At 42.0% G+C, this 576,716-nt stretch overlaps 2 protein-coding genes and 1 long non-coding RNA gene across 5 annotated transcripts; 2 read left to right on the top strand and 1 right to left on the bottom strand.

Annotated features, from left to right (window-relative positions):
• Positions 1 to 20,105: 20,105 nt before the first annotated feature.
• rab2a (RAB2A, member RAS oncogene family) lies at positions 20,106 to 120,626 on the top strand. Its single transcript, XM_041190373.1, has 8 exons — positions 20,106 to 20,253; positions 48,135 to 48,206; positions 54,970 to 55,037; positions 57,537 to 57,619; positions 66,962 to 67,054; positions 79,739 to 79,850; positions 106,268 to 106,336; positions 119,476 to 120,626. The coding sequence occupies exons 1-8, from the start codon at positions 20,208 to 20,210 to the stop codon at positions 119,569 to 119,571; spliced, it is 639 nt and encodes a 212-aa protein (XP_041046307.1). The 5' UTR covers positions 20,106 to 20,207; the 3' UTR covers positions 119,572 to 120,626.
• A 27,756-nt stretch (positions 120,627 to 148,382) lies between these two features.
• On the top strand, positions 148,383 to 422,351 carry chd7 (chromodomain helicase DNA binding protein 7). 3 transcript variants are annotated; one of them, XM_041189422.1, is made up of 38 exons: positions 148,383 to 148,493; positions 176,200 to 178,035; positions 227,339 to 227,685; positions 261,093 to 261,228; positions 277,804 to 277,923; positions 285,578 to 285,637; positions 286,407 to 286,462; positions 288,899 to 289,016; positions 294,175 to 294,261; positions 304,548 to 304,685; positions 311,427 to 311,548; positions 314,634 to 314,877; positions 331,026 to 331,202; positions 331,449 to 331,592; positions 332,164 to 332,419; positions 337,548 to 337,758; positions 345,376 to 345,571; positions 345,682 to 345,849; positions 345,970 to 346,149; positions 346,295 to 346,405; positions 346,485 to 346,690; positions 358,644 to 358,843; positions 362,914 to 363,073; positions 363,809 to 363,898; positions 376,334 to 376,437; positions 379,149 to 379,278; positions 379,438 to 379,510; positions 379,763 to 379,820; positions 387,485 to 387,713; positions 391,992 to 392,200; positions 393,325 to 394,074; positions 395,719 to 395,879; positions 401,060 to 401,284; positions 402,900 to 403,346; positions 413,693 to 413,917; positions 418,016 to 418,156; positions 419,665 to 419,769; positions 420,333 to 422,351. In XM_041189422.1, the coding sequence occupies exons 2-38, from the start codon at positions 176,386 to 176,388 to the stop codon at positions 421,245 to 421,247; spliced, it is 8,949 nt and encodes a 2,982-aa protein (XP_041045356.1). In that variant the 5' UTR covers positions 148,383 to 148,493; positions 176,200 to 176,385; the 3' UTR covers positions 421,248 to 422,351. The 3 variants fall into 3 exon arrangements, with proteins under 3 accessions (XP_041045356.1, XP_041045354.1, XP_041045355.1); XM_041189420.1 differs by lacking the exon at positions 148,383 to 148,493 and adding an exon at positions 148,680 to 148,896; XM_041189421.1 differs by lacking the exon at positions 148,383 to 148,493 and adding an exon at positions 149,050 to 149,139.
• A 133,712-nt stretch (positions 422,352 to 556,063) lies between these two features.
• LOC121279209 lies at positions 556,064 to 572,142 on the bottom strand. Its single transcript, XR_005943340.1, has 3 exons — positions 572,099 to 572,142; positions 566,170 to 566,338; positions 556,064 to 556,667 (listed from the first exon to the last, which is right to left on the bottom strand). It is a non-coding gene; the product is annotated as an uncharacterized LOC121279209 (long non-coding RNA).
• Between the last annotated feature and the right edge of the window lie 4,574 nt (positions 572,143 to 576,716).

Genomic DNA, 576,716 nt, shown 5'->3' with positions numbered 1-576,716 from the left:
TCTGAGCTTCAGGGACTTCACCATGGGTAGATACTGGCTGACGAAGTAATGTGGAGAGAGGAAGGTCAAGGTGTGTGTGGGAGCGGGTATACTGGGTGGGGGGCGGGGGGGGGGGGGGTGGTGGTGGTGCGGGGAGGCGGTGGGGGGATGGTGTGAAGTTGGAAGTGGAGGGAGGAAGGTGTTAGGGAATGGGGGTTAAGTTGACAGGGTGGTGAAGGTATTGGGGGTGAATTTGGAAGGGTATGGTGAAGGTGTTGGTGGGGTGAAGTTGTGGGGGGCTGAAGGTGTAAGTGGGGAGGAAGGTGTAAGAAGCGGATAAGGTGTAAGGAGGAGATAAGGTGTAAGGGGGGGAGGTGTACAGAGGGAGGAACGTGTAAGGGGAAGGAAAGTGTAAGAGGAGAGGAAAGTGTATGGAGGAGGGAAGGTGTAAGAGGTGGGGCAATGTCCAGGTGAACATCCAAGGGAGGGGTCTGTGGAGTCAGTGTGAGCCTCCTGGGAGAGAACTCAGGGTGGGCGTGGTAGGAGGGAATGGTGAGTGTGAAAGGGGACACAGGGAGCCGGTAGGGTGGGAGGAGGAGAGTGCATTGGTAATGGTAGAAGGGGTGGCGAAGATGGTTGTTGGGAACATGGAGGAAAATATGGTCCCTGGGGATGGGCAGGAGGAGGTCGGGGGGGTCAATGTGGATGGAGGTGGGATTTTCTCAAAGGTAGGGAACATGCACGTTCATCTGGATGTTCATGAAAGTGATGGGGGAAAGTGGAAAGTGCTGCCGCGGGGTCTACTGGGATGCAGAAAAGGACATGGCTAACTGGGGGAGGGGAAATAATGGGGGAGCTTATTAGAAACTTCACTATGACAGTTTTGCACAGAATGTAAGTGAGACTAGCCTCATGTGGGATGGCCACAGGTGCTGCATGGGAGTGTGATCAGTGAGTGGGCGGAGATGCAGGTCGGCTCAGATAGACAACTGAAAGGGAACCCCAGCAGGCAGCATTAAAAATGCTCAGGCCAGTAAGGTGAGTGTGATGGAGGAAGGGTCCACGTGCATGGGAGAGTGTTTGCACAAGGCTCCAAAAGCCCTGCCACACACATACGTCTCCCTCCAGTATCACTCCCGGTCTGGCTGTGTGCAGCTGCACTGCTAGTGTGGTGGGATGGTGGGGGGATGCAGGGGGAGGACTTGTGAAGCCTGTCAATGAAGCTGAAAGATAACATTACACATTATTCAGTGAAAGTGAATATATTTTCAGATTATCAAGTGACAAGTTGTGTTCACCCTTGCAACTACTTGTGATCAGAATTTAGTGGCTTTTCTAGATCCACCACTTCTTCTAGGTGCTGCCCTGGCACCCGCGGCAGGGGTGGAGACAGCCTGTGCAATTGTTGGCCCTGTTGCCTCTGATAAAGTCGGCATAGGCCTCCTGGAGAGCTGAGGCGTTGGGTTCCGGCTTGCTTTGGCTGTCCTCCTGTGGGCCAGCTGCTCCCTTTGCGGTGACAGAGGACAAGGTTGAGGGGGGGTCACAGGCAAAGGAGACACAGAGGGAGAGGACAGCCTCTGAGATTCCTGAGTGGATGACCCAGGGTTGTCCAGCTGCCGCTCCTCCTGCCTTTGGGTGCCCTTGAGGGGAAGGAGCACCTGCAGGGATGTCAAGGTGCCCCGTTTCCCTCTCATGTTGCCAGTGCAGGAACTCACCCATGGCTATCACGATGGAGTGCAGGTCTGCGTACATCTCCACATTTTGCTGGACCAGGGTCTCCATGGTGTCTGGCATCCTTCCCATGGAGACCTCCATGCACATGCATGTGGGCACCATTTCATCTGAGAGCAGGCAGATTAACTTCTCCAACTCACGTGCCACTCTATTAAGGGCTTCCAAGAACTTTTTGTGATGTTCCTCTGCCTTCTGCTGACTCTCCACAATGAGTTAGAAGGCAAAACCCAGAGGCTCATCACCTTACTCGCACCTCACAGATGCCTCTTCCCTAGCAGTCCTCCGAGTGCCAGGGAGCTCGGCTGAAACTGCCTCCTGCTGCTGCAGACACGTGTCCATGTGGTGTCCAACAGATTGTGAGTCCAAGCCTGCTCTAGATCTAGGTCACACTGAGGTGTGTGTTTCTGCGCTGGTGGAGGGTGTGGGTAAGCACTGTGAGGGGTCTTCCAGCTTATTTCCGCTCTTCAATGGAGGAGGAGTCCTCTTGGCTGGAGGTGAGAACCTTAATGGAACTGAGGGACTAGCTGGCTGAGGGCATTGGTCGCTCAGCAGAGCTCCCTGTGAACCAAAGTAGAAATAATTAGTGCATGGCAGCAGAGTTAAAAAGAGGATAGAGCACTCACATTGCATTGAGAGAGAGATCCTTACAAGAGTGTTTGCTGCTGACCTCACAGTTGCCACAGGAACGATCCACATCCTCACAAAACAGTGTGATGGCACACTCCTCAAAGTGAGTGCAGGCCCTCATGTGAGCCACTCCACCCCGGGTCTGGGGCCTCTCCTTCCTGTTGTGAGCCAGCTTCTCCTGCAGGAAAACAGATGGAGAGAGTGTGAGCAGGATGCATGGCACTGCATGGAATGTTTGTGTGGTGAGCGGAGCCTTGGACGAGGAAGTGAGGACCAGAGAATATGAGACTGCTGGCGATGTGAGGCTGTGTGTGAGAGTTAGTGTTGTTGTCCCTTGAGGTGTGAGATCCTTGTGGATGTGTGATGGATTTGGGAGTGTGTAGGTTGAGAGTGATGAAATGGTTGTCTTACCCTGGCACAGCAGATGAGACCATTCATCCTCTTCTTGCACTAGATGGCTGACCTCCTCTGTGTTCCTTTGGTGTTGACCACCACTGCCACTGCCACCGCCTTCCAGGCCAGATTGGTGACTCTGATAGGCCTCCTGCGGCAGGAGTACAGGATATTGTGGCGGGCTTCAACAGCATCCAGAAGGTGCTCCAGTGAGATGTGAGTACACATGGGGGCTGCCGTCTTCCTGGCTTTCGGGGCCAACTACTGCCTGGAGCAGTTCTGCTCAGTAGGCTATGCTTTGGTGCACTTTAAATGTGGCACCCGGAGTGCAGAAGCGCTGATGTGACAGCATGGTGAGAAAATCCGAGGCCGCCTGCCAGCAATCCGACATCTTTCCCATACATGCATTATTATTGAGGCTGGACGTGCCTGGAAGCCCGTCCACTAACACACTTCGTGCAATTCAGGGAAAATTCTGCCTACTGTTTTATCAATATGGCAGATTAGTTTATTTTGATTATTTCCTTTCAGGAAAGTATCATCTTGCTACTTTGTTTCAGTAGTAGTTCACAGCATTTAAACTGCTGCAGAAACTAATACAGCAGGTGATAAATGTAGCCTTGTTGATTGTGCTTAAAATCTTGGGATTCAGCTAAATAGATTGCTGCAAACATTGTAATCATATGAAGTAAATCAAGCCAAATAAAGAAAATGACAGTCTTCCTCAGTACTTTGACATGGGAGATGTTTAATAACAGTTATTCATATTACATTTGCCTGTTGACTCATTTCTGTTGGGCGCAGTCTGTAATCATTGCCAGAGTATAATAAAAATCACATAGCCTAGCTGTTTTCCCATTTTCAGTAAAGGTTGAAGGCATTAAAATAGTTTGATCATATGTCTGGAATTAATAGTAGTCCTATGATAGATCAGACAGTGGTATTAACTTTGCTAATAATGTGCTCATAAAGTTCTTGTCATGATTTGTATTCATGTCCTTCACTGCTTAGTATTACTATTTGCTTTCATTTACAGATACTATAGCAACCGTTATAACAAGTGTATTGTATGTGAAAGATTTGCAGAATATCATTAAATGCAAAATCAAAGGTCCCTCATTTTATTCAGTTATTTGAACCTGATGCCAGAAAATGCATCATTTAGTTTTGCAATTTATTTTAACCTTTGCTTTGGCCTATTCTCTACATCACATGTTACACCGATGACAGATGACCTGCTCGTAGACCTATTTTACTCTGGAACACTGCCCTTGGAGGAAAGGATCGCCGCTGATGCAAAGTTAATCTGCAGCACAGCAAATTTTCCATGGTCAGCTCATTTAAATAACTGTTCATAGCTGCAATCCCAAAAGTGCTAGCTGTAAGCTTGTTCTTCATTTACTGCTTACCTATGCCATCCCTCACATGAACTCTTTCCTTGCATCTCATACATGTCCATAACTCAGTGAGGCATACCTTCAAGGGGCGACATAGAATTGAAAGACTTGTCATTCTTACATCGTAACAGGGCATAACACTTCAAGACATTGGAAAACAACCTAACTGCGTGATAAACAGTCTCTAAATGGCACCCAGGTCAGCATGCAGGTTGGGCAGATGTCATACACTGAATTGTTTTTACCTCCTGCCAGTGAAAGCTATTGTAAACACCCGAGGGCTGCAAGTTGAGATTATCACATCAAGCGGTTGCAGTCGTTTGCAGCCTCATGGAAGAAGATCTGCTACCTGCTGTCGATGCATTATCAGTGGCTCTGAAAGCCACCACAGCCCTCAAATTTTTTTTGCCCCTGGTTCCTTCCAGAAAACATGCTGAGTGTCTTGTAATATGCTGAACATGAATGCATGGCTGATAAAAACAAAAAACTGCGGATGCTGGAAATCCAAAACAAAAACAGAATTACCTGGAAAAACTCAGCAAGTCTGGCAGCATCGGCGGAGAAGAAAAGAGTTGATGTTTCGAGTCCTCATGACCCTTCAGCAGAACTGCTGAAGGGCATGAGGACTCGAAACGTCAATTCTTCTCTTCTCCTCCGATGCTGCCAGACTTGCTGAGTTTTTCCAGGTAATTCTATGAATGCATGGCTGGATTGTTTGCCAGTCGGTGAGTTATGTAAACACTCTCTAGAGGACAATAGCCAGAATGAGCAGGCGCTTGGATTCACCTCTCTGTCTGGATTCTGACAGGTACAGATACCAATTGCACACACATAAGAATCTGAGGAGCACCATTGCCACTGCTTTAATCAGCTGCAAAGGGGCATTATTCCAGCAATGCACAGCTGGTGTGCAACCACAAGAAGAGATTCATGCAGGTGTGCACCAGATTCCCTAGGAGCTGTCATGATTCTTTCATAAGGTGGTAGCTCAACATTCCAGACCTCTATTCTTGGAAGCATAATTAAGGGCAGGTTTGTAGGAGTCGAGGGATACCTCTTTCAAACTGCCTTCATGGCACATTTGAGAAATGTCACCAATGAGGCACAGAAGCACTACGGTGAGAGCCAGTTGGCCACTAGCTGTGTCAGAGAGCAATCCATCAGAATGTTGAACATGCACTTCAGTTTCATAGAGAGGTCTGGAAAGTCTTCTTAGTACTCGCCAATGAGGGTGTTGGAAAGCATAATGATGTGCTGCATCTGGACATAAATTGAGATTCAGCATTAAACAAGTTAAAGGGAAAATTACCTCCTTGCAACATTTAATAAGACAAAAAAATTAATAAAATTTTATGTAGTTATAATTAAAGGAAACAGAACAATGTAATGTTTTATTAAGCATTCATGTGCATACTCTTGGTGAATTACAATTGTTTCAACTTCTGCTTCCCTGTTAATGGTTCGATCGATTGGGTTAAGCAGAGATAGAAGCAAACTGCTCAGATCCCTGCCCTAACTTTTCAGATGCTTTTGGCTTAAGACCTCTAGGTTTCATAACCCTTAAAGAGTCTCAACAAAGATTGTTCCACCTGCACCTGTACATGGGCAGATTCAGCCTTCAGGAGACAGGATAGCATGACTGAGTGGAGCCAATGGGTGAGAAACAGGAGCCCATTGAGTAGAGCTCCCTCTTCATCTCCCATTTTGCTATTTCATCATTTTGCTGCTCCAGCTTCCATAGCTCACTTCTACCACTCTGCTGCGGACCTTGGTGAAGAGCAATGATGCCATGTAAGGCCATGGGCAAGGTGCCTATCATCTTGTTTAAGGCAGCAGACATATCGGCATCCAAAGTCTGCATGGCCATGGTCAGAGCTTGCAGGAGTCATTTGACAGCAATGCTTAAAGCTTAATAGAGCTACATGGCAGACAGTCTTGAAATTACCTGAACTCCACTAGTATTTAATCTGGACTCCTCCATCCTCTCCATTATTGTGGAGAGTATATGTGCCATATCTGTCAGTACTTCCCAAGGTTTCTGATGCTACTTCAGCATTCTCCTTCTCAATGTGCTCCCATGATTCAGGATCTGTGTCCTGCTGGATGGAGCTTGGAGGGCATTGTGCCCCAACACAGTCTGACCACAGCTGTCCTTGACATTATTGACTTGTGAATCACTTGTGAATTGTGATCCACCAGGTAAAAAAAAACAAATTCTCTTACTGGAGCCACTGAAGTGTGGATATTTATTTTGGTGCATGGCTTTATGTCCTGTGATGGTTTACGCACAGAAGAAGTGACATATTTTGACAAATCATCCCATTCATTTCCAGTGACCCTTCATTTATACATGATTTCAGAAAAAACAAAGAAAGGGGTAAGAACTAGTTGTGGCAAAGTAACACTCTTGACAATCACCATACTCAGACTTCTCACAATTCAATTTTTGATGAAATAAAGTCAGGATAAGTGTGAGAGATATTTTTTAATCTTGTCACCAGCCACCTGCAAGTTCCTAGTCTCTCCATCTCCCAACAAGAGGGACACAGGTGTGCCACTTATGTCTATGGCATCCTTCTTTGCATCTGTAAGATGGACTATTTGTGATGGCATGTCTCCAGTCCTCTCCTGTGCCATTACATTTTGCACTGTCTTCTACAAGGGGGCAAGAAAACAAATCTGTGAGTGACAGAAGGTCAGGTATTGACCCAATGCTTATAGTTCATTTCATAAGGATGACTATGAGATTGATGCCTCACATTGCATAGGAATGGGGTTTGAATGGCAACAGTGGCTAGATGCATGGAGTTGTGAGCAGTACATAACAACTGAAGGATGGGTGGTACTGAAACTTAAGTGGGTGTGAGGAGAAATGTGATGAAGTATGGTTGGCAAGACAAAGTGGAGAGGATTAAATGTTTCAATTTTATTTTATTAATTCACTAGATGGATGCCACCAGTGAGGCTAGCATTTATTGCCCTTCTTTAATTACCCTTCATCAGGTGGTGGTGAGCTGCCTTTGTCAGTACAACTAAATGGCTTGCCAGGCCATTTCAGAGGGCTGTTAAGAGTCAGTCACAGTACTGTGAGTCCGGAGTCATATATTGGCCACACCAAACAAGACTGGCAGATTTCCTCTCCCAAAAGACACTAGTGAACCAGATGAATTTCCATTACAATCCAGTAGTTTCATGGTCATGGGTTTCATGAGATTAACTTTTGTTCCAGATTTATTTAGTTAATTGAATTTAAATTCCCCAGCTGCAATGGTGGGAATTGAACTGATATGTCTGGATCACTATAATAAAAGCAAAGTATTGCGGATGCTAGAAATCTCAAATAAATACAGAAAGGGCTGGAAATACTTGGCAGGTCTGGCAGCACCTGTGGAGAGAGAAACCAAGTTAACATTTCAAGTCAAATATGACTCTTCTTCAGAACTGAGGGAAGGTGGAAATCTGATGAGTTTTATGCTGTCGAGAGGGAAAGGGGAGGAAGAACAAAAGGGAAGGTTTACAAATGGTTGCTTCGAAGTACTGAACTATAGAATTGCTGAAAAAAAGACATGCTGTCAAAGCTTTTTATCTTGCACTCATCAGGACAGAATCGCAAGTTGACTCTGATTGGTGAAGGCATTGCCATGGAGAATGAACCAAGGAATGGCTTCCCCTCAAGCTTTTGTTTAGTTGAAAAAGGCACAATATGTTGACACATTCTTTCTGTTTGCAAAGGACAGAGCCCTTTGGATGAATATATGTAGTTTCTAGCATGTGTAAGTGAGCCACAGTGTGAGCCCAACTGATACTCTGAAAATATTTGAATTTAAACAAAAGTTTGGCAGTTAACTATTCTCTGGTGCATTCTCTATGACAACGACTATACTAATCAGAGTCCACTTGCAAGCAAATCAGCACCCTCTTCTCATGTAGTATAAATTGTTGCTCCCTTTGATATTTGGTATTCTTGTGATTCTATCAAAAGAGAAGCTCTGGGATAAGGTAGAGGTTGGGAGAGATTAAATGACAAAGATGCCATGGAACAAACAATAATGAGAGTGGTAATGATTATAATAAAGAAACAAAGTATTTGTCCAGAGTGAGTATGAATGCCAGAATAATGAACAGCTTTTTTCAAAAGCAAAAACGTGGTAAACAAGATTCAAAGTACCTCGTGGAAAAACAGAATCAAAATGGGGGAAAGGCTTCATGGTTTCAACGTAATGTTGAGTCCCGAAGGTTGTAAACTCCAAACTAATTGGAGTTGCAGTTTCTTGAACTTCTGTTGAGCTTCACTGGAACACCGCAGCAGACCGAGGACAGAAATGTGAGCGTGAGAATAAGGTGATGAATTAAAGTAGCAAGTGACAGGAGAGTTGAGGTCATGCTTGCAGACTAAGCATATGTGTTTCGCAAAGCAGTCACCCAGCCTGCGTTTGGTCTCCCCGTTGTAGAGGGAACTGCATTGTGACCAGTTAACACAGCATACTAAATTGAAATAAGTACAAGTAAATCACTGGTTCACCTGGGAGGAGTGTTTGGGGCCTTAGACAGTGAGGAGGGAGGAGGTAAAAGGGCTGGTTTTACACCTCCTGCGATTGCATGGGAGGGTGCAGTGTGAAGGGGCAAGGAGTTGGGGTGATTGAGGAGGGGACAGTCTCTTCAAATGGTGCTGGGGAAAGGAGAGGAAGATGTGTTTGTTGGTGGCATCATTCTGGAGGTGGTAGAAATGGTAGAGGATGATCCTTTGAATGTGGATGCAGGTGGGGTGGAAAGTGAGGAGAAGGGGAACCCTATCATAGTTCTAAGAGGGAGGTGAAGGGGTGAGAGCAGAACTGTGGGAAATGTGTTGAAGACCCTGTCAACCACATTGAAGGGGAAATCTTTGGTTGAGAAAAAAGGAAGACATATCAGAAGCATTGGTATTGAAGGTCGCATCATCAGAACAGATGCGACACAGATGGAGAAATTGGGAGAATGGAATGGAGTCCTTACAGAAAGCAGGGTGTAAAGTAATGTAGTCAAGGTAGCTATGGGAGTCAGCGGGCTTATAAATGGTGCTAGGAAATCTGAAAGGTCTGAAGGTGGATAAATCACCTGGACTAGATGGATTACACCCCAGAGTTCTGAAGGAGATAGTTGAAGAGATAGTGGAGGCGTTAGTGGCGATCTTTCAGGAATCACTGGAGTCAGGGAGGGTCCCAGAGGACTGGAAAATTGCTAATGTAACCCCCCTGTTTAAGGGAGTGAGGCAAAAGACAGGAGATTACGGGTTGATTAGCCTGACCTCGGTCGTTGGTAATATCTTAGAGTCCATTATTAAGGATGAGATTTTAGAATACTTGGAAGTGCATGGTAAAATAGGGCAAAGTCAGCATGGTTTCATCAAGGGGCGGTCATGCCTGACAAATCCGTTAGAATACTTTGAGGAGGTAACGAGTAGGTTAGACAAAGGAGAGCCAATGGATGTTATCTACTTGGACTTCCAGATGGCCTTTGCCAAGGTGCCGCACAGGAGGCTGCTCAGTAAGATAAGAGCCCATGGTGTTAGAGGCAAGGTACTAACATGGATAGAAGATTGACTGTCTGGCAGGAGGCAGAGAGTGGGGATAAGGGGGTCCTTCTCAGGATGGCGGCCGGTGACTAGTGGAGTTCCGCAGGGGTCAGTGTTGGGACCACAACTTTTCACTTTATACATTAATGATCTAGATGAAGGAACTGAGGGCATCCTGGCTAAGTTTGCAGATGATACAAAGATAGGAGGAGGGGCAGGTGGTATTGAGGAGGTGGGGAGGCTGCAGAAGGATTTGGACAGTTTAGGAGAATGAGCAAAGAAGTGGCAGACAGAATACAATGTGGGGAAGTGTGAGGTCATGCACTTTAGTAGGAAGAATAGAGGCATGGACTGTTTTCCAAATGGGGAGAGAATTCAGAAAAGGGACTTGGGAGTCCTAGCCCAGGATTCTCTTAAGGTTAACTTGCAGGTTGAGTCAGTAGTTAGGAAGGCAAATGCAATGTTGGCATTTATTTCGAGAGGACTGGAATATAAAAAGCAAGGATGTGCTGCTGAGGCTTTATAAGGCTCTGGTCAGACCACATTTAGAACATTGTGAGCAATTTTGGGCCCCGTATCTCAGGAAGGATGTGCTGGCCCTGGAGAGGGTCCAGAGGAGGTTCACGAGAACGATCCCAGGAATGAAAGGCTTAACACATGAGGAACGTTTGAGGTCTCTGGGTCTCTACTCGATGGAGTTTAGAAGGATGAGGCGGGAATCTGATTGAAACTTACAGAATACTGAAAGGCCTGGCTAGAGTGGACGTGGGCAAGATGTTTCCATTAGTAGGAGAGACTAGGACCCAAGGGCACAGCCTCAGAGTAAAGGGAAGACCTTTTAGAACAGACGTGAGGAGAAACTCCTTTAGCCAGAGAGTGGTGAATCTATGGAATTCATTGCCACAGATGGCTGTGGAGGCCAGGTCATTGAGTGCATTTAAGACCAAGATAGATAGGTTCTTGATTGGTAAGGGGATCAAAGGTTACAGGGAGATGGCGGGAGAATGGGGTTGAGAAACTTATCAGCCATGATTGAATGGCGGAGCAGATTCAATGGGCCAAATGTCCTAATTTCTGCTCCTATGTCTTATGGTCTAATGAATATTAGTAGACAGCCTATCCCCAGAAATAGAGACAGGAAAGTCGATGAAGGGAAGGGAAATATTTGAGTTGGGCCTTATGAAGGTGAGAGAAGGGCAGAAAGGCTGGAAGCACAATTGATGAAGTTTTGCATTTCCGGGCAAGAGCAGGAAATGGCACTGATACAGGCATCGATGTACTGGAAAAATTGTTGTAGGAGGGGGCCTGAGTAGGACTGGAACAAAGAATGTTCTACATAATCCACAAAAAGACAGGCATAACTGGGGCCCATGCAGGTACACGTAGCAACACCTTTTATTTGGACGAAGCGAGTCAAGTTGAAGGAGAAATTGATCAATGAGAGAACAAATTCAACCAAGCAGAAGAGAGTGGTGGTGGATGGGAATTGGTTGGGCCTCTGTTCAAGGAATAAGTGAAAGGCCCTCAGTCAGTTCTGGTAGGGGATGGAGATGTAGAGAGATTGTATGTCCATAGTGAAAAGGAGGTGGTTAGGGCTAGGAAACTGGAAATTGTTGGAATGATGTACAGCATCAGAAGAGTAATGGATGTAGGTAGGAAGAAACTGGACAAGGGGAGAAAAAATAGGGTCAAGATAGGAAAAACTAAGTTCAGTTGGGGAACAGGCTGAAAGACTGTGTCTACCAAGGCAGTCCTGTTTGTGGATTTTGGGAACATTGTAGAAACAGACTATCTTCATTATTAGGCCTCTGGATTACTAGTTCAGTAACAAAACCAATATGGCTGCCATCCCCCTCATAAACCAATGAGACCACCTCTCTTTCTTCTACATTCCAGATAGTATAGACTAATTCTACTCAATCGCTCCTCATAGGACAACTTCTCATGCCAAGAATCAATTGAATGAATTAGATGCTTGCACTCCAAGGCATATATATTCTTCCTTCGGCAATAGTACCTCTGAACCTGTGCCCAAGATCAGTGCATTGCAGAGGGTGGCAGCAGACTTCTCTCTTTCTGGAAGACTAGGGGCAGAATCGTCCCAGATGTGCACTAAATGGGGTAGCGGAGGAGAAAAAGAAAGTTCTACCTGTTGGCCGCAATGGCAGATTTTCATGCCATAATATCCTAATGCCACCTCATTAATTATGCATTCTCAAGAAACACGCCATTTCGTTGGTGGGCAGGTTCCGATTCGCCCACAGCGCCATCACTTCGCCGCTTCATCATGCCGGGCGTCATATTTAAAGTTCAGCTGCGCGCACAGCTCTCAGTACTTCCAGCCCACAACTGTTGCACAGAAGACATGGCCCCAAAAGGCAAGAAGACTGCAGCACACCCCTCCCGACTGATGGAGGTCAGGATGCTGATGAGAATGAGTCAGATGAGGAACCTCTGGACTGTAAAGGCAAGTTCAGAACATCAGAAAGGGATTCTCGCTGCACTTTTCAGATTGCAAGGCACAATGGAGGAGTCCATCTGCCTTCAGTCTGAGGTGAGAGTGCCGGCATTTCAACGCACTAAGGTCAACACTAGTAGGATGGCGGCTGCCATGGAGACCTTGATCCGGGACATCAGTCCAGCACTGCTTCATGGACTGAACTCCATTGTTTATGCTATTTGGCCTCCAGCAGTGTCAACACGATAGGGGTGTGGGGCAGTTCGATCTCACTCCAGCTTCCCCTTCTCCTCAAGGGGTCAGCCAGGGGCCCTCGGGCATCCACAGGGAGGAGGATCAGCAGGTGCACACCGCGGGGCCATCCACACAGGTGACTCCAGGAGTGTCCGGCCCATCAGAATCCCATCTTCCTGTGACCTCAGCAGCTTCAGCTCTGCAGGCTGAGGACAGTGTCACTGCCACACAGCAAGACCCCCAAAACAGGCCGGGGCCCTCCAAGTCTCAGCTCTCCAGAGGACACCCACCAAAGTCATCACAGATAGGGAGTCACAGTCAGCAGGCTGCCTGCCCCTCCACTGTGGGTGTCCAGGGAGCACCAAGACATAGCAGCAGGGTTAGGAAGGTTAAAAAGGTGTAGCTGCACAGCTGGGCTTGGGTGTTAATCCCTTGTACATACTGTTCATTATTGTAAATAAAGTCCCAAGAATGTGTCCTTACCTGTGGCTCCTTGTTCTGATGAGCAGTGTTTGTGTCACTCAGATGTGAAACCTTTGTTCCTGCACAAGATAAAGGCAGGTGTCTCAGTCCAGGGCCTCTTCCCTGTGCAGTGTGTAACCTTCAGATCAAAGTGATGGTCCGGCCTCACACTCACTGGACACATTACTGATGCCTACACCTTGATGATGCTTGTCAATACTGCCAGAAGGTCGCCAGAGGGTTCCGTCATTCTCTCTTTGTGCTCTCAGCACCTTTAAGGTAGAGCTGGCCCCTCCATCTCATCAGCATGTGTGACCAGTGACGGTGTGGTCCTGAAGGGGTCAGGTGCTGAAGGCTAACAAAGGATCAACTGCGCTTAAAGTTTCATGGCTGCATCTTCATGATCTGACCCTGATCACAGAGCACAAGTGAGCTGCCCTCAGCCAGGCAGGAGTCAGACATTCTCAGCGGCAATGTAAGATCTATGAAGTGTCCTCACTGCATGTCGTCTTCACCATCATCCTGTAACTGAGCAACTATTAGGGCCTCCACTGTGTTTCCATGACAGGGGACTTAACACAGAGGGTATGTGCACTGTCATCAGCCAGACTGGAGTCTAACTTTCACAGGTGCAATGTGAGGATCAACGGTGTCTCCTAACTTCATGTTCTCATCATCCACAAATCTAGCAGCCATGAGGGCTTCCCGAGCATGCCTGCCTCACCTGGTGAGTGTGATGGTCTCATTGCTGTCATCCTCACCTTTAACCCATAATACTATACCTCCCCAAATATAATGTTAACTTCTTTAATAACAACGTTAAATTATTACTTAAAATATTTATACTGTTTTTCTGTAACTTCCTTCGCTGTTACAGTTTCTGTCCAACTCCTACTCCTACTTTTCTCCCCCTACCACCCCCAAGTCACTGTTATGAGGATTAAATTTCCCACCATGTTCTCGACTCTCTGGGAAGACCTCTTGGGTACTTGCGGGTGCCCATCTTTTCCCTGGAAGACAACAACTATGGAAAAGGAGGTCTGCAGCTTTCCGGGACTGCTGGTAATTGAGGTGTGATCTCCACAGGAGCTGAACTTTGTAGATCATAGAACCTTTTCAAAGGAAGACTGATCCAAAAGAGAAGGCTGGAAGACATCGACACTGGCACTTTCTTGAACATGAAAAGGGTAGACTAGCACTTGCCCAGGAATCTTCTGCTCCCTCTTAGCACATAAGGGAAAGACCTGAGAAGATGAAGCACCTTCAACTCCAACGAAGAGTTGCACAGCTGCATTGCTCACAGTTGCATTGAGGATGTAAAAGCTATTGAAAGTCTGAAATTTGGACAAAACTGGGGGGTCGAGAAGAATGACAAAATTCTTGTAAACATTGCAGGAAATGAAGAAGATATTATTACCCAACAACACTTTGGATAACACTTTGACTTTTTGTAGGTAATGGTAACATTGCCACATTTCCTCAGCGTGAGACCGCTCTGCCATGGGCAATGGGATGACTGTGTCAGGATAAGAGGAAAGGACAACACTATTTTCAGTAACGGAATGAAACTGCAGAACAACATCAACAGTGTTCTGAAGCCGTGGAAACTCTGAAGATTTGGTCTCGGCTTCTGCGCTGAAGGACATCATTAATGGAAAGAAGATTTTCAGGTGAGATTGAAGTGTGGGCATCAACTTACTTTGAGCCTAGCTAATAGACAGTACAAATGCTCTGGCAGTGTGATTCTCTACAGAATCAAGCATTTTGTTCTTCCTGGAAAAATCTTCAATGTCAACCAGCTTTATACAAGGTATCGTATTGGTAGATTCAATGGGACAAAGATATGAATGCTGTTCTTCAATAGCAAACACAGCTGACCCTTCAAAAAAAAAAGAGACTTCATATGCTTCAGCAGGAGAGATTTGAATGGAGTATCAACCTCTAGGATCTCATCTTCCAATTGGTGCTCCAATGGCTTCTTTCTCATTAGCTTCTTTCAGGAAAGAGCCAATCCAAGTACAGAACATCTTCTTGCGGATGGTCACTGCTGCAGTGCTTTCTGTGTTCACATCCTCCGGCCTAGCTTCAAAAAGAACTGAGGAATCCACAATCTCAATATCTGCCCTGGTCTAGTGAATGGTGTCTCTGTGATGGAGAATAAACCTCTGCTCAATGGGTAAACCTCACTGGCTGCTGTAGGATGAAAATCCACCTGAGTAACTCTGGTCTGACTCAGGCAGGTTACTTCAAAACTATTTTAGTAACACTATATACAAGGTGGGCTGCAAGGTAGGTACATCTTTCTGGAGTACAGACTATTCCATCTGCTCTACCGTGTCTCTAACACATGACTGCTGATGTCACTGTTACATCATGATACACACCACTAACTCATTATCATAACTATTAACCCATTACACCTCAGAACTATGAAAAATTCATCCAAAGCTCTGCTGCATGTATCTTAACTCGTACCGTTTTCTTATCACCCCTGTGCTCCCTGAGATTTATTGGTTCTCAGTCTAGCACCGCCTCAGTTATAAATTTCTCAACCTTGTTTTCATATACCTCCAGCAAATATTGGCTCAGGAGTGACATTCTTGCCTCTCTATCAGAAGGTTGTGGTTTCAAACACTTGAGCACAGAATCCAGACTGTCCCTCTATGGTAGTACTGAATGAAGACTAAGCAGTCTTTTGGATCAGATATTAAATTAAGGACTCATATCCTCTTGGGGGTGGATATAAAAATTCCCATGCCATATGAGGCATGGCTACAAGACAGTCATGACTTGGAATTGAATATACCAGTTTATAAGGTCTGTAGAAAGTGTAGGGAATCTTGAGGGGTGGGTGGACCAACATTAGCGATTAAGGATGAAATTACCTCTATGATAAGAGGATACAGAGAGAGGTAAGCAGACAGGGGAGTATTTATGCAGCAATTAGAAAGAGAAAGGATTTAAGATTATAGAGGTAGTTGTGCATGGGACAGTGGTAGTAATTGTGCAGAGACAGAATGTATTAATGCAGAGGTTAGACAAGCTTGTAGTAAAGGTAGAATTCTTTGAACAGGATTTTTAACATCCATATAAGTTGGAATAAGCAGACAAGCTCATGTTGGAAAAGTGGTGCATTTCTTGAACATGTTCAGGACAGTTTTCTGTAATATATCCTATGGGGATAGGCCAATAATGTGTAATGAGCCCAATTTAGTTCACAGCCCTAATGGTGCATGAACATTTATCTAGTAATGGCCATAATATGATTGAATTCAATGTTCTTATTGAAAGAAAGAAACATGAAACAGCTACTAAGACTCTAAAACAAAAACAAAAATTGTTGGAAAACTCAGCAGGTCTGACGGCATCTGTGGAAAGACAGAGTTAACGATTCAAGTCTGTATGACTCTTCTTCAGAATTAAGACTCTAAATTTTGGTAAGGCCAACGTCAACAGGATGAGTCAGAGACTGCTGAATGTACACCAGGCAAATCTGTTAATGGGTAAAATGACAAGATCAATGGGAGATATTCAAAAAGTAATTTAACGTGATACAGAACAAGTTCAAACTGCTCTGTTATCATAATTTTATCTTGGGATTTGTTAGCTTCTTACTCTAGAAGGGATCTTGCTGGAGGCAATGGTCTTCTGTTGAAAACATATTTACTTACATACTAACTAATTACAAAGGTTAAGTAAGACCAAGACATAGATGGAGCTACTCTCTAAAATGCTTCACACTCATCTTCCTTCAGTGAAAGACATCACTGTAACATAGCTCCTTATGCATATGCACAATAGCTAATTATTAGAGTTAACCCTTTAGTCTACAGCTGCTAAGGGCCCAGAGCTCTACTTGCCAAAAAACACAGCCATGATTGACCAATGAGGTAAGGGACAACATAAAATTAAATTAAAATAATAAAAGAATGTAAAGAATAACATATTTTGGTGAGTGGAAGAGATATAAAGAACAGCATGAGGTGACAAAACAGGTAATAAAAGCTACAAATAGGGCATCTAAAAAGGAACTTGTAAGAGATATCAAAATCAATACAAATACTTATATAATTATGTGAGGAAAATGGTAGACATTAAGAGCAATGTTGGTCGCTTAAAATCTGATAATGGTGGTATTGTAAATGAAAATAGAAAAGGTGGCAGATGGTTAAATAATTACTTTCTGCCAGTATATACTGTAAGGGGATAGAATGCTGGACAAACCAAGGAAACTAAGTTTGAATCAGGATTGGGGGCTCATTGTAATTATCATAAGCAAATTATCATTAGCGAACAAAGTAATGGCACAACTATCCAACACCAAGTGGTTTCCGCCCGAGGCTTTTAAAGGAAGTAAGTGAGAACATTTTTATAGACCAGCTAGCTTGACATCTGCTGTTGCGCAATTACAAATGTCTACAATTAAGGATACAATGACAGCACCTTGAAAATTTTTACTGATCAGAGAGACCCAGAATGGAGTTGTAAAGGACATGCCTGATAAACCTGATTGAATGTTTTTGAAGCAGTGACTAAAGCAGTGGACAGGAAGTTATGGATATTATTTATATGGACTCCCAGAAGACATTCAGTTAAGTCCCTAATAATATATTGTTAGTTAAAGTGGAAGCTCACGAGTTTGAGAGAGCATTATTGACCTGGCTGGGAGATAGGCTGTATGGTAGGAGAAAGAGTAGGGATAATGGGCAGGTACTCAAATTGGGGGATGTGCCAAGAGGTGTCCCACAGGGGTCTTGTATTAGAGCCTCAGTTGTTTATTAATGGCTTTGAGGAACAGACAGAGAGCCATTTATTGCAGTTTGCCCATGACACAAAGACATGGCATAGTAAGCGGTGCACTTGGAAGCAATATCAACACATTATGAGAATGGGCAAAACTGCAGCAAGCTGTGAGGGTTGATAATTTTGGGAGGTGCCTCAGAAGGCACTGTGACTAATGGTAATTCTGGGCGTTGCTGCAGAGGGCACTGTGAGAGGGGCTAATTCCAGTCAGTACTGCACGGGGCACTGTGAGAGGGGGTAATTCCAGGCAGTGCTGCAGGGTGCTCTGTGAGAGGGGGTAACTCTGGGCAATGCTGCGGGGGGCAGTGTGAGAGGGGGTTATTCTGGGCAGTGCTGTAGGGCATTGTAATTCTGGGCGGATGCAGGAGGTGGCAAATCTGGGTGGGTTCAGCGGGCAGTAATTCTGGGTGAGTGCAGGGAGTGGTAATTCTGTGGGAGTGCAGGGGTTGGTCATTTCTGGCAGTGCTACAGGGAGTGGGAATTCAGGGCGGTGCCCAAGTGGCTAGTAATTCTGGGTGGGTGCAGGGGGCAGTAATTCCTGGCAGTGCTGCAGTGCTGGTAATTCCAGGTGATGCCACAGGGGGTGGTAAATTCCTGGAAGTGCTGCAGATGTTGGTAGTTTCTGGAGATGCCACAGGGGGTGATGATTCTGGGCAGAGCTGCAGGGGATGGTAATAACTGGGGGTGCATCAGGGGGTAGTAATTACAGGTGGTGCCACCGAAGGCAATATTACTGGGTGGTGCTGCAGTGGTCGTAATTCCTGCTGTTGCCTCAAAGAGGCGGTAATGCTGGGGGGTGCTGCAGGGTACGGTTGGTGTGGCGTAAATTCCTGGTGGTGCCTCAGGTGGCGGCGTGTGCAGTGGTAATTCCTTGAATTGTCATAGATTGTGTAACTTCAGGGGGTGCCATCGTGGCCGGTAATTCCAGGTGGTGCCATGGTGAGGGGTAATTCATTGGGGGCCTCAGAGGGTGGAAATTCTGTGTGGTGCTGTAGGGGGCGGTAATTCTTAGCGGTGATGCAGGGGGAGGTGATTCTGTGTAAGGCCAGAGGGCGGCCATTCTGGGTGGTGCTCCCAGGGGGCGGTAATCCCTGGGGGTGTCTCAGGGAGTGGTAATTCCTGGGGGTGCCGCAGGGAGTGGTAATTCCTGGGGGTGCTGCAGGAGGCAGTAATTCCTGGGGGTGCCGCAGGGGGCAATAATTCCTGGGGGTGCAGCAGGGGACGGTGATTCCTGGGGGTGCCGCAGGAAGCAGTAATTCCTGAGGGTCCCACAGGGGCGGCAAATCTGAGCATTGCCAAATTACGGTTGATGCAGCAGGGGGCAGTAATTCTAGGTGGTGCCACAGGGGATATTGTCAGCGGCAGCAATTCCTGGGAGAGTCACAGGAGCAGGGAATTCCTGGGAGTTTTTTTAATTCTTTCATGGGATGTTGACGTAGCTGGCTCAGCCAGCATTTATTGCCCATCCCTAATTGTCCTTGAGAGGCTTATAGGGAGCTACCTTCTTGAAGCGCTTCAGCCCATGTGGTATAGGTACACCCACAGTGCTGTCGATTCTGACCCAGCAACAGTGAAGGAACGGTAATATATTTCCAACTCAGGATGGTGAGTGGCTTGGAGGGGAACTTACAGGTGGTGGTGTTCCCATGTGTCTGCTGCCCTTGTCCTTCTACAGCTCGCAAGTTTGGAAGGTGCTGTTGAAGGAGGGGCAATTCCTGTAATTCCTGTGGGTGCTGCAGGAAGCAATGATTCCTGGAGGTGCTGCAGGAGATGATAATTCTGGGAAGGGACAGGGTATGGTAATTCCCGGCGTTGCCACAAGGTCAGTAATTTGGGTAGTGTCTGCGGCAGTAACTCGAGGGGTGTTGCTGGGGGAATTAATTCCGGGGAGTGCCGCATGGGGTGTTAATTCCAGGCAGTCTTGCAGGGGTGCAGTAGTTCCAGGGGGGATGCAGGTGGTAACTCCTGGAAGTGCCACGGCAGTGGTGGGGGGGGTAATTCCTCGGCATGCCACAAGGGCGGTAATTGCTGGGAGTGGCATGGGGCAGTAATTCCAGCCAGGGCCATGAGGGGCAGTAATTTTGGGTGTGCCACAGGGGGCGAGAATTCTGGGCTGTGGAACAGGGAGTGGAAATTCCTGGGGTTGCCACAGGGGGCAGTAATTCTAGGGGACCCAAAGGGTTATCCCGATCACTGCAGCATGGGGCGATAATTCCTGACAGGTGCCGCAGGGGGCCGGTCTGTGCCGTGGTAATTCCTGGGAGGGCTCAAGTGGCGGTGTGCGCGGCGGTAATTTCTGAGGGGTGCCGCAAGAGGCGCTGTCTGGAGCGGTAAACCCTGGAAGTGCCGCGGGGGACGCTGTGTAAGGCGGTAATTCCTAGAGGTGCCGCAGGGGGCTGCTCTCTGGAGCGGAAATTCCTGGAGGTGCCGCAGGAGGCAGTAATTCCTGAGGGGGCCGCAGGGGACGCTGTGTGGGGCGATTCGAGCTCTCGCACTTCCGCTGCTGACGTCGGCAAGAGCTGTTATTGCTGAGGCGGAGGCTCGAGAGCGCAGTGACCGTGGACTCAGGATGGCGTACGCTTACCTTTTCAAGTACATCATCATTGGGGACACAGGTGAGCTCCGAGTTTGAGGCTGCGGGCCTGCACAGCGGCCTGCCCCCTGGGGATTGGCTGCACGGAGGGAACCGTACTGGGGAAGGCAGCAGCAGCAAAAGGCCTGGGCCCAGCGGCTGCCAACTCACCTGCTCCCCAGTGCCGCTTTCAGCAGCCTCAGGAACGGGGAATTGGCCTCAGGAGGCCAGTGACCGGCACTGGGGAGGCTGCGTCCCGCTCAGCGCCTCGTCTTGCTGCTGTTCTCCAGCGAGGAGACTACAATCCCGGAATTGGGGTGTGAGTTGGGCACAGGGCCTGAGGGCCAGACCGAGACTGCGGGTCCGGTTGGCCGTTTCTCCTGGTTAAACCCTGAGCCGACTCTTGCTGGGAGAAACGAAAACACGAACTTCAGCCAGGCCTTAACGCGTGGCCTCTGCTGAGTTTGAGCCTGGGTCTGGCTGCTGGCTCGGCTCGGTTTACGAGGCCAGGCCCAGTTGTACCGTCTGCTCCCCCCAGGATGGTGACACCGGGCGGAGGATGAATGAATGAACCTGGCGCCGTTAAAACTGGAAAGAGTTTATTTTCCTTTCATATAAATGTAACCAAAATCAGGGTCACTTGCACTTTTGGAGTGAGCTGGCGGAGAGATTTGATAAAATTTTGTGTTGCTTTATGGAGAAATATTTCTGTCGTACCCATTGGGTGATCCTTATTCCTGAATTTGAGAGAACCAGCTTTTTTAGTTATGGTTTGAGGGATTGAGAGCTCGCAATGGAAGGAATAAAAATAACATTTTAAACAGAAGGAAATCTGAGCAATTGGAATAATTGGTAAAATGGCAAAAGTGCTTCTCTTCTTCCGCCCACCCCCAAAAAAACTATCATCACAAAAAGCTGGTAGTATGTATTGAGCAAGGGAATGTACTTGAAGTCTAAGGTTCGGGTGCATCACTCTTGGTAAACGTCACTGGCTTCATTTCATAGGCCCATCATAGTTTCCACCTTATTAGAAACATTTGCCAGGAATAAAACAACTTGCAAAGCAACAACTAGATTTATTTCAGTGTGATGTGTATAACAGTGGTTCATTTTTTCTTGAAGCACTTTGATGAATCAGCCCTGGTGAGTGCTGCATGCTATGCTTTTGTATTTTACCTCTTCAAAGATCAGTGCCCCTGTGCTGCTTAAACTTGTACTTACGTTAGCATTGATAGTTGAACTTTTGTATCTTTTGGCTTCAAAGTTCAATGATCCTCTTGAAACAAAAGTTTAGATTTTCTTATGACCTGATATCAGGTCTCTGACACCAACCACATTTGAATTTTATTATGTTGTCTGGCTGTGAAGCGGAGGAAATTCTTGTGGTAGCAGGATAGTTCTCCAATACAGTATTGTTTTGCTGTTGTTCATATAAACAGTTAATCAAACATGTTTTATGTGTTCTTGAAAAAATCCTGCCAATCTTTGAATTGTGTAGTAATGGTTGCAGTGTACAAGGTAAAACACAAATGAAAGAAAACTGGAGTGTCACTTTGTGACCGAATAACATTGTAAGAATTAAACAAGCACAAGTTCCACTGTATGATGTTGGAGTTACAAGGGTTAAATTGTGATTAAGGGTCATAAATTACATAGACCTGGCTTGTATTCGCTTCAATATAAATTAGCAGGTGATCTAATTGATTAAAGGATCTGATAGAGAGAAAGACCATTTTCCTGTTTTCCTCCGAAAGGGTCCAGAACAAGGTGGCATAACCTCTTAAATTAGAGCTAGGCTATTCAGGGGGTGATGTTGGTAAACATTTAACAAAGATGGTTGGAAATCTGGGGACACTCTCCACCCCCGCCCCCTCCAAAAAGTTATTTTTGGCTGGAGCAGTTGAAAGTTTTCAGACTTAATTTTTTTTGTTAGCCAAGAGTTATGGAACCAAGGCAATAGAGTGACAGATAGCAACAATCTAATTGAATGGTGGATTGGGCTTGAGGGTCTCAATGTTTCTTTAATAGTCAAACAGTTCTGCCGAAAGAATTGAAGGAATATTGTGAGAAAGTCTTAGCAAGAAGGACCATAAGCCGATCGGGTCTCATTAGCAAGAAAATTTGGAAGTGGCATACCAATTCATCATTATACTTTGTGTTCTTAGCCATGTTATTAGTGCTGTGAAGGATCTTTTCAACAAAATTGAGCATGTCTGTGGGAAGAAAAATATTGAGGAAATTAGGCATGAACTTTGGGGAAGGAATAGGTGTAGAGGCTAAGGCAATGCTTAAAGGGCTGGGTGGGGGTTGGGCGGGTCATCTCCCTCCTGGTACATTAATATGGGTGAGAAATGTAGACTGTTAAACACTTATTTGTAAAGTACCTTGTTGGAGCAGTTGATGTAGCTTGAGTTATTTAATCTGACAAGTGACTTTAGGGAAGATGAAACTCAAAAGATTTTGACCCCAGAGGTGATTTATGAAGCACCAAGATATCAATTCAGTATGGCAGTCCACACTCTTTTTTTCATGTCAGTTATGTTCTGACACTTTCATTTTTCTATTAGCAGTGAGCCTGTACTATTTCATTTATGCTAATATACTTAATTGTCAGACTGGTTTTCCTCCATAAACTTGACCATCACCTTTCCCTAGACATGAATTTACTTTCATCCATTTTTGCTCATCTATTCCACTGAAATGCTGCAGTTGTACTGTTATACAGAGCCCTATGTAATAGCAAAATATAATCCTGGAATGTTCAGACTAATATGAACAGAGCGTACCTTGGACATTGACTTCAAGCTAGGTTGGCCAGAAACTGACCACTAACTGAGGCTGTTTTTTCTGCTAGTTTAATCCAACTAGTTAAGTGTGTAAAGAAATGTATAGCTTTCATGGGAAACAAAATGGTTGTAATCATAGTACAAATAAAAAAAATTGCATAGGCAAATAAGCCAAATTGCTAGATAGGAATAAGGCTGATAATTACCTTTGCAGAACCATAAGTCTAAATAACCAGCCTGCTCCTGCATGAGCTGTGTAATTGCTGAAAATATAACTATTTGGTAATTCACAGCAAGATAGACTCAAGATTATAATGGAGATTGACTGTGGTGTCCACTGTTGAATGTGTTAATTTATCTGGCACAACATGGGCAGCTTATCTGATCATTTCAGATTGTTCTATAAATTTTAAAACGTTCTATATTTTGGAAGTACCTGTTTTGATTTGATTACTTGCTTTTTTGATGTCAGTCTTGCCTCACAGGTGGGAATCTTTGTCTGAGTCAGAAGATCAAGTGTTCAATCCCAATCCAGAGATTTGAACATCAAATCAGGGCTGACACTTCAGTGCAATACTGAGTGCTGTACCATTGAAGGTGCCAGCTTTCAGTTAAGATGCTAAACTAAACTCTGCTTCCTCAGGTAGACTATTTTGAAGAATAGGGAAATTTTCTATTGTCCTTGGCTAATATTTCTCTCAGCCAACACCACTAAAACAGACCCAATCATCTGGCCATTCTCATTGCTGTTTGTGGGGGCCCCCTGTATGCAAATTTCCCAGCATTACAACGGTAACTACGTTTCAAAAGTAGTCTATCAGGGCACAATGTTTTGGGGCATGCAGAATGGTCTCCTTTGCTTTATGATTGATTGTTAAGCCAAAAGTTATACAAGGAAATTGTTCTTCCGCTTTTCCACTCACCATCCCTCCCGAAAGGGCCTAGTTTAAAACTCTTGTGGGTGTGTGTAAAGATAAAAGCTAGATCTGATCTCCCTTGTTTACATTACCAACAGCAAGCAGGAAATCCTGTTGATCTGCTTGAAGAATTAAAACTCTTTATTGGGTTGTTATCCTTCGTGTAAGTAGTGCCTGACTCTAGGCAGCTTATGTCAAATGAAAACTTGCTGCTTTGTAAATCTTATTAGTTTGATATTATAACATTTTATGGGTAGTGTGTCTCAAAACGGGCAACCTAGGGACCGAGTCTGTCATATTTCAGATAATGCTGGTCTTCGGGTCAGCTGGATCGGGCCCAGCTGGTTTGGGTGGGGTCAAGGGTTGCTCGAACTGCTCTTGAGCGTGGGTAAAGACAGGAAGGTGAAGCCAATAACTAGTCAACATGCCAGTGCAGCACCTAGCCGAACAAGTTAGTAAGTTATTTTATTCAAATAATTAAAATTCATGCATGGCAGCTTAAAATCTAGTTTTTAGATAGTTGGATTTAGATGCTACTTGGGAGCTAGTCTTGTTCAAATTACAAATTGTTCACATTGCTGCTATGAATGGAGACCTATAGTGTACAATAATTCAATACTGGATAAAATACAAGTGTCCCTTACAAAGGGAGAACTGGCTAAGCTTAATTGGGTAAATAGACTAAATGGTATGGAGGTAAATGAACAGTGGGAAACCTTTAAAGAAATAACTCAATATTCAACAGAATTACATTCCACTCAGCGAGAAGGAGCCATCCATAGCACACAGATTCAGGATAGTATTAGATGAAAAGAAGAGACTTGCGGGTTGGGATTGTTTTAGAAGCCTGTAAAGGGGCTACCAAAAAGTAGATATTGTAAATCTTGTTTCTGTGTATAAATGTGATTCCTGATGCATGCCAGCAAAGTAACACCAGTGAAAGAGCAGCAGCTCTAATAAATTTCTTGGTTATGGTTTTGAAACATGATCTCTTTGGATATTGTTTACACAATTAGTTTGCTGGGCTTAATGCTACTTCTGTATTGGTGCTCATCCACGAGTGGACACATGACCTCCCAGATTAGCACTTGTGGGGACTTTTGACTTTGAAGCACCCGTTACTTTACTGCAACTGTTTGCTATTGGCGCACTGTTGGAGAGGCCCATGTTTCAGCTTCGCTGGCTGCTCTCAGGAGCCAAGGAATGTTGGACCCTAATTTCTGCCAAATTTTGTAGCGTACTATCATTGTGGAAGTGCTCCACACGTCTGTGGCATGCTATCAACACAAATTCAGCGGCATCCTTTCTCTATTTATCTTTTACATATAGTTGAGTACACAAAAGGTCTGGATTTTCCAGGTGGTGAAAGCAGTGGCACTCATCGTTGATCTGGAAGAAAACTGCACACAAGGCATGAATTTCACCTGATTCAATGTTAATTTGAATTTGCTGCTGAGTAAACGAGATTCTCTGCATCCAATAAGTGTCATCAAGCAGTCAATCACATTGAAGAAATTCTACCAGAAAATTGGGAAATAAAATGCACTGATTATCCTTCACTTTTTTTTATAAATTCTACAGAGCGTGAAATAAAGATTAGGACATACAAAGAAGCTGAAATGCCTCACATTTTAAATATCATAAAACCATGATATTGCAATGGAAAAGTTTTACATTACACAAATATAAAATTCTTTTTCCAGGCCAGAGGTTGTTCTGCAGAAGTTTATGACTTAGCTCACTTCTCAAAAAGCCAATAACACCTCATTAACAAGGTGTAACTTTTCCAGGATTTTAATAGCGATTACAGTTTAAAAGGGGAACTTCTCATAAATTCAGTAATTTTCTAATGTTTTACAGGGTAATAAGTGAGTGCTGGCTGTTTTGCCATTGTTACAGCTCCAAAATTTGAGCCATAGAAGCCATCATATATAATATAATTGTTGAGTTGCTGGAGGCATGGAGATGTTATTCCAAGACATGGGCCATAAAGGATGCCTAATGTAGCATTTGAAGTTAGATGTTGTGAAGTTTTTAATATACCTGGCAGGATTAAATTTTTGTTTTACCACACGGCTCCTAGGTTAGGAGTAATTAATCATCACATTTCAGGGACTATAAGAAGTGTGTTTGATAGATAATCTGGATTTTTGATTCCTTTTGTTATAATTTTAGTATGACAATTAATATCACTTCAGTTTATTTTCTGACTAATGGTTCATATTGTTTGACCATTCTATCACACGATTAATATGATACTGCAGCAATTTTTCTTTCAGTTGCAGTTTCTGGGCATGATACTTGTAGTTTGAAAATACTTGAGTACTTCAAAATAGGTCACTTTAAAGAAGAAACAGTGCATACTTGGATATAACTGACCAACCATGACTTGGGCATCTCTTCATTGGCATCTATGGCTGCCATTTATCATGATCTGCAAGTTTGTGTAGCCTAGCTGGGAAAGAGCACAGATTCTAGATAACCATGGACTAAAGTGGAACGGTTAGGGGTATTTCCAACAAATTGGAGATTTTATCATTATTTCGCTGTTGCATATCTATTGGGGGAGAGAAGTGTTTTCAGTGTGAAGTTAACCATGTGGTGGTTCATCACTGGCACCAATTTTCAAGAATAATTCATTTTTGTATCGCCTGAGGCTGTGTAAATGAAATTTTAAGTATTGTGTGATGTTAACATTAGAGACTTGTTTCTATCAGAATCTTAGTCTTTGAGGGTTGGGGTTGGGAAGAGAAGAGCATTGATGGTGAGCTTGCTGTTTGGTTTTGTGAACTGTTACAGCCTATTGCTGCTTAATTAATTTGTGGCAAGCATTCTTATTCTGTTGCCTGATTTCCTAACTCAACCATCAAGATCCAGGAAGTGATCCTTTAGCTTCTAATGAATTGTAACTTTTATACTAGGTATAAATTGGATAGGCTGATTTTTTTTATTGAATTATTTGTAATATTGCTGTTGTAGGAAAAAATACAACCTAATAAATGTTAATGTGTGAATGCTTTGCTTGTGGGCTTAATTCATGTTCAATTGTTCCACTACCAGCGATAGACCTGTAGCCCTCATTAGATTTCACCCTGGTGTTCTGTTGTTGAAAATGTCAGCACTCGATCCTAAATCTGAAGAATGAAATACTTGGACTGCTGGATGTTCTTCATATTAGAAGTGTGCATAACATGAAAGTTGGTCCTCTGCTCAATTACAATTTGCTACAGTTCTGCTGCCAACTTTGATTCAGTGTGGTTCTAATGTTCATTAGCTACTGTTAATTGGTTCTTGCTCAACTAAAAAAACTACAGTGCTATGGGGCAAATGAATTTTTCATGGAAGTATGGAATGAACGCATTCAACTTAATTAATTGACCATGACCACTGGTGAAAGTTGTAGAGCTATGTAGTTTAAAACTTGATCACTTAAAATGTACCAAAATGTGGTCACTGATTTTGGCTTTCATTTTTTGATTGGATAATAAGCAGGAGTTCAGTGCAATAATGAAATGTGGATTATATCAGTAGGATACTTGTTTCTAAATTCATTTTTGAGGTTTTGAAATGGCAACTGATTGCACACCAATTAGGAATATATTATCTTGAAATGTAAAGAAAATATCGGAAGGGTGCACCTGACACCTGTAGGATGTTCTTTCGGCAGGCTGCACAATCTGTACCTGCATTCTTATCCATGCAGCACAATATTTCATCTGCTCGGGGGTTGGGAGTGGTCGTAATGTATTGCATCACTGTAGCTGACTTGAGGGATTTGGAGCAGCTGGTTTAGAATTGTTTTTAAAATATACTCACTAATAAAAGTTTAGAGGTACTTAAGAACATAACATAAATAGCAGGAAGTGTTCATCCAGCCTGCTCTGACATTCAATATGGCTGGTCTGATCTTGGCCTCAACTCCACTACTTGTCTGTTTTCCATTACCCTTGACTCCACAATAATTCAACAATGTCTGTCTCAGCATTGAATATATTCAATGACCCAGCCTTCACTGCTTTCTGGGGAAGAGAATTCCAAAGACTAACAGCCCTCAGAAGAAATTTCTCCTCATTGCTATCTTAAGGGGGGGGGCTCCTTATTCTGAAACCATGTCCCCTAGTTCTAGATTTCCCCCAGAATGGGAAACAACCTCTCAGCATCTACCCTGTAATGATCACAACTCCTTCTAAACTCAAACTGCTCACTTTCCCTCAAGACCACCCTCGATTCCAGAAATTTCAGCCTAGTGAATCTTCTCTGAACTGCCTCTAAATTGTGTCCCTCTTTAAGGTTACCAAAACTCTATACAGTACTATTGATGTAAGGGTCTTACTAACACCCTGCACAGTTGTAGCAAAACTTCCCAACTTTCATACTCCTTCTTCATGGCAATAAAGACCAACATTTCGCATGTCTTCCTAATTAATTGCGTTAAATTTGTCTTTTGTTTGAGGACACCCAAATCCCTCTGTGTTGCAGTATTCTGTAGTGTCTCCATTTAAATCTCATTTTCTTTTCTGCCAAAGTGGATAACCCCACATTGCCCACAGTATACTCCATCTGCCAAATTTTTGCCCATTCACTTAAGCTATCTATATCTTTTTGCAGACTCCTCACAACTTGCTCTCTAAACTTTCTTTGTATCGTTGGCAAATTTAGTTACAATAGACTTGGTCTCTTCATCCATGACAATAGAGATTGTAAGTAGTTGAGGCCCCAGCCCTGATACTACAAGTTGCATTTTGCCAATCTGAAAATGACCAATTTATCTTGACATTGGTTAACTAGCAGGAAACAATCTTCCATCCACGCTTATATATTGCCTCCAAAGCTATGAGTTCTTACCCTATTAACTGCCTTTTGGAAATCCAAACACTGCATCTACTGCTTCCCCTTTATCCACCCTGCTCATTATACACTCAAACAGCTCTTAAGTTGTCAAACATGATTTCCCTTTCACAAGACCATGTTGATTTTACCTGGTTGCATTATGGTTTAATGTTCTTCTATTACTTCCTTAGTAGGTTCCAGTGTTTACCCAATGGTGGATTTTGGCTTAACTGGTCAATAGTTTCTGCTTTCTGTCTCCCTCCTTTCTTGTATAAGATAATTACATTTGTAGTTTTCCATCTGTTGTGACGTTTCCAGAGTCTAGGGAAATTTGGAAGATTGCAGCCAATTCATCCACATCTGTGCAACAAATTTTAAGATCCTAGGGTGCTGGCCATTAAGCCTAGGGGACCTGTAGCCATTAGTCCAATTAGTTTGCTGAGTACTCCTTCTCCAGTGAGTTTAACTTTTTCCCTCCCTGCTTTTCTTTAATAGGTTGCTTTTAGTGTCTTCCAATGTGAAGACAGATACAGCATATTTATTCAAAATCTCTGCCTTTTCCTTTTTCCCCATTAAATCCACAGTCTCACCTTCTAAGGGACCAGCATTTACTTCAGTTACTCTTCCTTTTCATTTATTTGTAGAAGCTGTTACTGTCTTTTTATATTTCTGGCTAGTTTACTCTCATCTATTTTCTTTTTCAGTCTAGTTTCTAAAAATAGTCCCAAACTTCTGGCTTACCATTTAGTCTTCACAGCATTGTATGTCTTTGAATTTGATGCCATCCTTAACATCCTTAGTTAGCTATAGATGGCTCATCTTTCTCAAAGCCTACCTTCCTCAATGGAATGTATCTGAGAATATAGCATCTCAAATGTATTTTGCTCCTTACATCTTAGCCATAGTCAGGGCTATACAGCACAGAAAAAGGCCCTTTAGCCCATTGTGTCCGTGCCTGTCGTCAAGCATCTATCTATTCTAATCCCATTTTCCAGCTTGGCCCGTAGCCCTGTCTGCTATGATGTTTCAAGTGCCTCATCTAAATACTTAAGTATTGTGATGGTTCCTGCCCCTACCACCCCCTCAGGCAGAATGTTCCGGATTCCAACCAACATTTTTCCTCAAGTATCCTCTCAACCTCCTGCCCCTTACCTTAAGTCTATGCCCCTGGTTATTGACATCTCTGCTAAGGGGAGAAGTTTCTTCCTATCTGCCCTAATATGCCCCTCATAATTTTGTATTCCTCTATCAGGTCCCCCCTCAGCCTTCTCTGTCCTAAGGAAAACAACCATAGCCTATCCAGTGTCTCTTCATAGCTGAAACGTTCCTGCCCAAGCAACATCCTGGTGAATCTCCTTTGCACCCTCTCCAATGCAATCACATCCTTCCTATAGTGTGGCGACCAGAACTGCATACACTACTCCAGCTGTGGCCTAACTAGCATTTTATACAGCTCCAACATAACCTCCCTGCTCTTATATTCTATGCCTCGGCTAGTAAAAGCAAGTATCCTCTATGCCACCTTAACCATCTTATCTATCCATGCTGCTGCCTTCAGAGATCTATGGACATGTACACCAAGGTCCCGCTGACCCTCTGTACTTCCTAGGGTTCTACCATTCATTGTGAATTCCCTTGCCATGTTAGTCCTCCCAAATTGCATCAGCTCACTCTTTTTAGGATTAAATTCCATTTGCCACTGCTCAGTCCATCTTACCAGCCCATCTATATAGCCCTATAATCTAAGGATTTCCTCCTCACTATTTACGACACCTCCAATTTTTGCCATCTGTGAACTTACTGACCATTCCTCCTATACTCACATCTAAATCATTAACGCACACTACAAACAACAAGGGTCCCTGCGGTGCACCACTCGTCACAGGCTTCCAATCGCAAAAATGACCTTTGACCATCACCCCCTCCCTCCTGCCACTGAGCCAATCTTGGATCCAATTTGCCAAATTGCCCTGGATCCCATGGGCTCTTATCACCTTGACCATTCTCCCATGTGAGGCCTTACTGAAATCCATGTGGACTACATCAACTGCACAACCCTTATCTACACAACTAGTCACCACCTCAAAATTCAATCAGATTTGTTAGACATGATCTCCCCCTGACAAAGCCATTGTCCCTCGTAACGTTAACTGTATTCCTCTCCACAGATGCTGTCAGACCTGCTGAGTTTTTCCAGGTATTTTTACTTGTATTATAATCACTGTTCCTAAATTTTCCCCTTCTGGCACTTGACCCGTTTGCCCCATCTCATTCTCTGAACTAGATCAGGCAGTACCTCCTCCCTTGAGCCAAAAACATGTTGATCAAGAAAATTCTTCTGAACAGCTACTCTAAAGAGTGAAAAATATGTAGCACTTTTCACAACTACCAGAAGTACTTTTTGAAGTGTAACCACTGTTGTAGTGGAAATGCAACAACACAAACTCCTACAAACAGCAATGTGTTAATGTCCAAATAACCTGTTTTGTGATGTTGATCAGAACCGTGCGAATGATTCATCTGTTTTTTCTTAAATAGTGCCACGGGATCTTTTACACCCACCTAAGCAGACAGGTGGGTCCTTGATTTAATGTCTCATCTGAAAGTTAGTACCTCTGACAGTGCAGCACACCCACAGTACTGCACTGGAGTGTCAGCCTTGATTTTTGTACTCAAGCTATGGGACTTGAATTTAGAAACTTGTGCTTCAGTCAAGAATACTACCAACTGAAACAGTGTCTGGTTCTCTATCCTAATCAATATTAGGATAATTAAAGCCTCCCATTATCATTACTCTATAGTTTTTTGCACCTCTGTAATTTATATTCAGACTTGCTCCTGTTACATCTGTGTCCTATGCCTGTGAACTTATAAGGAATATGGACATTTTATTTTTAAAATGCAGCCTGGGATATGGGCAATTTACCTTGACAAGATGGACTTGGTGGGTATTAGGTGACATTTTGTGTTGGCTGTACAGACTGGTACTGCCTACTACCTTGGGCATGTCCCTGGGGAAGTCATTGAGATTTAAACAACCTTCCCCAGATGCTGATGATGACCCCTGTCCATTTCAATTAGTGTCTGAGTAACAATACCAATAGATTTTCTGGCCTCATGGCGATGGAAATGCAAATAGATATTTGGAAGCTATTCATAACTGGTCTGATAATTGCCTAGCTCAACAGACTATTTGTGTGGACAATTGAAACATAGATACTGCGGTCACATGTCAGAAACTGACTTGTGATGTGAATTAATAAGGTATTTCTTAAGGACATCCCAGAGCAGGCAGCCTGGGATTTAAAGACCACAGAGGGAAGACATCCTGCCTAGAAACTTGCCCACAGACAGAAGTGGGGCTAATTTGTTTTACCTTTAATTTTACCTTCACGACGGGGGCTCAAACAGAGCTTGAACTGGAAAAACCAAAAACCTTGCTTAGAGTAAGCCACTCAGAAATTTCCAATCTTCATTGTCTTCAGTGAGTTAAGAGGATCTTCAGACCGGTAACGTTTCCAGCTACCATCCTGGGGACTGATGATAGAAGTGACCCTTTAGTTTTGATTCTTTAAGAAACCTAAGTGTGTAACATCTCTCACACAAACACACTCAAGAAAAGATGGTAAATGTGTTAGTGTTGTTGCATTTACATCTTGGATGTTGAGAAAAGTGTTTATTCATTCTTTTTACCTATGAGAGTCTGTCTTATGTCCATTCATGAAAGTTACAGCACTCATAGTATTAAAACACTTCTTTAAAATCGATCTTGTTTTGGTCAGTCAAGAGGTCGGAGAAGAGGGAATTATCCCCTGTCCCCCTCCTATCCATAATGTTCCTCTGAGCCCAACTAGTGGGAAAGTTGGTAAGAGTGTGCAAGGAGACAGGTGACTACGCCGGAGGGAGACAGAGACTGAATGGGTAGTGAATTAGGTTCACGTGGGAACTTGGTGCATGGGGGAAAGAGGCGTAGTATACATGGGAATTATTCTAAATTAATTAAATGAGTAATTAATTAAGTTAACGAACATAAGTAACAATGGTAGGACAGGCGTTGTGTTGCAGCTGTGGAATGTGGGTGCTTTTGGGCGCCAAGGCGATCCATGACCCAAACATCTGCAGAAAGTGTAAGCAGCTAGAGGAATTCCGATTATTGGATTATTGATCTGGAAGCTGAACTGCAGACTTGGTGCAACTTAAAGGAGGGTGAGAAATACCTGGGAGCTTTGTTCCAGAAGGCAGTCATGCCTCTGAGAATAGGGTCATCTGTTTTGGTTGGCAGTGAGGAACAGGAGGATGTGACCATGAGTGTGCAAGTTAATGGGACTGAGCAGACAGTAGTGGAGGAGCCTCAGACTTTGCAATTGTCAAACAGGTTTGAGGTGCTTACAATCTGTGTGGATGAAAGCAAAATCTGCAAAATGGATGAGCAAGCTGACCATGGTACCATGGTACAGAAAGCCATTCAAGCTGGGGGAGCAAACAGGAATGTAACAGTAGGGGACAGTATATGAGGGGGATTGACACTGTTCTGTGCAGCAAAGAGCAAGAGTTCTAAAGGCTGTGTTGCCTGTCTGGTGCCAGAGTTTGGGGCATCTGCTCAGGACTAGAGTGGAACTTGCAGTGGGAGGGGGAAGATCCAGTCGTCATGTTCCATGTAGATACCAATGACATAGGCAGGACAAGGAATGAGATTCTGCACAGTCAGTATGAGAAGCTAGGTACCAAATTAAGAAGCAGAACTGCAAAGGTGGTAATCTCTGGATTATTGGTTAAACAATGTGCAGATTGGCACAGGGCAAATAAGATTAGAGAGATGAATATGTGGCTCAAAGATTGGTGAGGAAGGAGTGGGTTCCAGTTCATGGGACCAGTACTGGGGAAAGTGGGTGCTGTACTGTTGGGATGGTCAATATCAGAACTGTGCTGGGCATGTGTTCTTGTGAATTGCAGAACTGGGGAAGTAGAGAGGACTTTAAACTAACCAGGGGATGGTGAGGGATCCAGCTTGGGTAGGTATGGAAAATCAAGGGGTAGATTCAAGGTAGGACACCATAATAGTAATATAGAAAATGAGGGTCATAGCGCAAGAAGGGACTGAGATAAAACCTAAGAATACACCAATATTCAAGACTAGATGTTAGGTGGTAAAAAGACCAAACTAAAGACTCTGTATCTTCGCATAGCATTCATAACAAAGTAAATGAATTGATAGCGCACACTGAAGTAAATAAATGATAGCCATTCTGGAGACGTGGCTGCAGGATGACAAGGAATGGGTCCTGAATATTGAGGAGCGTATGACCTTCAAGAAGAATAGGAAGCTAGGTAAAGGTGAAGGGGTAGTAGTTTTTATCAAGGATGGCATTGGTGCAAGAGTTAGAGATAACCTTGATTCAGGAGATCATGATGTAGAATTGGTTTGGGTGGAGATGAGGTATAATAGGGGAAAGAAGTCACTGGTGGGAGTGATCTACAGACCCCCTAATAGTAACCACAATGCAGGATAAAGTATACAAGAAACAACATTGGGTGCTTGTGATAAAGGGACAGCAATAATCATGAGTGATTTTTAATCTGCATATAAACTGGAAAAATCAGTTTGGTAGTAGTAGCCTGGATGAGGAGTTCATGGAATGCTTTTGAGTGTTGTATTTTAGAGCAGTATATTCTAGAACCAACCCAAGAGCAGGTTTTAGTGGGAATCCGGGAACATTTCCAGTGCCTGGGACCAGCATGTGTGCAGTAAGTGTCCAGCTGTAACTCCTGGAAGCTCGGGTTTTGGAGCTGGAACAGCAGCTGGGGACACTGTGGAACATCTGCGAGTCTGAGAGCATTGTGGATAGCACGTTTAGAGAGGTGGTCACAGCACAGCTGAAGGGAATGGGTGACCACTAGGCAGTCCAAGAGAAACAGGCAGGTAGTTCAGGAGTCCCCTGGGGTCCTGCTCGCAAATCGGAATTCCATTTTGGAGGCTGATGAGGGTGCTGGTTCCTCCAGGGAGTGCAGACAGAGCCAAGCTTCTGGCACCACAAGCAGTCTGTCTGCACAAGAAGGGAGGAAGAGCAATAGTAATATGGGATTCTATAGTCAGGGGAACAGATAGGCGTGACTATGGCCGTCAATGTGACTCCAGGATGGTGTTGCCCCCCTGGTGCCAGGGTCTGGGATGTCACTGAATGGCTGCAGGGTATCCTGAAGGGGGAGGGTGATAAGGCAGAGGTCATGGTATATGTTGGTACCAATGACATAGGTAGAAAGAGGGAATGAGGTCTTGCATCAAGAATTCAGGGAGTTAGATAGACAGTAGACTAAAAGGCAGGACCTCTCGGGTTGTAATCTCTGGATTATTCTCAGTGCCACGTGCTAGCGAGCACAGAAATAGAAGAATAGTGCAGATGAATACGTGGCTTAAGAGTTGGTGCAGGAGGGAGGGTTTTAGATTCCTGGATCTCTGGGACAGTTTGTGGGGAAGGTGGGACCTGTACCAGCGGGACAGTCTACATCTGAACCAGAGCGGGACTAACATCCTTGCGGGCGGGTTTGCTAGTGCTGTTGGGAGGAGTTTAAACTAATTCGGCGCGGGGGGGGGGGGGGGGTGGGCCGGGACGACACGACACGACACAATGTTAGCAGAATAGGCACATATAATACAGTAAAGCAATCAAGTCAGGGAGTACAGTTGCATTAAGTTTCAAGGGAGTAAGGCAAGGCTGGATGGCCTCTACTTTAATGCCCGGATTATTACAGGTAAAACGGATAAGTTAAGGGGGAGGATTGACATGTGGAATTGTGATATAGTAGCCATCACAGACGTGGTTGAGGGAGGGGCAGGATTGGCAGCTCAACATTCTGGGATATAGAATCTTCAGCCAAGACAGGGGAGGGGGTAAAAGAGGAGGAGGCATTGCATTATTAGTTAAGGAGTCAGTTACTGCAGTAAGGAGAGATGATATCTTGGAGGAGGCATCGAATGAAGCTTTGTGGATAGAGTTTAGGAATAAAAAAGGGGCAGCCACATTGTTAGGTGTTTATTATAGACCCCCAGATAGTCAGTGGGAAATTGAGGAGCAAATATGTGCACAATTTGCAGAGCTGTATAAAAACAATGACAATAAGGTAATTATATTAGGTGATTTCAACTTTCCCAACATTGATTGGGATAGACATAGTGTTAAGGGCTTGGATGGAGTGGATTTCTTGGTGTACAGGAGAACTTTTTAGGTCAATATGTAGAGGGTCCAACAAGGGACGGCACAGTGCTGGACCTAATTCTGGGGAATGAAGCCAGACAGGTGGTGGGGGATCATTTTAGTGATAGCGACCACAACATGGTACAACTTAAGCTTGTTATGGACAAAGAAATAGACAAGTTGCAAAAAAATGTTTTGGATTGGGGAAGAGCGGATTTTAATAAAATAAGGCAGGATCTGGCCAAGGTAAAAGCAAAATACTGCAGATGCTGGAAATCTAGAACAAAAACAAAAATACCTGGAAAAACTCAGCAGGTCTGACAGCATCTGCGGAGAGGGATGCAGTTGATGTTTCGAGTCCGTATGACCCTTCATCAGAACTAAGACATATAGAAATGAGATGAAATATAAGCTGGTTGAAGGGAGTGGGACAGGAGAGCTCGATAGGGGGCCAGTGATAGGTGGAGCCCAAGAAGAGACTGTCAAAGATGTTGTAGACAAAAGGACAAAAGGGTGTTGATGGTGTGATATTATCTAAAGGATGTGCTAATGAGGACATTAAGGGAAGCAAACTAGTCGCAGATGGCCCTAGTGCAGGTGGGGTGGGGGGAAGGGATCGAAATGGGCTAAAAGGTAGAGATGAAACAATAGATCAAAATAAATTTAAAAATAGGGGAAAGAAAAAAATATATAGTTGTAAACAAAAAAAAAATAAATTATTGGAAAAGGGGGGATCAGAAAGGGGGTGGGGATGGAGGAGAGTTCATGATCTGAAATTGTTGAACTCAATATTAAGTCCAGAAGGCTGTAAAGTGCCTAGTCGGAAGATGAGGTGCTGTTCTTCCAGTTTGTGTTGAGCTTGGCCAAGGTAGACTGGGAACAGCTACGTGTGGGGAAATCTACAGAAGAGCAGCGGGGGTTTTTCAAAAAGGAAATGGGGAGGGTACAGGCTCAACATGTTCCCTCTAGGGTGATAGGAAGCAGTAACAAGCCCAGAGAACCATGGGTGACTAGAGATATTCAGGATATGATAAGAAAAAGAGAGGCTTTTAGCAGGTACAGGAGGCATTAGTGAGTACAGAAAATGCAGGGTGGAGCTTAAAACAATTAGGAGAGCAAAGAGGAGATATGAGAAAGCTTTGGCTGTTAAAAGTAGGGAAAATCCCAAGATCTTCTATAAGTATATCAATGGGAAGAGGATAACCAGGGAAAGAGTAGGGCCCATTAGGGACCAAGGGGGCAATCTATGGGTGGAGCCAGAGGACTTCGGTAGTGTTGAATGAACACTTCACATCCGTCTTTACCCAAGAGAATGAGGATGAAGCTTTGGAACTGAGAAAGAGACTGTGAGGTTCTTGAGCAAATTGATATAGGGAATGACAAGGTATTGGAGGTGTTGGCAGACTTAAAAGTGGACAAGTCTCCAGGTCCAGATGGTTTGTGTCCAGACTGCTGAGGAAGGCAAGGGAGGAGATCGCTCTGGGGGGGGGCTCTGCCCAAATCTTTAATTCCTCTCTGACCACAGGGGAGGTGCCAGAGAACTGGAGAACAGCTAATGTGGTTCTTCTATTTAAGAAGGGTTGTAGAAATAAGCCAGGGAACTACAGGCCAGTGAGTCTCACATCAGTGGTATGGAAACTATTGGAGAAATTTCTGAAAGAGAGTATCTATCTCCACTTGGAGAGGCAAGGTTTGATCAGGGATAGTCAGCATGGCTTTGTCAGAGGGAGGTCATGCCTAACAAATTTGATTGAATTTTTTGAGGAGATGACCAGGTGTGTAAATGAGGGTAGTGCAGTTGATGTAGTTTATATGGATTTCAGCAAAGCCTTTGACAAGGTCCTACATGGGAGACTTATAAAGAAGGCAAATGCACATGCGATACAGGGTAATTTGATAAGGTGGATTCAGAATTGGCTTAGTTGTAGGAGACAGAGGGTGAGGACAGAAGGATGCTTTAGTGACTAGGAGCCAGTGGCATATCACAGGGATCTGTGCTGGGTCCCCACTATTCGTCATTTATATAAACGACATGGGGGGGGGGGTAGGATTAGTAAGTTTGTTGATCACACACAAATATTGGCCGGGTGGTTAACAGCGAGGTTGAGTGTCTTGGGCTACGGGAAGATATAGATGGGATGGTCAAATGGGCAGATAAGTAGCAGATGGCATTTAACCCTGAAAAGTTTTGAGGTGATACACTTTGGAAGGAGTAATTTGACAAGGAAGTATTCAATGAATGGCATGACACTAGGAAGTTCTGAGGAACAAAGGGACCTTGACGTGTGTGTCCATAGATCTCTGAAGGCGGAGGGGCATGTTAGTGGGGTGGCGAAAAAGACATATGGGACACTTGCCTTTATCAATCGAGGCATAAATTACAAAAGTAGGGAGGTCATGTTGGAGTTGTATGGAACCTTAGTGAGGCCACAGCTGGAGTGCTGTGTGCAGTTTTAGTTTGCCACATTATAGGAAGGATGTGATTGCACTGGAGGGGATACAGAGGAGATTCACCAGGATGTTGCCTGGGATGAAACATTTAGATTATGAAGAGAGATTGGATAGACTTGGGTTGTTTTCGTTGGAGCAGAGAAGACTGAGGGGCGATCTGATCGAGGTGTACAAGATTGAGGGGCATGGACAAGTAGCAGCTGTTCCCCTTAGTTGAAGGGTCAGTCACAAGGGGGCATAAGTTCAAGGTGAGGGGCAGGAAGTTTAGGGGAGACATGAGGAAAAACTTTTTTACCCAGAGGATGGTGACGATCTGGAATGCGCTGCCTGGGAGGGTGGTGGAGGCGGGTTGCCTCTCATCCTTTTAAAAAGTACCTGGATGAGCACTTGGCACGTCATAACATTCAAGGCTAACATTCAAGTGCTGGTAAATGGGATTGATTAGGTAAGTCATGTGTTTCTCACGTGTTGGTGCAGACTCGATGGGCCAAAGGGCCCCTTCTGCACTGAGAGATTCTGTGATTCTATATTGGACTTGTGTAATGTGACAGGATTAATTAATGACCTAAGAGTGAAGGCATCCCTGGGTAGCAATGACTACACCATGATTGAATTTTATATCCAGTTTGAAAGGGAGGAGAGTGGGTCTAAGACTAATATTTTAAACTTAAATAAGGGCAACTATGTGGGCATGAGGTTGAGCTAGCTGAAGTGAACTGGGATACTCGGCTAGGGGATAGATCAATAGAGAAGCAGTAGCAGATATTTAAGGAGATATTTCCAAATACTCATATGTATATTCCTGTTAGAAGAAAATTCTAAAGGGAGGGCTCACCGTCCATGGTTAACCAAAGTTAAGGAAAGTATCAAACTTGAGGAAAAAAAAATATAACTGCACAGTAGAGTGGCAGGTCAGATGATTCTGTCACTCTTCTTATTCTGACCAATGACTAAAACGTTAGAGTATGAGAGGAAGCTTGCTAGAAATCTAGATAGCAAGAGTTTCTGCAGGTTTTTGAAAAGCAAAAGCGAAAGTAAAGTAAATGTTGCTCCTCTAAAATTGACAGTGGGGAATTAATAGATAAGGAGATGGCAAATGAAATGAACTAATATTTTGCTTCTGTCTTCACGATAGAGGATACAAAAAACATTCCAGTAATACCTGTAAATCAGGAGGAGGAGGAGGGGAGAGGGGGTTTTGGTGAAATTACAATCACTAGGGAAATGGTATTGAGCAAACTGATGGAACTGTGGGCTGACAAGTCTCCAGATGCTGATGGACTTCATCCTAGAGCTTTAAAAGAGGTGGCTAATGAGGTAGTAGATGCGTTGGTGTTAATCTTCCAAAATTCTCTAGATTCTGGAATGATTCCATCAGACTGGAAAGTAGCAAATATAACCCCTCTTCAAGAAGGGAGGGAGGCAGAAAACAGGGAACTATAAACCAATGAGCTTGATGTCTGTCATGGGGAAGGTATTAGAATTGAACATGAAGGAGGTTATAACTGGGCACTTGGAGAAACTCGAGGTAATTGGGAAGAGTCAACATGGTTTTAAGGGAAATCATGTTTAACAATTTATTGAAGTCTTTTGAAGGAGTAACGTGCACTGTGGATAAGGGGGAGCCTGTAGACATGCTGTACTTGGATTTCCAGAAGGCATTTGATAGGGTGCCCCATCAAAAGTTTTACTGCGGAAAATAAAAGCTTGTGGTGTAGGGGGTAACATGTTGGCATAGAAGATTGACTGGCTGACAACATACTGCATAAAGTTTTGGCAGGATTTGATGAGTGTAGTCTTACAGGCGTCTGTGCCGGGGCCTCAACTTTTTAAAATTTATATCAATGACAGATGAAGGGAGTGAAGGCATGGTAGCTAAATTTGCAGATGACACAAAGGTAGGAAAGTATGTTGTGAGGAAGACATTAGGTTGCAGACAGATATAGACAGGTTGTGAGTGGGCAAAAATCTGGCAGATATGTAGGAAAATGTGAAGTTCTTCACTTTGGCATTAAGAATGAAAAAGCAGAGCATTCCTTCAATGGAGAAGGGCTGCAGAACTGAGGTGCGGAGGGATCTAGGTGTTCTAGTGTGAGAGTCACAAGTTAGCATATAGCGACAGCAAGTAATTAAGGTTAATGGAATGCTATCCTTTATTACAAGAGGAATTGAACATAAAAAGTAAGGATGTTATCTTTGTTATACAGGGCATTGGTGAGACCATATCTCTAATATTGTGTGAAGTTTTGGTCTCATTTAAGGAAGGATGTAAATGTATGGTTCAGAGGAGGTTTATTAGATTGATACCTTGAATGAGTGGGTTGTCTTATGAGGAAAGGTTAGACAGATTGGGCTTGTTTCCACTGGAGTTTAGTAAAGAGGGGTAACTTGATTGAAGTATATAAGACCCTGAATGGCCTTGACAAGGTGGATATGGAAAGGATGTTTCCTCTTGTTGGTGAGCCCAGAACTAGGGGACACTGTTATAAAATTAGAGGTTGCCCTTTTAGGACAGATGAGAAATTTTGAGGGTTATGTGACTTTGGAACTCCGCCTCAGAAGTAGATTCTCGTTAGGCAAGCGAATTGAAGGTTATCGGAGGGTAGATTGGAATGTGGAATTCAAAACAAAAACAGATCAGCCATGATCCATCATGAATGGCGGAGCAGGCTCAAGGGGTTGAATGGGCTACTTCTGCTCCTATTTCATATGCTTGCCTTGTGATCTATTGAATACACCTGGTAGGGTAAATGGTACCTCTATTTTTTTTTTAACTCTAACCAAATAGATTCTGTCCTTGATCCCTCCTGAACATGCTCTCTCTTCACTAATATTCTCCTTTATCTGTTCTGCCAGCTTCCTTTCTCTACTTATCTTTCCTGAATACCTCATATACAGGAATATTTAATACCCAGTCCTGCCCTTTTTTTTTGAGCCAGGTCTCTGTTTTTGCCACATAATTTTCTCAGTTGCTGCACCTTGCCGACCTTGTTTCCATGCAGCTAAGGTGTTATTGCATTCCCTCTTCCCCTACTGCAGCTTTTGCCTAGACTATTTGGTTGGCAGAGCCTTGCGGACATGGAGTGTGCAGAGCACTGAAGCATATGGAGCATATGTGCAGCTGCCAGTGGTTGGTGGGGTGGGAGGTGAATGGTGTTTTGGTTGAGAAAAAGGACTGCAGAAAGTAAGGGGAGCCCAGAGTTACCCTGACTTGTGATTGGGAAAGTAATGGTGACAGCAGAGGAGGGACAGTTGGTGACAGTGTTGGGGGTGGGTGGGTGTGTGGGGAGAAAGCAGCCCAAGATAAAGGGAGCCCAACAAAAACCTACCCTGGCTGGAGGGAACAGGAAGGCGGGAATGACATGGAGGATGCAGGGGAATGCATGGGAATAATGGAATGGTGGGTGGTACAGAAATGAGGTGGAATAGGATGATATGGGGGCATGAAAGAAATGGGATGGCAATGGCACAGGGATGCCATAGGAAGGGTGGAATGGGGATTTAAAGAAGTATTGTTGCAGTTAAGATACTAATTTCACAGCAAGTGCATTGCTGGCCTCTGTTAGTATCTTAGTAATACTAAATCCTTAATGCACCTTGTTTCCCTTTTCTAAGCTACATCTTCATTCTCATCTCCCTGCCAAGTTAGTTTAAACAGTCTCCAATAGCACTGGCAAATTGCCCCATGTGAGCATTACTCCCAGCTCTGAGGTGCAAACTGTCTAGAATATTCTGTCCCAGCTGCCCAAACTGGTCCAACTCTCCCAGGAATCTAAAGCCCCATTTTCTGCACCATTTCTCCAATCATGGATTCATCTGCTCAATCTTCCTATTTGTATACTCACTACTGCAGTGCTTCCAAAAATATTTTCCAATGTGACCCCATTTTAACACTAACATCTGGGAGTCTCAATGAATTTAAACAAAAAAAAGTACTAAAGGAACATAGTAACATCCAGTATGTAATTATTAAACTTTGTGTATTATAAATCAATATATATATGTAAATATGAAAACCTGTTTTGTAAGTACTTTGTAGAAAGTTAGTTTATGTATTCAACTGTCTGTTACTCCATTTGAGCTGCTCCAGCTCATGGACCTTGGCTAGGACGCCGCAAATTCTATTGACATTGACATTTGCAGGCATCTATAGCAGCATCGCATCAGGGTTCCCTAAAGGCCATCTTGACATAATTGATTTTAATATAAGATGAGTCAAATAAACTTGAGTTTCTACTCTGGATTTCAAATGACACAAAATAATAATCAGTCTAAGAGGTGGCAGTTTCACTGGATTCTGCCCTACACACTGCAGCTTTTAAAATAAAATGGAATTAATTTACAGGGGAGGACCCTAACTGAATGTGGAGCCGTGCTGCTTCCCACCTAGGGTTGGGCTTTGAGGAAAGTGGAGTGCTTCTGAACAGACATATAGAATGTAACATGCAGCACTTACTGATCATCCCCAAACACACACCCCTACCTTTGACAGCCTGTTGGTGTGTGGCTGTAGCCCAGCAGGTGACACTTTTAAATTATCTTGAGGAAGAAAAATATTCTTGGGGCCAGGCTGCCAGTGTGAGATCAGATTCAGTTGGGAAGGATGGTGGGGGGAGAGGGAAGAGAGTAAATCCATGTTGGAACTTGGTGTGTCTGTCTTTACTGACTCAGAGGGACTGGACCTTGTTGCTGTTGCAGGCTACAGTCTTGGAGGAGGGAGAATTCACGACCCCGTTCACTGTTTTTGTGACCCCAATTAGGGTTGCAACTCAGTTTGGGAACCGCAGCACTAGCACATGACACTGGGAGTAATTTGGAAATTACTACCTTGCCCTGTTTCCTAGCTCCCTTAAATCTGCCTGCAGGATCTCATCCCTTTTTTTTGCCCTTGTCGGCACTATACTGATATGGATCACGACCTCTGACCCTCCCCCTTCAAAGTGCTCTTCAGTTGCTCAATAACATCCTTGATTCTGGCACCAGCAAAACCACATGGCATCCTAAAATAACATCTGTCTGTCTGTGTTCCCCTAACTATAGAATCCTGTTGCATTATTTTCCCAATCTTCCTCTTGCCTTCCCTGTACAGCTGAGCAATCTATGGTTGCATGGACCTGCCTCTGACTGCATTCCACAGAGGAACAATCATGCTCACCAGTATGAATGCTGGTTGGAGAGGACTCTGACACTACCTGCCTGCTCCTTCTTTGCTGTCTTCACTTGCTCTATGTATCTAAATGTTTGGTAATGCATCTGAGGTAATGAATGAAATGCCCCGTAATTATTAGGTTTTGGAATTATTCTTGTCGTCATTTCTCCACTTTTTAGTAGAGCATCACCACTTTGTTCCAGACTTAATTGTCATGTTTATGTTGAACTTTTTTTAATAACTTTGATTTATGCAATTCTTAAATTAGCTTGCTTACTATGCTCTTCAATTTTGTTGACTGCTCCAATCAAAAGATTGTGTCTCCTGTTGCTTTATATACTGGTATATTTTGGTAGCGGTGGGTTGTTAGATTTTAATTATGGCAGGCACTTTCAAAATAATTGGCTATCGTATCTATACAGAAATTAGTTATGAAGTATTTGTATTAATTTCAAAACTTTGCGTTAGTCCCACATGCCTATTACTGCAGGAGCAATGACAAACTTTGCAATCTATGCATCAAGTGTAAGGTGAGGCAGTGCCAATGCTATTGCTATGAGAGAATCCCTAGAAAAGTCAGCCACCAGACCAAAATGAGAGTAATTCATTTTTATTGGTATTGTTAATACAGTTGGGAAAGATGGCAACAAAAGCATCATGTTATTAGGATTAGAAAAGGAATAAAGTTAAATTGACATTGCAAGCCTGCCCACATGTGCAGCTATAAGTGATTTTTCCCATATTGTGTATTAAAGACTATTCTGAACCATCAGCCTTGCCTAAGAGACTTTTTAAAAAAAAAAAGCATGGTAAGAGCTGAGGCAACAAATTTGAATTTAATGCTCAGCATAAAGAGTATTGCAGCTGGATGGTTGTTATTACTGGCACTGACTGTGCAGTGTGCTGCCTACATCAAAATAAGTGGCCCTTACAATTGAACAGTGTATCAACAGACTTGTGCCAAAGGCTTAAAGTATTATTTGCCTGCAATTGTTCATTGATTACTGATGGGTTTTGTTGCATTAAAATGTCTGCCACCAAATTATGGCACAGTTACTTGTCACATTTCCCCCTCTGCTTTACAGCAAATAAAGCGAAAAGTGACCCAGCCTTCTCATCCTTTAATTATGGGTATAACCTCTCATTTCTGCCATCATCCTTGTAACTCTTTTACACTCCAGTGCTCCAAATCTTTATTCTAGTATGGTAACCAGAACTAGCAGCAAATAGAGCCATAGCACAAAAAATGTGTAAAAATGTTAAAAAGACAAGTCTAAAGGCACTGCATCTGAATGGATGGAGCATTTGCAATAACAGTACAAAAAGATGTAAATGGGTGTGATATGCTTGCAATTAAGGATACATGGCTGCAGGGTAACTGAGGCTGGGAACTGAATATCCAAAGATATTCTATTTAGGATGGAAACGCAAAAAGGAGAAGGTGGTGTGGCATTCTTAGCTAAGGATAAAATCAGTGTGCTAGTGAGAGAGGATATTGGCTCAAATCTAAATGTAGAATCAGTCTGCATGGAGCCAAGAAGCACAAGGAGTGGGAAGCGTGGGAGTTATCGATAGGCCTCCAAACAGTAGTGATAAGGTAGGGGACAGAATTAAACAGTGAATTAGAGATGCAAGGGTGTACAGTAATCATGAGTGACTTTAATCTGCATATAGACTGGGCAAACCAAATTAGCAATAATACTGTGGCAGATGAATTCTTGGAATGTGTATGAGAGAGGTTTTTTAGACCATGTCAAAGAATCGACCAGGGAATAGGCTATCCTAGATTTGGTATTGTGCTGTGAGAAGGGGTTAATAAATAATCTTCTTGTGCAGGATCGTTTATTAGGATGGAAAGTGAAGTAGTCTGATCTGAAACTAGGGTCCTAAATCTAAACAGGAAACTACAAAGGTATGAGGTGTGAGTTGGCTAAGATAGATTGGAGAACTTCAATAAAAGGCATGACAGTGGATAGGCAATGGCTAATATGTAAGGAACGAATGTAAGCATTGCAACGGTTATACGTTTCTTTCTGGCACAAAAACACAACAGGAAAAGTGGCCCAACCTTGGCTAACAAAGGAAATTAAGGATAGTATTAGATCCAAAGAGGAGTCATATAAAGTTGCTACAAACAGTAGCAAGCCTGAGGATTGGGAGCAGTTTAGAATTGAGCAAAAGAGGACCAAGGGATTGATTAAGACGGGAAAAATAGAGTATGAGAGTAAACTTGCAAGGACTTGGAAGTGGACTGTAAAAGCAGAAGTAAAAAGAAAGATTATTAAAGACAAGTGTAGATTCCTTACAGTCTAGAAGAGGAGAATTTATAATAGAGAACAAGGAAATGACAGAACAATTAAACAACTATTTGACATACTAGTTGAGGAACTGCTAGAGGGCTCTCTGCCATGGTCTACTGCAAGCCTACCTTCACTGGTCAATATACATGTTGGTATTCACAACACTTCCACATGCTATAAAATTGGTCTTATCGGAAACCTTGTAAATAGGGCCCAATAAATGCCCACCATGCAAGCTTGATGCTGAAATAGGGCGCATCAAAGGCATCCTGCAGGTTAATGGCTACCCTGATCAGATCGTTTCATGCTGTATATCATGCAAACTCATGGGCCTAAGGCCATCACTTTCGGCCCTGAAATGTGCCCAGTCTACTGCAAGATATCTCAAAAATTTGAGCATCAGGTGAAGCTAGCTAGCTGTTTTATGCTGCTACTGTGCAGTAGCAACAAAAGTGGCATTCACCACTAACAGGATGCTGTCATCAAGCTAAAAATGTTCTGCCTGTCATACAAATGATTAATGTGGTATATGAATTTCAGTGCCAGTGTGATGCTAGGTGTGTATGCAGTACGTCCCAAAGACTGGCAGATCATATCAAACAGCATATCCCAGCCGCTGTTCACAACGGGCAGGGTACAGACTGTACCCAACCAGCCAGTGCTTGCAAAACTCAAAAACAGTGCCCAACATTAGATGCGATTCCACAATTGGACACCATTTGTTAAATAATCATCTGTATGCTAAGAATAACGCTGACCACCAATTTAAGATTGTCATTTGGGCGCTCAGTGCTGTATATTTGCATGTACTGGAAGCTACATATATTAATACACGGGGCCCTGTTCTTTGCAGACAGAAAAAACATGTACACACGTTGTGCCTGTTTCAGTGAAAAAATAAGTGACAATTCGCTGACTCACTGGTTAGGACATTGCCCTGAGGAATCGGGGTTAGGCTGCCTAGTTTAAATTTCCAACAATACTTGGCAGCTAACTGTCAGTCGCCATCACTGGTGCATTCTCCATGGCAACACTGCTAGCAGAGTCCACTTGCCAACCAATCAGCACATTCTTCTCGTACAGTATAAATTGATGTTTTCCCCTCATATCCATATTCTTGTGTACTGATGAGTGCGAGATAAAAAGCTTTGACATTTTTTTTTCAGCAACTTATGTACTGGTAGCCCCAAATCCTTGTTCCTGTACCCCATTTAGATTTTTGCTTCCCAAATAATGTGATCACCTTATTTTCTGAACAAAATGTAATACCTCTCACTTATCCTCTTTGCAATTCATTTGACAATTGCCCATTGTACTAGTTTATTAATGTCTTGTGTTTACTTCACTGGTATTTTCTGTGCTGCACTTTGCTCGGTATAGACTATTTCCCCACCACCCCAATTCCGCAAACAATTTGATGTCATCTGCAAATTTAGAAGTGTTTTTGATGCCAAGTTCTAAATTAATCTATATTGCGCAACAGTGGTCCCAGTGCTGACCCTTGTGGGACCCCATTTTTAATCTTCTGTCACTCTTAATTACTATCTTTAACCCTTACACTCTGTTTTGCTTGCAGGTACCTATCCATTCTACTACTTGTTCCCAGACCTCCTGTCCTGAACTTAGTTCATGTAATAGACCAATGAATAACCTGTCCTAATATCCTTTTATGTTACTTGGTATTAAATTTTGTTTCATGATGCTCTCGTAAAATGCTTTGGGGTGTTTCGCTAGGTGCCACTGTTACAATCAGTAATTGGTGTGGCTAACATATTAACATTCAAAAATAGTTTTGATATGGTTGTAGGAAATTAGAATGAAGGGCTTTGATTAACACTGCTAATTTGTAAAATGAATGGCAATGTAGATTGGGCTGAATGATTTAGTTATTTCATTTCAATTTTGTGACTTCCATTGGTGAACCCATGTTGCCTATTATCTGAAAAATGATGTTCATTTGGTACTTGAGCAACAGTGTTTCACAGAGCAAACAATCTCCCTGTGCATGCTGGAAATACTCAGGCCTGGCAGCACCTGTGGAGAGAGTTGACATTGAGTTAAAATATGACTGCTAGGTTTCCCCATGAAACAGACAGAGTTCAAATATCAGATTTTGAGGCGAAGCAGAAGAATTTTAACATTGGTAAAAGCTTAATTTGTGGCATTCTCTCAATTTGCTTTGTATATGTGATCCATTATGCCATTCTTTTTTGTAAAATTATTTTGACGCCAATTGCCAATTATTTTTATACCTGTGTACAGAGTTTAACATTCTAATAGGAATCATTTATTTTGCAGGTGTGGGAAAGTCATGTTTATTACTACAGTTTACAGACAAGAGATTTCAACCTGTTCATGACCTTACCATTGGTGAGTACATATTAAGCTTAATATCCTTTTTGCTGCCATGCCTGCCCCAATAGAAAACTTATTAAAACTGTTTACCATATAAATCCCCATAAAGACTAGATGTCTTGTGTTCCTCACTGTTATTAGGTGACATCATGCTAAGTTCTGTGTGGATGATGAATAAGGACAGGATTTGCTATGATGTATGTTGCTCATCTCTCTCCAGTAGTTCACCCCTTCCCAGGCATGCAAAGCCACTATACTGCTCAAGCAAAATACTGTGGTTGAAGGAAATTTGAAATAAAGACAGGAGATGCTCATGTGACCAGACAATACCTGTCTGTAGAGACAGTTAACGTTTCTGGTCAACCTTTTCATCAGAACTAAAAGTTGAGGTATAACAGGTTTGATGTAAGAACAAAGGCTAGGAAAGTGGGGAGGGTGGAAAAAGAACAAAAGGGAAGATATGTGATAGGGTGGAAGGCAGAAAATGTTAATGAGACAAAAATTGAATGATGGGGTAAATAAGGAAATGAAAGGTCCAGAGGTTTAAATGGCAATGGAAGAATCATTACCGACACTGTAGTCTGGAAAAGTAAATGGTAGCCATTATGGTTGATGATTTCAACTCCATGGAAATGTGTCAACATATCAGCAATCACATTGTCAAGATCCAATAACAATCATCTTGTTGACTAGCAATTATATTGTATAGCAATTGCATTGTTAAATCAAGTGATGGACGTTTGCTCACCTGTTCTAACACTCCAGTGGGGAAAGGAACTGGGAGTCTGAACTGGCTAAAGAATAAACCTGCTTGAGATTTTAAAAAATTACAGCTTCAGATTCATTCTTCCCTTTTTTACAATTATTGGAGTTAACACACTGCCCTATAGAAAGATGAAGTGCAGGTCCTTGAGCTTCATTGGAACAGTTTGGGAGGTCAATCAGAGATTGGAGTGGGGTGGAGAATTAAAATGGCCAGATTGGGGCTCATTATTGAGGTAATGGCATGGATTGAAAGTTGGTTGACAGACAGAAATTAGCTAGGCACAAGCAGGCCATTTTCTGGACTAGTGGATCAGTGCTTTATTCAGAAGAATGGAAAACCAGAATTTTTTTAAAAGGCAAGAAACTGCTAATTTTTTTTTGATGGAATGTGGATGTTGCTGACAAATTCGACATGTGTTGCCTATCCCTAATTGCCCTTGAACTAAGTGGTGACTTAAGGACAGTTAAGAGTCAACAACATTTGCTGTGGGTCTGGAGTCACACACAGGCCAGACCAGCTAAGGATAGCAGATTTCCTTCCCTAAAGGACATTTGTGTGCTAGATGGGTTTTTGCAATCGATGATTGTTGTCATGGTCACCATTCCTGAGATGAGCTTTATATTCCAGAGTTATTAAGTCCCATACATGGTGGGATTTGAACCCATGTCCCAAGTGCATTAGCCTGGGCCTCTGGATTACTAGTAGTGATGATAGGGGAGGTGGTGGTGTAGTGGTATTGTCACTGGATTAAATCCAGACACCCAGGATAATGCTCATGGGACCTGGGTTCGAATCCCACCACTGGTGCAGATGGTGAAATTGGATTTCAATAAAAATCTGGAATTGAAAATCTAATGGTGACCATGAAATCATTGTGTGTCATAAAAAGAACCATCTGGCTCACTGTGTCCTTTAGGGAAGAAAATTTGTCATCTTTGCCTGGTCTGACCTACATGTGACTCCAGACCCACAGTACACTTAAATGGCCTAGCAAGCTATTCAATTGTATCAAAAGCTAAAACATGTCTAAAACGAATGAAACCGGATGGACCACCTGACATCGACTTAGGCACTGGAAACGACAATGGCAAACTCACCCCTGTTGACTCTGCAAAGTCAGAGGGCTAGTCCCAAAATTGGGAGAGCTATCTCTTGGACTAGTCAAGCAACAGCCTAACATAATCATACTCTTGGAATCTTACCTTAGAGACAATACCCTAGACATCGTCACTATCTCTGGGTATGTCCTGTATCACCAGCCGGAAAGACCCAGCGGAACTGGCGGCACAGTGGTATACAGAAGGGAGGGAGTTGCCCTGGGAGTCCTCACATCGACTCCAGACCCCATGAAGTCTCATGGCATCAGGTCAAACATGGGCAAGGAAACCACCTGCTGATTTACCAACTGCATCCCCTCAGCTGATGGATCGGTATTCCTCAATGTTGAACACCACTTGGAGTAAGCACTGGGGGTTGCAGGGGTGCAGGATGTACTCCGGGTGGGGACTTCAATGTCCATCACCAAGTGAGGGTCAGTATCAACACTGCTGACTGAGCTGGCCGAGTCCGAAAGGACATAGCTGCTAGACTGGGTCTGCGGTAGGTGATGAGGGAACCAACATGGAAAAACATACTTGACCTCATCCTCACCAACCTGTCTGCTGCAGGTGCATCTGTCCATGACAGTATTGGTAGGAGTGACCGCTGCACAGTCCTTGTGAAGATGTATCCTTCACATTGAGGATACTTCCTATGTTGTGTGGCACTACCACTATGCGAAATAGATTTCGAACAGATCTGTAAAACTTGAGGCTTGGCAGCCATGAGGTGCTGTGGGCCAACAATAGCAGCAGAATTATATCCAACTGTAACCTTGTGGCCCAGCATATGCCCCACTCTACCATTACTACCAAGCCAGGGCATCAACCCTGGTTCAATGAACAGAGCAGGAGGTCATGCCAGGCACAGCACCAGGCACACCTAAAAATGAGGCATCTGCTTGTAGAAGCTACAAAAGGACTAATTGCGTGACAAACGGCAAGTGATAGCTCAGCGATTCCATAACCAACAGATCAGATCTAAGCTCTGCAGGTTAGCCACATCCAGTCATGAATGGTGGTGGGCAATTAAAGAACTCACTGGAGAAGGAGGCTCTACAAGTACCCCCATCCTCAATGATGGGGGAACTCAGCACATTAGTGCAAAAGATAAGGCTGAAGCATTTTCAGCAGTCTTCAGCCAGAGTGCCAAATAGATGACCCATCTCTGCCTCCTCCGGAGGTCCCCAACATCACAGATGCCAGTCTTCAGCCACTTTGATTCACTCCACGTGATATCAAGAAATGGCTGAAGGCACTGGATACTGCAAAGGCCAAGGCCCCGACAATATTCTGGCAATAGTGCTGAAGACTTGTGCACCAGAACTTGCTGTGCCCCCAGCCATGCTGTTCCAGTACAGCTACAGCACTGGCATCCACCTGACAATGTGAAAAATTGCTCTGGTATGTCCACACAAAAAGCAGGACAAATCCAACCCAGCCAATTACCACCCTGTCAGTCTACTCTCATCAGTAAAGTGATGGAAAGGATCATCAATGCTATGAAGTGACACTATCTTAGCAATAACCTGCTCACTGACATTCAGTTTGGGTTCTGCCAGGGTGCCTCTGCTCCTGAGCTCATTACAGCCTTGGTTCAAAGAAGGACAAAAGAGGTGAGGTGAGAGTAACTGCCCTTGACATAAGGGCAGTGTTTAACTGATTGTGGCATCAAGAAGCCCTAGCAAAACTGGAGTCAATGGGTTTTGGAGTATAGAAGTAAAGAAGTCTTGCTGCAATTTTATGTAGAACTTTTGAGAGACAATCCTTAGAGTACTGTGTACAGTATTGGTTGCTTTACCTTGGGGAGAATATACTTTTGCTATGAGGAGAGATTGAGAGGTGATCTCATTGAAACAAGATTCTGAGGACTTGAAAAGTTAGATGCTGAGGAGAGGAGTTGTTTCCCCTTGTTTGAGAATCTAGAATTAGGGGTCACAGTCTCTGGATATTTAGGACTGAAGAGAAATTTCTTCAGAGGGTTGTAAATCTTCAGAATTCCCTACCTCAGAGGGCTGTGGATGCTCAATCATTAAATATATTCTAGATCTTGGGAGAAGTGAAGGAATCAAGGGATGTGGGTATAGCTTGCTAAACTGAGTTAATCTAGAAATTGACCTGTGATCTTAATGGATGGCATAACAGGCTTGAGGGTTGCTTACTTTGCTCCTGTTTTTTGTTGTAAACTTCTGTGGATTGAACAGAGCTTTTTAAATTGCCCAATTTGCATTTGGTCTTCAGTGTAGAGGCAGCACAAACGGTATGTACAATATGCTAAATTGGAGCACAATTAAATCAGTTTAACCTGGAAGGTGTGTTTGAGGCCCTGGATGGTAGGGAGGGAGGAGTTAAAGGGTTTATGTTTCCTGTGCTTCCATGGGAAGGAGCAGGTCATTGTGGACAATAGAAGAGTGGATCAGACTGTTGCAAAGGGAATGTTGGCTTTGGAACCTAAGGTGAAAGGAAGATATGCTTGGAGGTGGCAACGATGATGAGGATGATCCAGTGACTGGAAGCTGACTGGGTTCCCCCTTGTCCATATCTTCCACCCCATTGTGGTTCTGGGAGGGAGGGCATTGGAAACACTGGAATGGGAAATTGCATAGTTGGAAAAGGTGTACGGCTGAATGGAATTCAGTCTTACAGAAATCTGGATGAGAGGAAGTGCAATCGAGGTAGCTGTGGGAGTTGGTAGGCTTACAGTAGTTGTAGCTTGAAAGCCTATTCTCAGAAATGGAGCGGTTGAGAAAGCAAGAGTTGTAGATAGACTGTGTGAAACTGAGGGAGTGGGTGGTAATTCAAGTGACAGCTGGAGGTGAGAGGAAACTTGGTGATGGATCAGTGGTAGGGGTGTGAAGTGGTTAGAACTCCTTTCAGGTTAAACTGATTTGTGTTTTTAATGTAGCATATTGTGTATGTTGCATGTTTTAAGCATACTTTTTTCATAAGTGTGTACTTGCAAGTATACAAGTAGTTTCTCATTAATAATAGTGAAGAAATTAATGGGACTGAAAATAAATTCTCAGGACCTGATGGCCTACGTCCTAAAAGGGTTCTAAAAGGTCTTTGTGGCGGTGATGGATGTGCTGGTATGATCTTTGAGTTCTCTCAATACTGGAATGATGCCACTGGATTGGAGGATAGCAAATGTAATGTTGCTTTTCAGGAGATAGAGAGAAAACAGGTCAGTTAGCCTGACATCAGTTGTTACAAAAATGCTGAAGTTAATTACTAAACAAGTGTTGATAACAAGGCACTTAGAAAATCATAATATGGTGAAGTAAAGTCAGTGTAGCTTTGAAAGAGAAGTCATGTTTGCCAAATCTTAGGTATTTTGAGGATGTAACTAGCAGATGAGAAATAGGGGAACCAGTGGGTGCAGTATACTTGGATTTTCAAAAGGCGTTTGATAGGGTGTCACAGAAAACGTTGTTTAGAAGGTAAGGATAGCACGGGCAGTGTATAAGGACGAAATAGGAAAAAATGAGTCATTTTCAGATTGGAAGCCTATTACTCGTGGGATGCCACTAGGCTTGGATGAAAGAACCAAGCACATTGTACCCATGCTTGCTGATGATACAAAGGTAGGTGGGAAAAGTAAGCTGAGAGGAGCACAAGGCGTCTGCTGAGGGATATAGGTAAGTGAGTGGGCAAGAAGGTGGCAGATGGAGTACCATGTGGAGAAATATGAAGTTATCCACTTAAGAATAGAAAAAGTGAATCTTATTTTTAAATGGTGAGGAAACTATTAAATGTTCAGAGGAATTTGAGTGTCCTTGTGTAAGAAACACAGTTAATGTACAGGTATTGGAAACAATTAGGAAGACCTATAGTATGTTGGTTTCTATTGCAAAGGGGTTGGAGTATAATAGGAAAGCAATCTCAATGCAAATATAAAGGGCTTTGGTGAGAAAACATCTAGAGTGCAGTGTACAGCTTTGGTCTCCATACCTAAAGAAAAATATACTTGCCTTAGAGCGGCTGTGCCAAAGATTCATTGGGTGATCCAAGGATGAGAGCAAAGACTGAGTAGAATAGGACTCTGCTGTCTGGAGTTTAGAAGAAAGAGAGATGATCTAATTGAAATATGCAAGATTCTGAAGGGGCTTGACCAGGTAAATACAGAGCTGCTGTTTTCCCTGACTGGAGATTCTTGGGGTGGGGGGTGGTGGGAAATATATGCTCAGGATAAGAGCACAGCCATTTTGTATTGAGATGAGGAGAAACTCCTTAATCTCAGAGGGTTGTGAATCTTTGGAATTTTTCACTTCAAAGGGCTGTGGATGCTCAGTCATTGGCTGAGGTCACTAGTTTTTTGGACTCAGAATCGTTGGATTGGTGGAAAAGTGAATTTGAGGTTGATGATTGTCGGTGATCTTATTAAATGACAGAGCATGCTCAAGAGACCTTATGGCCTACCACTGTCCCTATTTCTTATAACCTTTATGTATATTTAATAAAAGGCAAACAGATGTCCCAAAATTTGAATAATTATGGAATAGTAAGCATTTTATATAATGGTGTTGCATGTGAAGTCTATGCAATAGAACAACTTATTTCGTGAATATTAATGATAACATGTTGATGAAATCAAAAGTAGATGAAGTTTTGATCATTTAGGTAAATGAACCTGCAATTTAAACTTCATTACAGCCAATATTAAAGTAATTATCATTTGTCACTAAATTGTACTCTGGATTGCATTCATTTAAATTTAAAATCTTTCACGCGAAATGTTGAATATCATGTTTGCATAATTTGGTGGAATGCAAAGTTTTACTTAAACATTTACTTTAAATTTAGGGAAATATCCCATTCTTTTAACTCTCTACAACTCCAATACTTCAAGGTTTTGCAGGACTAATCCATCTCCTCAGCCTTACACTTCAATTTTTTTTTTCTAATTTTGATTTAGGTGTAGAATTTGGGGCACGGATGATAACAATCGATGGAAAGCAAATAAAACTTCAGATTTGGGATACTGTAAGTCTGTTTCTGCGTTTCGACTTTTTTAATGTATTCATTTGATTGCTAAACTGAGACACAAGACTGATCCAGTACATACTGGTACAGCTTTTTTAAACAGATGGTAAATATAAATCATTGACTTACAGTTGACTTTTGTGCTTCTTTCTGTAGTTGTCTTTGTTTTTTAAATTTAAATGTAAGATTCAGTTCTTTCCCTGCTTTGATTTAATGAATAGTTGCAGCAAAAGGAAATGTTTGTATTTAAAATGGTTCTGTAAATTGAGCTGTAAAGAACTTCATGGGAGTTTGTGGTTTATTTTGTAATAGGATTTGTAAAAGCATATGTGTTGTGTAGGAGTTCAATTAAAATTGTGGTTCCAGTGCTGAAGGATGGGGCTCTGATTTCGACTACAGATCTGTTTCACTTTATGGGGGCAAAAAGATGAGATAGGAGTCTAGCTGCCTACTTCCAATCATCTAAATTTTCCCTGTCCTGTCTACTGCATTCCTCATTCTGCCTCTCACAGGAAAAGTGACTCTTGCAATACGTGCTCTTGATGTGGGGATCATGTGGCACAGGAGGAAACCATTTGGCCCATCATACCTGTGAAAAAGCCATTCAATTAGTCCAAATCCTCTGGTCTTTACCCATGGTTCTACGAACTTTTCAATTATGTAGCTGATTTCAGTTTGGGAATTACTGTTCAGTCTGCTTCCACCACCTTTCATGTAGTGCATTCTAGATCATGTTGTGCAGAAAAAGTTCTACTTTTCTCTTGTTTCTTTTGCCTGCTTCGATCTGTATCCTTTGGTCATGGAGCCTCCTGCTAGTGAACAGTTTGTCTTCATCAAAATCCTTCATAGAGTCATGCAATGGTTACCAATGGAGGCCATTTGGCCTGTTGAGCTCACTGCAAGAGTAATTTACCTAGTTCCCCCTCTCAGTAGCTCTGCAATCATTCTTTCAGGTATTTAGCCAATTCTGTTTTGAAAGCCACAATTGAATCTGCCTCACCAACCTTTCAGGCAACCTTTCATTTCAATCCAGAACGTATTCTCTTGTGGTTTTTTAAAAAATGATTTTCCTTGTTTCACCTTTGGGTCTTTGGCCAATGCCTTTACAGCTATGTCCTCTTCCCATTGGCAGAAGGGTTGAACCAGTTTCTTTCTATCCACTCTAGTTAGACCCCTCATGATTTTGGGCACCTCAATCAAATCTCCTTTTAGCCTTCTGTTTTGAGAAGCTGGGTTGTTCTCCTTGATCTACCCACATAACTGGTTTTGGGGCAAGGGAATTTCATTCTCACATCTTTTCTGCACCTTCATATTGTTCTTCAAGTGTGATGCCCAGAATTGGACATATTACTCCAGTTGAGGCCAAAACTGTTTTATGGAGGTTCTTCATAATTTCTTGGTTTTTGTACTCTGAGCCTGGGCTTTAGAAATGGAGACACACTGCTCCACCCATCTCCATGACGATGTGGCCTTTCAGGATTCACCGATCACTTTTAAACTAATTTAGCCTTAACTCCTAAAACAAAACATTTCATGACTGCACTTCTTTGTAAACAGTGTTGATATCACGTCTCTGGTTCTCCAGCTAAGCAAGCCCACTTGTTCTTTTATGACTCCACCTCTTCTATTCTGACTATTAAGCACATGGATAACCTTCTGAACTGCTATTGTCTTTTAGGTGTCCTGGCAATCTCTAAAGCCCAGCATTTTAGTTACCTTACCTTCACAACAATTGTCTTCCCAGAGCTAAACATTACCTCTAAAATATTAACACAAACTATATGAACTAGATATTTGCAACAATCCCTTAATATTGGTGCTTTTCCAATTAAGTATTTTTACTTCAGATTGCCACTTGTCTTTTTGTCTAAATCTTATGATGCTACTGTTCTCTAAATGTTCTCCTTCTTGCACATGATCCAGTTGACCAGCCTCATCCCAGAACCAGATCCACCTATGCCACCTTCTTTGAGCTAGAAACATACTGATTAGGACACTTCTGAACATGCTTCAAAAACTCTTGCACTTTTCTCCCCCTTACACTGGTATCCTAGTTGATAATAGGCTAGTTGAAGTTCCTCATTATTGGTGGTTCTTGCAACCTTCTGTAATTTCTGTGTTTGCTCCTCTATCTCTTGCACTAGTTGATGGCCTATTGTAGTATAATGACAACTGTTGCCACTCCTGCTCTGCCTCCCTGTCTGCCTTTCACTCTCACTCTGCATCCCCCAAAATCCCTTCTTTCCCTTTAGTGTACAAGTTCTTGAAGGAGCATATTGCCAGTTCCTAACTTTGATCTGGGAGATGGATTTTGGCTGTAACCACATGGTGTCAGGGGGACAATAGTAAGAAATAATAAATATGTTCAAAGTAGTGATCAGCTGTGATGCCTACACTTGATAAATTCACCTCCCAACAAGTGAATGTTTATAATATAATGATCACATATGCCTTTGGTAAGTAACAAAACCAAGAGTCTGCACTTTTTGTTGTCACTAGGCTGGTCAGGAGTCTTTCCGTTCCATCACAAGATCTTACTACAGAGGAGCTGCTGGTGCCTTGCTAGTTTATGACATCACAAGGTAACTTAAACTTGGTTCGTTTTCAGTCCTGTTTTTAGAGATGTAATTGTTTTGTGTTATTTAAATATTGGGTTATTGACTCATGTTAAACTTGGCTTATTTTTTTAATTCAACTAACTTTTGCTTTCAGAACTTGGGCATTTAAAATTGTATTATAGTAAAGTGTAAATGTAATCTATTTGAATATTGTGAAATCAAGCTTTTTGGATGTAATTGGAATAATTTGGTGACTCAAACTTGTTTTGCTTCACTCCCTATTGTTTCCTAAATAAGCTATATCCTTAAATGCAGAAAGCCACTGGAATATGGCAAAATTAGTGTTGGTGGTGATATGTAATTTGGAGCATTTCAGTTAACAAGCCTGTGGAAATGGCACTAGTGTTAAAGCATAAAAAGTGATTTGTTTCTGTTGTGCAGAAAGATAATTGCAGTTGGAACTTGTTTGAGTAGCTTTTACAAACACTAACTTATTGTCAGAATTAGGAACATAGGAACAAACGCAGGAACGTAGGACTTGGGAGCAGGAGTAGGCCATTCAGCCCTTCGAGTCTGTTCTGCTATTCAATGAGATCATTGCTGAGTTTTTAAAAATGATTTTAAATATCTCAGGCCTCTTTCCTGTCAATGTTGGAAAGAGCACAAGGGGAGCCAGGGAAGAGGTGATGCTGGAATCATGAACAGTTTGCCAATTATAGCAGTTTACAGCAAGAAAGCCTTTGATTTTATTGCTGATTTTTCCATCACACTACTTGTCTGACAGGTTTATTTTTCACTAACTTTGACTTATGAGCTCTAACTTTTTACATGTAAAAAGGCGTGCATGTTTTGGGAAAAATTCTCAAATTGATGGCTCTTGCTTCTTTAAGAATTGGAACAGTGGGTCTATTGGCATGGTCCCAGAACCCATTGAGGCACACCACAGCTTCTGGATTTCAGCATAAGTCAGGTTGCTAGAAGTTGTGGTGCTAGTGCTTACCTCAAAAGCAGCAGACCCCTGGTGTTTGCCATGCTTGAGAAATGAAAATCTGGGCCAGTGTCCACTTTTCTGAGTTAGTTTGCTGAAAAAAGAGTTTCAGCAAAAGTTGCTATTTAGTTACAGCAGTTATTTTTAATAGTGCCGTCAATTCTTGACATACATACTTCCCCTCAGTTGGTGGCAGTATTGCAGGTAAAAGTACTTCACTGTCGACAGTTTACAAAGTTAAGACTTAATATTTGTTTGGTCTTCCCAATCTACCAGTTCCTGAAACTCCATGGACTCCCTGATGAATGTGCTGAAACAGATCTGTGAATTCATCAGGTGTGAAGTCAAAGTATTGCATAAAACATAGGAAATAGGAGCAGGAGTAGGCCACTCAGCCCTTCAATGAGATCATGACTGACCTGATTGTAACCTTATTTCCACATTCCACCTGCCCATGATAACCTTTCACCCTCTTATCAAGAATCTATCTAGCTCTGCCTTAAAAATATTCAAAGACTCTGGAGCTTTCGACCGCAAAAGGCAGTGGAAGCAATGTTCCAACCCTCAGAATTTCTCCTCATTTCTGTCCTAAATGGGTGATCCTTATTTTTAAACGGTGGTCCCAAGTACTGGATTCTCCCTCGAGGAAACATCCCCTCTAGATTGACCCTGTCAAGACCACTCAGGATCTTATGTTTCAGTCAAGTTGCCTTTTACTGTTTTAAACTCCAGCAGATACAAGCCTAGACTGTCCAACTTTTCCCCATTAGATAACCCATCCAATCCGGATATTAGTTTAGTAGACCTTCTCTGAATTGCTTTTCATGCATTTACATCCTTCCTTAAACAAGACGACCAATACTGTACACAGTATGCCAGATGTAATCACACCAATGTCCTGTATAACTGAAGCATAACCTCACCATTTCTGTATTCAATTCCCCTCGCAATAAATGATTACATTCTATTAGTTTCCTAATTACTTGCTGCGCCTGCATACTAGCCTTTTATGATTCGTGCATCAAGACACCCAGATCCCTCTGCATCTCATTTTTGCAATCTCTCACCATTTAGAGAGAATGCTGCGTTTTTATAATCTTCCTGCCAAAATGAACAATTTCACATTTTCCCACATTATACTCCATTTGTCAGCTATTTGTCCACTTTCTTAACTTATCTATATCTTTTTGTAGCCTCCTTATGTCCTCTTCACATATCACTATATACCTTACCTTTGTGTCATCAGCACATTTAGTAACTATACATCCTTCATCCAAGTCATTTATATAAATTGTAAAAAGTTGAGACCCCAGCACTGATCCCTGTGGCACAACACTCATTACATCTTGCCAACCAGTAAAAGACCCATTAATGCCTACCCACTGCTTCCTGTTAACTACCCAATCTTCTATCCATGCCAATATGTTACTCCCTATACCATGAGCTTTTATTTTCCACAATAACATTTGATGTGGCACCTTAGCAAATGCCTTCTGGAAATCTAAGTGCAGTACATCTAACAGTTCCCCATTATCCATAACATATGCTACCTCTTCAAAGAACTTCAAGAAATTGGTTAAACATTTTTTCCCTTGCACAAAACCATATTGACTCTGCCTGATTATCCTGAATTTATCTAAGTGCCCTGCTATAACATCTTAGGCAAAATACTATAAGCTATTATCAGTGACATGCTAAGCTAACTGTTGTGCCGTTTGCTGGTTTGTATTTCCCTCCTTTTTGAATAGAGGAGTTAAATTCACAATTTTCCAATCGAATGGGACCCCCCACGAATCTAGTGAATTTTGGAAAATTTAAAATCAATGTGGCATCCTAGGTCTTAAAAGAAGTGGCTAGTGAGATTGCTGAAGTCCCTCAGGACCCAGGGAATTGTCAGCCCACAGCTTCAACAGTTTTCTCAGTACCACTTTCCTGGTGATTGTAATTTTCCCAAGTTCCTCCCTTCCTTCCCAGAAATAGCTGTAAATCAGGAAATGGATGTTTCTTGTATCCTCCTATAGTGAAGACCAATGCAAAATACTGGTTCAACTCACTTGCCATTTACTTATTTTCCATTATTAATTCCCCAGACTCAGTTTCTATAGGACTAATGCTCACTTTAACTCTTCTTATTTAAATATCTATAGAAACTCTTACTATCAGCCTTTATATTTCTAGTTAGTTCACTGTTGTGCTCTAATTTCTCCTTCCTTATCAATCTTTTGTCATTCTTTGCTGTTTCCAAAGTCTGTTCAACCTTCTGACCTACTTATCTTTGTGTAATTGTTTTCTTTCTCTAAGTTTGACGCTATCTTTAATTGTTTGTTAACCATGGATGGTGGGTCCTCCAGTTTGAATTTTTTTTCGTTGAAATGTATGTTCTGTGTATTCTGAAATATTCCTTGAAATATGCTGTGCTTCATCTCTATTGACCTAACCCTTAACCTAATTTGCCAGTTCATGCTTTCATGCCCTCATAATTGACCTTATTTAAGTTTAAAATACCAATCTTTACCCACTCTTCTTTCCTTCAAGCTGAATGTAAAATTCAGTCATATTATGATTGCTGTTCCAGTATCATACTATCTTTACAGTGCTGAAGGAGGCCCTGCAGCCCATCGAGTCTACACTGGCTCTCTGAGAGCATTCCACCTAGTCCCACTCCCCTGCCTTATCCCCATAACCTTGCACATTCTATCTCTCGAATACCTTTTGAATACCTCAATCAAATCTGCCTCCACAGCCCCCTCAGGAAGTTGGTTCCAGACTCCAAAAGATTTTTCCCTTCATCGCATTTACTCCTTTTGCCAATTATTTTGGATCTGTGCCCATAGTTCTTGATGTTCTTTTGAGTGGGAACAGTTTCACTATGCTGTCCATACTCCTCGGGATCTTGAATACCTCTATCAAGTCTGTTCTCAGCCTCCTTTTCTCCAAGGAAAACAGTCCCAACCCCTCGATCTATCCTCATAGCTACAGTTCTTTAGCCTGGAAATCATTCTTGTGAATCTCCTCTGTACTCTCTCCAATGCCTTCACTTCTTCAAGTATGGGGTGCAGAACTAGACACAGTGCTCCAGATGAGGCCTAACTAGTGTCTTATACAAGTTCACCATGACCACCTCAAACTTTTTTACTCACTGCTCCTATTAATAAAGCCTAAGATACTATGTTTTATTAACTGCTCACTTAACATGCCCTGACATCTTCAATGACCTATGTACATATACACCAAGGTCCCTCTGTTCCTGTACCTCTTTTAGAGGCTCTCCCTTTATTTTATACTGTCGCACCATATCTTGGGGGGGGGGGGGGGGGGGGGGGGGGGGGGGTGTGTGGTTGTAGGGACAAACAAGCAGTGATAGAAGCAGATCATCAAAAGATGTCAAAACAAAAGAACACAGGTGTTGAAGTTGGTGATATTATCTAAACGAATGTGCTAATTAAGAATGGATGGTAGGGCACTCAAGGTATAGCTCTAGTGGGGGTGGGGGGAGCATAAAAGATTTAAAAATATTTAAAAATAATGGAAGTAGGTGTTCCATTATTTTAAAATATTTTTAAATCTTTTATGCTCCCCCCACTAGAGCTAGACCTTGAGTGCCCTACCATCCATTCTTAATTAGCACATTCGTTTAGATAATATCACCAACTTCAACACCTATGTGTTCTTTTGTTCTGTTGTCTGTGACATTTTTTGATGATCTGCTTCTATCACTGCTTGTTTGTCCCTACAACCACACCATCCCCCTCCACTTCTCTCCCCTAACCCCCCCCCCCCCCCCCCCCCCCCCCCCCCCCCCCCCCCCCCCCCCCCCCCCCCCCCCCCCCCCCCCCCCCCCCCCCCCCCACACCTTAAACCAGCTTAAATTTCACCCCTTCCTTGGATTCACCTAGTTCTGTTGAAGGGTCATGAGGACTCGAAACGTCAACTCTTTTCTTCTCCGCCGATGCTGCCAGACCTGCTGAGTTTTTCCAGGTAATTCTGTTTTTGTTTTCATTTGCCACTTGTCTGCCCAATCCATCAACATGTCTGTCCTTCTGAAGTTCAAGACTATCCCCGTTGGAGTTGACACCTTTTCCAATCTTCGTATCATCTGTAAATTTTGAAAAAAATGCCCTGCACACCACAGTCTAGGTCATTAATAGGGGGCCTTCACTATGAGGTCATTAATCCTCTCCTGTTGCACAATACCAGGTCGAGTATAGCTTGCTTTCTGGTTCATTTCAGAACATGCTGCTCTAAAGAAACTATCCCCAAAACATTCCATGAATTCCCCATTTAGACTACCTTTGCCCTTCGGTTTTCCCAGTCTATATGAAGATTAAAGTCCCCCATGATTATCGCCGTACTTTTCTGACAAGCTCCCATTATTTTTCCTTTATAGAATCATAGAACAGTTACAGTACAAAGAGGCCATTCAGCCCATTGTGTCTGCACCAGCTGAAAAAATACTAGCCTTCCATTCTAATCCCACCTTCAAGCACCTGGTCTGTAGCCTTGCAGGTTACAGCACCTCAGATGTAGATCCAGGTACCTTTTAAATAAGTTGAGCATTTCTGCCTCACAATCAATCTGGGCAGTGAATTCCAAACGCCTACTGTCATCTGGGTGAAAGTCTTTCCTAATATCCCCTCTAGTAATCCTTCTACTAATCATCTTAAATCTTTGTCCCCTGGTAATTGACCCCTCCGCTAGGGGAAACAAGTCTTCCCTGCCTACTGTATCTAGGCCCCTCCATAATTTTGTACACCTCAATCAAGTCACTTCTCAGCCTCCTCTGTTCTAAGGAAAACAACCCTAGCCTACTCAATCTTTGTTCATAGCTGCAATTTTCAAGCTCTGGCAACATACTCCAGAGCAATTATGTCCTTCCTGCAATGTGACCAGAACTGTGCGCAAAATTCCAGCTGTGGCCTAACCAGCGGAATTTATAGTTACGTCATTACATCTCTGCTTTCGTATTCTATACCTTGCCCAATAAAGGAAAGCATTCCATATGCCACTTTTACCACCTTATTTACCTATCCTGTCACCTTCAGGAACCTGTGGGCATGCACTCCCAAAATCTCTCACTTCCCCTACCCCTTTCAATATCCTCCCATTTATTGTGTATTCCCTTGCTTTGTTTTCCATCCCAAAATGCATGACCTCTCACTTCTCCGGTTTGAATTCTGTTTGCCACTTTTCCGCTTGCTCAACCAACCATTGATATCATTCTGGAATCCACAGCTATCCTCTTCATTAACTACACAACTGATTTTTGTCATCTTTAAATCCTGTTCTACTATGTGGTTACTGCTGGGGGGGCAGTACACTACAATGACTTGTCTTTATCATTTCTCATCTCTACCCAAATGGTCTCTATATCGTGATTCCTGAATTTAGGTCATCCCTTTCTAATGGGCTAATACCATCATTAATTAATAGAGCCACCCCTCCATCTTTTTCTAACTTCCTGTCCTTCCTAAATGTTACATACCCTTCAATATTCAGGTCCTAATCTGTCACCCTGCAGCCATGTTTCTGTAATGGCTATCAGATTGTACGTAGTTATTCCTATTTGCAGATGTGTAAAGCCATGCTTTCTGTAAAATTTTGTTCATAGCTAGATTTTTTTAGTCTGCAGTACTTCTAACATTTTACAGGCACAGTATGGGACCTGGAACAGGGCCTATGCTTTCAAGCTGCTCCACGGCCACACTTGTGCAGAAATATTGGTGCAAAGTATTTCAGCAATTTGCATGTGCTGGAACAGGCTTGCACTGTAGCAAAGGTGTGAGCGGCATGGGGGTTGCTTATGGTATCTTGAACACATTGCAATATAAAAGTGGCTTTAAATAATGCAGTCAAAAATTTCAAATGAGGTGAAGTTAACACCATTATTTCATGTGTGAACATTTTAGTGGTCAGTTATTTTCAGTTTTTTTTAACTTAACAGTTCTCTATGGTATTATACAGGAAAGTTGGGCAAATCTGAATGGGATCTGGGAGAACAGTTAGGCAGGTATCCAAAGATGTATTGAGAGAAATGGACTTTGGAGACATCTATGAGATTAGATTCATTTGCAAGTTCTAGGTAGGTTGGAGTTTGAAACTAGAGATGGGGAAAGCAATAGAGGTTTTTGGAGAAATCAAACATGAAAGTGACAAAGGATATGGATGGTCACTTTGGTAGGATTGGGATAGGAATGTAGCTGGGTGATGATGGTGAAATGGGTTTTCGGCAGGGTCTTGGAGAGAAATCATGGGCCCTGATGTTTCTCCAGTTTCTAAGCCCCTCATCTCTTGCACACACACACACACACACACACACACACACCCCCCCACCCCCACACTCCGGCTTGCAAATCATGCAGTGAGTTGTAAGGCAGGAAAAAGATGTGGCACCAACTACTGAAGTGCATATTGCTGAAGATACCCAGCACCATGAAGCTAGAGCAGTGTGTAGAATGTTTCGAGATGGGTTGCATGGTGGGTAGCTAGGGGGTGCTGTTAATGGCTGTTTAGCGCTTTGGGTATATGTTACTCCCAGTGTCCTTCCTCTTGAGTGCGGGGGCAAAGAGCTCAATGTCATGTTCTCAGTGGGAAGCCTTATCCACCTGAAGATCATGTTTAAAGCGTAGATATGTGATGCAAGTGGCTGTTCATGTTTTCACAAGAAATAAGGATTAGACTGTATAGCCTGTTGAGCATGCTCTGCCATTCTGTATGGTGATGGCTGATCTTTGGTTTCAACTGCACTTCTTTGCCTGCTCCCCATATACTTGATTTCTTGAGTCAGTTGGTTTCAATGCTCTGCATTCCCCAAGTTCTCCCACAGTATTCAGCCAGGCGATGTTCCCCTCCAGCAATGAGAGTATCAGGAAATGGCCCCTTCCACTCAAATCACAGAGCAAGTTCAGAGGTGAAACAAGAGCAAATTGCAAGTAATCCACTTGTGGCACAGTCAGTGAAAGTACTGACCTGTATCTAGCTGAGTTGAACAAGCTGTAAGATCCCATTATATTCCATGCTGCATTAGCTGGCTATCACTGGTTAGGTGGTTGGTGCTCTATAAATGGTGGGGCATCTTCCTCTTCTACCCCCTGCACATACACAGACTAGGGAGGACAGAGCCCTTGCTTGACAGTAATCCAGTAGTGGAAACTTGACTTAATGTGATACCAGGGAGGGACAGAGGAACCAGAACATTGCTACAGGAAACTGAGAGGCAGGATGTGGAGTAAGGCAATATGATGCCTCAGTGCAATTGCAGACCCCTGCAGCTTTTTAAGGCCATGGTCACAATTTTCTGAACTAGACTATTAAAACGGTCAGTTTCTCTGGCCACTAACTTAACATAGAGGCATTTACCTTGTGCTCTGGGTCTGAAGAAGGTGCCCATTGTGCCCTCCACCTCTACAACAACAAAACCTGCCACTACAGCTCAGCAAACAGAACTTTCCTCACGTGAGGCAAGCAAGAAAGGTGGAACTGGGGAACCTGGCACCTCCTACTTGGCCAATGATTGCTTTGGGCACTGCAAGAACAAAAGTCACTCCGCCACATAGATCATTTTGCTTGACATGCTACTTGGTCAAAGATTACTGTGGTTCTGGCACTGTCTTGAGTCTGGGCTCTGTGTATTGCACTTTGTGCCACCCCCTTCTCTCAGGCCCTGGTTCTCAGAAGCACTGTTTAGAATGCAGCAGGCTCTTGCTGCATCAGCTTGAATGAATGATTGGGGATGCCTGAGAAGTTCAGCTTCAGGTGAGGGGCAAACAGGGCATCTTTAATCCTGATCACGTAAAATATTCTGGCTGATCTACTTGATACTAACCAGACAAAATGATATTTCTCGAGTTGAAGGTGGTGGCAGCAGGGTAAATTTGAGTCAAACACATAGAAGCTGATGTGCTTATGGATGACACCTGTTGGTAACACATCACCTGCAGGCACCATTGATTGGACTCAACATTTAGTCTTGGGGCACACTACAGATGACCATTTTCGATGCCATTGGAGATATCCTGACTGCTTAGTGGTAGGTAATTGTAGAACCATGATAGAGTACTGTTGTGTTTGTGGGGTGATGGGGGGCGACACAAGAGAGGCAGTGGATGATAATGATTGCGACAGAACAGTCTGAAGAATTGTGTTGGCTATCATGCATGTCTTCTGCCAAGCAGTTTACCTGTTGTGGGTGGGATGGAAGTAACTAAAGTAATTAAAACAGCAATGGTTGGAGAAGTGGAATTTGAGTTTAGTGGCATTGACCTTTCTGAAAGGGTGGTTAGAAATGGGCAGGAAGAAGAAAAGAGTCGAGGGTTTGCATGTAAAGGTGATGCTGTTCAACGACTTAAAACCTTTCTTTATCTCTAACATTTTTTTCACAGAAGGGACACTTTCAATCACTTGACAACTTGGTTAGAAGATGCTCGCCAGCATTCCAACTCCAACATGGTCATCATGCTTATTGGAAATAAGAGGTAAAATTTTAATTAACATGTACAGCAACCTAGAAAGCTAGCAAAAGCTGGCAAACTGTTTTTGAGTATAGACCTATGATGGGAAGATGAGAATAGGAATGAAATCATGTTTCTAGCACAGGAGACCATTAGGCCTGTCATGCCTGTACCAGCTCTCTGCAATTTCTTGGCTAGTGTTCCACTCTTTCTGCCCTTTCCTGTACTCCTGTAATTTTTTTTCCTCCAGGTGCCTTTCCAATTGCCTTTAGAATTAAATCTGCCCTCGCCACTTGGACAGATCCTAACCACTCACTGCATAAAAAAATTCTCTTTGTCGCAGTTAGTTCTTTTTCCAGTCACTTCAAATCAGTATCCTTTGGTTCTTAGCCCTTCTGCTAATGGAGCAGTTACTAACTACCTGTCTGTCCAGACCCCTTATGATTTTTGAATACCTCTGTCAAATCTCCTCAACCTTCTCCAAGGAGAATAAACCCAGCCTTTCCAATCTATCCATATAACTGAAGAGTCTCTTCCTGGGAATCATTCTCATAAATTATCTGAACCTTCTCTAAAGCCTTCACATCTTTCCAATGTAGTGCCCAGAATTGAACGCAATGCTCCAGTTAATGCCTTGCCTTTGTGCTCTATGCCTCTATTTATAAATCCCAGGACCTTGTAGACCTTATTCACCACTTTTTCAACCTGCCCTGCCATCTTCAACAATCATGCGTACATATCCTTGGGTCTGTATTCTTGCACACCTTATTATCTCTCATCATTCTTCCTATCACTTTGCACTTCCCTGCATTAAATTTCACCTGCCATGTGTCCGCCCATCTCACCAGCTTGTCTGTACTCTTGAAGTCTATCACTATTCTCCTCGTAGTTCACAATATTTCTAAGTTTTGTTATCTGCAAATTTTAAAGCACCCAAGCCTAGAGCATTAATATATATCAAGAAAAACAGTGGTCCAGGTGTTGCCCAATGGGGAACTCCACTCAAGTCTGAAACAACCGTTGAGCACTGACACTCAACCTACTTCCTGTCCATACTTTCACTGTCCTTTCTATTCCATGGGCTTCAACTTTGCTGCAAGCCTATTAGGCAGCACTTTACTAAAAGTCTCTTGGAAATTCACAGTTACCATATCAATGCTCTGTTATCTTATCAAAAAACTCAAGTTAGTTGAACACAATTTCCCTTTAACAAATTTGTGCTGGCTTTCTCAATTAATCCACATTTGTCCAAGCAGCTGTTAATTTTGGCGCGGATCATCATTTCTAAAAGCATTCTCACCACCACTGAGGTTGAATTGATTGACCTTTAGTTGTAATGTTTGCAATTCTCCGTTCCTCATATCTTTTATTAAAAGATAGCTGCAAAGTACTCATTAGCACCTCAGCCATGCCCTCTTCCTTCGTGTGTAGATACTCCTTTTGGTCCCTAATCAGACCCGCTTTATTACCCTTTTTCAGGTTCACAAACACAGAATTGTTACAGCGCAGGAGGCCACCATACAGCCCATCATGTCTGCATCGGCTCTCCGAATGAGCAATTAACGTAGTGCTGTTCTCCTGCCTTCTCCCTTTAACCCTGCACATTCCCCCTTTTCAGGTAACAATCTAATTCCCTCTGGAATGCTTTGATTGAACCTGCTTCCACCACACACTTGGACAGTGCATTCCAGACCTTAACCACTGGCTGTTTGAAAGTGTTTTTGCTCATTACTTTTACTTTGTCAATTACTTTATATCTCTGCCCCCTCATTCTTAATCTGTTTCAAACAGTTTCTCTCTATCCACTCTGTCCAGATCCCTCATGAATCTTTATCAAATCTCCTCTCAGCTGCTTTTTCTCCAAGGAGGAAAACAGTCCCAACTTCTCCAATCTATCTTCGTAATTGGTTCCAGAGACGAAGTTCATTCTCAATCTTTTCTACACTCTCTCCAATGCCGTCACATCCTTCCTAAAGTGTAGCACCCAGAGCTGGGTGCAGTACTCCAACTCTGGCTGAACTAGTATCTTCATAACCTTGCTCTTGTAATCTATGTCCCTAATAAAGCCTAAGATAGTGTATGGTTTATTAACCACTCTAAACCTGTCCTGCCACCTTCAGTGGCTTACACACATATACACCCAGGTCCCTCTGCACATCCTTTAGAATTGTATCCTTTATTTTATATTGTTGCTTCATGTTCTTCCTACCAAAATTAATCCCTTCACCTTTCTCCACATTGAAGTTCATCTGCCACCTGTCTACCCTTTTGAAGTTCTACAGTTTACTACTATTATCCTGTAGAAGTGATGGAGAATAGAATGGCAGTTAACATAAAAGGGAACCCAAAAATCTTCTACAGGCATGTAAATAGTGAGTGAGTAATAAGAGTTGACATGGGCCCTGTTAGGGACAAAGTGTGCTTAAAAGCACAGGGAAAGGCTAGAATACTTGATACTTTGTGTTTACATGGAAGAGAATGCTGATAGAATTGCAGAAGATGTGTAAATATTCAAGGTAATGAATGGGTGGGGTGAATAATGATGGGTAGGATATTCTGGAAGGGCCGGCTATACTTAGTGGATAAGTCATCTGATCTGGATGGCTTGCATCCTAGGTTGCTAAAGGAAGTGGAGGTGGAGGTAATGGAAGGATTTGCCATAATCTTTTTCTCTGTAGATGGGGTGTGGGGAGTGGTGAGGGGCAAGAAGAGAGATGCTAGATAATTGAAGAGTGGCAAATGTGGCAACTATCCTAGAAAGAGTGCAAAGACATTGCTAGTAACTACAGTTTAACATCAGTGGCGGGTAAGGCTTTAGAGACAAACGGGGTGTTTGGTGGGGAGCAGAAGAGGGGGAATGGTGGAAGTCAACAAGCTGTTGGAAAGGTTTGGGTTCATTAAGGAGAGCCAGGAGGGATTTGTAAAAGTTGGATTGTCCTTCTAATCTAATTGAATTTTTTGACCTAACAGAGAATGTTGATAGAGAAAGCAGTGTACATTGTCTATGTGAATTTGAAGAAAAAAGCTGGTTAACAAAGTTTAGGCTCATGGAATGGGGTTCATGTCAAATTGGATAAATTGGCTTAAGGATAGAAAAGAGCAGTGGTGCTAAATGGATGTTTTCAGCCTGGACAGCGTTGTTCCCCAAGGGTCAGTACTAGTACCACTGCTTTGATGTATATAAGTATCTTGGATATTGGAATATACAGTGAAATTTCAAAATTTGGAAGTGTGGCAAACCGTGAGGATTATACCAGTTGGCTGCAGCAGGATATGGGCTAGCAGAATGGGCAAACAAATGATAGGTGGAATGTAATGGAGAAGTGTGAGGGGATGCATTTTAGCAGAAGAGGTAGATAGAGGCAAAATAGACTTAATGTTGCAGTTCAAAGTGTTTAGGATGGAGGGACCTTGAGGCACATTTGCATTGATCCTTGAAGATGGCAGGATATGCTGGGTTGGCAAAGCAAATGGAATCTTCAGCTTCATAAATAGAGGTATTAAGTAAAAAGGGACATTATGTTGCACCTTTATAAAGCTCTGGCCACCACATTTTAGGAAGGACATGATAATCCTTGAGGGTGCAGAGGAGATTTACCAGAATGGTTCCAGGAATTAGGGATTTTGGCTAAAATGCTAGGTTGGAGAAACTGGCATTTTTGCCTTGAAGCAAAAGGGATTGAACGGAAATTTGATAGAGGTGTGCAAGGTTATGACAAGTTAAGGTAAGGTAGACACAAAAAAGCTGTTCCCATTAGCTATGGTACAAGGTCTAGGGAACACGTTTAAGATTTTGGACAAGTGATGTGGCAGGGGAAGTAAGGAACTTTTTTACGCAGCAAATTATAATAATCTGGAACTCGCTGCCTACAAAGGTGGTGGAAGTGAAGATGATTCATGATTTCAAAAGAAAATTGGACACCACGGGAAATAAACTTGCAGGGCTATGGTGGTTGAGTGGGGAAATGGGACTGACTGGATTGTTATATTGTTGGCCAGCAGGGACTCGTGGTCCAAATGGCTGCCTCCTGAACCCTTAAGACTCAAAACTAGAAGCTAAGCTGAGAGAAGTAATAGCTTGAACAATATTCCATAATATTTACACAAAAGTGACACTGATTATTTAGAAATTGCTGAAAAATGAGAATTATTTCCAGTGAAGGCATGTCCCCACAGAGCATTTTGATTTTGACAGCTGATTTACTGCAGTTGTTGGCATTTTGGAGCATTGTAATTCCAATTGCATAGTTACATGTAATCTACATTTAAGACACAATCACTCCAAACCCACTGCCTACCTTCCCCCTCCCCCCCAACTTTGGGAATTCCACACAAGCGCAGTGACAGGAATTGTCAGATAAAGCCACTCCAGTGTATTCATCCCTGGGAATGTTGTTCAAACTGAAGAAAATTAAGTTTCACCTAGGGCAAGAAACAAGCATGCCTCAAAGCTCCTTTTAAGGAATATACATTTTAAAATACTCAATTTGTCAGATTATTTAACTTGAGGACAAACACCTGAAACTGGGACTTTCATTCAAAAAGCTCATTTAAAATTTTTTGCCTCATTTGTGAAATATGTTTCAGTTAACACAAGGGTGTCATTCGCAATAAAATTCTGGATGAGCAAGATTTTTTGAGTGGACAGTGGTAGGAAATGCAAAAATGGCTGGTGATTTGTTGATCTGGCAAAATCCAAAAGATCTGCGGAGAGAGAAATAGTTAGCGTTTAGAGTCCGTATCGCCCTTCAGAGCTCTGAAGAAGTGTCATTTGGACTCGGCGTTAACTCTGTCTGTCTCTCTCCACAGATGCTGCTAGACCTGAGTTTTGCCAACGTTGTCTGTTTTTGTTTGAGTTCCAGCATCCGCAATATTTTGCTTTTATCCAAGAGATCAGTGTTTTGTAGGGTGAATGGGAAGGAGGTTGGGGGTGACTGCTTTTAATTTTCATTGATCAGTGGAAGTAGTTTTTCACTACAGGTCCCAATATCTAACATGTTCACAATCAAAGCAGACTTTGTCTTGACCAAAAAACAATAATAATTCATTTTCATCAACTTCAATTTTAAAATTGCTGCTTAGAACCTGGAGAGTGTTGTTTATTTTTGACAGTTATTCTTGCTCATTTGTGCATACCTTATGCCTTTTCTTTCATTAAATCCACTCCTGTATCCAGTTTTTTTTCTAATTTGGCATACTTTGGTTTGTTGCATTTGACCTCACATTTCTACTGATTTTACACCGTTGATCATGGATACTCAAATTGTCATGTCTTCTTTCTGTAATAGTATTTCCAATTTTTGTTGCTTCAGACTTAATACATTTTGCTGCAAACAAATGTTTTGGTCAGTATAATACTTCTCATGACAATGAATCAGCTTCCATTGAAGTTGGAAATAAGATTGTAGATGGCTTGTTACATATTGATACAGTAAAACTATCTTCAGATGTTATACTGGCCATCATGTATAGCTGGAAAATGTGTTTGCCAACCACTTATAGCGTGTATTCGTGCAATGTATTAACCTTACCAAAACCCTATAATTTTGAGCATCTATATCTGATCTCTTAATCTTTGATCTAATTAATAGAGCCAGTTTTTTTTATTCATTCATGGGATGTGGGCTTCACTGGCTGGGCCAGCATTTATTGCCTATCCCTAGTTGCCCTTGAGAAGGTGGTGGTGAGCTGCCCTCTTGAATTGCTGCAGTCCATGGGGTGTAGGTACACCCACAGTGCTGTTAGGAAGGGAGTTCCAGGATTTTGACCCAGCAACAGTGAAGGAACAGCGATATATTTCCAAGTCAGGATGGTGAGTGACTTGGAGGGGATTTTCCAGGTGGTGGCATTCCCATCTATCTGCTACCCTTGTCCTTCTAGATTGTAGTGGCCGTGGGTTTGGAAGATGCTGTCTAAGGAGCCCTGGTGAATTCCTGCAGTGCATCTTGTATATGCTACAGTGTCGGTGGTAGAGGGAGTGAATGTTTGTGGATGTGATGCCAATAAAGTGGACTGCTTTGTCCTGGACGGTGTCCAGCTTCTTGTGTTGTGGGAGCTGTGCTCATCCAGGCAAGTGGGGAGTGTTCCATCACACTCCTGACTTGTGCTTCGTAGATGGTGGACAGGCTTTGGGGGGTCAGCAGATGAGTTACTCGTCACACGATTCTTAGCCTCTGACATGTTCTTGTAGCCACAGTATTTATATGGCTAGTCCAGTTCAGTTTCTGGTCAATGGTAACCCCCCAGGATGTTAATAGTGGGGGATTAAGTGATGGTAATGTCATTGAACATCAAGGGGTAATGTTTAGATTCTCTCTTGTTAGAGATAGTCACTTGCCACTTGTAAGCCCAAGCCTGGATGTTGCCATGGACTGCATCAGTATCTGAGGAGTCACGAATGGTGTTGAACATTGATGATTGCACAGCGAATGTCCCCTCTTCTGACCACATGATAGAAGGAAGGTCATTGATGAAGCAGCTGAAGATAGACCTAGGACACTACCGTGAGGAACTCCTGCAGTGATGTCCTGGAGCTGAGATGATTGACCTTCAACAACCACAACCATCTTCCTTTGCACTAGGTATGACTCCAACCAGCGGAGAGTTTTCCCCCGATCCCTGTTGACTCCAGTTTTGCTAGGGCTCCTTGATGCCACACTCTGTCAAATGCTGCCTTGATGTCAAGAGCAGTGGCTGTCACCTATCCTTGGGAGTTCATGTCTTTTGTCCATGTTTGAACCAAGGCTGTAATGAGGTCAGGAGCTGAGTGGCCCTGGCGGAACCCAAACTGGGTGTCAGTAAGCAGGTTATTGCTAAGCAAGTGCCACTTGGTAGCAATGTTGACGACCCCTTCATTACTTTACTGATGGAGAGTAGACTGATAGCGCTATAATTGGCTGGGTTGGATTTGTCCTACTTTTTGTGCTTAGGACATACCTGAGCTATTTTCCACATAGCCAGGTAGATGCCAGTGTTGTAGTTGTACTGGAACAGCTTGGCCAGGATCATGGCAAGTTCTGGAGCACAAGTCTTCACTTCCGGAATATTGTCAGGGCCCATTGCCTTTGCAGTATCCAGTGCCTTTAGCTGTTTCTTGATATCACGTGGAGTGAATCAATTTGGCTGAAGACTGACATCTTTGATGCTGGGGACCTCTGGAGGAGGCAGAGATGGATCATCCACTTGGCACTTGTGGCTAAAGATTGTTGCGAATGCTTCAGCCTTATCTTTTGCATTGCTTTGCTGGGCTCCTCCATCATTGAGGATGGGGATATTTGTGGAACTGCCCCCTCCAGTGAGTTGTTTAATTGCCCACCACCATTCATGACTGGACATGGCAGGATTGCAGAGCTTAGACCTGGTCTGTTGGTTGTGGGATCACTTAGCTCTGTCTATCACTTGCTGCTTATGCTGTTTGGCACAAAAGTGGTCCTGTGTTATAGATTCACCAGGTTGGCACTCATTTTTAGGTATGCCTGATGTTGCTCTTGGCATGCCCTCCTGCACTCATCATTGAACCAGGGTTGATCCCCTAGCTTGATGGTAATGGTAGAGTGGGGGATATGCTGGGCCATGAGGTTACAGATTGTGTTCGAATACAATGCTGCTGCTGATGGCCCACAGCCTCATGAATGCACAGTCTAGATCTGTTTGAAATCTATCCCCCTTAGCATGGTGGTAGTGCCACACAACACGATGGAGGACTTCGTCTCCACAATGACAATATCGGTAGGCGTGACCACTGCACAATCATGGGCAGAGGCATCTGCGTTAGGCAAGTTGGTGAGGATGAGATAAAGTATGTTTTTACCTCTTGTTAGTTCCCTCACCACCTGCCGGAGACCCAGTCTAGCAGCTGTCATTTAAGGCTTGGCCAGTAGTGGTGCTACCAAGTCACTCTTGGTGATGGATATTGAAGTCCTCCACCCAGAGTACATTCTGTGCCCTTGCCACCCTCAGTGCTTCCCCCAAGTGATGTTCAACATGGAGCACTGATTCATCAGGGAGGGTGGTACGTGGTAATCAGCAGGAGGTTTCCTTGCCCATGTTTGACCTGATGCCATGAGACTTCATGGGGTCCGGAGTCGATGTTGAGTATTCCCAGGGCAACTCCATTCCCACTGTATACCACTGTGCCGCCACTGCCACCTTTGCCAGTGGGAGTCTGTGAAATTATCTGTAAGGTATGATTCCGTGAGGATGACTGTCAGGCTGTTGCTTGACTAGTCTGTGAGACAGCTCTCCCAATTTTGGCACTAGTCCCCAAATGTTAGGAAGGAAGACTTTGCAGGGTCGACAGGGCTGTGATTGCTGTTTTTGGTGCCTAGGTCCATCCGGTTTCATTCCTTTTTTGTGACTTTGTAGCAGTTTGTTGAGTGGCTTGCTAGGCCATTGTCAACCACATTGCTGTGGGTCTGGAGTCACATATAGGCCAGACCAGGTAAGGATGACAGATTTCCTTCCCCAAAGGGCTTCAGTGAAAAGGACATTAATTTTTACAACAATCAGGAATGGTTTTGTGGTCATCACCCCAGACTTTTAATTCCAGATTTTTATTGCATTGCCCTGGGCCTCTGGATTACTAGTCCAGTGACAATACCACTACACTATCACGCCGCCCCAGCCCCCCACCAAAATATCCCCTCGTAATGATAACATTTTATCTCTGGTATCATATGAAACCTCTTCTGTGTTTTCCATGGGTTTAGACGCCTTTAAAAAGTAAGGTGCCCAGTACAGGATACAGTTTTATTTCCTCTTCACATAGGTAAAACAGCTTTGCAAACTTATCCACCTATTTTTCTAGAGCCGTGAGTCTGAACTTGGTCTCTGCTGCTCGACTGTCAAAGTTTTGCCATTTAACCTGCATCCCAAGTACCTTAAGTTCAGCATGATGTCAATTCCTATTATTTTTTCCAAGGTGGTTTAATTTTAATATTGTCTCTGCTTAAGTTTGATTAACCCTTGTACATGACCTGTTAGTCACCACGAGCTCTTAAATTTTAGGGATCTTATGGCTTTCACTTGTATTAGAGTGTTTTTGAGAATTCAGTTCTTCATTGGTATTACTATCCCCAACCAGGAGGGTTGATTAGCTGCAACAAAAACAAAATTACCTGGAAAAACTCAGCAGGTCTGGCAGCATCGGCGGAGAAGAAAAGAGTTGACGTTTCGAGTCCTCATGACCCTTGTTGATTAGCTGGCCTGATTTAAGTCCTCTGCCATTTTTTGCACATTTAACTCTTGAAATTAAATGCCATTGAATTTTTGGCAACTTCTGCTTGACTATTTAGGTTGAATCTAGCATTATTGTTGTCACTGTTGCTTGTGTTTTTTCCTCCCCCACACTTAAGTTTGTTTCTACATTAGCCTGTTGTTAGACAATTAACTTTATTGACCACAAACTGATCTGCCCACAATGCTCGATAACTCTCCATTGAACCACTGCATGCTTGAAGCTGAAAACTCTTTCTACAAACTTTATCGAATTCTGATAATTTTGTATTTGAAGTGCCTCATTGCAAAGAGCACTTTTACCAAGAGGTCTATAACAAACACCTGTGGTTAAACTGGGACCATTAGTTTGTGCCAGTTGAATCTAGATTGCTTCAGCATAGTTCTGAAGTCACTTCTCTTTGGAAGTGAGATGTTCATTAACAAGTGCGGCTGGATTGCTTCATTCAGTTCTTCTCTGTCCTTGTAGATGTAGTGTTAGCTGTTGTTCAGTTAGCACTCGTACCCCTTGTGTCAGAAGGTTGTGGGTTTGGGTTCAAGCTCCACTCCAGGGCTCGAGTATAAAAATCAAGGCACGTGCTCCAGTGCATTACTGAGGGAGTGCTGCAATGTTGGAGGTACCACCTTTCAGATCAGGTGCTAAACCAAGATTCCATCTGCTTCCTAATCTTCCTTCTAACTTGTAGAAGAGCAGGGGTGTGTCCCAGCCGCATTTACCCCTCAGTCAACATCTAAAACAGATAATCTAGTCGTTATATCATTTGCGTGTAAATTGGCTGCTGTGTTTCCTACAATGCAATAGAAATTTCACCTCGAGTACTTATTTGGCTGTAAAGTACTTTGGAAAAGTGTCCAATGGTCAGGAAAAGCATTATACCAATACAAATCATCTTCCAAAATCTTGTTTACCTTAAAGTTTCTGATCTATCATTCTGATCTAGCCATGTTCGGAAATAAGACTATAATTTTTCCAGGGCTACATAGAATTACAGATCTGGTATATTAAATCTAGTGTTGACATAAACATTTAAGGATCTATCAATGTGTTGCTCTAGAATTCTACCTCCCTTGTTTACATTTTAAATTTGGGCTTTAGCTTTTATGGGTCTACTCCTGGCTATCTGTTCTAAGTCTGCTACAGACAGATGGAGTATGCCCAGCCTTTTATTAGCTTAAATCTGCCTCAATGGCAGTTTCAATGGTCTCACCCACCAACTCCATCCCTCCTTTCTTAAAATAAAACTTCTCTTTCACAGAGAGCCTTGCAGTGATGAATGAATTTTGGTCTGTTTGCACAAGTCTTCCAGCCACATGTTGAGTCCAGTGATTTGACTGCTTCAGATGAGCCTGTCACAATTAGCACTGCTGTTGTCACACTTTGATCTCTGTCCTACAACACAACAATTAGATGTCTGGAAAGATGACCTGTAAAAGGACAGATCTTTTCCATTGTCACTGGTACCAAGTTATAACACATTCAAATGTCAAAGCTGCTAACCTCTGCAGAGACTTCTGCATAAAATTCATGGCCAGCTGTTTAGATATATTTGGTGAATTTACTATGCAATGGCTACTTGGTATCTTCCACTAACAGGATGCTGCTGTCAGTCTAAAAAGATGTTTTGCCTACTACACAATTGAGCAATGTTGTATATGAATTTCAGTACTAGTGTGATTCCAAGTACATAGGCTGTATGTCCCAGTGATTGGCTGATCGAATCAAACAGCATGTTTCTTTGGTTGTTTGAGTACAGTCTGTCCTCAACCAGCCTGTGCTTACAAAACCCGAGACAAAATGTCTACTGTTGAATGTGATTCCATGATTGGGAAGCACTTGCTGAACAATCCTGAGTGTGATAGCTGCATTAACAATCAATTTAAGATCGTCATTTGTGGTTCTAACCTCATTCATTTATGCTTGCTAGAAGTGACGTACGTCCATATGCAGGGACCCACTCTCAGCAAACAAAAGGAATATGTTCATGCCTTGCGCTTTTAAAAAATTAACGGGAGCTTGGCGATCTTATTGTTCCCCGTTGCTTTCTTCATGGACTCAGCCAGAGTCGACTTGCCAGTTGATCTTCACTTCTTTTCATGTGTAGTATAAATTCTTGTGATTGTTTGAAATTTGGTATTCTTGTCCTGGTAAATGCAAGATGAAAAGTTGCAGTAAACAGCCTTTTTTTTTTTAACAATATACAAGTGTAACTCTGGATTGTAGTGGGAGCATTGGAAGATGTTGGCATTGCAAACATTGCTAAATGTTGTGGAGAGGTAGAGAAGAACGGGAAGGAATAATGTACTGTTGTTGGATTTGAGATATTTGGTTGGTAACTGACCAGGGCTCAGTGCTTTGAACAACTTGTGAACTGGTCTGTGGGGATTTAAATAGTTGAGAGAGATAGTAGAACTGAGGGAGTGATTTGTTCAAACTGATCTGAGAGGATAAAAATTAGAAATGGGCCTGTAGGGAGAGGACAATGATCAATATTAGACTTTCGCAGTTTCTGAAAGGGAGTGTAGGAAGCCACAAGTGTTGTTTCCAACCACTGTTTAGCTGAGAGTGATTCAATGGCACAGTGGGTCTTGAAGTGTTTAGGTTAGCAAGGATAGAAGGTTGCTGGGGTTGGGGGTAGCCAGGGAAATGGATGAGAATTTTGAATGAAGAGGTGCATAGGGAGGTGACTGCATTGGTGGTATCAGTTCTGGAGCAAATCAGTGAATGGGGTTTGAAGAAGTGATTTGCCATGACAGAGTGTCATGGGTTGTCCACAGCCAGAATAATCCTGAATTTGGTTGTAGAAAGAGAAGATGATCGATACTTGTGGAAGAGGATTGCAACTAAAATTGATCGCAATTGTTAAAATTAATATGCCCAGAAATTGTGACCGTAAAGATATCTTATAGCACTTTGCAATCCAATTTGGCAAAGTACTATGAAACTAAATGTATATAAACTGAAGCAAAATGATAGCTTTTTGCTCTTTACTAATATTGCTCCAATAGGAAGCATACAAAGAAAATGCACCAACTTCCCATTTCCTGGTCATTTAGCTCATTAGCCATGGTTCGTTCTTGTATTGTAAATGACTCCCTTGAATTTGTTGCATTCTTGAAATTAAACAGAATTTCCATTCCATAATTGTATCATTCCATGGGGTTGTTCATAGCCATACAGTAACAACCAAACTTGGGATTGTGTGATCTTAGATGGCATTATGGTATGGCAGTGTTGGCCTGCATTGAAGGGGAAATACGTTAGCCAGATTTTGCATTTGAGTATCCTATTCAGAATAACAGGGTCCGTTGTTGAGTAGCTATCTGTTCCTTTTGTCTAGGCTGCACATTAAGAATGCTCATGCAATTGCATCCCAACGTGAGTTGGCTTCTTTAGAAGGGAGCAGACAGTAGAAAAAGACATGAATTTATTCTGTTTTAAACGTCAAACACTTTTGGGTTTTCCCTCCTTTACAGTGACTTAGAGTCAAGACGGGAAGTGAAGAAGGACGAAGGGGAAGCTTTTGCAAGAGAACATGGCCTCATTTTCATGGAGACTTCTGCAAAGACTGCTTCTAATGTTGAAGAGGTAATATGACTTAGTTACAGCACTTTTTAAAATACTTTACGTTCATTTTGGTAGTTGTTTCTAGAAATGTGAAATGGACTTTGAACTTTTTCAGAACCCATGTAACCTTTGGGCTGGGTTCTTTGACAGCACTAGCTTGCAGAAAGGAACTCATCCACCTGCTTGGGTATTGTATGTTGGCAATTTTTTTTAAACTGCTTTACTGACTTAGAAATATATGGTTTCAATCATCTCACCTCTTGGGGGAGATGACACTCTTGGATAAAGAGGAACCTGGTTTACAATTAGCCATCTGTTAAATTTGATTTCAATTTTAATTTGTTGTAGCCACTTTATAATGTCAGAAGAATTAATCCACCAACTTTGAAGGTCAAACAAAGGAAGACGTCCATAATGTCCTAAAACTGTTAAGCAACTACAGTTAAACTTGCATTGAATACCACATTAATTGTAAAGCATGATAAATAATATATTGGCATGGATTGAGAATTGGTTAGCAGACAAGAAACAGTAGAAATAAATGGGTCTTTTTCCGAGTGGCAAGTGGTGACTAGTGGGGTACCGCAGGGATCAGTGCTTGGGCCCCAGCTATTCACAATAAACATCAATTATTTGGATGAGGAAGCCAATATAATATTTCCAAGTTTGCTGATGACACAAAACTTGATGGGAATATGAGCAGTGAGGAGGGTGTTAAGGGGCTTCAAGGCAATTTAAGTTGAGAGTGGGCAATTACATGGCATATGCAATATAAGGTGGATAAGTGCGAAGTTATCCACTTCAGTAGGAAGAACACAATGGCAGAGTGTTATTTAAATGGTGATAGATTGGGAAACAAAAACAGAATAACCTGGAAAAACTCAGCAGGTCTGGCAGCATTGGTGGAGAAGAAAAGAGTTGACGTTTCGAGTCCTCATGACCCTTCGACAGAACTTGGTGAATCCCAGGAAGGGTTAAAATATAAGTTGGTTTAAGGTGGTGGGTGGGGGGGGTGCGGTTTGGGTGGGGGGAGAGAAGTGGAGGGGGGTGGTGTGGTTGTCCTCCTATTTCCATTATTTTAAAATATTTTTAAATTTTTTATGCTCCCCCCACCCCCACTAGATCTATACCTTGAGTGCCCTACCATCCATTCTTAATTAGCAAATTCGTTTAGATAATATCACCAACTTCGACACCTATGTGTTCTTTTGTTCTGCCGTCTGTGACATCTTTTGATGGTCTGCTTCTATCACTGCTTTTGCCTACAACCACACCACCCCCCTCCACTTCTTTCCCCACACCCAAAACCCCCCCCCACCACCACCTTAAACCAGCTTATATTTCAACTCTTCCTGGGATTCACCTAGTTCTGTCGAAGGGTCATGAGGACTCGAAACGTCAACTCTTTTCTTCTCCACCGATGCTGCCAGACCTGCTGAGTTTTTCCAGGTAATTCTGTTTTTGTTTTGGATTTCCAGCATCCGCAGTTTTTGTTTTTATCTCTGTGTTTAATTGACTGCCACTGCTCTTCAAGAAATGCCTACCTCCTTGAAGAAGTTCTGTTCGTCTCTGCGACAAGATTTCCGTATCTCTCTTTTGCCTTGTTCACCTTCATTGCTTTCTATTTCTCTCCTGGTGCTTGACAAGGTGTTTACTAAAACCCGCTTTCACAGCCATATCTCCTTTCTCAGTGACTGTCTCCGTCTCCGAATTACCCCACGTGGATTTCAACTGAAATTCCACCCCTCATGGTTCGAACCCACCCAGGATTACAGGTATTTCCGGGACATAAAACGTTTCTCGGACTGCTGTTCCCGTCGCATTCTGAGATCCACACTCAGTGCCATGCGCCGCCATATGAACACACTCGACCTCTCCCTCCAGCAGCACCACAGTTTCATCTTATTCTTCGGCTCATCCGACGCCTCAACAAGAAACTTTTTCTCTCAAGTGCTAAGGACCGCAAGCTCCAACAACTCATCGACACCAACATCCATCTAGGACCCTCCACCCCTGCCTGTCCCTCCATCCTCACCCCATCTTCCAATCCCAGCCCCAGCCATGTATTCACTATACCCCCTGTCCTTCTCCTCTCCGATGCTGAACGTTTAGTGCTCAGCAAAGGACTTAGTTTCATACCCCTACGGCCTCACCTTAATGAATTTCGGGCTTGGCACGATGCTGAACTCTTCTTCCGCCGTCTTCGTCTCCGGGCTCACTTCTTTGGGCAGGAGTCCTCTCCCCGTTCAACGGATCCTTTCACCCACCTCCAATATTCTCCCTCCACCTGGACCCCTCCCTCTGGATTCTTACCTTCTCTTGATCTTTTCATTGAGAACTGTCAGCGCGACATTAGTCGTCTCAATTTCTCTGCTCCTCTCACCCATTCTAATCTCTCTCTCGCTGAACTTACTGCACTCCATTCTCTCAGGTCCAACCCTGACATCGTCATCAAACCCGCTGACAAGGGTGGTGCTGTTGTTGTCTGGTGCACTGACCTCTACCTCGCGGAGGCTGAGCGTCAATTCACAGACACTTACTCCTACCTCTCCCTGGACCATGACCCCACCACTGAACATCAAGCCATTGTTTCCAGGACTGTCACTGACCTCATCTCCTCTGGGGATCCTCCTCCCACAGCTTCCATCCTGATAGTCGCCCAACCTTGGACGGCCCGCTTCTACCTCCTACCCAAAATCCACAAACAGAACTGTCCCGGTAGACCGATCGTGTCAGCTTGCTCCTGCCCCACAGAACTCATCTCTCGTTATCTTGACTCCCTTCTCTCTCCCCTTGTCCAGTCCCTTCCTCTGACACCTTACGTCACATCAACAGTTTCCAGTTCGCTGGCCCCAACCGCTTCCTCTTCACCATGGACGTCCAATCCCTCTACACCTCCATCCCCCACCAGGATGGTCTGAGGGCCCTTAGCTTCTTCTTCGAACAGAGGCCCGAACAATCCCCATCCACCACTACTCTCCTCCGTCTGGCTGAACTTGTTCTCACACTGAACAATTTCTCCTTCAACTCCTCTCACTTCCTCCAAATAAAAGGTGTGGCTATGGGTACCCGCATGGGCCCCAGCTATGCCTGTCTCTTTATGGGGTATGTGGAACATTCCTTGTTCCAGTCCTACTCCGGCCCCCTTCCACAACTCTTTCTCCGGTACATCGATGATTACTTCGGTGCTGCTTCGTGCTCTCGTTGGGACTTGGAAAAATTTATTAATTTTGCTTCCAATCTCCACCCCTCCATCATTTTCACGTGGTCCATCTCTGACACTTCCCTTCCCTTCCTTGACCTCTCTGTCTCAATCTCTGGTGATAGACTGTCCACCAATATCCATTACAAGCCTACCAACTCCCTCAGCTACCTTGACTACAGCTCCCCACACCCCGCTTCCTGTAAGGACTCCATCCCAATTCTCTCAGTTCCTTCGCCTCCGTCGCATCTGTTCCGATGATGCTACCTTCAAAAACAGTTCCTCTGACATGTCCTCCTTCCTCCTTAACCGAGGTTTTCCACCCGCGGTCGTTGACAGGGCCCTCAACCGTGTCCGGCCCATCTCCCGCACATCCGCCCTCGCGCCTTCTCCTCCCTCCCAGAAACATGATAGGGTCCCCCTTGTCCTCACTTATCACCCCACCAGCCTCCGCATTCAAAGGATCATCCTCCGCCATTTCCGCCAACTCCAGCATGATGCCACTACCAAACACATCTTCCCTTCACCCCGCCGTCGGCAATCCGTAGGGATCGTTCCCTCCGGGACACCCTGGTCCACTCCTCCATCACCCCCTACTCCCCAGCCCCCACCTATGGCACCACCCCATGCCCACGCAAAAGATGCAACACCTGCCCCTTCACTTCCTCTCTCCTCACCGTCCAAGGGCCCAAACTCTCCTTTCAAGTGACGCAACATTTCACTTGCATTTCCCCCAACTTAGTCTACTGCATTCGTTGCTCCCAATGTGGTCTCCTCTACATTGGAGAGACCAAACGTAAACTGGGCGACCGATGTGCAGAACACCTGCGGTCTGTCCGCAAGAATGACCCAAACCTCCTGTCGCTTGCCATTTCAACACTCCACCCTGCTCTCTTGCCCACATGTCTGTCCTTGGCTTGCTGCATTGTTCCAGTGAAGCCCAACGCAAACTGGAGGAACAACACCTCATCTTCCGACTAGGCACTTTACAGCCTTCTGGACTGAACATTGAATTCAACAACTTTAGGTCTTGACCTCCCTCCTCCATCCCCACCCCCCTTCTGTTTCTTCCCCCTTCCTTTTGTTTTTTCCAATAAATTAAATAGATTTTTCTTTTTCCCTCCTATTTCCATTATTTTTAAATATTTTTAAATCTTTTATGCTGCCCCCATCCCCACTAGAGCTATACCTGGCGTGCCCTACCATCCATTCTTAATTAGCACATTCGTTTAGATAATGTCACCAACTTCGACATCTATGTGTTCTTTTGTTCTATTGTTGGTGACATCTTTTGATGATCTGCTTCTATCACTGCTTTTGCCTACAACCACACCACCCCCCTCCACTTCTCCACCCCCCCCACCCCCCCACCAACGCCACCGCCACCCACCCACCCACCCACCACATTAAACCAGCTTATATTTCAACCCTTCCTGGGATTCACCTAGTTCTGTCGAAGGGTCATGAGGACTCGAAACGTCAACTCTTTTCTTCTCCACCGATGCTGCCAGACCTGCTGAGTTTTTCCAGGTAATTCTGTTTTTGTTTTGGATTTCCAGCATCCGCAGTTTTTGTTTTTATCTCGATAGATTGGGAAATGTTGATGTATAAAGGAGCCTGGGTGTCCTTGTACACCAATCACAAAGCATGCAGGTGCAGCAAGCAGTTAAGGCAAATGGCATGTTGGCCTTCATTGCAAGAGGATTTGAGTACAGGAGCAAGGATGCCTTATTGCAGCTGTGCAGGGCCTTGGTGAGACCACACCTGGAGTATTGTGCAGTTTTGGTCTCCTTACCTAAGAAAGGATATATTTGCCATAGAGGGATGCAGCGAAGTTCACCAGACTGATTTCTGGGATGGCAGGATTATCGTATGAGGAGAGATTTGGCTGAATAGGCCTGTATTCACTAGAGTTTAGAAGAATGAGGGGGGATCTCATTGAAAATATAAAATTCTGACAGGGCTGGACAGACAGGATGCAGGGATGTTGTTTCCTCTGGCTGGGGCGTATAGAGCAAGGAGTCACCATCTCCCGATACAGCGTAGACCATTTAGAACTTAGATGAGAAATTTCTTCACTCGGTGGTGAATCTGTGCAATTCTCTACCACAAAACTGTGGAGGCCAAGTCACTGAATATATTTAAGGAAATCGATTTCTGGACTCTAAAGGCATGAAGGGGTATAGGGGGAGAGCGGGAGTATGACGTTGAGTTAGAGATCGGCCATGATCTTATTGAATAGGGGAGCAGACTCGAAGGGCCGAATGACCTACTCCTATTTTCTATGTTTCTAATGGTTGCGAGGTCACCATAATTGCTACTGTTTACAAAGGAGAAAATATTCAATTTGTGGGAAACTGAATACAGCAGTTGAATGTTTCTACAAATGATCAGATTCAGCATAGTGAAAGGGTTTGAATTTTAGAATTCTGTGATTCGGGCCACCTTAATGTGGATCATAATTTGTATTGTTGCAGATGAGGTGAGCCATTGGCCTGTCCTTACTTCTGAGGCCCTGCATTATGTCCACTGCAGTATATTAGAATTACTTGTCCAGATCAAAATTTGCTGGAAAATGGGAAGATTGGGGTGTAAACCCCAATAATTAGTTGTGCATGCTGCCACTTTGAGGAAATTCTGGACCAAAAATCATTTGTTGTTTTGTCATGCATTCTGTTCATAAAGTGCTAGATATGTAAATATTGATGGCAAGTAAAATGTATGTATTGCAGAGTGTCAATGTTTTTCACAGTATCACCTGTTTTCTGTTGAGGTCTTCATGAAATACAATGAACACAACTTTTTGTATGGTGACAAGAAACTGTTCAGGCTTCATTCTGTGGGGTACGGTGTAGACCTCATTTAAACCTTAGGGGATTGAGGAGACTACAATTAAGACATTTTACTTATGCAAATTAAATCCCTTTGCTCAAGTACAGAATTGTTGTGCCTTAAATGTTTGGACTTTATTCCAGGGCACAGAATAAATCTGTAAAATTTTTAAACTTTAGGTTGTTTAATGCCGAAATAATAATTAAGAGTTTCAGGAAGTGATCTAGAGGCAGTGTCTCAATTAACCGCAATCTACAGTTGCTACATTGCACAGCTGTTAAATTGTGTACTGACAATTTTGTTTGTGGCCAACTCGGCAAACCAACAATAAAAGTTAGGGATCCAGCTAAATGGCAAGTTATTTGTTTATATTTAAATAGTATATTCAACCAATGGCAAGATGAGATGGTAGATAAGTATTGCAAATATAGATCAGAATGTTGAGCTGAATCCTTAAGGTATGGAGATAACATAACTGAAAGATCGGCGAAGCCAGTAGTTGAGTGTTTACAACAGTCTGTCCCTATCTCTGACCTTTTCATTATGTTGGGGAAATGAACCAGACTTGATTGAAAAAGTATTAAAAATTCAGAAATAAAAATCATTCTACAAAAGTTCTTAATTCCTGTACTGCCTTGTTACACGTGTAAAATTTGTTTATATTTTTGTTCATGGAATGTGGGCATGGCTGGCTAGGCTATCATTTAGTTCCCATCCCTAATTGCCCGTGAAGGTGATGGGTGAACCACTGCAGTCCGTGCGTTGTGGGAACACCCACAGTACTGTTAGGAAGGGAGTTCCAGGATTTTGACTTGGCGGTAAGGAGCGATGATATAGTTCCAAGTCAGGATGGTGTGTGACTTGGAGGGGAACTTGGGTGGTGGTGTTCCCATGCATCTGCTGCCCAAGTCCTTTTACGTGGTAGAAGTCAAGAGTCTGGAAGGTACTGTTGAAGGAGTCTTGATGAGTTGCTGCAGTGCATCTTGCCGATGGTGCACACTGCTGCCGCTTGTGTCGATGGTGGAGGGAGCGAATGTTTATTGTGGTAGATGGGGTGCCAACCAAGTGGGCAGCTTTAATTGTCCTGGAGGGAGTTGCGCTTCTTGTGTTGTTGGAGTTGCACTCATCCAGGCAAATGGAGAGTATTCTGTCACACTCCTGAAGGTCATTTGAAGCAGCTAAAATTAGTTTGGTTGAGTGCACTACCCTGAGGAACTCCTGCAGTGCTGTCCTGGGACTGAGATGATGCACTTCCAATAACTACAGCCATCCTCCTTTGCTAGTTGGAGTCATACCTAGCACAAAGGGTTTTCCCCCTGATTCCAATTGACTCCAGTTTTGCTAAGGTCCTTTGATGCCATGCTCCATCAAATGCTGCCTTGATGTCAAGAGCAGTCACTCTCACCTTGCCTCTGGCGCTCAGCTGTTTTGTCCATGTTTGTACCAAGGTTGTAATGAGGTCAGGAACTGAGTGGCCCTGGTGGAACCCAAACTGAGCATCAATGAGCAGGTTATTGCTGAGTAAGTGCTGCTTGATAGCACTGTTGATGACCCCTTCCGTTACTTTACTGATGGATAGTAGACTGATGGTGCAGTAATTGGCCAGGTTGGATTGGTCCTGCTTTTTATGGACAGGACATACTTGGGCAATTTTCCACATTACAGGGTAGATGCCAGTGTTGTAGCTGTACTGGAACAGCTTTACTAGGGACGTGGCTCGTTCTGGAGCACAAGTCTTCTGTACTATTGCAGGACTATTGTCAGGACCCATTAACATGGCAGTATCCAATGCATTCAGCTGTTTCTTGATTTCATGCAGTGTGAGTAGAGTTGGTTGCAGACAGCATCTATGCTGCTGGGGACCTCAGGAGGAGGCTAAGATGAATCATCCACCTGGTACCTCTGGTTGAAGATGGCTGCAAATGCTTCAGCCTTGCCTTTTGCACTGATGTGCTAGGCTGCCTCATCAAGGATGGCGATATTTGTGGAGCCTCTTTCTCCAGTGAGTTGTTTAATTGTTCATCACTATCCACACCTGGATGTGGCATGACTGCAGGGCATGTTTCTGATCTATTCATTATGGGATCACTTGGCTCTGTCTGATGTTTGGCATGCAAGGAGCCCTGTGTTGAGCTTCACCACGTTGACACCTCATTTTTAGTGCTGCTCCTGGTATGTCCTTTTGCACTCCTCATTGAACCAGGATTGATCCCCTGACTTGGTAATGGTATAGTGGGGGATGTGCCTAGCCATGGGGTTACAGATTGTGGTTGAGTACAATTCTGCTACTGCTGATGACCCACAGCACCACATGAATGCTCAGTTTTGAATTGCTAGATCTGTTCAAAATCTATCCTATTTAGCATGGTGGCTCAACAAGATGGAGAATATCCTCAATGTGAAGATGGAACTTCGCCCCCATGAAGATTGTGTGGTGGTCACTCCTATCAATACTGTCATGGACACTTGCATCTGCGACAAGTAGATTGGTGAGGATTAGGTCAAGGATGTTTTTCCCTCTTGGTTCCCGCACTACTTGCTGCAGACCCAATCCAGCAGCTATGTCCTTTAGGACTTGGCCAGCTCGGTCAATAGTGGTGCTACTGAGCCACTCTTGGTAATGGATTTGAAGTCCCCCAAGTAGAGTACATTCTGCACCCTTGCCAGATTCACTGCTTCTTCCAAGTGTTCAATGTGGAAGAGTACTGATTCATCAGCTAAGGGGGAGCAGATAGTAACTAGCAGGAAGTCACTTGCCCATGTTTGACCTGCTGCCATGAGACTTCATGGGGTCTGGAGCTGATGTTGAGGACTCCCAGGGCAACTCCCTGCTGACTGTATACCACTCTGCTGCCATTTCTAATGGGTCTGTCCTGTTGGTGGTATAGGACATACCTAGGGATGGTGTTAGTGGTACCTGGGACATTGTATGGTATGTTTCCTCCTTGCGCATCAGCGTGTTACTAATGACCAGGATAGTGAAAATCGGCCAAACCAAAATTTTTGTCTCAATTACTTAAGCACTGCAGAAAAAGACATGGTATGTTGAACAAAAATGCTTACTGATGGAGCAGCTAGCATTTTTAAATAATTTGTCAAAATTAGTTTGAGAATAAGTGCAAACATGGAATTTAGATTCTTAAATTGGTTGAGAGGGGAGGAGGAAAAGCGAGTGAAGATTTAAGCATAATCAAGTGCACAATGCTTTGTGGCATCTCGTATGTAGTGGCAGTTCCAAAAACTTAAGTCTGATTCTTAAGGAACGCTACATCTCTCTTCTCTCCCTTTGCTTTTTTATATGATAGACAAGTGAAGTTATTTCTGTTCAGGCCAAACATGAGACTTTTTTGGCTATTTGACTCATCCCTATGTAAGTTGCACAAGAATTCTGAACATATCTAAAGATTTGAGTCAAGTGTTCCTTGAATCTATCTTAATGAGCTCTGCTGTTTAAGGCAATAAAAAGCCAAGTTGTCAGACCAGAAGACCAGATTAGACCTGTACTCTAATTTCTCCATTATTTTTTTAGTCATTGTTTGCTGTTCTTTATATTCTGTTCAATCTTTGACCTGCCACTAATCTTTGTGGAATTATATGCTTTCTCAATTTTATATTATCTTTAGCTTCCTTGGATAGTCATGGCTATTGTGTTCGTGCCCTTGAATCTGTCTTTTTTGCTGGAATAAATCTTGGGTTTTCTGAAATATCCCCTTAAAGGTTTGTCACTGCATCTCTGCTGACCTATCCTTTAACCTAATTCAGCATTTCACTTTTGTCAGCTCTGTCTTCGTACCCTGATAATTGCACTTATTTAAGTTTAAAACACTAGTCTTCAATCCACTCTTCTCTCCCTCAAACTGAAGGCTAAATTCAGTCATGTTATTTTCACTGTTTTCTAAGGGCTCCTTTACAATGAGGTCATTAATTAATTCTGTCTCGTTGCACATTACCAGATCTAGAATAACCTGCTCAGTTTGGCTGCAGATCATGCTGCTCTAAGAAACTGTCTTGAAAACACTCAACTCATCCAGGCTACCTTTACCAATCTGATTCGTCCAATCCATAGGTAGACTAAAATTGCCCATGATTATTGCTGTACCTTTGTCACAAGCCTCCATTGTTTGTTCTTGTACACCCTATCCTACAGTGTGGTTACTGTTAGGTGGCTGATGAACTACTCCCACAAGTGACTTCCTACATTTACTATTTCTCATCTGTACCCAAACTGATGCTATGTCTTGATCTTTAAAACTAGGGTCATCTCTCACTATTAGTCTAATGTCATCCTTCACTAACAGAGCTATCTCTCTCTTTTTCCTAGTTCCCTGTCCTTCCAAAATGTCAACTACCCTTAAATATTCAGGCCCCAGCCATTGTCATCTAGCAGCCATCTCCTTGTCATTGCTCAGATCCTACATATTTATTTCTGTTTGCATTTTCAATTCATCTACCTCGTGATGACTGCTATGGGCATTTAGATATAGAGCCTTTAGTTCTGTCGTTTTACTATTCTCACAACCTCCAGCTTTAACTGGTGGCAAGCTCTATACTGTTGCAGCAAGACTTCCTTCTCCACCTCCTGTTTCATTGTCTGTCATTTTAATGTCAAGTACCCTGTAACGTTTTGTTCCAAACCTTGGTCACCAAGCACTCACATCCCTCATGGCCCTATTTAACTCTGTGCTATTAATTCATCTATATAGGAATGTTTTGTGCATTCAGATAAAGTAACTTTAATTTTAATTTTTGTACCATTTTTTCCCTGATTTAGTATTTTTAAACTTTGTCCCATCCTTGATTTTCTATACTGGATGGGCAGAAATTTTCTCATCTATTAAATATTGGGAAGACTGAAGCCACTGTCTTCAGTCCCTGTCATAAACTGTTCCTTAGCCATCAAATCCATTCCTCCCCTAAGTGACACTCGGGCTGAATCAGACAGTGATCGTTAAGTTAAAAGCAAAATACTGTGGATGCTGGAAATTGAAACAAAAACAAAACGCTGGAAAAACTCAGCAGGTCTAACAGCATCTGTGAAGAGAAAAACAGTTAAAGTTTCGAATCTGTATGACTTCTTCAGAGCTAAAGAGAAGTATTTTTATTTATTTTCATTTCTATTAATTTACCCATTGTTTTATCCCCACTGTTATCCTATTTTCAATCTTGTTCCCCACCACTGTCCCCTCTCCCACCCCATCCCCACAAGGGCCATCTGTCGCTTGTTCATGTTGTTCTTTTCAGAGTGCTTACCCTTGTCCTGCTATTATCACATTCTGCTTTCTTACCTTAATGCCACTATCAGCACCTCCTTTAGCCTTACCACTACCATTAACACCCCCTTTGTCCTTTTGTTCATGATATCTTTGTCAATCTCTCCTTTGCCCCTACCTATCGCTGGCCTTGTATCCAGCTTCACCTGCTCCATTCCTCTTAAACAGTATAAATTTCATCACATTTTTACTTATCTTTAGCTCTGAAGGAGAGTCATATGGACTTGAAACGCTAACTCTGTTTTTCTCTCCACAGGTGCTGTTAGACCTGCTGAGTTTTTCCAGCATTTTCAGTTTTTGTCCTCCTGACTGTTCACAACATTTCCAAGTTTCATATCCTCTGCAACATTTAAATCATGCCTTTATATCTGAGTCCCAGCATTTAAGATATATCAAAGTGGCATGCCTACATCACATGACTGCAGTGGTACAAGGTGGCAGCATACATACCACCACCTTCTCAAGGGCAATTAGGGATAGGCATCCCATGAATGAATTTTTTAATAAGTGGTTCTAATATGGCTCCCTGGGGAACAACACTGTATTTCCTTCCACAATTAGTTTGTAAAAGTTTAAAAAGCACTACCTTTTAGTTTTTGTTTTTTCTTACATGCCTATCACTTCACACTTGTGCTCTTTTAAGCACAAGTTTGCTTTTTCTCTTTCCCACCTCCTCCAATCTTTGATGGCCTACTCCCCATCAGCAGACAATGAGCTAACACAGTACATATAGTGGGAGAAACTGTGATTAACATAGACTGGACCCACCTCACTTGGGTAGGTTAAAAGCAAGAGCATGGATTCTCGATGTTTCCAACTGGGCAAGTTAGTTCTTAACACTCCTGCCTCCCCCTTTCTATTGTAAAACTCGTGACTCAAGTTTGAATATCTTAATCTTTAAACATTTCTTGGACTTCTCTGGAAGGTTATAACTTGAAGCGCACAGATCAGAACTCGAGTGAACTTTCGAAAATGTTGCATTCCCTTTTTTTGAAAAAAAAACTTTTACCTCTGAATTAGAGAAGCCATTTTTTTGAAAGGTTAAAACTCAGCTTCCATTCCTTAACTGTTTCTGAGCTCAATATTAAGCTTCAGTTCTATGCACCGCTTGATTTTTGTATCCTGCCAGCAGAGGTCAGTATTTTTCACTAAAACAAAGTTTGTTCAGATTGTGGCAGCACAGCATAATGGGCCAGAATTTGCTGTCAAAATAAATGATTAAAGATTTACATTGGCGGCAAATCACTGCAAGTTGCTAGTTGATTTTCTGTAAGCCTTGCAAAAATGCAGACGCTCTCCAAAAATTCCAGTGGTCATTTGGGCATTACCAAATGCAGAGCACGGACACAACAATCAGTTTGCTGGCCAAGAATTTCAAAAGCCATAGAACTTATTTCAACGTGCCATCAAATCTTGCTCACTTTTGTTCCTGAAAAGTGCCCAGTCTACCTCAGGTTATCCTGGAAGGGCAAGATACTCAAATTTGAGCAATATGTTGTTAATATGCAATAGCAACACAAATAGTATTCTCCACTAATAGGATGCTGCTGTCAAGCAAAACAACATGCTGCCTATCGCAAGTGAGCAATGCAGTGTATGAATTTCAGTGCTAGTGTGAGGCTAGGTATGTAGGATCATATCAAACAGCATACCCTTCCGCTGTTTGCAATGGGCCAGGTACAGACCATACCCAACTAGGCTGTGCTTGTAAAACTCAAAACAGTGTCCAACATTAGATGTGATTCTGCAATTGGACAACATTTGCTAAGTAATCCTCAATGTGCTAACAATAACACTGATGACTGATTTAAGATTCAGTTGGGCTCATAGTATGGCACATTTGCGTGTACTGGAAGGTGCACATTAATGCACAGGGCCCTGTTCTTTGCAGACAGAAAAAAATATACGCACATTGCCTGTTTCAGCTAAACAAAATAAGTGACAGCCATTCATTGACTCATTCCTCAGGGCAATGCCTTGACCAAGCTAGCATACAAGTTCGTTGGGTAAAAAGGAAGGCAAATTGAATGTTGACCTTTATTTCAAAAGGAATGGAGTATAAAAATAGGGAAGTCTAAAACTATACAAGGCACTAATTAGACCACACCTAGAATACTGTGAACAGTTGTGGTCCCCTTAACTAACGAAAGATATACTGGCATTGGAGGCAGTCCAGAGAAGGTTCACTAGGTTGATCCTGGGTATGGAGGGATTTTCTTATGAGGAGAGGTGATGTAGGTTGGGCCTGTACTCATTGGAATTTAGAAGAATGAGATGCAACCTTGTTGAAATAGAAAATTCTTAGGGGGCTTGACAGGGTAGATGCTGAGAGGTTGTTTCTCCCTTGTGGGAGAGTCTAGGACCAAAGGGCATAATCTGAGTAAGTGGTCGCCCATTTAAGACTGATGAAGAGGAATTTCTTCTGAGGCTATTGAATCTCTGGAATTTTTTACAGTAGAGGCTGGGTCTAAAAAGCATTTTGGGAGTAGTTTGTTTTCCACTATCTTAGTGTGAAGAAGTGCTTCCTGCCATCACCCCTGAATGGATGAGCTAATTTTAAGGTTGTGCACCCTTATTCTGGGATCCTTTACCTCCAACCACCCCCTCCCTGTTCCTCAACTGAGGGAAAACTTCCTATGTACCCTATCAACTCCATTAGATCACTGCTTAATCTTCTATTCTTCTATATTCCAGAAAATAGAAGCCTAGTCTATGCAACCTGTCCTCATTTTATCCCTTCTGCCTTGATAATTCTGGTGCAACTAAGTTACATCTCCAAGACCATTATATTTTTCCTGAGATGTATTGCCCAGATTGAATTCAACCAGCTGTGGTCTAATCAGAGTGTTTATAAAACTTTAGTGTATCGTTCACCTCTTTGTATTCCAGCCCCATTGAAATAAAGACTTAACATTCCATTTGCCTTTAGTGAACAGATTAAAAAATAGTTTTTACCCCTAAATCTTTCTGCTCCTTCACAGTTCTGAGCTTCTCAACATTTAGAAAACACCTGTTCTATCTTTCTTGGGCCCAAAGTGGATGACCCCTCACTTCTATGCAGTGAATGACGTTTGCCAGTTTTGTCACCCTGTTATTTTATCAATGTTTGTTTGCAACATTCAGCTTCCACTTATACAATTTACTGTCACCTAACTGTGCATCCATCTATTATTGGACCACATTCCCCTCTACCACTCAGTTTCTCAAACTGTTAGCTGTGATATTAATTGCAAGCTTATTTTCATATCCTTTTATAGTTCCTCATTACTTTCTTATACCTTCTTGCTTTTTAAAATATAGTTCTCCTAGTCTGGATTTTTACTTTTCCTTGAATTTGTGCAAGCCTTTATCATTTTCAGGCCATCAGCTTTTGGTTTTCATTGAATGCAGTGGCTGAAACAGATCTTTAAAAATAATTCTGAATTCCAAGTAATGTGATTTATTTCGTCACCGTATAAGAGTGACCCTTGGGGCAAAGATTTAAGGTGATTGGTCTGAGGATTAGAGAGGATATTAGGAAAACCTTTTACAGTCAGAGAGTGATAGGTGTCTGGAATTTGCTGCCTGAATTGGTGATTGAGTTAAAAACACGACTCATTTAAAAGGTACCTGAATCTACACCTGAAGAGCTGTAATTTGCAAGGCTATGGACCAAGTGCTGTAAGTGGGATTAGAATGGGCGGCTAGTTATTTTCTCAACCAGCACAGGCACGATGGGATGAATGGTCTCTTTGTGTCATAACTTTTCTATGGGAAAGACAGCTAATTGGGTATATTGTAGGGAAGACTGCTGTTTTTTGGTAACATGGGGGACAGAAAACGCAATTGTGGAATGTGATCCCAAAATGGTGAAGGTTCATACAGTAAAAATGGAATTTGACATGTTTAGTCAAAGTAAACTAACTAATTTAATCTTCTACATAAAAAATCAGTTTGTCATCTCTTCTGCCAAAATTTCTGAACTCTATTTTCTTAGCTTGCTAGCTAAATATTTGTACAATTGTAAAATGATTTTGCCTGCTTGATGCTCATATTGGCTTTTGCACAAGTATTAGTGAACTGAGTAAAATATGCATCATAGAGACTAATTTTATAAATTCACTAGTTTACAAGAGCTTGGGGTTTTGGCTGGAACATGTGGCTGGAGAAGTTTTCTCAAATAAATATAGGCAATGAGCATATAAGAGGGGCTTGAAGACAAGAATGACTTTGCTGAGACACAGCCAACATTTGATAAAAAGGCCTGTGTTCATTTTGATTTGGTGATATTTGTGATGAGTGTTAAATGGACAGTATTTGAGACTTCTAAAAAGATGGTTATAGTAACTCCTGGTGCGATGGTTGATTTCAGGTCAATTGTCTATTTTACAGGGCTAGATCGATATTCATTGAGCAGAATTGTTATTTTTACCCCGCAAAAGGGAAAGAAAGCTGAAGTTCACCTGGATGAAGTACCCTTGAGTTGTTTGTCTCTGCATTTTCTTGTGTTCTTAAGTCTCATAGCTCTTGCAGCTTACTGAAATACTGGTAGTGTGGGAGATATGCAAATAGAATCATACAGGAGAATTCTGTTAGGTGGGAGGAACGGACTTGCTATTTCAAGGGCTTTAACTATTCTAGGTGGAACAAATTAGAAGATGTCTGTTTTTGTTTCCCCATCAGTGCTAAGTTACCTGATTTTTTTTGTTGCCAAAATGGCAGTTGAGGCGATAAAGTGATCTATACCATGTATTAAGGATTGAGGACATAAAAGTGAGTAAGGGTTCCATTTCCTGATTACTGTGCGGAGAAGTATGATGCAAGGCAGCAGTAGTATAGTGGTAGTGGTGTGTTACAGATCACTTTGGAGTCTGAGTTGCTGTTTCAACATGCACTTTTACGTGGAGTTATGGATCATGATGGTAGAGGCTCCAACTTTCTTTCCATCACATGGCTAACCAACAATCTCTCCTGCTTTTATGGCTCCCGTTGGCAAATGTTGGAAGGATTTGCAAGTTGATGGTCAACCTGATTTGCTGCCTTATGGAAGCACCTTCCTTGGCCATCAAGTCTTCAGGTGGGACTTCCACTTGCAGCTTCTGGCTCAGAAGCAGGGATGCTGCCCACTGCCACAAGACGACATCATAGACCAACTCCTAGTAACATTACCACTATTTAGTGCTTTTGGCTATTTGTTGATATCATGGTATTCAGAGGCTTGGACTTATGCTCCAGAGATAGAATTCAGATCCCATCTTGGCAGCTGGGAGAATTTAAATTCAATTAATAAAACTGAAATGGAAATTACTTCCCCTTTACTGAGACTTTTACCCAGTCTAGTCTACATGAGAATCTGGACCCACAGCATTGTGGTTAATTCTTAACTACCCTCTGAAATTGCCTAACAAGGCACTACGTTGTATTAGATTGCTACAGAAAAGTTGAAGGATGAAACCAGACACAGCACCCGGCACCAGAAATAACAAAGGCATACCCAGTCGACCCTGCAAAGTCTGCCTTCATAACACCTCATGCCAAATTTGGGAGAGCTGCTCCACAGACTAGTCAAGCAACAGACTGATAGTCATGCTCACCAAATCCATATCTTACAGCCAAGGCCCTAGATTTCTCCTCCGCCACTGGGTGTGTCCTGTTCTACTGTTAGACAGATCCACCAGAGGTGCTGACACAGTGATAAACCGTCAGGAGGGAATGATGCTGGAAGCCCTCAACATTGACTTTGGACCCCACGAAGCCTCGTGCATCAACCCAAACTTGGGCAAGGAAGCCTCCTGATTATTTGCTGCCCTACCTTTGATGATGAATTGGTGCTTCTCCATGTTGAACGCCACTTGGAAGAATCACTGAAGGAGCAGGGGCACAAAATATATAATCGGTGGAGGACATAAGTACCCAATACTAAGAGGGTCAGTAGCACCAGTACTAACTGAGCTTGTGGAATCCTGAAGACATATCTACCAGACTGGGTCTCTGGCAGGTGATGAGCGAACCAACAAGGGAAAAATATACTTGACCTCACCCTTGCATCTCTGACATGTAGATTGATATCTGTCCAAGGCAGTGTTGGAGGAGTGACCATCATGCTGTCTTTGTGGAGATGAAGTCCCATCTTCACACTGAGGACATGTTTATGTGGCGCTACCACTGCTAAATGGGATAAATTTAGAGCAGATCTGGCAGCTCATCCATGAGGCACTATGGACTATCAGAATTGTATTCCACCACATTATAACCTCGAGCCCTGGCATATCCCTCACTCAACCATTGTCATCAATCAGAGAACAGACCCTGCTTCGGTCAGGAGTGTAGGAGAGCACGACAGGAGCAGCACCAGGTGTACCTAAAAATGAGATTTAATTTGCTGAAGCTACAACATGACTTAAATGCTTAAAAAAAACAGAAGCATCATGCTTTCAACCGAGCTAAGTGATCCCACAACCAATGGACCACATCAAAGTTTTGCAGTCCTGCCACACCGAGCCATGAATGGTGTTAGACAATTAAACAACAAGCCAGAAGATAAGGCTCCAGAAACATCCCCATCCTGAATGAGCACAAGATTGAAGCATTTGAACTGCTGAGTGGATGATCCATCTCTGCCTCCTCATGAGGTCTTCAGCATCACAGTAGCCTGTCATCAGCCAATTAAGTACACTCCACGTGATAACAAAAAATGGCTGGAGGCACAAGACACACCGGCTCTGGGCCTTAACATCCCAGATGAGGTACTGAAGATTTATGCTTCAGAACTGGCTACACCCCCTTGCCATGCAATTGCAGTACAGCTACAGTACTAGTAGGCACCTACCCAACAATGTGGAAAATTGCCCAGGTTTGTATATCTTGCTCACAAAATGCAGGACAAATTCTATCTGGCCAATTTTTGCCAGTCTGCTCTTTCATCAGCAAAGTGATGGAAAGTGTTGTTGAAAGTACTTTAAGGCAGCAATGCTCAGTTTGGGTTCTGCCAGGCCATTGCTTTGGACCCCTTTAGTTTTGGTCCAAACATGGACAAAAGGGTTGAATTCCAAGGTGAGGTATGAGTGACTGCCCTTGCTCCCTTGATGTCTTTGAGCTAGTGTGGCATCAAGGAGGTCAAGCAAAATAAACTCTAAGGGAATTGGGGCTGAGATGACTCCACAGACTGGAGTCATACCAAGCACAAAGGAAGATGGTTATGGTTGTTAGAGGCCAATTATCTTATCCCCAAGACATTGCTGCAGGAGTTCCTCAGGGTAGTGATCTAGGTCCAACCATTTTGAGGTGCATTATCAGTGACCACCTCCATCATAAGGTCAGGTGTTCAGTTCCATTCTCAATTCTTCAGATACTGAAGCAGTTTGTCTCCATATGCATCAAAGACCAGAATAGCATTTGGGCTTGAGCTGATAAGTGACGATTAACATTCGTGCCACACAGGTACCAGGTAATGATCACCTTCATCAAGAGAATCTGACCATCTCCCTGAGCATTCAGTGGCATTGTCATCATTGAATCCAGCCAACATAATCTTGGGGGTTACTATTTATCAGAAACTGAACTGGACCAGTCATATAAATACTGTGGCTACAAGAGCATGTCAGAGGTTGAGTATTCCATAACAAGTAACTCTCCTCCTGACTGCCCAAAGCCTGTCCACCATCTAAAAGGTCATGGTAGGTATGTGATGGAATACTTTCCTCTTGCTTGGATGAGTGCAGTTCCAACAACGCTCAACATCTAAAACAGAGCAGCCTGCTTAATCATCCTAACTGCCAGTTTAAACATACACTCCCACCACCAGCCCACAGTGGCAGCAGTGTGTACCATCTACAAGATGCAATGCAGCAATTTGCCAAGGCTCCTTCTAAACTCTTGACTTCCTTGACCTAGAAGAACAAAGGTGGCTGATGCATGGGAACGCCACAACTTGCAAGTTTCCCTCCAAGCCCTACACCATCTTGACTTGGGTCTATAATCACTGACCCAATGACAATGAAGGAACAAAGTCCTGGAATTTCGTTCCTAACGGCACTATGCAGTCCATATGGTGTAGGTAGACCCAGTGGTTCAAGAAAGGAACTCACCACCACCTCAAGACTATTAGGGGTGGATAATAAATGCTGGCCTTGGCAGCAATGGCCATCACATAAACAAATAAAACAATGGTCATCAGATGAGAACAGGATATGTTTTAGCTGCAGTGTCTTATCTGAATTGTTTTCAGGTATTCATTTTTTAGAAACAAAGAAAAGCACTTGCATTTATTACAGAATCTTTATAGTACAGAAGGAGGCCATTTGGCCCATCAAGACTGCACTGGCTCCCTGAGAGAGCATTATACCTAGCCCCGCTGCCCTGCCTTCTCCCTGTAACCTTGCACAGCTCTGTTTTCAGATAGCAATCCAATTTCCTTTTGAATACCTCGATCGAACCTACCTCCACCACCCCCTCAGGAAGTTTGTTCCAGGCTTCAACCATACTCTAGGTGAAAACATTTTTCCTTGCATCACACTTAACTCCTTTTGCCAATTATTTTGAATGTGGCTTCTAGCTCTTGATGCTATCTTGAGTGGGAACAGTTTCTCACTATTTACCTTGTCCATAACCCTCAGGATCTTGATTTTGTCTATCAAGTCTTGTCTTGGCTGCCTTCTCGCCAAGGAAAACAGTCCCAAATTCTCCAATCTATCCTCATAGCTACAGTTCTTTATCCCTGGAATTGTTCTTGTGAATCTCCTCTGTACTCACTCCGGTGCCTTCACATCCTTCAAATATGGCACCCAGAACTGGATGCAGTACTCCAGATGAGGCCTAATTTGTCTTACATAAGTTCAACATGACATCCTTACTCTTGTATTCAATACCCCTATCAATAATGTCTAAGATACAATATGCTTGATTAACTGCTCTCTAAACATGACATTTTCAATGACTTATGTACTTACTCACTGAGGTCCCTCTGTTCCTGCACCACCTTTAGGGTTTCTCCCTTTATTTTATACTGTCTTTCCATATCCTTCCTGCCAAAATGAATCACCTTACTTGTCTGCATTGAATGTCATCTGCCACTTGTCTGCCAATCCACCAATGTGCCTATGTCCTTTTGAAGTTCAAGACTATCCTCATCACGGTTGATGTTCTGTAAATTTTGAAACCATCCCCTGAACGCTACAATCCAGACCATTGAAATATATCCGCGAGAGCAAGGGTGTCAACATTGAGCCTGGGGAAGTCTGCCACAAACCTTCCTCCAATCTGAAAAATTGCCATTTATCACTATTGTTTCCTGTCACTCAGCCAATTTCTTATCCAAGTGCCTACTTTCCCTTTTATTCCATGAGCTAGGATTTTGCTCAAGCCTGTTGTGTGGCACTGTATCAAATGCCTTTTGAAAATCCATATTCACCACATCAACAACATTGCCCTTATCAACCTTCTCTGTTACCGTCTCAAAAAAACTCCAAGTTAGTTTCACATGATTTTCCCTTAATGAATCGATGCTGACTTTCCTTCATTATCCACTTGTGTAAGTGAGTATTGCCTTAATCCTAGATTATAGTTTCCAGAAGTTTCCTTACCATGAAAGTCAGACTGACTGCTCTGTAGTTGCCGGTCTATCCTTACACCCCTTTTTGAACAATGTAACATTCACAATTCTCCAGCCCTCTGGCATCACCATTGTGTCTAAGGAAGACTAGGAGATTATCACTGGTGCCTCTGCAATTTCCACATTCTCTTCCCTCAGTACTCTTGGATGCATCTCATCTGGTCCTGGTACCTTATCAACTTTAATTAAAGATATCTTTTCTCACACCACTTTGTCAATGGTAAATTCTTGTGTCCCAGTTACCACCCTTCTCACCTTGGCCTGGTAGCATTTTCTTCCCTTGTAAAGACAGACACAAAGTATTCGTTTAATACCTCTTCTTCTGCGTTCACGCATAAATCCCCTTTTTTAATCCCTGAATTGGCCCTACTCACTTTTGCCACTGTTTTCACTGTTTTATTACGTATATGCTTATGAAAGACATTTGAGATTCCCTTTTCACGCTGGCTGCCAGTCTCTCTCCTTGCTCTCACTTTCCTATTAGCTTTTTCACTTCCCCTCTGCCACTATCCCCAACCCCTTATTCTCCCTGTCCTCTCCCTCCTAAACACCTTGTACCCAGGAATATGTAATGCTCAGTCCTGCCCTTCTTTGAGCCAGGTCTCTGGATAGCAATATATCATAATTCCATTTGTCATCCTATGCCAGTAGTTCACCAATCTTATGAACCACATTCCATGCATGCACATTAACCTAATTAAGGCTTTACTCTGATCACATCTAATGACTTACTGCTGCCTAGTCTAATTCTGTCAAACTTTCCAAGCATTCTATGAACATTGAGACTACTTTCTGATATATCCTCTTCAGTTAATTGTTCTCTGCTTCACATTGTCATTTTTTCTCCTCTTCACTCTGAGGACCTCAGGTTCCCATCCCCCTGCCAATCTAGTCTATAAAGCTTCCCAACAGCACTAGTAAACCTCCCATTAGACCCAGTCCTGTTAAGGTGTAACCCCTCCTTGTACAGGTCCCTCCTCCCCCAGAACCTGTTCCAATCTAAAGCCTTCCCTCCTCCATTTCTCCAGCCATGTGTTGAACTGCTCAATCTTCCTATTCTTATGTTCACTAGCATGTGACATTGGGGGTAATCTTGAGATTACTGATTTTGAAGTCCTGCTTTTTAATTCCCCTCCTAACTCCCTAAAATCTGCTTTCAGGGCCTCATCCCTTTTCCTACCTATGTTATTGGTCCCAGTGTGGACCACAACCTCTGGCTGTTCACTCTTTCCCCTAAAAGAATGTCCTACAGCTGCTCTGACATCTTTGACCCTGGCATCAGGAAGGCATCATACCATCCTTGGTCATGTCTTGGCTGCAGTAATACCTGTTTGCTTCCCTAACTATGGAATCCCCTATCACCACAGCTCTTCTCTTCCTCTTCCCCTCCTGTGTAGCTGAGCCACCTGTGGTGCCATGAACTTGGCTCTTGTTATAGTCCTCTGAGGAACCATCTCTCACTAGTATCAAAAATGGAAAAGTAGTTAGAAAAGGAGAGCGTCTCGGGATTCCTGCACTACTTGCCTGTTTCCCTCAGATACCCTCTATCACGTGTTCCCCCTCTGCCTGTGCACTTCCCAGCTGTGGTGTGACCACCCCTCAATGTGCTATTCGTGTGATCCTTAGCCTTGCAGATGCACCACAGTGACTCCAGCCACTGCTCTAGTTCCACAACCCAGAAGTCAAGTTTCTGCAGCTGGTGACACCTACTGCAGATATAGTCATTGAGGGCACTATGCATGACTTCCCACATCCCGCAGGATGCACATTGCACATGGCTGAGCTGCACTGACATACCTTAAACTTCATAAAGTGTTTACTACAGTATGGTATAATATAACTCACCAATCGTCTCCTCTGTGCCAAGTCCTTAAAGGCCTATAGTTACCAATTAATCAACTTGTGGGATTCCTGTGACATCACTTTCAGATTTTATCTCTAAAATCTCAGCTTGCGCGTGCTCTCCTTGCTGCTTTAAGTTCTCAAACTTCTTTGGTTAATTTCCAGTTCCTGATTAATCTACTCCTGCTGCATCAAGGTGGATATCAAATGCTGGAGGCTGAAAAAGTAGTAGAAAGAAGCACCTCGTGCTTGAGCTCGTGCTGCTCTGCTTCTTGCAATAAACCTTGCCTAAAGCATGTCATTCCCTCTTTGAATTCCCAACTCACTCCATCTGTCTCATTCAGGCATAGTCTCCCTTACTGACTGCTCCCCTTATATAGTGCTTTTCATGATCTTGATGTCCCAAAGTGCTTTACAGCCAATGAGCTGTTGAAGCTTAATCATTCCTATAATTTGGGAAATATAGCAGCCAATACGTGCATTGTAAGTTCCTTCGATAATGACCAGATAACATCACAAAAACCGATTCAATTGGGATAGATATTGGCCAGGACCCTGGGGGATAACTCCTCTGCTGTTCTTCAAAATTGTCAGATGATCTTTTATGTCCACTTGAGAGAGCAGACAGGGTCTTCTCATTTTAGGCTCAAAAGTGAAGAATAGACCTTTGGTGAGGTGTTAAGAGCTCACAAGCACTTGACAAAACTGAAGCAAGCATGGAGTTTTTTCATCTCGAGTTTTTGATGCTTTAATCCAATTTTAGCTAAACCTCTGCATATTTATACCTAACAGTAATAACCCCTGTGTTTTGCTCTGGCAAGGACCTGCTTTTTGAATTTGTCAGGCATGTACCTAATTGATTGTATAATAATGTAAGAACACAAGTCACAAGTTCTGACATACAAACCAGTAGTTAAGTGCTTGTGTACATAACCTTATCAAAACTGAGTCTGGGGACTTCAAGCATCATGCCATGTGAATGAGTAACTTGCAGACCCTTACATGGAATTTAATCTATACAGAAGAATATGGAACTTGAAACTGCAATTTCTAATTAGTGTGATTTGTAAAGTCATTGGAGTAAAGTATATATTATTCAAAACATAGCAACTAATGTTTCTCTGTAAAAGAGAATCTAAGGAACATGGAAGTATTAAGTTTAGTACTGGCTGGAAGCCAAATTCACTTATTCAGAGCCCAAAGTCATTTGAAAAATGTATCATTCCCCAAGGTATTCTATGAACTGATTTTGAGGCAAATTCTTAAGATTTTTGTATACTTTTTCAATCAGCCACAGTTTTACATGTAAATGCTTTCCATCGTTTGCAGCAGCAATGACTGAGCTCAACTAATGCTTTAACAAATAAACATTGCAGATTGATTGTTGGAGGGAAAGTGAAGCATAAAATTATATGTGCATCAGAAAATGAAGCTCTTGTGGCATTGGTAGTAATGTTCTACAATTGAAAGCAAGCCATCACTATTTGTCACAAGAAGTAGTCTTTAATATAAAACCATTGATGTTCAAAGTCATTATTATAGGTAGCAATTGTCAATTGAGACTAAAACACTTCCCATCAGTTATATTGTACCTCTTTCTCTCCTGTCCCATCTCCACCACCAGCTCTGAGCTATGTCTGTTAATTGGTGCTGAAGCTTCTGCCTAGACATGCTATACAGTTATGTTACTGAACAGGAATACGAAGCCAAATGGCACATTCAGGTTGCTGACTGACTAACATGGTGGCTGTCAGAATGAATGTCTAAATAAACTGTGTTCACTCCCTCCTATAAATTGGTCTCTGCCCTTGTACAATATGGTCTGTTTGCCCTTTTCTAACTCCAAATGCACTTTTCAACTAGAGTTCTTTAACTGCCCTCTATTTCAACTCCTGTTTCCCCCCTTATCCATTTCTCCAAAATGGAGAACTGCTCCCTGTATCTTAATTTAACAGTCTTCCCCTGCAAAAAATGGTCAGTTTTTTTCCTTTCCATGTTTTTGTTTCCCCCCCCCCCCCCCCAACCCATCAAAAACTTTCTTTCCTCCTCCTGTTCTTCCCAAGAAAACAGGATTTCCAATTTTTTAAAAACTTACTCCCCAGCAACAGGACCTTTTTTACCTATGAAGTAGGATTTGTCATATTTTATATTTCCCCTCAGAGGTGTTTGTTTTTGCTATCACTTCTCTCCTGTTTCAACATGGGAATACTCCTTCCCTTCTTTCTACTTCTTCCCCATCCCATTCTTCATGTTCTGCTGCAAACTAAAACAAGATCAGTGTATCTTCCTTTTTCCCACCTTTCCAACAGACCTATTGAGTTTCGCTCCCCGAAACCTGCTATTGGGTCAATGTTTTCATGTCTCTCGCCTCTTACTAATTCAGCCATTCTCAGGGCAAGGCATGTATGCATGTTGAGCCTCATGCTGAAGTTGAAGTCATCCCCTATCCCTGGTGTTCACTCAACTCTACTATAATATAGCTGCATGCTATTTACATGTCCTCCCCATGATTATTAAGTCAAAGTACTTGAAGAGAAATTTTAAAATTATATTTCCACACTCCAGGGTTTTTCTCTTTTCCATGTCCCTTACCTATCTTTAACGGTTTTTTTTCTTCTTTCCCTAAGATTGGGGCCATCTATTTAACTGCCTTTGCTTCCTCCACTCTCCCTCTTTTACTGTCAGTTCTCTCCCTCTCTCCACCTAGATAACTTGACTCCATGTGTTTTTTCAGCTTCTTTCGTCTCCTTGAGCCTTCTCAATACATCTGCATGAGACCTATCTCCTAGAATCTCTTGCCCCCATTCCCACTAAATTTAAAATTCTCATCAGGTTTAAATTCTTTCATGGGTTTTCCTTTATATCCTAACATTTTCAGCTTTATCTGAAATTTCTGTTCTTCTCACTCTAGCCTTTTGTGCTTTCCCCTTTACCACCCTCCCCCCACTGTCCCCCTCCAACCACCCAGTTATACATCAAATCTCTATTAGGGGAAGCCTGAGTGCTCACACTGACTGACTTGTTAGGTTGGGGACTTGGATCTATTACTATGATTAACTTTTGAAACTCAATCTGTTCCAAGACGTTTATTTTATTCCACTTTCTAAAATTTAACTACAAATTGGTTGTGATGCCAAGATTTACTTAACCCTGACCACAAAAGGAGGAGAAATGCCTTGCTATGTTTTTTTAGTCCATGTGCCTTGACTGAATTCATCAGATTAGAAAGGTAGCTAGATTACTTCTGCAGATCCTGCTGTATTATATATGGCATTTGAACATAGAATTCTTGGAGTTTCAAGACCTAATTTATATGACTGGTGAGGTCTGTTGCTATTTCTCATATCAGGCATCCATGTGCATTGCTGAAATAACATATATCTTGCTGCTAGTTTGAACTGAAATAGGAGCATTTTTGTGTTCTGGAATCATGCCCACTGGAACCTGCCAATGTAATTGAGATAGGGTCCTTTAATAGCATGTAGAGTGGTGGAACAAAAAAGGATCGCCTTATCAATCTAGGCTGGATTCAAACTCTAGTCCTAAAGGTGAAACGATGGTGTAACAACTTGCTGTACCACTTGGTTTCCCAGTGGACTCAAAACTTTTGAGTGGTTTGACTTTGATTAAATAACAAGTTAGTAATAAATTATGGTTGGAGAAATTGATTTTATTAACTGTAAAATTTGTTTTTAATTTTCAGGCATTTATTAATACAGCTAGGGAGATCTATGAGAAAATACAGGAAGGAGTCTTTGACATAAATAATGAGGTAAGAATTATTTGTTTAATTTTGTATGTGATCTTCTGTCTTACAATTCTGACTTCACAATTTAATCATAGTAAATATAAGTCACCTTGTAGTGTTGTATGCATGATTCTCAAATCTGCAATTGTTGACTTGACCTCACTCAAAAGATCTTTATTATAGCTTGTGCCATATGTTTGTAAGAAAAACTAGTTTAGAACCACACAGGTTCCTTAGTATCTTCTTCTGACCAATCTTCAAATGTTTCCATTGAATAAGAATGAATCTTTCTCAAATAGTATTAAAAGCATATTAAAGGGAATGCAGCCTCTTGGAGTGACAGATGGCAAAGGAATGTAAAGCAACAAATAAGGATTTTTTTTTTTGATTAACAGGAACTGAGTAGCAGTGTTTACAGAGATCTATTTGGTTTTACATATCTATAACTGAATACAAACATTTGAATTAGGAGCAAGAGTAGGCTATTTGGCCCCTTGAGTATACTCTATCATATGACAACATTATTGCTGATCTGATTGTGGCCTTTACTTTCCTGTCTTTCCCTATACCCTTTGAATCCCTTGTCAGTCAGGAATCTATCTAACTTAGCCTTGAATATATCCAGTGATCCTCCCTCCACTGCTCTCTGGGGAAGAAAATTCCACAGACTAATGTCCCTCTGAGAAAAAAGTTCTTATCTCCACCTTAAATGGAAGACTCCTTATTTTTAAACTGTCCCCTAATTCTAGTCTCTCCCAAAGGGGAAACCATGTTTTCAGCATCCGCCCTGTAGAGTCCCCTCACAATCTTTTATGTTTGAATAAAATCACTCGCTCTTCTAAACTCCAATAGATACAGACCTAGCGTGTCCAACTTTTCCTCAAGTTAACCTCTTCATCCTAGGAATCAGCCTTAAATAAGGAGACTAAAACTGTACGCAGTACTCTAGATGTGGTTTCATCAACACCGTATACAACTGCAGCAAAACTGTAATAAACGACAACATCCCATTTGCCTTCCTGACCACTTGCTGTATATTAACTTTTGCGATTCACATAGCAGGAAACCCAAAACCCTCTGTACTGCAGAGTTCTACAATCTCTCTCCATTTAAATAACATGCTGCTTTGGATATAAACCCAAAAGGAATGATTCTTCAGTTTGTAATTTGGTAAAGAATGTCCCTGACCTCAATGGCATATCATTGATTTGTTCATGGTTGGTTGTAATAATTTCTCAATGTATTGTGGTAATCAGGGCATTTATACGGATATTTTGGTACGAATTTTTCTGTTTAAAAGACGGAGTCCTGCATTTCAATATTTTTTCTCATGAGCCCCCTGCCCTTTCGAGACTCCGAGTTTGAGTCTTTCTCCAAAGTGATGTTATAATGACTTGTGGTTTCGCTTAAAAAGAAAAATGAAAATCTTGTGCGTTTAATATACCAATAGGGCAAGTAATAAAATAACTAAATTCCTTCGACCTTTTTTGCTTTATACCTCACCCTTCTACCCTCGTGCAAGTCAGGTGGTGTTCTGCACTACACTTGACTGACACACAGCTGGATATGGATAAAATCTGGGCTCATTTGTATAACCTGACTTTCACCTTGGCATGCATGTCGGAGGTTGTTAGCAGCAACCCCTCCTTTCCCCATATCCATTAATGAATTGAAATATGCAAATTAATGAGAATTTGTGGTTAATCTTTATGTATAGTCTTCATGATATGTCTATATGGACCACAAAGGTTAAAAAATACTTGAACTCCTCCCACCTTAAGGGTATTGACACGTGATCCAATAATTAGACACACTACTGCCTGTTAAGTACTTCTCAGCTATCCCAAAAATTCCAAGGAAGGGCATATCAATTGGATGTTGCCCAAATTAAAGTTCTGGTTTTACACTGGAAAGTGCCTTCTGCTTCCAGAGTAATCTCATGAACCAACACTAGAGGGTGATCTGACCAAGCTGAAGCAAGAGGAAATGAAAGGCTGAAATGGCAGCCATATGAAAAAAGTTTGAGCTGGATATCAACAGGTGAATGAGATGTTTTGTATATTCAAGATTAATTGTTACAACACAGAGTAGACTAGTGTTCTTAGAGCAGCAACATTGTACAAATTTATTTGATTTATTAAAGCTATAAATCTGAGTTGGTGACATAAAAGGCCTGATTTCTATTTTTGACAGGCTGTCAGTTAGATCCAGATGTACAATCTGGTCCAACAGTTGAATGGTTTCTCCTTTGAGCAGGTAAAATCAGACACGAGGGAGTGTTTTGACTTAAATGGTACTCATGGGTGTGGCCGGGAACATTGTATTGGATGCTAATTGGACAGTGATGCAAATCGAACAATGTTGTTTGCAGTTTGAGGAGCACTGCTGGAAGATGTGAATTGGCAATGCATTGTTGGATTTCTTGGTTTTTTATTCTGCCACCTGAAGGATGTCTTATCTCCTGTCCAAAAAAAATCTTTTGTTTGGCATGGGCAGAAAAGCCAAACATATTTGTCAGGATCCTACTTTGAGCAGATGCTACAATTGTGGCCATTAGCTATGGTGAATGTCTGAGAATATTTATCCAGGGCTCAAATCAGACTTAGGGTGGAGGGGTTGGGAGTTGTGGTTCTATGGACAATTTTTTTTCTTTTTGACAATGTATCAAATTTGAAGGGACCAGGTTGAGGATGAAAAGCTTAGTAAATAAATGTTTAGAAGAATTTGCAAAGATTTCAAAATTTGGTGCTTTTACAAATTTTACACTTGGAAACAAATGAATGGGACACAAGTGTAGATCATGAGGTTTTTTTGACTTTGTGATATCACAATGTAACAAAGGGCGAATGTGCCTTGTGATTTTCTCTATTCTGTACGCTCATAATGGGACTGTGGGCTGATGTCAGATAACACCAGCAAATGTGTGGAGGAAGCAAAGCAATGTGACTCCTCTCCTAGTTTGTCACTTCCAGCTGGTTTAGTTGTTTCTACATACCTAGATTCTGTTAGTGAACACCAAGCTACTTGAGAACTTCAGTTCTATCAAGAATAAAACAGAATGCCTTTCCTTGTTGTTCCATTGTAATTTGCTCTTCCTAAATTTAATTGCTTCAAATACATGCCCATTTTGAAGAGTTCTGTTCAATATATTTCATATGTACTGCAGTATATACTCACAAGGAGCAGGAGTAGGCCATTTGGTCCCTCGAGCCTGCTCTGCAATTCAATAAGATCATTGTTGATCTGATTGTAACCTCAACTCCAGATTCCTGCCTGTCCTCTAACCTTTCATTCCCTTGCTTATCAAGAGACTATCTAGCTCTGCCTTAAAATATTCAAAGGCTCTGTTTCCACTGCCTTTTATGGAAGAGTTCCAAAGTCTCATGACCCTGAGGGAGAAACTCCCCTCGCCTCTGAATTAAATAGGTGACCCCCTTTTTTTAAACAGTGACCCCTAGTTCTAGATTCTCCCACAAGAAATATCTTTCTCACATCGACCCTTTTGAGACCCCTCAGGATCTTATGTTTCAATCAAGTCGTCTCTTACTCTTCTAAATTCCAGCGGATACAAGCCTAGCCTGTCTGACCTTTCCTCGTAGTACATCCTGCCCAGGTATTGGTCTAGTACATCTTCTCTGAATTGCTTCCAATGTATTTGCACCCTTCCTTAAATAAGGAGATCAATAACTGGAGTTGTCCACTTGTTACAGGTGCTTTTTATGAAACCAAATACATATGCTCACTTCTAAAGTTTTGGTTCTTAAAGATATGTGATTAAACATTCATATCTTTTGTACTTGAAATGCATTAAACTGTTTTGAGCAACTTTGTCCTTTGCAGTTTTTGAATCTATGAACATTATTTAAGTATGCGGTTGGGAATTCCATAGTAATATCCACATAAACTGATGTAGATACTGAAGAGTTTAAGTTGCTTTTACACTTTTTTAGTTCTGATTACAAAAATCCAATGTGTCCCATTATATGAAATCTGAACCATCAGCTTGGCAGTAGAATCATAAAACTGTAGTCTTAGCTATACCAACAAAATAATAGCCAGGTTTTAAGTGTAGGGTGTTATTGTATGAATATCTATCCTATCTAAAAAGATTGCAATATAAAAGCTGCCTTGGGGTCACATCAGAAAGTTTTTACCTATTCTGACCTCATTGACTGTTTTAATCAATAAATAAAATTAACCTCTGATAGCACTATAGTAGCACTATATATAACAGCAATATTTGAACACTTGCTTTAATAATACTTTCTACTTCCGCAAAATGAAGGTAACGTTTTTACATAGTTGAAAAGCTACTTCTATCAACTTGGCCAGAACAGTTAAAAGAACACATTGTACGGTAGACCTCAATGCTATTTTGGAAGCAATGGTGTCTGAAAAATTAGTTCTAAAATATTAGAGGTGGCTTTTAAAAGGAAGTAGATTTTGGAACATAGGCATTCTTTATTAACTCCTGATGTACTGTTTTGTGAACAGTATCTTGGCAAAAGTATTGCAATGTCTGACTTTTAAGTACAGTTTTAAAGAGAAACTTGTCTTTGATCTTTCATAAGTCACCTTTGCTAGTTGACAGTGGTTCAGTTTTAGTTGTTGTCAGAAGCTATTAGCCCTTGTTATTTGTTACCTGGCTAAGTGCCATGCTTGTGTTTCAGATGGGTGAAGCTAGTGAGCCATAGGGCATGTATTCAATAAGAGGAGTTAGAGTCAACTTAAACCACATCATCTGGTGTAAATACAAAACTGCTGCCAGAAACCCCAAGGCTAATGTAAAAATGGAATGATTGCCAAGCATTAGAAAACCTGAGATTTATCATAGTGTACTTTTCTTCTAAGCAAACTTTATAGTGCTAACCATGACTTTTACAAAAAAAAAGTCGGTTTAAGGTGCAACCACTTGAACTAGTAAGTGTTGAGATAAGTCTGTTTGATGAATGAAAGTGCTCTGTGTAACGCGTGTGGGTTCTTGGCAAACTGCCATGTCTTTGGGGAGTGTTGAGATTATTGATGACATAGAACACTCGTACTCTTGGCATGTACAGTTGATTCAAACTGGCAAAAGAATTGGTGCCTAGAGGATCAGTGTTTTTGTATTCTGCTCACTTACACAATGGGGAATTATTTATGTGGAACACCTGTTTAGCGTGAGTTATATAATGACTATTGTAGGCTGTTTTTCATTTTTCAAAAGCGCTCTGGTCATTTATTAGGGACATAAAACTGTTCATGCAATTATGTAATTGTGAATTATATATTGTGGATAACAGAAGCTGGATTATTTATATCCAAATGACTAAAGCAAGCTGAGCTGAACATTTTAATGTGTAAATTGGTTTTTATTTTTCAGCATGTATTCATGTTGTACATTTTCTTGCTGTCACATTTTGTGTGTATTTTTTAAATGATTTTAATTTTCTAACTGTTTCTTGTGAGGCTTACTCATGTCAGTGGAAAGTTTCATAGTTGACAGATCTTTGCATTTTTCACACATGAACCTAAACAATTTGTCAATTGGCTATCTGACCAGAAAGCAGCAGAGTGGAACTTTGTGTCCTCACCTAATAGCAACAAATTCACCTTGTTAGCAGGAGCCATCAACTGACAATCTAGAGTTGCAACTTTGTTGCCTGCCTACCTTTTCTCTATTCTCTTCCCAGCGATGGTTCTCGAGACAGAAGTCAAACCTTCAGTCAAATCTTCAAGGTCTCAGTGCCTTAGTTCCACTCTTGATAGTATGCTTATAACATCCAATTGACCAATTTGTATTGCTCGTTAAGTTGGAATCATAAGTTGAAAATATTAAAAGCAAAATCTTTAAGCTTGTAAGTAATAAAATTGGAAATGAGTATTGCAAGTGGATTTTGAACAAATTTGGAACTTTTAGGAAAATGGGCCTGTAGCAATGTCAAATGCAGATTAATAAATATCAAAGTAAGGAACTGAAATGACTGAATGGAACAGTCATGTCGCATATTGATATTTTGGGAAAATTGTTTTTAGCTATCGGCCTAAGCCATTGTATGGCTACAGTGAGGGGGAAGCAGAAGGTAAAGTGATGGTGTATTGAAAAAAGATTGAATACAAAAGTGTTATTGTTCTGGAGCCTTGTTGGACCCTATCAAAGTAGTCTTTATCTATTAATTGCCATTTGAAAGAAATTATATTAATGCTCATGCATGAATGAATGCAGTGCAACAAGATTATTTCAGGTCCTGAAATAAAGTTAGCAGGAAAGTCTAAGAAAATTCTGCTTCTTAGACACTTAAGGGTGATTTAGTAAATGTTGAAAATTTATATAAATTGACAAAATTGACTCCTGACAACAGTGTAGAACCAGACAAATTAAAAATTAGGACTAAGCAGGGAATTTGGAGAAGACTATTCATACAAACAATAGTTAACATGGAATGAGTTACCAGGATTAAACTGTTATTCCAAAAAGTTTTTTTAATCTCTTCCTAAATAGTTCTTTGTAGTACAGAACTTGAGTATTGCTGAAAATAAAAACTTATCTAAGCTTTTCATCTTGCACTCATCAGGAGAATCACTGTATAAATTGTTGTTTTTCCACCTTATTGGTATTCTTGCAAGCGGAGAGAGTGCTGATTGCTTGGCAAGTGGCATTGCCATGGAGGATGCACCACTGATGGTGACCAACAGTTAACTGCCAAATATTGTAATTTAAACCAGGCAGCTTACCCCAATTGGTCAAGGCATTGCCCTGTGAAATTAGTACGCGAATGGCTGTCACTTACTTTGTGCCTGTTTCAGTTAAACAAAGTATGTACATGTTCATTGTCTGCAAAGAATAGGGCCCTGTGTATTAATATATGTAGCTTCCAGTACATGCAAATGTGCCACATTGCGAGCCCGACTGACTATCTTAAATTGGTTGTCAGCGTAATTCTTCACACATTGAGGATTATTTAGCAAAGGTTGTCCAATCGCAGAATTACATCTAACTTTGGACTCTATGAAGTTTTACAAGCATGGCCTGGTTGGACTGTACCCAACCTGTTGCGAAAAGCGGCTTGGACATGCTGTTTGATACGATCTGCCAGACTTTGGGATCAATGGCTTACATATCCAACATCTCACGGGCACTGAAATTCATATACCACATTACTAATTGGTGTGATAGGCAAGACCGCCTTTTTGGTTCGATGGCAGCATCCTGTTGGTGGTGAATACCACTTGTGTTGCTCCTGCATAACAGCATTAAACAGCTAGCGCCACCTGTTGCTCAAATTTTTGAAATACCTTGCTCTTCCAGCGTAATCTGAGGTAGACTTGGTATGTTTCAGGACTGGAAGTCACAGCCTTAGGCCCATTCATGAATTTGTGAGTTATACACATGAAATGATCTATGGCCATTATCCTGCAGGATGCCTTTGCATCCTATTTCAGCATCAAGCTCGCATGGTGAGCAAATGTCTTGGGCCCTGTTTACAAGGTTTCTGATAAAACCAATCTCATAGCTTGTGGAACTGTAAGAAGCCCAATGCGTTTATTGACCAGTGAAGGTAGGCTTGCGGTGGACAGTGGTAGAGAACTCCCTGGCAGATTTCTCAACTAGTATGTCAAGGAAGGGGAATTCATTTGACTGCTCCGTTTCACAGGTGAATTTGAGTACAGGATGGAGACCGTTAAGATATGAGAAAATTGCTACATGCAGCTGCATTTTTAAATATAGCAAACATATCATCCACAATATGCGAGGGGTAGTAGATTATTTCATCAAGACATGTTTCTCATGGAACCCAACAAAGATGTTTACAAGAGATTGGCCCAGAGGAGATCCCATGACAGCACCATCTATTTGGGCATACATGGTGTCATTAAAACTGAACTTTCGAGTTCATAAGTTCAATGATCACTGATCCATGCAATGATGGTGGGTCTAGATTGCCATGATATAGTGCTGCAGCACAAATACCAATGGCCTTCTTAAGTGGAACATTGCACTGGCTAGCAATGTCAAATGAGCATATGAACACAGTACTGCTATCGATATGCAAGTCCTGTGTGGTCTTCACTGTGTATGTGGAAAACTTGGTCTAAAACTGGCTGTAACAATTCTGCCGACCATTTGGCCAATTCATGTTGTGCAGAACCAGTCATAGCTAAGATACAGCGTAAAGGGATTTTTGTGTGTCTTGGGCAGCCCATACATAAGCGGATGTAGTGAACCATGAGGATGAGCCCTGTCATATGTATTATGTGGTAGCTCATTGCTCTTACACAAATCCAGCAAGTGTATTTGTAGCTTACCTTCAAGCAAGGCTGTCTAGTCATGTTGAGCGGCAGGACCAATGGATATGAATTTGGACCTGCCATTAAGAATGGAGTGCATTTTGATAGTCAAGCTTGTTAAGGATGACTATTCCCGTTCCTTTTTCAGCTTCACTTACGTGTATGTCTGGGTTGGTCTTAAGGACTTGCAATGCTGTAAGACATTGCCTGTGAAAGTTGGACAAGTCATTCGGAATCCTGCAATATGTGTGTGCTAGATCAGCTAGGCGCACTTTCAAGAATTCAGCATCTTCAATGGACATTGGTTTGTGGCGGTATAGTTGGGAGTAGAGGAGTTCAAACTCAGTTAATACCTCTTCATGTTTGATTTGAGATGAAGGCAGACCAAAATTGAAACCATGCGCAAACGCAAATTCCTCGCTTTGTGTATATGGTCAGCTATACAATTGGTCTTAGCAGGAACCTTGTAAATCGGGCCCAAGCCATTTGCTTACCGTGTAAGCTTGATGCTGAAATATGGCGTATCAAAGGCACGCTGCAGGATAATGGCTACCCTAATCAGATCATTGCATACTGTATATCACACATTATCATGTACGGGCCGAAGGCCATCACTTTGATTCTGAAAGGTGCCTAGTTCATTTTGGATTACCCTGGAAGAGCATGGTATCTCAAATTTGAGCAACAGGTGAAGCTAGCTGTTTCGTGCTGCTACTATCCAGTAGCAACACAAGTGGTATTCGCCACTAACAGGATATTGCTGTTGAGCCAAAAAGATATTCTGCCTATCACTCAAATGAGTAATGTGGTATATGAATTTCAGTGCCAGTGTGATGCTTGATATGTAGGCCATACGTCCCAAAGACTAGTGGATCATATCAAATAGCATGACCCAGCTGCTGTTTGCCACGGGCAGGGCACAGACTGTACCCAACCAGCCCGTGCTTACGAAACTCAAAACACAGTGGCCAACATTAGATGTGGCCCTGTGATTGAGGATTCTTTAGAAAATTATGTCCAATGTGCTAAGAATTACACTGACAACCAGTTTAAGATTGTCATTCGATTCGAGATGTAGCGCATTTGTGTGTATTGGAAGCTACATATATTAATGCACAGGGCCCTGTTCTTTACGGACAGAAAGAACATGTACATTGTGCCTGTTTCAGCTAAACAAAATAAGTGACAGCCATTCGCTGACTCTGGTAAAGGCATTGCCCTGAGGAATATCAGGGTCAAGCTGCCTGGTTTAAATTTCAAACAATGCTTGGCAGTTAACTGTCAGTCACCATGTATTGTAATGCCATTTGCCAATTAATCAGCACTCTTCAAATATAGTATAAATTGTTTTCCCCCTTGGTATTCTTGCGAGTAACCTGATAAGACGAAAAGCTTAGACATACCTCCTTTTTCAGCAATGCTCTTCCTAAATTTTTTTATTCCCAAAATTGTCCTCCATAATCTGACACTTTAGCAATAAGAGCATTCGATTTACAACCAAATAGTTCCAGAATTAATCTCTAGCATTGCCAGTAGTTTAAAAAAAATATTTCCAGTCCCTCTTACTTGGCAACCTTGTCAGTTCATGCAAAATGTAAAATAAGCCTTGAGAATGGTAGAATATGATATATATGCTGACTGCCATCTTAAGGGACTACCTGGGAAAATCTCATTAGATTTGTTGAAGCATTACACATAATAAAGCTTTCTAGAATTTGTTTATAAGGCAGTTTTGTTTCAAGTTCACTATTTGTTTCTTGCAGTGTCCCATAGCTAATGTCTGCTGAGTTGAGACCTTAAACAACATACCTCCATGAGGAGGGAAATACTGCAACTACAAATGTTCTAGGGCCCTGGTGATAGTACCAGTTTTTAAGAAAACAAAAAGAACATTATAATTGTTTCCCAGACTCCACCTTTCCTCATTAAATAGTGTCAGATTTTTTTGATAAGCTGCGAAATGGGAAAGTAAAGCACTCCAAGTGAGCGATGCAGTGGACAAACTTGAGAAATTCATCGTGGTGAACCCATTCGGCACTATGTTGAAAACACTTGTGATCTTGATTTTTTTTTGTATGGGGAAGTGAGTGAACTTGCACAAACAAAAACAGAAAATGCTGGATAAACTCAGCAGGTCTGGCAGCATCTGTGGAGAAAGAAACAGTGTTAATGTTTTGAGTCCATATGGCTCTTCAGATCTAGACGGAAGTAGAAATGTGATGGAATTTCCCCAGCCACCTTGCCAGCACCTCCCTGCCCCCAACAAGGCCACCTGTCACTTGTTTGTGTTCTTTCACAGTGATGACCCTTGTTTTAACATTAACACATTCTGCTTTCTTACCTTTATGCTACTATCAGCACTTCTTTAGTCTTCACCACTACCAGTTAACACTTTTGTGTCCATGACATCTTTGTCAATCTCTCCTTAGTTCCCACTCATCGCTGACCTTTATATTTTCACCTACTCCACCCCCCCCCAACAGTATAAATTCCATCATATTTCTACTTCTCTTTTGTCATGCGAACTTGAAAAATACAAATAAGGAGCAGCAGTAGGCCATTTGGCCCCTCGAGTCTGCTCTGCCATTTGACAAGATCATGGCTGATCTGATAGTAACCTCCAATCTGCAACCCACCTTCCCCTGATAACCTATCACCCTCTTGCTTATCAAGAATCTGTCCACCTCTGCCTTAAAAATATTCCAAGACTCTGCTTCCACTGCATTTTCAGGAAGAGCTTCAAAGACTTGAGACCCTTGAGGAAAAAATGCACCTTATTTCCATTTTAAATGGGCGACCCCTTATTTTTAAACAGTGATTCCTGTTCTAGATTCTCCCATAAGAGAGAACATCCTCTCCTCATCCACCCTATCAAGTACCCTCAGTATCTTGGGTTTCAGTCAAATCGCCTCTTACTCTTTTAAACCCCAGTGGATACAAGCTTAGCCTGTCCAACCTTTCCTCATAAGCCAACCCGCCCATTTCAGGTATTAGTTTGGTAAACCTTCTCTGAACTGCTTCCAATGCGTTTACATTGTTCCTTAAATAAGGTGACCAATACTGTATGTAGTCCTCCAAAAGCGGTCTCACTAGTGCTCTGTATAACTGAAACATAACCTCCCTACTTTAGTATTCTATTTCCCTTGCAATAAATGGTATTCTATTAACTTTCCTAATTACTTGCTGTACCTGCATACTAGCCTTTTGTGATTCATGCACTAAGACATCCAGATCCCTCTGCATCTCAGCTCTGCAATCTCTCTCAATTTAGATAATATGCTTCTCTTTTATTCTTCCTGCCAAAATGGACATTTTCACCTTGTTCCATTTGCCAGATCCTTGCCCACTCACTTAACATATCTATATCTTTTTGTAGCCTCTTTGTGTCCTCTTCATAAATTACTTTCCTTTTCTGTGTCATCAAATTTGGCAACCATCTCATCCGTCCCTTCATCCAAGTCATTTATATAAATTGTAACAAGTTGAGGCCCCAGCACTGATCCCTGTGGTACACCACTTGTTACACCTTGCCAACCTGAAAGAGACCTATTTATGCCTACTCTTTGCTTCTTGTTAGTCAGCCAATCTTCTATCCATTCCAATATATTACCCCTTATATCTTGAGCTTTTATTTTCTGCAATAACCTTTGATGTAGCACTTTTATCAAATGCCTTCAGGAAATCTAAGGACAGTACATCCACCAATTCCCCTTTATCCACAGTACATGTACTTCCTCAAAGAGCTCCCAGTAAGTTGGTTAAATATGATTTCCCTTGCATAAAACCATGTTGACTCTTCCTGATTGCCTTGAACTTATCCAAGTGCCCTGCTACAGCTTCTTTAGCTTCTAACATTTTTCCAATGACCGGTGTTAAGCTAACTGGCTTGTAGTTTCCTGCTTTCTATCTCCCTCCCTTTTTGAATAATGGAGTTACATTTGCTATCTCCAATCTAATGAAACCTTTCCTGAATATAGGGAGTTTCAGAAAATTAAAACCAATGCACCAACTATAACACTAGCCAAAACAAAAACAGAATTACCTGGAAAAACTCAGCAGGTCTGGCAGCATCGGCGGAGAAGAAAAGAGTTGACGTTTCGAGAGGAGAAGAACTCTTTTCTTCTCTGCCGATGCTGCCAGACCTGCTGAGTTTTTCCAGGTAAGTCTGTTTTTGTTTTGGATTTCTAGCATCTGCAGTTTTTTTGTTTTTATAACACTAGCCACTTCTTTTAAGACCCTAGGATGAAGTCCATCAGGACCTGGGCACTTGTCAGCCTGCAGTTCCAATAATTTACTCAGTACCACTTCTCTGGTGATTGTAATTTTCCTGGGTTCCTCCCTCCCATTTCCTGATGTATAGCTGTTTCTGAGATGTTATTTGCATCCTCTATAGTGAACACTGATGCAAAATAGCTGTTCAATTCATCTGCCATTCCCTTGTTTTCCATTATCAATTCTTCGGACTCACTTTTTCTCTTAGACCAACGATCACTTTGTTAACTCGTTTCTTTTTAAAATATTTATAGAATCTCTTACTATCTTTATTTCTAGCTAGCTTTTTCTTGTACTCTAATTTCTCCTTCATTCACCTTTTAGTCATCCTTTGTTGTTCCTTTATATTCTGTCCAACCTTCTCTATTTCTCCCTCCACAGATGCTGCCGGGCCTACGTTTTTCCAGCATTTTGTTTGTTTGATTTTCCAGCAACTGCAGTATTTTGTTTTTATCTGAGTGAACATTTAATTGTCATATGTTTAGTTCAGTACAATAGTTTGGTATGCACTAGGATGAAAATCTAAAAGGTGACCTTTACAAAGTTTTTCTGCCACTAAATTCCTATTTGCTGAATCAATTACTTATATGCTACTTTGTAATTACTTTTTTCTTCTCTTCAAGGCAAATGGCATAAAGATTGGACCACAGCATGCTGCTACTAATGCATCACATTCAGGCAGCCATGGAGGGCAACAGGCTGGTGGAGGTTGCTGTTGAGGTTCCTCATTTATCTATCTGCTTGACTTGGGCCTATTACCTTTCATCCTCTCCTACACCAGTCCAAGACGTGAAGCCATTACTATATGGTTTATTTAATAGGAGATATCTGGAAAGTCCTTAATAAACCTTGTAAAACTTGTCGTACATACTGTTCTCAGCAGAAAGCTAATATTTGCTTAGACAGGATTTGAAAATTGTACTCGTACCTATTTACAGTTTTCTGGTTGTTCTTTTGTCTATTTTGCCCTCGACTACAAAATGAATTGTATTAAACACTACAAATTTCATCTGAATATTTTAATTGTGTGGGTTAAAATTCCTATTACTGTTACTTATTTCATAATATCAAACTGTAAAAGCTGTCAAATTTCAAATGCTGTGGAGAAATGCTAGAGGACTATTTTAATTCTGTATTTATCATCTACTTTGTGTATATATAGTTAAAATACAAGCTTGGGTGTATGTTGGCCAAGCTGAAATCCTTCAGTTAAGCAGATCACCAATGTCTTCTGAACTACTTCAGCTTAAAATGGCAGTATTGTTCTAGTCTGAAGCTTTGTCTACTCTGAATTTGAGATGGTTTGACTTTTGGTCTCAATACCAACTGCTTTTCCCTGCCCCCTCTACCAACCCTATGTCCATATCTCCCACATGTAACTCGTTAAATGTACATTGTTAGAGACTTCATATCACTTATTTTAATGCCAGATGTCTATCCAGCTGATTTAGAGCACCCTTTCAGAAATGGATCAGTGGTTTGCCTTAAAGAATAGTTTAAGATTAAAACAAATGGCAGCTGAAAGAGGGTTCTTTTTGTTTTATGTTTGGGATGGTGCATTGAAAAACATAGATCTTTCTCTCATTACACAACATTTTTATCTGCATGTATTTCTTTGACCAGTAAATTTAAACACAAGCTTTAAAATTAGATGTAAAAGTGGTGTAAAGCTTTTCTTTCATGGCGGTCTATTCTGTTTTGTCAGTGAAAATTTGTTTATGTACAGGGGTGATAAACTAATAAACCTGCCAAAATGAAACAACCTGACAAAAAATGAACAGGCTGTAGCTTTGTGAACCCAAATATATGCACAGTGAATAAGGAATTTGTTTTTAAGGCAAAAACTATTTAAACTGGTGTCTTAACATAAAATGGAATGCACAATTAATCATACTAACAATATGGTTTGAATTTTTAATTCTATTGGAAATGTTTGGTGAAAGCTATATAGTAAAGCTGTTTAAAGGTAATCAAGTGGTAAGGAAGCAATTGGTAGTGGTATTGCGAAGTGAATGGAGTAAAATGCCAGTGATGCAGTAGCCACTATAAACATACTTGGACTTAGTATTTGATTTCTGGTTTGAAATCTCACTCAAGTGCCTGCATGATTCTGTTTTCAATTTGAAATAAGAAAACCAGTCTTAGAACTGCTGACAACCTTGCTGCATTTAGTTTTTATTCCAAGGGTTTGTCGGCATTTAATTTTGCCCTAGGGTGCTGTTTAGTTAAGAACTTTGCCTGCTACGGTGTTCACATCTGTCACTTATTCAGAAGCAGGTAAGTTAATGTAGCCAAAGGCTGCTATAATTTTCTTCTGATATCATTGAAATATTATACCAAGGTTTTACATGGGGTTTTACCAAGTTGTAAATTAGCATATAAAGGCAAGTATTCAAGAATTCTAATGCATCTGGTACAGTTCCTTCACGTTGAAGCATAGAATTGCAGATTTTGCCTAGATATCACCATTAACTGAGCAAATTTTTAAAACTTAAAGATTGCTTAAATTGATTTTATTTTGGGAGCTGGAGGAAAGGAAAAGAAATTTTACGTGCTGTCTGGTTTGAAGGAGTGCTGGGGCAGAAAGTTTTCATTTGTTCAACTCTTTGCTTCCCTTTTTAAAGGCATGTATAAGAAATGTGCATGTAAATCTAAACTTCAAATGTGAGTGTTCCAACATTGAGAGGTTGTACATGGATTCACTTCTGTTATTTTCCAATGTTAAATTTCTGATCTTTTTTGTGGAAATACTTCCTCAGTGACGAGATTCTCCCTCTGCACTTTCACAATTGATTATGCTAGGTACGGTTTTTGTCTCATTTTATTAATAGTATTGATAGTTTCATAAAATGGTTTCAGCTAGCTGTGAGATTAACTATGTGCACGTGCGCCAGTGAGCAAGTAGCAAATCTGGGAGAGAGACAGTTTCTGGATAAGCAGCATCACTGGCAGCAGTAAGTGTGCTGGGAGAGAGAGGAGTTCAAGGGGTGGGGGAAAAGAGAGGGAGGGCTACAGGGCCCAGTTGGGAGGCTGAAGAGACTAGCTACCTGGGATGTGAGAAAGAGAGACGTGTGTGTGCATGGCTCACTCACATTCTAGATTATCAGTAACCCTCGTGTCCCCACCCCCACACACATACACACTCTGGGGGCAAGGAGTGAGTGAGTAAACACCAAGATGGAGTGAGCCAAACACACACAGTCTTGCTCGGTCATTTTTATTGGTTTCTAAATGATCAATTTATTGCTTTATTTTTGTTCAGCAAGTTGTTTACTAACATAAGAACAAGGAGCAGGAGTAGGTTAATTCAGCCTCTTGTGCCTGCTCTGCCATTTAATAAGATAATGCCTGATCTGATATCTTGCATCTTGCCTATCCCCGATAACCTATCGCCCCCTTGCTTTACCAAGAATCTATCCACTTGTGTCTTAAAAATATTCAAAGACTCTGCTTCTGTGCTGCCTTTTCAGGAAGAAACTTCCAAAGATTCACGACGCTCAAAAGATTTTGCCTCATCTCCTTTTTAAATGGGTGACCCCACCCACACACAACCTATTTCTATCTTTTTGTAGCTGCCTTATGTCCTCTTCACAACTTACTTTCCTACTTATCATTGTATCATCAAATTTGGCAACCACCCCATCCGTCCCTTCTGTAAACAGTTGAGGTCCCTTCACTGATCCTTATAGCACACCACTTGTTACATCCTGCCAACCTGTGACCCATTTATGCCTGCTGTCTGCTTCCTGTTAGCCTGCCAGTCATCTATCTATGCCAGTCGTCATACTCAACTTTTTTTTGAAATTCATGCAAAATCTGCTCATCGGGCCCTTGAGTGAGGTGAAAAAAATGGAAATGAGGCCCCTCCCCCATACAAGTTGGACAAACCTAATATAAGCAGACACTGAACTATTAGATTAAACAATGGGTTTAACTGGGAGAAAAAAAAAGTTCATTCATAATTGCCATTATATAAAATTCCTCTGGTTGCAGGTTCTCCCCCAAAGTTGTGGAGAAGAAAAATCAGCCTGAATTCCTTTTCCTGATAACTAACCTAGAGGATGTGAAGAAAAGACCAGATTGGGTTTTAATGCAACGCCTGTCTTCTCTTACCCATCCCCCTCCAAAGATGTGCATGCACACCTTATTCAGTAATCATTTTTGTGAGGGGGAATAACAGTAGCTGCTACTCCATCAGTGCCCAAAAGAGGAGTTAGAAGGCGGAACTGAAAATGAGTTTATTTAGAGGGAGAATATAAAGGTTAATTCAGTTACAGATTTTATAACTATAACGTGAAATGAAAACAAATGACTTTTGTAACAATGAAGTGGAAATCTAACAATGATTTCTTCAATGCCACAGTCAAAAGACTTCAGGACCCAGAGCCTTTAATTTTCAACTTTAGTTTTCTACCTAACAGCTATTAAGGCTTAGGTCATGCAGGAAACCAAATATAGTTCTGCTTTGAATGAAATTTTGTAAACTGTTAAGGGTTATATAAAGTAGTATTTAGGATCCAGATCATGTGGCAATTGTAGGCTGTTCTCAAGCATAAAACATTTTTTAAAAAAAATCATTTGTATTTCCTCCCATGGTGGCAGTTTGGGCAATGGGTGGGGCAGGGCAAGGGGTGCTTTTAGGGAAAAGTGATTGAAAAATAGTGGATTGCACACTTCATCCTACATCCTTTGCCATATTACTGAAGCAAAGATCATTTGTATCTTTGAAAGTGCTTAGTAAGTATCACTACAAAATACAGCATAGGGATATAATTTTCAATCTCCAGAAAGATTTCCATGTAATGCTAGGCTTTTATTGTATGGTCGTCCACAATGGTAAACTTTGGGCATTATATCTTTGCAGTTGTGAATGGTGGATGGTTAAATAACTAGCCAGGAGGGTGGTGGGGGGTCCAAAATAATCCCCAACCTCAATAATGGAGGAGGCCAGCACGACCATGCAAAAAACAAGGTTGCTTCCTCCCTAAGTTCCCACTATCATACATGCCAGTCTTTAACCAATTCAATTCACCCCACCCCATGTATATAAAGAAATAGCCTTTGCTATGTCTTGTGCATTCGATGAGCTCTGACAACATCCTGTCTGTGGTCCTGAAGACTTGTGTTCGTGAACTTGCCATACCTTAAGTCAAACTCTCAGTACAAATACTGGCATTGACCCAACAATGTGCAAAATTGCCCAGATACGTCTTGATAACAAAAAGCAAGACAGATCCCCTCAGGTCAATTAGTGCATCAGCAAGTCAGATATTCTGAGTTTTTAAAAATTAATTACAACCAGCAATGACTGTTTCCGCAATAGTATGTAGTGTTTAAAGATTTTGGTTCTGTTTTACTATTCTTCAGTTTCTTGTCATGGTGCATTCTTTCCCAACTGAAATTATTCTCTGGTGCTTTGTTGCTCGAGCCAACGACTAGGAGGTCAATGTGTTTCGGGGCCAGTGGGATAGAAATTGGATTGTTCTCCTTGGATCGGACAAGGTTAAGGGGAGATTTAATACATGTATTCAAAGGTGAGATGCTTTGATAATAAATAAGTTGAAACTGTTTCTAAGTAATGGGTAAATTGGTATCTAATTCAGTGGACTGATTCAAATTTATGATTGGCTAAAGAACCAGAGAAGAGATGCAAGATTAGTTTCACAGTGGGCATTATCTGGAATGTGCAGCCTGAAATGGTGGTGGAAGCATATTAAAGGGAAACTTTCAAAAGGAAATTGTATCTAATTAAAAATGAAACATTTAGAGGGCTATGGAAAAATCAGGATGGAACTAATTGAATAGCTCTTTCAAAAAAGCCAGTGCCGGACAATGGGCCAAAGGTTTCCTTCTGTAAAATTCTGACTCCACAATTGATATAATGTCAGGTGAGTTGAAGAAAATCCTTAATCCATTTCTCAATTTTAGACTGTGCTACTCTTTTTGCATTGCAACACAAGTGTTTCTTAAATGAGTAAGATACTGGCCTTAACCATTTTTCCTGCCAACACTTTCGAGCTATGGCTCACCCTCTGAAGAAACTTTGTGGCATGTGTCCTAAAATTGCCTTTCACAACCATGAATCATTGCCTGTTGCCCTGACAAGCCTGAAAGTATTCTTTCAGATTTACTTAGTTGTGTAGACAATATTTAACAGAATGAAGATTTTTACTCAATTTTTACATCCTATGTTCCTCAGTGGTTGCAGCCGTGTGCTTTATAATTCTATACTTCAATTAATAACTTAAATCCAGGTTATGTAAATACTGACTAATGGTATGTGTTCCAATTTTGAAATGGAGGGTGTTTACTAATTAATTATGCTTCTCATTTACATATTTGGGTATTTCATATTGCTGTTGCACTGCACATGACTTTTGCAATCTGTACTTCCACTTCAGTAAATGAAGTGGATCTATATAGGGTGTGTGTGCATTCTCCACCTAGGGCAAATAAGCATTACCAATTTGTATCTCCTCATAGCTTAAGTTTGGAGACTTGATGATGATAGGTTTCACCCGTCAGACAAAGCCTTGCAGCTGTTGCAGATGCAATAGTAAATAGACCTACTTGCATAATCAGTGAAATAAAGTTGATCTTAAATTGCTTATGAAAATTCAGTATACTAACAGGGAGAAAAAAAAACCAGAGCAGGGGATGGAGGGGGAAATTCTTTTTATTATACAGAGATGAAAATAAGGTCTGATGTCCTACAACAAGTCCCCACAAACAGCAATGTCAGAATAACCAAATACTCTTGGTATTTTTTGTGATCTTGCCTGAGGGTAAATATTGGTCAGGACATGGGGGAGAATTCCCCTGCTCTTCAAAATAGTGCCATAGGATCTTATGTTCAGAGTGCAGACTGGGCCTAGGTTCACTAATGTCCTTACCTGGTCTGGCCTACATGTGAGACCCACAGCAATGTGGTTGACTTTTAAATGGGCCACTCTGTTCTCAAGGGCAATTAGGGATGGGTAATAAATGATCGCCCAGCCAGCGATGCACACATCCCATGAATGAACAAAAGAAAAGTTTAACTTATTTTCAAAATGGCACTACTGGTAGTGAAGCACTTCATAGTGTGCTGTAGTAATGATCTTGATTTTGTGAAGTCCTGCAGCAGAATTGTCCCAGATTTGTACCAAGTGTGGTAGTGGGCAGGAAAAGGGATGTTTTACCTGCTGGCTGCAATGTTGGGTTTTTGCACCATATTGTCACATTCCTGGTGCATCCCGCTTCATTAATGCTGCAATCCTGGGAACCATGCTGGATTGTTGGCTGGGTGGACTCTGATTTGCCTGCCCTGTCGTCACCTCAGGTCTTCAGTAATCTGGGTGCCCCCTGCACAGAGCTAGCACTCTCCAAGATATCAAAACCTACTGCAAAGTAATGGCTGCCAAAGGGAGGAAACATGCTGCCTCCAAATTTTACGAAAACGGATGCAGTGGAGGCCCGCTCTTGGAGACTAGCAAGCAAGGTTACCAATCCAGCACAGGTGGCAGTGGTGGTCAGCACCAATGCACTGCAAAAGAGGTCAGCCGCTCAGTGCCGAAAGAGGATGAATTTCTCCTCTGTTGGGAGAAGTCCCATCACTTCCAACTCTGTTTCGCTCAATCCCATCTCTCAATCTTGGGGATCTCACTGCCAGTTCAAGGGACATCACCATTCACACACACACCTTTATCTGCCCTGTGGATCGTGTCCTCATCCAGTCCATGACACCACTCTCCACCTGCACGTGTCAGGCATCCTCCTAATCTGGCCTGGCAGGCACCCTTCTTACACTCTTCATGCAGGACAAGCTGGCACAACAAAAGGGCAAGGTTGTAGACTGGTGGAGGAATGCCAGACAGACATCAAAGTCCTCACAGACTTTGAAAATAGTTGTGCAGCTGGTTAGCAACGATCTGGACTGTTCCTGTGCTGACACGGAGGTCGGTGGTGTTCAACCAAGTGAGGATCCAGCAGTGCAACATCTGTTAGACAACCATGCTGTGAGTGAGTTCTCCTGTTCCACTTTCCCCTGCCATACACTAATTAATCTCCTTGCTTTCGCAGGCACGTCTGAGAAGCAGTCAAGGGGGTCCACGAGCCAGGTCCTCGACTCAAGCCCCAAAGACACCTTGGAAGAAAAATCTGATGATGCCCTAATTCAACGCTTGCCCACACCTTCCACCTGTGCAGCGACATAAACCTCAGTGGGAACTAGTTCTAGAGTAGCCTTGGGGTCACAATCTGGTGGCCACCACACTGATCCACAGCAGACGATAGCAGGGTCTTCCCAAGTTTCAAGCACTCTGAGAACTGCTGGAGGCCAGAAATCTGCTGAGTCTGAGTCGGACGATGAGCCTCTGGGCTCGCTCATACCTCAGTTGCTGAAGCTGCAAAGGCAAGCTCGGGAACATAAGGAAGGGATGTTCACTGCACTCTGATTGCCAGGCACAATGGAGGAGTCTCTCCGCCTTCATTCTGCGGTGATGGTGCATTGGCATGCCGGCGCTAAGGTCAACACTGGTAGGATGGTGGCTGCCATGGATACCTTGATCCAGGACATTAGCCCGCATAGTGCAGGACCTAACTCTATTGCTGATGCCATAGTTGACCTCCAACAGTGTCAATGCGAGATGGATGCGGGGCAGCTCAATCTCTTCGAGGAGTCAGCCAGGAACTGTCAGGCACCCATATGGGGGAGGATCAGCAAGTGCACACCCTGGGGCCATCCATCCAGGTGACTCCAAGAGTGTCCAGCCCATCCAAATCCCTTCTTACAGTGACTCCACCAGCTCTAGCTCCACAGGCCAAGGAGCACCACTGCCATACAGCTGGACCCCGAAATCAGGCCAGGACCCTACAGTTCTTGGCCCTCCAGAGGATGCCTGCCATGGTCATCACAGGGCGTAGTAGTCAGCAGGTTGCTTCCACCTCTGCTGTGGATGTCGGGGAATCACCAAGCCTTAGTGGCAGGGTTAGGAAGGTTAAGAAGATGTAATTGTACAGCCTGGGCACAGGTGTTAATCACTTGTACATAGTGTTCACTATTGTAAGTAAACTCCCAAAAATGTGTCCTTGCTCATGCCTTCTTGTTATGATGAGCAGTGTTCATGTCACTCAGATGTGAAACCTACATTCCTGCACAAGATAAAAGCAGGTGTCTCAGTCCAGGGCCTCTTCCCTGTGTAGCGTGTAACCTTCAGACCAAAGCGATGGTCCGGCTTCACAGTGGACACATTAGTGCACCTTGATGGTGCTCATCATTGCCGTGGGCAGGCGTAAGCGTTCCGTCATTCTCTGTGCGCTCTCAGCAACTTTTGAAGTTGGCTGGCCCCCCCCGTCACTTCATCTCTGGTGGCACTGTGCCCCTGAAGGGGTCAGGTGCATTTAAAGTTGCATGGCTGAGTCTCTGATATAACCCTGAGCACAATGCAAGCTAGCTGCCCTCAGCCAGACAGGCGTCAGACATTCACAGAGGCTATGTGAAGATCTATGGAATGACCTCACTGCATGTCATCATCATCCTCCTGGAATCTAGTGACTATTAGGGCCTCCACTGCATCTCTATGATATGAGCCTGAGGGTATGTGCGCTGCCATCAGCCATGCAGGAGTCAAACGTTCACAGATGCAAGGTAAGGATGTCAGATCTGTCCTCACTGCATCATCGTCATCCTCCACGAATCTTGCAGCAATGGTGACCTCCTGAGTGTGCCTGTCTCATCTGGTCAGTGTGATGGCCTCATTGCCTTCGAGGACCTCGTTGTCCCCTGTTGGAGTGTGCATCAAGCATGGTGATGCACAACACCCTCTGGGGACTGTCTTGCAGTGCAGCACTGGAACCTCATTTTCAAAATGTCCATCGTTTGCGCCACCAAAGACCAGTTTGCGGCATAAGCCTTGTTATAACATCACTGCTGCAGTCTGAGGCCATTGCACTGGCGTCGTCATCCACATTCTCCATGTACTGCGCTCACTGGCTATCCAAAACTACGCCCCACTCCACTTGACTGGCAGCAGCTTCAGCCATTGGACTGCATGCTGTGCCCTCAGTTTAGGCGCAGGCATTCTCCTAACTTGCACTGAAAGACTGCGCTGTTAGCTTGAACCATAATAGATATTGGTCTAAATTTTAATAAAGACATTGCAATGGGCTGTGAGCACCTCTACCAGTGACTGCACCATGGCCACCTTTCACAAGGGGATTGTACAACTTGCCCAGTCGGCCAATTGCCCTGCTGCCCCTTAAAAGGCACATTAATTTGCAGTCTGTGCCCAAGGGGTGAAAAGTTCTGGAGCGTTTGGTTGCACTTTCATGCTTTTGCATTTTTGTGGGCAGTAAAGCTTCAGAGAGCAGAAGAATGCTCACTTGTGGCAAGCTTTTCCAAGTAACAATTACCCCCCACCCCCCCCATCCTGGCATGTAGTTGAGTATTCCCTACAGGCTGTGCTGTCTTCCCCCGCCCCCCCCCCAAATGCCCCCAGCCTTACCTGCACTGGAGCCATTGTCCCAGCACTGCACTGAAAGCCAGCTGAGAAAAAGCAATTTGCCTGTGCCCCCCTGAATGCATGATGTCTCTTCCTTGACAAGGTTGTGTGCACTCATCTCTGAGTTCCCCTCAAAGTTCAGGTCGCCAGTTGCATGCCTTATAAAGGCAGTCATGAAGCATACCATTCTGAAGTCAGGCTGATGTGGGTGGTAAATTTGACATGGTGGGGCGGGTGGGGTAGGGTTGGCAGTGGTGGGGTGTGTGATGATTCTGGTGAGCAGGGCTTATAATTAGATGCAAATATATTAAAATGACATTCCCACCATGCGGTGGTGGGAAAGGCGGCCCGCCATTAATGGGTGGAGCAGATGATCGCAAACTGGTCATGACGGTGTAAAACTGATTTTTGGCCTTCCTGCCATATTGTTACCCCCCCATCCCCACCCACCATGACGCCCTGGACTTGAATGCAGAACCTTCTGACTCAGAGGCAAGTGTGCTACCAACTGAGCCACTGCTAGTTGTCCTTAGGTGGTCATAGGCTTTCTTAGATCACTGTAAGCCCTTGTGGTGATCTTTGCTACGTCAGGATTTGCAGGATATTGACAGTGCAGAAATTTGTGTCTCAAGTCAGGGCAGAGTATGGATGGCAGAAGGAACTTGGACATGTTTCCACCACTTAACTCCTCTTGTTTTTGATGGTAGATATTGCAGGGGAAGGAATTGCTGCCAAAGCAACCTGGTGAATGCTGCAGATTGCATAAACTGAGATACAGATGTACCAGTAAACTGCACTGTCTTAGATGATGTCCAATTTGTGTTGCTGCAGCTGCATTGATCCAGGTAACTGGTGAATATTCCATTATACTCCTGACTTTAGGTTTGTAGGTCAAGTTTTGGAGAGAATTTGAGGGGGCAGGAAGGGAGCTGTTTTCACAGGATACTGAGCCTCTGCTTGTTCTTGTAACCACTATGTTAATGAGTCTGGTGCAGTTCAGCTTCTGGCCAATGTTGATTTCATTGATGAAATCAATGCTAATGATGGAACACTACTTTTGATGCTATTGACAGTCAAGGATGCCTTGGCTTTCTTAGAGATGGTTATTACCTTATACATAATATAATACAAATATTAACTGCCACTTGTCAGTCCATGCTTGCATGTTGTCCAGATTGTGTTGTAGATCTGGCTTTAGACTGTTTTGTCATCGGGGGGGGGGATTGGGAATGGGGCTGAACAGCAGAATTAGCAGTGAACTGCCCCACTCCTGACTTAATGACAAGTAAGTTAATTGATAAAGTAGCTAAAATGACTGGGCAATGGATGCTTCCTTCAAGAACTCCTGCAGAGATGACTAGCCTCCAACAAGCACAGCTATCATCCTTCGTCTCAAGTATGACTCGCTATGTAGAGAAATATAGTATTCAAGGTGCACAGTGAAGTCCCATGAACAAATTACAGATTGCTGGGTAATCTGCATTGGTGATTTTGGTTGAGGGAGGAATGTTGATTCGACTAGCAGAAGAACAACACTCTGTGCCATGGGATTTTTCCATCCTTCACAATGCATGTGGGAGTCTTGGTATCAAGTGTCAACTAAAAGATGGTATTATCAACAATGCAACATACTATCAGTACTGCACTTAGTGACAGTCTAAATTGTGTTCAAATAAAGGAGCAAGACCTGAACAAAATGGAAAAGATGAAAGAAAATGTGAAATTAGATGCAAAATATTTATAAACCAATGGAGCTGTTTAATGTACTATAAAGTAAAAACTTTGTAAGTGGAAGCTATTAACCATATCGGTGCTTTTTTGCAATAATTGCTTATTAATTAGAATTTCTTTACTTGGGACCCAAGAGGTGTATAGTAAATTAAACAATACAGAAAAGGAACTTCAAATTCCAAAAGTTCTGATTAGTATGCGTCCTGGAATGCTGAGGGGAATCTGAGGAGCACTGACCACACAATTTATTTAACATCCTTGGATGTGAAAGTTGTGAAGTAGGGCTGTAGGTTTGCCAATGTGATGGCTTTCTTCAGAAAAGCAGAAAAGGATAGATCAGGTAACTACAGAATACCGCCTAATGTCATGAGTAGTTAAGATTATAGGAAATAGTATGGAATTAAATTGATCCCCACTTAGAAAGACTTAGTAGATTTGTAAAATACAAGTTTCATTTGGCAAATTTAATATAATTCTGAGGAAATAGTGTATTCATAAAGAAAACAATGGATCTTGCCTTTTGAAAGTTCATGTACAGATTTGATAAGGTGCCACATAGGACACTTATTACATTCATTTTTAATACCTCATGCTTTAATTGAACAGCATGGAAAGAACAGACACCAATAGTGGTTAATAATTTGTTCCTTTGCATATATGTTTGTATATAAACAGTGGAATTCCACAGGAGTGCAATCATGGGGTCATTGTTCTTTTCAATCTATATCTTAAGAAAAGACATCTGTGCAGACTTCTGGTATGTGAATTCTGACTTGCTTTGGAGTGTTTTTGTCAACCTTTTGTGTTCACTTTCCCCATTTATAGATTCCTAGGTCCACAGTGACTTATGTACACTTGATGCAATACATTTACACCCTTCCATCAGTCTTGCATCTCCTGGCTCCTCAGAAGTTGATATTATGCTCTAACCATCTGTGCTGTTTCATTATAAATATAAACGTTTGTAAAAATAAGGACAATGTATGACTTTAAAATAGGAACTGAATTTGTATGTATTTTATATTGTGAAACCTGTATATGAGTACCTAGAAACTTGCATCAAGTGTCTTTTTTGCAGGTGTATTTTCAAAATTGCCAATCTTGAAGAATCAGCTGAGATTATGATCACCGAATCAGCTGCAACGATGCTAAGAAATTGAGTGGAAGCAGATATAACAGAAGTAAAGTACAGTACCTATACTGTGGAATCTGTTTCCAGCGAGAAACTTGGATGGACAATACTAGTTTATGGGGATGTGAACCCTCCAGGGTTGGCTTGGAGTCTCCAGGAATTGAAGATCAATCTCCAGGACACTGCTGTGTGCAACCCTGGAGAAAAATCATTGGAACATTATAAGATTGTTTTTCTTTTGTCATTTCCTTTGAACATTTCTCTTGAAAATGGTGGTGGGGAGGGTGAATTGGCTGTTTGGCTGACTCAAGCATCATCAATTGGGTAGTGAGTCCTTTTGCTTTTCAATTAGCATAGGAAGATGTAATTGCAAAGGTGTCATGTGATGAAACCTCCAGGAATACATTTAATCACAGTTGGCAACCCTAACAGTGTGGGGCGGGGTCCATATGCGTTTTCTGGTGTGCACTGTCAACAAGGTTGCTTTTAAGATTGGTAACTGCAGCTGCAAAACCTGGATGGCAGCATAGACAAAAAGGAATCTATTAATCCACTGGTTGTGATCTTCAGACTCCATATTCTACATACTTGATGTTGGGCTGTGTTCCCATGTTTTAAGTTGGAAAAATGGCTTGGTCCATTGAATGCTGTCTTCATAATTTGAAAGTATCCATGGTTTCAAAGTGCCACTTCTATATTTTATGCAAGTTATTTGGGTGTATTTATATATTTGTTTCTTGGGAGTGTTCATTTATACAGGTTTTACTGCACCGACATTCAAAATCTTGGCCTAGAATCATAAAATGGTGCAGCACATAAGGCCATTTGGTCCATCGTTCTTATGATGACTTTTTGGAAGAGCTACTCAATTAGTCCCACTTCCTTGCTCCCAGTTTTTATACTGGATTAATGTAATTGGAAGTGCCCCCACCACTAACAGGCTTGATTGGTCTTTAATTGCTGTATTTATCCCTCTCCCCTTTTAGAGGTGTAACAGCTGTGATCCTCCAGCCCTCTGGTACCACTCCCATATCTAAGGAAGATCATGGTCAGAGGCTCTGCAATTTCTACCCTTGCTTCACTGAATCTAGAATGTAGCTTTCCAGATTGGATGACTTTTGCACTTTGGAGTAGAAGGTTGGCAGCGCTCAATCTATTGTATCCTATCTAATTTCTCTATGACCTCCTTTACTGTGCCATTGGTACCATCTTTAGTGAAGGCAGATGTAATGTACTCTACCTTAGCCACGAGTTCTGCCTTCTCAGTTTCCTTTATTGATCCTTAATTGACCCCATCCTTCCTTTTGACTGCCCTTTTACTAATATATTCTATAAAATTATTTTGGGTACCCTTTATATTACCTGCTAATTGCTTCTTTCACTCTTCTCTCATTTCTTTTTTTCAGTTCTTCTCTGTACCTTCTGTATTCAGCTTGATTCTCTACTAAATTATGAGCCTGACAAGTTTTTTTTCATTTCATTTTAATCAATCTTCATTATGAATCTCCACTACAACAACATCTTGTATATATAGTATCTTTAACATAGCAAAACATACCAACATGCTTCACATGAGCATCTTCAAACAAATATGGCCAAGCCATATTGAAATATCAGGGCAAATACCTAAAAGCTTGATCAAAAAGGTAGGTTTTAAGGAGCATTTCTCACTTTGAATGTTATTTCCTTTCCACCTCATGGGAATGTGTTCTCTTTGAAGGCCTTTCATTGCCAATCTTTGATTCCAATCAACCGTAGCCAGATCCTTTTCCAAATTGCTGAAAATAGCTCTCCTCCAGGTGAATATTTCCACATTTGATTTTTCCTTGTCCTTTTCCATAACTGGTTCAAATATTCCCCCAGCTTCTAATCTCATTTCACCTGCAAACCATACTTGATTTTCACTGTGTAAAACTTTGAGATACTCAGTATGTAAATAATGTTTCATTTGAGGGCATATGAAAATTTGTACTGACAAAAATAAAGCCGTGAAGTGGATTATAGGCAATTTGAGAATATTAAGCAACCTTGCAAATGTCTCCACTATTATGAAGGGTTATGATAAATTAAATATTGGATTGTTTCCACAGGTTAATTTTGAAAATCGCAATAAGAATTTTGGCAAAGCCTAAGCTATTGGCCCAAAATTAGTGGCAGAATCCTAAAGTGGCAGTATTACTGGAGTGTTATACACCAGTTTTGCAGAAATCTGAAACTTGTTCATAATGTCAAGATTAGCTAGAAGAGACTAATACTGTGCATCATTAGTCATTTTTTTGGGGAATGAAAAATACATGTGTGTCTATATTCTATTTCTAAATGATTAAAAAAATACAATCCTATTTGTACTGATTTATAAAATGACAATCCTATCTGACTCGATCTTATCTGTAGATGCATTTGCAGAGGAGGAGGAGCTCTGCCAGCACCTACTTTGCATAAATTGTATGGGGAAAATAATTGAGGCTGCCCATCTACATTGTTAAAAGTACATTAAATTTTGCACCTAAAGTTTTTTTTAAAAGACATTTTATACAAAAGCAAAATATTGTGGATGCTGAAAATCTGAAATGAAAACAAAATGCTCAGATCTGGCAGTATCAGAGAGAGAAACAGAATTAACATTTCAGGTCAATGAAATGCTATCTCCAGATGTTGCCAGACTTGAATATTTCCAGCATTTTCTGTTTTTATTTCAGACATTTTATGTTGCAGTACCCCAGAATTGATGTGACTGTCTACTTTGCAAAGCCTACCATTATTGTTCATATTTATTGATCTAATTAGGAGTTTTAAAACATAAAACATGTTAACAAAGGATAACAGATAACTGAGACATATGAACTGGAGAATATTTTGTTGCTATAGTTGGGATAATTGAGTATATTTGACCTTGAAGAATTAGTGTTAAGATTGTTTGTTGATAAATTTGCTGTATAACTGTGCCAAGACCACCAGCAGGTGCCAGTTTTGATTCTTGATGTGCACTGAGTTAACTGAATTTAGTCAGGCCAGCAGTGGGGATGTTACAATTAGACTTGGTGCCATGGGGTTAGGGAGGGTTAAAATTATGTTTTGATTATGAAGTCCAGTGTTCACTTACTAGAGTCATAGATGAATAATGGTCGCTTGGCTGAGATAGCAGAAGACAGCAAAGAATTGCGACCCAATCTGAGCCACTGGCCCAATTTGAACTGCAAGTGGGTGGGTTTTGAATGGGCCTGATTTTAACCCATTGTCTTCAGGAGATGAGGAAAGTTTTAAACAAAAAATGCTGAACTGAACTGCTTAAGTTTGTTCTAGAAGTATATACTTTTATCTCATTGGTTTGCTTCCTTGGGCAACTGAATCATTGTTTTAAAATCTAAGTAATATCTATCAATACCAAGGTGTCCCTGGAAAATACTCTAGAAAAACAATTATAGTTAATTAGTCGCAGCACCTAAACTCAGGGCTGAGTGAAGTGGAAGTGTAATTTATAATTTAACCTAAATCAGATTGAGTCAAGCTCTGCTCCAGAGACATGAGCATGTAATCTAGACCCAAACATTAATACTGATGGAGTGCTGTGTTGTCAGAAGTGTGATTTTGCTTTCTTCCAATACATTGGGATTATTCCAGAATCCAGGGAATTTTTGAAGATCACAACCACTGCATCCACTATCTCTGCAGCCACTGCCTTTTAGAAAACTGGAACTTGGGCCATCAGCTCCAGGGATTGTTGGCTATTAGTCTCATTAATATCTCTAGTACGTTTACTTCACTGATTTAATTACTTTCAAGTTCCTCACTCATCAGGTGCTTGGTTCCCTACCATTTTTTTTAAACACAGATGCAAAATATTTGTTCAATGTCTCTGCCATTTCCTTGTTCCCCATTGCTCCTATCACAGACACTAAAGAACCCACGTTTACTTCCACTACTCTTTCTATATACAAACATACTGGGAGACAAAGCAGGGCTGAAAGGGGCGAGAAAGAGGGAGAGAGTTCAGAGAAACAGCAGGGCTGAAAGGAGCGAAAGCCTTGGGAGACACGATGGGGCTGAATAGAGAGACAGAGAGCTAGAGATCTCAGACAAAGGGGGTGAAAAGTGTGTGTGTGTGTGTGAGAGAGAGACACATACCTAGAGAGTATAACGACAGCAGGGCTGAAAGCAGCAAGAGACTTGGCACAGCGGGACTGAAAGGAGCATGAGAGAGTGAAACATTTGAAGACACATCAGGACTGAAAGTGAGAGAAGAGACACATTGGGTTTAAAGGAACGAGAGAGAGAGAGCATTTGGAGACACGGCGGGACTGAAAGGAGCGAGAGAGAATTTGGAAACGCGGCGGGACTGAAAGGAGCAAAAGAGAATTTGGAGACACGGGGGGACTGAAAGGAGCGAGCGAGAGCAAATTTGGCGACACCGCAGGATTGGCCTATCCAGGCTATCGTTTCAGAGCCTGTGTTCGGAAAGAGATAGAGGTTTGACATCACAGGGAAGCAAATAGATGATTAGCTGGCATTTCCTATTTATCTTACCTAATTTAGAGAATAAACTAGTAAGTCTTATTTATATTTTTTTCCAAAGGTTTATTACTAGTAAAATGTATTGAGTAGAAGTAGAGTTTATTAGTATTAGCAAGGTTTATTAGATTTGTAACCACTTATTAATAGGGTTGCCAACTGCAATTAAATGTATTCCTAGAGGTTCCATCACATGACTTACTCTGACACTCCAGCCATTCTATGGCCAACACACCCATCCTTGAGATGTACTTAGTGCCTTCCTACGCCAACTGGAAAGCAAAAAGACTCATTATCCAATTGGATGATGTTTGACTGTCATCCAAACTGCCTTTTTCTCCCATTTTCAATAGTTTGAACATTTCTCTTTACCAAATATTAAAAAAATTGGTGGGGGGAGAACCTATCCATTTTTTAGTGTCCGCAGATTGATCTTCAATTTCTAGAGACTCCAGGCCAATGCTGGAGGCTTGGCAATCCTATTAATAATAGTAAGCTTTATTAGTATTGGTAAAGGTTCATTAGCAGTAGCAAGGTTATTAACAGATAAAAGTATATCAGGACAGCTTCAATGTCGGGTGTAATCCTGTGCAATTTGGGAAGTCCAGGATGTTTCCCATATCTTGGATAACCATTTGTGCAGGAAGTGTTGTCAGTTGCAGCAGCTTGAGCTCTGGGTATCAGAACTTGAGCAACAGCTGGTGTTACTGCAGTGCATCCATAAGACTGAATGCTATGTGGATAGCACGTTTATAGATGAGATCACCCTGCAACTTAAGCGTATGCAGGGAGGGAATGGGTGATGACTGGACAATCAATCAATATTCAGTTTTGAGTGATGGTTCATCTGGGGAGTGTAGCCAGAGTCAGGCCCATGGTACCATGGGTGGCTCGGCTGTATGGGGCAGAAGGGGTGCAGGTACAAGGAAGAGCAATATTGACAGGTGATTCAATAGGGGAATAGAAAGGCGTTTCTGCAGCTGCATTTGTGAATTTGGGATGGTGTGTCGCCTCCCTGGTTCCAGGGTCAAGTATGTCACTGAACAGCTGCAGAACACCGAGGGCTGAGCCAGAAGTTGTGCTCCACATCGGTTCCAATGACATTGGTAGAAGAAGGGATGTGGTCCTGCAGTCTGAATTTAGAGAGCTAAGTAGGAAATTAGCAAGCATGACCTCAAAAGTAGTAATTTCCGGATTACTTCCAGTGCCACGTGCAAGCGAGTACAGAAGTAGGAGGAAAAGACAGATGAATGCATAGCTGAAAAGATAGGGCTTTCGATTCTTGGGACACGGACTGGGGGAGATGGGACCTGTACAGAACCAGAGCAGAGTTCCTTGTGGCTTCCCTGCAGGGCATTTTACTCATGCTGATGGGGAGGTTTTTAATTAATTTAGTTCAGGGTGTGGGAAGCAGGAGATAATATCATTTGTGAATAGTAAGTTAATAGGTGGGGTCAGATTAGGGGAGAGAGTAATAGATAAGTAATAAGTCAGGGTTATTGTACATGTATGTGAATGCACAGAGTGTGGAAAATATGATTTGTGATTTTCAAGCGCAAAATGCCATATAGAAATATAATGTGGCTATAACAGACACCTGGCACAAAGAAGGGCAGGACTGGGTGTTAAATATTCCTGAATATAAGGTATCCAGGAAAGGAAGAAAAGGGGCAGGAGTGGTGGTGTTGATTGAGGAGAGCATTGCAGTGTTGGAGAGAGAGAGAGAGGATGTCCCATAGCAGTCAAGGAGAGAATCTATTTGGCCATGGCTAAGGGACAAGAAAAAGTGCAATTACAATGCTCAATGCAGTCTATAGGCCACCAGCTTGTGGAAAGGATGTAGAGGAACAAATTTGCAAGCAAATTACAGGTGCAAAAATGATATAGTTATAATGGGGGACTTTAATTATCCAAATATAGACTGGGATAGTAAAGGGCAGAAAGACAAAAGAGTTCCTAAATTGTGTTCAGAAAAATTTTCTACATCAGTATGTATCTACCCCAGAAAGAAAGGAGACATTACTGGACCTGTTTATTGGGAATGAGGTGGGCCAAGTGGATCAAATGTCAGTAGGAGAGCAATTAGGGCACAGTGATTATTCTATCATAAGGTTTCAGCTGGCTATGGAAAAAGACAAAAAACAATCCAGGGTCAGAATAATTAACTGGGGGAAGGCCAACTTCAATGGGGTAAAAATGGATCTGGGCCAAATAAATTGGAGTCAAAGATTGGCAGGAAAAACTGTGTCTGAACAATGGGCTACCTTAAAGAAGACTGTTTGGGCAGAGTCAAAATATATTCACTTGAAAGGGAAAGGTAGGGCAAACAAGTCCAGAGCTCACTGGATGACAAAAGAGATAGAAATTAATATAGAGAAGAAAAATGTGCTTATGACAGGTGTCAGGTAGAAAATACATTTGAGAACCAGGCTGAATATTAGAAGGTTCAGAGAGGAGGTGAAAAAGCAAAAAGAAAACAGAGGGAGTATGAAAAGAGAATGGCAGCCAACATAAATGGGAACCACAACGTCTTCTATAAGCATAGGAATAGTAAAATGGTGGTAAAAGGAGGAGTATGCCCAATTAGGGACCAAAAGGGGGATTTGGACATGGAGACTGAGGGCAAAGCTGAGGTATAATATTTGGCATGCGTCTTTACCAAGGAAGACAATGCTATCCGGGCCACAGTGAAAGAGGAAGTAATTCAAACATTAAGTTTTAAAATTGGTAAGGAAATGGTATTGGATAGCCTGTTTGTACTTAATAATGATAAGGCACCAGGACCGGATGAGATGCATCCAATGATGCTGAGGGAAGCGAGAGTAGAAATTGCGGAGTACTGGGCATAATTTTTAAGTCTTCCTTAGACTCGGGTGGTGCTAGAGAACTGGGTGATTGGTTCAGAAAAGGATATCATGATAAGCCCAGCCATCTACAGGCCAGTTAGTTTAACTTCAGTGGTGGGGAAATTCTATAAACAATAATTAGGGACAAAATTAAGGAAAGCCGACATGGATTTCTTAAGGGAAAATCATGTTTAAATAACTTGCTAGAGTTTTTGGAAGAGGTAACAGAGAAGGCTGAAGAGGGCAATGCTGTTGATTTGGTGTACACAGACTTCTAAAAGGCATTTGATACAGTGCCACACAACAGTGCTGTGAGCAAAATTGTAGTACACGGAATAAAAGGGACAGGAGCAACATGGGTACAAAATTGGCTGAGTCACAGGAAGCAGTGAGTAGTAGTTAATGGATATTTTTCAGGTTGGAGGAAGGTTTGTAGTGGAGTTACGCAGGGGTCAATGTTGGGACCTTTGCTTTTCCTGATAGGTATATTAATGGCATAGATGTTGGTGTACAGGGCACAATTTCAAAACTTACAGATTATACAAAACTTGAAAGCACTGTGAACTGAGAGGAGGATAGTGCAGAACTTCAAAAGGACATGAAGTTGGTGGAATGGGTGGAGAGGTGGCAGACAATATAAAAGTTACAACTCTAAAAGGCGGTGAAGGAGCAGAGGGACCTGGGTGTTTATGTGCATAAGTTATTGAAGGTGACAGGATCGGTTGGGAGAGTGGCTAATAAACCTACAGTATCCTAGGCTTTATTAATAGAGAACAAAAGGAAGGAAGTTATGTTGAACATGTATAGGACACTAGTTCAGCCTCAGCTGGAGTATTGCATCTAGTTCTGGGTGTGGCACTTTAGGAAGGATGTGAAAGCATTGGAGAAAATACAGAAAAGATTCACAATAGTCCCAGGGGTAAGGAACTTCAGTTATGAAGTTAGTTTGGAGAAGTTAGGAATGTTTTCCTCCTTGGAGAAAAGAAGCCTAAGAGGGAATTTGATAGAGATATTCAAAATTGTGGTGTGTCTAGACAGAGTAGATAGGGACAAACTGTTCCCAATCGTGAAAAGGTCAAGAATGAGAGGGCACAGATTTGAAGTAATTGGAAAATGAAACAAAAGCTAATGATTAAAGTTTGGACTGCCCTGCCTTGAGAGTGTGATGGAGGCAGGTTCACTCAAAGCATTCAAAAAGGGAATTAGACTTATCTGAAAAGGAAAAATGTGCAGGGTTATGGGGAGAAATCAGGAGAATGGCACTAAGTGAATTGCTCATTCAGAGAGCTGGTGCGGACACAATGGGACAAATGGTGGCCTCCTGCGCTGTCACAATTCTGTGACTTGGAGAAACCTCTTAATCAGTTTTTTTTATCTTTCTTGATAGTTTAATTTCATTCTATTTTTTCCCCTCAATCAATTTTTTGGTCAGCCTTTGATTTCTAAAATTCTTCCAATTCTTAGGCTGACTATAACTGATAATATTGTAGGCCACCTCTTCAGATAGATTATTTTTAACTTTTTTTAGCCAGGGGAGATCACTTTTCTCATGGAGATTTTATTTCTCAATGGAATGTGTATTTGTTGACATTTCTCAAATGTGCGCCATTGTCAATCTGTCATAACTTTTAATCTATTTTCCCAATCTAAGTCAATTCACCCCTCATACAGGTACCTATGTAATTGGCTTTATTGTGATCACTCCTCTCCAGAGGATCCCTTATTATTGAATTAATAATTAACCATGTCTCACTGAACACCACAACATTTAAAATAGCCTCCTTTTGCTGGTTTGTTCCCTAACATATTGTTCTCAAATTATCTGGAATGAATACCATGAACTCATCCTCCAAACTACTTTTACTAATTTGATTTTCCAGTTTATATAATTTATATGAAAATTCAAGTCCCTCTTGACTATTGCATTGTGTCTGTCCATATCTTGCTACATGCAGGCATGGATTGCTTCATTATCTAAGGAGTTGTGACTAAGGTTAGAACTGAACACTGTGCAATCATAAGGGAACATCCCACTTCTGACCTTAAGCTGGAAGGAAGATCATTGATGAAGCAGATGAAGATAGTTAGGCACAGGACGCTGCTCTGATGAACTCCTGCACAATGTCCTAGGGCTGAGATGACTGGCTCCCAACAACCACAATCATCTTTCTTTGTGCTAGGTATGATTCCAACCAGTGGTGAGCTTTGTCTGATTTCCATTTATTTCAATTTTGCTAGGTTTCCTCAGTGCCACACAGACAAATCTGCCTTGGTGTCAAGGGCAGTTGGTTGCTCTCACCTCATCTCTGGAATTCAGCTCTTTTGACCATGTTTGGACCAAGGCTGTAATGAGGTTTGGAGCACAGTGGTCCTGGCAGAATTCAAATTGAGGATTGGTGAGCACGTTGTGCTGAGTAAGTGCCGCTTGATAGCACTTGATAACCCCTTCCATCACTTTCCTTGGCAATTAATACTACGATGAGCAGTAATTGGCTAGACTGAATTTGTCCTGTTTTTTGGGGACAGGACATGCCTGTGTCAAGTAGATGCCAGTGTTGCAGCTGTACCAGAACAGCTTGGTTAAAGACATGGCTAGTTCTGGAAGTCAAGCCTTCAGTATTACAGCCAGGATATTGTCAGGGTCCACAGCCTTTGCTGTATCCAGTGCCTTCAGCCATTTATTGATATCACATGAAGTGAATTGAATTGTCTGATGACTGACATCCATGATGGTGGGGACATAGGCGGGAGGTAGGGTTGGATAATTTGGCCTTGTCTTTTGCACCAACATTCTCGGCCCTGCTATCATTGAGATGAAGGATGTTTTAGGCGCCTCCTCCTCCAATTAGTTGTTCAATTCTCTACTCCCACACTACTGGATGTGGCAGGATTGCAGGACTTTGATCTAATTGGCTGTAGGGTCACTTTGCTCTCTCCATAGCATACTAGCTTGCATTTTTAGCATTCACGTAGTCCTGTGTTGTAGCTTCACCAGGTTGGCACTTCACTTTTAGGTACAACTTGTGCTGCTCCTAGCATAGTCTCCTAGACTCTGTGCTTCAGCAGATAATTGTTAGCTTTTTATGCACCTTTTTGAGTCGCATCCAAGTTACTTGCTGAGTCAGCTTCTTGCTCATAGCAATTAGCTCCTTTCAGGCAATAAATTCTTACTAACAGAAACTGCCTGTCAGTAGCAGTTAAGTGATGACTAACTTGCAGTTTCTTTTGGTTTTTCAAGTTCCAAGTTAAATTCAAAGGGTTGAACTAAATTTCAGTTTGAGACTACTCACCTACTTCTTGCAAGAGTTCCACTCCCACCAAATTCCCAACTTTTACAGTTTATGAAGAAGTATCAGCTGTGGCTCAGATGGTAGTACTCTTGCCACTGAGATCATGATTCTGGATTCCTACACCATTTCAGCCAACTCCAGCATGATGCCACCACCAAACACATCTTCCCTTCACCCCCCCGGCGGCATTCCGCAGGGATCGTTCCCTCCGGGACACCCTGGTCCACTCCTCCATCACCCCCTACACCTCAAACCCCTCCCATGGCACCTTCCCATGCAATCGCAGAAGGTGCAACACCTTCCCCTTTACTTCCCCTCTCCTCACCGTCCAAGGGCCTAAACTCTCCTTTCAAGTGAAGCAGCATTTCACTTGCACTTCCCTCAATTTAGTCTACTGCATGCGTTGCTCCCAATGCGGTTTCCTCTACATTGGAGAGACAAAACGCAGACTGGGTGACTGCAGAACACCGCAAGCATTACCTAGACCTCCCTGTCGCTTGCCATTTCAACACTCCACCCTGCTCTCATACCCACATGTCCATCCTTGGCCTGCTGCATTGTTCCAGTGAAGCTCAATGCAAACTGGAGGAACAGCACCTCATCTTCCGACTAGGCACTTTACAGCCTTCCGAACTGAATATTAAGTTCAACAATTTTAGATCATGAACTCTCTCCTCTATCCCCACCCTTTTTCCCAATAATTTATATAGCTTTTTCTTTTCCCACTTATTTCCATTATTTTTAAATGTATTTCCATCCATTGTTTTATCTCTACCTTTTAACCTTTTTCGATTCCTTCACCCCACCCCACCAGGGCTATCTGTACCTTGCTTGTCCTGCTTTCTACCCTTAATTAGCACATTCCTTAGATAATATCACCACCTTCAACAATTCTTTGTCCTTTTGTCTATGACATCTTTTGGCTATCTCTACCTATCACTGGCCCTCTATTCAGCTCTACTTGTCCCACCCCCCCTCCCCCCCACCCCTTAAACCAGCTTATATTTCACCTGTCTTCTATTTTTACTTAGTTCTGTTGAAGAGTCATACAGACTCGAAACATTAACCATGTTCCTCTTTACAGATGCTGCTAGACCTGCTGAGTTTTTCCAGGTATTTTTATTTTTATTGTGTGTCAAAACCCCACTCCAGGGCTTGACCTAACACTCCAGTGCAGTTCTGAGGAAGTGCTGCACTGTCAGCTGCCGTCTTTCAGCTGAGACGCTAAACCAAGCATGTGCCTGCTTGGGTGGTTGCACTATTTCTAAAATCAGGGGAGTAATCCTCAGTGCCCTGGCCAATATTTACCCCTCAATCAACAAAAATAGATGATCAGGTCATTATTGCATTGCTGTTTGAGAGAGTTTGCTGTGTACATATTGGTTGCCACATTTCCTACATTCCAACAAAGTACTTCATAGGCTGTAAAGTGCTTTGAGACATCGGAGATCATGAAAAATGCTATAAAAATGCACACCTTTCTTTTACTTTTACTCATTTTATGACTGTTCTGTGAATGCTGGATCAATTGAAATTTTCAAGATAGACTGATAGATTTTTGTTGCATATGGGTACCAGGGATATAGAACAAAAGTGGGTAAATAGTAATGTTACAGATGGATTGGTGGAACAGGGCCGAAGAGCTGAATAGCCTACTCCTGTTTCCATGTTTTGATGTAATTAATCGACTATGAAGTGCTTCCAGGTGACCAGAGATTGTGAAAGAAACTATATAAATGCAACAGAATTACCTGGAAAAACTCAGCAGGTCTGGCAGCATCGGCGGAGAAAAGAGTTGACGTTTCGAGTCCTCATGACCCTTCAGCAGAACTGGTTGAATCCAAGGAGAGGGGTGAAATATAAGGTGGTTGGGGCAGGGGGAGAGAGAAGTGTAGGGGGCTGGTGTGGTTGTAGGGACAAGCAAGCAGTGATAGGAGCAGATAATCAAAAGATGTCAAAACAAAAGAACACAGGTGTTGAAGTTGGTGATATTATCTAAACGAATGTGCTAATTAAGAATGGATGGTAGGGCACTCAAGGTATAGCTCTAGTGGGGGTGGGGGGGGCATAGAAGATTTTAAAATAATGGAAATAGGTGGGAAAAGAAAAATCTATATAAATTATTGGATAAAAACAAAAGGAAGGGGGAAGAAACAGAAAGGGGTGGGGATGGAGGTCAAGATCTAAAGTTGTTGAATTCAATATTCAGCCCGGAAAGCTGTAAAGTGCCTAGTCGGAAGATGAGGTGTTGTTCCTCCAGCTTGCATTGGGCTTCACTGGAACAAATGCAGCAGGCCAAGGACAGACATGTGGGCAAGAGAGCAGGGTGGAGTGTTAAAATGACAAGCGACAGGGAGGTTTGGGTCATTCTTGTGGACAAACCAAACGTAAACTGGCGACCACTTTGCAGAACACTTGCAGTCTGTCCGCAAGAGTGACCCAAACCTCCCTGTCGCTTGCCATTTTAACACTCCACCCTGCTCTCTTGCCCACATGTCTGTCCTTGGCTTGCTGCATTGTTCCAATGAAGCCCAACGCAAACTGGAGGAACAGAACCTCATCTTCCGACTAGGCACTTTACAGCCTTCCGGACTGAATATTGAATTCAACAACTTTAGATCTTGACCTCCACCCCCCACCCCCTTTCTGTTTCTTCCCCCTTCCTTTTGCTTTTTCCAATAACTTATATAGATTTTTCTTTTCCCACCTATTTCCATTATTTTTAAATCTTTTATACCCCCACCCCCACTAGAGCTATACCTTGAGTGCCCTACCATCCATTCTTAATTAGCACATTCATTTAGATAATATCACCACCTTCAACACCTGTGTTCTTTTGTCTGTGACATCTTTTGATTATCTGCTCCTATCACTGCTTGCTTGTCCCTACAACCACACCACCCCCCTCCACTTCTTTCCCCCCCCCCACCTTATATTTCACCCCTCTCCTTGGATTCAACATGTTCTGCTGAAGGGTCACGAGGACTCGAAACGTCAATTCCTTTCTTCTCCGCCGATGCTGCTAGACCTGCTGAGTTTTTCCAGGTATTTTTATTTTTGTTTTGGATTTCTAGCATCTGCAGTTTTTTGCTTTTATATAAATGCAACTTCTGTTTTCTTTTTATTTATATAGGTAGAAAATAGAATTGATGGTATGATCCTACTTAGACTTTTCTTACAGTTTACCTTGAAGATATTGTGCAGCAACCTCAAAATGTATGAAGAAGTGCTTCTTTTTGTTCGTTTTGCTGCAGAGGAATTTAAAAATGTAACAGCTGGATGGTTTTGATGTGTGATTTTTTTAAAAATGACTATCGTACCACCTCCACAGCATCCCATTTCAAGTGATCAGCTTTTGTGCAGTAGATGCATCATGCCTGTAAATAGCATATCCCATCCAAACAAGCCAGTGGGGTTTTCAATTACAAAACATAATGAATTAGCCTCAATTCCTGTTGCTATTTGTGAACTGACAACTATTGCTGCTCTATTACTAGTGCTAATGGACTATTTTTTCGTTGCTTATATGGTGGATGCTCATGTTAATTCTGCTAAACTTGACATCTATTTGAAGTACTAAATATCCCAAAATGTGCAGAACTTTATCATTCCTCCAGTTTTTGTTCTGAGACAACCATCTCACACTCCTTATCATGAAATAGGAGTATTTCTGATTTTGTCTTCAAATTTTGAATTATCTATCTGACATAACTCAACAAAATAAATGTTGGGTCTGAGAGATTGTGGTTAAGCAATGAACTAGAACACCTTGGAGAATTAAAAATCCCCTTATTTGAACGAGTTTAGGACTACCTCTACACCATTGAAAAGTTGCTGGTATTATGATCTTTCACAATAACTCCAGATAGTGATTGGTTTGTGAGAAGACACGAGTTCGTGCATTTTCCAATATAAGGGGGGGGGGGGGGGGGGGGGGGGGGGGGGGGGGAAGGTCAATTCATATCTCAATGGTTATTTGGTGCTAGCGGTAGCATTGCAGGAACAAGCCTAATTTTAACTCATTTAACTATGAATATACAATGTGTGGTATCATTTGAGAAAGCAGCAACTGGAAAAAAGTTTTCTTTTGTTAATCTGGGACACTACAGGAGGAACGATACACATATAAGACTTGGGAAGGCGGTTGGAGGAAGGGAATAAGGATGGGACGGTATGGGAATTTAAAAGTCCTGTTGCAGTAACGATACTAATTTCAATGCAAGTGTTTTGTGGGTCTCTAAGTACCTAATTATATAAGTGGGATTAAAAATTGTAACTCTTGGAATGTAACCATTCTCATGAAGAGAAGTTAAAGTAGTAACATGCACTATTTATGCAATTCTAAAACTATCACGGACCAGATAAATGTATCAATGGGATTTTTTTTATTCATAATGGGTATATTTTTCATACACATTGCATCACATTGTTCCTAAATATTTAATTTCATAAGAATAAATTCTGATTAAACTCAATTTTAAAATCGCATAAAGTTATTATATACAAGATCCTAACAACGTTTTACACTGATCCATAAAACTGAGAAGTGAAGAACTGGTAGTTAAGAATATTTCGTATTGCGCACGCTTACAAATGGCTGATCCCCCTCCCCTCCTCAGCGTACAATCCACCTGCTCCACAAAAGGTTATTGCACCTTGTGACTTGTTAACTTACGTCAAGGAGCTGAATGTGAAACCGATTCCGTGTCGGTTGTTGCAGGGCTATCCACGGAAGAAGGCAGCATTGGCGGATGGCGAAAACGTGCAGTCCACACTTATTTAAAGGCAAAACTTCCCCTGGGTGCCACTTAGATCATGCACATTTAGTATCTACAGGGATAGGTCCTAACCGTAATTAAAACATACAAGAAGTGAGTAATTGTTGGTTTGACTGAATTCAACAATTTAATGTGCCGCGACTCCTGCCGACACAACACAAAAGCTGGTGCCGTGGTTCAGGCTGCACGCGTGGGAGGTGCGAGTCCATTTTATTGTTCACTTGCGTCATTCAGTACTCAGCAAACAATGATATTTATACAAAAATGGAGCCGTTTCAAATTAAATTATTTATAAGATATATGCAATTTTAAGCTGGCTTTAATTCCAGTGCAATGTTATGGTCTGTAACTTTCCATCTAATTAAGGTTAGGCAGTAGTTTAGGGTTAGCAATAACACGCTCTCTTCGGCACCTCAGTCAGGATCCCCCTCAAACTCTCACCTACGTAAGATAACGGAGCTGGCAGAATCCGGGCCCTTGTGCGTGTAAACAGACGTCAAGGCCGATTGGCTCAGGTCCATCAGAGGCTCGCGTCAACTCCCCCTCCCCCTCCAAACCTTCATATTACTAACCGTTCATCCCATTGGCAAACGTCAGAGGACAACATTTCCTTTTTATTGCCCCTTTCCTGCGTCGGAAAAACCGAAAGATAAAAAAAAGTCTCAAACTTTCGAACCAGAAAAGAAAAGAAGCGAAAGCACTTTCCACGATCGGCGGACAAGCCGCACCGTTAAAATTCAGAATCTTGGCGTTTGAATTTTTTTTAAAATCCCTTTCGGTCCGTTTCCTTGCGTTCGTGGCCGCGTGCTCGGTTGGGGGAGGTGGATGTCCAATCCGGAGGCGGCATAGAAATATGCAAATTAAATTCACTGACGTGAGTTATTGAGCACGGGAACGGGACGGCGGGTGCGCGCACGCAACGTGCGGAGTGGCGGCGGGTGGGGGAGCCGCGAGAACGCGCGGAGAGGGAGGGAAGCCGCGGGAACGCGCAGAGAGGGAGGGAAGCCGCGGGAGCGCGCGGGGGAAGCCTGGGCTCCAACTTCTGGTGAGAGAGAAATAACACAAAGGAGTGAGTGAGTGAGGACAGGCGGCGAGCGAGAAGATTATCACAACTATAAAACACGAGTGAAGCGCCGCTGGGGAAAAAAAATCTATAATAAACTGTTTTAAAAAAATAAAAAACAAAACAGAATTCTAATTAACGAAATTTAGAAACGCACCAGAACGAAAGAAGAGTGAGGAAAAAACAATTTAATAAAAAAAGGAACACCAACAAAGTAAGTACGGAGAGAAGTGTGTGAGAGTCGGCGTTTGGGTCGAGTTAGAGGAAATTTGACTGTAAATAAACATGAAAGGACTGGGAGGAGGAGGTGGGGGCAGGCGGTCAGCGAGATCACTAACTACCACTACTAGAGAGTGCGTTGCCGCTGGCAAAGCAGCCATTAACATTTCATTAATAGAGAGAGCAGCGCTGTCCTCATCACAGCCAGCAGTGAGTTTACTGTCTCTCTCTCTCTGAGGTAATAAATGAGTGTCGGCGCCCTGTCCTGTATTTTGTGTGCTATGATTGTGGGTTTAGTGTAAGTTTCTCCTCTCTCTCTCTCTCTGTCTCTCGCTTGTCTATCTGTGTGTGGTTTGGGTACTTGGTGGTTCCCTGAGGTCATTGGAGTGGACTCGAATGGTTTGAACTAGTTTCTCACACGCACCGCGGCGGCTTGCTGCCGCTCTGAGGGTCAGGGGAGGCAATGGGAAAGGAGAGGGCTCCAAGGGGCAAGAGAGTGATAAATAAAGGGGCTGAGGAGGCATGGGATAAGGAGAGAAGCGGTTTACAAATAATTATTGCTCTTTTTGAAGGGGAAAATATTCAACTTCAAGCTCAAACGGCGTGTTTAATGTTTCCGTTACTGTTTCCTTTGCCAGTCGTATTTGAGTAACAACCACCAAAAGGCAGAGATTAAAAAGGCGCTTCTCTTTGTGGTCGGTTTCAGTCCTGGTTAGTTGTCGCTCAGTCTTGGTCCAGCCGGTGGTTTTAATCTCTCCTTTTTGATATAGGGCAGAACGTGGTCTGAAAGACTTCTGGTCTTTCGCAACAGAATCGAGTGTGTTGTTGATAAGCTGGGCTTTTAGTCACTTTTCACTTCTGTAAAGCAAAAACCAGACATGGAACTGTGCAAATCGACTTTTTTCATTCATTCATTTGCACCGTCTTCAAAATAAGCCGATTGTTTCTTTCAAAAAATCTTAAGGTGTGCGCGTGTGTGTGCATATATTTCAAAACCGAGTTCAAGAGAGGACAGAAAACACGTGCACTTGTGAAAGTGTAAGGAGAAAAAAAATCAAGGTGAAGGGGGCAATGGGGAATGTTAAGGGGAGGGGAAGATCCCACACGGCACTCAAGCACTCGCCCAACATTTCACCAACCACCATCATCAAGGCTTAATCATCCATGTTTGTCGTTGTCTTCGGCGGCAAGGACACACACATTCACACATTGTAAACCTCTTTGTTCGAGGGGTGGGGGGGGGGGGAACATACGCATAGACTTTTAAAATAAAAACTTGCAGGTCAACCATCAGATTTCTGTTACCCACTGTATGGTTAGTGAATTTTCAAACTATTTCCATACGTTTCTCAGTAAACTAACTTTTTTCTCATGAGGAGAACAGCAGCTCTCCCTTTCGTTTGTTTGGTCAGCGTTTTCTCTCTGGACAGGCTGTACACAAAGAATCGCTCTTAACCTAAGATGGCAGCTTAATTTGACTCCGGTCATTGACAGTAATTATAAGAAAGACTGAAGCTATCCCGTCTTTTGCTTACGCCAAGTTTTTCCCCATCTTCTGTTGTCTTAAGGAGTGAATCTTGATCATTTTTGGGGGGGATTAAAATCATTTTTCTGTAGTGGTGTAATGGCCATAAAAATTGATTTTTTTTAAAAAAATGTCTGTTTTGGAAAAGTGACTTTAAGTGCATTGTAAATAAGCAGTTAGCATATTGAATGGGTAAGATTCGAAGAAATCTACCTGCCTTACAACGAGCTACCATGCAAAGCTGTAGAGGTCTCGCTTCCAGCTATGGAGGTGGAATACAGTAGTGTAGTCCACAGGATGGATTTATGAAATCGAGGTGCAAATCGATTCTTAATCCTAATATTGGATAAGATATAGTTAACTAAGTGAAATTTGTTATCTGACGACTAGATAGATGCATGCCTCTGGCTGTAAAGAACGGAGTAGTGCGAGCAGCCATTTAAGTTTTAAATAGGATCGACCCTCAATCTTTTGTTAGTGGTGATATGGTATGTTTATATTTTTTCTTTATATGCAGTTGTATTTTTTCGGGGAAAAAAGCTTTTACAAGTATTTTGAAGAGCAAGCCTGATATTTAGATTTGAAAAGATTACTTTTTGTTCATCACTCCTGTTAGATGACCTAAATTTGTAATATGCCAATAGTATTTAATGATGCATGTATGCATTTGTATTTTTGTAAAAGCTTCAAGATATAAATTACATTAGATAATCTCTGGTTCTCTTTAAGATTGTCAGATCAGTTGTAGATGTAGAAAATAGCTGCTTTGAGTTTGGATGGATCATGATGCTTTGGTGCTTGAGTAGCTTATTTTGTATTCTCAATCATTTCTCGAATGTTAACTTTAATAAGATGCCTTATAGAGCTTTAACACTAGTGTACAGATCAGTACAGGGATGCTTAGTTACAGGCAACTGACACTACTGTTACTAAGCATTTTAATAACCAGCACATGTTCACCTTCCTTCCTATTCTGCTTCCACACATGGGGAGCCAGCTTCTTGTCGAAGCTTTTTGTAAGTGTCCTTCAGCAAAGTGAACTATGTTCTGACTAGGTTGGCAATCTACTTCACACTTCTGATTTCAATCATCTGTTAACATGGCATAATTATATGGCACTGGAGAAGTACCACCAGTAGTGCCTTTGCAAGATCTTCCAAATCCAGTTGTAAAAAAGGCAGTCCAACAGCATCATCTCCCAAGGCAACTTGACCAGCATCGAGGCACTAATCATTCAAAACAGCTCTGCTGGGTGGGATGTGTTGTTCATATGCCCGACACCAGAATCCTGAAGCAGCTGCTCTACTCTGAGCTCAATCGTGGATGGAGATTCCCAGGAGGACAACGGAAACACTTTAGCAATGTCCTCAAAGAATCCCTGAAGAGTTCAAACGTATCTCCCAACTCAGGCTTATGACTGACAAAAATGGAGAAGACAAATTCAGGAAGACACTGAACACATCAAGAGAGTTTGGGAATGTGCAGAGGTGAAGGGGAGGTGTTGGATAGAGCACACAAACCTCCAACCAACCCATCTACCCAACCCTTCGAGCACCACCTGCCCTGCATCTGGCAGTGTCTGTAGATAACACACTGAGCTGATCAACCATTTCAGAACCCATAAAATGGAGTGGAATCAAGTCATCCTTAGTCCTGAGGGACTGCCTGTGTAGAAGATGATGTTAGTGTTTTGGAAACCTTGAATTGTAACAAAAGTGTATTCCTAAGATAAATGTTCAAAATGAGACAAAATAGTACGTTCAGTTGCATGCACATCTTTTAAAGAAAAAAATACCATGGACATAGCCGGGAATTACGTATTTCTTGCCTGTTCCTAATTGTGAGTAAATGGTGGTGAAATGCTTTTTTGAGTACAATGTATCGGCTTGCTAGGCAATTTCAGAGCACAGTTAAGAGTCAACCACAATGCTGTGGATCTGGTGTCACATATAGGCCAGATTGGGTAAGGATAGCAGATTTCCTATCCTGAAGGATATTAGTGTACCAGATGGGATTTTACGATAATCTGGTAGCTTCATGGTCACAATTACTGATGCTAGTTTTTTTAAATTCCAGATTTTTGTTTAATTAACGAATTTCAATTCCCTGGCTGCTGTGGTAAGATTTGAGCACGTCTCCAGATCATTAGTCTAGGCCTCTGGATTACTATTCCAGTAATATAACCCATTTTATGCTACATTTTTACCGATTCAGACAGTGAAGACAGTGATCAGAGATTTATTTTTGTGTGCTTAAGTATCAAATTTTGCATTGCAGAACTGTGTACCAGTTGTTTACTTACTAAGAACTGAAGTGTATATAATGCTGCTATATGAATATATACAAAGTAATTTAATTTAGTGAAAACTGAAGTGACATTTTGATAGTGTTTTTTGCTTTAACTATGTAAGTAAATCATGTGCAGAATTCAAAAGCAGAACTCTTAGAGGGTTCTTATCAGTGAACCTTTAAGGCACTTGACAGAGTAGGTTCTCAATTGTCTTTGTGAACAGGAAGTCCTGAGATTAAATGTAAAAGACTATTAGCTGCTGTGCTGTAAATTCTAAAATGGGTAAAAGTTGGAGGAAAAAAAAGTAAGGAATTCACTGGTGATTTCCAAATCTGAACTATTGATGTTATTAGTTTATTAATCAGGATGAACTAGGTGTCCACCAACTTTAATTTCTTCCATGAACTTTCAGATTGGCAACTTTTGAACTTATAATTAACTAGTTAAATGCATATGCGCGCGCACATACATATACAGGTACACTAATTCTGCACCCTTCCCCAAATCTACTTTGTAATCAAAAAATAGGGAAACTATTCCAATGTATAAGAGGTAAGGCGTTTTTCACAGGGATAAACTTGTTTTCCTTTAAAAAAAACATTTTGAAATGCTTTGCCTTATATAAATATAATTTCAGGAATTATGGCCGCCTTGTGTTTAGATGCGCAAGATTATCTTTTAAAAGAAAGGATAGTATCTATTTGACTTCAGTTATAATCTGTTTGAACAAAGAGGATTCCCAACTGATTTGCTGTTCATTTAATACTTGGAATACATGTAGCAATAGTCTTTCTGTTGCTCCACAACTAAGCAAAGCTGCATTAAAATTAATGACATTTTTGCGGGGACACTGGAATAATTTTGCAAGGCAATAAGACTGACCAGTTGAGCGACAAAAGTATATATTCCAAATTTACAGTGTTACAAAATTGTGAAATATTCACATTTGTCGATGGCTATCAAAGGTTTTCCCAAATTTGATCTTCTGGTTTGCTTCATTGTGTGTATAGCATTTGAAAAAAATAAAAACTGAAATTTCAGAAATTGGAGGCAACGTAACAAGTATGAAAATGGGTTATCTCCTTTTATTGCCAAAAGCTGTTGTGCTTTCCCAGCTCCTACCTTGTTGTTCCTGACTTCTTTGCAGCCTTTGACACAGTTGACCATGCTATTTTCCTCCATTTTCCTGCTCTTGTATTATCTCTGAAGTTCTCCAAGGATCTATCCTTAGTGGGCATGAGGGTCAGCTTTTACACGTAAGCCAATGACATTCAGTTTATCCTTGCTGCTACCAATCTTGACTCCTCAACCATCATTGTGTTGGTTGACTACTTGGTCAACATAAAGATCTAGAAGTGGATGAATTTTCTCCACCTTATTCAGCCTTAGCAAGACTGAAGGCTTCTTGCTCAGCAGCCAGCTAAAACTATCTCCTGCAGCACCTAACTTCTTTGTTTTTGGTTGATTCCTCAGATTAAATCTGACTATGCACAACTTGGTATTTGTTATTAAACAGCACCAAGACCACTACATCATCCCATCTGCTGTTGAATTGCTTTTGACACTTTTATCACCATCCAATTGATTACCCCAATGTTCTTTGTGCTAGAAACCTTAGTTCTGCTCTGCATAAAATTCAACATCTTTAAACTTTGTCTCTTGGATCCCATCCCATGTTTAAGTTTTCATCCCAATTCTTTGCTGTCCAGATTTTACTGGATCTCTATCAGTCTACATGTCAATTTTAATATCCTTGTCATCCTCTACAAATTATCACATAACATTGCCCTTCCTACCTCCATATATTCATTCATCCCTGTGTTTCTGTGTCCAATTCCTTTATGCAATTTTCCAGGTTTGAGTTCCACTCCAGGGCTTGAGTACAGAAATGAAGGTTAACATTCTAGTTTAGTACTGAGGGAGCATGGCACTGTTTGAGGTGTCATCTTTCAGATGAGACGTTAAACTGAGGTCCCATCTGCCTGGTGGATGTAAAAGATCCCATGACACTGTTTGAAAAAGAGCAGGGGAGTTATCCCTGGTCTCCTAGTCAATATTTATCCCTCAGTCAACATCACAAAAACAGATTATCATGGAAGCTTGCTGTGCACAATTGGCTACCACTTTTCATACATTCCAACGGTGACCACACTTTAAAAGTTATTCATTGGCTGTAAAACCAATTTGAGATGTCTGGTGATAATGAAAAGGGCTAAATAAGCAAGCCTTTCTTTCATTTAATTTTTCTCTACTTCTTGCTGCAGAACCTCTGACTGTTTCCGTTCTGCACTTTGCAATACTCTAAATTTACCAGTATTGATTTCTTACCTCTTTGCCTTTGCTTTTGGTCACTATCCTTAATTCTTTTCCTTTTTACTGTGGAACATTTTATTTCATTGAAGGAGCTATATAAGTAAGTTATCTTTGATTCGTTTAAATCTGTTAAGTAAGTGTGTGATGCATGTTTTTAGCAAATTGTCGTTGTACATGAATAATGCATCACACTTGCATGATCATACTATTTAGTGTACGTTGTAAAATATATATGGTACGTAGTTACAGTCTTTGGGTGGGAATTGAGATACTACAAAAAATATCTAGACCAGGAAAATTGTGTACTTCCTGTGAGACTTTATTTTTGTCCTCTCTGAAAAGGTGTCAATTCCTTAGTGATATAGCTTCATGGGTAATAGTTGTCTTCTAATACTTGGCTTGTGTGAACTTTGACAGTGCCACGTTATTTGACTGTGGGGGAAGGGAAAGAGACAGAGATGGCAATACAGCCAAGATCAAACCTGTTCCTACTTGGTGTCAAAAAATATGCTTCCAGCAAGAGTTTCTGGATAACAATCCTGAGTTTAAAAAAATTGCCTTTTGTTTTTCCTTCCTTGGCTCTAACCTGGTTAAAATCTATTAGCTAAACTTGCGCTGAGCATCTGAATCTAGTTAGTGTTTTAGATGTTCAGCCTTTTATTGAATAAGCTGGTGATGTGATACCTAGTTATGAAAAATATGACCTTTATGTACCACAAGCCAGAGCTCTTGGAAAAACCTCCCACCTGCCCCAACCTCCACATTCCCCATTTCATTTGGAAGATTAAACTCTTTTTCTAGAGCAAGGCAATTCTTTTGATGAAGTTTCATACTTTTTTGCATGAGTGTGCATACTGGATTTACTACCCTGAAGGTGGCAGTATAAATGGTTACATTGTGCAGATTTTCACAATGCATGTTTGCATTTTCTGTAATAAAAAGTTCTACAGTCCACGCAACATTCTTGTCCAGCTCTTTCTCCTTTGTCTTCCATCTTTAAAAAGGGCTTAATAAATTCTTTTTTCACTCTATTTCCTTTTACTTCTCCATTCCTGTCCTAAATTTTGTTGGAGTTATGCTGAGGTATGATGCTGGCTCCTTCATGCCTTGGTCAAATGACTTTTTTGTATCAAGCCTGGACAGTATGGGCAACCAGCTCAGCACAGAGACATCAAAGCTAAGCCTGATCCTGTTTGTGCTTTTCCACCTTCAGTCGGGGTACCTAGGTGTAATGATTTGAGGCAGAAAGATAGGCCATTTTTTTTGTGCTGCCATGATGGACTTTGAATTGAACTTGGTGAGGATGATTTAGTGCTATAGCATGTATACGCTTGGAACCATCTGGGAAGTTGGAATGCTGAATTTAAATTATAAAATTGAGGTGATATTTTATGGATAACTGCGCAATTATAACAATGAAGTAAGTTACTAAAAAATTTTGACACTTACGCATCCCTGGTTATGATGCATTAAATATTTCAGCTGAATTCTGTATGTAAGAAAAGCAATAGAAACAGCTTTATGATGCTATAACATTGGAAGTTTTTTTCCATTGGTCTTTCTCTCAGGTGTTTCAGGTATACTTCATTTGTTTAGTCTAGTGTTCTATTTGAAATATGAACGATTGTACTAGCTGACTTAAAAATGAAAATTTAGCTCCAGGATGTGCTTAAATAGTATCAATAATCATGGAGGCTAGGACTCTGAATAATTTAACTCCCACTCAAGCAATGCCTCAACTTGTTTTCAAATCCCTCCATGGCCTCACGCCTCCCTATCTCTGTAATCTGCTCCAGCCCCATAAACGTCCAAGATATGTGTGCTAATCTAATTCTGACCCCTTGAGCATCCTGAATTAAATTACTGCACCATTGGTGTCTGTCCCTTCAGCTGCCTCCGCCCCAAGCTCTGGAATTGCCTCACTAAACCCTTCTTTCCTCCTTTTAAGGTGCTCCTTAAAACCTACCTGTTTGACCAAACTTTTAACCCCCTGCCCTAATATAGCTCTATGTAGCTGAGTGCCAAATTTTGCTATATAATGCTCCTGTGAAATACCTTGGGGTGTTTTATTACATTAAAGGCATTATGTAAATACAAGTTGTTAAACTTTTTCCCATACATTCTAATGAGAAATGACAAACTTTGATAAACGTACTTATAATCTCTAGCAATCTATAGAAAACATCAACTTTAATTTGTTACCTTTCTGTCTATATAAAAACATGAATTAATATTTGACTTAAATGTTGGAATCTATTTCCTCTAATTATCATTATTTTTCTTCCCCGTTATCAACCTTAGCCCAAAGGTGGTGATTTGAACTGGAATATGAATTTTGGCTGCCTTCCTGTGACGGAATTATCCCAGCCTCTCAACAATTTTCAGCCTCATTTGGACATACTGGGACATGGTTCCACAGAGCTTTGTCTGCCATTCAGTACCTTGGTTAATTAGTGATGGCTCGCTTGTGAGCTTAGTGAACATTGGCTATTCAACCATCGGGCAGCACTATAGCTAAGCCTGTTCATGTTTTTGCTTAAAAGTTCCACAGTCCTTGTAGCGCAAAAGCAAGTTAGTGATCAGAATTGGTAACCCTGGCTGATTTTTTTTTTCTTTTTGCACCTTTTATGTACAATGCTTCCAAGGCTGATAGTGTTCTAGTGCATCCACACCCGGATGTCTGTGAGCAAAGCAGATCTGGGCTATATACTGGAATCTTAAGTAACATAGAGGGTGAGAGTTCAGATCTCACCATGGCAAATTGTGGAACTGGATTTAATCTGGTAATTTGTGGCCTGACACCATGAAAGCTGGTGGGTTGTCAAAAAAGCCAAACTGGCTCCCTAATACCCTTCAGGGCAGGGAAACTTAAATGTTCTAAAATGACATAGCAAGCTACTCAGTTTCAAAGGAAATACGACATGAGAGCTTTCCAACACTTTTTCGGGGTAACTAGGGATGGCTAATGTGTTGCCAGTGCCATCCAAATCCTAGAAACCAAATTTTAAAAGATGTCTGTGTGGCTGAGTTCCTTTTGAGCAGTGAATTTATCTTCATTGAAGCTCTAGTCTGTCATTCATTTGTGAAAGTAGGCAATAAATGCTAGTACTTGATTGTGAGAGCATTGTAACTTGATCTGTAGCTCACTCTATCTCTTCCAGGAGGGGTCACTCTACAGCAATTAGCAGAATCCCTGGCTGCATTCTCTTGCTTTTCCTATACAGTACCCCATAGCAATTGTTGGAACAGCTAAATATAACATCTGATGACCGTACTTGTTGACAGCTAACTCATCAGAGAGCAGGGATTGAACTGAGCCTTCCTAGTCTGCATAGTATGACACCCTAGCATAGAGTAGACTGAGTCAGTGAAGGTTGCTATTTGAATTTTATATCAATAAAGACTTAACTCCTGAATTGTGGTCTTTATAGTGTTCCATTATATTTTAATGTAGAAAACAATTTCAGTCGTTCTGTAACACCATTCTTCTGACAATTGCTGGAAATGTAATTTAATGTTGTACTTTGAATGGGATGTCAACAGGTTTTCCAGACTTGACTGCCTTTCCTGTTATCTTTGAATATATTTATGTTATGATATATTAATGTAACATGACTTTCGTCAGAGTGGATCGGAACAGGGACCTATCACCCCTTTCAATTATTTGGACCATGTTGCAACTCTGGCTGCTGTTTCTCATTGCACTTGTGTAGGCATTAAATCTATTAGACTGAACTGTTACAGGAAGCACGCTATCTTCAAGTTGAGAAAGCAGTAAAGTTGCAATAAACTCATCCAGTATGCAGACATTTTTCTGTATAGCCTAGAGTCTTTAATTGTGTATTTAAAATAGTGGTTGTTTTCTGTTGATTGTAGTGCTGCTTTATGAAAGGGGATAACTTGATAACCTCAGGACATCCCAAAGCACTTTACAGCCAATTAAATACTTCTGCAGTTCAATCCCTGTTGTAATGTATGGAAAAGCAGCAGCCACTTTGTGCGCACAGGTTTCACTGACATCATTAAGGTAAATGGCTAGGTAAACAGTGGTAAGTTTAATAATGTTGGTTGAGGGATAAATGTTTACCGGGGTCTGAGAAAAACTTTCGTACTCTTATCGTATCTTTTGCATCTGTTTGAGAGGGCAGATGGGACCTCTGTTTTCATTTGTAAGTTGGCTCCTCTGACAGTGTTGCACTCCGTCAGTATTGCACTGGAGAGCTAGTTTCAATAATGTGCTCAAGTCTCTTGAGTGGGGCATGAATCTATGACCTTCTGACTCGAGAGATCTACCACTGAGCTAAAGCTGACAAGTAGTCCATATTGTAGCAAGAAAATTTCTTTCCCATTGGCGTTTCAGTTTTAGCTTAAAAGGAAATAATCTGTCAGATACCATTAAACTTGGGGCCTTATTTGCCTGTTGAAGTGGATGTAGACGATCCTGTGATACCAGTGCAAAGAAGCACAACTTTTGTCCCTTAACCAGCACATGCAAAAGAGATTGACTAGTCACTTATCTCATTGCTCCTTGCCAACCTTGCTTTGCAAAATTAAAATAGGTTTAATTACCCCCCCAAAAAGGTTTTTTTTTTATTCATTCATGGGATGTGGGCATTACTGGCTAGGCCAGCATTTATAGCCCACCTCTAATTGCTCTTGAGAAGGTGATGGTGAGCTGCCTTCTTGAACCACTGCTGCAGTCCATGTGGTGTAGGCACACCCACAGTGCTGTTAAGGAGAGAGTTCCAGGATTTTGATCTAGCGATTGCACTTCATAAGTAATTCACTGTGATATGCTAAGAACATGAAAGCCATATAAATGACTCATTCCTTTTTTTAAATATTTTTATCCCTCCTATTTGCTGATCAGCTTCTAATTTCCATCCCTTTCTCTTTCCTCCTTTCTTTCACCGCCCCCCCCCCCACCCCCCCCCCTCCCCCCCCCCCCCCCCCCCAACTTTTGCCCGCCCCCCGTCTTTCCCTGGCTTGCCTGCTGCCACCCTCTGCATGCTTTTCCCTGGCTCATTAATTAGCAACCATATTTCAAATAGTATTTCTTTTGTGCCTACCTATTCATTTCAAGTCTGTAAAATGTAGCCATGTCGTTTGTGTATGGATGTTTTTTCATTTTGCAGATTTTTAATATATAGTCCTGTAATGTGTGGGACAGCATCCATGTAGTTACTTAAATGTAATGCAACACATGAGTAAACACATTTCTCCTCTGTTTTACACATGTCAGATTTCATTCTGCGTTTATTTTGGCTCATTCATGGATTGTGGTGGCCCCTGGCAACAGCAGCACGTATTGCCCAACCCAAATTACCCTTGAGTCGATGGTGGTGCGCTGTTCCTGAAGACTGCAATCCATGTGATGATGGTACACCGACAGTGGTGTTGGGGTGGTGGTGTCAAGATTTTGACTGAGCAGTGTTGAAGGAAAGGCCATATGTTTCCAAGAGGAACTTAGAGTTTGTAGTGTTCTTTTGTGCCTACTGTCCTACTGTCCTTGACCTCCTGGATGATAAAAATTGTGGGTTTGAGAGATGTTATCACAGATGCCATTTGTAGATGCTACACACAACAGCCATTGTTGTCCTGTTGGTGGATGGGTTGCCAATCAAGCTAGCTGCTTTATCCTATATGGTGTTGAGCTACTTAAGTGCTGCTGGAGTTGCTGCACTCATCCAGGCAAGTAGAGAGTGTGCCATTATAGAATGGTCACAGCACAGAAAGAGGCCATTTGCCAGTCATGTACATGTTGTTCCCTTATCTTTTCTCCATTTTTTTTCTCTCAGCTGCCTATCTAATTCCCTTTTGAAAGCCATGATTGATTCTGAATCTACAATACTATCAGAAAGTACATTCCAGATCCTAACCACTTGCTGCATAAAAATTTTCCTCATGTTACCGTTGGTTCTTTTGTTAATCACCCACCTTAAATTGGTGTCCTTTGGTTCTTGACCCCCTCTGTCAATGGCACTGTTTCTCTCTACCAACATTATCATCTCTTATCAACTATCCTCCCAGCCTTCTCCAATCTATCCATATCATGAAATCTCTCTTTCTTGGAAGTGTTCTATAAATCTTTTCTACAATGCCTTTCTCTAATGTATTCACATTCTTCCTAAAGTTGTGTCCAGAATTAGACACAGTATTCCTGCTATGGTGAGACCAATGTTTAATGAAGGTTCTTCATTACATATTGCTTTTTTTACTCTCTTCCTTTATTTTTGAAGCCCAGGCTCTTGCATGCCTTTTTAACCACTTCCTCAACCTGCCCTGTCATCCTCAACAATTTGTGCACACCCGTGTCCTTTGGACCTGACTACACACTCAGACTCCCAGGCCACGTGTGTTTTCTGTGGCCAAGGGTAGTTTGTGTTCCACGTGTACGTAGATTGCCCGAGGTTGCAGCTCTTTTTTGATTATTTGAGGGGGCTGCTCCTCAATTTTTGGTTGCCCTTCAGCCCCAGGCTCCTGATCTTTAATCAACTGGTTCAGAGGGGGCTGGGGAGGGAGGAGGATCTCCCCATAAGCCTGCTCCTGGGCCTGGCCAAGGTGGCCATCAACAGGTCCAAGTATCAGGAAGTTGAGGGGGTCATCTAGCCTGACTGGCTGCCCCTCTACCGCAGTTATGTTCACAGCTGGGTGGCCCTGGAGAGGGAGCATGTGGCGTCCACAGGTACACTAGAGGCCATCTGTGATCGGTGGGCATCGTGGAGGCTGGGGTGCATCGTCATCACCACCACCATCCCCCACCACCCCTGGAAATGACATTTTGATTTAATTCTGTAAGTTTCCTTCCACATTTTTGTTTTAGTTACAGTGCCCCACTAGGGGCTGTTACCCCCTCTGATTTATTGATTTTTAGTTTAATTATTGATTTTGTTTCTCTTTAGAGTACCCGTGTCCCTGATCTTTCATCCAAATTATACCCTTTGCTTTGCCTTGTTCTTCCTAACACAACTCTCACTTCTCTGCATTAAATTTCATCTGACATTTCTTCACCCATTCCACCAGCCTGTCTATGTCCCTGCCTGACCTCTGACTTGTGTTTTATAGGTACTTGTAGGCTTTTTAGAGTCAGATGGTGAGACACTGGCTGCAAAGTGCCTAGTCTCTACTGTGGCTACAAGATTAAGTGGTAAATGACATTGATGCCACACATCACCTCAAGCTTGAATGTAGTCTGGCTAATAGTGCATTAGGACATACACTGCTTCATTGTCTGATGAGTTGCAACTGGAAATGAATGCTGTTCAATCATCACCGAGCATCCCTATATCTGACCTAATGGTGAGGGTAGGTAATTGAAACAATTGAAGCTGATTGGGCCAGGACATTACTCTGATGAACTCCTGTAGTGATGCCTTGGGATTCAAATGATTGACCTCTAACAATCATAAACATTTTCCTTTGTGCTAGGGTATGATTCTAGAGAGTGGTGAGTTTTCCCCCGATTCCTGTTGACTTCAGTTTTCTAGGGACCTTTGACAAATTTAGTCAAATGCTGTCTTTGATATCCAGTTACTTTCACTTCATCTCTGGAATGCAACTCTCTTGTCAATGTTTGAATGAAGGCTATAATGAGGTTTGGAACCAAATAGTCCTGGTGGAAGCCAAACTGAACTCCAGTGAGTAAGTGTTATTTGATAGTATTGTTGACAAACTGTTCTGTTTTTTAAATTAATTCATGGGATGTGGGCAACGCTGGCTAGGCCAGCATTTATTACCCATCCCTAATTGAGAAGGTGCTGGTGAGCTGCCTTCTTGAACTGCTGCAGTCCATGTGGTGTAGGTACACCCACAGTGCTGTTAGGGAGGGATTTCCAGATTTTGACCCAGTGACGGTGACAGGAACGGCGATATTTTTCCTAGTCAGGATGGTGAGTGGCTTGGAGGGGACCTTACAGGTGGTGGCGGTCCCATCTATCTGCTGCCCTTATCCTTCTAGATGGTTGCAGTTGTCAGTTTGGAAGGTGTTGTCTAAGGAATGTTGGTGAGTTCCTACAGTGCATCTTGTAGATGGAACACACTGCTGCCACTGTGCGTTGACGGTGGATGGAGTGAATGTTATTGGATGGAGTGCCAGTCAAGCGGGCTGCTTTGTCCTGGCTGGTGTGAAGCTTCTTCAGTGTTGTTGCAGCTACACCCATCCAGGCAAGTGGAGAGTATTCCATCAAACTCCTGACCTAGCCTCTGACCTCTTGTAGCCACAGTTTTTATATGGCGGTCCAGTTCAGTTTCTGGTCATTGGTAACCCCCCCAGGATGTTGATAGTGGGGGATTCAGCAATGGTAATGTCATTGAATATCAACGGTCGCTGGCTAGATTCTCTCTTGTTGGAGATGGTCATTGCCTGGCACTTGAGTGTGGCACAAATGTTACTTTCCACCCAAGCCTGGATATTGTCCAGGTCTTGCTGCATGTGGACATGGACTGCTTCAGTATTTGTGGAGTCACGAATGGTGCTGAACATTGTGCATCATCAGTGAACATCCCCACCTCTGACCTTATGATGGAGTGAAGGTCATTGATGAAGCAGTTGAAGATGGTTGGGCCTAGGGCACTGCTCCGACGAACCTCCACAGTGGTGTCCTGGAACTGAGATGATTGACCTCTAACAACCTCAGCCATCACTTTGAAAATAGGCTGGTGCAATGACAATTAGTCACGTTGTATTTGCCCTGCTTTTCAAGGATACCTTGGAAATTTTCCACTTTGTCAGGTAAATGCCAGTGTTGTAGCTGTATTGGCTTGGCTAGGGGCATGCTTTGTTCTGGAACACTAGATCACCCTCGCAGCCATTCTGGTTTAAGATGGTTAAAATGCATCACCCCTGTCTTGTTGAATTCCATTATTTCGGATGGGGATGTTAGTGCAGCTGCCTCCTTCAGTTTTTTTTTTTAAATTCCCCACCACCATTCACAACTGGATGTGTCAGGACTGAAGAGAATTTGCTCTTTTGGTTATGGGATTGCTTAGTTCTGTCTGTGGTATGTTTTCACTGTTTAGCATGTTTGTAGTCCTGTTTTGGAGCTTCATTGGGTTGGCACTTGATTGTTAGGTACTACTCCCAGCATGTTCTCCTCCAGTGAATCAGATTTGGTCCCTTGGCTTTATGATAATGGTAAAGTAAGGGGATATGCCTGGCCATGTGGTTACAGATTTTGGTGGAATAGAATTCTGCTGCTGATGACATCCATGAGGTGCTGGGGGCCTAGTTTTGAGAATTTTATGACCTTACTCCTCTGTTTCTTCCCAGTGGTGTTTAACGTGGAGGAGTACTGATTCATCAGCTGAGTGAAGGATGATGAATGGTAATTGGCATGGAATTTCCTTGCCCATGTTTAATCTGATGCAATGACACTTGTGGGGTCCAAAGTTATTGATGAGGGCTCCCAAGGCTATTTTCTCTGTGCTGCCACCTCTGCCTCTTTTTCTGATAAGACAGGCACACCCAGGGATGGTGATGGAGTTGTCTTGGATCTTGGCTGTACAGTTTCATTATGTAAGAATCTGATGCCTACTGCTTGATGATCTGTCCAGTTTTGTTCTTTGTCGTAGCAGTTTGGTACAACTAGCCATTTCAGGGGGCCTTTAACAGTCAGCCATAATTCATCTAGTACCACTCCTCTGCCTTTTCCTTTGTAGCCCTGCAAATTTTTCTTTTTCAGATCACGATCCAATTCCCTTTACTTATGTGTCTGCATGGCAAGTTCAGATGATTCTGCAAGACACTGTTTGAAGCCAACCAAATGCATATGCACTCGATCCCAAATTTGTACCTTTGGTAATTGAATTCATAAACATGCCAGGTTATAAATCTTGGATTTATTTTAGAAGTTGTACTGGAGTAGGAGTGATTTTTTTTTAGTACCTTATTTATTGCTGAAAATAGAAACATATTGCCAAAGCTTTTTGTCTTGACTCATTGGGAATAATCAAGCATTCCACATTTCAAATGATTACAACAATTTATACTACACGGTGCTCATTGGTTGGTAAATCAATTCAGATTGGTCAAGGTGTTGCTATAGAGAAGCAATGGGGAGCTATAGGCTCTCCAAGCTCCTGGGTAACTCAAAAAAAAGATGCAAGGCTTGAACATATTCCTTTTGTTTGCAGAGAAATGGGTTCCTGTGTATGGATGTGTATCGCTTCTAGGAAGCGTAAATGAGCAATGTTACAAGCTCGATTGAATATCTTAAATTGGTTATTACTATAGCTATAAAGGTTTTATAAAGCCATTCTACATCTTAAGTGTGGATTTCATATTTTGAGGCCATTGTAGGTTTACACTTTCTGAAAGTGTATATTTTATGAAACCATAGAGTATTTTGATTCTGTGGTGCTTGTGAATACATTAGCATGATGTGCTTACACAGGGACCATTCCAGGTTAGGATGTTGGTTTTGGTTTCAGGCAGTTAGTTTTGGCCTGGCATTGGGAAAAGGTCCTGAATGATGATTGTCTTCGTTGGGGTTATTACCTTACTGGCTAGTGGAGAGGGCCAGGTTGGGCAGTTAGCATTAAGTTTCCTGAGATTAGGATGCTTGATGTTTCCCTCATTGCAGGGAACACTGGGGCTGTGGTAATGTAGCTAGACTAGTAATCCAGTTAACGTTTCGAGTCCGTATCACTTCTTCAGAGCTTATATGTTGACTCTTGGCACAAAATGAGACAAGATATGTGACTATATGTTACCAATTTGCAAATTGGTATTCCCATGCTTCCACTTGCAAAACCCATGAAAATGGTCAGTCAAGTGGTGTTGATTCTATAATACTTGAAGCTACCATTACAATAGGTGCTTGAAATTTATCATGCAAACCCATCAGCCTGAAAGGATCATGCCACTAAATAGTTAGATCCATTTCTATATTTATTGTACCACCTTACATGGATCTGAGCAGTAATGTTGGAGCGATGCCAATTTATGATACTATGTCACAAATTTAACCTAGTTTTTTGTTTATGCTATGAATTTGTTGCCAAATTGATATCACGTATAACAGCATAAGTCAGTTTATTTTTTTTCCAACCTTGCCATTTTTCTTTCCTGTGTTACTATGTCTTTAATTTTATAAATACGAAAGAATGTTTAAAAGCTGTTTGGTGTAGTAACTGAGCTGTTTCTCCAATGTTGCCATTGTGCAAAAGTCAAATCTTAGGAAGAGTTGATCTCAACTATGGGAAATTATATAAAATCTAATTTTTACTCTTATTGTTTTCAAATTGCCTCTCAATTCTTGAATCAGTAACTTGTTGAAAAGGAAATTAATTTGAATTTGATGCACTTGAAATCATTCTAAATACACTATCATAATGTGGAAGACAACTCACCACATTGTGCCTGATTTATTGCTGAACGGGTATTTCCTGAGGACCTGTTTTGGCAATCCTGTCACTTTGGTTCTGCCTTTGAAGAAAGTGAATGATTTCTGATGTGATATTTCATTAATTTACTGATGCATCATTTTAAATATTTCACATCCTAAGTGAAAACTTTATGAAGATGCACTTAAACTTTATCATCATTCAGTTCATGAACCTGTCATGTTACATAAGTCTCTGTGTTAACAGACCAAATATTTCAAGCTATTCCCTTGGTTTTGTAATTAGCCCCTAAATGAAAATGTCTGATTCTGTGTGCAACTATAGGGGATGTTGTCCTTTTACTTCCTGCTATTCTTGTATGCAAGCAGCATTGTTCTTTTAATTCTGAACTCCTTGTCCTGCTTTTGTAAATGGTATCAAAGTTGCACCTAAAGTTAAATGAAATGAGGTAAGCATATGTAGGTGAAGTTTCATGTTGTTAGGAAATTGAGATAGCTTATATTTGTATTTGTGTGTTAGAAATAAGGTATTTCTTTAAGTTTAAGTTCAATTTATATTTTTTTTCTATTTGTGGTTTAAAAGGAGAAATCTGGGATCTAGTTTAGTTTTTGAATGGAGGCAGCAGGTCTAAAGCTCTGTTTGATAACCTGCATTTCTAGTGAGATTTTGACGACTCTTGAAGGAGAGTTGAAGCAAATGAGTATGAAAGAAATGGTGCTGTTGCCTAGTAACAGGGCTCCAGGGAGGGCCCCCCCCCCCCAAACACACACACACACAAAACTAAAAAGCAGCTTGAGTTCAGTTGGAAGCAGTTGCCAGCAGAAGCAAGTTCCTGAAACTAAAGAATAAAGTCCCCAAACCCAGGGGAATGGACCAGGAAATGTCCCAAGAGGACAGTCTAGTCAAAGGACAGGAATCTGGAAGAGGTTTCGTCCTGTGGAAGTGACAGTAAGGAGCAAAGAGGAAGGCTTCAAGCTTAAAGAGACGAAAGCTGCAGGATGCAGATTTAATGCAATATAGACATGCAAAAAGCCTGACGGTCTGTAACTTTACAATGGGCATTTGAGGCAGTGGTGTACTGTTGAGTGTTGTATGGCTGAGTCAGTGAGAAACAGTGTGTGGAAGGACGTTTGAATGCATGTGGCGATCCAGGGAAGAGGAATATCAGAAGGAGAATTCGAAACTCTGGAGATGGACCTTTGCGGAAGGCAAAAGAGAGAAAGCGTAGGTTTGGGAAAAGATTTCTGGGAGGGTGGTGGAGGCGGGTTGCCTCTCTTCCTTTAAAAAGTACCTGGATGAGCACTTGGCATGTCATAACATTCAAGACTATGGGCCAAGTGCTGGTAAATGGGATTAGGCAGGTAGGTCAGGTGTTTCTCACATGTCGGCGCAGACTCGATGGGCCGAAGGGCCTCTTCTGCACTGAGATTCCAAAATGAGTTCTTAGAGAGTGAAGATTGGAAACCCTTGTGTAAAAGACTGAGTTCAGTGAGACTGGTTGGATCGCAGTGTGACAAGTATCTGTGGGCTGGCTCTGTCTGGGGTGGCAAATGTCACTTGGTTTCAGAGTATGGTGTGTCTGACCACAGGGTGCCTATTGGTTTACATGGACTGTTGACTTACTGTGAATATTAGAGAGTATAAGATAGCTTTTGTAACTTGTTATCCTTAGAAATCTGTATATATCTGTTAAGGTATAGTTGTGGATGAAGGAGTATTGTAATATAGTTCATCTTTTCTTATTATTTTACTCTTTTGTTAAAAGTTCATCAGCTGACTGCTGTGACTCTGTTCAGTAGCCACTATCCACGTATGTAAACAAAAAAACAAGCTAGATGCTAACTTTTTTTTGTTGATGGATATTATCAAGCCAGGTGTCCACCCTGAGACCTGGCTTGTCCAGTAGTAACATCATCTGGGATCATAACAATATAATGAGAGTACAACAAGGCAAGAAAAATACATTTAGCCTCAAGGGGAGCACATTGCATGTACTGCTCAGTCTCGTGTTCCTCTCAGCAGAAGAAAGTACTTAAACCTTGATCTAAGCTTTTATCTTGCAGACAAAATAATTTTTATCTTAAATTGAACTTTTTTAATACCTTCAACTTCTTAATGCAGTATGCTTTTTTAAAGACATCTTAGACAAAAGAACTTGCCCTGATCCTAAGTCTGTGATTTTAAAGTTCCCATCCTCCTGTCTAAATCACTCATGGTTTCATTGCTCCTTATCTTTGTAAACTTCACCACCCCTAAACCTCCCCCTAAAAGCCCATACTTTCAGTTATACTGATTATGACCTCTTGTGCATCTTCCTTTCCCAAGCATTGACGGCTGTTCTTTGGTCACCTGGGTGCTATGTTATGGAATTCCCTCCCTGCACCTCTCATTATCTTTAATTCTTACTCCTTTAAGACCCATATTTTTGACCAAGCTTTTAATTACCTTTCTCAATACCTTTTTTAATAATTAGTATGAAGTGCCTTGGAACATTTTTCTTCGTTATAGTGCTATGTTAAATGCAAGTTGTTGTGTTTGCATAATCTATTAGTGTATGAGGGAACACTGCTTTGTAATGCAGAACTGTTGCAGTGTATACTTGAATCTGCATAGGAAATATACACTAAGTTAGACTGCAATTATTTTTTTCAAATGAAAAGGATGGCAAACTAATATGGAAACTTATACGTATTCACACTGGCCATAGAAGCAGTACAATCAGTGGTGAATTGATTGACAGTAAAGGTGTGTTGGGTGAGGGAGAAAGAAGCAGCAATTGGAGGAGAAAAATGTACTCTTGGGCTCTATGATGCACTTGTTGCTCTTTGGATAAATAACATGCTTTTAGTGATAATAGCTATTAGTTTGTAAAATATAGATTAAAACAGAGCATAAGGAATTACAGTGTTTCCATTATCCTTAAAATTGTGCAATACTTGAAAACTGTTGGGGTGAGGCTGTTAGCATTTTTGTTTAAGCATGGTTTTTCTGCCAGCAGGATCAGTTGGTGAACCAAAGCTGGCCAGTTGATTCTACCTGATCACAGCTTCTTGTAGCAATCTGCAACTCCAGCCACAGAACCTGTGAGAACACAGAACCTGAGAGAGACACTGCCTAAAATGTTCCCTCAATACCAACTATGGGCCTCCAGTTATCTGGTCATTAAGCTCCCAATGCTGATTGCAATGGCTGCTGATTTTTAAACGCAGCTTAGAGTCTGCCTGTTTAAGCAAATTCCTGAAGTGGTGAGGTATCCATTTAAACAAACAGGCTCACTTGAATTTAATGTTTACAGCTTGACTACATTGTGTGATTGCTGAGCTTGAGTGTATGAGTTCTTTAGTTCTCACCTTGGTATCTGGAAGATGGTAATTGGTTTTGGGGCAACATTTTTGGCTGGCTTTCTCAGGTTTACAGCAAATCTAGTAACTGGAGTTGTAGCTGGGTATCTGGAGGAGCTTGGAGCTGATGATCAGCTGGTGCAGTCTGTACCTGTTGTGATGAGTACTTCAGAAAACCTGAGTGGTAAGGAAAGGAGAGCATGCAGCGTTGTATAATTTGACTAGCTGCTGAGTTATCACCTAATAATTCCCTCTTATATACCTGCATTCATTTCACTTTCAAAAGAACATAAGTTGGCCATTCAGCCTTACAGGCCTGTTCTGCCATTCAATTAGATAATAACTGATCAGTCTTTTAACAGCTTTTACTTGTCTTGTTCCCATATCCCTTAATACCCTAGCCTAACAAAAGTCTTATTTCAGTTTGAAACTTTCATTGGATTAGCCTTAACAGCTTTTTTGGTAGGAGAATTCCAGATTTCCATTAACCTTTACATGAAGAAGTGCTTCCTGACATAACTTCGGAGCAGCTGAGCTCTAATTTTAGGGTTACGCCCATTTTTCTGGATTCGTCCACCAGAGGAAATATTTTCTCTCTACCTTTATAAAATCCTTTAATTATCTCATAAACCTTAATTAGATCATATCTTATTCTTCTATACCCAAGGCACCTGTCCTCAATTTAACTTTTTTAGCACCGCTACCTTTCTGATGAAACTACATTGCACCAGCTCCAAGGCCATTATATTCTCCTTTAGGTGCAATACCTCGAGCTGGATGCAGGATCCCAAATGTTATCTAACCAGAGCTTTATATAACTAGCAAAACTTCCAGCTCCTTTGAGATGAAGACTAACAACATAGCATTTACCTTTTAAATTTCTTTTGTTATCTGCCCATTAATTTTTAGTGACTTCTGCTCTTCCAATTTCTAGCTTCCCACCATTTAGGAAGTACAATGATCTATTTTTTTGTTGAGTCTAGTGTGGGTGACCTTGCACTTCCTTGTGTTGAACTCATCTGCCACAGTTTTATAAGCTCCCTTAAAGAATTAATGTTATAACTTTCCATGTTTAAATGTAGGTTTGTCATCCCATTTACCAAAAATGCTTCTCAAGATTTTAATTGTATTTTGTGATTTCCAGTTAGGTAGGTTTTTTGGGTGTGCATATTTATAAGAAGCAGTATAGTTTCTCAATTTTAAACTCGCTTTTAGATTCTCTTGTGCTTCCTCTACCTTTCCTCATTTAAAAAAAATGTCAAGCTTACCACGAATACATTATTCTCACAGTCCCACCATTACCTGAACACTGACATGTGTTGTTAACATTATCTGGTTCACTTTGATAAGGTAAGCTGAAAATGACACCTTCATTGACTTTGGCTCAAAAAAGGCATTTTGAGACTTCTGAACAGAAAAATATATTAGAAAAACTAAAATCAATCTTGAACTGTTAATAGAACATGGCCAAGATAATTCTGTTAATTAGATGGACCATTGCTGGGTGACTCAAGTAAAATTATGGATGCTTACTACGGCACGAGAGATCAGTTGAACACACATTTGGCACCTATTTTTAACTGTTGAGTCTTGCCCTTGTGTAGTAGGTAAAAGTAAAACTCATGGATTGCTCGCATATCAAGTGAAATGGTGCAGGCTAATTTTAAGGGCAATTTGAAGGAAATTGATTATTAGTGATGCCCTAGTAAAAGTTTTGAGTAATTGAGAGAACTAGGGAAATTTCAGACGATTGGAGGATGACACTTATGCACATTTTTGAAAAAGCATTGACATTACAACCAGGTAACTGTGGGGCAGTGAGTTTTCCCTTGGGGAGCTTAATAGAGAGCTAGGGTTGTTAGTTAGGTAACTAGAGATGTTATTAACCATCACGCAGAAGAGTCTGACTTGATGTAGGGCCATCAACTCAGAATGAATGTTAGTAAGTTTTATTTTTCTCAGAGAAATGGCCTGTGCTAGTGAGGATTAATGTCTCACAGACTTTATGAAGCTGTTAAAAGCACGTTTTTAGAAAACTAGAGTAACACCACAAAGATTTTGGATAGTTAATACTCTGGACCTTGCTCAATTTCCATATGATATAAGAACAGTCATACTGACTCAATATGTTAACTCTTTCCCTCTCCACAGATGCTGCCAGACCTGCTGAGTTTTTCCAGCATTTTGTTTTTATTTCAGATTTCCAGCATCTGCAGTATTTTGCTTTTCCTTATGATATGTTTCCTGAATTGGCTTATGGGATGTTGGGTGGGGGCTGTGGTGATGATGTAGTGATTGCGAAGAAAGAAAACGTAGGGACATAGGTATGAATTCAGATATCTGACATGACTTTTCTCCCCCTGACTATGTAACATACCTAGCTGATGAAAGGATGTATGATCCTATCACTATGAAAGAAGAGGGGAAGGATCTAACGTTCATTGACAGGAAATAACCTGGAACTTTAGTTGAAACTTATGGTCATATGTATCCATTTACATAGAACTTACTATCGGCTTTTCTTTATGTTGTTATATCTAAGTGACTCAGGTATCAACACTTCCCCATCTTTTGTAGAGAATTTGGTAGTAGGAAAGCTCAGCCAAGTAGAAGTTTATATACATACTAGTTTTTGCATGAATTTCTTTCATATTTGAGGATTATTTGCAACTTAGTTGTAATGGCTAGTTGTATATAAATAGGTTACTTAGTTTATTTGAGTTTAAATATGTTCACCCTTGACCCCTAAATTGGCCTGGGTCAAATGTGTGCATATTAAAAGTTTATCAGAGTGATACGTGTCTAATGTAAATGCAGAATGGAGGCTGCATGCGTCGAACTGGTAATTTAACTTGTCCTGTTTGACCTGAATCTGGGCAACTCTACGTATAAATCATGGAAGCACACTTAGTTCAAGCTATTCTACCCATAAATGTAATCTTTACAAGGCCTGTGTTAGAAATTGAATTCAGGATATAACAAACATTGCACCATGCAGTGATCTTGCAATGCAGTCAGAAATTGGCTTCTAACGCCTATATAAATGCAAGTTCTTTCTTTATGTCAGTCAGTTGTGAACATAGCACAAACTGTGTTTGTGTTGTAATCTGGTATAATATTCTTTCTTGAATTGCGTTATGGCAATTAAAATTATTTTTGGTGTTCCACTTGAGCTTGAAACTTGTGAAATGCTCAGACTAAAAATGAAAAGAATTGGTTAAGTGATATAACTGACTTTTAAATTGACAATTCAGTAACTCCTGAATATTTCCATAGTTTGTAAGGGGTACTGATGTTTTATCTCATTATTTTAAAGCACACAAAGTAATCCTCATTGATTTTAGTGAGATAGTTTCAAGGGAATTTTTTATGGTAGGTGGGTATGTTATGTATTGTGAATGAGCAAATGTTGTACTTTTTTTAGAACACCTTTTTATATTTTACAGTAACTTGTTGGGTTCAAGTTAAAAGTAGAAATTGGGCAAGGATTTAGGTTTCCATAAGAGCCCTTGTTTCTGGGGTTGTTGAATAGGTTTCCTTATGATGGAAACTGAGGCCTATGGTAGTATGAGTAATAGGAGGAGGGGTTGAGGGTGTTGAATAGAATGCAGCTGTACAAATTCCAGAAGCAGGCCAGTACTTTTAGCGTATAAGTGTAATTTCTGGCCTAGGCAACATCCTTGTATTCAATTTAGTTTTGAAGTAGATTATATATAATTAATGTTCTTGATTAATTGCAGTATAGTATTGACAGAAAGAGGCAGCTATGCATATGTGTAACAGCTAGAGCCCCGTGCAAAACTCTCTGGCTTACTGTTGTGACCTTTGCCCATTTATATCCTGTGGCACTCAGCCTGTCTTTGTACTGCAGTTTATTCATGATGGATAAGTTGCCCCCAATCTCTCACACTATGCTGTGCTACGAAAGAGGAACAGATAAATTATTTTCGGCTGTAGTCAGTGGCTGGAGAGGGAAGGAAAAGGAATGTAATAGTGACTGTGAGGAAAGCCTATTTGAGTATGGGGCCCTTTGGCATTATGGGGACAATCAGTAATTAAACAACCCATTCACATTGATGCGCTGGTTCAAGCTTCTTGAAATCTTTTTAGTACAAAATAGTGAAAGAAATGACCGGATTTGTTAAATCAGTGACTGGATGAACTATGAAGGAAAATGTACATTAATACTAATCTGTGGTTATATTTTTTCCTGTTCCTCAGCATGTAGCCATTGGGTCCCACCCCTTCATCTTCTGTTAATTTAGTCTCTGCTTTAAAAGCAGATGTAATTGTTTGGAGATCACTTGATGCAGTATTGTCACAAGGATATTGGTAGGGAAATTACCTTCCCTTCACCCTTTCATCTGTCCACTTTGTATTAGACTGAGATAGTAAAATACAGTAAGTTCTTTTTTACCAGCTCACTTGGGGAATGGGTGGTGCTGGTTAGTCAAAAATGTCAGTTAACAGGGAGTTACACTACTCTGGACCCAAGACGAGATGCGGTATATCTTCAGACACAATAACTAAAACTGACTCAATAATTGAATGATTTCAATGAAAAGCCTAAGAACAACTTTTGCAGATTTCCAATCTACTGTTACTAGTTTTTTTTATTTAAGCTTGCATTATCTGAACACCGAAAGCCTTTTTAAAAAAACATTGAGTCAGAAATTCTGGTCATTAGTGAATTCCAGTTGATAGAGTGCTGGATAACACACAGTTTGCTGTGATATGTTGTGTTCAGATTATTTGCTTAGTATAAAGAAAAAGGTAAAATGAGGCTTTGCTTTTAGTTGTTTCTTCTCCATCCTTTTTAGACAGGAGAGCTTGCAGAAAAATGTGTTGTTTCTAAATTTGTACGCTTTTCTATGTGAAAACATCCCTTCCCTCCAGTGCAAGTGATTAAGGATCATTGCACTTCAATAAAAAAATAGGTCAGTAGGAGCAGATGGCTCTGAAGCTGCTTTGCTTCATGCTGTGTAATTGTACTTGTGAATGTCATAGCTGACCATGATGCCCTGAAATGGTGTTGAGTAATGTAGAGTGTCAAACTGAGAGATGCTGATGCTCTTTGTTCAAACTAGTGGTAAAATAGTTTTGGTTGATAAATATTCTGTTTTTTTATGCTTACTGATTAGAAAGGGAAACATAAGTGGGTGGGCTGGGTGGATAGAAAACATTTAACTCTTGCCCAAGAAATGATGTCCATTTCAGATTCATTGAACTAGAGGTACTACTTGGTCCTGATGAGATTTAGAATGTCTCTGTAAAACAAAGATAAAAGGAGTAATCAGATCGCAATGTCCTTCGATCTTTTCCCCTTGTAATGTTTTGTGGGTACTGTTGCGATAGTTCTAACTTTTTGGAGGTTGGGATGCCCTACTAAATGGTCATCCTGCTGTTTAGCTTTGTCTGAATGGTGAAAGAATAATCTGCCAGACACTCCAGCTGGAATACGCACTTAGTCACAAATGGAGCTTGTTACATCACTGGTAATCTGTTTGCCTCAGGGTGAGTGATGAACCCTGTGGCTGTGCTTCCTTTGTCAGATCATTTCGAAAATGTGGCCTGGAATATGTAAATCCATTGTTTTGGCTACTCATTCATTTCTGGCAAGTGGATGGAAGGGTGAAAAGACTGATTTCTGTACACTTGTTGGACAATAGCTTAAAGTTATATCAATTATATTATGAATCTGTACTATAAAGATTTGTACTATAAAGTTATCAGTAATATTGTGAATCTAATTGCAGTGTTAGCAGCAGTTGAGTTTGGAAAAATGCCTGTTCAATTATCAATAAATCTAAAGATTGATCTAAGGATGTAACTCAATCAATACCTTGTGTACAATTAACATAAAGGTTAGAGTTTTACTTTCTGTTGTGAGCTTTGCATTTACCAGCCTTTGCTACTGTTTAAGGCATACTAGTTCTGTGAACTATTTTCTATAAAACACCTCTGTGCACTGTAGTTGAATTTTGTCATCTATGTACAGTAATTCTGCTTGAATATCTGATTATGTTGCTTTTAGAAATGAGGTTAGGAACGCAGTGGAAGAGGTTGGTACATATACTCGGCCTTACTATAGCAGATGGAGTGCTCTGCTGTATTCATACAGCTGCTTGCCTGGTGTGTTGGCAGCTGCTGTGGCTGCAGTTTGTGTTCTTTTGTTCTTTTGCAACCAGGAATGTAGAATTGAGGAGTGTAATGAAGAATGAATTAAAGGGTCAGGTTAGTGCTTGCACTGGTTATGAATAATATATTGTGTAGGATACTCTTGGTACAAACTAAGCAAAAGACTGAGAATATGTTTCTATATCTTACAGTTTTAACTTTTTTAACTTCCTAGAAAGCTGAGCACCTCTTTGTGGCAGTCAATATAGAGGGAAGGGAACATTTTAATGTGATCTTATTGATTGTCTTTGTGTGTGTTACATTCATTCCATTTGTCCTCAATTTTATTTATTTTCATTTTCTCCCTAGGACCTCTATCCAGACTTTGCCTGACACTGAATTGTCCAAAAGAATTAAGGAAATGTGGAGTGACATGCAGGAGATTAGTCATAGGATTTAAGGCTTTGAGGACGTACACATCGAAGGGAAGCGGTGAGGTGAAGCACAGAATAGTTCACTTTTTGTGCCACTAGGAGAGCTGTGAGCACAAGGAAGATGGCAGATCCTGGTATGCTGAGTTTGTTTGGTGATGATGGGAACATTTTCAGTGAAGGGCTTGAAGGCCTTGGAGAATGCGGTTTTTCCGAGAATCCAGTGAATGCTCTTGGGCAACAACTACCCATGGATCAAGGATTTGGCTCCATGCAGTCTCCCCTCCATCATCCCCCACCCACGCAGACGCAAACTAAGCTGGCTCATTATGATCATTTTGGTCCGTTTGAACAACAGAAAATACATCTGGTAGATCAGCCTAATCGAATGATTGGTAATACTCCTGGGAATGGCCTGGCATCACCTCACTCACAGTACCACAATCCCTCAGTTCCACCAGTCCCTCACAGTGGTGCTCAGATGGGAGTGTACCCTACTATGCAGAATGAAAGATGTGGACAGCAATTTGTAGACAGCAGCTCCATGTGGGGACCGCGTGCTGTCCAGGTGCCAGACCAGACCCGACCTACCTTCCAGCAACAGCAGCAACCACAGCCACCACCTCAAGGGCAAGGGCATGCTCAGCATTTGCAACAGATGGGGAATTACCTGACACGTAGTGATTACTCATTGCAACAGCACAACCAGCCACAGCAACAGAGGGTGAACCAATTCACTCAGAGTCAAGAGGCCCTCAGTCAAGGCAATCCTTTCATGGGGACTTCAGGACCAGGCCACTTATCTCACATGCCTCAGCAAACCCCCAACATGGGCCCTTCCTTACGTCACACTCCAACCCAGCAGTACCATCCCCACCCCCCTCCCCCCAATTCTCTCCATGGAGATTCCATTGCTCACAGTCCTAGATTTTCTCCTAATCCTTCTCAACAAGCCAGTAGCAGGCAACAAAATTTAAACTTTAGTTCACGTAGCCAAGCAGTACCTTCACAATCTGTAAGTAGCTCAGGGCAGTATTCGCAATATCCTTATAGTAACATTAATCAGGGATTAGTTAACAGTAATACAGGGATAAATCAAAACCTAGGCCTTAATAATAACCCATCTGTGAACCAGTCAATACCCCGCTATCCAAATACTGTGGGATTCCCAGCTGGCACCAGCCAAGGACTAATGCACCAGCAGCCTATACATCCGGGTGGCCCACTTAACCAAATTAATGCACAAACTATGCACCCCACACAGTCTCAGGGAACTTATGCTTCTCCACCTCCAATGTCACCTATGAAAGCTATGAGTAACCCAGCAGGCACCCCTCCACCACAGGTTAGGCCTGGCAGTGCTGGAATGCAGCTGGAGGTTGGAAGCTATTCAAGCATGCCCCTGCCTCAACAGCCACATCAGTCCCCGGGTGCCATGGGACTTGGACAGAGGAGCATTGGTCCCAGAAGCATGCAGACACAACAATACATGAGCCCTTCTGTACCAAGGGATATTGGCAGCCTTCCAAGACCAGTCAGTGCACTGGGTCCCAGTGGGAATCATGCCGATCAGGTGATGCAGGAACGTCTAATGTCTGGTCAGCAGCACCCAAATCAGCCTTTTCAGCCTCAGTTGCCAACTTGTCCACCTGTGAAACAGCACCCAACAGTGCATCATCAAACTTCTCCTACATCTCATCAACATCAGCCATGGGTACAGTCACAGCATTCTTCACCTAAGGCCACATTGCAACAAGTGCCTGCCCAACATCAGGTGAGTAATGTATCTGAATTATGGCAAAATATAATTGCAGCCTGAGTATCCAAAATGTGTTTAGTTGCTGCATGTTAATGGCTGTTAAAGTATAAAAAGTTATTACATTATGCATTGTGAATTGTTCAGCATGGCAATTATTGTGAATCAACTCATGTTGCTTGAGATTTTATTTTTTTAAATAACATGCAGCTTGGCACTAATGTTTTAGGCAAGCTTGAAGAAAAGTAATTGAAATGGAGATCACTTTCAGCATCCAAATCTCAAGATAGATTATTTGAATACATTTAATATTCTGGATTAAATGTTCCAATTAACAGGATAGGTGAAGACACTGCAGCTATGCTTGAAACGGTATTAAACTATACTGTAGAGTCATACGGACTCGAAACGTTAACTGTGTTCCTCTCTGCAGATGCTGCCAGCCCTGCTGAGTTTTTCCAGGTATTTTTATTTTTGTTTTGGATTTCCAGCATCTGCAGTTTTTTTGCCTTTATATTAAACTATACTGTTTGCCTGTGGTTATATTTATGCCTTCAATATTGCTTATATCCTTTTTGTGCTATGAAGTTAAGTGAACATTTTTGTATTCAAAATTGAAACCGTCCATAAATGCTGCTTTTTGTGACTTGTTCTTGACTCCTTTTTTTCTACCCTGCAAACTTCCAGCTTTTCCTCCATTGAGCAGCCCATTCCAAAAGCAGCAAGACCTGGACAATACCCAGGCTTGGGCTGACAAGTGGCAAGTAACATTCATGCCACACAAGTGCCAGGCAATGACCATCTCCAACAAGAGAGAATCCAACCATCGACCCTTGATGTTCAATGGCATTGCCATCCCCCACTATCAACATCCTGGGGATCACCATTGACCAGAAACTGAACTGGACTAGCCATATAAATACTGTGGCTAGAAGAGCAGGCCAGATGCTAGGAATCCTGCGATGAGTAACTCGCCTCCTGACTCCCCAAAGCGTGGCCACCATCTTCAGGGCACAAGTCAGGAGTGTGATGACTTGCCTGGATGAGTGCAACTCCCACAACACTCAAGAAGCTTGACACCATCCAGGACAGAGCAGTCTGCTTGATTGGCACCACATCCACAAACATTCACTCCCTCCACCACCACACAGCAGCAGCAGTGTGTACCATCTACAAGATGCACTGCAGGAACTCACCAAGGCTGCTTAGACAGCACCTTCCAAACACTGGACAACTACCATCTAGAAGGTCAAGGGCGGCAGACAGATGGGAACACCAACACCTGGAAGTTCCCCTCCAAGTCACTCACCATCCTGACTTGGAAATATATCGCTTCCCTGTTGCTGGGTCAAAATCCTGGAGCTCCCTTCCTAATAGCACTGGAGGTGTACCTACATCATATGGATTGCAGCGGTTCAAGAAAGCATCTTACCACCACCTCAAGGGCAACTAGGGATGGGCAGTAAATGCTGGCTCAGCTAGTGAAGCCACTTCCCATTAATGAATTTTTTTTTAAAAAAAAGAGCTTAGCCTTCACGCACCCAATTTTTTCCATCTGACCGAGAAGCCTGCTGTTTGCTCCTTCAACTCCCTTCCTGTCCCAGCTCCTGACTGCACACCATGTCCTCCGCTTCATGCTAAACCGTATCTTCAGCACCTGTTCATGTTTCCTTCAAACTTTTTATCTTTTCTTCTTCAAGAAATCTGCACTCAACATATTAACGATCTCCAACCTTCCCTTTCTATCTAAACCCCATCGTTGCTTCATGACTGTGGTCCAATGAATGCTTGTTCAAGGGTCTTCAAAACTGGCAACTGAATCACCCACATTACGAAGGCTACACTGGTCAAAATCACAAATGACATTCTATGTACATTACTGGATGAGCAGAAATTTCCTCCAGTTAAATAATTGTAAGTCTGAAGCAATTGTTTTTGCACCCCACTCCAAGTTCTGTTCCCTAAATACAGGCTCCGTCCCTCTTCCTGGTAGCAGTCTGAGATTAAGACAATCTGTTGCAACCTTGGTGTCCCACAATCCTGAGATGAACTTCTGACCTCACTGAATAGTGGGGGCAAGGAATCAAATTTAGGAAGATGTGGTAAACCAAAGAGTGGAGATCAGGCAAGAGAGACAGGTATTAACAGGAAATGATAAACAGACTGTGACAGGAAGGGACAGAGAGTACAAATCTAACAGTAAATCAGATAAGGCTAGATGCCATAAAAAATAATAAAAGGACAAAAACTAAAGGCTCTGTATCTAAGCGCACATAGCATTCGAAACAAAACTGATGAATTGATAGCACAAATTGAAATAAATAAGTATGATCTGATAGCCATTACAGAGACATGGCTACAGGACAACACAGATTGAGACCTGAATATTGAAGGGTATGTGTCGTTTAGGAAGGACAGGAAGTTAAGAAAAAGTGAAGGGATGGCTCTGTTAATTAATGATGATATTAGCATATTAGAGAGGGATGACCCAAGTTCAGGCAACCAGGATGTAGAAGCAGTTTGAGTTGAGATGAGGAATGATAAAGGCATGCATTCGCCCTTGGAGTGGTGTACAGGCCCCCTAATTGTACCTGCACCGTAGGACAGAGTATAAAAGAAGAACTAAGAGCTTCCCAGAAAGGTACAGCAGTAATCATAGATAATTTTAATGTGCGGGTAGACTGGAAAAAACAGATGGGCAAAGGTAGCGTAGATGAGTTCATATGTTTTTGAGATAGTTTCTTAGAACACATTCTGGAGCCAACCAGAGGGCAGGCTATACTAGAACTGGTATTGTGCAATGAGATAGGATTAATTGATAACCTCCTGGTGAAGGCACCCCTAGGTAGCAGCGATCATAAAATGATTGAATTTTACATTCATTTTGGGGGAGAAATGAGGGCATCCAAGGCTAGTATTTTAAACTTAAATAAGGGCAATTATGAGGGCATGAAAGCAGAACTAGCTAAAGTGAACTGGCAAATGAGGTTAAGGGATATGCCAAAAGAATTTCAGTGACAAATTTAAAGGGATATTTCAGAATATGCAGAATATATACATTCCAATGAGAAAGAAAAATTCCAAGGGAGGGCCCACCATCCATGATTAACTAAAAGAGTTAAAGACAGTATCAAACTTAAATAAAAAGCATATAATTACACAAAGACGGGTGGTAGGTCAGAAGATTGGAAAGAATATAAAGAACAGCAAAAAATGGCAAAAAGATTAATAAGGAGGGAAAAATTAGAGTTTGAGAGAAAGCTAGCTAGTAATATAAAGATGGATAGTAAGACTTTCTATAGATATTTAAATAAGAAAAGATTTAACAAAGTGAGTGTTGGTCCTATAGAGTGTGTATCTGGGGCATTGATAATGGAAAGTAAGGATGAATTAAACCAGTATTTTGCTTTGGTTTTCACTATAGAGGGCACAAGTAATATCCTGGAAATAGCTGTAAATCAGGAAATGGAAGGGAGGGAGGAGCTTGGGAAAATTACAATCACCAGAGAAATGGTATTGAACAAATTGTTGAGGCTGCGGGCTGACAAATTCCCAGGTCTGGATGGACTTCACCCTAAGGTTTAGAAAGAAGTGGCTGGTGAGATGGTTGATGCACTGGTTTTAATTTTCCAAAATGCCCTAGATTTGGAGAAGGTTCCATTAGATTGGAAAATAGCAAATATAACCCCTTTATTCAAAAAGGTAGGGAGACAGAAAGCAGGAAATTGTAGGCCAGTTAGCCTAACATCTGTCTTAGGGAAAATGTTAGAAGTTATTATTAAAGATGTTATAGTAGGGTGCTTAGAAAAATTCAAGGCAATCAGGCAGAGTCAACATGGTTTTGTAAAAGGGAAGTCATGTTTAACCGATTTATTAGAATTCTTTGAAGGAATGACATGCTGTGGATAAATGGGAACTGGTGGATGTACAGTACCTAGATTTCCAGAAGGTATTTGATAAAGTGCCACATCAAAGGTTATTGCAGAAAATAAAAGTTCATGGTGTAGGTCATGGTGTAGGGGGTAACATATTGGCATAGGTAGAAGATTGGCTAGTTAACAGGAAGCAGAGAGTTGGCATAAATGGGTCATCTTCTGGTTGACAGGTAGTGTTCCACAGGAATCAGTGCTGGCACCTCAACTTTTTACAATTTATATAAATGACTTGGATGAAGGGACTGAAGGAATGGCTGCTAAACTTGCTGACGACACAAGGAAAGGTAGGAAAGCACATTGTGAAGAGGACGCAAGGAAGCTGCAAAGTGACATAGTTTAAGTGAATGGGCAAAGATCTGGCAAATGGAGTATAATGTGGGCAAATGTGAAATTGTTCATTTTGGCAGGAAAAATAAAAAATGGTGAGAGATTGCAGAGCTCAGATTCAGAGTGTCCTGATGCATGAATTACATAAGGTTAGTATGCAGGTACAGCAGGTAATTAGGAAAGCTGATAGAATGTTATCATTTATTGTGAGGGCAATTGATTACATTAGTAGGGAGGTTACGCTTCAGTTGTACAGGGCATTGGTGAGACCACATCTGAAATATTGTGCAGTACTGGTCTACTTATTTAATGAAAGATGTAAACGTGTTAGAGGCAGTTCAGAGAAGGTTTACTAGACTAATACCAGAAATGAGGGGTTGTCCTATGAGGAACAGCTGGACAAGTTAGGTTTGTATCCGCTGGAATTTAGAAGAGTAAGAGGTGACTTAATCAAAATCTTTAGGATCCTGAGGGGTCTTTACAGGGTGGATGTGGAGAGGATGTTTCCTCATGTGGGAGAATCTAGAACTAGGGGTTACTTTTTGAATATAAGGGGTAGTTCATTTAAGACAGATGAGAAATTTTTTCTGAGTTTTGAGTGTCTTTGGAACTCTCTCCCTCAAAAGGTGGTGGAAGCAGAGTCTTTGAATATTTTTAAGACAGAGCTAGCTAGATTATTGATTAAAAAGGGGGTTGGGGGTAGGCAGGAATGTGTGGTTGAGGTTACATTCAGATCAGCCATGATCTTATTGAATGGCAGAGCAGGCTCGAGTGGCCTACTGCTGCTGCTAATTCATATGTTCATATTCGTACTATCTCTTAGACCACATTCTTCCACCTCATAGTTTGACTTTGCCCCATTTCAGATAATCTGCTCATCCATGCCTCGTTTCGTTTGTAATGCACTCTTGGCTGGTCTCCCACAATCCAGCTTCTGTAAACTTGTTATCCAAGACTTTGCTGCTCGTGTCTTAACTTGCAGCAAGTCCCATTCTTGTGCTTGCTGACCTACATGGGATCCCGATCAAGCAACAACTTGACTTTAAAATTCCCACCTTGTTTTCAAATCCCACTATGGCCTTACCCCTCCCCATCAATGTAATCTCCAACCCACAATCTCTGAGATATCAGAACTCCTGTAATTCTGGCTTCTTGTGCATTCCCAATCATAAGTGCTCCATCTTTGGCAGCTGTGACTTCAATTGCCTAGGCCCTAAGATTTTGAATTCCCTCCTACCGCTCTCCTTTGAGACAATAAAGCCTATCTCTTTGACCAAACATTTGGTCATCTGACCTAATACCTCCTTTGTGACTCGGTGTCATACTTGGTTTAATAATGTTCCCGTGAAGTGCCTTGGGGCATTTCATTATGTTAAAGGTGTTGTATAAATATAAGGGAGACGATGGTGTTGTGGTAATATCACTGGAGCAGTAATCCAGAGGCCACAGGTGGAATTTAAACTCAATTAATTAAGTCTGAAATTGAAAAGCGCAATAATGGTGACTATGAAGCTATCATTGATTGTTGTTAGAACCCATCTGGTTCACTAATCCCCTTTAGGGAAGAAAATCTGTCATCCTTATCTGGTCTGACTTACATGTGATTCCAGACCCACAGTGATGTGGTTGACCCTTAACTATCGTTTACAGTGGCCTAGAAAGATAGGCAAAAAAAAGCTGGCCTTGTCACCAACGCCCACAACGAAAGAAAAAACAGCTGTTATAAGTGATGAGACTGTGGCTTTGTCTTTCCTCAACACCTTTGACCCACATCAGCAATACTGGCCATTCTACACCTGTGTCTCTGCAACTCCACATTCATCTCATACCTGGTGCAAAGCAAAGATTATGTTTCTTTTCATTCATGGGTGTCACTGACCAAATTACTGTTAAAAATGCCTGTTGCAGGTAACATAGTTTTAATCGATAGATTATTTTATTTCTCGTTAGACGAACTTCCTTTATGTTCCATCCCAATGTCTCTTTAAAACACACTTATCTGATTATTTTTTAAAGACCATTTTTAAAAGAAAGCAAATTTTAGGTTCTCTGTACACTGAAGCATTTTCAAACCCTTGTAAGTGATAAGTTACCTCGCGATTTCTTTTTGAACTCGAATTGTTGCCACTGAAAAGTCATAGAGTAAGCTTGGAAAAGTTTTGTACCTCCAATAACTTGACTGATTTTAATACAATAACCTATTATGTTTTAAAAGTATCAGCGCTGCCTGAAAAACCATGTTACACAAATGCAGTCTGTTGCAGTGAATATTTCCTGACAACCAATATGCTAGTTCCAAAGTTCAGAGTATGGTTTGCTTAGCTGCTTTAAGAATAGGACTTGGGAAAAATGTCTCAGCACAACCACCAATGCAATCTGAAACTGCGCTGAATGTGACAAGTATCCAATGCCTTGGGTGTGTTTTACCAACTGCCACCATTGAGTTATTTCTACATGCTCTTAAATGCACAATCCCTAATTGGCTTTATGCATAACCCTGCTGTTTCTATTGCCTCACACGATGACTTGTAGATACCAGTGAAAACTTTTGAAATAGGAAGCAGCAATGCACTGTTTTTGAGGTTTTGTACTGCTTATCAGTACACTTATGCTGAAGCAGAAGAATATTTAGACCTATATTGCAAAATCTTCTTGAAATCATACCAAAAGTCTCATTGTCCTAGTATTGGATTTAGGGGAAAAAATTGGGTTTTAAAAAAAATATAGTAATGCTTTATACAAAGTTTGATTAAATGTTTTCACAAATGACTGGTCTCTGTTTCGTTCCTATAGTCTTAGTTTACATTTCAATTTAGATGTCATTGACTCACCCATCAGCATGATCACTTATTGTCATGTATTTGAATATTTTCTTCTTGCATTTGTTTCATACATTTGAAAGCAGACTTTTTTTAAAAAAAACTTCATATGTATTAACATTTAATTTTCAAACCAGTGGTTTGAATCTGACGTAATAGCTCTGGTGGCAAAGGAATAAAACTCAATCTCGCCTGATCTCTTTCCATATTGATAAGTATTCCCAGCATTTTGCCAAGCTTCTAGATTGTGCATTACAGTACTGCACTGCGCTTATCAAAGAGAAGCACATCTGGCAAGACCATTCTGATCTCTCAAACATTCCAGGTCTTTGGCATTGTGGTTTATTTATGTGCAGCTTATTTTTTATTCATTCACTAGATGTGGGCTTCGCTGGCTGGCCCAGCATTTATTGCCCATCCTTAGTTGCCCTTGAAAAGGTGGTGGCGAGCTGCCTTCCTGAACCACTGCAGTCCATGTGGTGTAGGCACACCCACAGTGCCGTAGCAAGGGAGTTCCAGGATTTTCTATCATGCTTTCGGTTAGAACTGTGGGGTGAGGCATGTGGCCGGAATGTTCATAGCAAGAGGTATATTAGGATTTGTTTAAACAAAAACTAGTTTGTGTTGGAATTTACATTATTTATTTTTTGCCCCAAATTTAAAGGGATCAGAATTTTAAGACAGTCGTGATTGTGATAAACACAATTAATTCCAAATTTAGTATTCTTAAAAACAAACTATTGGATTTATTTTAGTCTGTTATCCTGCCTTATTGTGTCATAATAGTTTGAAGTACAATCAACGTTGCTATGCAGGTGAACACAGCATCATATTCTGGACAGCAAGACCTTCCAAAGAACAGTCGGGGGAATGACAAGTTAAAATATTACTATTGATTGAGGGAATTGGCCAGGACACTGGAGGAGCATCTTTGAATAGCGTCATGGGATCTTTAGCAGCCACCCGAGCAAGTGGATGGGCTTGCCTTTAATGGCTTGTCCACAGGGCAGTACCTTTGATAAAAGCACTCCTTCAGTATTGCACTAAAGTGCTCATTTAGGTTGCAGTGTCCTAGTGTGAAGCTTGAACTCATAACCAATGGTGAGTGTATTGTCAACAGATCTAAGCTGCAAATAGATTTTTAAAATTATACTTTTATGTCAAGCATGAAATGAATTAATTTAGGGAGGCACACAGTTCTTTAGGAGTAATAGCGGACTTGTCGATGTCTAAATAATGTAGTGAAGAAAATTCTGGAGGGATAAAGTTTGTTGGGATATATGTTGGCTGAGGCTGCACATTGTACAGATTAACCATAGCTGGAGTAAAGTTGCAATTAGCACGCTTTTGTATATTGTGGAGATGCAATAGAAAAATAAAAATGACAAGGATGATTCCAAGTTTAATGGTCTGATCTCTGAGGAAAAATGAGAAAAATTTAACCTTTGCCACCCAGAGAGAAGGTGATTAAGGAGGGAATATGAAATATGTAAAATATTAAATTATTTAATTTAAAAAGTTCCCAATATTACTCTTTAGTTCTACTATCCTAACAGATTTTAAGTCTACACATTAAAATGTGAGAAATAAATTTAAATCTGATAGTTATAATAGCAACTTCCAATGGTGATAATCTAGCATCATCTTCCACACAGGGAAGGTAGACATGTAGATTTAGGGATATTCAAAACTCAGTTGAGTATTAGGTTGAGTTAGTTTCAGCATGCCATCTAGTCTTTTTTTATCCTTTACATTCCTTGTGCTTGTGGTTTTCTATGATATAGTATTATTTGCACTGAAGCAATGAAGCTGTCTGGTTTTAACCCTTTCTATTGGTCATAAAAGTTGTATTTGAAGCAGAAGTTTTCAGTGAAAGTATCTATCAAACAATGTATTGCTACAAAAGTAGCTTTCCATTCATAATTCAACAAAATGTCAATTTTAATTTATTCTGTGGTGTAAAGCAAATTTCCTTTCATAGTGGTGGGTTAATTTTTTTTGCTGAATTGCAAGAAGTTCCTATAGGATTTATGGCTTTACTGTCCTAATTTAATTTGGATGGGGCTGGTGAAATTGGTAGACAAATGGAAGATGAAATTTAATACTGAGAAGTGTGAAGTGATACATTTTGGTAGGAAAAGTTAGGAGAGGTGGTGGCATAGTGGTATTGTCACTGGGCTGGTATTCCAGAGACCCAGGGTAATGCTCTGGGGACAATCTGGTGCAATCTGCCATCCTTACCTGATCTGGCCTACATGTGACTCCCACATACCCACAGCAATGTGGTTGACTCTTAAAATGCCACCTTGAACAAGGGCAATTAGGGCATTAAATGCTAGCCTAGCCAGTGATGCCCAAATCCCATGAACGAATAGGGTGAAGGAGCAGAGGCCTGGGAAGGTGGCAGAACAGGTTGAGAAAGTAGTTGAAAAGGCATATGGGATCCTGGGCTTCATAAATAGCTGCATACAGTACAAAAGCCAGGAAGTTATGCTGACCCTAAATGTGTGCGCATTTCTGGGTGTAGCACTTAAAAGGCTTCAATCTCTGCAGCACTTAAGGAGGTGAAGACATTACAGAGGGTGCAGAAAAGATTCCCAGGAATGAAGGATCCACTTAAGTGGATATACTGGAGGAGCTGGGGTTGTTCTCCTTGGAGAAGGCTGAATGGAGATTTGATAGATGTATTCAAAATCATGAGGCGTCTAGACAGAGTAGATTGAGAGAAAGTGTTCCCATTGATGGAGGGGTCGTGAAACAGAGGACACCAATTTTAAGGTGGGGTGATTGGTGAACAAACAGTGTTGACATGGAAAGCTCTTTTACTCAGTAAGTGGTTAGGATCTGGGATGCACTGCCTGAGAGTGTGTTGGAGACAGATTTAATCATAGCTTTCAAAAGATAATTGAATAATCACCTGAAGAGAGAGAATTTTCACTGGGAGAGGGCCAAGGAGTGGGACTAGCTGAGTTCTCGGAGAGGCATTATGGACACAGTGGGTCAAATGGTAGACTCCTATGCTGTAACCATTCTATAATTCTCAAGTAATCTGAGTTTATCTTTTCTAAATCATTTAATATTTTATATTCAATAAATCCCCTTAATGTTATTTTTCCCTGATATCAATTTACAGGGTAAGTATAGTGCAATGATACGTGGAAAGACATAGTGGCAGATCTTCAAAACAATTCAATAGTTTCCTTAAAAGGCGTCAATCTCTACTTGTTGCAAAGCAGTGGTTCAGTTACTGAATGTAATGCAACAAAACAATGGTTACAACAACTTTTGGTCAAAAAATTGAACTTTTATACTAATATTCTCTGAATAAATATAGGATTTATTAATATGCTAATTAATGTTAAATTTGATGTAATTTAAAGTATCAGACATTGCACTTAACTCTTGATATGAAAATATAGTTTCGAAATGCAAATTATAGATATGGCAAGCTAATGTACACATTCATCCATCCATTCTGGTGCCTACATGTTTGCACTTGTAGATATGGTAAGCAGAATTCTGTTCATCAGATAATTATGTTATGCATTTTTGAGCCATCATTGGTTGATACGGGAAGTGAGCTGAATCCTTTAGTGATTAAACTCATTTTTTTCCCCCCCTCGAATGCTTAAAGGTGTAATGTTTCTCCACATTCCCTACCATTTTTAGCTGCAATAAGAGCCTGTATGAACTATTGTGAAAAGAATGGCATGCATTTATATAGCATCTTTCATATCTCAAGATGTTCCAAAGTGCTTTCCAGCTAATGAAGGACCTATGGTATAGTCACTGCTGTGACGTAGGAAAAGTGACGAGCAAATTGCTCAGAGCAAGCTCTGACAAATAGCAATATAGTGACCAGATGTGTTGTTTGTGATTTTGATTGAAGAATAAATATTGGCAGGACACTGGGGATAACTTGCCTGCTCTTTTTTGAAACAATGTCATGGTATATTTTATGTCCACCTGACAGAGTAGACAGGGCCTCAGTACTGCACAGAATACTCAATCAGTCCTGCACTAGGGTGTCAGTCTAGTTTTTTGTGCTCAATTCCTGGAGTGGAACTTGAACCCACAGCCTTCCTAATTTACCAGATTTATTTCAAATGTGTGCCTCCATTAGCTAAACTAGCTTTATTTGAAAAGATGGATTCCGACAAGTGACAATAGTAGGAACAATATCGGGTTTCAAGATAGGTAGAAAAAGATGACTGATTGGAAGAAGCTGATTTGTGACATCATTATTTTCATGTGGCTGCTTGAAGTTAGTTTACCACATTAACATGAAAATACAAATTTCAAAGTCCTGATTTAAGAAGCTGGGCAATGGTTAGTTTTGGATGTGAATGCTGCCAAGTTTGAGTGGACGGAAAATCCTAGCATGGATTATGTTTTCTTTACGAAAAATGGAATTTTAATCTCCTAGGAGTAAATATTCTCAGCTCCAGTTGTACAACTGTTCTGACGGATTTGTGTATGTGATTTCCTCAAGCTTCTGACTCTGCTCATGTTCATTTGTAAGAATGCAGCCCCATCACACTCACGAAAGTTTGTGAACAAATGCCCTTTGACTGCCATTTACAAATAGATAAAGGGAACTTTTAAGAGGCTGGAGAAGTAATAGGGAAGATAAAAGTGAAAGTCGAAAATAATTTTGGTGCCTCTGATCTTGGTCATGTATGTTCTTAGCCAGCAAGGTCTTGGTAGTATCCAGGTTCACTGGAGCCACGCTGAGCTGGTCGCTAGATATGTTCAAGAGCAGTTGAGGAGTAAGACTTCACTTGTGTTTCTGTCCTGTGGAGCGACACTTGATCTTTGGCATAGTTCCTCCCCATTGCAATATGTCTAAAATCAGCGACTCAGACACATGAAATTGCACTCCCTATGCATGTCATGCAGTTGTTGCTCTAACGTGATACAATTTAATTTGCAGTTTACTGCTTTGCTACTTTTTCAGCTCTAAATTGAAGACGTTATTATGCAATTACTACTTCCCTCAAATTCATCACCAATTTAGCACGGAGTACTTGCAGAGCCATTCCCCTTTTCCCTCCCACCCCACATCCCTCCCTGCAATTTTCTCCACTGAATTCGTACCAGGGTACAGCTTCAGGGACAGAAATGCCCACACCCTACTCCCTGCCACTATCTTTGTCCAGGTGGATGTTCTTTTGTGTGAGCCTAGGTGGTTTCAGCAGGCTAAGGAGGAAATTGAAGACAAACCTAATTGCATTTTTCTCCAGTAATCTATAAGCACCTTTTTGATATGATTGGAGGAATCCTGACTTTTTATCTTTCCTCAACAGTCCAGGACTGCTAAGCTCAAATATAACTGTCCACTTGCTACCTGTGATCACCTAATGTTTGGCTTATATGGCATGCTGTTCTATTATGTGGTGTCTTTGCTGACTATGCTATTGAGATAGTTCACTTTTTCAATTAACTGGGTGTAAAGTTGATCATCGGTTGTGAATGTACAATGTTTTAAGTGCCTGAATGTTATTTTAGAAAAGCTTGGATACTAATTTGAGACTCTCAAAGTTCAAAGTTTCCTGCTACATTGAAGCATATTTTGGCAGAATTGTTGGTAGTTCCTGTTCAGTTGAAAGCTTGAATATCTTATGAATATGGTACAGGTAGAGTGAGTGTGATAGAATGAGTGTAACTCTTTCAGAGCTGCCTTTGCACCTGTTTCTAGAATGCAGGTCTGGCATTGAATCTTTGGTTGAAAGAAAACATTATGGTATACTTGATAAGCGAAATGCATTTGAATGTAGGAATGGGAAAAGGTCATCCAATCTATTTCGATTAGGATCTGTTTTAGAACTTGATTGTATAATTTAGTGAATCTTGCATTCAAAGCCTGTTTTATAACATCTCTCAAAACACTTTATTTGTAGTTTATTATTTGAGATGCAGTGACTGTAATGTAGAAAAATGTTGCAGATGTTTTGAGCACAGCTAGACCTAGTAACAGCTCTGAATGACCATTTAAATCAGCTTTTTGTTAGCGTCTGCAGGAAGACTTTCCGATTCACTTCAAGTAGTGCTATCATATCTTTAGTTTCCACACAAATCACTAGAACAAGCAAATTGGGCTTTGGTTTCGTGCCTCACCCGAAGGGCTGACCATATTTGTGTTGATTTCTTTCCAAGTCAGTGTCTTCTCTTCCCTTTTCGAGATTGATCCAATTCCCTTTTTGAATACTCTAGTTAAGCCAAGATCACTACACTAGGTGGCACTCTGCTCTATGTTGAATCCAAATATAAAGTTATTCACTTTAGCAATGTTTTCTTTAGCAGATCATCTCCTCTGGTTACGTTAAGCTGGCTTTACACAAAATGCCACTTCGTTTCTGTTAATTTTACAAACTTAGATCATAGCCTTCTCCATTGTTTTGTTAACATTTTCCTAGTAAGCTTCTTCAGCCTGTCCTAACAGCTGAGTGTAAAACCTGGAGTAATTAATTTTCCCAAACTCTTTGAGCACAGGGGTGTGCAAGGTCATTTTTTTTGTTGTTGCTGGTATGTAGCTGGGCACAATGTTCCTAGTGTTATTAATACTTGAATGTGTTCTATTATTGACTTACTTTTATTCTGCCTGACTTGTGGGTCTGTTTAACCATTTTTTTTTGTTTTCAGATGTTGTGCATTGTGAAGCTACATTTGAACTATGGCTAGATTTTTTTCTGCATTATTATAAGGAACGTGATCATAATTCCTGTTCCCATAATGTGTTTCATTATAATATTTGAATGCTCAATTTAATTTGTGATCATCTGCCCCATTGCAAGCTATCTGCAGATCGTGTGAATTTTATTTTTATTTAAATCTTGCTTTCTCTTAGAACTTGCCTGTAAACTTGGATATTTTGACTTCTCATAGGCATCAGAAACTAGGCATCCAAAATCTGAACCTTGAGCACTGACTGAACTGGTTACAATTATCCAATCCAATTAAAGCTGCAACAAATTATTTTTTTCTTGAATGGCTAACTTGCTGCTTTCTCCAGTCTCAAGACCTTTTATTTCAGTCACCGGTCCTTCAGGAAGAGTATTAACTACTGCTTTCAAAGTGAACGTGTTAGTGCCCAAATACTGGCAACTGCAAAATTGACAAAATTTATTAGCCATAACCTGTCTTAACTTTTTAAGTAGGAATCTATTTGCTCTTTAGAATTGATTTTTTTTCTTTGTAAAAGACTTATTTTTCTTTCTTTAGCCAGCGACATTTAATATAGCCTAACTAAAGTTTAGTGTATCAGCTGTTTTCTAGTACTGTTTTTAATTAATTCAAAATTTCAGCCACAGTGCATCAATTTGGATGTATTCCATTTGGTCATTCTGCTTTGAATATTCAAGCAAGTTATTTTTATCACCCATTAATTGCTAAGCTCTTCATGAGCTTTATATTTCCTCTCTCTCCAGTTAGTGGAAAGGACATTGCTTTGTTCCCTTTGAAAACTGTATCTTGCTCTCAGGCCTTTCTGTGATGCTTCTTCACTTGTCTTCCATGCATGCAAACTTTCAGCAGCATCTGCTGCCAAGAGGGGCAGCCTCAGGAATCACCAGTGACTTTGCCCTCCCTAACTGAAGTGAAGGCCTAACTGTAGCACTCGTTTACAGTCACCCGCCACCCCAGCTAAAATTTAATTGAGCACTGACCAGGGATCAAACCTGTTTACAACATTGACCAAGGTACTGGCTGGATAAATGCTGTAGTAAACTCAGTGTGGAAAGAGACAATTGACAACACCTTGAGGGAGAGGCAGGGACAGACTTGGGAAAGAGATTTCTAGGTTAGAGAAGCAGAGTCATTCATAAGATGCATGTCATTCAAACTGAATCAAGATAAATAAATAACTGATTTGAATTGGATCAATTTACCCAATAAATAAACAAATTGGGAATCCACTGCGTTATGGTTCTGTAAGGATCTGACAATCATCTTGTGAAATTCAGGTTCTCTGAATAGATGGTGCAAATCACATTGTTAAAAATGTAATTGTCTGGAGTTTTAGAACCTACAATTTCTGCTTCCATTTTATGTTAGAGGGATACTATATTTCATTTTTTTTGAAGATTCAATGGAAATTTATATTGCTCAGCTTCCCTCCCAAACTATATACCACAGATACACGAGACCAATGGTGCCACTTGATTCTGACAGTTTTTTTCATTCTGATGACTTGACATGAAATGTGCCAGATGATGCTGAGTTAATAACTCCCATATTTGAATGGTAGTTCTGCCCCTCAGTGCTGATGGATGCCTGTAGTACAAATCAAATTAATTCAAGCTAAAACCTTTTGATAAGGGGTGCATTCCAAACTCTTGATTTTCTTCCTGGTTCTATTTTGAATCTTGACTTAATGCACCAGTTGAATGCTATCATATTTAGTTTCATCAATGAAAGAAGAACATTTGAGTGCTGGCCCTTTATTGCAACTGTAGTAACAATTTTTTTCATGCAGCACTTGGTTTGACAACTATAACTCTGCAATTGCATTCATATACTCCACATATTCACCTCTGTTTTCTTATCGTGCCTATATTTTCACATGGCTATATGTGACCTGAAAGCTTTAACTTATTCCACAAATCCTTTCTATAAAACTTCGAAACTAGATCATTTTCCTTGTTAAAAATGAATAGCTGTAATTAGCAGCTACCTTATCTCCACTTAACTGTATATATCTGGGTCTCTATGTTAATTTCAGGAATTTAAATTTAACTTTGGGGGAAGAGCAGGGTAGTGGGATTAATCAAATAGCTTTCATTTGGAGCTGGCATCGGCACAATGACCAGATAGCCTTTTGTACTGCATCATTCTATGATTCTATGGCTTGCCTTTTCTGTAGTAGCTTTTTAAAAAAAAATTGCATACTGTTAATATTAGATTGGATCATGTAGTTCCTCTGCACCAAATAATTTAATACAGGCAACTGATAGAAGTTACTCCAACAGTATTCAATGCTGACAGTAAATCATGATTTAAGGAAAATTGCACTACACTCATTTAAGGTTTACAGGATTTACTCTGTCTCAAAATCTATCTTATTTGCTAATCAACAATATGTTGAACGGCCTTGGAAACCTGCCTGGTTAGGACTTGGATTCAAAAAATCTTCAACATTCCACTGGCTGCACATAGCTTGACAATTGAAAGTGAAGTTTTTAACTTTGAGTCCATTGTGACAAAGGATTCATGTAATATTCTAATAGAACGCTTTGAGGAAAGCTTTCTTGAACTGCATTTGCATGTGTGTTAAAGGGTAGTTTCATACCAATCTCCTTGCTATAGCATGTGGATTGGAGCACAAGGCTGCCAGATCATAGTCTAAAATCCAAATGATCCTCAGCCTGAAGATAAGACGACATGGTTTTCAGCTTCAGGCTGCTCTTTATTCAAGCATATAAACTTTGAAGGGAAGTGCATGAACCTATGAAATCCTGTTTGATCCATGCATTTGGTAGGCTATTAAATCCAATGCCTAGTGATTCCCAAATAATACTGTTTTAAAAGCTGGGAACATTAACAATGCATTGGGTAACTCCTGCATTGTTTGTTATAGCTCAGCCAACTTGCTGCTTAATGAAATGATTGAAATGAAGTCTTTCTTGCATACAGAATGTGGTTTTATATCTACTACTGTTGACTTTTCCTTCCTATGTTTTATATTCATTATCAAGACCAAATTTCTTGCTAAAGCAAACATTGCTATTTTTGCAGTTCTTTATTTCATACTTCGCTGTTGCTGGTTCAAAATCCTGGAACTCCTTTCCTAACAGCACTGTTGGTGTTCCTACAACACATGTACTGCATTGGTTCAAGAAGGCAGCACATCATCGCCTTCTCAGGGCAATTAGGGATGGGCAATAAATGCTGTCCTAGCCAGTGATGTCCACATCCCATGAATGAATTTAAAAGAAATGCTGAGCACTTGTCTCAAAGTACTACTCAATAGTTCTAAATGTTTTTCCATTTGCCCATGATGAATATTTGTTCTGTCAGATCTGTCATTCAGGTTGACTGGACACAATACTGTACAATATAAATGACTGTAGATAGCATTTCTTGATTTCACGGGTGCTGTATTAAACATTTGGAACTTCCAGTGGCTCTATTGGTTCTGAATTGTAAAGCTGCAGTAACTCTAATTCCATTTTCCTTTCCCACCTTGCATTGAGATAGGATTTAAGAAAGCTGAGAAACATTTGTATAAGGATTGGTATGTCGTCTCAGGGGTGCTAATGGTGCTGGTTGTGACCGAGGTAAATCCAGATGAATGCTGCAAGTTCTTGGCCAAAACTTGGGTTGAGATCAGGCTCTGGCCAAGATCTAGGGAGCATCTGGTATGAAGATGGAGGTGGTCAGCTGAGTGAAGCAGCAGGCTGAGTGGTAGCAATTGCTTCAGTTTGGAGATGAGTCAGTCACAATGGGGCATAAGTTCAAGGTGAGGGGCAGGAGGTTTAGGGGGGATGTGAGGACAAACGTTTTTACCCAGAGGGTGGTGATGGTCTGGAATGCACTACCTGGGAGAGTGGTGGAGGTGGGTTGCCTCACATGCTTTAAAAAATACCTGGATGAGCACTTGGCATGTCATAACATTCAAGGCTATGGGCCAAGTGCTGGTAAATAGGATTAGGTAGGTAGGTCAGTTGTTTCTCACGTGTTGGTGCAGACTCGATGGGACATAGGGCCTCTTCTACACTGCAATTCTGTGATTCTGTGATATGAGACTGGCCCGTGGGTTGGGAGGAAAGGGAGAATTGAGCTTATGACTTAGGAGAGTGAAATCAGCCAGAAAGGGATGAGGAGCAAGAGCAAGAACTGTGGTTCCCTAGCTCTGCCATTGAGGTCACCCATATTTACACTTTCCAAAATGATGTAGTTTTCCATTTTGCCTCATTGGAGGAGTTTGTTTGGTTTGAATTTGGTCATGTTGGTAGAAAGTGAGTGGAACAGATATTTCAGTTGGTAATCAGAAGGCAACATACTCTGCTTCATTTTTTTAAGACGATCTTGGGAATCAAATTGCCTCAAACTATCTACAGTTCTGCCACATCCAGTTGTGAATGGTGGTGGACAGCTAAACAACTCATTGGAGGAGGAGGCTCCACAAATATCCCCATCCCCAATGATGGATGAGCCCAACACATCAGTGCAAAAGATAAGGCTGAAGCATTTGCGACAATCTTCAGCCAGAAGTGCCAAGTGGATGATCCATCCCTGCCTCCTCTGGAGGTCCCCAGCATCACAGGTGCTAGTCCTCAGCTAATTCGATTTACTCGCCGTGATATCGAGAAATGGCTGAAGGCACTGGATATTGTAAAGGCTATGGGCCCTGACAATATTCCGGCAAGAGTACTGAAGACTTGTGCTTCAGAACTTGCTGTGCCCCTAACCAAGCTGTTCCAGTACAGCTACAACACTGGTATTTACTTGGCTATGTGGAAAATTGCCCAGGTATGCTCTGTACTCAAAAAGCAGGACAAATCCAACCTGGCCAATTACCGCCTCATCAGTCTACTTTTGATCATAAGTAAAGTAATGGAAGGGGTCATCAACAGTGCTATCAAGTGGCACTTGCTTAGCAATAACCTGCTCACTGATGCCCAGTTTGGGTTCTGCCAGGGCCACTCAGCTCCTGACCTCATTACAGCCTTGGTGCAAACGTGAACACAGAGCTGAAGTTTTGAGGTGAGGTGAGAGTGACTGCCCTAGACATTAAGGAACCCTAACAAAACTGAAGTCAATGAGAATTGGGGGGGAAAACTCTCCACTGGTTAACGTCATACCTAGCATAAAGGAAGGTGATTGTGGGGGTTGTTGGAGGTCAGTCATTTCAGCTCCAGGAAATCACTGCAGGAGTTTCTCAGGGTAGTGTCCGAGGTCCAACCATCTTCAGCTGCTTCGTCAATGACCTTACTTCCATCATAAGGTCAGAAGTGGGGATGTTCACTGATGATTGCACAATTCGCAACTCCTCAGGTACTGAAGCAGTCCATGTCCAAATGCAGCAAGACCTGGACAATATCCAGGTTTGGGTTGACAAGTGGCAAGTAACATTTGCGCCACACAGGTGTCAGACAATGACCATCTCTAACAAGAAAGAATCCAACCCATTGCCCCTTGAAGTTCAATGGCATTACCATCACTGAATCTCCCACTATCAACACCCTGGGGGTTACGATTGACCAGAAACTGAACTGGATTAGCCATATAAATACAATGGTTACAAGAGAAGGTCAGAGGCTAGAAATCGTGCAAAGAATAGCACACCACCTGACCGCCCACCCCAAAGCCTGTTCACTATCTACAAGTCCAAGTCGGGAGTGTGCTGGAATATTCCCCACTTGCCTGGAGTAGTGCAGCTCCCAAAACACCCAAGAAGCTTGACACCATCCAGGACAAAGCAGCCCGCTTGATTGGCACCACGTCCACAAACATTCACTCCCTCCACCACCGACACAGTAGTAGCAGCGTGTACCATCTACAAGATGCACTGCAGGAATTCACCGAAGTTCCTTCGACAGCACCTTCCAAACCCAAGAACACTACCAAGTAGAAGGACAAGGGCAACAGATAGATGGGAACACCACCATCTATAAGTTCCGCTCCAAGTCACTCACCATCCTGAATTGGAAATATATTGCCATTCCTTTACTGTTGCTGGGTCAACATCCTGGAACTCCCTTCCTAACAGCCCTGTGGGTGTACCTACACCACACAGACTGCAGCGGTTCAAGAAGGCAGCCCACCACCACCTTCTCAAGGGCAACTAGGGATGGGCAATAAATTCTGGCCCAGCCATCGAAGCTCTCATCCCATGAATGAATTTTTTAAAAATTAAACAGGGTGCTAAGATTGCTGGCAGTGTGGTGTATCCAATGATGGAAGCAGACAGATATTCAATATGAGTGTATGGAGCTTCTTGTGGTGAGCAGAGGTAAAGTTTTAGTCTTCCCAATGTTGAGATGACAGAAGATAAGACTCATCTAAGAATGGATGCCAGACAAGCAGTCTGATAATACATAGGCTGTGGAGATGAGAAATGGTGGGGAAATAATTAAATGTCATCTACAGATGATATCAGTAAAGGCAGCATGTAGCTGAAGGGGATGAGCCTAAGGATGAATCTTTGAATTCTGGAAATGACGCAGGGATGGAAAGGGGAGCTATTTCTAGAGATGCTTTGTCTATAGGTAGTTGTGGAACTATGGAAAGGTAGTCTTATGAAACAGGACCAAGATTCAGAGGAGAATTGTGTGTTTTACCACAGTGAAGTTGGCAGAGAAGATAAAGAATAATACACCCTAGTTGCAGTGATAGGAAATAAAAGATGGAAAATGAAGTAGCCCAATCCAAAACTAGGGTCCTAAATCTAAACAGAAGGTATGAGGTGTGAGTTGGCTAAGATAGATTGGAGAACTTCATTAAAAGGCATGACGATAGATAGGCAATGGCTAATATATAAGGAATGAATATATGCATTGCAACAGTTATATGTTCCTTTCTGGCACAAAAACACAACAGGAAAAGCGGCCCAACCATAGCTAACAAAAGAAATTAAGGATAGCATCAGATCCAAAGAGGAGTCATATAAAGTTGCTCGAAAAAGGAGCAAGCCTGAAGATTGGGAGCAGTTTAGAATTCAGCAAAGAAGGACCAAAAGATTAAGGGGGGAAAAATAGAGTATGAGAGTTAACTTGCAAGGAACATAAAAGAGGACTGTAAAAGCTTCTATAAGTATGTAGAAAGAAAAGGATTAGTTAATACAAATGTAGGCCCCTTACAATCTGAAGTGGGGGAATTTATAAGAGAGAACAAGGAAATGGCAGAGCAATTAAACAACTACTTTAGTTCTGTCTTCACAGATGAAGACACAAATAACTTCCCAGAAATACTAGGGAACCAGGCATCTAGTGAGAAGGGGGAATTGAAGGAAATTAGTATTACTAAAACAATGGTGTTGGAGAAATTAATGGGACTGAAAGCCAATAAATTCCCAGGTCCTGATGATCTACATCCCAGGCTACTAAAGGAAGTGGCTATAGAAATAGTGGATGTGTTGGTTGTCGTCTTCCAAAATTCTGTAGGTTCTGGAACAGTCCTGGCAAATTGGAGGGTGGCAAATGTAACATCACTATTTAAAAAAGGAGGGAGAAAACCGAGAATTACAGACCAGTTAGCCTAACCTCAGTAGTAGGGAAAATGTTTGTTTGTTATAAAGGATGTGATAACAGCACACTTAGAAAATATCAACGGGATTAGACAAAGTCAACATAGATTTATGTAAGGGAAATCATGTTTGACAAACTTACTGGAGTTTTTAGAGGACATAACTAGCAGAATAGATAAGGGAGAACCAGTGGATGTGGTGTATTTGGATTTTCAGATAGCTTTTGATAACGACCCACACAAGCTTAGTGTGCATTGGTTAGCAGACAGGAAGCAGTAAGAATCAAGGGATCATTTTCAGAGTGGCAGGCGGTGACTATTGGGGTACAGTAGGGCTCAATGCTTGGGCCCCAGCTATTCACAATATATATCAATGATTTGGATGAGGAAATCAAATATATTATTTCCAAATTTGCTGACGACACAAAACTTGGTGGGAACATCAGTGGTGTGGAGGATGTTAAGAGGCTTCAAGGCAATTTAGACAAGTTATGAGTGGGCAAATACATTGCAGATAAGGTGGATAAGTGTGAAGTTATCCACTTCGGTAGGAAAAACAGAATGACAGCGTATTATTTAAATGGTGATGGATTGGGAAATGTTGATGTACAAAAGGACCTGGATGCCCTTGTACACCAATCGCTGAAAGTAAGCATGCAGGTCAGCTGGCAGTTAAGAGGGCAAATGGTATGTTGGTCTTCATTGCAAGAGGATATGAGTACAGGAGCAAGGATGTCTTACTGCAGCTGTACACAGGGCCATGGTGAGACCACACCTGGAGTATTGTGTGCAGTTTTGGTCATCTTGCCTAACAAAGGGTGCACTTACCATAGAGCAGCAAATATTCACCAGACTGATTCCTGGGATGGCAGGATTGTTATATGAGAAGAGATTTGGCCGACTAGGTCTGTATTCACTGGAGTTTTGAAGAATGAGAGGAGATCTCATTGAGACATGTAAAATTCTGACAGGGATGGGCAGACTGGATGCAGAGATGATGTTTCCTCTGGTTGGAGGGTCTAGAACAAGGGGTCACAGTCTCAAGGGGTAGGCCATTTAGGACTGAGATGAGGGGAAACTTCTTCACTCAGAGGGTCGTGAACCTATGGAATTCTCTACCACAAGACTGTGGCGGCAAAGTCACAATGTATTTAAGAAGAAAATAGATTTCTCGACTGTAAAGGTGTCAAAGGGTATGGAGAGAGAGCAGAAGTCTGGCATTGAGATAGAGCATCAGCCATGATCATATTGAATGGTGGAGCAGGTTTGAAGGGCTGAATGACCGGACTACTACTCCTCCTCTTTCTATGTCCAAACCAGATTCATAGAAACAATTTCAGGACTGAGAGAAGAACAGGAGCTGGATTAGACAGGATTGGGAGTTGAGAGAGAATGGACCTATTCCGTTATCTTGCAGAAGGAAAGGAACTTTTGAGATTGGTAATGAGCAAGAATAAAAAGGTTGAGGAGCTTTTTGAAGTGTAAGTGATAGTTTTGAAAATGGAGGACATGTGCCTCATGCAATGGAACCATTTGTAATATTGCCTTGATTTAGGGAAACAAGGGAATTTAATGGGTTGAGGGAGCAGGAGATTGGTCTGCTGCATTAGAGCTTAGAAATGGCAGAAGGTAGATGTGCACCATGGTTCAGAGCTAGAAACGAGTAGAGATGGTTTTGTTTAGAGAAAGAAATTGGTGCTTAAGTTGTTCAGTCACTGAAGCAGTAATGAATAAGGAAACAGCACTGTTGAAATCCATAAACCATCACCCTTTCTTATTATAAGGGATGCGGCACAGTCTGCAACACCATTGACAGTACCTCTAAAGCTGCTTTATTGATGCTGTTTTTTTTTTGAGATTCCAAGTTTTCAATTGACCTGAAAGGTTCCTGCAGAACTGGGAATTGGATTTCATAGTGTAGATCTAGAAATTCAAAATCTGAGCTAAAACAGTAATATAAAAACCAGCTTATGAATATTTATAGGCACAGGGGCGATCAGATATGTCACCTTCACCCAACTTCCCCTGTGTACACAGCTTGTGTTCTGGTAGTGTACTTCACTTTTCACTATCTGTGCTCACTATTAGTACACCAGGAAAAGTTTGTCACCTTGTTAATTGGTCCTTTTATGTTCAAATTGTAGTGTCTTATTTAATTTTCTACTAGGGTTCCCTGTAGGTTTATTCATTAACGATTATAGTTTTGCTTTTATTCATTCTTGGTGAAGGGTGTCTCTAGCCAGGCTGCTCATCTAGTAGTTGCTTATCCATAGTTGTCCTTGAGAAGTATTGCAAGCCTCCTCCTTGAACAGCTGCAGTCCAAGTGGTAAAGATACTCCCACAGTGCTTCTAAGTAGTGAGTTCCAGGATTTTGACTCATCACTGATGAAAGAATGGCTGATACATGTACAAGTCAGGATGGTATGTGACTTGGAAGGAAACTTGGGAATGATGGTGTTTCCTTGTGTCTGCTGCCTTTATCCTTCTAGGTGGTGGGGATCATGTGTTGTTGAAATAGCCTCCTGTGGATAGAAGGTGCTGCAGTTAAGCGCATCAAGTTGTACAAACTAGATTTGACCCTTTACCTGTGTTAGCTGACTTCAGTCACAGCGACACTGTAAGTGCTAGGTTGATCTTAGAATTACCAGACTAGGATAAAAACCATGTTCTACTTTTCTGCTATGGTATACTTCCTAATGTGATCTGTTCTCCCTCTTCCTCTTGCTCATGCTCATTCTCCCTCATGCACTTGAACGCACTCCTGTTTTTGTTAAGCTAAAATGGTGGTTTGCTAGCAGAAGCCTCTTGCCTTGGCTAAAATTAAGAATATCTATTCAATAAGGTGCTAGAGGATCACTTGAACTGAGGTACTTGAACTGGAGAGTTAGTCTCTTGAGAGAAAATTCCTTATAAAACTGCTTCACAAATACTGGAGTTTAGAAAGATTACTTTATATTACAATATTTGTTCAGCCTATAATAAAAGCAAATATTTCTAATCTGACTTGTATCTTTTCAGATAAGTAACTTGAAAGCTTAACTTTATTTAAGACTTTTTATTATCCCAGTGCATACTGTCTATTACAGCATACAGGTACTTAACATTGCTTCAAGGATCACCCTGAGTTCCCTACAGTTTTATTCTGCACCATAGTTTTTCCTGTAAACAGTTCCACTTTTGAAGATTATTTGTAATCTGAAAGTTTGATCTAGGTTTAACCTTGTATGTTCTAGGTACACCCATGTGGTAAGAATGCTTGATGATAGCCAAAACATCCCAAATGCCAACAAAATAGATTGCAGAGGTGTAATCACCATAAACGTATGAACAAATTGCAACTGAAGAGATCTAAGCTTGACAATTGCTATGTCCTTTATTTTGACACAGTATTGAGGTTCTACGTTGTGAGGGACTGGCTTTGTTTCACTGATCCATAGCCAGTATTTGATACTACAGGCTTTCAACAGATCTGACCTTCATGATGGGAGATGGTCAGTGCATCAGTAATGTTGTTTTCAAAATTTTTTAAAAACTAAAAATTCTTAAATGGGTAAAGTTTATGAATTGTATTGCATATTTAAATCACTTGAGTTGTCAAAAATCATGACCAAGCCAGTTAGAAAAACGTTTGCAACATACTGATTTCTCTAGTTCATACATAGTTCATTGTTTGTGGTGTATGAACTATCTTGACAAATTGAAAGTGGCTCAAAAGAAAATGTATTGTACTGGATTGTCGCATAATCCTCAATCTTAAGGGAGATGTATTGCTTGCCTTTATTTCTATGCATGTGCTTAGAATTGTTAAGTTTCTGATAGTGTTGTTCATAAGTTTGAAGGATACACTGTTTATAAAAATAGGAATGTACTGATCATGTAGGGCAGGGACTTCCTGACCCTTCTGCTTCTTAGATCACACCCCCACTATGTTTCAAAATTTCATGGGCCACATAAAATACTTTTTCTCTTTAAAAATCGGCTTTACAATTGTAAAAAAAAGGTATTGCTTGCCTTTATATATTTCGTGCCTGATAATTAAATAATTAAATGTCTCTAAGCGTTAAAAACATGCAGGATCCTGGTTTTTCTGGCAATCGTCTCAGCTCACGGACATTGTTGCAGGAGTTCCTCAGGATAGTGTCCTAGGCGCAGCCATCTCGAGCTGCTTCATCAATGACCTTCCCTCTGTCGTAAGTTAAGAAGCAGGGATGTTCGCAGATGATTGCACAATGTTCACCATTCGCAACTCCTCAGGTAGTGAAGCAGTCTGTGTCCATATGCAGCAAGACCTGGACAACATTCAGGCTTGCGCCACACTAGTGCCAGGCAATGAGCATCTCCAACAAGAGAAAATCTAACCATCCCCTCTTAACATTCAATGGCATTACCATCGCTGACTTCCCCATTATCAACATCTTGGGGTTGTCAAAAACTAATTTGGACAAGACATATATATACTATGGCTACAAAAGGAGGGCAGAGGCTGGGAATTCTGCAGTGAGTAACTCACCTCCTGGTTCCCCAAAGCCTGCCCAACACCTCCACAGCATGTCAAGACTAAACTCACCACTTTCCTGGATGAGTGCAACTCCAACAGCGCTCTAGAAGCTCGACACCATCTAGGGCAAAAGCAGCCTCCTTAATTGGCACCCCATTTACCACCTTAGAGATTCTCTCCCTCCACCAGCAGTGCACAGTGGCAGCAATGTGTACCATCTGCAAGATGCACTGCAGCAACTCGCCAAGCAGCACCTTCCAAACCCATGACCTCAATCGCCTAGAAGGACAAGGGCATCAGATGCATGGAACTATCACCTGTAAGTTCCCTTCCAAGCTGCACACCATCCTGACTTAGAACTATATTACCTTTCCTTCCCTGTCACTGAGTAAGAATCTTGGAACTCTAACAGCACTGTGGATGTACATAGACTGCAGCAGTTCAAAAAGGTGACGCGCCACCACCTTCTTGAGGGTAATTAGGGCTGGGTAAAATTAAGGCATAGAGTACAAAAGCAAGCAAGTTACAATGAGCCTTTATAAAACACTGGTTTGGTCTCCACTGGAGTATTGTATCAGCTTTGGGCACCACACTTTAGGAAGAATGTGAAGGCTTTAGAAAATGTGCTGAAATGATTTACGAGAATGGTTCCTGGAATGAGGGACTTCAGTTATGAGGGTATAATGGAGAAGCTGGGTTTTTTCCCTCAGAGAAGGGAAGGTTGAGAGCAGAGCAGGTTTGATAGAGGTATTCAGAATTGTGAGGGGTCTAGATGGAGTCGCCCATGAGGAATTATTCCTGGTGGCAGAATGGTCAAGAATCAGACCAAGCAGATTTTTAGCAAATGACAATACATCTAATGGTGGCATGAGGAAAATCTTTTTACACAAGTGGTTAGAATCTAGAATGCACTGTCTGAAAAGATGATGGAGGCAGATTCAGTCATGGCCTTCAAAATGCAATTGGATAAGCACCTGTAGAGAAAGATTTGCAGAGAAGTAGGGCTAGTTAAATTGCTCATGCAGGGCTGATAGAGGTTCATCAGACTGAATGGCCTCCTGTGCTTTAGCTATTCCATAATTCTAGAGGGGGTTTCAAAGATTCATTGGATAGTACTTATCTACAAACTCCACACTGCAGTTGAGATATTTCTACACTTGCAGTAAGAATGAAACCAAAGTTTATGCAGGATTAATAACCCCTTTTGTTTTCTACTCTCTCTCCAACCTCTTTGGTGTCCCTCAGCCCTTAGAACCGAACGTATTGAAGGAAGTTCTGTCACCCTCACTCTGTGGTTTGTTGTTTTGAAGTTGATGGTCAGCTTAAAAATGTATCTGGGATTTGTTGTGTGCATTTACAACAATTTTTCCTGTTCTTTGTAATTAATTTTTCTCCAACAGAAGTAGCTTTATTACACTTTGGGTGAGGACAGATATACTATGTAACCTGACAACATGTTAATTTCTGCACTTTAAGCACGGAATAAACATGCACCAACTAGGGATGGACATAAGTGTCAGCCTTATGCACATCCCAAAAAGACAATATGTTAAAAAATGTTCCAACCCTCAAAGTAAAGTGATACCCCAACTTCAAATGGACTAACATATCAGACCCCTACATGGGTGAGCAAAGGTCGATGAACCCAACCCCTTCTGAAGAAATGTTGATTGCTCTTCCAGTAGATGTTGACTTCCTTGTTTTTTAGTACTACTGTTTTTCCATTACTATTGTTGCTTTTTACTTCTCTATGCACAGGGCACTTTGATAAGTCATGTTGTGAACTTGCACCACATTAATTCCCAGCTTTATGGAGGTTCTGTATGATATATAGCCAAGTCCAACCTCCTTGGGTTATTGGAGTGGTTGCCTGCAGGTGACTAAATAGTGATCCAGCATGGCTGGAGTCTAGACCTGAAAAGGTAGAGGCTGTGATAGAAACCATATCTAGGGTTGGTGGGAGACTATCCACACTGCTAGGACTGTCCTTATGCACTGTTGTTGTCTGTAGGTGCTCTTGACGTCTGTGTGCTGCTTTATGATGACTTACTTTTTTGTAAACATCATGCTACTGCTGATAGCATCCAATCGCTGTCCAATTTCCAGTGACCTCACTAGACAGCATGTGCACTGTAGGTAGGTACCAATTTGAGAATGGATGCAGTTATATTGCATTAGTACAAAGAAGTGTTAGTTTTGACTATGCATTTTTGGATGCTTTGGAACTTTCCTCTGGATTTCTGATTGAGAACCCCTGATGTAGGAAATAATCTTGGGGCCATTGATTTAAAGTGACAGAATAAGTTGCATTCTATCATTGAAGTATAATGAGATTTTTGCTGGTACATAGGAGCAAGAGTAGACCATTTGGCCCTTCAAACCTTATCTACCATTCAATAAGAACATGGCTGATCTGGTTGAGGTCTCAGCTCCACTTTCCTGCCTGCCTCCCATAACCCTTGACTCCCCTGCGAACATCCAAATTAGGAGCAGGAGTAGGCCACTCAGCCCCTTAAACCTGCTCTGCCATTCAATAAGATCATGGCTGATCTGAATATAACTTCTATTCCACATTCGCACCTACCCCTGATAACCTTTCACCCTCTTGCTATCAGCAGCATTGTGATATTCAGAATGTCCCAAAGTGCCTTAAATAAATTCAGAGACCCAGCCTCAACTACTTTGAAGAAGAAAATTCCACACATCGATAACCCTTTGAGAGAAAAAGTTCCCCCTCATCTCTGCCTTAAAAGGGAGACTTTATTTTTAAACTATGCCCTCTAGCTTTTAGTCTTCCCCTAGAAGAGGAAACATGGTGTTTGAGATTGAATTTCATGACCCTCTATTATTCTGTTGGCATAATAAATGAGTGGCCATTATTGCATGCAGAAATATTCATTTGTGTGTACTATGGCCCATGGTGGGTTGACTGAGACTGCTGCTCAGCATATAGCGGGTGGAGTATTGATAATCACTTATGGTGGGGAATGTTGGGGGATGGGAAGATATGGCTGCAACTTAGTGTGAAGTGGAGGCCATGATTAATGAGTGTACGCATTAGTGGGAAGATAGGCAGATACGTTTCAGCTGGAGGAAGGTGGTGGCAAGAATAGGTTGTGTCTCTGGGCTGGGGGAATATTTTTGCTGGCCACGGCACTTAAATGCAATAGTGCTACAAGAATGTTCTAGCTGCCCATCTCTCTTGACAGGTGTAAAAGCAGCAAATGTCATTTTTATTTCAGAAAGAGAGGGAAATTTTCAGGGGGGCAGGGGTATGTTTTAGCATCTGACGTTACAAAGCTTCCTTCATTAGATGTTTGTTTTCTTTGTTCACATGCCCATTCAAAGAGAGAGCTAATTTGAATAGGTTTGGGGTTCAGCTGATTATAGCAATGAGGGCCAAGATGTGCGGAATGGGGACTGAAATAAGCTGAATGGCAATTTTTGGTGAGGATGGATAAAATATTACTTGCATTTATTTGGCATCCATGTAATTGGGTAGCATTGAGACAACAATTTTGGAGGTGTTTCATCAGTAAGATAAAATGACTGAAAGGTGAGTTTGTTGGTATTACATTGGTGCTAACTTTGAGTAGCAGGATGCAAGAATTTTTAACTTTGCTCAATGGGGACAGTTGTTGAAAGTGACTAACTTACATGAGGGGTTGGATGTTTTCAACAACTTGCATTCATATAGCTCATAGTCCCAAGGTGCTTTCCAGCCAATTGAATACTGTTGTATTTTCACTGTTTTAATGAGCCAAGCAGTGAGATATGGATCAAATTTTTAGTCACATTAGTTGAGGGATCAGTCAGGACAATGGAGGGAAGTCCCTCATGTCTCTTTGAAGCACGGCCATGGGCAGATAGGGTCTTGATTTAACACTCATCTAAAAGATCATATATGCTGCCTGTGCAGCACTCCTGGATTATGTGCTCAAGTCTCTGGAATGGGAATTGAGCCCACAAAACCCTGATTCTGGCAAGAGCTCTACCAACTAAGCCACAGCTGACTCCTTGCTCAGGAAAGAATTAATATTAAATGTTAGTGGGCACACTGCGTGAGACTTCCATTTCGACACTTGTTTCTTCATGAGGGATGGACTTTCAGCCCTTTCTGCAAATACTTTTTTTAAAAAAAATACTTTTTAGTTTTTTCTCATGCCATTTAACAGCAATTGCTCATTCTGGTTGCTAGGAATCCATACTTGTTTTAATAGTTCTGATGGTATCATTGATTATTATCAATTGATTATCTGGTGAAGGGAGAAAATAGATGGGACCTATGTAAGGTGCTCTGTGGGCGGTCAATAATACAGCCAAGATCAATTTGCAATTTTCGCGTCAGAGTTCAAGAGTGGCAAGATGATTGGGCAGACTAGGATAGGGAGGAGAAAGGACGAGAGTGCTGAGGTGGGAAGGGGAATTCAGATCAATGGGAGTAGAGTGGCGGAGCAGTTAAAACTGGTTGCTGTCTTTGGCAGTGGAGGAGAAATACAGCCAATGTGAAGATTGTGCTGTGGATAAGAAATGCAGTTAAGCACATTACTGTTAAAGGGGAATTAAAACAGTATAGGGGTTGTCTGTAAAGGGGAATTACAATCAGTTTATAGGATGGGGATGTGGTGGGCAGAGCGAGATTGACCACCAATAGGTGAGTTGGAAGGGAGTTAGAGTTAGTGGTGAATGAATGGGAGATGGAGCCAATGTTGAATAATTGAATCCATGACCTTGTCTCCGGCAGGAGTTAACAGTTGCTGCTCAGTGTGGGAAGAAAGGGGCTACAAGGTTGCTGAACTGATGGGGGTGGGGCTGAAAAGTTGCTCAGCAATGGGAAGTGTGGTCTGAAAACTTGCACATTATGAAGAGGGAAACTTACTTGGTGAGCATGGAGGAAGTGACTGCTACTTGGCAACTGGCTGCATTTTTAGTTAACTTGTTTATGTGACTTTGGGACTTCTATTTGTTTACACTTGTTGACTCAGTATATACTGCTGCCCTATTTCTGGTTATTGAATTTTTTGCTGGTCAGAAATCTATTGCTTTTCATCTTTTGTTTCACCACGTCACTCAACTGCTCCACTGTTGCTAAATTATCAGACTGTTTACCTGACATCCAGTACTGGATATAGTATTTTTAATCTAGATGACTGATTGCAATATGTTCATCCTTTAAATTTAAATCAAAACTAAAAATATTTTTATTCTCCTCTAATTAAATATTGGGAAGACTGAAGCCATTCTTTTCGGTCCCCCTTCCAAACTTCCTAGTTACCTACTCCACCCGTCTCCCTGGCAACAGTCTGACGTTGAGCCAGTCTGTTTGCACCCTTGGAGTCACGTTTGATGCTGCAATGAGCTTCTGAGCTCATATTTGTGCCATCTCTAAGCCTACCTATTTACTCCTCCGTAGCATCACTCGACTTTGCCCCTGTCTCAGCTCATCTGCTGAATCCCTTATCCATGCCTTTGTTACCCCTAGACTCAACTACTCCAGTGCACTCTTGGCAGGTTTCCCACATCCTACCCTCCATAAATTTGAGGTCATCCTGCTGCCTATGTCTTAACTTGCAGCAAGCCCCTTTCCCCTACATTTGCTCCCAGTCAAGCAGCGTCAAGATTTCAAAATCCATCCATGTTTACATACCCCTCCATGACCTTGCGCTCCCTATCTCTGTAATCGCATCCAACTCCATAACTCTCCATGATATCAGTGCTCCTCTAATTCTGGTCTCTTGTGCATTCCCAATCATAATTGCTGCAATGTTGGTAGCTGTGTCTTCAATTACCTAGGCTCCGAGCTCGAATTCCCTCCCCACACATTTTCACCCCTCTACTTTACTTTCCTCCTTTAAGACATTTCTTAAGATCTACCCCTTTGACTAAGCTTCAGGTCATCTGACCTAATCTCAATGTGTGGTTCAGTGTCAAACTTTGCTTTTTAATGCTCCCATGTAGCGTGTTGGGATGTTGCGTTATGTTTAAGGTGCTATAATTTGTTTTTGCTTGTGCATGAGGCTCCTTTTACTACTACAATTCACCCCCCCCCCCCAATCCCCATACTACCACTTTTACTTTAGTTTTGTGGACCTTGATGCTTCAGTCGTTCATAATCACACTTTGAGACATTTTTGATTTCATACGAACATTCAAATTAGGAGCAGGAGTAGGCCACTGGGCCTCTCGAGCCTACCCTGCTATTCAATGCGATCATGGCTGATCTAATTTTAACCTCAACTCCATATTCCTGCCTACCCCGATAAACTTTCACCCCCTTGCTTATCAAGAATCTACCTGCCTTAAAAATATTCAAAAGATTCTGCCTCAACCACCTTTTGAGGAAGAGAATTCCAAAGTGTCTTAACCCTCAGAGAAAAAAAAAATCCTTATCTATGTCTTAAATGGGTGACCCCTTATTCTTAAGCAGTGACCCCTCGTTCTAGATTCTTCTACAAGAGGAAACATGCTTTCCACACCCCACCCTGTCAAGTCCCCTTGACAGGATCTGATATATTTCAATCAAGTCACCTCTTTTTTAAAAGCTTGACCATATTGCGATCAGTCATCAAGATTAACAATACTATATGCTTCATTTGACAATACTTTTTATTCCATAGTCACTGATTTGAACATATGAAATAGGAGCAGAAGTAGGCCATTCAGCCCCTTGAGCTTGCTCCGCCATTCGATAAGATCTTGGCTGATCTGTTTGTTTCAAATTCCACATTCCCATCTACCTCTGATAACCTTTGATTCCCTTGCCTAACAAGAATCTATCTACATATGCCTTAAAAATATTCAATGACCCCCCACCTCCAACACCTTCTGAAACAGAGAATTCCAAAGTTGCACAACCCTCTGACAGAAAAGAATTTCTTCTCATCTTCATCCTAAAAGGACAACCCCTACTTTTGAAAAAGTGCCCCCTTGTTCTGGACTCACCCACAAGAGGAAACATCCTTTCCACGTTCACCTTGTCAAAGATCTTAGATTATGCCACCCCTCTTAGATCAAGTCACCCCTCACTCTTCTAAACTCCAGTGGAAACAAACCCAGTCTGTCTAACAAACCCAGTCTGTCTAACCTTTCCTCATAAAACAGCCCGCTCATTCCAGTTAGTAAACCATCTCTGAACTACCTCCAATGGACTTACATCCTTTCTTAAATAAGGAGACCAAAACAACACACAATAATTGTGTTGAGATGTGGTCTCACCAAAGCCCTGTAGAACTGAAGCAGAGCATCCTTACTTTTATGTTCAATTCCTCTCGTAATAAAAGATATCATTCCATTAGCTGCCTTAATTACTTGCTCTACCTGCATATTCACTTTTTGTGACACATACACTAAAACGCATTCTGCAGTTGTTCTCAGTTTAAGTCGAACTCTGCTTTTTTTATTCTTCCTGCCAAAGTGAACAACTTCACATTTTCCTACACTGTATTCCATCTGCCAGATTTTTGTCCACTTACTCAACCTATCTATATCTGTCTGCAACCTTATGTCCTCTTCCTACCTATCTACAAATTTAGCTACCATGCCTTCACTGCCCTCACCTAAGTCTTGATATAAACTGTACAAAGTTGAGGACACAGCACAGACCCCATTAGTCACTCCTGCCAATCAGAAAAAGACCCATTTATGCAGACTCTGTTTTCTGCCAGCCAGCCAATCTTCTATCCATTGCTAATATGTTACCCCCCTACACCATGAGCTTTCATTTTCTGCAATAACCTTGGATATGGCACCTTATCAAATGCCTTCTGGAAATCCAAGTACAGTATGTCTACGGGCTCCCCTTTATCCATGTTACTCCTTCAAAGAACTCAAATAAATTAGTTAAACATGATTTTCCTTTCACAAAACTATGCTGACTCTTCCCAATTACCCCGAATTGACTGGAGAACAGCTACTGTGGTTCTGCTATTTAAGAAGTGTTGTAGAGATAAGCCAGGGAACTACAGGCCAGTGAGTCTCACGTTAATGGTAGGAAAATTATTGGAGAAAGTTCTGAAGAGTATCTATCTCCACTTGGAGGGGCAAGATTTGATCAGCGTGGCTTTGTCAGAGGAAGGTCATGCCTAACAAATTTGAATTTTTTGAGGAGGTGACCAGGTGTGTAGATGAGGGCAGTTGATGTAGTTTATATGGATTTCAGCAAAGCTTTTGACAAGGTCCCACATGGGAGACTTATAAAGAAGGCAAATGCACATGGGATACAGGGTAATTAGATAAGGTGGATTCAAAATTGGCTTAGTTGTAGAAGGCAGAGAAGGATGCTTTAGTGACTGGAAGCCAGTGTCCAGTGGCGCACCACAGGGATCTGTGCTTGGTCCCCTATTATTTGTCATTTATATAAACGACATAGATGACTATGTAGGGGGTAGGATTAGTAAGTTTGCGGATGACACAAAGATTGGCTGGGTGGTTAACAGTGAGTTTGAGTGTCTTGGGCTACAGGAAGATATAGATGGGATGGTCAAATGGGCAGATAAGTGGCAGATGGCATTTAACCCTGAAAAGTGTGAGGTGATACACTTTGGAAGGAGTAATTTGACAAGGAAGTATTCAATGAACGGCATGGCACTGGGAAGTTCTGAGGAACAAAGGGACCTTGGCGTGTGTGTCCATAGATCTCTGAAGGCGGTGGGGGGGGCATGTTAGTGGGGTGGTGAAAAATGCATATGGGACACTTGCCTTTATCAATTGAAGCGTAGATTACAAAAGTAGGGAGACCATATTGGAGTTGTATGGAACCTTAGGGAGGCCACAGCTGGAGTGCTGTGTGCAGTTCTGGTTGCCACATTATAGGAAGGATGTGATTGCAGAGGAGATTCACCAGGATGCTGCCTGTTATGAAGAGAGGTTGGATTGACTTGGGTTATTTTCGTTGGAGCAGTGAAGACTGAGAGGTGACCTGATTGAGGTGTACAGGATTATGAGGGGCATGGACAGGTTAGATAGGGAGCAGCTGTTTCCCTTAGTTGAAGGGTCAGTCACAAGGGGGCATAAGTTCAAGGTGAGGGTCAGGAGGTTTAGGGGGGATGTGAGGAAAAACTTTTTTACCCAGAGTGTGGTGACAGTCTGGAATGCACTGCCTGGGAGGGTGGTGGAGGTGGGTTGCCTCACTTCCTTTAAAAATACCTGGATGAGCACTTGGCACGTCATAACATTCAAGGCTATGGGCCAAGTGCTGGTAAATGGGATTAGATAGATAGGTCAGTTGTTTCTCACATGTCGGTGCAGACTCAATGGGCCAAAGGGCCTCTTCTGCACTGTGATTCTGAGTTTCTCCAAGTGCCCAGCTATAACCTCCTTAATGATCGATTCTAACACCGTCCTCATGACACATGTCAAGTTAACTAGCCTATAGTTTCCTGTTTTCTGCCTCTCCCTTGAATAGAAGGTTTATATTTGCTACTTTCCAGTTTGGCGGAGCCTTTCCAGAATCTGGCGAATTTTGGAAAGCACAGTGCGTCTACTACCTCATTAACTACCATTTTTAAGATACTATGATGAAGCCCATCTGGACCTGGAGAATTGTCAGCCCACAGCTCCATCAGTTTGCTCAGTTCTGCTCCCCTAGTGATTATAATTTCACCAAGCTTCCCTCTCCTTTCCATCTCCTGACTTACAGCTATTACTGGACTTTACTTCTATAGTGAAGACAGAAGCAAAATATTTGTTCATTTTATCCACTATTTCTTTATTATTTGCTACATATTTTCCACTGTCACTCTAGAGGACCAACACTCACTTACCTACTCTTTTCCTGTTTAAATACTTGTAGAAACTCTTGCTATCCATTTGACATTTGTAGCTAGCTTCCATTCATACTCTAATTTATTTTTCACCTGATTAACCTTTTAGTTATAATATAAAGGCAAAATACTGCGGATGCCGGAATTCTGAAACAAAAATAAAAAATGCTGGAAAAACTCAGCAGGCCTGACAGCATCTGTGGAGAGAAAGACAGAGAAGAGTCATACGGTCTCAAAACCTTAACTCTCTTTTCTCCCCAGAGATGCTGTCAGACCTGAGTTTTTTCAACCTTTTAGTCATTCTCTGCCGTTCTTTATATTCTGCTCAATCACCTGACCTACCACTGTGTGCAGTTGTGCAATTTCCCTTTTTGATTCCTTTTTGGAATAAATAAATGAAAATTGTATGGCCAAGGGGAAGGGCAGGGTAGTAGATTTCATTGGATAGCTCTACTAAAAATATATCATTCATTATTCAGAGTGCCATTTGTGACTGTCAACTGAAATTCAGTGACCCATGATCTTTAGTCGATCACAGGAAGCTACTTGAACTCCAACTGTACATCTGGAACCCTGAGACCACTGACCATTTTTAATGGATACTCGATTGAAATATTTTGTGAAGGGGGTGGGGGGAAGAAAACATTGTTCTTAATAAATTTCTTAAAAGGAAAGGAGGGACCAACAAGAAGCAGCTTTGCAGTCTAATTTGGTAATTAGTTTTTGAGTGCTCATGGGTCCAAGGCCCAATATTAGACATGAATTAATTTTTCTTGGAAAAAATAAATCAAAAAAGGCCAGCTGGAATTGGGATGAAATAATGTCTTAAAATGAAAATAGCAAGCAGCATATACCTCCATACCTTGCTTTATAGCACATAGGAATCCCCAGAGCACCAAGCACCCTACACTCTAGGTCCATCTCGTCAACCCTTGCTATTTTTGTTTGCATTCATTGACATTTGCTTTGTAGTGGTTTAATCTGTGCCCTTGGTGCTTACAGCTTATTGCCTAGTCCCGGCTTTGTTCATGGTTTTGCAGAGTGGGTGGCTTGAAGAGGACTGAGAGGGGGAGGGGAAAGTAAATGAGATCAGCTGGGAAGAGACAGTACAGCAGAGAGCAGTGGGTTTTGGGGGAGGGGAGAGACAGACTCATTTGGGAGCAGGAGCTGCTGTAGTTACAAATCATGCCCTTCATGGTAGCCAAGATACTCAGCTGAAAGAGTACAGGTTTGAAGAGAAGAAAGTTGAAATCTGTTTATTGCAAGGGCAGCCATGCTCATGAAAGTGTGTGTGTGGGGGGGGGGGGGGGGGGGGGGGGATGCAAGTGTTCGAGAAACAGCAGTACAAAAATATCAGATCAGAATAGCCATATTCACCAGCTTATTGCACACACCATGGAACATAACTCAGTTAATTGGTAAATTTCCCACATGAGGCATGTATTTTACTAAAATCTATCATATGGAGCTTGCTCCAATTGGAACTCATAAGAACTGTAATGCCTGTAGATGACACTTTTTATGCTAACCAACCCTTGCCTTAAGTGTATTTATTTAAAAATTAATGTTCAACTCTCTTTTTTTGTTCACTCTGGAATTTTCAATAAACTGGCAGTTGGCCTCAGGAAAGCCCAGATAATTACTGACCTTGGTTGGCAGTTGTGCTTTACAGCGAAGCAGACAAAAAAGAAAGCATTTTACCCATATAGGTAACACCAACTGTGGGTGATGTCGCTTATGGATCAATCTGACTGGTAAGGTATGACCTCTAACATTGAAAGCTTCTGTAAGTATCACTAATTTAAAAAGAAGTACAATACACATTTTACACTGAAGCTTTTGAAATTTGTCCTACTCCATTGAATGAACTCGAAAGTTAAGAAAGATATTCCATAATAAAACTATCAAGCACTGATTAACCCTGTGATTTTTCTGTCAGGTGTGGGGGCAATCTTTAAGTTATCTTCAGCCTGAACTTGGGTTTCTGGAATGCTTGCACCCAAAAACTGAGGATTCTGACCTCCCAGACCTCAAATTAAAAGACAAATACAAAAGTGTTTTAAGAGGATCACACTGTACTTTAAACTTGAGTGTATATAACATATAAATATTAATATTATTGATATCAATTCTGTGCTTCGACACAGGGAATGCTAGGGGCATGTATCATGGGATCAGAAAGACAGCAGATTCATTAGCAAAGAAAACAGCTCCATTGAGAACAAATCCAGAAAGTCATCACCAACTGCAATAAACAGTTGAAGAGATGGGTGGAACTATCTTTAGTTGTACTCTATGGAGACCATGGTTACTGAGGAAATCCTGGACATCATCGAGAGCTCCTCTTTCAAGGAGGAGCTGGATATCAAACCCACAGTGTAGGAGCTTAGCAAAGCTATTAACTTGCTTACCATTGGCAAAGCTCCAGGTGTTGATGCTATATTGCCTGAACTCATCAAGCACAGGAAACCTGCACTCCTGCAGCATCTGCACAAACTTCTTTATCTCTGCTGGAGGGAGGGGGCCGTGCCTCAGGATATGCATGTCAAAAAGATTGTGAACCTGTGCAAGAATAAGGGGGACCACAGTAATTGAACAATTACCAAGGCATTTCCCTGCTGAGCATTGCGGGACAAATATTGGCCCATGTTACCCTTGTCAGACTACAGATTTTTGCTGAACGCATCTACCCCAAATCCCAGTGTGGTTTCAGAACTGGAAGATCCACCTTGACATGATCACCTCCGTCCAGCAGCTGCAAGAGAAATGCCACGAATAAAGGAGACCACTATATATGGTCTTCATTGATCTCAGCAAGGCATTCGACCATGTGAGCAGAGATGGCCTATTTAAGCTGCTGGGGAAAATTGGCTGCCCGCTGAAGCTGCTCAATGTGATCTCCGCTTTCCATGGTAACATGTTCAGTAAGTTCGGCTATGATGGGGCAACGTTAGAACCTTTTGAGATCGTAGCGCGGTCAAACAGGGTTACATTCTGGTGAAGACACTCTTTGGCATATTCTCTTTGCTGCTGCCACATGCCTTCAGTTTGTCTACAGAAGGTGTGTACTCGTAAACTGGAACTAATGGAAAGCTGTTCAGCTGTGCCCACCTGAGATCCAAGACAAAAATGTGCCAAGTCCTCAGGGAGTTGCTCTATGCCAGTGGTGTCACACTAGCATTTCATACCAAGGAATACTTTCAGTGGCAAACAGACAGGCATTCTCACGCCTGTAAAGAGTTTGGTCTGACCATCAGCATGAGGAAGATGTTGCCATATTGCCATAAAATCAGCATTGATAATGCGATGCTGGAGGTTGTTGATAACTTCATGTACCTAGGCTCCACAACCAATGTCTCTTGACATTGAAATCAATACATACATTGTTCAAGCTGCTATTTCCAAGCTGAATAAAAGCACCCTGACCAAGAGCCATGTTCATTGGATGGATGATGCAGCATACCCAAAGACCTTTTCGTATGATGAACTGGCCACTGGGCCATGAGCTGCTGGGCATTCATAACTCTGCTACAAGGACACCTAGATATGAAGATGGTGGATATTGACACCGACAACTGGGAGACAGTCATCAATGGCCATGATCTCTGGAAGTTGACTTTCTGGAGGGGCATTAGAAGAGGCAAGGCAAAGCAGACAGCTCAGCTGGTCCAGAAGAGTCTAGAGACAATGTTTAACACAAGAGTTGATCACCAAGGCACAAACCATTGTCTCATGAGACGGAAGGCTACCATTGAAATTGATACCAATACTCTAAACAAGCCAGTGACAGTATGAAAGTGAGCTTCACTCTGTATCTGAGTGTTAACTGGTGATTGCTGATGTTCAGTGCCTAAATTGGCAGTGCTCCATTCTCCAGCAGTGACACCCTCACTGTGAAAAGCTGTTAATACATGAAAGCCCAAAAAGAGATGGTAGCTGTAAAATATAAAACTTATTAATATAATAGCCATGTTATCGAAAGCTGATTGGTGCAATACAGTGACAGCTGAGCAGTTCAGGTTGCTTTCACATGAAGATTAATGACTGCCCAAAACCTGAATATATAACATTTAATCATTCCCACAAACTAGAATAATTCTTGTCTCTTGAATTTCCTCAACTGAACTTGCCAGTGCCTTCATTTTCATAAAAGCCTGTGAAAAATGATCCATTATTTTGCACAAGCAACCGATGCATGTAGGTTGTTGGACACCTGTGCTGGGATAGAAGCATCTTTGGGTAGAAGCATCTATGACTCAGCAGTCCCATTCAGGATATCCTCTGTTCACCCCAAATGGGGGAGGGGCCTAGAAAAGGTGTCCTAAAAATAAGCCACCCCACTTTATCCTGGCTGGGGAACCACATGCTGCATGATCACCATCTTTGTAGTCAAAGGAAGAAAGCTTAAAATTTTGCAGTTATAATCTCGAGTGACTGTTGGAAAGAAGAATTGTAATCTTATCATGTGAGCTACCAAGACTCCAAATTGACATTGCTGTCCTTAGTGAGATGTGCCTTCCTGGAGAGGGGCAGCTGTAGGAACAAGCAGAGGGATACATCTTCTACTGAAAAGGAAAGCCTGACAGCTTCCCTTGTGTCCACAGAGATGGTTTTGTCACCTGGAATAGGATCTTGGATGCATTGCCAGAATCCCCCAGTTGTATAAATGAAAGACACATGACACTTCACCTGCAGCTCAGCTGTAAACAGTATATGACCATCATCAGTGCTTATGCCCTGATCATTGACTCCGATGAAGATGTTCAGGAAAAGTTGTATTCTGACCTTGATAAAATCTTCATTGCCATCCCAAAAGAGGAGAAGATCATCCTTCTGAGGGAGTTAATGCCAGGGTTGGCTGTGACTCTGATGTCAGGAGTGGAAGAACCATTAGGACAATGGGGTGGTAAAAGCCAATGTAAATAGTTCTCCTGACAAAGTTTGCTCGGCGTGGTCTCATTATAATACTCACCCTCTTTCATCATAAAAACAAATGGAGGCATCCTAGTTCAAAGCACTGGCACCCCATGGGTTATGTCATTGTTCGAATCGAAGATCTAAGTGATGATTGTATCACTCGATCCATGCTTCAGACTGCCTGCTGATCAGATCATAGACTTGCTCAACTGGTGATGAATAGCCACGTAGCACTAAGACATCATAGGGACCAAAAGTCCAAGAGAGAAGATCAATGTCTCGGCACTAAAGCAGCTGACTGAAGAGAGGAATTCCAAGTCCAGTGCACAACCAGTCTGGAAAACCTTCACACATCCAACTCCATTCTAGAACATAGGTATCAAATGAAGTCAGCTGAATTAGACTGCTATTCCCAGAACTGATTCACTGAAAATAACGATGCTGAAATAGGTAACCTCCCAGAACAAAAAAGAGCAGCCTTCGCAGAACAGTAAGGTCACAAGTCAAGAAGGTGGCATTCCAAAGGCTCAAGGCTGATGCTCAAAAGACAAATTCAGAAGACAAATGATGTGGTGGGAAGAGAGAGCCATAGATCTCCAACAATATGCTGACCATCATGACATGCAAAGCTTTTTTGAATTCACCAGGGCTATCTATAGATAAAGATCAAATGGACAAAATCTCCTTTGCTCACAAGATGATGTATGTTGTTTTAAGGATGACAATGCCATCTGTCAATGCTGAAAAGAACATTTTGAACATCATAAGAAATAAAAACAAAAAACTGCGGATGCTGGAAATGCAAAACAAAAACAGAATTACCTGGAAAAGCTTAGCAGGTCTGGCAGCATCGGCGGAGAAGAAGAGTTGATGTTTCGAGTCCTCATGACCCTTCAACAGAACAGAAGGGTCTGTTGAAGGGTCATGAGGACTCGAAATGTCAACTCTTGTCTTCTCTGCCGATGCTGCCAGACCTGCTGAGTTTTTCCAGTTAATTCTGTTTTTATTTTGAACATCATCTTGACTGTAAATCCACAGTGGCAGCTGATAGTCTCCAGTACATACCCCAATACTCTATGGTGCAACAAAACCTGCAGTCCCAGATAATATTCCATAGCAGTCTTGAAAACTGGTGGGCTTTTGCTCAAATCAAGACTCCATGCATTCATTTACGATTTTGGGAGGATTTGATCAGTTAAATATTCCACCTCCCATATATGTTGATAAAGAGACTCAGGCATACGCTGAGCACTCCCCGTACCTCTGCAGCCACCTCTCTCAAAATGCCACATTGACAGGGAGATCCAACCGTGGATCAACTGCGCCAGCTTATTCTTCTGCAAACTACAGCAGAGTGTTTGACAACAAGAGACTTTTGTAAGTCAATAAAAGCCCAAGCATGCAGAACAGTTGCTGTCACTACGCCCCTCTACTGCAATATCAGCGACACACAACAGTGCTAGAGAAGTTCCATCAGCAATACTTCAATGAGAGCACTAGTGTCCACTTAAAACCAAATCCAGAAGCATTCTGGCAAAACTTTTACAAAATCAAATTTGTTCGAATGATCACTGTCCGGGTGGCTGAAAAGTGTCTCCCCTGCCAGGCCCCGTTTTCTCTCAAATGGCCAATGTTCCTGGGAGGATAAGGGAAATGCTTCGAAGACACTCTGAAGCTCCCCTTGAAATATGGCTGCTTTGACATTAATGACTAGGAGGAGCTGGCTACCAACTCAAAATGGTGATAACTCATCCATCAAGTTGCATCACACTTTGCCTCAACATTAAGATGTTGTGACTCAAGAGAAGGAAAAATAAAGAAAATCCTACACTCCGGCTCTCACTACCTCTTAGGAGGTACTGCCCCTTGTGCCCAAAGATCTGTGGGTCAAGAGTTGGCCTGTTCAGTCACATAGGGACTCATGGCAGAAACCCACGACTCTGAGCATAGAGATAAAAACAAAAAACTGTGGATGCTGGAAATCCAAAACAAAAACAGAATTACTTGGAAAAACTCAGCAGGTCTGGCAGCATCAGCAGAGAAGAAAAGAGTTGATGTTTCGAGTCCTCATGACCCTTCCACAGAACAGAGCGAATATAAGGAGAGGGGTGAAATATAAGCTTGAGCATATGTCATCCTCAAATTGAGGGACAGCCGAGGGCGATTGTAAAATATGAATAATCTGCCACTTTTTTTTCCTCTGAATGCTGCTTTGCCCTACATAATTAACCACAGAAAGGAAGATATTTGTTTCACTTTACAAAACATTACTCTCTTGTTTTGAATGGATTTAACTGCACTTCAAACTGTGATCTTTGTCTAAACACTTGTTTACAGGAAATTGCACTCAACCTTGCAACTTGATTTTCTTTCTCATTTGCAATTTTTTTCATGTAGGTGCAAATGAAACTTCAGTTTGCATTAGAACTATTTACCTAAGAGATGCTTTGTTCAAACATTAATTCATACAAAATATTTGGATGTAAATTTGTGGAAGCCAAGATAGGTGACAATTGTGAGGGAATAAGATCTCTCCTGTTTTGAATTGCAGTATTGTATTTCATATTTTGACATGTACGTCTTAAATTAGATATAAGTTTTTAAAGTTAACATTCCACACTGGCTGGTGTTATAATGAACGTTATCTTTCAACATGAACTGCTAAGAAAAGTCAGGCTGTGAAATCAGGCCTCATTGATAATTAGATCATACAATTAGGAGGAGACGACATTGAGCATTATATTATGGGGGGAGGGGTTGTGGGGTGGCTTGGCGGCCATAATGTGCTGCAGGTTGGCTGAATTGCCTGACAATGGGACTTCCATTGCTCACTGGGAAGAAAGTCCTGTGTTATGACGCGGCCGATGATGTGTGCCAGGTGGATCAAATCCACGAGGGAAGCGTGGTTGTGCTATGACAATGGTTTTGGAATTTGTATTTATTTTAAGATGTGTGCACTGAATTCAGAAGTAATAAGTCCACTAAGACTTTGAGATCTTTAAAAAAAACTTAAATTAAATAAAACTATTAATGAAAAAGAAGATTTCAAACACATATGTAGAACTACAAGTTACTGCTATAATAACTCCTAAAATTCCTAATTAACCTACCTTCCAGTACACTCCCTTTAAGGCAACAGTCCAAAAGTAGATTTTAGATTTTAAACAGATCCAGCAAATTAACACACTATCCTGGACAATGGAATTCCAAATGGCTTTCTCCTCCAGCTTCACTTCTGGTAGACAGTGGGCTTATACACAAAGACTAGAGGCTTCATTAAGGCTATTTCACACACTTTTGTTGGATCTCACAATGCCTTCCCCTGACACACAGCCTCATTCTCCTTCATGTATGTTTCTCTCTTTCTTAATATGTAAATTTGATTGTTTCATATGTCTTTGAAACTATCTTCTTCACAGTATAAAAACTTTCATGTTGCTACTATTTATTGTCAGTAATCTTTGAGAAAAATAAACACACTCCTTAGCCTTGCTTATCTGGCTGTATGTAAAATCCCTTTGAAATCCAAATCCCTTCATCTTTCTAAAAATACAAATTCCCTCACACCTTACATGCTAAACCAGCATCCTTGTTTACTCATTAGCATGTCAAGCACCTAGCTTTTTTTGATGAGTTAAAGCTTGCAGTCTACTTGATTTCAAATGTAATTAAATCACACAGAGACCCAACTATACTTACCCCCATAAACCTACTTTACAATAAACCAGAAAAATATTGTGAAAATTATTATACTTTCATGACATCCTGCTCTTGGGAGTTGCTGATTGCCTGGAAGCGCAAAGATCACATTAGTGGGCACTGCCTGGATTGCAACAAGTCCCAACAACGAGGCTCAATGGATCCCAGAGTAAGATAAGTCCAGGGTATTGGGCGGGCAGAGTTTGAGCAGTTTGGCGGTGGGGGTGGTGGGTTTTGGAGAGCAGGTGGGCAGAAAGAAGGCCCGGTACTAACTTAGGGGGCATGCCCCCCATGTTGCACAAAAGGCAACCCCCAAAGTTAGTACCCCACTTCTTTTCCACCCTTTTAAAAACTTTTTAACATAAATGACCTGCCTACTCCCACCCAACTGACCACACCAACTGTGTTATGTTATCGGCAGCATATTATCCATATTGATAACAAGCTCAGTTGACCTTTGATTATTTATTTAAATGTGGCAGGCAGGCTGCCGATTTCATGTTACGGGGTGAGCTTGGGATGAATGGGAAGGTGGCGGGGTGGGTACTACCCTTTTTTGTGTGCCCCCCCCCTCTGCCAAAAGCACACTTGGTGGGGGCATGTAAAATCCAGCCCATTGTGTTTGTATGGTGAGCCAGGCGGTTCAGTATTAGCGTTTCCTGAGCATTGCAAGCGTAGGACGTTATTCATTGATGTGTCATTCAACCATTGTGGCTGCTTTCTGATTTTGTTTGACGGTTTTACAAGTAGAAATTTCCTGAATTTAGGAATAAATGTAGCAAGCTTCTGTGGGTTCACACTTCCTGCTTTTGCAGTCCACTTGCTTGTATTGCATGTTAGAATCACTGTAGCAAGTTGGGGCTGAATGGAGTTTTCAGCACCCATGATTTCAAAAACAGTTAAAAGTTATTTTTCAGGATCCTTTTATGTTGGAACTCAAACCTGTTTATGTACCAGTGAAAGTTAAATGTATTCCTATTGAATCTGATTTATTCCTGCTATACAATTCTGCTTTCAATAAATGTAAGGTGTTTTCCCTCTGGGCTGGAGATATCCAAATGTGCAGTGGCCTCCCATATGCTATAAGGGTTCATTGTTCACAATGAGGCTCATCGTCCCAGATATTTACTGCATAAAGCCATGTTTTGGTTCATAAGAATTACACTCTTGCCAATGGAAGCTGACTTTGAGAGAATAAGCAATACGGGACAGTTGCCTGAATTGGAACAGTGGGTGTGTTTGTTGTTCTTTACTCTTTCACCACTGACTGTTACTGTTTGGAAATGTACAAATCCTACTACAGCAAACTTTGTGTTTTTGAGCACTCTACCAACTGGAATTCTCTGTTAACCAGAATTTCTGATGTTCCTCTAATATGGCTCATCACTTTACCGACCGGAAGCAATTACTAAGTTATTTGCACCCTTTACCTGTATACTGTATTATTTAACACTTATAATTTATGTCTTAATGTGCTATTGAAGACTAGAAGTGCAAAGAACACTGTTCTTTACTTCCTCAGTGCTTGCATATTTGTTCATGGTACAAGTACAGCCCATTCCCCGCACTTGCTGGATCATAAAGATTTTACTATGGAATAATTGAGCAAGATTTTTTTTCCAATTTTCAAATTGGTGAAACCTGTGCAGAAAGACTTTGTGATTTAAGGTCCGGATAGCCTTGGGATTTCAAGTGCGAATGCTGATGCAAGGCCTGATTTCTATTTGGCAAAAATCCTGTGCTGCACGGTTCATGGAGATATAAAAATGGTTCTGCACCAGTGTGTGAAACTTGCTTTTATCTTTAAAGTTACATTTGCTTTTAAAAAAAAATTGTAGCACTGATCACAAATGTCTGTTATAGGCAGATTAGAGGATGAAATTAGGTTTGAATCTGACTCCCATGGGTATTTGATTTAAAACAAAGTGGACATAGTCTGGAAATTGCTGAATATTTAGATCATTGCTATGATAAAAGTATAGAGCAAATTTTAATATTTCTCTTCCTATAATTGAGGTTCATGCAGAGCAAGAATGTCATTTTTTTTAGCATTATTAATTCCATTATCAGCTGTGTCTGTAAATGGAATCCATAGACCATGTAGTGAGTGTTCCATTCTTACGAGTTATTACCCTGGATGGGATGGGGCAATTCTAGTATAAATTTCTTGTCTGTATTTTGAAGCAATTCCTGCTGAATTTTGTTCTTGTCCAACAGATTCCAAAGGTCAGTTACTTTCTGAAGTTTAGAAATTAGAGGGATATGGAATGCTTTTTATGGAGGAGCAGTTTTCAGAACTGCAACTATTGTAAGCTGCTGATTGCCTGTGTTTTCCCATGCTTGTTTTGACCATAAACTTTAAAATTATCCAGTAGTGTGATCCGTTACTTCAGTCACATTGTGCACTAAAATAACAAATAACACTGAGAGCACATACAGCCGTTGGCAACTCCTAGGCAGAAAATTACTTCAAAATTTGAAGATTTCCCTGCTATAGTTGCCGATGGGTAAACTGGCGTGAAGCAGAATGGCTTGTGGAAAAGGAAATGGCCTCTTGTACTACAAACGTGAACTATCTGTATTATCTATTGGGCAGCGGAAATTGACAATAGAAAATTAAATGGTGGTGCTGAAGGAGAATTTACCATTTGGCTGATTATGGGAAGTGACTGAAGAACTCGCATAATGATAGCATTAGTAATGGCTGGATCTAGTATGTTCAGTTGATTGGCCTTTAACCATCTGTTCTTGTTTACAAAATAATTTTTTCTTCAAAAAATTTACATTTCTGCAATCTATTTCATAATCTGACAAAATCTTCAATAGCATATTTTCCCCTTTTTAAAATTGTAGTAATAAAACGTTGAATATCAACATGTTGGATTGACCCCATGCGCAAATATGAGCATGGACCCATCAGGAAAATTATGAATAAGACTCTTATGTGAAAAGAGTTGTTTTAGTTCTGAACTCCTTCACTCCCCCTCTTTCCCCTTTATTGTTAGGAAATAATCAAGGGGCAACATTAGTGTGAATAGACAGCCAAATTATGGTGTTTGTTTGATGCAGGGAAGATTTTTACAATGTATGCATATTGTTGGATGCATGTTCAGAAGCTTATTAATGTCTGAAGTATGAGTGACATTTCTAAAAGTTGTAAACAAATGATGACATGGATAATCTTTGTATTTTAAATTTAAGATGAACTTAACTCAGAGCTGAGCTTGAACTGGCTGCTGCCAAGACACTTTACCACCTCTGCAACATTTCTCTCCTACCCTCTACGTCATTCCCAACAAAGCCTAAAATCTAACGTTTTTTTTTGGGTCAATTCTAGGCTTGATTTGTCTTAACACTATTCCGGCTGTCTATCCAAGCCCCATCCCAATTTACCTCAGCCACATCATGTCCTAATGTCAATTCTAGTTGATCCTAGTCCAGCTCTCCATTTCAAAATCCTTTTCCACATGCACATGGTCTCATGCCACCCACAATAGCCCCTTATACTTTGGCCTGAGAACATTTCCTCTAATTCTGGCCTGTTCACTAACTCTCCATTCCACTATTCTTAGCAGAGTTTCTGAACCCTGCTTTCTGGAGCTTAAAGAGCTTTGCCTCATTTCCCCAGTTCTCACCTTGCATTTTTAATTCCTCCATTTATGTTCACTATTTATTTTAACTCGTCTGTTGAAGCATATTGGGATTTTTTTGCTACATTTGAAGTTACTATATAATTGTAACTTTGCATAAACTAGACTAGAGCTTAACGATCTGCCTTGTTCCAGTTTGGAGTTGAAAATTGGCCACTGGGGAGGTCCTGTCATCATAAACTTTCTTTTCAAAAAAAAACTACACTTGCCCCCTCCATTACCTTTGACTACGTTCCCACTTCTTACTTTCCTTTCTGGTCCACCCAATTTCCTCCCTAACTTTCCCAGCATTTGTTCTTGGAATGTGGGTGACACTGGCAAGGTAGTTTCTCCCACCCATTGCTAAATGCCCTGAGGGGAACATCAGTCACATAATGTGAGACTAGAATCACATCTTGGCAAGACTGTTCAGAGTGATAATCCATTGCTTAAAGGACATTAGTGAACAAGTTAGGATTTTTATGATGATCTGGTCACTTGGTCTGTTGCCAACTCTCGAATTCTAAGATTTGTTGAATTTGTTTTTGCAATTGCCAAGGTGAGACTTGAAATTGTGACTTCTAGTTTGCTAGCCCAGTAACAAGAACCTGTAGTATCTTTGTACCTTTATCTGAATTGTCCTAGTGTGGTTTCTATCTTGCAGCATTCATCAAGGTCAGTGACATTCTTGTGCCACTGTATTCACATGGATTATTCCTCCCAACTTTCAGTGCTTTTGACCATTCCTTTCACTTCTAACGCCTCTGCTCAAGATGCTATCCCATAACTGCATTTCCCTTATTTTCAAAAGCTTGCTGTAAATCTTCTTTTGGTAACTATGCATTTGGTTGCCTCTCCTTGCTGTTCTTCTGTTCTTGTTCTGTGTCTTGTCTGACCGTTTAAAGCATTTTTTTTTGCTAAAGGTATTTGTAAGAAGCGCATATGGACTGCTGACACTTTTTGGAGCCATGGTTCGGGGTGTGTCATTGCCTTGAGAGAAAAGAAAATTTAGAACACAAAAATGAAATAGAGTTCCTTTGATTTTTTTTTAAATGTCATCTGTACACCAGCAATAATTAGACAACAGCTGTGCAATCAGTGTGAGACCAGTTCTGCCGGCCATGTTGATAATGTCAAGCTACCAAATTATATCAAAATCACATGTACTGCATGTTTTTGCACTGGTTTGGAGCAAACGATGATGCTCTGTTAATGACAAGCATGTGAAGTAAGGGGAGCAATAGTCACTAAATATCACTTTTTCTGTACTCGTTACAATTAGGACGTTGAAAAAAAACTTTTTCAATTTATATTCTGAAAAAGCAAATGCCACATCCAAGAACAACTGAAGTCTTACCTATCTTGTTGCATTTATCATGGTGGTTAATTTCAATCGGACTTAACAATCCGACTAAAATTTGTGTCTTGTAAAAATGAAAAGATTTAGGGCTGCTACTTTAATCATTGAAAGTTATGCTGGCGATGTAATATTTAGTTATTTTGTTCATGCAGTTCCTCTAAATTTAATTTCTTTCTTTTTTCCTCCTTTTAGTCTCTTTCAAATACTCCGTCAGACATGACGCAGATTAGTGGACAAAATTCCCAGTTAGCAAGTGGAGAAGAGCGACAGAAGTCACTGGACCAACAGCGCATGCAAGAGAAGGCCAATCGCATTGTGGCCGAGGCCATTGCTAAAGCTAAAGCTCGTGGTGAGCAAAATATTCCCAAGGTGATTGACCAGCTGGTGATCTCTACTGCTGCAGTGGATGGTTCAACTGAAGAGAAAAAGAAAAAGAAGAAAAAACCAAAAGAAAAGAAAGACCCCAAGGAGCCCAAAGAAACTAAGGATAAAAAACCCAAGTCAACGGCAACTAAAATCAAGAGCAACAAGAATGCAAGGTAGAAATGGGTCATTTGTTTTATCACAATTGGAATTTGCTTTCTACCAATATTGAACCATTGCACTTCTGTCATAATGATCCAGAGATTGTTTGATATTTGTGTTTGGTTTATGCTTCATTGAGGTGTTATCTGATCTTCTGGAGATGACAGAAAATAGTATCCCATCTAAATAATTCAGCACTACATAGAGTTGCCAGAGACAAGCGCTGTTGAAGCAACATAACTTTGGAAAGTCAAATATTTTAATATAAATTTGATATCCAAAAATACCCTAGCCCAATCAGAAGTTCAGAATAAGGTAATTATTAAGAAAGCACTGGAGAGTCATTGCCACGATAAACAACCTCTTCTAAATAAGTTAGTGCTTTACCTGGATACTGTCAGTAGATCAAGATGGTCAAAATTATTGTTATACGCAATTTATACAAGTGCAACAGTTTGTGGTGGAAGTTGGGGGGAGGAGTGGGTGGCAGGCAGACAAAGAAGTGGAAGGCTGCATAAAAGTCAGATTCACCTATGTTGAGTTTTGCATGAGTTGCCGTTTCAGAAAGTGGATTCTCTACTGAATACAATGGCAATGAATTATTTATAAAGAGGTAATGGTACTTTCAGCAGTGAAGCTAAATTTTGACATGCTATTGTTGCTGCACAGTGTAAAGGTATCAGTTCTACTTTGTAAATTTATTGAAGTGATTTTATTACTGCTTGGAGCAATGCAGATATAAAACAGATATGATCTGAATTTTTTTTTGCCTTTGATTTATTTGAAAATTGATCACCTTTGTGGGTAGTAAAGTTAACTAGTTACCTGAAGGCTTTAACAATTTAAACCAGATGTTTGCATCTTGCAGAACTCAGCTTTGGATCATTGAGACGTGATTATTTTGCTTTTGAATCAGAGTCATGATTTTCATGATTAATAAATTACTCAAATTGAAAGTTTGTTGCTGGAATAAAATTTTACTTGTTAATTTAACTTTTTTCTTATGATAGACCTTTGATGATCCAGCATAGTGCTAGGGAATTGAAAAAATTATGCATCAATGTGTTTCTAATTATTGTATTGACTACAGTGAGTGTACTGAGGTTTCAAAATTTATTATTTAAAATTAATATTCAAGGAAATGTGTATCTAAGATATGAATGAAAACAACATATTACACAACTCTAGCTGCACAGGTCAAATGCATACCTATTTTACAGACCAGTTGACATTTCAGGAGCTAACCTTAAGATGTAGAGTTATCAGGCATCATTGATGTCTGTTCCTACTTCCTTACCTGTAACTCTCACTATGGAATGGAAAATACTTCAAATAAGCATCTTTGGATAACTGCCAGTAAAGATATGTCATCTAATATAATTGGAACAAAACTACTCAAATTATTTAAAGCAGAAATACTTTGGCTACATAAAATTTAGTACAGGTTGACACATATGCCTACTGGGCTCAATAAATTGAACAGAATGAAAATGAAATATTCATCTGTTCAAAGTAATTGGAAAAATGTTAGTAAGTTTAACATTGTTTTTAAGATAGATGCTTCCCTTTCACACACAATTTGGCCAAATTCATTGATATACTTCTGGAAAACATCTAATAATGAAATTTGTACTTTGGCTAGAAAATTGCTGTATGCCACAATCTTGCCTGATGTGGCAGGACTCAACAATGTAGCAGAGTTAACTTTTAAATTTGAAAGGAATGCATTTCAGAAATCCTACAGGTAGGAAAGAGATTCTGAACGATCTGCCAATGTCTTATGTCCTAACAGGCACCTCCCACGTGTTCTTTAAACTAGGTGAAAATGACATCTGAAGCCAGCTTGTAATCATAGTCTCAAATGGTTTTTCTTTGCCTATCTGCAAGTTTACCCTAGGTCCTCTGCTCCCTTGCTCCAGGTCTGTTTCTGGCCCACAGCCCCTGGGTCTCATGGTTCCATCCCTGCATAGTCCTACCTCTTGTCCTGCTTCTCTGAAACACATACCCTAGGATACTCAGCTGCAGAACATAACCTCTCTTTTCTACACATTTATAACAGGAACAATCGCAGTTGTTAAAAACTTACTTGCCATTTCAGAATGCAGACTCGACAAAGTAAACAGATGGCATATGTAGTCGTCAAATGGGAGCTTAGGGGCAGAGCAGTTTATTTAAGCAAGTAGACTGGATCTTAGTTGTGGTTTGGCTGCAATAGTTCTAATAATCATTAGAAAGCCTGAATGTTCAATCTGTAGTGTTCTTGCGTGCAAGTAAATTTCTTTACCAATTTCGCGATGGTTATGAATTCTATTCCATCAGGCAAGTTAGCTTGCGGCAATTAAATTTTGTGACTAAGCCTGGCTCAGGACCTTAGTCCACGGGTGTATAGATCCATGTAATAGATTCAAAATTGCATGCTGGCTGATGGTTAAGAACCTAGTCATTTTATTATGTATGTTGTAATACAGAACTGACACTTAAATGCAAGAGTAAATGAGTAATGCTCATTGTGATGTTTTATATATTTTACATGGTTACAATAGATGTTTTTCACAGAACCACCACCTGCCACAGAATTCATCATGTCCTTATTGAGATATCCCTGTATGTGCTAGTATTGAGTTGACCACATTTCTTTTCCTTCCTGTTGGGAAACCTCTGCAACAGATGGCCTAGCTGAGATTGGAATGTCACCATTTAGGGAACTGAACACATACCCGCATCCTACTGTTAGTGCGCGGACTCACTGGCAACAGTAAATATTTTTTTTAGTATTATCACAGACTTTTCTATCAACATTTTCTAATGGATGCAAATTTTAATGGGTGCAAGTGCAGAGTTTAAAGTGCCCATTGGTTAGATTTAATGGGAAGTATATTGTGCCTGTCACAGAGATGCCTGTAATGAGAAATGGAGGTGATTCCTCAGTTTGAGTTAACTGATGGAGCACAATGAGCTGTATGCTAAGTGACTCAGACTATGCTGGATTTAATTGATGGCCATTTGAGTTGCATATTCATACCTGCAATGAGTCTTGTTAAATTTGCAAAGAAAAATTATATTGCAGTTTTGTGTGCTACTCAACCTCTCTTGTGCATGTACCCACTCTCACTTGTCCTCCTGTGAATTTTACACACTGACACTTTTTTTACACAATCAGTTGTTTGTTGGGCACTTGCAGTCGTCAACTCATGCATGTCACCACCCTGCCTCTGTCTCACTGGCGCCCCTCTCTGCATGGCAGAGAATATTGACACCTCTTCTCACACGCATATCTCCCCAGTCTCGCATGCTTGTGGCTCCACTTGTGAATGTTTGTGCCCATTTTTCTCTCCCTTGGTTCTCCCCCTCTTGGGCCTGCTTTCCATTGTTGAATTGCATTCAGGGGTACTATATTAAGGGAGAAAATTGGTGGAGTGATTTTGATATTTTTTGTAATCTGCTCTCTCTTTTTCCTCTACTGTCGGCAGAAGATTTTTGCTTTCTCATTTTCCCTGCATAATTTCCTCTTCTCCTGGGACATGTGACAGCTGCACCCCCTGTGCTGTCTTTGTGTGTCTCTCTCTTGCATCGTTGGGCACTTGCAGTCGTCAACTCATGCATGTCACCACCCTGCCTCTGTCTCATTGGCGCCCCTCTCTGCATGGCAGAGAACATTGACACCTCTTCTCACACGCATATCCCCCCAGTCTCACATGCTTGTGGCTCCACTTGTGAATGTTTGTGCCCATTTTTCTCTCCCTTGGTTCTCCCCCTCTTGTGCCCACTTTCCATTGTTGAATTGCATTCAGGGGTACTATATTAAGGGAGAAAATTGGTGGAGTGATTTTGATATTTTTTGTAATCTGCTCTGTCTTTTTCCTCTACTGTCGGCAGAAGATTTTTGTTTTTCACACGCAACCCACACGACCATATCCAGGATTTGTCACAATTTAGCACAATAATGTACTTGGCTACCAGGAGACTTAAGTTCTGCAATAGCAACAAAAGTAACCAGGTTGCTTATTGGCACCCTTGTAATTTCAGGACCCTATTGGTACTATCATCACTGGCTGATGTTATGATGTTTGACTCATACTAGTGGCTATGCAGGCTGGCAGATACCAAATGTTTGCAGACTGGCAACCTACTTCTCAAAAGGAAGACTTAGCAGGGAAAGTATAGTCCAGGACCCAGTTAGCTTTCAAACTGAGTATCACCCCCACCCCATAGATGGCACCCTGCAAACTTTGGATCTCATACCAAAACTCAAATCAGTAGTTTCAGGTGGGCTTCAACATGGGCAATGAAAAACAGCCAATGACTTAAAGCAAGCTGCTTTAACACAAGTGGATAATTTTCGCAAGACTAATGACTTCCCTACTTCTTAGCAAAGTCATAGGTGAATAATTTGGATGCTGAAATGATGTTTCCCCTTGTGGGAGAGATTAGAACTAGGGAACACAGTTTAAAAATAAGGGGTCTCCCATTTATGGCGGAAATGAGGAACTTTTTCTTTGAGGGTTAAGAGTCTTTGGAACTCTCTTCCCTGGAGAGCAGTGGAGGCAGAGTCATTAAATATTTTTAAGGCAGAGATAACTTTTGACTCCCTTGTTAGTCAAGGATCTATCAGGGTAGGCAGAATGTGGAGTTGAGGCCACAATCAGATCAGTCAGGATCTCATTGAGTGGTGGAGCAGGCCCGAGTGGACGAATGGCTTTCTTCTCCTAATTCGCATGTTTGTATGAGTACTTGGGTATGGTACAGGAAATGCATTTCAAACTATTTTCCAGTGAGAAGCCTAATGTTATGAGGAAAAAATTAGTGAGAGGAAAAAAAGGTGAATTTGACCATGTGCTTATGTGTTGGTACCAGCAGAGAGAATTTAGTCATAGATGGAATAGGAAAACGTGGCAGGTGTAATTGTTGAATCAAGGATCATGAATAGCATAATTTTAATCCAGCCTTTGAAATTTTAAGGCTATGGGAGATGCAGAATACATAATTAGGATTTATTTTTTAACACAGACATCATTTCTCAAGCTATGAGAAGGTCTAGTTTTTTTTTCAGTAGTAACTTTTTTTTGTGTGTATGTTGGATCCCATTTGGCACATTTGTAGCAGATATATTCACCAAAAACTACTGTGGCTGAACAGTTGGTTAAAAGTTTGATGCATGAAATGGGTCCCAAGTAGAAAATTGTTGAATTTGTTTGCGAGTGGTAACTGATACTCAGGTGCTATACTCAGTTTACAAGCAAATTTTAATGGATTATTTAATGCTGCGTTTCATCAGTGTATATTCAGTCAATGTTCAGATAATAGTTTTGGGGTTGGGCTGGCAATAAAGCTATGCAGGATTGATGTAATTAGCAGCCCAAAGTCATTTGTTGCCATGAATTCATACAAGTCTAAATAATCCACCTAGCCTGGATTCTGTATTTTCAAAATTACACACCTATATAAATATACGAACAAACGAATTAGGAGCGGGAGTAGGCCACTCGGCCCCTCATGCCTGCTCCACCATTCAATAAGATCATGGTTGATCTGAATGTAACCTCAACCCCACTTTCCTGCCTACCCCGATAACCTTTCACCCCCTTATTAATCAAAAATCTATCTAGCTCTGCCTAAAAGATATTCAACGACTCTGCTCCACCATCTTTTGAGGAAGAGAGTTTCAGAGATTCACAACTCTCAGAGAGAAAAAAATTCTCCTCATCTGTCTTAACTGAGCAACCCCTTATACTTAAAAAGTAACTCCCAGTTCTTGATTCCCCAACAAGTGGAAACATCCTTTCCACATTCACCCTGTCAAGACCCCTCAGGATCTTGGGGCTTGAATGTCCTTAACCACTTGGTTATAGCACATTCAGGGACTGCCCTGATGTGAGTCATTGTTCTAAGAAGAAAACTTGGGGAAGGGCAAGTAAACAATTTGGGAAAAAAAGGCTCTTTGTAAATGTTGCTCTACTTTCTATTATTTCTTTATTTTTATCAGCTAACAATTCCTGTAACTCCCCTTTTTTCTTGTTTTTATCCTTTTGTACTCTGATCCGATGCTGGTTCGAGTCATACCTAGCACAAAGGCAAGGCTTAGTCGTTGTGGAGATGAAGCCCCGCATTCACATTGAGGATACCCTCCATTGTGTTGTGTGGCACTACCGTTGTGCTAAATAGGATAGATTTTGAACAGATCTAGCAACTCAAGACTGGATATCCATGAGGCGCAGTGAGCCATCGGCAGCAACAGCAGAATTGTACTCGAACACAATCTGTAACCTCATGGTCCGGCACATCCCCTACTCTACCATTCCTGTCAAACCAGGGGATCAACCCTGGTTCAAAGAAGAGCACAGGTGGCATGCTAGGAGCAGCACCAGTCAACCTGGTGAATCTATAATGCAGAACTGCTCGCATGCCAAACAGCATAAGCAGCAAGTGATGGACAGAGCTAAGCGATTCCACGACCAACGGGCCAGATCTAAGCTGTGCAGTCCTGCCACATCCAGTGGTGAATGGTGGTGGACAACTGAATAACTCATTGGAGGAGGAGTCTGTACAAATATTCCCATCCCCAATGATGGAGGAGCCCAGCACATCAGTGCAAAAGATAAGGCTGAAACATTTGTGATAGTCTTCAGCCAGAAGTGCCAAGTGGATGATCCATCTCTACCTCCTCTGGAGATCCCCAGCATCACAGGTGCCAGTCCTCAGCCAATTCAATTTACTCTGCGTGTTATTGCGAAATGGCTGGAGGCACTAGATATTGCAAAGGCTATGGGCCCTGACAATATTCCGGCAATAGTATTGAGGACTTCTGCTCCAGAACTTGCTGTGCCCCTAGCCAAGCTGTTCCAGTACAGCTACAACATTGGTATCTACCTGGCTATGTGGAAAATTGCCCAGGTATGCCCTGTACACAAAAAGCAGGACAAATCCAACCTGGCCAATTACTGCCCCATCAGTCTACTTTCGATCATAAGTAAAGTAATGGAAGGGGTCATCAACAGTGCTATCAAGTGGCACTTGCTTAGCAATAACCTGCTCACTGATGCCCAGCTCAGGTTCCACCAGGGCCACTCAGCTCCTGACCTCATTACAGTCTTGATTCAAACATGGACAAAAGAGTTGAGTTCCCAAGATGATGTGAGAGTGACTGCCCTTGACATGAAGGCCGCATTTGACCGGGTGTGGCATCAAGGAGCCCTAACAAAACTGGGTCAATGAGAATCGGGGGGGAAACTCTCCACTGGTTCGAGTCATACCTAGCACAAAGGAAGATGGTTTTGACTGTTGGAGGTCTGTCATCTCAGCTCCAGGACATCACTACAGTAGTTCCCCAGAGCAGTGTCCTAGGCCCAACCATCTTCAGCTGCTTCATCAATGACCTTACTTCCATCATAAGGTCAGAAGTGGTGCTGTATGCTGATCATTGTACAATGTTCACCATTCCTCAGATACTGAAGCAGTCCATGCCTAAGTGCAGCAAGACCTGGACAATATCCAGGTTTGGGTTGACAAGTGGCAAGTAACATTTGCACCACACAAGTGCCAGGCAATGACATCTGCAACAAGAGAGAATCTAACCATTGCCCCATGACATTCAATGGCATTACCGTCACTGAATCACCCACTATCAATATCCTGAAGGTTACCATTGACCAGAAACTGAACTGGATTAGCCATATAAATACTGTGGCTACGAGAGCAGGTCAGAGGCTAGGAATCCTGTAATGAGTAACTCCTCTCCTGAGTCCCCAAAGCCTGTCCACCATCTACAACTCACAAGTCAGGAGCATGATGCAATACCTCCCACTTGCCTGGATGAGTGCCGCTCCCACAACACTTAAGCTTGACACTGTCCAGGATGAAGCAGCCCGCTTGATTGGGACCACATCTGTAAACCTGCACTCCCTCTACCACTGACGCACAGTAGCAGCAGTGTGTACCATCTACAAGTTGCACTGCAGGAATTCACCAAGGCTCCTTCAACAGCACCTTCCAAACCCATCTAGAAGGACAAGGGCAGCAGACAGATGGGAACACCACCACCTGGAAGTTCCCCTCCAAGTCACTCACCATCCTGATTTAGAAATATATCGCCATTGCTTCACTGTCGCTGGGTCAAAATCCTGGAACTCTTTTCCTAACAGCAATGTGGGTGTACCTGCACCACATGGACTGTCGTGGTTCAAGAAGGCAGCTCACCATCACCTTCTCAAGGGCAACCAGGGATGGGCAATAAATGCTGGCCCGGCCAGCAAAGCCCTTGTCCCATGAATGAATTTTATAAAAAAACTTGAAAAGCCGATGGAAATTGCCAGGAAAGTGCTCCAAATGCTTGCAAGTGAAGGAAGATCTAACCCTCAAACTATTCAGATTGTTAAGCAGTCTGAACTCTGTGTGCAGCTAAGGCTCATTTTAATAGGGATAAATAAACTGTGGTATAAAGGAAACCCCAAAGTCCAGTTAGTTAAACAGCATCCAAACAGGGACACTCCAGGCCAAGGGAAGCAATTTCCTAACTGACCAGTAGAGCAACCATGCCAGCACTGCAGAGCAAAACATCCCCACAGGCAAGATCAATGTCCTGCAATGCTTTCAATGTAACAGAATTGGACACTTCTGCAAACTGTGCAAGGCCAAAACATCTAAACGCACTAAAGACCCAAAAATGATTCATGATTCACCACATGGCCTGCAGCAGTTCAAGAAGGCAGCTAACCACCACCTTCTTGAGGTCAATTAGGTATGGGTAATAAAAATGCCGGCCTAGTCAGCGCGGCCCACATCACGTGAAAATGTTTTTTTAAAAAAAAGTCAAGATTGCACACCAAGAGGGGACACAACCATGCTTTTTGGGCGAGATCAAAGAACCAGGATTTTCATATTGGAATGCAGACATTTCAGTTCATGGCCATCTCAAATTTTAAATTGAACACAGTCGCCAGTGTTAGGGCCCTATCAGACAAAGAACCATGGTTGAGACCCCACTAGCTTCAAACAACAGGGCCCCGAGGACTTCTGGTCATAGGCATGATTCTGGAGTCGCTAAGGTATAATGAAAAACAAATCTTCGAGCTGACGTACGTCATCCGTAACCAGTCTTTTTCTCTTGTGAGCAGAGATGCCTGTATAGCCCTGAATCTTCTCAATGTCAAGACATCCACTGTCGTAAATTTTGCAGGACTGCAAGTTTCCGAGAGCTCAAACAAGAAAGGGTATCCTGACTGGGACTTCAGCTCTGAACTGTCTTCTCTCTCTGCAGAGCAGGTTTGCCCACTTTTGTTACAGGTGCCGAAAGGCCCTTATTGGTCAGACCAGCCAACCACTCTAGATGGTTACCACGATGTCTTGAATGGATGATAGACAAGCGAGCAACCAACAACCATAGGAACCTCAACCTCCAGCTCCGATGACTGTTGATGAGGTAACACTACGACCACAGAGCAAACACTGCAACTTCCAGTGCCACAGACGATGTTGGAACCAAGTAGCAACCGTCCATTGCCGACAGTACACCACACAGCCAAACGCAAAGGTGAGCTTTCTGAAAAATCCACATCCTCTCAGCAGGACAGGCCACTTTCTGTGTCACAGGACATTGAGACGACTAAAGAAGAGGAAAAACCGACATGGAGACGAGCAATACATTTGTCCACCTCGCAAAAAACGGGATGGAACAAAAACCACATCACCACAACTGCTGAATCAACAAAGAGCCATTCAATACCAAAAAATGGAAAAAGAAGATAAAAAGTTACCCAGATGCCAGAACAACCTCCAAGTCAACAGAGTTTACTTGCAACGACAGAGCCTACCACTCCTCACACCATCATGTGAACAAGATATGGGAGGGTTATGAGGCCTTCAGACTGCCTGTAACTATAAACTCAGAAGCGGGGAGATGGGATCGTCATAACTATGTAAACACATGGGATAACCTTGAATAAATAAATTGGTTAAAGACTTGGGAGGGGTAGGTGTAGTATAAGGGTCTGGCACATACACGGTCAACATGGGATTGAGTACAGTTCTGCTCACATAGTTATGTGAGAGAACACATGACCTGCACCTAGGAGCCCAGTGTTGGACAGAGCTGTGTGCGCAAGCAAGCATGTTGGTCCTAGCTTGAACCCTTTACTCTGTATATGTGCATTGTTCTTGTAGTTAATAAATACATACAGTTAACCTACTTAAGATTATGAAGACTTCATTAAAGCCTACTGAATGATAACCAACACCCTACAAGTTGGATTCCATTTGCCATTTCCCCTTTCCCTCACTCTAAGGCAATTCCTTCGCTTCCCACCCTGATTCCCCACCCCATCATTTTTCATCTTCTCTAACATGGAATCCACACTTTGTAATTTCTCTCCATTTCTCCCTGCTCCTACCACTGCTCATCTTGCCAGAGAGCTATCTAATTTCCCCCTGATCCTTTTCCCATTTACTGACACCCAACTCTTTCCCTTAGGTCACATGCTAGCTGACAGTCAATGATTCCCTCTCCTCTACCCCTTGCCTCAATCTTTTACACATCTCTTTATCACTTCTAAAGTCAATTACTTGAATGTTTTTGTTGCTGGCCTTCCATTTTCTATTCTCCACCTTTAACTTGTCAAACTCGTGATGTACATATTACCCTTGTCTTCACTGACTAGAATTGATCCTCCTCCCCAATGACTCAAATTTTACATTCTTGTCTTTAAATATCACTGCAGCCTCACCCCGCTCTATCTCTGCAATCTCCTCCAACCCTGTATTTCCCGCCCATAAATTCTTTGTTTTTCTGACTCTGGTTTCTTTTGCATTTTTGTCCTTTGTCTGAACATTGGCAGATTTTTTTCAGCTGCCTTAGCCCTATTCTACAATTCCCAGGGAGAAAATTATAATAAAATCAATCTCACTTGCTCCAGATCTACCTCAGACGTATTTACTTATTTCTTGGGTGTGCCTTGGAACCTTTTTTACATTAAAAGCACTACATATGTATGATTTGTTTGCAGCTTAACTTCTGCATTGACATTGGTGATGGCGAGGGGGTGGTGCAGTTTTGGAATGAGTGTACTTATTGGTTAAACAGATTTTCATAGGCAATTTCATAAATATCATTTAGATATACATAATTTGTTACAGCTGTGCATTCTTTGTATACTTATCTTTGGTTAGGTAGTGAAGGTTGTATTATCGGCACAAGCTGAGTTGCAGCTTGGGATGAAGGTGACACATTGTTCCCAGCAGGTGCTATCAAAATATTTAACCACATAGGTTGCTGTAGGTAATGGTTAACAAATGTTTGAGCTACATATTCTTAAACGTACCAGTGACTTTTTTGTAGCACCAGTGTATTCAAACTCCTTGTCTTTGCCAAAGATGTAGGTTTGCTCATAATCTGGCTTTTGCAAACCATCTCCAGTATTGTCAAATAATGCTAATGTAATGTCAAATCTAAAAAAAAATGATGGAGAAACTTTTGTTTTTTACATTTCGTTTTGTGCATGAAAAGATTTACTGTTAGGCATGTTGATATTAGACCTGTAGCATTTTCACCCTGGATAGCGTTTTCAGTTTTGTTTGTGTGATAAAGGTGAAATGAATAAAACAAATACTGATACATTTAAAATTTAAGCAGAAGTTGTGGATAACTGCAATGGCTTTACCAGATATCAGCAGGCATCCCAGGAGTAATATTTCTCTTTCAGATTTGAATATTTTTATAATAGCATAGTTTGCTGTGTTAGTACTCTAGTATGATACAAATGGCGGAATATTTTTGTGACTACAGTGTATTTGCCAGGTAGAGGCAGCTTGAGATGAAGGTGACTCATCACCAGGAGGTGTTCTGTCAACCTTAGCCACAGGTTATCAGATTAAGCCTTTCTTGATATATACAGCATTCTGTGTTGCTACTGAGCAATGAGTTGGCCAGCAGTTTCATCAATGTTTGCTTTTGTATTAAAAACTATAATAGAGGTGAAATTTTCTTCTCGTCCTACAGGAGTTTTGAAAATTAACATTGGATAATAACTTTGAGAATGCAAACTTTTTAATTCCTGAACTAGATATCATGAGAGGTTTGTTTATGGTGTGCTGCAACCGTTGAACAGAGCATGGCAAAACATGGTAATTTGGTAGTTACTGAGTTTGTAGTAGCCTCTATCAGGACTTAATTCTGTTTGGCCTGATGTTAATTCCTTTCCTTTCTGCCAAGTGATACCATAGTGATAGTGATAGGAGATGATGCTGTTGGCATGGATGCATCCTAAGCCAAATTAGTTCCTACTTTTATTTCCTTGGAATGCTTCACCTTTGGCAAGCTTCACCTTTGGACAGCTAACTGTTTTCTTCTTGATTCACCCCTATAAATAGAAGTTGCTGTGATCCCATTATGAAACGTTAACCCTCAGTGCCAGAAAACCACTCTTCATTGCATTCCCTCATGACTTTTTAACAGGTAGCACCTCTTCTACATGCAGTACATGGGATTAATGTGATTGACGCAATCATTGGTGGGAAACCAAGAGATCAGAATGTTAATTTGTTTCAACACAAGAATAAGACCTGAATCAGTCTTGATAATCTACTTACCCACTGGCAGATCAGAGGCAAATTGATGGACATTTATTTTTTAAAAACGCACAAGTTGTGTTCCATACTTCGTGTTGATACAACTGATTTTTTTTTAAATCGTCCATCATCTGCTACAGCATCAGTAAAAAGTGACTTGACCTCTATTTTTGGTTCCTACGTCAGTGTCAGTTGACCACTGAACAGAACATCTAGTGTTTGACCTGAATTTGGTTGTTCGTCTCTGAAGTAATTGTTTTACTTTCTAATCGGTAATGATCAAACTGATCTTCCTGCCTTTCCAGAGGTTATTGAACATACGACTGATTTACAATGCTTGAATAAACCAAATTTTATTTGTATTATGAAATTCTTGTGATTCATGTTATATTTTGTGGCTCAAATTCCCAATTTATATATGTTTACAATTGAAACCATTAATTTGTAACTCAATTATGTCAAATTCTGTTGATTTTAACTGTTATTTTCAGGATTGGATCTGAGATTGTCTTTTTCCATGGAAATTGTAAGTCTTTGAATTTGTTGATAAATAAGCAGGGCAGGAATAGAGAGAATTATCTATCAGTCAGTTTTTGATATTCTCTTCCCAGTCTGTGCTGGGAAAACTTGCTCTGGAGAGCCACTGGACACACCTGTGGGAGTCTGAATGTTTTCACTCTACACTCTCTTTCCCATCCCCCACTATCCTTAAAAAAAATTTTTCCAAGTGCAACTGACCCAATTTTTAAAATAAGTACATTGAAAGGAATGAGGTTTAAAGCTGGTAGGGGAAGGAGACAGAGACCAGCAGAGTAGTTATCTAATGAAAGGGGGGACTCATGCAGTTCAATAATTGGTTGGGTGGTGAATTGCAGTTTTAGCTTAGAACAGGGGTTCTCCAACTGTGGGTTGTGACCCCCAGTGGGGTCGTTGGAGGAGCAATTAAGGCTGTGAGCTCCCTCTCCCCCATGGTAGCAATGGTGACTAGAACGGAGACTCAGATTGAACAGTCCTGGGATCGGCTGCAAGGCCCCTTGATGTGCGCATGCATGATTTCTTTTCTTGCCTTGGTCCTGCTAATATGGCCTAATAAAATCAGCTCCAAAGCCTGACTGCTGCCTCCAGCAGATCTTGCAAAACCATAGGTGCAGAAACCATTGTTGCCCATTCTCCAAGAACCCTCCTGCTCATCCTTTTAGTCCATACCCCCCGACCCCACTACTCTCACAGCAATATCTCTTTGGCCTCCCCTTTTGTCCCCACCCCCAGCTCTCAATCTGGGGCCATAGCAATTTTAAAGCTTTAAAATGGGGTCACAGTAGGGGGAGAAGTTCAGGAAGCATTAGTTTACAAGCTACCAAAGATATTTAGGTTCCAGGCACTAAACTGATTGTTGTAGCAGTTTAATAAGAGTCTCTGATTTGCTGGATGGGAGCATGGTGTCATTTAGTACTTAGAGCAGGTGCATGGGAGGAACTTGCCACAAACCATATCATGTGACGGCGTCTCATGCAACAAGTTTCAGCGCAGTCAGAAACTGATCACATAAACCCTGCTGTGGGGAAGTGGCAAAAGCAGGAGACAGCAGAACCTAGTTTGAGAGACTCTGCCTGCCTCCTCTCCCATCCCCACCCCCACTTCCTCAGGGTAACTCTTGTCCTGCCTATCCAAAGACCCGTGACTCCAGGCTTGACCTGTTGAGTCACCTGAAGAGATAAATTCATGAAGCCTGGCAGACGTCATCCTCGTTTCAAGGGACTGACACAACAGAGTAGGGTAATCTGTCAATGAGTTGTTAAAATGAGGCTCCTTCTGCCCACATCCCATGGTCCTATTCAAAGATGGTGAGGGGAGTTCTCCCTAGCGTCCTGACCAATACTTATCCCCCAACCAAAATCGCTTAAAAACGGAGATCTGGTCATCAATTCACTGCTGTTTGTGGAATGTGGCATTGTACAAATTGACTGCGAAGTGCTTTGGAATGTCCTGAGGATGTGAAATGTGCTGTGTAAATGCAAGCCTTTCTTATTTCTATAGTGAGTCTTGTACTATCAGATAATGTTCCGCTCTATTCCTGAGATATCCAATGGGGTGTGTAGACACCTGCTAACTTATTTGTCTTCCAAACAAAAGCAGCTAGTCCTATTTACAGGGAAAGATTATCAGTCTTTCCTGAAAAGTGACCCAAACAGCTAGATGTACAAGATAAAAAGCTTTACTTGCACAAACAGTCCATTCAGATTTGGTTACTATGCAGTCATTTATAGTTGAGAATTGTTATAGGCAACTTTGCACGATACTATCCAGGCAGCAAAACTGCTGCAGTGAATGTCATTAAATTAGTGTCCCACTGACAAGGGTGTTTTGTGTGGTTGGTGCCTCCCTTTAACCTAAAGTTTGGCTATCATATTGAAAGTATCATGTAATCTTTAATTTGTCCCTGAAAACCCAGTGGGCAGTTGCAGGGATGCTCTGAAAGATCCAGATGTTGTCAGATCAGGCCAAAAAAGATGGGCTAGCAAGGACCCTGAAAAAGAAGCATTAACTCGTGCTTCCTTATCTGCCCTGGCACCCCTTTTCCACCAAACTTCACAGTTTCCACTCCCCAAGGCTTGTGGAGCCATTTACAATATTTCACAAAGGATTATAGATTTAACAATTTAGAAGGAGATTTACAGTTTGACTGTGCTCCATGTTGCTTGAAGATGTTGGATTTTATAATAAAAACTGATTTAGTTTATTTGGTATACTTCCTATTTATATGTAGATGATGAACAAATGAGAGCGTGGTGAACTTGATCTTTGAAGTTCAGTCTCAATTCCACCTCAAATGTTCAAAACTCCTATCCAGCCATTCTTCTGACATGGTGTCTCGTTTGTGGGTTAGGTAATCAATCTTTGGGTGAACTAGGCACGCTTGTGATGAGAGTAAATCTACCTACTTTACGATGGAATAAAAATTCCCACCCACTCATACTTCGAAGTTTGGGGAAAGTAATGGTTCAAGGTAATTTGTGAATCGTGGCTAATTGATCTTGTTTCAATATGTGTAAAACTGAAGTCTGAGACTGCATTCCCATCATCTCTTGCAGTTGTAAAGATGCCAGTTAAACCAATCAAAACTTTACATTACTGTAAAGCTTTGCATTCTCACTGTTGTCCTCAAATTAAAAATGTGAAGCTCCCTTTTTGGAGTAATTTTAATTTTTAAAATATGTACTTGAACTGATGCAAATTGCTGTTAGATTTTATCTTTCTACTTCTGCAGAAATCTGAGCAAACCAGATGAGAAACAGAGTGGAATTTTGTACGGCAGAAACCAAATGACTCAATAGTGCAATATTTTAGCAAATGGGAGTTTGTATTCATTAAATTGCATTTTTTGGCAAATATGGCAATGATTTGCTTTTGAGCTAGTTTCAAGAAGGATTTTAGTTCTGCCAGTTTGAAGGTCTGTTGTACGTAAATAGAAATGTAGTTGTTTGCAGCAGTTTCTGATGAATGGGCCTCTGTTTTCAGAGTGTGCAATGCAGGGAGAGAAAAAATAGTAGTCTTGTGTAAGATTCTCCTTTTTCTTTCATTTTTCTAGAGTTGCTACCCCAGTTCAGTTCTTTTTCTTATGAAATCACTCATGCAATGACTTAATACTTTCATGCATTCTTTGAAACACTGTAGTCCTGCTCCCACAATGGTGTTAATAAGCAGAAAATTAGAAGCTGTTGACCTAGCGATGATTGAATAGCAAAATGTGTCCAACTCAGGATGGTATGTAACTTGGAAGCAATGATTTTTTTCCAAAACCGTCATTCTCCTCATGGTAGAGGTTGTATGGGAGGGAGATACTTTTAAAGTAACCTGATGAGTTGGAGGAGTGCAAATGCTTTAGAAATCCATTTCTGGACCAAAATTTTAGCATTTGGAGTTGAATGGTTCTGGCAGAATCTTAACCAAGCACCAGTGAACGAGCAGAAGTAAATTTCTATCATAATTAATAGTTCTATTCATCAACTGATGATTGGAAATATGTTGATGTTGCATTCATTGGCTGGCTTGAGTTATTGTTTTTGTGAATGGAATTTATCTGAGTAGTCTTCCACATAGACGCAGTCAATCATGCCATCCTCTTCCAACACCTTTGCTCTGTTATCCAGCAATTGGGACTTCACTAACTTGATTCCACGTTTATCTGTACAATCAGAGCTAGAGCAGTTCCAACAAACAGTTTTCTTCCTTCGCCTGTACAATTGCCTCTGTGCTTGGGCTTTTCTTTTCCTCATCTACATGCCAACTCATCAACAACATCATCAGAATGCAGTCAGGTTCCATTCGCTTGCTGTCAACCCAGCTCTAGCTCTCCAACACTTCTCTTGATCCCTTTATTTACTCTGTTTTCAGCCTGCTTGTCCAACTTCCAGTCTTGAATAAGCTACATTATCCTCCCAGTTAAACATTGGGAACACCAAAATTAAAGTTTTCCACCTCCACCACAAACTCTTTCCTATCAGATTGAACCAGGCTGTTTGCAATCTTGACATTTTATTTGCCACTGGCTTCAAATTGTGTATGCTTTCTATCACAAAGATTGTCTATTTCCACCTCCATTACGTCACCTATCCCTGTCCCTGCCTCAATAGATCTGCTGCCAAAACCCTCATCCGTGACTTTGACACATCCGGACTTGACTATTCACATGCTTTCCTACTTGGCTCCCCCTATAAACTTCAATTCAACCAAAACTCTGCTGCCTATAACCAATCCTGCATCAAGTTCAGCTTACCCATCACCCTTATGCTTGCTGACCTGCATTGGCTTGCAGTTACACATCATATCACAGAAGCAGAGTTTTAATGGCATAGAAGGGGGCCATTTGGTCCATCATGTCTGCACCAGCTCTGCAAATGAGCATTATGACCTAGTGCCATTGCTCTGCCTTTTCCCTGTATCCTTGCACATTGTTTCTATTCAAATAATCATTTAATGTCCTCTTGAATGCCTCGATTGACCCTGCCTCCACCACACTTCCAGGCAGTGCATTCCAGGCTCGAACGACTCATTATGTGAAAAAGTTTTTTCTCATGTCACATTTACTTCTTTTGCAAATCACTTCAAATCTGTAACAAAAACAGAATCACCTGGAAAAACTCAGCAGGTCTGGCAGCATCGGCGGAGAAGAAGAGTTGACGTTTCGAGTCCTCATGACCCTTCAACAGAACTGAGTGACTATTAGGAGAGGGGTGAAATATAAGCTGGTTTAAAGTGGGGGGGGTGGGGATTGTAGGGCCGGACAAACAAACAGTGATAGGAGCAGATAATCAAAAGATGTCACAGACAAAGGAACAAAGAAGTGTTGAAGGTGGTGATATTATCTAAACGAATGTGCTAATTAAGAATGGATGGCAGGGCACTCTAAGGTACAGCTCTAGTGGGGGTGAGGTGGAAAGACTAGCAGGGCATACAAGATTTAAAAATAATGGAAAGAGGTGGGAAAAGAAAAATCTATATAAATTATTGGAAAAAACAAAAGGAAAGGGGAAGAAACGGAAAGGGGATGGGGATGGAGGAGAGTGTTCAAGATCTAAAGTTGTTGAATTCAATATTCAGTCCGGAAGGCTGTAAAGTGCCTAGTCAGAAGATGAGGTGCTGTTCCTCCCGTTTGCATTGGGCTTCACTGGAACAATGCAGCAAGCCAAGGACAGACATGTGGGCAAGAGAGCAGGGTGGAGTGTTAAAATGGCAAGCGACAGGGAGGTTTGGGTCTTTCTTGCAGACAGACTGCAGGTGTTCTGCAAAGCGGTCGCCCAGTTTACGTTTGGTCTCTTCAATGTAGAGGAGACCGCATTGGGCACAACGAATGCAGTAGACTAAGTTGGGGGAAATGCAAGTGAAATGCTGCTTCACTTGAAAGGAGTAGGGCCGATTAGGAACCTAAAAGGAATTTACACATGGATGACGGGGCCATGGCTGAGGTATTAAATGATACTTTGCAGCCATCTTTACCAAGGAGGTAGGTGTTACCCAGGCCATGGTGGCAGATGAGAAACTGTCACTAGAAGGATTCAAAATTGATAAGGAGGTGTTGAATAGACTGTCGGTGTTTAAAGTTGACAAGACACCAGGGCTCGACAAGATGCATCCAAGGATATTGAAGAAAGTGAAATCAGAAATTGCAGGGGCACTGGCCATAATTTTTCAGTCTTCCCTAGACTCAGGAGAGGTGCCAGAAGACTGGAGAATTGCATACAATACACCATTGTCCAAAAAAGGTTGTAAGGATAAGCCCAGCAATTACAAACAGCTTTATGTTGATTGCCAGTCTTTTCTCATAATCCCTCTTCTCTTCTCTAATATGCTTTTTCACCTCCTCCCTGAATCTTCTACACTCCTCTTGGTTCTCAATTGTATTTTCTAGCTGACACCTGTCATCGGCATACTTTTCCTTCTTTATCTTAATTTCTATCTCTATTTTCATCCAGGGAGCTCTGGAATTGTTTCCCATTTGATGAAATATATGACTGTGCCTGAACCAATTCTCTTTTGAAGGTAGCCCAATGTTCAGCTACAGTTTTTCCTGCCAACCTTTTGTTCCAGTCTATCTGGCCCAGCTCTGTTCTTGCCCCATCGAAGTTGGCTCTTGTCCAGTTAATTATTTTTACTCTGGATTGCCTGTCGTCCTTCTCCATCATCATCTTAAAACGTAAGTACAATGACCACTGTCTCCTAAATGTTCCCCCACTGACACTTGACCCACTTGGCCCATCTCATTTCCAAGAACCAGGTCCAACAGTGCACCTTTTCTTGTTGGATTGGACATGCACTGCTGTAGAAAATTTTCCTGAACACAATCTAGGAACTTTTTGCCCTTCTCCACTCTTTGCACTCCTAATGTCCCAGTCTACATTTGGGTAATTAAAGTCCCCCATAATAACCACTCTTATAGTGCTTGCATATCTGCAGTTTCCCTGCAGATTTGTTTTTCCACATCCTTCTCACTAGTTGGCGGTCTAGAGACTGTATCAAGCAATATAATTTCACCCTTTTTGTTCCTTGGCTCTAGCCAATTTGATTCTGTACTTAAACCCTCTGGGACATCCTCTTTCTCCAGCACTGTAATGTTCTCCTTAACCAATAGCACCAACCCTCCTCCTTTCCTATCTTTTCTGAACACCTTGTACCCAGGAATATTTAACACCCAGTTCTGCCATTCCTTGAGCCAGGTCTCTGTTATCGCAACAACATCATATTTCCACATGGCAATCTGCGCTTGTAACTACCCAATCTTATTTACTATACTCCGTGCATTCACAGACATGCATAATAATCCTGATTTAGATTTTGTTACTCTCTCCCTCACCTTGACTTCACATATTAACTTATTATCCTCTATACCAGCGCTATCTGTCCCTCCCAGTATTTTGTGCACCCTGATATTCCTCTCTAATATTTATCTCTTGGTTCTCACACCCCTGCCAAGCTAGTATAAAGCCCTCCCAACAGCACTAGCAAACACCCCACAAGGAACTAAGTCCCAGCTCTATTCAGGTGCAACCCGTCTGGCTTGCACAGGTGCCACCTGTCTGGCTTGCACAGGTGCCATCTACCCCAGACCCAGTCCCAGTGTCCCAGGAATCTAAAGCCCTCCCTTCTGCACCATCTTTCCAGCCACACAGCCTTATACTTCAATTTCTGTACTCACTGGCACATGGGGCATTGGGGATAATCTGGAGATTACTACATTTGAGGTACTGCTTGCTAATTTTCTATCTGACTTCCTAAATTCTGATTGAAGGACCACATCCACCTTCCTACCTAAGTCATTGGTACTAATGTGGACCACGACCTCTCGCTGTTCACCCTCCCCCCAGAAGAATGTCCTGCAGCCACTCTGTGACATCCTTGACCCTGGCACCAGGGAGGCAAAGTACTATCCTGGAGTCACGTCTATGGCCACAGAAACACCTGTATGCTCCCCTAAGCAATGAATCCCCTATCACTATTTGACTTGCTTTCTTCCTCCCCTCCTGTACAGCCGAGATGCCTGTGGTGCCACAAACTTGGCTCTGAGTGCACTCCTCTGAAGAACCAGAGCCCTCACCAGCTTCCAAAATGGAAAATTGATTTTTGAGCAGGACCCCAGGAGACTCCTGCACTACCTGCCTACTTCTCTTGGACTGCCTGGTCATCTATTCCCTTTCTGCCTCCAGGCCCTTAATCTGCAGTGTGACCATCTCTCTGAATGTACTATTCACATGGCTCTCAGCCTCCAGGATGTGCCACAGAGACTCCAGCCGTCGTTCAAGCTCTGAAACCCACAGCTCAAGTTTTGCAGCTGGTAGCACTTCCTGCACATGTCATTTAGGACACCGGTAGCATCCATGCTTCACACATATTACAGGATACGCATTCCACTCAACTGAGCTGTCCTGCCATGTCTTAACTCTACTTCCCTTATGTTAACTTTATTCTACTTTGGGTTATTTATATTTATTAGATTGGCCCTAGATTTTCCTTCCTGGTGCTTCTCATTGAAGTCCAAGTATAGCTACTTGTTTAAAAACATTACACTTTTCTATTTTGGTCACCAGGTCCTACTTACCAAGGCTGCCGCTCTTCTTTCTGAGGAAAGAAGCAGCTCCTCACCAAACTCCCTCAGTTACCTCTGCTCTTGAACTCTCGCTGCTTCTTGTGCTGTTTTTATAGCTCCTCTGCTCTCCTCCGGGTGCTATTGACTGCCTGTCCCATGGTCCTCCTCTCTCACACTCCTCCTTAACACACGACATTAACACTTTTATTCTCATGTCCAAATTGCTTCATGACCTGGGTCCTCCCAATCTCTGTGACCATCTCATCCCTCAAAAGAATTCTGCAGTCTTCCCAAATTTAGTCTCCTTTGCACCCCCCACTCCCATCAACCCATCATTGATGACCGTGTCTTCAGCTGTCTAAGCTGTAATCAATGGAATTCCCCCTAAATTTCTCTGCTGTTCAATCTTGCTCCCCTCCTTTAAGACGCACCTTAAAAGCCATCCATCTAATAACACCTTTCACTCATTAATTTGTTTAAATGTTCTGAGAAACACAGAGGGAATTTTTTGCTATGCTTTAAAGCACTCTATAAATGCAAAAATTGCTTTTCTTATAATTGTTGGACAGATGCCAGTGTCATAGCAGTGTTAGAATCGCAAGGTTAGATGGGCAGCCAGTATTGGTGTGCAACCAGCTGTCGTGTTGCTGGGGTCCACAGATTTTACTAAGTCCACTCTACTCAGAGTGAACCATGTGACACTAATAGTTATGTTGGTGGATGTGTCAGGAGGTGGCTGAGTAGGGTCATCATATTGTGCATTTCAGTCTGTGCTAAAGTTGTGCAAATTGAATAAGCAGGCTATTTGTTTGAAATTGTGGATAACTAAACGTTCATGCAATGCACTACTATTTGCTTGAATATTTGTGAAATTTCATTTGTATGGTCACTGCTCCTTACCATAAAGTAACTCTTGTGTTGAGCCAATTTACTTTGGCGAATGCACAAAACTATGTATTAGCTCAAAGAATAGACTCAGACTATGTCATGGAGCAAATCCCACATGATGCAAATATTCAACTAGTTCTTTTGGGCCTGAAGGAAGAGTTTTATATCAGAAGACCTGAGGACAAAATGAGAATGTGACTTTTTTTATTTGTCCATGGGATGTGAGTGTTCCTGGCTAGACCTGCGTTTATTGCCTATTCCTAATTGCTGTTGAGAAGGTGATAATGAGCCGCCGCCTTGAACCGCTGCAATCTGTGTTGTAGGAGCACCCATAGTGCTGTTACAAAGGGAGTTCCAGGATTTTGTGTCTGACAGTGCAGGGACGGTGATTTGGTTCTAAGTCGAGGTAGTAATTTGGAGGGGAACTTTCAGGTGGTGCCCTTGACCTTAGTAGAGGTCACGGGTTTGGAAGGTGCTGTCGAAGGAGCCTTGGTGAGTTGCTGCAGTGCATCTTGTAGATTGTGTACACTGCTGCCACTGTGCGTCAGTGGTATAAGGAGTGGTGGATGGGATGCCAATCAAGTGGACTGCTTTGTCCTGGATTGTGTCAAGCGTCTTGAGTGTTGTTGGAACTGCACTCATCCAGGCAATTGGAGAGTTTTCCATTAGACTCCTGGCTTGTGCCTTGTAGATGGTGGACTGGCCTTGAGTTAGGAGGTGAGTTACTCTCTGCAGAATCCCCAGCCTCTGACCCCCTTAGCCACAGTATTTTTATGTCTGGTCCAGTTCAGTTTCTGATCAATAGCAACCCTCAGGATGTTGATAGTAAGGGATTCAGTTATGGTAATGCTATTGAATGTCAAGGGGAGATGGTTAGATTCTCCCTTGTTGGAGATGGTAATTGTTTAGCACTCGTGGCACAAATGTTACTCACCACTTATCAACCCAAGCCTGAATATGCTCCAGGTGGATACAGACTGCATCAGTATATGAGTTGTGAATGGTGCTGAACATTGTGCATTCATTCACGAGCATCCCCACTTCTGATCTTATGAAGGAGGGAAGGTCAATTGATGAAACAGCTGAAGATTGTTGGATTTGAGGAACTCCTGCAATGATGCCCTGTGCTGAGATGATTAACATCCAACAACCACAACCATCTTCCTTTGTGCTGGGTGTGACCCCAACCAGTGGAGTTTTCCCCTGGCTCCCATTGACTTCGATTTTGCTAGGGCTCCTTGATCTCTCACTTGATCAGATGCTGTCTTGATGTCAAGAGCCTCACCTTTTGAGTTCAGCTCTTTGCCCATGTTTGAACCAAGGCTGTAATGAGGTCAGGAACTGAGTGACCCTGGTGGAACCCAAACTGAACATCAGTGAGCATGTGATAAAAACAAAAAACTGCAGATGGTGGAAATCCAAAACAAAAACAGAATTACCTGGAAAAACTCAGCAGGTCTAGCAGCATCGGCGGAGAAGAAAAGAGTTGACGTTTCGAGTCCTCATGACCCTTCATCTGTTGAAGAGTCATGAGGACTCGAAACGTCAACTCTTTTCTTCTCTGCTGATGCTGCCAGACCTGTTGAGTTTTTCCAGGTAATTCTGTTTTTGTATCAGTGAGCATGTTATTGCTGAGTAAGTGCTGCTTGATAGCACTGTTGACGACACTTTCCATCACTTTGCTGTTGATCGAGAGTAGACTGAATAGTTGGTAATTTGCTGGTTTGAATTTGTCCTTTTTTAGTGGACCGAACATATCTGGGCAATTTTCCACATTGCTGGGTAAATGCCAGTGATGTAGCTGTACTGCCACAGCTTGGCTAGTGGCAGAGCTAGTTCTGAAGTGCAAGTCTTCAGTACTATTTCTGGAATATTGATAGGGCCTATACCCTTTGCATTGTCCAGTGCCTTCAGCTATTTCTTGATATTATCTAGAGTGAAACAAATTGCCTGAAGATGGGCATATGTGATAATGGAGGAGGCTGAGATGGATCATCTACTCAGCTTTCTGGCTGAAGAAGACTGCTAATGCTTCAGCCTTCTCTTTTGCACTGATGTGCTGGGCTCCTCCATCATTGAAAATGGGGATTTTTGTGGAGCCACCTCCTCCAGTGAGTTTTTTAATTGTCCACCACCATTCACAACTAGGACTGCAGAGCTTAGGTCTGATCCATTGGTTGGGGGATCTTTTAGTTCTATTGCTTGCTGTTTATGCTGTTTGGCATGCAAGCAGTCTCGTGTTGTAGCTTCTCCAGGTTGATATCTCATTTCTAAGTATGCCTGGTGCTGCTTGGGGAAAGTCCTCCTGCACTCTTCATTGAACCAAGGTTGGCCCCCTGGCTTGGTGGTGATAGAGTGGGGGATATGCCAGGCCATGAGGTTACAGATTGTGGTTTTGTACAATACTGCTGATGGCCCACAGCTCCTCATGGCTGCCCAGTTTTGAGTTGCTAGAACTGTTCGAAATCTACCCCATTTAGCATGGTGGTAGTGCCACACAACAAGATGGAGGGTATCCCCAAAGTTCTTGAGACAAATTCTTATCTTCACAGTATGGTGCTCACTCCTACCAGTACCGTCATGGAAAGATGGATCTGTGACAGGGAGATTGGTGAGGACGAGGCCAAGTAGGTTTTTCCCTCTTGTTGGCTCCCTCACTACTTGCTGAAGACCCTGTCTAGCAGCTATGTCCTTTAGGAATTGACCAGCTTGGCCAATAGTAGAACTACTGAGCACTCTTGGTGATGAACATTGAAGTCCCCCACCTAGAGTACATTTTGTGTCCTTGCCACCCTCAGTGCTTTCTCCAAGTGGTGTTCAACATGGAGTACTGATTCATCAGCTGAGAGGCAGAGGGGTGGGGAAACAATAGGTGGTAACTGGCAGGAGGCTTCCCCATGTTTGACCTAATACCATAAGACTTGATGGGGTCCAGAGTCGATGTAGAGGACTCCCGGGGCAACTCCCTCCAGACTGTATATCACTATGCGCCACTTCTGGTGGATCTGTCCCTGTCAGGGATGGTGATGGCGCCTGGGACATTGTAAGGTATTATTCCATGAGTATGTGTTGCTTGGCTAGTCTGTAGTAAAGAGAACTTTGCAGGGTTGACAGGGCTGGGTGTGCCTTTATTGTTCCAGTCCCTGAGTCGATGCCGGGTGGTCCATCCAGTCTCATTCCTTTTGGACTTTGTAGTGGTTCGACTGAGTGGCTTGCTAGGCCATTTCAGAGGGCAGTTTAGAGTCAACTGCATTTCTGTGGATCTGGAGTCACATGTAGACCAGACCAGGTGAGGATGGCAGATTTCCTTTCCTAAAGGACATCAATGGTTTTTGTGATAATGGACAATGATTTTGTGGTCACCACATGACTAGATTTTAATTCCAGATTTATTGATTTAATTTAATTTCCATCAGTTGCTGAGGTGGGATTTGAACCTGTGTCCCCAGAGTAATAGCCTGGCCTCTGGGATACCAGTCCAGTGACATTACCATGACTTGCAATGGACTATTTGGTGGAGCAAGGATATCGGTACCAAATATACTTGCAGGAAAAAGATCCATAGTACAGGGAGAAAAGAAACTCATTCTGCACCCATATGGATTGTGGCACTCTGTTACTAAGGAAAAGCTCCTGGTTGGATGAATGTATTGTATTTGGTAAAGGCATAAAGAAATTGAATTCTGAAATCAACAAATATTTAAGTTTTGCCTTATCTTATTAAACAAGCAAGATGGTCAAATACTTGATTAACTGCCATCTCGGCAATATATCACCAGCTGCAGATAACACAGCTGTAATCTAATGGTTGCAAACTTTGAGTTTTTTGTTATGTGGGTGCATGTTAAACTTTTTTTTGTATATACTTTTTAAATAAATGACAGTGAAAAATTTTGATGTCATTTGACGTGCTGTAAAGCTGATGCTAAACTGAAATGTTATGCTTGGCTTATCGCACAGGATCAAACATGGTAATTATATTTTGCTTAACATCAACTTTGTCTCAACTTTTTAGAAAGCATATTAGAACTCACTTGCTCCTACTTTGTGCTGTTGGTCAGTGTAGCCTTGGAACTGTAAATTCAGTGTGATTTGGAAAGAATAATTAACTAGTACTTAGAACATGATTTTGGCAAGGAATCAAGCTGTTGGCCATTGTCTTTTTGATTTAAACAAATTTGAGAAACGTGTAATGTTTTAGAACACCTTTCGCACTGATTTGATAAAAGAAACCGCAAAATGCTGCTGTGCAGGTGTTGAGAATGTTGATAGCTGATTGAGGGAAGCAGATGGCTTTAGTCAGTGGCATCAAGCCAAAAGAGCAGGTGCTGGTCATGTGACTGCTGGTTACCAGGGTAATCTTGTTGCTCTTGGCGTGCAGATGAAAGGAAAGGGGGCCCCAGTGTTCAGCTGTAGTATTGTATAATTTGTGGCAGTTAGAGCGGAAATAAACGCTGGAAATGGAGTCTCATGACAAGAGAAGCTGATGGCAGTGTTTAGTAAATACTGAAGTAAATTGGTGTGGAAATAGTGCTGAGAATGACATGAAATGAGTTTTGGCAATGTATGAGATTGATTTAGCATGCCTTTTTGTCAATCTTTATCGTTAGACGTTTGCACTACATAAAAAGAAGAGAAACTGAGTTCCTTGAGCATAGATATTGTTCCTTAGTTTGTTTATAAGAGCATATATTCCAATAGACACAACCCATGCCAGGGATAGATCTCACTTTGGACCTGAGCTTTGTTTTATGATACCACCCGTTGTTTTCAATTGAAGATGGTTTGTTCAATTAAAAGGAAAGAATGATTCATCAGTAGAATTTTTCCTTTGGGTTCCAATATTACTAGAGTTAGCTTGGTTAGTGTGCCAGAGACAGTTGTCTTCACAGTTAACTTCAAGAGTTTGCATCCCAGGAGATGCAAGCAGGGACCATAAATTGCATCAAAGTATAGGAGTATGGGCAATGTGAATCAGCTTTCTGATTTTCCAATTGCAATATTCCAAAGTACAGGTAATAGTTTATCCTACTAAGCAACTTACTAATTTTATTTTAGCTTGAATATCCCTATTGTAAATCATTTGAAAGTGTGAGTATTAGTCTTGTGCCTTTTTGGACATTTTATTTTTAATTCAAAAGTAAAGCACACATATCCAAATCAATTTTTTGGGGTGAAAAAAAATTAATTCAGTTTTTCCCTGAACAAGAAAGCTCAAATCCATTAAGTGCACTTTTCCAACTGATTCTGTTCAGTTTTGCACACTGTGAATTGTCCCCAATTTATTTAACCTACCTCAAAATTAAATAACCAATAAAAATTTCAAAATGTACTTTAAAATTCCTGCTTGCTTTCTGAAAATCAAATGAGAACTTGGAAATCTCCAAACTGTTGTTCAATAATGACTAGATGTATGCTACAAATTACATTCAAATTATCTAAACTGAATCAGATCCTCAATATTCTGGAGTGTTTGATTAGATTGAATTGTATAACCTAAGTCTCATCTTTTTAGCCACCTAATAGTTCAGCAGAACTGCATCTTAAGAACTATATTCAGTTTTAGTCTCCTATGGGGGGTCGAGGGATATTGTGGCTCTAGAGAAGTTTGAGGAATTTACCATAATAATTTTCTGGGCACTTAGTTATCAAGGCAGATATGGGTAAGCTTTCTTCTTCAATAGAGAACCTTGCTGTATTCAAATTAGTTGATTTTGTCCACAAAATGACTACACTTAAAATGTACTTCACTGATTGAGAAATGCTTTGTGATGTCCTGAGTTTGTGAAAGATTATGTAAAGACATATTTTTTCTTTATTGGATCAAAACTGAAGTATGCCTAAATTGCAAATAAGATGATTTCAGCATGCCTGTGTAACTGCAGAGGGAGATGGAGCTCAGAACAAGAGAGTGATTAGTGATCAAGATCCTGTATATATTGAGAAGGCAAAGAAGATGGCCAAGTTATGGGCCAAGTGTTTATATAAAAGGTGAGGTTGATGGATAGGAGAACAATTAATTCTCAGGAGGGATTGAAATTAAAAATGAGAATTCACTTAGTGCAGATAAGAGAGAAGACAAGCTGAGAAGGAAGTTGTCAGTGGGCATTGGATGGTATTTAGTTATGAATTTTGGAGAAGAAAATGTTGCATTAAAGGGAGAGGCCTACGTGTGAATTGAAGATGACTATTATATCATCATAGTAATTAAGGCAGATCAAATAATTGTATGTATAGATGACGTGCAGCAGGGTCATTTGAGAACTCAGAGTGGTCGGCTCTTCCTTTTGTGGGTGCTCAAGGCCTAGGTAAGAATCCTATGCACACAGTTGGATTGTGGGCCATGGCTGATGACTTTTTGGTGGTGATGCTGGAAGAGCTGGAAACTCAAGCATAGAGAGGACCTTTGGGAAGAGGACTTTGAGCTCCCTTTAAGCAGGCAAGAGGAGGGCAGAAGGAAACCACCTCTTGTATTCTATTCCCTAGTCATATTGCTCATTGAAATTAAAATGGGAGGCTCCTACAGGTAACTGAAGAAGAAAGTGCAAGGCGTGGAGAAATGAGCAGAGGACCTGCTTTTAGGCAGATCACTACTACAATAGATAACCAGGCAGGTTTCTGAGAAAGGAAAGGGGTTGTCAGCAGGTGGGTCATTTTTTCAGAGAGTACAGTGCAATGTATGGATCATCCATTGTAAGGTTGTGAATAGAAAAGAACTTTACTTGAAAGTGAAAATGTTCTTGAGTTAAATATGTGAAAGGCAATAATTGTAGATCTGTTGACTGAATTGGGCTGCAATTGAGAAAGTAAACATGGGAGGAAATCAGAGAATTGGATAATAAGGGATACAGCTCTGGGAAATCTATGAATAATTGCCACAATAAGTATAGAAAAGAAAGCTGAGAGGAGTACAAAAGCAAAGCTGTAAACTTGTCAAGGGGATGGAATCCTGGGACAATGGCAGGAGAGAAGGTAGACTTAAGGGAACCAAAACATGCTTGGGTTTGAAGTAGCAACGTGCAGATGGAGGAAGTGCTTGATAGCTGGAGGATAGATTTCAGAAGATTTGTTCAACAACAACCATCTGTATTTTTATATAACATTGCAAAGCGCTTCACAAAAGTGGTATGAAACAAAATTTGTCAACAAATGACATATGGTGATCTTTTGGCCATCTGCCCTAATATTGATCAAAAAGATGGATTTTAAGGAGGGTGTTAAATGAGAAAAGTTTGGTACAGAACATGGAGAAGTTTAGGAGGGAATTCCAGAGCTTAGGGCTGAGGCAGCTGAAGGCATAGCCACCAAATGGTGGAGCAATTAAAATCAGGAATGCTCGAGAGTCCAGAATTAGATGAGTGCAGGAAGGACACAGGCAAGAGAGTTTTGAATGATTTCAAGTTTACAGAGGGTAAAATTTGGGAGGTCAATTAAGAGTGCATTAGAATAATCAAGTTTAGAGGTAACACAGCCATTGATGAGCTGAAGCAGGGGAGGAGTCGGACAATGTTATGGAGGTGGAAATAAGCGATATTAGTGATGGGTATGTGGTGCATAACTTACCTTGTTGAGTCAGGAGAAGTTTACACTAAATTCTTATGGCAAAAATTGTGTGGGGGATGAATTTTGTACTGTATACTTTGGAAAGCATATTAAGTTGCCAAAGTGTCTCACCCCAATTCTAGTTTATCTTTCAAAAATGTTAAGTTTTGTAACAACTCCTAGTTATCTCATTAACTGTCAGAAATTGTAAATTTTCTAATTGTCAATATCTAAGACTGAACATGAGGGACAGAGGCAGACTGTGTCTGTCCTCATCTTAATTTGCTAAATTTTATTTGCTTAAAAATTATACTTTAAGAATAGGCTTTTTGAGGTAATGATATGGGAGGTGCAAGAAGAGAATAAAAGGGTCCTGAGAGCAATGCGGTAGGAGGAAAAGCATGAGTGACAGGGAAGGGAGCCACTAAGAGCCTCATTTTCCCCACTATCTCACCAGAAAATGCAACCTGGACCTGTCAGTGGTTTTCTCCCTGCAACATCATACGACAGGGCCCACTACCTTCCATTTGACAGAAAAGAAGGCGCCTAGAAGCTAAAGCACACTGGAGTAGCAAAAAGAGCATTAGACCATTGATCTAATAGCATATAACTTCTGCTAAGTATTTTTGGGAATGAACATGATAGACTTTTACATGCTTAAGTTCATTGCTTTGATTTGTTTCCTACCGTTTATTGCCATTAGGAAATTGGATGTGCTCATTTAAAAGTAAGTAGTACATTGCATTTCGGTTAATATGATGAGGTTAGACAGGGGGGATTGGGTTTTGATGGAGAGGCAGGGAGGTGGGTTGTGCAGAATAAAGGGGAGTAGATTCTGATTGCTATGTTTGCAAGTGAGATCATGGAAGTGTAGAGATGGTGAAATCACGGTGACTGAGGATTGACTCTGCAAGGCTGAAGTGGTACCTTAATGGGAAACGCAGGATGGGGCTGGGGAGGTCGGCAAAGGAGAATGAGGATTTTAAAGGAAAAGCAAAAGATGTGATGTGCCTGGTCTTGATATTATAAAAAGCATATGGAGGCATGGGCCACAGTGCTTTCAACAGATTGACAAAACATCCAAAACTTCATTTTATGTAACAAATGGTTAGGATTTTTTAAATTCTAACATGGAATGAGGGTCTCACTAGCAAGGCCAGCATTTGTTGCCATCCCCAATTGCCCTAAACTGGCTTGCTAGCAGCCATTTCAGGGCAGTTAAGAGTCAACCACATTGTTGTGGATCTGGAGTCACATGTAGGCCAGACCAGGTAAGGGTGGCAGATGGGACATTAGTGAACCAGGTGGGATTTTTTTTTTTACAACAATCAATGATAGTTTTGTGGTCACTATTACTGAGATATTACTTCCATATTCATTAATTGAATTCACATTCCACCAGCTGCCATAGTGAGATTTGAACCCATGTCCCCAGAGCATTAGCCTGGACCTCTTGATTACTAACCCAGCATTAGCACTATGCCACATTTACCCTTGGATTGCAGTGCCTCTGGTGTTGGTGGGAAAAGATCCAATTGTAGCTTTCAAAAGAGAATTAGATAAATACCTGAAGGAGAAAAATACTTGGAGAAAATATTGTAGGGATATGGGGAAAGAGCATGGAACTGGAATGGAAAATAGCTGACACAGACTCAGCAGGTCTAATGGCGGCCTCCTGTGCTCTACCATTTTATGTATGCCTGAATGATTTGAAATGATGAGTAACAAAATGTAGGATTACTTGATCGCTTTTTCTTGGTGATTTTAGCAGGAAATGCTTGTGTTTATGAATATTTACAAAAACAGGCCAATAGAACTGTCACTATTTTGTAAATCTAACTGGATTTATTTCTTGACATTTTAACTGAAAGAGTTGCCTCTTAATCTGTAAAGTTCTTTCAGTCCTTGGAAAAGGAATGGAATCTATTAAAACTGGCATAAAAATACTGCATTCTCAATTCCTGGGCTAATGATATTTTTATTTTGAAGGAAGAATGATAATTCTTGAGCTGTAAATTTAACTTGCGCTTCAATGGCAAGAACAGTTCAAATTCATGCGAACTTTCTTTCTTTGGCTCCTTTATGTTTTGTGACCATAACAAGCTTTTGCACTCCAGTGTTTCTAAGATGGCACTCCATAATACCTCTGTTTAAATAGGGCAGTTTTCATTCCTGGAAAAGATGCATTTATCTTTGAATAGAATTAAACATAAATTGTAGTTATTGCTATTGAGTGCTATTAATTTTGTTCATTTTTCTAGCAATGGGTGGCACTATATTCAAGATGAGATTTGCTTACAAGTTAGAGCTGTCCTTAAGGGATGGCCGGGGACAGAGGAGGGTTGAGGTCTAGGTCAAGTAAGGAAGTACTGAGGAAAGTGTGAGAACTTAGAGGAATTTCCATCTGCTAGACAGAAATAGTGTGAGGAATGGAAGTTCACAGGGAATTTGAAGGATTGTGTAAATCCTGTCATCATTGTGTGCACAAATATGCACTCATGCCAGCCAGCCTTATTAAAATGATTCTCATTGTTCAAATAGGTGCAGTTCGAACATATTGAGTGTACTCAACTCTTTGAAAGGAGAGTGATTTCCACATACAAAATAAATGCTCTGCAAACTAACAGGAAAGGCACCAATGAATGCTGTTCTTCAAAATTGTAATTTGTTTCTCCATCTTCCCTTTCCCTATCCATCACTCTCACTCTTGTGCTTTCCTCCCACTCTTAGCCCATTTTTGTTGCTCACAGATATATGTTGACTTTGTTGTAAGGCACATTCATAGTTTTGAATGAAGGAGGTGACTGATGTACAAACTTGGCAATACAGCATGTTCTTGAATTTCCCTGCCTTTCACGAGTTTACCTTTGCCATCTCAGTTTCCCACCCTACATCTCACCCCCAACTCCTTTCTTTTTAGGATTTGTTTCCTTCCAGATTGCTTGCTCAGACATTGCATAAGTTGTCTGTTTGGGTAGAATGTCATCGAACTAGTCAAATGAAAGCCCAGTTATGCTTAACTCTTCTGTCCACACCCATGCACATCTTTTGCGGCAGGAGCTGTTGGATACCCATGTTCAATGGGAACTCTAGTGGAAGATTTTTAAATCCAATTGTAGGCAAGTAATGCTAAAGCCAACTTAAGTACTCCATTTGCCGTACTAGCTCTGTCAATCGAGATCAGGAATTTTACACGGGAACTTCAGGTTATTATTACTTCGTGCTGCATCCATGTAATGTGTTTACTCGCAAGGTTGTTGGGAAGTTCTGTTCATTTCTCAAAGATGTTAACTCATGCAGAGTACAGTTCCATGAGTGCTGGTAGCCTTTTTCTTGTCCAAATGTGTGCCTAGGCAGGCTGGCAACAATAGAGGGGCTGTGGGGGAAGAGAAAGGAAACAATAGGCAAGCCCAGAGAAACTGTACCAATCCTGATCTGAAAGGCTCAGTTCTAGTTTCTTGTACATTTACTATGAACCATTGAGGGAGTTCTGTGCTTGTTTGATGCCTTAGCTGTTCTATTCAGAGATGGATAGTTGGGGAACCTTGTACTGTGAAATTGTGCAGATTGAAAGAATTAGTAGGCTACACCTATAGTGATTGATCTAACTTGTTTGAGAGTGTCACGTGTTCAATTAATTAGGAGTAAAGTGAAAACAACAGAAATGCAAGTAGGCTTCTAATTACCTAATTTCACTAGTTGACTGTACCTTTATTACAAATTTTGGATTAGTTTTTTTGTGGGGAAATTGGGATTTCAAAAGAAGCTAATACAGGCCTAAAATATTATTTGAAATATTATGAATGCTTTTGGTTACTGTTATACTGTATACTAATAGATGTTAATATTTTGTAGCAACAAGAAAAATACACCAGAATCCACTGTTGGAAAGAAAAAAGGCAAAAGGAAACATGAATCTTCCCCTGAAAATTCAGATATGGACAAAACGCCACCTCCATCTCCACAGGAAGAGGATGAATTGGGAGTACAGGTAAATGCAGCTTAATTTATACAAGTATAAATTTAAAATTTTGGTTGAGAACCTTGCATATAGAATACACGATTGCTTGAATATTATGACCTTCGTGTATTTTCGAATGGAATGATTAGTATACTGCTCCAAGTTGTCATTGATTTTAACTTCTGGAATGTTCATCAGGCAAAACATTTTCCAACGAGCAGTAATGGGTTACTGTAGATGGGCCATGGTAATAAATGGAAAACCTTGATGAAATTGGTGTTATGAATCAAATATTGTTTTGAAAACAAAAGCAAAATAGTGTGACTGCTGAAGAGCTGCAATAAACAGAAAATACTAGAAATATTTCATTGGTCAGGCAACATCTGTGGAGACAGAAGTATTAAAGTAAGCTCATCAACCCGAAACGTTAACTGTTTTCTGACTCCACACATGCTGCTCGACATGCTAAATATTAGTATTTCCAGTATTCTTTGCTTTTATTTAAGGGCAGTATTATGATTGTCTATTTTATATCACATGATATTGTAAAAAGTTGTTTGCCCATTTGTTCAAACAACTGAGTAAACTGGACAGAAATCTAATATTAAAGTTATTTCCCCAACCAAATGTATTAAAAGTAATGCATGCTTCATTGGTTATAGTGGACAGTTATACCCTTTTCCAGTTTTCTTTTAAATTGTGCATGAAGGAAATACATGCAAATTTGCCACAATTTGACTACCTGAAAGAAGTTGATTTTCTGTCATGCTAATGAACCAATTCTACATCTAGAGTTTGACTTCAACACCAAACTTAAGCATTTACTTTGAATGCACATCAAAGGCTTGTTTATTTTCTTTAAAATGTTTCAGGGTATCCTTCATGGGTGCTCCCTTCTTCAGGTTATCACATATGTAAGTTAAACCAGACAAATCAAATCAGTCCACTATTAAAGGTCTTTACATAAATACAGTAATAGCTCATTTTGGTCCATCAAGTCCCATTCTTCTATATACTGTGTACAATGGGCTCTTATCATGGACTTGGTCCAACTTGCTCAATTTCCTAGGGAAGGCAACCAACTAAAAATAAATCCTGCCAACAATCATTGGTTTGACTTGGTGGTTGGACTGTCCTCTGAGACAGAAGGTTGCAGGTTAAAACTTCACTCCAGAACATAAACGTGTAATTTAGTTTGACACTTCACTGTATTTCTGAGGGAGTGCTATACTGAAAGTGCCATGTTTTGAATGAAGTGTGAAGGGATTCATTTTGGTAGGAAGAATTCGAAGAGACAATATAAAATAAAGGGTACAATTCTAAGGGGATGCAAGAGCAGCGGGACCTGGGTATATATGTGCATAAATTAAAATTGACAGGGCATGTTGAAAGAGCAGTTAATAAAGCATATGGCATCTGGGCTTTATCAGTAGGAGCATAGGGCACAAAAGCAAGGAAGTTATGTTAAATCTGTATTTTTAAAAAAACTGGTTCGGCCTCAACTGGAGTTTTGCGTCTAGTTCTGGGGCACCACACTTTAGGAAGGATGTGAGGCATTGGAGAAGGTGCAGAAAAGATGAAGGAGAATGGTCCCAAGGATGAGGAGCTTCAGTGACATAAAAAGATCAGAGAAGTTGGGACTGCTCTCTTTGGAGAAGGTTGAGATGAGATTTAAAAGGTGAATTCAAAAGTGATTGGACAAAGTGGTTTGGAGAAACTGTTCCCATTGCTGGAAGAATTGAGAACCAGAGGGCACAGATTCAAGGTAAGAGGTAATTGGCAGGAGAAGCGATGGCAACATGGGGAAAAGCTTTTTTATACAGCGGGTAGTTAGGATCTGGAAAGCAATGCCAGAGTGTGTGTTTGAGACAGGGTCAGTTGGGGCTTTCAAAAGGGATTGGATCACTATCTGAAAAGGAAAAAAAAATTGCAGGGCAATGGGGAGAAGGCAGTGAAGTGGTACTCGGTGAATTGCCCCTTCAGAGGGCCAACACAGGCACAAACCAAATGGCCTCGTTGTGTGTGATAACCATTCTATAATTGTGTTAAACTGAGTCACTGTCTGCCTGTTCAGGTGGATAGAAGAAGCTCTATTTTTTTGGAATTGCTGGAGTATTCACACAGGTTCTTGTCCCACATAGAACATTTTGGGATCTGGGCAATATTGTAGAAAGAGCTAAATTAAAAGGAATTGCATCTGCTATAGTTGTACAAGGAAAGTCAGCATTGTGGAAGAATAAGCAAGTGTATCCAAAGAAATGCCTCGAAAAGCAGAAGATGGGTTTGGTGGTAGGGATGTCTTTGGAGCAGAAAATGATTTGAATAGAACAGAATGTGGTGACGAATATTATATCCCAAGAGGAGCAAGAGGGATGGATGGCCAAGATATGGGAATCAAAGTGGATGCCTTAAAAGATTCTAACTATTCTTTGACACTTTTGCATGCAACTGTACTAAGTATAAAACACATTCACCTTCCCACATCACTTTTTAGGGCCACAGATACTCTAATTTAAGACAATAGTTTACATGTACTTCCTCCAACCTAATGTATTCTGTTGCTTCTGGCTTAGTGTGTTCTACATTGGGAGTCCAAAAGAAGATTGGGTGAATGTTGAACACTGCTGCTCTGTTTGCAGATATGATCCTTGCCTTCTTATTGCTTTGCATTTCAACTCCTAAGCTCAGTCTGACATTTCTGGCTTTTCCCTCCAACAAGCCCAACAAAATCTTCAAAAACAGTTCCACATCTTTCATCTGGGCACCCTTCAGTCCTCTACCATACACATCAAATTTACAACTTGAGCTCTTGGCTTTCTCTCCCATTGTCTAAGTGATGCAGATTGCTGAAAATCAACATGCAGGAGGATCCTTTGTCAGAACAGATTGAGAGAGGGGGGTTTCACTCAATTTTTCTCTTCTTGGGTGCTGGTGAGGCTGCTAGCTAATTCCAGCATTTTGTGTATTTCCTTGCCTTTCATTATGACTATTAGATTGTTCAGACAATTTCCACCAGTTTTCTTTGTAGTTTTTCCAGAACCCTGTTTGTTTATCCTTCCTATTATGCTTCTTCCTCTCTCCGCCTTTTGTTCAATTCCAGTGGAAGACTTGCGTACTTTGCAGTTCCCAGTTATGACAGGTTTTACAGCACAAATCCTGATCTGTTGTGCCTATTTGCTGATGCAGATTAATCTGTATTTCCAGTATTTTGTTGTTCATCCTTTTATCATCAAGACCATGCCACCTACACAACCTGAGGAAAACCATTGCTGCATTTGCATGCTGTTCACTCACTATGTAGCATATTATCTCCTGGGAGAGACAAAAAAGATGTCAGTTCATGAAAATCTCTGGGATATTCGTGTCCAACTCCTTAAAGCAATTAAGCAAACTCCTGCAGGCCATAGTTGCCCATGATCCAACAAAATTTTGACTGATTAGCAATTATCTTCTATAACTGGAAATGTTCTCTCAGAACTTCTCAAATTTCCTTTTAAAGGACTGTAGTGATCCTATACTCACCAGCTACTGCATCATTTTAATGATCACATGCTTCTAAAATACTTCCTGGCAATGAATTCAATTTTGCTTACTGATTTTATAGGTGTGACTTCCTGCCCTGACAACTCTATCCATTTCAAATAATCTATGTAACCAAACTATATTCTATCTCTGTTTCCTAAAAAACTTCAGAAGTAACTCATTTAAAACAACATTTCTCTAAAGTAAATAACCCTAATTCCAAGAGCTGTAGCAGTTGGAATAAATGGTACAATGGCAGCGTAAATGCAAAGTTGGCTGAGTGGCAGGAAACAGAGTTGTGATGAACAATTGTTTTTGGACTGGAGGAAAGTATACAGTGGGGTTTCCTAGGGGTTAGCACTAGGATCACTGCTTTTCTTAATGCATCTTTGTACATCCAAGTCTAGGTAATGATGTCAAAATTTGCAGATGACGACACAAAACTTGAAAGTATTGTGAACTGTAAGGGGGTTGGGGTTCGACTTTGAAAGGACACAGATGTGTTGGTGGAATGGGTGGACACTTGGCAGATGACGTGGAGTAGGGTGGAGTGATACATTTTGGTAGGAAGAACAAGGAAACAATATAGAATAAAAGGGTGAAATTCTAAAGTGGTGCAGCAGCAGAGGGTATGTGTGAACAAATTATTAAAAGTGGCAGGCAGGTTGAGAAAGCCGTTAATAAGGCATGTGGGATCCTGGGCTTTATAAAAAGAGACATAGAATGCACAAGTACAAGAAAGTTACAGTAAACCTAAAAAAACATTGTTTTGGCCTCAACAGGAGTATTGCGCCCAATTTTGGGCACTATGCTTTTGGAAGGATGTGAAAGCATTAGAATGGGTGCAGAAAAAATACGAAAATAATTCCAAGGCTGAGGGATTTCAGTTACGTAGATAGGTTAGGAACATGGGACTTAAGGGCAGCCCTTCAAGACTGCTCTGCCATTCAGTAAGATCATGGCTGACCTGGTGTGGTCTGAACTCCACTTTTCCACCTGCCTCCCATAACCCTTGATTCCTTGTTATCAAAAATCTGTCAACTCTCTTGAATAAATTCAATGACCCAGCCTCCACTGCTTTATGAGGAAGGGAATTCCACATACAAATGATCCCGAGAAAAAAATTCTCATCTCCGTCTTATTCTTAAACTGTGTTCCCTAGTTCTAGTCTCTCTCACAAGTGGAAACATCCTCCTGGTATCTACCCTATCAAGTCCCCTCAAAATCACAAATGTTTCAATAAGATCACCTCTCATTCTTCTAAACTCCAGTGGGTATAGGCCCAACCTGTTCAACCTTTCCTCATAAGATAAACCCCTCATCGCAAGAATGCGTTGAGTGAACCTTCTCTGAACTGCTTCTAACACAGTTATATCTTTTTTAAAAAAGGAGACCAAATCAGTATTCCAGATGTGGTCTCACCAAGGCCCTGTACAACTGTAGTAAAACTTACCTACTTATATGTTCCATTCCCCTTGCAATAAATGCCAACATTCCATTTCCCTTCCTACTTGCTTGCTGTACCGGCATACAACTTTTTATGAATCGTGAACAAGGACACCCAGATCCCTCTGTAGCACCAAGTTCTGTGGTCTCTGTTTAAACTGTATACTGCTTTTCTCCTCTTCCTGCCAAAGTGGGCAACTTCACATTTTTGTACATTATACTCCTTGGAGAAGTTGAGGGGAGATTTGATAGAGATGTTCAAAGCTGTGAGGGTCTGGACAGAGTAGATGGGGAGTAACCTCCCATTGACAGAGGCATCAAGACTAAGAGGGCACTAGTTAAGGTGACTAGTAAAAGAGCTAATGATGACATATGAAAAACTTTTTTTACATGGCATGTGATTGGTATCTGGAGAGTACTGCCTGAGAATGTGGGGAGGCAGATTCAATCATGGCTTTCAAAAGAGAATTCAATAATTATCTGAAATGAAAAAAATTAGAAGGCTGTTGGGGAAGGGCTGGGGGGAGAGAGACAAGCTGAGTTTTTGCAGAGTGCTGGCATGGACACATGAACTGATTGCCTCCTCCTGCCCCCCTAATCATTCTATGATTCTGTGGTATCATTTTGGTCACTTGTCTTTGTGCTTTCTCCAGGGCCTTGTTATCCTTTACTATGTGCAAGGTGGGCACAATACTCCCAGATAACTGTACCAGAGCATTGAATAGGTGAAATATAGTACTATTTGTTTCACACTCAATGGTTGTAGCAATAGAGTCTGAAATCTGCCTTTCTTTAGGTGGTTTGTGCACATTTAGTGAGTGAAAAACTACAATTCGCAGTTTGTATTGTTGATTCATTTCCTTTAATGAGTGCACTTTCACTGTATAAATGGAATATTTTGAAAGTATGTTCTTTCTTAGAAGGTGGGCATTGCTGGCAAGGCCATCATTTATTACCCATTCCTAGTGTCCTTGAGAAGGTGGTGATAAGTTTCCTCCTTGGAACTGCTGTAGACCCTGTAGTAACGATACTTGCATAAGACTGCTGGGGAGTTCCAAGATTTCGACTGAATGATAATGAAGGAATCGCGATATATGCATAAATCAAGATGGTGTGTGACTTGGAGATGGTGTTCCTGCACATTTACTGCCCTTGTCTTAAGTGGCAGAGATCATGGGTTTGGAAAATGCATTTCAGAAAACCTTGGCAAGTTTCTGCATGCACCTTGTAGATGGTGCACACTGCAGATGTGATGAGTCAGTGATAGAGGGAGTGAATGTTTTTGGTGGTAATTGGGTACTAGTCACATGGACTGCTTTGTCCTGAATGGTGTTGAGCTTGAGTGGTGTTGGAGCTGCATTTATTCAGGCAAGTGGAGAATATTCTATTACACTCTTGACTTGTGCTTTGTACATAAGAACATGAGAAATAGTAGCAGGAGTAGGCAATTTGGCCCCTCGATCCTGCTCTGCAATTCAATAAGAACAGGTCTGATCTGATTTGTGGCTTTAAATCCATTTTTCTGCCTGTCTTACCCCCCCCCCCCCCCCCACCCCAGACCCTTGACTCCCTTAGTCAAAATTCTGTCAAACTCAGCCTTGAGTAAGTTCCATGACCTAGCCTGCACTGCTCTTTGGGATGGAGACTTCCAAAGATTAACGATCCCCTGAAAAAACATTCCTCTTCATCTCAGTCTTAAATTGGAGACCCCTTATTTTGAAACTCTGCCTCCTTGTTCCAGATTTCCCCACAGGAGGAAACATCCTCTCAGCATCTACCCTGTCAAGCTCCTCAGAATCTTATGTTTCAATAAGATAACCTATCACTGTCCTAAACTCCAATGAGTATAGGCCCAACGTGCTCAACCTTTTTAAATAAAACATATCCCTCATTCCAGGAATCAGCCAAGTGAGCCTTCTTTAAACTGCTTCCAATGCAGATATGTCCCTTCTTAAGTAAGGTGATCAAAACTGCACACCATACTCTAGGTGTGGTCTCGCCGGTGTCCTGAACAGTTGTAGGAAGACTTCCCTACTTGTACACTCCATTCCCCTTGCAATAAAGACCAACATTCCTAATTATTTGCTGTACCTGCATGCTGACACTTTGTCATTAATGTACGAGGACACCCAATTAGCTCTGCATTGCAGCATTCTGCAGTCTCCCTCCATTGCATAATATTGTTTTTCTATTCTTCCCACCAAAGTGGGCAACCTCACATTTTCCCACGAGACTCTATTTGTCAATTTTTTGCCCCACTCTCTCTCAACCTATCTATATTCCATTGTAGACTTTTTGTATCCTCTTCACAACTGGCTTTCCTACCTAATCATATTGTCAGCAGATTTGACTACAATACAGTTGGTACCTTTACCCAAGTCATTAATGTAGATCATTAATAGTTGAGGCTCCAGCACTGCAGCACTCCACTAGTTACAATTTGCCATCCTGAAAATGACCCATTTAACTCTACTGTCTGTTGTCTGTTAGCCAGTACTCTATCCAACCTAATATATCACCATACCACCCCCCCCGAATATCTTTCGGAAATTCAAATACTCTACGTCTACCGTTTCCACTTTATCCACCCTGCTTGTTACATTTTCCAAAGAACTTTAAATTTGACAAGCATAGTTTCCCTTTCACAAAACCGTGTTGATTCTGTCTGATGGTATGATTTTCTAAATGCCCTGATACTATCTCTTTAATAATGGATTCCAACATTTTTCCAATGACGACATTAAGCAAATTGACCTATGGATTCCTGCTTGCGATCTCCCTTCATTCTTGAACAGAGATGTTACATTTTTGGTTTTCCAATCCAATGGGACCTTTGCAGAATCTAGGGAATTTTAGAAGATTACAATAATGCATCCATTATCTCTGCAGTCACTTCTTTTAAGACCCTTCAATGTAGGCCATCAGGTCTAAGGCACTTGTCCCATTAGTTTCCCATTACATTTTCTCGAGTGAGAGTGATTTTAAATTCCTCGCTACCTTTTGTCCCTTGCTCTTCTATTATTCCGAGGACGCTTCTTGTGTCTTGTACTGTGAAGACGGATACAAAAGACTTGTTTGAAACCCCTGCCATTTCCTTGTTTCCCATTATTAATTCCTTAGTCTCGCTCTCAAATGGACCAATGCTCACTTTAGCAACTGTTACTTTTTATATACTTCTAGAAGCTTTTACTGTCCGTTTTAATATTTTATGCTAGTTTTCTCTCTCACTCCAATTCCTTCCCCTCTCTTTTTAGCCATTTTTTTTTGCTGCTTTCTAAAATTTACTCAATCTTCTGGCCTACGACTATTCTTCTCAGAATTTTATGCCTTTTTCAATTTGATACCACCCTTAACTTCCTTAGTTAGCCATGGATGGTGCATCCTTCTGGTAGAGCCATTCTTCCTCAATGGAATACATCTTTGTTGAGAGTTACAGAATACTTCCTTAAATGTCTGCCACTGTTTCTCTACCATCTTACCTTTTTAACCTATTTATGCAATCCACTTTAGCCAACACCATCTTTGTACCCAGGTAATTGTTTTTATTTAAGTTTAAGACACTAGTTATGACCTGTGTTTTTTACACTCAAACTGTGAAATTCTGCCCGGTTATGATCACTCCTGCCTAGAGAATCCTGTACTATGAGGCCTTTAACCAATCCTGTCTCATTACATATTACCAGATCCAAAATCGTCTGTTCCTGGTAGGTTCCTGAATGCATTATTCTAAGAAACTATCCCAATATGTTCTATGAACTTATCCTCCACAGTAACTTTGCCGATTTGATTTGTCCATTGGATGTAAAGATTAAAGCCACTCATGATTATTACAGTACCTTTCTTGCAAACCTCCATTATTTCTTGATGTATACTCTCCTACTGTGCAACCACTGTTATTGGGTCTATAAACTACTTCCACTGTTGAGTGACTTCTTTCCTTTGCTAATTCGTATCTCCACCCAAACTGATTCTACATCTAGACCTTCTGAACCATGATCATTTCACACTATTGTATTGATCTCATCCTTTATTTACAGAGCCACCTTACCACCTTTTTCTTTCCTCCTGCCCTTCCGAAATGTCAAGTGCCTTTGAATATTCAGGTCCTATCTGTGCTCACCTTGCAACCATGTCTCTATAATGGCTATCACATCATACTCATTTATTTCTACTTGTGCTATCAATTCATCCATCATCTAATGGATGCTGCAAGCATTCAGATAAAGAGCCTTTAATTCTGTCATTTTACTGTTTTGCCTACTCTGACCTTATTTGCTGGCACAATCTTATGTTTGTGTGATCTGCCCCTTCACACTCTGGCTATCATTAACCTTGCACTATTGCCTTGTCATTTCTTTAACTTTGCAAATCTCTACTCACGTGAGCCCTCTCCCACCCACCCACCCCCTTCACTATTTAGTTTGTAGCCCTCTCTACAACCTTACACAATTGGCCAAGACACTGGTCCCAACATGGTTCAGGTGAAGGCCATCACAATGGTATAGCTCCCTCTTTCTCCAGAATTAGTGCCAGTGCCTTATGAATCAAAACCTATTTCTCCTACACCAACCATTGAACCACAAATTCAACTTCTGATCTTATTTATCCTATGCCAATTTGCTTATGGCTCAGGTAGTAATCCAGCGATTATTGTCTTTGTGATTCTGCTTTTTAATTTAGCCCCGAACTGCTCATACTCCCTTAGCAGAACTTCTTTATTAGCCCTATCTATGTCATTGGTACCCATGTGGACCTCAACAACTAGATCCTTTCCCTCTCATTCCAACCCTGCAATGTCCATAACCTGGCACCGGACAGGTAACACAGCCTTTGGACTCACGTTCTTGGCTGCAGAGAGCCGTATCTTTCCCTTTAACTAGACTGTCACCTACCACAACTGCATTCCTTTAATTCCCCCACCTTGAATGGTTTCCTGCACCACAGTGCCATGGTCAGTTTGCTCATCATCCCTGCACCTTTACTCCCATCCACACAAGCTGCAAGAACCACAGACCTGTTGGACTATTACAAGGGCTGAAGCTCCTGCAGTGCCATCTTCTGGATTCCCACACCTCCCTCACTCACATTCAACTCCCTGATCTTGCTTAGCCTATGCCAGTCACACTCTTCTGTGCCTGGCCATGGACCAAATTTGATGTGCTTAACCTAAAAGGTGTAACTGTCTCCTGGAACAAAATGACCAGGTAACTTCACCCTCCCTGATGCATCATAGAATCCAAAATTCAGACTTGAGCTCATCAACCCTGAGCCAAAACTCCTCAAACTGCAGGCACTTACTAAAGTTGCTGTGGATCACAAAGGTATTCACCAACTGTCACATGTTACAGCTACTCCACATCACCTGCCCTGCAACCTTTACTCTTTTTATATAACAAATTGGGTTTAGAAATATCACTCAACAAATATCTGTAGTTATATCAAGTGGTTTAACTAATTAAGCTATACATTTAATACAATATTCCTATCACCCCAGTACCAGTTTAAACTACTACCCCAGCTTATAGAGAGAAAAAAAAACGTAATACTCATCAACCACTCAATTATCTGCTCACCTAATTAATGCTTCCAGGCTTCAGCGCTCTCAGCCCTCTGCTGGCCTCTGGCTCCCTCTCTCAGACCACTCATTTTTAGTAAAATGTCAGAATAACATCTCTTTCCTCACTGCATCGAATTCCCTCACCTACCCAATTCCCAAGCTTTTACTCTTGTCTCAAGCTGCCATCTTCATGCCTGTGGATAATGAACAGACTTTGGGGGAGTCAGAAGGTGGGTCATTGGCTACAAGATACCCAGCTTTTGACCTGCTCTTGTAGTCACAGTATTTATATGGGTGGTCCAGTGAAGTTTCTGGTGACCCCCCAGGATGATGTTGATGGGGTTCTGAAATGGTGATGCCATTGAATGTCATGGGGAACTGGCTAGATTCTTTCTTCTCAGAGATGATCATTGCCTCTAGTGTGGTGCAAACGTTAGTTGCCACTTAGCAACCCAAGCCTGGAAATTGTCTCAGACCTGTTACATGTGGGCACTGAGTTGTGAATGGAATTTAACACTGCGATGATCAGCATGACCCTATGGGGGAAGGTCATTGCAGTAGCTTAAGATAATTGGGCCTGGGAGACTGCCCTAAAATAACTCCTGCATTGATGTCCTGAGCCTGAGATGATTGGTCCCAACAACTATAACAGTCTTCCTTTATGCTAGGTATTACTCGTGCCAGTGGAGAGGTTTTTGCCCATTCTCTTCAGTTTTACTAGGGATATTTGTGCACCCTGTCTCACCTATGGAATGCAGATTTTTTGTTCATATTTGGGCGAAGTTTGTAATGAGGTTTGGAGCCAAGCAGTCCTGTGAGCAGTGAGCAAGTTATTGGGAACTACTTCTGAGAGCACTGTCAAGTAAACCTTCCACCTCTCAGCTAATGATTGAGAGTTGGCTAATGGGGTGGTAATTGATCAGATTGGAGTTTGCTAAACCCATTTGCAAGATTATGCATTAGTCAACTCTAAATGAAGTCTGTCACATATGACCTCATTCATTCAGTTTATCCAAGTTGACCTGCACACTATTTTATTCTAAATTATCAATCCTGCTTAGCGTTTTGGAACATTTGCAAACAAGTGTTTCCATTTAGGTTTTCCCCAAGATTATCCAGGTCTAACCCTGCTCCGTACCCACCAACACCAATGCTGAAACCCTTAAACATACTTTTATGATTTCTAACTCTTATCTTCAATCATCTTTAAACTCCAACAGGTCCAAAACTCAACCAACCATATCACGTCTTGCACCTATAATGGTTCCCTTTCCTCCAGTGCATTGAAATTTAAATCCTCAATTTTATCACCAAATCCCTATGGAGCATGCACAGTTTGTGTGTTTATCTATATATATTCCCCACCCCTCTGTTCCTGTTTAACCAAACTTTTGGCTACCTCCTTAAACTGCAGTGCCGTGGTTCAGCGCATCCTTTTTCAGTCCTATAAAACATGTGCTGCTATAGAAACCCAAGTTTTATCTCTAGCATTTACTGGCTTTTTTTTATATTGCTGAAAAAAAGAGACGTTTTTTGTTGAAGCTTTTCATCTTGCACTCATCAGGACAATTGGAAAGAAAATACCAATTTCAGGGGAAACAACATATTCATACTGTATGAGAGGAAGGGCTGATTGGTTAGCAAGTGGACTCTGGTAGAGGCAGTGCCATGGAGAGTGCCACCAGTTGATAGTGACTGACAGTTAACTGCCAAGCATTGTTTGAAATTTAAACCAGACAGCTTGACTCTGATTTGTCAAAAATTGCCCTGGAGAATGAACTAGCGAATGGATGTCAGTTATTTTGTTTAGCTGAAACATGCGCAATGTGCCTACATGTTCTTTTTGTCTGCAAAGAACAGGACCCTGTGTATTAATATATGTACCTTCCAGTACATGCAAATGTGCCACATCGCGAGCCCAACTGACTAATCTTAAATTGGTTGTCAGCATAATTCTTAGCACACCAAGGATTATTTAGCAAATGTTGTCCATGTTTTCAGCAATATTCAAGTTCTGTACTACTAAATGACTATTTGGCTTTTTATAGGAAAGTTTTTATTGTTTTGTTTTGTGTAGTAGAGATGGATTATGGAGAAGCATGTGGTTTGTGCTGTAATATAGTGTGCAACATCATTAACCTTTTGATTTATCTTGGATGCTTTGCCCACCCTTATAAAGGGACGAGATTTTTATTTAATTTTTATAATTGTTTAATGTTATCAGACATTATATGATAACACAAGGTTTTGGGTATTCCAATTTTACCACCAGTCCACTCTGAGGATACCTATTACTTATATGCCCTTACTAGGAAGTGTGTGATTTACCCCATAGAATTGTGTGCAGGTTTAAGTTGAAAGTCAGGAACAAGTGCAAGTTTTAAAAATGTAATTTTCCATTTTTGGAGAGACAGTCATATCACAGTGCATCGTCGGGCTGATGGCCAGAAATTATAGCAGACCCTGTCAGCTAGGAAAGGTGTGTGGCAAGTTGAAACAACAGATTGTTACCATTCCTGTGGAGACCGGTAACTTTAAAAAAGAAATTTGAACTCCCAGTGGCCGAATTAAAGGAATTGATGACAAGATTTCAAGTTTTAAGACTTTAACTGTAAGAAACTAAAAGCAACATTGATTAAACACTATTTCATAACTTACACTCAAAACTATAGAAAAATTCCCTTGCTAATTCTTTAACCGAACCAAAAATCCCCCTCCATGGTTAATCTTTATACCTTGTCCTTTAAGGGGGCGCTCCATTCTCCAGGAACCAGTTAAAAATGATTCTTGGGTCTTTTTTCCTTTTCCAGTTGGATAACTTCCACTCCTCAAACTAACCTTTGTTGTGTGGGTTACCTTGGAGGTCCCTCTCTAAAGGTGAATCTTCCAGCTTTTCAAAAATCCTCACAGCCAGGATTCAAAAACATAGGGTTGATAGGTGAATTCACCCTTGAAACCTCACAAGCAGCCTGCGAAAAATCAAAGACTGGGGCAACAAATTCAAGAACAATCGCCTCCACACATATTACCTTGTATTATGGCTCCTCCATACAAATAGGGCTAAACAATTGTAGGGGCAGGCACCTCATCGAGAGCAGGAAGGTAATGTAAATTTTGATTAGAGGGGCAATGAGCATGGGGGAGACCATCTGTGGGTGGTTGCTCCTACAATCACAGATTCTTTCTCTCTCCCAAGCTGGCTGCTCCGGTTCCTCCAATCAATGGTTCCCTCCCTCCTGCTCTTACTGCTCTTCCAGAGACAGAATCTATGATTGGAGGAGCAAGAAGGGAGGAAAAGAACCTGTTATTGGAAGTTGAGGAGTAGTTATCCTGGATAACAAGTCCGACCTGTTCGACTGTTGAGCTTTGACATCCTTGGGGAGACCTGGGAAGGAAGCAGTAAAAGAGAATGGAACAGGCATCTGGAAACCCAGTAACAAGGTTGGTTGCAGGCCTGGGGGAGCCACCTGCACCGAGAATGTCGTCAAGGGCAGCAGCCAGCAGAGAGAAGTTCCATCCCATTTTAATTTTCCTTTAAGCCCTGTGGTAACGGCGGAGTTCCTTTGAGAAATTGAATGAATTGATCGGGCTTCATTTTGGAAGTAGTACTTAATTCCTCAAATGTGATTTAGTATCTCACCCATGTCTTTCTATCACACCTCATGACTATTTTGTAAAAGCAAAAGTCTTTCTTGTAATGGAATTCAATTTTACTTTTGCCTTCCCTGATGTTGTAATTCTTTATCAGTGGAATTTGGATCCTCTGATGGATCTGGTGATAAATCTGTTTCCTAAACTGATTGTTTGTGTCTTAGTGGATAAATCTACTGTGGTGTAATATTAAGCCACAAAGACCACAATGGCCCCAAGTTTGATTCTGGTTTTATGCTGGGGTGGCCCTGATTTCAGTTGAGGTGTTGATAGGGGGTGGTATGATTATGCTTTTCCTCCCTTGGCTAGGGAAAGTGAGAAAAAAAATCAGCCACGATTCCTGCTCCTGTCACTGTTTAGTAACTTAGTGGTAAATCTGAGTGTTTAATATGAGATTGCTAAGGCTTGCCATTGGTTAAGTGTGGGAAAAAGATAATTTACAACCAAGACGGTAAAGACTGGAACAAAATGAAATGCCATATTGTTTCTCTGCCTCTCTTCCATTAAGAACTGACTGTCGCATTGAGGTATAGCTGCTGCAGATTGGAGTGGCTGAAGCGTCTAAAGCCCTGAAAATCAAAACAGTAGCCCTTGATAAAATTAAGCTGGCTAGTTTTTTTTCTCAAAAAGTGTCCTCAAAAATGAAATTACTTTGACTCCTGCTCACAATTCTGGTCTCTTCGTGAGCGCGAGCACCCACCCACGTTCTTGCATGGTGAACCACAGAGACTTACTGTCTCTATTTCTCAGCTCTCCCTCTCTTGGATTCTTGTAGACTAAATTTGTGAAGTTCAGTGATGTTTTTAGGAAAACCTGTAACTTGATCCTGTGGTGGCTTCCTATGGATCTTTTTACTCTCAAAGCCCATCTCCATGGTATTGTAAATCATGTAGGCCTTGTACCAAGGTAGAAATGCTAATTAGCTATCCTTTAGACTCCCAACTTCATTCTATCTTGAAACTAGATAGACAGCTTGAAGTAAAACCTGACATTCCTAACATCTTGGGACTTTGGAAACTAACAGCCTATCCATCGTCAGCACACATGCTTTGGTCATTGCAAGGTGCTCACACCTGTAAACACCACCTCCCCAGTAAAACAGCTAGGGCCCCTTTAATCTTTAAAACCCAAACCACCAGGCTTCTTGTCAGAAGAATTCAGAACAGGCCATATGACTCCTTTCATTCCTCCATTTTATCCTAAGCTAGAGGAAGACAGTCCCAAACATAAATCTTGTGTTTGCAGCAATAACTGATGCATTTTTTTAAAACGTTTTTGTTTCAGGTGCCCAGGTGAGTTTGCACCATTGTTCACTTGCGTCTTGTGTCTAGCATGACAATTACTCATTTGTCTGCTGTAAAGATATGCCAGCTCAGTTCCTATTAGCTGAGCCCACAGCATAAAAGATTGATTACGTAGAATTTACAGTACAAACCATGCTGGTGTTTATGCTGCATAAGCTTTCTCCCTCCCCTCTTTGTCTTATCCTCTCAGCATAACCTTCTGTTCTTTTCAACCTCATGTTTATCTAGCTTTTAAATGCAACTATGCTGTGGTAGAGTTCCAACCACTCTTGAGTAAAGAAGTTCCTTCTGAATCCCTTATTAGATTTAGAACTCAAAGTATGTTAACAGCCACTTAGGAGAGCAACAATAGCATTAATTGGCAAGAATTTTTTTCCAACTCTAATCCAGCAAGAAATAGAAAATGTTGAAAGTACTCAGCTTGTCTGGCAGCATCTGTGTAGGGAGAAACAGAGCTAATGTTTCAGGTAGATGATCTTTCATTGACAACCTGAAACATTAACTCTGTTTTTCTCTCTCCACAGATACTGCCAAGCCTGGTGAATGTTTCCAGCAGTTCCTGTTCTTATTTCAGATTTCCAGCATTCCCACAGTATTGTGCTCTTTGATTAGTCCAGTAAGAGATGTTCTAGGACTGATACGAAACCACATTTATATTGCACATAATCAGTATTGTAATTGAACCCTGTAATTGCCTGATCCATCACCAAATCTTAAGCACACAGTTTATGTGCAAAACAGTTGTTTGTTTATAAAAACAAAAAAAACTGCGGATGCTGGAAATCCAAAACAAAAACAGAATTACCTGGAAAAACTCAGCAGGTCTGGCAGCATCGGCGGAGAAGAAAAGAGTTGACGTTTCGAGTCCTCATGACCCTTAGTTATGTCGAAGGGTCATGAGGACTCGAAACGTCAACTCTTTTCTTCTCCGCCGATGCTTCCAGACCTGCTGAGTTTTTCCAGGTAATTCTGTTTTTGAGTTGTTTGTTTATACCTGTTTTCAATTTTTTAAATTTCAGATTGCCTCACTGGAATCAATGAAAACTTTTAAGTTGACAGCCAACCATTGCTAACTTTCCAGAATGTATTATAACTAAGTTTTTGTTAAATTCCATTCACTTTCAGAAGCGCCGCTCTAGTCGACAGGTGAAAAGAAAGCGATATACAGAGGACCTAGAATTTAAAATATCTGACGATGATGATGCCGGAAAAGATTCACCTTTAAGCACTTCACAGTCCGAACAGGTATTGATCATAAGCTAATAACCATTAACAATCTAAATTCATGAAGTCTGAGTTGGAAGATTTTAAGCCTTGTATTTCCGAAGTGAGATATAAATATGACCAATTAGGCATTTCAGATTTTTCCCCTTAGCTTGGGGTGAAATGATGTATGAACAGTTTTATTCATATTAATCGCGCTGTTTTATGATAAAAAAAATTAGTTGCACTTTAGAACTTTAAGCACTAGTTTTGTTTACTCCAGCTACAGAAATGGACATCAATAAACCCTTTGAGTATTTTGTGTCATACTGAGCTAAAGTTAGTTAAATTGTTCTCATTATCTATCATACACAGCTAAAGCCTGGTGAATTCACAGGGAACAAGTGGTTCTGCATTCTTGGAGGGAAACCAATATCTGGCTATCACCACTGTTAAAATTGCCAGTTGCACTTTAGAGAAATAATCTATTTTTATTAGGTTAACTGCATTTAGTGCATTGTTGCCCTCACTTTATCACTTTTCTGTCATTTTCACTTTTAAAAACTGTAAGTACTTGATTTATTTACCAATAACATGGCTGCTGGTTGAGACAAACAAAGCAGTGCTCCACAGTGGCACTCGGTGGCCAGCACCCGAAACTGCAAAAATACAATTATTTTGTTTAAGTTTCAATACCTCATCATGTACTGGTGATATAAATACTGTATCCATCTATTTAAATACCATCTGTCTAAATACTATTTCCATCTATTTAAACACTATCTATGTAAATACTTTGACATCTATTTATATAACGACAGGAGCTTCAGATACAAGCTTTCAGTGCATTTTGAGATGGAATGTTGTGAATCACTCACCAATTTTAATTTGCAATAGATAGTGACAAAAGCCTTTCTCAAAAATCATGACATGGGAAATAAAGTTAATGTGCACATTGGGTTTGCTCCATGCTTTGAATGTTACATATTAGTGGGTGTTCTGTGGTGATGGTTACAATAAGTCAGAGCATACATTCTCTATTATTGTGTGTCTATATTGAAGCTTTTTCCCTTATTATACCTGTCCTTTTGGGTTCTCTTTCTCTTTGTTGTTCTCTTTTAACTTATTTCTCACTTTTAATTGTCCTGACTCTCTCAACGTCTTTTCTCCTTCCTGTTACTTTTGGATGGGAAGTGGTATGTTGAGGAAAACAGCACTTCAGAGCTGGTGGTTGTGAAGTACCAGTTGGAGGAAACATCCAGTTTGTGGTATGGGCTGACAAGACGACAATGATGAGAAGCAATGGTTACTAGAATGGGAATTGATGGATGGACTGAAGATGAAAAGGGCAGGGGGCACTGGCTGGGGATGAGATCTGTATAGTGCTGCAGATCAGCAAATTTAGGATGTCTTTTAGGCCATTATTTGTGGGTAAGGAGAGGAATGTGTTGCATTTAATGGGTGGGGTAAATGCAGGCTGTTGGTTGAACTGTGATGCAGCCAAAAGTAGGAGCTGATAGGATTAAAATGTAGTGGTAGGAGGGAGAGTGAAAAGGAAAAGGAACTGAATTCCCATATACCAATATTGGAGGCAAATTTGGGAACACCCTGCCAACCTGGTGGGTGAGCACATTTATTTTATGTAGTTCCATGGTTGGTTACAAACTTTCACAAGGGATCCAGTGTTGGAGTACAAGGTTGGTATTCTTTAAAGGACAACTCCAAGACAAATAGCCCTGCTATTTAAGACCCTAAATGCATTAAGTAACAATCCTCAATATCATGAGGATGCCCTTAAGATAGTCCCACCCACCCAGATTCCTGTTAAAGGCCTGTAACCGACATTTCAAGTGTGCATCTAGACAACAGTCAGGTAGAGCCTGAAAAGAAGCCATTGAGCCCATGAAGAACTGGGATAGCGTAAGGGTCCGTAGTGGTGGATGCGCTGGCAAGACGCTAGGCTGGGATGGAAGCCATGAAGAAGCTGTTGAGCTCAAGAAAATTTTTACATGGAGGGCTGAGAACATTGAATTGGGCTGAGAAGATTAGCGGGAGTTTGGTGGGGAACAAACAGTGGACTGATGTTGGAGAGCCCAGCAGGTGCCAGTGGCTGCTAGCAAAGGGCAGTTGAAATTTCGAACAAAAATGAGCTGTTACAAATTAAATCTAAAAATAAATCAAATTTGTGTCAAATTTAACTTCACAGCAAATGAATATAACATGACTAGTAGAGTTGAAGGGGAGATTTAGGACTGCTCTGGAGTGCCATCAAAAGCTGGGAGCCTGTGACTATGTTGTGCCAGGCTATTGTTTACACAGGATATGTTTACATCTTTAAGTTGGCTTTTTCCTTTTTCAAAGTGAACTGTTCACAAAAATGTAGCTCAATATTGTAACTTAGGAAAAAGGGTTATGGACAAGAAATAGAAGCCTTATGCAATATTTTTAATATATAATCTATATTTCCTATAACTTCCTATAACAAAAACCTTTGAACAAAGTATGACTGAAATTGACGGATAAAGTGCCCCAAGTCTCACAATATTTTTCTGTGATGACCATTTGTTGCTTATATGTAAACTCAGATTTTTAACTAGTGCAAAAAAAATTTGAGTATTTGCCATTATTTTTCCCAATTTTCATCCCTTTGGTACGGTGTTGGTTTTTGCTGGAGTAACTCTTTCGAGTACAAACACGTTTCCATCTGTTCCTATTCAGATGAAGTTACATTGTTTCATAGTTTGCCATTGTGAGATTTGAACTCTTGATAATCTTTTAAATGAAAACAATTAAACCAAATCAACAAAATTGGGATAAATCAGGCACAGCCCCTAATTCGGGTCAGCTGTAAAACCAAGGACAAAAATTTAAAGGAACCTTACAAACTTTAAATCAAAATGTGATTAAAGGGGTCAACAAAACACCCCAGTCCCCGCGGTGCCCACCGAGCACGGAAGGCCTCGAGCGTGTCAGCAGACACCGCGTGCTCCCTCTCCAGGGATATCCGGCTGCGAACGTAGCCGCGGAAGAGGGACAAACAATCGGGCGGGACTCCCCCGTCGATCGCCCGCTGCCTGGACCTGTTAATGGCCAACTTGGCCAGGCCCAGGAGCAGGGTCACGAGGAGGTCCTCCTCCTTCCCGACCCCCTTCCGCACCGGGTGCCCATAGATCAGGAGCGTGGGGCTGAAGTGCAAGCAAAACATCAATAAAAGGTTTTTCAAATAACTAAAAAGGGAGTGCAGCCTACAACACCCTATGTATACATGGTCCACGGACTCCACAAGACCGCAAAAAGGGCACGTGTCCTGAGAGTCCGTGAACCTATGCATCATCTTATTATACGGGACTGCTGCATGCAACACCCTCCAACCCAGGTCCCGATAGAAAGGGGGAGGACACCTCCGTAGAGGGCCTCCCATCGGGGGCCTCCGCCACCGAATGGCAACAAGGCACGCCAGGGCGTGTCCGGGCGGCGGACAAGGGTGAGAAAATGGAAGTGCAGCAGCAGTCCGTACAAAAAGCCCCTCTTTGCCGTGCCAAAAGGCACAGAGGGCATGTCCCCAAGGCGGCTCATATTGCGGGGCACCAGCACCCGAGGGAGAGTTCGGGGCTTGGGGCCAATGTGGCATTCTGTCCGAACAGGGGAACGTTCAGACGGAAGACCACCGCGCACCTGGGCCACCTCAAGACCCAAAATAACGTCGGGTCCGAGCACGACCGTTCTCAGGTCTTGGATGGCATCGGCTGTGACCTGGACGCTCTCAGACGCGCGACGCGCCAACTCCTGCGGGAGCATCCAGCCCAGTCCTCCGCCTCCCAGCACGTCCCCGATCCTGGTCACCCCTGCGGCCACAGCCCTCCTCTCCGCCAACCACTGAAAAGGACGGAGGGGCGGATTCCTGAGCAGCGGCTCTCTGACGATAGCCGCTACTCCTGACGGGGGAGAGCTGCGTCGCGAGGCGACCACTTTCCAGACTTCGATCAGGTCCTGGTAAAAGACGGGCAACGCCTGCAAGGAGCCACTGAGGCCCATCTGTTCGATAAACAGGAGCTGCACGTCATAATTCAGGCCGTGCACCTGACGGAAGAAATACGTCATCAGGGCACACAATCTTGGAGGAGGCTCGACGTAGAGGTATCGCTGCAGGGTCTGAAGGCGGAAAGTCGCCACCTGCGTGCGTAGGCACACTAGCGCCTGACCACCCTCCTTAAGCGGGAGACTCAGAACCTCGGCAGCGAACCAGTGCAATCTTTTGTCCCAGAAGAAGTCGACTAACAATTTCTGGATTCTTGTGACAAAGTCCGGGGGAGGGGTCAAAGTGACCAGCCGATACCACAACATGGCGGCGATCAGCTGGTTTATGACCAGAACTCGACCCCGGTGAACTCTTGATAATCTTTTAAATGTAACTCTTTTGAGTACAAACCCGTTTCCATCTGTTTCAGATTAAGTTACATTGTTGCATAGTTTGCCATTGTGAGATTTGAACTCTTGATACTCTTTTGAGTAAACCTGTTTCCATCTGTTTCAGATGAAGTTACATTGTTTCATAGTTTGCCATTGTGAGATTTGAACTCTTGATCTTGGGGTTACAAGCCCAGTACCATAACCACTTGGCTATTGCTGGAGTACTTAACGGTTTCAGTAAGGATAAATATTGAAGCCTAGATTATCTAATTGGTGTTGACCAAATTGTAATAAAAGAGGTTTGGGACATCTAAGCCTGAATATCAATAATCTGAACAAAGATTGCATTACAGCTGAGTCCAATTCCTGGCTAATAGCCTACCTAGCCTTTATTGCTTCCCTTCTCATGCCTCACCCCCAATTGTTTGTTCTGGTACCCTACTCAATTAACTTGGCTGAAATCAATGATTGTATCTTGAATCTTCTGGCCATTGTGATTACCAACTTAGCCATCAGAGGAGCACTGTATTCTGATTTGTTTATTTTGCCCACCCTGCCATAAACTCATAATGGGACAGATTGGGAACGCTTGTAGACAGGTGAAAATATTAGCATTTGGTTTTCTGTGAGAACCAGATTCTGGATCATTCCAGCTCTAAGGAATACCTATAAGGAAAGATTTACTAGCTTGAATGTGTGACTTTACATAGGGGAACATTGAATGTATCTTTAGCAAACAATTTTCTTAGTTTTATCATGGAGCTGTAGCTTGTCATTGCTTTTGGTGAGATGCGTTTCCTTCTTTCTGAAGTTACTATGGAAAAGCAAATTTATCTATCTTCAATTATTCTACCTCAAAGTAATAAATGGGTGAGTAGGACAAGGAGAGAGAAAATTCTTCTGTCCTTATAGTGGATGGGTGTCCCTCCACCCACCGGTTGAAGAATCAGTAGGAGGGCCCATTACGCTTCTGTCCGAGAGGCCTGAAGTAATTTAAGCGCACTTGGGCACTTAACTGGCCAACTTCGGATCTCCCACCTGACATAGCCTCCAGTAGGGCTGATACCTTGCCCCCATACGTTGCCAACCAATCAGAAGCCAGCAGATCTCCATTGCTGGCAGCGCCACCAGGAGCCGTGGCTGTTGTCAGTAATGGCCTGAAGTCTTTGCCAGGGATTATTGCTGGATTCCTGGGGATAGGTGAGGGGGTGGGCTGGGCTGGGAATCACGAGCAAGGGATTAGGAGGAGAGTCGGATGCAAGAGCAGGGATGTACCTTTCAGTCATCCCCGCACCACTTGTCAATGCCAAGGCGTTCGATTGGGCACTGAGTGTCTGTCAATGAGAGACGGCTCCCCCTCCTACGAGGCCACAGGCAAACCCAACAAGTTATGCTGGTTGACCTTTGGGAGCCACGGGAGACCCATGCGAGATCTGTTAAATCCCTGAGCTGCCATTCAATTCCGGTGAGCTCAGGGATAAATTGAAGGTTAAATCCCTGAGCTCACCGGACTTGAATGGCAGCTCAGGGATAATTGGCTCTAAGTGGCTCATTAATGAGCCTAATTGACAACCTGCTGTCAGCAAGCAGGATTCCCATTTGGGCTGTTCCCACCCCTCCACTAAATTGGAGATGGTTTTCCCGAAGCCAGGAATTGGAAGCTGGTACTCTTATCCGATTCTTCTCCCCACTCCGCCATCATGCCCACTCTGGCAGGCTGCATTAAATCCCGGCCAGTATCTGCAGAATTCTTGGTATTTCTTACAACCAAATGAAGACGGAGGTCAAGATGATCTTTTGGAACAATAGATAACCCTTTGAGTTGCTGGCCGTATTCCACCTTTCCTCTCCAGCATTAACAATCTCTTTAGAAGCAGACGGTGTTCTCCCTGTGCCATTGCTAACAATCCCTCAAGTGACATCACCAAAGCAGATTATCTGGCCATTGTATACCTGTAAATGGAAGCTTGCTGCACTATCCTGACAAAAGTGACTGCCCTTCATTGGCAGTAAAGCACTTTGGGATGTCCTGAGGCTGTGAAAGGAGCTAGAGAAAATACTAATTTGCTTTTTCCTTCCTACCTTGTGGCTATAAAGCCAAATGAATTTCTGCAGCTCCTGTTTGCATCAGTATCAAGTGTGTTTTCTGTATGGAATGGACCTTGATCTCAGCTGTGTTTAGCTCAGGAGCAGAATTGAGTTCAGTGTGCCCATTCCATGAGCTTTTTGTGTGTTTCTTGTTCCTCGGGCCCTGAACACTGCCAGGATCAGTAAACTATTAAAAAGTACATCTAAATCTATTTCAGAGTAAAACCTCAGATTTTTTTACTTCCCCATGCCCACACCTCCCCCCCGCCCCCAAACCAAGCAAAAATAGATATTAAAATGTGCACAAAAGACTCCTGTAAAAAAAAAAGTGGAATGGATGTTTATCTGTTTTGACCTTTCAAGGGCCTGAGCCACAATTTCCTACCCATGTGAGCACATTTCACTGCATGTTGTTTGCTTCAGAAAAGAAACAAACTAGATTTGATTGCTAATTAATGTTTTCTCTCTGGTTCATCTTTTAGTCTTTGGTTCTAACTATAATGTTCTGTCATGAGTGTGCCAGTACAAAAAATATTAGCATAAAAGATATTCAGTGGTAGACTATCATTGTTTCTTTGAACAACTGCCACAAGATTACATGCTGTTGGGATTTGCTGGGCATTATTTATACTGTTTATATGCAGGACTTTGAAAACATAGTAAGTTACTTTGGCAGTTTGTTAAAATATATCCCATACCTGCTCTACATTGTTAGGTATAGCACTGAGCAAGTTTACAAGGTATTTAGTATTTTGATGCAAACCACTTCCTTCATAAGAACTACTGCAATGTGCAAATTATACAAGGAAACTATCTACAAGGCTAGGCCTAAAGAGTGAAGCAAACTGACATTGTGATTAAAAATTACTCTTTTAAGCGGATAACTCATTTATACGTGGATACAAAACAGTGGTTTAGATTTTTACTGCTGACTTGATTCTTACCTAATCAGAAAATCACATCGCTAAAATTGTTCTGTTCCCATTTTCTAAATGTTTAGTGTCCTTTCCCTCAATTCAATTGCTTTATTTCCTTGCAAGGAGTACATTTAACCAATTTATTCAGCTTTTCAGACTGTGGTGCGACTAAGGCACCTATGAGGTTGTTTGCAAGGAGCATGTGATTATAAGCATTCATGTATGTAGATAATATATTCAGATTTGCAGCAGTATTTGTTATCAAGTGATTGTCTTTTTAGGAGTCTGCAGCTGGTCCAGTTACCGAAAAGATCTTGAGCATGCGACTAGTGAAGAAAACTGTAAGTATTAACATTTTCTTGTTTTAAAGTTTAGCAGATGGGAAATAACCGGTCTTTTCGTAATTCTCAATTTTCAGCCTGAAGTATAGATTTTTGATCTGCCAGTAACAGCTGGCAGCCATGTAACAGTAGCAGGTCAAAATTTGAACGTATTTGGATCCTTTTAGTGGTTGTTGATTATATGGATTGTCTACGATTTTGTATTGCAAATAATACTGAAAATGCATCAATGTAAAATGTATTATAGTTTGTAGTACGTAATTGAGCTTATTTGCTTCTGTTTCAGTTTTAAATTTTCACGGGTAAAGTAGGGGCTATATTTTAAATTGTAACACTTTTTGAGATTAGCTTTTAAGATTGCCAACAATAATACATGTGGCTTCCAGTAGTGCAGCTGCAAACTGGCTGCTGCCTCAGGAAATGGTACATTTGGCATCTGCTTAACGCTGTGGGTTTGGCAGGAAGCCAGGTCGAGGTCAGGTTATTGTGAATGAAGTAGCTGGTGGTTAAGGAGGAGATAAAATGATTCATGAGTTGGTTGACACAGTAAGCAGAGTAGTTGGAATTGATAGCTTTTTGTAGGGGTATTGCAGGGGGGGAAAGTAATCCTCGCCAAAGGAAACTTTTTGGTGTTCTTTGCATTCTAATTCTACTTAAGCACGTTGCAACTGTGTCCCTAACCACTTTATAGTGAATTGCCTGGAGATTTAAATGACAGTGACAAATGGTTGTGTTGACATCAGATTCTAAAATGTGCTTGTGATTTCAGACAGAGTCTGGAGAAGAGGTGGAAGTAGAAGAATTGTTTGTCAAATACAAAAACTAGTAAGTATGTTTATGGTTAAATTTAAATCCAAAATGGTGCTTAGTTATTTTTTCCCTGAATGGGTGACACTGCGCCATAAAGTAGATTGATAAAAATGATCCCCTTTTAAAGTCCATAGGTTCCTGCCCTGAGCATGATTTTGGAAGTTATTGAAAATTAATTACCCTCAGGCTCAGTTTGTGTGCTGCTTAAGGTTCTCATGAAAGCCTTGGTGGCTACCTCATATTAGTTGAGAAACTTTCTACGTTTTGCACTTCACTATCTCTTACAATCACCTCCAAAATCATTTATTCGGCATTTAACAAACTGCAAATGGACAGGTAGGAAATGTACCAAATGATCAAATGGCGAAACTGAACAAAAAAATGCCCATTAACAAAAGCACCAAAGAGGTAAGGAATAAAAAAAATAGCAGCAGCAAACACTGGCTGCCATTTACTGTCAACAACCTGAGGCTGTGCATAGTTTTAAAAATAAGAATTTCTAATATAAACCCTTAATTATGTGAAATATGAAAAAGAAAACACTTTTTTTCTCTCTCTCTCTCTCTCTGCTATTTTTCTTTCCGCCTCCCTCACACTCTCTCTCACTCTTTCTCTCTGTTTCTTTCCATGTAGGACCCTCATTTTCAGTGTTGCTCATCATGACTCATGCCATAATATCATAATTGAGATGAAGCAAGGAGGCAGGCCCCAAGAACTGAAAATGATAGGGATATAATGGGTTTTAAGCAAATAAATGATAAGGGAGCAGAGGAAAGATAAAGAAGGGAATGTCTTTGATGGAGTGGAAGGGAGAAGTGATTTCATGGCGAGAATCATTCTCAGCAGGCGGGTGAGGCTGACAAACCTGGAGGATTTGCACCTAGGTCTAACAGGTGGTGTTACGTATGGTCGTCTAGTCTAGTTCTTACCCCACCCAAATTATTTTTGATAAATGTCAGCCATTTGGCTCCTTAGTTTGCTGAGTAAAGGATGTTGGAAAATTGTAAGTGTTCCTCTTAACATTGAATAATTGAAGTTTTCCTTATTTTTCTGAGCAAAAAGCTAAAATATTTGCATCAATATAACATTTTGTTCAAATGTCTTGAAATTCTTGAGAAAATATCATATTTTTGAAATGCATTGGTTACTAATAAAGAACATATGTCTGACTTTAAGAACTTTAAAATGCTATTTTTTGCTTCACGTGACATTTCACAACATAAGTTTAACACATATAATAATGACCTCCCATATCATGATCCAAAATCTTCTAAGGTCAATACCATCACTAGAACCGTTCACTCGGATGGCAATGCTAAAATTAGTTTAAGGAAATCAGCAGGTTGGTGTAATTGGGATTTGTGGTGATCCTGCATTTGCAAGTATTTTGCCTTTTTATACTAAGACAGTGATGCTCTGGGTTCTTTACAGACTAGCTGACCTAGGCCCATTAGTTTGTAGTTGGGTATCAATGCTGCCAACCACTGGCTACCCAGTCCCTTTCTGTACTACTTCCTACTGTGCAGAGATTCTTATCAAAAGATAGAATTCAACCAAACATTGAATCTGGGACTTTGTTGGTCCCTGCTATAGTGCACATATTGTATATTTGTGAAGTGTCTTTTTAATAAAGGCTATTGAAATGCAATGGGAAAATAACAGTGTTGCTCAGCTTTTTGACACTTCTACATTAAATAAATTAGAGTGGAGTAATCTTAATTTGACTAAGTATGACTTTCTTGACTTTTTCATGCAGATATAAATAGATTTACTTGAACTTAACAGGCAGAGAATTATTCTGGTCAAGTTTTTTATGCTTTCATGGGACGAGAGTGTCGCTGACAAGGTTGGCATTTTGTTGCCCATTCCTAATTGCCCTCAAAGGTGTTATGTAAAGCAGTCTACCTGTCATCTGAATAAGCTGCTGTCTGAATCAGGTTTCTTAATTAATTTTTCTTGGGGCCAATTTTGGCATGGAGGCCACTGAGCTTTAATTGTTGGTTATAGATTTGTGACAATGGTAAAAAAAAAAATTGGTCCATTCGTATAGTATCAATAATGGAACCAAATTTAAGATTTACCTATCCTCTGAGAAAAAAAGTTAAGTGCTAACAGATTTCTGAGTGACAGATTGTCAGCTACCATATATTGAGTTACCTGCTCTTTTGAAAGCCCCTTATTTTTATGTTTTATTGTCTTTGCAAATAAGTCATCCTTGAAGACTTGGAGCTATTGCATTATAATTCATGTGAATTTGTATTTCTGTAACCAATTATTTGTAGGAATATATTTTAAAGGAATTAAAATATTCTCCTGCCACCCCCAGGAAAGTACAATTAAGCGGTTATTGCTTCTAGTATCAATTTATAAATGCCTAGTATGTAGTATTTCATAGTTTTGCTTGATGAAATGGACTCGCTCTATCTGAGGTTATTTTTTTTTTCTGTTCAGTTCATACCTTCATTGTCAGTGGACCACAGTGGAGCAGCTGGCAAAGGACAAGAGAATTCATCAGAAGATTAAACGCTTCAAAGCAAAGCAGGCACAAATGAATAAATTTCTCACTGAGGTCAGAATTTGCTCCATTTTTGTAGAGGACTAGTTGACCTACCATGGTGTTGATCAGATGAAACGTTTTATAAAACTCTTAAATTTTAACTTGTTTGCCATTCTCTGTTCTTTGTCTTCCACACACTTATACAGTTCCCTTTGTCAGCTCCTTTTTCCTAATTTTCTTTTTGTCTCTCCTGCCTCTTTCTGTAAGTCTCCCCTTTGTTGTATCTCCTCTCCACCTGTTGTCTATTACCTTCTTTGTTTGGTTCACTTGCCCTTTACTCATGCGTTCACATTTGTGCCATCATGTGATGACGTGGACTGTCACTCATAACTTCCCTCTATCTGCCTCTCTCTATCTTCCGTATCTTCTCTCTAAACAGCCTGTATCACTCTTCTTCTTCCTCCTGTCTGCCAGTCTATTATCCTTTGTTCTGCCTGTGCCTTTCCTCCATCCCCCACATGGCCTGCTTTTCTTCCTCCCTTCATGTTCTGCCCCATCCTCTCTTTCCCCTTTGCCTCCCAAGTGGCAAGAGGCTGACTTGTCTAGGAACGAGAAAATGTGGATGTGCAACACAAAGATGCAGCAGTAATGCCCAATTCAATCCCATTTTCAGTATCGATTGACTCAATAAGTCTCACCTCCTAAGCCTGGGTCCATTTTCTTCACAACTTTGGTGTCTCTAATTAAGTTTCTGCCACTGCATTGAAACAAAGTCAATCAATGTCATAAATAACAACCCCTGTGACTGTGCCTGTGATGTACTATTTCTTCATGACCTTTCTTTGACCTTTGAAGTAGTCAGCCACATTTTATCCTTCATTCTCTTTCCTCCATTGAACCAAGCCGTATCTTGGTTACAGCCAAAGCTTCTCCAGTTTCTCTTCCCATCCCACTTTTACCTTTGGAGTCACTCAAGGATTTATCGGTAGCCCTCTTCTACTTGCTACTTTTTGCCGAAGTCATCCAAAGACATAGGCCAGAATTTTACATTTGGCGTGCAATGACTTTGGGTGTGCGTCCTGACGTCATCATGCACTCGTGCGAAATTTTGTTCTGCAGGCACGCGCCAGAGTTAGCTGTGCACCCACCTAGCGGTTGGTGGGCAGGCGAAAAGGCCAAGCAGCCTTTACATTTTTTAGGAAACCTCATCCACAAGCAGGATGAGGTTTCCTAAATCAAATGCACATTACATAAAACTTTGTTTTGAAATTAAAAACATGTCCCATCTCGTGACACAATAACGAGGGGACATGTTTCATTAAATTTTTAGTGTCTTTATTAGTATTTTTAAAAAGCGCTTCAGTCTCCCTGAAGCAGCTCCATTCCTCAGGGAGACTGAAGCGCTTTTTCGCACGCATGTGCGAACTGCACGCCAGGCCCGTGTTCTCTCCCTCCCCACGCCCGCACAGGCAGCACTTAGCGCTGCTACTCGTGATCCACGCAGGGTAGGCCTTAATTGGCCCCTCTGCATTAAACAATGGGTGGCGGCCAGCTTCCCGACCGCTCCTGCTGAGCCCACCCGTGAGGGAAAAATTCTGGCCATAGACTCAGATCTTCCAGTCTCTGGATAGTCGTAACCCAGAGGTACCTCAGAAGGTGAGCTGGGGACCCCCTCAGAAGTCCCAATGCAAGAGCTCCACGGGAATTGTCCAGGAAGTTTCAGCTACTGATGGGCAATTCCCCTGTGCCTGGAACCCTCCGAAAGTGTCTCCAACTCAGAATTAGAGTCAGAGTCTTCAGAGGATTCTGAGTTAGTTACCAAATACTTACGCAGGAAATGTTAGAGAAAAAAACATATCAAATGCCAACCCTTGGACTACACTACCCCCCCCCCCCCCCCCCCCCCCCCCAACCAAACCACACCCCTGACACTTGAACTCTACCCACACTGGCCCTTGGACTCTCCTCCCTCCACCCTGCCGCTTTGACACCCTTTGACTCACCTGCGACCTTCCAGGTCCCTCCTTGCCTCCAATGCACCGACCCTCTGACTCCAACCCCGACTTCTCCCTGACCCCCTCCAACCCTCCCCCTCCCAACCTACCCTCTGATTCTGCCCCCACCCACGACTCTCTGGCTCCCAACCGCTCCTCCCCCGACTCCCCCCTGCCCCCAGAACCCTCTGGCTTCCTTCTGCCTCTCTCCCCCCCCCCACCCCGTCCCTTCGACTCTCCCATTGACTGTCCTTGGTTCTCTCTCACTGCTCCACCCTACCCCCCACCGCGACCGTACCCACCCTATTCCCTATCCAGCCGGCACCCTGCCTCCCTAACACCACCCCCCACCCCATTTTACTCTCTCACTCACTCAATAACAAAGTGAAAAGTTATTTAATTGTCCAAAGCTTTTCACCACGTTAGTGAATGAAGACTCCCAAAATACGACGCCCAGTGCTGTAAAAAGGGGCATAGCTTGACTTTCTCTGATGATCCAGCACTACAAAGAAGGACCCCCAGAACAGGTATTTGCCATATTTCTGAAGAGGCTGGACTCACAAGTCAAGACGAGAAGTGCAGAGCTCTAGCATTGGGTAACAAAAATAGGAGCGAAGAGGTAATCCAATGATGATTGTCACTGCTCAGAAGATTCGGCCCATGGAGTCATGTTTATTGCAGATAACGTCCAGTTCCATCACTGCACCACCTGCCGTGACCCACCTACTGCCTCCTTGTTGTCAAATTACTTGACTGGCATCAGGTCTTTGGGTTGCAATTCTCTCCTGTTAAATAGTCAGAAAGCCAAAGTCATCGTCTTAAAGCCCATGCCACATACTAGGTACCCTACCCATTGATTCCATCCCCATCTCCAGCCTCTGTCTTCAATTAATTAAGACTGTTTGCAACCTCTGTATTTTATTCAACCTCAAGCTGAAATTAAACCCCATATCCTTTTTGTCACCTACTTCCAAAATATCACCTATCCCTGTCTCTAATTCAATCCATTTGTTCATGCCTTTGTGCCTCCAGACTCAATTGTTTCATTAATTCTCTCAGCAGCCTCCCATCTCCTGTTAACGCATATCATCGAAAACTGTAACCAGTATCCTATCCCCAACAGTATGTCTCTTTCACCAATCGCCCTGTCTTTCCTGACTTATATCCCAATTCCCCAGTGCCTCTAATTTAAAATGCTCAATTAGGTGTTTAAAGCTAAGCCTTCACCTCTCCCATGTCTGTAACCAGCTCTATCCCTACAATCTCTCGCTCACAAACCCTCAGAACTCTTGAGTTTATCCATCTCTGGCCTTTTGTGTGCATCAGCACACATGTTGGCTATGGTTTCAGACAGCTTGGCTATATTATCTGGTATTCCCTCCAAAAACCTCTATGCTTCTCCACTTCTCTTCCTTTAAGATCCTACTTAAAAAATCAAGCTTTTGGTTAAACATCTTGTATTGCCGCCTTTGGCTTACATTTTTGTCTGCGCTTCTATAACACACCTTAGGGATTTTTCTACTTTAAAGGTACAATATAAATATAAAGTGCATTGTAAAAGTTGCAGCAATAGTGTGGGTTCACTATCCACATCATCACCAGATTGCAGTGCAGGCTATCAAACTGTTTTTAAGTGTATTTTTATTGCATATTTTGTAATGATACGTGTCCTGGTTACACTGTATTCACATAAGAGTCACTTTGCTACTGTCCCTACTTCTGTAGAACTGGGGAACAGAACCTGGAGCCTGTGCAAAGTTATAGCCAAAAATAAGGTACAGCGAAAAGGACCGCGTATACCCCTGAATCTTCCTGGTAAACATAATTGGATGTTTTGTGAATAAATCAATAAGAATTAGCTTGTCTGGGACCTAATCGATTATTGATTATACAGCTTTTTCTCTTTGGCTTGTTGCAAATATTCATACTTTTGAAGAAACAATGTGAAAAGCTGTATAGTTGTGCTTAACTAATCAAGAGTGACTATTTGTTGTCTAAGCAGGCACTTTTGAAATTTCTAAAAATAGCTTGATTTAGCCAATATTTTGAAATGGCTCAACATTGTTTTTATTTCTCACTGGACTGGTTTTCTTAAAATCATGTGAAGTGCTTCCATCTTCATTCAGTGTAATTCTGTTGCATGATCTTGGGTAAAGAAAAAATATGATATCAGTTCACTGTCTATATTTATGTGGATGATTTTTTTTTACCAAGTTAAATGCAGAAGCAACTTCTGTAAAAGACAAAGCTGTTCCTTTACCATTAAAAACCAACTTATTTTCTGATAAAGCTTTGCAATATTGAAAATGCAATTCAATCCATATTCTAAGATAGCTAATTTCAGCTAGGGCAGTGATGGACATGCAGCAAAAAATTTTTAGTGTCCTGCCTGTGGAATTGAAAACAAAATAGCAAGGGCTCCAGTTCCCAGATAACTATTATTTCAATTGAAAATCGATAACTTTTGAGGGGAAGGGGGAGGCAGAGCTTTTCACAGTGGCTAATCTAAACCAAATGGCATCAGTTCACACCAATCAAAATTTTAAGCATTTGGGTTAACTGATGTGTGATAATGCAAGGAGTTGCATGATATATAATCTGCATCCTTCTTAGCACTGACTGCAACTTTGGTGTACCGCTTCAGGAAGCCTACTCATGAAATATATATTGTATCCCATGCTTATTAGTTGTCCTTGGCATAGGTACACTCCCTGTTAGTCTGTTAGTAATTATTCTTTCTCAAACACCCTTCTCCCTGTCCACTTCCTATTGAACGTAAATTTAAAACTTCATTATGAAATTTAACAGGCATTATATTTGAAAATTCTGTTTTGTGTAGTAACATTTAAGCCATTTACTCTTTATTATATCACCAGTAATATGTCATTGCCATTAGTGGCACTGATTTTTTATGATAGCCTTTGCTTTTTTAAAGAATACTGAAGAGTCAAATCCATAACTTCTTCTCAAATGTTGCTCAAGAGTGAGTTGTAATTTCACACCATTTAAAATATTTGTAAAGCGTTGTGCTTAGGAGGTTTCACACAGTAATTAAGGGGACTTGTTAATAAAGCCTGAGGAATTTAATTCCTCATGGGGAGTAGTCCAGCTGAATTGTTGCAATTTAATTAACATGTTAGCAATGCCAAACTGTTGAAGGCTAATGAGGATAGCATAATAAGAAGCAAAAGGTCAACTGTTTTTTGTGGTCCCCCCCCCCAATTTTTTTTTTGCAGGTTGAAGATGAGCCTTTTAATCCGGATTATGTAGAAGTAGATCGGATACTTGATGTATCACACAGCACTGATAAAGATAGTGGGGAGGTAAGGAATGATGTTTTTTGTGTGCTTTGTGAACTGTTTATTTTGCAAGAGCTAGAATTTGTTACTTATAACTTTATATATGTCTCTTGGCCATCAGTAGGTAAGTGATTTGTGTGGATTGCAATTTAAGGAGTTCCATTGAAATTGCAGCTGTAGAATAGAGAAGCAATTTGGCAAATAAGTAGGGCAAACCAAATTCTGCATTAATAATGATGTACTAAATTACCAATGGCAATTGCTTTTGACTTAAATTAATAATGTTTTTGAGCCAGGGCCATTTCTAAATAGCCTCTCCCCCCACACGTCAAAAATTACCCCTGCATTTAATTTTTTTTTTCTGTTTGTTTTATAGTTCCCACCTAAGGTTCTTTAAAATTCTTAGATGACTTAGGATGGTAGTTAGGAATTATTTCCATCTATTCAGAAATTGAACATTAATACTTATTTTGGCATTCTATACATTGATTTTTATTTCATCAATGTTAGTCATGCACCATTCTTTCTCAAGGTTCTGTTAATTGTTTGAAGCCCTCGTTTATTGTAGTATTGTCCAAACTCCTGCTATTAGCAGTGATCAGCATCCCTAGCCTGTGTTTGCTACTTGAGTTGTGTGAATGGGAGGCTTTTTTCCAATCCAGCTAACTGCTACGTTAAAATTGAGACTATTGTATTCTTTGAGCCGCTGTGTTCAGAATAAAGCATAACCAGAGTTTCTGATAACTTGATATATGAAGATTGTTCTTTTAAATGTTGAATTAAAGGCACAGTGTATTGTGAAGTACTGTGTAACTCTAAAAGTCACAACTGTGGCAAATAGGAAACTAACATTTAATTGTACTTTGTTCAGTGATTAACATTTGCTCCATTTAGGAAAGAAAGGGCTCATGTTTGGTCATTTCTGCTGAGTTTAGATGATGTTACCTGGACAAGAGTTGGTTTGTTACATTTGACTTCATTGTCCTCATTTCTAGAAATAGGAAAAAAGTTGGACAAAGTTGCTACCCTTGATTGCTATCCGATGAGCTTGGTTGAAAGTATATGCATGTACCCCCCAAAAGAAGTCATGATCTGGTTGAACTGTGATTGACCGTCATTCTTCTGATCATGCATGAAGAATCAGCACTCAAGCAAGGTGCTAGAGGTTTCTGTGGAACACAAGATCCTGTCTTCAGGATGAGTAGTGGGAGGAATTAAGGCGAAAATAAATTCCAAAATTTTACGTGGATTTAATGGAAATTGGGTATAGATACACAGGAGATTTTTTAAAGTGTGCAAAGAAATGTCAATGTAAGATTTTCATGGTGGGAGCGGGGGGGGTTGCTTAGAAATGGCATGAAGCTAAAACTTGAGAGAAGCTTGAAACCAGAAGTAAATTCAAACAAGATTGAAAACAAGAGATCAAAAATATACATTATAAAGTCAGGAGCACTTTACATTGCAATGTGGTTTCTTCACCACACCTGAAAAAGGAACTTCTGCTGAGAAATCTGGTGTGAGAAACTTAACTTCAATCAAAAACTCATACCAGAACTATGAAATCAATCTCAAAACTTCAAGTTCATTCATTCAATCCCTAGGTTATCATATCGAAACAGTTGTAAAAGCACAAGACCTTAAAAATGTGTCCATTATTTTCTAAAAAGAAAATGATGGCTAAATTAGCCAATTGGTTTGAAATCAAACTTGCTAATAAGGAGCAAAAGATGATATTTGGGAAAAGTTTGTGGGGTTGGGGAAAGAGCGATTAGTAGCATTCCACAGTCACTTATTCTGGAACCTTTGTTTACACTAATGCAAGCTTTGTGACCAAGTGAAAACCCAAAGGGGATAAGGCAATCAAAAATATCCAGATCAATTAGCTGGATGGGTTTAGAAATGACAAATGAAGAAAAGGCTGAGGGAAGACTTTACTCATTACTTTGAAATTCAGAGAGCCGTAACTATAATCAATCCAATTGACTTAGACAGAATATCAAGCTAGAGGGCAAGTTGAAAGCCTTCATTGTGGTTTGTTTTACTCTTTGTAGAATAATAGATATTAAAGTGTAGAAGAAGGTTATTTGACCCATGGTGCCAGTACTGTCTTTCAAGCTGGAGCTATCTTCTCTAATCCCATTTCTTGTTCTTTTCCCCTTTTGTTTATATCTTTTCAAATACTTACCCAGTTGCCCTTTAACTGATACAGCCTCTGCCTTATTGGCTATTGTGGCAAAGTGTTCCATATTCTAAGAACTTGTATTGGGAAAGAAATGCTTTCAACTTCTGCTCTATTCCTCTAGTGCCAATCCATGAATCTGTGCCTCTTTCTTTTGGACTTGCTAGTCATATGGAACAATCTCAAAATGCTGAACAATTTGTAAAGCACTGTTCGACCCCCTATAACCTTTCTATGAAAATCTCAGATTTTCTTACCTTTTCTCCATAAATATAACCCTTTCATTTGTGCCTTTATTTTAGTGAATCTTTGCTATTTCCTTTCACTGGGAATGATATCTTTCCTATAATGAGGTGCCCAGAACTGCATGTATTATTCCGTATAAAGTTAACTAATGTCTTGTGCAAGTTTAGCATCACCCCTTTTTGCTTTTATATTCAATGTTTCTGTGTCAATCACAAAATCTGATTGGCCTTTTCCACCTACAGTCCTGCCTTCAAAGATTATGTTTCTGTACTGTAGATCTCTGTTGTTCTTCCATCTGAGAGTCTTATCATTTAGCATGTTTTTACTTTATGCTGCTCCTTTCTCAAGTTGTAATACTTGAATACTTGAATTTCCACTGCCTAAGTAATGGCATAGATGTTTTATAATTAAAATCGAGTGAGTTTTTTTTTGTTGTTGCTACTTTTCTCTCCCACTTTTGCTAGGATATGAATCTTCAGTTTCTTGCAGCCTTCCAGTGCATCATCCTATCACCACTCTTTGTGTGCCTCTCACAAGACAACTCTCTCATCTAGGGACCAATTTAGTGAACCTTCGCTGTATGGCCTCCAATGCAAATATATTTGCTCTTAAATGTGGAGACCAAAACTGCACGCAGTACTCTAGATGTCTCTCAAAAACCCTGTACAACTGCAGCAAGACAACTTTATTCTCCTACTTCAATCCCCTTGCAATGAAGGCCAACATGCCATTTGTCTTCCTAATTATTTGCTTCACCCGCATACTAACTTTCTGCGTTCCTTGAACAAGCACACCTGAGTCTCTCTGAATATCAAAACTTACAAGTTTCACACTTCTTTAAAAAAAATTCTGCTTTTAAATTATGACCAAAGTGAATAGGTTCACATTTCCCTATATCATACTCCGTCTGCCATCTTGTGCCCATTCACTTAACCTGCCTATATCGCTTTGCAGCCTCTCCGTATCTTCCCCTCAGCGTAACTTTCCACCCAGCTTCGTATTGTCAGCAAACTCATACATCACTCTCTCTTCATCAAAGTCATTAATATAGTTTGTCAATAGCTGAGGTTTTAGCACTGATTCTTGTGGCACTCCACTATTCACTGCCTACCAACTTGAAAAAGCCCTGCATATGCCCACTCTTTTCTCTCCCCTATCCAATCCTCTATCCATGCTAATATATTACCCCAACTTTTGCCTATTAACCTTTTGTGCAGCACCTTATTGAATGCCTTTTGGAAATCCAGGTATACTACATCTACTGGTTCCCCTTTATCTTTCCTTACTAGTTACACCCTCAAAAAGCTCAAATAAATTTGTCAAGCAGGATTATCTTCAGTAAAATCATGAGTTCTAATAATACTATGCTTTTCCAAGTATATTGTTAAGACTCCATTAATAATTTCCAGTATTTCCTAACAACTGATGTTGGGCTAACTGGCCTGTAGTTCACTTTTTTTTCTCCTTTCTTGAAAAGCGGTGTAACATTTTCCAATTTCCAATCTAGTGGAACCTTTCCCGAATCAAAGGAATTTTGGAAAATCATAGTTAGCACATCCACTGACTCTGCAGCTATCACTTTTAGAACCTTAGGATGTAGGCCATCAGGTCCTGGGGATTTGTCAAGTTTTAGTCCCTTAAGTTTCTCCAGTTCTTTATCTCTGCTGATGTTAATTTCCCTAATTTCCTCACTCTCTTTAGCTCCTAGGTTTCTGGTATGAACTTATGTCTTCTACTATGAAGACACACAAACTATTGGTTCAATGCCTCTGCCATTTCCTCATTCCCTGTGATAATTTCCCTTGTTTCTGCTTCTAAGGGGCTTCTATGACTAATGTTTACTTTAGCTACTCTCTTCACTTTTATATACTTATAAACACTCGTATTTTTTTTCCCCTTTTTATCAACGTTTTGGTGCTGTATTTGTATGAATGTCAACCAAGTATACTTTCACATAAGGGTCATTGGATACTGATCAAGAGTGCTATTTTTGGATCACTTCTCTAACACAAGAGGTGCTAATTTCAGTTGTAGCTGCCCTAACTGAAATCTATGTTAGCTCAACATAGACTGTGAATCAAATAAAAAAACTTCTTGGCCTACAGCAAAGATGGAACTTTTACTCAGCTGGCTAAGAGGGGAAAGATGGGTAAGCTTAATATTTTTCCTCATCAACTTTTATTTAGGGAAAGAAAATGACATTTTTAAAAAATTTACATCTATTTGCAAAGATGGTGATACCTATAGGGTTGAATTCGGCATAAGTGGCTATTTAAATGTGCCTAATTGAGCCAAATGGATGCTTCTTGTTCTAAGCTTTAAGCTGTAATGCGAGAATCTAGTATTGGCAGTTTATTCAACTGTTGAAGGATTGATGTGCTTGTAACAGAATTCAGTACAACTCCAGCATTCTCACAAATGGTGGTTCGACCAGCTAGCAATCAGGCTGTGAAACCTTGAGTGATTTTATTCTCCTCAAGTCCAGGCAGTACTGAGGTCTTTCATGGGATGTGAGCATCACTGGCAAAGCCAGCATTTCTCACCCATCCCTTGTTACCCTTGAACCGAGTGGCTTGCTTGGCCATATCAGAGGGCAGTTAAGAGTCAACTACATTGCTGTGAATCTGGAGTCACATGTAAGCCAGACCAGTAAGGTTGGCAGGTTTCCTTCCCTCAAGGATAATGGTGAACCAGATGGGTTTTTACGACCATGAACATTTCATGGTCACCATTATTGAGAGTAGCTTTAAATTCTGTTTTTTTTTATTAATTGGATTTAAATTCCACCAGCTGCCATGGTGGGATTTGAACCCATGTGCCCTGGGCCTCTGGATTATTAGTCCAGTGACATTACCACTACGATACAGTCACCTCTTCCTGACATCAGCAAACTTACATATCCTGAGCTCCATGGCTTTCTAGTACACCATGTACTATCACTCCTTTGGCCATTGGGGATTTTGAAATTCATATTGTTGTGTAACAGTTATTCTTCCTTGCCTCAATTTTTCATCTGCTTCAGAATGCATGTCTGTACTTCATCTGAGGTGCATTTAATGTTGAAAGCAGGTCCAGCAGGAGTGTTGTAAAACAATATTGTTAACATTAATAATGCCATTGAAATTGGTTATCTTCTCTAACCCCATTCCTTGTTCTTTTCCCCTTTTGTTCACATTCTTCTTTTCAAATACTTACCCGGTTGTCCTTTAATTGATAGTCTCTGCATTAATAGCTTATTGTGAGTAAGGCAACATTCAAGTTGAAACACTGTTTTGAAAAATCAGTTCACTGCAAATCATCTTAATATGAACCATATATTTTGACATTTAATATAGTATACCATCAAATTATTATTTTAGAATTGGTGCTCATTAAAATTGACCAAGGCAGGTGATCTTATCTGCTTCACTTGGGAGCCCTAGTTCTTGTCTGTTAGCATTGAGGTTCAGTCACAGGATTCAATTTTTTAAATTCATTTATGGGCTGTGAGCATCACTAGCTAGGCCAGCATTAATTGCCTTGAGAAGGTGGTGGTGAGCTGCTTTCTTGAACAGCTGCAGTCCCTGTGGTGTAGGTGCACCCATGGTGTGGTTAGGTAGGGAGTTCCAGGATTTTAGCCCACCGACAGTGAAGGAACGGCGATATATTACCAACTCAGGATGGTGAGTGACTTGGAGGGGAACTTCCAGGTGATGGTGTTTCCATCTATCTGCTGCCCTTGTCCTTCTAGATGGTTGTGGGTTTGGAAGATGTTGTCTAAGGAGCCTTGGTGAGTTCCTGCAATGCATCTTGTAAATGGTTTACACTGCTGCCACTGTGTGTCGGGGGTGGAAGGAGTGAATGCTTGTGGATAGGGTGCCAATCAAGCGGGCTGCTTTGTCCTGGACGGTGTCAAGCTTCTTGAGTATTGTTGGAGCTGCATTCATCCAGGTAAATGGAGAGTATTCTTTCACATCCCTGACCTGTGCCTTGTAGATGATGGATAGGTTTTGGAAAGTCAGGAGGTGAGTTGCTCCATGCAGAATTCCTAGCCTCTGACCTGCTCTTATAGCCACAGTATTTATATAGTTAGTCCAGTTCAGTTTCTGTCAATGGTAAACCCTAGGATGTTGATAGTGGGGGCTTCAGCGATGGTAATGCCACTGAATGTCAAGGGAGATGATTAGATTCTCTTGCTGGAGATGGTCATTGCCTGGCACTTGTGTGGCCCGAATGTTACTTCCTACTTGTCAGCCCAAGCCTGGATATAGTCCAGGTCTTGCTATATTTGGACATAAGCTGTTTCAGCATCTGAGCTGAGCATTGTTCGCTCGTCAGCGAACATCCCAACTTCTGATCTTATGATGGAAGGAAGGTCATTGATGAAGCAGCTGAAGATGGTTGGGCCTAGGACACTGAAGAAATCCTGCAGTGATGTCCAGGAACTGAGACGATTGACCTCTAACAACTACGACCATCTTCCTTTGGGTCAGGTATAACTCCAACCAGCAGAGAGTTTCCCCCCTCATTCCCATTTACTCCAGTTTTGCTACAGCTCCCTGATGCCACACTTGATCAAATGACCTACTATAATGTCATCTAGGACAAATACATTGTACTGTACAATGTTGACAATTTGGTTTCTAATGTAGCAACATTTTCCCCCATAACCTCAGCAGTGGTTTCAAGCCTTGGATTTTGACTTTTGGGAAATTAGTGGATAGTGCTTTTTTTCATTTTAACCCAGTTCACAATTCTGCCTCTTATAATGGGTATAAAGCCGTGGGGTTCAAACTTTCCTTTACTGGGACCTATAGCAACTATATTTTTAGGTTAAATTTTTAGGGACTCCTAAAATTGCCTTAACCCCTCATCCTAACCTATGAAAGAGAACGTGAGTGAAAGAACCATGCTATTACTGCAGCAATGTTTATATTGGGCTATGATGCATATGACACACCTTCTGCTCACAACTTCTGGTATCATTTTTATAAGGGAGAACCCAGTCAATATGTTACTGTGAAAACATATCTAGTTGAATGAACTTTGTGAAAAAAATCCAATCAATTACATACTTCACAATAACATTAAATTTAATCAGTAAATTGCTTATTGTGATTTGTAATATCTGAATTAAAGTTTTTACCTGAAGGTCTTTCCCCCTCCCAAAAGCTTGGGCTTAATAACTTTGCCCAGAGTGAGGCCATTTATAGTTGACCCAGATCCTGCTTAGCACGTAGCTTGTATACTTTCTCAAGATGCATCAGCAGACTTTTAAACCAGCCAAAAGATGATAATTTTCTTAGTCTTTACTGTGCTGATTGCATACATTGGTTGAGGAATCTTTCCTGAAAATACCACAAATACATCTATAATGCTATCCATAATACCAAGTGGCACTTGCTTAGCAATAACCTGTTCACTGACACCCAGTTTGGGTTCCACAAGGGCCACTCAGCTCCTGACCTTATTACAGTCTTGGTTCAAATATGGACAAAAGAGCTGAACTCCCGAGGTGAGGTGTGTATGGCTGCCCTTGACATTTTTTTTCTGTTTTTTTTTACTTGTTCATGGGATGTCGGCATCACTGGCTAGGCCAGTGTTTATTGCCCATCCCTAATTGATCCCCCTTGTTCAGAGGGCATTTAAGAGTCAACCACGTTGCTGTGGGTCTGGAGTCACATGTAGGCCAGACCAGGTAAGGACAGCAGATTTCCTTCCCTAAAGGACATTAATAAACCAAATTGGTTTTTATAACAATCGGCAGTGGTTTCATGGTCATCATCAGACTTTTAAGTACAGATTTTTGTTGAATTCAAATTTCACCACCTGCTATGGTGTGGTTCGAACCCGGGTCCCCAGAGCATTACCCTGGGTCTGTGGAACACTAGTCCAGTGACACCATCTCCCCAACTTCAAGGCCGCATTTGGCCGAGTGTGGCATCAAGGAGCTCTAGCAAAACTTGAGTCAATGGGAATCAGGGAAAACTCTCCACTGGTTGGAGTCAGACCTAGCACAAAGAAAGTTGTTTGTGGTTGTTGGAGGTCAGCCATCTCAGCTCCAGGATATCACTGCAGGAGTGTCCTCAGCTCAACAATCTTCAGCTGCTTCATCAATGACCTTCCTTCCATCATAAGGTCAGAAGTGGTGATGTTTGCTGATGATTGCACAATGTTCAGCACTATTCGCTATGACTCATACTGAAGCAGTACATGTCCAAATGCAGCAATATCAATAACAATATCCAGATTTGGGCTGACAAGTAACATTCGCACCACACAAGTGCCCAGCAATGACCATCTCCAGCAAGAGATTTTCTAACCATCGCCCCTTGATATTTATTGGCTTTACCATCACTGAATCCCCCACTATCAACATCCTGGGGGTTACCATTGACCAGAAACTGAACTGGATTAGCCATATAAATACTGTAGCTACAAGAGCAGGCCAGAGGCTAGGAATCGTGCAACGGGTAACTCACCTCCCGAGTCCCCAAAGCCTGTCCACCATCTACAAATCACAAGTCAGGAGTGTGATGTAATACTTCTCACTTGCCTGGATGAGTGCAGCTTCCACTACGTTCAAGAAGCTTGACACCATCCAGGACAAAGCAGCCCGCTTGATTGGCACCACAGCCACAAACATTCACTCCCTCCACCACTGCGGCACTAGTGTGTACCATCTACAAGATGCATTGCAGGAACTCACCAAGGCTCCTGAGACAACATCTTCCAAACCCACAACCACTACCAGCTAGAACGACAAGGGCAGCAGGTAGATGGGAACACCACCACCTGGAAGTTCTCCTCCAAGTCACTCACCATCCTGACTTGGGAATACATCACCTTCACTGGAACTCCCTCCCTAACAGCACTGTGGGTTTACCTACACCACATGGACTGCAGCAGTTCAAGAAGGCAGCTCACCACCACCTTCTCAGGGGCTATTAGGAATGGGCAATAAAAGCTGGCCCAGCCAGTGAAGCCCACATCCCATGAATAAATAAAAAAAAATTATGTAATAATATGCTCTTTCACTTAAGTGAAATACATTGTGTAGAATGAAACAGCAGATCCTCTGTTTAATTTATAAACAAATGCAGAAGACTTAAGAAATCTTAATTTTGATCTGACCTCTGGAATTCCAGAAAACTTGATATTGCGTAATACTTTAATTTTGGATGGGATAGAATTGCATCATACAATGATCCCTGAAAGAGTGGTGCTTGTAATGAAAAGACAAATGAAGAAATTTGTGTCTTATACATGAAGAAAATAAAATTAGCTTGGAGCAAGAGCTGTGAGATTTCCCGTACTTATTTAGGCATCTAAGGTGTGCTGATGCCTGCTGCTGTCATACCTTACATGCTTTAGAATACTTCCACCGTTCAATCAGCAAGCTAGTTGTGTTACAGGTGAAGAGAGAACGTTCCCACTCATCAGTTGTAGCTACTGTTGTGATCTGGTTATCTTCTGCAGTTGGGTTGTTTGAGCAACTGGAGGTTTATCCTGCTGTTTGCTTTGTGATTATCAGGAACCAACAGCGCAATGTAGGTTTCAGCACCATTTGTCCATGAAATGCTCATTTTGAGGATATTTATCTCTTATGTTTAATATCAAACTGGATATGTTGAAGAGATTAGTGATGGTATTAATTTTAAAGCCATTGCTTTCAAAAGCAAAATGGGTTGTAAGGAAGTGTTATCAATATAGTTTGAACTTTTAGAGCTTAAGACTTCTTAAGGCAACATACTTAATACATTTGCTGGAAGTTTATACTGAAGCTTGCATATAGAAAATCCATATCCTGACTTGTACATATAAATCTCGGAAAATTGAAAAATGAAGTGTATGCAAATTAGTTGGGTAATCCCAAATGGATTAATTTTGTTGGTTTTCAAAATAGCCAATAACCCATTATTTGGTGAAGTGGTGTTCTCTTCCATATGAAGAAAGCACTTGGGAACTGAAACCAGACACTGACCAAGTCAAGATCGAAGAATTTCACCAACTACAGTCTGTGAAACCAAGAACTGAGCATACGGTAAGATCACAATTCTGTACTTGAGTTGCAGGCTGAGAAAAAGTAAAAAGGGTAGATTAAGATGACTCATGGAGAACCTGAAAGAAGGCTGACAGTCAGATAATGGGAAATAGAGTAGACTTTTACAAGCAATTACAAGTAAAGTTACTCATAGAATCTTGTATTTGAGTGAAGGAAAGACAAATGCTGAAGCACTGGACAATAGTTTTCTCAGGTGTAAGTTGGACTGTTGAATGACTCAATGGATGTGGAATAACCACCACTGGAGACAAATATTCAAAAATACTCTGCACTAAAAAAGTTAATAGGATCGAAAGAAGTCACAAGGCTTTAATCATATGTATCCCATATTGAAGGTTGGGAAAGAGAGCAAAGCCACTTACAAATCTTTGAAAACAAGAATCATGCCAAAGGTTTGAGGATCATAAATATTATACTTCCTCTGAAAAAGAGGAATGGAATTAGTTAGGGAATGATATGCTACTTAGCCTTTCCTTCATTGTGGTTACATTTCTATCGAGCTAATCATAGACAGTTGGTGTGGATTTGTAAAGGGCAGATTGTGCTTGACTATTCTAATTTAATTTTTTGAGGAAATCAGAAAAATTCAGTGAATATTGTATATGAATTTTCAGAATGCATTTCCCAGTTAAGAGACGTGTGCTAATTAAGGCACATGGAGATGTGCACTTATGACTAGGGAACAGAATGCAAAGAATAGAGGTAAATATCATTTTAGGATTGGTAGAATCTGGTAGTTGAACTTGTTTTTCCATTTGCAGTGGAACCTCTAATTTATGACCTACCTTCCAATAGATTGCCTGTTGCAAGTATATAAATTTGGCTGACAAGGTTCTCCATTGTAATTAATCTCCAGTGAAAGACCATCCACTCAAAGCACCCAGACTCTACACACAATTAACAATCCCGCCTAAGAGAGCAGGAGCACAATGAATGGGTGGGATTATAACAGAATGTTTACAGTGCAGAAGGAGGCCATTTGGGCCATCGAGTCTGCACTGGCTCACTGAAAGAGCAGTCTACCTAATCCCACTCCCCTGTTTGATCCCTGTAACCTTGCACATTTTTCTTTTCAGAGCAATCCAATTCCTTTTTGAATGCCTCGATCAAACCTGCCTCCACTACCCCCTCAGGAAGTTCGTTCCAGACTCCAACCACCCTCTGGGTGAAAAAGTTTTTCCTCGTATCACTTCTCCTTTTGCCTATTATTTTGAATATGTGCCCTCTAGTTCTTGATGTACTCTTGAGAGGGAACAGTTTCTCACTATTTACCCTGTCCATACCCCTCAAGATCTTGAATGCCTCTTTCAAGTTTCCTCTCAGCCTTTTTTACTCCAAGGAAAACAGACCCAACCTCACCAGTCTATCCTCATAGCTACAGTTGTTTATCCATAAGACCATAAGACATAGGAACAGAAATTAGGCCATTCAGCCCATCGAGTCTGCTCCACCATTCAATCATGGCTGATAAGTTTCTCAACCCTCTTCTCCCCTTTGATCCCCTTACCAATCAAGAACCTATCTATCTCGGTCTTAAATACACACAATGGCCTGGCCTCCACAGCCTTCTGTGGTAATGAATTCCATAGATTCACCACTTTCTGACTAAAGAAGTTTCTCCTCATCTCTGTTCTAAAAGGTCTTCCCTTTGCTCTGAGGCTGTGCCCTCGGGTCCTAGTCTCTCCTGCTAGTGGAAACATCTTCCCCATGTCCACTCTGTCCAGGCCTTTCAGTGTTCTGGAAGTTTCAATCAGATCCGCCCTCATCCTTCTAAATTCCATTGAGTATAGACCCAGAGTCCTCAAATGTTCCTCATATGTTAAGCCTTTCATTCCTGGGATCGTTCTCGTGAACCTCCTCTGGACCCTTTCCAGGGCCAGCACATCCTTCCTGAGATACGGGGCCCAAATTGCTCACAATATTCTAAATGTGGTCTGATCAGAGCCTTATAAAGCCTCAGCAACACATCCCTGCTTTTATATTCTAGTCCTCTCGAAATAAATGCCAACATTGCATTTGCCTTCCTAACCACTGACTCAACCTGCAAGTTAACCTTAAGAGAATCCTGGACTAGGACTCCCAAGTCCCTTTGCACTCCCCATTTCTCTCCCCATTTAGAAAATAGTCTATATCCCTGGAATCATTCTTGTTAATCTCCTCTGTAATCTCTCCAGTGCCTTCACATCCTTCAGTATGGCACCCAGAATTAGATGCAGTACTCCAGATGAGGCCTGTCTTATATACGTTTAACATGACCTCCTTACTCTTGTACTCAATGCCCCTATTAATAAAACCTAGAATGCCATGTGCTTTATTAACTGCTACCTCAACATGCCCTGCCACCTTCAATGACTTATGTACGTATACACCAAGGTCCCTTTGATCTGCACCTCCTTTAGAGTTTCTCCCTTTAGTTTATACTGTCTCTCTAAATTCTTCCTGTCAAAATGAATCACTTCACATTTCTCTGCATTGAACTTCATCTGCCATTTGCCTGCCTAATCCACCAATATGTCTGTCCTTTTGAAGCTCAAGACTATCCTCATCACAGTTGACAATGCTTCCAATCTTCGTGTCATCTGCAAATTTTGAAATCATGCCCTGCACACCACAGTCTTGGTCATTAATATGTCAAGAGGAGCAAGGGTCCCAACACTGCCCCCTGGGGAGCTCCATTACAGACCTTCCTACACTCTGAAAAACAATCATTTATCACTACTCTCTGTTTCCTGCAACTGCTCTGTGACATCCAACCCTGGCACCAGGGAGGCAACATACCATCCTGGAGTCACGTGTACAGCCACAGAAACACCAGTCTGCTCCTCTAACTATGGAATCCCCTACCAAAGCACTTCCACTCTACCTCCTCTCCTCCTGTGCAGCTGAGCCACCCATGGTGCCACAAACTTGGCTGTTGCTACAGTTCTCTGAGGAACCATCTCGCTCACCAATATCCAAAATGGAAAAGCGGTTAGAGAGCATGAGAGCCTCAGGGGATTTCTGCACCACCTGCCTGTTTCTCTTGGATACTCTGGCGGTCACCCATTCGCCCTGTGCCTGTGTACTACTTAGCTGTGGTGTGACCATCTCTTTTAACGTGCTATCCACATAATCCTCAACCGTGTGGATGCACCACAGTGACTCCAGCTGCCGCTCAAATTCCGCGACCTGGAGCTCAAGTTTCTGCAGCTGGTGATACTTCCAGCAGATGTAGTCATCGAGGCCACTTGTTTACTCACCTGTCACTCACCAATCGTCGTCTCCTCTTCCTCTTGCGCTCTTTATGAAGTCTGCTGCTCTCTCCTTCTCATGCTCTTTGTGATGTCTTGCTGCTCTCTCCCTCTCGCCTCTTTATGAAGTCTCACTGCTAAATTATGAAAACAATTTTGCATTGCATTGGTGATAAAAATGCATCTGGGCTACAAGGCATAGTACCATGCTCTAGCTGATAAGCATATCACTGACAGTTCACATATTTTGTAACTGACTTTCTGCCTCAGGAAGAACGTTCTAGAGCTGCTGCATCCATGCATTTGTTCAATTTCAGACTGCTTCCATCTCCTTCTGCTGCTGTACTCTCAATTGCATTTGTATTTATCCCACGTATCCCACTAGAGTAGCATAGGGACATAATGTTATTCAGAGCAACACAGCAATGGAATGAATCATGCTGTCTTTTATGCCGATTCACTCAGGGGTTCAAGCATAAATCACCTCCACTAGAAGAAAATGTTCTATTCTTGAAGTTCTGAATCAGAAACAACATTTTGTAAATTTAGTATACAGCAACAGAGGACTTAGTGTTGTTTAGGAGTGCACAATAGATTATATACAATGGCAACATGGAGGAAATCGACCATTAAAGATCTGTATTTTTTGAGAACTACCTGTGGTATTTTCATGCAATATCCCTCCAAAGAGGGACCAGTTGCTTTGAGAGGCCACTTTTTCTTGGTGATCATAAAAGACAGCTTTCAATGTACATTATGGAGGGAAAAGAGCAATGAAAGAAAATGAAACCAGTGGTAAGATTTTAAGAATTGAGGAATAAAGGAGTACAGATAACTAAGGAATTCAGTTATGGAAGGCCTTTAGAAAGGCAGCAAAAAGGATTCTGCATTTTTTTTAGGGAATTTGAGTATAAAAGCATAAAGTGATGTTGTTAATCGTCTTGTAGTACAGAACTTGAGTATTGCTGAAAAAAGAGACATGTCTAAGCCTTTTGTCTTGCACTCATCAGGACATTCACAAGAATACCAATATAAGGGGGAGAACAACAATATATGCTGTATGTGAAGAGAGTGCTGATTGGTTGACAAGTGATGGTGCCATGGAGAATGCACCACTGATGGTGACTGACAGTTAACTGCCGAGCATTGTTTGACATTTAAACCAGGCAGCTTGACCCTGATTGGTCAAGGCATTGCCCTGAGAAAAGAGTTACAGAATGGCTGTCACTTTTTTTGTTGAAAAGGTGCAACCTATGTACAAAGAACAGGGCCCTGTTATTAATACAAGTAGCTTCCAGTACATGCAAATGTGTCACATTGTGAGCTCGATTGACCATCTTAAATTGGTTGTCAGTGTAATTCTTGGCACATTGAGGATTATTCAGCCAATGTCCAATCATGGAATCACATCTAATGTTGGACACTGTGTTTTGAGTTTTGCAAGCATGGGCTGGTTGGGTGTGGTCTGTACCCTGCCCATTGTAAACAGTGGCTGGGACATGCTGTTTGATACGATCTTTGAGACATTTGGCCTACATACCCTAACATCACACTGGCATTGAAATTCATATACCACGTTACTCATTTGTATGATAGGCAGAACTTATTTTGGGCTTGACAGCAGCATCCTGTTAGTGGCAAATACCACTCATGTTGATACTGCATAGTCCTGATGAGTGAACAAACGAACAAGGGGCAGGAGTAGACCATTCAGCCCCTTGAGCCTGGTCCACTATTTAATAAGATCATGGCTGATCTAATAATAACCTGAAATCTGCATCCCACCTACCCGAATAACTCATCATCCACTTGTTTACCAAGAACCTATCCACCTCCGCCTTAAAAGTATTCAAAGACTCTGGTTCCATCACCTTTTCAGGAAGAGTGTTCCAAAGACTCTCAGCCTCCTGAGAGAAATAAAATTCTCCTCATCTCTGTTTTAAATGGGCGAGCCTTTATTTTTAAACTATGACCTCTAATTCTAGATTCTCCAACAAGAGAAAACGCCCCCTCCAGAACCATCCTGTCAAGACCCCTCAGGATCTTATATGTTTCAATCAAGTCACCTCTTACTCTTCTAAACTCCAGCGGATGCAAGCCTAGTCTGTCCACCCTTTCCTCATAACAAACTCACTCATTCCAGGTATTACCTAGTAAACCATCTCAGAACTGCTTCCAACACACTTACAATGTTCCTTAAATAAGGTGACCAATGCTATACACAGTACTCAAAATGTGGCCTTACCAATGTCCTATACAACTGAAGCATAATCTCCCTACTTTTGTATTCAATTTAGCTCGCAATTAATGATAACATTCTATTATCTATCCTAATTACTTGCTGTACCTGCATACGAGCCTTTTGTGATTCATGCACTAGGATACCCAGATCCCTCTGTATCTCAGAGCTCTGTAATCTCTAACCATTTAGATAATATGCTTTTCTTTTTATTATTCTTGCCAAAATGGAGAATTTCATATTTTCCCACACTATATATTTTCCATCCCTATACCATTTGCCAGATCTTTACCCACTCACACCTATATCCTTTTGTAGCTTCCTTATGCCCTCTTCACAACTCACTTTCCTGCCTTTCTTTGTGTCATCAGCAAATTTGGCAACCATCCCATCCATCCCTTCACCCAAGTCATTTATGTCAATTGTAAACAATTGAGGTACCAGCACTGATCCCTGTGGCACACCACTCGTTACATCTGAAAAAGACCCATTTTTGCCTACACCCTGTTTCCTGTTAGCCAGCCAATCTTCTATCCATGCCAAATGTTATCCCTATACCATGAGCTTTTATTTTTTGCAATAATCTTTGATGTGGCACTTTATCAAATGCCTTCTGGAAATCTAAGTACAGTAAGTACAGACAAAAAGCTTAGACATGTCTACTTTTTTCAGCAATACTCAAGTTCTGTACTACAAACAAGCTATCAGCATCACTTTATGTTTTGGTGAGGCCACTATCTGAATATTTCATGCAGATGTGGGTACCCATTTATATATTAAACCTCTTGAAATGATTTAGCAAAGGTTCATTGGAATACTAGAAATGAGAGGTTACATAAAACTGTTTCAACTTGGGGCCTCTTTGGAAGAGAAAAGGTTAAGCTTCGGAATCTAATGAAATTTTCCAGGCAAGTTATTCACTTGTCAAGGGTTTCAATGCTGCAGGGCATAAGTTTAAAATATAAAAAAGATTCAAGGGAAGTTGAGTCAAACTTCAAAAAGTGTAATTCGGTTGTAGACTGAGTTGCTAGGAAAGCACACTGAACTAGGTAGTGTAAGTGGGTTCCAAGAGGTAATTGGATGCGTTTTTAGAGAACGTATTGAGGAATATTGTGAGAAGATGGGCACTAGCCAGTATTAACTGAGGTAAAAGGGCCAAGCTTGTTTGACCTAAATAGCTTGCCCAATCGATTAACGTTTTTGAGTTCTTATATAACTATAGTTTTGTTAATATTGATTTGTATCCATAAGGAACGGCCGCTTGCAGAATTCTGGACAAAATTGGAACATTCAAGGGATTATAAAAATGGCAACCAACTCAGGGAATATCAACTGGAGGGCGTAAATTGGCTACTCTTCAATTGGTACAACAGGTGAGTTATTGTGCTTTCAAAATAGTTTGGAGTAATGGACAAAAATCATTTTACATATTGGCATTATTTAATTTCAGATTCCATGAGGCTGGCATCTGTGAGCCAGCTCCCTTATGCTCCAGCAGCAGGTTCATCATTCCATGAAAAACTAGTTTTGCAAGACTGCTTTCTGGATTTGGAGTCAAATTCAGTTGCTTAAGGCTGACTCGCAGATGTTTAATCCAGAATCTGATGAAAGCACCATGATAGAAGCTTAGTAGTTTAAATTTATGGAGTACTTTTAACAGAGAAATGTCCCAAGACATTTCACAGGAATGCAATTGGATGAAATTAACACCAAGCCAAAGTTGGAGACAATTGAAGTGTCAGTGAATGGTTTTTCAAGAGGTTCTTAAAGGAGGAAAGAGAGTTAGATTGACAGTGATTTAGGGAGGGCAATAGTATGGAGCCTAAATGGTAATAATGAATATGGTTTCTGTTCTTTTTAAAAACAATACTGCTGTAATGGTATTAATGCAATGCAGAGTGCAGATTTGTATTATCTTTTACCATTTTCATCTTGAATGCAATGATATGAGAGATTTGCCCCGGATGTAGAGAGGAACAAGGAAGTGGTTTAATCACCAAAAAATGTAATAGTCAAAATTCTTCATGTAATTGCTTTTTTTGGAAGATCAGATAGTACGTGAAGTTTTTGGCATGTAGAAGCTTTTTAAATTCCTACAAATGTCAATCTTGGATAATTTTCACCTTTGGTCTTTTAAAGAATTCAAATAGTAAAACATTTGTCTTAACTAAAAATACACCTGCAGCAAGAAATAGAGCCCCAAATTTCTTGAAGTAATAAAAATGATGCAACTTGGATCATATAGTGAAAAAGAGTTATGTCAACAGAATGCTTAGTCTTGTAAGAAGTGCAATAAGAGGGATCATAGCTTTCCATTGCTTACGTAGCACAGATTGTGGATCAGCTTTTCTCTCCAGAAGTTGTAGAGCCAGTTAAATCTCCTTCAGAGGGTGTTTGTAAGCTGAAGACAAGTATATAGTAAATATAATGCTTTTGATTACTATTTGCTCACGATTCTCGAATCATCCTGGAATGCAAAGATAGCCACCAACTTGTTTTCTCTACCACAAACCAGTTCTTAAAGCCCTCTCCTCTGTCCCCTGCACCCTCACCTCCAACAAGTGCAAAGAGATCATGGACGACTTTGTCACTAAGATCGACACAATGCGATCAGCTGCCTCTGCCAAGCCCTCCCTCCTACCAACCCATCTGGGTAAACTTCCTTTAGTGCTTCTCCTGGCCTTGCCCTGAACTTCTCTAGTTTCTCTCCTACCTCCCCTCATTCCCCCTGAACTCAACTTGTAGATGAAACTCACCTCGTTCTTTCGATCTGGTTCCCACTATTTATGGATCACCCAACTTCGCCTCCTGACCCACATGATCATGGATATTGTAAATGGTTCTCTGTCTTCAAGTCTTGTCTCTCTCTCCTTTAAATCTGCCGTCATCATACCTCCCCTCAAAAAAAACCAACCCTTGATCACACTGTCTTGCAAACTACCAACTTCCTTTTCCTCCCCACCATCCTTGAATGTGTTGTTCCCTCACAAATCCATTCCCATTTTTTCCACAACTCTAGTTGAATCTCTACAATTAGGTTTTCTCCCCTGCCATAGTACCGAAACAGGTCTTATCAAAGTCAGAAATGACATCTATGAGACTGTGACAATGGTAAATATTCCCCCTCGATCTTGACCTGTTTGCAGCCTTTGACACAGTTGACCACACAATCCTCCACCAGTGCGCCTCTAATTTCATCCAGCTTGGTGGGATTGCTCTCATGTAGTTCCATTCTTATATATCCAGTTGTAGGCAGAGAATCACTTGCAATGACTTCTCTACCTCCTCCCACACTGTTACTTCTGGTGTCCTCCAAGGACCTATCCTAATTCTGATCTACATGCTGCCCCTTAGCGACATCAACCGAAGGCACAGTGTTAGCTTTCACATGTGCATTGATGACAACCAGCTCTCCCTCACCACTACCTCTCAATTCCTCGATTGATGCTAAATTATCGGACTGCTTACCTGACATCCAGTAACTGGATGAGCAGAAGCTTCCTCCAGTTAGATGTGGGGAAGACTGAAGCCATTGTTTTTGCTCCTAACTCCAAACTCTGTTCCCTAGCTGTCAACTCCATCATTCTCCCTGGCAAGAGTCTGAGATTAAACCAGTCTGCCCGTGACCTTGGTGTCACATTTGATCCCGAGATGAGCTTCTGACCTCACATTCATGCCATCACTACGATCACCTATTTCCACCTTCGTCCCTGCTTCAGCTCATCTGCTGCTGAAACCCTCATTCTTGCCTTGTTACCTATAGATTTGACCATTCCAACAGACTGCCGGCTGGCCTCCCACACTTTCCCCTCTGAAAACATGAAGTCATGTCTGTGTCTTAACACACCGCAAGTCGCATTCCCCATCACTCCTGTGCTTGTTGGCCTACATTGGCTCCAGTCAAGCAATATCTTTAAAGTCCTCCTCCTTATTTTCAAATTCCACTGTGGTCTCACTTCTCCCTATCTCTTGTACTCTGCTTCAGCCCCACAACCTTCAGAGATATCTATGCGCCTCTAATTCTGGCCTCTTGTGCATCCCCAATTTTAATTTTGTACTATTGGTAGCCGAGCTTTCAGTTGCTTAGCCTTCAGGCTCTGGAATACCTTCCCTACACCCCTGCCTCTCTACCTCACTTTTCTTCTTCAAGACACTCTTTAAAACTCTTTGACTGAGCTTTGGTCATCTGACCCAATATCTGCTAATTCATTACATTAAGGGTGGCATATAAATACAAATTGTTGATAGCATTGATGGTTACTGTGAAAATTAGAAAAGCACTTGAATTATGAGTGTTGCTGAGATAACATTTATTTGCATTGGTATATATTTCTGCAATGCCTGTTGCGCTTTAATGGGATAGCTAAGACTATGGAAACAGTTATTACGCTGGGGAAAATGTTGTAACATTAAAGCTTTCATTATAAAGACTTCTTCTTATGTCTTTTTTTTTTCCAGCCAAAACTGTATATTGGCCGATGAAATGGGGTTAGGGAAGACTATCCAATCTATTACATTTCTGTATGAAATGTACTTGAAGGGAATTCATGGCCCTTTCCTGATTATTGCACCCCTTTCCACAATCACTAATTGGGAGAGGGAGTTCCACACTTGGACAGCAATGAATGTGACTGTGTACCATGGCAGCCAGGCTAGCCGCCAAATGATTCAAGCTTATGAGATGTACTTCCGGGATGCTGAGGTAAGAATGGCAATTTACAGAAAATCCTAATTTATGAATACTTAAACCTATAGTAAACACAACGTTAAAAATGAATTATTATAGAGCAATTTTCCCAGACCAAAAAATGTTTCACATGGAAAGTTTTTGTAAACTCTTGAATATTGAAGTATTTGCAGTGGAAAGCATTTCTTTCGATACAGATTCATGTTAATTTTTCTAATATATTTCATTGACCCTGACTCCTGGTTAATCAACTGTCATTCTTTGTATTTCTTTTTAATTGTGTCACAGCTGTCTATCCCTTTGGTGTGAACAAGCTAATTGATATTGGTAAACAAAAGGATCCATGACAAAACTAATGGGCATAAAACTTTCTCTTGCTCCTAATCATAAATACAAATGAGGGAGATCATTTAGTGCATTTGCATTATAATTCTATAGAAACCTACAATTTTTTTTATCTTTCTTCTCCTCCGTGCCACAGCATGTAATGAATATTTAGATGTTTAAAGTTTTTGGAGGTTCACTAAACTGCTCAGTTAGTCAGTCTCTGCATCACACATGCTTCCTGAGCTCAACCTTTTACAAGTTTTTTTTAATTCATTCATAGGATGTGGGCTACACCAGCATTTATTGCCCATCCCTAATTGCCCTTGAAGTTTCAAGTTATGTTCCACTTTCCTGGAGTTGTGATTTAAAAGTAGTGTCACAGAATCACAGGATTCTTATGGCACAGAAGGAGGCCATTTGGCCCACTGTATCTGCACTGGCTCTCCAAATGAGCAATTCATCAAGTACCATTATGCCACCTTTTCCCCATAACTCTGCACATTCTTCCTTTTTAGATAATGGTCTAACTCCCTTTTGAATGCTTCAGTTAACACTGCCTCCACCACACACACAAGCGGTGCATTTCAAATCCTAACCACTCGTTGGGTAAAAAAGTTTCTTATATGAGTTTTGCTTCTAATTATTATAAATCTGTGCCCTCTATTTCTGGGTCCTTTCACAGGTTCTCCCTATCTACTCTGGCCAGACCCTTCATGATTTTGAATATCAAATCTCTTCTCAGCTTTTCTTTCTCGGAGGAAAGCGGTCCTAACTTCTTCAGTCTACCTTCATAACTGAAGTTCCTCATGTCTGGAACCATCTTCATGAATATTTTCTGCACACTCTCTAATGCCTTCACATCCTCACTAAAACGTGACGTTCAGAATGGATGCAATACTCCAGCTGAGGCCGAACTAGTGACTTATACAAATTCAACATAACCTCCTTGCTCTTGTATTCTATATCCCTATTAATGAAGCCCAGGATACTGTATGCTAGATACTATTAACTTTTCTCTCAACCTGTCCTGCCACCTTTAATTATTTATGCACATTTACACCTAGGTCCCTGTGCTCCTGCACCCCTTTAGAGTTGTACCCTTTATAAATATTATATTATTTTGCTTTTCAATTTTAAACCCATCTAGTATCTGAATTCTTACCTTTTACCAGGGTAAAATATGATGTAAAATATATAAATAATAAATAAGTGTAGTAGCTGTTGTACTGTAGGCAACCCACTCATGATTTCAAACACCTCTATCAAATCTCCCCTTAACCTCCTGCTATAAGGACAATCCCAGCTTCTCTTAGTCTCTCCACATAACTGAAGTCCTGCACCCATGGTACCATTCTAGTAAATTCCTTCTCCAAAGCCTTGACATCCTTCCTAAAGTGTGGTTTTAGAATTGGCCACAATATTCCAGCTGAAGCCTAACCAATGTTTTTGTAAGGGTTTATTGTAACTTTATTATTTATTTATTATAATTATTTGTTATACCCTTTCAGAAATTGTCTCTCCATGTTCTGTCTGCCAAAGGAATGCACTTCACATTTCTCTGCACTGAACTTCATCTGATACTTATCTGCTCATTCCACCAACTTGTCTTTTTGAAGTTCTAAACTGTCCTCTCAGTTCACAATGCTTCCAAATTTTGTATCATCCGCAAACTTTGAAATTGTGCCCTGTACAACAAGGTCTAGGTCATTGCTATAAATCAGGAAAAGCAAGGGTGCCAACACTAACCCCTGGGGAACTCCACTGCAAACTTTCCTCCAGCCCGAAAAACACCCATTCACTGTTTCCTGTCACTCAGCCAATTCCGTATCCATGTTGCTACTGTCCCTCTCATTCCATGAGCTATAAATTTGTTCACAAGTCTGTTGTGTGGCATTGGAAGCCCATGTACACCACTTCAACAGCATTGCTCTCATGAACCCTCTCTGTTACATCTTCAAAAAAACTCCAAGTTAGTTAAACATGATTTTCCCTTAAGAAATCCATGCTGACTTTCCCTAATTGTCCATGTGATTATTAATTTTGTCCCGAATTATTGTTTCTAGAAGTTTCCCCATTACCGAAGTTAAACTGACTGGCCGGTAGTTGCTGGGTTTATCTTTGCACCCTTTTTTGAGCAAGGATGTAACTTTTGCAATTCACCAGTCTCCGGGACCACCCGAGCCTAAGAAAGACTGAAAAATTATGGCCAGTGCCCCTACAATTTCCACTTTCGCTTGCCTCAGTATCCTTGGATGCATCTCATCTGATCCCTGGTGCCTTATCAACTTTAAATACAGATAACCTATCCAGTTCCTCCTTTTCAATTTTAAACCCAAGTATCTGAATTCTCATCTTTTACCTGAGCCTGGGTAGCATCATCTTTTGTAAAGAAAGATGCAAAGTGTTGGTTTACTAATCAGCTATGCCTTCTATCCCCAGGTTTAAATTCCCTTTTTAGTCCCTAATCAACCTTACTACTCCTATCTCTATTTATATGACCAAAGAAGACTTTGGGATTCCTTTTATGCTAGTTAACTATCTCTTTACATACTCTGTCTTTGCTTCCTTTATTTGCTTCTTCATCTCTCCTCTGACCCTTTTATATTCAGCTAAGTTTTCAATTGTGTTTTCTACCCGACAACTGTCATAAACACATATTTTCTTCTTTATCTTAATTTCTATCTCCTTTGACATCCAAGGAGCTCTGGATTTGTTTGTACTACCTTTCCCTTTCGAGAAAATATACCGAATCACCGCCTCTTTGAAAGTAACTCATTGATCAGCTGCCATTTCTCCAGCCAACCTTTGACTCCGATTTATTTGGCCAAGATCCATCCTTACCCCATTGAAGTTGGTTTTTCCCCAGTTAGGTTTTCCTTTTTTGGACTGTTCTTTGTCCTTTTCCAGCCTAAAACGCATGATACAATGATCATTGTCCTCTAAATGACCTCTTACTGACACTTGAGCTACTTGGCCTACCTCATTCCCAAGAACCAGGTCTAGCAGTGCCTCCTTCCTCATTACACTGGAAACATAATGCTGAAGAAAATTTTCCTGAACGCACTTGAGTATGCTGGATTTACTCTTTCTCCTTACTTAGTACCTCAACCCCATAAGGTCCTCTGTAAGTCTTCTGCTTTTGGGGCTGAAAATTCTGTAGCTTTCTTGCCTTTCTTTATTCAGTTCTCTGAACTAACATCAACCTCCTGGCTACTTCTCAGCTCAGCACTGTCCCCAGAAAATGAATATTTCCCTGTGCTCATTGAGCAAACTAATTTTAACAATGCGTATCTGATTAAGTGCATGTTTTTGAAACATGAAAAGTGGGCATTTCCAAAAAAAAAGCATATTCTGTTGTCAATTTGCAGATCCTCAAGTTCACAATGTCAATTGCATTCCAGTCTCTTTTTCAAATTGGCTACATTCTAGGATTCACAGAACTTTGCATAGCTTTGCATTACTTAAATCAACATACATATGCTCTGAAGCTTGAGAAAACAAATAATTCCGTATTAAATCAGATTTGTTGTTAGTAATTAAGAACATAAGAAATAGGAGCAGGAGTAGGCCATTCGGCCCCTCAAGCCTGCCCCGTCATTCAATAAGATCATGGCTGATCTGCCCCAGGCCTCAACTCTTTTATGCCAGTTCCTCATAGCCTTCAACTCCGCGATATTTCAAAAATCTATCTATCTCCTCTTTAAATACTTTCAGTGACCTGGCCTCCACAACTCTCTCTGGGGTAGAGAATTCCAGACATTCACTACCCTCTGAGAGAAGAAGTTCCTTCGCATCTCGTTTTTAAATGAGTGTCCCCTTATTCTGTAACTATGTCTCCTAGTTCAAAGTTCCCCCACTTATAGAAGCAGCTTCTCAACATCTACCCGTCAGAATCTTGTACGTTTCAATAAGATCACTCCTCATTCTTCTAAACTCTAATGAATAAAGGCCTAACCTGTTTAGCCGTTCTTGAGTCAACCCCTTCATCCCAGGAATCAGTACTCCAGATGCAGCCTCACCAACACCTTGTACAGTTGTAACAAAACTTCCCTATTTTTAAACTCCAACCACCTAGCAATACACGCCAAAATTCCATTTGCCACCTTAATTACGTGCTGCACCTGCAAGCTAACTTTTTGTGTTTCATGCACGAGAACACTCAGATCCCTGTGTGTTGTACTTTTTTGGAGTCTCTTGCCATTTAAATGATAGTCTGCCTTTTGATTCTTCCTACCAAAGTGCATGATCTCTCACTTTCCTACATTAAACTCCATCTGCCAAGTTTTTGCCCATTCACCTATTTATATCCCCTTGCAGATTCCTTATGCCCTCATCACAACATTCCTTCCCACCTATTTTTGTATCGCCAGCAAATTTAAATACATTACACTCTGCCTCCTCCTCCAAGTCATCAATATAGATAGTAAATAATTGAGCCCCTGACTGGTCCTTATGGAACTCCACTGGTTACATCTTTCCAACCTGAAAAAGACCCATTAATCCCGACTCTGTCTTGTGTGTTACCTAATCCTCAATCCATGCTAATACATTACCCCCAATACTGTGAGCTCGTATCTTCTGCAATAACCTTTTATGCGGCACCTTTCCGAATGCCTTCTGGAAATCCAAATACGCTACATCTACCACTTCCCCTTTGTCAACTCTGCTTGTTATATCCTCAAAGAACTCTAGCAAAGTTGTCAAACATCATTTCCCTTTCATAAAACCAGGTTGACTCTTTGATTTCGTTAAGCTTTTCTAAATGCCCTGCTATTTCTTCCTTAATAATGAACTCTAGGTGCTTAATTGTTTCTCGTAAAATACTTGCACCGTTCCTAAAGATACTATTTTCAAAAGAAAACACTGCACGCAAAGGTCTTGAAATTTTGTAATAATCCATTAAAGCTTCAATCAGGGAGTTGAAAATAGCAAAACATTTTGATTTCATTCAGTTCTCCATCATGCTGCTGGCCAACTATTATCTTATAGATATATGCACTTTTGCCATTGTAGGTCTGAAACTTGCAATGTAATTTTGCAACCCCTTTTTTTAAAAAAAAAATGTTTCTTCAGCTACTGTTCTAACATTTTTTCTCGCACTCTGCTTTCAACATTGATCTGTTCATACTCAGAAGAAATTTTCCAGTAGAGTCATTTCAGTCAATTTAAACAGAATGTCATAAGTTTGTCCAGAGCTTAATTTGTTCTATCTTGTTTTTCACTTTCACTATTGGCACAGTACTACTTGTTATTGTATGGTGATTGTTTCTTTTTTAAAAATATTAAAAGTGGGCATTTCCAAAAAAAAAAGCAAGTTCTGGGGTGTCCTTGCAGATCCTCAAGTTCACAACGATGATTGCATTTCTGTCCCTTTTTTAAATTGACTACATTCTAAGTGATTCACAGGTTTTGCAAGTGATTTGTGCATACAGTACATTGGGTTTCTCATTTTAAAATGATAAAAGCCTAAGTACTAGCTGAATTGCAAAATATTGGATTACCTTCTGGTTTGAGGAATGGATGAGTTATTACATGTATCACAATGAGCATTCCATATGTGCTGTGGAGTTTTTGTGCTTATCAGCATGAGGGGTGTTGATGATGGGTGATAAAACATTTTCTGTTTCGGGCACCGATGTCTTTTCAAGTGCTCTCAGGTCAGGATTAGTGCAGTTAGATGGAACATTCAAATTCTACTGCACTAACTTTACACTTTAATCCTTACATTAGCTTATAGCCACTTGATCGCTGAAGATGGTTGGGCCTAGAGCAATACCTTGTGGAGCTCCTGTAGCCCTTCCCTGGGGCTGGGATAATTGGCATCCATTATCCACAACTATCTTCCTTTGTGCTAGGTATGATTCTAATAAGTAAAAAGCTTTCCCCTGATTCCCATTGACTTCAATTTTGCTAAGGCTGCTTGATGCCACAGTAAGATGTGGGGCAGTAATCAGCCGTATTGGCTTTGTTCAGCTTGTTGTGGACAGGACAAAGTTGTACAATTTTCCACCTTGTTAGGTGGATGCCACAGTTGTAACTGCACTGGTACAGTTTGGTTAGGGTCGCAGCTAGTTCTGGAGCACAAGTCTTCAGCATTACAGCCAGGATGTTGTCAGGACTACAGCCTTAGCTGTATCCAGTGAGTTCAGCAATTTCTTGATATTATTTGGAGCGATTTGAATTAGCTACAGACTGGCATCTGTGATGCTGGGAACCTCTGGAGGAGGCCTAGATGTTTTATCCACTCATTACTTCTAACTGGAGTTACAAATGCTTGAGTGTCATCTTTTGCACTGTACTGGGCTTGCCGTCATTGAGAATGAGAGTGTTTGTTGAGTCCCCTCTTGTCAGTTGCCTACTTGTCCACCACCATTCATAGCTGGATGTGGCAGATCTGTAGAGCTTTGATGTGATCTGTTGGTTGTAGGATCACTTAGCTCTGTCTATAACATTATGTTTCTGATGTTTAGGTTTCATATAGTCCTGTGTTGTAGCTTCGCCAGGTTGGCAGCTTTTCTTTTGGAAGCTCCTATTGCATCTGCTTCCAGCATCCTTTCAGGCTGTGCATTTGGGATCACAACTTGCTGCATTTTTAAAAATCTCATATCCAGTGCTCTTTTTACCCCTGTGTACTTTGATCACTGACCCACTGCCACATACTCTCTCCTTATTTACCCTTAAAAGAAAGAAATGCTTGCATTTGCATAGTACCTCAGGACATCCTGCAGCATTTTCCATTAAGGAAGTACTTTTGAAGTGTAGTTAATGTTGCATTGTAGACAACCCATTAATGATTTCAAACACCACTATCAAATCTCTCCTTAACCTCCTGCTGCAAGGACAATCCCAGCTTCTCTAGTCTTTCCACATGACTGAAGTTCTGCATCCATGGTACCATTCTAGTAAATTCCTTCTGTCAAGGCTTTGAAAAACACCAGGATGTTGGAATTGGCTGCAATATTCCAGGGTGTAAGGGTTTAGTGTAACTTACTTGTTTTCGTACTTTGCTGGGATTTTTTCTATAAAGGATACCACATAACTTTTTTAAAACAATATTCTCAATGTCTTCTGCTACCTTCAAAGATTTGCCTGCTTCCACCCCAGTTTCTGTTTTTGTACCCCCTTTACAATTTAACAATTAGTTCATCTTGGTGCTCCTCATTCCTTCTGCCAAATGAATAATTTCACACCACTGCATTAAATTTAATCTACTATGTGTCTGTCCATTTCACCAGTCTGTGATGTGTTGTTTTAAAAAAGTTATGTGGTATCCTTTATAGAAAAAAATCCCAGCAAAGTATGAAAACGAGTAAGTTACACTAAACCCTTTCACCCTGGAATATTGCAGCCAATTCTGACATCCTGGTGTTTTTCAAAGCCTTGACAGAGTATTACTGTGTATTACTATCCTGATCCCTGGTTATGAACATACAAAATAGGAGCAGTACCAGGCTATTTGGCCCCTCAAGCCTGCTCCACTATTCATTAAGATCATGGCTGATCTGTTTGTGTTTTGAATTCCACATTCCCATCTACCCCCAATAACCTTTGATTCCCTTGCCTAACAAGAATCTAATGACCCCTCCTCCATCACCTTCTGAGACAGAGAATTCCAAAGTCGCACAACTCTCTAAGAGAAAAAATTTCTCCTCACCTCTGTCCTAAAAGGGTGACCCCTAATTTTAAAACAGTGCCCCCTAGTCTAGACTCACCCACAAGAGGTAGCATCCTTTCCATGTCCACCTTGTCAATACTGTTTGGGATCTTTTATACTTCAATTAAGTCACCTCTTTCTCTTCTAAACTCCAGTGGAAACAAGCCCAGTCTATCTAACTTTTCCTCATAAGACAACCTGCTCATACTAGGTAACAATCTAGTAAACCTCCTCTGAATCACATTTACATCCTTCCTTAAATAAGGAGACCAAAACCGCACATAATATTCGAGATGTGGCCTCTGATGCCCTCTATAGCTGAAGCATAACATCCTTACTTTTATGTTCAATTCCTCTTGCAATAAAGGATAGCATTCCGTTCATCGTCTTAATTACTTACTGTACCTGCATACTAACTTTTTGTGACTGATGCAGTGGAATACCTAGATCCCTCTGCACTTCAGAATTCTGCAGCCGTTTTTTGTTTAAGTAATACTCTGCTTTTTTATACTTTCTGCCAAAGTGAACATCTTCACTTTTTCCTACATTATACTCCATCTGCCAGACTTTTGCCCACTCACTCAACCTGTCTTTATCCATCTGCAACCTCGTTATGTCCTCTTCACAGCATACTTTCTTACCTATCTTTGTGCCATCTGCAAATTTAGCTACCATGCGTTCACTCCCCTTACCTAAGTCATGATATAAATTGCAAAAAGTTGAGGCCCCAGCGCAGGCCCCTGTGGGACTCCAATCGTCACATCCTGCCATTCAGGCAAAGATCTATTTATGCATGCTCTCTGTTTTCTGCTGGCCAACCAATTTTCTGTCCATGCTAATTGGTTACCCCCCTACACCATGAGCTTTTCTTTTCTGCAATAACCTTTGATTGGCACCTTATCAAATGCCTTCTGGAAATCCAAGTACAGCATGCCTACAGGCTCCCCTTTATACACAACGCATGTTATTCCTTCAAAGAACTGCAGTAAATTGGTTAAACATGATTTCCCATTCCCATGCTGACTCTTCCCAATTACCTTGAGTTTCTCTAAGTGCCCAGCTATAACCTCTTTAATGATCGATTCTAACACCTTCCCCACAACAGACGTCAAGCTATAGTTTTCCTGTTTTCTGCCTCCTTGAATAGAGGGGTTATGTTTGCTACTTTCCAGCCTGATGGAACCTTTCCAGAATCTAGCAAACTTTGGAAAATTAATACCAATGCACCTGCTACCTCATTAGTCACCTCTTTTAAGACCCAAGCATGAAGTTCATCAGGACCTGGAGAATTGTCAGCCCGCAGCTTCATCAGTTTGCTCAGTACCGCTTCCCTGATGATTGTAATTTCCACAAGCTCCCCCTCTTCTTTCCACCTCCTGATTAACAGCTGTTACTGGAATTTTTTTGTATCCTCGTAGTGAAGACAGAAGCAAAATATTTGTTCATTTCATCCATCATTTCCTTATTTTCTATTAACTCCTCATTGTCACTCTCTAGAGAACCAACACTCACTTTACTTTTTTCCTTTTTAAATACCTGTAGAAACTCTTGCTATCCATTTTTACATTTTTAGTTAGCTTCTCATACTCTAATTTCATTCTCCTGATTAATAGCCATTCTCTGCTGTTCTTTATATTGTGACCAAGCATCTGACCTGCCATTCATCTTTGCGCAGTTATATACTTTTTCCTTATGTTTGACGCTTTGCTTAACTATTTTAGATAACCACGGATGATGGGTCCTCCCTTTAGAATTTTTCTTTATCATAGGCATATATTTATCTTAGCATTCTGAAATATCCCCTTTAATGTCTCCCACTGCTTCTCTATTGATCTATCTTCCAGTCTAGTGTCCCAGTTCATCAGCTAGCTCAGCGCTCATGCCCACAGAGTTGCCCTTATTTAAATCTAAAATACTAATCTTAGACCCACTTTTCTCCCTTTCAAACTGGATGTAAAATTCAATCATATTGTGGTCACTGCTACCTATCTTTACTCTGAGATCATTAATTAATCCTAACACATTACACAATACCAAGTCTAATATAACCTGTTCCCCGGTTGGCTCCAGAACATGCTGATCTAAGAAACTATCTCGAAAGCATGCTATGAACTCCTCATGCAGGCTACTACTGCCAATATGATTTTTCCAGTTTATATTTAGATTAAAATCACACATGATTATCGCTGTCCCTTTATCACAAGCACCCAATATTTCTTCTTGTATACTTGGTCCTAAATTGTGGTTACAGTTAGGGGGCCTGTAGACGACTCCCACTAATGACTTCTTTCCCCTACTATTCCTCATCTGCACCCAAACCAATTCTACATCCTGATCTCCTGAACCAATGTCATCTCTAACTATTGTACCAATGCCATCCTTGACTAACAGTGTTAACCCTCCACCCTTACCTTGCTTCCTACTCTTCTTGAATGTCATATACCCCTCAATGTTCAGGACCCATTCCTTGGCATCCTGCAGCCATGTCTCCATAATGGCTAACAGATCATATTTATTTACTTCAATGTGTGTTATCAGTGAATTTACTTTGTTATGGATGCTGCACTCATTCTGATACAGAACCTTTAGTTGTGTCTTTTTGTTACCTTTGTAGCATCTAATCTTGACTATTGTTGCATTCTTAGGCTTTATCTCTCTGCCTCTTCCTGCTGTTCTATGGACCCTCATTTCCCATATTACTACTATGGCTTCCTGCCTCGAATCTACCCCATGATTTGCCACATCGACCCAAGCTTGATCCCCCCCCCCCACTCCCGTTTAATTTAAAGCCCTCCCTATTTCCCTAGTTATGTGATTCACAAGAACACTCATCCAAGCACAGTTCAGGTGTAGACTGTCCCAACGGTACAGCCCCTACTTTCCACAGTACTGGTGCCTGTGCCTCATGAACCAGAACCCACTTCCTCCATACCAATCTTTAAGCTACGCATTCATCTCTAACCTTATTTGCCCTATGTCAGTTTGCACATGGATCAGGTAATAATCCAGAGATATTATCTTTGGTGTTCTGCTTCTTAATTTGGTAGCTAGTTTCTCATAATGACTATGCAGAACCTCCTTCCTTGCCCTGCATGTGTCGTTGGTACCTACATGGACCATGGCGACTGGATCCTCCCCTCCCACTGCAAGTTTCCCTCCAGCCCTGAGCAGATATCCCAAACCGTGACACCAGGCAGGCCACAAAGCCTTCTGGACTCTCGTTCTTTGCTGTAGAGAAGTGTCAATCCTCCTCGCTATACTGTCCCCTATTACTACTACACTCCTGTTCCCCGCATGAACAGCTTCCTGTACCATGGTGCCATGGCTAGCCTGGTCATCCACCTTTCAGACCTTGTTTTCGTCCACACAGATTGTATGCACTTCAAACCTGTTTGACAGTTGCAAAGCCTGAGGCTGCTTCACCACTGTCTGCTCAGTCCCATTACCTGCCTCACTTATGGTCACATTGTCCTGTCCCTCACTGCTGACCAAAACAGACCTATTTTAATAGGCATGACCACCTTCTCGTACAAAGTGTCCAGGTATTTCTTGCCCTCCCTTATGTTGCACAGCATCTGCAGTTTGGCTTCCAGATCAATAATCTTGATCCCGAATTCCTCTAGCTGCTTATGCTTTCTGCAGATGTTTGTCCTGGATCGCCTTGGTGTCCAAAAGCTCCCACCTTCCACAGCTGCAATATAACACCTGTCCTGCCATTGTTCCTTATGTTTTTTTAGTTAATTTAAATATTTTCTTAATTAACTTCGAACAATTCCTATGTACCACATCTCTTTTCCCCCTTGCACCAAATTCCCACTTGAACCTAATTTGCTACTCACTCAGTCTCCATCTCACTCCAGTGTAATCACCTGTCTCCTCGCGTGCCCCTTACTACATTTCCAAGTTTGGCATCATCTAAAAACTTTAAATTATGTCCCGTATACCCAAGCCTAGATCAATAATATGTCCAGAAGATCAGTTGTCTTAATACTAACCCTTGGGGGAAACCACTGTATACTTCCCTCTAGTCTGAGGAAGAAAAGTAGTTCACTGCTTCTCTCTGTAGTAGAAGGACCTGGTACATGATTAATGTGGGTTTGACTATGCAGCACCACCCACAATGTGACGTAAGAAGGCACATGACTCAGACTTAGGGTCAGTGCGGTGTTGGCCAGAGACGTGTTAATACCTAGTATGGAGATAGCTTCATGCCTGCACCCTTTACTGTTTATTGTATGTAGTTACAAGTAGTTAATAAAGACTTGCTGTTAACATACAGAAGACTATGAAGACTTCTTTAACAGTTATGTTCTGTAGTGAACATGGTCCTAACGTGGTGGCAGCTCCAGATCAAAAACCCTCATGCTCATAAATGCTGAAAGAAGCTCCCAACTGAAGCTATAGATGCTGAGAAAATTCTCCAGAAAAAGCTCCAAAGAGAAGAACCTGGAAACTAAGAGCAGAAGTTTTACCACAGCAGAAGATTCCACACAATTTCCTGTGGCAGTCTAGCTTCAGCACATAGAGTTCATAGCCTGCAAGAGTGAGCTAAATCCTTTTCACTTCCAGACTGCAGCCAGTCCTGAGAAGCCGTTTTGCTAATTTAGTCAAAAGCGCAGTTTTAACATAACCCTTTGCTAATCCCGATTCCCCAGCTGCGAGCTTCAAAACCTGGCCTCCTAGTTGAACAGAAAAATAACCAAATTAACAATTAACTTACTCAACTCTCAGGAGCCTCATGACTGTCCGAACCCTTAAACAGCAGGGCTGCGGTTTATTCAAGCGTCTTGCTACTCGCAACACTAGCTCACTGGTTCAATCAAGTCAGCAGGCCCTCAACACATGCAGCCTTTGTTGAAAATTCTTCTTCATGAAGCAGCGTGTCACCCCTATTTTATGAAGCTTGCCAAAACTGGCAGGCACAGGAAATCCATTGCTGTGCAGTGAACAGCGACACCATCATGGAAGCCGGTAAACTCTTAAAACTGTACCCACGCTTTTAAAATGTTCAATATGGATCACAGTTCCACACTTCCAACTCTGCTGGGACTCATCCAAGGCTCAGATGAGTCACAAAATTGGTGTCTTTGGAAGATGAGATTTAAAGAAACAGCATTGCCTCCAGTTTAAATAAAAAATTATAAGTGCTGCAAGTAAATACACTTCTTTATTCAATAGGGCCAATTGCAGACAACATCATTGCACAACAGGATATTGATGAGTCATCTGCCAAATTTGAGGTTATTTTAAGATCATTTGATGTTTATTTCAGCTTGGGGTTCAACATAATATTGGAAAGAGCTAAATTCAATAAAAGAGTCCAACTGCCTGGGGAACCTGTTGATTCCTTCATAAATGATCTTTACAGGATGGCAGAGGGGTGTGAATATGAGGATTTAAAGTCTGAGTTTACCTGAGAAAGAATTATGATAGTTGTTGCAGATAATTCGCTCTCTCTAACCTCCGACAAGCTAAAGATGATCTTACCCTAGTCAAGGCAATCCAGCTAGTTAGATTTATTGAGCTACGTGCACAAAACAGGACAATCCTAAGGGGAGAGAATACAACCTAGGGCAGAAGCCAGCCCTTAGCCCAGCTTATTAGGTCTCAAAGACACAGGGACAATTCAAGTCAAGGAAAGCAATTCCTGAACCGCCCAGCAGAGCAAACTTGCCAGTGCTGCAGTGTGAATCGCCCTCACAGGAGAGATCAGTATCCTGTGAGTACAGTCCAATGCTCCCAATGCAATAGACAGGGACACTTTGGTAAACTGTGAATGTCAAAACCCCAGCACTGCACAGATAGCCCAACGGTATTCCACAAGATCGAGCCCAACAACCCAGAAGAGAGACAGCCATGGTTCTTAGGTGAGATCAAAGATTGTAATTCTTCATTTTGGAATGCTGACATCCTGGCAAATAGTCATCTAACAAATTTTAAATTAGACTCAGGTGCCAGCGTGACAGTCCTGTGAGACGAGGAACCAAAGGCCTCTAGCTTTGAGCAACGGACACATCCCTTTCTGATTCCTGGTCATTAGCGTGATCTTAGAAACGCTGAGGTATAACAGCATGCAAACCTGAAACCCCAGCCCTTCTCTCTTCTGTGCAGGATGCTTATATAACCCTGGATCTCCTCCAGACAGCGGAGGAGGTAAAGACTACCATGGTCATTAGCCAGCCAGAACAGCAGAGTCCTGAGTGCTCAAACACTAAAGAGTATTCAGACTCTTATTTCATCTTCAATTTCTTCTCTTTGTGGGGCAAATGTCTATTATCATTCTAGGCTTGGGAATGTCCCCAATGGCCAGACCAACCTGCCACCCATGAGATTACCATGGCACCTCTGGCGGAAGTGGTGCCAGAGAATGATCGGCCTGAGAAGCCTCTACCTCCAACTACGATGATGGTACAGCTGGTCAACACATCGACTGCCTGCGCGCACACCGCAACTTCCAGTAAGCATGCCACAACCACATGGGATGCTGCAACCGGATAGCAGTCTATCACCATCAACAACAAAAAGCAGAGGTCATCATACCATTCAACCTTCTTCTTGCCACAGGAACACACTTTCTCAGCCTCAAAGGGCTTCCAGATGGGCCATGGAAAAAGAAGAAAAAGCAATGCCAAGAAGACAAATTCCATCTTCTTCCACTTCTTAAGAAATGATCAAGAGCAACAGCAAACATGCATCGTCATCACAACCGAACCAACCAGATGTGGTTCAATTAAAACAATGGAAGAAAAGAATGAAAGCATATCCAAATGCCAGTCCAACCTCCAAGCCAACAACAAGAACCAGAACCTACCACTCTCCTGACAGAATGGTGAATGAAATGTGTGAGGGTTATAATGCCCCCAGACCACCTGAACCTCTGACTTGTAGGACTTGAAGGGGAAAAATAGGCTACTGAGAATGTTGTTAATGTTAATACTGTAATAGCAATAATGTTGGAATAGCGTTAAAGTTGCAACAATAAGGTACACGCATAAGACTTATAACAATGTAAGACTTGAAATAAATTAAGTAACACTATATCCATGGGATAAAGACTTGGGGGAGAAGGTGGGGCACCGGTGTAATAGAAGGGTCTCATACACAACAGGGTTAATGTGGGACTCCGTACAGTACCAACCACAAAGTTACAAAAGAAGGCACATGACCTAGACCTAGGGCCTGTGTGGCATTGGCCAGAGATGTGTTAAGACCTTGGATGGAGATAGCTCCATTCCTGTACCCTTTATTATATGTTTTTATATAGTTACAAGTTAATAAAAAGACTTGTTGTTAATATACAGAAGACTTCTTTAACAGACACGTTCTGCAACCAATACCATCCCAACTCTCTCTGCTTTCAGTCCCTTAACCAATTTTGTATCTAGACAGCCACTGGCTCTTTAATTCCACAGACTTCTATGTTGAAGTAGAAGTTTAGATTGGGAAGTTTTGACAGGATGTTTGCATAGATCTATGATTTTTAATAATTACTGATCAAGTTCCTGTAGTTTGCGTATAGGGAGTGAAGAACATTTATAGCCCTATGGTGAAGTTGGGGTTACAAGAAATACCAGTAATTGGAGAACAGTGTGCATTCTTGTCTCTGTTTTTAAGTCATATAATCTGTACTTATTTTTTACATATCAATTATTCAGATTGATAATGGAAATGGCCTGTGTAAGCTGGTAACACAATGTAATTACTCTCTTCTCTCAGTAGTGATGCTGGACATAAGAATTTATAATGGCAAAGTTGAGAGGAAGTTGGTGCAGATGTAATGTTTTTAATATTTTTATCTGCACATATATTGAGAAAATATTTTGAGTAGATTGTTCTGGCGTTGAGTTTGCCATTCCACCTTGCATATGCACCACCAAAGAACAAACTAACTGAATGTTGTTCTTATTCTTGTTTATGGGATCTTGCTGTGTGAAATTTGCAGCTGTATTTACATTTATAACGGTCACTGCAGCAGTTGGAATGTTTAAGAAATGTTTGATAAGACACTATAGGAATGTAAGTTTTCTTTTAAAATACCCATAATGAGTAATGTATAAATGACCTGACGGATCTGTTTGCTTAAAATGTAATAAATTAATAACATTGATTTTATAAATGTTCTAAGGCAGGAATATTTGGCTGAAGTATAAAATAAAATTAATCTAACTTGTCCTATTCTAAGGGTCATATAATTCAGGGAGCATACAAGTTCCATGCCATCATCACTACATTTGAAATGATTTTAACTGATTGCCCAGAGCTGCGCAGTATTGCGTGGCGTTGTGTGATTATTGATGAAGCCCACAGACTGAAGAACCGAAACTGCAAACTTTTGGAAGGATTAAAATTAATGGATCTGGTAAGTATATTTTCTGTAATACTCCATGAAATCTGCATTGTTAGTGAGTCGAAAATGAGTTAGGTACCCACTGACATTTGTTAGGTACCCACTGACATTTGTTAGGTACCCACTGACATTTGTTAGATATACACAACACATCCAATTTAAATTCCCATACAGTTAACAGATAAGAGATTTGCTTTTTCGCAACAGCTTCATGCTTTGCTAATCTTGTGACCCAATGGATTTTCTTTGTTAATGTAGGAACATAAGGTACTGCTGACTGGAACCCCATTACAGAACACTGTAGAAGAGCTTTTCAGTTTGCTAAATTTCCTGGAACCTTCGCGATTCCCCTCAGAGGCCAACTTTTTGCAAGAGTTTGGTGATCTGAAAACTGAGGAACAGGTATATGATTCTTGCGAGTTATTGAGTGAACCCTCTACTTATCTTTGGGGGGATTATTTACAATATAGACTAGTGCACAGGGCTGTGATTTTACTGGGATTAAAATGGGACAACTAATAAACACCTGATAATACCTTTTGTCTTTCATTTGTGAAAACAGCAGTCTTAAATCTGACAAGATGTATGAAAAAGGTTTGCATTTTAAATCCATACAATGCTAAATGTTGGTAATATATTACTTATAGAAGTTATCTGTAATGGTCAGCAAATTGTTTGCCTATACCAATTGTGTATGCATACAGCACAGTACTTGACAGTGTATTCTTAGAGCTTCCAGAAACAATTAATTTAATGTACACCCAGTGTATAGAATTTTAGAAAATAGATGTGAGAGTAAACTGAAGACTGCAATCTAATCTTAGCCCATATGGTCTCTTCAAATGCCCTAAAGTTGCTTTTGTAATTATGGTATTGAACTCGAATTACGACCTTTTGATTCCACCAAAAGTATTTTATTTCAAAGGCTATTGTGCAGTATTCTGCACACTAAAAGTTTGAATAACTATTACAGGTTCAAAAACTTCAGGCTATTCTGAAACCAATGATGTTAAGACGCTTGAAGGAAGATGTAGAAAAAAATCTAGCTCCAAAAGAAGAAACTATCATTGAAGTGGAACTGACCAATATTCAAAAGAAATATTACCGTGCTATCTTGGAGAGAAATTTTGCCTTCCTCTCTAAAGGAGCTGGTCAAACCAATGTGCCCAATCTTCTGAACACTATGATGGAACTGCGAAAGTGCTGTAATCATCCATACCTAATTAATGGTAAACACATTTTTTACTGACCATTTTTGGGCAGCTTCAGTTCTCCTAATACAGCAAGTGGTTAAATGTCATAATTGTTAAGATATTTGTATGCCACACCATATAAAGTTCATGATCTCAGAGCCACATCAGTAATGGCCAGTTTTGATGCCAAACTGTTTGGAGCATGTTGTTTTGAGGGTATTTGTTGAATGGGTGGCAACATGAATTTATGTTACAACATGCCACAGTATAAATATGGTAGTACATCCAATAAAATCAATAGCAAATTCAGGAGGTGATCCCTCCTTTCCCTGTTGGGAGCAAAGCAACCACAGCAACTATATATTCAACCTCCAGGCAGGCTAATCTCTCAGCCTATATTTACAGGCTACTCATAGATTTTATGTTCGTGGTCTATGTAGACCTTCCACTGAGATTTAAGAAGATCTATAGCTAGAAAGAATTTCAGAAACGTTGATGAGAGTCTTTTATATATACATTTGCCATTGGTGCTCTGAATATCAACAGGGTGTTATGATCTCTGTAGAGACTGAAATGTTAAATAAATTTTAACTTCTAGTTAATAGCTGAAAAGATGACATAGCAAGGTTTCATGTTTTAAGACATTTACTGTAACAGAAGACTAAAAGCACTATTGACTCAATACTATCTTTGCAGGCAACTTATACTTTAAACCACAGATTGGAATCCCCTCCCCTTGTTTTTAGCAAAACAGAAAAAGCACACTTCACGGGTATGCATTATGCTGCCCTTTAACTAGATACTCAATTCTCCCAAAAGCAGTCCAAAATGATTCTTAGCTCTCGTGTTATGACCAAGCACTTGGTAAAGCTGAGTTATCTAAAAATCCCAGAGGGAAACTTTAAACAATTGTCATAACCTATAATTTTAAGTGTTATGTTTGAGATGAAACTCTAAATTCAGGAATCAAACCACCAGTTCTCGAGAGGTTTTATATTAAGCTAAATGAAACATTTTATTAACTTACACAAGTTAAATATAGACACGGCTAAAAATTACTGCGATCATAACTTTTAACAAATTCCCAAACTAATCTCCATTAAGGCAACAGCAACCCGGAGACTCAACCAGACACCAGGCAAAGCATTTTCACCTTACGAATTAAAAATGGGGTTCTTTTCACTTTGGTTCCTGTGGAAACAGTTGGAGGCTTACAGCTGCTTTTGATCTCTCATTGCCTCTACACACACACATACACAACTGATGAAGTTATACCTTATACAGCCCATTGAATGTAAATTCTCATTGTATCACCAGCCTTTTTGAACTCCACCTTTTAACAATAAAAGCCCTTTCATAGTATCAATTTTATTAGTAATATAAACATATTGCTTGGTATCTGCTAGCTAGGTGGTAGTTTTCACCCCACTTCTTGAATGCCCTATTCAAATAAAATTGCAAATACACTCTGTCTCTTACATATCAAAACTAGTACAAATCAAAGCACCCAGATTAGCTGGCTCTGATCCAATTAAGACACGCTCACAGACTAAACCGCTATTTTAAAAGAGAAATATTTTCCAACAATATTTTATGCATTAATAGCTTCATGACAAGTGTTTACTCCTGTTATTTTTCTAACTCCAGAACTATCCTTCACAATAGTATTACTGGAGATCCTACTATTGCAAGCTAGGAAAATCTTCCAGCTTTGTCTTAAGTTGTTACGAATTTGGCCTTTTCAACCAGTGGGCAAGCTTCCACCTGCATTCTGGCACGGTGAACCATAGAGATTTTCGTCTCTGTGTCTCTCTGTCTGTGTCTCTGTCTCTATCTCTCTCGGACCTTGGTAAACTAACCTGCCAGTGATATTTGGTGATATTTTAGGAAAGACTGTACCACAATATCACCAGTGGCTCCCTCTATTGCCTTCTCACCTCAAAACTCATCACGATAGCTACGTGAATCACATGGGCCTTGCATGGTAGTGATCCTGATTACCTACCCTCGTGAGTCTAACTCTCTCTCACTTGGAACTAAATGGACAGTTTAAAGCATGAAGGTTTATATCCTGACAGTGTTGACACTTTGGGACTTTGGAAGCTCAGTCTATCCACTGTTAACACATAGGCTACTGCCATTGTTTCCAAGGGTAAACACCTTGCACCTTCTTTCCATTAAAACAACCTGGGCCCCCTTAACAATCAAACCATCAAACCACTCAGGCTTGTTGTCAGGCAGACTTCAGAATAGGTCACATGATCCCCTTCATTTTACCTTCAATTGAAGACACAATCCCAAAGCGTAACGATCTTGTAATCCTCATAACTGTAATAAGAGAGATGCATCCATGTGTACCTTTTCACGTTCTCGTGATTTCCCAACTGCCAATGAATGTTCAACTTCAAAATCAATTTTGACATATACCCATTGTTACGGAGGCAGATATGCCAGCCATTTTGCAGAATGGACAGTTATTCTGTTGATGGAGGAATGAATATTGGTCAACACTCCCTGCTGTTCAGAAAATATGCCAAGAGATGCTTTGCATCCAACCGAACTCATCATAATGTTTCACACAAGAATGTTTGTACTGCAAAAAATGCAGGGTTCCCACAGTACTGCACTGAAATTCCAGCCCAGAGTGGGGCTTGAACCCACAATCTTAAAATAAAAACAAAAATTAAAAGTTGCTGCTTCAGTTATCTAACTGAACTGTTGAGCAATATTCTCAAGCTATTTTATTTGTTAATTGAAAGACTGAACCAAGGCATAGAAAGAGTGTGCCTTTATCAGCCCAGACATGAATTTTAAACCTTACAACCGATAAATCACAAAAATATTTCCACTTGTGCAGCATTACCCATTTTCCCCATTGCTGCTAGAATCCTTGTCCATGTTTTGAAAGTAAATCAAATCTTGAAGTTACAAACACCCGACACTCCTGGCTGCTAACCTTGCCTTTTACAAATTCTTCAAGTTGTTCGGAACTCTGCACCTTCATCTTGTTCTGTGCAAGTAGCTCTCAGGAATCGCTCTTCATCTTTGGGGAATTGCACTGGTTAACTGTAGCCAATGCATAAAATGCAAAATTTCCATTGTCATCTACAGATCCCTCCAGGGCCTTGATGCACCCTATGCAATAAAAACAGAAAAAGTTGGAAATACTCAGCAGATGAGCATTCATCTGTGGAGAGAGAAACAGAGTTAACGGTTCAGGTTGATTTCTTTTCATCAGAGCTCTGTGCAATGTTTTCTTGCTTTGTGCCCCATCCAATACCCTGTCACCTGACCTTCCTTCCGTTGCTTCAGTATTGTTAGAGCATTCGCCTGCCTTTGACGTATTCTCCAGAATACTCTGGTTAAACCTCTCAATTTCCCTGCCTCTCTTTCCACCCTTTAAAATCTTTTTAATCGCGCCTTCATTCATCTTTCTAATTGCCCTTTAGGCGGGGGGAGTAGGCTGAGTCAGAATTGCACTCTTTCACACAGGTATAGAGATACCTCAGGGAGATTGGAGTCTGTTCCTGTCCTCTTCTATGAAACTCCTTGGGATGTTTTTCTAAGTTAATCAAAATAAATAAATGTTAAAAGACTTCAAGGATAGAATCTTCGGTGAGTGGGGGCGGGGCCCGCTCGCCGAGTTATAAAATGATGCGGCATACGTCACTGCGCGTCATTCAGAGTTTCGCTTCAGTGGACGTGTAGCAAAGTCAGCTGCGCGCCCGCCGAACTGTCAAAGGCCTATTAAGGCCATTTACCAATCAATTAAATCATTGACCTGAGCTGCCTGTCCAACCTTAAGCTTGGCAGGCAGGGGAAGAACCCAGGTGGCCTTTGCATTTTTCATAGAACCACATCCACAGGCAGGATAAGGTGTCATGAATGTTTTCAAAGTGTTGGAAAATTTTTTATTAACATTAACGGACATGTCCCAGCTCATGTGACAGTTTCACATGAGGGGACAAGTCCTTAAAATTTTTTTCTACCTTTATTCAATGTGTTATACGTGAAACCAATCTCCCTGAGGCATCTCTGTACCTGCGTGAAAGAGTGCACTTCCGAATCAGCCTACTCCCCCCACCAGCACACGGAGTGCTCAGTGCTTCCAGGCGCATGTCACGCTGGGCAGGCCTTAATTGGCCTTCCCACGTAAAATGGTGGCACCTGCTGATCAAGGGCGCTGATTGGCTGCACGCCCGCCCCTGCACCACGCACCCCCCCCCACCCCCCCCCCCCCCCCCCTCCCCCAGTACAGGGAGAAAATTTTCCCCCAAAAGTCAGAATTTAATTTGTGAAATTCTATAATGTTTTGAATCATCAGCATTGATTTATGTGGTGTAAAATTAACACTAGGGTCACATAAACCACTGGAGAAATTGACACAAGAAGCATGAAATTTTAGATGTATTTCCTTTAGGAAAAAGGCTGTGGTATAAGAATATTAGCTCAGTTAAATGTTGCAGAAATGTTAAAATGACTTGTAGCTTACCCATAATACACATGGAGATCCTATTTATGTTTTGTACAAAAATCAGTTTGAGCATTTTGACCCTATAACTTTGTATAGTGGTGATTCTAAGTGAATAACTGCTGTCTTATTCATTTAATTTGCCATCTTGACTTAATTTTTTTGAACTAAAATATTCTGCTGTTGATTTGGAATCATTTTTGTGCTAAAGATTTGAAAGATCTGTCACTTGAGTTAATGCAGCAAAGTAGGAAGTTCGTGCTTAAAAAATTGAATTGTCACAGTTCAAAAAGTGACTGAATTATAACTGCTTGAGAATCTTAGTCTATTATAGATACTAAAGAGCTGAGTGTTTGTGTTGAATTGAAGAAGCCGTTTTTTTTCAAAGGGGTTTGTTATAAGGACCTTTAGGAGAGTGGAAGTTTTTCACTTTTTGGTCCATTGACATAATATTTGCATCCATCATTTTTTCTCTAGCTGTAAAACATACATACACTTAAACTATTGGAACTTTCAAATTACTTCTAATATAACGGGGAAGAAGTGAAATCAACTTAAAGTACTGGCTGTGAGCCATGGTACCCTTATAATTATCTGAAGTTTTTGTGTTTTTTTTGATATATTAGAAAATGATAGACATTGGCATGATTCAGACTTTCTGATGGTCTTGTTGTTCACTTTTGGTATGTGTAGGTGCTGAAGAGAAGATTTTGGAGGAGTTTAAAGAAACACACAACCCTGATACCCCAGATTTTCAACTTCAGGCTATGATCCAAGCTGCTGGCAAACTAGTGCTGATTGACAAGTTGCTGCCAAAACTAAAGGCTGGTGGCCACAAGGTGCTTATATTTTCCCAGATGGTACGCTGTTTGGATATTCTTGAGGACTACCTCATTCAGCGAAGGTGAGGCCAGCAACATTCTACAAATAAAAATTAGTTCTGCAAGATAGCATAGTATACTACTGTTCCATTGAGCCAGTATTTGGAGCAGCATTAGTGTGGGTTTGTATTTTGTGTGAATGTGCTAAGAATACGAGATCTCGGTTAACCTGTTAAGGTCCTAAGGGATGTCGGGCAAATCAAAACAAATAAGGTAGTTAGATTTTACTCCTTTTGCCACTGCCAATTTTATAAATTAAGGATATCAGGTACCTTCAGATGACTTAGTCAATCTAGTAACTGACAAAATAAGGCATCAGAGATGAGGTGATGCAATTTTGATGCTTTTCAAGGCGTGAGTGACACCTCTTATGGGAAACAAAGCCTTTTCTGCTTTTGATATCCATTATTTTAATGTACGTTCCCAGGTCTGGCATTGTATTAGTGAGACACAAAAAACTTTTACTTTGCTCCGAAAATATGCCCTAACTCAACAGCTTCAGTATCAATTTTTGAAATCGCAGACAAAACATTTTTTTTCCTATTAGGTGGCATTACAGGAAACCACTAAAAAGACATGAAAAGACTTGAAGTATACAGAGATATTAAAAACAAAAGGTACTGGGCTATCAACAGGAAATGATTTTCCATAGGCTAATGTTTGCTCCAACCAAACCTGGTCCAGCAAGTTAACTTCGTGGTCTCTGAGGTGAGAGTGCCAATTTAGTGCAGGTTTGTGGATAGTTTTTAAACCATGAAATTTTGGCTGCAACAAACAGGACTGAGCTGATCCAAATTAATTTCACTTGGGACTCTTAATCAATTTTGAGAGATGGTTTTTATTAAGATGCACAGGATTCCAGAGGTGAAAGAATTAACTATGCCACTACCTTATTTTTATGTTTCTATAATGAGGGCATTTAAGTGTAAACCACCATAGTGTGGGACTGAAGTCACATATAGGTCATACCAGGTTGACATGGTGGGTTCTCTTCCCTGAATGATGTTAGTAACTCTGTTGAGTTTTTAATAACCTGATAACTCTTGAGCCGTTTTCAGCAGCTAACCCTTGAATTATTGAATTCAGTTTCATAGTTTGTCACGTGGTTTGAAGTTATAACTTACGGGTTGCTAGTCTAATGACATAACCACTAAGCTAACTTATCCTCTGCGGTATCCCCATCTGAGGGATTGGGTGAACCATAGAAAGGTTATGACACAGAAAGAGGCCACACAGCCCATTTTGTCTGCACCAGCCAGAAAGTAAAGAGAAAGAAACTGGCTGCTCATTTTTAATCCCACTTCCCAGCACCTGGTCCATAACCTTGCAGGGTACAGCATTTCAGGTGCAGATCCAGGTACCTTTTAAATGAATTGAGCATTTCAGCCTCAACCACCAATTTAGGCAGCGAATTCCAGGTGCCCACAACCCTCTGGGTGAAAAGGTTTTTCCTCATGCCCCCTCTAATACTCCTACCAATCACCTTAAACCTATGTCCCCTTGTAATTGACTTCTCAGCTAAGGGAAACAAGTCTTTACTATCTAGGCCCCTCATAATTCTGTGTACCTCAATTAGGTCACCCCTCAGCCTTTACTGTTCTAAGGAAAACAACCATAGCCTATCCAATCTTTCCTCTTAGCTGCAATTTTCAAGCCTGGCTACATTCTTATACATCTCCTCTGTACTCTCTCCAGAGCAATTAAGTCCTTTCTGTAATGTGACCAGAACTGTACACAAAATTCCAGCTGTAGCTTAACTTGCGTTTTATACAGCTCCATCATTACATCCCTGCTTCCATATTCCAATTCTCAGCAGGTCCGACAGCATCTGTGGAGAGAGAAACAGAGTTGAGGTTTCGAGTCTGTATGAGTCAAAACCTCAACTCTGTATGCCATTTTCTGTTTTTGTTTCAGATTTCCAGCATCCGCAGTATTTTGCTTTGATTCATATTCAATACCTTGTCCAATAAAGGAAAGCATTCCATATGCTTTCTTTACCACCTCACCCACTTGCCCTGCCACCTTCAGGGACCTGTGGACATGCACTCTCAAGATCTCTCACTTCCTCAACCCCTCTCAATATCCTCCCATTTATTGAGTATTCCCTTGCTTTGCTTGTCCTCCCCAAATGCATTACCTCAGACTTTTCTGGATTGAATTCCATATGTCAGATGCAAATTTCCTAATCGTGTATCCCATATTTAAATCTGAATCACTAATATATGCAACAAACAGCAGGTGCCCCAACACTGAGCTCTATGGAACGCCACTGGAAACCAAAAACATCCATCGACACCATTACCCTTTGTTTCCTGTCGCTGAGCCAGTTTTGGATCCAACTCACCACCCTCCCCTGTATCCCATGGGATCTCACTTTTCTGACCAGTCTTCCATGTAGGACCTTGTCAAATGCCTTCCTAAAACCCCTGTAGACAACATCCACTGCACTACCCTCATCAATCCTCCTTGTTACTTCCTCAAAAACTTTTACTAAGTATTGCTGAAAAAAGACATTTTGTCGAAACTTTTCATCTTGCACTCATCAGGCCAATCACAAGAATACCAATGTCAGAGGAAGCAACAACTTTATACTGTAAGAGAAGAGAGTGCTGATTGTTTGGCAGGTGGACTCTGGTAGAGCGTTGCCATGAAGAATGCACTAGTTAATGGTGACTGACAGTCAACTGCCGAGCATTGTTTGAAATTTAAACCAGGCAGCTTGACTCTGGTCAAGGCATTACCGTGAGGAATGAACCAGAGAATAACTATCACTTATTTTGTTTAGCTGAAAGAGGCACAATGTCTGTACATGGCTTTTCTGCCTGTAAAGAACAGGGTCCTGTGTATTGATATATGTAGCTTCCAGTACACACAAATGTGCGCACTGCAAGCCCAACTGACAGTCTTAAATTGGTTGTCAGCGTAATTTTTAGCACACTGAGGATTGATTAGCAAACATTGTCCAATCACAGGAATCACATCTAATCTTGGAAACGGTGTTTTGAGTTTTGCAAACACGGACTGGTTGGGTACGGTCTGTACCTTGCCCATTGTGAACAGCGGAAGAGAAATACTGTTTGATACAATCCGCCAGTCTTTGGGACGTACGGCCTACACACCTTGCATCACACTGGCACTGAAATTCATATACCACATTATTCATTTGTATGATAGGCAGGACATCTTTTTGGCTTGATGGCAGCATCCTGTTAGTGGCGAATACCACTCGTGTTGCTACTGCATAATAGCAGTGTGAAGCAGCCGGCTTCACCTTTTGCTCAAGCATCCAACATTGGATGTGATTCTGCTATTGGACACCATTTGCTAAATGATTCTTAGTATTCCGCTATTGGACAACATTTACTAAATGATCCTTCATATCCCAATCTAGTTTAAACCCCCACCCCCCCAACAGCACTAGCAAATCTCCCTGCAAGGATATTGCTATATTTGTCCCAGTCCTGTGCAGATGTAGACTGTCCAATTTGTACAGGTCCCACATTCCCCATAACTGGTCCCAATGCCTCAGAAATCTGATGCCCTCTCTCCTACACCAGCTTGCCAGCCCCTTGTTCAATTTCTCCTATTTCTATACTCGCACATGAGTAATCCTTAGATTACTGCTTTAGAGGCATTGCTTTTCAACCTCCATCCTAGTTCCTTGAAATCTGCTTTTCCCCTTTCCTACCTGAGTCATTGGCACCAACGTGGACCACAACCTCTGGCTGTTCACCCTCCCCCAGGAGAATATCCTGCAGCCACTCCGTGACATCCTTGACCCTGGCACCAGGGAGGCAACATACAATCCTGGAGTCACTTCTGTGGCCGCAGAAATGTCTTTTTTTATTTGTTCATGGGATATGATTTATTGCCCATCCCTAATTGCCCTTGTTCAGGGAGCATTTAAGAGTCTGGAGTCACTTGTAGGCTAGACCAGGTAAGGACGGCAGATTTCCTTCTCTAATGGGCATTAGTGAACCAGGTGTGTTTTTATGACAATGGTTTCACAGTCAATAGACTTTCTTAATTCCAGATTTTCATTGGATTCAAATTCCACCACCTGCCGTGGTGGGATTCGAACCCAAGCCCCCAGAGCATTACCTCTGGGTTTTCCGATTACTGGCCCAGTGATGATACCACTATGCCATCGCCTCCCCCAACTAACAAATCCCCTTTCACTACTGTGCTTTCCCTCTTCTTCCTCTCCTCCTGCACAGCAGAGCTGCCTGTGGTGCCATAAACCTGGCTCTGACTGCACTTCTCTTGAGGAACCAACATGCTCACTGGCATCCAAACTGGAAAACCAACTGGTGAGTGGGACCCCTGAACTACCTGCCTAATTTTCTTGGACTGCTTGACGATCACCTATTCCCTTTCTGCCTTCAGGCTCCTAAGCTGTGATGTGTCCACCTCTCTGAATGTGCTATCCACATAGCTGTCAGCCTTGCAGATGCGCCACAGTGACTCCCGCCACCGCTCAAGCTCCGAAACCCGTAGCTCAAAGTTCTGCAGCTGGTGACGCTTCCTGCACATGTAGTTGTCTAGGACATTGGTATCGTCCATGACTTTTCACATATTACAGGACACACATTCCACACGACTGAGCTGTCCTGCAATGGCTTCAATTTATTTCCCATATGTTAACTTTATTTTACATTGGTTTACTTGTACTACTTTATTTTACCTGGCTTTGACTTAACTTTACTTCCCTATTGCTTGTGCTTCTTACAGAAATCTAAGTAGTTCCTTCTTTTAAAAAGAATGTGTTTTTCTAATTTTCAGCTACTTGAAGACCCTCCCTAACAGCAGTTTCTCACCAACCGATGAACTTATGTTTCTCCTGTGATGTCACTCTTGGATGTTTTCAAAATTCAGCTCTGCCGTGCAGCTTTTCAATTCCTGGTCCAGCAGAGAGCTTGATTAGCCTGCCCAAGTCTCTAAGAAGCTTAAAACTTAACAGTAAATTTAAATAAAATGCCAAATTGCAAGCAGCAGTTGTCTATAAGAGATTAACCCTTAAAATTTAAAATTTCATTCCTCCAAACTCGCAGTAATTCCATTTGCATGATGTAGTACGATGCATTGGCATACTTCTGGGACCTTTCATTTCTACATCCACCCTATTTGCAAAATAATCTGCCCTTCTACAAATCAAATTAAATATACTGTTAAAATACTCCGTAAGATTAATAGGCAAAATTTCTACAGCGCATATTTGTACTGTGATGCCCCTCTGTGATTTCTCAATTTTGGCTAGGCTACTAGGGAATGCTTTGTTGAGGTGGTATATCATGGAAAGAACTGCTTCCTGGCTTGCCCTGGATGTACCAGCAGCTGTTTCAGGTAATGCTGATGAGTGCTGGGAGCAGGTTGCCTGCCTGCTGCCTTGGCTGAGGAATGGCACATTATCCAGCTGATTACAAAATGAGATGTAACATTATACCAAAACCATTAACTCCCGCTTAGGTTTTAGATGTATGTTTTCCTTTCTTCTCTCATTCCACCCTGCCAGCACCCCACTAACACCTAGCCAAGTATATTCTGGCATAGGTTTATGGAAGTTACTATTAATAGTAGATGTGCTGTTCTTAACTTGCACAAGATGGTGAGGTATTTTCTCCAAGAATAGAAAATAATACTCTGTTTGCTGTTTGGTTATAAATTTGAGGGCTTTTAAAATTCATTTACGGGATGTGGACACCCCTGACTCAGCCTGTCCCTAATTACCCTTGATAAGGTGATAGTGAGCTGCCTTCTTGAACCACTGCAGTCTGTGTGGTGTAGATACACCCACAGTGCTGTTAGGGAGGGAGTTCCAGGATTTTGACCTAGCGATAGTAAAGGAACGGTGATGTAGTTCCAAGTCAGGATGGTGAGTGCCTTGGAAGGGAACTTCAAGGCAGTGGTGTTCCTATGTGCCTGCTCCGTTGTCCATCTAGATGGCAGCAGTTGTGGGTTTGAAAGGTGCTGCCTAAGGAGCCTTGGTGAGTTTCTGCAGTGCATCTTGTAAATGGTACACACTGCTGCCACTGTCCATTGGTGGTGGAAGGAGTGAATGTTTGTGGAAGGGGTGCCAATCAAGTGGGCTGCTTTGTCCTGGATGGTATCAAGCTTCTAGAGTGTTGTTGGAGCTGCACTAACCCAGGCAAGTGGAGAGTATTCCATCACACTCCTGACTTGTGCCTTGTAGATGGTGGACAGGCTTTGGGGAGTCAGGAGGTGAGTTATTTGCCACAGAATTCCTAGCCACAATAGTTATATGACTGGTTCAATGCAGTTCCTGGTCAATGGTAACCCCCAGGATTTTGATATGAATTTCCAAAGATTGTATAGCTGTGCCAGTCATGAGAGAAAATCTCTGCACACCATACAAGCATAAGGAAATGTTAGGAGAAGACCAACTGATCTATCTATCCTGCCTTATGTGGTTGTGGTGCATCATGCATTATAGTACAGACATTCCTCGCACACCCAGGGCTATGTAATCTCCCAGTTGAGGCAGAAAAGCAGGTTAAAAGCCCAGACCAATTGCAGAGGGGTGGAATCGGGAGAATTCCTCCCTGATCCCTTTATGATATAAAAAAATCCAAGAGGCTACATTAACCCTGATATATGTTAATAGTGTGCCTACCTATTGTATGATTTGATCTCTTGATTCAGTCAGAAGCAAATTCTATTCTTCCTTGAAGAAATACAATGAATCACTGTTCACCTCTGAGCTGGCAGCCTGTTCACAGGCATCGTATTCTTTTGGTAAGGAAGAACTGCCTAACATGCAACTTAGTTTTGCACTTGCATAACTTCTAAGTGCAACCCTTGGCTCTCAATCACCTACCTAGTTGAAATAAGTTGATCATATAACACAATCTAGTCTCTGTTTCACAAACTTCGATCAAAGTGGCCGAGTCTGTACTTCTTTAAAGTAAATATTCCCAGATCTTAAAGCCTATCTGGAAAGTTAAGTTTTTTTTAAACTGGAAATCAATCTCAGATTCAACTTGAAATCAGAAATTGAATGCAAATTGGGAAAATTTAAAGATATCAGTTGATTCTGTGAACAGTACAAAATGAGGTGGATGAAATGGCAAAAGAAATTTAATAATGAGAAAGTATGAAGTACTCCATGTAGAGGGAGAACATGGGCTTATAAGTACACTTTGGTTGTCAAAATTCTTAATTGAAGTTGAAAGACATCTTTGGGTGGTGGTAGATGTGTTTGTTAGTATGAGTGCTGTAGTGCTGTAACCAACAAAGCAAGCTTAGCTTTAACCAAATGAATAGCATACGAGTAGAGAATGTCATGTCAAAATAAATACTGCTGTGGCACACCTCGAGTGTGATATTTAGTTTTGATCACCAATTCAGACGGGAAACTTCTCTTGTTTTGGAGGAAGCTCTCGGGAGCCAGAAGGCTAATCCCCACTATTGAAAGACTGGAGTCTGTCTGGCTGGCTGAGCCTTGATATGCTAAAACATATTTCTCATCCTAATTTGTTTAGTGATCCGGCCATTATGTACTAATAAAGGAGCTGGGGATTTTTGATTGTGGTCAATATTTGCACAAATTTGGCAACTGAAAACTTTAACTGGCTGAAAACGAGCATGCTTTGGATTTTTTATTTCTGAAAATTGTTTTCCAGACATCTGTATGAGCGTATTGATGGCCGTGTGAGGGGAAATCTTCGACAGGCAGCAATAGATCGTTTCTCTAAACCTGACTCTGATCGTTTTGTTTTCCTGCTGTGCACTCGTGCTGGGGGTTTGGGTATTAACCTCACTGCTGCAGACACTTGTATCATCTTTGATTCTGATTGGAACCCACAAAATGACCTCCAGGTGAGATTTGTCTGTTGTTTTCTATATTGACTCTGTTTTCAGTTATATTTACGGAAGGTACAGTAATTTAATATAAGATGCTGCCTACTTAAGAGTTTTCTATCCCTCAGGCTCAGGCTCGATGTCACAGAATTGGGCAAAGCAAAGCAGTGAAAGTATACAGATTAATAACCAGGAACTCTTATGAAAGAGAGATGTTTGATAAGGCAAGTCTGAAACTTGGATTGGACAAAGCTGTTCTACAGTCCATGAGTGGAAGAGAAAATAGTGCCAATGGGGTATGTGTATTTATACATACTGTAGTCAGCTCAAATTCAGCAAATTTATCTGGCTTTTTGATTTATAAATGAATTGCGTTTAATATTGGGATCCATATTGAAATTGTGCAAAATATTCAGGTTCAGCAGCTATCTAAGAAGGAGATTGAGGATCTTCTTAGAAAAGGAGCATATGGGGCACTGATGGATGAAGAGGATGAAGGGTCAAAATTCTGTGAGGAAGACATTGACCAGATTCTCTTGAGACGTACTCACACAATTACTATAGAATCTGAAGGAAAAGGTTCCACTTTTGCAAAGGTGACTATCTTTAACCAAGTACAAGCATGTATGCATATATTGTTATATGTACATCAATGTACTCAGCATTGAGATATTTGGTAATAGTCTTTATGAAATAAATTCTCCTAACCAATGAGAGTTTTTTTTGTATAAATCTCTTTAGGCCAGCTTTGTAGCTTCTGGGAATAGGACAGATATTTCCCTTGATGATCCCAACTTTTGGCAAAAGTGGGCAAAGAAAGCTGAATTGGATATTGATGCAATAAATGGAAGGGTAAGCAATATGTTGTCATGTGAATTGTGTTAAAAGCATATAAACGTGTTTTTGCTCATGTGTACTTGTTCTGTTATAGAACAATTTGGTGATTGATACACCAAGAGTAAGAAAACAGACAAGACACTACAATGCTATTAAGGAAGATGAGCTAATGGAATTTTCAGATTTGGAGAGTGAGTCTGAAGAAAAGACTGGAAAGCCCCCCCGTAGACCACAAGACAGGTCCCACGGTTATCCAAGAACCGAGTGTTTTAGAGTAGAAAAGAACCTGTTGGTATATGGGTGAGTAAATGGCAGAACATATTTGTGTAAATTTTCTGATAACTCTCAAGTTGTACTTTATTTTCTGACTGTGAATTTATTGAGAATCCACAAAACCTGCTTCTAAGACTTTGGCGCTTCTCTTAAAGCAACGTAACTAGGAGTTCAATCAACTGTTTATCCCAATTTTCACTTTCTCCTGAGGAAGTACTTTCTCTGAAGACCCAGTTGAAATTTTAAATTGCATGTGTGAATTTGAACCTGTCATTCTGTGACATGTTGCTCTAGTTCATTTTCATCAAAGATGTATGTTAGAAAAAATGTCATTTTATCCTTCTCAGAGCTCAAATATGGCAGATATGTATGTAAGCTGTTCCTCCTCAAATTGAGTGGTTCTCTATTTATATATTCTCTTATACTGGATTAAGTCTTAGGTACCTGTAAGACTACTGCCACTTAGCTTAGTTCATATGGTGTGGAACTGAGTATGATAGTATTGGGGTAGTGGTAGAGTAGAGCAGGCACGAAGATTGCTCATGCGACAATGGATGAGGTGTAACAAAACTTCACTTATTTGCTTGCGCAATTTGGCAGTTGTATGCACTCAAGGTGCATTTAATACTGCCAAAAGTTAGCAGTGTTAAAATTCCCTCTATTGCCCAGGTCATCCAAACGTACTGCAAAATATAGTGATCCACACATGCATGGCAGGACTAGATGGTCCTATGCTCCTAACATGAGCTATAAATTTTAGGCCAAGCAGTACAAATCTAGTGCACAAAAAGCATCTTGCCCTCTCCCTCCCTTCCACCTCTCCCGCTACTTACCTGTTCCCCACTTTCTCACTCTCAACCTTCCATTCAAATGTATGAGAATATTAAAAACACAACATAAAGACCAATAGGTTCATTGAGCCTATCCCATTTAGTTGAGATTCCTTATGCATCACAATACCCACACAAAGCAATGAAATTACTGGTCCTACTGGACAAATCTTCAGGGCCAGTCCGTTTACACCCCAGTGTTTTAAAAGAAGTAGATGAGAACATTTGTAGATGCCCTAACAATCTTCTAAAGCTCTCAATTTGGAAACCATTCCAAATATTGCATGTCACTCCACTATCTAAGAAAGATGAATGAGGAAAACCAAGGAACTACAGACCAGTTAGCGTAACAGCTGTTGAGAATTTGCTAGAGACTATAATTAAGGACAGGGTGACCCCACCTTAAATTTTCAGCTGCTCAGAGAGAACCTGAATCAATTTGTGAAGGGTAGGTCATGCTTATCAAATCTGATTAAAGAATTGACTAAAGCTGTGCGCAGGTGAATGTCTATGGATGTTTTTTATATGGACTTACAAAAAGCATTTATTAAAGTCCCTTGTAAGAAACTGTTTGCAAAAGTTGAAGCACGTGAATTGAAGACAAATTAGGAAATTGGCTATCCAGAAGGAGACAAATGTTACTAGTGGCATCCCACAAGGATCTGTGCCCTAATTATTTGTTTTATTCATTAACAATATAAATGATGGGATAGAAAGCCACATAACCACATCTTCTGATAACACAAAGATCGGTAGCATTGTAAGCAGTGTAAAAGAAAGTGTAAAATTACAAGAGATATTTATAAATTGTAAATAGGCAAAACTTTGCCAAATGGATTTCATAGGCAAATGTGAGCTCATCCATTTTGTACTTTAAAACGGATATAATAGTGAAAACCTAGATACTGTGAAGGTGCAAAGAAACTTGGAGATCCAAGTACATAGGTGATTAAAATGTCATGAACAGGTACAGAAAATAATCAAAAAGGCTCATGGCCTTTACGTTATGAGACCTAGAATACAAGGGGAAGGAAGTCATGTTTCAACTGTACCTCGCTGGAGCACTGAGACTAGATCTGGGAACCACACATTAGGAAGTAAATATGTACCTTTGAGGGAGTGCAACATAGATTTGCTGGAATAATATCTGGGCTCCAATGGTTAAGCCAGAAGGAGAGATTACACAACTTAGAGTTGTATTCCCTGGAAGTTAGAAGGTATGGGGCTGATTTGATTGAAGATTTCAATATACTGAGAAAGAGGATAGATTGGGAGAAACTTTTGCCTCTAGTTGGGGAATTTGAGACTGGGGGGGCACAGTCGAAAATTACAGCCAGGCATTACAGGAGACAAACTAGAAAACACTCCCTCAAGAATAGGGTAATAGAAATTTGGAACATGCTTCCACATCCAACAGTTAATTCTGGCTTGATAGTTAATTTTAAAACTGAGAAGGATAGGTTTTTGTTTGCCAGAGTTGTTAGGGAATATGGGGCAAAGGCAAGTATGTTTTCGGTCATAGATCAGCATAATCTCACTGGTACAATAGGCTCAAGGAGCTAAATGGCCTATTCCTCTTTTGTTTCCATGTATTAGGTTGGGAGAGGAGAAAATCAGATAAACCAACTAGGGGAACAAAATCTAGAAGATTGCTGTTTGGACCCTTTAGGTGATCAAAACTTGTTGAGGGGACCACATTGACCCTGATGTGTGCTATGGTTTGATCACTACCCCAGCCAGAAACCAGTCGAACTAACTCTTTTAAAGTATACAGCAAATCAGTGATAACCACAAGTTGACTACTGTCCCACTGGTCCGCTGTTATCTTGGGCCAGAATTTTTACCATGTTGGGCGAGTGCTATGGGTGGGCCGGATAGCAGTAGTGAAGCTGACCGCTGCCCGCGATCGGGCCCTGGCATTGATTTCACACTGGCTGGCCAATAAATGGCCAGCCAGCATGCAACACATGCTACAACGCTCAGTGCTGCCGGGGTGGGAGGGGGGCAAGCGCCGAAGTGTGCGCAAGTGCGAGCAATGAAAGCTCCCTGAGGCACAAAGCTGCCTCGGAGCTGAAGATTTAAAAACACAAAAAAGAATTACAACTGTTAAAAACATGTCCCATCATGTGACTCTGTCACATGAGCAGGGACATGTTATGAATGAAATTTAAAATTCTTTATTGAATTTTTAAGTGCTGTTGGAAACCTCATCCCACCTGTGGATGAGGTTTCCTAAAAAAAAACCAAAGGCCATTTGGCCTTTTCACCTGCCCGCCAACCGTAAGGTCGGACAGGTAGTGAAAAATTTCAGTTGATCGTTACTTTAATGGTCCTAATAGGCCTGTTAATTGTCAGCGGGTGCGCTGCTGACTTTCGTGCACACCAGCCAACCAAATATCTCGCATCATTTTACTCGCAAGCGCCTGCGCGCTCAGCGTAAATTTCTGTCCTTGGAAAAGAACCACCTAATATTCAACCCAGTTCCACTCTTAGGCAGCTTGTAAATGTGACCACTTCTACTCTAATCTATCCAGTTGCTATAATTGTAAACACACACTACTTCCTTCGTTATTTTATAAACCTTGATCAAATCATCTTTCAGTCTAAGTTTTTTAACATGCACAGATCCAGCTCTTTAAGCCTATCTGTATAGCTAAAACATTTTAAATTAGTAATCAAGCTTGTGGCCCTCTGCACCCTTTTGAAGGTTTCAGTATCCCGCAAAGGGACCAAAGGTCGATGCTGTATTCGAACTGAGGCTAAGTGTAGTACAAGGACAAAGTGGTAAGTTTTGTTTTGTAGTGAATTGATCTGTGAATACAACCCACAATGAAGTTTGCTTTGGCTATAGCTTCACAGCACCAATCATGAATCATGCTTGCTTGGAAAGGCATTCAGGGAGAGCTTGGTGAGCAGACTGCTTGTGTGAATTGAGAGAGCAAGAGATGGAGAAGAATATCTCCATGAATAGGAGGATGGAAAAGTGCTTCAGTATCACTGTGACAATTCTTGAAACAAATTTAAAATATTTTAACAACCTAATTTAGCCCAAATCCCTGCATGTGCCCACAGAAATGTTTCTTAAGAGATGGGGAGTAATTCCTCCCATTTTTGCCACAATCTCCCAACTATTTAATTTGTTAGATGTACCTGCAGTTTATGACACCTGTACCAAACTGCATTGCGTATAACTGTTTCAGGGCTGTTTCAAAACTGTCAGTTTTACTGTAGCTTGTTTCAAGGAAAGGCGGTCATTGATGCTTTAAAGGTTGGTAATAATGTAATGTTACACTGGAACCTAGATTTTCTGTTACTTGCTGGCAGTGGGCAAAAACAAAGCTGCTGTTTTGGGGCTCACAAGGAATAATCTTGTGGTAGAAATGCACCAAAATTGTAGAATGAAATTAGTGGTTTGAGAACTGAAGAAACATCATATTTCTGAATCTCATGAAAACCCATATCTTTTCTATCACATTGCTAAAGCAACTAATCACAGTTCTTTTTCAGTAGATCTATACAGTAAGCTTGGTATCTTCCTGGTTAGCAAATTTCACATCCCCAATGCTAGATCAGAGGAACATCTTTTAATACAGTAAATACTCCAAGGCACTTTACAGAAGCAGATTGGACAGTCAACAGTAGTAGAAGAATTTGACGATGCTGTCAGTAGCCACCTCCAAGAGGCAGGTGTTGAAGTTTTTCAAGATAGACGAGTGGATGGGTTTACAGTGAGCTTTGAGTCTGGTCCCCAAAACTTAGGGCAAATTGGAGTAGGATGGTTGATGCAGTAAATAAAAGAAGCATATACAACATACATCCATATATGGGGTTAGAGAAGATAGCAAAAGTGGTATAATGCATGGTGTAGACAAGACAAGCGGTGAGGCAGCCCTAGGATTCATTGGCATGCATGTGGAAATTGACAGTGCATTTTTGGATAATGTTGCCAAGTTGCACCAGGCAAATGAGCATTGGGGGACAGTGCCAAGGGGTTACCAGTGATAATAGTACAGGAATGGAAAGCAAAGCAATTCCAGGTGATTCTATTGGCTACGACTGAACAGATGAAAATAGGAACTAGGCAGTCTCACCCAGCTGGACATTGGTGAAGAGACATTGGAGGAGGGCGTGATTGACTGTCAAATGCTGCCAACAGGTCAAGGAGGACGTGGAGGGGATAGGTTATCTTTGTCACAGTCACATAGGATGTGATTTGTGACTTTGGTGGGAGCTATTTCAGTATTGTCGTACTGTTGGAGTGATTCACACAGGGAGTTCCCAGAAAGGTTGGGACAGTTTTGGCAAGCAGCAACAGGTTCAAGGACTTTGGAAAGGAAAGACAGGTTGGAAGTGAGTTGGTGGTTAGCAAGGAGGAAAGGGTCAAGTGTTAGTTTTTTTGAGGAAAGTGGTGATGACAGCAGGTCTGAAAGATAGAGAATCGTTAACAATGTCAACCAACAAGGAAGCCAGGAAGTAAGTTTTGGTCAGCAGTTTAGTGCAGGCCTGTCCAACCTCTCTCTTTCTCACGCACAAACACTCAGATACGCACACAAATACACCCCTCTCCCTCCCTCTCTTTCTCGCGCGCGTGCGCGCCGGCACTCACACATGCATGCAGGCACTCTCACATTCCCACGCACCCTTTCCCGCGAACTAACACACACACCCTCGTGTACACGCAGACTTTCGCTCTCGCATACTGTCGCTCTCACATACATACATCCCACATGCACGGGGGCGCGCGCGTGCATACTCTCTCTCTCCCTCTCCCCCTCCCCCGCCCCCTCTCTCTCATATGCATGGGCGCGCACGCTCTCTCCCTCTCGCACACTCCGCATGCACGCAGATACTCCTCGTATACAGTCTCTCTCACCTCTCACATACTCTCTCTCACTCTCACACACTCCACATGTACACATGCAAACTCGCACGCTGACACACACACTCTCCTTGTACACAAACACTCTGGCGGGCCTCTTGTGTGCCTGCACACACACTCTCATTCCCACCCACCTTCGCACTCGTGCGCACACCTACACTCCCACATACCTGCGCCCTCTTGGGTGTCCATGCACACACTCCCACCCACCTGCGCACACTCCTACCCAACTGCACACTCCAACCTACCCATGCCCCCTCGTGTGCACACTCCTTCTCACCCATGCCCTCTTGTGTGCACACACACTCACACATATTCCCACTCACCCACACGTTCTCGAGTTTACACACACACCTTCTGTTACACACATGCACGCTAGTCCTCACTCCTGCGCTCTCGTCTGCTCGCACTCTCACTCTCACCTGCCCGACCTTTCACCCATTCAGCCGCTCGCCTGCCCAACCCCTCAACAGCCCCGGTGTACAGTCCCAAATTCTCATTCGCTCTTACATGTCCTTGTATACATACATGCACACATCCCTTTCACGTGTGCGCGCACACACTCACTCTCACACCCCTCATGTACACACACTCACTCTCTCACACAAGCATACTCACACACTCTCATGCCCCTCGTACACATGCACTCACACCCAGATGTGCTAAACCAAAGAGTAGAGACAAAGCAAGAGACGTGAATATTAATATGGGAAATAATAGACTGTGATAGGAAGTGGTGGAGAGTAGAATTCTAAGAGTAAATCAGCAGGTAAGGCTAGATGCTACAAAAATAAAAGGACAAAACTAAAGTCTCTGCTTCTAAACACAGGTAGCATTCAAAACAAAACAGATGAACTGATGGCGCAAATAGAAATAAATAAGTACATTATGATAGCCATTACTGAGACATGTCTACAGGATGACATAGATTGGGACCTGAATATTGAAGGGTACTTGATATTTAGGAAGGACAGGAAGTTATGAAAAGTTGGCGAGGTGACTCTGTTAATTAACGATGGTATTAGCACTTTAGAGAGGGGTGACGTGACCTAAGTTCAAGAAACCAGGATTCAGAAGTGGTTTGTGTTGAGATGAGGAATTATAAAGGCAGGAAGTCACCTGTGGGAGTGGTGTAGAGGCCCCCTAATTGTAACTACACAGTAGGACAGGGTATAAAAGAAGAGATAATGGGAGCTTGCCAGGGAGGTACAACAATAGGCATGGAGAATTTTTATCTACATATAGACTGTAAAAGTCAGGTGGGCAAATATAACGTAGATGAGATCATAGAATGGTTTCGGGATAGTTTCTTAGAACAGCACGTCCCAGAGCCAACCAGAGAGCAGCTATGCTATACCTGGTATTGAGCAACAAGGTAGGATTAATTAATAACCTCCTAGTGAAGGCACCCCTAGGTAGCAGAGATTATAATATGATTGAATTTTACGTTCATTTTGAAGGTGAAACGAGTGCATCCGAGACTTGTATTTTAGACTTAAATAAGGACAATTATGAGGGCATGAAGCAGAGCTAGCTAAAGTGAACTGGCACATGAAATTAAGGGATATGTCAATAGCAGTTCAGCGACAGACATTTAAAGGGATATTTCAGAATACACAATATATATATTCCAATGAGAAAGAAAAATTCCAAGAGGAGGGCCCACCATCCGTGGATAACTGAAAAGTTCAAGCAGCATCAAACTTACAGAAAAATTATATAATTACGCAATGACAGGTGGCAGGTCAGAAGATTGGAAAGAATATAAAGAATGACAAAAAGATTAATAAGGAGGGAAAAATTAGAGTTTGAGAGAAAGCTAGCTAGTAATATAAAGACGAATACTAAGAGTTTCTGGAGATATTTAAATAAGAAAAGAGTTAACAAAGTGAGTCTTGGCCCTTTAGAGAGTGTGTCTGGGGAATTGATAATAGAAAGTAGGGAGATGGCAGATGAATTGAACAAGCATTTTGCTTCATAGAGGACGCAGATAACATCCCAGAAATAGCTGTAAATCTGGAAATGGTAGGGAGGGAGGAACTTGGGGAAAATTACAAACACCAGGAAAGTGGTTTTGAGCAAATTGTTGGGGCTGCAGGCTGACAAATCCCCAGGTCTGGATGGACTTCACTCTCAGTTCTTGAAAGAAATGGCTGGTGAAATAGTTGATGCACTGGTTTTAATTTTCCAAAATTCCTTAGATTTGGGGTTCCATTAGATTGGAAAATAGCAAATAAAATTCCTTTATTCAAAAAGGGAGGGAGACAGAAAGGAGGAAACTACCAGCCAGCTAGCCTAACATCTGTCTTAGGGAAAATGTTAGAATTTATTATTGAAGATGTTATAGCAAGGCACTTAGAAAAATTCAAGGCAATCGGGCAGAGTCAACATGGTTTTGTGAAATGAATATCATGTTTAACCAGTTTATTGGAGTTCTTTGAAGGAGTCACATGTGCTATGGATACAGGAGAACTGGTGGATGTACTGTACTTAGATGTCCAGAAGGCATTTGATGAAGTGCCACATCAAAGGTTATTGCAGAAAATAAAAGCTCATGGTGTAGGGGATAACATATTGGCATGGATAGAAGATTGGTTAGCTAACAGGAAGCAGAGTTGGCATAAATGCATCTTTTTCTGATTGGCAGGATGTGACGAGTGGTGTGCCACAGGGATCACTACTGGGCCTCAACTTCTTACAATTTATATAAATGACTTGGATGAAGGGACCGAAGGAATGGTTGCTAAATTTGCTGATGACACAAAGATAGGTAGGAAAATAAATTGTGACGAGGATGTAAGGAGGCTACAAAGTTACATAGGTTAAGTGAGTGGGCAAAGATCTGGCAAATGGAGTATAATTTGGGCAAATGTGAAATTGTTCATTTTGGCAGAAAGAATAGAAAATGAACATATTATCTAAATGGTGAAAGGTTGAGGAGCTCTGAGATTGAGGGATCTGAGTGTCCTGGTGCATGAATTACAAAAGGTTAGTAGGTACAGTAGGTAATCAGGAAAGCTAATAGCATGTTATCATTTATTGTGAGGGGAATTGATTACAAGAGTAGAGAGGTTATGGTTTAGTTGTACAGGGCATTGGTGAGACCACATCTGGTGTATTGTGTATAGTATTGCTCTCTTTATTTAACGAAAGATGTAAATGCGTTAGAAGCAGTTGGGTTTACTAGACTAATACCAGAAATTGGTGGGCTGCCCTTTGAGGAAAGGCTGGACAGGTTAGGCTTGAATCCACTGGAATTTAGAAGAGTAAGAGGTGACTTAATTGAAACAAGGGGTCTTGACAGGGTGCAGGTGGAGAGGATGTTTCCTCTTGTGTGAGAATCTAGAACTAGAGGTTACTTTTTAAATATAAGGGGTTGCTGATTTAAGCGAGAGATGAGAAATTGTTCCTCTCAGGGCAGTGAGTCTTTGGAACACTCGTCTTCAAAAATATTTTTGAGGCAGAGCTAGATAGATTTTTGATTAACAAAGGGGTGAAGGGTTATCGGGGTAGGCAAGAATGTGGGGTTGAGGTTATATTTAGATCAGTCATAATCTTATTGAATAGCAGAGCAGACTCAAGGGACCGAGTGGCCGACCTCGTCTAATTCATATGTTCACTGTCTCCCATGCACACACTCTCACCCCTCGTACACGCACACATGCAAATGCACTCGCTCTCTCGCACACCCCACCCCCCACATTCACACCACTATACATACACACACACACACACACACACACACACACACACACACACACCCTCATGCATACCCGCCCGCCCCTCAGGCACGCCTGACCCTCGGCCCCCCACACCCCTCCTCCTCCCCACAAGACCACCACCGCCTCCCACCCCCACCCCCACCAATCCCCCTTGTCCTCCCTCGACCCCGCTCCACCATCCCGATCGCCCTTGTTTGCCTGCCCTGCCCCATCCTGCTCACCCTGCCCCCCCAATCACTGCCTTCCCCCACAGTACCCCCCGCCCTCCCATACCCATTTCGCCTCCCTCCCCCATCCCCTTTGCTATCTCCCCACCCCCGCCGCTGCCGCCTTCACTGTCTCTCGCCCTCTCCCCACGAGCCCCCTGCCCTCCCCACAAGCCCTCCCCCAATCCCCATTATCCTCCCCCGGCCCCCCAATCCCGCTTGTACTCGCCCCACCACCAACACCCGCCCTGCCCCGCCCCATCCCCACCGCCTGTCCGCCCGCCCTGCCCCGCCCCATCTCCACCACATGCCCTGCCCCGTCCCCACCGCCCAGTCTCCCCGTCCCGTCCCACCTACCCTCCCCGCGCCCATCATCCCCATTCCGCTCGCTTTCTCCCACCCATCCTGCTCATCCTGCCCCCCCCATCCCTCCCTTCCACCCACTTTCCCTCGCGCCACCCTCCCCCCATCTCGCTCGCCCTCCCCCATCCCGCTCGCCCTCCCCGCCCCGTCCCATCTACCCTCGGCCCGCTTGCCCTCCCCCCGCCCGTCATCCGCATCCCGCTCACTTTCTCCCACCCATCCTGCTCGTCCTCCCTCCCACCCACTTTCCCTCACCCATCCCGCCCTCCCCCCCCCCCCCCCCCCCTCCCCCCCCCCAGCACGCCCTCCCCGCCTCCCACATCCCGCCCGGCCTGTCCCCACCACCCACCCGCCCTGCCCTGCCCCACCTACCCTTGGCCCGCTTGCCCTCCCCTGTCCCTCCCCCCACCCGTCATCCCCATCCTGCTTGCTTTCTCCCACCCATCCCGCTCGTCCTTCCCCCCGCCAATCCCGCTCATCCTTCCCCCCCCCATCCCGCTCGCACCGCCCCATCCCGCTCTCCTCACATCGCCGACCGGCCCGCACACCCACTCACCCCCTGCACACCAGCCCGTCTCACTCCTCCATCCACCGTCCCACACCACCCTCAACCCGGCCACCTGCAACCACACACCCACCCGCCTAGCCCCCTTACACAGCACAAGGAGCTGTAGAAATGTTTATAAGTGGCCTGAGGAAGAAGGGGGACAACAGGAGAGCAAATCCAAAGTTAGTCAGTTATGAAGCAAGTGTTGGGGTCTCAAGCAGCTTCCTGCGCCCCTCCCTCCACCCATTTTGTGGGCAGATAGATGTACAGTCAAATCAAATGAACTACTTTGACAAGTACACTGCTGATCTCAATTACAACTGGATCTCACGCCAAATGTTTTGTGCATCTGCCACTGACATGCAACATTGATCACAGGACATCAATTTGACACGAGTATTTGCACTGGCTCAATCCGCTCTTGCACGTGAGAGAACATAATATTTTGCTTAGAAAAGAACCCAAGAATCTGTGCGGATCTTGTAATGGGACAAGATATTTAACTAGTTTTCATGCTATGCAGTATGGACATTGCCATCTTGAAACTGCAAGATTTTTGCAAGGCTTAATTTTTATGTGGTGGGCCCAATGTAGCCTTGTACTTTAAAAGCAAGAAACGTAATTCTGCAAGTGTACTATACCAAGTAATCAATTGTACAATTATTGGCCCAATTCATACTTCGCTTTAGATTGGTATAAACTGGTGTTATTCTATCATTTTTTGGTCACAGAAACTTGACATTTGTGTTGGACAATAGGTTCATATTGGGATGGAAATGAAACAAATTGGGCAAACAAATTCATGGGAAGGTTTATTCAGATAAAATTAACTTCACATCAACCAGACAAAGCTTATGTTAAGCTTATCATGTAAATTGGGTTGGAGGTTGCAGATTGAAGCCTTACTGTGGATGTGAATGAGCACACAATCACACTGGCACCCCAGGCCGGTATGAATGGAGCGTTGTGGTGTCAAAGGTACCATATGTCAGCGAAACGTTAATTCGAGACCCCATGCTACACAGATTGATGTTTTTAAAACATAAGTCTCATGGTGCTATTTGAAGAGGTGCTGCCTCCTCATCCTGTCTCTTTCTCCCTGTCCCTCCCCCTCCTCCCCTCCCTCTCTTCTCCCTCCCTTTCTCCCTCTCTCCTTCCCCTCTGCCTCAGTGTCCCCCGGACCGCCACCCGCCCTCAATTTCTCTTCTTGCTTGTTCTTCTCCCGATCCCCCATTCCTTCCTCCCCCTGGTCCCTTTTACCCTTGCTCACCATGTTTTCTTTCCCTTTCCATCTGGCTTTCTCTTTCAAAATAGCTGCTTTATCAGCAAAATTGGCCTAGATATCTGGCTATATGTATAAGCTAACTATTGAATTTCAAAGAGTTCACAAAAGTTTACTTGACTAAAGCTATCGCTACATTTTTTACCCTTAGTTGGGGCCGATGGAGTGATATACTGTCACATGGACGTTTTAAACGACAGTTGACAGAACACGATGTGGAGACCATCTGCCGTACTATCCTTGTGTACTGCTTGAACCATTACAGAGGAGATGAAAAGATCAAAGGATTTATATGGGATCTGATTACTCCTACTGAGGATGGACAGACTCGAGCTCTGCAAAACCACTCGGGTATTTTTGAATTCTTTACTATAACAATGGTTTATTGATATGCAAAGGAAAAATTAAGTGCAATTTTCTCTGTGTCCTGAAACAGTGAAAACAATATGCCGATGAGTAAAAATAATTGGAAGCTTTAAGTATGATTGAATACAAATGATAGAAGATGTCATTTTGTAAATTTCAGCAAAGGCAACATAATTACATAGGAACAGGAGAAGGCCATTTAGACTCTTGAGCCTATTTTGGCTAACATTCACTGTCAGATCATAGCTGATCTCTTCCTCAATTTCATTCATCCGCCTTTGATTCATCTCCCTTGATATCCTTACCTAACAAAAAGCCATTGATTTTAGTCTTGAAAATCTGAGTTGACCCAGTAACCACAATATTTTGGGGTGGGAGCCCAGATTTCCACTATTTTTAGTGTAAAAATAGGTGCTTTCTCATTTCGCTCCTAAATAGCTTATCTTTAATTTTAATATCGCACCCGCTTGTTCTGAATTCCCCCACAAATGGAACTAGTTTCTCTGTACCTAACCTCTCAAATCTCTTCTTAATTTTAAAGACCTAGATTAGATTGTCCCCCTCAAGCTTAGTTAAGAGAATACAAACTACTTTATGCATCCCGTCCTCTCAATTTAACCCTTCAAATCTTGGTATAATGATAAATCCATGCTATAAGTTCTTCCAAGGTCAATATATATTTCCTGAGGTTCAGTGACCAAAACGGAACACAGTATTCCAGCTGGGGCCTGACCAAGCATCAGTTGAAACATCACTTCTAGTTTCTAATCAAAATCCTTTTAAAAGAAAGACTAGCATTCCAATGCCTTATTGATTACATTTTTGTACCTGTACGCCATCTATTAGAGGTTTATGGATATGGACAGGTCTAATCTCTTTGCTTCTCCACAGTTACTGATCTTGCCATTAAACAATTCTAATTTGTCTTTTTCTGATCTAAGGTGGATGACTTCACATTTTAAATACTGCACAGTCCTGACCTCTGTATACAAAAAGGATATAGAAGCAAAGGAGATGCAGCAAAAAAAAAAAAATAAGGGTTATACCAGAACTGAGGGGTTATAACTATCAGGTCAGACTGAACAGATTGGGGAAAAGAAAGGCTGAGAGGTAATCTTACAGAGGTCTTTAAAACTACAGGTTTGATGGGGTAGATGTCGAGAATATTTTTCCACTGGTGTAGAGGCCTAAGCTCGGACCATAAATAAAAAGCTTGCAATAAACTCAATAATAAATTTTGGTGAAACTCCTTTACCCATCTGGAGTATTTCATCCAGCTTTGGTCACTAAACTTCAGATAATATACCTCGACCTTGGAGAGGGGGTGCAGCATGGATTCATCAGAAATGTATCTTAAAAGGTTTAAATCACAAGGACAGGATGCATAAAATTGGTTTCTTTTCTCTCGGGTTGAGAATGTTGAGGCCTTAAACAATCGAGGGATTCAGTTAAACATTGTGAAGACAGAAACCATTATTTTCAGGCCCTGCCAAATCTCCATTCACTGGCCACTGACCCCATCCTACTCTTTTGCAACTGCCTGAGGCTAAACCAGACTTTGCAACCTTGGTGTCATATTTGATCTAGAGATGACCCTCTGACCACACATTTACAGTATCACGAAGACTGCCTGTTTTTAAGTCTAACATTGTCCAACTCTGCTCTGCCTGAGCTCAACTGCTGCTGAAACCCTCATTAGTTAGCCCTAGACTTTAATTATTCCAGTGCATTCCTGGTCAATCTCTGTAAACTCATTCTGTTGTGTTCTAACTCTCACCATGTCCTGTGCACCTACCACCCCTGCACTTGCACTGCACTTTCAGCAACACCTTAGTTTTAAAACTGTAATCCTTGTTTTCAAATTCCTCTGTGGTTTTGCCCTTCTCACCTCTGTAACCACCTACAGCTCTCCAACCGTCATCTGACCTTCTCCAATTCTGGCTTCTTGAGTATCCCCGTTTTTAATTGCTCCACCATTGGCTGTCGTACCTTTAACTGCATAGACACTAAGCTCTGTGATGCCTTCCTTAAACCTCCCCTTCTGTCTACCTCTCTTTCCTCCTTTTAAAGCAATCCTTGAAACATACCTCTGATCAAATGTTTGATCATTTGCCCTAATATCTCCCACATGGTTTGCTGTTGAATTTTGTTTCATAACACTCCTGTGAAGTGCCTTGGGGATGTTTTACTATGTTAAAGATGCTATATAAATACAAGTTGTTGAGGGTGGTTCGGATATGGAACTTGGAGCGATTGAAGTGAGTGGCATTGATGCATTTAAACAGAAGCTGATAATGTGAAAGAAAAAGGAATAGAAGGATATACTGATATGGTTAGATGAAGTAGGGTGGGATGAGGTGAGTGTGGAGCATAAATGCTGGTTTGGACCAGCTGGGCCGAATTGCCTGTTTTGTTTTGTGCTGTAAATTCTTTGTAACTCCATCTGCCATAGTTAGCTGACAGGAGCATTTTCTTAATACTAAAGAAATTTAACTAACTGATAACCTTAATTATTAACTTCAAAGCCAGATTCTTTTGGTGTAGCTGAATGTAAAAAAAAAACTATTGTAATCTAAATGTGGTAGAATTAATCAGCAGCAGGCATATCCCTAAATCAAATCAGGCCGCTCACATGTCATTGTTTTAAATGCAATTACCAAAAGCCATCACTATAAGCACAAGTATACTGTAAATTGTTGAGATGTTTGGATTGTCTACAATTTAAGCAGCCTGGGAACTGAGTGGAAGCAGTCAAGGACTGGACCATGCCTCTTCACTTCCAAGGAAAATTGCAAGTCAAATGAGGGGTTTTTTTTGGTGAAAAATTCTGGCTTTATTTAATTAATAAAAATTAAGCTTGCCTTAACCATATCTGATTACTGTCTCTCTTTAATTAACTACTTTTATGATAATTCTGAAATGCTAGTTTACAGGCCTACTACTACATACTTATATACAACTTATATAGTGCCTTTATTGAAATGAAACATCTCAAGGCACTTCACAGGAGTGAATCAAAATATGACACTGAGACACATGAGGAAATATTAGGTCAGATGATCAAAAGCTGTTATTAGAAATTAGTCTTCTAATCCCATTCCTCATTCCAAACCCTGTTTCCATTTCACTTAAAATGTATTTTCATTAAAATTTTGTTTACTTGATAGCCTGCTCTTAATTTAAAATTTATTTCCATGGATTTATTTCTCTGAGGCCTATTCCGTAACCCTGCTAAATCTCCTGGGCTCCTCAGTTTCGGACTCACTCCTTTCCAAGTTTTGGCTTTGCAGAACAATATGGGACTGCTTCTCTGCTGCTGCCCTTCCTGACTCTTGTCACTGAAAAGCGCTATTTCGATTGTTGGCTGTGAATTAAATTATACTATTTCTCAGACAATCATATCCTTCCCAGCAAGTTTCAGGTGCTTTTTGTTTTCAGTTAGATGGGCACATTTGGAGGGATGGGGTAGAACAAAGAGAAAGCAGGGCACAGAGAGAAGAAAATTGAAGACAAATATTGAGAAAAGATAGGACACCAAGACGGAGATAATTATCAATGGGGAAAAAAGCAAGAGATGGCATGAGATTCCCACTATAATGGACAGAAATGGGTAGAAGGACAGAGAGCTTAAGAACAGGTAAGAGAAATAAAAAGGTGAGAGAAATCAACAGGACAGAGATGAAGGTCAGTGCAGACCGATGTTATAAGATAGAGTTCAGGCAGACGGATCTCAAAGGCATAAAGGAGAGAGACACAAATCAGATAAATCTTACAACTGACTTGTACATCTGGTGATGAGGTGAGAGATCCGATCAAGAAATGAACAAATTACAGGCAGAATGATGGACAAACAAAAATCAGAGGTTCAATCATGAATAATGCTACAGGAAACATATTAGTTTATAAAACAGTGAAGATTAAAATGATTGTGATTTATTTTGTCTCTGGAATTTGAAAATTATTAGTTATTGTTTGTGCAGTATTTGATTAAAGGTTTGGGGCTGATTTATCCATTTTCTGAGCTAATAATTGTTATATTTTTGCTTAAACAATAGGTTTGTCTGCACCAGTGCCTAGAGGGAGGAAAGGAAAGAAAGTTAAAAGCCAGTCCACTCAACCATTCATGAAAAATGCAGATTGGCTAGTGAACTGCAACCCAGATATTTTGCTGCATGATGATGGCTACAAGAAACACCTGAAACACCACTGCAACAAGTGAGTTGAACCATAACCCTATTATAAACTTTGCAAGCAGAAAAAATGTCAAATTCAAGTAAGGAACTCAGAAATTTCCCATTTATTTTTCTAAACTTGACAGTTCAAGGCATTTTGCTCATACTTGTATACAATTCATATGTATTTATGGTTAGTATTTAAAAAGTGCTTTCATATTTAGGGTACATTAAGTTTCTGCTTGAAAAGCCTTGTTTTCAATAAAAGGTGTAAAATAGGCCATTGTTTGTAGTGAGACATTTGAAATTAGATTTTGCATATCTATCTTTTTCAGCTACTAATGTGGCTGCTCATTATTCTAAACATAAAGCTGCTTCAGAAGATAGTAAGCAACAGCTGAGGAAATTGCATGAGATAATGGAGCAGAACGCCTACTGCAAGCCATCTGCTCAGTTGTTTACAAACTTACTTGAACACTTCAGAAGCACTGGCAACGTACACGTTAAACTTCACAAACTGAATTAGGCATCACTGAATGAAATGTGTCTGGGCTGCGCTGCACTGTGCTCAGTATGTTGAAAGTGGTTGCCAAGCATGGCTGTTGAAAGCCAGCAGAAAGCACCACACAGAGGTGATTATATGCCACCATCTGTCATGTTTCAAGCCTACCATACAGCATAGCTAATCAGCCTTGGCAGAATGATGGATGAACAGAAGCAGCTGCCAAAAGCTAGTGTTGGCAAACAGTACTAATGTTAGAACTTTCTTCCTCTACAGAGTCCTGCTGCGGGTACGGATGCTGTATTATTTGAGGCAGGAAGTGATAGGAGATGTAGCAGAAAAGATATTTGATGGTGCAGATGCAAGGTCAGTGGAATATCTTTACTGTGGTTTTTGGGGAAGTTATATAGATGAATAGAAAATCATTTCTTATAATGTTAAAATATTTTACCATGGTTGGTTTTATTTAAAATAAGATTTCTCAATATTTGTAAATAAACATTTTGATTTGAATCTGATAACCCATCCAACTTGAAGACTGTAATAAATTAAGATCCTACTGAAAACAGGTACAGACTGATAGATGAGCTCAGTTTGTGTTCATTTATATAGTCACTAGCTAAAGGTTAAGTAATTTTAAAATGTCACTATTAACAACTCTATAAAGTTTATTTCAGTGCAATCAAATTGATAAATCTAGTGAATTATGTCTAATAATGAACCACTGAGGTTAAGAAACTTAAATCATTATAAAGCAACAAATGAAGTTACAATAAACTCCTGCCATTTCCTGACTTCTTTCACAAATTTGTTTACCCGTGTGAAAGTGCTTGTACAATGCTCCAAATCTTTGCCCATCCACAATTTAAAAGTTTTTACCTGAACATATATTTGTCCTAAAATAAAGAAAAGCCAGCATTTAGAAGCTATAAATAACAAGGTTTCCATAGTGTGTTTCCCATGTGGTAAGTGTGTACTGTGTGTGTGCTGTCTCTAACTGCATGTTGTTTGCTGTGATTTACAGGATACAGTAACTCCCAACCAGTATTTTGCAGTACAGGTACAGTGCAGCACTTTACTAAAAATGCGTGAGTCAGAGCCAAGCAGAAAACGTCCCAGGAAAGTGATGACACTTGCACAAAAAGCCACCACCTTAGATAGACTGAAAAATGGTGCAAGTGCTACCATGTTGGCCAGGGTATACTCTGCCAATGAATCCACAATCAGGTACATTAAGCAGCCTGAAGAAAAAATAAGGGCCCTTATTAGTGCTTCTGGTACTTGTACTGCCAAGTTAACTTTTGTAAGTAGGAAAGATCCACGCTTAAAGGAAATGGAGAAGTTACTCAACGTGTGGATACAGCACCAGCATCAAAGAAGGACCCCAGTTAATGATCCAACCATTAGAAATAAGGCACTTGAACTGTACCAGCTCATAAAAAGTAGTAAAGAGGGTAGTTCTGGTGTCACCAGTGATAATAGTGACAGTGGAGATGGTGCAGAAGGTGCCCCTCCTTTGCCTTCCAAAGGATTCTCAGCCAGTGCAGAATGGTTTGACTGCTTTAAAAAGCATTTCAGGCTGCATAATGTGAAGTTGGTGGGGGAGGCTGCATCAGCTGCCCACGCAGCTGCAGGAGAGTTTCCAAGGTGCTGCAGATATACATTGAGGAATGAGGCTACCAGACAGAGCAGGTCTTTAACATAGACAAAAATGGACTGTTCTGGAAGGAAATACCAAATAGGGCCTACATATCGAAATTAAAAAGGACAGCTCATGGTTTTAAAGCAGCAAAGGACAGGCTAGCACTTGGTAAGGAGCAATAGCAGTGTCAATCGCTCTACATAAAGCAATGCTTCTTCCACAGAATCACATTTTTAACAGCACAGAAGGAGATCATTAGGCCCATCGTGTCTGCACTGGGTCTCTAAATGAGCATGACCTAGTGCCATTGCCCTGCCTTTTCCACATACCCCTGCAGAGTGTTTCTATTCAAATAATTATCTAATGCCCCCTTGAATGCCTCAATTGAATGTGCCTCCACCACACTTAGGCAGTGCAATCCAGACCTGAACAACTCGTGTGAAAAAGATTTTCCTCAGGTCACATTTACTTCTTTTGAAAATCACTAAATCTGTGCCCTCTCATTCTTGATCCTTTTACGAACGGGAACAGCTTCTCCCTATCTACTTTGTCCAGTCTCCTCATGATTTTGAACATCTTTATCAAATCTCCTCTTAGTCTTCTTCTCTCCAAGGAGAGCAGTCTCAACCTCTCCAATCTATCTTTGTAACTGAAGTTTCTCATCCCTGGAACCATTCTTGTAAGCCTCTTCTGCACTTTCTCCAATGTGTTCACATCCTTCCTATAATGTGGCGCCCAGAAATGTACACAATACTCCAGCTGAGGTCTTTCCATGTTTGTATCATGATCTGTCACCTGTTTTTTTTCAAATCTTCAGTTGATCTTATGAGATCTGCCATAATTTTGGTTGTTAAATGAGCTTTCTCAGGCTGTTCTTCCTGCTTACTTTTATTTAATTTCATCAGCACAAATAATTCTTCCATGGAAAGTTCCTCTTGATTAGATTGAAGCAACTCCTCTACTTTATCTGTGGTCAGGTCTTCAAATCCCTCCTGTCCAACTTGTTTTGCCAAGTCGTCAATCCTGGCCACTCCAGCATCCACATTGGGGAACCCTGTGAAATTATTCACAGTCTCAGGCCAATTTTTTTTCCAGCAGGCATTTACGGTTGAAGCTCTAGCTTCATCTCATGAGTCCTTAATTATGCCTATTGCTATGAAGATGTTGAATTCCTTCCAGCAATCACGGACTGTGGTTGAAGGGTCTGCTTCCAAGAGATGAAGGATATGGCTGAAACTGCGTTGGGTGTAGTAAGCCTTGATTGTTGCAAGGACCCCCTGCTTCATTGGATGGCTAACTGAAGTTGTATTTGGGGTAAAAACAAAATGTCAACATCTGGATGGCTCTCTGCAAGAGAGTGTATATGTCCAGGTGCATTATCGAGGATTAGAAGGACCTTGAAAGACAGAGTTCTTTTTCCTCAGGTAAGTCCTGACCTCTGGCAGAAAGCAATTCTCAAACCAAAGTCTTTAAATACTACTACGTAACCCAGGCATTGCTGTTAGTCTTCCAAAAAACTGGCAGATGATATTTATTTTTCAAAAGCTTAAGGGTTTTCTGACCTATAAACTAGCATTGGTTTATATTTAAAACCAGCCACATTGGCAAGTGCTTTACAAAATTGAAAAAGCAGTCAAGAATAAGATGGTTCTTTTGACCCACATCTACATCAGCCACTTCACCCACTCCCTCTATCTCCACTCTCAAAGAAAATACTGTACAGCACTGTACTGTAATTTGTACTGTAAGTGTGACAAACTCTACTATATACTCAGTTTTCATTGCCTCTGAGTGACCAATTTTAGTGTTCTTGTTTTATTGCATTGTTAAACAATTTCTTCAGTAAAATTGCCTTAAATTTACTGTACTAAGAAACAGTTTTTATTGTCTGTGAAACAAGTTTTATATTGTTCTTGTTTCCTTGCATTGTCAAACAATTTCTGCAGCAAAGTTGTCTTGAATTTACTCAAAAACATAGTTTTATTACCTCTGTTCCTTTAAAAAGGTCAAATTTTGGGATGGCTGGAACCTATCTAATTCACTCCCATTATAAAGCATGTTTGCCGTTCGCAATTTTGACCTTTGCAAGAATTCACGGGAACATAACCCCTGTGAATAGCAGGGTTCTACTGTAATCTAGATTTAACTGAATGCATCCTTGAGTTAGAATCAATAATTGAATTTTAAAAAATGGCCAAGTACCTGTTGAGATTTGAAGGTCCAATACTTTTGCCTGAAATTATTTTTAACTGATTAAGCTTGTAAAGAAAATTGGCAGGTAATCCACACCTAGGACTCTTCTAATGACCTCCCGTTGTCTGAAGTATGTGGCTAGTTAACGGCTATATCCTTCAATTCAACGTGCCACTTTGTGTAACAGTTCTTAGCTGCAGCTCAGTACCACTCCTATTGGCCTGACTTAGAAATGCAGTTACAACTCAGCCTGCCACATGGCCACCTTTCATGTTGCTTTTGTATAGCTTGTTCATTCTTTATAAATTAGATTCAATATAATTTGTTAATCCAACTTGCAGGGACTAACATTTATCTCAAGTTAATTATCAAATTATGTTCACAGAATCAGTTTTTGGATCTGAGTATAGCATGTGAATTTTGGTAACGAAGTGGAATGCTACCTCTGAAAATATTTTGATCCCTAATTATGCTTGTCAGGATTGTTGACAATTTTTCAAAGCATTGCTCCACATAGATCTAATGCAACAAAACCTATTTTTAGCCACTTAATGCATGAGCTGTTTATCAACTTGTTAATCTTTGTTTTGCAACTCCCAAAATGAAACTGAATGGGATTCTTCCATTTTTAATTAATTTATGTTGTCTCTTTGTCTATAAATTACCATCCTTTAGCAAGGGTGATATAATGTAAAATTCTCAATGGTCATTATGGAGTCCTGTACTGGATGAGGGTAGGGATATTGAACTCAGATCCAAGACCAATTAATAAGTCCAGCAGACTTATTTTCTCAACTAGTGGTTTCTTACCATTACCTCTCAAACTGAAATCAATATTCAAACATAATTATGCAGTATTATTTTGGATTGAAATATCTTTGAATTGTGTTTTATCCATTTGGTATGGACTCTAACCCTCTCAATCTGCATAAAATTGGAACAAGCAAATTGGTAATATCTTGGTTCAGTAAAAACCCCAAATACTTACATTTATATACCGCCTTTCATGGTCATTGGACATCTCAAAGCGCTTTAAAACCAGTGAAGCACTTTTTGAAATGTAGTCAGTTATAATGTAGGAAACAATGAACAATATGAAAATGACCAGATAATTTGTTTTTGTGATGTTGATCGTTCAGCCTGAAATAAGCTGGAAGCCAGCAGTTTGAATTTTTGATTGTATGCCACAAATGAGGACTAGCGGGCAATGAATTTGTTTCCTGTATTTAAGAGGAAGATAGAACAAGTCCAGGGAACTATAAACCAATTAGCTTAATGCCAATGGCAGAAAACATAATAGAATCCTCCCTCAAAGATGTAATAAAATCTAGGAACTAAAAATATAATAAAGAATGGTCAAGATGGGTCTCAAAAGGGAAGGTCATACTTGACCAAATTATTGAACTATTTGAAGAAGTAACAGAAAGGATAGATAAGCAATGGTGCAGTAGATTTAATGTATTTGGAGTTTCAAAATACCTTCAATAAGTTATCACTTATTACATGCACAACTAAGATCAGAACATCTGGAACTAGGGCAAGTTGCAAAATGCGTAGCAAGCTGATGACAAAGAAGACATTATTCAGACTGGCAAAAGATGTTCGGCAAATATTGGTGCTGGGACCACCGTTGTTCACGATTTACAAAAATGATTTGGGATCAGAAGTAAAATTCCAGAATTTGTAGCCAGCAGCAGTAGCTTGTATTTATATAGCACCTTCATTGCAATAATGTTCCAAGCTGCATCACAGGGGTGTTGTAAAACAGCATTTGACACAACTATATTGGGGCAGATGTCCAAAAGCTTGGTCAAAGAGGTAGGTTGTAAAGAAAAAGAAAGACTTACATTTATATGGTACCTTCCATGACCTTAGGATGTCCCAAAGCACTTTTCAAAAGAGCTTCACTGCTATAGTGTAGTCACTGTTGTATTGTAGGAAACTGAGGAGCCCTAAAGGAGGAAAGAGAGGTAGAGAGATGAAAAGATTCAGGAAGGAATTCCAGAACTTGAGGCCTAGGCAGCTGAAGGTGCAGCTACTACTGGTAAACCAGCTAAAATCGGGGATGCTGAAGAGGCCAGAATTAGAAGAGTGCAAATATTTGATGGCTCTGGAGCTAGAGGAGATGACATAGATAGTGGGGTTGAGGTCATGGATAGATTTGAAAACAATAACAAGAAGGAAATAGGGAGAGTACAGGGCCAACATATTCCAGTAAAAACAAAGGGTGGGACCAATTGAGGGATATACAGGATTGAATAAAGAGAAAAAGAGAGGCTTATGGTAGATACCAAGGGCTCAAAACAGCGGAAGCTCTAGAGGATTGTAGGATGTGTAGGGGGGATCTTAAAAAGGAAATTAGGAGAGCAAAAAGGGGGCAAGAAAAAACATTGGCGGGTAAAATAAAGGAAAAATCCAAAGTTATTTTACAAGTACATTAAGAGTAAGAGGATAACTAGGGAAAGAGCAGGGCCCTTTAAGGACCATAGTGGTAATGTGTCTGTGTAGGCAGAAGACGAAGGTAGGGTTCTAAATGAATACTTTTGTGTCGGTATTCACAAGTGAAAGGGATGATGTGGGTATGGAAATCAGCCAGTAAGACTGTGACATAAGTAAAGAAATTAGCATAGAAAGGGAGGAGGCTCTAGGTGGCCTGGCAGGCTTAAAAGTAGATAAATATCCAGGCCTAGATGATATGTGTCCCAGGCTGTTGAGTGAGGCAAGGGAGGAGATAGCAGGGGCACTGGCAATAATTTTCAATACCTCTCTGGCCACAGGAGAGGTGCCAGAGGACTGGAGGACAGCCAGTGTGGTACCGTTGTTCAAGAAGGGAGTAAGGAATAAACCAGGGAACTACAGGCCAGTTAGTCTAACCTCAGTGGTGGGGAAACTATTGGAAGCAATTCTTAGGGACAGAATTAATCTACACTTGGAGAGGCAGGGATTAATCAAGGACAGTCAGCATGGTTTTAAGGAGAGGTCATGTCTGACCAATTTGATTTAATTTTTCGAAGAGTTGACCAGGTGTATAAATGAGGGCAATGCATTTGACGTAGTCTACTTGGACTTCAGCAAAGCTTTTGATAAGGTCCCTCACGGGAGACTGATAATGAAGGCAAGAGCCTATGGGACCCAAGGCAGCTTGGCAAATTGGATCCCGAATTGGCTGAGTGGCAGGAAGCAGAGGGGTGTTTTTGTGACTGGATGCCTGTGTCCAGTGTGGTTCCACAGGGCTTGGTGTTGGTCCCTTGCTGTTTGTGGTATATATAAACAATTCAGACTTGAATTTAGGAGGATTGATCAGTAAGTTTGTGGATGACACGAAAATTGGTGGGGTGGTAAATAGTGAGGAGGATAGCCTTAGATTATAGGAGGATATAGATTGGCTGGTCAGGTGGGCTGATCAGTGGCAAATGGAATTTAATCCACATAAGTGTGAGGTGATGCACATGGGCAGGACAAACAAGGCACGGGGATACACAATGAATGGTAGGACCCTGGGAAGTACCGAGGATCAGAGGGACCTTGATTTGCACGTCCACCGGTCCCTTAAGGTAGCGGGACAAGTAGATAAGGTGGCTAAGAAGACATATGGGACACTTGCCTTTATTAGCCGAGGCATAAAATATAAGAGCAGGGAGGTTATGCTGGCACTGTATAAAATGTTGGTTAGGCCACAGTTAGAGTATTGTGTGCAGTTCTGGAATCTGCATTACAGGAAGGATGTGATTGCATTAGAGGGAGTGCAGAGGATATTTACCAGGATGTTGTCTGGGCTGGAGAGTTTTAGTTATGAGGAGAGATTGGATAGACTGGGGTTATTTTCCTTGGAGCAGAGGAGATTGAGGCGGGACATGATTGAAGTGCATAAAATTATGAGGGCCATAGATAGGATAGACAGGATGGAACTTTTCCCTTTGGTGGAGGATTCAATAATCAGGGGCATAGATTTAAGGTGAGGGGCAGGAGGTTTGGAGGGGATATGAGGAATTTTTTCACCCAGAAGGTGGTGAGAATCTGGAACTCACTGCCTGAAAGGGTGCTAGAAGCAGGTACCCTCATAACATTTAAGAAGTATTTGGATGTGCACTTGTGATGCCATGGCATACAAGACTATGAGCCTGGTGCTGGAAAATGGTATTAGAATAGTTAGGTACTTGTTTGACCCGTGCAGACTAGATGGGCCGAAGGGCCTTTTTCTGTGTTGTAGACCTCTATGACTCTATAACTTTAAAATAGAAGTGATGCTTGCCCAGAAGCCAATCAAGGGTACATGTAATGAGTGAACAGGACCTGATGTGAGATAGGCAGTAGTTTGGACGGCCTCAAATTTACAGAAGGTAAAATGTGGGATGGCACCAAATTGGGAGATATAATTAACAGAGGCGACTGCAACAAAATACAGAAAGACAGCAAATGAACATCAACATAGATAAGTACAAGGTGATGTATTTTGTTAGGGAAAAATAAGGAGGCCACATACTTGTTGGAAATTAAGTGTTTAGATGGAATAGAGGAGCAAAGGAATCTTGGATTACCGATAAACAAATCACTAAATGTCGCAATGCAGGCTAATAGTCCAAAAGAGAGCAAAACAAAATACTGCGGTTCATTTCTAGCAGGGTAGAATTGAAAAGCAGAGAATACTTCAAGTGCCACATACCAGCAAGAGTAGAGATAGAAAGGATCAGTGTGTGGCTCAGACATGGTGCTGGAAGGAAGCCTTCAGATTTTAAAGCCATTGGGAGCAAATCTGAGGCAGGGGACACCAATCAAAAGCACCAGATAGCATCTAAGCAGGACTGGGACCAATGTCCTCACGGGGAAGTTCATTGATGTGGTTGGGGGGAGCGTAAATTAAATTGGCAGGAGGATGGGAGCATAAAGAAGTAGAAAAGAAGAATAAAATGAGAGTTTTGGACCCGCGCGCCGTATCCCTTGATTCCCTGAGACACCAAAAATCTGTTCACCTTGTCCTTAAATATATTCAATGATGGAGCATCCACAAACATTTGAGTGAAGAAATTTCTTCTCACCTCAGTCCTCCCCTTACCCTGAGACTGTTTCTCCCCTGCAACACCCCATGTTCTGGATTCTCCAGCCAGGGGAAACAACACCTCAGTGTCTACCCTGTCAAGCCCCTTCAGAACCTTGTAAACTTACAACTGATCCAGGATGTAACTAAAACCATTCTAGATTGTAACCGTGAAAGGAAGAATATAATTTCCATTTTTTTATTCATTCATGGGATTTGGGCATCACTGGCTAGGCCAGCATTTATTGCCCATCCCTAATTGCCCTTGAGAAGGTTGTGCTGAGCTGCCGCCATGAACTGCTGCAGTCCATGTGGTATAGGTACACCCATTGTGCTGTTAGGAAGGGAGTTCCAGGACTTTGATCCAGTGACAGTGAAGGAACAGTGATGTATTTCCAAGTCAGGATGGTGAGTGACTTGGAGGGGAACTTCCAGGTGGCAGTGTTCCCATGTGCCTGCTGTCCTTGTTCTTCTAGGTAGTAGCAGTCGTGGGTTTGGTAGGTGCTAAGGAGCCTTGGTGAGCTCCTGTAGGTGCATCTTGTTGATGGTATACACTACCAATATGTATTGTGGTGGAAAGAGAGAATGTTTGTGGATGGAGTGCCAATTGAGTAGGCTGCATTGTCCTGGATGGTGTCGAGCTTCTTGAGTGTTGCTGGAGCTACAGGCAAGTGCAGAGTATTCCATCACACTCCTGACCTGTGCCTTGTAGATGGTAGACAGGCTTTGAGGAGTCAGAAGGTGAATTACTTGCTGCAGGATTCCTAGCCCCTGACCTGCTCCTGTAGCCACAATATTATATGGCTAATCCAGTGCAGTTTCTGATCAATGCTAATCCCCAAGATGTTGGTAGAGGGTAATGCCATTGAATGTCATGGGGTGATGGCTAGATCCTCTCTCGTTGGAGATGGTCATTGCCCACCTCTTGTGTGGCACGAGCGTTCCTTGTCACTTGTCAGCCCAAGCCTGGATATTACCCAGGTCTTGTTGCATTTGGACATGGACTGCTTCAGTATCTGATGAGCCATGAATGGTGCTGAACATTGTGCAATCATCAGCAAAGGTTCTCACTTCTGACCTTGTAAAAGGAAGGTCATTGATGAAGCAGCTGAAGATGGTTGGGCCTAGGACACTACCCTGAGGAGCTCCTGCAGTGATGTCCTGGAACTGAGATGATTGACCTTCAATAACCACAACCACCTTCCTTTGTGCTAGGTGTGATTCCAACCAGCGGAGAATCCCCCTGATTCCCATTGACTCCAGTTTTGCTAGGGCTCTTTGATGCCACATTCGGTCAAGTGCTGCCTTGATGTCAAGGGCAGTCACCTCACCTCGGGAGTTCAACGCTTTTGTCCATGTTTGAACCAAGACAGAAGAGGCCAGGAGCTGAGTGACCCTGCCAGAACCGAAACTAAGCTTCAGTGAACAAGTTGCTGCTAAGCAAATGCTACTTTGTAGCATTGTTGAGCATCCCTTGCATCACTTTACTGATGATCAAAAGTAGGTTGATGGGGCAGTAATTGGCTGGGTTGGATTTGTCCTGTTTTTTGTGTACAGGACAACCCTGGGCAATTTTCCATATTGCTGGGTAGATGCCTGTGTTGTAGCTGTACTTGAACAGCTTGGCTAGAGCCGTGGCTAGTTCTGGAGCACAAGTCTTCAGTCCTATTGCCAGAATATTGTCAGGGCCCATTGCCTTTGCTGTATCCAGTGCCTTCAGCCGTTTCTTGCTATCACGTGGAGTGAATTGAATTGGCTGAAGACTGGCATCTGTGATGTTGGGGACCTCCGGAGGAGGCAAAGACGGATCATCCACTTGGCACTTCTGGCTGAAGGATCTTGCAAGTGCTTCAGCCTTGTCTGTTGCACTGATGTGCTGGGCTCCCCCATCATTGAGGATGGGGATATTTGTAGAGCCCCCTCCGTTAGTTGTTTAATTGTCCTCCTCCATTCAGGACTGGATGTGGCAGGACTGCAGAGCTTAGATCAGATCCTTTGGTTGTGAAACGTTTAGCTATGTCCATCGCTTGCTGCTTATGCTGTTTGGTATGCAAGTAGTCCTGTGTTATAAGTTCACCAGTTGACACCTCATTTTTAGATATGCCTGGTGGGGCTCCTGGTATGCCTTCCTACGCTCTCCATTAAACTAGGGTTGATCCCCAGGCTTGGTGGTAATGGTAGAGTGGGGGAAATGCCAGCCCCTGAGGTTACAGTTTGTGTTTTGAGTACAATGCTGCTGATGGTGCACAGTGCCTAATGGATGCCCAGTCTTGAGTTGCTAGATCTGTTTGAAATCTATGCCAGCTGGCACAGTGCCAATAGTGTGGTTATACCACACAACACAATGCAGGGTACCCTCAATGTGACTTTGCCTCCACAAGCACTGTGTGGTGGTAACTACTACCGATATCGTCATGGGCAGATGCATCTGCGGCAAGCAGGTGAGGATGAGGTCATGTATGTTTTTCCCTCTCGTTGGTTCTCTCACCACCTGTTGCAGATCTAGCAGCTATGCCCTTTAAGATTTGTCCAGCTCAATCTGCAATAGTGCCAAGCCGCTGTTGGTGATGGACGTTGAAGTCCCCCACCCAGAGTGCATTCAGTGCCCTTGCCACCCTCGGTGCTTCCTGCAAGTGGTGTTCAACATGGAGGAGCACTGATTCATCAGCTGAGGGAAGCCAATATTTGGTCATCAGCAGGAAGTTTCCTTGCCCATTGTCCAGAGTCAAAGTTGAGGGCTACTCCCTCCCCAATGTGCCGCCACCTCTGCTGGTTCTGTCCTGCCAGTGGGACAGGACATACCCAAAGGTGGTGATGGCGATGTCTGGGACATTATCTGTGAGGTATGATTCTGTCTGTTGCTTGATTAGCCTGTGAGGCACTCTCCCAATTTTGGCACAAGGCCCAGATGTTAGTAAGGAGGACTTTGCATTGCTCTGGAGTCACATGCAGGTCAGACCAGGTAAGGTCGACAGATTTCCTTCCCTAAAGGGCATTAGGGAACCATATGGGTTTTTACAGCAATTGACATAGTTTCGTTGATTTTTATTGATTGAATTCAAATTTCACTGTCTGTCGTGGTGGGATTCAAACCCAGATCATTACCCTGGGCCTCTGCATTACTAGTCTAGTGACAAAAGCACAATGCCACCACCTCCCCTTGATATATTATGAAGTTTTGTATTCAATTATTTCCATGTTTTGTAAAATGTTCATTTTGTTTATGAAGCCATGTTTAGTGTAATAAGCTTTTAAGATTGCAAAATTGATTGCCTGAATCAGCCGCATGACACAAAGTTTTGATAAGATAACTTACTAATGGGAGTAAAGTTGGAGGTGGAGATGGGACAGGTTTGTGTCAATGTAATTTTGGCAAGTAAAACCCGTTTTAACCAAATGCCATGAGTATTTCATCCCATTAAATACAGCATTTATTTTAGAAAATAAGTATTTAGGAATCTAGGTGTGGTTTCACAGAATTGGGTAAGAACTTGATTTTTAACCAAGAGAGAAGCTTTAGAAACCTAATTACTGCAACTGCTGAAGTGAAGAGCTAATTTTAAAAATCAATGAAACATTCATTGCCTAGTCATAATTATTTTCTTCATGTTCATAAGGTGACCGGTATTCCACAAGAATGAATAATTGAATAAAAGCTACCAGAGAGAAGGGGGAATATAAAAATCTAAGCAATTTTGTACTGTGGAATTGCTTAATAATATTTACATTCGTCAAATTCTTTTTAAAAATCGTCATATTAGCATTGAAGAAATTACAATATGTTTGAACTTACGTTTTGTAAGTCCTTGCACAGATTCCCGTGTCAAATTTTAATGGGAGCAATGTTTACATTTGTAGGATATAGTTTAATTTTGTTTTTGAGCAGCATCATTCATTTACTTTGAGGTAGTTTTTAAATGTTTCTTTTTAGTGATGTCGATATCTGGATCCCAGAAATTGACCATGCTGAACTTCCTACGGATTGGTGGGACAGAGAAGCTGATAAATGCCTTCTCATCGGCGTGTTCAAACATGGTATGTAATTACTGCTTTAAGCTTTGTTAACTTACTGTTATGGGTACTTGAGTGGCTCAGTGGGTAACTACTCTAGTGTAGTATGGATCCACACAAACGTTGCAGTTCTGAGTTACAATTCAAGGTATGCAGTATGTTATTTGACCTCAGCGATCATGGGAACACGATTTGGGTGCTAGAGAAGGAATAATAGCCAGGGTATCGATTGCTGATCACAGTCCAGCAACTAGTAATGAAGGATGTACATTGTGGATGTTGGGACAAGGGCAGAATCGGACTTGGAGGTTACAGCCCATCATATTGAAATAGCTTGTGAACGCCCATCATGTATGTTTATAAGCAAAAAAATGGCCAGTGAGCATTGTGGGTTCCTGTAGAACTTTTTCTGAATATGAACTAATGCCTTCAAGAAAAAAATGATGATGATTAGGTGAAAAATTGTTCACAGTTGTTTTGTAGGTGTAATTCCTCTTTTACTAATGTCATTTTTTTGTAAAATACAAAATTGGATCTAAGGATAAAAGTTTTCTTCACTAGTATGGTTAATAGACACTAAGAATATTGGACTTGAGTTCCAAATGTAATCCACCTAATCAACCCTAGAAGTACTTTTGATAATAACATAAGTTTCTTTATCATGAGCTAAGCATTTTGCTGTTTCTATAGAAATGCTTGTTGGATTGCTTGGGTGCAGTGCACGATACTTTTGGAAGCTACTGTAATGAATATTACTTTCCAAACTATACATTATAAAATTATTTGAAAAGTGAGTCTATCTCTCTAATTAAAAATTCAAACATTTTGGGTTTCAGTTTATTTTAATAAACTGCACCTATCTCGACTCCCACCACTGCTCCACATGTGCTGCTTTTCTACCAGCCTCCGTTAAAGTGAATGGTAGCTTAACCTCTGCTATTAATCTGTATAAGTGCCTCCTGGGCTTTTTTCCAAGTAGTATTTCACAAATGTCAGCACTGAGACTTTCCCGTCCCCTGTTGTGGAATACTGTCTTGTTAACTGTGAGCCACTGGGATGTGGAACAGCCATGATGTATACAAAGAGCAGTTCCTAATCATAATCCAAATTCACTAGAGGTCATAGTGGAATTCTCTGGTGTGTGTCCTGACTAAGGGGGGTAGAATGATGGCTTATAAAACCTTTTATGATTACAATTTGGCTTGAGGCTCAAGAGTACTTAAGAATAATGTGTCACAGTGCAAAACCTAATTGAATTATGTAGTCCTTGGTTGACTGAGGCGGTGGTGCTTATGGACACAACTGAAATGAGTCCAGTCTGACAATCATTTTCTCAGTTATTACTGGGACTTGTCATTCTTTATTTTTAATATTAATGGAATGGCTGTGTCTAACCCAAAAGGTATTAATAAACTCTCGTTTAAAATACTAATTTTTTTGACTGATGAATTTGCAAATACTTTAATTTTGTATGCAGTTTCACTCCTGTTATTAAGTAATTGGCTTCAGCTTTATCCTTTTTACGCAATATTAAACAAGAACAATTTATTTTGAAGGTTGTATCACAGTGAATTTACAGTGCAGAAGGAGGCCATTCAGCCCATCAAGTCTGCACTGGCTCTCTGAAAGAGCATTCCACCTAGTCCCACTCCCCTGCCTTATCCACGTAACCTCGCATATTCTCTCTTTTCAGGTAGCATTTTAATTCCCTTTTGAATATCTCAATTGATCCTGCCCCTCCGCCCTTTCAGAAAGTTTGTTTCAGACTTCACCCTCTGGGTGAAAAAATTTTCTTCACATCACATTTACTCCTTTTGCCAATTATTTTGAATCTGTACTCTCTAGTTCTTGATGTTCTCTTGATTGGGAACAGTTTCTTACTATTTATCCTATCCATACCCCTCAGGATCTTGACTACCTCTATCAAGGCTCCTCTCATCCTTCTTTTCTCCAAGGAAAACAGTGCCAACTCCTCCAATCTATCCTCATAGCTATAGTTCTTCATCCCAGGAATTCTTGTGAACCTCCTCTGTACTCTCTCCAGTGCCTTCACACCCTTCCTCAATGTGGCATCTAGAACTGGACGCAGTACTCCAGATGATGCCTAACAAGTGTCTTATACAAGTTCACCATGACCTCCTTATTCTTGTATTCAATGCCTCTATTAATAAAGCCTAAGATACAAAATGCTTTATTAACTGCTCTCTCAACATGCCCGGCAATCCTCAATGGCTTATATACACCGAGGTCCCTCTGTTCCTACATCTCCTTTAGAGGCTCTCCCTTTATTTTATACTGTTTCACCATATCTTTCCTGCCAAAACAAATCACCTCACTCTTCACTGCATTAAACATTGTCTGCCAGTTGTCTGCCCAATCCACCAACATGCCTATGTACTTTTGAAGTTCAAAACTATCCCCATCACAGGTGGCTTTGTATTAGTCATCTTGTGAAAGATAAGTAGATTCAAGCAAATGTCTAAACTTTAATCTCCTGTATTGAGTTACATATAGTCAATCTGGTGTAAATTTGCTAATGAGCAAATAATTATTCAGTTGATCTAGTTTTCAGTTCCATAATTTCCATGGTGTGCGAATTAACTTTTTTAATACATTCATTCATACCAAGATCCATAGCAGTGTTGCATTGTGAAATTAAAACTTGTTGATCTGAATACAATTGTACACTCAGTTTAAAAAGTGTAAATTATGAAATCAGTGATTCTTTTGAATAGGATATGAAAAATATAATTCCATAAGGGCAGACCCTGTATTCTGCTTCCTGGAACGGGTGGGAATGCCTGATGCAAAGGCTATGGCTGCAGAACAGAGGGGAACAGATGTGCTGGCAGATGTTAGTGATGGGTAAGTTGTACTTTTGAGTTCATTCTGAACCTGCACAACCACCACCACCACACACACACACACACACACACACACACACACACACACATCCCACTCCCCCACCCATTCAATAAACAGCATGATCAAGAGTATGACTTTTAATTAAAATTGTTCTTTCAGTGCTGATTTTGACAGAGAGGATGAAGATCCAGAATATAAACCAGGCAGAATTCCATTTAAAGATGAAATGGATGTGAGTTATATTGATGGAGTTACAACTCCTGTTACAAAATTTGGGATTTTTATTTAAATTCATAATTAGGTATTGAATTTGGTTTGCATTATTTTTGCTGATGTGGACAGCACCAACTAATAACTAGTAATTGATATTTTGAAAGGACTGCTTCAAAACTGAGAATTTATGCATTGCCATAAATATTTGAAAACTAATGTACAACCAGAAGAAGAAAGTGTACCAAAAATCTTAATGCATCATCCTTTTCAGGAATTTGAGAATTCTCCACAAGATGACAAGGAAGAATGTATGGATGCTGAGAACTCAGGTGAGATTTTTTGGCAGGCTAGGGGAAAATAAGTGATGCACTTTATCACTCAGTACCAATTCATCTAGACCATGGATCATTTTGAATTTCAGGTATGTAATCCACTCTTGACATGCATCTGATCCAAGCATAGGATTCACAACCTGATGATATGTTGTTGCCCAGATTAAAAGTTTTTAATACTCTGTACTGTTACAAAGGGCAGGATTTTCCCGTGGGCAAGCGCGGGGCGGTGCCTGCTCGCTGACGCGTAAAATGACGCGCAGTGACGTCAGGCAGAACTCCCGATGTCACCGTACCCCATTTAAATTTTCAGGTAGGCGGGGGCTCAGCAAAATCAGCTGTGCGCCTGCCGACCTGTCAATGGCCAATTGAGGCCATTCACAGAGTCATTTAAGTAAATAATGGACCTGCCTGTCCATTGGACAGGCCAGGAGCCCTGGCGGGCATTAGAAAAAGCATGAACCCTCATCCGTGGGCGAGATGAGGTTTCATGTAGGTTTTTAAAAATTTAATTAAAGTTTTTTTTAAAGTTATGGACATGTCCCAACTCATGTGACACAAATGTAACTAACTATAATACATCTGCTCCAATAGTAGAAATAACTCCAATGTGTATTATTGACTCAAAATATTGTCCATTTTTAAAATTTCATTAATTTATTTTGAACATTAATTTGTCACCTGTTCCTTATCAGATTTTTCTTCATTCCTGTTGTTTTCCTCAAACTACATTTACTCTATCTAAACTATTCAATTTTTCCAAAATTTCTTTCGCTTCCCCTATCCATTTCAGAGGTAGGGGCATATTTTTAAAAGCTATAAGTTTGAAATTACTGTCAGCGCGTTTCATGAGGGGACATGTCAGGGATTTATTTTTTCTATTTTTAATAATTTGTACAGTAGAGACAATCTCCCTGAGGCAGCACTTATCCTCAGGGAGATGAGTGCACTGTTTATTGTTTCAGTTTTAGGGATTCCCCACCGCCCATACAGGGAGTGCATAGCACTTCCGCGCAGACGTCACGCTGGGCGGGCCTTACTTGCCCCCCCCCCCCCCCCCCCCCCATGTAAAATGGCAGTGCGCCCTCCATTTGGGGCGCCGATCGGAGGCGCGCCTCCGTGCACTCCCACTTCAACTCTCCCCCCTCCCCCAGGCAGGGGGAAAATCCTCCCCATAAAGTCTACTGCTGAATTTCATGCATCCTCACAACAGTTTAACTTGGCAGTGAAGTTACTTCCTCTGGATTGAAACCACAAGCTTTTAGATTAAATGGATCTAATGTTTTCTACCACCAGAGTGCTGAATTTGGCACAAGCGCATTAAATGTTCATTCTGAAACGCGCTGACAGTAATTTCAAACTTATAGCTTTTAAAAATATGCCCCTACCTCTGAAATGGATAGGGGAAGCGAAAGAAATTTTGGAAAAATTGAATAGTTTAGATAGAGTAAATGTAGTTTGAGGAAAACAACAGTAATGGAGAAAAATCTGATCAGGAACAGGTGACAAATTAGTGTTCAAAATAAATTAATGAAATTTTTAAAATGGACAATATTTTGAGTCAATAATACACATTGGAGTTATTTCTATTGGAGCAGATGTATTATAGTTACTGTTACATTTGTGTCCTAATGTATTTGACAAAAAACAAACTGGGAGGTTATGAGAGATGAGTTTCTTTTTCAGACAACAGTCAAAATATCAACATTGCTGAATGAATGCTTAAGTTGATTTTGAAAAGTTTACAGTATACAGTTTATAGAAATCTAAGGCAAATGCTTTCTTTAAAGGCTATGATTATCCTAGAGATCATTTATATATTATATAAGGCATAACTCCTTTCAAAAAAAATTCCCAAAATGATTGTTGATTAAATTGTATTGACTTGATAGAAATTTACAGCACGGACCATTCAGAGAATTGTCTGAGAGTTTTTTTGCTGCAGTAAATTTGAGCACATGCACTAAAGTTGAGTAGGTATAAGTTGGCATTTCCCTTAACAGTAAAAAAGAAATTTCCCTTTCAGATATGGTCAGCTTGACATGAATGAGTATATGAAGTTAACATTAAGGGGGCTCAAGCTTTTGTTCCAAAGGAAAGTCTTATGGGACTCAAAATGTTAACTTTGCTTCTCTCTCCATAGATGCTGCCAGACTTGCTGACCTTTCCCAGCACTTTTTGTTTTTATTTCAGATCTCCAGCATCCACAATATTTTGCTTTTGCCCAAGTTTATCTCTGTTTTTAGATCAGTCCCTCTGGGGCATAGCAATTGCTTTACACAAATGAAAAACCTGGGAGGCAAGTAAATCTTGTGATTGGGATTATACATATGTCGAGCATTAATCAGACTCCTGATCTAATCAGTAATTGGGGATTAGTTGGTTACAGTATCACAGACTGTAAAGAATATATCTTTAACTAGTGACAGATTTCTTCCCAGCCCTCATTAATTTCTTAAATATAAAACTAAATATTAAATATAAAGCTTTATATATTCCATGAATCCCCAGTATATTCACAAGGCAATATACAGTTATAGAAATAAAAACAAAAATATTGTGAATGCTGTAAATCTGAAGTAAAAACAGAAAATGCTCGAAATACTCAGGCCAGACAGCATCTGTGGAGGGAGAAACAATTAACATTTCAGGTCATTGACCTTTCATCAGAACTGGCAAAATTCAGACATATAACAGCTTTTTAAAAGTACCTTCTTTCAGTTCTTTCATGGTATGCAAGGCCAGCATTTGTTGCTCATTCCTAATCCCCCTTGAGAAGGTGGTGATGATGTGCCGCCTTGAACTGCTGCAGTCCATCTGGTGCGGGTATACTCTCAATGCCCATAGGAAGGATTTTGACCCAGCAACAATGTTCTAAGTCAAGATGGTGCGTGACTTGGAGGGGAACTTGCAGGTGGGGAAGTTCCCATGCCCACATACTGGTATGTGGTATAGGTCGCAGGTTTGGAAGGTGCTGTTGAAGGAGCCTTAGTGAGTTGCTGCAGTGCATCTTGTATGTAGTACACAGTATCGCCATTGAGCGTAGGTAGTGGAGGGAGTGAATGTTTAAGTTGGTGGATGGGGTACCGATCAAGTGGATCGATTTGTCCTGAATGGTGTCAAGCTTCTAGAGTGTTGTTGGAGTGGCACTCATCTAGGCAAGTGGAGAGTATTCTGTCATACTGACTTGTGCCTTGAAGATTGTTGACTGGCTTTGGGGAGTCAGGAGGTGAGTTACTTGCCATAGAATTCCCAGACTCTGACCTGCTCTTGCAGCCGCAGTATTTATATGGCTGGTCCCATTCAGTTTCTGGTCAATGATAACCCCCAGGATGTTGATGGTGGGGGATTCAGCAATGGTAATGCCTTTGAATGTCATGAGGAGATGGTTAGTTTCTCTCTTATTGAAGATGGTCATTGCCTGGCATTTGTGTGGCATGAATGTTAGTTGCACTTATCAACCCAAACCTGAATGTTGCCCAGGTCTTGAAGCATAAGGACATAGACTGTTTCAGTATCTGGTGAGTTGTGAATGGTACTGGAGGTTGTGCACTCGTCAGCAGCATCCCCACTTCTTATTATGGAGGGAAGGCCATTGAGGAAGCTGCTGAAGATGGTTGGACCTAGGACATTACCCCAAGGAACTCCTGCAGCAATAAACTGAGGCTGAGATGATTGACCTCCAACAAACACAAGCACCTTCCTTTGTGTTAGATATGACTCCACCCAGTGGAGTCCACCTGATTCCTATTGACTTCAATTTTGCTAGGGCTCCTTGATGCCACACTTGGTCAGATGCTGCCTTGATGTCAAGGGCAGTCACTCTCAACTCACCTCTGGAGTTAGCTCTTTTGTCCATGTTTGGACCAAGGCTGTAATGGGATCAGCACTTGAGTGGCCCTGGTAGAACCCAAACTGAGCATCAGTGAGCAGGTTATTGCTGACTAAGTGCTACTTGATAGCACTGTTGATGACCACTTCCGTTCACAATTTTCCACATCGTCAGGTAGGTGCCAGTTGTAGCTGTACTGGAACAGCTTGACTAGGGGCATAGCTATTTCTGACCACAAATCTTCAGTAATGTCAAGGCAGTTTGGTTGTACAGAACTTGAGTATTACTGAAAAAAGACATGTTTAAGCTTTTTGTCTTGCACTTGCAAGAATACCAATATAAGGAAGAAAGCAGCTATTTATACTGTATATGAAGAGCGTGCTGATTGGTTGGCAAGTCGCATTGCCATGGAGAATGAACCATTGATGGTGACTGACAGTTAACTGCCAAGCATTGTTTGAAATTTAAACCAGGCGGCTTGACCATGATTGGGCAAAGCATTGCCCTGAGGAATGAGTCAGCGAATAACTGTCATTTATTTTGTTTGACTGAAACAGGTGCACTGGATGTACGTGTTCTTTCTGTCAGCAAAGAACAGGGCCCTGTGTGTTAATATATGTAGCTCCCAGTACACACAAATCTGCCACATTGCGAGCCCAACTGACAATCTTAAATTGGTTGTCAGTGTAATTCTTAGCACATTGAGGATTATTTAGCACATATTGTCCAATTGTGGAATCACATCTAAGGTTTGACACTGAGCTTTGCAAGCAGAGGCTGGTTGGGCCCGGTCTGTGCCCTGCCTATTGCGAACAGTGGCTGGGTAGTGCTGTTTGATACGATTCACCAGTCTTTGGGATGTACAGCCTACATACCTAGCATCATACTGGCACTGAAATTCATTTACCACGTTTCTAATTTTTGTGATAGGCAGAATGTCTTTTTGGCTTGAAGGCAGCATCCTGTTAGTAGTGAATACCATTCGTGTCACTACTGCATGAAATAGCTAGCTTCACCTGTTGCTCAAATGTTTGAGATACCTTGCCCTTCCAGGGTAATCTGGGCACTTTTCAGGGCCGAAAGTGACTGCCTTTGGCCCGTTCATGAGCTTGTGTGATACACAGCAGGAAATTATCTAATCAGGGTAGCCTCAAAGGCATCCTGCAGGACAATGGCAGTAGCAACACTAATTTCTTGGTATCATGTGAAGTGAATAGTGATTAGAATTGGCTGAGGATTGGCATCTGTGATGCTGGGGATACACAGCGGGAAATGATCTGATCAGGGTAGCCTCAAAGGCATCCTGCAGGATAATGGCAGTAGCAACACTAATTTCTTGGTATCATGTGAAGTGAATAGTGAATAGAATTGGCTGAGGATTGGCATCTGTGATGCTTCAGCCTTGTCTTTTGCACTAGTGTGCCCCCCATCATTGAGAATCAGGATATTTTTGGAACTGCTGCTGCCTGTTAACTGTTTTCTTGTCCACCACCATTCACGACCAGATATGGCAGGACTGCAAAGCTTTGATCTGATTCATTGGTTATGGGATCTCACAACTCTGTCCATCGCATGCTGCTTCCACTGTTTGACATGCAAGTAGTCCTGTGTTGTAGCTTCACCAGCTTGAAAAATACCCATTTTTAGGTATGCCTGGTGTTACTATTGGCATGCCCTCCTGCTCTCTTCATTGAACCATGATTGATCGCTTAGCTTGATGGTAATGTCAAGGGAGGAGTAGGCCGGGCCATGAGGTTACAGATTGTGATTGAATAGAATTCTGCTGCTGCTGGCCCACAGCACTTTGTGGATTCCCTGTTTCAAACTGCTAGATCTGTTCTGAATCTGAACCACTTAGCATGGTGGTAATGCCACCTAGTATAATGGTGGGTTTGCTCAGTGTGAAGACAGGATTTCGTTGTCACAAAGACTGAGAGGTGGTCACTCCTACCTGTACTATCATGGACAGATGCATCTATGACAGGTAAATTGGTGAGGACGAGGTCAAGCAGGTTTGTCCCTCTTGGTTGCCTAACACCTGCCACAGGCCTAGTCTGGTTGAAATGCCTTTCAGGACTCAGTCAGCTCAGTCAGTAGTGGTGCTACTGAGCCACCGTTGAGGCAGAATTTTTCCCTCGTCGGGCGGACGCACACCCAACCTGAGTGGGAGCAAAATAGTGCGCGATGACGTGGGCATGCGCAGGAGGCAACAGTGCATCCACCGACAATTAAGAGGGCTGTTAAGTCCGTTAATTAATTGATTAGAATTTTTCCCTAAGCCAAGTGGTCTTTGGATTTTTGAGGAAATCTCATCCACGGGCGGGATGAGTTTTCTGATGTTAATTAAAAATAAAATAATTTTTAGAACTCATTTTCAATATGTCCCTGCTCATGTGTCAGAGTCACATGAGAGGACATATTTTCCATTTTTTTGAAAACTTTAGTTTTAGTGTGAAAAATCTTCAGTCCCCTAAGGCAGCTCTGTGCTTTCAGGGAGCTTTCACTGAACACACATGCACTGACTTCTGCGCTCGCTTTCCTTTTCCCACCCACCCCTACCCCAGCCATTAATTGGCCAGCCAGCGTGAAATCGCGGTCGGGGCCAATCGCGGGCAGCTGTCTGTTGCATGGCCGCTCCCTGACAAGGTAAAAATTCTGCCCTCGGTGATGGACTTTGAAGTCCCCCACCCGGAGCACATTCTGTGCCCTTGCCACCTTAGTGCTGCGTCCAAGTGGTGTTCAACGTGAAGGAGTACTGATTCATCAGCTAAGGGAGGGCAGTAGGTGCTTATCAGCAGGAGATTTCCTTGCCCATATTTGACCAGATGGCGTAAGATTTCGTGGGGTCTGGAGTCAATGTTGAGGGCTCCCAGAGCAATTCCCTCTAGATAGTATACCACTGTGCCACCACTTCTGTTGGGTTTGTCCTGTACAGAAACTGAAAGGGGGAGCGGAGGAAAGAACAAAGGGTAGGCCTGTGATGGGCGGATGACACCAGATATGGAATAATTATCCATCATATTGAGGCAAATAAGGATAATTCAAGGGGGAAAATCAATGTTTTCAGGCGTTGTGCTCTGTAAACATTTATTTCAAGTATTTTATTTTTTTTAAGAGAGTGGCACAGTGCCTTGAAGTACCGATATACAATGTCAAAAATTGGTGGGGCACACGTTTTTTCCCAAGCCTGCTACATTGCTGTGAGGATGTGTTAACTCTAACCCATATACCTCCACACACAAGAGGAAACAAAAATTGTCACAGGGAATGTCACAAGGCTGGTGTTGATTGAGAGCAACATAGAGCTGGGAAGAGATTGAAGGGAGTGAGAGAGGAACTTGATGAATGGCATACTTGACACAATACAAGGGTTTCCTAATTTTTCATCACCTGATGATACCAGTGTTTAAGCACAGGAACATTCCCTCTAGTAATCAACTTTGGATAGCACAGGGAGCACAGTATAACCTTGGTTCGCTAAGTTTTATTGTTCATATCTTCTGTTTTTGATGAGCACTGGATTCATTTTCAGGGGTAATTCGTGCAAAAAAATGATTAATGTATGAAAATATTCAATACCATTTCTAATTTCCATAAATGAGAACTAGTAAACATAATCACCTGACACATAAGGTCCTACAGTGATTGAATCTTTAGCATTTCCATTTTAGAATAGATTCAAGCCATGTTTGAATGTGTGTTCCAAAACACAAGTAGTGCATAAACAGTATTAGATTATACATTTTTATGCTAAGGGTGCAGGATTTTTATAGAATTCGTGATCTGAAGTTTAAGCACCGGCAGAATTACTGATTGGAGCATTTTACAGGCAAACAACTTGATCAAGATGATGAATCAGACAAACTCTACTGGCCCAACACATCAGTTCTCACAACACGCCTGCGCCGCCTTATTACAGCCTATCAGCGCAGCTATAAGAGGGAGCAGATGAAATTAGAAGCACTGAACAAAAGTGATCGCCGCAGACGTCGGCCAAGAGATGAAGTGAGAGCTCGGGAGGCTGAGAGAAATGCAGCTATATCCGAGAAACGTCAAAGGTAGTGCCATGAATTGTATGCTTAATTTTATTAAATATTTCGAAGTTTTTAGTTTTGGTTTTGGAATATTTTTCTGTGGCCTTTTTTTTATTACCCAAGTGTGCGTTTAATATGATGGCAAATCATTCATATAACTGGACCAGAAAAATATTTCAAATCAGTTTTAAGATCTACAGTTTACAGCACTAACATGCTGCCAAATGATACTTAGATTAATTTTCATGATCACCATACCCTTGATTTCTTCAGCAAAGGATTTGGTGTTTTACCAGAGAACCAAATAGAAAGATCAAAGGGAGTGTTGTCGTTGAGCTCTTTAAATGTATGCCCTGGTCATCTTTAGTAGTGTTGATGGAGGTCACATCACATGTCCTTTAACTGAAGGAAATCTTGTCTTCAAAAGAACCCAAATATCTTCAGATTTAGCAAAAATAAATATTACTGATTTTTTATTACATTTGTTATAATTATGATCCAAAGTAATTTGTAAGCTAAAACAAAGCTGTAAATAATTGAAAATGACCCTTTAACTTCCTGTTGCTGCATCATTATAACTTCATCAGAAATAGCAACACATTACCAAGTTATGTTAGCGCAACAACAGAAAGACTGAGGAAGTTCCAGGCTTACACCTAGTAAGGAGAAAAAGAAGCAAATGTGGACCATGTGAACATAGAAGTTAACTGTGCAAATTGTTATAGACTAGGAGTAAACGAACAGAACATTTCAGAAGTTATTGACAGGAATAATAAGATATAAAATTATGTTTGGAATTTGGGATTTTCCATCATTCATTCGTTTTCTGCACAGATGTTTAAGCTTCTTTAACTGCCACAACACATTAGCTGTGCAATCAGAGTTTTTCTCCCATCCTCACTGCACATGGTATCCTGTTTCAGAATTATGTTGTAGTTCACTCCAGTTAGCAATTTATTCTGCCAGCATAACATTCTATTCTGTTGAATTGATTTTTTTTTCCTCGATTAAATCTTGGTTAAATTTTTATCCTGTTGCAGGCTTTAAAGATTTCACTGATTTCTGCACATTCAACATTGATTTATGACTTTCATGTATGCTTTGTTTTTACCACCTCTAAATACATAATCAAGTTGCCTCCAAAGATTAGACCCAAATCCAAAGCACCAGGCCATGTAGCATTCTTAAGTAACTCATGAAACAATAGGAAAGTTTTGGTTTCAGTGATTTTTCAAACAGGATTACAGTGTCATTTTAGAGTTTATCCTTTCCTTACTAAGTCCTGAGTAGTAACTTATTAAATCATAACTCAATACTGTAAGGGCAGTATTTTTCAATGGCGGAGTTTCCAACCCTAACACCCAAAGAGTTGGAAGAGAATGCATTCCCGCTGATCATGGCAGCCCTGCAGCCATTTAATGTTCCAAAGAGCATTAATTGACTGGAGGCAAGACTTCCGCCCCTCACTTAGGCTGTGTGTGTCAGACCTTGGGTGGGGGGTTGGCACCTGATGTGCAAAAGGGGCCCTTAAGAGAGCCCTTCACACCTGAGGCCCGAGCAGGGCGACCTGCCGTGCTTCTCCCATGTCCCTGAATAGCTCCTGCCAGCTGCAAAATTGAGGTCGAGCAGGAAGCAGCCCTTTACTAGCCATTAATTGGCCACTTAAGGGTCTCAGTTGGGATGAGGATGGGAGAGCCACCACACAGCCACTCTACTTCACTTTCCCCCCCACCCCAACCTCCCCAAACAAACAACCACCCCGTAAAATTGCAGATAGGTCGGGCTGGGGAATTTTACAGGCTTCCCTGCACAACCATAAAATTCTGCCCTCTGATATCCATCTGGCTGGTGCCCCATCAGCCAGTGAACCATCAACTTGGTACTTGTCATAAGCTGATAGTTAAGGCCCACAGGTGGTGGTATCCCTTCTGCATTTCACCATTCTTCGTATAACAGATTGAATGATGAAGGTCAGCAGTTCATTTAGCTGTAGGTGGAATCAAGAGTTGAAGCCTGGTAGCTAGCTAAATGTAGCACATACATGCATTTCCAGGTTCAGGTTATTGCAGTGGCCATGATATGCCCCTTGCTGTTGTCTGCACCATTCATGGATTCTTGGCCAGATAGGCAGCAACCGTTACCTGAGTGAGCATGACTAGTGACTGTGGGCCTTTTAGCTGCTCTTTCTAAAAAAAAAAATAAAGTCCCTAGGTCCCTGTGTTGGAGTGGGGAAATGTACTGGCACCTTTTTTTATGCCTTCCGATCTTGAATAGAAAAAAAATTGCATTTATAAAGCACCTTTCATGACCTCAGGATGTGCCAAAGCACTCCACAGTCAATAAATATCTTTGAAATGAAGTCGCTGTTGTAACAGACAAAATGCAGTAACCAGGAGCCTACAAATAGTAAGGTGATAAATAATCAGATAATCTGTTTTAGTGATGTTGTTTGAAGGACATAGATTGGTCAGGGTACTTTGAATAATGCCTTGGACTCTTACATCCAACTGAAAGGACCAACTGGACCTCTGTTTAACGTCTCATCAAAAGATGGTGCCACTAACGCTCAGAGCTACTCTGGAATGTCACCTGGATTTTGTGCTTAAATCTCTGGAATGGGACTTGAACTTTCAACCTTATGGCTCACTTGACAGTGCTCCTACTGAGTCATGACTGATTCTTGCTGCCTGACTTTTTCAGATCCTCTGATTTGAGCAAGTCCAGACACACAGCCAGACCACTAGCTTCAGAAAAATGAATTTGGATTGTGTGGTAATTTTAATGATAGGAAACTCTTTGAATGCCCCTTCTCTGTCTGGTTTGGATAATTGGCAAGGATGAAACAATGGTCATTTGTTGGCCTATTTAGTTATATTTCACAGTTTTTGGCACCAAAAGGTGAGTCAAGCAAAACCTGAACAGATGAATATTTGGACAATGAAATTGCTTTAGATGACATTCTTGAAATGGCAAGCTTAAGACAAGCTAGGATTTCATCAGTAAGTTTTAAGATGAACACTTGTCTCCATGAAAGACACATGAAAGGCTTTTCAAGCCACATGGAATTACTTAGTGTTCTGATCACCAATTTCACCCATTTGTGTGCTGCACAAACAATTTCATTCCAACTTAAAATACTGCTGGGGAAGGAACTGAATTTGATTGTGAACGTTATTTTTGAGCCCAAGGGTTCCTGAGAACTTAAGTTTATTTCCATCACTTCACAATATGAATTGGGCAAGAACAGTTCTGAAGCTCCATCCTTTCTTTTAAAGAATGTTACTGAATGCCACTTGTGTCAGAACATACTGCTAAGTTTGATTTAACTATCTCACATATTTTTCCATCAGGGAAAAAAATGTCTGAGGCATTGGCACCAGACATTTCCACAGTTTTGAATACGCGACTCCCTATGAGACCCTTTTAACCAAGCCTTGTACAACTGTCCTCAAGGAACTTTGCATAAACTAAGAATGTTGATCAAGAAGGCATTAAAAGTCAAAAGCTGATAAAGTAGTCATCAACCATAACATACCAGTTTAACATGAGAATTAGTTCCTTTGAAAATACTTAAAGCTCAATGTGCTGGAAATTAATTAGCAGTATGAAATTTTCACATTTTCTGTAATCTCTCTTCAAGAATATGATTGAATTCTGATTTTTTTTGTGTCACCTGCCAGATGCACTAACATGACTAGAGAGACCAAGGTGCTATATAAATGAAAGTTGTTTTCTATATTTTCAAGTTAGTTCAACCTCAAGTATGAAGGTCTCTTCATCCTCATTTTCTGCACTGAAGAACCATTGCTTTATATTTCTTATCTTGTTTCTCTCTATTGCCTACTTTAAATAGGACTTAAATGAGAGCCTGAGTATATATATTAAGGGATAAAGAGTGCATATTTTTTGTGAAAATGAAATTTAAAGGGGCAGAGTTCCAGGATTTCTGCCTGGTTTGAATAGCAGTCATTAATTATGTTGAAATCTAACTCGTAGAACATTAAAAAAAATAAACCATGGGATTGTCCAAGCCTCACTACTACTTTTGTTGGGATGTTTCTCATCAATATTTCTCAGGACTGTAGGATTTTCTGAGGATGTTTAAGATTTATTTGTATTTTAATTTATTTAAACAAATGTGTACAGTATTGCACATGTGGTAGCATAACTATTCCAAACCTAAATTACAATGCAATTAGTTTTCCACTGCATGCCTACAAAATCTTGTTGCTAAGTTTTCATATGATCAGCGAAGGGCTACAGGATGTTGATGTCTTTCATAAATATATTTTTAAATTGCAGATGGACCAGGAGAGAAGAGGCAGACTTCTACCGCGTTGTATCAACCTTTGGTGTGGTTTTTGACCCTATCAAGAAGCAGTTTGACTGGAGCCAGTTCCGTGCCTTTGCTAGACTGGATAAAAAGTCTAATGACAGTTTGGAAAAGTACTTCAGTTGTTTTGTGGCTATGTGCAGAAAAGTGTGTCGTATGCCTCCAAATCCAGGTGAAGGTAAGATATTGTGATGTGGATCCAAAGCAGGTGGAGAGAATTAAAATACAGATCTCAGTGAGTGGCAGAACAGGTTCAAAGGTCTGAATGGTCTATCCTTGCTCTTTTATATAATGTAATTCATGTGGCACCAAGTTAACATTTAGAATATGTTTTTGTTTTCTAGAAAAACTTCAAGTAGACTTTATGTTCTATCATACTTTTTCTGCAAATTGGCATTTGCAGTGAATCTGCAACATAATCACAGCTACCAGTCATACTAAAGATATTGATCCTGAATTTCTGGGTGCCAATGGCATGTTTGGGGTGGACATTTGTTGGTAGAAATATAGTGGAAGTGGAAATTAAGGAAAACAAAGTTCTTGACAATCATGTAGTGCTAGAGGCAAGAGTAGGCTGGGGTTCTGTTTGCTCACTGGGCAAAAAGGAAGAAGGTTGGCATTACTGTCCAGATTTTCCAGCGCTCCCAGCTCCTCATCTCTAATTGCATGAGATGCAGTATCTTATTGGTACAGTGGAGAGGTGGGTGTAAAAGCCAAAAGATTGTTCCAAGCCAGGATCCTGTCAAGTTTCAGTCAATCCTCTGATACAGATGCTAGTCAGGCACTTAATTTTTAAATAGTTCTGCAATCTTTGCTCTTGAATAGCTTTCAGTTATGGCATTTTTTCCCACCTTCCTGCAGCAGGCAGAAGCATATTTTATTTAAATATGTGTACCTCAAAATCCAGCAGCATAATGTTACACAAAATTCTTGTTTCTTCTGCTAGTCTGGAAGCAGAGCAAGATCATGAGTATTCAGGCCCACAGTAAATTGTTGTGGCAATATTCACTGTTTCATCTTTTATCTGGAAGTTTCACGTCAGCCTTCTAGACCATTAATCAGCAAAGCTTAGTACACATTTGGCAGGTTTTTCAACTCTCACTTTGCGGCCTGAGCTGAGTCACATATTGAAATCAGTCAGTTTGGATGGGAGGAGTGGGGAATGCATTCAGAATATCCATTGACCTAAATGTGACCTGTGCAATGAGAGCCGGAGCTGTAAAAATTAGGAAGCAGCATATGAAGGGGATTTGAGTCAGTTTTGATTTTCATATTTGTGAAAAGACCTTGTTTTTATTAAAGAGTCTGATTCCACAATTTTCATTGAGCCAATCACGGAAGAGCGTGCTTCTAGAACGTTGTATCGAATAGAACTTCTACGGAAGGTTCGAGAGCAGGTTTTGCTTCATGCTCAGCTAGATGAACGACTCAAGTTGTGCCAGCCAAGCATGGATCTGCCTGAATGGTGGGAGTGTGGCAAACATGATAAAGACTTATTGATTGGCGCTGCAAAGCATGGAGTTAGTAGGACAGACTATCATATTCTAAATGACACTGAACTTTCTTTCCTGGATGCCCATAAAAACTTTGCTCAAAACAAAGGGGCTAGCCAGCGAAGCAGTACGCCTTTCCAAAACCAACCTGGTGCCTGTTTGAGCCAAATGCCTTCTGTTGTCCCACCCACACCAATGCAAGGAGAAAAAAGTGCAGAACAAGATGGCTATGATGATAGTAAAACTGAAGATGGACTAAAATGTCCTACACCACCATCTCAGGAAGAGCAGAGTACAGTCCCTCTTAAGGAAGATGGGAAAACCAATTGTGATGAGAACATACATATTGATTCAAAATGTCAGGACATCTCGGGAGCATTGTCTGTGAAGGTCGAGCATGATACTAAAGAGACTTTAGCCATGGATACGGAATTGCTTGCTGACGCTGAAGAAAAAGAATTGAGACCAAAATTGCCATTTGAGAAAGGGTCAGAGGAAGATGATGATGACGAGGAAGAGGATGATGACGATAAATCAGAAGAGTCATCCCAACCTGAAGGTACCATATTGAGTTTCAAAACTTAACTAACAATTTGCTTTTTAAAAGCTTTGTGTATTAGTACTCTGCTCTCATGGCCAAACTTTTTACTGAGATAAACATTTCTTTTCAGATAAATGAATTAAACTGTTTTCTAACAAATGAAATCACCATACTTTTTTTTTCCATTTTTGCACTTTTAAAATTGTTCAACAGTGTCAATTATGCCCCTATCTTAGCCCTGAAAATAACCCTTAGATCAAGGTAAATGAAGAAAAATGATATGAGAAGATCTTTTTCACACGGAGTGGTTAGGGTCTGGAATGTACTGCCTGAGTGTGTGGTGAGGGCAGGTTCAATTGAGGCATTCAAGAAGGAATTAGATGACTATTTGAAAAGAAACAATGTGCAGGGTTATGGGGAGAAGCTAAGTGAAATGCTCATTCAGAGAGCTGGTGCAGGCATGATGGGCTGAATGGCCGCTTTCTGCGCTGTAACAATTCTGTGATTCTAAAATTAATCCTGCTAAAAAATTTGTATTGAAACACAGTCAGCTTGATCATTTAAAACTTTTACTGGAGTAATAAAAAATTACTTCTGATTTCCATCTTATTTGCCTAAGTAGTGAGAGTCTTGAGTTTTCCTCAATTAAAATAGAGTAACTCTACCCCCATTGTACCCAGACCTCAGGCTAACTCCAGTATTATAGCAGTATATTGCAGAGATGTACGAGACAGCAGTCAACTTTGGGAGATTTGTGCTATCTTAACGAGGCATGGGTAGAATGGTGTTAAAAGTGGGCTTCAGCAGAATATCAGTATCTCTTTCAACCAAAAATGTGCTGCAACTCTCTAGGATTGGGTCCAGTGCTTTACTTCATCTGGAGATTTTCAAAGCTTTTACAACTTATTAAAACAGAAGTAAAAAAAATGCTAGAAATACTCAGCAAGTCAAAACATAGTTAACATTTCAGCAGTTTTCATGAAAGATCATAAACCTGAAACATTGACTCTGTTTCCCTCTCCATAGATAGGGCCTGACGTGCTGAATATTTCCAGCACTTTCTAATTTTATTTTAGATTTCATAGCACACCTTGGCAGCAATGTGTACCACCTACAAGATGCATTGCAGCAAACTCACCTAGGCTCCTTCAGCAGTATCATCAAAACCTGCAACCTCTACCACTTAGAAGGACATGGGCATCAGGCGCATGGGAACTTCACCACCTTCAAGCTCCCCTCCAAGTAACACACATCATCCTGACTTGGAACTAAATCACCATTCCTTCACTGTCACTGGGTCAAAATCCTGGAGCTCACACCACTTTGGGGGCACCATCACCACACACTGCAGGGTTTCGCTAAGATGGCTCACCATTTTCTCAAGGGCAATGAGCAAATTTTTTTTTAAAGTGCCACTCAAAAAAAACTCTCATTTCTAGTTGAAAGCTAATGCCACTATAGTCCATGTACTGTGCCTATATACCTGTCTCGGTGACTGCAATTAGTACTTAACATTCTTTTGTTAAAATATGCCTATATAAAGTAGGCAAGTAATGGTGTACAAAATGCTAGATTGTATTTCACTTTTGTTGCTGTTGAAGCACTCTTCAAACTAAATACAAGAACTTATTGGTGATAATTTTTATGTGATTTTCTTCCCAGCTGGCACTGCTTCCCAAGGCAAACATTTTGATGAAGAAAGTAATGCATCTTTGAGCACAGCCCGTGATGAAACTCGCGATGGCTTCTTCATGGAAGATAGTGAACCCACAGTAGCTCAGCTACTTCATGAAAGAACATATTCTTTTTCCTTCTGGCCAAAGGTTTGTTGGGGTATAAAATTGGAATTATAAGTCACTGTTGTGTGTTGTGCTAAAGAGAGCAAAAATTGAACCAAATTTATTTGACAATTTCAAATTTGGGCAATTCAAATTTCAGTTCCTTTGAACAAAATATTTAAATTGGATACTGCTGATTCTGTGTACTTGAAAATATGTACATCACTTTATCATAACAAAGAGGCAATGACAACTGTAAGAATAATCTTCCAATCACAAATATCAAGAACTAGAGCAGTTTCTTCCCTTTACCATCACCTTTTAAAGATTTTTTTTTGTTTTTCTTTGCTTCACTGATGGCAAGAGACTCTCTTAATCATTGGTGCGACCTAAGAGTGACTGAACCCACAATTTCTCTTTGCCTGCCCCACCTCATTCACCTTTTATTAGGGTAACAAGTGGCTTCCTACAGCCACACAAAGGAGAACAGGACCTTGATATATAGTAAACAACAGGTGAAAACTTGCATTCAATCACTTTACTGATGATGGAGAGTAGGCTGATGTGGTGGTAATTGGCCGGGTTGGATTTGTCCTGTTATTTGTGCACAGGACATACCTGAGCAATTTTCCACATTGCTGGGTAGATGCCAGTATTGTAGTTGTACTGGAATAGGCTTGGCTAGGAGCGCGACAAGTTCTGGAGCGCAAGTCTTCAGTATGATTGCCAGAAAATTGTCAGGATCCATAGTCTTTGCAGTAGCCAGTAACTTCAGCCATTTCTTGATATCATGTGGAGTGAATCGAATTGACTGAAGACTGGCATCTGTGATGCTGAGGACCTCCAGAGGAGGGTCATCCACTCCGCACTTCTGGCTGAAGACTGTTGCAAATTCTTCAGCCTTAACTTGTGCACTGCTGTGCTGGGCTCCTCCATCATTGAGGATGGGGATATTTGTGGTGCCACCACCTCCATTGAGTTGTTTAATTGTCCATCACCATCCACGACTGGATGTGGCAGGACTGCAGAACTTAGACCTGATCCATTGGTTGTGGAATTGCTTAGCTCTGTCTAATGCTTGCTGCTTATGCTGTTTGGCATGCAAGTAGCCCTGTGTGTTGTAGCTTCATCGGGTTGACAGTTCATTTTTAGGTATGCCTGGTGCTGCTTCTCGCATGCCCTCCTGCACTCTTCTTTGAACCAGGGTTGATCCCCTGACTTGGTGGTAATGGTAGAGTGGGGGATATGCCGAGAATGAGGTTTGAGATTGCGGTTGAATACAGTTCTGTTGCTGCTGATGGCCCACAGCACCACATGGATGCCCAGTCTTGAGTTGCTAGATTGTTCGAACTCTATCCCGTTTAGCACAGTGGTAGTGCCGCACAACACGATGGAGGTTATCCTCAATGTGAAGACGGGACTTCGTCTCCACAAGGACTGTGCAGTGGTCACTCTTACCGGTACTGTCGCGGACAGATGCATCTGTGGCAGGCAGATTGGTGAGGATGAGATCAAGTATATTTTTCCCTCTTATTGGTTCCCTCACCACATGCCGCAGAACCAGTCCCGCAGCTATGTCCTTTAGGACTCGGCCAGCTCGGTCTGTGGTGGTGCTACTGGGCCATTCTTGGTGATAGACAGTGAAGTCCCCCATCCAGAGTACATTCTGCTGCCCTTGCCACCCTCAGTGCTTCCTCCAAGTGGTGTTCAATGTGGAGGAGTACTGATTCATTAGCTGAAGGGAGTGCAGTACATGCTAATCAGCAGGACATTTCCATGCCCATGTTCGACCTAATAGCATAAGACTTCATGGGGTCCGGAATCGATGTTGAGGACTCGCAGGGCAACTCCCTTTTGACTGTATATCACTGTGCCGCCACCATTGTTGGGCCTGTCCTGCCAGTGGGGCAGGACATACCCAGGGATGATGGTGGTGGTGGTGTCTGGGACTTGATCTGTAAGGTATGATTCCATGAGTATGACTATGTCAGGCTGTTGCTTGACTAGTCTTTGAGACAGGTCTCCCAATTTTGGCACAAGCCCCCAGATGTTAGTAAAGAGGACTTTGCTGGGTTGACAGGGCTGAATTTGCCATTGTCGTTTCTGGTGCCTCAGCCAATGCCAGATGAACCATCAGGTTTCATTCCTTTTTGTTTACTTTGTCACTTTTTGACACAACTGAGTGGCTTGCTAGGCCATTTCTGAGGGTGTTTAAGAGTCAACCACTTTAGTGCCCTACTCTAAAGGACACTTTCCCAAAGTGAACCAGATATGTTTTTACGACAATTGACAATGGTTTCATGGTCATCATTAGACTTTTAGTTCCAGATTTTTATTGAATTCCAATTCCACCGTGGTTCGAACATGGGTCCCCTGGGTCTCTGGATTAACAGTCCAGTGACAATGCCACTACGCCACTGCCTCCTGCTGTATAAAAAGATGAATATATGGACATCTGCAATTTCTTTCTAAAAATGTATTAACTCCTTATCTGTGTTGCCTGGCAAATATGGTAAGATGTATTGCAATTATGTTTTTTTTGTCTCAAAGATTGAAGCCCACATAACATTTGTTTTCTATAATGTGTTAACTATTCAAATTTAATGTCTTTTAAGTTCTTTCACAGTTTTATTGCAAGGCTTTCAAGTGTATAGTTCAAATATGCTCGGAGGAAAGTTAGACTTAAACCAATAAGCTTCTTGTGTAACAATTCTTGAGGTGATAAATTAAGTTACTCCTCATAAAATAGTAACATAGCATCCATCTGTGTTTCCAACATCCCCATGATTTTGCCTACACTACCGACAAAATATTCCAAAGACGTAGTACTCTTTGATTTGATACCTATTAAATTTTCACTGAATTCGATTTATGTGCACAGATTACATTTTCAGTAGGAATATTATTTTATCTATCAACATGATTTAATATTTTATATAGATAAATCATATTATTGCTCTTCAGTGCTTCCTTGACGGATGCAAAGCCTGAGCTTCTCTAAAGATTCATCAGGTCTCATCCTTTCCATTGTATCTATCTAATTTGTGCTGCATTCCAGAACTGAGCATGATACTCTATGGGGCATTTGGAAAGTCAAAATGCAATCCATCAGAGCCAGCATGGATTTGTGAAGAGTAAATTGTGTTTGACTAATTTGCTAGAGTTCTTTGAAGAGGTGACAAAGAAAGTAGGTAATGGGGATCCTGTAGATGTTGTATATCTGGACTTCTAGAAGACCTTTGATAAGGTGCCGCACAAAAGATTAATACACAAGATAAGATCACACGGATTTAGGGGTAGTATATTAGCTTGAATAGAGGATTGGCTAACCAACAGAAAGCAGAGAGTTGGGATAAATGGGTCTTTTTCTGGATGGCAAGCTGTAACTAGTGGGGTGCCACAGGGTTCGGCCCTTGGGCCCCAACTATTTACAACCTATATTAATGACTTGGATTCATGGATAGAAGGTACTATAGCTAAATTTGTAGATAACGCCAAAATAAGTGGGAAAGTAAGTTGCAGTGAAGAAATAAGAAATTTACAAATGGATATGGATAGGTTAGGTGAATGGGCCAAAATTTGGCAGATGGATGAGTGTGAGGTTATTCATTTTGGTCGGAAGAATAAAAAGGCGACTTATTATTTAAATGGAGAGAAACTTCAGTGCAGAGGGATCTGGGTGTCCTCGTGCATGAATCGCTGAAAGCTAGTATGCAGGTACAGCAGGTAATAAGGAAGGCAAATGGAATTTTGGCATTTATTGCTAAAGGAATAGTGTATAAAAATAGGGAAGTGTTGTTGCAACTGTACAAGGCATTGGTGAGACTACACTTGGAGTACTGTGCATAGTTTTGGTTCCCTTACTTGAGGAAGGATGTTGTTGCATTGGAGGCGGTTCAGAGGAGGTTCACTCGATTGATTCCAGAAATGCGGGGCTTGTGTTATGAGGTGAGATTGAGTAATTTATGCCTATAGTTGCTAGAGTTTAGAAGGATGAGAGGAGAGCTAATTGAGGTATATAAGATGCTAAAGGGCATAGACAAAGTAGACATGGAGTGGATGTTTGCCTTTGTGGGGCATTCTAGAACGAGATGCCATAGTTTTAGGCTAAGGGGTGGTAGATTTAAATCGGAGATGAGGAGGAATTACTTTTCTCAAAGGGTCGTGAATCTATGGAATTCACTCCTTCAGAGTGCAGTGGATGTTGGGCGCTGAATAAATTTAAGGAGGAGGTTTTTAATTAGTAACGGGTTGAAAGATTATGGGAAGAGGGTGGGAAATTGGATCTGAGGCCAAAATGAGATCAGCCATGATCGTATTGAATGGCGGGGCAGGCTCGAGGGGCTGAATTGCCCACTTCCAGCTTTTATGTTATATTCTGAGTTTTGACTGGGCAGTGTATTATAAACGCTTAGCGCCTGTAGAAATATACTACTCTGACTGTATATCCTTGCATTCAGTTTGTTATTTTAAGTGCTTTGCTACAATATCTGGATGTTGTCAGTAACTTTGTTATCATTACCTGGTTGCTTAGATCTCCCTATACTAATTCAGTTCAGTGCATTAAATGCTTAATATATTTTCTAAAATGCTTGTAATAATTTTCACTTATGTAACCTCTACTGCTCTCCCTATTTAAATGGCGGCAAATTTGTTAAATTTAGAAATGGGAGGGGTATTAGAAACTGACTCCTGTTGGGGCTATGCCCAACAAACAGTCATGAGTACGCTAATGAGCTGTTTTTGCTTTTTACCAGCTAATTGATCATCAGATTCTTTGGGTTTTAGTTATATTTTTCATGTGGGTTTTAATCACATTTTTCATGTAGGTTTTAATTTGTCCTTTCTTCCATCCTTGGGAGCCCCACTATCTATAACCTCCTCAAAGAAGTCAGGCATGAATTAGACAGGCAGGATCATCTGCTTAAATCTATTTGTACTATTAAATTATTGCTATACAGGCAGTCTTCAGTCTACCCTTAGGCTGGTGGCTATATGGTATAAAATACTCTCCACAGACCAAGTTTTAAAAGGCAGTATCAATAATTGTATCAGGTGTTGTTTGTAGGTATTTGTTATACTTTACTGAAATATTAGTGTGCAAAACCCTGATTTCAGTGCCACTGCACAAAAAATTCATGTGACTTAAGTAAATGTTTACTAAAATCCTAATGCCTCTGCTGTTCCAAGTGTATCTATTTCAACAATTGTATTTTGCATTGCAGGATCGTGTAATGATTAATCGTTTGGACAACATATGTGAAGCAGTGGTCAAGGGAAAGTGGCCTATAAATAGGCGTCAGCCATTTGATTTCCATGGTATGATCAACTATACACCCACATCAGTGGAAAACCCTTTGCCAAGGAGGAGTTTCACTGAACTCTCCATGGTAGGTCAAGGGAGCTTCAGTGCCTGTGAAGATCTAGCTGGTTCTCCTCAGGTATCAAGGGTAGGTGTTTTAATATACCTGCACAGTGTTGAATAAGCTTTTGAAATAAATGAAGAGCAAGCCTTAGGTGATGTAGAGCAGAGAAATTAAGTTGCGTTTTATTTTCATAGTGGTAAACTCCTACACTTTACTTTTACCACTCCCCACTCTCCCAATTTATACCAGAAAGTGAGTTTTTGATTGATGGAGGGGGAAGAATGACAAAATTGTCGAATCCTGGAATATGAACAAGAAGTTGAGAGTATTCAACCTTTAAACACATAAGATAATCGTGTTATTATTGTGGTTTATTAACGTTCTAAGCATTGTTTGTCGTGCTATAAACTTAATCTAACTCATGACCTGGAAGGTTTGATGCCAGAAGTCCAGTGGGGATGTCTTCTCCAGTACCACTGTCCCTCATCTTGCTGTAATATTCAAAAGTGAAAAAAAATTCCTTCATGTTAATGGTAACTCTGTAAACTAAGGAAATGTTTCATTGTATTGCTTTTGAACAATAGAGATCATTTGTGCTTCATTCATAGTAGTTGTACACATTCAATTCTGCACAAAGTACAAAATGTACTTTCAGCGTACATTTAATACACTTCCATGAAGTTAACATCAAGTTTTGACATTTTCAGTAATTTCTTAAAAGTTGTATGTTTTAATTTTCAGAATTTCCCTTCAAATTCTAACATTTTATGCTAAACACTATACTGCAGCATTTTTTTGAACATTTGCATGTCAAGTTCCAATAATACTAGACAATTTCCCATGGTGTTACATGTGCACAAAACAAAGTGTAGTCTTCAAGCTAAGAGGTTAGTTGGCAGGAATATTTGGACCAGGACATGTAAATATAATTCAGCTCCCATTTTAAAGTAATTTATTTTTATACATAATGCTTTGATTTTATATTATTCATTAATAGTAACGGTTATGATAATTGCAAAGCCAAGAATTAGACTTGGTTGGAATATTGGATTCTCTCTTCTTTGAGGTCTGAGGAGCTAGTGGAGACCAAACTAGGATGCTAGAGCACTACCACTGGTGGGAGGGTCCAATAACAATGGCATATTATCTCTATAAATGGAGACACAATTTATAATAAAAAGTTTGACACGGGTGACAAAATCATGGCAAGAAGCAGTCCAAAAATTTAAGATTATTACTAAACTATAGATGGTGGAAATGTGAGAGAGAATGGCTGGCTTTATTGGGGCTAATATCATTCATTTCTTTCGACTCCTATATTTAAATTAACATTGTGGTATTCTTTAATGGAGGACAGTGATGATTGCACTGAGGATCCCAGCTTAATGGCTTCAGTGTACCTTTTAAAAAGATTCCATTTTTCTTTATTTAGAATGCTAGATTCCATTGCTTCCACAAGCACTCTGGCATCAAGACTTTTTGCTCATGTTCATTTTTCCGTATATGAAAAGAAGAAATTTGGTGCAGAAAATTTTGTTTCAAATATTTTCATTCCTAATCATTGAAATTTTTTACAGAACATTAGAACAACAGAACTTGTACAGAACCTGACAACTTCAAAGTGGTAAACACATAATTTGTACCAAATGGAAATAGGTTTTGGATATTAAATACAAAACTTTTTTTTCTCTCACTGCAGGATGATGCATTGAACCTGTCAGTTCCAAGGCAACGTAGGAGACGACGAAAGAAGATCGAAATAGAAGCCGAGCGAGCTGCAAGGAGAAGAAACCTGATGGAGATGGTAGCTCAGCTTCGTGAGTCCCAAGCAGCCTCAGACAGTGGACAGGAGAGAGCTGTGGACTTATCAAAAGCCTCCAGAGAGGCAAAAAGTTCTACCTCAGTCAGTAACCTTTCTGTTAATTCCAAGTATGTTTTGCCGAATGCCTCTGTGCCAGTATCTGATGCCTATAAAGCCCACATAGAAATGCTGCAAGCAGGCCTTTCACGAACACCAACTGGACTTATGATAAATGGTTCACTAGTTGATGGGGAAATGCCAATAAAAAGGAGAAGAGGAAGAAGGAAAAATGTTGAGGGCCTTGATCTCCTATTTATGAATAACAAACGGACATCATTAAGTGCGGTAAGCAACATTTTTAAAAGGAGAAGGTTCTTGGATTATTTCTTTTTTAAAACAATTTTTCTGTTCCTCTCCCACCTCGTATAAAATTGTTTTCAGCAGTGAAATGTGATTTTCCATTTGCTTTAGTATGTCGATAGGACCTAAACAGGATTTTCACTCTATAAATTTTGCAGTGGTAATGTTTGCAAGTCAGGCTGGTGTGTGCCTTGAAGGGGAAATGGGTATACACAAAAAATGCCTTTGGAATGTTGTTCTTCAAAAGAGCACTTGTTCAGCAGCTTGGGGAGAAGAAGGTTAATTGGCATTATCAATCTCGCTGCACTAATATAGTTCCTGTTGGCAGGTCAGAGCAGTATCAACAGTGGTTGTGACGTTCATGTCAGTCTCCCAGCCTTACAACTGAAAGGGAAGTGACAGAGAAAATATTCGCTTTCATACTGTAACATTTTCCTTTCTCACTCATTTATGTTTCTCACTTCATACCAATTAAATATTGCCACTTTAGACCATACCTAATGGCACATTGTACAAATCAGAAACTTTAGCACTAGTTGTAACCTACCAACCAGAGTGCTAGATTCATAGTAAAATATTTTCCAAATCTCAATGGTCTTGTGTACAGTAAAATTGGACTGTATCTTTAATAAAAAAGATCCTAAACATGAGAAGGGCATTTTACATTTTCTATGCAAGTGTAACTATATTCTGGTTTAGAGCAATGTTTTGAATAATTTGAAGAGAATATAATTATTGATTTATTGAGGCCAGATTATTGGGCAATACCAGTGTGTGGTAACCAGTCCTTGATGATGTAGCTTGGCCTAGATCATTTTTATGAATCTATTGTAACTCAGTTTCTATTCTATCAACAAGCTAGATAAGTTGCTATTTTAACAGGATTGAAGAAAATGAACAGATTTGGTTTTCAAGTGTACTTTGGTTTGAGGTCTCATCGGAAAGACAACACCCCTAACAATTCTCAGTTCTGCATAGAAATGCAATCTTAGATTATGTGCAGATGTTTATACTGGAGCTTGACTACTCCCAGTTAGCAAGAGTGTACTGTCCATAAAGAGTTTGTGCTTTGTACACCGTGGCTCTCACCACTCAGTTATACAGAATATATTCTCACCTATTTTGACTTCAGGGTGCATCAGAAAGATTGAGTACATGAGATATAAAGCAGGAAAATAAAAGTCCAATTTTACTCCATACTTCCAATACCAAATTGAGTGCTTTCACATTTACTCAGAATGTGCATTTTAAGGAAATTTCCGTATTTTCTTTATGCTTAGAAATCTGTTAAAGAGTATTCAATGGTTTAATAAATGGGTCTGTCTTGCACAAAGGAAAGCATGTTGTGAGGCAGTTGCCTGAATTTCTTTAAGGCCCTTGGACATTCCGTGGCATGATTATCCTCAGAAAATGCATTAAGCAACAGGCAGCTAACGTTAAGGCTCACTGGAACAATCAATACCATGGGTGTTAGACAAGTCATAAACTTCCAGCAATATCATCACTACTCATCTTGGTAATGAAAGCATTATGATGGCTATTTGAGCAAAGTCATCTATATTCTTGGAGATGGAAATAATAACCATTCCAAGCAGGGATTTACTTTTATAACTGTGAGAGACTTGCTTTCTGCAATGTAAGCAGTTGGATGTCAGCATTGGTATCATAGTCGGAATTGATTCAGAGGTGCTTTGACCAAAGTTAAACTCTGCACTCTCAATGCTACAATATTAAAAACCTTGACCATTTAGCTCTAAGCTTAGGATTGGCATAAAATCTCTTTAGAACTCCAAGCATGAGGAGTCTATGATTAATTCTTGAGAACTTATGTTGAGCCGCAGAAACCTTCTGTAGTAGTGATGGTTTTATTTAGTTCGTGATGCACCTTTAAGAATAATACTTGTTAGGAAAGATCACATGATCTGTAGTAACCAATAGGCGAGTAGTGCAGGCTACCTCAGCAGTCAGTGTAGAGATAGAGTTGGAGTTGAAAACATGTGTGGTTGCTGCTGAGTATATTGTAAATAAACTTAACAAGAAGTGTCTGCTGATCAACTCTATAACTAATAGTTCAACTCAGCCACCTTACAATAAACTGGCAACAAGGATAAAACATGATTGAACAGAAGAAATTAAGTTAAAAAGAAGTCGGCAGTGTACAGCACCCAGTGATTGTAAGTAGCAAACTCCATTAGAATTGAAGAAGTTATCCCCTCTCAAAATGGCACAATTTGAGAGAATTGATCCTTTTGAACCAGCCACTGACAAATCTGACGGTCTCAATACCTAGAATGCCTCACGTTATTTTTTCAATCGAACGAGATTACAGGGGAAGAGAAGAGGCGAGCAATCCTCTTGAGTACTTGTGGAAGCAAAGCGTCTGGTTTGATTCAAAGTTTGATGGCACCCAGTGCCCAGATTCAAAGAATTTTGATGAATTGGTGGACCTTATGAAGGGTCACTTTCAACCCAAGCCCTCAGTCACAATGCAGAGGTTCAGGTTTAATTTGCAAAATAGAGCCCCAAGTGAGACAATTGCATGCTATATGGGAAATTTGAAGCAGATAATGGAACATTGTGAGTGCGGTACAGCTCTGAACGACATGCTCAGAGATTGTTTAGTGTGTAGTGTGAAAAAGGACACTATTCAGAAAAGATTATTGTCCAAAGTGAACCTGGATTTCAAGAAGGTGCTAGAGATAGAGCTGGCCATGGAAAGTGCAGTAAGAGATTCAAAAGCAATACAGGGTGCGTAAAATGTTGCCTTCTCCACATCGGGCGGGAAACCTCAGCCAAAGCAGGCGTGAAAAATCAAGATTCTGCCAAGAAGCGGGAAATAACCCCTGCTAGCTGAAGAATAAAGAAAAATAACTTAGCAGCGAAATTGAAAAATTTTAATAGAGGTGGAAATAATCAGTCTTTTAACAATTGGCAGTGTAAAAAAATCAAATGCTACTATTGTCACAGAACTGGACGTATGATCCAATGTAATGAAAGATTCAAGCAGGCTTGTAAACAAAAGAAGCAACCCAATGAAATCCATAATGTAAAATAACGTGAAACAACAAATTCAGACATTTACTCATTGTTTAATCTGAAAGTTGGAAAGACAGAACCAGTATTTGTCACAGTGAAAGTAAATGGCAAACCTGTTAGAATGGAAGTGGACACAGGAGCCTCCACTGCAGTAATTGAGGAACATACCTTCAGATTTTTGAATAATGGTGAACATCAATTAACTTGAGAAGAAATAGCCGCCAAGCTAAAAGCATTTATTCGAATGTCTTCACCTGTATAAGGCATAAGCAGAGCAGCTGCTCATTATGGAAGCCAGTTGGCAAAGCTACCCTGGATGGTGGTAGCAGGTGAAGGGCCAAGTCTTCTGGAACGAAATTGGTTAAAGGAAATTAAGTTAGAATGGGCTGAAATTTTCCAGTTGAGAGCAAGTGGGCTACCAGAGCTTCTTAGAAAGTACCCCACCATTTTCAAGAACGAACTTGTGAAAATCCAGGGCCTGCAGGCCAAGATTCATGCCAAGATCTGGAAGCAACCCCTCGCTTCATGAAGGTGAGACCAGTGCCATATGCCCTGTGAGTAAAAACATTGAACTGAACAGACTAGAGGAACTGGGTTGAATACAACCTATTCAGTTCTCAGAATGGGTGGCACCCATTGTCCTTGCCCTTAAGCCCAACCAAAGCATCCAAATTTGTGGAGACTACAAACTGACCACCCCATTCCAAAAATCGAAGACCTACATGCCAAGCTGGCAGGAGGGACAACATACACAAAGCTTGACATGAGTCATGCTTTTCAACAACTAGAGTTGGATAATGCCTCCTGGGAATTTGTCATAATTAATATCCACAAAGAGCTGTACCAATATACACTTTTGGTGTCTCCTTCGCTTATGCCATCTTTCAGAGAGCAATGGAAAGCTTACTGCCACATTGGAGACAGGATTCACTGAAAAAGAGCATTTGGCAAACTTAGAAGTCTTAAAACGTTTCTTGCAAGCTAGAGTGCGCTTTTAAAAAAAAAGTGCACGGTCCAAGCGAGGAAGGTAATCTATTTGGGTCACTGGTTAGATTCACAGGGCCTCCACCTAGTTGAGGAGAAAGTGAGAGCCATAAGAGAAGCGCCTACGCCAAAGAACACTTGTGAGCTCAAATCATTCTTAGGAATGATCAATTATTACGGGTGGTTCTTACCCAATTTGTCTACGGTGCTGGCCCCCCTGTGTTCTCTACTCAAAAAGAACTAATGTTGGTCTTGGGACGTGCCCCAGAAAGAAGCTTTGACAAAGATGAAACAATTGTTGCACTCGTTCAATCTATTAGTGCATTATGACCAGACGAAAGAATTGGTGCTGACATGCAACGCACGCCCCTACGGAGCGGGAGCAGTGCTCTCTCATAGGATGGACAATGGCACTGAAAGGCCATGGAAAGGTCACCACAGCAGAAAAGGGATACTGGCAGATAAAAAAAAGGCCTGTCCATCACCTTTGATGTCAAGAAATTTCGCCAGTACGTACATGGTCGCCATTTTACAATTGATTCAAACCATAAACCATTGAAAAGATTGTTTAGTGAGGACAAAGCTATACCACCCATAGCCTCAACAAGAATGCAATGATGGCCTTTAATTCTGGCAGCATACGAATACACTTTCACACATAAGTCTGGCAATCAAATCGTAAACGCCGAAGTCCTCAGCCTTTTGCCTTTACAAGAAATGTTGCCAGTGACAGCTCTGTTACACCCATGGGAGAGGCCAGGTAGACCTTGGATGAGGTTGCACATTGATCTCGTTGGACCTTTCCTGGGAACAATGTTTCAGTTCATTGTTGATGCTCATTTAAAATGGTTGGATGTATATGAGGTGAAGTCACCAATATCAGCCGCTCCATATGAGAAACTGTCAGAGTTTTGCCATTCACAAACTACAGGCAGCAGTCATTTCCAATAATGGCATGGCATTTACAAATGCTGAGTTTCAATGGTTTATTAGCCTCAGCAGTATCACTCGTTCAAACTGCACCTTACCATCCTTCCTCAAAAGGATTGGTCGAAAGGGCATTTCAAACATTGAAGGCAGGCATGAAAAAGCTAACTGGTGATTCCTTGGCAACCAAGCTAGCACACTTTTTCCTTACAGGGCTACCCCTCACACAACGACAGGTGCCACACCTGCGGAGTTATTGTTGAAAAGTCATCTCAGGATGACATTGAGCTTAATAATGCTGAATTTAGAGGGGAAGGTGGAAAGAAGTCAGAGGAGCCAGAAAACTAGACATGACTGGCCTAGTCACGAGAGGAAATTTACTGTAGGAGAGTTGGTATACGCGAAGAACTTTGGGGAAGGACCAAAGTGGTTACCGGGTGAAATAAGTGCGGTGACTGGACTCTACCTTACCATCTGGAGATGGAAGGCCAGATCATCCGTAAACATGTGGACCATTTAAGAGAGAGGCAAATCACCAAGATTTGATTCCACCATTGACCATGACCTAGTCTGAGTTTCCTGTTGAGGATACTGAACCCAGGACTGACATGTCTGATGTTCCTGTAAGAGTTGAGAATACAGAACTGCAAGTGCCCACCAAAGCACCTGATGTTCAGACAACTCCAGAAAAGGAGGATCCTGACAAATAATCTGAAGTTGTGGAGGTGTGACATTCCACACCAGGAAACCACCTGAAAGACTGAACTTGTAAATTCCTTACCCAGTGTAAATATATGTTGCCTTGAAAAATGTATACTTGTAAATATATATATAACTGAGTTAAAGTGGATTGGAATGTAGTAATTATGGTTTTCTTTAGTGTGTAATGCACCTCTAAGAGTAATATTTGTTAGGAGAGACCACATGCTCTGTAGTAACCAATAGGAGAGTAGCATGGGCTACCTCAGCAATCAGTGCAGAGATAGAGTTGGAGTTAAAAACACACGTGTAGTTGCTGCTGAGTATATTGTAAATAAACTTAATGTTTCCACCCAAGAAGTATCTGCTGATAACTCTCTGGCCAGAATGTTCACGTCGGCGTGCGAGGGTGCAAAATAACGTGCAGTGACATCGAGCAAGTATCCCTGCGCCATCGTTTTGGTGGGTGGGTGCGCGATGATTTCCAATGCATGCCCGCCATTAATTAACGGGCCACTTAAGGCCCTTGAGGCAGTAATTGACACCAATTTTTCAGGGCACATGTGATCTTCAGGTCATCTTACGGGTGCAACAGGCAGGCGGGTAGGCCACATTTTTATAAACCTCATCCGTGAGTGGGATCAGAGAAGAGGGGTGAGTGGGGTCGTGAGTGTTATTTGTCAGACATTTGATGCTTAAAGTTACTGATACTTGGCTGTGAGTAGGAATACTTCAAAACTCTTCACAGCTGCTTGGACAAGAGTAACAGGCTTCAGGTCAGGACTCTGGAGTAAACAGCAGTTCTGGGGCCTTGCTGGTTTCAGGAAGCCTTCACTTAGCCTGCAAGTGGGAATTGTGCTTTCCACTGGAGACACCACCTCTGAGGAGGAAGGGAGGGCCAGAAGGGAGAGCAGGCCAGGAGTCCACATTTAGCCTCCAGGGGAGCCACCTTTGGGAGGAGAGGCGCAGGGCCAACAGGAAGTCCAAGCGGAAGGGGCCACAGAAGACACCACCAACCTGCTGCCAGGGTTTACATGCAGCGAAGCAGCTACCTCAATATGTCTGAGGTGCAGTGCCGAAGGAGGCTCTATCTCTCAAGGGAGACAGTGACTTCCATTTGTCAGCTGATAGGCCCTGAGACCTGCGCCAATTGTGCAGGTGAGCATCCCATGCCAATTGGCATTGAAGGTCATGGCTGCCCTTAACTTCTATGCCTCCAGCTCTTTCCAGGGGTCGGTGGGTGATCTTTGCAGAGTCTCCCAGTCAGCTGTCCACACTTTGTCAAACAGGTGACCGATGTTCTGTTCAGGCATGCATTGACTTTCATCCACTACCGCTGGGACAAGGCCTGCCAAACAGAGTGAACCAGAGGTTTCGCAGCGATTGCTAGCTTCCCCTGTGTCCAGGGTGCAATCGACTGCACACATGTGGCCATCAAGGCGCCAGCGGGTGAGCTCCATGCCTTCGTCAACAGGAAGGGATTCCATTCCTTGAGAGTGCAGATACTTTGTGATCACAGGATGCGGATCCTGCAAGTCTGTGCAAGGTACCCAGGCAGCTCCCACGAAGCCTACATCCTCAGGCACTGCCAGGCGCCGAGGCTCTTAAGTGCTCCAGCCGGGCTGGATGGATGGCTGCTGGGTGACCAAGGCTATCCCCTCAAAAGGTGTTTCATGATGCCCCTCTGCCATTCAAGAACAGAGACCAAGCAGTGGTACAATAGGAGCCATGCCTCCACAAGGGCTGTGGTAGAGAGAACCATTGGCCTTCTCAAGATGTGCTTCCAATGCCTGGACCATTCAGGGGGCACACTCCAATGCCCCCCGCCCCCCCCAGATCATGTGTCACTGATAATGGTTGCATGCTGCAACTTTCCACAATCTGGTGCTGGAAAGGGGGGAAAGCAGTGGATGACAAAGATATAGATGCAGATTCTCCAGCTGCACGTGTTGAGTCCAGTGGTGAGTCCGGGGATGAGCATGCACAGGGAAATGCTGATGGTAGATGCTGACCCGGGCATCCTCCAGGGCGGCAGGGATACCCGGGAGGCTTTAATCCAACGAACCTTCAGCTAGCCCACCACAGATGGACCTCCAACATAAGCCAGGGCTGCAGGCTCCATGCTCGATATCTGAGAGCAACAACTGCCTGGTTAGGAACATTAACTATGTGCCGTGTCAATAAAGCTCAGTGACAAACAGGTCGCTCATAACATCGTGGGTTCCTGTCCACCTGCAGTAGTAAGGGATCACCCTGAGCCATGCTCACATATCAAAATTTAATGAATTAACAAAATGAAGCAGAAAATAAAGTGAATGCAAAGGTGTTACGCATCACACCAACTTGTCATCAATTAATAGCAGGCAACATAAAACCATGAGCGAGAAGCCTGTGCTGCCTTAAGCTTACGTTTCTGGGTGCTATGTTTAGGGGGCCCCCCGGTACCTGAGACAGCCTGCTCAGTGTGCTGTCCTGTTGGCCTCGATTATCTTGGCGGGTGTCATTTGGCCCGTGGAGCCTTTGATGGCCTATCCTGGGAGGGAGCGGCCAGTTCCATGGCTGGCATCTCCCCAGTCGCTGCAGCCTCATCGGATCCCACGGTGACTGGCAGAAGAGCTGCTACCTTTATCCGGAGTGCCCTGAGAGGAGCCCGCAGAGACAACTGGCAGCTCCTGCGCTGACGTGAGGTCACCGTTGATGGATGGGCACCAACCTGGGATACTTGGTGGCCAATCCATCTCCCACACTGGCACTGACCAGCTGAAGCCAATGCTGCTGTGAGAGCTTGCAGGTCCAAGTGCAACTCCAGGAGGCCCTGATTGTTCTCCTGCAGGAGCCTCTCCATGACAGTCGCCACTCTCTCCATGGAGGAAGCATGGCGCTCAGCCATGAGGCTTGTTGCATCGGTGATGCTCCGCATGGACTCCTCCAGTGCAGGGACCATGCCACGCATTGCCTCATGTATCTCTGCCAGATCCTCCCGCATATCCTGCTGGACTTGCAGCATCTGCTGCCTCACGGACGACTCCGAGAGGCACATCATCAGCCACGACCAAGCATATGCCTTGTCCCCAGCAGTCCTCTGACTACTGGCGCCATGGGCACTCTCTGTCTCTGCCTGCACCTCAAGCGAGTGTGAAGTGCCCTCACCACTGTGCCCCGGACACTAGCGGACGATCTAATTCCCACCACGGTGCTCATGTCTGCGCTGGTGCCTGCCTGGCAGAGATGGTGCAACGCTGGTAATTCCATTTGTTCAGGGCCCTCAGGTGTCAGAGGCGGCCCTTCTTCCTCCTCCTCCCGGCCCTGCTCCGGTGATGCTGAAAGGAGGAACAAGGACATTTAGTTATTTCAAGTGGAGACAATGTCAATGCATGCCTGTCCCCTGGATCAATATGTGCTTGTCCTTCCATAACCAATGGTCAACCCATGTTAGAAGCTTCAATCACTGAACATTCAACAGTGGGATGCCTGTTGGGACACACATGGTGACCTCAGAGCATGGCAATCAAACCAACCAAAATTGAAGCAGACCTGGTAAGCTGAGGAGGTATAGTGGCATCATCTGGTGTTAAAACACTCAACAAATATTTTGTTGAACTTAGCAAAATGTCAGTGCAACTTTCCCATTTGAACAGTGTTAGCCAAACACTGGGATAACAGCAGGACTTGTAATGTATTATGTGTCTTTTAAATTAATTTTTGGGATATGGGTGTTGCTAGAAAGACTGGCATTTTTTTGCCCAGAGAAATTACTGGCAGGCCTTCACAATTCAGTGGCTTGCTAGGTGACTTAAAGAGCAGCTAAGCATCAAGCACATTGTTGTAGGGCTGGATTGCATATAGCCCAGAGCACGTAAGGACAGCAGATTTCCTTCCCTAATGAACATCAGCAATCTGTGGCAGTTCAGCAGTTTCACGGTCACTTATTGGTCTTCACTTTTTAGTTCCAGAGCTTTTTTTTTGAACAATTCAAATTTTCAAACTGTCATGACAGGATTTGAATTGACATTCTTTTGATTATCAGCTTTCATCTCAATTATGAGTTCAGTAAGCTACCTTTTCCATTTTTGCTAACTTAGGCTAGCGTTAGATGGACTTCTAGAAGAAGGGTTTACACTTCAAACCCTTGGTGTGCTCAGTAATCTCCTGAGCAACATTGCCGTTTGTTTTGGCTAACCCCTTCTTCTCAAATCACTTTGCATAGATACAGAAATGACTATCTATCTGCATTCATAGAACTGGTATAATGAAACTAGGAATCTCTGTTGTACTGAGAAACATTCAAGACTCTTAGAGTCATAGTCATAGAGTATTACAACACAGAAGCAGGCCCTTTGGCCCATCGTGTCCATACCGGCCATCAAGCACCTATCTAATCTAATCCCATTTTCCAGCACTTGGCCCATAGCCCTGAATGCTATTAACTCTTGTTAAAAATAATTTAGGTTTTGTCTAAAATAAAGCTGAGTGGATAAAGATCACTGACATGTACAGTACAGAAGTCATAAAATAACAATACCTTTGACTTCCCCTGTAAAGATGGAGAATTTGTACATGGAAACATAAGAATGAAAGTGTTTTGTTTGCTTAAATGCCTACCTGGGTTTTCACATATAAAGTCCCCTGATGGTGTAGGCAATTATCTGTTTGCATAATTAGTAATGATGCATTTTGAATTGCAGGATGATGCAGAAGTGACCAAAGCTTTTGAGGAGAGCACACAGTCAGCATCACAACCAAGGAACATTCCATCTCCTGGTCAGTTGGACCCTGAGGCACACATCCCTGTTATTAATTTAGAAGATGGGACCAGACTGGTGGGAGAAGAAGCCCCCAAAAATAAAGATTTGGTGGAATGGCTGAAAGTTCATCCAGCTTATACTGTAGACATGCCTAGTTATGTACCAGTAAGTGTAGCAATACAGATATTTACATGATACAATGTTCAAAGAACACTATCTGTTTATCATAAAAATTGACAGCCACATTGCACTGGCATTTTTTTTGTACCAAATGACAAAACTTCCCAAGCTTACAGATTATAATGAGGGGAATGGAACTAGTTAGAATGCCCTTTCAGAGAGCCAGTGCAGGCTTGATGGGCTGAATGGCCTCCTGCACTGTAAAGATTCTGTGACTCTGTCTACAAAAAGCAAGGGAAATCCAACTCAGCCAATTACTGCCCCATCAGTCTACACTTGATCATCAGCAAAGTAATGGAAGGGGTCATCGAAAGTGCTATCAGGCAGCCCATTCTGACAATAACCTGTTCACTGCTCGATTTGGGTTCTGCCAGGGCCACTCAGTTCCTGACCTCATTACAGCCTTGAACCAAACATGGATAAAAGAGGTGAGGTAAGAGTGACTATCTTTGACATCAAGGCAGCATTTGACCAAGTATGGCATCAAGGAGCCCTAGCTAAACTGCAGTCAATGGGAATTGGCAGCGGTGGGGGGGCATCTCTTGGAGCACAAAGAAAGATTGTTGTGGCTGTTGGAGGTTAATCATCTCAGTTGCAGGACATCACTGCAGGAGTTCCTCAGGGCAGTGTCCTCGGCCCTATCAAGTTCAGGTACATTGAAGTGACCTTCCCTCTATTATAAGTTCAGAAGTGAGCATATTTGCTGCTGATTGCTCAATTTTCGGCACCATTCGTAATTCCTCAGAAGCAGTCTGAAGCCTATATCCATATGTAGCAAGACCTGAACAACATTTAGGCTTGGGCTGATGAGTGGAAAGTAACATTCATGCCACAGAAGTGCCAGGCAATGACCATCTCCAACAAGAAAGAACCTAACCATCTCCTCTTGATTGTCAGTGGCATTACCATTGCTGAATCCTCCACTATCAACATCTTGGGGGTTACCATTGACCAGAAACTGAACTGGACCAGCCATATAAATACTGTGGCTACAAGAGCAGGTCAAAGGCTGGGAATTCACCTCTTGCATGATTTGCCTCCTGGCTCCCCAAATCCTGTCCACCATCTACATGGCAAAAGTCAGGAATATGATGGAATACTCTTCAATTGCTTGGATGAGTGCAGCTCCAACAACACCCAAGAAATTCAACATCGTCCATGACAAAGCAGCCAATTTAATTGGCACCCCATCCACCACCTTAAACATTCACTCCCTCCACTGCTGTTACATAGGGGCAGTGATGCACAAGATGCACTACAACAACTCACCCAGGTTCCTTCAACAGCACCTTCCAAACCCATGACCTCAACCACCTAGAAGGACAAGGGCACCAGCTGCATTGTAACACCACCATGTGCATATTCCCCTCCAAGCCACATACCATTCTGACTTGGAATTTTATCACCACTTCTTCACTGCTGCCGAGTCAAAATCCTGGAACTCTCTTCCTTACAGCATAGTTGGGTTCCTGCACCATATGGACTGCAGTGGTTCAAGAAGGCTCCTCACCACCACACCACCTCAAGAGCAATTAGGGATGAGCAATAACTGCTGGCCTAGCCAGTGATGCTCACATCTCATGAAAGAATAAATACAATTATATTCTTTCCCTATCCCCACACAGCTCCTCCATTTCTGTATTTTGGAGATCACTTTGAGCCTCTATTATGTAGCACAAATTCTTGTCCAAAACTCTACACTTTCTCACACTCTTCTTCCATTTAATCCATTTTGCTTTATCTCAACTAAACAAGCATCAGGGCTGGGATTTAGAGCAGACATGAAATCGAAAACATAGGACCGCACAACAGAGAATTGTGAATGTTGTAGTTGGAACATTGGCCATACAGTTTGTGTACCGTACAGATTTATGGAAATAGTTCATTTGGAACAAAGTGCAAAAGCATGATTTTTTTTTTCCCTTCCCAGAGCAACTGAAGTTTACCTTTTTATGCATTGGCCAATTCTGTTTTATATACAACGCTTCAGCAGAAGTGGGCTTCAACTGAAATATATTGATTATGCCTTTCTCATCAGTTAAGTATATGAAATAGAAAACTTTTTTTAACTCAATTTATAGCTATGCCAGCATTTATTGCCCATCCCTAATTGCCTTTGAGAATCACAGAATCTGTCAGTGCAGAAGAGGTCCTTATAGCCCAGCGAGTCTGCAGCGACATATGAGAAACACCTGACCTACCTACCTAATCCCATTTACCAGCACTTGGCCGTTATGACGTGCCAAGCGCTCATCCAGGTACTTTTTAAAGGATGTGAGGCAACCTGCCTCCACCACCCTCCCAGGCAGCACATTCCAGACTGTCACCACCCTCTGGGTAAAAAGGTTTTTCCTCACATTCCCCCCTAAACCTCCTGCCCCTCACCTTGAACATTATGTCCCCTCGTGATTGACTCTTCAACTAAGGGAATAGAAGGTGGTGTTGAGCTGCCTCCTTGAACCACTGCAGTCCATGTGATATAGGTACACCCACAGTGCTGTTTGGGAGGGAGTTCCAGGATTTTGACCCAGCCACATTGAAGGGAAGGGCGATATATTTCCAAGTCAGGATGGTGAGTGACTTGCAGGGAAACTTCAAGGTGGTGGCGTCCCTATCTATCTGCTGCCCTTGCCCTTCCAAATGGTAGTGGTTGTGGGTTTGGAAGGTGCTGTCTAAGGAGGCTTGGTGAGTTCCTGCAGTGCATCTTATGAATGGTACACACTGCTGCCCTTTTGCATCAGTGGTGGAGGGAGTGAATGTTTGTGGATGGAGTGCCAATCAAGTGGGCTACTTTGTCCTGGATGGTGTCAAGCTTCTGGAGTGTTTTTGGAGCTGCATCCATTCAGGCAAGTGGAGAGTATTCCATCACACTCCTGACTTGTGCCTCGTAGATGGTGGACAGGCTTTGGGGAATCAGGAGGTGAGTTATTCACCACAGGATTCCTAGCCTCTGACCTACTCTTGCAAGCATAGTATTTATATGGCTAGTCCAGTACAGTTTCTGGTTAATGGTAACCCCAAGGTTGTTGATAGTGAGGGATTCAGCAAAAGTAATGCCATTGAATGTCAAAGGGCAATGATTAGCTTCTCTCTTGTTGGAGATGGCCATTATCTGGCACTTGTGTTGCATGAATGTTGCTTGCCACTTGTTGGCTCAAGCCTGGATATTGTCCAGGACTTGCTGCATTTGGACATGGACTGTTTCAGTATCTGCGGAGTCATGAATGGTGCTGAACATTGTGCAGTTATCAGCAAGCATCCCCACTTCTGACCATATGATGGTTGGAAGGTGATTGATGAAGCAGCTGAAGATGGTTGGGCCTAGGACAGTATCCTGAGGAACTCCTGCAGTGCTGTCCTGGAACTGAGATAATTGACCTCCAACCACCACAACCATCTTCCCTTGTCTAGATATGACTCCAACCAGCAGAGAGTTTTCTCCGATTCCCATTGATGCCAGTTTTACTAGGGTGCCTTGATGCCACACTTGGTCAAATGCTGGCTAGATATCAAGGGTAGTCACTCTCGCCTCATCTCTGGAGTTCAACTCTTTTGTCCATGTTTGAACAAAGGCTATAATGAGTTCAGGAGCAGAGTGGCCCTGGCGGAACACAAACTGAGCATCGGTGAGCAGGTTATTGCAAAGCAAGTGCCACTTGATAGCAATGTTGACCCTTTGCATCAATTTATTGATGAATGAGTGCAGACTGATGGGGTGGTAATTGGCTGGGTTGGATTTGTCCTGCTTTTTGTGTACAGGACATGGGCAATTTTCCACATTGCCGGGTAGATGCCAGCGTTGCAGCTATACTGGAGCAGCTTGGCTGGAACACAGCAAGTTCCGGAGCACAAGCCTTCAGTACTATTGCCGGAATGTTGTCGGGCCCGTGGCTTTTGCAGTACCCAGTGCCTTCAGCTGTTTCTTGATATCCCATGGAGTGAATCGAATTGACTGAGACCTCTTTGTACGTTGCTAAGAATTCCAGCCATATAAATATATATTCACAGAGCTTTGAATGCTTTGTTTAAATGTGTATTACCAAAATGACGGTGGTGAATTTTTGCCTTCTTTCGCTTTTACAGAAGAGTGGAGAGGTGCTGTTAACCCCATTTCAAAAACCTAAACAGAAAAGGCATCGCTGTAGAAATCCTAACAAACTGGATGTGAACACTTTGACAGGAGATGAAAGAGTGCCTGTTGTTAATAAAAGAAATGGGAAAAAGGTATGGCTACGTAAAGGGAGAGAACTGGTAATCTGGCAAGAACTCAAGTCGCTTTAGCCAATTTATCTTTTGTGTCAACACTGAAATTAGCTCCCCTTTTACGCCGCATTGAAGTTTCAAGATAATTAGCACACCTATCAGAACAGTACACAAGCTGATTTGCTAATATCGGTTTTAAGCCAGCTATATGTATAGTGGGAGATAAGTTTTATTGTTAAACTTCCCAAAATACTTTGCATCCAACAAATTACTGTTGAAGTGTGTGAAGAGAAAAACATTTCAGGATTACTTGGAAAAGTGAGGGGAATGGGCCTAGGTGAGTTGCTTTTACAGAAAGTTGGCACAGACACAGTGGACTGAATGGCTTCCTTCTGTATTGTAACCAGTCTATGATTCTGATAAATATGACAGACACTGCGTGCATAGCAGGATCCCACAAACACCCATGGGATCGATGAGCAGAAGTTAAATTTTTTTGTTGAGTAAGAAATGTTGGTTGGATACCAGGAGAACTCTATTCTTCTTTGAATAGTGTCATCAGATCTTTTACATCCACTTGGATGCACTTCTGAGAATGCAACATACTCCCAGTACTACACAAATCAATTCTGAAGTAGAGCTAAAATGGATAGCCTTTTGACTCCCTACTAACTGAGCCAAGCTGGTGAGGTATTCCTAATTTTTGGTTATTTGATTTGTCAATTATTTTAGCAGATGTAAATGTAAAATAAATTGAAGCCAGTAAGTTTAATCATATTGTAAATAAAGTTACATTTAAAAGCCAAACCTACCATGGGATTTTCTTGTGGAATGACCTTATGGACATTTTGTAATATTTATAATGGAAAGTAGTTTGTTCCCAGTTTGCATTTCTGAGGATATTTCACTGCAGTTTTTTTAACTGTACAGCTGACTAGCTGATTAACTTTGTCTAAAAAATACCATGTTGGTCATTTATACACCTTTAACATCACTAGTCTGAAACTTATCTAACAGCGTGATCTTTATTTTGAAGGGAGTGTACAAGTGAATTTTTGTAAATTGCCTTGTTTATGAAGAACACTCATGAAAATGTCTTGTCTTTGAAATTGAAATTCCAAAGACGCTGATCAGGCATTTTAAGTAGTTTCTATAACAACTTTTGTCGGAATATTAATTGTTGCATTATGATAATCCACATGGTGGAGCTGTTGGAAATTATTGTGCATATTTCTCCCTATCATTATTTTTTCTATAATCAATCATCTCATTTCTTTATAATCTGTATAGTGGTGAACACTAGTATTGGAACATGGCAGATTGTATTCAAAATTTAACCAGTTGCCACTGGAAATATGTAATGATATTTTTTTACAATAGTTTGCACTTTCTTTGATTCCTCGAGGCAAAATATTTTTCAACAAAGGAAGATATATAAAGAATGCATATTCAAGCTTTGGGTAATAAGTCAGAAACCAAGGTTATACACTATCAGAGGCATTAATATTATGTTTTCCCAAATTTGTTAGATGGGTGGTGCCATGGCCCCGCCAATGAAAGATCTGCCTAGATGGCTTGAAGAAAATCCTGAGTTTGCTGTTGCACCTGATTGGGCAGATGTTGTCAAGCAGTCTGTAAGTGTGGCTATTCTTATCATGAGTTAGTGTTAGCAAAACAAAATGAATGTATTCACTCAGACTATAAAATGTATTGTCTTTTGGCTTTAGGAATGGAGTTTTGTTTCAGTATTCATTCAGCAAAAATTAATTATTTAGAGAGTAACTCATTTTCTGTATTCTGGATTGGTTAAGGTTATATCAAATGACTGCACTTTATTTTTCATAGCACACTACTAAATTGTAGCACAGCACAGTTGATTTGCTAAAACTCACTTCAAGATGCTAATCTCAATTTTGCAAAACAATGTCAAGATGAGTTTTGTGAAAAAAATAATTTTGAATTGCAAAGTCTGCAATGTGATTCATAAATTCTGGTAGAGACTTTTTTTCAGGAGTTATAATACTTATGCATTTTAGTTTTTGTCACTTGTGTTATTAATGGTGTTTGTTGATCAACCCAGTATATATTAAATTATATTGGAAAAGGGGACATTCCTTGGTTGCCCCTAGTGTTTTGTCTTGGGAGTGTTTAGTGCATTTTAGGATTCATGACAATGACACCGATGATCTTTTTTCAGGGTTTTCTACCAGAATCCATGTTTGACCGTGTTCTCACCGGACCTGTTGTTAGAGAGGAGGGCGCAAGTAGAAGAGGGAGAAGGCCTAAAAGTGAGATTGCCAAAGCTGCTGCGGCTGCGGCTGCTGCTTCAGCCTCAGGAATAAACCCACTACTGATGAACAGTCTCTTTTCTGGAATGGATCTAGCGAGCCTGCAGAATTTACAAAACCTGCAAAGTCTTCAGTTAGCTGGATTGATGGGCTTCCCATCAGGCCTTGCTACAGCTGCTACAGGAGGAGATACAAAAAACCCTGCTTCATTACTACCACTGATGCTTCCAGGCATGGCAGGGCTGCCCAATATGTTTGGACTTGGAAGCTTGTTAAGCAACCCCTTGACTGCTACAGCTAGTACGTCCTCAGCAACATCGGGTCCAAGCGAAACAGAAAGTGGCATTTCATGTAAAACAGAAAATGACAAAGAAAATGATAAAGAAAATGAAGATAAGGAAATAAACAATGCTGAATCTACAGTTGATTCTAACAATGCAAGTTCAAGTTCTTTCACAGCGCCTGCAACCACTGGACTATCCAACAACCCTCTTGCTTTCAACCCATTCTTGCTTTCCACTATGGCTCCTGGATTATTCTACCCATCTATGTTTCTTCCTCCTGGGCTGGGAATGACCTTGTCTGGTTTTCCTCATACTACACTAGCTGGACTACAGAGCACAATAAGCTCAAGTGGTGACAAGGAAGACAAGACAGATGGAAAAACTGAGGACAACAGTTTTATAGAAGGAGAAGCCAATTCAGATGACAGTGATCCTATGGGAAGCCCTAGTAAACCAGCAGATTCTTCCCTTGTGGAAGATGAATTGGCACAGGTGACAGGGTTGGACTCAGTTGAGGGAGAAGATAATGATGAGGACTAATTACATTTCCAGTTACTAAGTGTTTTAAAACTCTTCAAGTCGTAGTCCTACTGTTTACATATTCATTAAATGTCCACACATAGTTTTTTAAGCTATCTCTGTAACATAGTGTAGCAAAGTTCCAAGTCATGTTATGCAGATGTCAAAGATGTCTTGGTCATAAGTATTATGCAGTGCATTATTTATTATCCTAGAAGCGATATCAAGTTCAAAATTGTGTCAGAATTTAAGCAATGAAGTTAAAACAAATGCTCTGCTTTTCGTTTTTCAATGGTAATTTGTGATGCGCAGCAAACTTCAATCATGGCATGTGATTGTTAGTGACCGAAGCAGTTTCTGCTTATAAAGGAATAATGAAGATGTATATTTAACATTGCTGTGAAGAGCACAGATGGACAAAAGTCATTGTAGAACATATCATGCCTATAGATTTGACTGTAAATAGAGTCCACACTGACAATCCCCACGATAGTGTGAAGGTCTCACCCCAGAGGCACAGCAATAACTTGGCAGCTGTTGAATGTTTTTAAAAAAAAAATCTGGACAATAAAACGCCTAAAGGGTGACCACAATTTCTGACTTAAACTACAGTTGATTTGCATTGTCTCATGATTTTTTTTCTTGTAATGCACTGTTATAAACAAAATTCAGGTACATTTCTCTAAAGAAAGGACTTTGTTACTTTAGCCACAAAGCTAAACAGCATTACCTCAGTTCTATTAGCATTGAAGTTTACAAACATGACTTTGTAAATGTATGTTTTCTTTGTTGTGATGTTTTTTTTAAAAAAAAAAGAAAACTGCTATCATGTAAGATAAGATGTAAATTGCTGCCAACTGTAGTAACGATGCTTTTAATAAAAGTGACCCATGATATGCAGTGACATGTACTGTAGAACAAGCAAAAGTCTAGAGAAACCAAATTATGATTGGTATTCACTAGTTACATTGCTTAGTAGCAATAGAAACACATACCATATTCTGGCTCCTGGAAAGGTTTTTTTTTTGGTTTTATTGGTGAAGTAAATGTTTACAAATGGACAATACATGTACTTAAAATACAATGAAATTTAGCTTTATTATTAAACCAATTCAGTATTAGGCATCTTGGTTTCATTATATTCTATTCTCTTTTCACCTGTTAAAAATGCTGATATACTGCATAGCATTACTGTAAACAATATATTGGTAGGTTCTAAAGTCAAGATCCATCAGATTAAACTGCTTTTCTCACTCAGCAGGCAGCAAATTGTATAGCCCAAAGCACCAGATGTGGTGCTCCTCCCTCCCCACTTATTCTTTTTTTTAAAAAAGTGGGGAGGGGGGAATCCCCACTCCATTATGTTGCAAAGCTATTCCATTTACCGCTATTACATGACATTCAGTTTAGATAATGAAAAGTTGAATCAAAGTCAGTCTAAATTTGGTTAGCCTTTGTCCAATTTCCAACAAATACTATCCAAAACATACAATAACTTGCTTAAAGAAGAACCTTTGAAATTGTAATGCAGTATTTCTTGTGTGATGTGAGTTACAAGTTTTTCACAATCGGTGAATAATAAATCCAGTATTGCAGCTTTCAAAAGGAGTTGTTTTGTTTGGAAGTGTGAAGTTGTTTAAGATTTTGGCTCCTGGAAATGTCTCCCTTGCACACAGATGTTAAACATTTCTTGCTAATTCGTGAGCTATTTGAGTATACATTAAACTATGGAAAATTAATTTGGTAGCCAGTACAATTTATTCACATCTTTTATATTCACCAGTAGTTAAGAGTTATATGTGACATCATGAAATATTACAGTTTATCTAGCTTCACATTATTAACACCATCTAATGCTTATCCGCATTTTTTTAAAATCATTTTTGGTTCAAATGCTAAGACCGTAAGGGGAGTAAATTCCATCAATAATGAACTTATTTTAATTTATTCACTTTTTCCAGTTGCTTTCAATGCTTCTCAACTTTATTTCACCAATCACTTGGACTTTGAGAATTTTCTTCCCAATAAATTAGGATTTCACTCATAAAGCAATGCTCTGATGTAAAATTAAAACATGGGAGGGAGAGGGGTAAGTAAGTAGCGAAATATTCTGTGTTAGAAATGTAGCCCTGAATGGCAGACCATTGGCTGTGAAATATTTATTTTATATTAGGTACTTATGGGGTAAATGATGGAGACAGTTTCTAACATGTTCTTAATTTTCTCTCTATATAAATAGCTTGATGTCCCAAATGGAAAATCTATCAAGACATTATCCCTGAAGAAATTTGTGCTATACCTAACCTGTGCAACTGCTGTATTTTTCTCCTGGCGTTGACATTAAGTTTAGCACAGCAGAAAAGAGCTACTTTGTTGCTCTTCAGGACTAATTGCAATTTTGGACATTCTGCAAATCATCAACATCAACTTTTTATTTTTGCTATTTTGTCAACTCATTTAAAAATCTGCAAGACCACTTGCGTGATTACCCTCAACTCTTGCAGGTACTGAAACCCCAGCTTCCAGTAATATGCCATTAGTGTTTTTAATTTGCTGGATTGAATAATCTGAGCCAGATTATACCTTGTCATTATCACTACTTTGGTCAGTAATGGTTGCAATATTAAACCAGTTTCTTTGCAAGTGATTTCTTCTGTACTGACTTTGTGGATAAATGCACCGCACGATGTAAAACCGAACATGGATTTTTAATCTTTGGATTATTTGATTGGTGCCAAATGCCCTTAGACTACAAGGAAGCAAAGTCAGCTCCTGGGGCAGAAGTTTTCTCTCGGGCGGTCGCATGCCCAGCACGAACGAGAGTAAAATAGTGCACGATGACATCGGGTGAGTGTCTCAACGCCATCGTGCGCACTCGCGATATTTTGCACGGTGGGCGCATGCAAGAGGAGGTAGTGCACCTGCCTACAAGAAAGAGGCCTATTAAGGCCCATAATTAAATCGGATTTTTCACTGCCCAACTGTTTGGTTGGCGAGCGGACAAAAAAGCAAAGCAGCCTTTGGATTTTTGAAGAAACTTCATCCATGCGCAAGATGAGGTTTCCAATATTAATTAAAAATAAAATAAAAATGTTTAAATCTCGATTATAACATGTCCCTGCTCATGTGATAGGGTCCACATGAGGGGACATGTTCACCTTATTTTTTAAATCTTTATTTGTATTGTTATAAATTTTCAGCTCCTTGAAGCAGCTCTGTGCCTTCAGGGGGCCTTCAGTGTGCGCACCCACATATGTGCACAAACTTCCGCACTCATCGTCCTCCTGCCCCCACCCTGGCAGCACACCGCGTTGCAACGTGCAATTCACGCTTGCTGCCCATTCATTGGCCTTCGGGCGTGAAATCGCAGTCGAGGCCCGATGATGGGCAGCGGTCGGTTTTGCAACCACTCCTGGGTCCACTTGCTGTGCCTGCCACACGAGGGCAAAATTCAGCCCCTGATTTTGCTGGAACATATGTGGATGTCGAGTGAGGATAGGATAGCTCTTCATGCAATGGAACATAGGAGTTAGCTATTGACTGCTCGAGCTTGGTCTATAATAAATTAGATCATTCTTGATCTCAAGTCTAGATACTTTAATTGACACAACATACACAGAAGTATTCCAGATTTTTACTCCATTTGTATGAAAAAGTGCTTTGATTTCACTCCATCTGATCTAGCTCTGTGCTCCCTTGTTCTGAATTCCTCCACTAGAGGAAACATTTTCTCTGTACCTACCTCAACAAATCCCTAATTTAAGAATATTCTCAATTCAAGGGAATATCAACAACCAGGTTAATGCAAACTTAGCCTTGCAAACAAAGGCAATTTTATAAGAAATGGGGAGGAGAGTTTGGCAAAATCGTGTAAACTTTGTTAAAGGAGCTAGCTGTACATTCCTGGCAAAATTTAAGTACACCCAAGTCCCTTTGAACATAAATATTTACAAGTTTCACACCTTTTAAAAAAAATTCTGTTTTTCTGTCCTCATAACCAAAGTGAAAACCTCTCATTTCCCACATTATCATTCATCTGCCACCTTGTCGCTCACTCACTTAACCCATCTACATCTTTTTACAACCTCTTTGTGTCCTTGTCAGTTTGCATTTGCACCTGGCCTTGTATCATCAACAAACATAGATAAATGACTTAGATGAAGAGACAGAAAGTAATTAATATAGATTGTAAATACCTTAGACCCTACCACTGATCCTTGTGGCATTCCACTAGTCATAGCCTGCCAACTTGAAAATGCCCTTTTTATCCATACTCTTCACTTCCTGTCCCTTGACCAATCCTCTATCCATGTTAATCTATCACCCCCAACTCCATGTGAGCCCTTATCTGGTGTGTGGCCTTCAGCAAATGTCTTTTGAAATCCAGGAATCATAGATGGTGATGTATAAGACACCCTATTTTCGGCACCAAATGTATGTTCAGGCTTAAACTTGAGGCCAACCTTTCATTTTTCATCTAATAAATGCATGTTTAGGACTATACCCGCAATTCTTCATCTCAGAAATACATGTTTTACTCACCATACAAGCCAACACATGGGGTCAAGCAGGTGAAACAGACCATGATGCCAAGAAGATGCGTGGGAGTTTAAGATATGCCAACTCAGACTGCACATGGCAACCAACAAACAGAAATGGGTCCTTCTGCAAAGAAAATGAAGTACAAAGCTGATTTCAAGTTAAAAGTCGTTACTCATTTGCAAATATTACGACTTTTAGCTTGAAATCAGCTTTGTACTTCATTTTTTTTTGCAGAAGGACCCATTTCTGTTTGTTGGTTGCCATGTGCAGTCTGAGTTGGCATATCTTAAACTCCCACGCATCTTCTTGGCACCATGGTCTGTTTCACCTGCTTGGCCCCGTGTGTTGGCTTGTAAGGTGAGTAAAACATGTATTTCTGAGATGAAGAATTGCGGGTATAGCCCTAAACATGCATTTATTAGATGAAAAATGATCCAGAGTGGGATCCTTACAATGATGCCATAGCCCAAGTGATCCAGGATGAATTCAATGAACTCTCTGTGTGGATGCCGAAGACTATAAATTTTGCGATTTTAAAGCATTACGATTGTGCTTCAAACTATCATCATAGAATTATTTCAATAAATAAACTTGACACATTGGTTTGGCCCAAAATTTCCGGTCTCCAGACCCTGGAGAAGTCCTGACGCACAGGCATATGTAAAAATTGCCCGTGAAGTTTAAATTTCCAATGGGCTGTTACCCTGTTGCCCAGGACCCTCCAAAAATGCCTCCAACACTGAGCTCAGGATGGAGGCTTGGACTGGATACGTGGGAGTTACTCCAGGGTATATTACACAGTTTAATAATTGATCTAACTCAGTGGTTAACCAGTGTAACTCAACTGAGCTTCACAATCACTCACTCACCCCCAACCAGCTGACTAACCCCCGGCCACCTAATTACACCCAAACCAGAACTGAGTACCACCAGACTAACCACCCCACCCCCACCCCCCCCCCAACACACCTGACTGGCCCTCAACCCAAATATCCATTCGCCCACTTACCTATTCACTCACTCACTGAAAGACTTGGACCTTTAAAAATTTACCTGAATGCGGCAGTTACTGTTGTGAAAAGGGAGTGTCCCCTTCCTTCCTTCCTTCCTGTCTCTTCTGGTGCCCATAATCTTCCGCTGCAGAGGCTGCACTAATCCTTCAATGTTTCAGCCAGGATCAAAAGATACAGCTGAAAAATTGTATAAGGGTTGGGTCAATTTGCTTGGCATTGACGCTGACCAGAAGATTTGGGCCATTGGTTAAATTTCAATTATTGGTGTTTTTTTCAACACCAGCACTGGCAGTTCACATCTGTATTTGACATATAAGTCAACCTCTGTGGAAGGATTTTTAGAAGCTTCAAAGGTCGACATATATGCTGCAATCTACCTTTATGCTACATCTACTGGTTCTTCATTATCTACCCAATTAGTTACATCCTCAAAAAAACTCAACAAATTTGTCAAATCCAATTTCCCTTTCATGAAACCATGTTGACTTTGTCTGATCATACTATGATTTTCTAAGTTTCACGTGTTCCAAAATATACTTACCTTCTTGCTGAGAGCAGAAGCTGGGAACTCCAAGTCCCAGCAGATCTCAGCGTTTCCGTGCATGCGCAGACCGGGAGTGGGCTGCATGTGCGCAATTCTGCATTATTAAGTTTTTTGGGCCCAGTAAGCCTGTGCAGAAAGGGAAAACAGTGTGAAAACCCATATGTGACCAGAGGTGGAGCGGCATTGAAGACAAGTGTTCCAGGCAAAGGACAGGTTCAGTCCCAAAAGAAGAGTCCCAGACAGGAAGAAGTCCCAGTTAAGTTAGGCGCAGAGAAAAAGGCTCCAAATAGTAAAAGGGCTATGGGTTAGCAGACTTTTAAGTGAATAGGGCTCAGGAGAAGCCCTGGCAATTGAAGAGGGCTCAGGAGAAGCCCTAAAGATCCAAGGAGAAGGTTGGTGACTCTGTGCTGCCGGTCATTGGGGGAAGGTACCCCTTTGGAGCAGTAGTATTCAGCTCGGTGCAACCAAAGAGTTAAGGTTGTGCTCATAAACTCATACTTGGGAATCCAGGGGAATGGAATCTCAGGAGATGAGATTGAAACCCTGCGAGGTGGGCCATTGTTGAGGCTGATTGAGTTGGAGTGCCATGTGGAGAGATCATCAAAGGTGAAAACTGGAATCCCTCAAGAGAGAGAGTTTCGGTAAGATTGATTGTGTTTACTGGCGTCTGGGGTGGGGGGGGTTTCATAGAGAAATCCATGGATTCTGTCTTGGTCGCACCTGTCATTTATTGCACAGTGTGATGTGTTTGACCACAGTTTGCCTGTTAATTCACATGTACTTCATATTAAACCTGAATTTTGGGGTATAAGTTGGATATTGTAAATTGTTATATATTTCTGGCCTTGAAGAGTAAAGTTTATTTTGTTTGTTCAAAACCTGTGGAATTGTATAGCTTTATTCTCTGAGCAAGTGTCTTGAATCTCAAGTTTTGACTACTTTAAACAAAATGTTATCTACCTCTAACCAGATTTTACCAACAACTGGCAGTTTGGTCTAGGATCATCACAAATGTTAAGATTTCCTTAATGATAGATTCTGGCACATTCCTGACAACAGATGTCAAGCTAACTGGCCAGTAGCTCCCTGTTTTTTTTTTCTCTCCCTCCTTCCTTGAATACTAGTGTTACATTCACTAACTTCCAATCTGCTGGGACCATTCTAAAGTCTAGCAAATTTTGGAAAATCATAGCCTGCACATCCACCATCTCTTTTAAAGCCTAGGATATAGGCCATCATTTCATGGGGATTTGGTAGACTTTGGCCCCTGGAGTTTCTTCAGTACTACTTCTCAGTATTAGCTACCTTAATTTCCTAATATTTTTGAGCCCTGAGGTTAGCCTATATTTCTGATATGTAACTTGTGTCTTCAACTGTGAAAATGGACACACGTTTGTTCAATGCCCGTGCCATTTCCTCATTCCCCATAATAATTTCTCCTACCTCTGCTTCTAAGGGATCAACATGAACTTTAGCTACTCTCTTCCCTTTTATATACTTGTAAATGCTCTTAAAATCTGTTTTTATATCCCTGTCTAGTTTATGCTCATTCTATTTTTTTCACATTTATAACTTTTTGCTGGCTCTTGACTGGTATCTAAAACACTTGCAACCCTCACTTACCATTCTTTCCATTTTCAACCTCTTTTAAACTAAGACTATCCTTAACATTGTTAATTAGCCATGGGTGGCTATTTCTTGTTGAGTTTTTTGTTTTTCAATGCAATGTAGTTTTATTGGACGTTTTGAATTTTTTACATGTTTCCCACTGAGTTTACTGTCATACCATTTAGTCTATTTATCTAATCAACCTTAGCCAGCTCTCCCCTCCTACCCATGTAACTGGCTTTGTTTAAGTATAAGATTCTTGTTTGTGATTGGACCATGTCAATTTCAAACTTAATTTGGAATTCAATTGCAATATGGTCACTATTTCCCAGCAGATCTTTTGCTGAGATTGCCTGCCTCATTGCACAATACTACATCTAAAATGGCTTTATCCCTAGTTGATTTCACAACATATTGCTCCAGGAAACTCACTAAAGCATTCTACAAACCCATCTTCCAGATCACCTTTGACAAATGGTCCAGCCTATATGAAGATTTTGTACCCCACAATTATTTCAAGCTCCAATAATTTCTTGTTTAATGCTTTGTCCAGTGACATAATTACTGTTAGAGAGCCTATAAACTACTCCCACTAGTGTTTTCTGATCCTTGTTATTCCTAATCACCCATATTTATTCTACTTCCTGATGATCTGAGCCAAGATCCTTTCTCTCTAATTTCCTTATGCCATCCTTAACTCTAAGGGCTACTCCTCTTCCTTTTCCATTCTGTCAATCTTTTCAAAATGTGTGCCCTGAAATATTGTAACCATGTATCTGTAATGACGATTAGATCTAAACCATTTATCTCTATTTGTGCCACTCGTTTACCTATCTTGCAGATGCTTCACACATTCAGGTAAAGAGCCTTTAATTTTATATTTTTAATACTACCACTTAGTCACTGATGCACTATTACCATTAAACTCTCTGGCCCTGTCTGTCCAACTCTGCTTGTTATAACCCACATCGCTACACTGTTCTATTGCTTCGACTTTTTTTGGATTTCTAATTCTCCCTTCACCCATTCCCTTATGTTATTTAAAACCTGATCCACGGCCTGAGTTAAATGATTCGCTAGGACACGGTTTAAGTGGAGCTCAGTCCAATAATGGAACAGCCCCCTCTTTCCTGAGTACTAGTACCAATGTCCCATAAATCCAAACCCATTTCCCCCACACACCCCCCGCCCCCCCCATCATTCTTTGAGTCACGCATTTCATTCTCAAATCTGCTTGACCCTATACTGTTTGGTGTGTGGCTCAGGTAATAATTCACAGATTATTACCCTTGAGGTTTTGCATTTTAATTTGGATCCTAATTCCTCAAACTCCGCAGAACATTATTCCTAGTTCCATCTATGTCATTGGTTCCTATGTGGGCCACAACAACTGGATCCTCCCCCTCCCTCTCCAAGCTCATCTCCTGCCATGAGGAGATGTCCTTAACCCTGGCACCAGACAGGCAACGCAACCTATGGAGCTCCCAGTTGCAGCTGCAGAGAACAATATATAAAGGAGTTTAAAGGGTTCCTGCTGCTGGAACCATGATTAGATAATAAAGGAGACTTAAAGGCTGAAGTTATATTCAATTAACTTTGGAATTATGGGATATATTTTGCAGAATAACCCTTCAAAATATTAGATAATTGAAATAGATCCCACGGTAGAATGTGGTAGGAATAGATTTGATTTGCATTTTCTATTCATTTTTTGGGCATTTGAAATGCAGAATATGAAATGGGATCACTATAGTGTGTCTCTGTGTGTGTGTGTATATATATATATATATATATTTAGAATTTGAGCTGCTTTATAAAACCCATGGTCAAATGAAGAGTTGAGCAATAGTGGAATAATTTGCATGAATAGGTGAGTTTACCAGTTCAGTTGTGTACTGCATCAACACACGGGTGGGGTGAAAGCATCAATCTTCAGCAGTTATTCTTGCCTTTATAATTGCATAGTCAACTACTATTGCAACACCAGCTCAGTACGATATAGCTGAACTCTATAATTAGTATATTGAATGCCATCAGAGGCAGAGATTAGTGCTCTTGTGGAAGTTTCTGACACTGCAGCTAACACCAGTCAGTGCAGCACTGATCATATTTTGCATTTGATGATGACAGAATAAAACTTGGAGTTGATCTCTGACTTTCCTCAGTAAAGCTGAGTTTCTATTAATTCATGGCTACAATTTATTGTGCTCTTGCTACTTATGTGAGCATATAGTTTCTGGGACACCCATTTAATTTTCCCTTGATCTGTCTAGAGGTTACAAATTTTAGAGTGCCCATGGAGATAGAAGATTGATCTGATTCTTTTGGAAATTACTCAATATATTTTATAGATAGTGGGAATTATGTATTCTTTTGTTCAACATTCTTTCACACTTAAATAGGAATTACTATCATGTATTGGGAAAATGGCTAAAGATACTTTGAAAAAATAGACCTCTGTCTATAAGTACTTAAAAGTTGATTTGAAATATTTGAAAGATGTAGATGAAGTTCTAGTGTCTAAGCGTTGATATTATTTTCCTTTGCCTATATTTCATGGTACCTCAGTAACTACATGTTGTCTTTTCAGCCAGCTTGGCTCTAGGTAATAAACTGTAGTTTTAACAGGTGTTAAATGCCAGTGATCCATTCCAGTAATCAATTCCACCAGGTGCTAACACTGCCTTCTCTCATCATATAGCATTAAATATGTGAAGTCAGCTCCAACCTTCTTATGAGGCTTTTGTGTGATCCATTTGGTGAAAGATCACGTTAGCAAGAATCTTGCAACATCAATTCTTCTATCTTTGGAAAGACTTTGGCTTTTACCAAAATGTGTACATACAATTGCAGGACAGACAGGGAATCATTTGCAGGGCTGATACCACTCGTAGGATTGTCTCAGGGAAAGAGACATTGGCCCAGCAATGGTGCAAGCAAATTTTAGTGATTAAGCAGCAGGTGTCTGAATCATCTGCATAATTTCTAACCTTAGTTACAAGCCAATTTAAGAGTTCTGTACTTTGCAACACAAATAGCTAGAGCAAGGTGACAGATATTGCAGTGAATTGATCACTTCAGTTGCCACATCAGTGGAATTCATTCTTAACAAACCCTTCAAACTCTTTAATACAAAAGGAAAAAGTAAAAGTAACAGTAACATACACCCTCTCCAAATAGTGGACATTACCTACATAAATAAAAACAGAAAATGCAGGAAATACTCAACAGGTCTAGCAGTATCTGGAGAGAAAAACCAAGTTAATGTTTCAGACCTGTAGCCTTTCAGAACTGAAGAAAGGTCATCAACCTGAAACATTAACTCTGTTTGTCTCTCCATAGATGTTGCCTGATCTGAGTATTTCCAGCATTTTCTGATTTTATTTCTGGTTTCCAGCATCTAGGATATTTTGCTTCTGTCTCAAGGTATTCTAATGGACTCAATTATAGACATAGCAGATTTATCAGCAGGCTGAACATACATTATTTCAATATCTTCCTTCATGCCACTAATGATGTACAGGTAAACCTGAGTCAGGCAGCATTATAGTTACTAAGCCTGATAATTGTTAAGGGAACTCTATGGTGCTTAAGAATCCTTTGCATAGCCTGTTGACTTTTTGCATTCCATGTGAGGTATTTCAAGGTATAATAACTAGAAATTGTACAATATGCAGGGAACTATATTTATAGATGGTATTTTACTAAGATTGCTGGATCAAATTTACACAAACTATCCAGATTAGCACTTGCACTCATACATCCATACATGCTCATACATTCTAGTAGGGCTGGTAGGTTATAAACAGATATGGATAACATTGGAAAGCTAAATTACCAATCCATTCATATATAATACCATCAATAAAGACTAAATGACAATGTAAGGCAATATATTTCATGCATATGGATGATTGAATTCCTGCTGACTTGTAAAAAAGGCATCTTCTTGAGAAACAATGCAAGTGATCAATTTGAAACCGTACAGAAAGCATCAAGTACCAATAGAGTTTGAGAGACCTGTTATGATCGATGCAGTTAGTAAAGCTGAGTTATTTAAAAATCCCAGAGGGAAATTTTAAACAACTGTCATAACCTATAATTTTAAATTTTATATTTTATGTTTGAGATGTGGCTCTAAATTCAGGAATCAGACCACCAGTTCTTGAGTTTTACATTAAACTAAATGAAACATTTTATTAATTTACACAGGTTAAATATATATACACATGGCCACAAATTACTACTACCATAACTTTTAACAACTTCCCAAACTAATTTCCATTAAAGCAACAGCAACCCATAGACTTAATCAGACACCAGGCAAAGCATTTTCACCTTACGAATTCAAAATGAGGTTCTTTCCACTTTAGTTCCTGTGGAGATAGTGGTAGGCTCACAAGCTGCTTTGATGTTACATTGCCTCTGTTCTGCACACTTAAAAACTGCTAAAGTTATACCTACCACCGCCCATTAAAGGTAAATTCTCATTGTACCACCAACCTCTTCGAACAATAAAACCCTTTTCATAGTACCAATTTTGTTAGTAATATAAACATATTTGTATTTGCTAGATAGGTGTCAGTTTTCACCCCCCTTCTTGAATGCTCTATTGAAAAAATGCAAATGGACGCTTTCTCTCTTACATATCAAAACTAGTATACATCAAAGCACCCAGATTAATTGGCTTTAATCCAATTAAGACACACCCACAGACTAAACCTCTATTTTAAAAGAAAAATATTTTCCAATGACATATACATTAATAGCTTCATGACAGACCTGTCAAGCACGATGCTATCCTGTGCTGTTTTGCACAGTAAAGGAGAACAGGTTTCCTCACAAATGTTTCACCCCAAGGATGACTTTGAGAGATATCAATGATACCAGTTGGACAGCAAGAGACTAGGATGAAGAAGCACTCTGCAACACAGTTCCCTAGGGCACCATCAGTATTTCTCCTCACTTGGCCATAAGTCCTCTTATCCACACCCAAGATTTAGCCTGAATCCCTACAGTTTTGAACTTAATTTACAGCCTTTCTTGTGGAACTTTCAGGTGCCTTTCAGAATGCTAGTCCACTTAGATGTCACTTCTCAAATAAGTTAAAGATGTTTATTGGGCACAATCTTTCTCTCCTGAATCCATACTAACTGCTAACTATTAGGTTATTATTGTTCAGATCATTCTCCTGAAAATCAACTCAATTACCTTACACGGAATTGAATTAAAACAAATGGGCCTGTAGCTGCCTGTGTCTGTCACCCTTTTTGAATATAGGAATCATATTAACTTATTTCTCAACCTACTGGTGTCTCCCCAGTGTTCTGTGAATCATTCATAATGACTGCCAATGCCTCACAGCAATCTGGGATAAATACAGTCTATCCCTGGGGATTGATTGGTTTTGAACTCTCTTCACTTGTCTAGGGTATCCATTAGCTTTGCCTAGGTTTCCTTTTTGAGGAGGCATGTTGCTGATGTCTTCTCTTATGAATACTCAAAGGAAATAATTATTCAGATGTCTTACTGTCTTGTGCTTATCCTCTTTAACAATCCTCTTAAAGTACTGAAGTAATTATTGCTGGTATGCTTTGTGCCTGTAACTATGCTTTTTTCGGGTGTCTCTTTTCTCCACTGTTCATCCTTTGATCATGTTTCTGCATGCTCCTGTTCTCATCTAGTGAATAATAATTTATTTCTCCCTTATTTCTCTTTTCATTGGGGCCACACTTATTTAGCCTGAGCTTTTCAGTTTAGTTATGTACTTATCCCGAATGCACAAACTTATTCATTTAAAAGTATTCCTTGCCCTATACTCATTTTAAAACTCTCATCTTTGCTTTCAAATTCCACCATGACCTTGCCCCCCTCTATCTCTGAAATCTCCTCCAGCCCTACAACCCACCAAGATATCTGAATTCCTCTGATGCTAGCCTCTTGAGCATCCCTGATATTAATCACTCTACCAACGGTGGCTGTGCTTCAATGTTAAGACTCCAAGTTCTGGAGCACCCTGTCTAACCTCTCTGCTTCTGTACATCACTTTCCTCCTTTAAGATTGTTACAAGTTCAAAGACGACAGTGATTCTGGTACAATGCCTTTATTTGAACCCTGTGTAACATAGTAGCCTGCAGCCTGTCCTTCATGACAGAGGTCATATAATTACAGAAAACTAGAAAAAACCTTTAGTACATGATTGCATTTCAAAACCCAAACATCCCACTTTCCATAATGAACAAAAGCCAAATTTGCATGCACTATCATGTGTAACTGAGTTACCCAGTATAGAACAACTGTTCTTATGCATTACCAAACTGTTCATTATTCTCATCTGTCTCTGTATATGCATTGTATACATAGCTGTTAAGTTGTTCAGGTCTCTTAATGGTTTGTCTATGCATTGTCATTGTCTGTTCATCTGGGTGATGGTTCCCTCTTTGGACAGTATCATTCCAGTGGCACTTGTTGCCATGGTAACTGTTGTTGTTCCATTTCCATTGTTGGGGACCTGAAGATGATTATTCTATACTCTACAGCTCGTGAGATTCTATTTTCCTGATTGGCCACCTGTAGTGAAGGAACAGCTACTCTAGTTGTTCATACATGCCTGCAGTTGCAGTGGTATATTTGGTCGTTCATGTCCACCCCATACAATCGAGGTGATGACTGCTCTTCACATGTCCCAAGTTGCAACATAGGCTGACTCCTGTTGAGGGCATTCATGGTTTGTACCCCGACAGGCTCTCCAATGCTCAACTCAGGTAAAGGTTTGGCAGTCTTGTCAAAATGAAATTTGGTTTTCTGCTATTTCACCTTGATTTTTTCACTCATGCCTGTTACTACTTATGGTTCCAGTACAAAAACAAAAATACCTGGAAAAACTCAGCAGGTCTGACAGCATCTGCGGAGAGGAATACAGTTAATGTTTCAAGTCCATATGACTCTTCACCAAAATTAAGGAAAAATAGAAAAGAGGTGAAAAATAAGCTGGTTTAAAGGCAGGGGCGGGTGGGGTAGGACAGTTAGAGCTGGATGTGGAGCCAGTGATAGGTGGAGATAGCCAAAAGATGTCATAGACAAAAGGACAAAGAGGTGTTGCTGGTGGTGATATTAGCTAAGAAATGTGCTAATGATGACATTAAAGGTAGAAAGCAGGACGAGCAAGGGACAGATAGCCCTAGCCTTAGTGGGGGGTGGGGTGGGGGGAAGGGATCGAAATAGGCTAAAAGGTAGAGGTAAAACAATGGATGGAAATACATTTAAAAATAATGGTAATAGGTGGGAAAAGAAAAATATATATAGGTTATTGGAAAAAGGGGAATTGGAAAGGGGGTGGGAATGGAGGAAAATTATTATTATTTTTAAATGTATTTCCACCCATTGTTTTATCTCTACCTTTTAGCCTATTTCAATCCCTTCCCCCACCCCACCCCCAGTAAGGTTATCTGTCCCTTGCTCGTCCTGCTTTCTATGCTTAATTTCACAATTAGTACATTCCTTAGATAATATCACCACCGTCAACACCTCTTTATCCTTTTGTCTATGACATCTTTTGGCAATCTCCACCTATCAATGTCCCTCCATCCAGCTCTACCTGTCCCACCCCCCTAAACTGGCTTATATTTCACCTCTTTTCTATTTTTCCTTAGTTCTGGTGAAGAGTCATACGGACTCGAAACGTTAACTGTGTTCCTCTCCGCAGATGCTGTCAGACCTGCTGAGTTTTTCCAGGTATTTTTGTTTTTGTTTCGGATTTCCAGCATCTGCAGTTTTTTGTTTTTATCTTATGGTGCCAGTAGCTTTTTTGCTATTAGAAGAGTAGTTTGGGCATGGCATAACATTCTTTGGACTGGACTATTTTCCATGCCTTCAGTCGTTGTGTTTCTCCACTCAAGGATTGTATATCTGTTTCCCTTGTTTGTATACCTCTATAAACAAAGTAACATTCTTTGCAGACACTTTGGAGCTGATAGTAGAGGTTTGCGGAAAATGTTTTGAAATGGCTTATGGTTGAACTCCACTGTAACATTGTCTCTCCGAAGCAGGTATTGATGAAAATGTTCACAAGCAAAGACAATAGCCAGGCACTCTTTCTCAATCTGTGCTTAGCATAATTCAGTTTGCATTAACACCTGGATGTAAATGCAAATGGTTGCCCTTGCTGCATTAGGGTTGCTCCAAGACTTGTCTTGCTAGCGTCATACTGCAAGATGACTTCATCATTGACATCATTGTACTTGAGCATTGGTGTTGTCATCACTATTGTTTGATTTTAGTGAATGGTGCTTCTTGTACTGTGTCCTACTGCCTAAATAGCCAAGTGGTTATGGTACTGGGCTTGTAACCCCAAGATCAAGAATTCAAATCTCACAATGGCAAACTATGAAACAATGTAACTTCATCTGAATAGGAATAGATGGAAACGTGTTTGTACTCGAAAGAGTTACCATTGCACATCCTTGCCAGTGAGCTGGCAGAATGGTTCCCACTCCAACAACAAATTAGGCAAAAGTTTTGCTAAATTGTTCATTAATCCAACAAATCTTGGCACTGCTTTCACATCTATTGGTCTCTGCATCGCTGCTACAGTTCTCACCTTTTCAGGATCTGGGTAAAGGCCATGTACTGACAGCAAAAGGTCTATGTATTTCAGGCATCTTCAACTGCAATTTATTCTTGTTCAGCTTCATGTTCATCTGGCGAGCTCTCTCTAGCAATCACATTAGATTCTGATCATGGTCAGCAATAGCTTCTTGCACAATCTCCACACCCATAGACTAATAGATCATCCACTATGGCTTCCACTTTGGGAAGATCACTGACTATCTCATGCTGTCTTTGTTGAAACTCTTCTGTAGCTATGGAAATGCCAAACGGCATGCGCAACCATCTGTATCTCCAAACAGCGCCCAGAATGTAGTTAGAAAGCTGCTGCTTTCATCCAGCTTCACTTGCCAGCAACCATCCTATACATCTAGGGTAGTAAAGATCTTTTGCCTTGGCAAGTTGTGGCAAAATTCCTTCGATGGTTGGCATAGGGTAGTGAGATCTCTTTAAAGCTTTATTTAGATCCTTTGGGTCCAAGCATATTCTCAGCTTTCAAGTTGTTTCACTGTTACCATGCTGCTAACCCAGTCTGTAGGAGTTGTCAATTTCTTGATTACTCCCTTATTTTCTAGCTCTTCTATCTTGTTTTTGAGGCTGGACTTGAGAGCAGCTGGAATTCTTCTTGGCAGATGCTGAATTGGTTTTATGCTCTCATCTACTTCAAGATGGTATTCACCTGGGTAAACATCCAAACCCTGTAAACACATCTTTGTGCTCCTCTAGGATCTGTTCAGTGGTCATTAGTTTAGTGTGCTTTGACGCATTGTAAATCTCTCTTGACACATTTAGGATTAGCACTCCATGCTTTAGACTTGCTGTGGTTAAAATGAATGACTGTTGTGTACCTTCTACGATCTGGAACTCAAAATCTTCATTCTTGCCATTGCATTGGGCTCTGACTAATTTGTCCTTCGGTATGAGTGTAGTGCCATCATATAGACTCAACACTACCTTTGAGGGAACAAAAACAGAATTACCTGGAAAAACTCAGCAGGTCTGGCAGCATCGGCGGAGAAGAAAAGAGTTGACGTTTCGAGTCCTCATGACCCTTCGACAGAATGAAGGGTCATGAGGACTCGAAATGTCAACTTTTTTCTTCTCCACCGATGCTGCCAGACCTGCTGAGTTTTTCCAGGTAATTCTGTTTTTGTTTTGGATTTCCAGCATCCGCAGTTTTTTTGTTTTTATCACTACCTTTGAGGGTTTCATTTTTAGATCACCATGTTGAGTCACTTCACACAGTTCCATGAAGTTTATAATGTTGCATGATGCACCAGTGTCTATCTGACACTTCTTGTTCACTTCTCCTTCTGCAGTCATCATTCTGACATTCACAAATCTTTTACCACCCTTAGACTTGATGGAAGCAACCACTTGTATGATGCCAGACTCTTGGCTGATATCTCTCTGGTGGCCACCTTTATAGGCTTATTTTGCTTCTTTCTAGCCAAACACTTGTGTGCAAAATGATTTAGCTTCTTGCAGTTAGAACACTCTTTGGCCCACAAATCTCCTTTTCCTTTGTGTGATATGCTCTGCTGTATTTGCATCCTGCCCTTTGTCTGTTATTGTTCTGCTCTTTTGGCCAGGAATGTCTGTCAGCATAATATATCTCCTGATCTGTTCTGTTATACATCTGCTCTAGCTTAAAATCTCTGTGCTTCTGCATATATCTATTGCTTTCTTGAGAGTACGTTTCTCCTCTCTTAGACTTGCTCTCACTGTAGGATCTCTTATGCCTAAGACAATTCTATCTTTAATGAAATAATCTTTTAGTTGCCCGAATTCACGGGATTCTGCAAGCTATGTAACTGAAGTCACGTACTGATCAATAGACTCTTTTTCACCTTGAGCCCTACTGTCAAATACATAGCATTCATAAACCATGTTCACTTGGGATTCAAAGAGTGCCTTCAAGATTTCTGTCATTTGTGTTTTTGTTCTTCAGAGAGATTTAGGGTGGGATACAATTTCTCCCTACCAGTATTAAATGTGTTGCTACTCGTATTGGCTCTGCCTTGTTAATTAAATCTGTTGCAATCTTGTAATTTTGCCATTGCAAATGGAAAAACTGCCAGGTCAGCTGCATATCGCCTTTCATTTCAACAGGAACCAGGAGAGGAAAATTAACAGCCATTTTCTACTCACTCAGTGATTCACTGCTGCCTGCTTCTTTTTGTTTTCTTTTCCTTGTCAGTGGCTTTTTTTTTAGCAGTTTTAAACATTTCTGTGTGTCTCTTTTAGTAGCTGTGGCTTCTCTCCAGCTTTATAAAATTCAATCCTAGCTCCACTTCTGACACCATATTACAAACTCAAAGATTATAGTGCTTCTAGTACAATGTCTTTATTTGAACTAAGTGTAGGATGGCTGCCTGTAGTCTGTCCATCATGGCAGAGGCCACATGACTATGGGAAGCCAGATAGGACCTTTAATACATGATTGCATTTCAAATCCAAACAAAGGTGCTCCTTAAAACCCCTGGTCTTTGACCAAGCTTTTGGTCATCTGCCCTAATATCTTCTTATGTGGCTCAGTGTCATATCTTGTTTTATAATGCCTCTGTGGAGTATCTTGGTTCATTTAATTATATTAAAGACAATCTATAAATACAAGCTATTGTTGTTGAAATGTTGTCGAGCAACCTCTCCAGTCAATTTGTCCAAGGTGTCCCTCATTTCTTTTAATTTAACCCTTTAAAGTTTTATACTGGCTTCTTGTCTTTGTTATTTCTAAATTATGCTGAACTTAATAATTTTGTGGTCCCTGTCACCAAGAAATGCTACAACTATATGCTGCAAATGCCAGATCAAAATGAGAACAATCCTTGGTGTTTTTTTCTGACACACTGGATCATAACTCCTGACTTTAACTCACTTGGGTATTCCTAGTTTATTTTTGGCTGATTCACGTCATCTATTAACATACTTTTTTGGTACTCTCATACCTTTACTACATTTTTATTAAACAAACTATCTACCTCCTGCTGTAATGGGTTTTAGCATACACCTTGTGTTTACTTGGATTTTTTGTATTGGAAAAATCAAATCAGAGTTGTTTATTGTGCAGCTTTCTAGCCCCTGCTGAATCAACTTCACAGGTGTGTCTGACATTTAGGTATACACCAACTTTTTGTTTTCCTTTCTATCTTTTTGGAACACTCAGAATTTTGTATACTTTATCATCCTCTGCAGTCAATCACATTCTAAGAAGAACACAAGAATTAGGAGCAGAATTAGGCCATATATCTATTCTACAGTTGAATTTGCTTTGCCATTCAATACAATCATGGCTTATCTTAGGCTTGTACTCCACTTTCCCACCCATTCCCCATATCTCTTGATTCCTTGAAAGACCAAAAATCTGTCTTTCCCAGCCTTAAATGCATTCACCGATGGAGCATCCACAACCCTGTGGGGTAGAGAATTCCAAAGATTCACAATCCTTTGAGTGAAGAAATTCCTCCTCATCTCAGCCATAAATGATCATTCCTTAACCTGAGACTGTGCCCCTATGTTTTAGTCGCCCCGACCAGTGGAAGCAATCTCTCAGCATCTACCCTATCAAGCCCCTTCAGAATCTTGTATGTTTCAATGAGAATGCCTCTCATTCTTCTGAACTCCAGGGAATATAGGCCCTGTTTACTCAGCTTCTCATCATAGGAGAACCCATTCATCTCAGGGACCAATCCTGTGACCCTTCATTGTCTCCAATACAAGTACATATTTCCTTAAATATTGAGACCAAAACTACACACACTATTCCAGATGTGGTCTCACCAAACCCCTGTATAATTGCAGCAAGGCTTATTTATTCCTCTACTTCAATCCCTTTGCAATAAAGTCCAACATACCATTTGCCTTCCTACTGGCTTGTTCAATCACTTAACCTATCTACATCTCTTTGTAGCCTCTCTGCGTCCTCCCCACAGCTTACGTTTCCATTTCACTTTGTATCATCAAAATTAGTTACATTATTCTTTGTCTCTTCACCTAATTCATTAATGTAGAGAGGCTGCAAGATAGAGACAGGTTAAGTGAATGGGCAACAAGATGGCAGATGGAGTATAACGTAGGGAAGTGTGAGGCTATTCACTTTGGTTGTAAGAATAGGAAAGCAGAATAATTTTTAAAGTTGAGAAATTTGGAAGTGTTGATGTTCTAAGGGACTTGGGTGTGTTTGTACAAGGAAATCAGAAAGTTAGCATGCAGGTAGATTGTAAACAGCTGAGGGTCCAGCATTGATCCTTGTAGCATTCCACTAGTCACAGCCTGCCAATTATTCCTACTCTTTTCTTCTTGTGTATTAACCAATCCTCCATACTCATGTTACACTGGAATCCACAAGCCCTTATTTTGCCTATCAGCCTTTTGCGAGCACCTTATCAATTTATTTTTGTAAATCCAGGAATAGCACATCTACCAGTTCCCCTTTACCTACCCTATTATTTACAATCTGGAAGAAATTACAGAGTGTCGGATATGGGAGATCAGCAATAAGTGTGTTGGAATAGTCAAGTCTAGAGGTAACAAACGCATAAATGAAAGCTTCAGCAGCAGATGAGCTGAGACAGGAGCATGGTTGGGTAACACTATGGAGGTGGAAGTAGGCAGTCTTAGTGATGACAAATATGAGATCAGAAATTTATCTTGGGGCAAATGTGACACCAAAGTTGTGAACAGACTGGATTAATATCAGACAGTTGCCAGGGATAAGAATGGAGTTAGTAGCTTGGGAATGGAGTTTGGAGCAAGGTCCAAAAACAATGGCTTCCGTTTTCCCAATATTTAATTGGAAGAAATTCCTGTTTATCTGTACTGAATGTTGAATAAGCAGACTGTTAATTTAGCAACAGTGGAAGAGTCGAGAAAGGTGGTGGGAGGTAGAACTGGGTGTCATCAGTGTACATTGTTACAAAAGTATAATCATTTTCATATTTTTCTGGTTTATTGTAAAGTACGTTTATGGGTTACAGTATAGTTGGCCCTGTCTGTGTGAGTTAATTACATTTGGAAACAAAAACAGAATTACCTGGAAAAACTCAGCAGGTCTGGCAGCATTGGCAGAGAAGAAAAGAGTTGACATTTCGAGTCCTCATGATCCTTCAACAGAGCTGAGTGAATATTAGAAGAGGGGTGAAATATAAGCTGGTTTAAGGTGGGGGGGACTGGGGGGAGAGAAGTGGGGGGGTGGGGTTGTGTGGTTGTAGGGACAAGCAAGCAGTGATAGGAGCAGATAATCAAAAGATGTCACAGACAAAGGAACAAAGAAGTGTTGAAGGTGGTGATATTATCTAAGTGAATGTGCTAATTAAGAATGGATGGCAGGGCACTCAAGGTACAGCTCTAGTGGGGGTGGGGTGGAAAGACTAGCAGGGCATACAAGATTTAAAAATAATGGAAATAGGTGGGAAAAGAAAAATCTATATAAATTATTGTAAAAAACAAAAGGAAGGGGAAAGAAACGGAAAGGGGGTGGGGATGGAGGAGGGAGTTCAAGATCTAAAGTTGTTGAATTCAATATTCAGTCCAGTGGGCTGTAAAGTGCCTAGTCGGAAGATGAGGTGCTGTTCCTCCAGTTTGCGTTGGGCTTCACTGGAACAATGCAGCAAGCCAAGGACAGACATGTGGGCAAGAGAGCAGGGTGGAGTGTTAAAATGGCAAGCGACAGGGAGGTTTAGGTTTTTCTTGCGGACAGACCGCAGGTGTTCTGCAAAGCGGTCGCCCAGTTTACGTTTGGTCTCTCCAATGTAGAGGAGACAGCATTGGGAGCAACGAATGCAGTAGACAAAGTTGGGGGAAATGCAAGTGAAATGCTGCTTGATTTCCAGCATCTGCAGTTTTTTGATTTCCATCATCTGCAGTTTTTTGTTTTTATATTTTTAATTACATTTGGAGTAGGTAGACTGCAAGCTTGGAATTATCAGAAGAAGCTAGGTGTAGAAATGTGATTGAAATGCTAATGAATAAACAAGGATGCTGCCTTAGCATGTAAGGTGTGAAGAGAATTTGCATTTTTAGATAAGTGAAGGGATTGGTTGGATTTCAATGGGATGTTAGTCTGTTTACAACTAGCCACATAAGCAAGGCTAAGGAGTGTGTTTATTTTTCCCAAAGGTAAAACTTTTCTCAAAGTTTTTATATTATGGGAAGAGTATCGTTCCAAAGACATATGGAACAATAGAATTTACATATTAAAGAGAGAGAAACATATATAAAGCAGAATGAAAGACAATGTGAGGAGAGGGGGCATGCAAGATCTAACAAGAGTGTGAAAAAGAGCCTTCAAGAAGCCTTCAGCCATTTGTGCATAAGTCTGCTATGTAAAGTAACTGAAGTTGGGGAAAGCCATTTGGAATTCCACTGTCAAGTGAGTACTGTGTTAACTTGCTGGTTTTGGTTTTAAATCTAAAATCTATTTTGGATGACTGCCTTAAAGGGGTTGTGTAACTAGGAGTCAGGTTAATTTTTAGGAGTTGTTATAGAAGCAAATAATTATAGTCTTATGTATGTGCTTCAAATATTTTATTTTGTTAATAAATATCTTATTTTAAAAATCTCCAAAGGTCTTGGTGGACTCATTACTTCTGAATTCAGTGCACACATCTTCTCATTAAAAAAAATACAATTGCAAAACTTTTGTAATAGTGTGACCAAGTTTCCCTTGTGGATTTGGTCTGCCTGGTAACATCAGCTGCCACATCAGAACATCCAAAAACAAACATTGTATTTTTGGAAGATGTTACTGATGTCACATTTTTAGCATTCAGGCGCTTTGAGCATGTTGTAGGCCTCAGGCTACCGTGCTTGATTTTCTAAGAAACAGGGTGTCCCCCTCACCTACACTCCCACACTGCACTATGAAACCTATGATCTTAGCTCAACTGAGAAATTTGATATTAATTGGCTGTAATATCATTTCAATTATCTCATAAGGCAAGTATCAAGCAAAGAAAATTATGCCCATTTAAGCTAACCTACCTACTAAACATTTCCAGAATATTTTCTTTTTATTTCTGGTTTTGGGTTTGCCACCTGAACACCATTACATGAATTTACTTTCCTGGTTTAGATCAGCATCAATATATAATGTAACAGCACACTATTACATTGGATTGAGTGTCTATGTTGACCTTACTGCAGGTTTCCAAAGGCAAATCTTAGTCAACAGGCAATGCTCTCATTGTACCAGTTCCTTTCATTCATCACCTGTGATCATTACCTTTGGATGAACACTGTATTTGTTACTGAACTATTCAGTTTTGGACAGCAGAGTACAAGTTCAAGTTCATGGCCTATTGTACTGTAGTCAGTGATCCCAGACGCTGGAAACAACCTTTGCATTGGTCTTCAATTGAAAGAAGGAATGCAATGAAAAGACTTTTAACATTCCAGGTTGCACATGTCTCATTTAATCCATTCAATATTTGCACATTGCCTTGACAGTTTTCCTTTTATAACCTGATTTCTTTTGGAAAGAAACAAAACCAAATTATTATTGAGAGAAAACAGTTGCTACATGTTGAATGTGTCGTGTTGACTTTCAATTTAGTTGTAAATATGCAGAAGAAAAGCATTTGTGTGCCAGGGAAGAGTGTGTGTGTGTAAAGCTAAATAGGTTGCTGTAAGTAAATATTTTGAAATTATATGAAATTGATAATAGAAATAAACGTGTGCTCATTTAGGCAAAAATAACATTTCAAAAAGTCAGTTCAGATGATCAGTTCACAGTGCATGATAAGGTTTTTAGAAACTCTGTAAACAGCCTTGTAGCATGGGTATCAGTTAATCCTACATATTCAATTCCAGGGATCATCTGCTACTGGTAACATAACAAAATACATGCATGTGTGAGACCTCTTTAAACAGAAAATAAAGGGACTTTTCCTGTCGATGCCAATTTTCTAGTCACGGCAGTCAGGGAAAAAAAGAGAACCAGGGATCTCCAACAAATCAGAGTCATGGGATCTGTGATCTCAAGTCAATTGAATCAAATAATTTTGATTTCCAGGCTTTGTATCTATAAGCTGCACAGTGGCCCACATGACACGATTTCAGCTGCATTTAAAGGACAGTCCAGAAATTTAAATTGGAGGTGTTCAGGATGAATGTTGGACATAGACACGGACATAGGACAGAGCAGCACCTTGATGATGACTTGCTGGATTTACTGTTTGGTGCGGTAAGAACGAAGAGGTGGGGAGTACTTTTCCCCAGCAATGGGAGGAAGAAACCCTTGCTGCTCTCACCAAAAAGGCAGAGCTGGAGGAAGCTGAACAGATGAGCAGCGGGAGGGTGGTGCCTCTGTAATAGGTGCAATATAGAAAGTGTTTTAATGACCTAATCAGCAAATATATTTGCTGATTCAATACATCTTGTGTTGTAAGCACCCGTTCCCCTCCTGCACTCTGTCTTGATAAGTATTCTCCATCACATCACTCCTCACATCCATTCAACTTTCAGCAGCACCCAGCCTTCTCTTCCTATGCACTTCATCATCTACTCTTTATCAATCCATTGTTGACACTCAAATCCAATCTTTATGCAATGTGAAGCATGTGGCTCATAGTCACCCGCTCCAAAAACACTGCATCCATTGGGTGAATACATAACTTCCACTCACACTCAGGTCTGTTTTTTCACCCTTGTGGAAGAGACATAGGGGAGAAAGAGGACTGGAGGTGACCCACCACAAATAGTTGAGCTCACAGATGCAGAGGAGATAAGTTGCATATCTACGACCCTCAGGCAGAGATTCAGGGACAGGGAGATCACAGGTAACTGATATAAAATGCAAATAACCCTGAAACACGCACTGCCTTAATTCCATCAATGACTAAATTATGGAAAGGCTGAGTATGGTGATTGTCAAGATTGTGACTTTGCCACAATTAATTCATATCCCTTTCTTTGGTTATCTAGGACCTTCCCATTTACAGCAAGTTCATCCATGAGGACAAGGATAAATATTCGCACTGTGGGGGTCCACCAGGTGAAAACCTAACCAACTACCTTATGATTCACACTTCATATGCAAGTACAAGCAGACACTGGTGACAAAAGGAACTGTGGAGAGTCCATTATGCGAGCTTAATTCTCTCTCTCTTGTGCTTAGCTGGACATATATACTGAACCTCAGGAGTTATCCTTGGGAAGAAGAATGCTAGAGGTGCATTAGCAACTTAGCCAGGTAATGATGCAATAGCGGAGAGGATGGAGGAGACCAACTTGATTGTTACTGGATTGTGAGAATGAATATCAAGGAGAAAGAGTCCATCTCATGGAGCTTCGAGCTCTTAAATGAATGTAGGCCATGGCCTTGCCAGTGACACCTACATCGCATGAATGAATAAAAAAAAATCCATTCAATGGTGCCAGCCATATATTAACATGAAACAAGTGAAACATTGCATTGGTCTACTAAATGCAATAATGGGCAAGTGTGGAAGTGCAGCTAATCAATAATTTTGTATGACGTTTCTCCCCTGTGTCTTGCAATCTCTCCTGCAAGGGTGAAAAAACAGACCTGAATGTGAGTGGAAGATATGTGTTCACCCAATGGATGCAGTAAATTCAGCAAGACATGTAGACTTTAGATGCCACCTTAAACAGAATGCTTGATACCTTATCTATGGCCTTACATATGTTACTGAGCTACACCAAGTTAGTCTGTATCAGAATGGCAGAAGTCATGTAGCATTGGCCCAGGAGAGGGAAGAAGGCGAATGGGTCATGGATGTGGGCAATCCAATCTCAAAGCACCTGCATTTCTATCACGTTATCCATCCTCAACTATTACCTGACATGCTCATTCCCCAATGGATCAGCCTTTGGAAGGACACTTGGGCTCCAAATTTCTAAGCATATTGCCCAAGAGCACGTGAGTACTAAAGCCAGGGATATGGGTAGCTTTCCTTTACTTATGCTGAAGCCACACACAAGCAGTAGGGAGCATCAGTTGAAATTATAATTCACCAAGGACATATTCATAGGCATTTGACAAAATGTTAAGTTTCCTTTTTTTAATGTCATACAAAATTATTGATTAGCTGCACTACCACGCTTGCCTATTATTGCATTTAGTAGGCCAGTGCACTTTTTCATTTGTTTCATGTTGAATGTTAATATATGGCTGGCATCACTGGATCGATTTTTTAAAAATTCACTGTTGGGATGTAAGTGTCGCTGGTAAGGACCAGCATTTATTGCCTGTCCCTAACTGCCCTTATTCAGGGGCCATTTAAGAGTCAACCACATTGCTATGGGTCTGGAGTCACATGTAGGCCAGACCAGGTAAGGACAGCAAATTTCCTTCCCTAAAGGGCATTAGTGAACCAGATGGATTTTTACAACAATCAACAATGGTTTCATGGTCATCATTAGACTTTTAATTCCAGATTTTTATTGAATTCAAATTCTACCATCTGCTCTATTCAGCACACCAGAAAAATCTTTGTGATATTGGAGCATCCCTGGTTGCTCCATCTTCATTTGAACCCAGGATTCCAGAACATTACCCTGAGTTTCTGGATTACTAGTCCAACGACAATAGCACTATGCCATCACCTCCCCCCAGATGCCTAGTTAAATGACTATTTAGTGCAAGGTGGATGACGAGGGCTGGGGAACATGATTGGTGCTGGTAGTGGGAGCAAACTGGAGTTTAAGTGTTACATTTCACACCAGAAAATCCTTTGTGATATTAGGGCACCTCTGGTTGCCCCACCTTCATTCCCCTGCTTGTCCTCCGCTATGTTCTCTGCATCCAAAAATTAATGAGGAGATTCTTTGTGCACCTCCAAACCCTCCCTCTTGTAGAAAGTCCTCCACTTGTGCTGACTCTGCTATAAAACATACTCACTTCCATGGTTGGTGAGAATTTTCCTCTCCTGAGATGCTGTCAAACACATCCAAGGTGTTTCCCATTCTGATTTTGTACATTTGAAATCCTCCAAGATTGAAAAAGGCCATATTCACAGAAGCATCTTTGACATGCATTTGCCTGAGAGAACTGAGACAGCAGCTGCAATAAAGGAGGTTTTATTCAGATGGGACAATGGCAAGCTTAAATACTGACCTGAACTGCTTCTCAAACTTGCTTCTGTTTCCTGTGTCAGTTTCCCAAGCCCAAGAAATCGCAATTCAAGTAAAACGTGGAGCCAAGTTAAACAATTTAACATTACCTCATTAATCCTTCCTAAGGATGTTACAAATTGCACCAGTATGTTCCCTCCATCCAGCAGTAATTAAATCTCTGATTTCAGTGAATAGTTTTCTCACTGGCATCCAAACGCACCTCCCTTAAACACAGAAGTGGGTGCATTGGAACCACACTCCTGTTCTAAAGTTCAATGATTTTTATCCCCTACTCTCTCCCAACCTGCCCATTGATTTGGGTTAAAGTTCTTTCCTCTGTCTGTCTCTTCTGTCTCTCTATCTTGGAGATGTATTGAAATTAAAATGTTTATCACCAAAACGTCTGAGAATCAGATAATTTAAAAATATCTATGTACTTTGAAAATTTAGCTCAAGCATGAATCAGCATAGGAGCAGTCCCAAGCATTTAATTCAGCAAGGGTTGTAAGAGTACTGTAGCACAGCAACAGCCCCAAGTACTTACGCCAGTACACCAGGAGAACATGGTCTACCGTGGCAGTGGCCTGGGTAGAGAAGGGGAAAAAAACAGAGAAAATTTGCAAAATTGGTATAACAGTCATGAAAGCTATGGTAAGTCTACACTCTAGAATATTAAGTGTAGTTGGTTATCATTAGTTGCTAATAATAATCTTAAAATGGGGTGGGTAAATACAAAAATCAAACAAATAATCAGATAAATAAATTACTAAGTGATTTGAAATAGAGCTAAATCCATTTATTACTTGTAATCTAGACCCCTAATAATTTTTACTTGTTCTCAAAATAAAGTATTCCAAGCTAATAAAAAAATAAAGAATCGAAATGGCAATATAGGGAGATGTGTTGGATGTGTAGTTTGTGGTTAGCGAGTGAAGAACATAGAGGAGGATGAGCAGGAGATTGAAGATGGAGCAACCTGGGACGCTCCAATATCACAAAGATTTTTCTGGTGTGCTGAGTGTTCATTTGTTGACAGGTTTAAAACTGATATCCCTTCTTTGGAGCCTTTCTCCTCACTTTTTGCAGCCGCTCTCTCTCCTTTGCCGTCCTTTTTCTCCCTTTGCAGCCCCTCTTTCTTCTTTGCAGCTCTATTCTTCCATTTGCAGCCTTGCTCCCAGCAATCCCCTTGTCAGCCTCACACCATGCCCCCTCACCCCATTGGCCTTGTTTCCTCCAACACGGCCCCGGCCATGCTCCCTTCCCTGGCATTGATCGCCCCCAGCCTTGCCAGCCTTGCTCCCTCCCCCTTCCTCACCAGCCTCACTCCTTCCCTTCCCTTGGCCTTCCCTACCACACCACTGGCCTTGCCAGCCTCTCTTCCTTCCCCAACCACCCTTTGGCCCCGCCAACCTTGGTCCCCTCCACCCCCGGCCCAGCAGCCGCTCTCGCTGTCACCATTCACTTCCCACTGCTCGCTGCTCCTCCATTCAGTGAGCCTATCAGCAGTAAGCCTGAGAGAGAAAATGCCTGTGATTGGAGGAACAATGGCTCATAGATTCTGTCATTTCCCTGTGCAAAGGTCACTTTTCTCTGATTGGTTGTCCCCTTGATTGAATTTTTCCAGGGATTTTTGAGGATGAATTCACCCACCAATTTGGTGCATTTTGAACTCTGAGGACAAGGAAAAGACCTTGGAGATGATGATCATAATACTAACCTAGGTACCCAACAGCCTTCCAGAGCAGGGAGAAGCATGATGGAATTGTAGCAGTTATAGGGAATTTAATAATTAGGAAGAGAGACAGCATCCTCTGAACTGACGATTGAGAGTCCCAGAAGGTGTGATGCCTACCTGGTACCAGGATAAATGTCAATGTGGCTGGAAAGAAATTCGGAAAAAGAGAGAGTAGATCCAGCTGGTGTGGTTCCTGTCAGAAGTAATGACATAGGGAGGAAAAGGGTGAAGGTCCTCCTGAGTAAGTACCAGGAGATAGGCGCTAAATTAAAAGGAAGGACTTCACATGTAACAATCACAAGTCGTGTACAAATTGGTATGGGACAAATTGTTTTGGAAAGTTAACGTGGCTGAGGATTGGTATGCAAAAGAAGCATTAGAACCTTTACTGGGACAGAAAGAAGCTGTATCACTGGGATAGGGTTCATCTGAAATGGGCTGGGACCAAGAACTGGGGTTTGGAAGGTGCTGTTAAAGGAGACTTGGTGAATTGCTGCAGTGTATCTTGTAGGTGGTACACATGGCTGCTACTATATGCACTGGCGAATAAGTGAATGAACAACTGTGGCAGATAGAGTTCAATGTGGGAATGTGTGTCATCCACTTTGGACCCAAGAAAAATAAATCTGAATATTTTCTTCATGGTGAGAAACTAAGAGCTATGGATAATCATAGAGATTTAGGCATCCAAGTACAGAACCACTCAAGGCTAATGAACAGATACAAAGAATAATTTAAAAGGTTAATGAAATATTTATCTTTACCTTATGAATGCTAGGACACAAAGAGGCAGACCGTAGTTACATTCCATTCTGGGCTCTGCGTACCTCAGGGAAGATATTGGCCTTGGAGGGAGTACAGTGCAGGTTCACAAGAATGATTCTAGGGCTAAAAGGGTTAAATTATGATGACAGGTTGTGTAGACTAAACTTGTATTCCTTTGAATATTGGTTAAGGAGTGTTCTAACTAAATATCTAAGCTGAATATAGGATTTGATGAGGTAGATGTAAATGCATTAGAAGCAGTTCAAAGAAGGTTTACCCGGCTCATCCCACAAATGGGGAGGTTGTCTAATGAGGAAAGGGTGGACAGGTTAGGCTTGTAAGAGTAAGAAATGACTTGGTTAGAACCTTTAAGATCCTGAGGGGTCTTGACAGGGTGGATGTGGAGTGGGTGTTTCCTCTTGTGGGAGAACCTAGAACTAAGGGTCATGGTTTAAAAATAAGGGGTCACTCATTTAAGACAGAGATGAGGAGAAATTTTTTTCTCTCAGAGGATCGTGGGTCTTTGGAATTCTCTTTCAAAAGGCATTGAAAGCAGGGTCTTTGAATATTTTTAGGGCAGACCTGGATAGATTCTTAATTAACAAGGGGGTGAAAGGTTATCGGGGGTAGGTGGGAGACTATAATCAGGTCAGCCATGATCTTATGGAATGGCGGAGCAGACTTGAAGGACCGAGTGGCCTACTCCTGCTCTTAGTTCATATGTAGATAAAGAGAAATTATTTCCTCTGGTGGGAGAGTCCAGAACAGTGTGGCATAGCCTTAAAATCAGAGATAGACTATTTGGAGGTGATGTCAGAAAGCAATTATTTACACTGAAGATTGTGGAAATCTGGAACTGTGTCCCCAAAAAGCAGTTGAGGCAGGTCAATTGAAAATTTCAAAACTGAGATTGGTAGATTTTTGTTAGCCACAGATATTAAGGGTTATGGAACCAAGACAGACTGAAATATCGATCAGCCATGATCTAATTGAATGGTGGAATAGGGGCTTGAGTGGCTAAATGGCCTACCTTTTGAAGAAAGGACCCAAATTAGGATGCAAATAGGCATTTCCTCACCTTAAATATGCTTTCTCAAGTTTATGTTTAGAATGTAAACATCAAATTAGAATACTGAATATCAATATCACTATTAGTCTATCATGTTTTCCTCTCCCATACACACACCTCTGTGGAAAAAAAAATCATTAAAAAATTTATTTGAATAAAGCTTTGGAAATTTGTCTTCTAACATTTTTTCCATGTATTTTTTGTCATTTCACTAATTAAATGGCACTGAAATATCCTGGAAAATTATGCAGACCGCAAATGCTCAGAATATAGGTCACCACTTGGGACAAAAGCATCAAGTGCAAGCTTAGGTTTTTGGCAGCAAGTGAGGCCTTCAAAACATAACAGTGGAATTAAAAGGAAACTCAATAGATACATTTACTTAATTATTCTTATATAATTTCATTATTTTGTTTAAAACATTATTTTGAAGATTAAGACACTTGAAAAATGTTTAAAAATTGGTTGCTGAGAAAGAATAATGGTGATTTTTTAAAAGGAAATAATTTTCAGTGATTTGACTATTTCAATACTAAACCATCAGGGCGAAATGTTTGTATATGATTTTCCCATGAAAAATGTTTACATACTGAATCCCATTACAAATGTTTATAGACAAAGTTTCCATGATGAATGTTGACATAAGCCTTGCAGAAATTAATGTTTATGGACATGAAGTGCACCACATTTGCAGTATTTTTAATATACTAGGCAATCTCCTGTGACATTGTGCAAAAGGAGTCAATGCAATCATCTGCAATACAGGCATGGCTCTTCTCAACTTTCCCCCAACTTAGTCTACTGCATTCGTTGCTCCCAACGTGGTCTCCTCTACATTGGAGAGACCAAACGTAAACTGGGCGACCGCTTTGCAGAACACCTGCGGTCTGTCCGCAAGAATGACCCAAACCTCCCTGTCGCTTGCCATTTTAACACTCCACCCTGCTCTCTTGCCCACATGTCTGTCCTTGGCTTGCTGCATTGTTCCAGTGAAGCCCAACGCAAACTGGAGGAACAACAACTCATCTTCCGACTAGGCACTTTACAGCCTTCCGGACTGAATATTGAATTCAACAACTTTAGGTCTTGAGCTCCCTACCCCATACCCACCCCCTTTCTGTTTCCCCCTTCCTTTTTTTTTCCAATAAATTATATAGATTTTTCTTTTCCCACCTATTTCCATTATTTTTAAATATTTTAAAATCTTTTATGCTCTCCCCACCCCCACTAGAGCTATACCTTGAGTGCCCTACCATCCATTCTTAATTAGCACATTCGTTTAGATAATATCACCAACTTTAACACCTATGTGTTCTTTTGTTCTATTGTTGTTGACATCTTTTGATGATCTGCTTCTATCACTGCTTGTTTGTCCCTACAACCACACCAACCCCCTCCACTTCTCTCTCTCTCTCTCCGCCCCCCACCCCCCTCCCCCAACGCACCTTAAACCAACTTATATTTCAACTCTTTCTTGTACTCGAACTCAAGTTCTGTCAAAGGGTCATAAAGACTCGAAACGTCAAATCTTTTCTTCTCTGCCGATGCTGCCAGACCTGCTGAGTTTTTCCAGGTAATTCTGTTTTTGTTATGGCTCTTCTCAAGCCTTTCCTCCTTAAAAAGCCTCCTTAAAGCCCATCATTTTGATAAAGTTTTTGGTTTCCCCTCCCGAATCTTTCTTTGTTTCCGCATCCACTTTTTTCTTATGTCTCAGGTTGGTATATGTTAATGGCGCTGTATAACTGCGAGTTGCAGTGCTTCATTTATCCAAGTTTCTATATTTCACACTAAGTTGCATGTTTCCTTCTGAGGTTGAAAATGCAGCCCAGGTACAAAGGTGCTGTGATTGCTGCACTTTGGATGCTGCATATGCATACAACAAACATTGCTGGCCTCACCCTATAAAGGTCCAAACGGCTATTGGCTATGCTTAAAAGGGAAGCTGCTTCAAATTGGAAAAATAGCAGAAGCAATGCACAAAAATCAGAACCTTTCCAAGACTTTTGGAAAGCTGAAACATCCTTTATTTAAGAGTACCGCCAGAGCATGCTGGATGGAGACAATTAATGCCACCTTTCCCATGCTGCACAAGATTGCTAAAATAAATGTGCTCACGCTTTTTGTAATTTAACAATATCTGACAAGGTATCTTATTGACACTTTAGTGTAAGCAATTGTTCATCTATTGGCTTGCCATGTTTGACCAATGCACTGCATTGCTAGCAACATAATGACCATAAGATTGGGCTCCATATTGCTGCTGGTTTCAGGAATCCAGAAAGGCTAAAAGTGGCAGCCAGTCCACTTCCGGTAAGGCCCATGCCAATCACCATCTTGGAAGGACAATGGAATGGGCATGTCATATGTGTACCAGAAACATGCAAAGTGGGCAGATCATGTTGTCAGCAAGTATCTAAAGCTGATTTGGCACCTGACCTGCTGTCTTTGACTTTGAGGTCCTGTTAATGCTCCTTCGCAAAAACGCACAGCTGAACAGATGGATCACAGGCAATAGAGAGTGGGAGGCTGTGTGCAGAGGGTGGAGGAGGAGGGCTCTTAATAGAAAGACTCACCCACCCAGAGTATTCAGAGACCACTTCTGCTACTTCCACCTCAGCCAGAAGCAAAGCTTGAGAAACCTGTGCTTCATTAAGGAGGTGATTGCTGAACTATGTCACCACCCTTAACCAGACTATTGTCAATGGCTGTCAAGGTCACTACCACCTTCAATTTCTAGGCCTCAGGATCCTTCCAGGTTGGAGTTGGTGACATCGTCAGCATCTCTCAGTTCATTGTCCATTGCCACGTCAGTGAGGTAATTGAGTCTCTTATAGGAAGAGGGGATTTCATTGTGAGGAGACGGTAGATGGCTTTGCCAGGTTGGTGGGATTTCCAGTGATGCAGGTAGCCATCTTATGTACATGCATGGATCTGCAAGCACTGCATCTCAATAGGGAGATGTGTTGGAAACACAAAAGGTTCCACTCCCTTAATAAGGGTGAAGGTGGCCTAGTGATAATGTCACTGGACTAGTAATCCAGAGAATACTCTGGGGACATGGGTTCAAATCCTGCCAAAGCAGCTGGTGGAGTTTAAATTCAATTAATTAATAAAATCTGGGGCAGAATCTTTCGGTCGGCGTGTGGGGGCGGGACCCGCACACTGACGTGTAAATTGGCATGCGATGACCTCAGGCATGCGTCCCAACGTCACCCCACCTCATTCAGACTTTCAGTCCGGTGGGCGCACACCCGAGTCAGCTGCGCGACCCCCGACCTGTCAACGCCCTATTAAGGCCATTAACAAAGTAGTTGAAGTCATTAATGGACCTGCCCGTCCAACCTTGAGGTTGGCAGGCAGGCTGGGAGCCCTGGCGGGCTTCTGAGAAAGCATGAAACCTTATCCACGGGCAGGATGAGGTTTCATGAGGATTTTAAAATCTCACGATATTTTAAAATAAAGTTATGGACATGGCAGGGCAATTTCTTATCACCTTTATTTAAAGTTTTCAATCGGAGCTGATCACCCTGAGATAGCACTTTGCGCTCTTCCGTGTGCATGCGCGAAAGAGCCCACTCCCGGCTGAGGAAAACCCCTCGCCCGCACAGGGAGCGCGTAGCGCTTCCTGGTGGACGTCATGCTGGGCGGGACTTGATTGGCCCGCCCACATAAAATGGCGGCGTACCCCGACTGGGGGTGCTGATTGGAAACCTGCCCACCCGCGCCCTCTCCCGCACATCCCCCCCAATGGGGGAAAATGTTGCCCCGGGAATTGAAAGCTAGTCTCAGTAATAGTGAGCATGAAACTATCATTGATTGTTGTAAAGCCTCATCTGGTTCACTGATCTCCTTTAAGGAAGAAAATCTGCCATCTTTACCTGGTCAGGTCAACATGTGACTCTAGACCCAGAGCAATGTGGTTGATTCTTAACTGCCCTCTAAAATGGCCTAGCAAGCCACTCAGTTCAAAGGCAAATAGTGATGGGGAATAAATGCTAGCCTTGCCAATGACATCCACATCCCATGAAAGAATTTTAAAAGTGCTGTTGTTATGCAACCATGCACAGAGCATCATGTTAGTGAATGCATGCTATCCTGTCAGCTGCCAAAATGCTTTTATCCCATGCCAGTCAGTCTGTTGTTCATATCATCCTTGAGCCAGATGACAGGATCCCATTTTATATGACTCCTGTCTGCCACCTGATTACATGTAGACAATGCTTGTTCAATGACAGCCATGCTGTGGCTAGGAATGTCATGAAGCAAACTATCAGCCTTCTTTAACAATGGATCTCCTGGGTGGACTGCATGGCAGGGGGTAGGGTGGTGGCAAGCCCTCCAGTACACATTGAACCTTGCCTCAAAATTTGGGGTGATCTGCTGCATTCCAATGAGCCTGGCAATCATGAGGGTGTAGCCCTTGTAACCAAGTCTTTAATGAACACCCTGGGAAGTGATATACCATCTGAGGCATCATCTCTCTGATAAGCTGGCCATGAACAGTTTATCAAATTTCTGTTCTTCTGAAAATATCCCCATCTCACCATTGTTCCACAACTTTCCACCTTTCCATCCCTCCTTTATGGACCATCACAGCATCCTCTTGGCCACAACCCTGAAATAAAGGACACTGCAAAGAAAAATTGCATAACAGTTTTATCCAATGATACTTCCAATAATACATGCAATATTAAACTATTCACACTTGTGCATTCTGTTAGTGCTTGTCTTGCAGGTGACTTTAAGATAAAAGCAAAATACTGTGGATGGTGGAAATCTGAAACAAAAACAAAAATTGCTGGAAAAACTCAGCAGGTCTGACAGCATCTGTGGAGAGAGACAGAGTTAACGTTTCGAGTCCGTATGAATCTTGAAGAGGTTGCAGGTGACTTTGTCTGTCCTACCCTGTTCTACCACAGTGGCTGCAGGGATAGTTGCTGAATTTCAATGGGGAAGACTGCAGGTGGCCTTGCAGGATGGCCTTGAGGGCCTGGCTTTGCTCTGTGACACCTTGGCACAAGAGGCAACAGTCTGGACTGGCTGGCTGAAAAGCATAATCAGGGCACTGGCAAAGTGGCAGTGGTGGGTGCAGAAATGTTATCCTGAGGATTTGTGCACTATAGATCCACTGCCACTCAACTGGGTAGTGCCTCAGCATCTATGTACTGCCTAACTGAGCTCCAGCCCACTGTTAAGAATGTATTCGCTCCAGATCCCACTGCAGCAGAACAATCCTTGTCCAAAATGTATCTTTTATGCTTTGAAAATTGGCTCCAATCTAAATCATTCTGTCTTATCTGGGTTTACCATGTTGGGAAATCAGACTGACACAGCCATAATGCAGAGCTATAGCTGCCTGTTCGCACACACATCCTTAGCCACGCTGTAAAAGTTCTCAGCAGCACAGATGGTGGTGATGTCTCTCAGGACACTATCACATCCGTGATACCCAGCTGCTCCATCCAAATGACTGTAGATGTGTCACATAGGCAGCAGCAACATCAAAACCCATGGCACCTACAGTTACGCAGTAATCTACCGGTCCAGGATAAGCAGATATTACACCTTCCCCATCCCGATGGGCAGCCATCCAATAAACTTCCTCCTCCCGTTGTGGAACCACTTATCATACACTTAGGGGAAAAACTGGGCAAAACACACATGCACTTTCATCACAAACTGCTGGAGGAAATAAAATTTGGGTTTAACTGATGAGACAGAATAAGGGAAATTATGAAAAATTGCTATGTTATTACTGGACCTTGATGTACAGATTGGGTCAATGAAGACAATGTGCGGATTTTTCCCAGATTTGCACTAAGTGTGGTAGCAGATAGGTAAAATGACGTTTTATCTATCGGCCGTGATGGCGGGTTTTCATGCCGTTTCGTCCCAAACCTGCCTCATTATTTATGCATTCCTGGGAAACACGCCGATTCCATGGTGGGCGGGCTCTCATTCGCCCGCCTGTCATCACTCCACTGCTGCATCATGCCGGGCGCCATGTTTAAAGTCCAGCCGTAAGTACAGTGCTCATTGCTTCCAGCTCACCACTGCTGCCTGGGAGACAAGGCCAGCAAAGGAAAAAAGATGGCAGCCCCCGTTTCAACGATGGGTTCCTCGGGCGACTGCTGGAGGCCTATCAGGATGTCCTGTACCTCCCCTCTGGCCGCAGGATGGACAGCAACGTGACCAATCCAGCTTGGGAGGAGGTGGCAGTAGTGGTCAGCACCAATGCCCTTCAGAAGAGGACAGCCACCCAGTGCCACAAGAGGATGAATGATCTCCTCTGTTCCGCCAGGGTAAGTCACTCTTCTCACCACTCTCAACGCACACACTCACAAACCCAGCACACATCCACAGGGCCCTCACTCATTGCCGATGCAAGGGTTATCACCATTCACTCTCTCATACACACTGTGATTGTCCTCGTCTTGTCCATGGGACAACTCACCAACCACACATTCTAGGCATAGTTATCACCTGGCCTGGCAGGCATCCCGCTTACACTTTCTCCATCTCTATCCATGCAGTACAAACTGGCACACAACAAGAGGGAGAGGTTGTAGACCGGTGGTGGAATGCCCGAAATCAAGGCCATCCAGCTGGTCAGCGAGGAGCTGGACCTTTCCTGTGCTGATGGTGAGGTTGGCGCTGCTCTACCAAGTGAAGGTCCAGCAGTGCAACATCCATCAGACAACCATGCCGTGAGTGATGTGTCCTGTTTTACAGGCCACTGCCATGCACTAATTAACTCCCCTTGCTTTTGCAAGCACATCTGGGAAACAGCCAACAGAGTCCATGACCCAAGGCCTCCAATCAAGTCCCTGAAGAAAGCTCTGAAGAGGAATCTGGAGGCACCCCTCCCTGAAGTCCCATCACGACCCTCACCCACACCCTCCACCAGTGCAGAGAGACACACCTCGGTGGGACCTAGCTTTAGAATAGCCCCGGGATCACAATCTGATGAACACATCACACTGTCTGATCCACAGCAGGTGGCAGCAGGGACTTTCCAGGTCCCTGGCACTCGGAGGATTGCTGGAGGCCAGGATGTTGCTGATCCCGAGTCAGATGGTGAGCCTCTGGACTCAGTCATGTCACAGTTGCTGGAGCTGCAAAGGCAAGCTTGGGAACATCAGGAAGGGATGTCCGCTGCACTCCTCAGATTGCAGGGCACAATGGAGGAGTCCATTTGCCTTCCAGCTGAGGTGATAGTGCCGGCATTGCAACACACCAAGGTCAACACTGGTAGGGTGACAGCCGCCTTGGAGACCTTGGCCTGCACTGCTGCGAGGGCTTAACTCCATCGCTGATGCCATAGTTGGCCTCCAACAATATGTACGCGAGAGGGGTGCCGGGCAGCTCAATCTCAGTCCAGCTACCTCTGCTCCTTAAGGAGTCAGCTTTGGGCCGCCAGGCACCCATAGGGTGGAGGATCAGCAGGTGCCACTCCGGGCCCATCCATCCAGGCAACTCCAAGAGTGTCCAGCCAATTCGACTCCCAATCTTCCTGTGACTTCAGCAGCTCCAGCTCCACAGGCTGAGGAGGGTGCCACAGCCACACAGCAGGACCCAAATGCAGGCCAGGGCCCTCCAAGTCTTGGCCCTCCAGAGGACGCCCACCAAAGTCATCACAAACAGGGCGTCACTGTCAGCAAGCTGCCTCCACCTCTGCTGTGGATGTCTGTGGATTAACAAGACATAGTGGCAGGGTTAGGAAAGCTCAGGAGAATTAGTTGCACAGCCTGGGTACAGGTGTTAATCACTTGTACATACTGTTCACTATTGTCAATAAACTCCCAGGAATGTCTCCCTGCTTATGGCTCCTTGTTCTGATGAGCAGTGTTCTTGTCACTCAGATGTGAAACCTGTCTGTACAAGATAAAGGCAGGTGTGTCAGTCCAGGGCCTCTTCCATGTGCTTTGTGCAGCCTTCAGACCACAGTGACGGTCCAGCCTCACACTCCCTGGAAACATAACCAATGCCTGCACCTCGGCGGTGCTGCTCATTGCTGCCAGAATGTAGTGAGCAGGTACCACAGAGTTCCCTCATACTCTCTGTGTGTTCTCAGCACCTTTAAGGTGGGGCTGGCCCCTGTCTCTTCAGCATCTGTGACCAGTGACACTGTGGTCCTGAAGGGCTCTGGTGCTGAAGGCGGACAAAGCATCCGAAACTTCTAAAGTTTCATGGCTGCGTCTCTATGATATAACCCTGTTCATGGAGCACAAGCGAGATGCCCTCGGCCAGACAGCAGTCAAACATTCTCAGAGGCTAAGTGAAGATCTATGGATTGTCCTCATTGTATGTTGTCATCATCCTCCTGCAACAGAGTGACTATTAGGGCCTCCACTGCATCTCCATGACAGGAGTATTCTCACAGAGGGTAATGGCACTGCCATAAGTCAGACTGGAGTTAAACGTTCACAAATGTGAGGAGCTATGGGGTCACCTCAATGCATGTCATCATCATCCTCCACAGATCTGGCAGCTATGAGGGCCTCCCGAGCACGCCTGCCTCGTCTAGCTCGTGCTAGGGCCTATCCCCATCATTGTCACCTCCAAGGACCTCCTCAGTCTCATCCCCATCGGCGTCAGAGGAGATGTGCAGCTCCTCCATCTCCTCAGCCAGATCCTCACCCCGTTGCAGCCCCAGGTTGTAAAGGGCGCAGCAGATGATGATGTGTGACACTCTCTGTGGACTGTATTGCAGGGCTCCACCAGAATGGTCCAGGCACCGGAACCTCATCTCCACCAAGTTGTGAGCTGCAGCATGAACCTCATTATAGCATCGATCTGCTGCAGCCTGAGGCTGCCACACGAGTGTCATTAGCTACGGCCTCTGCGGGTCCCCAAGGAGCCATCCCTGCAGCTTCTGTGGACCCTGGAAGGCTGCAGGGATCTGTGAGTGACTCAGCATGTAGGCTTCACGTACACTCCCTGGCAATCGTGCGCACACCTGCAGGATGTGTTTCTGGTGGTCGCACAACAGCTGCACGTTCAGTGAGTGGAAGCCCTTGCGGTTGATGAAGTCCACTGAGTGTAGCGGTGGAGGCCTGAGCGCCACATGAGTGCAGTCAATCGCACCCTGCACCTGTGGGAATCCCGGGATCAGGGCGAAGCCAATGGCCCTTGCATCCTGGCTGTCCTGGTCCCGGGTGAAATGCCAGAGAGAAGATGGCATCCGTGACCTCATGGATACATTTGTGGGTGGCGGAATATGAAATCCCACAGAGGTCACCTGTGGAGCCCTGAAAGGAGCCACTGACATTGAAATTGAGCACCGCCGTCACTCTCATAGCCACTGGCACTAGATGCTCTCCATGTCCTCTTGGCAACAAGTCCTGCAGTAAGTGGCAGATGTGAGCCACCAGGTCCCTAGACATGCACAGTTATCAGCGATACTGGTTCTCAGTCATCTGCAGCAATGGCAGGCGGCGTATAGAGACCCTGGGTGTTGCTGTTGCTCCTGGGCAGTGTGTGCGGGAGCCCCTGCTGCTCTTCTTCATGAGGTCGCTGCTCCTGCCTTTGCGCAGCCAGGTGCCTTAGTCGCTCTTTCCTCCATCTTCTACAGTCTCTGTAGGCCATCAGGCATACAGCTAGGTCACCAGGATTCATGATCCTGAAGTAATCCTCCTGCAGCATGAAAGAGAGAGAGACGAGGTTATCATGGCTGTAATTAGCACCTTTCCTGCCTCTATGACCCCCCCTTAATGCTTCCTGGAGAGTGCTGGTCACCCCTCGGATGGCCAGAGATGAGTGCGTTGCATGGCTGCCCTGTCAACCTGAGATATGAGGGACACTGGTCCAAACCAAGATGCTGAGATTGCAGGGGGCTGTGAGCGCCTCCAGCAGTGACTGTTACATGGCCAGCATTGGCGAAGAACGTGTGCAGTTCAACTGCTCCGTGGTCCAATAAAGTGGTGACGGACTTGAAGTCTGTGCCGGGGAGGGTGGGGTGCTTGGTGGCCCTTTGGTGCCTCTGCGTTGCTTGCATGGGTGGGCAGGTTAGGATCCTAACCCCAATCATATCACTGTGGCTGCATCTGATCTTTCTTCGTTGCCGAGGAATGGTCAGTTTATACAGGTATCCCCTCACCTTCCTTGCCCCCCCAACCCTGATTGCCTGTGTGCGGGATGCAATGCCAAGACAGCACTTAACCCACCCCCCCCCACCCCGCCCCCTCAGCAGTCGCTTCCAAACCTGGCCAGCACTTGGCCCTGGACACCATCACCCCCCTCAGCAGCTACCTCCAGGGTCAGGCATCAGTTGCCCCGCCCCCCCCCCCCCCGGTGCCCCTGAGGCCTGTAAACAATGGGTGAGCTGTAGAGAACACTGCTGCTCAGTTCCCCCAAAGTGAAGGTCGCCTGCGTGTTGTGAAATACGTTGGCACGCTTTCCTGCTGACGTGGACGAATGATACAGTGGGGTTCCAAGAGCCTGGTGGGATGGCCTTGAATCATATGCTAATACATTACAATTAGCTCCACATCAACCGATGGCAGGAAACGCTGCCATTGGCGGGCTGAGTAGACGATCGCGATCTGCCTTCATGCCGTCATGAAGCAGGTTGTGCCATATTTTCCATGCACGCCACCTATCATGCCCACCGCCAGCGGGCTCGGAAAATTCCGCCCCTTTAACTCTGTTTCTCTCTCCACAGATGCTGCCAGACCTGCTGAGTATTTCCAGCACTTTCTGCTTATTTCCATCTTCAAAACATTGCCCTCCTTCACCCTATCTCAACTTCTCTGCTACTAAAATCATTATCCATACTTTTGTCCCCTAAGGTGAGATTATTTCAATGCCTCCTTGCTGGCCTCCCATCACACAAAATTGCACTCCTAAAATCTGTCTCACAGTAAGTCCTCCTTACCCATCCTCCTCCCCTGTCTTCAATAACATAGGTCCCTGGTCCTGCAATATAATAAATTTAACATTCTCATCCTTGTCTTTAAATCCATCCAATCTATATTCCAATCTATAGCATCCTCAAACCTTTTAAACCCTCCCTGTAAATCTTTCCTAGAGCTATCCCCTTTTGTACACCCTCCATCCCTTTGCCCTACCATAGATTGGAAAAATCAGATGGGCAAAGGGAGCCTAGTTGAGGAGTTCATAGAATGTTTTCAGGATAGTTTGTTGGAACAGCATGTTCTAGAGCCAACCAGACAGCAGGCTATACTAGATGTGGTACTGTGCCACAAGATGAGGTTAATTGATAACCTCACAATGAAAGCACTCCTAGGTAGCAGTGATCATAATATGATTGAATTTTATATTCAGTTTGAGGGGGAGAAGAGTGAGTCCATGGCAAGTATTTTAAACATAAATAAGGGTATTAATGGGGGCATGAAAGCAGAGCTAGCTAGAGCTGGCAAATGAGGTTAAGGGATAGGTCCATAGAGATGCAGTGGCAGACTTTAAAAGGGATATTTCAGAATACACAGAATAGCTACATTCCAATGAGAAAGAAAAATTCCAAGGGGAGAACCCATTATCCGTGGTTAACTAAAGAAGTAAAGAGGTATCAAACTTAAACAAAAAGCATATAATTACACAAAGATGGGTGGCAGGTCAGAAGATTGGACAGAATATAAAAACAGCAAAGAATGACAAAAAGATTAATAAGGAAGGAAAAATTACAGTAAACGAGAAAGCTAGCTAGAAATATAAAGACAGATAGTAAGAGTTTCTGTAGATACTTAAAAAAGAAAATAGTTAACAAAGTGAGTGTTGATTCTGTAGAAAATGAGTCTGGGGAGTTAATAATGGAAGATAAGGAGATGGCAGATGAACTGAACAGGTATTTTGCATTGGTTTTCACTATAGAGGATGCAAGTAACATCCTAGAAATAGCTGTAAGTTAGGTAACGCGGATAAGTGTGAGGTTATCCATTTTGTTCGGAAGAATAAAAAGGCGACTTATTATTTAAATGGAGAGAAACTTCAAAATGCTTCAGTGCAGAGAGATCTGGGTGTCCTCCTTCATGAATTGCTGAAAGCAAGTATGTAGGTACAGCAGGTAATAAGGAAGGCAAATGGAGTTTTGGTATTTATTGCTAAAGGAATAGAGTATAAAAATAGGGAAGTGTTGTTGCAACTGTACAAGGCATTGGCAAGACCGCACCTGGAGTCCTGTGCACAGTTTTGGTCCCCTTACTTGAGGAAGGATGTAGTTGCATTGGAGGCGGTTCAGAGGAGGTTTACTAGATTGATTCCAGAGATGCGGGGCTTGTTTTATGAGGAGAGATTGAGCAGTTTAGGCCTATATTCACTGGAGTATAGAAGGATGAGAGGAGATCTAATTGAGGCATCTCAGATGCTAAAGGGGCTAGACAAAGTAGACGTGGAGCGGATGTTTCCCCTTGTGGGGCATTCTAGAAGAGAGGCCATAGTTTTAGGCTAAGGGGTGGTAGATGTAAATCAGAGATGAGGAGGAATTACTTTTCTTAAAGGGTCGTGAATCTGGAATTCACCTCAGAGTGCAGTGGATGCCGGGACGCTGAATAAATTTAAGGAGGAGATAGACAGATTTTTAATTAGTAATGGGTTGAAAGGTTATGGGGAGAGGGTAGGAAATTGGCGGTAAGGCCAAACTGAGATCAGCCATGATCGTATTGAATGGCGGGGCAGGTTCAAAGGGCTGAATTGCCTACTCCTGCTCCTAGTTCTTATGTTCTTATGTAAATGGAAGGGAGGGTGGAACTCAGGAAAGTTACAATCACCAGGGAAGTGGCATTGAGCAAATTGTTGGAGCTGTGGGCTATCAAATCCCCGGGTCCTGATGGACTTCATCCTAGGGTCTTGAAAGAAGTGGCTAGTGAAACAGTTGATGCAGGGAAGGTTCCATTAGATTAGAAAATAGCAAATGTAACTCTTTTATTCAAAAAGGGAGGGAGACAAAAAGAGGGAACTACGGACCAGTTAGCTTAACATCTGTCATAGGGAATTATAGCAGGGCATTTAAAAAAGTTTGAAGCAATCAGGCAGAGTCAACATGGTTTTGTGAAAGGAAATCATGTTTAACCATTTTATTGGAGTTCTTTGAAGGAGTCACATATGCTGTGGATAAAAACTTAGATTTCCAGAAGGCATTTGATAAAGTGCCACATCAAAGGTTATTGCAAATCATGGTGTAGGGGGTAATAAGCCCAAAAGACCATATGAGATAGGAGCAGAAATTAGGCCATTCGGCCCATCGAGTCTGCTCCGCCATTCAATCATGGCTGATAAGTTTCTCAACCACATTCTCCCGCCTTCTCCCCGTAATCTTTGATCCCCTTACCAATCAAGAACCTATCTATCTCGGTCTTAAATACACTGAATGACCTGGCCTTCACAACCTTCTGTGGCAATGAATTCCATAGATTCATCATTCTCTGGCTAAAGAAGTTTCTCCTCATCTCTGTTCTAAAAGGTCTTCCCTTTACTCTGAGGCTGTGCCCTCGGGTCCTAGTCTCTCCTACTAATGGAAACATCTTCCCCATGTCCACTCTATCCAGGCCTTTCAGTATTCTGGAAGTTTCAATCAGATCCGCCCTCATCCTTCTAAACTCTATTGAGTATAGACCCAGAGTCCTCAAATGTTCCTCATATGTTAAGCCTTTCATTCCTGGGATCGTTCTCGTGAACCTCTTCTGGACCGTCTCCAGGGCCAGCACATCCTTCCTGAGATATGGGGCCCAGAATTGCTCACAATATTTTAAATGTGGTCTGACCAGAGCCTTATAAAGCCTCAGCAGCACATCCCTGCTTTTATATTCTAGTCCTCTTGAAATAAATGCCAACATTGCATTTGCCTTCCTAACCACTGACTCAACCTGCAAGTTAACCTTAAGAGAATCCTGGACTAGTACTCCCAAGTCCCTTTGCACTCCAGATTTCTGAATTCTCTCCCCATTTAGAAAATAGTCTATGCCTCTATTCTTCCTACCAAAGTGCATGACCTCACACTTCCCCAAGTTGTATTCCATCTGCCACTTCTTTTCCCATTCTCCTAACATGTCCAAATCCTTCTGCAGCCTCCCCGCCTCCTCAATACTACCTGTCCCTTCACCTATCTTTGTATCATCTGCAAACTTAGCCAGGATGCCCTCAGTTCCTTCATCTAGATCATTAATGTATAAAGTGAAAAGTTGTGATCCCAATACTGACCCCTGTGGAACTCCACTAGTCACTGGCCGCCATCCTGAGAAGGACCCCCTTATCCCCCCTCACTGCCTCCTGCCAGACAGCCAATCTTCTATCCATGCTAGTACCTTGCCTCTAACACCATGGGCTCTTATCTTACTGAGCAGCCTCCTGTGTGGCACCTTGTCAAAGGCCTTCTGGAAGTCCAAGTAGATAACATCCATTGGTCTCCTTTGTCTAACCTACTCATTACCTCCTCAAAGAATTCTAACAGATTTGTCAGGCATGACCTCTCCTTGATGAAACCATGCTGACTTTGCCCTATTTTATCATGCACTTCCAAGTATTCTGAAATCTCATCCTTAATAATGGACTCTAAAATATTACCAACGACCGAGGTCAGGCTAATCGGCCTATAATTTCCAGTCTTTTGCCTCACTCCCTTCTTAAACAGGGAATATATTAGCATAGATGGAAGATTGCCTAGCTAACAGGAAACAGAGAGTAACCATAAATGGATCTTTTTTCTGGTTGGTGGGGTACAACAGAGATCAGTGCTGGGGCCTCAACTTTTTACAATTTATATAAATGACTTGGATGGTATGGATGCTAAATTTTCTGAGGACACAAAGATAGGGAGGAAAGTAAATGGTGAGGAGGACATAAGGAGGCTACAAAGTGACATAGATAGGTTAAGTGAGTGAATAAAGACCTGGCAAACGGAGCATAATGTGGGCAAACGTGAAACCATTCATTTTGGCAGGAAGAATCAAAAAGTAATATATTATCTAAATGGTGTGAGGTTGCAGAGCTCTGAGATTCAGAGGGATCTGGGTGTCCTAGCGCATGAATCACAAAAGGTTTGTATGCAGGTACAGCAAGTAATTAGGAAAGCTTATAGAATGTTATCATTTATTGCAAAGAGAATTGAATACAAAAGTAGGGAGGTTATTCTTCAGTTCTACGGGGTACTGGTGAGACTACACCCGGAGCATTGTGTACAGTACTTGTCTCCTTATTTATGAAAAGATGTGAATGTATTAGAAGCAGTTCAGAGAAGGTTTACTAGACTCATAATAGGAATGGGTGGGGAAAGTTTGGACAGGTTAGGCTTGCATCCACTGGAGTTTATAGAAACATAGAAAATAGGAGCAAGAGTAGGCCATTCGGCCCATCGAGCCTGCTCCACCATACATTATGATCATGGCTGATCATCCAACTCAATAGCCTGCCCCCGCTTTCTCCCCATATCCTTTGATCCCTTTTGCCCCAAGAGCTATATCTAACTCCTTCTTGAAACCTTACAATGTATTGGCCTCAACTACTTTCTGTGGTAGTGAATTCCACAGGCTCACCATTCCCTGGGTGAAGAAATTTCTCCTCATCGCAGTCCTAAATGGTCTACCCCGTATCCTCAGACTGTGACCCCTGGCTCTGGACTCCCCAACAATTGGGAACATCCTTCCTGCATCTACCCTGTCTAGTCCTGTTAGAATTTTATAGGTTTCTATGAGATCCCCCTCATTCTTCTGAATTCCAGAGAATATAATCCTAACCGACTCAATCTCTCCTCATATGTCAGTCCCGCCATCCCAGGAATCAGTCGGGTAAACCTTCGCTGCACTCCATCTATGGCAAGAACATCCTTTCTCAGATAAGGAGACCATAACTGCTCACAATATTCCAAGTGTGGTCTCACCCAGGCCCTGTATAATTGCAGCAAGACATCCCTGCTCCTGTACTCGAATCCTCTTGCTATGAAGGCCAACATACCATTTGCCTTCTTTACCGCCTGCTGCACCTGCATGCTTACCTTCAGCGACTGGTGTCCAGGACACCCAGGTCTCATTGCACATTCCCCTCTTTCAATTTATAGCCATTCAGATAATAATCTGCCTTCCTGTTTTTGTTACCAAAGTGGATAACCTTAACATTTATCCACATTATATTGCATCAGCTATGCATTTGCACACTCACTCAGCTTGTCCAAATCACCCTGAAGCATCTCTGCATCCTCCTCACAGCTCACTCTCCCACCCAACTTGTGTCATCTGGTCTTATAACAGTAAGAGATGACTTGATTGAAACCTTTAAAATCCTGAGTGGATGTGAAGAGGATGTTTCCTCTTGTGGGAGAATCTATAACTAGGCGTCACTGTATAAAGATAAGGGGCCGATCATTTAAGACAGAGATGAGGAGAATTTTTTTTCTCTCGGAAGGTCGTGAGTCTTTGGAACTCTTTTCCTCAAAAGGCAATGGAAGCAAAGTCTTTAAATATTTTTAAGGCAGAGCTAGATACATTCTTGATTAACAAAGAGGTGATTATCAGGGTTAGGTAGGAGGCTACAGTCAGATCTTATTGAATGGCAGAGCAGACTTGAAGGGCCAAGTGGCCTACTCCTGCTCCTAGTTCGTATGTTTGTATGCAGTGGCAGTGTCTTCAGTTACTTTATTCCTACTCTCTTGAATTGTTTCACTGAACCTCTCCACTTCTCTGATATGTCTTTTAAAATGTTATTAAACCTAATTTTTTTCAACAAAGCTTTAGATCATCTCTCAACTCTTTCTCCAGCCTTTGGAATCTGATTACCTTCTGTTCCCACTTTCCTCCCTCTTGAAAGTGACCTGGGGCCTTTTCAATGTTAAAGATGATGTATAAATGCAAGTTACTGTTTTGTTGGGTGGGTTTAATTGGTATACTAATCCATACATACCATGAATAAGTAGCTCAAATTCCTATTTATAGCAGACACAGCCTGTTTATGGAATCCACCATCCAGCATGAACACGAAGGAATATTGGTGAAAACATTGAAGTGTAATTCCCTGTGGAGGAAAAATCTGAAGATATAGCTAAAAGACAAAAACATAGCTATGTCCCATTATATATAATATAAAAATACTATGGAGATGTTGTGGTCTTTTCTCAAATTAGCTTTATCAACAAGCTAGTAAATTATTTTATGGTTCATTAGAAGTAATTTACTTTTGGAACCACTCACGCAGTAGCTTGATATCATTATTGGCAACATAGGCACCTAGGCACCGGAAATGACATTGGCACACCCAGCCCTATCAACCCTGCAAAGTCCTCCTTATCAACATCTGAGGGCTTATGCCAAATTGGGAGAGCTGGCTCACAGACTAGTCAAGCAACAGCCTGGCATAGTCATAGGCACAGATCATACCTCACAGACAATGTCCCAGACACCACTATCAGTATCTGTGGGTAAGTCCTGTCCCACCAGCAGCTCAGACCCACCAGAGGTGGTGGCACAGTGGTACACAGTCAGGAGGGAGTTATCCTGGGAGTCCTCAACATTGGCTCTGGACCACATGAAGTCTCATGACATCAGGTCAAACACGGGCAAGGAAACCTCCTGCTGATTACCATTTATTGCACCGTTCTCTCCCACACCCCCCCACCCCCGCCCCCTGACCCTCAACTGATGAATCGGTACTGCTCCATGTGGGACACCAATTGGAAAAGGCACTGAGGGTAATAAGGGCACAGAATATATTCTGGGTGGAGGACTTTACTGTTGAGGAGTGCCTTGGTAGCACCACTACAGACTGAGCCGGCCAAGTCCTAAAGGACATAACTGCTGGACTGGGTCTGCAACAGGTGGTGAGGGAACCAACAAGAGGGAATAACCTACTTGACCTTGTCCTCACCAATCTAACAGATGCATCCATGGCAGTATCGGTAGGAATGACAACCACACAGTCATTGAGAAGATGAAGTCCCATCTTCAAATTGTGGATACATTCTTTTGTGTTGTGTGGCACTACCACTGTGCTAAATGAGATACAGTTCAAACAGATCTAGCAACTCAAGACTGGGCATCCATGAGGCACAGTGGGCCATCAGCAGTAGCAGAACCTGTAACCTCATGGCATGGCATATCCCCCACTCTAACATCACCACCAAGTTGGGGGATCAACCCGGGTTCAATGAAGAGTGCAGGAGAGAATGTCAGGAGCAGCACCAAACATACCTAAAAATGTGGTGTCAACCTGGTGAAGCTACAACACAGGACTACTTGCATTCCAAACAGCGGAAGCCACGTGCAATACACAGACTATCAATGGATCAGATCTAAACTCTGCAGTCCTGCCACATCCAGTTGTGAATAGTGGCAGACAATTAAACAACTCACTGGAGGAGGAGGATCCTCAATGATGGGGCAGCCCAGCACATCAGTGCAACAGACAAGGCTGGAGCATTTGCAACATCTTCAACCAGGTATGCCAGGCGGATGGTCCATCTTGGCCTCTTCCTGAGGTCCCCAGTCATTGAAAATGCCAGTCTTCAGACAATTCGATTCACTCCAAGTGACACCAAGAACTTGCTGAAGGCACTGAATACAGGAAAGGCTATGGTCCTTACAACAATCCGGCAATTGTATAGAAGACTTGTGCTCCAGAATTAGCCATGCCTCTAACCCAAGCTATTCCAGTACAGCTACAACACTAGCATCTAAATGGCTCTGTGGAAAATTGTCCTATACACAAAAAGCAGGACAAATCCAATCTGACAATTACCGCCCATGAGTCCACTCTCCATCATTAGTAAAGAAATGGAAGGGGTCATCAATAGTGCTATCAAGCAGTGCTGACATAGCAATAACCTGTTCAGTGATGCCCAGTTTGGGTTCCACCAGGGCCACTTAGCTTCTGACCTCATTACAGCCTTGGTCCAAACATGGACAAAAGAACTGAAATCAAGAGGTGAGGTGAGAGTGACTGCCCTTGACATCAAGGCAGCATTTGACCGAGTGTGGTATCAAGGAGCCCTCGCAAAAATGAAGTCAATGGGAATCAAAGGAAAAAATTCTCCACTCATACCTAGCACAAAGGAAGATGGTTGTGGTTGTTGGAGGCCAATCATCTAGTCCCAGGACATCACTGCAGGAGTTCCTCAGGGTAGTGTCCTAGGCCAAAACATCTTCAGTTGCTTCATCAATGCCCTTCCTTCCATCATAAGGTCAGAAGTGGGGATGTTCGCTGATGGTGGCACAATGTTCAGCACCATTAGCGACTCCTCAGATACTGAAGCAGTCCATGTCTAAATGCAGCAGGACCTGGACAATATCCAGGCTTGTGTCAATAAGTGGAAAATAGCATTCTCACCACACAAGTGCCAGGCAATGACCATCTCCAATAAGAGAGAATCGAACCATCGCCCCTTAATATTCAATGACATTACCATCGCTGAATCTCCCACTATCAACAATCTGGGGGTTGCCATTGACCAGAAACTGAACTGGACTAGCCATGTGAATACTGTGGCTCCAAGAGCAAGTCAGAGGCTGAGAATTCTGTGGACAGAAACTCAACTCTGACTCCCCAAAGCCTGACCACCATCTACAAGGCACAAGTCAGGAGTGTGATGGAATACTCTCTGCTTGCTTGAATGATGACAGCTCCAACAGCATTCAATACCATCAAGGACAAAGCAGCCTGTTTTACTGGCACCCCATCCACCACATTAAACATTTATTCCCTCCAATGCTGACACATAGCTGCAGCAGTGTGAACCATCTACAAGATGCACTCCAGTAACTCACCAAGGCTCCTTAGACAGCACCTTCCAAACCCACAGCCTCTACAACCTACAAGGGCAGCAGATGCATGGCAACACCACCACCTCTGCAAGTTCCCCTCCAAAGTCACATACCATATATCGCCGTTCCTTTGCTATCGCTGGGTCAAAATCCTGGAACTCCCTCTCTGACAGCACTGTGGGTATACCTATGCCACTGCAGCTGTTCAAGAAGTCAGCTCACCACCACCTTCTCAAGGGCAATTCAGGATGGGCAATAAATGCTGGCCTAGCCAGCATCCTGTGATTGATTTTAAAAAAAGGTGTCACAATAAGTTTGTAGCGCAGTAATCATATTACTGCCTATTGTTCAATTTAATCATCTACCTGATTAAATATGCAGGGAAATGGTGAGGCTAAGTTGCACAGATGATTAAAGAAACTAAAGCCGATTACTGATGTTGTCTAAGATTTCACTGCAGTTTGAGGCGAATAAACAAATGCTACAATTTATAGATTTGCATTTATGACCTTCAATGATGAATGCTGAGTTTATTGTAAACCTTTTATGTTGTTACAAATATCGCTGTGAAATTTTCAAAGTTCTTAAATCTAACTACTACAATAAAAGACGCGGCAAAAATAAATCAGAAGATCTGAAATTGTGTTTTACCATGCAAAATGCATGAGGCAGGCGTCAAAAAAGCTGCAATAATTCCCCATGACAGTGATGCTGTCACTGGAACATCAAGTTTGTATTTCAATCATAGTACATTAAAGTTGTCGCAATTTCACGGAAAATATTCTCCCTGATGTTCAAATTAATGGAAAGTTTAATATCGGGACAGATTAAGTGCGAACTGAGACATCAAGTCGTTCGTATCATTGCCGAATATGATAGAAAGTACAATTGAAGTTATTGGACGTTAACAGTGAGACCGGTAAGTATCTAACTTTAAAGTCAGCGACGCTATGTCGGTTTCTGATTGTTTACCGGATCTTGCAGTCAGCACATGCTCTGTTCACTGTCACGTTTTACCAAGCCGGCGGGGTAATAGTGGCTGGGAGGGCAATGGTTAACCACAAAACCAAGTATTAACATAGAAGTAACAGATGGGGCTGGACCGTGCCTATTAAAACGGAATCAGCGTTAACAGTTCCTTCCACTAGAAATAAAGCTGACTGGATTCCCGAGAAGGCTTCAGGCGAAGACTTGGTGCCAATTGACCAGGTCACAGGAGAAAGAGCCCGCGGTGAACAGCCTGTGACCCCTTTGCATTGCGGCTCAAGCGGGAGAGTTGGTCCCGCAGCTGCAGCAGCTCCAATGGGTCGGGACACAATCTGATCCCAAGCCCATTGTCAGACCCTGGTGAGAAGAGCGGCTGAAGCTTTGATGCCATCTAATCAGCATGACACCCAACTGGGCCACTAAATCAGGACATTACAAATCAGTCAGTTAAACAGCGGTAGCGAGGACATTCTCTTCTCATGGGTAGTGAGCACAGAAACAATAAGATTCTACTTCACAGGAATTCTTTGAGAGGGTGTCTAAATTAGGGGATGACGAATATGCAGTGGGTCTAAGATATTTGATTTACAGAAGGCACTTAATGCATGTTCTGCATTATGCATTCGAGGTTTCAAACAAAGATTAAGCTGTATAGAATTAAGGGCAAATTAACCCACTGCATTGACAATTGGCTTAGCAATAGCAAGCGTAGGTAAATCATTAATAGGAGGACTGGCAGTAAAGATGAGTGAAACTCTATAGGAGGGTGTTCTAGGTCATCTGGCGTGTACATTGTTTGGGGACATCTGGAGAGAAGCAATTTTAGTAATATCAAATTGCAGGCGTCATTGCTAGCTGACCAGATTTATAATAATTACAGGGCTCTGCACAATTTAATTAGATGAGGTGAGCATTGGCAGATGGTTATCCTTCAATGACACCGGAGAAGGAAAACAATTTATACGTGATAATTAACCATTCACAGAAAACCTGAAATCTAGCCTGAGATTTCAATCGGACCTGGGGTAAAAGGAATAGCAGAGGCAGAGTGGCAGAGGTGGTATTCAGGGGAGTGCTGTATTTTCAGGTCTCTGTTCAGAGTAATCAAAGGGAAACCCCTTGGGGGCTGTGGGCTGGGGTCCAACAAGCCCTCCTTTAAGTTTTAGAGTGTGCAGCTAACTTATTTAAGTGGTAACATAAAGGGGTCAACTTATGCACAGTCTGCGCTGGGAGTTTTGGGTTGTGTGTGGTCACACAGCCTACAGGGAACATTGTTAGGGTAGACAATGACATTGGGGTGAATTTTATGGTAATAATAATGGTGAAGCTATCCGTGCTCACCATAATGTGGAGTAAACCGAACAGCAACTACATATAGACTGGGCAAACCAACTCAGCAATAATACTGGGCTGCATCCTCCAGTCGGCAAGTGGAGGGCAGGGCCCGCTTGCCAACATGTGAAATGATGCTGGATGATGTCGGGCATGTGTCGGGCTGCACGCCCACCGAACTGTTAATGTCCACTTAAGGCCTTTAAAAAAGTAATTAAACCAATTAATGGACCTGCTCCTTACGGTTGGTGGGCATGTGAAGAGCCCAGGGAAAGCATGAAACCTCATCCACAGGCGGGATGAAGTTTCATGAGAGATTTAAAATGTGTAAAAAATGTTTCAATATAAGAAATTGACATATCCCAGCTCATGTGACAATGTCAAATGAGGGGACGTCAGGAATATTTTTTCTACCCTTCCAGAAATTTTTATACCTTCCACCAATCTCCCTGAGGCGGCACTTTGCCTCAGGGAGATCTGTGCGCTCTTTTACATGCATGCGCGAAAGAGGTCACTCCTGGATCAAGGAATTCCTCACTCCCACACAGGGAGTGCGCAGCGCTTCTGAGCGGACGTTATGCTGGGCCAGCCTTAATTGGCCCACCCACATAAAATGGCGGCAAGCCTCTGACCGGGGGTGACGATCGGGAACCCGCCCGCCCATGCCCACTCCCGCACATCCCTCCTGACGGGGGGAATATGCTGCCCACTGTGACGAATGAATTCCTGGAGTGTGTATGAGGTGGTTTTTTTAGAGCAGTATATTGAGGAACTGACTAGGGAAAAGGGTATCCTAGATTTGGTACTGTGCAATGAGAAGAGTTTAATTAATAATCTTGTTGTGCAGGGTCCTTTAACGATAACATGATAGAATTCTTAATTAGGATGGAAAGTGAAGTAGTCTGATCTGAAACTAGGGTCCTAAATCTTAACAAACAAAACTACGAAGGTATGAGGCATGAGTTGGCTAAGTTGATTGGGGAACTTCATTAAAAGGCACAATGGTGGATAGGCAATGGCTGATATTTAAGGAACAAATGTATGCATTGCAAAAGTTATACATTACTTTCTGGCGCAAAAACACAACAGGAAAAGCAGCCTAACCATGGCTAACAAAAGAAATTAAGGATAGTATTACTTCCAAAGAGGACTCAGGTAAAGTTGCTAGAAAAAGTAACAAGCCTGAGGATTGAGACTAGTTTAGAATTCAGCAAAGGAGTCATTCCTAGCGGAACTCCAGGTGCGGTCTCACCAAGGCTCTGTACAATTTGAATGCTCCTGCACTCAAATCCTCTTGCAATAATGGTCAACATACCACTTGCCTTCCTAATTGCTCACTGCACCTGCATGCTGGCTTTCAGTGACTTATTAACAAGGATGCCCAGGTCTCTTTGGACATCAACACTTCCCAATCTCTCATCATTGAAGATATACTCAGAATTTCTGTTTTTCCTACCAAAGTGGATAACTTCACCTTTTTCCATGTTATATTCCTTCTGCTATGTTCTTACCCACTCATTTAGCCTGTCTAAATTCCCTTGAAATCTCTTTACATCCTCCTCACCACTCATGTTCCCACCTGGTTTTGTGGCATCAGCAAAATTGGAAATAATACATTTGGTCCTGCTATCCAAACCATTGATGTAGATTGTGAACAATTGGGTTCCAAGGGCTGATCCATGTGGTATCCCACTAATAAGTGCCACCCTGAGAATGACCCATTTATTCCTACTCTGTGTCTTCTGTCCATCAATCAATTCTCAATCCTTGCCAGTATATTACCCCCAATCCCATGTGCTCTAATTTTGCTTACTAACCTGTGCGGAACCTTATTGAAAGCCTTCTGAAAATCCAAATACACCATGCCCCCGGTTTCCTCTTATCAATTCTGCTAGTTACATCTTCAAAAGACTCCAACAAGTTTGTCAAACATGATTTCCCTTTCATAAATCCATGCTGACTCTGCCCAATCCCACCATTATTTCTAAGTGTCCAGTAATCACATCCTTTATGATAGATTCTAGCATTTTCCTTCCTACTGATGTTAGGCTAACAAGTCTGTAGTTCCCCAATTTCCCTCTCCCTGCTTTCTTAGATAGTGAGGTTACAACCTTAGTTCAAGCATTGATAAAACAGCTGAATTCCACATGTGAGGTAAGAGTGACTGCGCTTGACATTAAGGCAGCATTTGACCAACTGAGGTATCAAGGAGCCCTAGTAGAATTGAAGTCAAAGAGATCAGGAGGAAACCTCTCCATTGGTTGGAGTCGTTCCTAGCACAAACATGGTTGTGATCCACCAGCATATGCACGTTTTCCTCCAAGTCACACACTAGCCTGACTTGGAAATATATCACTGTTCCTTCATTGTTGCTGGGTCTAACACCTAACAGAACTGTGGGTGTACCTACAAAACACCAAAAGCAGCAGTTCAAGAAGGTGGCTCAACTCCACATATTCACTGCCTGATAGGGTGGTAGGTACAGATTCAACGGTGACCTTCAAAGGAGAATTGGGTAATGCTTGAAGGAGGAAAAAAATTCTAGGGATATGTGGAGAAGGCTACGAGGAGATTTGACAGCGGTCATGAAAATCATGAACAAATGTATTTGCAGTACATAAAGAAAAACTATTTCCAATGAGATGGCATCAATTTGACTTGATTGGCAAAAGGACCAGAGGCGAAATGAGGAAAAACTTTTTTGCACAACGATTGGTAGGATTTGGAATGCCCTGCACAGGGACCCATGGAGCAGAGGTCATAGGCAGTGTTTTGAGTTCATAGACTGTAGTGCTTTATTAGTGTCTTCTCAGTGAGAGGTCTTTGTTGAACTGATCTCAAATGGCAGCCTCCAGAGCTCTCCTCATGCCAGAGGTCACATGACTATGGCAAGCCAGACATGTAGTACTGTTGCATTTCAAAACCCCAACAGGCACATCAGCAACAAAATGGTATTGAGTAACTATAATTATTCAGCCTCTCTCTCTGAAAAATAGCCTCCTCCAACCATCATCTAACTGATGTACCCTTTTGTTAAGGATTTAATTGACATTCAGACTGTAAGTTAGTTTGGAAAATATTTTGCACTGCATTGGTTTATTCATTACCTCTGGATCTCCTACGCATCCTTTTTGTGAGATAATGAAAATCTTGAGCAGCTGAGCAAGGAATACCAGCAAAGGCCTAGTTTAAATTTAGGCTGAGCTGAGTTAGCTGATGTTGACTGATGGAGGCACTAGATCAGGGGTAGGGAACCTCCAACCCGGGGACCTGATTCGGCTTGTTGCACTTTTTCATCCGGCCTGTGGTGAGATTTCAAAAAAATAAATCACGTGCGTATGACGTAAATGTCTCCGCCACGTTAGGCCTCACACTTCCCAGCCCATCTCCTGAGAACTGTCGAAATCTGGCCTGTTCCCCCCCGCCCCTCCACCCCCCTCCCACCGCAGCATGCTGCACTCTGAGCCAGCAGCCGCCATGTTCTGATGCCTGAGCCTCGGTCAGTCACCAGAGGCCCAGGCTGTGGGGAGAGAGAGCTAGGCCCAAGATCCGGGAGCAGGAGCGTAGGCCAGGGACGGGAAGCTGCTGACTGCCTATCGGGTGGTGAAGTGTGAGTAACCTGGGGCAGGGGAGAAAGGGAGCAGGACACCTGGCTCCATCATCAGTGAAAAGACAGATAGACAGACAGAGTGGGAAAGGAGAGAGAGAGACAGAGTGGGAAAGGAGGGACAGACAGTCACAGTGGGAAAAGGAAAGGGGGACAGACAGACACAGTGAGAAAGGAGAGAGAGACAGACAGTGGGAAAGGAAAGTGACAAATAGTGGGAAAGGAGAGAGACACAGAGTAGGAAAGGAGGGACAGTCACAGTGGGAAAAGGAAAGAAGGACAGACAGCCAGATTGCAAAAGGAGAGAAAGAGAGAGAGAGACAGGGTGGGAATCGGGGAGAGAGACACTGATTGGGAATCGGAGAGAGAGGCTGAGAGAGACAGACAGAAATAGTGAGAAAGAGAGAGAAAGAGAGACACACGCACAGACAAAGTGGGAAAAGAGAGAGAGAGAGAAAAGCCAGTTGCGAGTAGCAACATCATCCGTGCCAGCAGCCATAACAACAACCATTAAGGAAAAGCAAACTCAGTTTTCTCATTAAAGCAGTGGGTGAGTTGAACATTTCTGTATTCTCTCTTTAAAAAAATAAAGTTGGTTTTTACATGTGTGTGGTCCGCGACTGATCTTGTCTATGTGTGATAAGAAAAATGTTCCCCAGCCCTGCACTCGAGTTAACTTCAACAGTTCTGGTTTAGGAAACGACAAGAATGAGCAGATTCCTACTCCTGATACTATCCAGTGACTGCGACTGGAAATACATCTGTGTGAACATCAAATAAGGACAAGATGTGAATTGAATAACTACTAATGTTCACTATGTGAGCTCACACAAAATGAATAGCCACTTGGGCATCATTATGGAGGACCATCAATAGGCTTGCAAATTCTAGAGGTTTGATCATGTGGTATCTGATATATGACATTTACGAATATTATTGTATTTTCTTTGTCATATAGTTGGACCCTTGTAGCTGTCTATCTTTGCCAGCAGCTGTTGTGTGCAAAGTTACAAAAACAAGGAAAATGTAAATGATTTCAAGTAACTTAGCACTGGATGCTTCATATGACCACAACTGTTACATTAAAATGATTAGTTTGAAAATATCAATCTGGTGTAGGGGTAAATGAGCAGATGAAAATTACTGATATTTGACTGAGAAAAGAGACAGAAAAACCTTGCTCTCACATTTTGGTTTGAATGTATCTAGATTGTCAATATTCTTCCTTTCTTTCCTAGGCAGTGATTTATGCTGGATTCCACAGGTTACGGAAACCCACTCATACCTTATCTTAGTTTATTCATGTTAAACCTGGCCTAAGAGTATCAACTGTGGAGGCCAGCACAGTGAGGCCAATCCACCATTCACACACCTGCATATTTCAACAGTGGCTGCTGGTTAGAAGTATTTTTTTCTTCTCTCAGCCAGTGGAGGTGAATTGCCATGTCTCACTGTCACTCCAGATGAGATCAACTAACTCATGACAGAATGAGAATCAAACTTGGTATTTCCCTGATCTGAACTTCCCTATAACAAATAAGGCTGTGCATTTATTAGCAATAGCATTGAAAGAGTTGAATATTAAGCATCAGCTTGTGACTAGTTGCAACAATGTTGAATAAACAAACCATTGCACGACTTAAAAGAAGGTGGAGAATTATATCTTAAAGCACTTACAGGTATTTTTTGCAAGGGCCCTGGGTAATAGCTAATGTTTATCAGATAATCGCAGATGCACTAGCCACAATATTGTCTATTTATTTTATTGCACATATTTGTAAAAAGCAGAACTGATACACGTTGACTGTATGCGGGATTATGCCAATGGTGTGGGGCAAAATATGTCCTGATATTTCTTAAAGTTCCAGGCACATAGCTTCTCTCTTTTGGAGTCTTGACTCAGGGTTAAACCTCAGTATATGGAGAGCAAATTGATTCCATTTCTTGGCTTAATGTCATTTACTCTGAGTATTCTACACCTATTTAATTTACCTATAGGCACAGATATGCACCAATAATCTCAGCCATCTGCCCCCTGAGAATTATTTATCAACTGTAGCACAGGAAAAAATAAAAACTGGCCAATATTCTGCAAAGATGGCAAGATGTCATGCATAACACTGGCTCTTGCACACATTTATTGTATTTAGAGAATGTTTTCTCAATATGCTCAGCAATTTATGTGAAACTCTGGTAACTCTTTCGAGTACAAACACGTTTCCATCTGTTTTTCAGATGAAGTTACATTGTTTCATAGTTTGCCATTGTGAGATTTGAACTCTTGATGATATTTGGCTGTAACTCTTTTGAGTACAAACGCGTTTCCATCTGTTTCAGATGAAGTTACATGTTTCATAGAGATAAAAACAAAAAAACTGCGGATGCTGGAAATCCAAAACAAAAACAGAATTACCTGGAAAAACTCAGCAGGTCTGGCAGCATCGGCGGAGAAGAAAAGAGTTGACGTTTCGAGTCCTCATGACCCTTCGACAGAACTTGCGTTCGAGTCCAAGAAAGAGTTGAAATATAAGCTGGTTTAAGGTGTGTGTGTGGGGGGCGGAGAGATAGAGAGACAAAGAGGTGGAGGGGGGGGGGTGGGGTGTGGTTGTAGGGACAAACAAGCAGTGATAGAAGCAGATCATCAAAAGATGTCAACGACAATAGTACAATAGAACACATAGGTGTTAAAATTAAAGTTGGTGATATTATCTAAACGAATGTGCTAATTAAGAATGGATGGTAGGGCACTCAAGTATAGCTCTAGTGGGTTTTTTTTATATAATGGAAATAGGTGGGAAAAGGAAAATCTTTATAACTTATTGGAAAAAAAAGGGAAGGGGGAAACAGAAAGGGGGTGGGGATGGGGGAGGGAGCTTACGACCTAAAGTTGTTGAATTCAATATTCAGTCCGGAAGGCTGTAAAGTCCCTAGTCGGAAGATGAGGTGTTGTTCCTCCAGTTTGCGTTGGGCTTCACTGGAACAATGCAGCAAGCCAAGGACAGACATGTGGGCAAGAGAGCAGGGTGGAGTGTTGAAATGGCAAGCGACAGGGAGGTTTGGGTCATTCTTGAGGACAGACCGCAGGTGTTCTGCAAAGCGGTCGCCCAGTTTACGTTTGGTCTCTCCAATGTAGAGGAGACCACATTGGGAGCAACGAATGCAGTAGACTAAGTTGGGGGAAATGCAAGTGAAATGCTGCTTCACTTGAAAGGAGTGTTTGCGTCCTTGGACGGTGAGGAGAGAGGAAGTGAATGGGCAGGTGTTGCATCTTTTGCGTGGGCATGGGGTGGTGCCATAGGAGGGGGTTGAGGAGTAGGGGGTGATGGAGGAGTGGACCAGGGTGTCCCGGAGGGAGCGATCCCTATGGAATGCCGATAAGGGGGGTGAAGGGAAGATGTGTTTGGTGGTGGCATCATGCTGGAGTTGGCGGAAATGGCGGAGGATGATCCTTTGAATGCGGAGGCTGGTGGGGTGATAAGTGAGGACAAGGGGGACCCTATCATGTTTCTGGGAGGGAGGAGAAGGCGTGAGGGCGGATGCGCGGGAGATGGGCCGGACACGGTTGAGGGCCCTGTCAACGACCGTGGGTGGAAAACCTCGGTTAAGGAAGAAGGAGGACATGTCAGAGGAACTGTTTTTGAATGTAGCATTATCGGAACAGATGCGACGGAGGCGAAGGAACTGAGAAAATGGGATGGAGTCCTTACAGGATGCGGGGTGTGAGGAGCTGTAGTCGAGATAGCTGTGGGAGTCGGTGGGTTTGTAATGGATATTGGTGGACAGTCTATCACCAGAGATTGAGACAGAGAGGTCAAGGAAGGGAAGGGAAGTGTCAGAGATGGACCACGTGAAAATGATGGAGGGGTGGAGATTGGAAGCAAAATTAATAAATTTTTCCAAGTCCTGACGAGAGCATGAAGCGGCACCGAAGTAATCATCGATGTACCGGAGAAAGAGTTGTGGAAGGGGGCCGGAGTAGGACTGCAACAAGGAATGTTCCACATACCCAATAAAGAGACAGGCATAGCTGGGGCCCATGCGGGTACCCATAGCCACACCTTTTATTTGAAGGAAGTGAGAGGAGTTGAAGGAGAAATTGTTCAATGTGAGAACAAGTTCAGCCAGACGGAGGAGAGTAGTGGTGGATGGGGATTGTTCGGGCCTCTGTTCGAGGAAGAAGCTAAGGGCCCTCAGACCATCCTGGTGGGGGATGGAGGTGTAGAGGGATTGGACGTCCATGGTGAAGAGGAAGCGGTTGGGGCCAGGGAACTGGAAATTGTTGATGTGACGTAAGGTGTCAGAGGAATCACGGATGTAGGTGGGAAGGGACTGGACAAGGGGAGAGAGAAGGGAGTCAAGATAACGAGAAATGAGTTCTGTGGGGCAGGAACAAGCTGAGACGATCGGTCTACCGGGGCAGTTCTGTTTGTGGATTTTGGGTAGGAGATAGAAGCGGGCCGTCCGAGGTTGGGAGACTATCAGGTTGGAAGCTGTGGGAGGGAGATCCCCAGAGGAGATGAGGTCAGTGACAGTCCTGGAAACAATGGCTTGATGTTCAGTGGTGGGGTCATGGTCCAGGGAGAGGTAGGAGGAAGTGTCTGCGAGTTGACGCTCAGCCTCCGTGAGGTAGAGGTCAGTGCGCCAGACAACAACAGCACTTCCCTTGTCAGCGGGTTTGATGACAATGTCAGGGTTGGACCTGAGAGAATGGAGTGCAGTAAGTTCAGAGAGAGACAGGTTAGAATGGGTGAGAGGAGCAGAGAAATTGAGACGACTAATGTCGCGCCGACAGTTCTCAATGAAAAGATCAAGAGAAGGTAAGAATCCAGAGGGAGGGGTCCAGGTGGAGGGAGAATATTGGAGATGGGTAAAAGGATCCGTTGAACTGGGAGAGGACTCCTGCCCAAAGAAGTGAGCCCGGAGACGAAGACGGCGGAAGAAGAGTTCAGCATCATGCCGAGCCCGAAATTCATTGAGGTGAGGGCGTAAGGGTATGAAACTAAGTCCTTTGCTGAGCACTGAACGTTCAGCATCGGAGAGGGGAAGGTCAGGGGGTATAGTGAATACACGGCTGGGGTTGGGATTGGAAGAAAGGGTGGGGACGGAGGAACAGGCAGGGGTGGAGGGTCCTAGATGGGTGTTGGTGTCAATGAGTTGTTGCAGCTTGCGTTCCTTAGCACTTGAGAGAAAGAGAAAAAGTTTCTTGTTGAGGCGTTGGATGAGCCGAAGGATAAAATGAAACTGGGGGCACACGCAGCTTTGAAAAAGGGTACGGCGGTGCTGCTGGAGGGAGAGGTCGAGTGTGTTCATATGGCGGCGCATGGCATTGAGTGTGGATTTCAGAATGTGACGGGAACAGCAGTCCGAGAAACGTTTTATGTCCCGGAGATACCTGTAATCCTGGGTGGGTTCGAAACATGAGGGGTGGAATTTCAGTTGAAATCCACGTGGGGTAAGTCGGAGACGGAGACAGTCACTGAGAAAGGAGATATGGCTGTGAAAGCGGGTTTTAGTAAACACCTTGTCAAACACTAGGAGGGAAATGGAAAGCAAGGAAGGTGAGCAAGACAACAGAGAGATACGGAAATCTTGTCGCAGAGAGGAACAGAACTTCTTCAAGGAGATAGGCATTTCTTGAAGAGCAGTGGCAGTCAATTAAACACAGAGATAAAAACAAAAAAACTGCGGATGCTGGAAATCCAAAACAAAAACAGAATTACCTGGAAAAACTCAGCAGGTCTGGCAGCATCGGCGGAGAAGAAAAGAGTTGACGTTTCGAGTCCTCATGACCCTTCGACAGAACTTGCGTTCGAGTCCAAGAAAGAGTTGAAATATAAGCTGGTTTAAGGTGTGTGTGTAGGGGGCGGAGAGATAGAGAGACAAAGAGGTGGGGGGGGGGGGGTGTGGTTGTAGGGACAAACAAGCATTGATAGAAGCAGATCATCAAAAGATGTCAACGACAATAGTACAATAGAACACATAGGTGTTAAAATTAAAGTTGGTGATATTATCTAAACGAATGTGCTAATTAAGAATGGATGGTAGGGCACTCAAGGTATAGCTCTAGTGGGTTTTTTTTATATTTCAACTCTTTCTTGGACTCGAACGCAAGTTCTGTCGAAGGGTCATGAGGACTCGAAACGTCAACTCTTTTCTTCTCCGCCGATGCTGCCAGACCTGCTGAGTTTTTCCAGGTAATTCTGTTTTTGTTTTACATGTTTCATAGTTTGCCATTGTGAGATTTGAACTCTTGATACTCTTTTGAGTAAACCTGTTTCCATCTGTTTCAGATGAAGTTACATTGTTTCATAGTTTGCCATTGTGAGATTTGAACTCTTGATACTCTTTTGAGTAAACCTGTTTCCATCCGTTTCAGATGAAGTTACATTGTTTCATAGTTTACCATTGTGAGATTTGAACTCTTGATCTTGGGGTTACAAGCCCAGTACCATAACCACTTGGCTATTTAGGCAGTTGAACCTCAAATAACAACTGCTTAATAGTTTGATTATTATTGTCTACAGCTGTTTAACAAGTCAGAATATTGTTGTCTTCATCTGTGAAGGGAGAGCATGGAGAATCAGGTTCTATTCAATTGTGATTAAATGATCACAGCAAATGCCCATCCATTTCCTAAAGCTAGAAATAAATAGTGACCTTGCAAACATAGGCATTCACCTTCAGCATAATAGGCTCATGCCTGTCAGAGACAGAACACAGGAACAAGACTAGCAGGATGCCAGTTTGTCAATAAAAATTGATTGAGGTACCTTACAACTTTAAATTATCTTAGAGTATTAAAGCTAGAACGTTTCTGTGGGTCAGCCATCACAAGTCTGTCCGTAAGTAGATCTTATGTTTTCTAAGATCCAAAGTGTGCCTTTCTTTAAACAGTGCTTAGAGGAATCTAATCAGACCCAGGGTTCAATGGAGAATTCTTGTCGCTGACCCACCATATTAGTTTCTGGTCTTTGGCAGATGGAAGAACTTAAAGGCTGATTTTCCTGAGTTTAAGGCTCAAATAGTGCCTGGAAACAAGAACACAAGAAAACAAGAAATAGAAGCAGGAGAAGACCATACAGCCCATTGAGCCTGCTCCACCATTCAATATGATCATGGCTGATCTTGAGCTTCAACCCCATTTTCCTGCCTGCTCCCCACATCCCTTGTTTCCCTGGGAGACCAAAAACCTGTGTATCCCAAGCTTAAAAATATTCAGCAATGGAGCATCCACAATAGAGTTCCAAAGATTCTTTGGGTGAAATAAATTTCTCCTCATCTCAGTCCTAAATGATCAACTCCTTATGCTAAGACTGTGTCCCTATGTTTTAGATTTCCCGACCGGAGTAAACAACCTTTCAGCATCCACCCTATCAAGCCCCTTCAGAGCTTTGTACATCTCAATGAGATTGCCCCTCATTCTTCTGAACTCCAGAGGGTATAGGCCCAATAGCCTCTCATCATAGGACAAACCCCTCATCCCAGTGATCAATTTAGTGAACCTTCACTATACTGCCTACAAAGCCAATATATCCTTCCTTAAATATGAAGATCAAAACTGCACATACTATCCCAGATGTGGTCTCACCAAAGCCCTATCTAATCGTAGCAAGACTTATTTATTACTGTATTCCAATCCCCTTGCAATAAAGGCCAACATGCCATTTGCCTTCCTAGTTGCTTTCTGTACTGCATGCTAACTTTGTGTTCCTCATATGAGCATACTCAAGCCTCTCTGTACATTAACATTTATGGGTGCCACACCTTTTAAAAAATATTTTGCTTCTCTATTCTTATAATCCAAGTGAATAGCTTCACACTTCCCCACATCTTACTCCATCGGCCATCTTGTTGCCCATTCACCTAACCTGTCTATATATCTTTGCAGCCTTTCTGTGTCCTCCCCACAGCTTACCATTCCACCTAGCTTTGTATTATCAGCAAACTTGGTAATATTATTCTCTGGGCAGAATTTTGCCCTTGATGGGCAGGTGGGCCCAACCGACTCGGCGGTGGGCGGGCAGCTGATCGCCACTGCCGAGACGGGCCCCGCTGCCATTTTAAGTAGGTGGGCCAATTAAGGCTTTGTGCTTCCTGTGCGGGCAGGTGTGGGGGGATTCCCCAACTACCAGAGTGTGCTCTTTCGCGCATGCATGCAAAAGAGCATACATCTCCCTGAGGGAAAGTGCTGCCTCAGGGAGATCGCTGAACGGCACTGAAACATTAAAATTGGAAAATTTTAAAAATCATTAACATGTCCCCCTCATGTAGAAATGTCACACGAGATGGGACATGTTAATGAAATACACAAAAACTTTATTACAATTTTATAATTCCGATATCAAACCTCATCCCGCCACTGGATGAGGTTTGTAAAAAAAATCACTTACCCGTCTACCCGTTGGGCCCGTGCACCGAGCCGAAGTTCACATGGGCCTCTCAAAATCCTGGTCGATTGAAGAGTTAATGCCCTTAACAAGGTATTTAATTAATGGCAGGCGCGCATCATGCTGCATAGCGCACCCGCCAACCGAAATATTACGATGCCGCGCACTGACGTCGGGACGCTTGTGCGACATCAGCGCATGACATTTTAAGCGCTGGTGTGTGGACTCCGCCACCCGCACGCCAGCCAGAAGATTCAGCCCTCTGTCTCTTCATCCAAGTTATTAATATAGATTATAAACAGCTGAGGTCCTGGGACTGATTCTTGTAACACTCCATTAGTCACAGCCTTCCGACTTGAAAATGCCACATTTATGCCCACTCTTTGCCTTCTGTCCATTAATCAATCCTCCATCCATGCTAATATAGTACCCTAACTCCATGAGACCTTATCTTATTTATTAACCTTTTGAATGGCACCTTAACAAATGCGTTTTGGAAATCTAACTATATCTATTGATTCCTTTACCCTACTAGTTACATCCTAGTTACCTTTTATAAAATCATGTTGATGTGTTCTAATTATACTATATTTTTCTAAGTGCGTTATTAAGACTTCCTCAATAATATATTCCACCATTTTCCCAAAGACTGATGTGAGATTAACTGGCCTATAGTTCCATGCTTTTTTCTCTCCCTCCATTCTTGAAAAGCAGTGTTACGTTTTTCAACTTCCAATCTGATGGAACCCTTCCCGAAACTCAGGAATTTTGGAAAATCATTGCTAGTGCATGCACTATCTCTGTAATTATCTATTTTAAAACCCTATGGCTGAATTTTACAGGGTAGGAATGGAACGGATGGCTCACACCCCGCACAACCCCGAAGCAAAGTTAGCATGGGGTGGACCCGGTGCACACCGGCCTGCCCCACAGCCATAATGCGCTGTGGGTGGGCCAAACAAGGTCTTTTGTCCTTCACTGGGCAGGAAGTCCCACCCTTTGGAGCTGCCAGCCAATCCAATTGGCCAGGAGCTTCATCAGTCCTGGCAAGACTGCAGTAGTGTGCACTGCTGGGACTGCAAAGAGAGGAGGAAAAAGATCCTTGGCTGCCCAGAAACAGGTAAGTCTGGGATCTTGGGCAGGGATTGTTTGGGCAGATTAAGGAGATAGGTGGCAGGTAAAGGGGTTTGGGTTTAAGACTGCGGGCAGGTAGGAAGAAAGGGGGTGTGGTAAAGTGGATTGCTATGTATCTTTAAGAGAATGTAATTAGTTGACCATGTGACTCTGTTGACCAATTGCTACACAGCTCAGGCTTCTTGGGTAACTGTAAGTCTAGAGCTGGAGGTGATAGAAGAAGCACGCATGGTGTTAGTGCTCTGTTCTTAGTTCCAATAAACCACTAGTGTGTTCAGTTAATTGGTCTCTCTACCTATATTGTTTCAAGCACCAACTAATGTGTTACTATCAAGGGTGCAGCCAGACAAAGTGAACCTGATAACTAAAAACATAAAAGGGGATTCTATCTTGGGGGGGCCCACCGCCCATTCAGCAAAGGGCATTGACCGAAGATAGAACACTCCCTTCCTTGCTGTCCTTTGAAGAGTATTTAAAAAATTGGGCTGCTCACTCCTGTCCAACTGCCAAACGTTTTATGGCATGGTGGTGTATTATCAGGGTCAATTGGCTTAGCAACAAGCCTAATTGACCCTTGATTACCTCATTAAATATGGTAGGCGGGCTGCCGATTTTGGCACCCGCCCACCTCCTGTACTATGGGAGTGAGCTTGGGGGTGGGTGAGAAGGTGATGGGGTTGGCATCCACCTTATTTTACGCTAACCCACCTCTCCCCACCCGCACACACACACACCACCCCCCCCCCCCACCCCCCCGCCCCCCCCCCCCCCCCCCCCCCCCCCCCCCCCCCCACCAAAAGTACTCTGAAAGGGGCATGTAAAATGCAGCTCCAAGGATGTAGGCCATCAGGTCCTGGGGATTTGTTGGATTTTAGTTAAGTTTTTCCAATGCTTTTTCTCTGCTGATATTAAATACCTTACTTTCCTCACTCTTTTTACCTCTTGGTTACCTTCTATTTCAGGTATGCAACTTGTGTCTTCAACTGTGAAGACAAACACAAAATTTTGTTCAATACCTCTACCATTTCCTTATTCCCCATGATATTTTTTCCTAAATCTGCCTCTAAGGGAACATAATTTAATTTAGTTATTCTCTTCCTTTTTATATACTTAAAAAAGCTGTTACAATCTGTTTTTATATTTCTGACTTGTTTACTTTCATAATCTATTTTATCCCCTTTATATCAACTTTTTGGTGGCCCTTTGCTGATTTCTAAAACCCTTCCAATCCTCAAACTTGCTACTGTCCTTTACATCATTGTAAGTCTTTTATTTTAATTTAATATTATTCTTAACTTCCTGAGTGAATCACAGATAGGTCTTTCTTGCTGAGTTTTTGTTTTTTAATGGAATGTATTTTTGTTAAACATTTTGAATTATTTCATTAAATGGTTACCCCTGTTTATTTACCACCATACCTTTTAGTCTATTTATACAATCAACCTGAGCCAGTTCTCCCCTCATACCTATGTAATAGTCTTTGTTTAAGTTTAGATTCTTGCTTGTTATTGGAGCATATTACTTTCAAACTTAACATGGAATTCAATGGTAGTATGATTGCTATTTCCCAGTGGATGATTTACCAAGACATTACTAATTGACACTGCCTCATTACACAATACTAAATTTAAGATAAGTAAAATAGACATGGAAAGGAAAAGTAAATGCTAAATCCTTTCTTCTGTTCTGCACCTACAATGATACTGCCGCTGAATTTCCTGCATGGCTTTTCTGGTGACTGCATCTGAAAAATCCACAGGAATGTAGGTCACAGGAAAATAATGTCAGATGGCACTACATATAAGTCTCCTATACTAGCAATCAACTAGCCCCCATAAAAATCTAGTACTATAGCATTCAGAAATGCCATTTAGGTGGTAAATGACAGGTGGGTATTGTCAAGGAAGGTTTTAATTTTGAACTTTTTATAGAGATCGAGAGCATGTTTAGTACTTTCCCACCCCTTCTTTTGTGTTGGGCCTGCCAAATAAACATATATTGTAAACAGCACCACAGGATGATTATAATGGAATGGACTAGTTCAAACCATTGAGCAGCTTCACATGTTTTCAATGATCATTGAGGGAGGTCCTCATGCAAAGATAATTGCAGTAATTCATCCCAGCAAAACAGTCAGTCTTGAATGTATATTCGCTACAGAAACAGTTAGCAGTAACTAATTTAAATCCTGTTTCAGTCAATCACCCTAACATTGCACATAGGAGTCACCCATGGTTGGTATTTAGGTCAGGAAGGTTTGAGGGTTGACATTTAATTAGAACTTGGTTAGGAAGCAGGTAGGAAAGTGTTTTGTTGTGTGCTCGGGGTCCAGATGTGGATTTTGGGGATTGTCTGTTCTCCCAAAATATGCTGGTTGAGTCTATAGTTTCTCAAAACCATTACTCTTTACTTACAGCAAGTGTTTACACATTTGGACCCCTACAGGAGGTTGGAGCTTTTCCTCATTCCAGGTTTCTCTGACTTCTCAGCCATGTTATCTGACATTATTATTACATCAGCATCATGTTGGTCCTGATGTTAACTCTTTACATCTCCCCACAAGTCATTATCCCTATCATTTTTCATCCTCCTACATCTCCCCACAGTGTCCCAGACTTCCCAGGGTTAGTCTTTGAGGTGCCTTGACCAATCTCCCTGATCTCCTTTTAAGTTTGTGAATATTCAGTGTTCTCCCTCCTTTTGGTGTGAGTGTCTTCTCCTGGATGGCTGTAGAGCTTGTAGTAAGCTTTCCTTCTTCTTCATCAAGATCTGAGTAGTAAACCCAAGGTTCTATTGGCTTTCCCTCCAAGGATATTAAGACATTGCAGTTTCTCCTTATGATACCTTGTCTGTCTCAATCCTATACGGTTTTTGTTCCTGGCTGCTTATGGCACAAGTAAAACAATTAGGAATAATTTCTTGTGTAGAAGAGTAATGCCTGGCCAGCAGAATGATTGCTGTGCTCTCCCACAACATTTTGCTATTCCTAGATGACCTCGGTGAAGACTTTGAAGGATATCAAGCTGAGGTGTTCTCTCATTGAAGACTAGTAAGTTTTCAATGAATGCGAGGTTCTTGCATCTTTCAAAGTACTGCTGCTGTATTGGATTAGTGGGAATATAGTCTGGCCATCCTTCTAGACAATATTCTCAGAGTTGGAGACATTCTTCATCTCATTGCTGGGCTTGTTTTATTTTTTGTAACTCTTTTGCAGTGGTGGTTAAAAGTTGAGTGATTAAGGATGTATATGCTTCAACCTCCTTGATGAAGTGTAACACCTGTTGTTTGATTCCTTCTGATGGTATTCTTGATAGTGTGTCTGCCGTTGTTTGATACTTTTCTTGTGCATGCTCCGTGATGGAGTCATATCTCGTTAATCTTAGTCTGAACCGCTGGATTCTGAGTGATATCTTCACAATTTCTTTCATGTTCAGAAGGGTGACTAATGGCTTATGGTCTGTTTCAATTTTGAAATGCAATCCTATTACAGTCGGAAAATTTTTCACACATCCATGTTGCTGCCAATGCTTCTTTTTCTATCATGGCATTTCATTGTTCTGTTTCTGTTAGTGACATTGAGGCATTGTAGACTGGTTTATCCTGTTTCTTTGCACTTGAAATAAAACTGCCCCCAGACCTGTAGATGATGCATCTGCTGATACTATGGTTAATAACTCTGGGCCACAGTGTACCAAGATTTCAGAAAAGATTATAAGTAGCTTAATCCTTTCAAAAGCATTTTGCTCGTCCACATTCCATCAGCACTGTTGACCCTGTCTCAGCAGCTGTCTCAGGAGCTTGTTGACCTCTGCTAAATTTGGTAGGAACTTACCTACTTGGTTCACCATCCTGAGGAGTCTTTGAAGCTCAATTATGTTCTGAGGTTTTGGAAATTCTCCAATTACTTTTGTTATTTTTGTGGATCAGCTGTGATTCCAGTGGCTTGTACCATGTGTCCTAGAAACTTGATCATAGGTTTGGCAAACTCACATTTTTCATTCAATGTTAGGCCTGCGTCCTGTAAGACTCTCAGGACTGCTCTGACTTGGTGCTCATGTTTTTCTCTCGTGGAGTCATGTATGTTGTCCACATTACTCCTTGGCATATTACTCCTCCCAAGCCTTTTAGATTCTTTGGAAAATTTCTGGAGCAGACCATATTCCAAAGATCAATCTATTGAAACAATAACAACCAAATGGCTTTATAAATGTGACCAGCAATCTGGATTCTGCCAGAATCCACTGTTTGGTAAATAACGTATTCTTTTGCTAGCTCTCATCCACTGCAGACATCAGATGGATCTCATGTTCCACTAATTTGCTTAGTTGAGTTAAATCTATGCATTCTTCTAAAGCCGTTTCTAAAACCATTCCTCAACACCATTTTGTTGTGAGATAACCCCTTGCTGCTACGTCGTTTCAATTTCACCCTTGACTTTTTCAACATTGGGTGAGGGATTTTCCTCAATATGAAGAGATTTAGCATCAGCTCATATGAAGATATGGTACTCAGTCTTTAGCTTTCCCTGCTGTAGTTCTCATCAGCAACTTTATCCACTTTATCAATTAATTTCAGTTTTAGGCATGCCTTTCTGCTTAGTAGAGAGCACTCTTGATTTTGAATGACATAGAGAGGCTTGAGGATCTCTCAATATTTATATTTCAGCTTTGCCATGAGTTGGCCTTTGACTTTTAAAGTTGCCCCACCAGGACCTTGTAATTTAATGGATGTGGTTTGCAATGTAATCTGTTCTGACAAAACAGAAATCCTTGCTCCTGTATATAGTTTTAAACTCTGTGGGGTGACCATCCACTTCTAGTTGAATACTCCAATACTTGTTTTCAGTATCATTTACCGCTCCCAGGAAGATTAATTCCTTTGCTTGTGGTTCTTCCAATTCTTGTATGTGGCTCTGTTTTAAAATTTTCTCTCTCATTTTACCCTCTTTCTCCCTTGTTTTTGAGTGACAAACAGTTTTGAAATGGCCTATTGTTCCACGGTTGTGGCACTCTGCCCACTGCTGGACGTTCCTCTCGCTTGTGTGGTTTGTTCCCCCCACACCAAAGACATTTCAAAATGGCAGTTGGCACTCTTTTTCCTGTTTTGGCGGGATTAAGCTTTGGCGCACTTTCCTATGGAACTGAATGGTCTTAATCGATGTTCTCCATGGGATCTCTCCTTTCACTGTAAATAAGCGCCCGATTCTATTTCCTGACTTCCGTTTGCCTCACAATCTGCCCTGCTTTTACTACTGTTATATCCTCTCATGTCTGTAAGAGATTTGATAATGCTTTGTCTGGGACCCCGACTACAATTCTGTCACAAATCAACTCATTCTTTAAGATTTCATAATCACAGTTCCCTGTCAGCCTACAGAGATTGTTGATGAATGAACCCATGCTTTTGACTGGTCTTTGCTTTTTTTTTTATTAAATTTAGCCCTCTCTATTGTTATGTTCTGATGGACAGTGAAATAAGAGTCAAAAGTGTGCAGGGCTTCTTCTTAAGAAGTTGAAGTGTCATCAACCCTCTCCCTTGATATCACATCATCAGCAATAGATACTATGGCATAAAGTAGTGTACTAACCTGGTCTTTTTGATCTTCTTTCTGTAATCCTGAAGCAATTCCTGTGAACCTTTTTTTTCCAGTTGTCTCAGTTCTAGACCTGTTGCAAGTCATCAGCACTCTGAAATGATTCTCGGAGTGATGGTGTGGATTCCATGCTTCTGCTGAGCCCTGGAATTGTTCCTGCTTCTGTGCTGCTGCTTGCTTCTTCTGACTTGTGCTCACTTAATGTCCGGTCTCTGGGTATGTGTCTCAGCTTGTATCTGCTGCTCCTGTGATATTCCGATGTCTAGGTGAGTCTTAAATGTTTTTATTTTGTCCTTCCTTCAAGGATCTCTTCTCCTGCCATCCCTGTATCTAATTTTTAAGGTCTGCTGGGTCTTTTACTCACTGCCACCATGTTTCGTTTTATGGCCGGTGTCTAAATGGTGGTTTTGTGGATTGTCTATTCTCCCAAAGTATGCTGCTCAATTCTGTAGCTTCTCTAACCCATTTGTTATGGCACAGTAGGTGGTAAATGCTGAGCTGCTCAAATCCCAGAGGAAAACTTGAAACAACTGCCACTACTGTTTTGCATTTTGTATTTTTATTTCGAGATGGGTGCCTTGAATTCAATAGTAATAAGTCCATTAAGTCTTAGAGATTTTTTTTTTACAAAACTAAATTAAACATTTAGTAATAAAAGGAAATAATTTTAAGCACATAGCTAGGTCTGCAAATTACCACTATGATAACTCCTAGTTCCCCTAATTAATCTAACTCCCAGTTACACCTCCATTAAAGCAACAGTAAAAAGAAAATAGATTTTAACAGATCCAGACCAAGCATGCGATACTCTGGACAGGGATATTCACAGTGAATTATCTTAGCTTCGGTTCCCATAGGCAGCAGCTTGGTACACAGAGGCTGGAGACTTTTCACACTTGTTAGATCTTAGAATGCCTCCTCCTTCCACATAACCTCATTTCCTTTATACATGTTTCTCCCTTTTTAATATAAATCCCACTGTTCCAATATGTCTTTGGACTTTGCCTTTCCAGTAATAAAAATCTTTCATTGTACCACATTTATCAGTAAGCTTTGGGAAAAAATAAACACACTGTTTGGCTTCTTCTGGCTAAATGTAACATATCACCCTCTTTTGAAATTTGAACTACTCTGGTTTATCTAAAAATGCAGATTTTCCTTCCCACCTCACATTCTAAAACTTCAGCCATGTTTACTTATTTAGCATTTCAAACCTAGTTTCCCTTCTGATGCATCAAAGCCTTCAGACCAGCTGTCTTTAATTCAGTTAAGTCCCACACACACATACACACATAGAGACTATCCAGACCCCACTATTCCTACCTTACAATAAATCCCAATAACATTATGAAAATTATTATATTTTCATGACAGATTACTCTTTAGTTACAGCAAGTATTTACGCTTTTGAACCTCTACATGAGGTTGGAAATTCTCCTTCTTTCAGATCACTCTTACTTCTCAGTCATGTGATCTGACATCATTATTACATCAGCATCATGTATGCTGTTGATGTTAACGCTTTACAGAAGGGGAAGCTGGAAAAGAAAAAAAGAAGAGGAAGGAGATAGGGAGAAGTGGAATGGGAAAGTGGAGGAAAGAAGGAGAAGAAGGCGGTACATGGAAAGAGGAATAGGTAACAGTGGAGAAGGATGGGGACAGGAAGAATGAAAGGCAGAAGCAGGGAAACTGAATATGGGGGCAGGGAGAAATTGGCAACTCTGTCAGGAGGAAAGGGAGTTTTTTTTCTTTCCACCAGATCTGATTTTAATCTTTGAAAGTAGAAGTTATAAACTAATCTTCCCTTCTGCAAAGCCAGGTTTTCCACCTGGTGGTGGGAGGCAGAGCTATCCTGGGGCTAGTTTTGCAGCTTGATGTACGGAGAGTCAATAGCCAAACCTGTTCTTGTTGCCCTGTCGGGAGAGGTGATTCATTATCACAGGGCCTATTGGGGATCGGGAGGTAGATGGTTCAGCCCTTTTACTAATTTTGCAATTTAATGGGAGTTGGGGCATTACTAACCCAAAGTAGGGTTGTCAACCCTCCAGGTAGATTACAAAAGCAGGGAGTCATGTTGGAGTTGTATAGAATCTAGTGAGGCCACAGCTGGAGTACTGTGTGCAGTTCTGGTTGCCACGTTATAGGAAGAATGTGATTGCACTGGAGCGGGTGCAGAGGACACTCACCAGGATGTTGCCTGGGATGAAACATTTTAGATCTGAAGAGGGGTTGGATAGACTTGGGTTGTTTTTGTTGGAGCAGAGAAGACTGAGGGGCAACCTGATCGAGGTGTACAAGATTATGAGGGGCATGGACAGGGTGGATAGGGAGCAGCTGTTCCCCTTAGTTGAAGGCTCTGTCACAAGGGGGAATAAGTTCAAGGTGAGGGGCAGGAAGTTTAGGAGGGATGTGAGGAAAAACTTTTTTACCCAGAGGGTGGTGACGGTCTGGAATGCACTGCCTGGGAGGGTGGTGGAGGCAGGTTGCCTCATATCCTTTAGAAAGTACCTGGATGAGCACTTGGCATGTCACAATATTCAAGGCTATGGGCCAAGTACTGGTAAATGGGATTAGGTGGGTAGGTCAGGTGTTTCTCACATGTTGGTGCAGACTCGATGGACCAAAGGGCCTCTTCTGCATTATGATTCTGTGATTCTGTGATTGACCTGGAGTCTCCTGGAATTAAAGATCAACCTCCAGGACACTGCTGTGTGCAACTCTGGAGAAAAATCATGTGGACATTAAAGAAAATATTTTTAAAAAATTCTTTGAACATTTCTCTTTACCAGATATAAAAGTGTTGAAAATTGGTGGGGAGAGGCTGTTTGGCTGACAGTCAGGCATCATCCAATCAGGTAATGAGTCCTTTTGCTTTAGTGTTGATGTAGGAAAACAGTGCGTCACAAGGATGGATGTGTTGGCTGATGAATGGCTTGGGCATGGGGCAAGTCATATGACGAAATCTCCAGGAATACATTTCATCACAGTTATCTTATAAAGCTTACTTGGGAGAGTTTCTATCCTCAGTCTGATTCTACCCAATGGGACGAGGAGAATAAACCCAGGCTGATTTAACTTCTCAGTAGGGGAAGAGGTTTCACTACCAAGCTTGTGTCTTGAGCAATTTTCGGAGGCTGGTTTGTCTAGTTGAAGCTGTTGGGCTTTTGGGTACGTTCTGTAGAAGCTGCAGGGAAACTGTCAACACACAAAGGGTAATGTAAGAACATGTTAAGTAGAGTCCTAATGTGTTAAGCAAGGATCTCATTTCATGATAATGGGAACGTATGCAACACCATTGAAAACACTTTAAAAACTGAAAAATTAGCAGTTCCTTAAGGCTTGGCACAAAGGTACAGCAGGATCAACAAACAGGAGCTTCAGGGTAACAATGAATTACATAGATGTATAAAATATAAATATAAAATAAATATCTTTTTTGAAAAAAACAATATTGGAACTGACTCGAAATCAGAATTGCTTTACTCACACGCAACTCAATCAAATCAGATTCTGGTGTGATGAAAGGTCATTGACCTGAAACGTTAACTCTGTTTTGCCCTACAGATCCTTTCAGAGCTGCTGAGTATTTGTAGCATTTTTTGTTTTTATTTTAAATCAGATTGAGGACAAGAGGCCTAGAAATTTGGTGGGGAGACGAATAGAAAGTGATACATCTTTATAAAATAGATATTTGGATAACAGCCCAACAAAACCAAGAGAAACAGACTGAAAATGAGAGCTCACATAATTTTAAAATGTGAGTATTAGTCTAAGGAAAGGCTTGGAAGACGAGAGGTCTGAGAATGGAAGGAGAAGGAGGAGCAGGGAAAAGGCAGAATGGCCTGAGAGGAGGAAGAGCAGACACTTCCAGACCAATTGTCATCTGTTAAGTATTTAACAGTGAATAAAACTGCCAGTTCGCTATTTGGTAAATCCATTAATCGGCCTCAGGACATCAATCTGCAACCTTGGATAGTAGCTGATTAAAAGTGGGTCATTAAAAAACAAGTGTCTGTTTGGGTAGCACTCACTGACTGGGTGAATCTGTGACAGACAATGTGTGACCTCCTTAACATTGAAAACTCCCATCACAATGCCACCTATAGAGGTAACTGGTATAAAAGGGCTTTCTAATGAGGAAGCATTCCCATGACAATTGTCAATGAAATGCATTGCACACGTACTGAATTTAATGTATAAATCTGTGACCAGTAAAAGTAATCCAACAAATAATCTATCATAGTCAAAAATGTTTCATTTTTGTCACAATTGGTTTAAGTTTATGATTAAAGGCATACTGTATACTGTAATCACTGACTGGAATATTAAACTGAAAGTTTGAATAGTGACAGTATTTTAAATGGACAACACTGAATAATACCAATGAGAGTTAGAAATAAGATCTACGGCATCGAGTGGGTTAATGCTAAAGCTCTTGGCTTCCATCTCATACAATGTGCTGAACAAAGATCACAGAGCATTAATGCTTTCTCGCCTACTGTGTAGGTGAAATTGTTTTGTATATTACTGAATAATGACTCACCATACAGAAGAGGAAAACATTAATCATTCATATGAGAGTGCCATCAGTTCAAAGTTGTATTTATGTTGTATTAAAACACTGGTGGTCACTGGTTGCAATATTCCTTTAAAGCTAACTTTCTTCTCAATTTCTAAACATACCTAATAACCCAGGAACTAATTTGACCTACTTTAAATGACCAAATAAAAAAAATTGCAATTTTGTCTTTTTTTCTTTAATCTCTTTGACTACTTGCCACTGAACATCGTGTTAAAGTTCACTGTTCCATATAGTAGCTTGATAAACAACTGGTTAATCCCATCTAAAGCAGTGGGGGATCTCAAATGTCAATCAAGCTTGGAATTTAAAGTTACACTTCAGAAGTGACCACAAAGACCATCAGACTGACAGCCAGTTGATCGTCTTTAAATTATTAAAGGTACCAGTATGATTCAGCATACCATTAACATTTAGAAGGATTAAAGAAATAATTTATTCTTATATAGTGCCTTTAATAGCCTGAGGATATCTCAAAGTGCTTCACATTTAATTATAATATAATTTTGAAGTATAGTCACATTTTGTAATGTAGGGAAACATGACCGCCAATTTTAACACAGCAATGAGATAAATGAGCAGCTAATCTGTTTTAGTGGTGTTTGTTGAGGACAATCTCTCCTGTTTTAAATGGTGCCAATTTTGGAGTTGGGGGATTAATTTCCTTACGTTTCTGGTGTGTTTCTAGTGCATTTTTAGGTTAAGTAACTTTTTGTGGTAGGTATATGAGGCAGAAATCATTGCTGCTAATATTACCAGTTAAAATTGACCCCCCGGCTCCCTCCCAAGTTCCCTTATGTTTTTTGGTTCTTTCTGTGATATCCATCTGTCATGTTTTGAGTGTCATTCGAATATAGCAAAAGCAGTAAGCCATTCGCCTTCAAGGCTACTCTATGAAATCATGATTGTTCTGTAGCTCTGCTCTAGTTACCCACTTTTCCTTCATATCCCTTGATATCTTACCTGCCAAAAATCTATTAATCTCGGACTTGAAAATCTCAATTAACACAACATTTTAGGAGAGACAGTTCCAGATTTCAACAGTCTTCTACATGGGAAAAGTATTTCTTGGGCAGAATTTTCCCATTGGTGTGTGGGGGTGGGACCCTTGCACGGAAGCATAAAATGACGTGCGATGATGTCAGGTCACCTCATATTTTGTTGGGTGGGAGCATGATGATATCTGATGCGCGCCTGCCATTAACTAACAGGCCACTTAAGGCCCTTGAGGCGCTAATCGATGGCGATTTTTCGGGGCCCGTGCGATCTTCAGGTTGTCGTACGGGTGCAATGGGCAGGTGGGTAGGAGACATTTGTACAAACCTCATCCAAGGGCAGGATAAGAGGGCTCATTGGGGTCACGAGTGTGCTTTGTCAAAGTGTGTTTCCAAAGTTACTGATAGTTGCCTGTGTGAGCTGCAATATTTCAAAACACATAACAGCTCCTTGGACTGGACTCAAAACCTTCAGGTCAGCACTTTGAAGTGAAGAATCATTTTTAGGCCTGCAGGTTTCAGGAAGCCTTCCTTTAGCCTGGGAATGGGAATTGTGCTCTACACTGGAGGCACCACCTCTGAGGAGGAAGGGAGGGCTAGAAAGGGGAGGAGGCCAGGAGTGCACATTCAATCTCCAGGGGAGCCACCTTTGGGAGGAGAGGCACAGGCACAAGGGGTGCAGGGCCAAGAGGTAGCCCAAGGTGGAAGGGGCAGCAGAAGACATCACTATCCTGTTGCCAGGGTATACAGGCAGCGAAGCAGCTACCTCAATATGTATGAGGTGCAGTGCTGAAGGAGGCTCCGTCTCGCAAGGGAGACAGTCAACTATATCCGTCAGATGATTGGGCCTGAGAACTTCGCTAACTGTGCAGATGGATACCCCATGCCAATGGCTGTAAAGGTCACAGCTGCCCTCAACTTCTATGTCTCTGGCTCCTTCCAGGAGTCAGTAGGTGATCTCTGTGGAGTCTCCCAATCAGCTGTCCACACTTGTGTCAAACAGTTACAGATGCTCTGTTCAGGCATGCATTGACCTTCATCCACTACCGTTGGGACTAGGCAAGCCAGACACAGTGACCCAGAGGCTTCGCGGCCATTGCTGGCTTCCCCCGCGTCCAGGATGCAATAGACTGCACACATGTGGCCATCAAGGCACCAGGTGAGCCCAGTGCCTTCCTCAACAGGAAAGGCTTCCACTCCATGAACGTGCAGATAGTGTGTGATCACAGGATGCTGATTCTACAAGTCTGTGCAAGGTACCCAGCCTACGTCCTCAGACACTCCCAGGTGCTGGGGCTCTTCAGTGCTTCAGCCCGGCTGGATGGATGGCTGCTGGGTGACAAGGGCTATCCCCTCAGAAGGTGGCTCATGACGCCTCTCTGCCATCCAAGAACAGAAGCTGAGCAGTGCTACAATAGGAGCCACGCCTCCACTAGGGCTGTGGTGGAGAGAACCATCAGTCTTCTTAAAATGCATTTCCGATGCCTGGACTGTTCAGGGGGCGCACTCCAGTACCCCCCAGATCGTGTGTCGGTGATAGTGGTTGTTTGCTGCACTCTCCACAATCTTGCGCTGGAAAGGGCACTGTGGACGAAGAAGATATAGATACAGTGGCTGCGACTGCACATGATGAGTCCAGCAGTGAGTCCGAGGATGAGTACACACAGGGAAACGCTGAGGGGGTAGACACTGACCTGAGCATACTCCAGGGAGGCAGGGACACCCGGGAGGCTTTAATCCAATGAACCTTCAGCTAGCGCACCACATATGGACCTCTAGGACAAGCCTGGGCTGCAGGCTCCATACTCGATACCTAAGTGCAAAATCTGCCTGGATAGGAACATTAACTAAGGGCCTTGTCAATAAAGCTGAATGTCCTGCAAATCACTCATAACCTTATTGGTAACCATCTACCTGCAGAAGAAAAGAGGCACCCTCAGCCATAGTGACATGTCTGAATTTAATGGCATAACAAAAGTAACTTAAGAGAACAAAATTACAAAAGTGTTCAACATCACACCAACTCATAAAGACCTCATTGTGGGCCAACACAAAAGCACCAGTGATAAACCCATGATGTGCCTAAAGTGCCTTATGTTTATGCTTTCGGGTGCTACGTCTTGGTGCTGCCCCCTTGCTGGGACTGGCATCTGAGGCAGCCTGCTCACTCTGCTGTACTGTTGGCCTCGATGACCTTGGCGGCCATCCTCTAGCCCGTGGAACCTGTGCTGGCCCTGCCTGGGAGGGAGCTGCCAGTTCCACAGCTGGCATCTCCCCAGTCATCGCAGCCTCACCGGATGCAATGGTCAGTGGAAGAGGGGCGGAGGAGCTGCTGCCCTCACTTGGAGCGCCCTGAGAGGAGCCCGTAGATACAACAGGCAGCTGCTGAGCCAACTTAAGGTTGGTTTGGACCTCCCTGCTCACCGTGGATGGATGGGCACTGAGCTGGGAAACTTGGTGCCCAGACCATCTCCCACATTGGCAATGACAGGCTGAGGTCAATGCTGAAATGAGGGCTTGCTGGTCTGAGCGCATCCCCAGGAAACCTTGATTTGTCTCCTGGAGTAGGCTCTCCACGAGAGTAGCCACTCTCTCCATGGAAGATGCATGACGCTCAGCATAGAGCTCATTGCATCGGCGATGATCCACGTTGACTCCTCCACCACAGACACCAAGCCAAGCATACCCTCATGTATCACACCCAGATGGTCCCGCACACCTGGCCGCACTTCCTGCATTTGTTGCGGACGACTCCAGAGTCACATCATCAGGCACAGACTGAGCATGTGTCTGGTTCCCTGCAGTCCTCCGACTGCTGGCACCATAAGCACTCTCTGTCTCTGCCAGCTCCTCCAGCGATTGTGAAGTGCCCTCACCGCTGTGCCCCGGGACACTAGCTGATGTTCTAACTCCACCGAGGTGCCAGTATTTGCGCTGGTGCCTGCCTGGCAGAGATGGTGTGACGCTGGTGAGTCCGAGACTTCAGGGCCCTCAGATGTGAGAGGGGTCCCCTGTGCATCCTCCTCCTGGCCCTGCTCTGCTGATGCGGAAAGGAAGAACAAGGATATTGGATCAGTTAATGTGGAGACAATGTCAATATGCATCCCTGTCCCCCGGATCATTATGAGCTCATCCTTTCATAAGCAATGGTCAAGCCATGTTGCAAACTTCAATCACTGAACATTCAGCACTGCCATGGCTGCTGGGAGAACAATGGTGACCTCACTGCTGGGCAAATATACCTGCCCGTGGCACCCCAGCCTCACCGACACCGGTGGAACTGGGCGCATGGCGCCGCTCCAAATCTGGGCCCTCCTGCTTGAACTGGCTAAGCATTGCCACCTGGACCAGCCCTCCACCAGTCCTCACCCACTCAATGGCATAATGTGCATTCTTCTCCTGAAAAGGAGAGAAGAGCATTGATTAGTGCTACTTGTACCTGGATTCTCTTCACAGATGGCCCACCCCAACCAGAGTGGGACGTTGCAGGGCTCCAGTGCCTCCTCACCCCGCTGCTGCCAAACACTTACACAAAGATGCTAGGCCTGTCCCCACAAACCGCACCCCCCCACCCCGCAACCCACCTCCCAACCTTGGCCAAATGCTGCCTACATCACATTTGGCACCACATGGTCCAACCTTCCATAGCAAGGAGGCGGAAGCACGTAGAGCGCAGCAGATCGATTGTTGCCACACCACCTTGAAGCTCCCCGCCCCCCCCAGCATGTCATCACCCTGACTTTGACATGTCCTGGAGTCCCAGCACTGCGCCTAGTGCAGCTCCTCCAGGTTGCCCCCAAAACAATAATGTGGGTCTCAGTGTACCACATGCTGCAGGCGCAGGACCCATCTCATCACCACCTTCCCAGGCTGATCTCGGCATGGGCAATACCTGTTGGCCCATCCAGCGAAGGACACGTTTGTCAATGATTCAATGAAGTCACTACACTCAGACTTGGGGAGGGGTGGTGCCAGGGGGGAAATCCTACCTGCTGGGTTAGGTCACCAATGCCAACATGGTACTCACCCTTCCCAAATGCAAGAGGTCATTGAAGTGCTTGCAGCACTGGATCCCCGTGCATTACACCCCATCGTGGGAGCTCACTATCTCCGCCACCTCCTCCCAGGCATGTTTGGTCATGTGTGGGGGCCTCCTCCTCCCCTCCTGGGGTACGAGGACCCTCCACCATGCTGCCACCTCCTCGAGGTGGGCAGCAAGGCAATCGTCCGCAAAACAAGGGGCACAGTAGCCCCCTGCCCCCTGGCCTGCTCACCAGCAGCACTCTGGGAAGCCCTTCCAGTAGCCATGTTTGACAGCCTTTGAAAGGCTACAGGAGCTTTTTAAAACAGGCCACCGGATCACCATTGGACCCAGTGGTCATTGCAGTCCTGCCACCACCCGCCCGCTCCCGCTGTCCTCGGGAGCCACGATTCTCACTGGTCAGGCCTTAATTGGCCCGCCCATGTAAAATGGCGGCGCAGACCCAATCACGGGCGGCAATTGGGTCCACCCCCACTTGTGCCCACTCCTGCTCCGCCCGCCTGCCAGCCAGCCAGAAAATTTTGCCCCTGATTTCATTAGCTTAGTTCTAATTTTAAGATCATGCTCCTTTGTTCTAGATTGTCCCACCAGAGAAAATGTGCTTTCCCTATCAAATCTCTATTATTTTAAACATCTTGATTATCTCCCTGAACCTTAGAAAATGAAGAGAATATGTACCAAATTTATACAATCTGGTTTCATAATTTAACCCTTTAAGCGACGGCATCATCCTGGTGAACCTGTGCTGTACCCCTTATAAGGTCAACACATCTTCTATTGCCCAAAATTGAATTTAGTAATCCAGACAGTGTCTATTAAGGCTCTTGACAACTGAAGCATGACTTACTCATCGTTGTATTCTAATCCTCTTTAAAGAAAAGCTACAAAATTTGGCTCCATAATGCTGTTGGTTCTAACACTCTGTGAACTGGCAGATGAAAGGAATGGTGACATCCGCTCACCTGAAAAAATGGTTGGCGTTGATCGCCATCCTTGGAAACCTTGGAAGCAGTGTGGGAATATCATGATAATAATCAGTGTCTAACATTGATTTGGCACCCAACCTGCCATTTTGAACTTTGCAAGTCCTGCTAATGCCCTATCTTAAACACGCACAATGACCATACTGTATAGGTGTTGACAGAAGATCTTTCAGCCAGAAGGGAGTGGAGCTAGATCTTTGGAAAGAGTGGTGTGGATTTGAAAGACCTTTGAACAGTAAACTTGCTGCCAGTCATGGGGGCTGAAGTTGCAGTTCCTTTTGGGCTGCAGCATGACATGGAAATAGAGAAGAGGCAGCAGAGTCTATTCGCAGGAGGAGGAGGAAAGCTATGAACAACCACTTAGGATCTTCAAAGAGCACTTCTTCTTTCGCTAACTCAGTTAGGACCAGTGTTTGTGGCAGCTGGAATTTAGAAAGAAGCTGGTCACATTATTATTCCTCCACCTCGAACAAGATTTAAAGTCACAGAGCAGGGAAAGGATTTTTTTTGTTCATTCATGGAATGTGGTGGCTAGGTCAGCATTTATTTCCCATCTCTAATTGCCCTTGAGAAGGTGGTGGTGAGCTGCCTTTTTGAACTGCTGCAGTCTATGTGGTATAGGTATACCCACAGTGCTGTTAGGGAGGGAGTTCCAGGATTTTGACCCAGTGACAGTGAAGGAACAGTGATATATTTCCAAGTCAGGATGGTGAGTGGCTTGGAGGGGAACTTCCATGTGGCAGTGTTCCCATGTGTCTGCTTCCCTTGCCCTTCTAGATGTTAGCGGTCGTGTATTTGGAAGGTGCTGTCTAAGCAACCATGGTGAGCTCCTGCAGTGCATCTTGTTGATGGTACACACTGCTGATACTGTGCATCAGTGGCGGAGAGAGCGAATGCTTGTGGATGGGGTGCCAATCAAGCAGGCTGTTTTGTCCTGGATTCTGTTCTTGAGTGTTGTTGGAGCTGCACTCATCCAGGCAAGTGGAGAGTATTCCATCACACTCCTGATCTGTGCCTTGTAGATGGTGAACAGGCTTTGGGGAGTCAGGAGGTGAGTTACTCATCGCAGGATTCCTTGTCTCTGACCTGCTCTTGTAGCCACATATTTATATGACTGGTCCAGTTCAGTTTCTGATGTCTGGTAACCCCCAGGATGTTGATAGTAGGGGATTCAGTGATGGTAATGCCATTGAGCATCAAGGGGTGATGGTTGGATTCTCCCTTGTTGGAGATGGTCATTGCCTGGCACTTGTGTGGTGCAAATGTTACTTGCCACTTGTCAGCCCAAACCTGAATGTTGTCCAGGTGTGTTGCATTTGGACATGGACTGTTTCATTATCTGAGGAGTTGTAAATGGTGCTGAACATTGTGCAATCATCAGTGAACATCCCCGCTTCTGACCTTATGATGGAAGGAAGGTCATTGATGAAGCAGCTGAAGATGGTTGGGCCGAGGACACTACCCTGAGGAACTCCTGCAGTGATGTCCTGGAACTGAGATGACTGACCTCCAACAACCACAACCATCTTCCTTTGTGCTAGGTGTGACTCCAACCAGTGGAGAGTTTTCCCCTGATTCCCATTGACTCAAGTTTTGCTAGGGCTCCTTGAAGCCACACTCGGTCAAATGTTGCCTTTATGTCAAGGGCAGTCACTCTAACCTCATCTCGGTCGGCCAGCTCTTTTGGCATCAGTGGCGTGTAGCCACTCAGCAGCACATTTAGCACTGGGCTGCAAATCAAGCTCATGAAAATCAACAAGCAGCACAAAGTCTGCTTGGAGCCTGCATCACTTCCGACAGTTGCAGGATAATCACACACTGCAATCCCCCCTCCTACTGGGCTTACTCAATGGTCTTACCCGATTTTTAGCCCGATATTTCATTTGTCATTTTGATTACGTTTAGTCCTTGTGCAATAGCTATTATGGATTTGTATACATGAATACTTAAATCCCTTTGCTCCTCCATGGACTGAATTTTACACTCTGACAATGAGACTGCTGTAGTCCCGCAGAAGTGTAATATCTGTCAGGAACCCAGTATCATCATGCTAGTGTGCAATAATATGATGGGCAGGCAGGCTCTGAAATAGGCAGCCCGCCTGGCATTTTGAAATTGGTAATTAATTGCTGATTAAGCTTGTTTGCAATCCAGTTGACTGCCATATATGTTCCTGATGAGATAATATAGTGCCTGCACGTGAAACACATTAGGTGGGAAGCTCAATTTCTTTTTCAGGGTTTCTGTAAAGGGTGGATATAAAGGCTGGAGTGGGGTCCATGCATAACTTTAGCAGGAGAGACTGCTGAGCGTTATTTCATTAGGAAATCTTTGATGTGGATGAACATCTGAAAGTAATCAGTGCTATATATCATTATAGTGTCTGCAAGCTTGTTGGTACTTTAATCTTTCATCACTGCACCGTCGGTTCTGAGAAACAGTGTCCCCTATGGGCAATGTGTATTCTTTGGGAGATAACTTGTCCAATGCAGAGGAGAGGAGAGGAGAAGAGGAGGAGGAGAGAGAGGAACTTGTCCAATGCGGAGGAGAGGAGAGGAGAAGAGGAGGAGGAGAGAGAGGAGGCCGGCTGACCAGTGGCAGGAGCCACATGGTGTGCAGGAAGGAGGACAAACTGCTGAGGAGTGAGAGGCTGCAGCAGGAACACAGATGCAACGGAAGGCTCATCCTGCCAATCACATTTGTCTCCGCGCACTTCACCTTTCATTAGAGACGTTCACCTCACTATGTGACTGAGATCGCCTCCAATTGTGTGGGTGGCCACCCAATGCCCGTGGCATGAAAAGTCACAATGGTGCTGAACTTCTTTGCCTCCAGTTTGTTTCAGGCTGCTTGTGGAGATCTGAGTAGGTCACCCAGCCTGCAGCACATCACTGCAAAAAGCTATTTCCAGATACCATGTTTCTTCATGCCCATCAATTTGTTGTCAAATGGAAAGAGCCAGGGGCTTTGCAACAATGGCTGGTTTCCTAAAGGTGCAAGGGGTCACTGATTGCACCCATCTCACCACAAAGTCACCAGCAGGGCAGCCTTGGGCATTTACAAGCCTAAAGGGATTCTACTCCATCAATGTACAGATATTGCTGGTGGTCGCGCACTGTATCGTACAGGTGTGTGCAAGGTACCCAGGGAACAGCCATGACTCTTACATCCTCAGGCACTCCCAGGTGCCAGGGATGTTTTTGGGCCTGGAGGCATTGGAAGGATGGCTGCTTACTCATAAAGGTTACCCTCTGTAGAAGTGGCTAATGACACCCATTAGAAATGCTAGGATAGACCCTGAACACTGTTTTAACAAGACCCACAGCACTACCAAGTCCATCATTGAGAATGACAATGGCCAGCTCCAGAAGAGATTTAGATGCCTCAATAGGTCAGGTGGATCTCTCCAATATGCGCCACCTGGAGTATGCCCCATGGTCGTAGTCTACTGTGCGCAGCACAACCTGGTGATGCAAAGAGGGGATCCCCTTTTAGAGGAGGAATCATGGGAGACAAACCGTTCCTCTGGTGAGGAGTTAGATGAAGAGAAGGGTGATCTGCAGCAGCCAGATGTGCAAGCTGTTCTGAGGGATGGTCTTGATGGCCATGAGACACGGGAATTTCTTGAGATGAGATGGTTTAGTCGGCCAGTTGTGCTCATCTTGAACTCCACCCACCTGAAAAGACCCTCCTCCCACTTCAAGTATTCACATGTACAGAGCAACTGTGTTGTGAAGAAGAGTCTTGAAAAAATGGTGTAGACACACTGCACCACCCTGTACTCTCCCTCTGTCACCAACCAATGTCCCCCATCACCCTTGACCCACCCAATATAACCCCCATTCCTCACCCCTGTCACCCTTGAATCTCCCCCGTTAGCCTTGAACCTATAACTATCACTCTCCACATGCCTTTGCTCCCCTCCGAGCCTGCATCCATTACCATCCCCCGTTCACCCTGACCCCTCCCATTATCTGAGCCAACTGTTTCATTCGTTTCCATGACACCCTCCCCCCAACACATTGAAACTTTCAGCTATCCGGCACCCTACCACCTCCCCCCCTCTCTTCCCCCCCACTGCACTGTGACTGTTTCCTTTGCTGCTCAGTACCCTCAGTTCAACCCCCAAGATCCCACTGTAGACAGCACTGATCCCTCTCTCCAGGACCATCTCTCTACCACTATCCCTGTCTGGAAACCCCCTCCCCCACCTAACCACAAGACCTCCAGATCTAACAAGCAAGGCCCTTCCCTCCATCCCACGTCCCTGCACCTTTGCATTCCCTTGTTGCCACCCACCCTTCCCCAGACAGTATGTCTTCCTTCCCCGGGCATCCTCCCTCCCTGCCCAGCCAGCCTGTCTTCCTTACCCAGACAACCTCTCATCCTTTCCCACTGGTCCCCCCTCCCCTGTCCTATCTATGCTCCACCCTTAATCCCTTCCCCCTTTAGCCTGCTTCCCCTGCCCTGCCTCTGCTCCAACCTTCCACCCTTATCCTGCTTCCCATGTCCAGCTTCCTACCAGGGTCCAACCTCATTCAAGATGGTGAGATATGTGAGCTGCCCCCGAGAAGGCCAAAGCAGCAGCTATTCACTTCATAGTCATGGAAGAAGTCAACCTCGCCAGGAGCACGCCACTCACGTACAGTCATTAATGTGAACATTCTAATTTCTGACTGGTGGGGAAATTATTTTGGAGAAGGAACTGATGAGCTGGCCTTTTAATGAGCATGCATGACTTGTTAATGCATGCAAAAGGGCTTCCCAATATTGCTCGTTGGAAAGCTCAACCAGCCTTTAAAGTCCCGAGAACATAATTGCTAAAATTCATCCTGCCAATGGGAAATTGATTTTTGGTCTCACATCAAATTAAGTTCCCTCACCTGCCAAGCTTCCCCCTGCTGCATGGCCTTGGGAGATTACGGCCAATGTGTCTTTGTAACTTCCTGCATCTACCTGCACAATTTATTGTGCCTCCTAATATAGTGCCTTCTGAAATTATGGATATACAACTCTATATTTTTTTCATTCAAATCAATAATATTTTCTGGTGAAAAGTTAAAGTATAATTCTTTGGGGAACACCATTTGTCATTTCCTGCCAAAGAATGTGACTTTTATCTCTATGCTCTGTCTTTTAACTCCTGACTAATTACTACCCCATATCATAAGGTTACCTCCAATTCAATGTGCTTTCATTTTAGATAATCCTTCTACAAACACTATTAAATGCCTTCTGGAGGTCCATCCTCTTTCTACCATGCTAGTGAATGCCTCAAAGTGTTCAATTAGATGACCTACACTTCACAAACCTATAATGATTCTCTTTGATCAGGTGATGCTTGTTCATGTATTTAGAGCAAACCTCCATTACAGACATGCTCACTCACTTCACCATCTTCTAACTCTCTCAAGTTGGAGTTTCAGTGCCCTTTTCTCACATTGCTACTTCAAGTCTAGCAGGTCTCCCTGAGCTATGGCCTTCTTCCTATTAAATATCACCTTCTCCTCTGGGGCACATCAGAATTCCATGATCCGATACAACATTACAGCCTTGTATCCCATCGTATTCAGAAAGACTTGTAGTTACTGTGAAAATCATGCAATTGAGCTTTCAAGCAACAGATACCTATGTGGTTAAAAGCAAAAAACTGGATGCTAGAAATCCAAAACAAAAACAAAAATTAAAATACCTGGAAAAACTCAGCAGGTCTGACAGCATCTGCGGAGAGGAACACAGTTAACATTTCGAGTCTGTATGACTCTTCAACAGAACTAAGGAAAAATAGAAGAGAGGTGAAATATCCTGTGTGGATTGAGTGTGGCTTGTGACCAGTGATTAATCCTTTTTATTTAGGTGACTGTACTGCCATAACAAGTTGCTATTTTAAGTAGCTCATTACATTGAGTTATATTAGGTAGCTGCCATGTGTTTCACAAATATTATTAAAATTGTGTAAAGGTTCATTCTTACCCCACTCCCCCCACCTCCTGCCACCTCACCTCCTGGTAAGATCATTAATCATCTTTCCGCATGGCACCTATGTCCTTGCTGCTGTTAATGCATTCTTACCATACCCTCCGTACAACTGTCTTCATAACCTACCTTCCATGTTAGAGAAATAGAGCACCCCTCCTCCACTCTACTTCATGCAATACGCAGTACATAGGCAGTCCTTATGTCAGCCCTCTTTCTGACATGGTTTTAGATTGTGCATTCGTTTATAAGAATGCAAAACATTGCTACTTTGCTCTGTCACTTTAAAAAAATATCCTCTGGCGAAAGTCAGTTCTCAGAAGCAGGCCAGGATATTTGTCTGTAAAGTTGTAGGGTTTAGCACTGCTCATAGGACTTTGAGGCCTGCAGCAGAACTTCTGTTTCCTGTATTCCTATGACTACATGTAATAGGAGGCTTTGGCACCCACCCTCATAATATCAGGACACGCAAGATATTCATGACAGAAAATTGGGGAGCAGAGCAGACAAAATGCATAGCACTAACCAGCGCGCTGCCCATGCACACTGTCCTTTTCCATTGGGCCCAAGAAAATCAGCCCTCAAATGTTTTCATAATGTATAAAATTTGGAATGAGACATGGCAATAATAGTTAGCCCAAAATGCCATCAGGATGCCATCAAAATTCACCATCATTCTTGGTCCTCACCTGTTCACACTACACCTAGATAAATTGGGGAACACTTCTTGTAATTTTCAATATGACAAAATATGTGGACCACCTAAACAGATGGGAAAAAAGGCAGAAAGGAACATGTACCGTATTTATGTAGTGCATTTCACAGCCTCAGGACATCCCCAACTGCAGTGAATTTGGTAATGTAGGAAAGAAATGTTGGAAGGATTTTATTACAATCTCGGGAAGATTTAACTTTAAGCAAAGATGTACAGCTGACCAGACAGGCTGAAGAATGGCAGCAGAATAAGGCTTTAAAAATAAAAAACTGCAGATGCTGGAAATCCAAAACAAAAACAGAAATACCTGCAAAAACTCATGCCTTAGTTCAAGATGTGAAGCAGATCTCCTAAGGACAGCCCGATAATCTTTACTGCCTTTACAGTCTGTTCATCGTAAGAGTCACAGCCAAGGAACTAGCTGCCATGAAAAGCTGCTGTCCCACTCCACCAATTTGCTTTCTAAGGAGATGTTAAGGGAATATATGTGTCTTATATGAGAACACTGTTAGGGTTTGACGTCTTTGACAAAATTGACTTGGGGGGGCTGATAGTAGGAGGTTGGATGGAAACTGTAAATAGCACATGAGGTTAACAGTTTGTGGGAAGAGTGAACTCAGGGGAGATGTAGCATAAAGAATGAACTTTAATAAGAGTATACTGAGCATGTACAAAAGAAGCTATGTCACTGGGAGAGGATATCTGGGTAACATCGAAAGGGTAGCTCTAGCTGTATGTTAGTCTTATTAACCTTTGTAAATAGTTAGCATGCAAATAAAAGTTTCTGAACAAAGACAATTGCCTCCAACGTGATCTCTTCTAGAATAAGGAGCCAGCAAATCTTGAGACAAAGCCATGATAATAGAAGATTGGCCAGGATACAGGGCATAATTCCACTATCCTTCTTTGAATTAGTACCATGAGATCTTTTACATCCATCAGAGAATCAAAAATCCAGAGATTGTTGACACTTTAGACCTGGGTATAACGTCTTATCGGAAAGATGGCACCTTCAACAGTGCAGCATTCTCAGTATTACACTGGAATTTCAACATTCATTTTTGTGCTCAAGTACTTCAGGTAATTGGAGGTGTAAAAAGAAAAAGTGACATTAAGCTATCCATGAAAAGTATCTAATCATGATGAAGTAGTTAATAAGCTAAATAAATCTAGGAACCTCTAAAAATACATTTGGGTCTAAAGTGTCAACAATCTCTGGACTTTTGATTTTGGGATAAATATCAGGAATGACTTTTGAGAACCTCCACTGTTGACCCCTTTATTAAATTCCTCAACAGAACGTGGGCATTGCTGGCTAGGCCAGCATTTATTGCCCATCCCTGACTGCCCTTGAGAAGGTGGTGAGCTGCCTTCTTGAACTGCTGTAGTCCAAGTAGTGTAAAAACACCCATAGTGCTGTTAGTGAGGGAGTTCCAAGATTTTGACCCTGAACAATGAAGGAACGGTGATATATTTCCAAATCAGGATGGTGTCTGACTTGGAGGGGATCTTGCAGGTGGTGGTGTTCCCATGCATCTAATGAATTTATTCTTCTAGGTGGTAGAGGTTGCTGGTTTGGAAGGTGCTGTCGAAGGAGTCTTGATAAGTTGCTGCAGTACATCTTGCACATGAAACACATTACTGCCACAGTGCGTTGGAAGTGAAGAGAGTGAATGTTTAAGGTAATGGATGGGGTGTCAATCAAGCAGGCTGCTTTGTCCTGGATGATGTCGAACTTCTTGAGTGTTGATGGAGCTACACTCCTCCAGGCAAGTGGAAAGTATTTGATCACACTCATGACTTGTGTCTTGTAGATGGTGGACAGGCTTTGGGGAGTCAGGAGGTGAGTTACTCACTGCAGAATTCCCAACCTTTGACCTGCTCTTGTGGCCACACTACTTATATGGCTGGTCCAATTCAGTTTCTGGTCAATGGTAACCCCCAGAATGTCGATACCTGGGTATTGATAGTGGGGAATTCAGCGATGGTAATGTCATTGAATGTCAAGGGGTGATGTTAGATTCTCTCTTGTTGGAGATGGTCATTGCCTGGCCCTTGTGTGATGCAAATGTTACTTGCCTGGATATTGTCCAGATCTTGCTGCGTATGGGCATGGACTGTTTCAGTACCTGAGGAGTTGCGAATGGTGCTGAACATTGTACAATCATCAGCGAACATCCCTTCCTTTGAACTTATGATGGAAGAAAGGTCATTGATGAAGCAGCTGAAAATAGTTGGGCCTAGGACACTACCTTGAGGAACTCCTACAGTGATGTCCCAGGATTGAGAAGATTGATTTTCAACAACCACCACCAGCTTCCTTTGGGCTAGATACAGTGAAGACCTTTCCCGCTGATTCCCCTTGACTTTTTCTAGGGTCCCTTAATGCCACATTTGGTCAAATGCTGCCTTGATGTCAAGGGCAGTCACTCTCACCTCATTGAGTTCAACTCTTATGTCCGTGCCAGCTCCCTCCAAATTGAATACCATTGTGCTGCCACCTCTGGTCATTCTCCTGTCAGCGGGACAGGACATACCCAGGGATGGTGATGGTAGTGTCTAGACATTGTGTACAAGGTATGATTAGAAGAGGATGACTATGTCAGGCTGTTGCTTGACTAGTCTGTGGGCCAGCTCTCTCAATTTTGGCACAAGCCCTCAGATTTTAGTAAAGAAGGCTTTGCAGGGTCGACAGGGCTGAGTATGCCATTGTCGATTCCGGTGCCTAAGTTGATGCTGGGTGGTCCATCCAGTTTCATTCCTTTTAGACTTCGTAGCAATTTGATACAACTGAGTGACTTGCTAGTTGATTCTAGAGAGCAGCTAAGAGTCAACCACATTGCTGTGGGTCTGGAGTTACAAGAATTCCTTCCTTAAAGGGCATTAGTCAACAAAATGGGTTTATACAACAACCAACAATGGTTTCATGAGACTAGATTTTAATTGCAGATTTATTAATTGAATGCCGTGGTGGGATTTGAATCTCTCAGATCATTAGCTTATGTCTCTGGAACAGTAGTCCTGTAAGATTACCACTATGCCACCATTACCTTCTGATCCTGGGAGACGATCTTTAATTTTGATAATCCAGTCCTCAACATCAGTAGCACTTTGAAGCAAGCTATAAATGAGCTGGAGGCCTTTTACTCCATGTGGGTCCCATTTCTGCCCCACCAATAGCACACCTCCTATTGGGAGATATACTAGCTGCTCCTCTTCTGCCATGCCAAGGACATGGAAACTCCCAAGGAGGAAGTTTCTTCACACCAGTTATGGCCCTCAAATTCAGATGAGTTTGTTTTGCTGTAAGAGGAGGCTCCACCCTAAATAAGGGTCTGTGGAAGCTGACGAAGAGGCCTGAATAGAGGTTTCTTTGTTTATTTTTTGGAGATTAATCTCTTGAGATGATTTAAAAGCTCTACATGGGTTTCATGAGAGTTTCTTTCACTATCAAGTCTGTAGAACTGAGAGCTGTATTTAATTGTTAGAAGTTTAGCTTTTTATTTCCACATGGCTCCTGAGGTCTGTCCATGTGGATACTGGATGAGTGACTATGGAGGTGACATGGAGGTGGCATGGAGGGTATGTGCGGTAATGGGAAGTGTGTGGGGGCATGAGTTGGCATTGAGTTGGCATGGAAGATATGAGGGGCCATGGGAGGTGGGTGGGGGCATGATTTAGCATTGAGTTGAATGGAGGGTATGAGGGGCCATGGGGGAGGTGGTTTGGGGCATGAGTTGGCATGGAGGTGGCATGGAGGGTATGAAGGAACATGGGTGGGTGGGGCAGGATAAATAAGTATTGAGTTGGCAAGGGGGTTATAAGGGCTCATGGGGGTTGGGTGGAGGTTGAGGGGATTTGAGGGGTGAGGGCTAGAGGGTGTAACAACTTTTAAAACAACTGGGACAAAGTCCCAGAGAACAGAGTCGGGTCTTCTAAACCTGCCTGTCTGTGGGAACGTGCGCTTTGCTTCCAAGGTCAGTGAACCCAACTCTAACCTGCACCCACCCCTCAGAGGGAAAATCAAGTGTTTTGGGGCGCTTTTTACCATGGCATGTCCGGCAAGTTGGGAGGTTTCCCAACTCAAGCTACCTGCCTCAGTAGCCAAAATACTGTCTACAGTAAAGACCATGACAAAGAGTAGACTGCAGAACAATGTGACAATAAGAAGGTACAAGGGGAGGAAATGAGTGCACAAAAGCACCAGAAATAGATAGGCAGAACCGCAAAGAGACACAAAAAGAGGATTCTGATAGAAATTGTTGGGTATGGGTATGCCTCAACCCTAAATAGCTGCAGAGAATCCCAGAGCTGTATAGGGAGTAGCCTCACCACATTCATCCAAGTTTGGGAAAGACACTGACAAGCAACTATAACTCATTACATTATTTGACATGACCACACGAGGAGGGGTGAAATGACTCCCTTATTCTCCCTCTCCAGGTCTGACCATAACAGGGTTTTTTTTTGTGAATTTAGAGAGGATGCGCTTTGCCAGTGCTGCAGGATCGAGTCCCACTATGTACACCTGCAGATTGTAAAGATTAGTCAGACAGATTTTCTTAGGTTAAAGAAAGAACAAGATAAGCTTATTGAAACTATTTCCCAAAATTAAAAAAAGGGCTAGGTAAATTGCAACCACCATTCATACGTCACACACTCTCTCCTGGGCCCACACACACACCAGTGCAGATGGCAGAGTAAGAGGGAAGGCTGAAGGATTTTTTATAGTTTGTGAAGAAGATAAAACAAAGGAGTATACAGTTAGCTATTCTTTGGCTAGTCTCGACACAGTGATTCCATGTTGCAGCCCTTTTATTCAGTTGTCTTCCTGGGTGTAGTTGTATGGAGAAGATTTCCACGTTTTATTCTCAAAAGAATCTGAGTTTGCAGTAGATTTCTCTTCTCAGGGTAGTTACTTTGCAAATCCAGGCACAATACTTCCAAAAGAGAGAGAGTGAGAGAGAAAGAGCAAACATGTTCAGCCTGATTCAGTATAGCATTTTCTTGATCTCTCTCCTGCTTAGTAAATAGTCCCTTAAATTACTCTGCTGGCTGCATATTCCAGGGAAATTTGATTAGTCCATGCATGCTGCAGTCATTGGGCAGAATTTTTAGGTCAGCAGGCCCGCGATCGGTAGGCCCAGGATTGGCTGGGGAATGGGCCGTCGGCCACGATCGGCCCCCAACCTCGTTTTCACGTTGGCTGGCCAATTAATGGCCAGCCAGCATGAGACGCGCACTGAGAAACTCAGCGCTGCTGGGGTCGGGGCAGGAAGAGGGCAAGCGCTGACGTCAACATAGGTGCAGGCCAGCACTGACAGAAAGCTCCCCGAAGGCAGAGAACCGCCTCAGGGAAAAATCAAAAATAAAGTTTTGAAAAGCAGATAAAACATATCCAAGCATCCCAATCAGGCACCTGAAAATATACATGATGAAAATGCTGTACACCGATTTTTATTTTTATTTTGTTTCATCACAGAAATCTCATCCCACCCTTGGATGAGGTTTCATCGAAAATGTAAAGGCCACCTGGACGATTTGCCTGTCTGCCAGCCGGAAGGTTGGATGGGCTCCTGACTTGTGCGCACGCCCGCCGACTGAAATATTGCACGAGCGTGGCATGACTTCGGGACGTTCGCCCGACGTCGTCTCGTGCCATTTCACACCAGATCAGGTTGGGCCCGCCCGGTCAGCTTAAAATTCTGCCCATTGTTTCAGAACTGGTAATTGAAGTTAGATGTCTCATCTCAGAAACATTTGAAAAGTTTCCGGATAGTGTAAATCCAACAGGAGATGGGGTCTTTCACACTCCCCAGTGGGTAGAGTGTCTTTTAATTCCTTCCCACTTGATCGAATGCAAGCTGTATATTGTAGCCATCTGGAAAATCTCCATTGACTTTAGACAGTGTCAGTATTTTTTTAAAAATTCAGAAAGAGAAAAATTAGAAATTGTATCTCAGGGCGGAATTGTCCCAGGTTTGCACTGTGGTAGTGGGCGGAAAAAAGAACATTTTACCCGCCAGTCACAATGGCGGCTTTTCACACTGTACCATCCCAATCCTGCCTCATTAATCATGCATTCCCAGGAAACACACCATTTCACTGGCGGGCAGCCTCTGATGCACCCATCACACCGTCACCTCATCACTTCCTCACGCTGGGCACCATATTTAAAATGCAGCCACTTGCACACCTCTCAGCACTTTCAGCTCAGGATTACTGCACAGAAGAATGGCCCTGAAAGGCATGAAGACTGCAGCCCCCTGATTCAGTGACGCATCCCTAGGATGTCTTCTGGACACAGTAGGAGCCTGTTGCGATGTCCTCTAACCCTGCTCAGGCCAAAGGAGATCCATCAGTGTCACCACTCTGGCTTGGGAGGTGGTGACAGAGGTGGTCAATGCCAATGTTGCACAGAAGAGGTTTGCCATCCAGTGCAGAAAGAGGATGAATGATCTCATCTGTGCCGCCAGGGTAAGACAACCATCATATCACTCTAAACTCACACGCGCACAAGCCCATCACACATTCACTGGCATCTCACTCACTGCCAGCTCAAGGGACATCACCTTCACTCTCTCACACACACCCTCACATCACCATCTGGCCTCATCTCCTCTGGAGATTATGTCCTCAGCCCACACCAACTTGAGGTCACTTGCACAGGTCAACTTGTGCCCTCATACACACCTTGGGATATCCCCCTTCCCCAGTACAGCTCTCATCCTGCAGCCTCTGCACTTGCCTGAGGCTACTTCACCCGCTTCCCCAAGCAAGCCCTAGCCCAGCAGCCATTGAAAAGCCATCCCCGCTCTACGACTGACTTTGTAAGTAGAGACATGCCCATGAGGCCCTCTAAAAGCAAAGTGGTGCTGTCTGCGAAGCCTGGTGCTGATGGCTGTGAATGCTGCCCAAAGCAAGGTAGGCAAATAACCTTTGAAATCCCTTGCAAAGTGCATCTCGCCAGGTGCATGTCTCTTATGTTCAGTTGTGAAACACGTCAGTGTGGTTGTGTGCCAAAGTGCCCAGATGATCCAGCAAGGATGGATGATTCTGGCGAGCTGGGCTTATAATGATATGCAGATGTATTACAATGAGGTTCCTGACATGCAGCGGCAGGAAACGCGGCCCACCATTGACAGGCGAATGGGGCGACATCGTGAAACTGATTGTTGGCCTTCCCTAGACAACAGGCATGTTGTCCACTCAAGCCTGCCATAAGCCTGACACTAACAGGCACAGAAAATTCTGCCTTTAAAAAAAAGCACACCCTCATAACAACATTAAAAACAGCCTCTGTACTTGAAACATGCAGGTTTAATTGGACTAATGTAGGAACTAAGAAAGCAGAGGGTACCAAACATTGTTTAACTTGTAAAGTATAAGGATTAATGGTATTCTATATATTGTAGTCGATTGAGAACTTAACCTTTAGTAAGATAATCCAGGCATCTTTACAGACTGTCAATTAATGAAGTTATTGTTCTGCAACATTATTGCTCATGGATCTTGAACAGAAAGCATTTAAGAATATTGATTGCTGCCAGGCACTTGGAAGGTATATATCAGAAGATGTTATTCTTGCTTTCTACAGATTGCTGATGAGGTGTTAACTGGTTTTCCTCTCCTTGTCGATTCCTCATTTTAAGAACTGCTAAGTTTTTCCCCATTTTCCCCTAAAAAAATTCAAGCACAGCCATCTTCATTCCCATCTGAACGGGTACAAATCCAACTGCCTTTTAAAGGTATCAATCAACGCTGAATGAACTGCCTTCTCTGAGAGTCGGTTATACATGCCCATGACCAGTGGGGAGGGGGGTCAGAGAAAACAAAAGGTTTTCAAGACTGTAACCTTGTTCATGGCTTCTGAATGTTTTTTTTCACTCCAATGCTCATTTCCCAAGTTCAACAGCTTGCTTATTTTAACCTCATCAGTATCTTTCATTATTTTAGAAGTGTATATCAAATGCCCCTTCAGCCTTCTCTCCAGCTAAAATAGTCTTGGTCTTGCAGTTTTCTTCATAACTTAGACATTTATGGCATGGGATCATCCTGGTCATCTATACTGAGCCAATTTTAATGTATCTATATTATTTTTGAAGTACAGTACTCTGGAACTGATTTCATTGATATAGGGAGTGACAAGGTATTGGAGGTGTTGGCAGGCTTAAAAGTGGACAAATCTCCAGGTCCGGATGATTTGTGTTCCAGACTGCTGAGGGAGGCAAGGGAAGGGATTGCAGGGGCTCTGACCCAAATTTTTAATTCATCTCTGGCCACGGGGGAGGTGCCAGAAGACGGGAGAACAGCTAATGTGGTTCTGCTATTTAAGAAGGGTTGTAGAGATAAGCCAGGGAACTACAGGCCAGTGAGTCTTACGTCAGTGGTAAGGAAACTACTGGAGAAAATTCTGAAGGAGAGAATCTATCTCCACTTGGAGAGGCAAGGTTTGATCAGGGATAGTCAGCATGGCTTTGTCAGAGAGAGGTCATGCCTAACAAATTTGATTGAATTTTTTGAGGAGGTGACCAGGTGTGTAGATGAGGGTAGTGTAGTTGATGTAGTTTATATGGATTTCAACAAAGCCTTTGACAAGGTCCCACATGGGAGACTTATAAAGAAGGGAAAGGCACATGGGATACAGGGTAATTTGATTAGATGGATTCAAAATTGGCTTAGTTGTAGGAGACAGAGGGTGATGACAGAAGGATGCTTTAGTGACTGGAAGCCAGTGTCCAGTGGCGTACCACAGGGATCTGTGCTCGGTCCCCTATTATTTGTCATTTATATAAATGACATAGATGATTATGTGGGGGTAGGATTAGTAAGTTTGTGGATGACACAAAAATTGGCTGGGTGGTTAACAGTGAGGTTGAGTGTTTTGAGCCACAGAAAGATATAGACGGGATGGTCAAATGGGCAGATAAGTGGCAGATGGAATTTAACCCTGAAAAGTGTGAGGTGATACTGCTTAATGGAAGGAGTAATTTGACAAGGAAGTATTCAATGAATGGCATGACACTAGGAAGTTCTGTGGAACAAAGGGACCTTGGTGTGTGTGTCCATAGATCTCTGAAGGCGGAGGGGCATGTTAATGGGGTGGTGAAAAAGGCATATGGGACACTTGCCTTTATCAATTGAAGATAGATTACAAAAGTAGGGAGATCATGTTGGAGTTGTATGGAACCTTAGTGAGGCCACAGCTGGAGTACTGTGTGCAGTTCTGGTCACCACATTATAGGAAGGGTGTGATTGCACTGGAGGGGGTACAGAGGAGATTCACCAGGATGTTGCCAGGGATGAAACATTTAAATTATGAAGAGAGGTTGAATAAACTTGGGTTGTTTTCGTTGGAGCAGAGAAGACTGAGGGGTGACCTGATCGAGGTGTATAAGATTATGAGGGGCATGGACAGGGTGGATAGGGAACAGCTGTTACCCTTAGTTGAAGGGTCAGTCATGAGGGGACATAAATTCAATGTGAGGGGCAGGAGGTTTAGGGGGGACATGAGGGAAAACTTTTTTACCCAGAGGGTGGTGACGGTCTAGAATGCACTGCCTGGGAGGGTGGTGGAGGCGGGTTGCCTCTCATCCTTTAAAAAGTACCTGGATGAGCACTTGGCACGTCATAACATTCAAGGCTAACATTCAAGTGCTGGTAAATGGGATTAAGTAGGTAGGTCAGGTGTTTCTCACATATCGGTGCAGACTCGATGGGCCAAAGGGTCTCTTTTGCACTGTGATTCTGTGATTGATCTGTACAATGTCATTGTAATTTGTTATGGTCAATAATCCATTGTCCCCCAGGTACACTACATATCTAATTTGTCTTGTCACCAACTATTTCCTACTGACCAGAAAATTTTGGAGTCTGAGCAATGCTCATTCCCAAATGCTGCTTCTTTTCAGTCTCTGCAAATGGAAACCCTTCTGTGTTTCACACGTTTGCTGACACCCCCCGCCCATATGCATTCGGCTACATTTATTCACATTACAATCTATGCCATAGCTCAGACCATTCATATATTTGGTCCAGTCTTTGAAGATAATCTATTCATTACCTGACTGCAGAGTTTTGTGTCAACAGTAAGATTATTATTACTACTACAGAATTCCTGTTTCATATCATTCACAAATATTATGAATAGATGGTCAGTCTCCTTTGAAGCACTGCTGCTTACCTTTTTCCAGATATTTTTCCACTTATCAGTGCCCTTTCTCTTCTGCTTCTAAATGGATTCTAAATCCACGTAGGCAAGTTGTTTCTATTTCACAGGCCCTTATCTTACCCATTAGCCTCATACAAAAAATTTTGTCAAATGTCTTTTGAAATCCATTAAATCATATTTACTGGGTTACCTGTACCCACCACTTAGCGACTTCCTCAAAGGATTCCAGTTGATTTGTAAAACATGGCCTAATACTTCAAAAGCCATGTTGACTAGTCCCCATGATACTTGAGTCCTTTTAGATATTCATTTAAAACATCCCACGGAATGCCCTTGAGTACTTTACATTATGATGTTGGACTAACTGGCCTGCAATTGCTAGTTTGTATCTTCACCTTTTTGAATGTTGAATCTAAATTTGCAATCCTCCCGCCATCAGTTTGTACTCAAGCATTTATGGTGTTTGAGAAATGACAGCCAAAGTATCATTGTTTTCCTGCCCACGAGGATTAAGGACTCAGAGATGTATTCACAAAGCTGATTCCAGGATATAGGAATCTAAATTATAATCATTTGGTCGTACAGAACTTGAGTGTTGCTGAAGAAAGAGACATGTCTGAGCTTTTCGTACTCATCAGGACACTTGCAAGAATAACAATATAAGGGAAAAAACAACAATTTATACTGTATGTCAAGAGAGTGCTGATTGGTTGGCAAGTGGCATTGCCATGCAGATGCACCAGTGATGGTGACTGACAGTTAACTGCCAAGCATTGTTTGAAATTTAAACCAGGCAGCTTGACCCTGATTGGTCAAGGCATTGCCCTGAAAAATAAGTCAGTGAATGCCTGTCACTTATATTGTTTAGCTGAAACAGGCCTGACTGACAATCTTAAATTGGTTGTCAGGGTAATTCTTAGCACATTGAGGATTATTTGGTAAATGTTGTCCAATCATAGAGTCACACCTAATGTTGGCTACTGTGTTTTGAGTTTTGCAAGTGAAGGCTGGTTGAATATGGTCTGTACCATGCCTGCTGTGAACAACGGTTGGGGCATGCTGTTTGATATGATCCACCAGACTTTGGGATAGACAGCTTACATACCTAGCATCACATTGACACTGAAATTCAAACACCATATTATTCATTTGTGTGATAGGCAAAAAGTCTTTTTGGCTTGACAGCAGTCACTTTCGGTCCTGAAAAGTGCCCAGTCTACCTCAGATTACTCCGGAAGGGCAAGGCATTTTAAAAATTTGAGCAACAGGTGAAGCTAGCTGTTTCACGCTACTATTATGCAGTAGCAACATGAGTGGTATTCAGCACTAACAGGATGCTGCCGTTAAGCCATTTTGCCTATCGCACAAATGAGTAAAAGTGGTATATGAATTTCAGTGCCAATGTGATGGTAAGTATGTTGGCTGTACATCCCAAAGACTGGCAGATCGTATCAAACAGCATGTCCTAGCTGCTGTTCGCAATGGGCAGGGTACAGATCGTACCCAACCCACCCGTGCTTGCAAAACTCAAAACACAGTGGCCAACATTAGATGTGATTCTGTGATTGGACAACATTTGCTAAATAATTCTCAATGTATTAAGCATTACGCTGACAAGCAGTTTAAAATTGTCAGTCAAGCTTACAATTTTTTGTGTTTGCATGTGCTGGAAGCTACATATATTAATACAAAGGGCCCTGTTCTTTGTAGACAGAAAGAACATGTACATACATTGCACCTATTTCAGCTAAACAAAGTAAGTGACAGCCATTTGCTGACTTATTCCTCAGGGCACTGCCTTAACCAATCAGGGTCAAGCTGCTTGGTTTAAATTTCAAACGATGCTTGGCAGTTAACTGTCAGTCACCATCAGTGGTGCATCCACCATGGCAACACCACCTGGTAGCCAATCAGCACTCTCTTCACATAGAGTATAAATTGTTGTTTTCCCCCTTAATATTGGTATTCTTGTGAGTGTTCTGATAAGTGCAAGGCAAAAAGCTTAGACATGTCTCTTTTTTCAGCAATAATCTAAATTATTTAGAAAAGTATCTTTGAAGAGACATAATCAAGGTCTTTCAAAATCTATGGAACCTAGGTGATACAAATTTTAAAATTATGATAATTTTTGATGAGGATAGTCCACTGAAGAGACTAATTGGGCCCTGTTTTCCTTAGGTGTTCTTCCATTGCATCATGATATGATACTGACTTACCTTTCTCTTGGAGTGGGAGGGGGGCCGGTAGGGTTGGAGGGGAGGGGGGAGGCTGTTGTTCCCAGGTGGAGGCGGAGGCCTATGCTCCTCAGCAGGCGCAAGTTTCAGTGCATACGCAGCGTGTCTGGCCACACATGCTCTGTTCTGGATTTTTCCTCCTGCAGTTAAAGGGCTCAGCCATCCTGACAGGAGTGCGCCTGTGTGGAAAAATGGCACAAGAATTCGAAGAGGAGACCCAGTGTGGCACCATAAAAGGAGGGAGTCCCAAGACAGTGGAGAGGAACCAACAGGGGTTCCAAAAGAAGAGTCCCAGACAGAGACAGGGAGAGTGGACAGGTTGACATCTCAAAGGGAGTCTCAGACAGGGGACAGGGAGAGGTCCCAGTTAAGAAGAAAGAAATAAGAGTAGAGAAAGGGGCTCCAAGCAAAAAGGACTGCAGTTGGCAGACTTTAAGGAATGAGGGCTCAGGAGAAGCCCTGGAAATCTGAGGAGGCAACGGAAGGCTGGTGATTCCATGCTGCGGTCTGTTGGGGTAAAGGTAATCCTTTGGAGCGGTAGTGTTGGTGAGTTGGCGTTAGAGTGCAGATTCAGGAATCCAGTGGAATCAATTCTCAGGAGATGAGATTGAAACCTAGTGAGGTATGCAGTCATTTAGGCCTTCTGAGTTGGTGTGACATTTGGAAAGAATTCTAAGGTGAGGTCTTCGAAGGTGATGATTGAAATCCTTTGTGACAGAAACAGAGTTTCAATGAGATTGGTTGACTCACAGTGTTTACTGACATCTGGGTGGGTTGCAGCAAAATCCTTGGAATCTGTCTTGGTCACATCTGCCATTATTGTGCAGTGTGGTATATTTGACCATAGTTTGCCTATTAATTCACATGTACTTAATATTAATCCTAATGCTAGAGTTTAAGAAAGATATTGTAAATTGTTTTACCTTTCTGACCTTCTATAGTAAAATTTGTTATTGTTTATTCAATACCTGTGGAATCTTGTGGCTTTATTCTCTTAGCAAGCGCCCTGAATCTCAAACTTTACCTACTTTAAACAAAAGGTTACTGGTCCCTAACCGGATGGTACCAAGAGTTTGGGGGCCTGGTCCAGGATCATAACAGTCATCTTAACTTCACTGGAAGGGCACCTCAATCACACGTGAGCAGGGTTTCCACTGCATTCTCAGCAAGTGGGTTTGCAAGTGGGGAGCCTGTAGAGCTCCTTGGGTGAGCATCCCCACTGCCCTTCTGCCAGCCCCCAACCTAGGGCAGCCTAAACTCCCCTCCCTTGCGCCAGCAGCAATCTTGAGGCTGATGGGAGGCGTTCTGAGACCGGGGATGTCTGGGAGGTTATCCTGCTTGGGCTTTAGGTGGGGGGGTTTGCCATCTGTGTCACAAAGGATTCCCCTTTCAAACTCAGATGTCCCCTCCATGGTCTGGTCCCTTGGGTGCTTCTTCTCTGCCCGGCCTTCAAAGCACGACACTTCCCTCCCCTCTACCTCACTTCCGATTCCTCTCTCCGCAAACACCCCACTCCACCAAAACCCCCCACTTCCCTCTCTTCGCTCCTCTCTCCCCCATCCTCCCCACCATTCCTGGGCTTCCCTTTGGATTCCTGCTGTCAGATGCCATACTTACCTCCATCCTGGGACTCTGGCACTTTGACTGTTGGGACTGCTTGTAATATTAGCAGTTGCCAACTGTCAGCCAATTAATGCTCTTTGGAGTTTAAATAGCTGTGAGTCAACCCCGATGACTTCTCCGGTGGTGGGTGGGAAACCCCACCATTGGAAAAATTCTATCCCCTGAGGGAAAACTTGATGCAAGTCTCTAAAATAATGAATGGTACTAATAAGGTAAAATCAACAAGTTATTTAACTTGGACCAATAAGCATTGGATTAGTAAGCGGACCTTACATCCTCCCTGTCTTGGATGTGGAGAGATGGTGGGATAACTTTTCCCTTTTTTCCTCACCTCATGGCTGTTCGCAACAAGATATACTTTTCAGTTGGAGTGTTTTAAACCTTTTGAGTGTTGTGACTTTAAAGGATAGGCAGGCTTTCTAGTAAGTTTAAATCAAAAGAAAGAATAAGTGTTTATTTACGCAATACTTGAAACGTGAATGTTATGAAAACTTGCTCCCTCAAACACACAGACACATACACACAAGAAAGGATGAGTTTTAGAGATGATGCGTGCACTTATATTATTAACAGAATAATAAGAAACAAATCATGTGTCCTTAATTAGTCCTTTAAGATTAAGATATTGCAGGCCTGAAGAGTTTCTCACTCCTGGTCCTTTGAAGAAAACTGGAGGTTGGAAGTTTCTGGGTTTTCAAACAAAGATGTGACCAAACTTCTGTAGAGAAGTAGTATAATCTTACAGGTGAAAACAAATTAGTCCCGCCACTCACAGCATGGGTTGACTGTTTAGGTTGGGTTACTTTCTTCTTGCGGGAGAGAAGATAATCCCATTGTCTCAAGTGCTGCCAGATTGCCTTGACCTGACCAGTCCTTTTTTTTTACTCACCCAAGGGATATGGGCATTGCTGGCCATATTTATTGCCTATCCCTAATTGTCCTTCAGAAGGCGGTGGCGAGCTTCCTTCTTGAAACTCTGCTGTCCCTGTGGTGTAGGAACACCCACAGTGCTGTTAAGGAGGGAGTTCCAGGATTTTGACCCAGTGATAGTGAAGGAACAACGATATATTTCCAAGTCAGGATGGTGTGTGAATTGGAGGCGAACGTAGAGGCGATGGTGTTCCCATGTGTCTGCCGCCCTCGTCCTTTTAGGTTATGGTGGTCATGGGTTTGGAAGGTGCTAAAAAATGAGCCTTGCTGAGTTGCAGCAGTGCATCTTGTAGATGGTACACACTGCTGCCACTGTGCGTCGGTGATGGAGAGAATGAATGTTTAAGGTGGTGGATGGTGTGCCAAGCAGGCTTCTGTGCCCTGGAAGGTATTGAGCTTATTGAGTGTTATTGGAGCTGTCCTCAATCCAGGCAAATGGAGAGTATCCCATCTTGGCTTGTACCTTCTAAATGGTGGACAGGCTTTGGGGAGTCAGGAGGTGGGTTACTTATTGCAGGATTCCTTGTCTCTGACCTGCTCTTATAGTCACAGTATTTATATGGCTGGTCCAGTTCAGTTTCTGGTGTCTGGTAACCCCCAGGATATTGATGGTGATGGATCCAGTGATGGTACTGCCAAAGGGAGATGGTTAGATTCTCTCTTGTTGGAGATTGTCATTGCCTGGCACTTGTGTGGTGCAAATGTTATTTGCTACTTATCAGCCCAACTGGATATTGTCCAGGTTTTGCTGCATTTGGACATAGACTTCTTCAGTATCTGAGGAGTCTCGAATGGTGCTGAACATTGTGCAATCATCAGCAAACCTCCCCACTTCTGACCTTATGGCAGAGGGAAGGCCATTGATGAAGCCACTGAAGATGGTTGGGCCAAAGAGACTACCCTGAGGAACTCCTGCAGCGATGTCCTGGGACTGAGATGATTGACATCTTGGAATAATGAGATTTTCTGTCTCAAGCCAGGTTTTGATCATTTGACCACAGAATCAATACTTCCATTGTCCACATAAATGATTCAATGTCAATAGTCATTGCCACCCAATAGGGAATGAATGACAGCAGCTCACACCTGCTTGTGATAAAAATGATTTTGTCACACCTCTCTTTGTTAGGTTTTGAGTTTGCAGACACTGAGTCTTGGATGACCATTGTATCTGAGTTTCTGTAAATATCCAGAGAATCGGAGCTGTAAATTCCACAGGTGATCTTGCATCCCTTGCATGTCCCTTCAAGGGAGGGTCCTTCACACGGACAATTACATTTTAATGACTTTCCAGAGACATTTCCAGGTCCTGCTGTACAGAAGTCACAAAAAGTCACCTGACCTCCAGACTTTATTTTGGGCCTAGGTAAATTGTCCATATTCCATGTTGCTTTTTAAAAAGGTAAAAATGTCTATTGTTTTCATATGTTCACGAGTGTATGATGCGGGTGTGACATGCCCATTTCAGTATTTAATTGTTTCTTAAATGACATAGCACCTATATTCTTAAATGCCTTCGTTCCAATAAAAAAGTTGGATTTTAAACTCCTCTGCTGGTGTGTTTGAGGGTGAGGGGTTTGTAAATTCCAGTGCATGTGATTCCTGCCGCCCCCAACCTGTATGAAATTTTACAGGTGGTGGTGGAGGCATTAGGCAGCCGACCCACCCTTGGGCCCATTGAGGCTCTTAAGTGAGTAATTAAAGGCCACTTAAGAGCTCATTCCACTCCCGCCACTATTTTACACACAGCAGCAGGAGGCCCACACCATTCAGGAAACCAGGCAGTTTTAGCTGTGAGGGCTAGTGCCAGGCAAGGGCAGGTGCACCTCCTTTGTGGGACCCCTGTGCCCATCAGCGACACATTGCTTCGAAGATCAGACTTCCACATTTACCCTCCCCACTGGCCTCTCAACCTGACCCCTCAATCCTTGCCGGGGCCTGTCAGACTGACCCTAGCAAAATTCCTCCCCACCCCACCTTCAACTTAATTTGGTGCTCGGTTCCAGCAGTGATCTCCACTGGCCACCGCATTTGCCTGGCGCTGCTGGGACCACAGAGCTGCTGGCTAATTGGATGATCAGCTCTCTGAGGTGGCACTTTGTGTCCCTGAGAGGTGGAAATCCCACCTCTAGCCTATCAACAACCAATTGACCATTAAATGACAATGGGGCATCCATTCTTCCCCTGGGTGGGCTCCCCAGCCAGGAAGGTGGTGTTGGGGGGCGGTGTGGCAGGGACCGCAACGACCTATAAAATCCAACCCAGCATCTTCATGCTTAATGCAAAGTGTGAGGCTTTCAAAGTATGAGTGAAAGTGGAGGGGCAAGGCACATTATCGGGTGACTAAATTTAGTAGATGGAGAAAATCTTGTGCCAATGTATGCACTACTTTAAGACACGAGTTAATTACTCATTGCCAACATGAATGCAGATGGCCTGAACCTGCTGGATGCTGATGAGTCAAAACTTATAGGAGAAAGGTGTGGCAACTAGTGTCACATTTTTCAAATGAAAGCTGTGTTGCAAGGGGTTCAACAATACATTTGATTTTGACAGCTTATTTTCACTGGTGCAAACCTATATTCATGTTTGAACAAAATGTTCATTGTGTACAATTTTAACCCTTTCTCATCTGAACGACTGAACCAACCATTCGTATTATTCTCCAACATGAGTGTTATTTTTTTCCAGCACTATCAGATGTTTTTTGTTTGATGAAAATTATTTTTCAGATCTTTAAACAAAACAAGTTCTCTGATGCTGTTTCTATTTCCCCACCTGTGCTGTGTAAAATATATTGGTGGAGAAGGCAGACAAGTGAGCTCTCCCAGCTTACTGTCAAAACCACCGTAATTGGACCAGTGCACAAAATCACACAATGAATACAAATAAGGAGAAACGTGTGGTCACATTAGCTCATCCATTCAAAAAAAGAAAGAAAACTACAGCTTGTATCCAGAAGGATTTTAAATGCCCTTCCTACTCACCCTGGAAGTCTACTCCACATATTGGTTTATCTTTTACCAGTTTGAACCAATGCCACTTGTCCTATTAGCTTGTCTCACTTTGAAATAATGCTCTGGGTTTATCTTTTCTTTACTGTTTAATGGGAAATGTAGAAGGATCTTCCAGGAGTAGCCCCAGGTATTCTTTGGAACGAGGTGTTAACCTAGTGAAACTAAAATACAGAGCTATGCCAAGACAAAACGCTACAAGGTTTAGATAGAGTTATGCAGTCCCACAATCGTTGGATCAGAGCAGAGCTCTCTAGCCTTATCACTCCAGTTGGGAATAGTGGTGAACAATTGGACACTTAAGGGGAGTAGGAGACTTCATAGACATCCTGATCCTCAATTATATGGGCAGCCCAGTAGGAGAGTGCAAGGGACAAAGTTGCAGTGTTTGCAAGGTTCTTTAGCTAAAAAGTGCTAAGCAGACAATCCCACATGACCTCCTTCCAAGTGTTCTACCATTGCAGAGTGCAGAAAATCCAGCCAATTTGGTTCACTCCACAAAATATTAAGAAATGACTGAGTGAGCTGGATACTGCAAAGTCTACAGAACCCTGGCAATATTTAGGCTGCAGTTTTGAAGCTCTGTGCAGCAGAACCAGCTGGCACCTCCATCGTGCTGTTTTAGTGCAGCTACGACACTGGCATCTGCCTGACAGTGTGGAAGAGTGTTCTATATATTAGAAAAAGTGGAACAAACATATAGCCTTCTCCCAATCACCTACAATACAATATGAAGAGTCATTAATGGTGCCATCAGCCCACGTCTACTCACCAAAAACCTGTTTACTGGTGCTCAGTTCTCAGAAAACCACTTGGTTCAAACCCTACTCGGGGCCTCGATCACGACGTGGATGGCAGAACTGAATTCTACAGGAAAAGTGAGAGAAATTGTTCTTGATATCAAGACAGCATTTCAACTGAGTATAACACCAGGGATCGCTAGCAAAACTGAGGTCAGTGATGGCCAAGTGAAAACTCCCCAGTGATTAAAGTCATACCTAGTACAAAGTGGTTGTTAAAGGGCAATCACTGCAGCCGTAGGATATAACTGCTGGAGACCTTCAGGGAATGTCTTTGAACCAAAACCTTTAGCTGCATTGTTGATCATATTTGTTCCATAGTAAGGTCAGAAGTGGGGTTGTTTGCTAATGATTCTGCAGTGTTTAGCTATGTTCACAACACCTCCAATAATGCCAGCCTACAGCAGGACTTGAGGCAGTATTCAGCTAAGCTAACAAGTGACAGGTAAAACTTGCACTAGTCAGTAATGACCATCTCCAACAGAAAAAAGACCAGAAATAAAAACAGAAAAATGCCTGAAATACTCAGAAGGTCAGGCAGCATCTGTGGAGAGAGAATCAGAATTATCGGCAGGATTAACTGGATCGTTGGAAACTGTACGAATGACCCAAGATGTGAATGGAAGTCCTGACATTGACCTAGGTGGGAATTGCTGAGGAAGTTTCAACTTCTGAAAAAGACCCTCCGTAAAAGGGAGTTAGAGTTGGAGACTTCAGATAGTTCCAATGAACTTTTTTTATTATTCTTTCAATGAGCATCACTGGCTAGGCCAGCATTTACTGCCCATCCCTAATTGTCCTTGCTCAGAGGACATTTAAGAGTCAATCTGGAGTTACATGTAGGCCAGTCCAGGTAAGGACAGCAGATTTCCTTCCCTAAATTGGCAATGGTTTCATGGTCGTAATCAGACTTTTAATTCCAGATTTTTACTGAACTCAAATTTCGCCATCTGCCATGGTAGGATTCAAACCCAGGTCGCCAGAGCATTACCCTGGGTCTCTGGAATATTGGTCCAGTGACAATACCACTTTGCTGCCACCTCCCCTGGATAATTACCCAAGAAATGTTAGACAGAAGAAATCTAGTCTAACTCCTGGGTAACACCAGAACTGAGCCCCAAATCACTTTCTTGTCCTGCTTGCTACCCTTAATGTCCTCATTAGCACATTCCTTAGATAATATCACCACCATCAACACCCTTTTGTCCTTTTGTCTGTCATCTTTGGCAATCTCTTCTTTGCCTTCATCTATCCTTTATCCAGCTCTACCTGTCCCACCCCCTCTACCAGCTTATATTTCACTTCATTTCTATATTTCCTCAGTACTGATGAAGAGTCATACGGACTCGAAATGTTAACTGTGTTCCTCTCCGCAGATGCTGTCAGACCTGCTGAGTTTTTCCCAGCTATTTTTGTTTTTGCCCCAAACCACACACACTGACTACCCCCTAACCCCCTGACACCCCAACTAACCCCCTGACACCCCCAGCTACACCCTTGAGCCCCCAACTACTCTCTTGACCCACTGATTATGCCCCTTAATTCCCCAAAGAACCTTCTGACCTCCCAGTTACTTCTTGACCCAATGACTACCCCCTGAACTCCTGACTACCCTCCAACCTCCGATTATCCCCTGACCCCAACTAACCCCGAGCACCCAACTACCCACCAGACCCAACCGCCACATCACTCTTGCCACCCTAACCACCCACCTGCCACACTTATCACCTAACACCTCACCCACCTGCCATGTCACCCACCCACTTGCCCCCTACCCACCTGCCACCTTACCCACCTGCCCCTCCCCCACCTGCTGCCTCACCTACCTGTCATCCCACCCACTTCCACCTCCCCTACCCACTTACCTCACCGACCTACCCATCCTACTACTCTACCCGTTCACTAACATTCACACTGGACCTTTAAATTTTCCTTACAGCAGCTAGTGCTGTTAAAAGGGGTGTGTCTTGTCTTCACCCCTGTCTCTTCACTTTGACAGGCTTCCCCAACAGATGCTGCATTCCGCATTTCTGGTAAAACTGGGCTCAGAAGACCTGGCAAGAGATGAGGAGCAGCATTGAGTTGGAGAAAAGTTCGAGCGCAGCGGCAATCTGGCAACGATTGCTGCTCCTCAGAAGATCCATGCCATTGTTTCGAGTTGAATATAACTCTGAGTTAACCTTTCAGGTCTCTGACTGGATGAAAGGTCATCGACCTGAAACGACAACTCTGTTTCTCTCTCCACAGATGCTCCCTGACCTGCCGAGTATTTTCTAGCATTTTCTGTTTCCTTTTCAGGTTTCCAGCATCTGCAGTATTTTGCTTTCATATAAGTGTTTAGGAAAGGACTTTCAGTGGCACCATCATAATTCAGTTCTCTATCACCAACATCCTAGAGGTCACCAACTGACCAGAAGCTTAATTCTACCAATGGATTTCCTGATATGTCGCTAAGTCATAACATTTGGAGAGATACAGGTTAATGGTGAGTTAGCTGACCTCAGGTAAGGGGCAGCAAGGCCAATATAAATGATTTCAGCACCTCCAGGGATGTGTGCTGCTGTATTGGTACAGGATCTCTTATTATGGGGCGAGGTAGCAGGGTGTGGAACTGGGTGGGAACTTAAGCCCGCTTTCAAATGCATTCCCAGTGCTTTAGAATTGATTTGTTTATACATACAGAAATACTTCATGATGTGAAAAAACGCAGCATACAATTAAACCACTTATAGCAGGCTCTCACAACTAGCAGCTTTGATGAAAAGCAGGCCAGCCAAAACCACAGCTGGCCAGCCAACCGCAAAGAGCCAGCAAGCAAACAACCAGCACCCAATCCACAGCCAGGCACCAATAGCCAGCTGCCAATTCTTGTGTAGTTGACACTTCTCAGCCAGTCATCTCCAGTCCATCTACAGACAGCCTGCAGCCAGCTAACAGGAGCAATTCCAACCACAGCCACCCACGCTCCATAAACCAGGCTCTTGCAGATAGTCTGCACTTGGTTCCAGCCAGTCTGCAGTTGGCCTGCAGCCAGCTGTCAGCAGCCAGCTGCCCAGTCTCAGCCAACTGTCGACATCTGGACAGCTATCAGCAGCCAACCACCTGTCCCCAGCTAAAGGAGCAGTGAGGTCAGAATTGGGCGCAGAAGGCAAGCTGCCAGAGTGGGGAATGCGAATGGAGGGACTGTGGTAGAAGGGACAGGATGGGGAAGGGAGAGATTGGTGGGAGCTTCCAGGCTTGGAAGTGGGAGAAGGGGGAGAAGCTGCAGCACTGATATATATTTGAGTTTCACAGTTAATATAGAAGAGATGTATTGTTAATACAGAAGAGATGTAATGTTAATATAGAAGAGATGTATTGTTTCTCCTTTCCTAAGAAGGCTTTTACATTAGTTCTGAAACTTACAGTAAAAGGCAAGTCAATGGCTGTAACAGTGCTATTGTCTCTAGCTCTCCTCGCCATCTCCCTCTCCTGATTCTAAGATACCTTAATTTCAAATTTGGCAACTCATACCACCCTCCCTAGTAAAGATAGCAATGTAAGTATACAACCCTATTTACAACAATGAAAAATTGAGTATGCACTTGAGTACATCACTCAGGTCTCTCAACTCTACAGTAGGACTGAGGGAGTTCTGTAGTGTTGGAGGTCTTCGGGATGAGACATTAAACCAAGGCTCTGTTTGCCTATTCAGATGAAGGTAAATAATGACCACATTACTTCTTGAAGAAGAGCCTTGGCCATCATTCCACCTTCTGCCAAGACTACAAGAACATTTTTTAAGTGGTAATTCATTTGTTTGCGGTTGGTCAGATCTGGCTGAGATCCAACAGCGATTACATCTGGACAGTAATTAGTTGGATCTATAATGCTTTGGGACATCCTGAAGATGGAATTCTTCGTTATTAAACAACAGTTCAGAATTTCAGGTGCAGATACCTCATCTGCCTTGTCCCTGCTTTTGCTATTTTCATGCCCTTTTGCTTGTTTTAATTACTTTTTATTGCCTCATTGTGATGATATTTACAGATCACCTGCCAGTTTTCATTTCTTTCCAGCTTGTTAATATGCCTATTTTCTGCTCATTTAACCCATTAACTCCTTCATGTGACAAGAATCACATTCTGACATGACTTAACTGTTCACCTCTGGTTTAATCAGTTTGATTAAAACGCACTCTTTTATTTCTGTTTCCAGTTCTATGGAAAATTTCACATCTGAAACTCCAACCTGTGCTTTTGCATTATGGATACTGATGCATTCACTGTGCATAGTATTTCCAGCATCTTCTGCTTTTAACTAAACAACTGACACAGTCAGATAGTATATTGGTGGATGTGGATTTTATACATGCCTGTACAGTGCTGACTTCCTAATCTAAATTTTGAGAGCACTGATGGCTAAAAATTAGGTTGCGCCATTCTTTAGGTATAGGGGTGGTGATTTGCAATCTGCTCACTTTGGTTCCAAGGGAGGTAGGCATCATGCAAATTTGATGCTCTTACCCCATTTCCATGATTGTAGTTTACAGCCAATTATTGCCATGCTGCTGGCTACCTCTGCAATCAGCAGGGAGCCAAGCATCGTTCAATGATGCACTGGTGTATGCAGACTTCTGTTCTAAAAGGCAGTCTGTCCCTCTTGAAGGGAAGCTGCACTGAATGAAAGGAGAATACTGCTGAATGCTGTTGATGCAATTGTAAACAAGTAAAAGGGAACATCAGGGTGGAGAGAGGACTCCACAGTCAAGGATACAGGGCTGGAGGCCTTAGTGGTGTAGGTGGACAGGAGGAGAGGCACCCTGGTTCCACAGGGATCCAAGGGGCCTCATGAACAACCTTTGAATGGGATTGCGAGCTGGGGACTGGTGGGGAAGGGGGGTTAAATCCCCAGCATCTGGACACCAAGACCTGGCAGTAGTGCCTCGAGGCCTAATGACCTCATGGTTAATGAATACACATGCACATGATATCTTCCACACACCACTCCACCAGCTTCTCACCCTGCTCAATTCAACACACCTCATCACTCACCCAACCGCAGCACTCACTAGCACTCAGGACTCACACCGAGCATCCAAATACTGCACCTCACTCTTACACACATTCTAATGCTGCCAGGCTCACACCTGTCTTTCATTGCCTCCACATACCTCCAGCTATTCAGCTATGGCAAGCACATCTCCTGAACAGAGTGCAACACAATCACTGACATTCTTCCCTCTCTCTTGCAGGACAAAGGTGGTACACAAAAAGAGAGCAGAGCCAAGCCGGAAGGAGGCAACAACACCTGTATCTCCTGTGTGGAGGAGATGGTTCTCTGAATCATGGGACCAGTTGCGATGGGACCTCTGACATCCAGAGTCACATTCAGAACACTGAGGATGACGGTATATTCCCGCCTTTTTTCCCTTCTCAACTTTCAAATTATCCTCTTCCTGATCCTGTTATTTGGTATGATGAGCAAGCTGCTGATGGTGTCATCCATGGACTTCCTGTTTTCCACCCCAATCTTTCTCTTCTGATTCTTAGCTTTCAGACACCTTGCGTTCTCAGCCACAGAAGCCAGGAAGTGCAGAGGCAACAATATCACAGCCCTAATGAAGAGGCCCCTGACTTCACAGGCACCAGGTCAGATATTGGCACTACATGTACCTTAAAGGCTAGCAATAGAGTTGGTATCTACACATGGTGGGTCACTGGGTATGTCTGGGTTGCAGCCAGGTTAGGGATAATGAGTGGATCGTGTGCCAGAGGGTGAAGTCGCAGACAAGGTCTGTTACAGGGGACTCAGGTGAGGAACTCGGTGGGGTGACAAGGAGCATGGAGGAGTCCAGTTTTGATAGAGAACATCACATAGAGCTTGCCCTCTCCACAGCCTCTGCTCCATCTCCTCATCTTTCTGTAGACCCAGAGGCACTACCATCACCACTAACTCCTTATCTGTTGGAGCCTTTGTGCGTGGAAAAGCCACCAAATCCTCTGCCCCCAACCTTCCTCCCCACACCCCCTACTGTGCGGAAGAAGCAATTCCCCTTCCAAATCCAGGTACTCACCACAACACCTCCAGAAACACCCCAGAGTACTTTCAGACACCTTGTAATAGCAGAAGTTCTTCAAAATTACTTTCCCCGTAAGCAGGGTGCCTGACCCTTTAATGCATACAAGTGCTTGCCCCCTCTTGCAGCTGAATGCTTGATCTTTGGTGAATGACATGCAAATGGAACGGACCCATGCGGTCCAACTGTAGAAAATGGGCATCACATCAGCCGGTAGGACTATGTGATGTCATGATGTCACAAATTTAGTTGCTTCCAGCGCTGGTACGGGATTCCTGCAAGAATGCTCTTCTCAAGATGGTGTGCTACACATGCTGTGTCGCATGCAGCTGGCAGTGTAGCACGCACCCTCAGGAGCATGATTGATTTCCTTAGCACCATCTCCAGTGACTCTATGGATCTGAATTTCTCACTCAGGGAGTTTGACTTGAACTGGGATAAGCCATTGAGTACATACTAATATAATTTTTCATCACTAAACTGTTAAATGATATTTTTTGAGTTGGTTTGATTGATATGCTATCTATGAGTTGATGTAAAATTGCTAGTGGCTTTTGTGATTCAATATTGATCATCTGCTTTGAAAATGGTGCATCCATTTGAAATGGATGTTTTTTGGCATTGACTGTCGTTTTGAGAGGATTTAAACAGTCAGTACAAGCCGGAAGCATTCTATGGTTATGAGGGATCACCAGAATGAAAAAGTAACTGAGTGAATTTGAACGGAACTGAAGTTTGTTACAGATGTGCATTTGACTTTAAACTCATTTGTTACATCAGGACAGTGGAAACAAGTGTTTGTGTGAAACTTGAATGATATGGAATGTTTTGGAAACTATGAATGCTCAAGGCAAACACATTTGTTTTAGAAATCTCATAATCCCTCCATGAGCTCACCCCTCCCTATCTCTGTAATCTCCTCCAACCCTATTGAAATATGTGCATGCATCCTTTCAATTCTGGCCTCTTGAGCATCCTGGATACGCATCACTCTGAGATTGGCAGTAATGCTTTCGGATGCCTGGGCCCTAAGCACTGAAATTCCCTCCCTAAATCTCTCTACCTTTCTATCCTCCTTTAAGACACTGCTTAAAATGACCATTGACCCATCCTCATTGTCTTGCTTTGTGTCAAGTTGTGTTTGATATCATTCCTGCAAAGCGTCTTTGGGTTGTTTTTGACTAGGCTAATGATACTATGGGGAAGCCTTCTGACACAGTGGGTAACGTTCCTAGAAGCTCCAAGTTCAAGTCCCACTCCAGGGGTATAATTTTTAGGTCAGCGTGCAGGCATGTGCCCGACCCGATCGGGCACGAAATCGCGCGTGATGATGTTTGGCGAGCGACCCAACATCATCCCGCACTTGCACAATATTTCAGTTGACGGGTGCGTGTAAGTGTCAGAAGCACGCCCACCGACAATTAAGAAGACAATTAAAGTTGTTAAGGTTCCAATTGTCCCCAATCTTTTGTGGTCTGTCCAACCTTACGGTTGATAGATGGGCGAATCTTCCACGTGGTCTTTGCATTTTTGATGAAACCTCATCCAAGGGCGGGATGAGGCTTCCGTTAATAAATTTAACAAAATGTGTGGGCAGAATTTTCATTATGTATATATTCAGGATGTTTTTTTCTGGATTTTAATCTTTATTTAATTGCTTTGAAGTCTTCAGCTCCCTAAGGCAGCTCTCTGCCTTCAGGGAGCTTTCATTCAGCGCTTACCCACACCCGTGCTTACGTCAGGGCCTGTCCTCCTCCAGCCCCCACCCCGGTAGAGCTGAACATTTCAGTGCGTGCTTCACGCTGGCTGGCTGTCAATTGGCCAGCCAGTGTGAAATCGCGGTCGGGGGCCAATCATGGTGGCAGCCTGCTTTTCAGCCACTCCTGGGCCAGCCGATTGCACCCGCACGCTGACCTAATAATCCTGCCCCAGGATATGATGGCCAAGGAGGATGTGTTCATAACATGGCCATACAGATTGAATTGAGCTCATTTGCTGTTGAAATACTCATTCTTGTCATTGTTACTTCTAGACTTGTCTATTCCAACGCTCTTCTAGTCAGCCTCCTTAAATTTGAGCTCATCCAAAACTCTGCTGCCTATATCTTCTCTTGTACTAAGTTCCTTTCACCCATCACCCTGTACTGACAGAGCTATGATGGCTCCAGGTCCGGCAATGCCTCAATTTTAAAACTGTCACCCTCATTTTCAAATCCCTTCATTGCCTTACACCTCCCTGTCTCTGCAACCTTCTCCAACCTTTTGAGATCTCTGTGATCCTCCAGTTCTGGCCTTTTGAGCCTCCCCAGTTTGAATTGCTCCACCATTGGGAGGCTTCCAGATGTCTCACCCGTAAATTCTGGAATTCCCTCTCTAAATCTCTCCACCTTTTAACCTCTCTCTCTTATTTGATCACACTTTTAGTCATCTGTCCTAATATCTCCTTATGGGGCTTAGTATTAAATTTGCTCAATCACACTCCTGTGAAGTGTCTTGGAACATTTTACGAAGTTAAAACTGCTACATAAATGAAAGTTACTGTAAGTCACAACTGAATGGCCAGGATTTTAGAGCGCAGAAATGGATGGCAATGGAGGTTGAGTGGGGGGAGGGGGGGATAAAATAGTGTGGGATGGTGTTAGATTGGGACCACATTGTCATCAGGCTGGGCAAACTATGTGGGGACAACATGATAATGAAGAGGTGATAGTTAAAGAGCCATTAGAAGCCAATTTTACTGGGCCCTCAGAATTTTCCAGTAAAAGCAAGGGGACTATGGAGGATCGGAGCCTTGGCAGCTTTTAAGGAGGTGGCAGCTGTTAGTATTGCTGCACTCAGCAGATGTACAGTTAGGCTTTTTACTTTCTTTCTCAAAAAGGAGTAAGGCAGCCACTGATTTGGGATTGAGGTTCCCTTAAGGAGATGGTGCTCCTGGCAGGGAGGTCACTGGAAAGGGGCTAGAGAGCGGGACTGGGTGGGCTGCATTGCACCAGCTTCTGGCAGGATGGCCTACTCAGACCACCAGTGCCCAGGTGGCATAGGCATCCTTTATTCTGGAGGGAGGTTCCTCCAGCCAGGAGGAGAACCCTGAATTTCTATGCCTCAGGTTCATTCCAGGGCCCACTGAAGACGTGTGTCATCTCCCAATCAGCTGCGCATCACTGCATCTAGGTAGTGACAGATTCCCCCTTCAGGAGCACCATCCAGTTCATCGATTTCTGAACAGGTGCAGATGGTCAGGCTTCACAATCCCAAGGATTCGGCACCATTGCTGGATTCCTCAGGTGCAAGGTCTCATAGTCTGCACGCATGTAGCCATCAAAACTCCCAGAAGGGATTTCATTCCCTCAGCATCCAACTGGTCTGTGACCACGGCCAGTGGATCTTGCAGGTATATGCTCATTATTCTGGGAGCATCCATGTCACTTATGTTCTCTGGGGACAGAGAGGTGGGTGGGCCCAAGGATCGAGGGAGAGGAACGCTATAGCATGAGCCACACTGCAATCAGAGTGAGCATCGACCAGACCATCGGTCTCCTCAAAATGAGATTCAGGTGCCTGGATTGATTGGCTAGCGTTCTTCAATGTGCCCCCCCTGCCAAGGGTCTCCTGAATTGTTGTGGTCTGCTGCACTTTATACAACCTAGCGCTGCAGAGAGAGGAGGCCCAGAAGCTGAAAACATAGTGGAACATGAGGTACCGATAGGCGAGGAGGAAAATGAGGAAGAGCCACAATATCCAGAAAGAGCTGAGGGGTCTCTTGGGGAGTGCCAAGGGAGACTGGGGAGGCACTGACACTCAGGTGTTTCAGCTGATACTTATCACTTCAGCCATCCTGCCAAGTGAATATTCATACTTCAAACATACAAAAGTCTCTCACCTCTGCCCTAAGCCCAGTCCCCTCACCTACTGGCATCCGTTGCTTCTGCCATGTGGCAATGATGCTCTCCAACCAGCATTTGGGTCCACTCATGCTACTGTTGCACAGACAAAGGGTCACCAACAATGGATGGAAACTTTCCTAAACCAAATCAGACATTTATTACATAATTAGAACACACAAGCAGAGATTTATTAATTAATTTTCTTACTTCTTTTATGTTTACTGCTATGTGACTCTCCCTCACTTGTTGCCAGCTGTGGTAGAGGTAGGTTACTGATCTTGAAGTCCTGTGGTCTGAGACAACCTTGGCAGCCTTCCTCTGCCTGCTTGAGGCCTAGGGCGCCCCAGCATTCTAAGTGACTCCTACACAGGCTCATGAGCTTCCCATGTCAATGCAGCAACTTGAGGCACTGGGATGACTGTCAGAGGGGCTGAGGAGCTGCTGTCCACACTCGGAGCACCCCGAGAAGCAGAAGGCAGCTGCTTTCCTCCCTTGTAAAGTACACTAGTAACTCCCTGCCAACCTGAGATGGACAAGGAGCTGGGGGAGACACCAGGTGCCCCATCCCTTCTTGCCTTTCCACTGCTGCAGTAGAGTTCATGGGCAAGGTGATGGCACGCAGGTCTGCGCCCATCTCCGGCAGTCACTGACTGGTCTGCTGGATGTGACCCTCCAGGGGAGTTGCCAATCTCTCCATGGAGGAGGCCAAGCATGCAGATGGGAGAGGGTTTGAAACGCTCAAGGCCTGGATGGACTTCCCCACTGTTGAAGCCAGGGTATGGTACCCTCTGGAAGCTCTGCCAGATCTTCATGCACCCCATAGTGGATTTCCAGTATCTGCCACCTTATGGATGACTCTACAGGCATATCATCAGCCTGGGGCTCAGCATGGGCCTGGCCTCCCACATTACTCCGAGTGTCAGTGGACTTGACTGCCACAGTCTCCAACTACCAGTTGGTGATGTACCAGGCTGTGAATCTGATTCTAGTCAAAAATGCACACCCACCAAGGTGAGAAGGTGTGTTGATGAAAGGAGCAGGGGAATGCTGTGAAGCTGCACCCTCTGAGGTCCCCTCCCCCTCCTCCTCATCTTCCTCAGGGGTGGATGAGAGTTCCACGGAGACAGCAGCTCTCCATGCCTGTGATTGGCCTGTGAGAGAGAAGAGAATGATCAGTGTTTCTCACCTCTCCAAACAGGAGCCCACAAAACTGGCTGCATTTCACATCAGTGTCTGTACACTGGGGGACAAATCAACACCATCCCTCATGCATGCCTAGGGCTTCCCTTGTGCCCAGTGATGAGGCCACTCCCCCACCTATGACTGCACTCCGGCCTCACCATCTGCGATAGAGCAGCTGCCCTGATAACCTGCCAGCTCCAGAACCTCCTGGGAAGTCAGGATGGCGATGATTGGGAGTTGGGCACAGAGCCAGGCCTTCTCCCTGCTGTTCTAGAGCACCTTCCCCTGTGGGAACACAGGAAAATAATGTCAGTCACCCAGCTAAAACAGACATAATGCTTAATTGCTTGCATGCTTGCTGCCATGTCTGTAGCCAGTGGCACACACATAGCACTGGGGGCCTCTGGAGTCATCTTGCATGGGCAGCAGTGCCAGGGTCACATCCCCTGACAGAGGTGCAGCCATACCTTTCCAAGGAGATACTGCAACCTCTACCCATTGCCACTGACATGGTAGGCTATCCCTGCCCAGCATCTGCACACTCACGTTGGGTTATCCTTCTCCAGTTGCTGCCCCCAAAATGAAATTGAGGTGTAGAGATGGTCATTGACCCGCTTGTGGCACTGTAGCCAAGTTCTCTGGTTGACCTCATGGTTACTGACCTCCTCTGTGGCCTTTGTCCTGGCTTCCTTGATTCGGCGGGGAGGTCTCTTCCTTCTGTCCCTAGAAAAATGACTTCCTGCCTTGCCTGAGCAGCCTGGAGGAGAACATGCAGAGAACTGTCACTGAACCATTAGACCACTGGGTATCTTCCTTCTGTCATGCCTCCAAGTGGGTTTCAACTGCGGCTCTTCCTTGCAAGGATCAGGGGTGGTCACTGGATCATGGGGTTTAGATGGTTTCTGTCTGGTGTGGGATTGGAGGGGTGGTCACTGGCATCTGTATGTTGGAAAGGGTAACAGGCTGCTGGCTTTTGGGGGGGGGGCACAGACTGTTGGATATTGGGAAGAGTCATAGACTGCTGTGGTTGAAGGGTCACTGGCTGTTGAATGTTGTGGGGGGGGGGTCACAAGCTGCTGGCTGTTGGTCACAGGCTGTTGGATGTTGGGGGGGGTCACAGGCTGCAGGCTGTTGTGGCAGGATGTGATCACAGGCTGTTGTCTGGTGGGGGTTGGTCGCAGGCTGCTGGATTCTTGCAGGCCACCATTTCAATGAGGGCTGGGGTGCTGGCTGTCCTTTAAACATCCTGCCAGCATCTCCTTCCATGTCAGGTGATGACGTAGGCATCACCTGATGCCCCGCCTTTGGAAGCTAATTGGTTGGTGACCATTTATCTACAATCTGTTAATTGGCCAGCCAGCGCAAGATCGCTATGGGAATGGAGGTCGTAGTGGGAGGGCCTTTGCTTCTGGTTCCGCCTCTGCATTTATGCCAGGTGTCAAAAAATCCCGGCCAATAATATTACCTCAATATTCTGATATTTAGGAGTTTCAGCAAAACTCAGTTTTATACCTTATGTTATTAACCTCAGCAGGTCAAAAAATGAGAATGTTTTATTACAATAAATGTAAAAACAACTTCCTGGAGAAAATGTGCAGTGTACAGGAAAGATGGATGTGCTAAGTGGACTGAACATCCTTTTCTCATACTATTCTGCTGTTTTTTTGTGATCTGGGATCACTGCAGCTGTAAGTAAAAGATGTTGCAGAAATGAACAGAGAGTGCAGGCAAACACTTGCCTTAGTTGGCTGTCAATTAGAGTGACTTAAGTCTGAGTAATATATATACATGCAATCATCCAAGTACAACTGTTAATGTCCTGTAAATGGTCTTGTGATAGTGATTTTCTTTGCTCACTGCCCAAGTGAGAATCCTACAAATCTTCAACAAGCAGCACTTTAACTTAATGATAGCATGGATTAAGGTCTGATCCTTTGTGACTTTTAACTGGTCGAATATGTCTCTATTTACTATTTAAAATCAGTATATGGATAATTGGTTGCCCCCACTTCCTGCATCCACCCAGTAATTGGTTCAGTTGTTTTTATTACCCCCTTGCCATAAGGGACTTACCACTATTAAAGCTATATCAGAATAGCAGACAGATATACATATCACTCAGCCATGTAACAAACTGCCATTTTCTAAACAATGGTAAGTCGTTATAAAATGACTACCAGGCAGGATACCACCCTCTAGCATTTTTGAAATTAAACAAGTTACCTTTGTTGGAACAGATTCTCCCACATGCCTAATAACTGCCCAACTAATCATTTGCAATTCTACAGTGAAAGAGGGTTACAAGCCTGTACTCAGAATGAATGTAGTCTCTAAGGAGCATTATGAAGTTATACGATAAGGCTGCAGTCACACAAACAGGTCAATCATGGAAGAGAAGGTGGCATAAGCGTGTCAAGAGGCTGAACAATCCTGTCAGTTGTCTCTGGGAGTGGGGGTGGGGCCGGGGGCGGTGTGACGGTGGAGAGGGGACAGTTGAATTCCTGTCAGCATTCCTACAAAATCTGCACAATAATGGGGCAAAAGCAGAGTTTCAATTCTGCTTTGATTCATAGGAGGATTTTGTGATGAATAATTGTAACAGATACCATTCTCAGTAAAAAAAAATCTTTATTTTTAATTAATTGAATTGACAATATCCTGTTGCAACTCTTGAGGGATTTTTGTGTTTCCTAATATATGTTGGGCTAGACACACAGGGATATGCATTTGTGGGAATCAATACCAATTCATAAAGGATAAACTCTTTATTTATCCCCAGATTGTGGGAACTCAATCTATTTTAAGGCAAGCAGACTTTCACAAGACATTTCAGGCATGCAGTATCTGTGTGCTGTCAATAGCTGACCAGACAAAGCCCCCTGCATCTTTATCCCCTCCCCCAACACCAATTTGCTTCCTTTGCCATTCTATAGTCTTGAAGTCTCATGCAGGAATACAGTTCCACAGGAACTGGCAGTCTTCCAGGAACTCACGAAAGCAGCTACTCTTTATGTGTGAGCCCAGAGCATTATTAACCTATTGGGGAGTAGCGCTGAGCTTCATTCTATCCTTCCCACTGGCAGGAGCTTTCCTTCCCTGCCATAATGCTGTCAAAACTGAAGTAGGGTAAGATTTCTGCCTGGTTCATGGATGTGCACTAACCTCAGCCTATTCCTTGGATGAGCTTTCTTTAAATAATTTGGGTGGACTACCCAGTGAGATTTCCCCTTGTTTGGGAACATGCCTTGGATAAGGTGGTAAATTGCTGCTGCAGGCCTTAAGTACATAGCCATTTCCAACCGTTGCCTAAGGCTGCTCCCCCCACCCAACGCCAATCGCCAGGCATCTCAATAGATGAACAACACGGGAACACCGCCACCTGGAAGTTCCCCTCCAAGCCACTCACTATCCAGATTTGGATATATATGTCGCTGAACCAAAATCGTGGAACTCCCTCCCTAACAGCAATGTGAGTGTACCTACACCACATGGACTGAAGCGGTTCAAGAGGGCAGCTCACCGCCACCTTCTCAAGGGCAGTTAGGGATGGGCAATAAATGCTGGCCCAGCCAGCGATGCCCACATCCCATAAATGAATAGAAAAACTATTGTTAGATACATCACATAATGTTATTAACGGAAATCACTTCCTGGTTTTCCTCCACTGACTTGCTGGAGTTTTTTTTAAATTTCCAAGTCAGGATGGTGAGTGACTTAGAGGGGAACTTCCAGCTGGCAGTGTTCCCATGTGTCTGCTGCCCTTGTCCTTCTAGATGGTGGTGACCATGGGTTTGGAAGGTGCTACCTAAGGAGCCTTGGTGAGTTTCTGCACTGCATCTTGTAGATGGTACACACTGCTGCCACTGTTCATCAGTGGTGGAGGGAGTGAATGTTTGTGGAAGGGGAGCCAATCAAGTGGCTGCTTTGTCCTAGATGGTGTCAAGCTTCTTGAGCATTGTTGGAGCTGCACTCATCCATCACACTCCTGACGTGCGCGTTGTAGATGGTGGACAGGCTTTGGAGAGTCAGGAGGTGAGTTACTCACCACAGGAATCCTAGCCTCTGACCTGCCCTTGTAGTCACAGCATTTATATGGCTAGTCCAGTTCAGTTTCTGGTCAATGGTAATCCGCAGGATGCTGATAGTGGGGGAATTCAGCGATGGTAATGCAATTGAATGTTAAGAGCGATGGTTAGATTCTCTCTCTTCTTACACTGGGAAACCAACGTAACACTCGAGGCAAATGAGTCCCCTGATGCCTGCAGACATACCCATTCTGGGAAGGATAATTAGATATCAAACAGCAGTGTCATTCCTAACATTTCCTTTTTACTGAATCTGGAAGTTTAAGGCCAATTGTAAGCATTCCACTGCCAGAGATCAAATAACTCAGAGCAGACCCAGGATCAAATTTGGTACCTTCTTATTCTATATGGCTCAGTGCATTTACCCACTGCATCATTGGAAAGCTCTTTTCACCATCCAGCAATACAAGAGCCCCTCAATAACTGCACGACTTCAAATGAATAAGAGAAAAATGTCCCTGTACAGCAGCTTCCTTAAATGTTTTGTTTCTTTTAATGTTTTAGTAATGTTTTACCAGGCTGCTAATAAAACCAAGGACAGAAAGCTCAGGAAATTGATTCTGATGTTTACTTTGAACCAAAGAAAGGTCTGGAGAATTGTGCACTAAATGCAGCCAAATATTTCTTCAATTACTTAAAGAGATTCCATGATTCAAAATTTGGAAATGTTGAGCAGGATTTAAAAAAATCTCCTTGTTTGCAACTTGAAGCAAGAATAATATCTTTATCAGGAAGATCAGAACCAACAAGTTTTAGAAATTCAGCCCTCTCTCAGAGAGGAAACCTTCTTTCTTTCAAATTGACAGTTCACAGCACACTGTGACACTAATCTGCTTTCCAAACTGTGGAACAAAAACAAGCTGTCGTCACCCGGTTCCTTTGCCCTAAGGTTATACTTTCACCTTTTGACCTTTCAAAGAACCCTTCAGCAACCAACTACTTGAAAACACAATTATCAATAATGCATCTGGCCCTTACAGTGCTGTTGCAGAACTCGTAATGCTCTTATTTTATGTCTGTTGTTTGTGTTGGTCAAAGTCAAATTTATAACATTAACATTTTCACTGCTGGATAGAAGTTCAGTTGCAGCAAAAGCTTTTTCAATTGGAATACAAAGTTGTGGTCCTGGATTGTCAGGCAGCCTTCATAGTCACAGCTGTGGCCTTTGTTCTGCTGAAATTAATCCTAGAACCATATCACAGCTGCTGAAACCTTTCCCCCCTCCAGTGACAGTAATCCCTGCTTTGTAATGTGCACCATTTTACACAGTTTAGAATTGGGCTGTTTGTTTGAAACCTGTGATTTTGAATACATTATCACACAATAATAACAAAGTTTGTATTGCTTAATGATGAATAATAGAGCAATAGGAAGAGATAAACAGTTTACATCAAAATTCACCTCAAATGAATGAATGTAAATAATTGGCTCTTCTGTCTAATATGCAAAATGAATTAAATAAAAGAAAAGGGATAATTTTTGAGAATATTATTTTTACAGAGACATTATTTCTACATTTATGTATATATTTTCTATTTGTAAAGTTTGCAATAAACTGGCAGTTAAGGTCTGGGAGAATTTATTACTAGAAGATATCTATATAGGGTGACTCTATGGATACAGTGATGCTGCCTATTTGGACTTCCAGAAAACATTTTTAAAGTTTCACACGAGAAATTATTAGCAAAAGTGAAAACTCATGAAATTAGAGGTAACCTTGCAATGTCTGTTAATAATTGATTGAGAGGTGGGGGAGAGAGTGCAGGGATAAAGGGAATGTTCTCTGCTAAGCAAGATGTGACAAGTGGTGTTCCCAAAAGATGTGTAATAGGGCTTCAGTTTTTAACCATATATATTAATAACTTGGATGAAGTTTGCAGATAACAGTGAATTAGCAGTTTATATAGTTGGGAGCAGAAATTTATAAAGGGACACATAGATTATGTAAATAGACAAAAGAAGCTAGTGGAATGTTAACCTTTATCTCAAGGGATTGGATACCAAGGGATGCTTCAGTTGTACAGAGCCATGTTCAGATCCTATTTGGAGTATTGACTTCAAATTTGGGCACCAAACGTCAGGAAATGTATATTGGTCTTGAAGAGGGTACAGAGCATATTAATCAGAATGACACCTGGGTTTAAGGGGTTAAATTATGAAAACAGTTGGATAAATACTAACCAATTGGCAGCCTCACCCCTCAGTGACACGTACTGGAAAATTGCGAGAGCACTATCCATGAATTTCTGCACAGTACATTAATTGAAATTAAAACTAATGGAGAAAAAGTGATTTGCAAAATATCTGTAATTTCCAGGTATGGATGACTAGCTGAACGATTCTCCCTACCAGTGCTGTGCATTGGTAAAATTGGCCCTGTGATATTGATTGCACTCTCCAGAATATGGTACTAATTGGTGCTTTTGGGGTTCTTTTTAAAGGAATCTACCGTCCTTGCCAATCAATGGTTGTTTTATGTTAGGTGTTGCCTCCTTGCTTTCCATTTTCTTTCCTGCTCCCCTGAATACCCTTGCTGAGGTATAGCTCTACTGGTGCTGATCATACTGAAGCTGCCTCAACAAAGGGGCCATTATTCACCTGTGAGCCTTTTCAATTAATGTCAATAGGCTATCCGATTGTGGAGAACATCAGCGACTGCCCACACTCACTGCAACTAAAGCAAAAATGCAGCACTTGCTAGCTTTTTCCCTTGTCTCTAATTTAACTCTTCAAAATGCTGACTGTGGCTGAGATATAGTTCCACTGGTGCAACTGTCCTGCACCTTGCTCAAATAGCCGTTGTTCATATATGAGTCTAGAGAGTGCACATTCACCCACTAAACATTTAATTAGGCTGACACTTAAATGCAGTAGCAAGTGACTGCTACATTCTTGGATGTGCTATCTTCCAGATGAGGTATTAATCTAAGGATCCATTCTTTCTGTTTTGGTAGATGCAAAATAAATACAAGAACTGGATCGTCCAGTTGGATCTCCATCTCGAGAGTCACGGATGTACTTATTGGTTTTCGAGAGAGCTGGCATTTGTCACAATTCTGTAAGATGCAACAATTTTTTCCCTCAATATATTCCTCTGCTCAGAACAACCTCTGGTGATTGTAGTTGAAAGACAACCAGCCACTGAATTGCAGCTACCTTGAAACCCCTAATTAATTCCTGGCAATATCTGTTATTTGCTAAAATGTAAGGGCTGCTCTTGCTAATAATCCTCCCCCACTTTGCGATGCCATAAACTAATTTAACAATGAATGGCTTCTGAGTGACACACAAATTGTTAGTAAGAATGTATCAATGACAGAAATGTTTCATTAGGCAATAATAGTCACAGTGGGTTGGATATACAAGGCGATAATGTGGGCAACGCTGGATGCTGAGCCTGGGATAATACTTTGCATGTAGATATTCTGAGTACACCTACCCTGTAGTGATTGTTGCTTTCTGAAGCTGGAAGAAACACGTCTTCCAAAAAATCTTGGCCAGTGTTTCAGAAGATTCTATTGGAATAAAACAATTGTTACAAGCAGCCTCTGGGTGAGGGCCCCCCAATTGTTATGCTCCCCGGTGAGGTGCCCCTTCTTTATTCAGTTGGCCTTAACAAGGTTTAATTTAAAAGCAATCCCTTCACTCATGGATACCTTTTCCCAGTCCAAATGTATTCATGGTTTAGAAGGCGCCAATTTAACTAGGCTTTCTTGAGTCAAAGAAAGAGTAAGTTTATTAGTTACTAAAAACAGGAGAAAAAATAAAAAACGCAACACACACACACACACACACACACACACACACACACAGAGATCAGAAATGGGAAGTTGAGTCCAAAAATAAAAGTTAAAAAAGTTATACGAATCAGTCTTTGGCTTGCCTGTGAGGAGCTGGTGGTGAAACGTTTTGGTTGGGAAGTTGGGTGATTCTAATACAGCTGACTTTGGCCGTTCAGCAGTTGGTTTGGAGACACTTGGTTCTGCAGGTTGACTGAAGGAGTTGTCCTGTTTCCTTTTTGACTGTGGCTTTGCTGACTTGTGACTTGCCTCCAACAACAGAGAGAGAGGAAAGCTTTTTACCTGCAAGCTGCAGGGATGACTAATTGTTCTTCTACTGTAACCTTCATAACACATACTAGCACACCAGAACTATAACACCAGAACTAAAACACCAGAACTATCACACACAGACCAGGTCTGCAACTGGCTTTTTAAGCCCTTTTCTTGTGTATTCCTGGAAGGAAAAAACAAACGTGTCTTTCCCCCAGAATCTGTTTTCTTTCAACTTAGATCATGTCCACATTCTGAGATATCATTTAACAGGAGATGGTTTCTGCTGAGATGGTAATCAGCCTCCATTGTTTCTGTAACTACAGGGGATTAGAGGTCAGCCCTTTGCATTGCGTCTTTCCCTTTCAAGTGTCTGTCTGAAATAGGCCTTGATACCTTTTTAGGTGTGACATTCCATGTTCTCTGGATGAGTCAATCAAGTGTAATCCACATAGGAATTTTCCAGCAAGTGTTTACGTTCTCAGCCAACTCTTGCTTGTATATCTTTTTTTTAAAAAGCACACATCTTCCTTTAAAAGTTCAATATGCCCGTAAATAATTCGGGCTGTGATCCGCTGTCATGACACCATCCTATATTTAAATGACATATTGTCTTAGCACACCTTTTAAGATGGTATCACAGTGTAATTATTTATCTCAGCTTTTGTCCTTGCTTTTTTATATCTTCACCCCTGATAGTCATTTAGAGATTTTCCTACTGTAGGTCCTGGTTCCTGACCAATATCTGTATCGAACAGTATGGGAGCAGCAAGACCATGTTATACTGTCACCTTTGTAAATAAACAGACAACCTACATGTATATACCAGCTTTCAAATCCTCAGGTATCACAGGCATTTAAGTACTTTTGAAAGCAGACACTTTTGTAAATTAGAGAAATACCCTGTATCACTCTCTGTCCTGAAAAAATGGAGACTTGTGCATGCTTGCTTACTAAAACTATTTCACATTGATACAAGCTATATCATATGATGATAGGTTAAACTTTGTGAAGAAACTATTTTTATATTATACAGTTGTTATGATCTCTGAGACACCAAAAACTGTTAAAAAGAGATTTGAACTTCCAGTTAATGGCTCAAAGAATGACATGGCAAGATAGCACATTTTAAAACTTTTACTATAACAAATGACTAAAAGCACTGTTGCATAAACACTATTTTCTTTTCGTAGGCAAGTTGAACTTCAAATTACAGAGAGGAATATTCCCCTTTCATACTTAACAGACATTGCACTCTCCATGGAAATATAGTTCATATAACAAAGAGTCCACAATTCCTCCCAGCTTCCAGTGGGTTCCCATGTCCCCAATTCATCGAGTAGTGACTTTGAGTGACCCTCTCCAGGTTCTTTCCTCAGTTTATGGAGATTTTCTTAATCTGCCACCAGCAGTGAAGCCTTTTCTGATGATTCTTCTTCCCTCTGGCCATGTCAGGACAAATCTCCTGAAATCTTTAGAAGACTACAGAATGCGTCTCTTCAGTTAGAGGCAGTCTCCATCCCACATATGGCTGCTTACAAAGCTAAGCAGCTTCTTCTCTCTGCTGGCCACATTGATTTGTAGGAAAGCCTGTAGCCTCATCTCAAAAATGGTTTCCTCTGCCCTTTTTCTCATGGCAACACGTTAACCTTACATCCAGGTAGAAATTCTGATTGGCCGTTCTTAACTTAAATCCCTTTCATTTTATAAGTAAATGGACATTTCACAGCACAACTGTTTACAACCTTGTACCTTCAACAACATTCTGTGACTTTGAGAGAATCAGAGTTTACTTATTGTAAACTCAAAGATTGCTGCCATTGTCTTCAATCATAAAAAACCTAGAACAAAAACAAAAATACCTGGAAAAACTCAGCAGGTCTGACAGCATCTGCGGAGAGGGATACAGTTGACGTTTCAAGTCCGTCTGACCCTTCATCAGAACTAAGACATATAGAAATGAGATGAAATATAAGCTGGTAGAAGGGGGTGGAACAGGAGAGCTCGATAGGGAGCCAGTGATAGGTGGAAGCCAAGAAGAGACTGCCAAAGATGTCATAGACAAAAGGACAAAGGGGTGTTGACGGTGGTGATATTATCTAAAGGATGTGCTAATGGGGACCTTAAGGGTAGTAAGCAGGACAAGCTAGTGGCAGATGGCCCTAGTGCGGGTGGGGTGGGGGGAAGGGATCGAAATGGGCTAAAAGGTGGGGATGAAACAATAGATCGAAATAAATTTAAAAATAGGAGGGAAAATAAAAAATATATAATTGTAAAAAAGTTATAAATTATTGGAAAAAAGGGGGATCGGAAAGGGGGTGGGGATGGAGGAGACAGTTCATGATCTGAAATTGTTGAACTCAATATTAAGTCCAGAAGACTGGAAAGTGCCTAGTCGGAAGATGAGGTGCTGTTCCTCCAGTTTGCATTGAGCTTCGCTGGAACATTGCAGCAGGCCAAAGACGGACACGTGGGCATGAAAGCAGGGTGATGTGTTGAAATGGCAAGCGACAGGGAGGTCTGGGTCATGCTTGTGGACAGACCGAAGGTGTTCCGCAAAGCGGTCACCCAGTCTGCATTTGGTCTCTCCAATGTAGAGGAGACCGTGTTGGGAGCAACAAGTGGAGTAGACTAAATTGAGAGACGTGCAAGTGAAATGCTGCTTCACTTGAAAGGAATGTTTGGGCCCTTGCACGGTGAGGAGAGGAGAAGTAAAGGGGCAGGTGTTAACACCTTCTGCGGTTGCATGGGAAGGTGCTGTGGAAGGCGATTGAGTTGGAGAGAGTGATAGAGGAGTGGACCAGGGTGTCTTGGAGGGAATGATCCCTGCAGAAAGCCGCCAGGTGGGGTGAAGGGAAGATGTGTTTGGTGATGTCATCATGCTAGAGTTGGCGGAAATGGCGGAGGATGATCCTTTGAACGCAGAGGCTGGTGGGGTGATAAGTGAGGACAAGGGGGACCCTATCATGGTTCTGGGAAGGAGAGGAAGGTGTGAGGGCGGATGCACAGGAGATGGGCCGGACACGATTGATGACCCTGTCAACCACCATGAGTGGAAAACCTCGGTTAAGGAAGAAGGAAGACATGTCAGAGGAACTGTTTTGGAAAGTGGCACCATCAGAACAGATGCGATGGAGGCGAAGGAACTGAGAGAATGGGATGGAGTCCTTACAGGAAGCGGAGTGTGAGAAGTTGTAGTCAAGGTATCTGTGGGAGTCAGTAAGCTTGTAATGAATATTGGTGGACAGTCTATCACCAGAAATTAAAACAGAGAGGTCAAGGAAGGCAAGGGAAGTGTCAGTCATGGACCATGTGAAAATGATGGAGGGGTGGAAACTGGAAGCAAAATTAATAAATTTTTCCAGATCCAGACAAGAGCATGAAGCGGCACAGAAGCAGTCATCGATGTACCGGAGAAAGAGTTGTGGGAGGGGGCCTGAGTAGGACTGGAACAAGGAATATTCCACATACCTCAAAGAGACAGGCATAAAAAAACCCCTATCTTCTTCTCAGTGAAACAACCTAAGTCTTCAAGATCTCTAACAAACAAACCAGCAGGATTACTGTCAGGCAGATTGCAGAACAAGTCACATGACCCCCTTCATTTACCCTAAACTTAAAGCTACAGTCCCAAAATTTTATTTTATAGCCTCATAATTGTAACACAGTTTATATCAATGCGAAATTATTTCAATAAGCAAGCATGCACAATCTCCATTTTGTCTGGCCAGGGAATGATAGTGTTTCACTATATTACAACAGCAACTACACTTAAAAAATACTTCACTGTAAATCAGTATTTTTTCCATGAAGAAATAAAATTGAAAATACCAGAAATACACACAAAGTAACTCAGTACTTGAAAGACAAAGTTAGGTTAAATGTTTCAGATGAAATCTTTAAACAGAAGGGGTTTCTCGCAGCTCAACAGAACACAGAATGGTAAATATTCAGTTTAACATCAATACACCCAAATATCACTGCTATTTTCAAGATGGTTAAGTTGGACCTTGGTGGAAAGTACCTGTAATGGGTTTGAATTTGAGATATGCATACTGTAACTCTTTAATTTCCTATACCATTTCTAGTTTTTTGAGTTGTGCAAGTTTTTCAGAATGCTCAGTCTTCATTTACTTAGTGCTAATGCATCATTAACATGTTACCAAAATCCAATGAAGGAACCTCCATGTGGCACTCATGATTTCATAAGGACGGGCTTCCGCTCAGCTCTGTAGTGAAGCTACCAGATTTCCAATGCAACTTAACCCTGCTGCAAGCAGTGAACTGCTTGTTAATGCTTATTCAGTTTAGCCACTTGATATTAATCTAATAAGGCCTGATCATAAAAATGGTTTGGGCGTTGGTGAGCATGTTAGACAATGCAATTGCCTTGCCCACCCGATAAGTGCTGAATATCAGTTCCAGAAGTCATGACAGCATAGAACTCCCTCGGTACTGAGTGGCAGCCTGGATTATATGCTCAAATTTTGGTGTAGGGTTTGACCCTCCAAACTCCTGAACCAGGACAGTTACCAACTACCAGGCTGATACTTACAACCTGATATGTTAGAAATAGTAGTTATGGCAAAGTAGTGGTTAAGTTGCCGGAATTGTAATCCAGTAGAATGTGCATCTAAATGCCACCATGACCGTTTGAGAATTTGAGTTCAGTTTTTAAAAAATCTGGAATTAAAAAGCTTATGTCAGTAAAAGTGACGATGAAGCTGTTGGATTGTCTTAAAAACCAGCTGGCTTAATTAAATCCTTTAGTGAAGGAAACCTGATGCCCTTGCTTGTTCTGACTGAGAAGTGACTCCAGTCCCACACCATCCAAGCTGACTCTTAACTGACCTCTAAAGTGGATCTCTTAAGAGAGCCCAGCACCACCTTCTCAGGGAAACTTAGGATGGTTAATAAATGTTAGCCTTGCCAGCAATGAACACATCCATATGATGAGTAAAACCACAGCAGATTGTGTGGCATTTGAAAAGACAAAATGATTGTTTTTTTGCGAAACACTAAACTATGTCAGGCAGAAAGTTCCTGTCCTAATTGTTAATAGTTCTTTTCTCTTTTCAGATGCTGATGGATTGCTATGTGTTGCTAATATTTTCTGTTTTTTCTTTAAATTTCAGTTTCTTTATTTTCTGCAGTTTATTAATCTTGGACCATTTAACAGCACATCATAACAAGTTCATCATTAATATTTGCATTGCTACCATATTTTTATTTCTATGGATACATATAAATATGGGAAAAACATAGGAAATGCGCTGTTTAACTTCAGAAGAACAGTAAAGAAGACAAGAGTGTGGTCCAGAAATACTGAGACCTTTATAATCTAGCTGGGACTTTGTGGCATATAATTACTTAACTGACAGGCAACTGCCACTGTTTTCAAAGGAGGAGGGGAAAGGCTGAATAGTGCAAGAAAAAAGTGAGTCAAAGTAACTAAAGAGATTCCATCTTGATGAAAAGATGCTTGACAATCCTCTCTTAGTTTGCAGAGGGGGAAGAACCATTAGATCTGGAGTGTTCATTAAGAACAGACAGAAACAGCTTTCTCACATTTATGTTTACAGTTTCAGTATTCAGTTTATCTGCCTATTGTTATGAGGCAATACACCTTTATTTTTGAAAATATGATTTTTCAACTTCCAACTGATTGGAATTTTTGCAATTTGAACTGAAAATGCAAGGCCACCTTCCAAGGTGGAGATGAGAAACCAACCACCCTCAGGGGAGTGTGAAGAGAGAGACATTTCCGAGACCCAGGCACCCGTTAAAACTCATAACTGTCTTAGGAAGAGATATTAAAAATGCAAAGTAGTGGATATTGAAACAATAGCTGCCACAGAGACCCACCCAAAACCTCTTGGAAATACACAGTAGGCGAAGTATTTCAAGTCAAGGCTAACAGCCACTAGAGAGAGATTGCAAGTGACACAGGCAGTGTCTAGAAAGTCTTCAGCTGAGGAAATAAGCTGAGGGCTGTCTTTCTCCTTCTCTCTCTTTTGGAATAAGCATGTCCTCCAGTTCGAGAAGCCAACTCTACCAGAAACCTACCAGTGAACTGAGATCTTATAATAATTACAACATCTTTAACAGCTGACCACATCCAAGAGACCAGCTAACCTAATTTGGCAGCAATGTTTAAAATCTATGCCTCAAGGATGATCAAAGGATACTGAACCGTATATTCTTTTATCTTATTTTTGTTGCACTCCAACTCCCCTTATTTTTGATACGTGTGTGTGTCCTAATGACTGCACGACGGTCAAATGCATGACGTTGCATTTCTATTATTTTTCTTGGGCTTAGTGGTTAATAACTTTACTCTTTCTTTGACTCAAGAAAATCTTATTTGCTTGGCTCCCTATTGCTCACAGCTTAGTTAAATAGTTAAATACGTTCTTATTTGGAAAAGGCATATCCTCATAAAAAAGAAATTTAAATCTTTGTTGTGACCAACCAATAAGGTTGGATAGGGGGGAGCCAGTTCACTCCTTCTCACCTGGTCTTAACACTATAAATACACACATCAAATGACTATCTCTAAGGTCTTTTCTAAAGATCCAGGAGAGCATTATGATAACATTGATGGCCATTGAAATAAAGAATAATGTACTTTTATAAACTGATTAATTCATAAATTTTAGTATTGATCTAACAAAAACAAACATTCAGGAAAGCCAATGGAGACATTTGAAAACATTGATTACATAATGAAAGAAACCTTGGTAGCATGATACAAAAATGCTTCTAGTTCCAATTTATAAAGCCAGTATTTGGAGTGTATATCAGATAACCACAGTTATACCGATTGTAAGATGCTAAAGTCCCATTAAACTGAATGGCCTCCAAAGTGATGCATAGAAATACAAGAAGGTTAAACATAAAAGCAGGCCTAACAGATCAAACAGCCTATGTTGACATTCCACATAAGCAAATAGACTTATTCACATCCATTCAACATGTTCCCATATCTCTTCAACAGTCTTCCTCCATAGGTGCATATCTGCAAGTGACAGAATTATGAAGGAAAACCTACTGTCCTAGAAAGTTCTGCCAGAATACTCTGCATAACTTAGGCAGATTGAGGAAAGAGGTAAGTTATCTGCGCGACTTGTCAAAATAGGAGTGGTTGAGTTCACTGACTTTATTTGTTGACAAACTTTGACTGAAACATCAGCTTTGACTGTAGCAATTTGAAAAATCTTTTCACAGCTCTGATGTTGAGAAAGGATTCTACAAACTGCCTTTTGGCGGTTTCAGGCAGCAAAATCTTTTTTCTTCCCATGCTTCTGTCATGGAGCCTTTACCATGGGAATCAGCATAGTCATTCCCATAAATGATGGAACGAGAATGTGAGCAGGAAGGAGCGGAAATGATGGACGCAATCATGGTAAGGCTACACCAAAAAAGAAGCAGAGCAACTCGGAGGCACTTCTCCATCAGAGTTTGCAGACCACCATACTCCTTTGAGAATATCAGAAGAAAGCTATATAAGTGGTCAAAGGAAACACCAAAGGATCTGTGTGTCCCCGTGATAAACTGACCTCCAATTATCCTCACAAACACAAAGTGGTTGCACTGTGCACACAGGTATTTACATATCAAGTGGGCAGATATCGTTCCTGCTACTTGAGGATGCCAATACATTGCATTTATATAGCAGAATGAGATAATAGCAGGACAAGGGTAAGCACTCTGGAAAGAACAACATGACCAAGTGACAGATGGCCGATGTGAGGGTGGGGTGGGGGAGGGGATGGTGGTGGGAAAAAAGATAGAAAATAGGGTAGAAGTTGGGGATAAAACAATGGATAAAAATGAAAATAAATAAAAATGAAAACAATGAGCTGCTTTGTTTGGATATTTTGAGCTTCTTGAGTGACGGAGTTGCACTCAGGCCAATATGGACTGCTTCAATATCTGAGAAATTGCAACATAGTTAAATGTTCCGATGCTTCACAGGAGAATTATCAAACAAAATTTGATATCGAGCCACATTAGGTGATATAAGGGTGATGACAAGAAACATGGTCAAAGAGTTAGATTTTAATTTAGATAATTGACGGCAGCCACTTGCAAAGTCAGCATTTATTGTCCATTCCTTATTGCCCTTGAGAAGATGTGGTGAGCTGCCTTCTTGAACAATTGCAGAGTGTGGCAAAGGTATTCTCACAGTGCTGTTAGGAAGGGAATTCAGGATTTTGATCCAATGACAATGTAGGAACAGTGATACATTTCCAAGTCAGGATGACTTGTGATTTACAGGGGAACTTGTAGATGGTAATGTTCCCTGCTATCCTTGTTCTTTGAGATGGTAAAGGTCGCAGGTTTGGGAAGTGCTGTCAAAGGAGCCTTGGCAAGTTGCTGCATTGCATCTTGTAGATGGTACTGCTGCTACTGTATTCTGGTGACAGAGGGAGTGAATGTTTAAAGGTGATAGATGGGATGACGATCAAGTGAGCTGCTTTAATAAAAGCAAAATACTGTGGATGCTGGAAATCTGAAGCGAAAAAAGAAAATTCTGGAAAAAACTAAGCAGGTCTAACAGCATCTGTGGAGAGAAAAACAGAGTTAATATTTTGAGTCCATATGACTTCTTCAGAGCTAAAGACAAGTAAAAATGTGATGAAATGTAAACTGTTTAAGGGGAGTGGAGCAGGTGAAGCTGGATAGAAGGTCAACGATAGGTGGGGGCAAAGGAGGGATTAACAAAGATGTCATGAACAAAAGGTCAAAGGGGTTGTTAATGGTGCTGGTAATGGCTAAAGGAGGTGCTGATGGTGGCATTAAGGTAAGAAAGCAGAATGAGATAATAGCAGGACAAGGGTAAGCACTCAGGAAAGAACAACATGAACAAGTGACAGATGGCCGATGTGAGGGTGGGGTGGGGGAGGGGATGGTGGTGGGAAAAAAGATAGAAAATAGGGTAAAAGTTGGGGATAAAACAATGGATAAAAATGAAAATAAATAAAAATGAAAACAATGAGCTGCTTTGTTTGGATATTTTGAGCTTCTTGAGTGATGGAGTTGCACTCAGGCCAATATGGACTGCTTCAATGTCTGAGAAATTTGCAAATGGAACTAATCACTGCAATTATTAGCAAATATCCCTACTTCAGACCTTGTGGCTGGGATAGCCAGTAATGAAGCAGATGAAGAGCTTTGGGCCTAGAACATTACCTCGAGGAACTCCTGGGGTTGAGATGATTGGTCTCAAATAGTGAAAACCATTTTCGTTAGTGCTAGGTTTGACACAGAGCCAGTGGAGAGCATTCCCCCTGATTCCCATTGGCTTCCATTTCACTAAGGCTCTTTGATCCCACATGGTCAAATGGTGTCTTGATGTCAAGTTCAGTCACCCTCACCTCACCTCTGGAATTCAGATGTTTTCCCATGTTTGGACCAAGGCTGTAACGAGGTCAGGAGCTGAGTGACCCTGGCAGAACACAAAACTGAACATCAGTGAGCAATGCTCCCACAATGGTCTAAATATGCCTTGTACAAATTCACAATCACTTCCTTACATTTGTATTCAATGCTCTTACATATAAAACCCAGAAGCTCCTTCAGTTTATTTATGTACTCCACGCCATCATCTAATGTTTTATGGCCAATTTTATGCTAGGGCTAATTGCATCTCCAGTAGGATTTCAGCAGAAAATGCCAAAACATATATTGGGAGCTAACCATTGGCTCCCTTCCACCTCCGTGTTTTCAGCTGGAAGTGACAGCATATGCAATAGGTCTGCCGATATATGAATGGACATAGTGGAATACTGTGCAAATGACAAAAATAGGCCATCCAACATATTTGCTGTCAATTGTACCTTAGCGACAACTGGTCAGTAGGGACACCTGTTTTTCCCAACCATTCAGTAATGTTTAAGGGTTTTAGAGTGACATTTAAAAACAATTGCAATTAATCATAGAAGCTTAAGTGGCAGTTCTTAAAACTTTTCTTAACAATTCAGTTGTTAGCACAAATCTGTACCGCAAAATGATTCAGTATTCTAACTTTTAATTCCTGGTCCAGAAACTGCAATGTTCATTTACAGTGCTTCAAGGAGATATACAGTTGCTTCCCTTTTGACACTGATCCCAGATGAACTGTTTCAATCTCTTACAGCAATTATGTGCAAAAGTTCATGGAAATTAACTGAGTAAGAGGAAGTATAATGAACGGCAGGCACCATTTGTCTGCTGGCTACTGTAAATTCCGGCCGTTTATCACATTGCAAATGTTTTCTTTCACCCTTCTATTTCCCAAAATACTACTTCCGATTTCCCTGTATTGAACTGCATCTGTCACTCATCTACCCATTTCGCCAATCTGCTTATTTTCTCCTGCAGTCCTTTGCATTTTCCTCACACTTTACCATGACTCCTCCTGATTAAATAAATGGAGTGTACATGATACAAGAGAAGGGGACAATGTAGAATTACAAATTGCCTCCCCCCAAAAAAATACTTCAGTTGTAGTTTCAAAGACAGCTTTCGGAGTGATGTTAGAAGTGAAAAACATCAGAATGAACATCACCAATGTGCTGGGAAACATATTAAGAGTGATGTTAGACCTGTGCCTGGCAGAAACTAAGCAAGTGGGGAGTTAAAATCAGCCAGGTGACTTAACCTAAAGAGTTAGAAAATATTGTAGAGATGCTGCAGATTAAACTGTCTGACTATCATTTTAATTTATTTTATTTAATAACCTTGTGTGCTGTAGCTTGTAGTTGTAGCTTATGAAGTCTTTACACAAGGTAAATGGTTTACTATGATGGTAAAAAGATGTAAGAGAATTCTTGTAAGAGAATTATATGTTTTTATACCTGGTTGGTTGAAACAGCTATTGTGTAGTCTTGTATAGGTCATGGTAGTCTGCTGTGCTCTGCACATCCAGGTGCTGCAGAGGGGTGGAGGCCCTGGCCAATGAGGATATAGTGCAGTGCTAGACAGCCTCAGGCAAGGAGGATGATGAGGAAGCTGATGACCAGCCGAAGCCTTCTGAAAGACATGAAGGGCTGTGCAGAAGGTATAATTTCATAGGCACTCGGGAGGCTTGAAAGCTGTTCATAGAGCTGGATTTTACGTTTCCCCCGCTGGCAGGTATGAAGGGGGGAAGAGGGACATAAAATCCAAAGGGTGGCCTGCATACCGCCAGCTCGCCTGCCCCTGACCTGTCTGAAATTTTACAGCGGGCAGGGGAGACACTGGATGGCCCACCCATTCTTGGGCTTATCAAGGCTCTTTAAGTGGCCAATTAATGGTGACTTAAGGGCCTTATCTCACGGCCACCGTTATTTTACCCATGGTGGGAAGAGGCCCACACCATGTGGGAAACCCAACAGCTTTACCTGGTCTGGTGTTGGATAAGGGGGTAGGCCTCCTATGGGGGGCCTCCTGGGCCCATCAGAGGCACCCCCTCAAGGTCTTTCATCACCAAAACCTCCCTCCTGGCCTCTTGGACCTGGCCCCCACCCTTCCTCTTTGCACATTTGGGCTCCAACAATTCTAGCTTAAACAGTAAATAGAAGTTAAAGCTGCAAAGCTGATTAGCTAGAAGAATTACCTGAGGACAGGACGTCTGGTAAAGGAGTACAGGTTAAGGTTAGATTTTTGCGGGGAAGCAAGAGCACTCTTCCCATCGGTCAAGAGTTGCAAACATTGGGTTAGAAATTGTTAGTTGTGTTGATTCAAGAGCACATACTTGGGCTAAATGTTGCAAAGCTACCTGCAAAAAGGGTATAAAATAGAGGTGCATCACTGAGGCCTTTTGCACTTGCGAAAGCTTAGCATTTGGCACAGGACACTTGCTGGGGGGCACTTGTTGGGATAGAGAGTTAGGAGTAGGTACTTACTAGTAGGTTAGCATTTGCTTAGGACATTGCCAGTTGACAGGTATTTGTCATCGGCTGAGGAGTTGCTGTGGAAACTCATTACTAGGCTTAGCTAATGACTAAAATAATTATCACGGTATTGAAAGTTGCCAATAAGAATCCAGTATTAGAAATCAATGGATCCAGTATAGACAGATTTTCCAGGGCTAAAATAATTGCCTTAAGAGAAAGTGAATAAAAAACACACTTAGCTGTCAGTCAAAGTCTAGCTTAAGAGAATTGGTAGTTAAGTTCAGTCTTAGTCATTTTGGGAAAGCTACAGTTTTTCTTAGAGAGCGAGAGAAAGAGAGAACATTCAGCAGGCTGGTATGAAATGTGTAACTTCAGCAGTTAAGAAGGATTGAAAGCTTCAGCAGTTCAGGTATACTGGGAAGTTGTGAGTTGAAAAAGGATCCACTAGAGTTGATGTCTTACAGCTACAAAGTGACTTGTATGTACGTTAGAGTCAAGTTGGCTATGCTAAAATCTCAAAGGACGTTCTGAGTCAAGAGACCAGGTTCAAGGAACTAAGAAGAATCAGAAGTTCTGGGATCCATGGGACTTGTGTATCATGAAGTCCTGGGATCTATGTTGAACTTGTGTATCATGCCCTGCCTTGACTAATGAAATGTTACGTATCAAACTTTATTGTCCGAGAAACCTTGTTAGTTTGCATTCTATATTAATGATTGTCCTTTTTGCCAATATGGTTGTTTCTTGACAAGAATTTTCTTACTCTGGGATTAAGTATAGGGTTCAGATCCCTACATCCTTCCTACATTATCCTTCCAAACAAATAAAGGTCCAACTTCAACCTCCATTGTTGCTGTTTACTTCAGGCAAATCTGGGCCCATTTCCTACTGCCTGATGCTTTTGCACAATGAAAAGGATAACCACATGCCATGGTCCCTCTCAAATGGCCCTTGGGGTGAACCATGGTACTCCTGCACTTCAAAAGGGTCTTCAACTAAAGATGGAGGATCGCCAAATCAGATACTACATTTATTACAAAAATTGGCATGTATAAGCAATATCTCCTTAACAATCTATTTACCTTTGAAGCCCAAGCACATCTGATGTGTTTTCTTAATTATTTTATGAATGCTTCTAAGTGATGCTCCTCCTTTGCTGCTGACTGGAGTGGAGGCAGGCTGCTGTCCTTGCTACTCCATTGTTTGGGATAACCTTGACAGCCATCCCTTGGCTACCTGAGGCCTTGCAGACCCCAATATGCTGAGGAGTTCCTGTGCAGGTATTGGAGCCTTCTCTGTTGTCACCACAACTTGAGGTGCTGGTGGCATTGGCAGAATGGATAAGGGACCATTATCCATACTTGGAGCATTGCGAGAGGGTCTTCCTGAAGCAGAAACCAGCCACTCTTCCTCCTTTGCAATACAGATTATACCTCCCTGCTGACATGAGAAGGACGAGGAGTTGGTGGAGACTCCAGGCATGTCATCCACCTCCCACCTTGCCACTGCTGCATAGAACTCATGGACAAGGTGATGGAATTGCAGGATAAGTAATAGAAGCAGCAGTAGGCCATTCAGCCCCTTGAATCTGCTCCACCATTCAATAAGTTTATATCTAATATGATTGTGGCCTCAACTCAGCTTTCCTTTCCGGCCCCCAGAACCATTGAATCCCTTGGAAATTAAAAATCTGTCTAACACAGCCTCAAATAATAAATGACCCAGCCTCACTGCTCTTTGGGGAAGAAAATTCCATAGATTAACAATGCTCTGAGGGAAGAAATTCCTCTTCATCTCCATCTTAAGTGGCAGACACATTGTTCTGAAACTGTGCCCCCTAGTACTAGATTCCCTCACAGGGGGAAACGTCCTCTCAGCATCCACCCTGTCAAGCACCTTCTGAGAATTCTCTCCCTGTTGGGCAGGCTGTTTGGGAGCAGGCGCGGGCGGGCGCGGAGCCGATCGCTGCCCATGATTGGCTCCGTGTCGCCATTTTATGCAGGCGGGCCAATTAAGGTCCATCCAGCGTGAAGCGCAACTCCTGAGGATAACAGGACTGGGCGGGCGGCGGCGGGACTGCAATGCCTGCTGGGTCCAATGGTGACCCGGCAGCCTGTTTAAATGAAGTGCTGACAGCCTTGCATAGACTGCTCTATGCTGCTGGAGAGCAGGTCAGGCTGAAGGGTAGGGCAGTGGGGCAGTGTGCCTTTCGTTTTTCTGATGAGTGCCTAGCTGCTCTCCTGGAGGAGATGGCAGCACAGCGGGGGCCCACCTGACCAAACGTGCCTGGGAGGAGGTGGCAGACATAGTCAGCTCCCATGACGTGGTGCAATGCACGTGGGTCCAGTGCCACAAACACTTCAACGACCTCTCGCACTCAGGAAGGATGAGTACCATGTTGGCAGAGGTCAGTTAACACAGCCGGTAACCTTTCCCCCCAAGCCCTCTGCCCCCCTCCCCACCCAACTCTACTTGCAGTTACAGCATTGAATCCTTCATGGCATGTTTCCCTTGCTGGGTGGGCCAGCAGATATCATCCATGCCTTGTTTACCCTGAGAGGCTAGTGCTGAGATGGGTTCTGCACCCGCAGCATGAGTGACACTGGACACCCAGAGTAGAATTTTGGGGACAAACTCAAGGATCTGCATCTAGGCAGAGTGCTGGAACTGCGAAACATGTCAAAGTCAGGGTGCTAACATGCTGGGAGGGGAGCTTCCAGGTGGTAGGGCACCAATCCATCTGCTGCCCTTGGCATTCCACGTATTTGTGCCTCCTTGCTTTCCAAGGTTAGACCGTGTGGTGCCAAATGTGATGGAGGCAGCATGTGGGCAAGGGGAGGGTCAGCCCTGGCTTCTTGGTGTGAGTGTGTAGCAGCTGCGGGGTGACAAAGCACTGGAGCCCTGCAATGTTCCACTCTGGTTGGGGTGGCAGGGATGCGATGGGAATCCAGGTACATAGTGGACTAATCAATGCTCTTCTCTCCTTTTCAGGAGAAGACTGCACACAATGCCACCGAGTGAATGCGGACTGGCGGAAGCCAGGCTCAGTTGGCCATCGTGACCAGATACGAGCAGGAGGCGATGGATCTGGAAGAGCGCCATGCGCCCAGGTCCACCGTTGGCGGTGAGGCTGGAGTACAATGGGGGGGTATGTTTGCCGAGCACTGAGGTCACCATGTGTGTCCCAGCAGCCATGGCACAGCTGAGTGCTCAGTGATTGCAACATGGGTTGACCATTGATTATGGAAGGGTGAGCGCATACTGATCCGGGGGACAGGCATGCCCATTGACATTGTCTCCACTTTAACTAATCAAATGTCCTGCTTCCTCCTTTCAGCATCACCGGAGCAGGGCCAGGAGGAGGAGGCAGAGGGGCCACTTCTCACACCTGAGGCCCCTGAACAATTGGACTCACCAGCGTCACACCATCTCTGCCAGGCAGGTACCCAGCACAGATACTAGCACCTTGGTGGGAATTAGACTGTTGGCTAGTTTCCCAGGGCACAGCGGTGAGGGCAATTCACACTCACTTGAGGTGCAGGTGGAGACAGAGAGTGCCCATGGTGCTGGCAGTCGGAGGACTGCTAGGGACCAGGCACATGCTCGGTTGGTGATGTGCCTCTGGAGTCGTCCGTGAGGCAGCAAATACTGGAAGTGCAACAGGGTCTGGCGAAGATACATGAGGTTATGCGTGGTATAGTGTCTGTGCTGGAGGAATCCACGTGGGGCCTCACCAATGCAATGAGCCTCATGGCCGAGTGCCATGCCTCCTCTATGGAGAGTGGCGACTCTCATGGTGAGGCTCCTCCAGCAGAACAATCAGGGCTTCCTGGAGTTGCACTCAGACCTGCAAGCCCTCACAATGGCATGGACCTCAGCTGGTCAGTGCCAGTGTGGTAGATGGTTTGGCACCAAGTATCCCATCTTGGTGCCCATTCATCAATGGTGAGCAGGAGGTCCCAAGCGACCTCACGTTGGCGCAGCAGCTGCCTGTCATCTTTGCAGGCTCCTCTCAGGGTGCTCCAGCTGAGGGCAGCCAGCTCCTCCGCCCCTCTGCCAGTGACTGTGGGATCCAATGAGGCTACAGCAACTGGGGAGATGCCAGCTGTGGAACTGGCTGCTCCCTCCCAGGCGGGGCCATCACAGGCTCCGTGGGCCAGAGGACGGCTGTCAAGGTCAACAAGGCCAACAGGACAGGACAGTGAGCAGCTGTCTCAGATGCAGTGCCAGCGAGGGGGGAGCTCCGAGACGTAGCACCCACAAGCGTAAACTTAAGGCACCTGAGGCACACTACGAATTTCTCACTGGTCGTTTTATGTTGCCCCGCTATTAGTTCATGACCACTTGGTGTGATGCATAACACCTTTGTAATTATTTTTTTTTGGTGCTTCATTTTGTTAAATCATTAAATTTTGATATGTGATGGCTCAGGGTGATTCCTTACTTCTGCAAGTGGACAGGAACATATGATGTTATGAGTGAGTTGTTTGACATTGAGCTTTATTGACAAGGCCCTTAGTTAATATTCCTACACAGGCAGATGTTGCTCTCAGGTATCAAGTATGGAGCCTGCAGCCCTGGCTTGTGTTGGAGGTCCATCTGTGGTGGGCTAGCTGAAGGCTCGTTGGATTAAAGCCTCCCGAGTGTCCCTGCCTCCCTCGAGTATGCCCAGGTCAGTGTCTACCCCTTCAGCGTTCTCCTGTGCGTGCTCATCCTCGGACTCATCGTGTGCATCCGGAGCAACCTCGTCTACATCTTCCTCGTCCACTGTGTTGCTCCTTTCCAGCACTAGATTGTGGAGAGTGTAGCATGCAACCACTATCAGTGACACACGATCTGGGGGGTACTGGAATGCGCCCCCTGAAAAGTCCAGGCATCGGAAGCGCATCTTGAGAAGACCGATGGTTCTCTCCACCACAGCACTTGTGGAGGCGTGACTCCTGTTGTACCGCTACTCAGCTTCTGTTCTTGGATGGCGGAGAGGTGTCATGAGCCACATTTTGCGGAGATAGCCCTCGTCACCCAGCAGCCAACCATCCAGCCAGGCTGGAACACTGAAGAGCCTTGATACCTGGAGTGTCTGAGGATGTAAGCATCGTGGGAGCTGCCTGGGTACCTTGCACAGACTTGTAGAATCAGCATCCTGTGATCACACACTATCTGCATGTTCATGGAGTGGAAGCCCTTCCTATTGACGAAAGCACCGGGCTCACCTGCTGGCGCCTTGATGGCCACATGTGTGCAGTCGATCGCACCCTGGGCATGGGAGAAGCCAGCAATCGCTGCGAACCCTCTGGCTCACTGTGTCTGGCTGGCCTCATACCAGCGGTAGTGGATGAAGGTCAATGCATGCCTGAACAGAGCGTCTGTCGCCTGCTTGACACAAGTGTGGACAGCTGATTGGGAGAATCCTCAAAGATCACCCACTGACCCCTGGAAAGAGCTGGAGGCATAGAAGTTGAGGGCAGCCATGACCTTCAAAGCCACTGGCATGGAGTGCCCATCCATACAGTTGACACAGATCTCAGGGTCTATCAGCTGACAAATGGAGGTCACTGTCTCCCTTGAGAGACTGAGCCTCCTTTGGCACTGCACCTCAGACATATTGCCACCTGTAAACCCTGGCAGCAGGATAGTGGCATCTTCTGCAGCCTCTACTGCCTTGGACTTCCTGATGGCCCTGCGCCCTTTGTGCCTGTGCCTCTCCTCCCAGAGGTGGCTCCCCTGGAGACTGAATGTGGACTCCTGGCCTCCTCCCCCTTCTGGCCCTTCCTTCCTCCTCAGAGGAAGCCTCCAATGGAGAGCATAATCTCCATTCCCAGGCTGAGGGAAGGCTTCCTGAAACCAGCAAGGTCCCAGAACTGATGTTTACTCAAGAGTCCTGACCTGAAGCCTGTTACTCCTGTCCAAGCAGCTGTGAAGAGTTTTGAAGTATTCCTACTCATACAGGCAAGTAGCAGTAAGTTTAAGCATTAAATGTCTTACAAATAACACTCGCGACCCCCCTCACCCCTCTTATCCCGCCCGTGGAAGAGGTTTATACAAATGTCTCCTACCCACCTGCTCGTTGCGCCCATGCGACGTCCTGAAGGTCACATAGGCCCCAGAAAATCCCCGACCATTGCCTCTTGACTTCCTCTGCCACTTCTGTCTAGGCTTGCCTGGTTAAGTGAGGAGCTGTCTTCCTTCTGTTCCTGGGGAAGAGGACCTCCCGCCTTTTCCGAGTCACCTGGAGGAGAACATGTAAGGAGTTGTCACTTCAGGGGGCCATTGGGATCGCCTTCTTCTATGCCAGTAAGTGCCTTGATCCTCTTGCCTTCATAATGACTGACTCGCTGACCTTTTGGCCTTCTCCCACTGACAAGGCCGCACTGTTGGCTGGCCCTTCAGGGAATGCTCAAGTTAGAGAACGTCCAGATAGGGCAGGTTTCGGGCTGCATTCCAATTCCACAGCCCTTTAAAGATGGTGCTGGTACATCCATTGGTTGACACTGTGGCCACCGCCTCAATGCTTGCCTCCACACTAGGAACAGTTGTCCCCCCTCCTGCCAGCAGTTAATTGGGTGGCTGGTGTGACATAGTGGTGTAATCAAGGGGTAGAGTTGGGAGTTCCAGCACCACCCAGTTACAACACTTTACTCTGCTCATAAGATCCCAGCTCCTGTTTACATCCGCAAATGGGGCTTCCACCCCATTTACTGAAAGGGAGTGGCAGCAGATCGGTGAGCTGCTGTTCCGTGGTGAAATGTTAGGACAAGGTCCTATATCCCTTCAGGTGGATCTAAGAGCTCTCACAACACTATTTGAAGAAGAGCAGAGTTACACCAGTGTCCTGGAAAGGAATTTCCCTTCAACTAACATTTAAATTACAACAGATTATCTGGTTATTTATCCATCTACTGAATTGTGGGACCTTCTGTGTAAATTGTCTGCGGCAATTCCCTAAGTTATAACAATTGACTGTGAAATGCTTTGGGACATTCTAGGTCATGAGAAGTGTTAAATAAATGAAAATTTTCTTTCTTGACTTCAAATAATTGGATAATTCTACTTTTAACATAAAAATAAAATTAGATTATCAGAAGTACACTGTTTATCGATTCAGATGTCTCTACTTTAAAACTTTTTCCTTTTATTGCCTTCCTCCATCATGACCTTTTTTTTTTAACCATTTGTCTTGTCTAACCCCCAGCTTTTCCACCTCCTATTTGCATCTATGGCTTCCAAGCTGACTATTTTACTTTCTTATTTTTCTTTACCCTAGCAACTTTAGTTCAAACCAACTCATATCGCTCCTTCAGCCTCCAAATTGTCCAAATTTCTGCTACAGATGATGTGCCCTGCAATAAGTTCCACTCACCCATCATCTATGACCTCGTTGACCTATAACGGCTTTCTGTACCCCGCCAACTTTGTCTTTGCTATAAGTCCCTTGCTACCTTGCCCTACCCTATCTCCAAAATGTCCTCCAGCCATATTGCAAACTTGACATTCCCCTGACTCCGGCCTTCTGTGTATCTCTTTCTATTTGACCCAATTTTGGTGTCAGAACCTTTGGGTTTATGGAACTACTCTGTGGAACACTCTTACTAAACACTGCTGCTTCTCTCCATTTTTAAAAACCACCTGCAATCCCATCTCTTCAATCTAGCCTTTAGTTACCCTTCCTAACTCTGTCTTCCTAGCTTGGCATTAATGTTCACTATAAAAATGCCTTGAAGCATCTTTATTGTTAAATACATTATATAAGTGCAGTTTGTCATTAATTGTTAACCTCCCTGTAAGATATTGGCTGCAGTTCTGTTTGGTTCTAGCACTCCAACAGTATAACCCAACTCTACTGCAGAATTGGGTGTAGTTCTCTAAAATTTGGAACCCTATCTTCCTACATATCGAATCAGTTGCTACTTCCCAGCTCAGGTGCAAACCTTGTCACATTCGTTTTGTTTCATTCTGGCGGCCTCCACTGAGAGTCCTAGATTGGTGCGTCATGAATCCTCAGTTTCCTTAAACTTTACTGCTTCATGGCTGAGATTTCAAGTAATTTATTTTTGCTAGTATCATGATGGACCCCAGATGTTTTAAGGAAAATTAGCTCAAACATCTTGGAGAAAGAAAGTTTAGCATTCTTTTGAATATTGCCTCCTATTTATTTACACACACTATGCTTTCCTTCTGTGTGCAGATAAGATTATGTTTGTTTTGCCTTGTGTTGGGAAGGTTACTATCCTGAAACCATGTCTCCCAGTGTTTTTGACTCTTCCCACAATCTCACTGGAAGTATCAAATGTCATTTTGCATTTTCTGCAGTCAAATCAAAGAGAATTTCCAAAATCCGATGATGCTTGAAATCAAATCATGTAAATAACATTGTAGTATCGAACACTAGAAGAAGTATGGGTGAAGATGAGGATTTGGTTAATTTACTCTGGTCAACAACCTCAAGGAAATAGATGCATTTTGATGCTCTTCAACTCCGAAAACATATTCCCAGGGTGGTGCATGGGCAAACCATATGCTCAGAAACCTTTGTAATGTATGTCTGTACTGAGAGTCTGTTAGATCATCCTTATGTTAGAGTTCAGCATTTAGGCACAGGACTCTTTAGATTTGCTGTTTACTGTATGTGTTTAACTTTAAATTGACTATTGTCAATGCAGCACCATAAATATTGCTGCTAAAACATTACTTGTGGCACTTTAATCAAGTACAATTAAAATTCAGTTAAAATATACAATTTTCCAAATACAGAATATTAATAGTAATACTGGAAGTAATTATAAAAGAGAACACTAATTTTGGTTACCAGCTGATGAATTGACAGAGTGAGCTTTCTTGTCTTCAAGATTTACTCTCAATTACAATAATACAACTCACTTCCATTGGGCAGACATTTTGTTAATTATCCTTCCTAAGACTGTAAACGAGTAAAGTCAAATATCCTATTCTAAATTCATATTGAAATCTTAACATACAGGCAACCTGCTCTCATGCTAGATTAGAATAATAAAGTACTAAGAGTAGGGGATGTGTCTGTGCCCCACCATGGCTCACACGGTGAAGCTCTGATCTTCGCTAGGTGGTCATGGGTGAGTTATTTGGGTGAGGTGTTGTGTCAATAAAGGAGAATAAAAATACAGTGTATGAGTCGACCTAGGCCACCCTCCAGACCTTTCAACTCATCTGCATGTTGAGGTAACACCCTCCTTTCTAATTCGTCACCTAAATTTTGTAATATACAAACATCTTTCCAGTTACTTAGCTTACGAGCAGATTTGGTATCAAATGAAGGATTTGTAATAACTCAATATTCCTGAGGGGCCTGAAATATCCCCAGCACTCAGTTGAGTTTTCATCTTAATAAAAATTTCCTCAGATTAGAAACTGTCTCACATGCCTCCAAGGAGCCAGAGAAATGGGAAAGTTCAGCTGACCCATGGACATGTCTGTAAGATATCAGGCAGCTAAAAGATTTTTTTTTGAGAAAAGAATAATAATGAATGAAAAACTGCATTTGATTCTATTGCTTGTTTTAATTCAAAATGAACTGATGATCATTTACCCTAATTTTTCTGTCACTATATTTTTCAAGAGTAGATGGCTAATTTGTGGTTTGATATTCAAGGTCACTCCCCAGTTTATAGGATTGGACACACGTGAGCTCTGCCATTCCAGTCATTAGAGAGTTGTGTCCCGGAGCTGCTGTGGAAGGTCATTAACCTTTTCAGACTATTTTCTGTCAATCCACAATTAATTGTAACCTTGAATCAGTTTTCCCTTATTTTAAGTTTAAGTTTGTGATTAGTTTACATAAAAACAGAAGTCTTTCAGGTTCCTTTTTCTATTTTGAGTTTTCCCACTAGAACTGCATTGCTAAACATTTCTTTTATGTAAAATTACACTTCCTCCAAGGCTTATCAATTTTGTGTGGGTGTAAATATCACCAAGTCAATGAGGTAATGAAGGTCAGTGGATAAAACACAGGAAAGCTGCAGCTACGAACTTGCAATGGTTGATTAATGGCTTTCAGCTTTTCTCACTGTACTATCTACATCAAAGCATCCACCAGCAATGCTAAGAATGTACAGAGAAGGACGAAGCATAAAAGAACACATACATCATACTGACATACATTAAGCTGTATGAGAAGGAATAAAAATAGAGACCTCTATTGTATTTCTAGTAAAATACGAAAAGCTGTGGGCCTTGTGGGTCAGAATTAAGCTTATGTATCATAATTCATTCCATTTTGCATCTAGTTTAGCATGGAGTACATTTCAGAGAATGCAGCCTAAAGAAATTTCCCAGATGGCTTCTATTAATTATCATCATAATTGAATAGATTAGTTATATATGAATATATTATTTCGAGTTATCTTCAGTCTCTATGGCGAGCCTGTTATGGGCTATGAAGCATCATTGATTGTTTAAGCATGCACTGAATATTGGTTTGCAGTGGATTAATCCGGAAAGGCATGCTATTTTTGATTCCCAAATAACATAAGACAACAAACGACATTCATGTTTTCATCAAACTGACTTTTTACACCAATCACAGCCAGGGTTGTCTCTTGGACTAGTTTTGACTGCACAAGGGGGACACGAAAGATTATTTCAGATCCCTCTGCCATCCCAGCTTCCTGAAGTTCTGCAGCCTTGTTCTCTGACCATTGATTCTTTACTTCTCTCAGTTTGGCCTACAGTGTGTGCTTGGCTTGATGGTATTTGGCTTTCCTTGCTGGTGAGATATGTAGGGTCTCGCATTAGTGGTCTCACGTCACTTCTCTATGCTTGCGAGGCATGGACAACCTAGCAGCATCACATAAAATGACTGGATGCATTCCACTTTCATAACTTAAGATCTATCTACAAATTCAAATGGCAGGACAAAATCTCTAACGCTGAAGATCTTACAAGTGGCTCGTACTTGGTATAGAGAGATTGCTTATCAAAGCACAGCTTTGCTGACTTGACCATGTTGTTTGCATGGAGAATTCCCACATACCAAAGACAGTGTTCTACAGTCACCTGTACATAGGAACCTGCATCTTAGGACATCCCAAACTCAGATAGAAAGACATTCTGAAAGTCAATCTCAGAGCCTGTAAGTTGGACCCAACTATGTGCGGGGGGGAAAAAACCCTGTACAGATCCAAATGACGAAGTTTCAGTCATCAAGCAATATCAACGTTTGCCCTCTTGATTGGCACCCCATCCACTACCTTAAACATTCACTTCCTCCACCACCAATGCACAGTAGCAGCAGTGTGTACCATCAAAAAATGCACTGCAGCAACTTGCCAAGGCTTCTGTGACAGCACCTTCCAAACCCCTGACCTCTCCCACCTAGAAGGAAAAATGTAGCAGATGCATGGTGTTATGATATGATGACATGTACCTTTAAGGGAACACATCTCAAACTACGGTCTATCATTACACATCTCAACAGGATGTGATATATATTAGACCCATGACTGGTAGTCAGTCTGTAAGCTGCAGTGATCGAGGTCAGGCATGTGCCTCAGTTTCTCAGTGAATACTACAAATATATTGCCTTAACTTCAAATAAACCCACATTATTGTTTCACCAATCCTTGTGTACGATTGGTAAGTTTAAGTCAAAGAAAAGAAAAACATAACATGGTTGCAGGTGGCAGCACAATTTGTGATGATTTGACTGAGTAGAATGCAGGCCTCAACTCCTTCATCTCCAGCAGAGGAAAAGAGCTGCTGTGAAAGTGAAACAACTATCAAGAATTCTGCAGTTCTTTAGGGATTCCACACACCGTACTTTCACTCCGGAATCACATAATACTCCAGCCAACAGGCATTGGGTCCTGGTAAGAAACTTTAAGCAAAACTCACAGATAGACAGTTGTTTTGCTGCTTCTGGAGAAGTTAAATGCTGCAGGCTGGCTGAAAAGAAAAAGTCCATCCACTAACAGCTACAAGAAGATTATAAAAGAGGTTTTATCACTGTTTCACTTACCCTTTAAAGTAGGCAGCTCATTTTGCACCAAAATTACTGTTTTGTGGGCAGAGCTTCGAGTTAAACCAGGAAAAATCAGAAAGTGCTCAACAGCGCCACCACTGTAGTTATGCAGTAACCAATGAGCAGCTAAGGCAGTGCCCACTAAAAGTACTGCAACTCACAGCTGAATTAACTCTAAAAGAGCAAGAAGAAACTTGCAGAGCTGTCAAAAGATCCAAATAGAAATAAAAATCCTGAAAAAAGCGAAAAGATGACCACAAAATTTTCAACACACAATTGAATAGCAACAGATATTTTATCTGAATTTACTTTGTTCTGACAATGTGTCGACCTCTGTTTCCTGGACCTCAATGTTTCCAAACCAGATAAACAAGCCATAAAAATGAAAATTGCTATGAGCAACAAAGGCCTCCATGGACCAAACTTGTTAGGTCTGTCTGACGACCATCTTAAAAATTTAGATAAATTCACAACCAGAGGACAGACATATGCAGCATTCCTATCAACCAACAGCATACACTAAACAGCGTCATGACAAGACCCATGAAATGTCTGACCAAGCTACACAGTCAGATGGTGAGGATGACTAAACCATCGACACACAAAATGAGCCGACATTCAGCGTGGTGAACATCATAGAATGTATTGGCACAGTGGTACTAACAGAAACTTTTGCCACTGTACAGATTATGTGCTTACAGATGCAGGGAGGATCAGCATAATCTATATGCAAAACTGGATACCGGTGCAGGTGCAAACACCCTTCCACTTCACACGCTGAAATGTATGTACTCACAGAGGTGGAAAGTGATGATTCAACCAGCCACTGCCAAACTCATTGTGTACAATAGCTCAGAGAGTCCTTTCCTGGGATCCATTACACTTAAATGTCGCTTGAAAAACTCACCATGGCCACCCCAGAAGTTTTGTATTGTGGACACCTCAGGTCCAGTGATCGTAAGCCTACTGGCGTATAAGGACCTGTCCTTGATCACCATCCATGGTAGCGTCAAGACAATGATGAGGACCACAGACCAGAAGGAGAACCATCAGAAACTCCTACTTAAACTGGTGAAACCCTTACTTAAACTGGTAGAAGTTCAACCAACTCTGCAAAGGCAATAGGCTACACAACACTGTTTGAACTGAATACATACACTTATTTTGAACTTGCAAACTTCATACTGTGGAAACAATGCAGAAATACATTTTAGCAGACAAATCTCCCCAGTCATCATTCATCGATACTCCCAGGTGTATGTGATGCATTACTCGAAAGACAGGAGAAGATGGAAGATGCCTATGACTGGAACAAGGGTTATGAGTTACCTAATGTGAACAGGGGACAGAAAGTATGAGTCCAAAGCCCAACTGGTAGTACCTAGAGTCCTGCAGAAATCATCAGCATATGCCCAGAATCAAGATAATTTCAAGTCTGAACATCAAACAGCATGACAGTGCGACGCAACATATGTCAAATCAGAACAATACCATGACCAAAAACACCAAGTAGTCCTATCATGACTTGAACATGGGCTAAGATGCTACCCAAACAAAACACCCTTAGGCAGCATTCTGAAAACATGCAACTGCCTCCAGCAAAGATCACCAGGATACATTTGGATGGATAAGCAAACTGCTGATATATTTTAGAGACTTGTAAATTTATAGCTCTGTGTGAAAGTACATTCAGGCACAATGTCATTTCCTTTTGCTTTCATGCACAAAGTTTGATTCTTTAAAGGTAAACCTTTAGTTTAGAAACAAAGGAAATTTTGTGATGTGATGACATGTGCCTGTAAGGAAGCATGTCTTAAACTACTGTCAATCATTATTCACCTTGGCAAGATGTGCCGTATTAGTCCTATGACTTGTAGGCAGCCTGGAAGCAGCAGTGGTCAAGGTTAAACTTGTGCCTCACAGTCTCACAGTGAATACTATCCGAGGAAAACAGTCCAAGCCTCTCCAATCTATCCTCATAGCTACAGTTCTTCATCGCTGGAACCATTCTTGTGAATCTCCTCTGTACTCTCTCAAATGCCTTTGCATCTTCCTCAAGCATGGTGCCCAGAAATTATTTTTTATTCATTCTCAGGATGTGGGCTTTGCTGGCTGGGCCAGCATTTACTGCCCATCCCTAATTACCCTTGATAAGGTGGTGGTGAGCTGCCTTCTTGAACCTCTGCAGTCCATGTAGTGTAGGTACACCCACAGTACTGTTAGGAAGGGAGTTCCAGGATTTTGACCCAGTGACAGTGAAGGAATGGCGATGTATTTCCAAGTCAGGATGGGGAATGACTTGGAGGGGAACTTCCAAGCTGTGGTGTTCCCATGTGTCTGCTGCCCTTGTCCTTCCAGGTGGCAGTGGTTGTGGGATTAGAAGGTGCTATCTAAGGAGCCTTGGTGAATTCCTGCAGTGCATCTTGTAGATGGTACACACTGCTGCTACTGTGCGTCGGTGGTGGAGGGGGTGAATGTTTGTGGATGTGGTGCTAATCAAGCGGGCTGCTTTGTCCTGGATGGTGTCCAGCTTCTTGAGTGTTGTGGGAGCTGCACTCATCTAGGCAAGTGGGGAGTATTCCATTACACTCCTGACTGTGCCTTGTAGATGATGGACAGGCTTTGGGGATCAGGAGGTGGGTTACTCGTTGCATGATTCCTAGCCTCTGTCCTGCCCTTGTAACCACAGTATTTACATGGCTAGTCCACTTCAGTTTCTGATCAATGGTAACCCCCAGTATGTTGATAGTGGGGGATTCAGTGATGGTAATTGAACATCAAGGGGCGATAGTTAGATTCTCTCTTGCTGGAGATGGTTATTGCTGGCACTTGTCTGGTGTGAATGTTACTTGACACTTGTCAGTCCAAGCCTGGATATTGACCAGGTCTTGCTGCATTTGGACATGGACTGCTTCAGTATCTGAGGAGACGCGAATGGTGCTGAACGTTGTGCAATCATCAATGAACATCGCCACTTCTGACTTATGATGGAAGGAAGGTCATTGATGAAGCAGCTGAAGATGGTTGGGCCCAGGACACTATCCTGAGGAACTCCTGCAGTGATGTTCTGGAGCTGAGATGACTGACCTCCAACAACCACAACCATCTTACTTTGTGTTAGGTATGACTCCAACCAGCGGAGAGTTTTCCCCCTGATTCCTATTGACTCCAATTTTGCGAGGGCTCCTTGATGCCACACTCTGTCAAATGCTGCCTTGATGTCAAGGAAAGTCACTCTCATCTCACTTCGGGAATTCAGCTCTTTTGTTCATGTTTGAACCAAGGCAGTAATGAGATCAGGAACTGAGTGGCCCTGGCGGAACCCAAACTGGGCATCAGTGAGCAGGTTATTGCTAAGCAAGTGCTGATTGATGACCCCTTCCATTTACTTTACTGATGATGGAGAGTAGACTGATGGGGCGGTAATTGGCTGGGTTGTAGCTGCACTCGAACAGCTTGGCTAGGGGCATGGCGAGCTCTGGAGCAAAGGTCTTCAGTACTATTGCTGGAATATTGTCAGGGCCTGTAGCCTTTGCAGTATCCAGTGCACTCAGCCGTTTCTTGATATCACGTGGAGTGAATTGAATAGGCTGAAGACTGGCATCTGTGATGCTGGGGACCTTCGGAAGAGGCCGAGATGGATCATCCATCGGCACATCTGGCTGAAGGTTGTAGCAAGTTTCAGCCTTATCTTTCACACTGATGTGCTGGGTTCCTTCATCATTGAGGATGGGGATATTTGTGGAGCCTCCTCCTCCAGTGGATTGTTTAATTGTCCACCATCATTCACAACTGGATATGGCAGGACTGCAGAGCTTAGATCTGATCCGTTGTTTGTGGGATTGCTTAACTCTGTCTATCACTAGCTGTTTATGCTGTTTAGCATGCAAATAGTCCTGTGTTATAGCTTCACCGGGTTGACACCTCATTTTTAGGTATGCCTGGTGCTGCTCCTGGCATGCCCTCCTGCACTCTTCACTGAACCGGGGTTGATCCCCTGGCTTGGTAGTAATGGTAGAGTGGGGATATGCCAGGCCCTGAGGTTACAGATTGTGTTCAAGTACAATTCTGCTGCTGCTGATGGCCCACTGCCCTCATGGATGCCCAGTTTTGAATTTCTAGATCTATTTGAAATCTATCCCATTTAGCACAGTGATAGTGCCATTTAACACGAAGTGTGAAGGCGGGACTTCATCTCCACAATGATGTCACTCCTACTGGTACTATCATGGATAGATGCATCTATGGCAGGCAGTTTGGTGAGGATGAGGTCAAGTATATTGTTCCTTCTTGTTAGTTCCCTCCCACCTGCTGCAGACCCAGTCTAGCAGCTATATCCTTTAGGACTTGGCCAGCTCAATCAGCAGTGGCGCTATCGAGCCACTCTTGGTGATGGACATTGAAGCCCCCCCATCAAGAGTACATTCTGTGCCCTTTCCACCCTCAATGCTTCCTTCAAGTGAAATTCAACATGGAGGAATACTGATTCCTTAGCTGAGGAAGAGCAGTACGTGATAATCAGCAGGAGGTTTCCTTGCCCATGTTTGACCTGATGCCATGAGACTTCATGGGGTCCGGAGTTGATGTTGAGGACTCCCAGAGCAACTCCCTCCCA

The sequence above is a fragment of the Carcharodon carcharias genome, chromosome 6 (assembly GCF_017639515.1).
Source record: "Carcharodon carcharias isolate sCarCar2 chromosome 6, sCarCar2.pri, whole genome shotgun sequence".
In the NCBI taxonomy this organism is placed as follows: Eukaryota; Metazoa; Chordata; class Chondrichthyes; order Lamniformes; family Lamnidae; genus Carcharodon; species Carcharodon carcharias.
Note: the sequence above shows the minus strand (reverse complement) of the source record. Positions and strands in the feature narration are given on the sequence as shown.

What these genes read in the sequence shown, in the direction of transcription:
- chd7 (XM_041189422.1), top strand. Translation starts at nt 176,386, where the DNA reads ATGGCAGATCCTGGTATGCTGAGTTTGTTTGGTGATGATGGGAACATT. An exon ending in TGCGACTAGTGAAGAAAACT is followed by an intron (nt 285,638 to 286,406) that starts GTAAGTATTAAC and finishes TTGTGATTTCAG; the next exon opens with ACAGAGTCTGGAGAAGAGGT. An exon ending in ATATCCGAGAAACGTCAAAG is followed by an intron (nt 387,714 to 391,991) that starts GTAGTGCCATGA and finishes TTTAAATTGCAG; the next exon opens with ATGGACCAGGAGAGAAGAGG.
- rab2a (XM_041190373.1), top strand. Translation starts at nt 20,208, where the DNA reads ATGGCGTACGCTTACCTTTTCAAGTACATCATCATTGGGGACACAG. An exon ending in CATCATCATTGGGGACACAG is followed by an intron (nt 20,254 to 48,134) that starts GTGAGCTCCGAG and finishes TTTATTTTGCAG; the next exon opens with GTGTGGGAAAGTCATGTTTA. An exon ending in ATGCTTATTGGAAATAAGAG is followed by an intron (nt 67,055 to 79,738) that starts GTAAAATTTTAA and finishes CCTCCTTTACAG; the next exon opens with TGACTTAGAGTCAAGACGGG.